This window comes from Callospermophilus lateralis, chromosome 6 (genome assembly GCF_048772815.1).
Source record: "Callospermophilus lateralis isolate mCalLat2 chromosome 6, mCalLat2.hap1, whole genome shotgun sequence".
NCBI classification, from domain to species: domain Eukaryota; kingdom Metazoa; phylum Chordata; class Mammalia; order Rodentia; family Sciuridae; genus Callospermophilus; species Callospermophilus lateralis.
In genome coordinates this window covers 32964084-33540799 of record NC_135310.1, presented here as the reverse complement: position 1 = coordinate 33540799, position 576716 = coordinate 32964084, and the positions used below count along the sequence as shown (strand labels likewise).

At 35.7% G+C, this 576716-nt stretch overlaps 1 protein-coding gene and 1 non-coding gene across 6 annotated transcripts; both read left to right on the top strand.

Annotated features, from left to right (window-relative positions):
- Window positions 1-260848: 260848 nt before the first annotated feature.
- Eya4 (EYA transcriptional coactivator and phosphatase 4) lies at window positions 260849-519475 on the top strand. 5 transcript variants are annotated; one of them, XM_076858238.2, is made up of 20 exons: window positions 260849-261200; window positions 289488-289586; window positions 394673-394722; window positions 451717-451841; window positions 453233-453301; window positions 459904-459996; window positions 464504-464570; window positions 465939-466081; window positions 466226-466369; window positions 468516-468595; window positions 472414-472579; window positions 483483-483619; window positions 485089-485172; window positions 502358-502447; window positions 507688-507746; window positions 507854-508014; window positions 510792-510906; window positions 513388-513509; window positions 515456-515556; window positions 518747-519475. In XM_076858238.2, exons 2-20 carry the CDS (start codon window positions 289554-289556, stop codon window positions 518825-518827), a joined length of 1920 nt encoding a protein of 639 aa, XP_076714353.1. In that variant the 5' UTR covers window positions 260849-261200; window positions 289488-289553; the 3' UTR covers window positions 518828-519475. The 5 variants fall into 5 exon arrangements, with proteins under 5 accessions (XP_076714353.1, XP_076714352.1, XP_076714351.1 ...); XM_076858237.2 differs by having other exon boundaries at window positions 472414-472597; XM_076858236.2 differs by having other exon boundaries at window positions 472414-472597; window positions 483468-483619.
- Window positions 469921-469993, top strand: Trnaa-ugc (transfer RNA alanine (anticodon UGC)). Its single transcript has one exon. It is a non-coding gene; the product is annotated as a tRNA-Ala (tRNA).
- Window positions 519476-576716: the final 57241 nt, after the last annotated feature.

Sequence of the window (576716 nt, the reverse complement as noted above, 5' to 3'; positions counted from 1 at the left end):
CTCTTCCTCCTCTAGCAATGTATTCTAACAATTGTAGTAGTGAACTTGCATCTCTGTTAGGGTACACTTTGGGCATACTTTTTTGACTAGCTGTTGAAAGCTGTGCATAGCAATCATTATTAATCCAGAATTCTGCTCTTCAGTTTTTGAACATAAAATTATTATGGAAATAAATTGCCTGAATACTATGAGAAAAATCAAGATTACTATAATCATAATATGCCAATTATTAAACATGTATGCATCAGGTATTCTACTATATAATCTATTTGCATTTCATCCAGTCCTCACAATAACTCTAAGAAGAAGATATTATACCCAATTTGTGTATGTTTAAACTGAAGCTAAATGAGATTAAATAATTGTTAATGTTTTAATTAGACCATTATTTGAAGGGAGAAAAGTTTCTTGAAGAATAATCATATAATAAATTATAATTCTAAGAAAAGATTAATGTTAGACCTTTGCCTTAATGACATGAAATTATATTCTAAAGACATAATCATTAAAATTGAATTACTGACATAAGAATAGAGAGATTGATAGGTCTGAAAAGAAAATCCAGTGTTAAAACCAACAACTAGTAACTAATTATACTAAAATTTCCATAAGGCCAAAATGAGTACTCTGCATACTTTTTATCACTTAATCCTCACTTGGGGGGGCTGGGGATGTGGCTCAAGCGGTAGCACGCTCGCCTGGCATGCGTGTGGCCCGGGTTGGATCCTCAGTACCACATACAAACAAAGATGTTGTGTCCGCCAAGAACTAAAAATAAATAAATAAATAAATAAACCTCTCTGTCTCTCTCTCTCTGTCTCTCTCTCTCTTAAAAAAAAAAAAAAAATCCTCACATGGTCCTAGGAGGAATTATTATATCCACATTTCAGATAAAGAAACTGATGCTTAGGCTGATTTAGTCACTCACCCAAAGTTAAACAATTAGACAGTAAGAACATAAGTCTTTTTAATTCTAGCGTCAACTGCTTTACCAGTACACCACATAGTCATGCCAATATATCATGGAATTTAGCACATGATAAAAGTAATATTTTGAATCAACTAGAGAAAGACAATACATTATTCAATAAATGGTACTAAGATATCTCGATAAATTGCAGGAAAAATTAAGCAGGATATTTAGTTCAATCACACTAAGATGAATTCCAGATGGATCAAACATATAAATTTTAAAAAGTGAATCCATAAATATCCTGGATGTATATTTTTATATTTTGAGGAAGGCCACTTTCAAGTACTACAAGAAGACCAGGAATTACAAATAAAAAGTTGATAATTTTGACTACAAACTGTTTCACATTTTTGAATGCAATAGATAGTTTAAGCAATGTGAAAGACAAATAGCATACTAGGACAATATTCATAAAACATATGTTAGACAAAATATCGATAATCTTAATATATAAAGATGTTTAAATCAATAATAAAATAATCAACACTCTGCTAGCAAAGTGAATAAAGTTTATGAATAAGTTCTTCATAGGAAAAGAAATAAACAGTCAAAAATATTAACAACCAAAGAAAAACATGTTAAGATAGAAACAAGATAGTATTTGTCACTTCTCTAATTGGGAAAGGCCAATATTTTGTGGGAATAGTTTGGGAAAGTGAATAGCTTATAAATGTGAATTGCTAATAGCACTGAAACAAAAGTTTTAAAAATGCACAATTTTTTTATGTCTCTGTGTCCACTAAAATGAATGTATAAAAAGTAAAACTAAATAAACATAAGAAGCATGTACACCATTTGTCTAATAATTCCACTTCAAAAAATTTAAGATAAGGAAATAGACAAATAAAAGCATATGTAAAGAAATATAGAATGGCCAAATAGATTTATTGCAGCATTATTCATTATGGAGTAAAAGTGGAAACAATATAAGTGTCCATCACGAAGGTGTTTCTGGTAGACGTCATGGTATATGGATACAATGGAATATTATGATCCATTAGAAATAATGCACAAAGCTATATTTATAGGCGTGGAAGTGTGTTCATGACATTCGAATAAAAAACTGCAAGCTACATACCAGCTGTGAAAAGTCACATGTGAATATCAATGTTCACCCAAAGAAAAGTTGAAATGGGTAGTCAGCAAAGCTTTATTGGTATTACAGTCCTTTTTTGCTTTTTAAAACTATAGATTATATTTAAGTTTCTTTGTTTTGTGATGTCCTATGTTCACTATGAGAAAAAAAATCATCAAAGCTATTCCTTTTTGGGAAACTGGGGAAAGAATGCACATGGGTTAGGACTGCACAAGATGGAAGTGGAAAGGAGGTGATTCTGAGACCAGCAGTCCTCAGGCTTCCACAGGCGTCACAGTCTACAGGTCTTGGAGCATCTCTGCCCCTGCTGGGTCACCACTGTTTTCTTCTCTCTTTTCTTGTTAACCTATTCTGCTCCATCATTACTTTTTCTTATACAAAAAAAAAAAAAAAAAAAAAGTGTGTCATGACACATACTGTCATGGTGCCATTTCAGCATTTATTTAGACATTTTTTTTTTTTTTAATATTTCTTTTCTGGTCATAGGTGGACAAAATATCTTTTTTATTTTTATGTGGTGCTGAGGATCAAACCCAGTGCCTCACACATGCTAGGCAAGTGCTCTATCTCTGAGCCACAACCTCATTACAAATCATTAAAAAAGGAAATCTGAAGACTTGAGCCACCTTCTTCCTCCTCCTCCTCCTCCTCCACTTCTTTTTCTTTTCTTTTCTTTTTGATTTCTCCTTCTCCCCCTGCACCTTTCCCCCTTATTCTACTTCTCTAGGCTATGTCAAATGTTGTTACTGGGCATATCCTTGGCTCAGGTGCTCACTTTGCACAATTACCTGGGCTGATTAGGCCATCACAGCTTCCAGATCTACAGGCCAGATCCTCCCACAGGGACCTCAGACAAGGCCATTTCCCTTACAAGCGCATTCCTGGTAGGTACACACGGATTATCTACTGTCTATACTTGCAACAACTAAAACTATCATACAGGGAATAGCTCAGGACTGTTGATTTGACAATTTTAAAAGGGGGTGTTGAAAAGTATATCACAATTTCCTGTATGTAGTTATGACACTGGAAATCCAGAAAGAAGAGACAACAAAACTAAACTCAATATCAAAACATATTTTGCACAATTGAGGAATAGTTAAGTACTGAAATAGGTAATTATCACTAGCAAATATGACATCTGGGTGTGTAATATCCAAACCATTGAGAGCTCTGCTGTGCATTTTAAGAAGCCATTCAGAAAATTTTCATAAGTATAATATTTTTGCTTCAAGAAATTTAATATGCATTTTTTTTTTTTGGTACTGAGGATTGAACCCAGGGGGCACTTAAGCACTGAGCTACATCCCCAGCACTTTTTATTTATTATTTTGAGACAGAATTTTGCTAAGTTGTTGATCTTTGAAGTTGTGATCCTCCTGATTCAGCTTCCTGAGTCACTGGGATTACAGGTTTGTGCCACTACTCCCTGTCTAATATGCAAATCATTACAGAATCAAAACTCAAAAGAAGATAGAAAAAATAGCATTTATATGAAATTGTAATTTAGATAATTAAGCCTAAATTTCTTATAAATAAATATTTATAACAGTATTAATTTGTTCATGTTGTACCAATTTAAAAGTCTTGGTTTCTTTTAAATTCTAATGGCAATGATCTTCATTGACCAATTATTATGATTTGCCTAGTGGCTCCAAATATCTTCTTATAAGTCACAAATCTTACTGATTCATAAATCAAGATAAGAAATTTAAGTACATGTATTTAAACATTTGCTACAATAAAGCAAATGTTTATCCTGGGAATTAATTTGCATGGTCAGTGTCAATAATCCTGTGAAAATTCCCTAACCAAATGCAATAAATGTAGATATTACTTTATAAGGCCATGTTTTCAGCCTAAATTTGAGAGTAGATCCTATGACATTACTCTTTTCCAATTACATTTATAAAAGGTTTTAATGCAAGTGAACATAATACTATTTGGTTGTTTCATTATTTCAAAATCATGATTAAAATTCCCAATGTGCTTTGAAATATGCTAGAACTAGGGATAGAGATTAAAAGATACAACCCCTGATTTGAAGGAATTTAAAGTTTAGTGGAGGAGACAGACAAGTAAATAGATCATTATAGCATGTGCTGTTCTAGAAAAGCACTCAGGGTGTTCCGGGGGCCTGTTCATTACTCCCTTTCTCATTCTTGTTGGGAGTCATCCCAATATTAATATTCTCATGAACATTCAAAGGTTTTAATATCCTGGCTTTGAGTATCTTCTCAGGGTAGAGTCAAAACATGATTTTTGGAGTTAATACATAGTCCATGCACACACACATAAGCCCTTAGGCATAGTTTTCTATTGATATGAAACAGGACTTTAAATTCTTGCCAAACAATACTTCTGCAGTGTTTCTTGCTTGACGAGAACTGTTGTATTGAGTTCTGACAGCAATAAAGGTGTTTCATCAATCCATCTCATGTAGTAGTGGTACCCATCTAATGCAACCAACCAAACACTTTATAAAGTTTAATATTCTCATTTCATTTCCAAACACCCACTAAGTACATGAGATTTTTCCTTTTTTTTTTTTTTTTTTTAACACACACACACAAGCATAGTTGACTTTCTATGTAGAGTAAAAAGTGTGTGCCTCATTGAAGTAATTGGTATTCAATCTCCAGCACTCATCTTGTTTAAAATTCCTTCTTTTTCCTACAGTCTGATATCAACTTACAAGTCATTTAGTAGTGCCCTGGGTTGTCTTGTTTTGTAGATAAAAATCACTTAATACAAAAAGAAAAAAAAAGGGTGGGGGAAGTGAATTGATATATGAGCTAAACACTTCCTTGATGGACAATGAAAACGGCTGAAGGAATTTTCTTGATGATCCGTTTCATTTCCTAGTTATACATCTTAGAAAAAGATAACCTTCCAAAGGATCCATTGAAAGTGCTTTTCTAACCTAATTGCAGGATTTCAATTTCAATTAAAATTGAACTTTTCTTCTCACAGTTTGAAATTGAGAATAAGACTGGAATCTGTCTTTTTTGGCTAGATCTGTGAGGCAGCAAACTCATCCTGAAAGATAAAAAAATGGACAGTATTAAAATCCCCAGTCTTCAGAAGATGTTATTATACTTTAAGATAAATAACCTATAGGAGAGGGAAGATACATGACGTCTTTCAAATTTTTAAAAATACAGAGTACAGTCACTTGCTTCAACCCAGATAAATAAATATGGTCAGACTGCAGAAAATGACTAAGTTTTTTTAGAGAGCAAATTGCAGAAAAGATGAATTATTAGAGAATTAAAGGCTTATGGGTCATTATTAATGTCCATGTTTTGACTTATATAGTAATTAAAATGCTTCTGAATGTAAATTCTCCTCCTCTTCCTCCTCTCTCTCTCTCTCTCTCTCTCTCTCTCTCTCTCTCTCTTTTTCTCACTTCCTCCCTTCCTCCCTTCCTCCCTCCCTCCCTCTTAGGGTTTCTACTGTGCTCTGTGTCTACTCCCAGCCAGGGACAATACCTACCTATTCTCCTGGACATGAATGTCTGATTAAAATTGTATCACTACTTCCTTTTAAATGTGAACTCTTATTTGCAGACCCAAGCTAATCTCTACTCTCTTTAGGGTGAATTGATTCTTAAATACTCTGATTGGAAACATATTAAGGTAGAATAAATGTATCTTTGACCTACATAGTCCTTTGTAACATTTTCAATAAAATGAAGAAAAGGCATAATATTAAATTAAATTAGCAAAGTAGTTTTCTTACACGCAGTTTAAAATGTTCACTGGCCCAACATGGTGGTGAACATCTGTAATCCCAGAACCTTGGGAGGCTGACACAGGAGTATAGCGAGCTCAAAGCCAGTCTCTGCAAATTTAGCGAGGCACTCAGCAACTCAGTGAGACCCTGTCTCTAAATAAAATACAAAATAGGGCTGGGGATGTTGCTCAAAGGTTGAGTGCCCCTGAGTTAAGTCCCCGATACACCTCCCCATCAGCAACAAAGAAAAATGTTCACTGAAGTTCATGGAAGGTTCCTCAGTCTGTCTTCAGGTCCATGGCTCCCTCCTCCAGTGCTCTGTTCCTGACCTTGGTACTTACAGGCTACATCTTCCAGGCACCAGTGTCAGCCGGCTTCTGGTTGGGTGTGACCATAAGAAGGTGGAAGGGGATGGGAACAAGGGTATTCTTAGTCCTTCTCTCATCTGCTATTTTCCACCTTTTCCTGAGCAACCCTGCGTCTTGGCTTCTACAGCAGTATCTTCTTGCTTTGGCTCTTCAACCAATGACTTCCTTTTTGTTACTAGTGTCTCAGTTTCCTCATTGTCCCCAGCGTGGTTTTACAGGTTCTTTGTCATCTATGCAATCAGTTTTCTGTATTGAAATAACTTTTTAGGAGTTTCTTCCTGGTTAGAACTTCACTGATTTGACTTATTTTTATAAATTATTATTGAACAAATTTTCCCAGGGTTCTATACTTCAGGAAGGAAAAAAAGCTAGGTTATACCAACAATATTAGCTGAATATTGCAAAAGTTTAAAAACAAATCATTAGGGTTTTTTTAATTGGTATGCTAGAATTATACATAATAGTGGGATTCATCATGGCATGTTCATATATACACACAATATAATTTGATTGGCTTTTATCCTCTGTGATATTACATGAGTTCATATATTCAATTTTCTTTCTTAATTAATTATTTTTGGATTTGTGGTGTTGTGATTATGCTGTCTACCCTGGAGTTACTAGGAGAAAATCTACTCAAAGCATAGAATTTGGATGCCTACTTGATTGTCTACAAATTTGGGGAGGACATTTTGATCTCAATCATACCACTGGGAATACTGCATATAAAAATGGGTAGGGTTGGTTGTGTCAAACATTTGAAATGGTGATATTTATTGTGAATTTAGTTAAAAAAGAGAGAGAAAGAAGAAGAAGAAAAAAGAAGAGGGAAAATTAAGAGGAAAAAAGTCCCCCCTTGAAACATGGGTATTGTAAAGTCCGGCTCTGTCATGAGCGGCTACTGTGAACAAGTCATTCAAGTTCTCTGAGCCTCAATTGAACATAATGGAATTTGCATTAGTTCAGAGTTAACCCTGTAAATATCAGAACTCTATAAACTCATTTATTTTAAACATTAAGGACTATTTCTTATGTTGAATGATAAAAGCATTGTTCCAACTTTTCCGGGTTTGGTAAGGAAGGCACTCAGGACATCGATAAAATCCAAGTTCTTTCCATTTTCCTTTAAGTCATTCTAAATGCTAATGCAGCCACAGTTGAATGCAGCACATGAAATGAGACAAAATTCAGGGGAAGCAACCTTGTCTTCTTTGGGTCTCTTTTCATGCATGCAAAATCCTTCCCCAGAAGTACTCCAGTGATTTAGAAAATTGGAATGCATCACTTTGAAATTTAGACATATTTTAGAATTAATTTTAATTACTCTATTTGTTTCTAAATCTTCAGAGAATCAGAAAAGTATATAAACATTTCTGATCAACATTGGAATTCTTAGAAGGCAAACCAAGAAAAACATATTTTTCTAATTTTTAAATGCATTTTAGAATTGACATATAAAGAATGATTTGCCATCCCTCCCCCCACACACATTTTAGCTATATGCCAATCATTCAGATAATCATTTAAATCTCACTGCTTCTTACAACCACTCAGTTAGGTGTACTGTTAATGCCACTCCATTGTTCAGATGGGAAATCTGAGGAACAGAGAGGTTAAATAATTTCCTACTGTCCCTCTGCTGATAAATTTGTAGAGCAAGGATTTAAATTCAAAAGTTTAATAGCAGAATCCCTGCCTCCCAAGCCAGGGGGATGCCTAACAAAAGTCTCAGGGCATTTTTGGATTTTATGGCAATTCTTTGCAGCTGTTTTGAAACATCCTGATTCTCGGAGGATTTTTTTAAAACTCCATTCTATTCTAGCATTTTAAAAAGCGAATGTAAATATTTTTCAAATTCCCTAACAGCATCCACTGAAGTTGCTCATGTATTCAGAGTTTCTCAAACTTTAATGTACCTAAAAATACTTGGGGTTCCTGCTAAATGTGGATTCTGATTCAGGAGGGTGGTATGGGGACTCACAAGCTCCCAGGTAATGCCAGTGCTTCTGGTTAGAGGACTGCAGAATAGCATCAAATGACTGTTCAAGGGTGATTGTGCATGGGTTGTGTGCAGGGCCAGTCTCTGTATAAGTCAATTATTAAATTTTCAGTAATCTCAACCAGTAGTGGTTAAGCACAGTCATTATTAAACATTAAATTATATCAACTTACAATGAAATTAATTGTATTTAAAAAGGCAACCATTATATAAAATTCATTATTTACTATTTATTTGACTATATATCTCCACATTGGAGTTCTTGACAATTTTTACATCTAAGGTGGAAATCCTAGGTGATAGTGTGCTGCTGCATAAGTCTTCCCAACTCTGCATCTAGTGATGTCATCTTGAAGTTTGAAATTGATCGTGGTGCAAATATTTGCTCCATGAAATTTGGGAAAGACTACAAATCACGACTTCCCCCACCCCACCCCGTGAATGCCTGATATTAAAACATTTGCTAACATATCATCCTGGTGAATTTGTGTTGCATTTATACTTGATGCTTACTAATTTAAGAAAAAAAATCTCCCAAACACAGAACTAGTTTACATGGCATTATCTTTGTCTAATTTTGCAGACTGGATGAATGTGTGAGGGAGTCTTTGAGGTTAGCTGTGCTACAGTTCCTGAGTGCACATTTTCTATCAGTGTTCTTGTTTTGGGAAGGGATAGCTTGGGGCTCTATGCTGTTCATAGTCTTCCCGCTAATTACTCAGAGAAAAAGGAGAGTGTTGAAGGGTGAACAAATACACGAAGTCTATGCTCACACGTAAGTGGCTATATTTATGAAATGTCAACTTCATTGTTTGGACTTGATCATCTCCTCATTACAGTCATTTGTTCTGTGTGGTCTGTGTGCAGTTCCATATTTTGCCTTGGCAGCTGAGTGCTATTATTGGGCCCCACAACATCTGTTTCAACAACAGTGGGTCCCTGGTCAGAAAATCTAATTAAAAAAGAAGTTCAAAACAAAAGGCCATAACTTATGATTATATATATAATAAACATGGTTACTAGTGAAAGAAAGAAAACTCTTCTATATAGTTAGAGTTGGGAATTTTTTACAAAATGATATCTAGTGATGAAAGACTTGAGCCATATTTTGAACTAAAGGCTATAGGAGAGGATACTATCTAGCCAGCTTCCCTGATGTGGGATATTTTGCAAGGGCTGTGCTAATTGGCAAGACCCTTCTCTGGTATGATCAACTGCAGGAATAACAAAAATATAATGGCTCCTAAAACATTTGTTCAACCCTTCTGGTTCATTCTTCCATCGAATTTTCACTCATCAAGATATAGGTTCAAAGGGATGGTGATTTCCTAGAAGGCTAAATGGTTTTTCCTAACCTGGCAGCAGCAGGCGGAATGATGTTTACATTAAGCTGATGAAATGCAAGTAATAGACATAACATAGAGCAATGGGGGAACAGAAACCTGTTAAATTTCCATTATTTTTTCTTGCAACTTGCTTCCCAGGTAAGAGATGATGGGAAAGATACTCAAAATATCATTTTATTTCCTTTCATGTTTCTATAGGACCATGCTTCCTGCTCTTTGGTTATGAATAGAACCTCAAATAATTGAAAACTGTGTGTGTGTGTGTGTGTGCACGTGTGCGCGCACACACATTCACTCCTGCTGCTGAGAAAAACAGCTTTATTCCCCTTAAAACTTTGAGTATGTAGAAACAAATCAGTTAGTAATACCAAGTCTAGCATTAAAAAAATAATCAATAAATGTTCCTTCTCGAAACATTTTCTTTCCTGTAGGAGCTGAAGCTGGGTTGGGTCATGGTGGCAATTGTGCTTTTTTATTTTAAGCCTTTTAACTCTGTGCAACAGCTGCACAAGTGTTGGGATCCCTGGGGAATACAACCCACCTGGTTCTTTACTTTTCCTCCCACCCAGATGAAACTTTTCGTTTGCTAACAAGACAACTACCTATTTCCACAGTAGACTGATGCTAAACCAGATTGTTGTGAAGCTGGTTATGTTAGTAAGTTAACTTTGCTCCTATTTATTTTGTGTGTCACGATGTGAATCAGCATGACTTCACAGCAGATGCATGTACGCTGAGGGTATAGGCACAAGCTCACTGGCATGGGTTTGGGTTCCAGTGACGACACTTGCTGGCTGTGTGACTGAATAAAATGCTAATTTGTTTGTTGATTTTATGTTGCCATTTCTATTGAACGTGTATCTCTCATGCCTCAGCCTCCAGAACTGCAGGGATTACAGGCATGCACCACCACGTCTGGATACATAGTCTTAGTTGGGGGGAATAGAAGTATGTATTACACAACTTCCATAATATATATGGGAAATTCCAAAAGTGATCATTCCAGAAAGCATGACTTCATACCATGAACTATATCTGACTTAACTTCTGGACACCACAGAACATGTTTTTGTGCAAACAGTGTATCTGAGATTGTGGTACTTCTGCTCTGGAAGCATTTGCCAGTCTGTAATGATCCATGGCTGCATATACTGCCCTGTCATCAGCCAACCAGGAAGTCCCTGAGACTTCTCTGGCCATCTAAAAAAGCTGCCTTTAGGCAGGCACAGGCTGGCCATTTCCATCTCTTCCCAGGAAACACATCCAACTTATTGCTGTCCTATGTTGAGGCAGCAGAGATGTGGCAATCTGTTCTTTTTCTAATGGATCTTCCATAAGGTTTTCCACAAAGACTTCTGACCTTCCTCAAATAGTGGTAATGCTGCCCTCTTTCCCTCAGCCATCTTTTACCATCTAAAAACCTGTCAGAATAGGATGAGATTGTCAAGTTTTTGTTTTCTTTTAGACGGTCCCTAGGATGAGGGAACCATGTCTTTGGCAAATATTCGTAGCTTTGGAATAGATTTAATAGAAGCTGCACGTTAAATAAGTGGCCTTTTAAGTTCCATCTCATTTCAAAATTGTGAAAAACAGCAGATTATTTGTTATTTTTTATTCCTGTATGTTTTAATTTTAGTTTTGTTGAATTCACGGTCTGAATTTCTTGCATTATGCATTTACTCATGAAACCCTTTTTTACATATACATTAAAAGGAAGTGCATAGGTCGCTCTTAAGTCCCCACTGTGAACATTCGACTGACATTTAAAAAAAATTCCATTCATGCTTTGAAATTAATGGGGAAATCAGTGCTTTTTAAAAATGATTTTATGTCCAAGATGTTTGCCTGCCAAGATCTGAATATAATTTAGTGTAGGTAACTCCAAGTTCTGTGTGTGTGTGTGTGTGGGGGGGGGTGGTTTGGATGAATGCCTTATCAGACTCACATTCTTGTAAATCTAAAGCCTTTGGTTTTGCTTGTTGAGGAAATGGGTTGGCCAACAACGGGCTCAGAATCATTCTGTTCTTCGCTGGGGGAGTCATACAAGCCACGGTTCTTATTTTTAGTTTCTGCCTTGAAGGTAGATAATTGAGAGCCAAAAAATGCTCACACTCTGCTTTCAGACCTATTTTTTTTTATATAGTCAACTTTTTTTACAGTAATGATTCTGCTTCATTTCTTTATGAAATATTATAAAGGAATAAAAAGAGGCAAAATCTTTTCTTCCATCATCCTTGTGTTTTTTGTAAGTTTTATTAAGATATAATTCTCTATCATCTCTTTCAACTCTTTGGAAACATGCCTCATTCCCAGTTTGAGACTCCTTTTTCATTCAGCAAATGACCTGCTCAGCTTCCAACTCTAGGACGGAAGCAGGCGATTTGGCTCCCTTCCTTGGAAAACTTGCTTATATTGAACCCAAATCTGTCTTCTGGAGGTTTTGAGTTTTGGGCCTCATGGAGAAGTCTAATCCCTTTCTCAAGGGACAAACCCTTAATAAAGGCAGTGATCACATCCTACTGAATCCATGGTTGTGGTTAAAATTTTCCAATTATTGAACATTTCTCTAGTAAAGATAATGCTGATTGCTGCCTGTTTCTAATCACTGTCCTGCAAATACAATCCCTCCTACAGTTTGGTTCATAAAGGATCACAACACCCAGGAATAGCTGGATAGAGTAGAGAAATGGAGAAATAAATCTCTCTCATTTGAGGCCTCTGTGCTCTGTGAATGGGGCATGCATTCCTTTGGGGAGTGCTGAAGTTGCCAACCACTCAAGCCAGATAAGCCACTAAAGAATTTGATGCATTTTTTGTTTGCTTTTCTTTTTTTTTTCCCCTGAAATACAAATTTCTCCTTTGCTAAGAATGTTTTATTTTGTATCACTTGCTTTGCAGACAATGAAAATTTGCTATTATCATCCCTTCAGCCCACAGTGAAAAATGATGAACCTAAGAACAGAATCTTGTGAGATACGCCTGGCATTCCTCCATAGTGCTGTTGGGAAGCACTGATTTCTCACATGGTTAATACTCCACTTAATTATAAAACACACAGATATATAAAACTTTACCATCTTATTCATAAATAGCTTCCTTTGGCTATGAGTTTTCTCCCCAGTAAAAACGAAAACTTGCGAGTACAGTTCATTCCCAGGAAACACATTCTGTTTTCTTTTTTCTTTTGGTACTGGGGATTGAACCCAGAGGTGCATTACCACTGAGCTACATCCTCAGCCTTTTTCATTTTTCAGTTTTGAGACAGGGTCTCGTTAAGATGCTGAGGCTAACCTCAAACTTGGGATCATCCTGCCCCAGCCTCCTGAGTTGGTGAGATTTATAGGCGTGCACCATTGCACCTGGCCCCACATTCTGTTTTCTAATCATTGCTCTTGCATCGTACCCACATTCTAACCACTTTCCAGCTCTTTCCATTGACTGGCAGCAAAGTCTTCCTCTTGTTTTTGGTTTTAGTCAGTTTTTTTTTTTTTTTTCCTGTTGTGACCAAAAAGATCTGGCGAGAATAATTAGAGGAGAAAAGTTTATTTGGGGGCTTAGGATTTTAGAGGTCTCAGTTCATAGATAGCATTTCCATTCCTTAGGGCCCCGAGATGAGGTAGAGAACATCTTGGTGGCAGAGTGTAGTAGATGAAAGCAGCTAGGACATTACCAGGAAAGAGGGACGGGGTGAGAAAGGAGAGAGAGAGAGAGAGAGAGAGAGAGAGAGAGAGAGAGAGAGAGAGAGAGAGAGACACTTCAGTTACCACTTAGACCCTATCAGGTGATTACCACTTAGACCCTATCAGGTGATTAATTTCACTCATTGGGTTGAGGCTCTCATAACCCATTAATTTCACCTCTGAGTCTTCTTGCATTGCCTCACATGGGAGCTGTTGGTGTACACCTCACATCCAGACCATAACATCTTCTTCTTCTGTATAATGTCAAATGTGGTCTGAACATATTAAATGGAGCTCATTTAATTGAGCTCATTCAGAGATAGTGTCCCTGACATGTTAAATTTCAATTCTCTTTTGGCTTTTTCCGTTATTTCCCTTTTAGCTCCAAGGTCATTCTTGTTTCCAGAAAATAAAAAGAGTTTTCACCTTTTAGTCTTTTATCGACAAATAAACAGATTTCTTTTATTATCTTTTTTTTTTCTCCAGACAATATCTAAAATTCCCCTTTAAACACAGAGATTTTTAATACTGTTCTTTGCAAATTTTTAAAACTAGGCTTTTTAAATTTTTTTAATTTAATTTAATTTAATTTAATTTTTTTTTTTGTTATCCACTCAATATCTCTCTTGTATCTTTTGTGTCCCGTGTAAACTGGAATTTATTGGAATGCTTCCTGGCCTGGATTCATCTTAGGTACATGTTCTTTTTTGTTTTCATTTTGGCTTCTAGAGGATCATGCTGGGATAAAGTCTCTTTCTAGACTTTCTCCAGACTTAGGCTTTCCAGGCTCTCACAGGGTCTAGGATGCAATATGTGACGCTTTTCTCTCAGGTTCCTGTCACTGTCAGTTCACCCATCAATCCCTCCTGGTTGGCCTGCATGGGTGGCTTCTGGTTTCCTGTCATCCGAAGCCTGAAGATCAGACTCATCCTGCAGAAGCATGCCCTGTAAACATAATTGGTGAATCTCTCTTAACATTTCCTTTGCTTTTTGGTCATTTAAACTCCACCTTTATATTTCTGCTTTGTTTGTTGAATAGTAAAATTGAGAGAAAAACCCCAAACGCTAAATAAGCAGCCAGTCAACAATGTTTTAGGTGTAGTTCAGCCACCAACCAGCTGTGCAAGATGAATATTTGGCCTCTCTAAGCCTCAATTTTCTTCTCCCATAGAATAAGGCAGTTGGTCCCTTCTACCCTCACTCATCTGAAAAACTTTAAAAATGAAGCCTGAAGAGGACCTCTTGTTTCCAGACCTTTATTCAGGGTCCTGGGTCAGTTCCAGTAACAGACCATGTTGTTCTGCCTGTTACTGCAGCTTTAGGCGTCTGCATTTCTGTAAGACCCACCTCTATTATGCTAGAGAATAACAGCAATCAAGGAGAAATTTGGAAAAAGAGATAACATGAACGATGAACTAAATTTATGCTAGACAAGATGGTAAATTAATATACATCCACATTCCCTTCTCAAAAGCTTTCGGGGCCAGATGTGCTTCAGATTTAGAATAATAGAGCATCTCAGGGGAGCTTCAAAATCAAACATTTCTTCAGCAGAACAACATTCATACAAAGTGGGATAAATAAAGACTGATAGCACTGATTAATATTCCTTCAGTGAAACATGAATGTAGGATTATCTTTACTACCATACATATGACACGTTTTTCTCTTTTCATATTTTCTTTTGGATCTTAGAATTGTAGTTAAAGGATTATGAGCCTATATTAGTAAAATACAATAGTCTTCCATTATCTATAGTTTTGTTTCTGTTAACCAACATCAAACGTGGTCTGAATATATTGAATGGAAAATTCCAGAATTGAACAATTCAGAAATTCTAAATCATGTATCGTAGGGAATAGTGTGACTAAAATGGCTAAAACTTGTGCTACCCACTGTGTTCCACCTGGGTTATGAATCATTCTTCTGTGCCATGTATCTACTACCTGCCCATTCGTCACTTAGTAGCCATCTCAGTTATCAGACCAACCATTGGGTGGTACGAACCTGCTTATTTGTAGGGTCTGGTATTGTGTGTGCTTTCTGTCACACTGGGATCCTGGAATGTACACCCCATGGATAAAGTGGGTGAGAGGACCAGTGTGATTGGGAAATAGATAATGGAGATCCAAACTTATCTTATTTGTTGGTTTTTATTTTTGTCAGAGTAGAAAGATGGAAATTGACCCATGATCTGTCTCCACTTTATTTTATGAAATTCATCCTAAGCCTTCAAAGGAATTAAACATAGAAGACTTCCACTGACTGCCATCCCAAGTAGAATTCATTCATTACTCTCTTTTGTGTTCCTATTGTATGCTAAACAGATTCATTCAGCAGGCATTTTTTGAATTCTTACTACAGCTTAATCCCCAAACTAAGTTATTGAGGATGTAAGACCTACCAAGTGGGCTATTAGCATTCTTACTGACATCAGCAGTGAAGGGGCTGGGGTTGTGGTACAGTGGTGGAACCTTTGTCTGGCATGTGTGAGGCCCTGGGTTCAATCTTCAGCACTACATATTAATAAATAAAATAAAGGTATTCTGTCCAACGACAGCTAAAAAATAAATATTAAAAAAAATAAATCAGCAGTGAAGAGAGAAAAAGAGACATTATGGTGATGAATATTTAAGAAAAGAAAAATGGAAGGGAGGAAAGGAGAAAATTGAGGAAGGGGAATTAATTTAAGAGTGAACAACTAAATATTAAATAAAACTTAGGTATCAGAGATGCATGGTGCTAACCACTTTTTAAAGGACAGTGAGTTGGTTTCTCAGCTCAGGGTTCAAAAACTGGGTCTTTAAATAAAGTCTTAACATATTCTATAGCCTCAGGCAAGTAGCTTTGCTCTCTGGACCTCGGTTTCCTCTTCAAAATGAGATGGTTGAACTATTATCTCTAGCCCTGAAATTCAGTAATTCTGTAAAAAGAGCTTTCGAGTGTGTGTGGAGCTGGAGTCCTATTATCCAGAGCACAACTGGTTGCAAATGGCAGTGTGATTCTTGGGGATGAGACATGAGGAAGAAAATACGATGGGAAGAGTCTGTGTGCAGGGAGGTACATGCCCCACATACAGAATCTAAACTTTTCTGTTCATCTTTGGTTGAATATTCATCCCCCTTTCAACAATATATTTTGAAGTCTATTTTTCTTCGAATTTATATTCAGGAACGTCCTCTGCATTTCTCAAATTACTAGTGTCAGTTAAGACATGAACAAAACAAGAACGTTAAAAATACATCGTGTCTCCATGCCATGGCCACAAGAACTGCAAAGCCAGCTTGTCAGAGAGTGCTTTCTTTTCAGGGAAGATAATTTGCATGTGGGGCTTCATTCAAGTACTTTGAAAATGGGTCCAAGGAAACATAGCAATTGGAATGATTATCAGAAACTGATCATGTTTCATTCCGAATCCCATTTATTTCCAAGACACTTTTGGTCAGCTAGAGAGGGATGAAGGAAGGGCCTCCGGACCTACTCTCAGTCCTCAAACATATGGGAAATGGTTTTACTTTCTAATAACTTGATCTGTTTTTCTGTTAGTTTCCATCAGTGTTTGTACGTAAAATGGACATTACAAGATTTAGAATTTTGAAGAACTTCTATGGTTGTCTGTAAGACAATTTAAATACTTAGCAGATATTAATTGCAGCAGTTTGGGGGAAAAAATCTTGAGAGTCTTTGGAACCAGGGGCTTTATCGTGGTTTTTTTGAATTGTGTTTTATACAAGGGAGAGGCAAGAGATGAGGCCAGATAGAGGTCATATAGGGCAGACAAATATCAATATCTCAGTATTTGTGATGTAGTTGACACAGTGAGCTACAGAGGCAAGAGTGGAGAAGTTGTGGTCACTGTCATCTACAATGTCTTGACTTAAGCTGATGACCTGAGGGAGTTATCTTGACCTCTCTGGGCCTCACTGTCATTTTCTATAAGATGAATGAGTCATACTACATGAAGCCCAGGGCCCCTATGTTCTATTATTCCACAAACTCAGGAAGACAGTTTGCTTAACAAACAAAAAATGTACAATTGCATATTTGCTTCTGAGCTTAAAATATCATAAAGTTTCAAACTTATCCTAATAAAAAGTTTATGCATTTTATTTCAGGAAAGATTGTCAATTAAAGTCAAAAGAAATATGGTAGTCTCTAAAGCATTAATAGTGTACTTCTTTTGGGGGGAAGCTTATTTTATTTAGTTTACTCTTCCCATTGAAGATGTTTCTACCTCAGAGTCAAATGTGGATTATTCTAACTGCAAACATATCTGTTCTCCACCATAACACACACAGGAAGGTGTGTGTGTGTGTGTGTGTGTGTGTGTGTGTGTGTGTGTATCATCAGCTTTTCATATGTCTGGGTTTTATATCCATAGACTTTACCAACCATAGATTTAAAATATTTAGAAAAAAAATTGCGTCTGTACTGAACATGTACAGACTTTTTCCTTGTTCCCCCTAAATATGGAACAATAACTGTTTTATAGCATTTACATTGTATTATGTATTATAAATGATAGCAAAGTGATTTAAAGTGCACACAAGGATGGGCATAGGTTATATGTAAACACTACACCATTTTATAGAGGGGAATCAAACATCTGTGAATTTCTGTATGTAAGGTGGGTCCTGGAATCAATTCCCTGTAGATACGAAGAAATGACCATATATATTTTACTACTTTCCTACACACAGAGACAAACAGACACACAGACACACACGTGCACACATGTTGGTTCATTATTTGAAACATATTTGTTACTATCAGCCCAAGCTACTTTGCGGTGTGTGGAATCCTGTTTCTAAGGGACTAGCACGCATGACAGTGCCATTCACTTATGGGAAATGAAAAGATGTTGGTGCAGTTGGTGCAGTTGGTGAGTTTCTAGGAAATGCACTCCAGAAAGTCAGCATTGCCCAGAATAAACTTCTGTCTGTCTATGTTAACACTTAACCTAAAACACATTGTCCAAGTCGGCTAGTCTCCGCTCAGGATCAGAGGCCTCAACGTGCCATCAAGCGATGAGTAGCTGGGAATTCTCTTTCTGGTTTCATTTGTTGATTTGTTTCTTTCCACCCTTTACTACTAGTCCAAGCTGTGATAAGTGTTCTGGATTCCTCTTCCATGAACTGAGGGGAAAATGGGACTCTGTCTGCATAAGAAAGAGACTCTAGGAAAAATATCTAAAAAGTACTCAGCTCTCAGAGAAAGGCCATACATTTAAAAAAAATTTAGAATAGAATCCAACATTTAAAAAAAATTTAGTCCCCATTGATGACCAAAGATGCCTTATGTGACTTATAGAAAAATATGGAAGTGTAATAAGACAGAAAATTATTAATAAAAGAGAAGAAAAGAATTGAGCTACAGGGGGCAAAAATACAGAATTTGTTCTTGTTGTCCATGTGTGTGTGTGTGTGTGTGTGTGTGTGTTTGTGTGTGTGTGTGTGTGTGTGTGTTTGATTTTCCAAAGATTTGAAGATCAAACAGTGAGTTTTCATCCCACAGAATTTCTCTGTACTGACAACATTTGCCTCCTTGTGGGATGGATGTGGTATGTGCAAGTCTTTCACTTGGAGGCTGCTGAGCCTGGCGAGTAGTGACTATGAGCAGTTACCATCTGACAGTTATTCTGTGGCTTAAGGAAAATGGCTTGTGGTCACAGTCCAATTCCTCCTGGACAGGTATCCACATCATAAGAAACCACCACTAAATTTGGCACCTAGACGAGCTATTATTGGCAGCCAAGAGTGAAGGCCTGAATCAGCATTAGGATTTGAGAGCCCTGACCATCTAACCTGGTCACTCCAGGTCAGGGCTCAGAAAGGCATGTTTGCAGGGCTTGGAATGGAGAACATTTTAGAGATCATTGCCCGACGCCATGCCAGTCTATGAATAAAATGATTATTCAGATATCTATGGTTTCCCACCTGGCACATCTTTGTGTACTTAATTTTATCAAGAAAATTCTTTCTTTACATTGACTACAATCTTTTATCAGCCTATTAACAACAACAACAACAAAGCAGACATTACAGGCAGTGTTACTAAAGAACAGTTTATTCAAGCACTCAAGGTTGTTTTCAACAGTCACTGTGCTGAGAGAGCTCACATTTTTATAGAATGACGACGTGATGATGAGGAAAACCAAAGAACTCCATGCCTAGAGGTCATCCTGCAGCACAGCGTGGCTTTTAGTGAGCTGGCAGGTTCATGGGCAGTTTCTTGCTGACCACCTCAAGGGCAGCAGAGGCACCACGGAGGTTCTACCCAGACAGCACAATTCTCAAGTCTTTCCTTAAGGTTGAGGGACTAACAGGGCTGGTGGCTACTGCTGAGCAGTATAAATGGCTTATTCTTCCAGTAGGAGCTCACTGCTTTTCCTTCACTTCTCCATACCTGGTTCCTTTTATTCAACACACAGTAAAATACATCCCTGAATGGAGAGAACATACTAATGGATCAAAGGTGTTCCAAAGGCATTGGCACCAATATGTCAACAGTAGGATTTACCCGGCCCGAGGGGCCCACCAGTCATTAAACAGGGTAGCGGTCTGGGGTGCAGGGAGCTCCACAGCATTGTAGTTAGGCCTGACCTCGGGAGGGTGGGTGCACCTCCTGCTGGTCAATAAATGAGTAAAATTTAATGGCAGCCTTTGAGGGGAACCAATGGTTTATTCTTTGGCCAAAGCTGAAATGTGGCTGGGCATAAGGAGCAGAGGGTGATATTTAGGAGTGTTGAAAGGCAGGCAGAAGGCTCGTAAAGAGCTTGGAAAACGCTTATAAACGTGGTTGAAAAGAGACAAGGCACTGGGAACAAAAGCAGATTTTCCAAACCAAATCTCTGAGATGCAATTTTTTATATATATATATATATATATATATATATATATATATATATATATATATATATATATATATATTTTTTTTTGGAGGCAAGCTCTGGTGGTTGAACCATGTGGTACAACTGCTAACAGCCTTTTGCCAGAGTCAAGAACATACAGTGAAGAAATATTGGTCTCCTTTAGGGAATATTGACTTTTCTCTTCCCTGAGACTATTTTTTTAAAAACGCTACCTGGAAATGGCAATAGCTGCTATTTTTATAAAGCTAAATGAATGAAAATGTATTAATCTCGAAAGTACTCAGCATTAACACCAAGTATTAGTCTATGTAGCCAATTTAACTTAGAATAAAATTTTGTGATTATTTCTTACTCTTTTACTTTATACATAGTTTTGCTTAGCTTTCTGATTATTTAATTTCATTTTATTTGTTGGCATGATCATGACTTTCGGCGTTTGAAATCATTTGAATTAAAAAAAGTCTTGTGCCTGCTTTTATATTAAATTAAACTTTTTTTTCTTTTTCCAAGTTTCAGTACATTGTCAAAGTTAAAGAAACAATGTAATTGTAAATAAAAGGAGGAGGAATGGTGTGATTAGGACAAATACAATCTAACCAATAACTTAAATGACCATTACTGAAGTAAAATTTGATTAATAAAGGCAAAGGAAAAATCTATGTGAACTTCTAATACTTTTTGTTACTTCAACCTATTAGGGAATGTCAGGGAACACATTGTTCAGTATTTCTCGAAATTTTAAATTGGTCATATGCAAACCAAGCATTTAACTTGTACTAAATATCTGAATACATCATGTTTTTTTCACAACAAAAAATAGAAGCCCTAGCCATTTGATAAATCTGTCATCCTGGAGGAGTCTAGAACTTCATAATGTTGATGCTCATAAAGTATTGATGGATGCAGCTTCTTTTAAAATCAGCATGTCTACTTAAGTTTCTAAGAAGCAATGAGTTAAAAGCCATAATGCAGTAACAATGAGATTTTGGATCATTTCCCCCCAGTGTTAAACAGCACTCTGAACCCTATCAAGATTCCCAGTAGTGAGCCCCAAGGGCCCCAAGGTTAAGGCAGGTGTAACAGCTGTAGACACCACCAGGGGGTGCCAAAGGACAGCACCTGTTTGCATTTTAGGCTAAAGGGCACTATCAAAGAGCACAAGAGAATTACCCCAAATCTAGAAAATTAGTACATAGATTCACCTTGGGCTGTGGTAGAATAACTTTTTGTGATATAGGATGGTGCAAAGAATGTTTGATCAGCATAGATGGATAGGACCATTGCAATTGTCTAGCTCATCTCCTCATTTTACAAAATGAGTCTACTGAGGTGCAGACAGATTGAGGACTTGTCCAAGGCCTCCCAGGTGATGAGCTATGGCAGACCTGGGCCCACAACCAAGGTCTCCAGAGCTTTTTCTGCTCCACCATCCTATGCCCTTGTAGTAGAAGTGAAGTTCACAAACTGCATGTGCCTCACCCCATTGTCCTTTTCAACACTCCAGTCGATGAAAAAGTCTTGTTTTCCAACTTCCAGTTTCTAATTGATCGCTATTGAGAATTTTGCCTCCCCCTTTCTTCTTACAGATTCTTATAGAAATGAACAGGTTTCACTCCAAGGACTTTGTGTTCTGTTTAGGGAAAGCACATTCCTGTTGGAACATTTTTTAAGTCTTTCCTCACTTTTTATCTCTACTTTTCCTGTGAGCACCAGCTGCAGGGGCTTTCTTATTTCCATACACAGGACACTGTTGGCCCCCTGTCAAAACTAACAAAATCTCTCATGCCAAAAAATACATTAGGAACTAATATTTTAAAATATATTAAAATGTCTGTGTTATAGTGCATGCTAAAGCTCCATTTCCAACTGATGCAGATCCAATATCTTCAGGTAAAACCTATGTTCCCACTTTGTGATAGAGCCCCTGCTTTCTTTATAAACTACTGACTTCAGGCCCATATTATAGATGGAGGTGAAAAGCCCACAGCACAACATAAATTAGAATTAAAACCATAACTGAAACCTTTTAGAGCGTCTATTGATTTTAACGTGCCTGGTCCACAGAGGCAACTTCAGTGAGACTACTTCCTCCTAATTTGACAGCTGCTCTGCTATGGCCAGAGCTTGGACTAATGAGGTTACAGCTGTCAGGGCTAATCAACAGATCCAAATATGAACAAGGAATTGGGTAGCTGGTTTCAGTTAATTTGTGCAAATGTACAGATTGGGTGGGCAATATTTACACTGGTGACTCAAAACAAACTTTCAGGAACTGAGCCAAGTATGATCTCACCAGTTCTCAGTTCTACTCTGGGGAGATAAGACACAAATTACAGAAACAGGAGATGGAGCACAAAAGAGTTCATAGCTTTGAGCTACCCATGAAAAGCCCAATTATGTCCAGCATATTTTCCTCTTCATCGAGTATCTAATTGGATTGCCAATACTTGAGACTGCTCATTCCAGAAAAAAAGTTCTCAGACTGTTCTGGGTGGTGTAGCTTGGGATTCATGGGTCTTCCAGCCTTGCCATGGGACTTTATGTAAGAGCCACCCCTCCCCCTGATCTGCGCACTTATGACAGCATCCAAAGAGTGAGTGTCACCATTGCTGCACATCCATTCTGTTATGAAAACATCATTCTATTAATATAAATACAGACTGCATTTGCCAGGGCTAACTAGAACAGGTGCAAAGTCTTTAGATGCTTGCTTGTACTGAGAAATGAAAAGAGTGTACAAACAGTTTTCTCTTGCAGTGGCACTGTTGGTGTCGATGTAACATTCATCTCTGCCGCATTCCTTGATGTTCATGGACGGTAGCCCAGGAAACTCGATACAACTGGCTTGTAGGGTAGAGAGGGAAGAAGGAGGAAGAGAAAGATAGTGATGACATGGTCTCTAGGATTCTGTTTATGCAAATACTCTCCTCTTGATCTGGGGCTTGCATGGGTTATGTATAGAGTACATTCTGTCAAATCTCCTGCTGTGAGTTGAGGGATGCTGCCAACATAAATATTCTGCCAATTCTGAATTTAGAAAACAGCTTAAGGGCTCCTGATGTTTCTGTTCTTCCTCTATTTTTTTTTTTTTTTAATCTTATCCATGTGACTGCTACTGTGTTGCCCGCGGTTTCAAATTCACTTTGTAGTTTTCCAGGCAAGAGAAAGTCATTGCCTGAAAGACACATCTGGGTTCCTGTCTCCATCAGAGTTCTCTCAAGACTTCATTTCATGGAGTCAAAGAAATAAACTAATATGCTATTCGGTGGAGTAGTCTTAATAAATAATAAATATTCTATTTGATAAAATTATTACCAGTGCCAACATTGGTAGTCTCTCCCTCTCTGGTAGACAGAATTCTAGGATGGCTCTCAGGATTCCTGCCCCCAAAATACACATACATGATATGTTCTATATGCTCTTCTCTCTTTGAGCCTTTGAGTATGCATAAGACAAGTGAATATGGTGAGAAATTATTCCAAAATTATGTTACATTTTATGCAGAGATGAGGGAATTACATTAAATATGTAATTAAGGCCCATAACCAGTTGATTTAATAAAAAGGGACATTTTTCTAATTAAGTGAGCACTATAAAAAAAGAACTGGATTGTTCCTGTGGTTCTAGAGATGCTCCTGATGGCTTTCAAGAAGTTAGTTTCTATGTTCCATAGAAGACTAGATGCCAAGCTGCAGGAACTGAGATAGATCTCCATTTGGCACCCAGAAAGAAACCAAAGATCTCAGATATACATATGGTGGCAAGGATCTGAATTCAGTCACAATCTTGTGAGCACAGACAAGGATGTGCAGTCTTGATGGGATGGCATCTCTGGCTGAAACCCTGATTTCAGTCTAGCAAGATTTGAGCAGAAATCCTGCTAAGATGTGAGATGACAATGGGTATTGTTTAAGCTGCTAAATTTGTGATAATTTTTTTTTTTTAGGCAGCAACAGAATTAACACACTCATGCTTAGTAGGGATGGTATCGAGGTTTTGAACATCAGTAGGACTGGCACTCTGAAGAAAGGGAAACGTGTGCCCACATTGTGCATGCCACAAATTACCTGCTACAAGGAACAGCAAATTATAAATGGTGGCGGTGGATGTTACATTCTTCTTCTTGTCAAACATCTCATTTTCTTCTCTGCCTTAGGGTTAGTAGCTACTCTGTCATTTCTCAAAAAGAAAGAGAAGTTTGCTTGAATTCTGAATTCAGGCTTCAAAACACATCATACATCAAGATGCAGCATGTGTTTGGGGATTAAATAATTATTCATGAAGTTCCCCCCCCCCCTTTTGTCTACACTGCTTTCTAAAGAGGAGTCTGGCTTGTCACTAGATCAAACTTTCGATTTTATAATGAAGAACTAGAAGGAAAGGGAAGGGGAGGGATGACAGGAGGCACAAGGGCCAGAGGTGGAGATTTTGTTTCAGGAAATTTCTTGTGGGAGAAGCAGAGCCTTTGCTGAACTCAAAGCAAGAGTCCATATTCCTGGCATAATGAATGTTGTCTAGCATATAGTTGCTATTCATCAGTATTTTTCAAAAAAGAAAAAAAAATGGAACAAAGACATCTCGTACTTTGGTAAGGCAAAAAGAACTTTACAGAGGCGTTTTCTACAGATCTCCTTTATGGTCTTAAAAAATTGCAATAAATGACTGAGTTATTTTGAAATTACTTTTATTTTCTAAATTCTGTTCTTTGTACTGTGTTCTCTTCTTTGAGGGTATTTTGAAATTATTTTGTGATGCAGTCTGGGCTGTGAGGATGAAAGATTTATAAGCATTAATTTATAAGCATTATTTCTTGAGTACTCATGACATTCCTGGTACTGGGCCCTTAAGGCATGTAAGGAAGCTGATGCAGGACTGGCTATAGAGCCTCTGGTGCAGTAGGGAAGCAAAACCAGGAAATTGGTTTTCATGTGTTGTTAATAATATCAGCAAGAGAGAGGCCAACCCTCACGTGCCCACAAGCTCCAGCAGAGACTCCTGCAGTCCACACCATGGGTAGCGTATGGAGAAGGCCTGCACTCCAGGTGTGGCCAACTTGTCCTCCTGAGCAGAAGTGAAATAGAACCAACCAACTTTCTCTTTAGTGCAATGAATCACTGAGATTATTTCTGATTTGTATCTACAGTGATTTTTCATCAAAGCACCAGGTACAAAGTGTTGAGGGCCACAGCCGAGTCGGGATGAAGCATGGCATTTTTGCCAGAAGTAGTGGTTGAGAGGTGACACTAGGGAGACATTAAGATGATGACTTTTGAGTTCTGGCAGAGTTCCCGTTGAGTTCCGCTTGAGCTCTCGCAGGGATTCCTGGAGAGTTCCCATTGGTTGGGGAAGTGCTGGAGGAGGGATATTTCTGGTTGCTGGTTCCTGGAGGAGCCGTGTGGCTTTCGGGGGAGTTCCCGGGAGCGTGTGTGGAGTGTGCTGGTGGAGTTCAGAAATAAAGTTTTTTCCTGCTTTAATGGCTCGTGATTTGTGCCCAGCCAGACTGCAGCAACAAAGTTTAGGTGGTGATACATGGAAAGGAAAAGTCACCTGGCTTGTTAGAATAACAGCCAACACACTACAGTCTGTGGGTCCAAACTGAGCTGTTCCCCTGTTTTTGTAAATAAAGTTTTATTGGAACACAGATTTGTTCATTTGAAAATGCAGTGTTTATGACCACTCTCATACTACAATGGCAGAGGTGAGCAGTTGAGGTAGAGACTTTCTGGCCTTGGAAGCCTAAAACATTTACTACCTGTTTCATCATGGAAAAGTCTTATGGCTCACATTTTAGAAAAATTTCCCTATTTTGTTGTTATTATAGAAATCTATGAAATAAAGATATTTGCATCAGGAGAGTTTGGAAATTTAGGAAGTTTTAGGAAGATTTAGAGAGGGAAAGCATTTGTGTGTTCAATTTGGAAAATGCTTAGCACTGTAGCAATAATTAACACTTATGGTGCTCTTAGCACCAAGCTAAGTGTTTTATAGATATTACTCAGTCTATCCCCACTCTGTATCAGATATTCCCTTTCATTACTGAAAAGATAACTCTGACTTAGGACAAGGCACTGGCCCAAGATAACTCCACACTGGATCTGGGATTAAAACTCATGTATTCATATCTGCTTGAACCCAGAGCCTGGAACCTTAATACACACTTCAGCAATGTATCAGGATATATTTCCTACACAAGGCAACCGAAAGAGAAGAAAATGTTTCTATTTGGAGGCCAATTTTATAAATCAAGAATGAAAATATTAGTATAAAATGGTTTCAAATAAAAAGAATGATATACTTAATGTACTATACATGACAATATAACAAATTTTCATCATGTTACACATGCAACTTCTAATTTTTAGCTTTTGTCTTCAAGTAACTAGAGTCCTCCATTGATCCAATAAACATTTGCTGACTATTTACTGTGTGGCAAAACATCCAATCTCTATGAAAAATCATTCTTTTCTTCAAATGGAATGGAGTTTACTCACATAAACTTTTCACACTCAACATGAGGGAAGGCAATACTTGTCAAACTTACATATACCTTAGATAGGAATTTTTAGTTATGAAGGGAGATACATTTCTGAGGCTAGCCTTATGATTATGATAGTGAGGTTAGATTTGTATCCAAGTCTCTATTCTAACCTAGGGCTGACAATAATAGGCCTTCAGTGAATGGCATTGTAATTTATTAAGAAAAACAAAATTAAGTGGGACTATTATTACTAAAAATTGGGAAGAAAATATTTGAAGACCATGAAAACTGATGAAAGAGTATCAAGTGAGATTCATTTTATTTTTGTGTTAAAAGATTACAATTGCTCCCTGAAAATACAGTTAATAACAGCAGTTTTCAACCAGGGTAGTTTTGTTCCCAGGGGACCATTGAAAATGTGTGCAAAACATGTCCCAAAGAGGAAGGCTACTGGCATCTAGTGAGCAAATACCAGAGATGCTGCTAAGCACATATAATTCCTAGGACTGTCCCCCCAGCAAATGTTAATGGTGTGAGTGTTCGGGGTCTCTGGCTTAGAGATTTTGTTAGCCCTTGAGGACAATAGGAGCACATATTCAGTTTACATAGTCACATATAGCACATCTAATTTGCTCAGGAAATTTACAGAATAGCTCAGATCTTCATAAATACTACCAACTTATTTGTCTGCAAAGAGTAAATTTTCAGGTCTATTTTTTTTTTAATATCCTTGAATTTGTCATTAACCTTTTTCTAGCTTCTGAGGGTTGCTTCAACTAAGTCTACAAACTGAGTAGCTTAAACAATGGAAATATCATTTTCTCAAAATTCTGGAGGCTGGAAGTACAAGATCAAGATGTGTCTAGGTGCTTCCTGAAGCAGAAGAATCTAGTTGTGCCTCTCTTCCAGCATCTGGTGGCTTCCTGGCAATCTGGTTTTGCTGCACCCCCCTGATATCTGCCTTCATTTTCACGTGGTATTCTCCCTGTGTGTCTCTGTGTCCAATTTCCCCTTTGTATAACTACATCAGTCATGATGGATTAGAGTCCACACTAATGACCTCACTTTAACTTGATTACCTCTGCAAAAACTGTTTCCAAGTAGGGTCACATTCTGCGGTACAGGGGATTAGGACTCTAATATATCTATTGGTAAGATATAATTCACTCTGTATAGCACCCTAGACCAGTAATATTTTGGAAATGATCAGTTCAGTGGTTATGCATTCATTTCCAAAATTTGCTGAGAGCTTCCTTTCCTTTTGAACACCTAGGAAGGCAAACATTTTGAAAAGAGTCAATGCAAAAGAGAGAGAGAAAGAGAGAGAGGATTATTATATAAGAGAGAGATTATTATTATTATTATATAAGCCAGGATTATTGAGAGAGAGAGAGAGAGAGAGAGAGAGAGAGAGAGAGAGAGAGAGAGATAGTTAGTTATAGTTTAGAATAGAATGCAAGGCCTCATACATGCTGGGCAAGTTTTCTCCCACTGAACTACAGCTCTCGCTCCAAAAGGAAAGATTTAAATGAACTTCCAAAGTATGATCAATATGAAAAGCAGTTATTAGCTTTAAAATCATTTATGGAGACTTTCTCCACCACAGACAGAGACTTAAAAATTCCCTGTCAACATTCAGCAAAATATAGAACATTTGCAATAAAGAAGAAAAGTGTCTGAGAAAACTATGTTTGTCCTGAAACAGCACGTGCAACTCAATTTGTGCTCAAAGGGAAACTGAGTTGGGCAGCCTTGCTTCCATTATGGCCCATTCCCTCTTCTAAATGAGCTCCCTGCGGCTTGTGGTTGCTTTTGGTGGTCAGCGAGACAATTAAACAAAAGAGCTCAATGTGCTCACTGCAATCCTGCCACCCAAAAGTGACCAGCCAAAATTACCTGTGACCTTTCCCAGGAGTGTGAGCAGAAAACCCTTCTTAAAGAAGAGAGCGATAAAGAAATTTGGGCTTCATTCTTTCATGGGTTTGCTCCTAGGAATGTTTATTGGCGAGACACTAAGAATAAACCCAGTTATTGAAGAGGTAGCTGGGAAGTTGACAAGCATGGCTAAACCCAGCAGAGAAATTTGATGAGGAAATTAGATGCTGTGTAGATGGTGTGTAGTGATTAGTCTTCTGAAAGCCAGGATTATTATATAAGTGGGGGGTGGGGGGGGGAAGGGCAGCTCATTGTGACCGGCAGATTCCATTTATTCAGGTATTCTTCCAGCTAATTAGTCCCATAATGCTCCATTTGTTTATACATTTCCAGCAAACCCTTTTCCATGGAGGAATTTAATGAGATGAAACACCAAAAAAAGCAGCATTTTCCCTTCAAAACTAGATTACAGCAAAAAGGAATTAGGTTTAATAACACATACAGCTAAATCCTATCCCTGTAACAGGTTTTTAAAAATTGATGTGTTTTAAACTTTGTATATTCCTTCATGTCTGGATCCAAGTGGGTCTAATAAGCAATGAGAATCCTAATCGTTTCAAATAGGGCACGGAATCAAATACTATAAAAAACAAGAGAAGCATAAAATATCTTCCCCAAATGAGCATTTTAAAATCTTATTTAGTGAATCATATTCTAACAGACACAAAGAGATCATCTTTGCAAACTTGCAATCCTCTTGCAAGCGTTCATTCTGAAAGGATTTTCTAATTTTGCTTTTATTTAATTTACCAAATGAGAGACAATGTAGATGGCTTACCCAGCGCAATACCTGGCACATAATAAATGCTCAGTGAAATTGAGTTTCCTCCCCTAATTTTAATTTTTTTTGACTGAAAATTTACAACTCCCAAACATATACACTGAAAGCAAAGATGCCACATGTTGTCTAAAAGTTGGGGAAATGCAAAATCTCTACTATGAATACCACAAAACTCTGTTGGTGCTTTGCTTAGCATCTTCACATGCAGCCAGATGAGTTCCAGATTAAATGGCTTGTTTAAGCTGCAGTAAACAAATTTTACATGTGGATTTCTTTGACAACCATTATGACCCTTTTGTGGGAAAAATTCAACCTTAGCAAGCTAAAAATTCAAGTAACATCAAATACAGTCCATGTTTCAGAGTGTGCAGACCAATTTTTCTGTATCAAGTTGCAAGATACAGGAAGAAAGTTTTTGCTTGCCTAATGTCAAGAACTAAACTAGCAAAGTTACATCTTGGGCGATCTCCTAAAAATCACTTCATTCTTGATTTTTTAAATTTTAACTTGTGCACTTCATCTGGTCTTATAGTTATGATGCTGTTGATGAACTATTTGGTTTTGTGGGTTGTTGTTTGTTTAAACAATATAAATGTCAGGTCACTCAAAAGAGAAAAACATATGTTGCTTACTTTAGAATTAATTTTGGGGAGTCAAATTAACTAGTAAAGACAATTTATAGTTCATTAATTCTTGCCATAAACAAGATATGCATCAGAGACCTCTCCAAATCTGTCTGGGTTGAAATTGCATATGGCTGGCTTAGAAACCATCATTGAGTGATAGATGTCATCAAATTCATAAATGAATTTTCCTTCTCATTCCTAAATACAAACTAATATTTTGTTTCTACAGTGAGAAATGAGTCTCAAATTAAAAAAAAAAAAAACAAAGAATTCTTTACAAATGTTGCTGTTGTTGAGATGAAGTTAGCTTATTTAACGTAGAATATATGTGGTGAACTCAGACATGTATGAAAGTATGTTTCTTGTAATAAGAGTATTCCAGTTGCACATATTTCAAAGAACTTCTAAGTTCTTCACAACTATATATTCATTTAGTTCTTAAAGTAATCCAAGAAGCCCAAATATTTTAGTCTCATTTAACAGATAAGGAAACTGAGGTTTAGAAAACTTGAGTAATTTTCCCTGGATCACAGTTACTAGATGGTAGAATTGGGATTCACATCCAGGCAGGCTGGCTTCAAATTTCTACTCTTCAGTTCCATCCTACTTCTTAAAAAACATCAGCTCATGATGGAAGAAAGATCTCAAAAGAAGAAAGATTTCAAATCAACCATCTAATCTTCACCTTAAGGAACTGAAAAATTTTGGAGTATAATAAACCCAATGAGGAAAAAAAATAAGGAAACCAGAAATCAATCAAATTGAATACAGAAAACAATAAAGAAAAATCAATGGATAACTTCAGATATGAAACTAGACAACAGAGATAGAATTTGGGTCTATTTATACATCACATACAAATACTTGATTATATTTGAGTTCACAAAATAGAAAATTCATTTTTAGGATCTTATGTAATATTAATTCATATTAGATGATCATATCTAATCACTGTTTTTACAAACTACTTAGAAGCTTATATTATAAGCTTTAGAGTTTTTCTTTTTATAGCCAATGATTTTACATTTAAATAAAAAGCATGTGTTTTAGACATGTATTAATATTTTGTGCAAACCCGTTCTTCATTTCACAGTGGTTTCACATATTGCTTGATTAATTGTTTTAGGCACCAAAATCATCATCTTTTTCTGAAATGAACATCCTGCCTCACAAAAGATGAGGAAGAAGTTCAGTGCCATTGAATTAGTCACGAATGCTTGCTTTGTTTTTCTTGCGCACTCTGCCAAAACCAAAACTGTTTGGGGGGTTTATTTTACCTTTAAATGGAAGGACCAATTCCTAGGAGGGAAATTATATTTTGCACATTACAGTTAAAAATTATGTTTATTTTATTTTATTTTTGCAACAGAAGAATTGTGACAAAAGTTTTCTCTTTGCTGCCACTATTTGCCAAGACAGCTTTTAAAAATGTAACTCATTTTCCTTTCTGAGAACTCTGTTATTTCAAGTATGTTTCTCTCTCTATTTTTTTTGCCAGCTGTGCAAATTTTTATAAAACAGCTTCAATATGAATCTTTTATGACTGTTCTTCAGTCATCTGAGTTATACGGCGCATGCAAGGCATAAGAGATATCTACTTTGGCGCAGAGAGAGGGAGAGCAGTATGCAGTCCACACAAAGGAAACTCAATCCTCTAACAGCTAATTAAAAAAGCATTACTTTCCACCAGGGCTGACCTCCAGCCATATAAAGGATAAAGATGGCTGTCTGTCAATCATGTTTACCTAACAAATTCTGGCACGGGATCATGATGAATGGACAGATCTAAAAAGGGACGATATTGCTCAGAACTCTGAGGTACTCTTAATACCACCTTTAAAGAGGCAGAAGACCTCATCAGTAATTTGAAACCTCTGCCTCAGTGCTAGGGATACACCAGGGCTAAATTTGCCTAGGACAGCAGATACTAGATACAAGAAGGGCAGTAGAAACCTATTTTTCACATCCTCAAGGATTTGGATGTAAGTATATTTAAGACATCTTAATGAGTTCACATAACCAAATGTTTTTATTTGGATCTTTTCTTTTTAGTCCTTGGGAACAAGCCAAAGACCTAACAGTAGACTGCGTTTGTTCTGTCCTGAAATTATTACCAAATCAACTACCATAAAGGAATCTTTGCAGTCTTTTAGTTTATCCTCCAGTTTCCAGGCAGGCTGGCAGTAGCATTTTTTTTCTTTCAATCATAAAAATACGGAGAGAAAGTGAATCCACAATTTGCATTGCTATATGGTGTTAGAGAAATTGTACTTTTTTTTTTTTAACAAGAAATGTCTTCTGAATTTAAGCTAAATCCTATTATTTTTAAAGCAGCTTTTCATTCTGACTTTTGCTATCTTTTAAAAAATAAGAAGGTAAGTCTTTGCCATCAGGCATAAAATATCCCCTCACAACTTTCCACCCTGGGGAAGATTTTGAAGAGTCCACTGGATGGGAAACAGTTGGCACTATGGAATAGTGGCCAGCCTGATTCTCTCCCATCTGATAATGGCATGGTTATCTCCACAGGCCATCTACTCTGTGTTGCCTGCAGATGACCTGTCCCCTTCGTTCCTGTGGCGTTTACTGTACTTACTATTATCATAAGTAATAGCACACACGACAGAATACCTTCTCATAGATTAATATGGGTTTGCAAGAATAGTGCAGAGCTTAGGGTAAATTCTAATATAGAGTAAGCATTCTCTACATAGTTGTTTCCAAGAGCTAAACATCCACATAATGTTCAGTAATGTTCAAAATTCCAATCTATCAATAAAAATATGAAATCCTTTGAAGATAATTTTTTTTTTGCATAGTTGTAATTGCCTTGTGTTCTTTTTCTCCTTTTCTGACTGATATTCTTGCATCAAATGTTATTCCTTGGTCCTTCATAATTTGACAGTTTTTTCAGTACACTGCTAAGAAATAGATCATCCTTTTTCAGAGTCAACTTATCCTTCTTGTTTTTGTGTTCTGATTTGCTAGATTTGCAAATTATATTATAAATATTAGTGGGCTAATTTGGTTTACTGTTTTCACCTATTAGAAAATTATTTTTCACTTAATTCAATAAATTCGCTTGTCAAATTTGCTCCTCAATTTTGGGTGATGAGTTGTAATGTATTTTCTACATTTTTTTGTATGTGATTTTAAGGGCCAAGACCTATTCTGTGTCTGTCCCAGTTTAACTAGAGAATATATCAAGGCCAACCTTTGGTCTTTTCCTCAATTATTATTAAGAGATTAAGTTGTAATTATAAAGTATTCTGGTCAATGAGGTTGTAGATTCTTGGTTATTTTTGCATGCCCACAAACATTATTTGAGTGTGCAAAGAAATAAAATTAGGATATTGGGGAATTATTCTTAATGATCTGAATTCAGTGTCATTCTGGGGCTCTGCGTGTGTGTGTGTGTGTGTGTGTGTGTGTGTGTGTAGTGTGTGTATGTGTGTGTATGTGTGTGATTTCCTTGCCTTTTCTAAGAAGGGAAAGAAAATTTAGATAATTTATGACATATTAATGATGTCTAGTTGAAATACATCTGTAACTTGTAATATTTAATAGTAGTGAGAAAGTTTAATTTACCCTCTCTTTTACCCATGTTATAAAAAGAAGAATTCTGTATTTAGAGAAAGTAAAACACTAAGCAGGGAATATTATGTGGCTCCTTCTTTTTATTTGCTTTCCATGAGCTTTACCCTAAAATTCCTCTAAATGTCTGTCTTCATAACGGCTTTTGGCACTGTTATTTTTGGGTGACCTAATAAAGAATGCAACACAAGAAAGAAGTATAAGGGCTTTGGGCCCCGTGGACAAATATCTGCAATCAATCATAAAATTTATAGCAGATACTAAAAAAGCAGAAGCAATTTTACAGAGAAAGGATCTAGAATGGCATAATGTCACCATAGGAAAAGACTCTAACTGGCATTTAGTTCCAGGGTACTCCAAAAGTGCAATGGATATTCCATAAATCATCCACATTAAAATATTATGTTAAAGGGTTGTAAAAAGGGAGGCATCAATGCATTTAATTTAAAGTACTTGGCCTCAAAATGAAGTCACTCTCTTGAGACTGATAAGAAACATATCTGTCACCTTTACAAAGCTTCATGATAGAATTTGTTTAATCTCAGAGGTGCCAGAATAGAAGAAAGTGAAATAGACTGAAAATCCAAGGAGTTGTTTTCTGCACCAGGCTACTCCTAAGTGGTATGACTGGCTATCATCTTGAATGTCCCTGGTAAAGGGTGGATCAGTTGTACAAGTCTAATTTCTAAGAAAGAGAAAGAGAACATGGTAGAAGTGAGCCAAGCGTTAGGCAGCCCATGAACTGGTCATGGAGGCACCTGTAACATATTAAATTAAAAAAAATGGTAGCTCATGTGACAATTGATGCCACACTTCAGAGGTAGCTATGAAACCATGAAGCAGTATCTTAGTTTTTATTTTCGTGAAAACTTTTAAGTATTTTCACAAATATGAAGAAGTGTACCCATCCATTAGCTTCAACATTGGTTAGTCATATTAAATCTCTGCTCTCTTCTTTCTCCACCAGTACATTTTTTAAAATAAATTCTAGACATACCCTCTTATCTATAGATATCTTAGTGTGTATTGATAAAAGATAAGGTGTCTTCAATGTTTAACAAAGTCACAATGACATTTTTGCTTGAAAAATTTACCTATATTTCTATAATATCAAATATCAAGCAAGTGTTTACATTTCACTGTCTCTTAATTTTTTTTCATAGTTAGGATGTTTGAGTTAAGATCCAAACAAAGTCCATGACTAGTATTTGATTGGTATGTCTCCTTAGTCTCTTAATTTATAGATTTTCTTCCTTCTTATTTTTCTCTCTTATCCTTTCTTTGCTAATAAAACTGAATTTTGTCCCATAGTTTTCCATTTTCTGGATTTTACTGATTGCCTCTTCATTTAATATATTTCTCTTTGTTTCTACTAAGCTGACAATAATATTTAGAAGCTTGAATATTACCATATTTTTAAAGAAAATGTTCAAAAACTAGATCTTTTTAACCATATGGGTAGAGAGAGAGAGTAAGGATTAGGAAAAAGGGAGGATATTTGCAGTATTGGTATGCTGTGAGTTCTCTTTTACCTTAAATCAAGACAAAAAGGTTTTAACAAGATTGCTTTGACTATTGTATTTGGGCTGTGTTTGGATCCCACCTAAAAAATGTAAAGAACCAATGCTGAGTGGACTAGCTTCTTTGATTATGGAGCCAACACTGGTACTTCATGTGTTGAGATTTGTAATTTTTGAAGTTTGTCTAACCAGAGGATGTGTGAGATCAACCTGTGGACAAAGAGTGGTATGGGTGCATTTACTGTGTATCAAGACAGAAAGTACTGATGCCTGTGGGCAGAAGAGGAGCAAGAGACCAGATGGTAAAGGAGCTTCAGAGAAATCAGAAGCCATTGATAGTGCTGTGATTTTAGGGGATAACTCTTCCAAGACCTCAATAAAACTCCTGGGAGTGAGTCAAATATGATTTGATTCTTGTTTGCATGCCTTCAGTACAATCCCAAATCATGACCATTGTCTACAAAGCTCTGCCAATATTTTCACCTCAGCATCCTTCAATCTTCTTGACTATTATGGATTTTATCCCATTTTCTTATAAAATGTACCCACATGACTCTTTGCTCAGACTCTTGGCACTCACTCTTGGCTTGCCGTGAAACTTTCTCAAAATCTTTGTGTGGCCACTTACTTAATATTTGGGGAGGTTTCTTCTCAGAAGTTACTTTACTCAAAGGATGCTCCAACAACAGTTTATAGTAATCCTCCACACCTGATGTAGACAGGGTACAATATTACTGTTCATTGCTTTTTTTTGCAGCACTTAACAACTGAACTTAATGTTTGGTTTTGGTCCCCAATCCAAGAATATAAGCTCTATTGTGAATAGGAGCCTTGCTTGTATCACAGCAGTTATTGTGACTGCATGGCGCACATGAGTAGTTACTCAAGAATTTTTTGTTAACTAACTGCTATTTTATTGTTATGTCTGAACTATTAATATTGGTATTGTTTGAACAGTACAAAAGAATTAGAGTGGATAAGTGTCTATTCAAAGCTTTAGAAAACTCATTAGAGTAGAGCTTTTCCAAAAAAATTAACTATTTATTGTTTCTTCAATTTGTATTAGAATTGTTTTGTTAATTAGATTGCAATGTTGTTGAAACACTGATTTTTAAACCTACCTAAACTTTCACCCTATCTATCCTAGTATTGAGCAAATACATGATCTTCAAAAACATATAAGATGTTTAATTGACTTATTGGAATACAGAATGTCATTAATCACAAAGAAAATCTAGAAAAAAGCATGTTTCAAAAAATTGATATTTTCCAAATCCTCCCTTTCAACCTTTTGATTTTATTACCATGATGAACATTTTGAGTAACACGTTATGTTCATATTATTTTTATATGTGTGAAGAAAGTATTTCAAGAAAATATTACCCAGAATTCTGTTTTCTCTTTGATTCATGGCTTTCCTATTTGAGGAAATAAAGAAAAATAAATAAATAAAAACTATTTTGAAAAAAATATTTTTATTAAAGGCTATATAAAACAGAAAAAGGTTCAATTAATTTTCTTCCCTAGAGAAAAGTTTAATTTAATGGAAAAATCATCAGACTCAGAGTTGACTTGTAGACTTATCTTATAATGAACTATTTGTGTAATTTAGGCTTAATGCAACTTTATGTGCTTTTATTTTTTCATTTCTGCTAGTTCTATGCAGAGCACCAAGGGTAAAACAAGATAATAAAAGCAAGTCCTTTTAAAAAATGATAAAAGCTTACGGACACCACAAATATATGAAAAAAATGTTCAACTTCTCTAGCAATTAGAGAAATGCAAATTAAAATTACATTGAGAATCTATCCCACTCCAGTCAGAATGGCAATTATCAAGAATACAAGTATCAATAAATGTTGGTGAGGATGTGGGGGAAAAGGTACACACTTATACATTACTAGTGGGACTGCAACTTGGTGCAGCCACTCTGGAAAGCAATTGGAGATTCCTCAGAAAACTTGGATAGGAGTCACCATTTGACCCAGTTATCCCACTCCTCAGCATATAACCAAAGTCAGCATAAAATCAGTGATGTGGTCACATCAATGTTTATAGAGTTCATTTCACAGTATCTAAGCTATGGAAACAACCTAGGTGCCCTTCAATAGATGATTGGTTAAAGAAAATGTGGTATATATACACAATGAAATATTATTCGGCCATAAAAAGATGACTTTATGACTTTTGCCAGTAAATGGATGGATCTGGGACTAGCATGTTAAATAAAATAAGCCAATTCCAAAAAAATCAAAGGCCAAATGTTCGCTTGATATGCAGATGCTTACAATAAGCAGGAGAGGGAAGAATAAAAGTACAGTGGATTAGACAAAAAGGAATAAAGGGAAGGGAGGGGGCATGGGAATAGGAAAGACAGTAGAATGAATAAGACATTAACTTTCCTGTGTTCATATATGAATACAAGACCAGTGAAACTCCACATCATAGACAACCAAAAGTATGGGATCCTAATTAGAATAAGTTATATTCCATATATGAATAATATGTCAAAATATGCTTTACTGTCATGTATATCTAAAAAGCACAAATAAAAAAGAAAGTCTATGAATACGAAAAGTTCTATTTGACTATCTGAAGGGCTCTGTGCTTCACAGAAATAAAGAAAAAAAAAAAAAAAAAACCATGGTGCAGTGACTATCACCTGTTCTGAATCATAGGTCTCCAAGAGAAAGAGATCTTTCTGTGACCTTTAATATTACATGCCTTTTATAACAGGTTTTCTAAAGTTGAAATGGTGCTCCTGAAGATACATAGGTCACTTTAGATGGTTCTGTTTGGAGATAGTTCAGCCTTAAGCAGATGGGTAGGGAAATAACAATAAAGGGCATTAACTTCTGGGGAGACGCTAGACATACGCATTAAAATCTATGAGCCACACGACCAAAACTACAGGACACTTTATCCATGTGGGCAATCATCTGGTAAATGGGGATTGATATGTCAAAACCACCCTAGCCATTTTTAACTATAACCCCTAGAGAAAACTATAATTTCAAGACCAGAAAATGGGGACTGATATGTCAAAAACATCCACCAGTCATAGTAAATTATAACTCCTGAAGGAAATGACTGGTTTCAGACTATGTCACCACTCTCTCTTGTGACAAGATCTCTGGGACACTTCCTTACCATCCAAACTGTGTCACTGCCACTACTGTGACTAGGTCCTTACGATCCTCATGTAGGAAGATCGTAGGCGATACCCTGGGGGTAATTAGACACTTAAGAGGGAACAATATGATAGGAACAAAGGGGCCCCCAAATACTGAAAAACCCAGTCTCTGTAAAAGCCACACAGTTCTCTTTAGAACTGTGCCTGTACTGTATGCTTACCTCTTATTCTTCCTTTTCCAAATAAACTCCTGCCGACTACCATGTGTGATTTGTTTGAAATCCTTCCTGAGAGATCACAAGAACCAGTGACTGTGGATTCCCATCATTGCTCCAGCTCCAAAGGTCTCTTCCTCTGCAAGGGTACCTGAGTGAAGATATTAAGTGATGTGCTTATTGTAACAACTTTTTGGAAAAAAAAAATGAAAAAAAGATATCAAATCTTTAGTATGGAAGATATTATTGCTTTTAATAACGTTAATTTATTTAAGCAGAAAAGGTATCAATTTAAGATAAAAATTTAAAACATATATACGACAAATTTTTAAATCACTGAAGCTTGGGGAGAATTTTTCTGCAATCATGTGTGATGCTTAATGGTCAGTTGGCCTCTGACAGATCCACAGATGAAATCCCACTGCTGGACCAGGAAGCTTACTCTATTTTTAGGAGTCTCTGGACATCTCAAAATCTTACTTTTACATGTGTGAAATCCATTTCCCTGTAACTTCCAGCATTCGGTCTTAATTCTACTATTGAGGATACTTGGAACAAGTCTACTTGCTTTTTCTCACTTCCTGTAGCCATCCTGAAGCAATGCCAAGCCTTGGCAGTAACCTTTACCGTCTCCCACTCTCTCCTACAATGTTATAGCTTAACTCAGGAGGCCATGTGAATAGGGCTTTAATAATACTAATTGGTAAAACTGACATTGTTTTTGTTTCTAATTTCCATTCTGATTTTTTAAAATTATTTTGGCCAATTCTATGTAGATCAAATTTTTTTTTCTATAAGTTGGGAGAAAAGTATTCTTAAGTTTTGAATTTGCTTACATGGATAATTGTGAATTTGTTAGTATTTCTGGGGAAGAAAGAAATTCCAAATTTCATTACAAATTTCAAAGTGATTTTCCTATGAGATATTTTTACTTCTTCCAACACTGCAGTTATTTATTGAAGGCAAGCAAACTTGAGTATTCACACTGTTTTCTAACTTGGTTTACATTTTTGTTTTTGACTCCAAGTTATGTCTTAATTTCTTCAAAGACGTTGACTATGTTAGGAAAAGAAGAGAGTAAATTTTAAAAAATCAGCATATTCTATTCTAAATCTCCTCTTTGTGCTGAGACTTCTGACATCTCATGAATATAGCAATTTTCATTTTCTTCCAGTATGCAAAGGAACTAGAGAAGAAGAAGAATGCAAGGGAACAGAGCCATGACATTAGATCCCTAATAAATACTACATTTTGCCTATTTCAATGTCCAGCTGAAAGGACCAGGCTGATTAAAATGTACACCCAGGAGTACACTGGAGAGAAATGATTTTAAATATTGGCACATGGACAAAATACAGTAACTGGGACCAGACTTATCCTACCACCTGAGAAACAAACAAAATGTATGAAACAAAGCATTAAAAAAAGATAAAGATTGGATAAGTCTTACTCTGACTTAGATTATCCAAAAGACATCATTAGGAAACTGAAAAGATAAATAACAAATTGGCAGAAGTTCTTTGCGCTGCTTCCATACAATAAAGAACTCATATCCAGAATCAAGACTCAGAAATTTAGAAGGAAAACAATTAAAAATAGTCAAAGACTTCAGCAGAACCTTCCTAAACGAGAAATGGCCAATTAACATTTTTAAAAGTATTTAATGTCATTGCCCATCAGGGAATGCAAATAAAGACCACAAGAAACAATATCACCTATTTAATTTGAAATTTAAAAACTATAAATACCAAAATAGACATGGATCAGCTAAAATTTTTTTACACTTCTGTGGGAATTTAGATTATTACAACCACTTGAGAAAACTGTTCTTAAAGTATCTCCTAAAGTAAAAGACTTTGAAATTCCACTCTCAGGTATATGTGACACCTATAAGGTGTACGTGTATGGCCCAAACAATTATTTATGCAAAAATATTTTCAGCAGCTTTAATCCTAACAGTGCCAAACTGAAAATAATTAAAATGTTCAAGAACAGGAAAATGATTATAAGGGCCTGAATTGTATCAAAATTCATGCAGAAGCCCTAACCCACAATGCAGTGGTATTTGGAGATAAGGACTTGGGGAGAGTACTGGATTTAGATGAGATCATGTGCATGGAGACCTCATGATGGGACCCACATATCCTTGTAAGTAAAGGAAGAGACAGGTACTGAAAGGCCATGTGAAGACCCGGTGAGAAGGTGACCATCCATAACCCAAGGAGAGAACCCTCACAAGGCACTGCTACACCTTGATCTTTACTTCTCCAACCTCAAGAACCATGAGAAAATGAAGTTTTGTTGTTTGATCTATTTTATGGTGTTTCATTATGGAAGCCTTAGCTTAGACAAATGGTAAATGCATTGTGAAATTTTCACATGAGTGAAATATTATGGAGCAGAAAAGTGAAGAAACTACTGATGCACACAACATATTATATTAATGAGTTGAAAAATATGACACACTGTATAATGCCACTTGTATAATGTTCAAGAACAGGCAAAAGTTATTGATGGTTTTCTCTAGAGGTAGGAACAGCCGCACTTGCAAGAAGATCTTATAAGATATTTCAAATGCTCTATGTCATGATAGGAATGGTGATTATATATTAAAATTCACTTTAGTTGTACAATTAACATCAGAGGCATCTACATAAATGTGTTTGGAAAAATATCTACTGGATCCCCCTTTTTCTTTGCATGACATGTAATGAATGCCCTTATTGTTGTACTTTAACCTTCTCACCTTTCAAGTTCATTTTGCTTTACATGATGCATGTGATGTTCCATGTGCACTGCTTTTTGAGCTTTAGACTTCTCCAACAACATAATTTATACTTAAGAATTGTTCCATCCATCTTAATATTTACTTTCCCGTTTCTGCCTGTTGAAATCTTACATGCATTTTGATTCAGTTCTGGAACTTCTAGGCAAAATTATTTCTTCCTTCCAACGACTATTAAGCATTCACTACTTTCATTTGCAGATAATTGCATGTTAATTTTCCCATTAGAGTGTGAACTCTTTGAAAACAAGAACTATGTTTAATTCATCTTTACATTTTAGGAACATAGTACCATGCCAAAAATATATTGATGCCCAGAATAATTAATAGAGCACACCTTGGCTACTTCCTATTCTTTTCATCACTGAGAGACATTTAAAGGTTGCGGAGTTCATATTTACTAAAGTAGCCCTGTTTTAGCTTTTGCTTCAAGCATTGATTGGCATATATGTAGTTATATCTGTACCTAGGGTAATGATGTCCCTTAGTGCCAAAAGGGATTTAACTTTTTTTCCTTTCATGAGCAGAGTAGGAAGTGGCTGATCATGCAATGAACACCTAATCATCAGAGAGTGCAGACCAAGATTTCTTGAAGAGAAGGTTGCTGCATTATGTTAGGGTTATATTAGGATCAATGCACACAGACTATTTCACTTGGTCTCTTTTATTTTGTTGTTTTGTTTTGAAGGAAAAAGATTCTAGTCATGTGACGAACAATCTAATTAAACAAAGGGGCGTTTAGGGAAGTTCGTATACTGAAATCAGAGCAGGAAACCACCAAGAACCAAAAAATAGCTCCTGGGACTGATAATATTATCTCTTTTTCCTCTACCAACTCTTCTTTCTTCTTCTTTTTCTTTTTTCCTGCTTCTGTTTCCTTGAACTTGACCCGTCATGATTTCTCTGTACATTTCTATCATGACATTTCAATTATAGATTCACCATTAATCTTTCTCTCTCTCTCTCTCTCTCTCTCTCTCTCCATATATATATATATATATATAATCTCCTAACTCAAATTCCCAAGGGGCTCTGGTAGACCCAGATTATCTTTTCCTGCCTAGTAATGACCTAGGTCATTAGCTCATCTACCAGGCACCAAATTAAAGAATTTTTCCATATATCACAATACATTGATAGTTAGATCAAGCCTTTATTAACATGAGGACTCTGGTGGTCAAACCTGGTAATCATACATTCCTCACTTTAAAAAAAATGCAAGGAGGCTTATTGCTTAACTATTACATCTGTGTTTGTGGATGTCAAACACAACTATTTACTAAATTAGCAATGTGATACTTGTGTCTTGAAAATTCTCCAGTCATTTTGGATATGTTTTAAGTACTTATACCAAAGTAGAAATTCAAAACAGTGGTGATGGTTTACTTGGAAATTCAAATGTTTTTGTTTTTTTTGTTGTTGTTGTTTATCTTCAGCAAAAAATATGATTATACTCTCATGAGAATGTGAGAATGTATATAATTTAAAAAAAAATCTCAGTGACAATTTTCATAATGAATTTTTTTTCTATTTTGTCTCCATGTCTATATTAAATATACAGAGAAATAAAGTTAATGATGGAGCATATTGCCATACATTGGAGTACATGTTTTTTGTTGTTGTTGTTGTTGTTATTTATTTGTTTGTTTTGTTTTAGAAAAACCAAAGAGTTATTTGTGTTTCTGGTAACATGATTGCCTCTTCAGCGGTTGTGATTTGGGTACCTGAATAAAAGGAGGTGCCATGTAATTTTTTCACTTGGTCAAAATTTGATAAAATTATCAACTGTAAATATAGTTTTTAAAGGCAACTGAAGCATGATTTGTTTCTGTTTGCATTTTCCATGAATGGGTTCTTTCAAGCACTTATTTGGGTTCAGCATCACTGAACGTCTGCCCTTGATTTTGTCTGCCCTCGACAAATGCAGAAGAGCTGCCAGTTTCAACACATGATTCTCAGGGTTCATTTGGGGTTTTGATGGCAGAGTGCAAAAAATACATGTTTGTTGCTGGAAGTTAAGTCTCTAGATTGGCATTTTTTTAGATGTTGTCTGACTATATATCTGGATATTAACTCATTGGCACAGCAGTTCCTATTTTGAAGAAACTAATTAAGTCTAAATGACTAATTCCCGGTTGCAAGTCATGAACACAAAATATGATTCATGGAAGTAGGCATGGCTTCCCATCTAGGACATGGCAACGCTTTATTTGTGTGCATTTAAGGAAGACAGTGGCAAGAGTTCATTTGCTGCACCTGTTACAAAAAGTTGTGAAGACAAGTCAGAGTCTGGAAAGGGCTGCACATCATGCCCAGTGGCACTTCAAGAATGGCCCCTTATGCCAGCCACGCTCTGGCAATCCTGCTTCTTCAGAGTTTTATCATAACTCTCATGCACAGTTAGTACAGAGCATGGAGAAACCAAGCAGAGGCTCAACCCTCCACAGGACTCACTGTTCAGCAAAGGAGGTTGTGGAGGTGAGAGTAAAGTATTCATTTTCCCTTAAGTTTTGTGACAAATGGTAGGTTTTCATCTCTTAGTCTAAAAATATTTACAAGGTATATACAATTATTTAGTTTAGTTTTGCTTCTAAATGTGAATCAGAGGCAATCTGCATCCATACAAAATCTTTTTTGTTGTTGTTCTAATTAGTTATACATGACAGCAGAACACATTCCAGTTCATTGTACACAAATGGAGCACAGCGTTTCATTTCTCTGGTAGTATACAATGTAGAGTTGCATGATATGCACAGTTATACCTGCACCAAGGGTAATGATGTTTATCTCATTCCACCATTTTCCTCCCCTCATACCCTCTCCCTTCGCTGCTTTGCCCAAAATTCCTTCATTTTCCCATTGCTGCCCCCCGCCTCCCATTATAGATCAGCATCCACATATCAGGGAGAACATTTGGCCTTTGGTCATTTGGGATTGGCTTACTTCGCTTAGCATGATATTTTCAAACTCTTATCTATTTACCTGCAAATGTCATGATTTTATTCTCTTTTATTGCTGAGTAATAATCTGCTGTGTATATATACCACAGTTTCTTTATCCATTCATCTATTTAAGGGCATCTAGGTTGGTTTTATGATGATTATATATATGTTTAATATGCACATAAAGAACTGTGAGAGAAGACACAATCTCAGTGTTCTCTAAAGATGCACTCACATGCAGATCACAAACACATTCAAGGAAACAACTGACCATGGGAACAAGGGTCAGATCATGGCAAATATCAGGACTAGACCAATGAGAACTTCAGATAATAACTTTTTATTTACTTTTTTTTCTTTTACTATGCAATAATATTAATAAATAAAAATGCACTTTTTGCTTACATTATTATCAACAAATTATATAAAGAAAACTTGTGAAAATAAAATCAGTTTATAGTTGCACATTCTGTTACAAAATTTTTTCTTCTATTAGAACTAGTATTAGGTGTCTCTCTGAGTCAAGAGTTATGTATGCTTGAAACACTATTGATAAGCAGCTGTCAAAAACACTAAATTATAAGAAAATATTTTACATTGTGTTTGTGAAAAGTAATATTTAATACATTTATTTTTTAATTCTTTTATTTGCATAAGTGCATTCTACTATCATGTATAACAAATAAAAACACATAATAACATTTTTTAAGCAAAGACTATATGTATTTTTTAAAAGACAACAAACGACAAAGCGTATATATAAGAATCAGATTCTGTCCAAAAATCTAGGCATATTGGAAAGAAATGTCAGGAATTTTAAAGAGTTTTTTGTTGTTGTTGTTATTTGTTTGCTTTTTATAAAAGTAGAATAGCAATAGTCTAGAAGTAGCTGTAGAAAAGGAGAAAGAGAGAAATGCAAACACTGCTTTTGGTATGTTTTGATAAACACACTCTGGGAAAATGAACATCCTTACTTAAAGAGGAAATACTGGAAATTGATAGTGGTCAAATAATATTGCGATATTGTGTGCAAGTACAAATATGTAACAACAGATCCTACCATTATGTACAACTATAATGCACCAACAAAATATGGAAAAAAAATTTAAAAAGGCTCTGGGGCAAGAGGAAGATTTTAATGTCAGATAAGATTTTAGGGGTAATGTTTTATGGAATATGGAAATATAGAATTTATTTTAATGAGAAATAATTTCAAAAGGCATCTTGAAAGGAATTGGTTATAAATAGAGTACAAATTTGTTACAAAATAGAGTACAAACCTATTTTGTAACTGGATGTGGTTAATGGAAGAGATATATGTGAGAAAGCTGTAGAAGGCAAGGCAGATAAATAGGAATGGATGTATAGGAACTCTTACATGCTGAGCTGAGTTTTCTAAACACCAGTGAAGTTCTCTAGAAAGTAAAGAACTATTATCCAATTTTCATTTTGGGGGATCACTCTTATAGTTACATGGTGGATGGGCCTGTCAGGAACCATGCCAGAAGTGCAGTCAGGCTTGGAATAATTGAGGCAAGAAGCATTTAATTAATTTAATGAGTAAAGAAAGGTAATTGTTAAGGAGGAGAAATCAACATATCTAGTGGCTGAATGAGAGAGAGAGTGCACATGCATGTGAGTGTGTGTATGTGTGCGTGTGTGTATGTGTATGTGTGTGTGTGTGTGTGTGTGTGTGTGAGAGAGAGACAGAGAGAGAGAGAGAGAGAGAGAGAGAGAGAGAGAGAGAGAGAGAGAAGAGACTAATTAGAGATGGAGAAGAGTGGATAGTGACTCCATTCAATGAAAGTGGGTGAGACTTCACTTTTGATTTATTTGAGTCTGCGTTTTCCTTTGGGGTATTTAAATGTTTCAGATGTGGATTCGTAGGCCTCAAATTAAGGGTTTTTTTTTGGGGGGGGGAGTTGGGGGTGTACTGGGATTGAACTCAGGGTCACTCAAACACTGAGCCACATCGCCAGCCCTATTTTATTTAGAGACAGAGTCTCACTGAGTTGTTAAGGGCCTCGCTGTTGCTGAGGCTGGCTTTGAACTTGCGATCCTTCTGTCTCAGCCTCTGGAGCCACTGGGGTTACAGGCGTGTGCCACCATATCCGCAGGCTTCAAATTAAGTTGTATAAAACAATGACAAAAAGTAAGGCAATTTTCTACAATATACTATAGTTGTGTTGTTTCCGGACAGGCAGTGGTCCCAGTTAATCCACTTCCTGAGGGATGGCTTTTAACCTGTGTCCAGTTCTTGTTGAAGGTATGCCTTAGTCTTGATTTGGCCTGATGTTCAAGCAGTTTTTTTTTCTGGCTGAGTCCTCAAAAGATGGGTAATGGGAGTGGGTCAGTGGCATGGGCTAGATGCAGTGTGTGTGGGGGGGGTCAAATGACACCTGATCAAGAGGCTTTCTGTCTGGAGACCATAAGTGTTTGGGAGATTTTTTCCCTTCCTTATACTTTATTCAGTTCAGATTAGTTACCAGGTGTTTCTTACACAAAGGGGTTTAAGCTATTATTGAAAAAGTAAGCATCTGTGCTGAGGTGGCTTAGCTCCTGGAGTTCCCAGGGACCAGAGGGATTTACATTCCTTTTGGTGGCTCAGAATGGACATCTGACATTTGCACTTGAAATGTCATGTTTGCAGCTGAGATTCCAAGTGGAGTACTTAGTTAATTGATCTATTTTCACTTTCCACAGTACTGAAGATGGTGGTGTTGCCAAGCTTTCTGCCACTGCATAAGTATCCTGTCCCACCAGTTCTCAATAACACTTTCCTAACATTCTTAAGGCAGACACACAAAACTTGAGTCTTCAAGGCTGCCAAAAATCCTTGGGGCTATTGTAGGCCCTCTATCTTAGTTGTGTTGGGTGTAGGAGAAACAATTTAAGGCTGACCACTTATCCTGTAGTGTTTTTCGGGATAGTGATGAAAATATCTGGGAAACTGAAAATACTCATTTAATAAGAATAATTAAGAGGATATTTATAAAGATATGGACACCTTTTAGGAAAGTGACAAGAGATATGTCAGAATTTAGGGCTAAGATCTGTGGGAGTAGCATCAGTACCTAGGACTACTAGAAATACAATTACCAAGCTCTACCCCAGACCTAGTCAATCAGAATTACTAATATGACCCAACAGTTTGTGGCTTCCCAAGTCCTTTGGGTGACTGTGATGACTGTTAAAGTAGGTAATTATCATCCTGTGTGCTACAATACACAAAATCAGCATGAGGTGTTTAATTCTATCTCTCTACCAGCTCCTCAACCACACCTCTCAGGTCCTCCCTGGTCCTGGGGCTGTGACAGGGTGTAAATTCCTACTCAGGGATGCTCATCAATGAAGACTCCCCAGCACTCTCTTCAACTTTCCTTCTCTACTTCTCAAATCTAGGACCCTCTTAATTAATTATTTACGTATCTATTTTATTATGGAGTCATTTGAAAGCCTGGCTTTTTGATTCTCAGAATGTTTTGAGTTGCAAGACTTTCTTGCACTTGTTACCAAACTTTAACACTTTTACTAAGTACCAAACTCTGATCTGATTCAGTCAGTTAAAATGTGGTCTTAAAATAGAGTTTAAAAGGGAGGGATTTTCTTTTTTTAGTCTAGTGTATAATCTTTACCCCTCCAAAAAGGTTCTACCTATTTTTTTAAAGAAATGAACAGTCACACATTAAGAGAAATTGCTGTACCAAATAAAATATGATATTAAATTATTAAATATTATACTATAACACAAATGTAGAGATCGCCATCGTCACTTGAATACATTATGGACTTGAGACAAAGGTTTGATTCCTAACTCAGGGTTCATTCCTAACTCAAGAAGTTCTTCACTTCTACTTTCAGGTACATTCTCTCTTTTTTGTATTTTCTAAGATATACTGTATTTTTAACAAAAATACTGAACATCATAAAGATGGAAATTCTACTCATTTTTTTCTTTAAAAAGAAAAAAAAGATCACTATTAATTTTCTTATTTTAAAAGCAATATACAGATTTTAACTAATGAAATACAGAATAAAAAGTACACTGACTCCATTTTCCTACCTGGAATATATTGAAATAAATACAAATTAGTTGGCATCATCAATGAAAACAGAGAAGTTCACTTACTCAAATCACAAGTCTTCAAAAAAATATCTGCTCAAGAAAATGGCTATCAAATGAACCAGGGAAAGGCATTCAAGTCTACATGGTCCATGCTTTATGGCATATCTTTAAGTGAAATGGGAAGAACAGGGGTAAGGGAGAGAGGCAGAGAACAAGCTTGTAAAAAATATTCCCACACAGGATATGACCTCAATTCATTTACCTATGAGACTGATACACTGAATATCTACTTAGTAGTGTTGTGAAACTTAGATAGATTAATACATGGATGTGCTCAGACTGCAGGACATAAAGGAAACTCTGTCAAAGTTAACAGATTCCTTCATTCACTGTGAGGAACTCTGAAAGCAGAGAGCCTGGTTTCAAATCCTCGATTTCTGGCTTATCCAGTGCCTGAGCTCAAGCAAGTTGCTTAATCCTTTTGCATGTAAGCTTATTCAGGAGCAATACCTCCCTAATAGGGTTGTTCAAAAATTAAAAAGATTTAGGAGTCATTGATGAGTTATTTTTATTAAAATCAAGTAATGCACATTATAAAACATTTCAGTATTTCTGACCTACAGAATTACAAAATATGTGATGAATAACTTGGATCACTGAATCTTTGGATCCATTCTCGGAATAGAAATAGAATTACTCAGTTAAAGATATTCCTGGTTTATTTTCTGTTGTTATTACTTAAATATTCTGAGAAGTGTTTACTCTCTTACTGGCAATGCAGAAGTGTCCATTTCCCAGTATTTACATTTTTATTGAGTTATAATTTTTAAAAATATTTACCAGTTTGTATTTGTGAAATGTCAAGTCTATAGGAAATTCCTCCTCTCTGTAGGCTAAGTATTTTCTACAGGCCTCAAGTCAGCATAATCTCAGAGAATTTGACAACTTAGAATAAGTTCATGCATTCTCAGTTCTCTAAGCCTTTCAAATTGATATTCCTTAGGGAGGCCATTTTTAAAGTGATGTAATTTTAGCCAACACACCTGAAAGAATTTCCCAAGGTATATCTGTTCTGAGAGGAACCAATGGATATTTATTTCTCATTATTCTCAAGTAAAAAGCGGGGGGGGGAATGGAATTTTCTGACTAAATATCTAGAAGATATAATACAAATCTTTAAAATAGTTTGCTTTAGTTTTAAAAGAAACACTACAGAGGCTGTTGTATTCTGCTGAAATTGTTTTTTGAAAAGTACAAAAGTCTTCAGTAGTTTTGTTCCATTTATTTCGGTTAAGCAGCCAAAAAATTCAGAAGCCCAATCCAAACTTATTCTTAGTTTTCCTTGCCAAAAAGATCAGATTAAATATCACATAAGAATAGGCTTTCTTGGAAGATTTCTGGTCCAGGACTTCCTGGCTTTGGCAGGAAACAAGGGTTCCACAATACTACAAGTGGTTGACTGAGAACTGGAGTTGAGGGAGCCGTACTGAGAAGTCAAAGTCAAAGAATGTTTGTATCTTCTGTCTAAATAATTTAGACCTATCTCTGTGACACTGTTAAACTTAAGTATGCTTTTCTACTTAATGATTCCAATTCTAACAGTAGACAAATTCTTCAAAGTCTTACATATTCTTTTACTTGCAGTTTGTCTAAACAATCGTTTGTCCTTTAACCGCTTGATCATTACATTTTGCTTTCAAGCTTCTGTGTGGTATAATTTTTGCACTTTAAATAGTACACTATTAAGACATGTGGAACATATTTTTGACTGCATCATACCTATGGGTATTTGGTTTTTAAACACAATATGGTCTCTCAAAATTTGGAAAAACAAATTTAGAGTAAAATTACTTTCAACCATATCCTGAAAATGATTTTGAATTCTAGTGGTGGATAAATCCTGGTTACTTTAGAGGCTGCTTCTCCCTATTAGACCAGCCGTCTCCAGTAACTAAGACTGAACGGTGTACTCCTGTTAATAGTTCTTGCCTCTATTTACAGTGAAGGATTAAGGACTTTCTCATGAAGGATGCTTGTTGAGTATTTCCTATCGTATTGTATTTCCACCAAGTACTACAAAGACTATGTATTTTATTTACTTCTGTGATGCTGGGAATGAAACCCAGGGCCTTATGCATGCTAGGCAAGCATTCTACCACTGAGGTATACCCCAGCTCCCAAGACGAAACTTGGTGCTTGCAAATTTTAACCCATACTATGTAATTATATTATTTTTTTCTAAACTTTAAATGAATTATATCTTCATTATTCACTTTAGTTTTTTTTTTTTTCCCCCTCAGTGAGATAAGCTGATCTGAAAAAGCTACATATTGTGTGATTCCAGTTATATGACATTGTGGAGAAGGCAAAACTATTGAGACTGTGAAATGATCAGTGACTCCTAAGGGTTTGGGAGAAAGAGCTACATAGGTGAAGTATGGGCACTTTTAGAGGAGCAAAACTATTCTGGATGATTCTGTAATGATAAACACATGACATTATGCATTTGTCAGAACATTTAGAACTTTAAAGCAGAAAGAGTGAAGCTTCATGTATGCAATACTTAAAAAAATTATTTGGGGTGTTGAGTGATTTCAGAAAGGAATGTGGACTGTAACAAGAGAATATATCTGTATTACAAATCTAAGAAAGACTTCATGGGTAGGATTGAGGGCAACAGATGCTGGCCAAGCAACTTTGGAAATGAGAATCTAAGACTGAAGGAAAAAAAAAGCTGCACATAGCTCTGTACTCTGATTAAGAAGGTTGTTTCTCTAGGGGATTCAAGTAAGTTATATTGATATTGATAAACATGTACCTTGGAATTGAAAAATTATGTACACAATGGCAGATGGTGGGATTTCTCACTCTTGGAGTGGGAATCCATAGATACATAAAAGCAAGACTACAGTGTTGTGGTAATGGCTTAGAATTAGAGACAGTATGAACCCATGTTTATCTTAATAGATGTGATTATGTATGTGAAAATATTTATAGATCTTTGAGTACATTGAGGTTGAATATATATATATATATATATATATATATATTTTTTTTTCCTTCACTTTGTTAACCAAGAAGGCCTAGAAGCAAAAGTGCCTCAGTAGTGAAAAATATATCTAGGGTCCAGATTTTAATTTCTTTTTTATCCCTTTTTTAAGTTGATTTTATTTTTTAAATACATGACAGTGGAATGTATTACAATTCTTATTACACATATAGAGCAGATTTTTTCATATCTTTGTATATAAAGTATGTTCACACCAATTCATGTCTTCATACATGTGCTCTGTTTTTTTTGGCATTACAATTTTTATTACACATATATACCACAATTTTTCATATCTCTGTTTGTATATAAAGTATGTTGACACCCAATTTGATTCTTCATACATGTACTTTGGATAATGATATCCATCACATTTCACCATCCTTGCTAATCCTTGCTAATTTCCTCCCTTTCCCTCCCATCCCTCTTCCCTATCTAGAATTCATCTAATCCTCCCATGCTCCTCCTCCCTACCCCACTATGAGTCAGCCTCCTTATATCAGAGAAAACATTCAGCATTTGTTTTTTTTTTTTTTTGTATTGGCTAACTTTACTTAGCATTATCTTCTCCAACGCCATCCATTTACCTGCAAATGCCATGATTTTATTCTCTTGTATTGTTGAGTAAAATTCCATTGTGTACATATGCCATATTTTTTTATCCATTCAGATTTTAATTTCTAACACCATTCTCAATACAAGGAACCAGGGCTCCTTAGATAAATAAACAGCTGACTCCAAATGCAATGAAAAAAGAAATACATAAAATGAGCCTAAAGCATTAAGTATTACCAGCAAGTAAGAAATTATTCAAAAACAAAACAAAACACATTGATGAAGGTATGTCAAAGAAGTACAGGAAGGATAGTAGAATGAATCAGACATAATTACCCTATGTGCATGTATGATTACATGACTGGTGTGACTCTACATTGTATACAATCAGAAGAGTGAGAAGTTGTACTCCATTTATGTATGATGTGTCAAAATGCATTCAACTGAGACTTAGAACAAATAAAAATATTAAAAAAAAAAGAATTACAGGAGCAGGAACCAAGAGAAAGAGCTTTGAATGGCAAAAACTAGAACAATTTGGGGACTAAAATAAATAAAATATTATTGGGTTATAACCCAAAATATAAAATAAATATTCATGATCCCACAATTATTAATAAAAAGATTGAATAAATTATTAAATGTGAGAGAAGAGACAAATTTCCTTTATAGAAGAATTCTAAATAGTTTATATAAGCACCCCACCCTGAAGGAGGAGGAACATAAATTCCCACTTAAGTCTGGTCTATGCTTACTGACTTCCTTCCAAGGCAGTGCAGTGTGCATGGGGATCTGGTGAGTGGTGTGCCCCAAATGTCACAACCCTGGTGATCATCATCACCAACCCACAAGCCCCAGTCTTGTCATAAGAAAAACCAGCAGACAATTCCAACAGAAGGGCATCTTGCAAGTATCCACCAGTATTTCTCAAAACTGACAAGGTCATCTAAAATAAGGAAAGGCTGAGGAACTGTCACAGCTAAGGAGACTGGACAATTAAATAAAATGTGGCATTGCAGATGGGATGGTAAAGGTGGAAAAGAATATTCAGTAAAAAGTAAAAAAAAAAAAAAAAAGAATAAATTATGTGCCTTATTTAATAATAATGAATTATCACTTGTTCATTAACTAAAACTACCCTACTATTCTAAAGTATTTAAGTAGAAACTGTGCAGAGTTTATGAAAACCCTCTACTATTTTTCAGTTTTTATGTAATCTAAAATTATTCTAAAATTAAAGTCTATTTAAATAAATTACATGTGTTGATTATATGCTTGTACTTAAAAAAGCACATTAAAGTAATTGAGAAGAGTGTAATGTATAAAATGAAATTTCCTCAGCCTATTTTCTAGTTTTAATCACAAGTGATGACAATATTAATAATTTGTTTAGTAACTTGTCATCTCTTTTTCTAAAAATTTTCTGGACACATCCAAATGTGTGTGTTTATTGTTTTTAACACAGAAGTGGAGTGATATTAAGACATTTTGTAATTTTAAGTTTTATTTCAACAACCTAATATGTACATTGCTCTTTGAAATATACGAGCCTCTATTTCAATGATCATCTGTCATTACTGATGAAATTCAACATTATGGATGTTCTATGTTTACATTATCTTTAATTTTTGGCTATCAGAGCTAACAATGCAGACCACACAAGAATACATCCTTACTTATATCTTCTACATAGATCTACTCTTTAATAATTTAAAGAATTAAAATACTCCTTCATTACTTTGTGATTTTGAGTCTTGATTAGTGAGACTGTAGAAATAACTTCACTATATATCTTCTGTTATTTATTAACTTAAATGTTCATGTTATGATTTTTAAGTTACCTGGAAAGCATTCTTTATATATAGTTATGATTGAGGACAGTTTCATTTTTTCCTAGAAGACAAGTTATTTTATAACATTATTTATTATATAGTCCATTTCCTGTAGGGATTTGAAACATTATCTTTTAAAAATACTAAACACTTACATAAACATGAAATTGACTATTTTTAGTCTACTACTATATCTATTCTTGGTCATTATCTGAGTTTGAATTAATGTAGCTTTATAGTATGTTTTGATTGCTGGTTAGATGATTTCCCTCCTGGTAAAATTTCTTTTCAATTATTATGCAAGATGAAATTAAGAATTAGTTTTTTAAAAATTATTTTCCCTACTTTTCTTCCCTCTTATATTTTTGCTTTTTTGGTTTTTGTTCTAAATTTAACCTGGACATTTTTGTTGCATTTTTTTTTTAATTTTGTGGTGGAATTTCTAATAGAATTTTTTTTATAAACACTTTCCCAGTGGAACTATTACTATGAAGCATGAACAAAAGCTATTGATTTAATATTTTTAATTTAACTACCTGTCTTATTGAGAACTGTGTGTTAGTTCCACTAGCTTTGAAGTTGTTACTCTTGGATGTGACATTAGAAAAATGCTATAAAATTAAAATAAAGAAAGCAATTAACTCTGTCCACAGAGTTAACTTTATGGCATGAAGCCTAGGCATAAGAAGAATATTAACACAACATTTACCTAATTTGCATATTTCTTTGGATGTTGTTAATTTGGTCCATTAGTTTTTATTTTAGTGAAGCACGTTGCATTAAAATAATAGTGTTTGTAATTATTATAATTTTTTTCTGAATATCATATAAAGTCAGTTACTAGGTCAATGAATAACTCTTTTATATGGAAACTACATTGTAATTAAGCAAAAGTATTTACAAATGTTGGGCCAGGATTATGTAAAAGATTTTAATCTTATCCCTTTTAGTCCTGAGATGAGAGTCTAATTATTATGGAAAAGTTTGGTGAAATCAAACTAATGTATTACCTTGATTAGACTATAAGCACATTGACAAATAAATCTAATGTAATCCTCATAATTATCCTTTGGGTTTGATATTATTATTCTCTATTTTTCATAATTGCTTAGCAATTAAGTTAATATAGAGACAAAGTCAAACATCTCTTGGTCCACATGTATCTTCTTTCATTCATCTACATCTGCCATGGTTTTTTGCTTTGAGTGAAAGCAATAGTCCTTCGTTTGGTGTCTACTTGAAAGCAAAGAATTTGTTTACATGTTTCAAAGTCAAATTGCTTTGTCTTTCTTCTCCCAGCCTTGAAAGATAGAGTTTGCAGTAGGAAAAGAGCAGCATGGGGACCCGAGAGAGAGTTGAGGGCACGTTGCACAGGAAACGGTTAAAAAGGGTCAGAATACAAAGAGGGTTATGAGCCATGGGAACTGGAAAGACATGGTAGGTTGGTGTCAATAACAAGTATAGATGGGTGAAAATGTCTGTAGATAGTTAATTTTTGAGTCAGAGTTAAGTGTTATATGTCTCAAATTTACTGATAATAATATTGAGAGTCAGAAAAAACTAGTTTGAGAAACCCTCCCACATGAATAAAATAGCATGAAGCATTTCACAAATGATACAGCAATTTGTTTATTTATTTATTTTTAACAGAAACATTGCCATGTAGGTGACACTGTGGGTCCTGTGGCATCTCTTTTTTGCCCTAAAATATTGTTGATTTCTCTGAACAATGTAGAAAGTGATTTCTTGGTGCTAAATAAACAGAATATGCTCATTAATATGAAAAGAAATGTTATTAGTATCTTTCAGATCTGTCTGGGATATGCATGTTGGATGTAAATGTGCTTGTTTGAATCGTTTTCCATGAATTACATTCATGTTCCTAAGACATTTCAGTTTTAACAGTGAGGCTAAAATAAGTGTAGAGACTTTTCTAAAGACCTTTATCCAGAAAGCTTCACTCTTGAAAATTGAGAAGAAAAAGTGTAACAGAAATATAAGCATTTTATAATGAAAAACCCTCAAATAGATATGTCAGTAGAAAGTACAAATGGAATGTGGAAAATAGACATGACTAAATTTGGGCATCTCGTTTGCCAATTACTGAAAAAACATTAATCTAGTATCACCTTTTATACTGTTGAAACCTTGTAATTCTACCCATTCAGGAAATTATAGACTCATTATTATTTGGTCCCCTGTGTGTGTGTGTGTGTGTTTACCTGCTTATGTGTGTGTATGTATGTATGTATGTGTGACATGCACATATTTCCATTGACTTAATAGTATTTTCACATTAGTTTTTTTTTTTTAAACTTGCTATGGAGATACATACAAAGATTAGTGTTTAAGGGTTGGGAGGTAATATATAAGCAAGGTCTGGTATTGTCAGGCACTGCTTGATTAAAGGTAATCAAAAGGAGTTCGTTGGAGGAACTGATACACAGAATTAAAGCTGGCATGAAGATTGCTCAGACAGTGAAGGAAAAGATTCACCTAACTTTCTGAGAAGCTGTCTAATCAGGCAGAATGGAGCAGTAACAGTTCAAACAAGTCATTATCCAGGTGTCCCTCCTGGAAAGCAGGACTTTCAGCCTCAGGATTTGTGTCAGCAGTTAGGGGATCTTAGGTATGAAAAGAGACTCAGGTTCAGAGTTGTTTCTCAAAGAATGGATGCTGGCCAGTCCTAGGTAGATGGTCAAGCATGACAGTCAGATGAAAAAGAATAGGGCCAAGTCTCAAATCTCAGAACCAAAAAGGCAGGACTTCACTGGTGACTTGATGTTGAATGCCTAAAAAATGACTTCTTTTATACTAAGTACTCAAGAACAAAACTGGCCTTGGAGAGTTAATGTAGTCTAAGCCCAAAAGATGAGTATTCAGCTGAGATGAGGATCTAGTTATGGCAAAGTCTGAATGTAAGGTTATTGGTTTATTGTTTGCATATCAATATATGGTGTGCAGTGAATGCCAATTAAAAATACTTCATTCATTTACACATTCAATTATAATTTTTAATAACACAGATTATAGGTTTGGGCAATATTCTACCTTTATGAAATGAACTGGGGAGATTTCCATCAACTATCCCAAATATTTGGTATAATTTTAAAATTTGGGCTTTATTTAATGGCAGACTAAATCTTTCTTAATATTTTGTGTATTTTTCTATTTATTTCTTGTTTCTTAGAAATTTGAAGAACTTTACAGAATTTTCTCTTTTACGTAGGAGGGAGAAATTGTAAAATTGGTTATATAACTTGACTATGTCCCCTACAAAGTTCATATGTTAGAAACTTAATCCCTAATGCAATAGTGGGGTCTTTGGGGGAGGTGTTTAAGTCCTGAGGGATTTGCCTTCCTGAGTGGACTATCACTTCTGTTGTCTCTTGCCCTCTGCCTTCTGCCATATGAGGACACGGTGAAAAGGTCATCACCAGAAGCCAGCGCCATGATTGTGGACTTCTCAGCCTGCAGAACTGTGAAGAAACAAATCTGTGCCCTTTATGGATCACCCCATCCGTGGTGTTCTATTAGAAAAGCACAAATGGGTCAAGGCAGTTGGGTAAAGTTGAAAAGTTTCAAGAAAGGAGGGATGGAGCCACGGCTGGAGCAGCATTGAGAGAGCTGTTCTATAAATACGGTTGGACTTTCCCAAGAGTCATTGCTTTCAGTGCAAATAACCTGTTTTTTATTTTGATTTTGACCTAAGCTCTCTTTATCTAAATTATATGATAAACATAATTTATTTATATTTATGTAAATAATGTGACATGTTTTTCAAGTAACAAAATATTTTCAGCCCTAGGAAAGCAAGACTCTGGTAACCACAAGTGACCTTGGCAATAAGTACAGTGTAGAGCCACTGAAGAAGCTGGAGGATCTGCAGTTTTAAATGATTTGTGAGCATGTCTCTTGCTTACAGTGTGATGACTTTAGTGAACTCTACATATGAAAACAAGAAAATAAGAAGTTTCCTTTCACTGAAGATTTTTAACGGTCTTTTACTATTTTTTGCATATGTAAATGCACACACACAAATTTTCCAGAGTTCAGAATTTTAAAATATTATATGTGATTTTAGTAAATCTATTTTCTTTCTTCCTTCCTTCTTTTTGGGGGATAAGGGTACCAGGGATTGAGCCCGGGGCTGCTTTACCACTGAGCCACATCCCCAACCCTTTTTTATGTTTTATTTTGAAAAAAGTCTCATTAATTTGCTTGGGGCCTTGCTAAGTTGCTAAGGCTGGACTCAAACTTGCAATCCTCCTGCCTTAGCCTCCAAGTCACTGAGATTATAGGCATGTGCCACCATGCCTGGCTTGTTTCTTTTTTAATTCAACAATTTAATATGCAAAAAACTTTAAATGTATGTTGTATACTATAATATTGTCCATTTTATAAAATGGGTAAAATGGATAATTACATAGGCTGGACTACAAAAGGAAAAACACAATGTTTACTTTGGATTATTATAAGTAGGAAAATATATCAATAAACTCATTTGAATAAAGTTTGGCTTTGTTCAGCAAAATTTCATAATACATAATATAGTACATTTAAATTTGATTTTTTGTTGCATACTTCAAATTTACATTTAAAGCATACCATAATTAAGTAAAATATTCTAAATACAGATAATGAATTAAGAAAATAGATGTGGCTTTAAAATTTTCTTTGCATTTCTAACTTTCATGTTACCTGTAATATTATGAGATTTTGTCATGGGGATATATGGCTCAAGTTGGATCTATCAGCACAGCCAAGTTGGTCACAAGATAAAGGGAATTATTTGTTTTGTATTTTAAGGCAGATTCAATTTAGAAAAGAGTTATATGTGTAGCTTACTTTTTCTTGCTCACAATGTCATATTTGGATTATGAATCCCTTGAGGAGGCCAGGAAAGTGAAATGCACAATTTAAATGTATTTTTTACTCAAGGTTTATAAACAGATTTTGTGTATGTACTTTTACATTTCTTGAGAAGCAAGATTGAAGCCACTTAACAATATAGGTATGTATATTTTAATGCTTTGACAATGGAACTAAGTCTACAATTTGGGATTTGCACATTCTAAGTACACATTTTATTAATAGTCTATTTTAGTGTATTTTAATGGAGTGCTTTATTAATACTTTCTTCAAACTCTTTTATAACCAGTCAGAGAATCTTTTTTAAATGGTCATACTTTTTGGATTCGAGCAGCATTTTGCATTTGAACTTTTGCTTCTAATTTTTTTTTATTGTTCTCTAAAGGGGAAATGATGAGCCTCTGAATGTATTATTTGGATTAATGTAAACTATGTGCCAATATGTGATCCTTTACATTTAGAAGCTAGACTTTAGCTCCCTTTGAATTACACTAAAAATCCATACAATATAAAGATACACTTTATATTTTTTACATACCTTCTGTATTAGCATGTTTTTAAAACAATTGATTTAAAATTATGCTTTCCCACATTAGAGCAGACATTAGAGGCCACAGCAATTATTTACATGTGACATGTGACTCAATTTGGTTCAGTGAGACATGAGGAAAGATCACTGGAATCATAAATAAGTCTCTGCTCTTTTAAATATATGGTAGTATGCAAATGTGGGGTCTAGAACTAGTATGGCCATTTATCCTGTTGAGGATTCAGCAGCCCACATAAGCAGAGGTCAGTAAGGGCAGAGCAGAGAAATGGAAATGTGGCCATTGTGACTTCATTCAAAGTTAATTCTATAGTTCACTGTTCCTTTAAAATTCATTGTATCAGTTTCTTCCTGGTTTGAATGAGTTTGCATTTTCTCATCAAAACATTCCAAAGAGATGCATTTATAGATGTAGAGACCATATATTTCATCTTTTTAATCCAGTTCTCTTCTCAAAGAGTTTTTTGATTTTCATGAGAATAATTCCTTCTGTCAAATAAAACACAATTTATTTTTTAACATCTTAAAGTGACTATGTAAAAAGATTTATAATAAAATTTTATGTATTCTGATTTAGAGTGTAAATACTACATTTTTAGAGCCAAAATTCCATTTTGAATGTTGGTTTGGTTTTCTCAAAATTTGGTAAGATTCTTGAAGCACATCTTTCCCTAAAGGATTTTTCCACATGTTTATGGTGTATGGATCATTATTTTAGTTCATCATGAAAAGTAGCATCCTGTTATATATCCTTTTGTCTCATCATTCTTCCAGTGTTCCATAATATTAAGTACTATTTAGTATTGAAAAATATTATAACTTTTGAAACCCACATTTGTCAAAACTTTTCATGCATCTAACATTCAGTTATTATATGTAGTAGTAGAGTGTGTACCCAGGCTGTGTCTGCACAGCGCCAGCCAAAATGCTTATTGATATGTATAGACAGACAAGGAAATGGACAGCTAATTCAAAACAATAAGACTATTATGGGCTAAGTATAGAATTTTATAAGACACATATAGTGTAGCCCGTAGTCCAGACTTGGGTACTTAGAGAAGGAAAACCAGAAAAAGTGACATCTATGGTGAGATAGAAAGACTAAACAGAAAATAAGTATTAGCCATATGAACTTCTGAGAGGGAAAGAGAAGGCATAGAAATGGGTGGTAGGTAGTGGAACAATACACAGAGAAAAGCGAACATACCCCGTTCTGAGCAATTACCACAATTCAGGATGCTGTAGCACAGAGCATATTTACATCATCAGAAGGGGTGCTAATGAATTCGAGCTTTATCCTGAGAACATTGGGTCATTTGGGAAAGAAGAAACTTTTAAGTAGGCTGAATGAGAGAATATTTTTAGCTTTGTATGCACAATATATATCACTCAAAATGGATCAAGATTCCAGGCAGCGAGACCAGTAAGAAAGCCATTGCAATGATGCGAGCAAGAAATGGTGGTAGCTTGAGTTCTTTTGAGAATAATAATTAGTAGGATTTAGTGATGTATTGGGTATTGTGAGGGGGAGTTAATTCAATACATTATTTAATAGATGTCAGATTCCATAAGCCTCTCTTCCATAGAAATCCATTTGATATGAATAGAAGTTTTATTCAGTAACTGAAGGTATCTATACCCTGGGAATGAGAGTATAAATAGAACTGCCATACCAACACACGAAGCCAACTCCACTTTTAGAGTAATTTGAAAACAACCCTGGGCTTGAGCAAAAGTGGACTGGGCAGAAGATATGCATGAAAGTTTAAGGTTCTCCTCCTCCAGGGACTTTAACAATCATAGTTCTATTAGTGCTCTTGCGTTCTGAGGACAGGAGCAACACTTGGCACAAATCCACCTTGGATTAGTAGCTGTGCATGTGGTTTTGAACTTCAGAATAGCAGTGAGGTCATCATTGTTGGGAAATTTTAAAGAAAGAGAAAATGGGAAAACATGCACTCCAACTTATAATTAAAGGCACTTGAATTAAGGTTGTGTGGGGGTACTTGTAACTTGAAGAAACTGTTAAAAGAAAAGGGGAAAACTGAAGACAGAAAGTACAAACTCAAGAAGAAGGAGAGGTCAACACGTACTCATACTAAATTTCAGTTACTTTTGTATGGCAAAGAATCCTTTGTAGTAGTTTATTTTTTAATTCAGTGTGTGCTTTCTAAGTATGAAAGGGAAAGAAAGAGAAAAAAATACAGCCTCCTTCAAGAAAACATTTCTGTTTACAACATACTACTGCTCAGTCTCTTTTAAGGATAAAGTCAAAACAAAAAACCCACAAACACATGAACTTCTGTTATATCCACATTGTATGAATCATCTTCTCAGGATGAAATATCCTATATTTCACATATCATTTCCTACTTTTCACAGTCTGAAAAGAAAAACAACAAAAGATGATTTGTTGACTCTCAAGCTGAAATGAATTTTATTTTTAGATTAGTTTTTAGCTTTTATTATGAGCTATAAATATGTATAGGGAAGAAACAGGATAAAATGTTAAATTTAATGATTTATTATAAAGTGATCGCCCGTGTAGTCATGATTTAGAAAGAAATAGAAAACAGCCAGGACTCAGAAGCACCTTCTTGAGTACACCAGCCACTCTCTCTTAATTCCTCCTCTTCCAAATTTTCACTACTTTTTTTATGGTAATAACATTCATGCTTGTCTTTATAGAGAAACCATATAAGTATACATTCTTAACACTACAGCTTGACCCAACAGTTTTAAAAATTATAAAAATGAAATAATTTACTATACATTATTTTTTCCAACAATTTCATTCCATCTTGGGTTTGTGAGATTCATTCAATTTTGGTTTTGGAAACAAAACCAAATTTATACATAAGAATTTTATGAATATACCATAACTTTTAAAATTTACTCCACTTCTGGGCTTCTTAGTTGTTTCCAGTTTAGGGTGACTAAGTACAATGCTACTGCAACATTCCTATTCATGTTTGTTTGTTCTCATGCACCCATTCCCACTGTGTATATATACAGGGAGAGTCATCCTATTGAATCAATAAGTTATGTGTGAATTTAATTCTAGAAAGTAAAATCACATGATTTTCCAAAGAATTATTCTGATTTACAATCCAGTCATTGAGTTCTGAGAGTTCTGTTTGCTTTCCACCTTTGACAGCACTTGTGACTGTCAGCTGTTTTCTAGTTAATAGTTCTTGTGAGTGTATGTGGTGTATTCATTTAGATTTTTGCCTCTTCCCCAATATCAATGCAATCAGTCCTTTTCCAGATACTTATCTGGCACTTCAGACTTTTTCTTCTTTGAAGTACTTCACATTTCTTGCCCATTTTCTACTGGGAGGTCTTCCTATTAATGTTCTGCTCATATCTCGTTTAGATTTGGTGTGTGATTCCTTAGTCAAGCACCTGTATGTATCACACATACTATGTTCCACTCTGTGGCTCATCGCTTCACTTTCTTGATAGACACATGTTCTTAGTTTTAATGTATCTTTTTAATCAATGATTTCCTTTAGGGTTAGTGTCTTTTGTGTATATAATATGAGGTACTAGACAGATTCCTTAAAAAATTCTACATGAAAGAGATTAAAGCAAATAAGGTGATGGAAGACGGCAGGGCCTAGCTGCCAGTAAACATGGCATGTTTAATACAAAGGAAGGTAGGTATTGATGTTGTTTAAGAGCCAACCACAGACTGCCTGGTTCTCTCCAAAACTGCATACCCAGGGTTTGGCTTCTGTTGGTTTGGCAGACCAGGTACTCCAAAGGGTCATCCTAAGGAAAACAAAAAAAGGAATCCTCATAAAGCAATTATATCAGATTTCTTGGCCTGCAGGAAATAAACTCTTAATAAACTGCCACCTCAAAACAAAACACAAAACCTGCTGAAAGTGGAACCGTGCACAAACTCACAAGTAACTTAATTGTGAGACAAGTGCCTGTATTGTGCTACAAGTGGGAAATCATCCTGGGCCAAGGACAAGATGGGAGAAATGAATCAAAGACTCTAGGACTAACCCAGGAACTTTCCAAGAAAGATACATTTGTTCAAGTCCAGTACTACCTTCTCACTTCTAGTACAAACAAGCATCATTCTTCTCTGAAAGTAAGCATCTTAATTTAGTTCATCATTTTTTTCTTGGATACAGATAAACCAAAGAGCTCAGAGGCAAAGGTCTCTAAGACAATTAACCACTAAAAGGGCATTGTAGTAGAAACTACAAGAAACTTGTGATATTGAATTGTCAAATAATATTTTTTTAAAGTGATATATCATTTCTTTTTTTTATAGACCTTTATTTATTTATTTATATGTGCTGTTGAGGATTGAACCCAGTGCCTCGAATGTGCTAGGTGAGCGCTCTACTGCTAAGTCACAATTCCAGACCCTAAACAATAATTTTGATATCTAATAAAAATAACTAGATGAAAACTTGTAAATAAGCAGAAATGAATCATGACTAATTTTGGAAAAATCAGCTCTTGTGGTGGCTTGCACACTACTCTACATCCTCTGATTCCCACCTCTTGTCCAGCCATTGACACAGGGCCCAGTTCCACTGGTGCTGAAATCAGCACTGGGCAGGTGCACTCTGTCCATGCATTGCTTCAGGCCCTGTATTTCTGATCTTGTGCTTCCTGCCTTGGACTTTTCTCACATCACAGCATGGGAATCCACTTGATACTTACATAGGTACTATCTGGGGAAATTCTTGTTCATAGTTACCCCCTTTAAAAAATGAGGGGGGCATGTTAATTGCTGTCAAATTTGTCAGTTTTATGTAGTTAATTTTTCTGCAGCTGCATGTTATGTAAAATTTCTCATAGCTTAAATTTGTAACAGTTTCCTCTTGGGTTATCTTCAAAAATATAAAAGTTTTACGTTCCACATTTTAGGTCTTCAATGTATTAGAATTGTTCTTTAAGTGATGGCATGGCTGTGGCATAGAGATTTAATTTCTTTTTATTTTGTGTGTGTGTGTGTGTGTGGTGCTGGGGATTGAATCCAGGGCCTTATGCATGGGAGGCAGGCACTCTACTAACTGAGCTATATTCCCAGCCCTGAGATTCAATTTCATATTTTGAGAATATGGATGACCAATTTTCCCAGCCCCTAGCAGAGTCTCAATGTGGGCTGTAGACAGATTTATCATCTCAATTTTAATACAGCAGTGTCTTCCTTTATTAGTTTATAGTAGAGCTAGTAGTTTTATAGTAGATATAGTAGCTATCTAGTAGGATGTCTTAACTCTCCTCTCCTTATTATTTTTCTTCGTTTATTCTTTTGTTTAGTGTCTTCAATGTCTTTGTTCTTCTGTGCAATCTTTAGAATAATTTGCCTAACTATTGAAAAGGTTTTACTTGCGTTCTTAAAATTGAATTCAAAATTTTGTAAAGTATTGATGTGATTTTAAATCTTCCTAGCATGAACATGAGCTATATTTTTAAGTTCTATAGGTCTTTAGCATCTTTCATAATTTTATCCATACATATCTTTTGTTATATTTTTATTTTTAAACCTTTGCCTTTATATTTCAACTGTAGGTGGTATCATTTTACAAGATTATGTTTTAAATATTATTTTCTTATGAATAATAATGTAATTTCCTATAAATATTGATTTTATATCTAGACATTTTGCTATGGTCTCTTATTCTAATATATATGTTGTTTTCTAGGTATACAAAAACATCATATGCAAATAATGAAAGTAATTTATATCTTTCAGATACTTAGAATGCTAGGCTTGACAACATGACTTGTGTAACATTGGAATACTATTGAACATGATAAGATCAGAGGTCTGAAATTTGAATGCAGATTTGGACTGACCCTCCTACTATCCTTGGCTATGAGAAGACCATGTCTTGAATAAGCATTGGTTCAATGCAGATGAAAGATGTGAATTGTGGATCTGGGTGCAGCCCACATTTTGAAGCAAGTTCAGCCAAGTCCAGGCTGTATCAGCCAAACCTCAGCAGAGTGAGAAATAAATGTTCACTGTGGCATGTCACTGAGATTATGTTTTTTTTTTTTTTTTTTAAGAAATAGTAGATTTATACAACACTGAACTTTTAGTCACATCTATCAATAAATATGACAGACCAAACTTATAATGTACTTCCCTTTGTGTTTTTCTTCCTTTGTTGTCCTACGCGTCCTTAAGAACCATTCCTAGACATGCATAGTCTCCTGATTCCTCCCCTTCTATTCTTGCCAGATATAACAATTATTTGATGCATAAGCTATTTTCTTCTCAAGGCAGGGGCTGCATTTCCCCATTTGGGATGGTCAGCATGACAATCTTCCCCTATTGCTTGTGCTGTGGTAATAAGGAAGGAAGGGATGGATCTTGAGTAAAATGAGCATTGTTTTGCAAGAGATCTGCCTGAAGTTAAGACTTTGCAAGGAAAAGGAGACTGCTCTCTTCTTGAAAAAGGGGAAAAAAACTTTTCTGATAGACAATGGATACAAGAAACTCTAGGGATTTAACATTCTCAGATCTTCTTCCCAAATGTGCCCATCCTAGGTCTGAGTGCATCTTTTTCCTATGATGACCATGACTCTGACAGAACAGAAAAGTCAAGACTGTGTAAGTTTCTTTCATAGTTTTGCCATCTTTATCCTTAAGATACAAAATATCAGACATTAATGTTTACTGTGAATTAGGCCCTCACTTACTTTCTTACATACTTTCACTTAATTTCTCATAGTAACTTGGTAGGCTAGATAATTATTTTCTCATTTTCTAAAAATGAGGAAAAAGAAGTTTACAGAGATGAAGTTGTACAAGTTCTCCACTAATAGGTGGCAGAACAAAGATTTGCACAATTAGGTCTAGTCAGCTTCAAAGCACATGCAATGAAATGTGGTATGACCACGAAGTTGTTCACACTACACACATGGAGAACAAAAACAATTTCTCATTTGAAAAACCAAAACATAATTTAAAAGAAAACAGTTCACATATTCAGGAGAAAATATTCTTTTTAGACACTGACTAGGTCTAAAGAGCTGCTATGAAGAGTGGTATAACACATGTAGATAGGGATAATCATTCACACAATGGGAAAGAAGTTAAGACTACTAAACACCTATTGAATTCCAGAAACTACTCTATGTGCTTTCATATATTTAATATCCTAGACATTGTCCAGAACCAGCAAGTGAGAACCATGGTTTGGATCCCTCTGATAACAGGGCCTGTATTCTCTCTATGAGGCTATTGTTGTGTGATTGGACCAGCACCTTCAGCATCCCTGAGTGGATTGTTAGAGATGTAGCATTTCATGCTTAAGCCAGACTTTCTGGTCAAAATCTGCATTTAAATAATTATTCATGTCACAATTGCACATAATCTGAGCATGTGACCATTAAGAACTTTAAAAACTTCAAAATGGACCCTCTGGAAGTCAGTCTCAATAGAAGCTTGATATAATGCAATAGTTAGAGGTTCTCAGTGGTCTTAAAACAATATCAAAATGGGACTTAATGGTCTGAAAATTATTGTGAATTCTATCTCTAGCTCTTTCTTTCATCCATACAAGCAAGCAGATGTAAAATGAGTAAGAAAGTATGAAGGATATTTATTAAGAAGCCCCCAGGGCTGAGCATAGTTCTAGAAGAACTCTTAAAAATAAGATGTTTGTCATGTCCTTAAAGATATTTCATTGTAAGTGAAAATTACAAAACAAGATGAGATAAAAAGAAATCAGGAATAAAGCACCAAAAACCACACAAATAAGGATCTAGAATAAAAGTTGGCATGTGGATCTATGTGATTTAGAGAAAGGGGTAGGGGATAAAAAGACTGATTTTAAGGAATTTGCTCACATGATCACATAGCTTGAAATTTGTAAGGCGAACCAATGGGCCTGAAATTCTAGTAAAAATTAAAGTTGCAGTCCTAAGTACAAAGGCAATCCAGAGGCAGAATTCCTTCACCTTCGGGGATCTTTTTTAAGGCCTCCAGGTGATTGGATGAGGCTCAACAATATCATGGTGGGTAGTGAGTCTTATTCAAAGTCTGCAGATTTAAATATTAATCTCTTTAAAAATACCTCCATAGCATTGTTTAGATGGATGTTCAACCAAATATCTGGACATCATAATTCAGACAAGTTGACAATAAATTTAACCATCACAACATATCTGGAGGCATTCAACTTGTCTAGGAGTCCTTTCATTGCTAGTGGAATAGGGTTATTATGGCCAATGTCACTGTAGACATCTGCAATAAAGGGTGTGTTTAGTGAGATTGAATCTGGCATTATGAGAATTAGAAAAATTTTTTACTGTATTTTTGCTGTTAGGTTGATATTGATAGATGTTCATTGTCAATATCACAGAAGATGACATAATACCTCCATTTTATTCATTAAAAGGAAAGTTCTTTGTTCAGATGTGGACACCATGTTTGAACAAAGCAGAGTTCATTAAAGGTAAAACATCCAGAAAGGTTGTTTTTTGCTTAAGATTTGAGAGAACCCGATGGTTGATTGCTAAGATAAACACAAAAAGAGTTAAACTTATTTTATGTTGCTCCAGAGTACTGATGAGGACAAACAGGAAGGGGTACCTCAGATAGACAGAACTTCTTAGAAAATTGAACTTCATACAACTGAGCCAACTATCTGGAAAAGCACTTCTGGTGGCAGTGAGTTGAATCTGGCTCACACTCTTTTAGAGGTAACATGGAAGAGATTCTTGAGTAGTGTTTCAGATGGGAAGAGATGGCCATTAATATCTATCCTACCTCTAAGATGCTGTGATTTTAGGACAGTTCTTTGGCTTAGTTACGTGGCTGCTCATTCCTTTGTTAAGTAAATATTTGGGTACCAACTATACAAAAAGGAACCAGAAAATTTGGGGGATATGTATCAGCTCTTTTAATCCCTCTGTTGGCTTTTTGGTAAGTAGTTAAGGAAATGAGTGGAGTGGTGGATCTATAGGTAATTTTTATTTTATTTATGCTTTTCTGTGTTTTCCAAATTTTCTACAATGAATGTGTATTAATGTTATTTTTAACAAAACAAAGCAAGTAGGGCCAAGTCTACAGTCTACTTTATGTTGACCACAAATGACCCTGTGTATAGAAGCCTTTCCGGCCCTGAGAATAGTGAAGGGGTCGGTGAGACAGCAGCTGGGATGGAAGAGGAGCCAGAACTTTGCGTAACCTCTTATTTTTTTTTAAAAAAAAGTCTCATGGTGGTTTTGACCAGTGTTTTTTAGCATACAGCTATTCCAAGGCCCCTATTTTCTAGCAGATTCATAATGCTAAAATTAAAATTATGATTTTGTTTTTCATTCTCAAGTTGGAAACATTCGAAATGCGATGTTTCGGGTGTGTTGGGAGGTGAGACCTGCAGGGTGGTCCAAAGCTCCCTTTTCTTTGATACAAGGAGGTCAAGGCATCAGTGAAGGTTGAGCCCATCAGGCTTTGTCAGGAGGTGAGCTGCAGGAAAGCTTCTAGGAGATGCATATCTTGCACTGGTACACCTTCCTTCTAGACTGGGAGCTCACCAAGCAGAAACAGGAACTCAGTGGGAGACAGCCTAGAACACAGGCCCTTGTCTGACTGTACTGCAATTTACTTCTGCATACTTTTCCCCCTGGGATAGTAATCCACTGTGGGGTACTGTTTGTTTCCCTCTGCAAGAGGCCCTGCTGGAGATACTGATCTCATTGAAATAGAATTTGGGTGCTTATATCTGGTAGAATTTATTGCTGGCTAAGTGTTCATAAATCCCAAGACAGACTAGCAGCAACAGGTTGAATCAAAACTTGAAAGAGCTGTTGGCATTAAAATCCTGCAACTCTTCTTAAGGACAACAAGATTTCACTTCTGCTCGTTTCTCAATTGGTTAGATAAAAGTTGACTGTGACTTGTTAAGCTCCCTGACTCAGCATCAAATGAGACCAAATCCTAACTGGCCAGTAAGTTTGAGCTCAATCTTGTTTTTTTTGGTTCATCAGAGTAAGCCAAGCTAAAGTTTCCCAACCCCCCATTTGTCATTTATGTAGTGTATTAAAAAGCATATATCCAAACTTTGAAAATGAATTCAAGACTTCTCTTAACTATCATGATGATAAGGCATTAAAAAAATAAATCAGATTGGAAATTTCTATAACACCTTTCTAGTGAGGGGCACAAGCCATTTAATCTAGTTCCACTCATGACAAACACATTAAAAAGACAAAATACCCATTTGTGGGATGAGATTCCCCTCAGTACTAGCTCAGTTCAGTGACTGCCTTAGTGGACTGAATCTGCTGTCCTTGCCAGGAGAAAGAGGTGAGTGGAGCCCTGCTCCCCAAATCCCCAAATAAAAGTAAAGAGCAGAAGTCTGGTTATCAGGTGTGGGAACTCTGGTATATCTATAGCTTTTTTTTGTTTGCTACTATTTTTGTTTTCTGCTTTCCTTCCTAGTCATTGTCAGGAAACACGGTGAAACAGAAAAGATCTTGTTCTTGGTGACAGTATGGAAGAGGAACACTGAAAGGATCTTGCCTGCTCTGTTGGGAGCCTAGGATGGGGTAGGGGACTGGAAGTGCCAAGCAGACAGTGCAGAGCATTTGGAGGAAAGAACAGGAAGCCCAGGTCCCATGGCTTTCTAAAAGGAAGAAATGAGAGCCCTGGGATAGGAAAGTGGTCTTAAGGTTTAAAAGCATCAGGTCTGTCTGCCATCCATGACATCTGGATGATAAATCTTTTGGACTTGTCACGCTTCTGCTCTTTGCCCCCCTTTTGTAAGTAAGAATTACCAGGACTTCGCTGGCTTTCTGCAGCCGTCACTCTCTGCTCAATACCCCTGCCCCAGTCAGGTTCTTTCTCCTCATGACTCATTATAGGCTAACCAGAGAGCCCCTGGGCCCTCTGGACCACACTCGGGAGAAGCTCTGGCTCCAATGATGCATGACTAGGAAATAAAATACAGTATATCAAATAGTTGTCCTCACTTATCACATCCAAATGGTGACAGTTACAAGGGAAAATACAGAAAACCGAGTAATACAATATACTCGCCTTAGATATTACATCATCTTTCAGGAAAGGCAGCAGCATTTTTGTGATGTATGGGATGTATCTTAGTTAAGTGATTTCTTTGCCTTTGGGTTTTGAGCTGTGGTGCACCATGGGGGAAGGGAAAGAGAAAGATATAACAGGCATTTTACTGTATCCCGCAAATGAGTAACACCTCTTCTCACATTTTCTGTGATTTCCACACATTTTTCTTTTTACCTGAGCAACAGAAAAGTATTTTTATAAAAATTATAAAATTATTCACTATAATGATGATGAGACTTTTTTTGGACAATAATCTGATGTTTAGAGAGTCTGAATATGTCAACATTTTTGTTCTATAGGATTTGGTCTTGACTGGAACGTGAGTGGAATTAAATATTGCAATTATGTGTTAAATTGGCCTCCTTTTTCCTCAGTAGCAACGATGAAAGATTAAATATTCCAGTGAAAACATATCAGGTTTCTGGGCTGCAATACACAAAGGCACAGGTTAATTTCCAAAAATGTAGTTTATCTCTGATTATATACATGTGTGCATTTGGAAGGCGAAGATGTAATTTAGGAACTCATAGTGAGAAAGAGAATCTATAACAAATAGCTGAGATTTTGTGAATGGGCCACTGTGAACTGACTTGTGTCTGTCAAAGTTCATGTGTGGAAGCCCTGACTGTCCAAGTTACTCTGTGGAGATAGGGCTTAATGATATGCAGTTAATTAAGGCTACATGGAGTCATGAGGGTGGGTCCCTGAGATGATAGGCTCCCTTGTACAGAGGGACTCCCCCCATCCCACCTTAAGCGAGCACAAAGAAAAACCCATGTGACAATATAGCCAGAAGGTACCCAATAAGCCAGGAAGGAGTTCTCCCTAAATGTGGACCCTTCTAGGCCTTAATCTGAAAATTCTTATTTCCAGAATTGTGAGAAAATAGATTTCTGTTGTTCATGCCACCTACTACTACACTTTGTTATGGCATTAATATGTAAGTCAAACAACTATTCTGGGAAATAACAGAATCCTGTACTGAATTTGGCTTTTAAGGCATCCTAAAATCTTGTGCATTTTAAAACATTTTGGCAACGTGAAATATTTTTACTGAAATTTTACATTTAATTTTTATGTCAACAATTGCCTTCTTAAAAGTACAAAATGTTTTAATATAGAATGTTCTAGATCATCTTTTCACAAGCACCAGCTAACTTATTGCATAATATATCACATCTCTTGGTTTTCCATTATGAAAAGCATATTATTAGAAAAGTCTCATAAAGGATTGTGAAGAATGAGACTTGTATCTAGTGTGAAAGTTTCCTCATCATGCCGAGCCATGGGGCAAGGAAATGAAAGAGGCTGCATATTAAGTTTCCCATCTTTGAGAGCTCAATGGAAGACAACTAGCCATTGAAAGTCCTGTGAATAGATGCTAACTCTTGCCTGAATGATTTGTTTTTCAGACTTTATAATATTCTTCAGTGTTAATGTAATTGGTTTAGTTTTATTTGTTAGCTATTTTCTCCTCCATATTTCTTAGTGTAATACATTGTCTGTCTCTACCTCAATCTCTACTTGTGCATTAGCATCTGCGTGTATTAAATGAGACTGTTCCTTAAATATATTTTCCTGGGAGATGCTGGTACCTACCTTTTTAAGCATGCCACAACTCCTTCCCACCTGTGATTCCCAAAATTGGCTTTCCACTGAATCTATAGAAAGTTAAATTTTGAAAATAGAATGCAGTCTTGATCACTTTTGCCTGAGAATATTCTTTCACAACTTGTTGCTGGGATAGTCATTGGAATCTGAAATCCCACACAGGTTTTAAACATTAGCTCCATTTTCCAATTAAGACTTATGTCAATGTATTGCTGATTTGAAAAGGCACCAATATCTCTAGACTTGTGTTCAAGTCAGCAAAGATCTGGAATTCTTCTCCTCTTTGAGGGCAGGGGAGGACCCCTCATGCACTGGCTGTGTCCAATCAAGTTTTTCTTGATGCCAAAAAATTAAACACAGTAAGGCCAGACCCTGTCAGCAACGAGTTGATTGCTTTAAATAAGGGAGATTTCCTGAATGTTTAAATTGAAACTTCGACTTTGATTAAAGCAAAGAGAAGTACCAGGATGGCTTCCTAACTATTTAGTTCCTAAAATTCCTGTGAGGTCTGGAGATGACAAATTCAATTCTGATGTGCTGTGTTTTACACTCTGCAGGCTGTAGTAAAAGGGAAAACTAATCAAGCTTGGGTTTCCCATGGGCTGCACTTTAAGATGTTTTCCTATTTAAAGCCATGGAAATATGTTAAAACCCACATCGGCAGGGTGAAGTTTATACAAGGCAAATTCTATGTGACTATGTTTTTGCACAGTGTGCATATTTTGACTTTTCATTATTTTTGGTTTGCTCAGTAGTTCATTCTATTTAAAATTTTATTCCTACTACATTTTATTATAAAGATGGGATAGGATGGTGTAAAATACACACATATATACATTTTTAAGTATATATACGTGTATAAATATGGTTTGTTGTCAAGCAGAACATATTAGCTTAAATATAAACATTTTAGAAAAATAGAAAACTGATGAATGATAGACATATAAATGCAGGGCTGTAAATCTGGGCATGCCAAGACACAAATTGACATTTTTCCCCTTAGAACCAGAGCCAGTAGCATACAATTAAAATATTAACTATTGTATAAAATTTATCAAAGGAAAGGAGCAGGAAGAGAGAATGATGGATTCCCATGTCAGCTAAAAAGCCTAGACATTCACGTATTAACAAGGAACAGAATTTTATATAAACTTTTGTTTGCAAACTGATGATAGTTAAAATTTGCCTTGTCCTCGGAAGATGAGCAAGGACTTTCATTTATTTATCTGTTCTATTATAAGCTGATTCCATATTAAGCAGGTTCTTCAAGCCAGTTTCTCATTGAGTCTATATAGGCAAAGTAACCACTTTATAAGAAAATTAAAGATGTTCTATATGTATGCATGTATGTACCCATTGTCTATCTCTAGCTTTTTAGTGATTGATGACAATATGTTTTCATAATATTAAGATCAGTATTTGACTATCTACACTAGACATTGTATGCTGTAGAAAAACAAATTTCTTCATAAATATATACAAGATAAATTTAATCTTTGACTATTCTCATTTTAATGAACATTTTAATAAGTACTGTCAGTGACTATCAGTGTCTTTTTGATTCTTACACTATGACACACATAATTTTATATTTTGACAAAAAGCATTGTATTCAACTTTTAGAGGTATATTTATGTTAACTAATCTGTTTACTCCTGTGATAAAATATATGTTCAATGATAGCATCGTGGCTTTCCTCATGTCTATGTAAGACGATGGGACATCTTTATTTGACGAATTTGACTAAGCACAACCATTTGCATGTTTGAATCTTCTTCCTCTTTGTATGGGTTAGCTTGGAAAAGGTGATACTGAGTCAAATTTGTTTTCACCAGGAGCCTAATGAAAGTATCAGAATCAAACACTTTTAGGCTTTACATAATAAAGCAGATTTATTTCTACAATGAAGACATGACATGGTTTACTTTTTCAAGGTTAGGCCCTTGGGAAATTTGAAGCTTCTTTTATCATTTTAATGTGTGATGATCTATCAAAATTTTACCATATTTTCTCTAATAATTCACAGAACAGAAGGAAGTCCATTTATTTTTGATTGCCAAATTTTATAGACAAGAAAACTGAGATTTGGAAACTTAAAATGCATTTTTGGTCCTACAGCCAGTGGCAGGTTAGGGGCAGTCCTTGAGATGAGCCCTGGGCTTTTTGAACAGTTGTTTCCCACTACCCCACGACCTTTTCAACAACTTCTTTAGTTTTTGTCATGAAAATTATATACATACAATAGCATCCTAAAACATGAAAATCATGATAGAAAATTCAAAACTCTCTTGGAAGAGACTTAATTTTTCATTTAAAGCCTTTATCAACATATTACAGAAAGGGTGGATACACAGTTAATCCTTGGTTGCCTGTATAATCATTTAACATTTTTCTTAAAAATATAAAAGTTTTTAAACAAACAAAAATAAAAGTTCAATAATAGAAAAATATCACTTTGACAAAACTTTCCACTATAGTTAAGTATAAACTTGGCTCTTGTGGTCTTTGAGGAATTCATACTTGTGTTAGAAGGGAAGTTAAGGACATATTTATGTGAATACCAAATTAGCTGTTTCAGAAACAAATAAAGTCTATCTTTTCAAAATGAGAATGTTTGAACACACGATTATAGATCTGGTTGGTTTTGATCTTCAGAAGTCTCTGGTGAATTACATTGCCAGACTACACTAGGAGCTGTTGTTATTTCTGATGAGCAGTTTGCCTATACCACTATAATATAAATGTGAGTTTAAATTTCCCTATTTTCTTTATGGAAATGTTCATTTGAATTGATAGGAGTGACTGTATTTCACTCAGAGTACTGGTTGGTAGAAATGTTTGGAGATTTGTGCAATGGCAAATAAAATCTGGACTTAAAAATACTTTTATGATAAAGCAATATCAGATTAGTAAGCAATTGATAAGACAATATAGTTGAACATTATTTATTACTTATCACTTTTAATTAAAGTTTCTCTTTGGGTCATAGTATAGTGGAAGAATTAAGCTGGGTTATCTTATGGGTTAGCTCATAAAGTGAGATTTGAATTTTATATTTTCTACTCGAATCTTATTTAAATGATATAAAAATTCTCATTATCAAGTGATTCTTCAACCCTAAAGTTTGGCACAGTCTTATTAATTTCATAGTATCATCCTATGGTGTATTAAGGATTCTGTAGTTCTATGGCCCAATAAGAGGCCAAATGTTCTCTCTGATATGTGGATGCTAACACACAGCAGAAGAGGGTGGGATGGGGGAAGAATAGAAGTCCATTAGATTAGACAAAGGGGTATGAAGGGAAGAAGGGGGAATAGGAAGGATAGTAGAATTAATCAGACATAACTTCCCTATCCTTGTATTTGAATACATGACCAGGATAACTCTGTATCATGTACAACTTTAAGAATAGGATCCTAATTAGTTTAAGTTATACTCCATGTATGTATAATATGCCAAAGTATACTCTACTGTCATGTATATCTAAAAAGAACAAATAAAACAAATTTTGGATATATTATGTTAGAAAAAATATATCATTAAGATCAATTTCTTGCTTCATTTTACTTTTGTCTTGTGACTACTAATTTTTTTTAATTATGTATATGATTCACCTAGTATTTAATTTAGGTAGTGCTGCTGTCTATAGTCATTCCTACACAGAATCCTTCTCACCTCCCTTATTATATTCCTAGAAATTAACCATCTAAATTCCATCCTGAAGAATGCAGTAGGAAGTCAGTAGGGACAATTATCCACACTCAAGATCTGAGCCTTCTCACCTTAACAAATTCTATGATTAATGGAAAAATCACGTGGTTGATTCAGAAACTAAATTCAGTGGTTGTTGTGTTATCTTACTTGTTTTTAAAATTTTCTTAATCTCTGAGAACTTGTAGTCAAATCAGGGAAGGTTTTCTCCATTTTTCTAAGAACCAAACAGGACTGACAGACCTCTATAGGTCCTATTAGATTCTATATCCCATGCAAAATTAGAATGGTCACTGCTTTACTTGAGATACCTGAGAAAGACAGGTGCAAAAGTCATCTGCTTGCAATCTAGCTACTCAACAAATGGTCTTTTTCTTGTTTTTTTCACAAGGTGAAGAAATGAAGCATCATCAGTATCTTTATCGTGGGAAACACAAAAATGCCAAAATGAAGACAGAACCAAATTAAAAAAAAGGTGCCCTAGCTTTGCTCATCACTTTGAATTGTTGATCCTGAAATATGGGAATAATCATCTAGTTGAATATGAATAAGATCTAAGATCTTTTTATAGTTTCCAGAATGTTTCTTCTTTTTTAATTAATTAATTGATTCTAATTAGATATTTATGACAGCAGAATGCATTTTGATTCATTGTGCCACAGTCCGGCTACAGCAAAATAACCGGAGGGTGATGAACAAGTTGTGTACATTGATAAAGCAGGAGTAGGAGTCGTTTATTGTAGGACAGGAGGGGTATATATACATTCCACACAGCTTATCTTAATTAACATAAACTAGATACAGCAGTCAACCAATAAGGAATCTCCACACTTAATGGCTCGCTGGCATTACTTCACAAACCACTCCCTCTGTAAAATGCCAGGTGCCATCTTGACTTGTTTACAGACTCTAACACATTGTGCACAATTGTTGCACATCGTTTCATTTCTCTGGTTGTACATGATGTAGCATCACACCATTTGCACAGTCATACATGTACACAGGGTAATGATGTCCATCTCATTCCACCATCTTTCCTGTCCCCATATCCCTGGCCCCAAGCCTCCCTCCCCTTTGCCCAATCACATTTCCTCCATTTATCTCATGCCCCCCTCCCCTATTATGGATCAACATCTACTTATCAAAGAGAGCATTCGGCCTTTGGTTTTTTGGGGTTGGCTTACTTGCTCAGCATGATATTTTCCAACTCCATCCATTTCCCTACATATGTCATAATTTTATTCTCTTTTAAGGCTAGGTATTATTGCATTGTGTATACCACAGTTTCTTTAGCCACTTGTCTATTGAAGGGCAACTAGTTTGGTTCCATGGTTTAGCTATTGTGAATTAAGCTGCTATAAACATTGATGTGGCTGCATCACTATCGTATGCTGATTTTAAGTCCTTTGGGTATAGATTGAGGAGTGGGATAGCTGGGTCAAATGGTGGTTCCATTCCAAGTTTTCTAAGGAATCTCCATACTGTTTTCCAGATTGGTTGCACCAGTTTGTAGTCCCACCAGCAATGTCCCACATCCTCACTAACACTTATTGTTGTTTGTATTCTTGATAACTGCCATTCTGAATGGTATGAGATAAAATCTTAGAGTAATATTTATTTGCATTTCTCTAATTACTAGAGATGCTGAACATTTTTCATTAATTTGGTGATCAACCATGCACAAAACTCAACCCAAAGTGGATCAAGGACATAGGAATTAGACCAGAGACCCTGTGCCTAATGGAGGAAAAAGTAGGCCCAAGTATTCATCATGTCAGATTAAGCTCCAATTTCCTTAACAAGACTCCTAAATGCAAGAAATAAAGTCAAGAATCAACCAATGGGATGGATTCAAACTAAAAGTTTCTTTTCCGCAAAAGAAACAATCAATGAGTGAAGAGACAGCCTACATTTTGGGAGCAAAATTTTGCACCCAAATATGAAACTGCTCCTAAAGTGTCTCTTGACTTTCAAACACACATCAGATAGAGCACTAATCTCCAAGATATATAAAGAACTCAAAAAACATAACACCAAAAAAAAAAAAAAATCCAAACAACCCAACTAATAAATGGGCTAAGGAGCTGAACAGACACTTTCAGAAGATGTAAGATCTTACGTGGTCATGTACAGTATCTGTCCATTTTTATCTTCCCATTGCCCTAGCACCATGTCAGGAATACATTGTTGTTCAGTAATTTTTGGTTTTAGTTGAACTGAATCATTCAGAGATATAAATTACCTTAAGGATAAAATATCTGGGGGAGATTATTTGTAAAAGAAAAAAGAAAAAGAACTAAGAGAGAATAGGCACCAAAATGTGAAATTTCTCCTAAAGTGTCTCTTAACTTTCAAACACATATTGGTTAAATGTGTGTTTCATTCAACCAATAATTTGGAAGAAGAAAGGTTTCTATGTTCTTTGAAGCTTATGTATTGTACCTTAGAGAATACCAGAGCTGCTGTCAGTCAACAGCACATGCAAAATTGATCAAGTATATTACTTGACATAGAGGTTACTCTGTCATTAGTAACTAACTTGGATCTTCCAGAGAATTCTTTATGGAAATTTGTGCTGCCAAAAAAGAAGTGCCCCTTGATTGATAGCCATAGCTGACCTGAACGACGAAGGATCACTGTGTAATAAACCCTGTATCACATATTAACCACAAAACCCAAGTCCAAATAACCTTAATGATCTTGTCCAAATCCACAAGACCTGGGAAAACCATACTGGAAGGATTTTTATTCTTTCCAAAACCCAATGACATCCATTGCCTCTGTGTGAGACTATTCTGATTTGCAATCCCTGAAAATACTTGCATTGAAAACCTTTTAGAATTGAAGGTTCATCCATAATACCAATATTTTCTTCTTTTTCTCTGGTTTCTCCTATTTTTAAAATCCACTTTAGCTTAAAAATGTGAGGTATAATCATAATACCTTAAGCCCTAAAAATGAATATACATGCAGATTACTAGGAATGTATGCCAGACCAACAATATTTCATGAAAGTGGTTTATATAATTTCATTTCCTTTTTTATTTTGGTGAATGCTAATTTGAAAAGAAGGAAAAAGAGAATGAGAGTCAAAATCCCCATGCTTTTGAAGTGCATAAGAGTTGGAGAGCTTGCATAGACTGGCTGCTAGAGCCTGTATGTTCTGCTGTCTATTAGTTTAATTTCCTTTGTGGTCTAAACTACAAGCTGCATTGGAAGTAACCAAGGGGTGTCAGGAGGGAGGAAATCATCAGGACCTCAGCTTTTGTTCTTTTATATTTGACCAGTCACTGGACACTGATAGATTCGAAATAGATTAATATACTTCTGAATATAGATACTGTTTAGGAATAAAAAGTAAGGATGGCATATTAGTTCTGGTCTAATAATTTCCAGGTAGAAAGCTAGAAGTATGTAGTATTAATATCAGGACAGATTGATAAAAAATAAAAGCCTCCAGAGACTTGTTCTCTCCACTGTCTGTTGTTTCCTTATTTTCTTCCTGCCTGCCTTTCTCTCTGACCCCCTCTCTTTCTCTCTTTCTTCTCTCTTCCTTTCTGTCACACTGTTGGACAATCATGTTTTTGAAAGTGAGGGCAAGGTTAGTGTCTCTCTTTGAGAAAAGACAATCACAATGTAGGATAATTTCAGTACTATTAGAAAAGACTTTCTAGTTCGCCCAAACTTGTTTGTCACATGATGACTAGTGTTTGAAATTGGACCACTGTTTCTGCATTTCTATGGTTTAGTGCTTTTCTTTCTTTGGGACTATAAATATTATAGGCTCCATAGGCTGTTATTTACATCTTAGGATTAAATCCTAAGAGAAGACATTTATAATGTGAGGTGGAAGAGTGTGAAGGGTAATGGGAAGGTATAAGAAAAATAGAGTCACAGAAGAAAGATTGATTGCTGATTTCATGATTGCTGATTTTTCATCAAACTTGAAAAAGTTTGATATTAAGGAGGCGTATTTCCCAGGATTTCTTTATTTGCTGGATGATGGGGTGAAAGACAACCCTTGCTAGAGAGGGAGACAAAGCAAGTAAATTATTCTTGGAGTGGCATCACATTTTAAGAACACATAGAGATCCAATTACATTGCAAGGAACAGAGAGAGAGAAAGAGAGAGAGACAGAGATAAGATAGAGACAGAGGTAAGATCTGGAAAGGACCACAGCCTGATCAATTTGAGAGCAGCAAGATTAAAAGATGAAAATATACCAAAAATATGCTAAATCCATGCATCGGAATTATGTGTTCATGTTTTCTTTAGGGATGAAACCTATTCTTCAGTCCTAACTTTTATGTCAAGATGATGAAAAAGGATTCATTACCAGCTATGTTTGATGCCACTATCTGTGTGTCATTAATGGCACTAAGTGGTGGCTATGCTGCCACATACTACCAAGAACTCTTATTATCACCCACTGCCTTTAGCTAAGAAGCTGTTTTGACACATTTACATATAAAATAAACTGTATTTACCAATTAATACTTTTTCAACCATTGTAGAAGAATAAAAACATTTATTTGTTAGTGTTACTTCATTAAAAGGTGGGTCTACCAAATATTAAGATATTTCTTGTAGAACTACAGGTGGAGAGCTGGCTTATTGACGCAATTAGGCAGCAGTTTGTTGGCTATGCTGTAGAAATATCTTTTTCTCCTCTCCATTACACTCATTAGCCTCTTGGTGGTCTCAGACTACAAATGGCCAGTTATATGGCCCTTGTTTCTGCTGACTTGCTCCTTTGTTATTTATTCTGAGAGTTCTATGGCTTGACAAGGCTCAAAGAGTCAGGGAAATAGCCCTATACCTGGATGTTGCCGTCCAGTGAAACCCTAGTCTTCACTTACCATCTGATATCCGATTCTCCACCTCAGTAATTGCTTAAGTACACTCAGTCAAGTTCAGCAAGAAGCTGATCATGTGATCTCAAAACCTTTCTCAAAGTTCAGTTAGATCCTGGGAAACAGCAAAAGCTGCTTCATAATCTCCTCTATTAGAGGTTAAAAAAAAAAAAGAACACTGAGTTTTCTTTGGCAAATAATCCCTTGGTAAGATTGTTTCATTGCCAAATTTTCTCTAAACCATCAAGCATTTCATTTCCAATGATTGATTCAGATATCCTATCTGCAACAAATGTTAATTAGATGAGCTATAATTACCAGTTTCCCATCCATTATATTTCTTAAAAATAAACCCTCCACTGTCTTACCTAGAATATTTTAAATGTTAAGATTTCAAAGGTTGACCTCTTACAGTACTCAGCATCTATATACAAAATTTGGCATGTGGTTTTACTCTTTTATATTATTCTCTTATTGATTCATGTGTATAAGCCTTGTTTTCCCAGTTGTTATTACAAACCACAGCAGATAGCGTTTGTCTTGTATTTCTTTTTCTTTCCTTTTTTAAAAATATTTTTTAGTTGTAGGTGGACACAATATCTTTATTGCATTTTTATACAGTGCTAAGGTTTGAACCCAGTGCCTCATGTGTGCCAGGCGAGTGTTCTACCACTAAGCCACAACCCCCAGCTCCAATTATCCACAGAAACTCAATGGCTAAGGGCAGAGAAAAACCCTGAACAATCATTCATGGTTCCTTCACTTGGTACCGGAAGGTGCTTCCTATGAGCAAGTCTCACTCTAGTGCATGACATTTCTGTTGTCATTTTGAAATGTTAATTCTCTGACACATTGGATGATTAAGATTAATTTATGTATTAATCTGGGAAGCTTTCTCTGACCACCCTTCCAACAACTAGCCACACCCCCTTTGCCCTGGGCTCTGTAATGCTTTGGTGATTGTCACGTTTTATTTCCTCTGTGGCTCCCCCACTGCAGGTTGGATTGTCCGTTTTCCCAACTGGAATGTGAACGTTTGGAAAGAGAGCCTCTCTGGTGAGCCTTTCATTTGCCTTGGCATATTCTAGGTTACATTTGTTGAACTGGTGGATAAGCATGAATTACTAAGCTTATATAATTTTTACAAACAGTTGTTTATTCCTATGATTTTGGTGAAAATTCCAATAGACTCCAAAGAAATACCCTATGTTGTTTGGTAGCTCAGGGTTTATGTTGAACTTTTTAATGTTTATTTGATGTCATGCCTTGGCACTAGTGTCTGTCTGCAAGGACTATTTTTTTCTAATGTCCCCGTGAAACTTGAGTTCTTCAAGCTTCCCCTGTTTTGACTTTCCAGCCTTGCTTTCTTTCTTTTGCCTTTTGTTTTTAAATTTTTTTAATGCATTTCTATCATCGATATGCCTGAAAGGATATTTATTTCAAATTCCACTTATTTTCTGCGTCATGTAGAAGACTCAGGGGAGGATTCTCAGGAGGAAAAGGTAATTTACAATTCTGGACATTGTATGAGCATCTTAGCTCTCCAGTCTATTTTGGACAGAAGAAGAAAGAAATCACAATCCACGTATCAAAAAATACTTTCTCTGCCGGGTGTGGTGGCTCATGCCTATAATCTCAGTGGTTTGGGGACAGAGGTGGGAAGATCACAAGTTCAAAGCCAGCCTCAGCAACTCAGCGAGGTTCTAAGCAACTTAGCAAGACCCTGTCTCTAAATAAAATATAAAAAAGGGCTGCAGAATGGCTGGGTTCAATTCCTGGTACCAAAACAATAAAAAATAAAACAACTTCTCCTACATAATTATTTTCAGCAAGTTTCCATGTATAACTAGTTGATGAAGGTCCACTGACAAGTGATTGATTTTTTCCCAAAACACCTTCACATGAGACATCTCAGTCACATAACTTAAGATTTAGTCCTCTGGCTGTATCTTCAATCCAGAAAAGACCAGCAGTGCTTTCGATTTCCCTCAGGTTGCCTTTTTAAAAGTAGGTGGATACCAATGTATTAGGGACCAAAGTCACGCCTGTGAAGAGAGTGTTGCTCCTCCTTCCACTTGCTACCAGCTGCTGCACCTCCTTAAGGACTTGGGAGAAGCCCACATTTCTAACGGGGTTCAGATGAAGATAATGGCAAGGATGGAAATGTTCTTCAGTCTGGAAGGAAGGAACAGAATAATTAAGCATAACCTTTGGCTCAGGCTTGGGACTTCTTAGACATGGTTCCTTTGCTATGTTTGAGGCTTTGTGATTTCTTTCTTTCTTTCTTTCTTTCTTTCTTTCTTTCTTTCTTTCTTTCTTTCTTTCTTTCTTTCTTTCTTTTTTTCTTTCACAAGTTTCTAGTAGCATTATCTTTTGAGCTCTCAGTTTTGGGGAATAGTGCCATTGATTTTTCCATGTATATACCACTTCTTGGGACAAGGTGATTTGTTCCTCCACCTGCTTACCTTCTTGTACACTCCTGGGGGTACAATTACAAAAAACAAACAAACAAACAACAACAACAAAAAAAACCCTCTTGTGTTACATGTAGGGGTTTTATTTCTGGATGATGTAAAAACAGAGGAAATAGAGGGTACAGATAGAGGCCTGGCCCTGAGAAAGTCCCATGTGTCCCTGAGCACTCCAGACTCTGCACTCTAAGGGATGAGACTCTCTGAACTACAAGTGAAAGAAGGCATGTTTCAGCAGAAAGATGGAGAGTTTAGGAGAAAGCAGAGTGAATTGACATCAGGATTAGCTATGTGAACTTGAACAAAAATATTATCTCATCTTCAGTTTCTTATCTAAAAGATGTAAGTAATGAGAGTGGTAAGAATTAAATATTTACACATTCAAAGTACCTTACCCAGAACATGGCACCAAACACAGACTAGATAAATTAATGTTTGTCCAAAACAAATGCCCGCAGTTTTTTTGTTGTTGTTGTTTGTTTGTTTTATTATTATTATTAAAAAGTGGACATGTTTAGTCAGGGAAAGGAAATAACTGGCTCATTTATCCCATGAGTTAGGAAATACAGATCCAGAGGAAATATACCTGTCCTCCAACAGATCTGAAACACAGAGAACATTCAACATGTACATAAATCACTAAATTTACATTGGAAAACAGAACAGCAGATTTTTCAACTTCGTTGGCTTCACCTAATTTTCTTGATATTCTGAACAAAATGTTCTAAGCCAGCCAGTCAGCCAGCTGGCCCATTTGTTTTAGGGAATTCATTGCTTAGTATTTAAACATTCCCCTCTTTCTGGCCCTATAGCTGGCACCTGAAAATGATATGGAATCTGAGATATAATGATCTGTAGTACCTACCTATAAAAGTATAGAAATTCCTACATTGTAACAGACTTGTAGGGGAGAAGATATTCTGTTTTTAGTCAAATTTTTTGAAATTAATAGACCATGTACTGAAAACCCAGGTGCTCAAAAGTGCTAGCCAAATAAGTTGATAGAGTGGAAACATAGCATGGGACTTGAAGGAGCTACTTTCTAGCTTAGGCCCAGCCAATATCACGCTACATAAACTTACATAGATTAGATCATCTCTGACCCTCAGGCTCCTCCCTATAAAATGGTGGAGTTGGTCCAGACCACTAAAGTCCCATTTGGGTTTAACAGTATATTATTGTAAATCTTGATTTGCATTTCCAGGCTCAGTATAGCTTCATCACTCTGAGCTCCAAACCTGGGTCTTTTCCAGCTTTTAATCAATCACCAAATACTATTCAGTATTTCTGTTAGAATCTGAACTTTGGAATCAGATGGACTTTCATGCAGATCCCAGAACAGCCATGCATTAGCATAAGAAAAATTACTTCATCTTTAAATTTTTTCTCCTTTACAAAATGGGGCAACAATAGTATTTTGATGATAAGTTAGCACTGTAAATTCGGTTAGGTATAAATGTAAAGTGGTTAGAACAATGTCTCAGTTTAAATAAACAAGTATTGTAAAAACCTCCCTTCTAAATAGCTCTTGAGTTTGACTCTTCACTCTACCTTGAACCTTCTTACCAGGAATGCTGAAGCCAAATTGGTTTCCTTAACTCTAGTCTAATTCTTTGCCCTCACAGGAAGGTAAGTTTTCATAAACCTGACACTACAATGATAACAATAAAAATTACAGAGATCCACAAAAAAATCAAGGCAGAAGTGGTAGAAAGTGGGGTCTGAACTGACAAATAAAGACTGCATTTCACATGGTCTTGTTTTAAAATGACAAAAGAACTTTTTTTCCAAAAAGCCTTTTTTGGAAAAATTTCAGACATCTCAGACAGGAGGTGAGTTGCAGATGGAAGAATCAGTGTTTGGAACCTCTTGCAAGTATCCCTTAAACACAGCAGTTTGGGCTCCTTGCACTTTTTTTTTTTTTTTTTTGAAATTTTCCCAAAACTTGCTTTGGTTTGGGGTAGAGTTCAGTTTGTCTGCTGAGAAAAAGTGTGGTTGACTGATTTCTGTGTGGGTATGAACTTTGGTAGACAGGCTTAGGTAAAGGATGAACTTTCTAAGCTAACATAGGCCTCGTTCTGATGTTTCCAGATGCAATTTGGAGCAAAACATGAGCTGTCTGGACACACCTCTGGGTCTTTGCCGCCCCACATCTTTTCTGAGAGGAGGAAACAATAACCAGAAATCATGGTTTAAACTGAAGTATCAGTGATTGAAGTTAGGCATAGGTGTCTCCTCCTCTGAATCCCTATGTGGTCCAGTAAAATTCAATGGACTTTGCATTTGGGAGAAGGTATGTTCCAAAAAAATAGAAAAGAAAGAAAGGTTGGCATTCTTAACTGACTTTCTAACCCTCTGTTCTATCGTGGAAGGACCAGGAGATCACAGCTATAGCAGCTCCCAGGGAGCAGCCGGTAAGCTGTCACTAGGGAGAATTGTGGGCTTTTAAACCTCTTTTCAACTTCAGGGCAATGGTAGCAACAGGGCTCAGGAGAGGGGAAGGGTGACGGGCCATCGGAGGCTGCCCCAGGCATCACATTACCGGGCCATGGGGACTGGAGAAAGGGAACATTTGGCTCTCATTACAGAACAAAGGAACAGGGTGCTAGAAAACAGAGTGAATCTGGGTCAGAGGTACCTGACTGTCCCGCAGGTGCTGTAGTCCGTTTGCACATCTCCATGAGGGAGAGCCTCCCAACGCTGTCTCCTTGCAGCCTGCATTTGCCAACAATAACATTTGAGCAGGAACACAGGCTTGTCAAAACCAGCCTTACAGCAAGAGCCAGGCGCGTTGAAAATCAGGTTTTCTCAGGGGCAAAGCTCACTGCTATTGAGAAGTTTGAGCTGTTAGCACGTGATTTTCACTAAACCTCCTCCCAATATCCAAAATCTTCATAGATTATTATTATTATTATTATTTTACTAACTTCCTTCTCTAATAAATGATCTACTTTCTTTTATAGGGACTTTGGAGGAGGGAAGACAAAATCTGTAATTCTCTACCATGCCTCATTCAGAATCTAAAACTCTGCATCTCTCTTAATTATGGCAGGCGTGTGCATAATTTGATTGAGAGAGCATTGCTTTCTTCCCCTCAATTCTTGTTTCTAATCAAATACTCCATTTTTTTTTCCAATTTGTCTTCTGATGAAGCATTATTTTGAAAATCTTTTTTTTTTTTTTTTTGTAAAGGCAGTAATAGATCAAACTTTTTGGTGGGTTCCCTAACTTCTGGTGATTCTTATCTATTCTTTTCTCAAGGAATCATCTCTAGGCCTTCAAGGGAGAGGGATCAGCTTGGATGCCACACTTCCTGCAGGTCTGCCAACTTACCACCCAAACCTTGTAACTGTATTTTAAGTCGTTAATGACGAAGCCCCAGGAACGCTTGGTGGAGAGTATGTTTCATCTGAAACAATATAAAAGTGTACAAGGAGAGAGAAGCAGGCCTCAGTTATATGCAGGGGTCCTGTTATGTGGTGGTTGTGATGAAAATAGGCTTAGTGACTTTAGCAGCTGGCAATTTATTAGCAAACCTGGCCCTACTAAAAAAAAAAAAATATGGAAAATCAGAATTGATGTAGAGTGTTAATCGCAAATCCTTTATATTAGCCGGACTTCTGTACTGTGTTAACTTTTACTGTTGCAGGGAGCAGGCATCCTTGGCTGGGAAAATGAACTTCCTTTGTCAAACCCCACTCCATAGGCATACAGGCCACATCTGCCCAGGCCATTGGATCTAGAAGGCAAGTGATTTTCCTTTATGTTGTGAGCCACACCAAGTGATCAGGGTTCAGTCTTAGCTCACAGGGTATCTTACGAGATTACGTTTCAGGCTAAAGCTTAGAGGCGTGCTTGTTGGTCTATGCTTGTAGTAGAACTTTCTCTAAGTTGTCATATTGAAATTTGCTTTTTCTTTCAGCTGAGCTTTCATACACAGTGATTGAAAACAACACATTTTCTGCTGCCAACTGGAGTGACCAGGGTGATCACTCTTTCTTTCTACTTTGGATTTAACAATGTGATGGTGGATGGGATGGGAGACATGCTCCAACTATTCAAAATGAAAAACACCAGAACACAACCGTTATTTTATGAAAGAGGCTGGAAAGTGGTTAGTAAAGAAATCACAGATGTGTTTCACTGACGGGTGGGGTGGGGGAGGCGAGGGGAGAGGTACGTTCTGAAAATAGCATGACAAGCTCAATATATTCCCAATTTTGCTCAACACATTACCTTTTGGACTTCCTAAGCTTGGTTTTAGGGTCAATTTTCACTTGCCAGAGTGTCTCTCTGTTTGTGCACGTGCATGTGTGCCTGTGTGATGTGAGTGTGTACATGTGTCCGAGTGCATTTTCACACTCTAGGCAAACACAGCCATATCACACAGAGTATCAACCACAGTTATTTACCTAAAGCCAAAGCCACACTAAATAAAAGACATTTAAATGAAACATGGAGATAAGTACCCTCTCAAATTAGCAAGTACATTTTCGACCTTTTATCAAAGAAAAGAAACAAAAAGAAATGTTGAATATATTTTAAATATTAGACCACTCAAAATGGACCTTTTATTTGGTTTAAAAAAAAACCACAAATGGCTCACTTTGGGCTTGATTTTGCTTAACATAAAATTAAGATATGAATTTTTTGAGAACACAAATTGTGTCTTGTTTTGCAGGGCCAGGCAGCAGGCCTTCAATGTGTCTAATTAATGAATTAAGTATATTAAGGATGTACCTATTTTTATAGATGATATTTGTGTGCCCTTCCCTTTGTTTACAAAAGAATTCAATATTTTATTCATGAATTATTATTTTTTATTTGTTCTTTTTAGTTATACATGACAGTAGAGTATCTTTTGACATATTATACATACATGGAGTATAACTTCCCATCTTGTGGTCGTACATGATGTGGAGATGTATGTCATGTATGTCATGTATTCATATATGAACATGATAAAGTTATGTCTGATTCATTCTACTGTCTTTTCAGTTCGCATCCCCCTACCCATCCCCCCATTCCGCCCTCTCCAATCTGGTAAACCTGCACTCCAACAGCCATCCCCACCAGCCTACTGTGAGTCAGCATCTGTATATCAGAGAGGACATTCAGCCTTTGGTTTATTTGGGTTTGGCTTATTTTTACCTAGCATGATAGTCTCCAGTTCCATCCATTTGTGGGCAAATGCCATAATTTCATTCTTTTTTATGGTTGAGTAATATTTCATTGTGTATATATACTACATTATCTTCTTTTTAATTTTTTTTTAATTCTAATTAGCTATCCAAGATAGTAGAATGCACTTTGACACATTAAACATGAATGGAGTATAATTTCTATTTTTTCTGGTTGTACATGATATAGAGTTACACAGTTGTATGATCATATATGCATGGGGCAATATGTCTGATTCATTCTACTATCATACCTATCCCCATACCCCCTCCCCTCCCTTTGCTCCCCTCTGTTTAATCCAAAGTATCTCTATTCTCCACCCCTCCACCCCATCCCTTATTGTGAATTAGCATCCACATATCAGAGAAAATGCTTGGCCTTTGGTTCTTTGGGATTGGCTTATTTTTCTTAGCATGATATTCTCCTGTTCCATCTACTTACTGGTAAATGCTATAATTTCATTTTTCTTTAAGGCTGAGTAATATTCCATTGTGTATATACACCACAACATCTTTATCCATTTATCTATTGCAGGTTGGTTCCATTGTTTAGTTATTCTAAATTGAGCTACTTTAAACATTGATGTGGCTATGTTACTGTAGTGTGCTAATTTTAAGTCCTTTGGGTATTAACCAAGGAGTGGGATAATTGAGTCAAATGGTGTTTCCATTCCAAGTTTTCTAAGGAATCTTCATACTGCTTTCCAGAGTTGTTGAACTAATTTAGAGTCACACTAGTGACTTTCACTGGGTTTTAACATAATGTATATTTTACTAAAAAATTGAAAGAATTATATTTTTTTCTTAAGTGACTATTTTTCAGTTAGTTTAATGATGTGCCTGAATAGCATAACCACTTATAACAGTAAAGTAGACATATACCAGTATTTATATCCATCAAGCATTTGTGGCTGAATGTCATCCACAAGTGCTTGTGAAGGAGAATATTCTGGGCTCTGAAAGTTCTGACAAATCTAGAAGAGGAAGGAGCATTGCACAGGAGTAACAATGGTTTCTCTGGGTCTCTACTTACCTTTGCAAAGAGCTTTACATAATATTCCAAGGTGGTTCTTAGTGCATGTGAAATGTGTGTTTTATCTGTATCATAAGCATCTTTTTAGACTCCTTAAAAAGGAGTCTAGCTATTCTACTTATTCCTCTATTACAGATATACATTTTATAGCATTAGATTAACTGCAGTAAATCCACTGTCATTAAGTATCCATTAGAAGAATTTTTATCTACCTCATCTAGAGAGGAAAAATTTGCTCTTAATTTTAATTGATAAATCCATCTACAATACTTACTACAGACACTATTTAAAGTGTCTAATAAATCTGAATGCATTTGATCTTCATAACCCTGTGAGGTATGTACTTGTATTATCATGCCCATTTTACAGATAAGAAAGCCAAGGCACAGTACAGTAAATTTCCCATGGCCAAATAAGTACAGCTTTTTGTTGTTGTTGTTGTTGTTTGTTTGTTTTTGGTACCAGGGGTTGAACTCAGGGGCACTTGACCACTGAGTAACATCCCCAGCCTTATTTGTATTTTATTTAGAGACAGGGTCTCACTGAGTTGCTTAGCGTCTCAAATACAGCTTTGATCCTATGCTATCTGACATGGGATCTTTGCTCCACTTTCTCAGGAATGGTATTGTCCAATAGAAATAAAATGTGTACCATATACTGTATATCATTTCAAATTGCCTAGTAACTACACTAAAAAAGTAAAAATAAATAAATAAATAAATAAAATAAAATTTAGCTTAAAAAATCTTACATATAACACAAAAGTTAAAGAAAAATGCAATACTTGTCCAAGCAATGTAGTGGTAATCAACAAAAGCATGTTTTACACCACTTCCATTTTAAAATTTAAATTCATTAAAATTAAGTAAAATGAGATGGACATCATTACCCTAAGTATATATACGAAGACATGAATAGTGTGACTCTTTGTATACAACCAGAGATATGAAAAATTGGGCTCTATATGTGTAATATAAATTGTAATGCATTCTGCTGTCATATATAACAAATTAGAATAAATTTTTAAAAATAGAAAAAGGAAAGAAAAAAAATTAAGTAAAGTTTAAAAATTATTCTACAGTTGCAGTTGTAATACTCCAAGCAGTCAGTAGCCTGGTATGTCCAGGGGTTGCCACCATATTGAACGATACAGTTACGGAGGGTAAACTTTCTGTGGAGGTATGTTCCTTGGAATTATTTCCAGAGAATAAAATTGAGGAGAATGAAGCACATGAATTTTGGTTCTCATTATTAACCCAGGCACATTACCGTGGCAGAAGAACAGACACTGCCTGTCAACTTGTAACTTACCACAAGGCTGAACACTGTTGGGCCACCAGAGAACATCTTCTGATGGGTCTTTGTAGTGGGTTTGTGCTCTTCAAGGGACACTTTCAGAAAGAACTCAGTGGACAACAGACCTCAGATGACAGCTTCTCATGGAGGATCCTCTTATGTGTCCAGAGGCAATTTCTCCTTGAGAAAAGACAGTCACACACCCCCATCACCAGTGGAGACAGGAGGAGAACATTAGATACTAGAACACCCCATCAGCACCATATTCATACTGTTTTCTTACTCATGTGCTAACAAGTTCTAAAAAAAAAAAAGTGTTTAAATTTAAACAATTTAAAACTGTCTCTGGGTTTGTATTTTCTCTCTAAATATAAACATAAGCAATAGCACAAAATGTATTTGGACTGTTAATTAAAAAATGAATGACCATGCTGAGAAGGAGAGAAGATCTGTTTTCTTTATCACTAAGACTCTAAAAGAGAAGGTATAATGGATGAACAGAGAAAACACACATGCTCTCTCTCTCTCTCTCTCTCTCTCTCTCTCTCTCTCACACACACACACACACACACACACACACACAATATTATTCTGCTTTAAAAAAGAAGGGATTCCTGCCATTTGCAACAAACAGATGAAGCTGGAGGACATTATGCTAAATAAAGACAGTCAACATAGAAACGCATGATATCACTTATATGTGGAGTCTAAAAATGTCACACTCAGAGAGGCAGAGAGTAGAATGGCGGTCACCAAAGGCTGGGTTGTAGGGGAATGAGATGTTGTACAAAAGGTTCAAAATTTCACTTATGCAGAAGAGTAAATAAATTCTGGAGTTTTAATGTATAACATGATAGTTATAGCTAGCACTCCTACATTTTGAGGCCTGGCACTGTGGTGTGCATCTATAGTTACAGCTACTTAGAAACCAAAGAATATTTTTTCTTGGTGTTGGGGATTGAATCCATGGCCTCACACATGCTATCAAGTGCTCTATCACTGAATTATACCCCTAGCAGTTCAACCTACCTGGGAGGCTGGAGCAGGAGGATTGCTTGAGCCCTTGGAGTTAGAGACCAGTCTGGATAATGTAGTGATACCCCGAAAATAACAAATAATAACTGTATTGTATACTTAAATTTGCTTTTAAGTATTTTCATCTCACTCTCCTCCTCTCCCCCAAAATTGTTTCTATGTGAGGTGATGGACTTGTTAATTAGCTTGTTCATGGCAATTATTTCACAATGAACACCTGTATCAAATCATCATACCATACTTCTTAAATAGATACATTTTTTTACTTGTCAAATAGGCCTTCATAAAGCTGGAAAAAGGAAAAAAATACTACATTAAATATGGCAAATATAAATGCATTATATATTTATATTAAAAGTTGAATACATATTTAATTTTGTTAGTTGTATTAAAACCATTTAGATTATATTTTAATGACAACACATTTCTCACTGAATAATTGACTATTAAAAATTGTTATTTCATGAAGTAAACACTCTCATAAACTGACATCAATATTATCAATTATAATGATTTTTAGGCTTTCTTTTGTTTTGACTGAGGGGAAATATACTTAAAGTTGCAATTTTTACCTTTCCAATTATTTGTTGAATGAGAGATCCTCTGAAATGCAATGAAAAGAAAAAGAACTTTGAGGTCTATAGACCTGCATTTTAATCCAGCTCTGCCACTGAGAAGCAGGTTCTCTCTAAGCTTGAACACTTTATTTAATCTTTGTAAGTTTCCTGCTCTGTGGACTGGGGGACAATAATGCATATTTCATCAGACTGTTAAAATGAGTAAATGAAAAAAACACACGTAAATTGTTTAGCATAATGCCTGATGCATTGGAAGCTAATAAATGTTAAAAACTTTTCTGTAGTTCCATGCACATTTTTTTTTTTTTTTTTTTGGTAGGAATAGCTAATGCTGCAAATTTTTTATTAGCAAAAATACTGTTAAAATTGGTTGGTGGTATTTTCAATACTTAAACCCCTAAAAATGCTTGATTATATCCCTTTTCCATTAGAGGTGTCTCGATTTTGTCTAAATGAATGACTTGATTCACATCAGTTTTGACAGCTTTCTAGAGGAGGGAAAGTCTGAAAGTGAACAAAAGAAAGAAGGAAAGAAAAATCTCCCATAGCAACATAGTAATGATACAAGTGGTTAAATAGTGGTGATTAAATAAAAAAGTCATTTGCTTTTGGAATAAAGCCTTCAGAGGATTTTCCTTTATAGCCTGGCAGTAATGTCGGGGACCCACTGAAGTCATCTCATGATGCACGCAGTTGGGCTATTTAAAGGCTGCTGTTTCGTTTCCAAACTTCACTCCCTTCTGACGTCTACAGAGCTGTTCATTTGGCACCTTTGGCTAAGCTTCAGCAGATAATTTGTATGCTACATAAGCATTTAGAAAAACCCAGAGTCAAACCAGGGGTAAGAGTCATCAGTAACATTTATAGCCACCAAACTCTTCACAATGTGTCACAAAGTAGACCAGAGAGTGCATCTTTCAAGAGAAAAAGAATGTTTAGGTTTGACCTCATTTGTCAAATGATTGTATTTAATCAATAGATTTATTTTTTTTAACCCTAGATGCTAACTTCTCTTTTTACTTTTTTTTTTTTAAATCAGAAATTTAGCATTTAAGTTATATTTGGTCATAGATAAATTTTTCAAAATCCAAGAACAGCCTTTCATTTGTCAAAATGCAGCATGTGGAAAATTTGGATGAATGTACTGAAGGCACAGGGTGTAATAGAACCGTCTGGTTTAATAGATAAAAGAACGAGGTGGGGAGTTTATTCCTTTGCAGGGTTGGAATATGTGCTCTGCTCATGGAAACCAGCTGTCACACCACTTCTTAACATTTAGAGAAGCAGAAACTTGTTTCTTTTCTACTGTTAATGTATAAAGGTGTGCCCCAGGCCAGGATTAGAGTGGCTATGGATCTGCAGGTGGCTTTATGGATATGTGGGGAGAGGTCAAGGAAACATCTTTCTTTGCGCTTTTCTCCAAATTGGGCATTCAGCAGATCTGTGGGATGAGGTATGTACAGGGCACCAGTTCCCTGTAAGGCGAATACCTTCACTGCTGGCAAACCATCAGACTCTTCAAGCTCAGCCAAGCACCTTTGACCCGAACACGCAGCTGAGAGCACAGTCGGCAGTTGGTAGCTTCCATTTATCCTGGATCAGTTCCCGAGGCATCAACAGAAAATGAAATAAAGATTTGGGTAGTAACTTCAGAAATAAAAACAAGAATGTCCAATAATCGACTTCAGTCTGCTAAGGCAGAGAATCATTTATTCATCTGGTAAAACAAGGAAAATTAGAGTCATGGAAACAGCTGCTCAGGATGAATAAAGAGGTCGATCAGACAGATTTATCTGAAGATTCAGAAGAGGAAACCATTGCTGTGTAACAGTCAATCAGTTGGTTGCAGATATAGTTGAGAATGTCATGCATTTCAGAGGGCAGATACTGTCACCTTCAGAACCCCAGTGATCAGCACTGTATCTGGTAGTAAGTGCTCATGTAGTGAATATTTGGGCAATTAATTAGTGAAACCCATGACTGTATTTAAGGGCTATGTGTATATGTGTTCATACATAATTATTTTCTAGTTTGCATATCTAATGGTTGAAATTTCTAAACCATTTTTTTACAAAGAAAAGGATGAAGAGGAAGATACCATTTTTTTTCACTTCCGATAATCTGCCACATTTTATCTCTGTACTTTACATGTAATCTCTCACTTTATCTTATATTTACAATGTCAAAGGAAAAATCAATTTCCTTTTGTTGATGAAGAGACCAAGGTCAGACTGCATACTTGTCAAAATTTATACAGTGGTCAAGCCAAGATTCAAATGTAGGTATCTTTGGTGTTAAAAGTCTGTGGGGTTTTCTCTGTAACTAAAACTTGACATGTAACTAACTGTAAAACATTTGAAATGGAAAGTATGTATAAGGAGATTGCCTTCAAGAATTTATGTTAAAATAAATGTAGAGAGATTATGTTTCTATGTTACACAAAAGATCACTTGAGAATGTAATGGACTAATACTATACTTTTCAAGAAATATAAAATATACACAAATTTGGAGTAACAATATGAAACATACTGAAACTCAGGAAAATAAGACTAGAAAGCTTTGCTGAAAATTTTAAAACAATAAATGGAAATATATATTTTACTTTATTATGGGAATATTCAACAATGAAAGTTGTCATGTCTTCCTCATAATAATGTGTACATTCGATGCAGTTTTACCCCAGTGTCTACTGATTATTATTTTAAACTTGATCATTAATTCTAGAATTTACCTAGAAAAATAAATTCAAGAAAATAGGCATGATAGGTCCTTAAAAGAATGCCATATTGAATATTAAAATGTTTTAAATGAAATTACTCAAAACAGTATGGCATTTGCATTAGAATTTCAGCAAGGTTTGGAACATAAAGATTTTAGATAAAGATAAGTATATAAATAATAGGTATAAATTGAATGTAATAAAATGAAATTTCAAATCTGTGAGGAAGCACTGGAGTCATAATGACAGGATAATTGAATAAAAATGCAAAAACAAGTTGGAAAACTATTTATTATAGAAATTTATTTATGTGGCTTATACAGTTAAATATAAAAGAATTAAATATAAATATCCCACTGACCTTTGAGTGGAAAAGTGGAAAACAAAAGAAAATATGGATGGATAAATTTAGGTTAAATATATAAATTTAAAAAAATTACAAACTGTAAAAAAGTTGCAGCATAATGCAGAAATATTTTAATATCTTGCAATTATAAAGATTTCGTTTTAAATAAGAAGAATGCATGTGAGAACATAAAAATACATAACCTGGCAAATCACAAGTAGTACATACCAATGAGCTTATTCATTATTAAAATGTCTCTAATAATCAAAAGCATGCAAATTCAAATAAAGCATTATTTCTTGCCAATTCAATTCATATGTCAGGGGAACTTTCCTGCATTTGCAGGTTAGTTCTAAAACTTTCCCTTCTTCAGAAGAATAGAATAGACAATATGACTGATGTATGTACATTCCATGTATGTATTATATGTCAAAATACATTCTGCTGTCATGTATGACTAAAAAAAATAAAAACAAATCGTATGGTTAAAAAAAATAAATAACTTGCCCTTCTTCCTGCCATTGCCTTAGGCTAGGTCAGATGGCACTGTCTCTCACCAGTGTCCATTGGACAACATTTTCTCCCACCCTAACTAAACACTGTGATTCTCCAGATACCAGATACTTTCTTGCAGCTCCTTGGATACAAGGGAGACATAGCTTGGTTTCTTTTTATGACAGTCCTCTTAAAGGAGTACCTGCACCATTGCCTTTATTCCCCCAGATACTCACTGAGTTTAACAGGAGCAACTTTTTAGGGATCCCCGGCTCTCTGAAGGAGTAAGGTCTGAGTTCAGTAGAACTGGTGGGAGAAATCATCCCTGGCAGAAGGTTCCAGGAGGCATTCAGAATCTGGAAGTACAATCCCCTCTTGAGAGTCTTCCTCAGAAGTCAGATTCAGTTCACCAGGGATTTTTCTTTCTGGCTTCTTGGAAATAAATTGAATCCTAAACACTCCAGAAACACTACCCCTGTTGGTTTTGCCCTGGGAGTTGAGTTTAGACACCTTTCTTTTTGTATCATATGCTCATAAAGTAGAGCTGTTTTTTTTTCTTCTGGATATTACTAAAATTTCTCTAAACTTCCATTCTGAGCTGGCATTGCTTCAATAATTATGAAATTTTACTTTTAAGACTAAATCTATGCATGGAGAAATTCAAATTTATTTTATTTTTTGAGTTCATTGTCCAGAGATGCTGAATCCTTAGCAAAACTTTTTTCCTGAGATAAAGATCAAGGTCTGCATTTTATCTTTCAAGAAGAGATAAGCAATATTTACAGATATTTTAAATTGAACAATTAAAAGTTAGAATTAAGCTCTAAGTTCATTCTTAAATGCCTCTAGTTTTGTCATCTTAAATTCTTGCTAGGACAGTTGAACACAAACTCACAGTGTAACCCTGGTTTCTAATAAATTCTTTTGAGGGTTTCTAGCAAAGTAAAATAGAATATTTTCCGTATTCACTACCATTATGTCTCCCACAAAACACGTAAGGATATTTGAGGAAATGTTTCTAATTTTCAGAGTGTCTCCTAAAAGTTGGTTTGTACAGGGAAAGGATCTAGAGCCATAAATACTTTAAAGGTGTTTATGGGCAACTACTAATTTGTCCTAAGTTTACATTTCATATATGGAAACTTCTATTATGAAGACAAAGGTCTTGACATAAACTGTGATATTTATATTTAAAAAAAAATTGTGTGTGAGCTACTCTTTATTTACTACATACAACTTTATTAAATTCTCTAACAGTAAGGATTATGGACCATTTTTGTTTGCTTTGTTTTTTAAACATTCTATCTTTGACTAGCTGTGCATTTGCTATATCAAAGTCATTAGGTCATACAACATATTTTGCCACTTGTTACATAAAATATTCAATAATAAGAAAAAAATGTGACTTGAGAGAAAAACAACTTTAGAGTATTATGCTTTCTCCCTAATCATGGGGAAGTGATACATGTACCATATAAAAGATCAACTATTAGCCAACACTCAGTGTCAAATAATGACAAAGATGACTTAGATAAGTTAGTAAGCATACTGAGGAGGAAAAATGATGCATTTGCTATACATTATGTGCTCAATAATTACAGTTTAAATGATTATATATGTTAAATTAATTATCCAATAAGTACTTACTCTGTGTCCCTCATCCTTATAGCAGCCCTAAAAGAAGTCATCACCAACATCACTTTTGAGGAGAACACTGACCTTTATGGAGAGTGATATGATTTCTAAGTATCAAAGGGAATTATATCCACATTTGTCTAACTGCAATATTGATGCTTCTTCTATTCCACTATACTGCTTCATGCAGAGAGGTGCTTTTACTACATTAATTTTTTTTAAAAAAATCTATCATTACAGGGACTTTCACTCACTCAGTCATTCTTGCAAGAAATAGTCACTGTACCCTATAACTATGCGAGGCATTTATGATAGTTAAAATTGGGGCAGTAACTTTTATGAAATACCACAAAGTCAGATGAAATAACTGACATTCTAATAGTATCAGAAAGAGGATGCATGTAGTGCTAGCCTTCATAATAGACTTGATCTAGTCACAATGTTGAGGATCTAAAATCTGAAAATTAATAAGTTGAAACTTATAATTTAGAAAATTGAAAGAATATTAAAAATCCAAAGGATATAGAACAACAGGGAAAACCAGGGTTTAGAAGATCCACTTATGGTCAGAAAGGCTTGACCTGAGAGAGAACAAGGGGATTGTGGTGCAAATTAGGGCTAAGAAAACAGGTAGGCATAGAGCCATTCAGAGTCTTAAATGAGCATTTTATCTTTATTCTGAGACCACTGGAAAGCCAGTGAAGAGCTTTATTTGGGGAGTAAATAAGGTTGAAGGAGCAGCGGAAGAGAACCTGGAGATGATGTATGACAGAAAGTACAGATGGGTCAGAGGAGGCCAAAATAGATTTCAGTACACCAGATAGACTCTTTGGCTTTTTGTTTGGCTAGACCAGAGATTGTGGTAGTTTGGACTACAGAGTAGGCAATAAAGATCCAGAAAAAAGAATAGACTTCAGAGTTTAAGAGGAAAATTAGCTTAATTTAATGCAGGACTGGTGTAGCCAGGAGGAAGACAAGATAGGTTTTAAGGATGAATTTGAATTCCTGGTTTATGTAACTTAATAGTTACTAGTTTCATTCACTGTGGTGGGAAACAACCAAGGTTTGGAAGGGAAGATCATGAGTTCAGTTCTTTACATATTGAATTCACAGTACATCTGAGACTGGTTGGACGGAGTTGCAGTATATCTGAGACTGAGAGACCTATAAAATCAGTTCCTAAATATGTGCATCTATAATTCAAAGAAATATGTTAGCTAGAGAGAAAAATCTGGGTCGTCCAAGTTTAGGTGGTGACTGAAATTATGAGTATCAATGAGGATACCTAAGAAGAGATACAGAGCAAGAAGAGGAGGAGGCCAGTGACTGAGCATGGAGCAGCAAGATGCAATAGCCAGGAAGAAAAATGCATGTTCCTTAACGTAGCAGAGCATGTATATAGAAAAAGAAAAGTGGCATTATGAGAAATGAATAGCCCAATAACGTTGAATACTTTTATAAGGTCAACCAAAATGCTTCATGCCAAGCCAGAGAGGGAAGGGAAAATAATTTCTGACTGCCAATCCTCCTGCCACAAAGAATTGTGGGGAGATACAAATTCCTCTTTTCTTACTACTTAAAAAGTTTAGATATGCAGGTATATGGATATAAAGAAAGATGTAGTATATATAACAATATAAATATAAAACTGTGAGGCCATTTCTGAGTAATATTTCCCCAAGTGGGGTATTGTAGCTATCCTCCTTCCCACCCCCAATTTTGTCACTACTGAATTGTCCCATAGAAGTAAGGCTTGCATATTAGTATTACAGTGTCTAACATTTATCCATGGAACATTAGTACTATCTAAAATAAATTATTATTGATTAGATTTGCAAAACTGATGGGAAAATTGCTGTTATTAATTTCTCAAACATACAGTCATTTCTAGTTGAAAACTTTCAGGTAAAGAAAGTGTTTATAAGGCTTTTTAAATTTGATTCAGTTGGAAAGTTACCTTATATCCTCAAAGTAATTTAAAATTCTTTCCAAACTTGGTTTTAACAAAATATTTACTTTTGCCTCATTGAAATTGGCATAAATGTCATTTAAGAAAACATTGTAAGTATATGCACATAATTAGAATTAAAGTGATTTAAGCAAGGAAATGAAAATCTATAGAAAGATGGTCTAGAAAGGAAAATACTAGGAATTGTAATACCAAATCGGGTACTGTTACACCAGCCCAGATACAAACTGTTAACAGTTCTAAGATCTGGGATTGGAGACAGGAATGGAAAAAAAAAAAAAAAAAAAAGAATTTCAAGAAACAAGTAGATGAAGCGACATGCGGCTACGACTGAGTAGAGGTGAAAGCATAGAATTGAGATTCAGCACACATATCCAGTTTGTGGCAGAAGAAGCTTAAAGATCTGTGAAGCTCAAAGACCATTTCGAAATTTTAGAATCTAAAAAGACTTCTGACTTCAGATGCAGGAATTTTTCTAATATGAAACCTTGACAAATATCCACCAGATAAAACTCAAGTATATAGAAAGAGAATAGAAAGGTGGATGCTAGGGGCAGGGGCGTGGGGCAAATTGCAAGCCAGAGGTCAAAAGGCACAAAGTTTTAGTTATGTAGGAGAAGTGAGTCTAGAGATGTCATGTACAATATGAGGACTATACAATTCAATATGGTATTAAAAACTGGACATTGGCTAAGGGTGAATTTGGGTTTCTTTAATACACATATGGAATAACTTATGAGAAGATGGATATATTAATTTGCTTATAGTCATTATTTCACTGTGGATCTGTATAAAAGAGTATCCTGTTTACACCTTAAATATAGACAATAATAAAAAAGCTAAAACAGGTAATAAATATGTCATGGAAATGTAGTGCCATAAAACATTTGATTAAGAAACAAAATGACTCAGATCTCTATTTCAGATGGAAAGGTAACTTCCTTCAGTGGCCCCATGGCTGTGAGGGACTAGGTGACCTCACAAGTCTGATGGCAGAAGAGAGTGAGAGAGGACCACCCTGCTAACACATGTACCCTGGGCAGTCACATTAGGGGCAGCCTCTCGCCACACTGAGACAGTATCCACCATGGTGTTCTCACTTGCAGGCTCATGGTCTCACAGTGAGCTCCATGAAGGAATGAATGACTTGGTGACATACCCAGACCCTCAACGTTCTTTTAAACGGATTTCAGGAAGGGGATAAAGTAGAATAATCGATCATTTACTTTTTTTTTCTTTTTTTAAGTTGAGGGAAAAAGTTGTTAAGAAGCATGGACAACTTGCAAAGAAATAGAAAATGAGGCCTTTAAGGACATTGTTTATATACCCCAACAGAAATCAGCTCTCATTTCAGTCAGGATCACAGAAGACTTGGATATATTTTATATTTTCTTTTCAGAAGTGTAAAAAATACTTAAAAGTGCATATATAGACTGAACATAGATTTATTGCCAATGACTTTTGTAAGGCGGGCGGATTGAGGCCGCTAATGTAAGTTTATGAGTACAGCTGGTCCATTTAACGGCAGGTTTATAGGCACTCCTCAAGAGCTGCCCGTGTCTGTGGAAGGTATGGTATCAAACAAACTCTGTTGGACATATGGGCCCATCTATGGGCAATGTACTATAAACCGACCCATAACTACTGCAGCTGTGATCATAAACTCTTTTAGAAAACAACTAGAAAAATCTGACATAGAAATATTTGCTATGTTTCCAACAGGGAAAGTGGAACATGCAAAAGTGAGGGTCAAAGCAATGGCGTGGGGGAATATATCCAGACTCAGGTTAAACCCGCAAAACCCGCTTCGCTCTCACTCTGAGTTGTTCTCATAGATCTCAATGGAAGGATCAATGGCAATTCATTTTCTGCTTTTAAAATTCTAAGCGCCTGAGACCACTGGTATTCCACTGTACACCCTGTACTCCTCAATAAGTCGCCAGGATATTGGTACTTACCTACAATGTTGACACAGTGTTTTATTACACAGGCGTACCTTGAAAGATTTGTCTCCCTGTAATGAAGACACTTTTCAGAGTCGAGACTTGTCATTGGTAAGAGGGCCTTTTGCCTTTCTGCTGACATTTTGAAATATTTATTTTTAAGAACATTTTATGGAAAGGACCACCAGCAGACTAGTTAAATGCATTGTAAAAAACATTATGAAAATACTGTGACAGGATCTCTCTCTCTCTCTCTCTCTCTCTCTCTTTCTTTTACTAAATATTGGCACATGGATATAAGACCCAATCCTGAGACCTGTCCACAGACCATGCAAGGTAACAAGAAAGTACGGATTGCATTTAATTTCCAGTAAATATGGCAGTCATCGAAAGCTACTTGAAGGATAGAGCTATCTCTTATCTAATTTGTATTTTCATGGTGCCTAAAATTAGATTTGCAGAATAGGCATTGTCACTTGACCAGCAGATTATGTAACAATTTCATATTACCAGGGAGTGCACACAGAAGTATTTTTACTTACTTGTGTAATACCAACAAAAGTCATACTTGCTCATTCCTTTCTCTGTGTTGACCAGTCTTTGTTGGTTATGTTTCCTTTCTGTTACCTATTGAAGGATATTTTAAATGTGTATCTAAACCACTCAGGTGTTGTTATGATTATTTGAGAAGAATAAATAATAATAGGGTGAGAGAAAGTATGTGTGTGCGTGTCTAAATGTTTGTGTGTGGGATGGGTCTATGTGTGTATCCTCACTCTGAAAATGCCCTGTCTCTCTTTATTTTTTATTACAAGTTACTATTTATTAAATCTATTTAGGCACACTTTGAGTTGCACTGAGAACATTCTGTGGTTAAGTAGTAGAACTTGGATTAAAGGAATCTATCACTGACTTTGTATACTAGAGTTATTAAGTGTGGATTGTACCTTTTAAAATGGGAAATACAGTTGGTTTTCTTGGACTTACAGAGAACTAATAAAAGGCTTCTAAAGTTTCAATTGTTATATTATTTAGTAAGTTCACAGAATATTTCCAAAGGCTAATTTGATATCCTGGGCCTTTCTGTAAACAAAGACATTTCCAGTTCTTAAACAGAATAGAGTGGGAGGTGTGTGTGTGTGTGTGTGTGTGTGTGTGAATAAAGTTGCATTTTCTCAAGATGATTATTTTTAAAATGTCTTAGTCTTCTTGAACCTAGGTAAGTAAAACTCATGGAGTATAGCATTATCAATTATTTGGAGCATAACTGGGTTTCTCAATGTGGAATGCCTCAAAAATTTCAAAATGATTTCTCAAACATTTGAAAAAAATGTATACAACTGTTCATTTATGTGTTAAAAGTAATGCCTACTTAAAAAAATCAGACCCAACCAGTTATCATATTCAAAATTACCTATAGGAAAGTCAACTATTTGAATAATTTTTTTAAAAAAAGTAACTGACAGAGGTATACACATTTCAAATACTTTAATATATTTACTCCCATTTACTATTTATATATATATATATATATATATATATATATATATATATATATATATATATATATTATATATAGTATTACTATACTAATACTTTAATATATTTACTCCCATTTACTACAATAATCCTTTGAGGTGCCCAGTTCAGGTACTATTTTCCCATTTTTTAAATGAAGAGACTAAATGTCAAAAAGATTAGTTTTCTACAAGTTTCACAGCTAGTTGAAGACACACTCTGGCCTTGAACACAAGTCTTGGATTCCATGGTAAGGCAACAATTAAAGTTCACTTATTACTTACAAAGATGAGGGTTAAAGAAATCCAATTCCACTCAAACTTTTTCATATTACTGCTAATGTGTAGAAAAGATGAAAAGAACAGAACAGGACAGGTACTTTTATTCTAAGAGGGCCATTATAAAATTTTGCCATTTGTAGTCTTGACTCGGGAGGACATTTAGGTCACACTCTGGACAGCTGAAGGGAGGGGCTGAATGGGCACCGGGGTGTTGAGTATGGGATGTTAAGATGAAAGGAACCAAAGCACAGACGTGACAAAACTACTGGAGCCAATCCTGTTTTGGTATCTAAATGAATTGGAACAACTGTGAAAAATAACACTACCATAGTTTTCTTTTATTTTTCATTTCTTTATCTGTAAACCAATGGCTCTTCTTTTTAGCAATCTTGGGTAGAAGATGGAAAGAAAAACCACATCAGAAGAAATTATTTCATTCAGCTCCCACATCTGCTCAAGTACAACTGGACATTCCAAAAACCTTTTGTGGAAGTTTAGTCATGCCAGATATTCTGTCTGTTCGAGAAGTCAACAAACCACCTCCTAAATGGTATTTAAAATCCCACAGCTCAATCTGTCTTAATTCTAATTTTCAGATTGTTTAGGATAATAGTGTTATTTGTTTAATATTCTTTCAAGTTTATAATTTACTTTTTGTTAAAATTTCAAAATATATAATACAGGTTGCTTCTTTACCATTTGATAATCTCATGATAAAATAGTATTACATTGTCCCATAGGTATTTTTCCTATTCCTTGATAAGGATTCTCAACTTCTTCTTCTTCTTCTTCTTCTTCTTCTTCTTCTTCTTATTATTATTATTATTATTATTATTTAGATACTAAAGAATGAACCCAGGGATGCTTAAGCACTGAGCCACATCCCCAGCTTTTAAAAATATTTTTATTTAGCAACAGAGTTTTGCTGAGTTGCTTAGAGCCTCTATAAGTTGTTGAGTCTGGCTTTGAACTCATAATCCTCCTGCCTCAGCCTCCCAAGCTGCTGTGATTACAGGTATGCATCACAGCCCAGCTCAACTTAATTCTTAGACGTAAGGAACCATAGAAAATCTTATTTTATTGGGCCTGCTATTCTCAACATTTTTTTCCTTCTACAACTTCTATTATGCAGATTAAGTTTATTATTATTATTCTTTTTTTCTTTACTGTAGTGTGGAAATTTATAATCCTTTCTTACTCTATAAGAAATCAAATGTAAGATGTGACATGCTTATTGTTCTTAACAGTTTGAAGCTCTTAGACTTCCTATTTTTTCTCTCAGTGAATAAAAAACATTAGAACAATTTTACTCAAATTTATCACCAATGAGTAACAATTATTCGTGTTTTACTTACATTTTACTTTTATACTTCCAAATAAATAATTTTAAAACATTCATCTGTTGACCAATTAATTTCATTTCACATTCTTGATTTTTGAGTGTTATATATTCTTTCTTAAAATGTATTTTAGAAGAGTTTATGCAGATATGATCTTCTAAATTATAGACTCCTCAGAGTTTGCCTCAAAGAATTCCCCAAAGTATTTGCCTATAACCCCTTTCACTTGAAAAAGTTTGCATAACTGTATTTTGCTTGTTTGCAGGTATTTTCACTTAGTGCAATGATTTTGTTATTCCTTTTTTTTTTCTGACTTCATTGTTGCACAATGAGTCTATGTGAGCTGAATCATAATTCATTTGAAGGTGATATTTTTTTCTTTATTCTCTCCTTAAAGATATTTTCTTTAATTTTGATGTAAATTTATTTAAATGAGAATTTATTTTTTATTATTGATTAATTAATTTATTTTAATTAGGTATATATGACAGCAGAATGCATTTTGATTCATTGTACACAATTGCAGCACAACTTTTCATTTGTCTGATAGTTCAAGATGTAGCATCACACTGTATGTTCAGTCATACATGTACCTAGGGTGCTGATCCATAATGGGGGGGTGGGGGAGTCATGGGAAAAATGGAGGAACTTTGATTGGGCAAAGGGAAGGGATGGGTGGGGAGGGGGTATGGGGCAGGATAAATGAGAATTTATTTTGATCTTGCATAGAATTTGTAATATGTTTACTTTTGAGAATTCAACCCTTCATTAATTTAGGAAAATTATAAAGAATTAACTCTTAAAATATTGTCTTTTTCCTATTTCTTTATTTTTTCTTTCCAAATTGAACTTTAAGTAGATGATATCTTTTTAGCATATGTTCTTATGTGTTATGTTCTTTCATTACTTGCTGAAGGGGAAGCCAGATACCACTAGGCAGCCCAGTGAAGAGGCAGAGGTTTACATGATGAGGAACTAAAGTCTGCCAGCCTCCATGGAGCTTCAAAGCAGATACTCCAGCCCCTGTTGAGCATGACTATAGACTCAGCCAACATCGTGACTACAGCCTCATGAAAGTTCTTGACCCTGAACCACCAGCTAAGCTCCTAAGTCTCAAAAAATGTGTCAGATAATAAACAATCATTATTCTAGGATGCTTAGTTTGGGAAAAAAATTTTTATACAGCAATGGATAACTAATAAAACATGCAATGTCATCTTCTATCAGAGAGCTTGCAACAGCATAGTAAAAGAGAGTTTATTTCACAAATATGTATTAGACCATCTACTATTTCTTGGTTTAATATGCACAGATTTTTTTTACCCTAAAATTTTATTCTAAGAAATTGATTATTTCTCTACACCTGTAATTCTAGCGGTTCTGAAGGCTAAGGAAGGAGGATCATGTGTTCAAAGACAGCCTCAGGTTGCAGTAAGCAACTTAGTGAGACCCTGTCAGTAAATAAAATACAAAATAGAGCTGGGGATTTGGCTCAGTGGTCAAGTGCCCCTGAGTTCAATCCTGGTACCACCTTCACCACCCCCCACCAAAAAAAAAAAAAAAAAAAAAAAGAAAGAAAGAAAAGAAAAGAAAAAATGAAATTGATTATTTCTCAAAGCTTAGTATAGTTAATGTTTGCTTTTCATCTGTTATTAATTGTAGCTTAGCAATTACAAAAATAAATTTTGTTACTTATAATTTGGTATCTTTCAAGTAGCTTTCTTTGATTGATAAGTATACAGGTTTAGAATATTTGTTTTAGCTTTCTTTAGTTCTATAATTTGCTTATATCAAATTCCCATATCTCAGTATTTTATTATTCATATAATCCAAAATGGACATCCTAGCAAGTGGAAGTCTTCAAGGATTGTTTAAGGTTCTTTAAGGATTCTGGATTCTTTCACTTCTTTCCTTGGCTGATCACTTTCATCTGGTCAGTAGGCTCTGGAAGACAGAGTGTGGAGGCTGAAGTCAGTTTCTATGCACCAGACATGGATGTGGGGGAAATGACTTCACCCACATTCTACTGGTTGGATCCTTGTACTCTTCCCAGTTCCAGGAATCTTTATTAAATCTAAGGCTCAGAAACTTGACTCCTCTCATATAAGGCACTGTTGAGACTTGAAAAAATACATTTTTCTCATTCAATTGCCTATTTTAAAACTCAAAAGCAAGCTATCAATATTTTTATGCGGCAGTAAGTTGAATTTCTTATTTTGTTGTTGTTGTTTCTTTCTTTTCAAATCCAAATAGCTCCCAAATAGTGTAGCCAAACTGAAAGGAATACTATGTTTTTATGCAGTTTTAAAAACAGAGATAAGACTAATATAATATTAAGTTCTTTAGAATTTAAATTTCACCAATTTTATATATTTTTTTTGTATTTAAAATACAAATGAATCTGGAATCCTTGGATTAGATAGTACATACAAAATGAATACATTTCCTCTGTATTACTATTTACACATAAAATAAATGTAATTCTAAAATGTTTATTTTATGAATATTTTTGCAATTTATACCAAAATAGTGTGCTTTTAGCAGTTGTGTTATTAGTTGTTGCTTATATATGTGTTTTCATATCCATATACCTACCACAGGCATTTTTATACTACACACAGTTTTGCACTGGTCCACAGACCATATGTTTCTCATGAGTCTAACATTATTCTGCTGTTAAGTGAAGAGCCACCAGAGCAAAGACCATAGATGTATAAAATTTTCATAATTTCTTGAGATGAATATTACTGCTACCCACGAGAATAGTAAATTAGTGACTGTTCTATAGAAAACTTTTAAAACATTTTTCTCTTGTAATAAAATACATTTTTTATATATATTAAAGAGGCAGGAAATAATCAAATCTTTCACTTCTGGGCCAACTTTTTAGTTAGTTTTGTAGTCTTATTGTACAGAGAAGGAGAGAATTGATAAATCATGAAAAAAGAAAATTACACAGAATCTTACAAGTCTTTTTCTTCTTAAGAACAATTCAAGTGATTTAGAGTGATTATGGTTTACAGGAGAAAGGAAGGAAAACAGCCCCAAATCTGGATAAGCATTTAGTAATCATATGAAAGGTGACCTAATTCAGAATTGTAAAATGACACCCAGTGGAATATTCATATTAATACAATGAACAAACATATGGCAATGGAAATTTCACGTTCAAATAGAAATTTTCAAATTACCCCAGAAAATAACAGGATTAACTTACTTCTTTCAAGAATAAACCATATGACTATGAAAAACAGGCTTCATTTAATTCTGAGAAAATTCCTACATTATGGGTAATTGTTTTGGAAGACCAGACAGAAAAAATATTTAAGAAGGTAAGATTCAATTCTTTCTAGTTTTATGCATTTGGCTTAAGGTTCAACCTGAAGTAAGTTTATGCCTCTTTTATTCACGTACAGCACAAAGGGCAATAGCCTGTAAGTCCTTCCACCTCCTAGGAATTCAAGATTAAATAAAAGCTTGTTTTTAAATATGCAGCAGAAACATGCTAAAATTATTTCCCTAAATACCAAGAATAAAATGAGAATTGAGCACCAAAGTAATTACCTCATTAGCTGCTATAGTTGATTCTGATTTATAATTCAGAATTATAAAATATCCAGGGCTATAAACCCAGGTAAACAAGATTCAGAAGGCATTGTAAACATTAGATTTAGGTTCCAATAACATGAAATAATTGAAATGATCTGTCAGAGTATTCAAAATATATTTTTAAAAAATATTTAAAGCATAAAAGAGTTGAAATTGTACAAGAACAGAAAAGCATCATGAAAAACAATTGGCCGACTTGAAAAAAAAAGTAATCTAACAGAAAATAGAATTGGAAAACTGAAAAATAGACTCTTTTTTTTTAAAAAAAAAAAAAAAGACAGAAATAAAAAGTTAACCCAGACTATGAGTTGAAAAATTATGAGCAAGAAAAGATAAAATGAATATTTATTTCTTACTTAAAGAAATACATGCTTGTTTTGAAATAATGCCTTTGGATAATACAGAGGATGGAAAAGCAGAGGAAAGTAAGTAAATTTAAAAACCCAATGTCTTTATGCCATGTATCTCCTCTATTTTACCGGCCTGCCTCTTTTAAAAATTTCCTTCATACAGGAACATATTGCCTCAAAAGAGTCTTCAACTGTCAGAACATCTTACGGAAAGACTTTTTTTCAAATTATTTATTTAGTCATTTTAACTGAAAGTTTTCTGTAGAACATGTATTTATGGTGTGTAACATGATCTTTTGAAATATGTAAACATTGTAGAATGGCTAAATTGAAATAATTAACTTATGTATCTCATATTTGTCCGTGTGTGTGTGTGTGTGTGTGTGTGTGTACACTCAAAATCTCCTCTCCACCATTTTCAAGTACACAATACATTCTATTCACCATAGTTATCACATTATGCATAGATCTCTTGAACCTGTTATAGAGGAAGATATCTTAGGTAAAATCATAAATGAATTCTACCTTCTTAACATTCTAGAAGTCCAGGGTTATGTTTTAGGTTCTGTTGCTCCTCCAAAACACCAAATGCAGGGTTTTGCAAATGATAAGAACTCAGTAAATGTTTGTTGAATTTAATTCGAAGCAGTAACATATATTTTCAATATACGAAAGAAGGAAATCATGTGGATCTTTTTTTATGTCTTTAAAAAAAAAAAACTGTTTTTCAATGGTTCCATTAAATAATTGGAAATAAAGAAATCCAGATCCTAAGATATAGTACATGGTCCTGTTTAAATGATGCTAAATTAGCTGAAACTTAGGCACAGTAGCTCCCTTAGGACTTTCAAAGAGTTTTGGCCTGAATACAAGGCTCACAAAATACTATTAGCTGGGGACCGAGGGCATGTTTTCCAAAGGGCTGCTAGGTCCCTATTCAAGTAAAACTTTGTTTATCCAAAAGTTTCATAATGTGCATTGCCCTACTCCATTCTGCCTACCTTTCAAGCATCTGATGACAGAGTGATCTACCTAAACTTTAGTCTTGACACAATTATAACAACCCCCTCAATGGTCTCGTAAATATTAGTAAACCGTATTTTTGCATTAACCAAACACAGTACAGAATATCACATTTTATATACAGAACATCTGTATGGTAAAAGTTCTAACTAAATAGTGCCATTTATGTACAGCTTCTTGCTATCCTACATATTACAATCAAAATGTTTTTTCTAACATTGGGTGTTTATCAACTATTATTTGATATTATGAACTAATCTATTATTTATTTTTAAAACTTACCCTAAAGGAACATATGTAAACAAAAAGCTCATTTATATATAAAATCTGGTTTATCAGAAAAAAATTTTCAGAGAAAACATTGGTTTTATTTTCTTCTTTCAGATGTTTTTTTCTTTTGTTTAATTTTATTTTTAATTGGCATATTTAATTATACAAATTAATGCGGTGCAATGTGACATTGTGATACATGTATACATTGTGTAATGATTAAATCAGGATAACTAGCATATCCATCAACTCAAACATTGATCATTTCTCTGTGGTAAAACACTCAAAATCCTCTATTTTGAAATATACAAAATGTTGTTATAAATTACAGTAACTCTACTGTGCAACAAAATACCAGATTATTCTTCCTGTCTAACTTTGTATCTGTTGCCCAACCTCTTCCCCTACTTCCCCCTCACCCCCTTTTTAAGCCTTTGGTAACCATGTTCTACTCTCTGCTTCTGTGAGATCATGAAAGATTCCACATGTGGGTAAGGTCATGTGGTATTGGTCTTCTGTGTCTGGCTTATTTCACTTACCATTATGTCCCCTGGATCTGCCCATGTAATTGTAAGAAACAAGATGTCAACATTTTTTTTTTCCTTTCCTTTTCTTTCTTTTTTCCCTTTTTCTTAGTAGATGACTAGAATTCCATTCTAAGGTGAGATTGGGAGGCCATGGAACTTTTAAGAGGTAAAGCCTATTGGGAGGTCCTTAGGTCATGGAGGGTATGAGTTTTCCTGCCACCAGTTGGTAGTTTTCTCAGAGGGTTTATGAAAGGAGCAAGCCTGGCTCCTCCTTGTCTCTCTACTTCCTGTGTGGGGATGTGATCTGACTGTTCCTGTGCAACTCCCTTCATTGCTCTCCACACGTGGTAATGCAGCTGAAGGGGGTCTTTGCCAGAACCTGTGCTGTTCTGTTTAAATGTTCTGCCTCCCAAACTGTAAGCTTAAAAAAAAAAAATCTCTTTGTAGAATTAGACTGCATGAAGTATCTTGTTGTAGTGACAAAAACGTGACCAATACAAGATACATACACACTGTACAATTGCTGGACAATATGTTAGCTCTATTTTTTAATTTTTTGAGAGAACTCCACACTGTTTTCCAAAATGACTATGCTACATTTCATTCCCACCAACAAACAGTGTGTATGGGTTACTTTTTCTCCAAAATCTTGCCAGCACTTGTTATATATATATATATAATTATATATATAAATTATAATTATATATTATAATTAACATATAATTATTATATCCTATATATATTTTATAATAGCCATTCTAACTAAGATGATAAATTTGTGTGGTTTTTATTGCGTTAAATAATGACATTGAGCTTTTTTTTTTTTTCATTTATTTGTCTGCCATTGTAGAGACTTTAGTTTTGAAGCAAAATCAGCTAGAACCGTGGTGCACACCTGTAATATTAGCGGCTTGGGAGGCTGAGGAAGGAGAAACACAAGTACAAGATCAGCCTCAGCAACTTATGGAGATCCTAAGCAATTTAGTGATACCTGACTCGAAATAAAAAATAAAAAATGTTTAAGGATGTGGTTCCGTGGTTAAGTGCCCCTTTGTTCAATACCCAGTACCAAAAAAAAAAAAAAAGCAAAAATCTTTAGAGAAATATTTTCATAAAAATTTTCGAGCTAGGGGCTGGGGGCGTGGCTCAAGCAGTAGCGAGTTCGCCTGGCATGTGCGGCCTGGGTTTGAGCCTCAGCACCACATACAAACAAAGATGTTGTGTCCGCCAAAAACTAAAAAATAAATATTAAAATCTCTCTCTCTCTCTCTCTCTCTCTCTCTCTCTCTCTCTCTCTCTCTCTGTGTCTCTCTTTAAAAAATTTTTTTTCAAGCTATCCTTTGTAGTCAACGATGCACATACTATAGATTAACCAAACATCAACTTCAGTATGTAATACTTTAGTAGAATCCTTGCTGTATACATAGTCTTAGAAAATTAAAAACTTTCTTTTATCACAGGAATTCTTGTCATTTTAAGTCATTCAGTTATTCTGATCAGCATGTAATTTGTGTATGCTTTTATTAACATATAATTATTATATCCTATATGTAGCACACAACTGTTGGTTAGCAATTCAATGGTTGTATTCCTCAGCTATTTTATGAATATAATATTGCTCTTTTTCTAGTTATTTGGACATAAATGCATTCAGGGAAGGTGGGCACCTTGTCTAACTACAGGTGATAAACCATGACTGTTTTCTGCCAGTCCTAGAGATTCATTCTTCTTGGTCAGTGTTTAGAGGGGCAATATGGGATCCATTTCTGTCTAATAACATAGAAGTGTAGATATGTTATAATGTTGCTGGGAAAATGCTTCTTTCCTGATGACAAGAGAGATGTTGCAAGAATTAACTTCCTTTTTATTCTTGCCTTGAGATGTTAGACTGAGGGGAAATGAAGGTTGAGTGGCTGCAGTCAGCTTAGGACCATGAGAGGAAACCAAATTCTCCTGCAGCATTCTAGTTTTTTTATGCTGCTGAATTAATGAATCACAAAACCCTTTTATTTCTAGACATCTTTTTACATGTGCTGTACAAAAAAAATTGACCTTTGAGTATTTCATTATTTGCACCTGAAAACATTAACTGATAAAGCCAGATTATTACACTTTATATGTATCACACAGGGGCTAGTGTTTATGCAATTTATTAATTTATATCCCTATCAATGGCATTTTTGGTTTCCAAAATGTAACTAATGTTTGATATCCTGCTAAGATTTACTTATGTTTACATTTTTATAAAGTAGATAAGGAATCTTCATTTTACTGATGCCACGAGAGGGGCTAACAGTGTACTTACTGCAGTGATGTGTAGCAGATCAATGCTGGGGCTGACATTGGCTTCTAGATGTATTAACTTCAAAGACTGTGCTCTTGGCTGCTCTGCCCTCCTGGTTACCTATTGGCAATGACACATGATAATATCATCTCACTGTCCCTAATGCATTTCTCTAGTTGTCATTTTTTGATGTTCTTATTTTTCCCATTTTATTAAGATTTTTTCAAACATACACAAAGTTGAAATGTTACAGTGAATACTTTTATACTTGTTACCTAAATTCTTTTGTTTATTTTAAATTTATTTATTTATTTTAATTAGGTTTATATGACAGCAGAATGGATTTTCATTCATTGTACACAATGGTAGCACAACTTTTCACTTCTCTGGTTGTACATGATGTCGCGTCACACCATATGTGTAGTCATACACGTACCTAGAGTAATAACGTCCATCACATCCCACCATCTTTCCTGTCCCCATACCCCCTCTCCTCCCCTCCTACTCCTCCCTCCCCTTTGCCCAAACTTCCTCCATTTTTCCCCATGTCCTCCCCCACTATGGATCAGCATCCACTTATCAGAGAGAACAGTCAGCCTTTGGCTTTTGAGGATTGACTTACTGCGCTTAGCATAATATTCTCCAACTCCATCCATTTACTTGTATATCACGTCCTTTTTGTTTCCATCAATTTCTTCCATTTACCAGCAAGTGCCATTATTTCTTTTTTTTCTTTCATTTTTTTATTATTAGTTGTTCAAAACATTACAAAGCTCTTGACATATCATATTTCATACATTTGATTCAAGCAGATTATGAACTCCCATTTTTACCCCGTATACATATTGCAGATTCACATCGGTTACACATCCACTTTTTTACATACTGCCATACTAGTGTCTATTGTATTCTGCTGCCCTTCCTATCTTCTACTATCCCCCCTCCCCTCCCCTCCCCTCCCATCTTCTCTCTCTACCCCATCTACTGTACTTCATTTCTCTCTCTTGTTTTTTCCCCCCTTTCCCCTCACTTCCTCTTATATGTAATTTTGTATAACTATGAGGGTCTCCTTCCTTTACCATGCAATTTCCCTTCTATCCCTCTTTCCCTCCCCCCTCTTGTCCCTGTTTAATGGTGATCTTCTTCTCTAAATTCTAGCAATATTATGTTCCTATACTTGTTTGATAATATATTTTATTATGCTTTGTCATGTTTTATTATGAGTATTCATGATGAGTTTTATTCTTTGGTTTTAACAGTTTTCTAACAGGGGAATTTCTACTCATTAACAATAGGTTTGCTTGTCCCTGTCACACTAATTTGGTTTTTTAAAATCTGGGTGTTTAATCCTCTTTTGCTAGTAATTCCTCAAGTAAATGATGACATCCCTTTAATACTATTTTGTTGCATGTTAAAATAATAGAATTGTACATAACTAGCACTAATAAATTAAAACAGGCACTGTTATAACCAGTTCAGGTCTGAATCAGTTTGGTTTAGTCTAGAGAACTGGCATGTGAGGTTGCCATAATAGAGTAGGATTGTCTTTCACTCGCTATTATCTTTACACAATGTCTAATAATGGTGCCATTAAATAATTAGTGAAATGAACAAATGGCTTATTTATTCTTGTAATATTCCGGAATTATTCCTGATTCAGATTGCTCATATGTGTCTTTTTCAATTTTAAGTATAGAAGAGTTTACTTTCCTTGGTTCACTGGAGTGTGGGGTGGGGAGAGAATGTGAGTGTGTTGCATGAGTGGGTGAAAGCCATTATAATTTGTCTGAGACTCTCCTGTGTCCTTTGCAATATGTTTTCTGTTCTCAACTTCTGGCCAGACTCACTTAGGCCTACAGAATAATTCAGCAAAGTTTTTTAATTCAGTTCTAATAGTCCAACTGGGAAATATAAAAGAAACCAGGTTTGTAGCTTTGGTCTCCAGCCTCCCCTCTCTATTTCCATAGCTTCTAACTCTTCAGCTGCTCATAACTAATGGGAGAGTGGTGATATTTTAAAACTTCTTTGTATCCTTCCTGTCTTCATATGCAACCCCCCAAATAAGAAAACCACACACACACACCAAAAAGGGGAGGGAAGGGGAGGGGAGGGGAGAGAGAGAGAGAGAGAGAGAGAGAGAAGCCTGAGTGATAAGACTGTTTTTTCTGTGGGCTTAAATAATTCATATAATAAAAACAATGAATAAAGGCACTATTTGATGCAAAAAATATCACTGTCTGTCTTTTAAATTTAGCATTTTCTATCTTTTCTCCTAAAGGAAAGCAATACCATTGTTTTATTGTTCTGTTCTGTCAGTCCTTTACTTGATATTAATCCATTTTTTCTGTACTTTTTGTCCTCATAACATAAATTTTTTATTATCATTCTGTTTTATTAGAATGCAATTATGGTCAGTTGCTTGGTTATTCATTCATTGTCCATCATTTTTGAACCAGTGCTTGTTGAAATCTCCCTTTGTACATGACACTGTGGCACAGAGGTAATGCAACTCCAGGTCCTGTCTCTGAGCAGCTTATAGCAACTAATATATGTACACCTTTCTAGCCTATCTCTTTATTTGATCTTATTTGAAATACATTTGATAGTAGCACATTTTTATCAAGTTGTGTTTCCCTACCTTCCCTGCCCCACAATTAAATGTTTTTGTTTCTTCTCAACATTTCATCTGTGTGTGAAAAAGGGATTTATATTTTATGTGCTACCTTTAAATATTGAACACTTGACTAATTCAAGAAATAAGATCCAACTTGAAGTAAGTCTTACAAATATAAAGTGGAAAAAATGTTTGGTAAAGAAAGTCTTTAAAGTAGCCTCACTATGGTGCTCTAAATCTCCCCTGGGAGCAGGCCCTGATGTGATCCCACATGTCCAAGGCCTAATAAAATGCTCAGATTGTTAAGGAAGCAAAAGTATTGTATCATGACGAATACCCACAACATCAACTTATTTACTTTACTCTGAAGAAATGATTCTGCCCTGGTGTCATGGAAAGAGCAGAGACTTGTAGTTTGTCAGGTACAGGTTTAATGGCTACACCCTCGGCTTCCTTGGGTCACCTCTCTGACCATCTGCATTTATCTTGGGGAAGTCTGTCTTCTCCAGGTTTCTCCAGGCTGGTTCCTTCTCCTCTTTCAGCTGTCTGTTCCAGTGGCTCTTCTTCAATCAAATTTCTCCTGATCTCCCCCTGATCTTTCCCACCCGTGACTCTCCATGTCACTGAGCAATCCCATAAGGGAAATGAGCAGAAGTATCTGAGAGCAATGAATGAGATGGGGAATCACCCGGCTTGGAATTTGTGTTTGTCTCTCCCAGTGGAACGTGACCTCCACGGAGTAGGTCCTTTATTCTCTCATTCACTGCAGTATCCCAGCATCTACCTAGGGCAGTGCCCAGCATGCATGGACTGTGGTATCATTACTGTTGTTATTTTTAACTTTGGGGTCAGAGATATACTCGGCTCCCCTAGCTGACAGAACAGTACAGTACATGAGTTTCTCATATTTATCACAGGCTGAACTCAGAGTGATGTGGTAACATATAATGCTTCAGGGCTTAGACAATTGTTTTGTTAGGGTTAGTTGATTAACTCTTTCACTGGGATGGAGCCAATGAGTATAACAATCCTGGCAGGTGTTTATTAATATTACAACCCTGTTTCCTCTTGCTGTTCAGGACTGCCAGCTTCCAAACAGAGAGACACCTGAGCCTTTTGTGTGCCACATGACAGTCTTATATTTTTCCCCCCACAGGTGTTAAAACAAAACAGGGATAAGCAGATTTTGTAATCTTGTGTACTCTGAGCCAAGCAGGAGCTGTGTCACTTGTTTTCGCAGTGCAGATCACAAAGGCCAGACAAGAATTAAGTAGGATAGTACAGGGCACAACAGTACTTCCACTTATTTATGTGGCCTGTGGCCAAAAATCTGGTGATGGAGTAAGAGAAGCTAATATCTGGAAATATTATTAGATCTTCAATTTTGTACCAGTTGCATGGGGTGGGGGTTTAGGTTTTAAATAATTTGGTTCTTCAAGATAGAAACACAATTTGCTAATGGAACTACACTTCAGGTATTAAAGCTCTGGAGTCCCACAATCTTCAGGGGTCACATCTGCAATTTTTCTTAAGAAATTTTTTTTTGAAATGGCTTATTTTATAAGTCTATCCTTAAAACAACTGGCATAAAATGTATTCTGATGCAATATTTTATTCCCATTGCCTCATCTAGTTTAGACTAAGAACTACATTAACACACAAGGCTAGTGTTTTAAGTATCAAAAATAAAATCTGCAATTCTTTTAAGAATTCCATAGGGACTTCTTACAAAACCTGAAAACTTGATGCAACATTTACATGACACAGGTTGAAAAATAATGATTTATAGAGCTTTTATCTTCCTTTATGTGTTATTTCAGGTGTTTCCTCACACATATTATAGAAATATATATTACTTTATCTTTAACTTAATTTAGTATAATACATTGAAAATGAATAAATTTAAAGCCAGAGAAATATAGTAATTTGCTCAGAGTCACACAGTAAATATTTTAGGTACCATTAATATAAAACATTTTGTCTGATTCCCTTGTTCCTGCTATTTTTACCATACTAGAAGACTTCTCATAAGATCTAAAAATATTTAAAATTTTCTTAAAGAAAGCATTTGAATATAGTTGCTAAAACAAGTGAGAGGCAGATTTATGCAAACATGTGAGACTTAAAATGGAATCCTGAATAATTTTAAAGGGAGTAGTTTATATTGCCAAAGTGAGAAGCTTCAATGAGTCCAGGCAAGGCCAAGACAACTTGATGCCTAATGATGATGGTTGAATTACTGACCATTTTTGTAAAATTTCCTTTGGAGCTGCATCAAATTACACCTTGAAAACAGAGCCTAAGCTTTGATCCATTTTCTGGAATCCAGAGAAATCTGCATGTGCAAAAGGAAGTTCTGTCCTAGGGGCCCTTCTGAGAAAAGGCAGTGATGAGAGGGATACGGTGTCCACATTTTCCATTGTCAATCACTTTTCCAGTGTTCTGGGAACACAAGGCCCAGTACAGAGCAAATCAGCTAATAATAGCAATGGCAATCGTGTCATTGATGAGACTCTTGGACAAGTATTCTTTTCTCTTCTTTATTTATCAGAAAAACAAACCACTTATGTCCCTCTAAATCTCTTTATCTCAATCTCACATTTCTTCTAGCCAGTCCCCCACAAATGCCACCAAAACTTGCACATGCATGTGCACCCATACACACACAAGCATGCATGTATAAACACATAATTGAAATGAAATAAACATCGATTTATTATATTATATTATATTTATTATATTATATTCCCTATTACTACTCTTTATCATATTGCAATTTTGCATTTATTCTTTCAGCATAGTAGCAAGTTTTTTGGGCTAAATGAAATGATGGGATGTGAAAGCACAAACTTCTTACTCACAAAGGACTTTGATAATTAACAAATGAAGCTGGCTGTCCTAATGGAATGGGAGATGAGTGGGATAATGCTCTCAGACATTTCTTCTGAAGTGATGCATTTATGCTTTGCTTGGCCAGAATCTGCTATGATAACTTAGTATTTAAAATGATATATTTTCCTTACGCAAATAATTTTCAAATCCAGAAAGAAGTTCTTTGGGAAATTATGACTTCCATGACTAGCTTTGAAACAATGCCAACTCCAAAGTTTTGTAAATTGGACTCTAAGTGTGAAATCCTTCCAGCTGTTAAATGCATCCCATATCAAATTTTAGTCACAGTTTTTCAGAATATTTCCTTCTGTTTGAAAACTCCTGAAACTATGAATGCCTAAAAGCTTGGATGTAAACATTCTTTTAATCCTCTAAAGATTTGAAGAAAGTAAACACAAGAATTAAATGTACACAGGTCACATTTTTTAAATGATTTGTCAGTGTTTTTCGGTATGACTTTCTTAGTTTTTATAATAGTTCTTCAAAACCAGAATGAACTGTAACCTGTAACCTGACCACTTCGTAATTTTAAAAGCTTTAAGCAATTTTATGTAAGAAAGTGGATTTCTACCTTTTTCAATAGCTGTTACTTTCAGTTACTGACACTTTTCCCTGTTAATACAGCAGCTGTGTGGTGGTGATAAGTTCCTGGGAGGAAGTGATGCTCTCTGACTTGCCCTCAGCCTTAGCTAATTTATTCTGAACAGACCTTGTCACATACTCTAACTTCTAGGATATAACTAATTCACCATCCATCTCAAACCCAGGTTATTATGGAAGATTTCGAACTTTAATCTCAGTTGATGAGAGGTGCAAAATTTATTTTTTAGACTTTAAAACCTTTGATTTTCTGTTTTCATTTTGTATCCATGCAGACTTCCATAGTAGGATGTCCCAAGGGAAGCAAGTATTCCTCCAGAAGAATGTAAAGTAGTTTTTTTTTTCCTTCTTTTTTATTCCGCTTTTCAGAGGCAAGGAAGGAAACAGAGTGAATAGAAACTTGCCTGGCTGTTTGCATTGTGGATAGCTTCTCGGTCTGTTTTGTAGGAGTCTGTCAAACCCATAGAACTTACAGTTCCATCCATATTCCTGCAAATAACATAATTTTATTTTTCAATCAGTCATCTTTCTGATAATTTGGTAACTGCATTTTCTCCTGCATTTTCTAAGTGCATATTAAACATTGATTATTCATTAAGTCTGTCCTCTGTTAGGGAATATTAAATGCTTATGAATATTGCTACTTGATAATCTTTCCTTGCTATTCCCTTCTCCTTTGTAGCCTGGAGATTTATTTTACAACAGTGAGCACTGCTGTGAAGCCATCGATGAAATCACTAAAGTCCTTGTCTAGGCGGAATCAAATGTGCTCTCTGAATGATTTAAATAAATGAACCCTGTGGGAAGGATACAGTGACTGCGCAGCCCCAGTGAATAAGGTAGGATTCAGTGTCTCTCACCTAGAGATTCCCTGAGTGAGTGACAAGTGTAGTTACAATCAGAAAACCAAGCCATCAGGAAAACTGATTGACCAACTACTCACAGCACATCAAGGAGAAGAGGAGGAAGACTTTACACCTGCATCTTCGGCCCTGCAGTATATAGCCAATGCCATGATGCCTACCTTTTAACCCATTTAACCTACTTGATTTCACAATGAAATCTAAATCTTCGTCATGAAAGGCTGCAAAATGGGATGCCAAAGACATACTTGGTGCTTAACCCTCTCAATTTTATGGTCATTCCATAGCCATACAATTCTAGAAATCTGATTTTAAAACAATTACCTTAGCTTCCAGGGAATAATTACTTTAATGATCTTTTAAATATTTTCCCCGTAAGATTTGACCTTGCTGTAAATTCTTTATTGCCTCTTTATATGGTGAGAGGGGATTAGACAGACACTGTTCTTGAGTCTTTACTGAGCTAAAGAAAAGTGGCCAATAGATGGCCTCAAAAACTCATGGGGAAATATTTAACGGGAAAAGAAAATTTGATATTCCAGAACCTGCAGAAACAACCAAAGTCAACGATAAAAACAGGCATATTGTGTCAAATTAGTAATAGAGGGAATTGGGAAATGTGATTTTTTTTTTTTTTTGGCATGTGAACTTACATCAGAAAGCTGCTGTGTTTTAATGATTATACATGTCAAAATAATTTAAATAACATTTATAAATTAATTTGTAAACAACATAACACAATTATAAGAAATAGTGTAACTATGATTTTTTTTTTTAACAAACATGGTTCCTGTGTTACTTTTAAAATGAATTGTATTTTGGAACTTCAAAGTCATGATTCAAACTAACCAGTGAGAGATCTGATGCCCTGTTTACTTCCTTCTCTATTGTCCTCAACATTTGACAGGTAGGTGAAGGCATGTCTCATAAGGTTTGGAGTTATATTTAAAGGCATTATCCAGGATATTTATTTGAATCTACACAAAAAGGACATTTTCTCCATTGATATTTAAAACTGAGATATATCCTAGAGGCAAATACCATTAATGTACATGGTAGCTCTTATTAAAAATAAAGTTGAAGTTAGAAGAGAACACTACTCAATTGTAGGAATACAATAATAGACTTTAAGTTTGAGGAACTCAAGTGACTATATCTGGTGTATAGCTGGAGATGAGGAATAGAGAATCTGGGTATGAAAAATGAAAATGTGATAATATTCTGTTTCATCTACAGTTCACAGGCATTTCTTAATCACTAACTTTTTGCTAACCCCTGTGAAAACTCCAGTCTCTTTAGCCCTTTCCCATTCACAAAACTAAAATACTTTGTCTCATCTGAGAACATAACACTTGCAGGTAGAGATGGTATTATTATTGATAATACCATTTTAAAAAGAGGAAGCTCATCCACTTAAGTGATGGAGATGCAACTCAGAAGGACAGAGTGTGAACAGAAAATAAGCAACTGGATTATTTCCTACACATAAAATATAAAGCACAGCAGTGTTGTGTTGAGGAACAGTAAACCAGAGGAATGATGAATACTCTTTACAATAGCAATTCATCCTCCAAATTATTTGAAATTTGATCTCAATGAAAGCACAAAACTTTTATGGAGAAATTTTTGAAGCCACCTAAACTGCATACAAGACTATCTAAATAAATAAAATCAGATGATGTGTTTGTGAATGGTGAAGTTTAACATTTTAAAGACATTAATTCTTACCAAATTAGTCAAAAAATCAATACAATTTCAACATTAATTCCATAAAGATATTTTGAAGAACCTGACAAACTTATTCTAAAATTTATTTTAAGATCTGAGAATCACTAAGTCACTCTTGAAAAATTCACTATTGAATCCACATGTAGCTTTACCACGTGGAGAACAGATAGACCTCTGAGGCAACAGAATTGACATTCCCTGGTAGCTGCACTCTGAAGTCCATTGCCATGCCCAAGGATGCACTTGCTCCCACTCAGGTATTAAGCATGGCAGGGCTATTAGGGCAAAGTTTATTACTGGGGATACAAAGCACTTCCAAAAAACCACTTTAGCTCTAGTATTCTTGCCATACTCTCCTTAAAGCTTCCTGGCAGCTCAAAAGGCTTCTGCCTGACTTTTCTTCCTTCATTTCTATACTTGAGGACCAGTTGGCTCAACTTGGTCTGATGGCTCTCCCCAACTCTAGCCTTTCCTCCATCTGGGTTTCTTCTTCTGTTGGTTGGGAACCTACACACATTACACAGTTACTAATTTACCACAAATTGCACAGTTACTATTTTTTTAAAAAGTTGGTGTAGGACCAGTGCAGAGACAAATAGATCAATGAAGTAGAAAAAATAGCCTAGAAATCACTCTGCTTAATTATACTTGATATATAATAGTGATACCACAAATTAGTGGGAAAAAAATAGATTCATGGGTTGCTACCTGATATGTTGAGGTAAACTGTTTTAATGTAATGAGAAAAAAAACTAGATGCTTTCTTCATACTGCAGGTAAAATAAATTACATAAATAAAATGATAAATGGGAAAGGAAAAAGTTGTAATATTGGTATGTAGAAGACTTTACAAAAGAAGATCCCCAAATCTCAAATCATATGAAAAAAATACAACATCAAAATTAAGAATTAATTACAAGAGCGATAGAGTCGAAGAAAACAGTTAATATGTCTAGAAGACAAAAACCAATATCTGGGTATATAAGAAGTTTTCATAAATCTGAAATAAAGAGGAGGAAAAGAAGGTAGTAAAGGTGGAAGGGAGGGAGGGAAGAAGATAGGAAGGAAATAAGGACCAGTTAAGTGAACTGGCATGTCACAGAGGGGGGAACCTTAACAAGTAATGGGATAAGATATTCACATTCATCAAATTGGACAAACTAGAAAGTCAAATCATACTAAGTTTTAATAAGATTATGGGGAGATAGAACTTTCATGTACTGGTCATGAGAATATAAACAAGTGATTCCAGAGAACCACCCAACAGTACTTAGTAAAACCATGTAAATGCATACCTTATGGCCTTAAGTATCACTCCTGAGTGTGTTTCTCTAGCCCATGCAGCATATTTGAAGAGTTGGAGGCTACATAATGGTCCAAAAACTAGGGAAATAGATGAGTGGAAGGTGAATTTTAGGCAACACTCAGTGGTAATAAGCCACAACAAACTAATTGTACCACTGTGATTACATCTTGAACTCCTAAGTTTGAGAATAAGTTTAGAAACAGAATGAAAATTATTACAGCACAGCACTTACATAAATTCAAGGCACACACATAACATAGCTCAACAACACTGCATCTTATGCTATACAAAGATATTTTAAAATATTAAACAGGGGAGTAGAATAGCAGCAGGGATCTGGAATAAAAAAGGAAAATACGAAAGAAAATTGGGAACTTGTACAGACCAATATTCATGAATATCAGAGAGGGTAGAACAGGAGGAACCCCATTCCTAACATGTGAGGTCTCAAGGAGAGTTGGGAGGAAGAGAAAAATGAACAGATTTTCTACACACAACACTTCAATGCAGTCATATCACTCTCAGCCCTTTGCCTTCTGTCTTCTGAGGTCTGTTCATGTTTCCAATCCTATAAAACGCAGATCTAAGAATTCAGCAAAAGCCAAAAATCTAATGTTAAATTCCACTGCACCTGAATTAGTTTTTTACTGTTCCTAATAAATTACAACAAATTTAGGAACTGAAAACAACATACGTTTATTGTCTCCCAGTCCACGTAGGTGAGGAGCCTGCCCCTGAATGTATCAGGATACTTTGCTCACAGTCTAATTAGGCTAAAGTCAAGGTGTTGGCCATGGCTAATTTTATTTGAAGTTGAGATCTTCCATGTTTTCTGACTGTGGGCAGAATTTAGTTTCTTGTGGCATTAAGACTGAAGCCCTTAGCTCCTAGAGGCCACTGCTATTTCCCATTATGCAATTTCTCTATCCATCATGGCTCTTGGCTCCTTTGAAACCAATAGTAAAAGCTGGTATTCTCTTTTAAAGGGCTTGACTGGTTAGAACAGGTCCAACCAAAATAATCTCTTTTTTTTTATTAACTCAAAATTAACTATTAATGACCCTGATTCATCTGCAAAATCCCTTCATCCCTACTACCTAATCCAATCATAATATTCCTTTAGGATAGTAAAGCAGATATTCATTCAATCATTTGACAAATGTCAGTGGCACGGCTATTAAGTACTAGATACCAGTGAAATACTTGGGGATGAGGAAAATAAAAGGAGATTAAAATACAATCCTTTACTACAGGAGCTTTCATTTTGGTAGTAAGAAAGATGTGTGTCTAGCTAATCAAAATGAAATAAAGTAAGGTAGAAAACAGGGCTTAGAGTTTGGATTATGACACCAAAATGTTCTTGTTCTTTCTTCCTTATTTTTTATTGGTGCATTGTAGTTTTACATAACAGTGTGATTTGTTGTTACATATTTTTAAATGCACACAATGTAACAATATAATTTGGCCAATATCATTCCCCAGTATTTCACCCTTCCCTCCTCTACTTTCTTCCCCTGGTTCCTTTCCTCTACTCTACTGATCAACCGTTAATTTTCATGTGATCCACTCCTATCTTTCTTTTTCTTTTTCTTCTTTAGCTTCCACATATAAAAGAAAGCATATGTGCCTTGACTTTCTGAGTTTGGCTTAATTTGATTAAAATAATTGTCTCTATTTCCATCTAGCAAATGACATAATTTTCATTCTTTTTTATGGATGACTAAAACTCTATTATGTACATATAGCATATTTTCTTTATCCATTCATCCACTGATGAACATTGAGGCTGGTTTCATAGTTTGACTGTTGTGAATTGCACTGACAAATACATGGACCTGCATGTATCACTGCAGTATGATGACTTAATTCTTGAGGATAAATACCTGAAGAGGTGGTATAACTTGATCATATTGTGGTTCCATGCTTAGTCTTGAGGAGCCTCCATACCGATTTCCATAGTGGTTATAATAATGTATAATTTCATCAGTAGTGTAAAAGTTTTCCATTTTTTCCACATTATCTTGTACATTTATTATTGTTTGTATTCTTGATTACTACTATTTTAAGTGGAGTGAGATGAAATCTCAGGGTAGTTTTTACTTGCATTTTCCTAATTGCTAATGATGTTAAACATTTTTTTTTTAATATATTGGTTGGACTTTGTATTTCTTCTTTTGAGAAGTATCTGTTCGGTTTATTTGTCCACTTATTAATTGGGTTGTTCATTGTTTAGTGTTACGTTTTTTTGTGCTCTTTATATATATTGCATATTAATCCTCTGTCTGAAGAGTACATAAGCAAAGATTTTATTCTGTTCTGTAGATTTTCTCTTCATATTTTTAATTATTTCTTTTGCTGTGAAGAAACTTTTAAATTTGATGCCACTCCATTTATTAACTCTTGACATTATTTCCTGAGCTTTAGGGGTCCTATTGAGAAAGTGTTAAAATGTTGACCCTACATTTTCTTCTGGGAGTTGCATAGTTTCTAGTAGAATCCCTAGGTCTTTCATCCATTCTGAGTTCACTTTTGTGCAGAGTCAGAGATAAGGGTCTAGTCTCATTCTTCAGCATATGGATGACTAGTTTCTCTGTGTCTTCTGTTCTACTCTTGGTCTATATGTCTACTTTGTGCCAGAGGCATGCAATTTTATTACTATATCTCGGTAATATGATTTGAAGTCAGGTATTGTGATGACTCTTGCATTGCTTTTTTGGAGGTTTTTCCATCTTCTTGTGTCTTCTTTAATTGTTCTATAATTTTCATTTTAGGAGGTTTTTTTTTTTTTTTTTTTTTTTGGTCTTCTTGGTTAGATTTTTTCCCTTGTTTTGTTTGTTTGCTTGTTGAGGCTACTGTGAATGGGATTGTTTTCCTGATATCTTTCTTAGCAGATTCATTTGTGATATATGGGAAAGCTGTTGATTTTTCATGTTGATATTATAATATTTTACTTTGCTGAATTTGTCTATTAGTTATAGTAGTCTTTTTTTGGGGGGGGTGGATCTTCTAAGTATAGGATCATATCTTCTACAAATGAGACAATGTGACTTCTTCCTTTCCTATTTTTGTTCCTTTATTTATTTATTTATTTTTTTGATCTTGCCTAATTGCCCTGGCTAGAATTTTTAGTACTATACTACACAGGAGTGGTGAGAGTGGACATCCTTGTATTGTTTCAGATTTTGAGGAAAATGTTTTCAGTTTTTCCCCATTCACTATGATGTTGGCTTTGAATTTTTTGTATGTAACCTTTATGACATTGAGGTAGGTTGGTTTTATCCCTAGTTTCTTCTGTGTTTTTATCATGAAGGGGGGATAAGTTTTGTCAAAGACTTTGTCTTCATCTCTTGAGATGACTATGTGATTTTTGTCCTTAATTCTATTTATGTGATGAATTATATTTATTGAGCTGCAAATGTTAAACCATCCTTGTCTCTCTGGGATAAAACCAATTTTGTCATGATGTGCAATCTTCATATATTGTTGAATATGTTATTAAAAATGTTTGCATCTGGGCTGGGGCTGTAGTTCAGTGGTAGAGTGCTTGTCTAGCATGCATGAGGCACTGGATTCTATCCTCAGCACCACATAAAATAAACAAATAAAAAAAGGCATTATGTCCATCTACAACTACAAAAATTAAAAAAAAAAAATGTTTTCATCTAAGTTCATCAGGGATATCAATCTGTAGTTTTCTTTCCTTGATGTGTCCTTATCCGGTTTTGTTGTGAGTATGATACTGGCTTCATATAATGAATTTGGAGTGTACCAACCCTTTCTGTTTCATGGAAAATTTGAGGAGCTTTGGTATTCTTCTTTAAAAATCTGATAGAATTCAACTGAGAATCCATCTGGTCCTGGGCATTTTACTTGATCGGAAGGTTTTTATTACTCCTATCTCATTGCTAGATATTGGAGTGCTTAGATTTTTTATATCCTCTTGATTCAATTTTGGCAGGCTATATGTCTCTAAAAATATATTCATTATTTTAGGTTTTCCAATTTATTGGATTATAAGTTTTCAAAACAGTCCCTAATGATCCTCTGGATTTCTGTACTAATCTATATTTCTTTGCAACTGAATGATCTTAAAAGAGGGAAAACATTTGTCATGAGGGAAGAAAATGGCAGGATAGAAAGTGGGAGGGAGGAAGGAAGGAAGGAAGGGAGAAAGAAGGAAAGAGAGAGGGAGGGTAATGAAGGGAAGAGGGAGAGAGAGGACAGAAAATTTACAGAGTCTCTATAAATTATTAAGATATGTAAATAGCTCAGAGCAGCACTTGGCCCATATTGGGGGCTCAGAAAATCTGTTCTCAGGTAAGTGAGGTGATTACATGTTCTATGGGAACATAGAGGTGCTAAAAATGGTGCATTTTATAGTTGAGAAAAAATTGACCCAGCAAGTGGGGAAACTTCTCTGTAGTCACATAATTAGTAAGCAATAGCAGCAGGAATGGAAATGAGTTACCCTGACCCTTCTCCTCCATCAACAAGGACACAGGTAAGGAGCTGACTTCTACCCAAGCAGTTAGAGGACTCCTGAAGCTGAGATCTTCATTATGTTGACACAATGATCTCTCACAACTCCTTCTCGCTATGACGTTTACTCTTTAAGTGTTAGAATGATATAATAAGATAACATTTATAAAGCCAAGAAGAAATTTCAAAGCTAGAACCTCAATTCTTAAAATACTTGATAAATCATGTCCATGCAAGCCCTCTCAAACCTCTTCCCAGGGAAAGATTTTCTATAACAATGTATCAGTGCAATAGATATTCTGAAGTGCTCTCTGTCTGCTCAGTTATAGAAATTTTTCTAACATATGTAAAATACTTGTTAAACAAAACTAAAAAATGCCCTATGTTGTGTTCATTTATCATTATTAAGTATTTTACATGAACTACTACATACCAGGTATTGTGGACATGAAGTGAATAAGACAAGTTAATCACATCTCCAGGAAAGGAAAAATTACAACTTTTCCCCAAACCAGGCCATCTTCTGCACAATAGCAAGATTCTAGAGAGATTGTGGTCTGCTTTGAGCAAAGAGCCTGCCCACAACTTGACTTTCTTCACCTGTGCCCGTCATGGCCTGTACTAAAATGAAAAGTTATTACTTGGTATTTTCTGGGATTAGTTTGAGCATCTGTTTATCCTGAACAGCAGATAGAAAAGAATTGTTACAAGATAGTGATGTTTGATCAGCTTAATAAAATCAGCAGTGCAATTCAATTCCACTCACCGGGAAAACTTTCAAATTCTCCTTTAGATTAATAATGGTAATGTACAGTAAAAAAATACTTTGATCCAAAAGATTCCAAAGGTTTTGCAAATTTAGGTGGCTGATGTTCAAGAACAAAGTTTACACACAGCTGTTTGAAGCAGCAGAACAGCACAGTAATGCCTTCCATCCATAGCAGAGTTAGACTCCTAAGAATTGCATGTGTCATGGGGAACTTAGATTCTGGGAAAATAAAATCAGGTCTTTATGTGCAATTTCATACTCTTGAAACAATGGTGGTATTCACTAGTCAAATGAAAAGATATAAACGAAGTCTAACACATTTTCAGTTTTATTACAAAAAGGCACATTATGCTAGTTTCTTTTTATCACAGTTTATCACAGTTAGTTAAGGTGACTATATTATTTGTTAAAGTTTTCATGTTTTAATTAGTTATACATTCCAGTAGAATGCATTTTGACACATTATATAAAAATGGAGTATAACTTCTCATTCTTCTTCTTATACATGATGTAGAGTTACACCAATTGTGTAATCATATATACCCATAGGGTAATAATGTCCAATTGATTCTACCATCATTCTTACCCCAAACCCCTACCCTCCTTTCACTTTGCTCTGTTTAATCCAAACTACCACTATTCTTCTCCACCCCCGCCCCTATTGTAAATTAGCATCCTCACATCAGAGAAAATATTCAGCCTTTGGTTCTTTGGGAATCGCTTATTTTGCTTAGCATGATAATCTCCAGTTCCATTTACTGGAAAATGCCATAATTTCATTCTTCTTTATGGTTGAATACTATTCCATGTGTACATACACCACACTTTCTTTATCCATTCATCTGTTGAGGGGCACCTGGGGTGGTTCCATAGTTTAGCTATTGTGAATAGAGCTGCTATTGACATTGATGTGGCTGTGTCACTATAGCATGCTGATTTTAAGTCCTTTGAGTATAGACCAAGGTGTGGAATAACTATATTCTTTAAATGCAAGTGGAAATCTTTTTGAGAATGAACAGAGGACTTTTAGTAATTACATTAGGATAACAAGCATCACCTAGGAACATCACAGGCAAACCAGGACACTCAGCTACTCTGTGATTAGTGCATTCTGAGTCACGTTCCCCATCATTATGGGTCCCACTTCCCTTCATCTTGTGTTTCCTCTTTTCATATTTTTTTCATATGGATCTTTTAACCTCCCTCCTACTTGCTGAATGACTACTAATGAGTGTGTTTCACATATCAGATATTATTCTAATAATTAGAGATACAGATTCAGTCCTTGGTCTCTGGAGACTTATATTCATACAGAGGTGGGAGCACACTTTAGGTAGCTGGGTATGTAACTATACATGTGGTGACAATTTTCAAGAGTGCATTACAGGTGAATCCTAGTGTCTGGGAGCACATCCCATCCAGGAGGTCTGGGAAGGTTCTTCATTGTAGCTACCATCTCGGTGAAATTCTAGGGAGTATGTTTACAATTCCTCAACTCCATCAATTGTTAGATTGTGCTCTTTTTCTGACATTATCTTCTCTTGCCTTCACTTTTTGAAAATTTTTATTATTTAAAAATTACCATTCTTTAGTTTTCCTTTATCTAATTACACTGTATAGAAATGGCACAGGGTGTGCTATAATGACCTCAACTTCAGCCTGTTTAAGACAAGGTGGGCACAATTAAATTAATCTTGACTCCAATGTCATGAAGAATTTATAGATATGCAATATAATGCAAGAGAAGATACCTGAGCTACCAGTGGACAAAATTTTTTTTTTTTCAGGTGGATTCTAAAACACTGGCCTCAGTTAATGTTATTAAGTTGATCCTCTTCAGTGCTTTGCCTGCTGCTCTTCATCTCCTGCCTCTCCTTGACCCTTCTCTTCAGGTCGGCATTTCCTAAGATTCTCTTCTTTAACCCGATTATTCATTCTTACAAAGCTCTTCTAGTTTTGGGCTTATGTCATTCCTCATCTTGTGTTTTCAAGGCAGTTTCCTAGAGAGAGCCATCCTACATTTCCAGTAGAGTGCAAGACAGTGTCCCAGCCCCATCCACTGGCCCCAGCCCAGCTCAATCCTCCGCAATCTTCATCTAGATTATGGCAATAACCTTCTGTTTTCCCAGCTCTGGCTTGACCCACCCCAGTCCATAGTGCCTCCTCACCACAGCAAATATGATCTTCACAAACTGCATGATAATGTGCTAACCGCTCTTTTAGGACTCTTCCCTTGCTCGCTTTTTCTTTGGCTAAAGCCCAGGCTTTGCACAGAGATTGACACTCCCTTCTGAGTCTGTCCCCTGTTTTGTAGACTTCCCTTGCACTTCTTCCCTTGCCCTTCCTGCCCTAGCCCTGAAGGAGCACAGGTGCTGTTTTAGCTCCAGACCTCGCACACCTTTTCATCTTCCTGACTTGCTTTCACCCTCTTCCAACTGACTCTCACTCATTCCTCAGGCCTCTGCCTTTCAAGAGCTTTCCTGGTTCTCTGAATTGGGACAAGGAGCCCTTGCAATGTGCTCTTGTGTAAGCTTCTATTTTTGTTATCACAGCCCCATTTTATTCTTGCCTTTTAAGCTCTTCGCATTCAACACTTGGCCGTGGACTGGATTACTGCCTGGAATGTAAATACTACTAGAGAATGAGAAGCTTGAGCATAAGTTTGTGCTCAACAGTTATTGGTTTGAATGAGGGCCTGAAAGGCGTTTAAATTTTAGTAGGAGATAAGGTGAGTCCATAAATGGAAAAATATTGGCAAATATGTATCCAGGAATTGGGAAATGCAAGACAAATAGTTCTTAAATCATTCTGAGTTTGAAGTAAATTCATAAAGGAAAATGATGGGAGCCAAGCTTCCATGTCTTGAATAGCAGACATTTGGTATTTACCTCAACTCTGTGGCACATTAGGTTCACTGGAGAGTTTTTATAAAAATACCAATACCTGAACTCCACCTCCAGAGATATTGATTAAATTAGTCAATGGAGAGATTTAGGTACTAACATACTTTTCCACATATTGTACATATTGATGGGACATATTGTTACATATTCATACATATACAAATATAACAATAAAATTTGGACAATATCACTGCACTTTTTTTTAAGTTTCTTGGTGACTATCTTGAGATGAGAATCATAGCTGTCATAGGCAATTGCTTTGAAGTTTTTGAGCATAATCTGGTATATATTAAATTTGTAATAAAAATGTGTCAAATGAACACTGTGACTGTGTGTATCATCTCTTTTCTACTGGTTATAGGAATTTTTGTGTCTTATAAACATATTTATATTTTCTTCATTTAAAAATGTCACAGTGGCTTTATTAAATAATTATAGGTAATTATTCACAAAACAACTAATCACAAACCAAGTGATTGGATTTTCTCACACTTTGCTTTATTTTTTGTTTCCTTGTGTATGAACACATGTGTTTCAAACACGATTCCAGCTATTCTTTATTTTTTCAGAACGTGCATCTTTTTTCTTTCTTAATTCTATTGTCCAAATATTTTAGGTAAAACTCACTGCTTTCAAGGCAGCCTAATGTCCATGTAATGCAAGTGTATTTTAAATGCCATTTTTTCAAATGCCTTAGTCAATTATTATAAAAGGTCCCTCCAGTTTTATCCCAGATGGAAGAAACTCTTCCAGTCAAAGTAGAGAACATGATGACAGAATTTAGAAACATGTGACCTCTGGAGAATGTTTGTGCCAGATTAGTTTTCACTTTTGCAATCTTGATTTCATCTCATACCACTAATAGAAGTTATAGTATACAGTCTATATGCTCACTATACAATGTAAGGTTTAGAATGCTCTTATGTTTTTCAGATAATGGATGTGTCTGTGTATGTGAGTGTTAGAATTCTTCCTTCTCAGCAATTATCTTTAAGATGTTCTAAAAATTTTAGTCTAATATTTGAAAGGGAAATTAGCAACATTTGGTTACTTTTATCAAACAAAAATTCCCAATGCAATACCTTTACTTGATAGGTTGACATAGAGATGATGTGCTATAATCAAAAAACACATTCAAATAACATTGGACTTAATTATTTATTAGATTGAAATAATTACAGTTATTGTACTATTCGAGGAAAGAAAAAACTACATTATCCATTGAATGAATATAATTTTAACCTTAATTGGGGAAGAATTTTCAGAATTCTAGCCCTTAACCCTCTGTAAAACATTTCCTAATATTTACTCTTTTATTTGGGCTCAGGAAGTTGTTTTTTTCCCTAAATGAACAGCAAAGTTATAAATAAATCAATATTGAAGGCATAGCAAGGTTGAAATTTTCCATCTTTTCATCATACCACATTTCTCCTGATTCCTAAGTTCTATGCTCTATATTTTGTGTGCTCTAGTATTTTTTTCCTAATTTTTCTTATATTTCTAAACCATGTACTAGAAAAGAAAAAACAAAAAGCAATGGGAAACACAGAACCCCCAGTCCAACCCTTCATAAATAATCCAACAACAATCAAGTATTTATGTTGGCATGCAGCAGAAAGGCCAGACCTGGAGTTCATTGAAATTTTCTCTTAATTTAAGAATTGCAGTTGTTCCATACAATCATAAATAAAAGCAATGGTTGTAAACTTTGGGCAGAGAAAGTGGACTGAAATTATTTTTGAAGAAATACTGTTTTCTAATCTAATTGGAGATTAAGGAAACTTTTTCACTTTGTAATGTATGGTTATGTATAGTGGAGTGTGACTGGCGACTGATGTCTAAAGGGGTTGCTCAAGGTTACAGGAAAGGCCCTGAGGAATTCTTACAGCAACATCCTGAAATAAGAGCCCTCGCATAATAGATTCACTGTGGTTTCCTTAGTGAAGGAGGCTCTGTGAAGAACACGCAATCTTTAACTATGCAGGATCAGGAGAATTGACTCCCCTGTAGGAATGCTTTTACTGTAGTTTACCCCTCTGTTTAAAAAGAGAGTTATGAGATTTGCTTAATTTGATCATTTTCCTTTTTTTCCTTTTCTAATTTCCCTCCTGTATAATAAGATAGATGAAGTTTCCTTTACATTCAAATGAAAGTTTGAGTTTTCCATTCATGGTATCTGGTAGATGCAAGGTCAAAAAAATTTACATAAGGGATTTGAATGTACAGCAAACACAACTAAAAGTTGAAAGAAGACAACATATTTTCTTCTTGAAGAGTATGTGTGGAATAAAAGTTAGACTGTCCAATTTTATGAGGTGGGGAATAAGGTGTGGTGAGATTGGTATTATGGTTGTAGATCAAGAAATCTGGCAATATTTACCTAAAATTCCTTCTACGGTTTGACCTTGTTATTCTCATTATTTAAGCCTTTATCAAGGCTTTTTATTTTAACTTTGAAATTAGTTTACAGATAGTATGGTATTAGAAACCTTAATGGAATTTTCTTGAATTCATAATCATCTGGAAGAATAACATGGCAAAATATCAAAGAAATTTTGGAAAAAAAAAGGAGAATGCTGGGAGACTTACTGTACTTGTTATTAAAGATGTAATACAGAGCTACTCTAACAAGGTAAAGCAGCCGAGGTCCAAGAATCAAAACACAGATCAAAAAAACAGAGAAGAAAATCTAGAAATGAACTCTAATTATTCCAAGTATTTCCTACATAACAAATGCACCATCAAAAATAAAAATGAGCAAGGGAATAAATCTAACAAACCAAATGAAATCATTTATTAAATATATAATTTGAAAATCTAATAAATCATAAGGAAAGAAAATTAAGGAATAATGCTGACAGTGAATTAAATAAACTAGAGCCTAATATTACAACAAAATACATTTCAGATAAATTAAAAATGAATGTCAAAAACTCAAACTATATAAGAGAACTAGTTTACATCAGCAGTAGTCTGATTACAGGTTGTAGAAGAACTAATCGCTAAGGAAGGAAAAAATTCAGCATTATTGGACTGGGGTTGTAGCTGAGCACACATGAGGCACTGGGTTTGATCCTCAGTACTACATAAAAATAAATAAATAAAATGAAGGTATTGTGAACATCTAAAATAAAAATATTTTTTAAAAATTCAGCACACTTTAGTGCATAAAAACCTAAAGTGTGATATACCAAACCCTATCAAAAGCAAAATTAAGGGGTTATCAATAAACTTGAGAATTTTTTTTTCAGAAAAATTACAAAAGGTTATATCAATAACCATAGTCACAGCAGCCAGTAAGTGGACCAGTGGTACAAGAACTAAGCTCTTGTAAATAAAATTTACAGACAAGAAATATGCATATTTAATGACAAATATACTAAAACATGCATGCCCTCGCTATTAAATAACTAAATATCAACTTAAAGAGAGACTACTTTGACTCTTGTGCTAATGAAGGGAAAAGAAGGTACAATAGGATGTCACAGATCCTATACCCTAGCCCGTCTCTTTACCAGAGAAGCTTGCCATCCAAACTCCCTTTAGAGATACTACTGTATGATTGATAATATTGCTCAAGTAAAGAGAGCACAGCATTATGTCACATAAGCCATTTATTACTTGTAAATATTGATGTTTTCTTAGGAGATTGCACCTGGAGGAACTGTTTCCTTATTGGTGGAATTATGACTCTTCATAGGAGAACCCTTCTTTGACAAAAGGTCTAGAATGGGGAGAAAAAAAGTAAAACTGAAAAAGTGGGAGAGGGGGTACTACCTAGCATGCATCTGTGATAGCCTCTGTATGCACAGTTGGTCACTGAGAGGGTTTTGCAAAGATTGGTTTTGTCCCTACCTATGAGCCACACATGTAGGTTAAGTTGTCTAATTCAAAGATTTTCTTTTAAGTAATGGATTCATCAGCAAGAAAGGATGGTAAAGGGGTTGGTTTTGTTGACAGAGCTTTTCCAAAATAGTAATACGTAATGAAAGTGAAAGAATGCTGAGATAGCCACTCTGATACTAATAATTGCAAAGAGCTTTAATTGATGCAAGTGCTCTGTAAAGCATTTAAGGCATCAAGAGTTTTAGACTTTAAAAAAAATCTGCTTTGACTCTCACATTTCTTAGAATTACTCGTTGAAAAAGTATTTTTCTTAAGTATCTGGCATTTTTCTAGGAGGTGTTGATAGAGCAATTATCAAGGCAAACCAGACACCTGCTCTTAAGGGACTTGTATTCTAGTGGAGCAGGGGGAGAACAGACAGTAAACCTGTCCATAAATAAGGAAGCGTGATATTATAGGAAGTGATACAGAGAGTGAAGAAAATAAACTGGGGTAATATTGCCAGAGGGTTATCAGGGGGTTGTCAGAGAAATTGTGAAGAAGTGAGATATTAGATATATATAGATAGATAGATAGATAGATATAATATCTATTATATAATCTATCTAATATAAATAGATATTATATCTATTTTCTCTAGAAAAACAACCAAAGAGGGCTAATTATATGTGTGCACATCTGTTTGGATGGATCAATAGACAGATAGGTAGTGTCATGATTTGGGTCTGGAATTTCCCCCAAAGGCTAATGTGTTGAAGGCTTGGTCCCCAATACAGCAATGTTGAGAGGTGAGGCATTTGAGAAGTGACTGGATCATAAGGGTTTTGACCTCATCAGTGGATTATTCCATTGATAATCAAATGGACTACTGAAAGGTGACAAGGCTGTAGGAGGTAGAATCTGGTTGGAAGAGTTGCTCCTTTGGGACAGGCCCTTGTCCTGGTCCCTTTTGCTTTCTCTTTCTCTAGTTCCTAGCCCCATGAGCTGAGCAGCTTTTCCTCATCTTGCCCTTCCACCATCTTGTTCTTCCTCACCTTAGACCCAAAGCACTAGAGCCCACCAATTATGGACCAAAACCTGTGAAATAGCCAAAATAAACTTCTCCTTTACGTTGCTCTTGTAAGGCATTTCAGTCACAGTGATGAAAATCTGACTGACAGATAAGTGGATGGACAGATAGATAGACATATACGTGTCTCTCAATATGTATCTGTTTCTTTCTATGTATCTATCATCTATCTATCAGAAATTAAAGAAATCAGCAAATGCTATAAACCAGGGTATTTATTACTCCTACTTTTTAAACATTACCAGCACAGAACTTGTGGAAAGAGCTAAAGGGATAGGCAGGGGCCTTCGATATCATGTCAAAAAAAATTGGGCTTTCAGTCTAAGTGTGATGATTAGCATTTTAAACCACATTACGAGTCAAAAGGAGTCCTGTTGCACTATGGAGCATGCTTTGTGGGTGGCAGGAGTTCAAGCAGGAAAGCTAATGAGAAGATAATTGAAGTAGTAAAGAGAAGAGAGGATTGAAACTGAACTAGAGTTGAAATAGGAACAAGAAGAGAGGTTAATAGCTTTGCAGGACATGCTTTTGATAGAGTGATGGTGGTTCTTGGATGTAGAAAGGTGCCAATAGAGAAATTCAAGACGAATCCTGGTTTATTGGCCTAAAAACTGGGCTCACGTTGGGGTTCTTTTATGAGATGAGGATCACTTGGGAGGGAGAGTTTCAGCAGAAAATGTTTCAACAGGGAGAGGGGAAGTTAGCTATTCCTTTGGCTCCATTGACTTTAAGATGTTTGCTAGACTTGGAAATGCTTCAAGTCATTAAGGATGTTTTGTACAAAAACTCATATTTGGAACTCAGTGGAAAGATCAGGAATAGAGATGTAAGTATGAGAATGATCTCCAAATGCTAACTTTCCTAAGAAAATGCTCAGAAATTAAAACAGAGATTTCTAGGGTAAAAATGAAAGAAGTATACAAAATATAAATGCCAAATTACTGAATAAGAAAAACATGAATGTCATATGTCAACACGTTAACAGTGCTTTGCTAGTACAAATATGAGTAGTTTAAATATCCCTTTATTATCTTTATCCTCAGAAATTCACTACAAAAAACAAATTTAAAAAATCCTTAAACTTAGGAGAAAATGACCTGATTTTAACAATTTTAAAATTAAAATATCTAATGTAAGTGGCTAAAAATTATATTAGCCTCTGATATATTTAGTTATTTCTTTGACCTAACGAGTTTGCAGTTGTATAGGCACATCATTTTCTATTGTGCTTCATGTTACGATTCAGGTATATTCCTTGAAATCCATGTATTAGAAATTTAATCCTCAAAGTCACATGTTGATGGACTTTAGAGGTGAGCCTTTGGGATATAATTAGGATTAGATGAGGTCATGAGGGTGAAGCTCCCATGATGGTATTTGTGGCTTTATAAGAAGAGAAAGATAGCCCCAACCCCTGGGCTTCTCTGTCTTGTCCTGTGATGCCCTCTACCATAGTATGACACAACAAGACAACTTTCACTGTGAGCGAAATTTCCCATCTAGTCTTCATGAATTATCCTGTGATATTCACTGATGGCAATCAGTGAATAAACAGTCTACAACACTTTTTCATTATTAAAATACTTCATGCCCATAATTCATTAGAAAATACAAATGAATAAAGAGAAATAACAATTTACCTTTTACTGATATTTAGCTTTGTTGAACTTATTTGCCACCATCTGTGATGTGCCTCTATCTTTTTGTATCTAATTATGAAACTATGTGTTATTAGTCCCGTAAAGGTGCATTTTTATCAAAGGTCAAAAAAGGTTCACTACATCATCTGGTTTCACGTCTTGTGATAGTGATCTATAATGTCTAACCTCTACGATACTGCTGCAGTCTAGTGTTTCACTGGAATTTTTCATTTTCACTTCAATGCCATAAAACTGCAACCTTAAATTTATTGCAATATTTACATATATGACAGCTGTTAAAACTACAGTAGTTGAAATACACTCAGGGAATAGTTACTAGGGCAAATGTATATATAAACACACACACACACACACACACACACACACATACACAAACACTCTCTTTCTCTCTCGTATAAATGATTTATTGTAAAGTTGAACTTTTTTTCCCCTTGAGGTGAAAAAAGGACATGAGTGTTGATATTTACGTAATTAAGTTAACTAATTCACTCACTCCTTCATGCATTTCTTTATTCACATGAACATTTAATGAAAAGTTTATGAAGAACCTACTGTGTGTCACGCATTGAACCAAATGCAGTGGAGTCAGAGAGAAGGGCACATAATTGGAAAAAGAGAACTACCATATGGTGAGAACTGTTGAAAGGGTATAATCAAAATACTTTGGAATCACAGGAGGGAAGGAGAGAGGGTAAGCTTTGAGCTGGGTGTTAGAGGATGAATGAGCATTTACCAGGCAGAAGAAACAGTGTTTGCACCTGCAAGGAGCTAAGAAAGGAGGAAGAACGATTAAGGCAGGAAATAAAGCTTGAAAAGGAGGTTTGGATCAGCCTGTGTTGATGCGTCTTCGGTGCCAAGGTAAGGAATTGGGATTACATAGCTCAGGTCCGGGAAATCAACAAAGGTTTCATTGAACTGGAAATGGTCAGGATTCCTTTGCGTTGGGAAGACCATTTTGCAGGAATGTGAGAACAAATTAGATGGGAGCAACCAGAGAGAGGCCGAGTCCAATGTGAGAGATAGAGAAGTCTGAAATTTTTTAACTATCTCTGAGAACGGGAAGGGATTAGGAGATTTGATCAGTAAAAATGATTTGATTGATTAAAGTAAGAACAGGGTAAGGAAGAAAGAAAGAGAATAAAATTTTTAAATGACAATTGGGTATGAAAATCAGAGAGATTGGGAAGTGATTTGAAGAAGGGACAGAATCAAACAGATGGTGTTTTAAGGATAAATGAAATTTGAGCATGTAGATATAAGGTAAAAATATTGGGGGAAAACAAAGAATAATAAACTTTTGTAAATAGAGAACAATGTGCTTGAAATTTTTGAATGAAAATTTTAATTTTTGAAACTTCTAATTTTTTCCTGGGAATAGGAGGGAAAAAAAGAGTGGGGGGGTGGCTGATAGACTGTCTTGCATCTAAACTGAATAGGTATTATGGAAGAAAGGGTAGAATTTGAAGATGATCAAAAGGAAGGTGTCTGGTACAATGAGATTAAGAGTCCTCTCACTTTCAGATCAAGATGAGTGGAGAACTCAACCTGAGGCAGGAAAATATGTTGCCACTCCAGCTCTGCCGTGGACAGGTGCTTGATGGTGCCAAAGGAGACAAGCACGTGTAGATGCCACAGTTTTTCTTCTATGTACACTTTCTAAATAGTCTCATGGCTTTAAAATGACATGCAGACCATACACGGGATATTCTGTGTTCCAGTTTTGGCTCCATCACCTTCAAATGTGACTTTGTACAAATCACATAAATTTTACTTTTGTTAACTTCAATCTCATTACATATAAAAAGGTATTATTAACATGTTCTCTGCCTACCTAACTCAATTTTTTATTGCCCAATACTAGGGATTGAACTCAGGGGCCCTTCACCACTGAGGTAAATCCCCATCTCTCCCCATCCCGCCCCCCACCACCGCCTTTTTTTTTTTTTTAATTTGAAACTGGATTTGGCTAAATTGCCCAGACTAACCTCAAATTTGCAATCCTCCTGCCTCAGCCTCCCCAGTACTTGGGATTATAGGCACAAGCCACCATGGTGCCCAGCTCCTATTAGATTTCGTGAGGAGTATATGGAAATGCTAAGAAAAAGGCATCAAGCATTAAATCACTACTCAAGTGTAAGACATTTGTATAGCTATTATCATTACTACTGTGTTTAACCAACTAAGACCATAGGACACAACAAAATTGAGAGGACTTGCTAAGGATTAGTATCTGAATTAGTGATATAAGAAAACCTCAATTTGTATTACTGAGATTCACCAATCCCAGGGCATACATTGAGAATCATGATGAAAATCAGGAACAATGGATTGTAGGCATTCTTTTCCATGACCCTGTGGTTCTTTCTACTCCCCAGTTCCAACTCCTGGCTTCATTCTAGTCAGCAGGGCCAAATTGCAGAGCAGATTTCAGGGAAGCACAATTCTAGTCTTTGTGATCTCTAATTTTATAGTTTCTTTATAGAGAAAACAAAAGGAGAAGACCTCACATTCAAGCACAACTTTTTCCAAGCAATTTCTTTACGAGAGCCTGAGCGGTTCAATGTGAACGAACCCTGTTCCCTCAACAGCCAGCTCTAGCCACATGGCCTCAGGCCCAGCTCCCCAAAGAGACCCATCAGAGACACCTTCCCTGATTATAAGCTATGGGATAAGCACTCCTGACCTCTTTCTATTGTCCTTGCCCTGCTCCACCAGTATTCTTGAATTCTAGTATTCACTAGCATTCTTACCTGTATCCCTTCACAACTCTGGGAACGCCACAAGACTGGACTTAGTATCATGGACCATTGTAATCTCTATACCTGCTACATGGAAGGCGTTAAAAAAATAATTATTAAACAAAAGGATGAAAAAGCATCTGTAAACAGATATGGAAATTTCAAAGGACCTGTGTTCTTAGAAGGACTTTCAAAATTTAAAAATATAAAATCATATGAGGATTATCACGTAAGATTAAAAGCAAAAGAAAAAAATACAGATTCAGGCAATTGATAGGCTTTGAAGGAAAAAAGCAGGAGATCAGAATGAGATCAATGGCACAGCAGGTAGAATGCAGTTTCTAATAGGGTGTTTAATTCATCTTGGGGGTTCTAGAAACTTTCCAATTTTACAATTCCCAATCACTCATCTCACACAACCCCTTATTTCCAGGCAAACTGGGATTGTTGTCACTCTGGATTTTAGAGTCACATGTTTTCCAGGATTTCAATTTCCCACTCATATTTTTTAGCAGTTTGATCTTGGGTAAGACATACTGTCTCTGACTTAGTTTCTTATTTATAATTGAGGATGAAAATGCCTGGACCAAAGGTTTGTATGAATTTATTTCAAAAACATTATGTAGAAGGCTTCCATTGCCTGGTACACAGTGATAGCCAGAAAAACAGGGAGCAGTATTATTAAAGTCCTTTGTTGATAACTGATATTCAACAAATGCCAACTAAAAACCAGGTTTTATGCCAATTCCTAAGTGTGCTTTCTGACATGGAAGATGACTTTTCATAATAGAATTATACTATTTCAAAAGGTCTGATAAAGAAGACTTCAGTGTGAAATACTGCCTTTGCCTTTCTGTTCTAGTATTTATCATAATTTCTTCAATTAAAGAAAAGCATTTTTGTTTTCATGGTGTTCACTATTATAAAAAAAAGTGGTGCAGTCAAACATAAAAAATAAAACTTTTATAAAATTTATAAAGTTTTATCCATTTTAAAACATTTCAGAAATAAATATTTTTACCTATCAGTTTTAATAATTTATTCAAATCCTTTAAATTTAGTTTGGTATAGATTGAGAAAATATATTTTAGGAAAGTAAAATTCTTCTCATCAACAAAAACAATTGTTTCGACTAGTTTTATGAAACAAAAGCTTTTAAAATAGTCACTTGGAGTTGATTTGAAAAAAAAAAAAAAATGCTCTCTTGTCTGTTTCTGTTAATGCCCACATGAGTTTTACTAGTTGCAACTGAAATCACAAAAACCAGGGCTTGATGCTTAGCTGGCAAGAAGCCAGGATAATGAAATTAATAACATATGCTGAAGAACCCATTTGTAACAATTTTCCATTAAAAAAAAATGAGGCGGCTCAAAGCTACTGACAGGGCTTTCCCCCATCCCCACGCCTTTATTTTCTTTTGCCTTTAATACGTCTGTATGCTGAAGCTTGTGGTTCTGAGTTATTCTCAACTCAAAGGACTTCAGCGTTCAAGCAATCCTGGGGTTGTTAGGCAGAAAGTTGTTTTTTGTTGTTGTTGTTTTGGAATGGTCTTATTTTTTTAGGTCATAGTTGAATTCTGCTAGTGTCTGCCAACCAACCTCACTCTCCAGGTGGGATCCCAGCCCTGTCTTAAGGACACTCTTTTTTTTTTTTTTTCTCCCACTTTTCATGGGTGCATTAGAGTTGTACATATTGATGGGATTTGTTGTTCCATATTTGTACATGTAAAAATATTACAATATAATTTGACCAATACCACTCCCCAGCATTCCCTCTCCCTCCCAACCTCTCACCCCTTGGTCCCTTTCTTCTATTGACGTCTATTTGGGTTTGGGGAGATTCATCCCCGCCTTTGTTTTCATTTTTCCTTTTTAGCTTCCACAAATGAGAGAAAACATATAACACTTAATATTCTGAGTTTGATTTACTTCTTTTAATATGATGGTCTTTAGTTCCACCCATTTTCCTATGGATGCCATAATTTCATTTTTCTTTATGGCTGAATAAACCCATTATGCATATGTAACACATTTTCTTTATCTAGTCATCTGTTGATGGACAGCCAGGCTGGTTTTGTAGTTTGTCTATTGTGAATTCTCCCTCTATAAACATGAATATGCAATTATCACTATAGTAAGGTGACTTTAATTCTTCAGGGTAAATACCCAGACATGGTATAGCTGGGTCATGTGGTGTTTCCATGCCTAGACTTTGGAGGAGCCTCCATATGATTTCCATAGTGGTTGTACTAAATTACAGTCTCATTTGGAATACTTTTTAAGACACAGTTTGCATTGTATTGACTGGCTTTACCTGTCAGCAGACTGACATGGAACTTTTCTGCCTGGAACTCTCTAATCCCAAAGGCCATGTCTAAATGTATATGCATCTTATTTTGAAAAAAGTCCTCTGAGGTACTCTCTAAAAACCTCACTTCATGTATATCACCAGCAAAACTGGTGATTTAATTTTCAACATATAATAAACTAGGGGAAGCAAATTAGGAGGAAAGAAATAAGTGACCAACAACCGTAGAGAAAACTGACAACTGAAAAGGAGTCAGAGACTCTAAACTGGGCACAGGAAAACCACGAGATACCCCTTCACTAGTAGATGAAGAACTTTTACCAGCTTAAGAGTTTTGAGGCATCATAGGATTTCAGGAATCAGGAGGCTCTGAATTATTGGTGTATTGTGATATTTGTACAGATCAGCTTGAGCCATAAGGAAAGGTTCAGTTCCAGATTCACTGCCAAAGAACATGGGCCAGACTGTCATGTACTTTCTCACAATTGTTCATATAAAGATTATTAAGATTATGTTTAAATAAAAATATATATAGTTGTCCTTCAGTATCTATGGGAGATTCTTTCCAGGATACCCAAGGATAGCAAAATCTGTGCATGCCCTTATAAAAAATGGTGTGATATTTACACCTAGCCTGTACATTTTGTCCATTGTACTTTAAATCATCTCAGTTACTTAGAATACCTAATAAATGTAAATACTATGTAAATTATATTTTTATGTATTACCCAGGTATACTTTATTAGTCAACCTGTTAGCCAGCCAGACTTTGAGGGACAGCATCAATTCATTCTTCCTACCACACATTTATTGAACCTTTGCACTAGACTATATCCTGGTAATACATGCTTATTATGGCATTACTTAAGGAGTAATGACAAGAAAAATGCCCATATATGAATCTATGGGTTCAGAACCTGTGGGAACAAAGGGCCAACTGTATGTGTCTTCATAGCAACTCATACATTTAAATGTGTTTGTATGATTGGCTATGCATAGAACATATTCAGGGTACGCACCAATAATGGAGCTCTCTGAAGAACAGGCTGGAGTATAGAAAGTAGACATTTTTATTTTATTTAGTTCTATTCTGTTGAGGTTTTCAAAATAAGTGTATTTGTTTTCATAATAAAATATTTAAATATGTTCTAGAAAGCTTAAAGCACTGACACCTTATTACCCATACACATTTTATAAGTCAACCCACAAATCACCAGATCTTGAGGGACAGGATCAATATCCATTCCCCCTGCCAAACACATATTGAACCTTCGCACAACATTGTATCCTGGTATGATGTCTCTTATTCTAGGAAGAAAGTATAAATTATATCTAGTTCTTTCTCTTAAGAAACTAGTAACTGAGTAAGAAACTGAAAAGATAAGAAAAATGTGTATGAAGAATGTGAAAAAGCAGGGGAGAGAGACTTAGGGTGCATCCCAGGGGTTGGCTGGGAGTCTAGTGGAAGGAGAAAGGGAGCATCAAGAAAAGACAGGATAGAGGGCCCTAGGGCTTGGCCAAAGGCGTGACAAGGAGAGATGGAAGACAACCTGCAGCACTATTAAAGTGTTAGAGAGGTCATCGCCATCCCTAAGCCAATACAAGGAACGGGCAGGTTTAACAAACACATATTAATAAATACTTTTAAAAAAGCATTGCAAACTTGCAAAGGGTCTACTTTGTTGCTCTGCCAAATATTTAGGACACCAAAGATAGATCTTCTTCATTTTGAGCTGTTCTTTTTTCTTGTTTTGAATTCAGAAATAAACAATGACAAAATTCATCCAAAGATTCTTTCTCATCAAAGGAGGCCTCAATATTTGGTTTAAAGTTCTCATGCCTCTATCACTCTATTTGAAAGATAAGAAGGAAGAAAACAAACTGGTATCCAGGGCCTGTCATCTTCTTGGAAGATTATATGACTGTATTAGGGGGTTGAAGGGAGAAGTGGTATTTAGCTGAAAGTTGTCATGATATTGAGTGTTGACCTGATCACTATCTCCAATTCAGAGAGGAATGTGTTAAAAACAACATCTTGTGGTTGTGTCTGTGATAGTGACAAAAGACTACACGTCACATAGAACAGCTCTCATGGAGGGCATGAGGGTTTATCTGAGGATGCATGGATGACTTCAGCTCCACGGAAGAAAGGAGACCAAAGCTGCTGTGTGTGGTAAGGTAAATATATGAAAGGAAGAGAAGAGAAAAACTGAGTGATGTTAAATTCAGCAAATTAGGCACTCATAATTAGCTGAGGTGCAGAAAAGAAACCTGAGAGTGTGAAGAATAATGTAGGAGTGGGCTAATAGGTTAAAGACATTGAATGCCACAACATGAAATTGAGAGAAAAGTGTTCTAAGAAACAGTAAAATACACAGTGCCACATGTGACAAAGCACAAATGGAAAGAATGGTCTGTGACATAGACTTTGCACATAGGCCACAACACTCAAAATCTCTTAAAGATTTCCATAAGGCCCTTAAAATCATAAGAGAAAAATAAAAACTGACTAAAGTTTAAAGCTGTTAAAGAAGATAGAGGATATTTATTGTTAGTAGAGGCACCTTGATGTAGTCAGAACCCCAAAATGACTAGTTGGAGATAATAAACCCATATGAAATGAAATCAAGGATTTTTGCAAACCAGAATAAATCTGGAAACTGTAAGAATGAAGAAAAGCCCCAAATTTCTCTCAGTTCTATTCAAAAGGAATCTATGGCAATCAAAGTAAAATCCATGTAGGATGAAGAAATATTGTAGAATAAAAACAGAACCAAAGATGGCTATAAACAAGAAAGGCTAGGTTACTTTCCAATATTTTTATATTTAATACCAACAAATACAATATGATGTGCCAGGAAATTTTCATACTATTGTATGAATGTGAAATCAGGGACCCACAAAAGCAGCCCAATTCAATAGTTATGATTATCATACCAAGATGAAATGGTGGATAAAGAAACTGAAATCTCAAGAGTTTATGTATCTCTTAAGATAATCACTTAGTGGAAGACCAGGTATAATCTCCCATGCTTTTAACTTCTATGTAATATTTACTAATTTTTACTGCAACCATAGCATGAAATACAGATTGGGAAACTAGTACAGTTTTATCATACAGACACATGTGACATAATAATCACTACATGTTTAGTATCCATTATCAAAGTACTTGGGACCTGAAGTGTTTCAAATTTCAGAGTTTTTCAGGTTTTGGAATATTTGTAGATATATAATGAGACTCTTTGGTGAGGGGACCCAAACTCATTTATATTTCATATACACTTTATGCACATAGCCTCAAGTTAATCTTATGCAATATTTTTAATAATTCTTTGCCTGAAACAAAACTTTGTGCTGTGGCATTTTACATCATGTCCATGCTCAAAGAGTTTTAGATTTTGTAGCATCTTGGATATCTCAATTATAGATACTCAGTCTGTTCTATATATTGGTGTTAACCTTCTCTGGTGATTGACCAATTATTCAGTACCCTTACTTTAGTATATTTATCTCCATCTCTTTTTTTGTCTTCATTCACAAAGAAAGCATATATTGACTCTATTTTCTCTGTAGATATGTGTTTAGGTCCATGGGAAAAATAAGAATTATAGAACACAACATGCTATGATCTGAATGTTTGTGTCTATCCAAAATTTATGTTGAAAGTCAATCACCAATATGGTGTTAGGGGTTGCAGTTTTGGGAAGGTTATTAAATGATTAGAGTGGAACCTTCATGAATAGGAGTAGCACCTTATAAAAAAGCGTTAGAGAGCTGCCTTGCCCCTTCTACCCTTTGAGGATATAGCAAAAAGGCACCATCTATGAACCAGGAAGTATGCCCTCAGCCAGTCTTGATCTTGAACTTCCCAGCCTCCAGAACTTATGAGAACTAAATTTCTCTTATTTTTAAGCTAACCAGTCTTTGGCATTGTTTTATTGTGGCCAAAATAAACTAAGACAGAGTCCTTGCTTTCAATGGCCATACATTAGTTGGAATTCAATTTATAAAATTGCTATAGTAAGCAATCCCAACATTTCTGTTACTTCTCACAATAAAATATTGCTCTTCCTATTCCAGTGAGACTTGCCTGGGGAGAGAGGCATAAACAGGTGGGCTCTGCACTAAGGTCAGTAAGACTTTTCCCATTATGAGCTCTGTGCTCCTTCAGGAGTCCACTCCATTCAGTGAGTCTGGTGGGAAAAAAAGAGGAGAATAACTTCTGGAAAAATTGAAAGGGGCAGGCCCAAAAGGTGCACCTAAGTTTGCTCTTATTTTATTGGCCAGTACTTTGGTGCAAAGCCATAACTGATAGAAAATTGGTTCCTAAGAAGAGCCAAGTAACCTCTGGCACAGTCCAAAGTTAGGAAAAAATTGTTGGTTTTTATTTTTGGTGCCAACCCTTGTATTAGTTCAGATTTAGATAGGAAAATTGAATCTGCTCTAACATGTTCACATGGGAAGGGATTTTATACAGGGCATCAAAGATTTACGAAGGCATTCTAAGAGTGTGGTTTATAAAAGTCAAAGAAGATGCTGCTATTATTCAGGAAAATCAAATCCAGAGAGACAGAAATCTCAGGGAACCAATGCTGATGACCTTACTGCCTAAAGTTTGGAAGTAAGTAGTTTCTAGGAAGTGCTGGCAAAATCATCTTGTCTGCCTTCTGCTGATGACCATGTGCCTTCCTGTTACCATGGAAGCAGTAATGGCCCTTTCAGTCTTCCACCAGGCACTTCTGATTGGCAGATCTTCAATCTGAGCCCACTGGCAGAAGCATCTGGGAAATGTGGTGTCCAGGCCTTCAGTTTTTGCAGTAAAGGAAATAACAAATGAAGGAGTGGAAATGGATCCAAGATGTCAGCAGAAGATCCAACCTGGGGATGCATTTTTGTTTGCTTTATTTAAGTTCTCTTTTGGAAACAAGAAATTAAAAGCTCTGTATATTAGAACCATGATTCAGACTATATTTAATCATTCATTCATATTTGTTAACCTTCCTTTTTGTTTCAGAGACAGTTTAGAAAGTATAAAATTAGGGAAGTCAACCTAGCACATACATATTGGAGAAATTGTGCTTAGGGTAAGACTGATTTATTTCTCAAGAGGTTCTGAGAAGAACAAATAAACAAATATAAAAGCCATTAGATCCAGCATAGACACTATTAAATTGATGGGCAGCAACTAGTCGATGAAATTGATCAATTTTACCATCAACCTTCTACAACAGTGACCTTAGACCTATCTAGTTTTTGCTCCAGTTTACCAGGGAAAGGTTAGTCATATCATAGACTCAGTGTTATTGGTAATTTTGTGTTTGAAGCCTGCAATAGAACCTGCTCAGTATAATGAGGTATTTGTTTGTTTATTTAGTTATGTTTTGCTTAAATCTTGTGATCAATATTAATTTAGACCATAGATTCCATTTTAAGTTATTGATGACTTCGTTGCTTGATTACTCACTGTGCTGAAATAATGCTGAGGTAGGTGTTAAAGTTATCATAGTACTTACACTACACGTACTTATATAGTACATAAAGGTGCTTAGCTTAGATTTTCATACAGGGAGCACTACAGGGAAACAAGTACAGTTGCAGATCACTATGTTACAACCAGGAGATTAGGGCCGTTCATAAAAACAAGCTCCTGCGTGTGCCTGCATGTAGAAATGGAGGTTGTGCAAAAACATTGGTGCAAACATTGGTCTGATGGTGAGTTTGACCATATAACTCTAACTGAGTTTGATAACTCCAGATATAAATGGAAACAACCTCTGAAAACACCCACCTCAACTGTGTCTTCTATGGAGCTTAAGGCAGAATGCAAGGACTTTGCTGTGACGATAAATGAGTACATGTTTGCTCATGTTCAGATGAATAGTTACAACTAACATTTATATAGTATTACTTATACCAGACACTAGGGAAGAACTATTATTACCCACATTTAACAGATGCACTAACTTTAGAGGCAAGTAAGTTAATGTGTCCAGAGTCCCAGATGGAAGTAGTATGGTTTCAATGTCCAAGTTCTCAAACACCAGCAATATATGGCTCAAAATTCTAGCTATTATTATGCTGCCTTAGTATGCATGAATTATCAGCCTATTTGTCCAGATATAGCACCCTTACTAAAGAAGTTCTTATAAGAGATGAAATTAAACACCTTATCTATTTTTACAACCTCAAGTTATGGGAATAAAGTTGATCCTTACCTTGAATGATTCCATCTTCATTGGAAATGAGTGACTTTCTATTATAATCATGACTCATGTAGGGGCAGGAAATATGGGAGATGTACTTTAGGGAGAATTTCTTCAGGAATCTATGGATACTAAAATTGAAAACCAATAGAGTGTGAATTAGGACATAAATCTGAAAAAAAAAATGCCTCAGAGAGCTAGGATGATTATAAGCCATTATCGTATAATTTGATTGCAAATTAATGTCACATCTATCTACAACTTCAATACAACTCTATCTGCATTTATAGTTATGCCAATTGAAAAACATGTATTCACAAAAGATTAGAATCAATATGAATGTTTACTAATAGTGTACTGGTTAAATAAATTATGATTTACACTTATAATGGAATGATATGGTTAATTTAAAAATTGAAGAATTCCCCCGCCATATATTAATTGAAAGATATTCAAAATATACTCTTGAGGTATAAAACAAGTTCTAGAAAAATGAATATGTTACCATTTATATAAAAAGGATAAGAAAAAAGAAGCTATAATGGTATTAGCCTCCTTTCATAAAGCTTTTCCGGAAGGATAAACAAAATAGCACTGGGCAATACCTCTTATAATGATGGGAACTGAAAAGATAGGGAACAGTATTGAAGAAAGACTCTTTGCTGTATGCCATTGCATCCTTTTTAATCTTGGAACTATGGAAATATGCTCCCTATTTTGAAAATGGATTAAACATTAAAAGATGCATATATTGAATACTTAGGTAAAGACTACTATATCTAAGCTCTATAATAGTGACAATACAGAAGGCAGGGCCCTCAAATTCTTTATTTGGGCAAACAAAACATGCATCACTTAACACTTACTTAGTAAGCAACATGCAAGTAAACACAAATTAGGACAAGACAAACTGCTGCCGTAAGTGGTAAAGGCATGCCGAGGAATGGCATGCTGAATATTTGCTGAGTATAATCAGAGATGTCTTCCTGAGGGAATTGAATTGCAGGCCTCAGTTTAAGAGAAAAGAGATATGGTGTCATACCAGCATGGCCTTGAACATGTAGCATTCTGGAACTACCTTCAAGTGTGGAAAATCCTATTGAACTCTTTAAAGCCATGAGATGGAGAGGCTGGTATCTTGAGGGGTTAGATCACTGGTAGCTTGAATTTCCTATCACAAGACCAAAGGACAAGGGCCCCTCCATCTTGTTTAAGTAGGGACTAAGTTGGTCTGAGTTTGTATTTTTTATTCTGATGTTTTATTTGATAATACTATTGTCTGAAAGACTTCTTAATTCTGTTAGGTATTCCAGGTATATATGCATATCATCTACAAAAGGGAATAATTCTATATTTTCCTTCCCAATTTTATGTCTCTGATTTCTTTTTCAGTTTAAATGATATTAACTGAGACCTCCAACACAATTTTAAATAACAGTAGCAAATACTCGTAGTTTCCCCTTATACTGTGACATCAACTTTATTAGTGTACTTTTTGACTGCAAGGGTGGGTACGTGATTTTACCCTTTAGGTGAGTGAAGTACTTAACCTAAATTAAGCTCGTGATCCATACAGGATCAACCAGAATTCTTTGGGGAGATATTTATAGGGAGTAAAACAATCTTTCCCCTTTCTAGATTTTAAATTATATAAATCCTGAAAACCTGGTGCTAATGCGGTTATCTTTCTCTTTACCTGGGAAAAGGTTGCTTGAGAATGAAGAGGTGGAGGAAGAGGAGACAATTATTGATGACAGGGCATGAATGTCTGAACCCACCCATGCCTGAAATTAGAGTCTAGTGTTTGTCATTAGGTGAGCCAAAACATTTTATCTTTTGCTTGAGCTAATTTGAATGGAGTTTTGTCTTTTACAACTGATTAATCATGGCTGGTTCCAGGACTCTCAAGTTTTCCAAATTTGTTATTGACTTAGAGGATTTGTTGTAAAATTAAACAACATTTTCTAAATTATTTTGAACCATGCATGTGATATCCAAGAGATGTTTTGCCATATTTCATTTAAAGTATATTTTCAGAAGTCTACAACTATTTGAAAAATGTATTCTCTTTTATTGCATCATTAAAAGTCATTCTTCAATTTCTGCAAGTTAAAGCAGAGTATTTAAAGAAAAGTTACTAGGGCAAGATTTCAGACACTATGGGATTTTCTTAACAACATAAAATAACGTGTGTACTATTTTGTATGTCTTTAATGTTCTCTCAGATGCAGCTGTAATTTTCAGTGTCTGTCCAGTTGTTTGCTACTCATTAAATTATGGCTGGTGACATCATTGCATTTAGAAAGAACACTGTATAGCCTTGAATTCCTAGGAGGTAAATTTGCTTTTAGTAGATGTGCAATACCAGTCCAGTGGTTTTTTTCCTGTGATGCTAGAGCCAGAAGGAAATATTTGCACATCTCTGTGTCATGAAAGTCCTAAGCAATTATAGGTGCTGGGGGACATTCCACCTCCAATGGCTGGTTGGTGGAAAGTGTGGCTTTTGCAGAGACTAAGAATGAAAAGAAACTTGTGTAGAAGCAATCTTCCTTACTGAAAAGAAAGATTTACAGCTTAAACATCTGTCTTATGGTCAGTAGGGAAGGATTTTATATAGAAAATGCAAGCAAAGCTGTACTTTTAAATCAGATAGGTCTTAGATTAATTTTAATTTTGTTATCATCATAAGGGTACCCACAAATGAAAAATGGCTCTCTAATTTTTATGTGCCAATTTAAATTTTTTTGAATTATAAAAAGAATAGTGATTCCTGGATAAACAAACTGGCTTTTTATGATTTTTATAATTTAATTTGACAAAAACAACAAAATTTTGTCTAAAATAAATTAAAATTTGGTCAAAATCCTTATACATTTAAATGCTCCAAATGTTTAGACAACAATCATTAGATAAAGGAATTATCACTCAAAACATTTAATGATAAAATATGCGTTTATAATACATGTAAATTTCATGTACTTGAGGAATTAATATTGTAAAAAACTGATCGTAGAGACAGATAATTATTTCTATTAAAAAAAGAAATTCTATTTTTCAAGAACAAATATTAATTATTATATATTTATATTACACTTAACCTAAAACAGAAGACTGAGACATGGCATGATAAATCAATATTGGAAAGTTAAGTTCTCCCAAGAGTTCATCCAATTTGAATGATTGTCCTAAGATCTCCACTCTAATGTGTTTGAACTGCTAGGCTGAGCTGTATTATAGGAGAAATCTAGAGAACAGAGTGGCCTCCTAAGCCAACACTCAGAGGAGTCCATTTCCCAAATTAATTCCATACCCATGCTTCCTTTTTCATACTCAGGACAAATGTAGATATGCGCCCTTCCCTTTCTCTAGAAACACTGTTGATACTCCTATGAGTTGAGCTTTCTCTTTCCGAGCTGTTCACAAAATGCATTCTACTCCAATTTAAACCAACACACTTGTGTAGAGGAACACAGACCATACATGAGAGTGCTAGCATTGCCTAGATTTGTCAATCTAACAATTTTGGTTAATGATATGCATCACTTAAGATTTGGAATGGAGATTATGATAAAAGCAAATATGTATTGGGTGCTAATGGCCACACGCTGTTATTAACACTTTTCATGTAGTAATGCATTTATTTAAAGTAAGTACCTGTGCCTATAAGATGAGCACTGATGTTTCCATTTTAGAGGAAGAAACTGAGAAATAAAATCAATAGTTCCACTTCTCACAGCTAGTAAATAGTAGATTGGAAATTTAAACCCAGGTTGTATGGTTTGAGGTCCAGGCTTTTGACCCCTGCACTCTATTTTCTGCAATATGGTGCTTGATTCTTTTATATACTAAAAGGTTTTGAGAAGGACAGTATGAAAACATATTTGAGAGAGGTAAAGGGAAGTTTTCTCTGAAACCAGACAAGCAATCAGGGAGCAAGGTGTTATCCTGAAGCTGAAAAAATAATAAAATCATTAACATAGAGGTAGGCTTAGACGAGTAAAAGCAAACAGAGAAGATCCAAAAGAGTAAAGACATTATATTTTATATTCTTACTGATTAATTTAAAATACAAATGATTCAAAGGTCATCAAATTAAACAGAAGATTTTCAGGAGCCAGGTCATGCAATTTTGACCACACAGATTAAGTTTAACTTCCTTGAACTTCAACAGTTTGGTTCAAATGTAGTACAAAATTATCTTCCATGGTAAATACACATGAACACTGAAAAACAAAGCAATATGAAAAATGTTCCTTATTAAATTTAATTACCACCTATAAAACTACATTAATATAATTTAGGGAAGGGAGTTTAAACAGAAATTGAGTGAATGCTAAACATCTTCTAGTTTAAATTTCCAAAATAAAAACAAAATTTTTTAAAAAAATATTTTTGCACTCTTCTATGGTAAAGATATTATTTGCATTTTAATTATCAGTAGGCTCTTGGTCTTTTAAACATCAAAAGGACAACATACAGACAAGATAGAAATAATATGCAGCGCCTTCAATGTGTTTTAACATAACTTGAGTTTTTCCTTTGCTCTAAGGGAAAAAAAAAATAAAAAACTTCTGATGGCCTTACTAATATTCCAGTCTCTTCTGGCAAACCTCAATACTGGAAGAGATGACATTAATATCGTGTTGGGCAGGGAATCTTGGAATGTCTAAGTCATCTGCCAGACCAAAAGCGGCTCCTTGGGAGGTCCTGGGAGGGATTTGGGTACAAGATAGTGACTTGCAAACGTAAGAGTTAATGCTTTTTATTCTTAGCTAGCCTAATAATTATCTAAAGCAGAACTTTCGTGAGCTAAGAAGGATAATGCCCAGAAGTTGTTTCACTTTATTACAGGTAGGTCCAGGCCACTTAAAGCCAAAGCAGGCCAGATGTGAGCTCTTTGTATTTCAAACCTAAAGGGCAAGCCGAGACCCCAATCTTACCATTGCTGTGTAAGAAGAGATAAACTCCAAAGTATAGCCATCAACACCAGAGCAAATGGGAGAGAGGAACAAGAGACAATTTCCTAGGCATGAGGCGCAGACAGCCCTGGGTTCAACTACCATGTATTTGGATAAACATTCTCTGGACAAGAAAAGAGGCGGAGGTGGCCACAGCTGGTTATAGCAGCCCTGTATTTCTTACCATCGCAGTAGACTAAATGAAACAGATGGCCACTGAGTGCTAGGAAGACAGTGAAGCAGGCTGAGGTGACACAGAGTGACTAGGCAGAAAGGGTTTCTTTAAGGAAATGACACTTCAGTAGATACTTAAACTGCATGAAGGAGTGACCAGGCAAGTAGGAAGGGGACCGTGTTCCTGGAGTGGGACTACAGCAAATAAAAGCCTCCACACATAACAAGCAGGGAACATTTAATGAGGAACAGTAAGTCCAGTATGAGTGGAGTGACAGAGGGAAAGGACGGTACTAGGAGGTAGGTCCCTTAGGAGCGCAGGAACCAGGAGATGGAGTGCCTTTATAGCCAGGCAGAGGAGCTCGGGCTTCATTCTTATCACAATGGGAAGCTACTGGCAGATTTTTAAAGCAAGGTGTGATGTGAACCTACTTGTTTTCAAAAGATCATTCTGATTTTTCTGAGAATATATTCTGGGAGGAAAGTATGGAACTTGGGTGACCATAAGGAAGAAGTTTAAAAGATGATGAGGGCAGGGCTGAGCAGCTCAACTTAGACTACAGATGGGCAATCTGCCTTGAGAGACAAATTTAGCAAAGTGTTTTAGTGACATCCTACCAGCATCATTGTGGTCTTGTTTTCCTAGTCTCTGGCCACCCTGTAGCCACAAGGGACCAATGAAACCATCAGTTCTATTCCCCAAGGCCTCTTATGGATGCTTGTTTAATGTTCCCTCCAGAAGCTTCTAACAGGAGTGAGCACAGGATATGAATATTCCCCCCAAGGTAACATTATACTGTGTCTCCTATTGTCACCTTACATTCTGCTTTCCATCTGGATTTATGCTCTGATCTAATTCTGCCCAAGTGAACCAGAAAGATTTGTACAATGAGCACCAGATTCCAATGTACCCCAAGTAACTCAATGCCAGGGTAAATACCCAATGTTTCCTCCACCTGATAAATTTTACAGCTCAACCCCTTTCATTATCAAACTCTCACAGATAGTCTCTACCATGGACTGGACCCCATCTCTGGCTTTTCCCACAAATGAATTACAATATCCAAGAAAACAAATATTCCATCTCTTAAGCCACTGAGAAATAGAATTCTACAATATTAAAGTCAAAGTTATCTCCTTGCCTGTCCAGCCCATTCTTTTGCTGAAACAACTTGAATAAATTAAAATTCCTGATCATTCCAACTGTGTCTATCATATTTTTGCTTTTCCAAAATTCCACAGAACCTCATGCACACATGAAAATATCTCTAGTCTAATCCCACATCCACTCAATACTCAATCTAAGTTATTTCAGTGTCTATTCCATTATGCAATAAGGGATCTTTTCTTTTTGAGACCCACAGACGACTGACAATAGCCTTTCATCAAACTCAGAATGAGATAACTTGAGTGTGGTCAACTATTCCCAGTTTGCCCAAGATTTTCCTGGTTTTAACATCAAATGTCTTCTGTCCTGGAATCCCCCTCAACCCTGGGAAGGCTGGGATGGTTGCATATGCAGGCTGGTTTGTCTGCAGAGAACATTCTTCTCCCAGATGCTTCCTCCTCACCATTCAGTTCTCCCTTCAAACAAATCTTTTCAGAACACCATCCCTCACTGCTTCTATTATTAGTAAGAGTAGCATTTATCAATTTATCAGTACATATCTAAGATTACTCATTTTATTTTTCCTCCTAAGTGTTTATTGCATGTTTCCTCCTGTATTATATAAACTCCATGAAGCCTTTTATCTTCTTTCTGTTGTATTTCCACCTAACACAGGACAGCGTCTGTTTCAGTCTTTACATCCTAAATGGAAAGCATTATAATCATCAATATCAACACGATGAGTAATTTTATTCATCCATCTGTTCAGAATTTTAACATTTCAGAACTAGTAAAATTTTATGGAGTTTGGCAAGTTAACAAGTGTGGGAAGCTACTGGATTTGGTTGATCCATGATAGAAGAATTAAACAGATGGGCAAGCCATTCAAATAGTTTAATATTGTACTTACTGAAAAAGTTGTTTCCTGCATGTCTTTTTGGACCTGTTTTGAGTCACTTGTCCTCCTCCCCTGTTTTAAACATAAATCAGTTCTTTGTCTTTAGAATGGGAATACTAAGGGCTGGGTATATATCTTAGTGACAGAGCACTTGCCTACTGTCTGTGAGGTCCTGGGTTCAATCCTCAGTACTGCATAAATAAATAAACAAACAAATAAAACAAAATGAAATAAATTAATATGGGGATACCACCTTTGTACATATTGTCTATTGTCCTGCCTGTGGCAGAAGGCTAGCCATGTCCCAAGCCTTGTTCTAACTGTACACAGTACCAGATGCCTAGAATAAGTTCTGTCAGCTTCAAATTTCTAGTTCTTTTCTGTTATGTCTAATTCTAAGATTTTCCAAAATATTAATGACCCCCACCTACAGAATTTTCAGCTCAAATTACTATCCTGTGCCATTTTGAAACTGCTGCTTCCCACTTTCTTAATGCATAGGTTTTAGGCACTCGAACCCCTATTAGACAGCCCTATAAAACCATAAGGACGGCAGATGATTTTGCAACCCCTAAAAAAATTTGGATTGGGCATAGGGGAGTAAGGCGGGTATAGGAATGGGAAGAAAGGTAGAATGAGATGAACATTATTACCTCATATATATGTGTGACTACATGACTGGTGTGACTGTACCACCTACAGCCAGAGGAATGAAAAGTTGTACTCCATTTGTTTACACTGTGTCAAAACGCATTCTACTTTCATGTATAACCAGTTAGAACAAACGTTTTTAAAAAATTAAAAAGAAAAAAAAATATTAGGCATGAGGGTGGGATGCAGGAAACCCTGTTTTACCTCAAGTTCCACCCTTAGGTTGCCAGGTACAAAACTGAATAACTGAAAAGTCCATCCCAGCACTGGAGACTGACCTCATTTAAAAATCAAAGTGGGATAAACCTCACCAACACCCGCTTCTCCTTAGCTTAGAGAGCCACGAAAGGCTGGGGAGGTGGGGGTAGAGATATTAAGGGATCCATGTCTGCAACCCTGTACCTCCAGAAATTCTTGGGTCACTGTGCCAGGAAGGTAGGTGGACCCTTGATCGTAAGTAGATGGGAACAGCCTATTTTAAAACAGACAGCAGAACATGGCTACAGAATGTTTACTGTATCATCTCCTAGAGGTGACTAAGTGGGCAGGCATGTCCAGGAGCAGTGCCAGGAGAGCCCTGCGTGGGAGGGACACTTCCCTGCCCCCAACACTCTCCCACTGCCACCCTCAGTCATCCTGCCTCTGAGTGTGCAATGATGCAGGAGATACACGGAGTCCATCAGAAGTGCTCTCCAATACATCCATGGCAACAAGCTCAAAGAGGGGGCACAGTTTATTTTCAGACTCATGATTGCCACTGAGTGTGTTCGCTGTTGAAGGAGAAGTGTGACATTGGTTTGATGCTTATGAAAAATTAAGAGGCACCTCACTATATCAGGAGCACCTTTCTAGAAATCACAGATTTGTGTGTTGTGGGGGAGGGTCTTTTCTACCTGGAAAAATATTGGAATTTCAAAGGTCGCTCAGCTCTCCCCTCTGTTTCCCCACTCAGCAGACTTCAATCCTCTTCAACCTCGAGGGCTTTGGTCTAGGCTGTAGAAATGAAACATATTTCCCAATGTGTTTTCTTTCTTTTTTAATAAAAATATCAAAGGCATACTTATCAGTGGCTGAAGAAGAAAAGCTGTAGCAAAGGCTATTTTTTAACTGGAACATGGCCCCGTGTTGTGCTACACTCATCCAGGGGCGGCGGAAGATTGATGGCTGGACATGTGGAGGGAACTGCCACTGATTGAAATCAGACAACTGCAAGCTGTGAGGGAGAGCAGGGGAAACCAGTTTAACCACAGCCATCCAGTCTTAGCACATTTGGACAGGGCTTCTCCTCCGTCTGCTGTCTGCACCACCAGCTCAGAGGAAGCGGCCAAGGGCAGAGTAAAGGGCCCCGGACAGCCTCAGGATGCACAGCATTTGCCTTTTTAAAAAGTGCACAGCAGGACAGAACCCTTCATGTCCAAGACTCACCACCAGCCTCAGGATTTGAGGTGCAAATAATCCACTTCCACAAGCAGAGGAAACAGATAAAAATTATAAAATTATAAACACACACACACACACACACACACCAAAAAAAAAAAAAAAAAAAAAAAAAAAAAAAAAAACCCACTGACTCCTTGGTTAAAAACTTCATCCTTTAATTTAGGGCATGATTCCTTGATTTGCTTTTTGATGGGCAGGGGCCAGGGAGGAAGGAAGTCATGGGAAATTGTCAGCCTGTTACTTGGTCCCATAGCCAGGATCAGAGCCGGAGTTCAGCGTTGTTAACAATTGTGCCGCTCTGCACTTGAACTGAGACATTTTTATTTCATTAGGGGTGTCAGTTTACAGCCATTAGCTAAGCAGATTGGCCAGCACCAAAGGCCTTTTTAAGCCTTATCGCCAGATCTCGCTTCCATTATTCAGTTCTTAAAAAAAAAAGTGAGAGAGAGAGAGAGGAAGGGAGAGAGGGCGGCTTTTAGTACATTATATTTTGTGACTTGTCTCTATCCCCTGGACCGAACGGTCTAAAATAGGTTTTATTAGAAATCATTATTTAGAATACAGCCCAGGAGCATATCGATCGCCTGTATATAATGGTTCCCAGATCAGGGAAAGTAGCAGAGAGGGGCTCCAACAGGCCGACATAATGTCAGTGACAATTCATTTTTTTGCCAGTTAGGATGCTGGTTTAATATCCTGAAAAAGGCACTTAACACCACCCTTTCATAACATCTGTCAGGGCCCGTCCAGTGGCTTGTTTCTCACACTGTGGGCTCCCAGGCAGTTTGGGGCCTTTCTCTGTAACATACTTCTCTCAGAGGCCCCAGAATTCCTGAGACATTCATCCACCCCCTGCCCCGGGGCCCAGCACTCACAGACCAGCTGTTACAACTTTCCAGGACACTCCTAAATTTTCTAAATGTGTGCCATATAAAAATAAGATTTAGGATGGTGAGTGTTCAGAAGCCATGCATGTGAAGAATATAACTCATCCGGCGTCTCGGGCCCATTATGTGCGCATTCTTCTGGAGCACTCGGTTTCATCTTGGTCCTCGAAACAGTTCCGCAGGAATCCCAAGCCTTGAGATTTGGGTCAGGGGATCATTTTTCACCCTATTTTCTCCCTTACTTTTTTTTTTTTTTTCAAAGTGCCCTTTTCATTTGGAAATTTTTGCAAAACATAAAAATATTGAAAGAAGGCTGGGCCTGGTGGCACATGCCTGTATTTCCAGTGACCAGGAAGGCTGAGGCAGGAGGATCACAAGTTAAAGGCCAACCTCAGCAATTTAGGGAGACACCTTAGGATGTGGCCCCCTTAGGATGTGACTTAATGGATAAGTGCCCCTGGGTTCAATTCCTAGTACAAAAATAATAATAATAATAATAATAAACAAATACATAAACAAATGTTGAAATAAAATTATAATATATGCATTGGATACAACAATTGTTCACATTTTGTGCCCACTCTGATCTGCTCCCTCTTGCACACACTTGCATACACAGACAAACTCATGCTCACACTGTCGTACACATCACACACTGGTGTATGTACCTCACACACTCAAGTAAAAAAAATCACACACATTATTCTCACATATACTCTCACACATACACACTCCTTCAGATTTTTGAGCTATTAGAAAATTGCACACCTAAATAAATGAGTAAGCAGTTTCTTTTAAAAATGCTTTAATTCACACTTAATGTTTGTGTATATTTATGGTGTGAAGTATGATGATTTGAATAATGTATATGAAGTGTAATGATCAAATCAGGAAACTAGCATTTTTGTCTCCTTAAGTATTTTATCATTTCTATGTGTTAAGACACTTCATGCTCTTCTTGTTTTTTTTTTTTAAGCACACAAATTATCATAGATTGTACCCCCTAAAGTACTACAGAACACTAGAACTAATCTAGCTGAATCTTGATATCGGTTATCTAACCACTCTTCATCACTCTTTATCCCCCTCCCTTCTATACTTCCCTGTCTCTAGGGACCACTCTTCTACTCTCTTTTTCTAGAAGATCAGCCCTTAGCTGCCACAGTGAATGAGATCATGTGGTATTTGTCTTTCTGTGTCAGACTTATTTCATGTGACATAATGTCCTTTAGTTTCATCCATATTCCCACAAAGGGTAGAATTTCATTTTTATGGCTAAATAATATTCCACTGTGTACATATACCACACTTTCTTTATTCTTCTATTCATCAGTGGACACGTTGGTTGATTCCATATCTCTTGGCTCTTGTAAATTGTGCAACAATGAACATGAGAGCAAAAATATCTCCTTGTTATAATGATAACATTCTCTTTGGCTGCATGCCCTATAGTGGGATAGCTCTATTTTTAGCTTTTTAAAGAATCTCCACATTGTTGGTCATAATGGTTGTATTCATTTACATTCTTTATTATTATTCCCCTTTCTCAACATTCTCACTAGCATTTGCTATTTTTTTTTTTTTATAATGGCCATTCTAACTGGTGTGAGATCATATCTCTTTGTGGTTTTGGTATATATTTTCCTAATGATTAATGATTTTTGTTGGCCAATTGTATCTGAGTAGAGAAATCTCTACTCAGATAATCTGTCCCTTTTAAAACAGTTTATTTGAATTTTGCTGTTGCATTTCTAATACATTCTGGATACTAATACCTTGTTAATGGAATATTCACAAGTATTGTCTTTCATTTTAAAGGCTTTTTTTTTTCCCCACTAGGCAATTATTCCTTTGCGGTGAAGAAGCTTCTTAATTTTACATAATCCCATTGTCTGTTTTTGCTTTGGGAGTCTTATCCAAAGAAATCTTTGTCTATCCCAAAGTTTTGAAAGGTTTCCCCTATGTTTTCTAGTAACTAGTTCCAGGTCTATGTTCATGTTCACAACTCCAGGTCTTATGTTTATGTATTTAAACCATTTTTAGTTGATTTTTGAATATGATCAGAAGTAGGGTTCTAGTTCCCTTCCTCTGCATAAAATGTTTATCTGTTTTCCCCAGCACTATTTGTTGAAAAGATTATCCTTTCCAAAATGTGTGTGCTCTTGGTAACTTTGTTGAAAATTAGTTGGCTATAAGTACACAGATTAATTTCTGTATTTTTTTTTCTATTCTATTCCATTGGATTATGTGTCTGTCTTTACACCAGTTCTATGCTATTCGTGTTTCTAGTGCTTTCTAATATATCTGGAAGTCAGGTGATGTGATATCTCCAGCTTTGCTTTTCTTGTTTTGATTAATTCAGTTGAACTCAGAGTCTTTGTGGTTCCATATTAATATTATGATTTTTTTATATATATTTCTGTGAAGAATGTCTTTGGTAGTTTGATGAGGATTGCCTTGAATCTGCAGATTCCTTTAAGTAGCACAGTCATTTTAACAATATTAATTTTTCCAATCCATGAACATAGAATACCTTTTCATTTTTGTGTGCATCATCTTCATTTTTTGTCATCAGTGTTTTTTTCCTAGTAGAGATTTTTCACTTCCTTGGTAAAGTTATTAGGTGTTTTTTTTTTTGTTTGTTTGTTTTGTTTTTTTGCTTTTTTTTTTTTTTTTGTTAACTGTTGAGGATAGAATTGCTTTCTTGATTTCTTTTTCAGCAAATTTGTTATTGGCATTAAAATACTTCTTTTAATGTTGATTTCATATCCTGCAAATTTGGTGGGTGGATTTTTCACATGTAGTTTTAATGGTGTTGCATGATCCTTCTATACCTAACTTGTTAAAGTTTTTATCATGAATGGATATTGAATTTTACTGAAAATTTTCTTCATCTTTTGAAGTTATTATATAGTTTTGGTTCTTCATTCAATTGATGTAATGTCTGATGTTTATTGAGTGGCATATAATGAACCATCCTTGTATCCCTGGGATAAATTCTACTCAATCATGGTGTGTGATCCTACTGACATGCTGTTTGATTTGGTTTGTTGGTATTTTGTAAGTTTTGCATATATGTTCATGAGAGATAGTGGGGTGTTATTTTCTTTTTTTGTTGTGATTTTGTTTGATTTTTCCATCAGGGAAGTGCCAACTTCATAGGATGAGTTTAGCAGAATTCCCTCGTTATTAGTCTTTTGAAATAATTTAAGATTGGATTTAGGACTTCTTTAACTGTGTTGTTAGAATTCAGCAGTGGGGCATGAAGTCCTGGGCTTTTCTTTGTTAGAGACTATTTATTACTCATTATCATTATTGATTTGTTTTAATTTTTTTATTCAGTCTTGGTGGATATATATATCCTAGGATTTATTAATTTCTTCTAGGTTTTACAAAATGTCAGCATGTGGATGTTCATAGTAGATTTTTATGAATCCTTTGAATTTCTGTAGTATTATGCTCTTTTTCATTTCTAATTTAGGTATGTGAGTTTTCTCTACCTCTTTCTCTATTTCTGTTAGTACAGCTAAAGGTTTGTTAATTTTGTTTATATATTTTTTAAAAATCAACTTTTTATTTTGTTTACCTTTTTGTTTTATTTTTAGTCTAGATTTTGGATATCTATTGTCTAATTTTTTATTAATACTTTCCTTCTACTGATTATGATTGATTTGTTCTTGATTTTTTATATCCTTGATGTGCATTAGGTTGATTACTTGAAATCTTTCTATTTTTTTGATGAAGAAATTTATTGCTATAAACATTCTTTTTTGTGCTATTTTTTTCTGTATCTCAGATATTTTGGTTTGTTGTGTTTTAATTTTTACTCATCTAAATCTATTTTTTAAATTTTCATCTAATTTCTTCAATGAACTTTATTTCTATTTTTATTTCACTCTGTTCAGAGAAGATAAATGATATAATTTCTATTTTTTTAACTTATTAAAATTTATTTTGTGGCCTAACTTAGAGTCTATCCTGGAAAATGTTCTACTACTCAGAAGAACATTGGAGAATGAAGAATGATGTAGCTATTGGATAAAATGTTCTGAAGATGTGTGTTTTGTTCATTTATTCTATAATATAAATTAAGTTTGGGATTTATTTGTTGTTTTCTTGTCTAAATGATCTGTCCACTGTTGAAAGTCAAGTGTTGAAGTTGTCAGCTATTATTGTATCGGTGTCTATTATTTTTTACACCCAATAATTGCCTTATATTGGTGCTCTGATATTGAGTGCCTATATATTTATGTTCTCCTTTGTTTATTTTTATAAATGTTTACTTAAAATTTATTCTGATCCTGCTTTTGGTTTCTGTGTGGATAGAATATAGTTTTCCATTCCTTCACTTTCTTCTTATTTTATTTTGAATTTCTTGTTTTTAATTATACATGACCATAGAATGTACCTCAACCCTTCACTTTCAGTCTATGTGTATCTTTGCTGGTGAAATTGATTTCTTATAAGCAGCGCATTGCTGAGTTATTATTTTAAAATCCATTTAACAAGTCTGCTATAGTTTGGATCTGGAATGTTCCCCAAAGGCCCATGTATTAAAGACTTGGTTCTCATTGTGGCACATTTGGAATCCTTTAAATGGTGGGCCTAGTAGGAACCTTTAGGTCATGTGTAACATGCTCTCAAAGGAGACTGTAGGATCACTGACTCTTGTTCTTTTTCTCTCTTTCTGTTTCCCAGACACTGTGAGGTGAAACATTTTCTCCACCATGCACTCTCCACTAGGTCTTCCCATGGGCCCACAAACAGGACCAATTGACCATGGGCTGTAACCTCCAAAACTGAGAGTGAAAACAAACTTTTTCTCTTTATAAGCTAATTTTCACAGGTATTTCTGATAGAAATGGAAATATGACTAACAGTCCATATCTTTTTATTGAGGAATATAATCTGTTTATCTTCAATTGTTAATAATAGATAAGAATTTACTTCTGCAATTTTGTCAATTATTTTCTGATTGTTTTGTATATTCTTTATTTCTCTCTTAAACAATAATTTTGTGATTTGATTGTTTTATGTAGTGACAAGGTTTGATCCTTTTTTTATTTATATGTATGTTTTACCAAAGAGCTTTATTCTTTTGTGTGGTTGTATACAAACTCCCAAGAACAAGGAATTCTGTAGTTTTAGTTATTGGCACATAAATGGCACCCAAGAAATATATGTTCGATAAATCAATGTCTTCTTTATAGTTCATAGCGCTGACATACAGCATAGGGAAATGTCCCATATTCAAAGATCCCATGCTTGTTATTATGGTAGTTATTGTCCATTCACTTCCTGATACAGAACTCTCTTAGCATTTCTTGTAAGGCTGGTCTAAGGGTGATGAATTCCCTGTATATGGGAAAAACTTTATTTCTTCTCTTTTTCTGAAGATGGATATATTCTTGCTTGGAATTTTTTTTTCTTTCAAGATTCTAAATATATCACCCTGTTCTCTTCTGGCCCTTAAGGTTTCTCCTAAGAAATCTGCTGTGAATTTTAAGAGGACTCCCTTATATGTGATTTCTCAACGGAAATCTCCTGCTGTTTATAAAATTCTCTTGTTTTCAACTTTTGATAGTTTAACTATAATATACCTTGATGAGACTCTTTTTTTTTTTTTTTTTTTTGGTTGAATCTACTTGAGGTACTTTAAGCTTCTTGGATCTGAATGTCCATCTCTGTCGGAACCTGAAAATTTTTTTAGTTATTATTCCATTAAATATGCTTTTGACATCCTATCCCTTCTCTTCTTCAGGAATCCCTTAATACAAAATACTCAATTATATCTTAATGTTTCATAGACTTTCTTTATTTCCTTCCTTCCTTCCTTGAGTTCTTACTTTCTGGATTATTTCAAAAGACCTGTTCTCAAATTTAAGAGGTGTTTGTTTGTTTCACTGGTCTAGTCTTTTGTTGACATTCTCAATTATATATTTTATTTTATTGATTGAATTTTTCAGCTTAAAAAATGTTTGTTTCTTTATTATTATTATTATTTCCATTTCTGATGGAGTTCCCATTAGATCATGATATTTTCCCTTATTTTGTTTAATTTTCTATCTCTATTCATATATATATATATATATATATATATATATATATATATATATATATGGCTAAGTTTCCTCAAGATAATTATTTTGAGTATCTTCTCAGGCATCCATAGATTTCCTTTATGTTGTGGTGTGTTTCTGGAGAGTTATCATGTTCCTTTGGGGGTGCTATGCTTTTGTGCTTCATCATGCTTCTTGTGTCCCTATATTAATAGCTTTTCATCTTAGGTGCCACCTCTTCCAATTTTATGGAATAACTCTCATAGGTAAAGACATTTTCATTTATCTTGGTCATAGAGTATAAGTTGAGTAAGTGCTTTGGCTTAGATTCTGAGAGTCACACAAATCTAGCTCTCATGTAATTTTTTCAGCAATAATCACTGTCAGCATCTGTCAGAGACTCAATGATCTACACTACGTAGTTTGTGGAGGTAGTGATTTAACTTTGCAGTGAATATGGATGTCAGGGGTATATGACCACAAGTCCTGCAGAGGTATGTTCTGATGGCAATAACTGCAGCTGTGATGCTGGGGCATGGGACATGCTCTTTTGCCTTGCAGAGATGATACCTAGTGGTGGTATTGCCTCTAGCAGTTGCAACTGCGATAATAGGGTCAATATCAATGGAGACATGCATCCTGAAGCCCTGCAGAGATGAGTACTGATGGCAACATAGACACCCACAACATTGTTGGCAGTATTCTTGAGGGAGACAGTTATTTGAGCTTCATCATAGGGATGAACATTGATGGTAGTTGGGTCTTTGACAGCAGCAACCATGAGAGGCCACAAGCTGTGGAAGGTCTCACATGGTTAACGCCGGTGGCATCAGGGCCTCTGAAGACAATGGCCATGATGCTAGGGCCTCAGGTCGTAAAGATTCCCATTAGTCAGAATATTCTGAGAATTATATGACAATACTTTATCACAGCTAAGAAAAGTAATAATAATTTTATGATATGATCTATAATCCACCCCATATTCATTTGTCCTCAGTTGTGCTAATAGGTTTTCATATCTATTTTCCTCTTATCCAAAATCTAGTTAAGGTTCATGCATTACATCAGGTTGGTATATTTTTTTGTTTTGTTTGTCTCTTTTAGTGATGGAATTTTAAAGAGTCTAGGAATTTTTTCCCATATACTTTTCCTTTTTAATTATATCTTATGTAATTAGAATGATATTGTAGGTTTTGGGGAGGAAGATCATAGAGATGCCCTTTTCATCAAAAAGTGATACCATGAAGTGCCATTTTCATGACATCATTTCAAGGGTAAATACTACCAACATGATTTATGATTGTTAATGTTGACTGACTACCCATCTGAAGTGTGTTTTCCAAGTTTCTCCACTATAAAGGTATTCTTTTTTTCTTTGTAAAAATCCCCTTCCCCTACTGTATCTTTGGATGAAAATCATCATGTGCAGCCCACAATAAAGGAATGTGGGTAGCCCAACTCTTTGAAGTTTTTCCATAATTTATTTGAAATTTTTCTGCATGAGAAATTTATCTCTTCTGCCCCACTTAGTAATTTTTATTTTTTATTAAATTATTTATTTATTCTAATTTGTTACATATGATGAAAAATGCAATTTATTTCATATTATACATATAGAGCACAAATTTTCAAGCCACTAGTTGTGCACAAAGTATTTTCACACCATTTGTATCTTCATATATGTACTTAAGGTAATAATATCTAACTCATTCCATGGTGCCCCCTCCCTTTTCCTCCTATCTAAAGTTCCTCCCAAGCTCCCCACAATCCCATCACCATTATAAGTCAGCATCCTCACATCAAAGAATTGGATTGGTTTATGCCACTTAGCATTATATTCTCTAACTCCATCCATTGTTTTGTAGAATCCCTTCGGATTTTTTTTTTTTTTTTTGAGGTCTTACAGCTAAAACATCACATATAGTGAAATATACAAATTTACATGAACTATTCCATGAATTCCTACATAGAGAGCACACCCTGTGTAACATCTACCCAGATTAAAACATGAGTATTACCTGGACTAATGAGCCTCACTCAAGCCTCCTAGCCATTGCCCTGAGCAAAACAATAACTACTATTCTAATGTCTGTCATTATGGCTAAATTTCACCTGCACTTGGTCCTTCAAACTTTTTTTCAGTTAGTGCTGAAGATGGCACAGGGTATCTCCTACAGCTAGCAGCTGGAGTCCAAGTGAGATCTCCTAATCACATATTGTACCCAAATTGATCTCTCATCTGTCACAGACTCCCTGTGTATATCACAGACCCCTGTCTTTTAAAGTTTATTCAAATGTCTTTTAATCTTCATAACCTACTGAAAATCTTTAAAAAAATAAGAGAATTTCTTTCTTTCAAGCTCCAATCCTTTCAAGGTGATTTTTTATAATTTTTAAAAAACCTTTATTGTTTCTCAATTGGATAATATTATGGAGACATTATGTTAGTTGCCTAAATTCCTTGGCAAATTTAGGAATGTTTTCACAAGAAAAAATAAAAAGAAAGTCTTTCGAAAAAACTTTGACCCTCAGATGCCTCCTCCATGCTCTCTACTTACTGCCAAGAAATTAGGTTACAAAACAGAAAGAAGATCATTAAACAGAGTACATTATTATGTCATAACTAAAAATTATTACTCAGAAAAATTGAAAACAGGTTTTTCAGGAATAAACAGTGAAAATAACACATCATATGGTCATCTCCTTCATCTAAAGCCATGGCTTCTCTCTGACGATTTATTTTTCACCAAGATTTAAAGAATTATTTCTATCTTTTAAAAGTTATATTTTACATTTATTATGGTTGTTAAATTGCTCTTCTGAGAGCATCTGTGAAAACATGAAAGATATTTTATACTAAAATTTTAATATCAGAAGATAATATGATTTTAAAGCCCATTTTATTCATACTACATGTATAATCAACTTCTATCTCACCAAATTTGACCACAGAGGAATGACAATACCTCTTTACTATGGTCTTTTAATACCCTGAGAAATATTATTCCTGTTTTGACTCTGAATGTAATCCTATTTCAGAACACAGCTTCTAACCCAAAGAGAAAAAGAATTGGCTCAGGCTGACTCACAGACTTTGTTGGAATACCTTGGATCATTGTACTTAAGATCTGAACAAAAAACATAATTCTGATGAAAAAAAAAATGATGACAGTACAAGTGAAATTGGGGCAGATACTAGAATTTGATGTCACATTGTTATGGAGAGAGCCATGAAATCTTTAAATCTCTAAGGAAATAGATTTTACCCTCTCATTGAAGCAATGACCTCTTACTACATTAGGGAGTTTACACAATTTCCAAATTGTACCTGACAGCAGCTACAGATCCCATTGAATCATCACCCGTTCTCAACCTATCAAACATGAATTTGTCTCTGACATTTGTAGAAATCCCAATATCACTGCAGTTTTATGAATGATTCCTGAAGTTTTCTCATTCAAATTATCATTTTTATTCTCTACATAAGCTAGTTTCCCAAAATAAGTGAAGAAGAAATAATTATTAACCTTTCAAATCCTTCCAAAGTAGAATTTTCAGTTTTAGCCTTGGATAATAGCAATAACATCTAATTTTATTGTGTCAAATGTATGTTACATAAGCAAAAGAACAATAGAGTACAAAACAACAACAAAAAATTCAAACTGTTTAAACAAGTCTAGAAGTTAAATACTACTGATTAGTTTATTTTCTACAACTCACATGATAGCCACACATCGAAATATATTAGAAACACAGAAAACAATGAACTATAATTTTTGGAATATAATGAAGAAGTAAAATCTCTGCTGTGATTAAATATAAAATGTTTTCTTGTTTAACCATTTTATAATAAATATCTTTTTTGTTGTTGTTTTTTGGCAGTGCTGGGGATTAGAACCCAGAGTCTTGTGCATGCTAGGCAAATGCTCTACTACTGAGCTACCTCCTCAGTCCCCTAAAATAAATATCTTATGTTGCTTAAGTATATAAAACTTAAGTATTAAAATATACTGCAGTATATAGTAACTTAATGGATATAAAACTCATATGTTCAAATATAATGTAGTGTATATATGATACATAAAACTTTTATCAAAGCTAATATGTTATTTAAAACTAATGCTCAATAATACAGTACAGAAACAGAATTAAAAATAGAAAAATGCAAAAAAAGTCTTTCACATACAAAACTAATTTTAATAATAGCTAATATCTACTATAATCTTCATAGAAAATATAAATATGTAGATGTTATTTTTTAATGGAAATGTATATTAATATTTTATTCTACAATAAAAGTTATTAAAGTGATGTGATTTGCCCAAGTTCACATAGGGAGATCATGGAAAACTTGATAATCTATTCATTGAACTAGTATTTCCTAACATCACATAATAATATGATGTATATTCAACTTGGGCTATTGCCTTCTAATTCATTGGTTTTCTTCTATTATCTGCCAGAATTTTTTTTCATGCCAATAATACAAATTTTATTCCAGAATACCATAAAAATAAAGGATATTTATTTTTTTATGTGACTGGAGCAATTCTAGGTAGTGATTATATTATCTCTTTGCTTTATCTCCCATATGCCTACTTTGTACTTTAGCAGGCTCTCCATTGTGGTTACAGTGTGGCTTCCAATAATTTCAAGGTGTTTTCTCACCTACATTGGGACAGGAAGGGGAGTGATAAAGGAGAGAATTAAATTGGCTTGTGTGCTCTTCTCTGATTTTACAGAAATTTCATAAGGACTAAAAGATGGTTAGAAGAAAAAAGTTCGCTATTTTTATCACAAATTTGTAATGAGTTTAGAATAAAAGTGTTATGTAAGATTATGTTTCTATTTTTCTCACTACTTTGTTTAATAGTTGTATCTTTTATGTGTCCATAATCTTTCTACCCCAGATAACCATCACTGACTGTCAGAACAAAAGCAACAGTCAAAATTGAGGAGATATAAAGGTGGTTTGAGGGTGAGATTAGGAAGAAAGGTTGTGAAAAAGAAAAGAAACCACAGGATTTGAAGCAGTTTGAAGTAAATTAAGAGTTAATGGTCATTAAATACTAGAAGCATCAATAACAAGTAATGAAACTTCCATAGACATCATCAATTATAATTCCATTTACATTAAAGAATCATTATTTTCTGACATATTTGGATCCTAAATCTAAACATAAAATGATAAAGGGAAAAAAAGGAAAATATAGATGTGATTCTAATATGCCTAAATAAGAATGGGCACTTAATCTTTTTATATTTTATACAGAATTTTGCCAGAAAATATAGATTAAACATAGATCTCTCTTTCCCCTCAAAATGAAAAGTTTCAGGAAATTTAAAAAAAGAACTGATTCAATCAGGGGCAAAGTTAATAGGAATATTTCAAATTAAATACTATTTTAGTCTTAGATTTTCCCACTTGAAGACATGTCACTTTCCCTTATAGAAGAGTAACATAACATAACAAGACAGTAAAGGGAGAAAATGGGAAAGATAAAGGATTTTATAATAAGAGGGAGAGTGGGGATTGTCTTGAAAGACATTTTTGAATCATTTTCATCCAAGGACATTCTCAACATTTGAGATATCATCCCAGTTTCTTATATTGTCCATCCCCTGACACCAGAATAATTAGAATCACCAATCTAATAAGTCATATACTGGTTTGAGTTTTTTCATTGCCATCCTCTGAATATAATCATTTTCTCTAGAAGTAATTTTGAGGAAGCATATTAAAAATTGGCTTGGTTGAATATTAAGGTGTTTATCTAAAATAATATGGTCCAACTAGAGACCCTTCTTCACTATCTCTATTTCTTTAACTCCTTTGCTATTTGGCTTTCGATCTCAAATATTAAATTGAATTTGCTCTCAAATTTCACCAGTCACTAAATTCTGATGCCCTCCTTTTATCTCCATCCTTCTCAACTTCCCTATAGTACAGTGGTCCTCAAATGTGACAGTATACTGGAAGATTCCAACATGAAGCAGATGCTGAAAATTTCGACTCCAGCTGGTCATAGTAATAATGATCATATGCCAAGCATGGTGGTGCACATTTGTAATCCCAGCAGTTCTGGAGGCTGAGGCAGGAAGATATCAAGCTCAAAACCAGCCTCAGCAAAGGTGAGGCCCTAAGCAACTCAATGAGACCCTTATTTATTCTCTAAATAAAATACAAAATAGGGCTGAGGATGTGGCTCAGCGGTTGAGTGCCCCTGAGTTCAGTACCCAGATCCCCCCAAATAATAATAATTATTATTATTATCATAATCATCTGAGGGCTCCTGAACTTTCTTCTCTTCACTTTATTCTAGGTTCTGCTACTATTCAAAAACAATTCCATAACCTAGGATAATATTTAGTTCTCTCATCCCCACTCAATCATAATTGCATCTCTTTCTTCATCTATGCTAAAAGCTTCCACCAAGTTGAAATGTTTAGGTCCAACTTCTTACTAGAACTCTGATTTGCACTTCCTTGAACTAGATAGAACTAACCACCAGAAGGAATATACTAATAATCTCTCAGACTAACTCATGTCTCTCCCCTGGCTCAAAAGTTCATTTATTGACTTTCCTTTAAAAAAAAAAAAAAAAAATATATATATATATATATATATATATATATATATATATATATATGGATCGATCGATATCTCTTTCCCCTCAAAGTGAAAAATTTCAGGAAATTTAAAAAAAGAACTGATTCAATCAGGGGCATACACATACATATATACATATACACATATACATACACACATATAATATATGCACATATATTATATTATAATATATATAATATGACATAATTAAATAATTTTTAAATCACTGTTGTCAAACCTTTAGAAAAGACACTGAATTAAGAATCCTGATGGTGAGCCTAAAAGGTCTCCAGATGTTGTAATGCAAAGATTGAGAAATATTGTTCATCAAAATCCAGTATTTCATGAGCACAGTCTGCTTTTACTCATTTATTTTCTTCATCTGGAGCATAATTCATCCAAATGCCAACCCCAGGAGTCCTGTATCTTCTCTTAAAATGTCTATTTTAAACCCTCTTTCTTAAATGTTTTCAGTTCCTCTTCCCAGGCATAATTTTCTCCTTCTTTAACCCTATATAGCAGTTTTTAACTTTACTATTGTGGAAATAAATTTATGCTGTCTATTATAGTGGCTTGTTCATTTGTCTTATTTCTTCACTGAATGTAGTAAACTCAAGAGTAGTGGTTCTCACACTTGAATATGCCTAAAGATTGCCGGAGAGCTTAAACTACATATTCCCAAGCCAAGTTCTCAGAAGTCTTATTCATTAATCTGAGTGAGTCCCAGGTCAATGCCATACATATCAGGTAGTTCTGCTATAGATGGTCTTAAAATCACACCTTGAAAAAAAAAAAATCTCTCAGGCCTGAAATTTGTCCTTCTCATTTGGCTCTGTGTTCTCAGTAGCATCTTGCATACAATAGTTGCTCAATATGTAATCAGTGGGTATACACTGGAGCTTGGTCAGTAAGAGTCCCCTCTTCTCAGTATAACACATTTCAAGGCTTATCCTCTGCTGGTTTTCAACATGTCTTGGAGACCTCCGAACAGTTCTCCATGAAAAGGAAAAGCCACCTCCTCCTTCACCATGTGTCATTCCCGAACACTCTTCCCACAGAAGCAGAGTACTTCCAAATCTGTTCAGTCTTATCCATGAAATACATGGAAATTTCTCACAGTGAGAAATACTTGACTTCGTTACCATGCCAAAGTTCTCTGAATTGATCACACTGTCCACAGATTGGAATCATTCCATCAGTCTGGATTTTACAGTCATTTAAAGCCAAGCAGAAAAGCGTTGCTTTGCTCTGGAAAAGGAACTCACAGACTCTCTGAGGCATAATCAATTGGATTAGGAGTCACTCTTCTGAAGCTGGTTTTGTAACTTTGTCCCCTTCTCAATTTTTCCAGTCACCAGTCATTTGGCCTCTTGAACTTACTTGAAGAGAAATTTCCTCTTGTTCATGATTCAAAGGTGAAGATAATCAAGATGCAATTAATGGCAAAGTTAATTGAAAGAATTGAATTGGATTCCTGTGCCAATTTCAAGCACTGAAAATTACAGAATTGTCATCTTTCAAATTCTTTAGAGAGAAAAAAAAAACCTTTTTTTTTTTTTTTCAGATTTACACTAATGCTAAATGCAATGCTGTGTTGATCTTTGCTATCACTATGGCTTAGTGTGAGAATGTTTTCATTAAGGTAGAAAGCAATAAAGAAGGGAATTTGAAAATGTTTGGCCTGATTATATTACTGCCTCTTTATCCTCCAGCACCCCTTTTAATTAAAAAAAGAGCAACCATTACACAAAATCAAAGTGGAAAAATCAGGATATGGAAGCTTGTGTTGTTTTTTAAGATTATCTAAAGAAAATATGACAGAATGAATTGGAATTTAATCACACAAGTGCTGTTGCTTTTTAGTCAGTTTTATTCCCTTATTAAAAGTTTTATAATCTTTTTCCACTTAAAAACACTGGAAATATAATAGTCAAATTTGTTTAACTTCAATAATGTAGGAACTAGGATACTTGAGATGTGCTGATACCAAGAAATAGGATGGCTCAAAGAGAGATACAAATCTAGATTGAGGAGCCTGTAAAATAATTTATTGCTAAGGAAAATATGACATAAACCTGTTTCTTCTCTTTGAGAGAAGGCTGAATGATGGTTCTTAGGATAATATTTGCCTTCAGGACATATTTAGAACAGTAACAATAGTTGGCTCTTATGTATCATGATTTCATATGACCAATTGAGATTTTTACCTTATTGGTCTTGAGTTTATACATTCACTTTACAAAAACTTATTGAACTCTGATACTTGCTGGTGAGAAAATCAAATAAAGTAGAAGCTTTCTTCTCAAAAGCTCACAATTTAATGGAGGGTACCAAAAAGTAAACATATAATTTCAATCTGTCAAGAGGTAATCATGGGGTTCTATGGGATTACAAAAGAGGCAGGGCCCAGCTACTTGGTGAATTGAGGTGGGAAATTCAATAAAAGCAGTTTGAACTGAGTCTCAAAGCAATAAGCAGGTGTCTATCTGTCTGTGAGATAAAGGTTTTAAACCAGGGTAAAAATCAATGCCTGCCCAATGAGAAGGAATAAAATTTTATTTTACCTTAGAGGAGCTCTAAATTGCTCAACATAGTAGGGGCACAATGGATATTTACAGGAATTATAAGAGATCATATCATCATAACACTGTGTGACATGCCAGGGTTCTGTCTTCTATTATAGACTGCAAAGGCTCTGAAGGATTTTAACCAGAAAGTGAGATGATTTTATTTATTTTATTATTTTTAAACAGCCTTATTAAGGTATTAATATGCAATAAACCATCTTTTTGCATAACCATGTGTTTGCATCCAAATCACAATCAAGTTAATGAACAAACCATCAACCCTCAAGTTTTCTTGGATTCTTCCCAATCCTTCCCTTCCTTCTCTCACCCACAATCAGGCCCAGAAAACCATTGAACTACTGATCTCCCTTCTGTCATAATAGATTAATTAATATTTTTCCAGAACTTTATGTAAATATTAGGGCATTTGCATATTAATTTTGTATGCTTCCTTTATTTGGCATAATTATTTTTGAGACTGGTCAATGTTGTTATGTGTCAATGATTCATTTCTTTTTACTGCTGAGCACTTCTCCAATTTATGGTTATACAAAAATGTTTAATCCATTTTTTTTTAGTGATGAGCAACTGAGTTCTTTCTAGTTTTTGGATATTGCAAATATATTGCTATGAATGTTCTTGTACAAGTCTTTGTATGGACATGTGGTTTCTTTGTCTTTGGTAAACACCTAAACATGGAATGGCTAGATGATATAATAGGTCATGTTTAACTCTTTAACAGATAGTCAGTTTTCCAAAGTTATTGCATCATTTTAGAATCTCAGAAATAGTATATGAAAGTTTTGGTACCTCTGCCTTCTCACCAACACTTGGCATGGTAAGACTTTTAAATTTTTGCAATTTTAATGTGTGCATAGTTATTCATTGTGGTTTTAAACTGTATTTCCCAAATAGTTACTGACATTAAGCATCTTTTCACATCCATCTTCCACCTGTGTATCTTTTCTTGATAATGTCTGTTCAAATATTTTGCCAATTTTTTATTGTTTTTTAATTTTCCTTATTAAAGTTTTAGAATTCTTTAGATATTCTGAATACAAATCTATTATGAAATATGTGATTGCAAATACTTTCTCCCAGCATGTGTTTTTCTGAAGTGGATGTTTTGAATGTTTATGAAATCTAATTATAAATTTGTTTTCTTATGAATCATGATTTTGACATAATTTCTAATTAAGTTTTACCTATCCTAAGATCACAAAGATTTTACTCTATTTCACCTTCTAGAATTTTATAATTTTAGGCTTTGCATTTATGTGTGATTCATTTTTAATATTTATTATTATTATTTTCGTACCAGGGATTAAATTCAGGAGCACTTAATCTAGCCCTTTCTATATTTTATTTTGAGAGAAGATCTCACTAAATTGCCTATGGCCTTGTTAAGTTGCAGAGGCTGGCTCTGAACTTATGATCCTCCTGCTTCAGTATCCTGAGTTGCTCAGGATTACAGATATGCTTCACTGGTCCTGGTCATTTTCAATTAACTTTTCTTTTCTCATGAGGAGATTATTTTTTAATTGATTTTATTTTTTAAATACATGACTGCAGAATGCATTACAATTCTTATTACACATATAGAGCACAATTTTTCTATCTTTGTATGTAAAGTATGTTCACGCCAATTCATGTCTTTATACATGTACTTTGTTGTGGTTTTTTTTGCATTACTATTCTTATTACACATATATACCACAATTTTTCATATCTCTGTTTGTATATAAAGTAAGTTTACACCCAATTCAAGTCTTCCAACATTATCAATTAATTTTTATATGTTGTACTAGGTATGACTAGAAGTTCAAGAAGACATATAATTGATCTAACACTATTTTTAAAAATATCATCCCTTCTCCATGCAGATGCTTTTGTACATTTGTCAGAAACCAATATTGCAATCTAACATATATTCATAGAACACTCCTCCAATCCACAATAACTTGACCTTAAAATTCTACACATGTTGTTTCTATAGTACAGATGTTCACTTTCAGGTTGAGGCTCATTACACAGTGTAACAAAGGGGAAAATATTCATTTTAACAGTACATGACCAATGTTATTCACCATCAAATTCTGTCAGAGAAATAAGAAGTCCCTGAAACCTACCCTTAAATGTACATTAAAGGATAGACTAGAAGTTTAAGAGGAAATTACAAGGTTGAGTTCAAGTAAATTGTTTTAAAGATAAACAAAAGAATTGGTTGCCTTTCAACCTCATGAGTTTCAGAGAGTATGATCTTACCCAAAATATTCCGAATTAACATGAAAAGTCCTGCACATCTCTGGAATAGGCATAATTGAATAAAATATAGTTTTATACATATAAAGAATGATTGGTTTCCTTTCAGTGATGGAATAAAGAGGCAATTTTCTGCTATGGCTGATACTGAAAAAGCTAAATGATTGTCTTAAATAAGACTGCCCAGGAAAATTATAGTGAGTTGTTATTATGAGCTATAAACTTCAGATAAATTTGAAGCACACAAAGACATGAAAACAAGGATGCAGTTACGTAACAAATAAACAGAAATCAGTTCTTTAAAATTTTTCTGTATACAGTCTCATTCATACAACAAACAATGCCTAGTTACAAGCATAACAACTAGCTCTACCCTCCCTTCTTCAGCTCATTCAGATATGAATCATACTGAACTCCAATATGGTAAATCATGTGATAGTGCTAATTTGAGATTAGGCAACCAGAAGATTCTGAAATCTGAGGCTGGATGTAGCCACAGGTTCAGGCCAGCAGCATTTTGAAGTTACAATATCTAAAGAAAAATTATCTCAGTGAGTGCCTAGAGTTAGGCATAGTTTCTGTACTCTCAAAACTTCTTAGCATCTACTGTGGTCTGAATATATGTGTCCACTCAAAATTCATGTATTGAACCCCTTCCCTCAATGCAATGGAATTAGGATGTGGGGCCTTTGAGAGGTGATGAGCTATGAGAGTAAAGCCCTTATGAATGGGATTAGTGCCCTTTTAAAGAGCTAGAGAGACCAGAACCCTCCCCTTCTATCATATTAGGACACTGTGAAAAAACAGCAATCTATGAAGCAAAAAGCAACCCTTCACCAGACAACAAATCCACCAGCACCTTGATCATGAATTTTTCAACCTCCAGAACTGTGAGAAATGAAATTCTGTTATTTATAAGCCACCCAGTCTCTGGTATTTGTTACAGCACCCTCAATGGACTGAGATAGCATTCCATTTATGGATATGCATCTTTTTTCATGAAGTGAGAAGTCTTTTGTGTATATTATTCCTTAAACAAAAACCAAAAGCAAAATACAAAATAACCCTTATAGAATTTCAGAAATCAGAAAAACAAAAATTTATTTAAATCTGGAGTGAAAATACCATGAGATATTGCATGCATTTTTTTAAGTAAATAACTAATGTGTGAGTTACTGTGTGAGATGTTATGTCATCCAAATTCATTTTACTGATAAGAAGAGAGACTGGGAATTCTGGTGGTTTCTTCAAAGAGAATCCAGGACAGGTGTAGAATTGGGCTGGAGTGGTGGTTGGTTGTGAGGATTGAAGCATCTCAAAAGCAGGGCTGTCTAAAGTATCATTTCCTAAGAGGAGATGAGCAGGACAGGCAAAGTACCTCAAGGCTTAGCAGAGTTTAGTTTGAGAGTTTTAGCAGGATTGTGGGGGCAAAACCACAAGCCAGAGACAGAACAAAAGGATGAGTTTGGACATGTCACGGAGAAAAAGGGAGTCCCATGGGAGAAGAATCTTGAAGAGCAAGGATACCTCAGCAATAATGCAATGAAGTTCCTGTTCTCTCAAGTCTTTTCTTACTCAAATTCCTGTTTTACTAAAACCAGAGGAGATTTCTTACTATCTTTTCCATTGATTCCTTAATCAAAATATGTTATCTTTTGCAGATGGACTCTGGATTTTGTATCCCCAGCTCCTAACTCAAATGTTTTATAGGTAGTAAGAACCCACTCTTTTGAGTATTTGATGATTTCCAGTAAATATTTGTTATGCAAATATCATAGCAGTCAAGTGTATACTTAAAATATCTGACTATAATACAATTCTTGGACATTACTGCAAGGTGAACGGTCATAAATGCCTGATGCCAAGTTAAAAATTGCTGAAAGAGGCCCTGAGATCCAGCCTGAGAGATTATGAAGACCATTCTTTGCAGGTGGCTTTTCCTCTTGTACAATCTACACTACTGAAATTTGAGCCAGCAATCAAGGCATAGACTGTTTTTCTCTAAGCAAGGCCAGGATTAGTCGTGTCTAAGCCTTTTCTGCAGCACTCAATTCAATGCTCTGCTTAATCCAGTGAACATAGACTTCTATATGCATTATACGGACAAGAGGCATTTAAAAGGCTTCCTCTGTAATATTTTGTGATATTAAAAGTATACTTTAAATAATCCCAAAGAAAACTACCAGACATCTTTCTTCTAGTAGCAGAAGAAGGGCTGAGAATAAACCATCTCACCGAGTATCAAACACAGAGGTTTTCCTAAGAGTACCATATTTCTGTTCAGGATTCCAAACTACATTTTCATTAATATTTATTCTATCTTACCAGATAAAAAAGCTGAAACTTTCAGATCGCTAGAAAATGAAACCAAATAACTCTACACTTCATAATAAATTTCTCTGATATTATTCACATCTGCCTCCAAAGCAAAAAAAAAAAAAAAAAAAAAAAATGATTTAGCCCTGGAAGAATGATCAAATTGGTTTAATTACTGTTCTATTTTTTTTTTCTGGCCAGCTGATAACATATACAATGTAAATGTAAAATCCACTGGAGAAAATTCTTTGTAATCAGAGTTAATCTCTGAATAAATCTGATACTTCAGCCTATGTACCCCTGTATTCCATAAGTTACTCAAACTCAGATGATCACTAAGTTAAAATAAATCCAATACTTAATCCTATATATTCTCAAAGTTAATCAAACACAGGAGATATATAATCCTAATTAATCTTGAAAATTCCCTCAGTAACAAGCTATTTTTGACTTCAGAATATTTTTATTTTGCTGATACTTTCCATGAAAGAAATGTCTGACAATGTTTGCCTTAGTAATAGCAATATTTAACACCTACATGGTGTTTTATACATTTTGGCAACCTATGTATAAACACACTCTGGATCTTAAAGAAGTCTTATTATATTGGCATACAGAAAACAGACAAAATTTATGCAAATGTGGTATACATGTTCAGTGCCACCAAACTGAACAAAAGTATAATGAATTTTGTCATGACTATTGCTTCCAAGATCTTAAAGCAACAATTTTTATGCAGAATCAAACATTTTCAGAAATGCTAGCCTATAATAAGGCTTCAATGAAAAAGCTTCCCTTCTCCCTTGTAGGAAATTATAGTGATTTTTCTTCATTGTCTGCTTGAGATATTTTGGTACTGTAAAACTATTATTATAGGCCTCAGAAGACCACCCTCCTGGATGGCCCTTGAATTTTTTACTAGGAAGAACCCAGGGGAAGTTGATGGATTTGAGAACGTGAAGAGTAAATATTTGTTGGATTTAGAAAATGTCCTATCATGTGCTCTAATTGTGTCATTTATGTGACATTCAGACTAGGAGTAAGAGCATATTGGAATGCCCAGCAAGACATTTGAACAAAAGAAGATAGCAGTTAGGAAGTCAAAGAAAGAAAGAGAGCAGTAGAGGGCAGCAGGCTTTGAAATGATAGTGTCAAGATAGATCCAGGTCCTGGCTTAGGATATAAACAGCCGCAACATCTGGAAATAGAGATATAACTTTAGAAAAAGAGAAGAAATCAGAGAAAATGAATAGAAGAAGAGAGAACATTGCAGTCATGCAAGAAAAGCAAGGACAGAAGTGATCAGGATAGACTCAGAGCTTAGGGAGGAACTTGGAGGGTTCTAGGAGGAGGTTCTTGTCTCATCTAAATGATCAAGAATTAGTCACAAACCAAGAAAACCAGAAGAATAACATAAATGAGGCCAGAGGGATTGATCTTAGAACCAGAATCTAAAGAAAAGCTTTAAAGGTTAGTTCCTGAAAAGTCTTCAGATTTGATAGTTAACTTTTTCTTATTCAATTTATTGTTAAAGGATATGTCTTTGCATTTTGCATATAATGTTGGACATTTCTTTCTCCCAAATGAAATCAAAGTCAACAGGGGGTCGTTCTATGTTTGTTAATGAAGTGCAACATATATTATTTATACTTCTAAAAAATCCTGCTGGCTGAGTAGGCAGGAGGACTAGTTCCCAACTCAGAGAATGTATCTTAAAATCTCATGCAATTTACTCTCAGGTGTGACTATTAAAACTCAGCAGCCTCTCTATCAGGTCTGACTTCTGATCAGAAGAATCCAATGGGGAATAGGTCACTTAGAATCACAAAGAAAGGTGCTTCAGAAGGGTAAGAGCAACTCTGTAGATTAGTGTTTGAGATATTTTGTCTCAGAGTATGTACTTTTCTGTTGGTCTATCAGTATTCTAGTGTCTGCCATGACTTAAACAAAGCAAAACTATGCAAATACAACTAGAAGGGCATTGTGATAAACTTTCCAGCACTTAGAAGATGGTCTTTTGACAACTCCTTGACTCATACCTGCATACCTGCAACAAAATTTACAATATATGATGGAGACTACAATGGTTACCACAGTGATTTCCCACTTTCTTAGATGCCTCCTGACAATTTCTAAAATCTAAGTAACTTTCACATTTGTTGTACTTAGAGAATCTCTCAGTATTTGGGGTTATTAATGGAAAAAAAATTATATGATGCTTTTTCTTTTCTTTTTTTCTTTAGAGAAAATAACTAAAATATCAACCTGCTTCAAAGAATAAGAACACCAAATGGGAAACTAGAAGGTATTAGTTGTGAGAGATGGTAAATCCAAAACCTGTGACCTGAAGACAATGAAAATGGCTCAACAAAGTACCAGGCTTAACCATAGAAATTATGCTAGACGTTTCCACCATAAATGCTACACTGTACCAATGGTTCTCTGATTCAGGTGAGAAATCATGGTCTGGTAGGAGACAATGTGGTGAGCATGCATAATAACAAGAGTTATTTGTAGATGATCTACAAAATTGTTTGAAACACTCAATTATCCAAAGAAGAAAAGACTTGATAGCTGAATGGAAAGGGAACTAGTATGTACCGAGTTTTTCAAATTTTATTGTTCCATTTAATCTCAGAAACATTTGTGCAAGGTAGGTGGTAAATACTGACTTTCGGAGAAGGAAATTGATGCTACAGAAGGTGATGTTATTTGTTTAAGATGTGAATTTAGATCTGTCCATCAAGTGAAAAAATGTTCATGTTACCTCCCTGTTCTTTGTTTTATTTCTAATACTGGGGATTGAACCCAGGGGAATTTTACCACTGAACTATAATCAAAGCCCTTTTTAGATTTTGAACAGAGTCTTGCTTAATTACTTAGAGCCTCACTAAGTTGCCCAGGCTGGCCTCCAATTAATGATCCTCCTGCCTGAGCTTCCTGAGTCACTGGAATAACAAGATATGTGCCACCATGTCCAGCTACCTCTCCCATCTGATGTTGATTTGCATGACATTGAATCTGCCTCATGCCTATTAATTCACATTACCTCTGTATCCAAAAGACTGAAAGTAAAACATTGGAATAAATTTCAAGCTTTGTTTTGCAGAGCTTCAAGACTGCATGAAGTTGCTTCAGAAATCATCTTGACTGACAAAAGAAAGGCTAAACTGATGAGGTTCTGAATCCCTTCTTCTACTTTAGTCAGAGAAATTTCACATTGTCTTTTTATATATTAGAATATATAAAATTTTATTTGGAGGATAAAATTTTATTTGGAGGATATTTCCACTGCTAAGCAAATTTTGAAAAATGTAGAATGACTTATCGGCAAACCGCTTTCATGAAAGCTCTCAATGGAGCATATATGTGTTAAAGGGAAAAGAAGTCTCTCTCTTTCTCTCTCTCTATCTCTCTCTTTCTCTCCCACCTCCCCTTAAAAAAATCTATAATTTTCTGTAGTGAGTCAAAAAAGTTCATATGTATATATAGACATATGAAACATTATATGTTCCATATACATATATATACACATATGCACTATATTCTAATTTCCAGTTTATCATAACTTTTTGTTCTGTAGAGACAATTTCATTATATTATTTAAAAAATCTTAAAAAAACTAAGACAAAGCTCTTTGTTGAATCCATAGACCAGTTGTTTCCTCAATTACTTATGAAATCCTTCAATTGATGTCATAGTACTGACTATAAAATGGTCAATGGCAAAAAAATAAAAAATAAAAAAGTAATGTTAGAGGACAAGGATGCTGATGCAAATTGCCAAGAACAGTAGTACTGTTCCATAACACGTTTTGATTGCAGGGGCTTTATCTACAGAGTGGATCAATCAGGTGGGACAGGAAGACTAAGCTTCATTTCTTTTTTTCTATGATCTGGCCAGAACTTAGCTGAAATTAAAAAAAAAAAAATCTCTGAGGAAAGCTCATTATGCTTTCATCCACTGAATCTAAAACATTAATCCACAAGATCATATTCAGGAAAAGTTACCAACCATTTAAATATTTTAGTCATTTTTCCAGTTTTTCTAAGGTTTGATGACCATCCTCAATGTGTAAAACACGAAAAACATGAATAATATATCTTAAGGCAGAGTTTCACTTCACCAAAAACTCAAATTATTAACTTTTGAAGAAAAACCAAGTTGGGCAAGAGTCTTTTTAATTTTGGAAGTTTTTGTGGGAAGGCCTGGAAATAAAAAATGACAACTGAATGAGTTGGAAATTACTACAATAATTATACAACTTTGAACTTACCATCATAAATTGTAGATACTTGTTAGAATGCATACTACAGTTTCAACAAAGCAATACTAATGGGCATAATAAATCTTAAACTGAAGCACTTGAGTATTTAAAACAAGCACTAGACCAACCAAAGAAAATATTTTAAATGAGCAACGCTAAATGAATCAAGTCCTTTTTGGATAGCAAGGCCTCCTGGATCTCATGGTTTGGAGTAGACCAGATGGTTTTTGCACGTGTTTAGGTCCTATCTGTGAGTGTTAGTAATGGAGCAAGAAGTAATAATGAGATAGAACATTAAGGATGTTAATAGAAGTTCTAACACTGCTTCCACCAATGATATTAGGCAGAAAATTAGTAGGATGTTTTTAAATGGAACAGTAAAAGAGAATTATAGTATTCCTGGATCTTCATTACCAATGCACCCAGACAAAAGGAGTCATTTCTTCCTCTAAAAGCTGTTACGGAAGTAAATGTAAAAGTTTTAAGATATATGATGGCAGGATGGTTAAGCATTGAAAAATGATAAAAAAGTAAATTTGTAATATATATAATACATAAATTTTTCTACTAATGAATAAAATCAAATGCATAACATGTGCAATATGGTCATTTATTCCTTCAAAAGGTTTTATTTCCTGTGGTAATCACTAACTATAAGGGAAATAGAAGCATTCTTTGGAGAATATTTAGAACAATCAAAACCACAGTCTGCATATTTTCTCAGCACCATTTCATAGATGCAAAAAGAGCATGATTATTTGCTTTGTTTACATTTCCCATTTTCCTTCCTCACCAGTATAATGGAATGGCTATTTAAAACCGTTTAAGCCAATTTCAGCTATTTCCCCCATCATGTTATGTGTTTCTGATGAGAAATCTGGCATAGTTCACTGGGGAGGTTTATGGAGTTGGCAGACTCAGATGCTGTCTTTATAGCGTGTGCATGGAGGGGTGAAGAGAGAGGGTAGTATGCATGGGTGGAATTCATGATGCTGAAAATTTTAGAAAAAAAAAAAGCGGGGGAAATGCCTTTGCTAACTCAATCATCTTTTGCTGACAGTAGCCTAACCTTGGGGAAAAGGAATGCATTTATATGATTCTTTTCTCTATTAACCTTCAAACTGATTCCAACGTGGATTTTCCTCTCTTAGTCAACAGGGCAAATGAGTCCCATTCCCCCTTTTCCCTCTGGAGGACCCTGGCTGTTCACAGAGCTGATGAATCTATGTGAAACGACCCTGCAGACAGCAAGGGGCTATTGCAGAGCTTCCCACACTCTCATTCTCAAATGCCAAGAAAGGAGAGAAAATAGTCTGTGTGAATTGCCCACTTTCCTCCTGCTGTGGGCCCCTGCTTTAAAATTGTAATTTTCTATATTTCTATACATCAATAATCAGAGAAGTGCATTTTAACGCTATGAGTGTTATCAGAGTTCCTTGGTATTCTTTGTTTCTCCAATCTCTTCTCTTCAATCTATGTATGTTGGAGTCTTGAATGTTAGAGCTCTTAATAGGCATAGAGAATTAATAAGTCAGAGTCTCTAAAAGACTATAATAATATGCAAGTTATTTAAGCAAAAATCAGCTGAGTTGCTAAACTTCTGGTTCAGGATCTTTCAGAATAAGTGGATCTGAGCCATTTCTCTCTGAAATACATGAGCTGGAAGGGTTTTTTACTGCAATATGTCCATGGTACAGCAAGCTAGGCACATAGAAGCATGAGGGAGATAAGAAAGATCATTTTAAGCCCTCTCAGGTAATGGCCTATTTGGCTTTTGTCAATTCATCAGATGTATTAATCAGGTAAGATGAGCTCAGTAAGTATTTCTTGTTGATGAACAACTTGTTGATTCCAGAAAATGAGCAATTGTTTCTAATAAACTTCACACAAACTATTGATTTCCATTCCAAACCTTCAATACTTGAGAATTAGCCTTCAGGACAAAATAGCAAGGAAGTCACTGGTGCCCTTTGGGGTAAAAAATGACTTCAAAAGTTAACAGAGTTCTTTAAATAGCACCATGGTGGTCAGTGCTAACCTGGGAGGGAGAAGGTTTGTGGGGATGCTAACAAAGTTTCTATTTTCCCTGAAATTGTATTGTTACCTGCAAGCCTATTAGTATGCATTCTGTCTAAAAATCCAAATACTTAATTATGTGAGTGATTTTATGAGCCCATCTTGAGTCAAATTAACATTGAATTTTATGAAGCTGTAATTTTGTAAAATTAAACCCACTATGCAACATTAATGTTACACATCTTTTCCTACAAGAACATAAAAAAGCAGCAACAGATATTATTACTGAAAGATACATCATTTAAAGCATAAGAGAGCTTCTCAATAAAAAACTTATTCATAAATTATGGTTTTCCCTAAAAGTTACAGTGTTTCACATTTTTTCCTATTAAGGTACTGAGTATTAAACTTGAATTAAAAAAAAAAAAAAAAAAAGCCAGGTGGAGTCTATACAGGTCTATAATTCCAATGACTTGGGAGGCTGGGCCAGGAGGGATCAGAAGTTCGAAGCCAGCTACAGCAACTTAGTAAGGTCCTAAGCAACTTAGCAAGCCCCTATCTTAAAATAAAAAATAAAAAAGACTGGGTATATAGTTCAGTGGTAAATCACCCCTGTATTCAATCTCTAGTAACAACAACCAAAAAAAGTATAAATCTCCTGAGTCTGAAATTCTTTTTAGTTTGAAGGTCCTATTTAAAATGTCAAAAATTCTATGAACTGATTAGTGATTTTTCTCTCTGCCTATATTAGGAAATTATGCAAGGTAAAAGACATGAATGAATTCAATTGTTTTTAATTATTTTAGTATGCTAATTAATCATCAAAAAAGTAATTACATGTGAAACTGGCATTATATAAAAGTATCAAATATATTGCTCGTTCATTCAATAGACAATGCACAACTTTATTACAAAATGCATGTGTGGCTTTTCCTTACAATAACTTGCTGGCCCAGAGGATTTTGTGGCTACTACTAGGGACCCATTCATTAATCTAGATCATGAACCAGCTTGTGTGAGGTAGATCTCATCATGTTTCAGAAGGCCATCCGAAAGCTTTAGAAGGGTAGACAAAGGCAACAGTCTTCCTGCATTAGTCTCCTTTCAGAACACTGAGCGTGTACATGATCGCGGCAGAAGGTAGACCACACTCTGTGTGGTCATCTGACGGCATCAGTCATGGACTTCTCACCTCATCTGTCATTGACAGTTTGCTGCCATTACCCAGAAAAGCCACAAAAACCTCTGTCTATTTACATCAACCCACATTATTGTGAGGCTCAATTCATATTTTAGACAGGTTGATTGGAAACATTCTTTACAATAATAATTTAAATAACATATATTTGGCTGTTTTCTTAAGAGAAATTTTGTAATGGTTCTATCCTATTTGTGAGAGTAATTAAATTTTACTTTTAAGTTGTACATATATAACACCAAAATAAATACATGACAAAATTATAATCTGTGTCACTTTTTCCCATAGAGTTACAACAAATATTATGCTAAAATTATGAAACACAAAGGTGATACTTTTTCTACTGATATTGATAAGAAAGCCATTAAAGAGAATATTAATATATACAAACTCAATGATACAATTTGGAAATATCTAATGTCCAGTAGTTGGACATGTCTCCTTTGGTACATAAGTGACCCCTAATCATTAACCTACCAGAAGAATAATGAAAAAGAAACTTAATGTGGTTATACTAGCTCAATTATCATAAAGTGAAAGCATTTATTAAACTATTAATCTCAGAAATGAAGATTAGACAGAATGCATAATCTTTCAATCAATCTTACTATGGTCGATGCTTTTCATAGTTTCTTTGATAACTTTAATCATGAACTTGTCTTCAATCATGATCTTGCTTGGGAAATTGTTCTGGCAAAGATATCTGGCATCCATATAAAATCTTTGAGAATTTAGAAAGTTTATCAAACACAATTGTACTGCCATGTACCTTTGGAAACTAGCCATATCAACATATTTTTCTTAATCACATATCATACACTAAGTCACATACAAAGTTCAGGTGACACCATATTCTGTATACAGTAATTCTCTAAGTATATGTTAATTTTCTCTTACATAGTTTTAAGTTGAATAAAAATAAGTGTAGAGCATAAATACAACTAAAATTGTATAAAAATAACTTTCTAATATCCATGCTTTTTTTCTCATTTTCCTGTACCTTATATTGATTTTAAATGTATTCTAATGGTATGTCATTATGGAAAGAGTAAAAGATGCTGGCTTCTCAGGATTGCAAAACACAAGTTAGAACTGAATTACAAAGCACATGTTATATTTAACATTACTTGAAACTTTTAGTAGCTCACTCAAAAAATATTTATCCAAATTCTACCACAAACTAAGTACATTATAGATGGAAATACATCTAAGTCATGTGCCTTTATGGAATTCGTCTTAGATGAGGTAAACATCTCAATAAATATAAGCAAAAGCAAGATAAATTCAGACATATTCATGAGCAAAGTGTCATGGTACCGATGAAGATGGAATAACTATCAGTGTCAAGAGTTCAGAGATAGGCATCTAAACAAACACAGGAGACACAGGCTGGCACAGGTAGTAGGTGCAAAACAGTAGGTGGTGACAGAAGCAGAGTCACTCTAAGCAGAGGACAACCTCTTGTATTAAGTGTAAACATCTAAAGGGAAGCTGCATAATTCTTCCAGTTATAATATTGAACTAACAGTCTCTTCTATTTTATGTCACATTCATAAGCACATAAAAGTTAACTTGAAGGGCACCTATGTTGGTTCCATAGTTTAGTTATTGTGAATTGAGCTGCTATAAACATTGATGTGGCTGCAACACTGTAATATGCTGAATTTCAATCCTTTGGGTATAACTTTCCCTTTCTGCCTTTCTATGTCTAAGTGTAAAGAACATTTGGAGCTATAAAAGTGTACCTCAACTGACAGTAATCAGTGCTCTTGGAAAAGGACTGAATGGTCAGTTTAGTTTCCATAAAATAAAGTGAAAAATGGCTGGGTAGAGAGAAGATGAGCAGAGGAATAAATACACAAGCATGGTCTCCTCGGTCTTTAAAGCACTTCAGAGTCACTAGCGCTTTCTTGTAGGCACAGGACTTTCAACAGTGATGTGATAAAGGGTTTGGTCCCTCTTGGTCAGCAGCAGTGGGAAGCATGCTATAGGCCATACTTCCCAGAACTAGGAAGTGGCCTACTCCTTCTCACCTTCATAGGGTGGTATTTCTTTTTTTTTTTTTTTTTAATTTTTTTTGTTAAATTATTTATTTATTCTAATTTGTTATACATGATGGCAGAATGCAATTCATTTCATATTACACATATAGAGCACAATTTTTTTATTAGTTGCTCAAAACATGACAATGATATCATACATTTGATTCAAATGGGGTACATAATCTTGATTGTACACAAAGTATTTTCACACCATCCATGTCTTCATACATGTACCTAGGGTAATGATGCCTAACTCATTTCACCATCATTCTTACCCGCTTCCCCCCTCTTCTCCCCTCCCTCTCCTTTGCCCCATCTAAAGTTCCTCCATTCCTTCCATGCTCCCCACTCCAACCCCATCACCATTATTAGTCAGCTTCATAGGGTGGTACTTCTTATGTTCTGATTTCCAGAGTGCCGGGTAAGTGTCCTCCCTCTTGCTGCCCATCACTGTGTCCTGGGGCCTGCTGACCTTGCTCCATGCCCACCTCTTATCTCTGCCTCTTCAGTTCTCCCCTGGAGTGACATCACACCAGCATCAATATCCCTTTGTCTTTTGTCTTTATTAATCTAAGGATGATAAGGTGCTAGGATACTAATAAACTGAAAACCAACTAAAAATTGGACACAGCTCAGAGGAAAGACAAAACTTTAAAATAGGTAAAATAGGAATAGAAAGGAAGGAAAATAAAATTTATGTCTTCACTAAACCTTTATTCAAATTAATCCTCAATCCAAACCACTTTCTAGAAACTGCTTTTAGGAGAAATAAGCAAGTCATGCTATAAAATATCAATTAAAGGGTATGTACCTGAATAATATAAATTTATGCTAAATGTATTTATTTGCTTTATTTTTAAAATTTTATTTTTAGTAAAACCAAGAGAATCCTTTGCTCTTCAGAATACTGTATTATTGTAATATATGTCCTTGCAGAAAAAATCACTAGTATTCAGTAATATGGTTGTGTTAAGTTTTCTGTCACTGTGAAAAAATCCTGAGAAAAATGACATAAAAGGAGAGAAGTTTTATTTTGGCTCATGGTTTCAGAAATTTCAGTCTATAGTCACTTGGCCCAGTTGCCTTTGGGGCCTGTGATGGTCAGTACATCATGGTAGAGATCCTAGTGGGTGAAAACTGCTCAGTTCGTGTTGGCTGGAACCAAAGAGAGAAAACAAGGAGACGGGGTCCCAATGTACCCTGCAAGGATATGCCCATAGTAAACTGTTTCCTCCAATTAGGCCCTATATCTCAAAGTTTCCATCACCTCCCAGAAGTGCCACCAGCTAAGGACCAAACTTTCAACATATCAGCCTTTTGGAGACATTTCAATCCAAAAGATAACAATAGTCTTTATGAATATGTGGTGCCACATTTTGTAAATATTTCAGATTAATAGTTGAAATCTGTAATTAGGATGTTTCATTTCCCAAAGATTCCAAAGAGGTACCATTTTAGTATATGTGGGTCCTGTTGGGAACACATTCAGAAGAATTCATTCTGACCCATTATTAAGAAATTATTTAGCAAGGCCATATCTACTATCAGAATTTCTTCCCTCTCCCTGACTTAAAGCTTTTATTTTTCAGTCAATCTTAACAGGCAAAGTCAAGATGATGTTTATGGTTTTAGATTACAGAGTTTTTGGATTCTAATATTCTAATTTATAAAAGGTTGTTCTCATTATAAATAGGTCCATTCTTTGTGAAAATATTTGTTGCACATACGCTGCCAGTCACTGTTCTCTGTGTTCCTGATAGACCAATGAACAGAGCAGGCTATGGTCTTCGAGACTTAGATCACAGGAAGGTGATCAGGACTATGAAAAAAATAACTAATAACAGAATTAGTAAGGGAGAAGAGAAGGGGAAAGGATGGGTTGGAGTCTTCACTGGGGTGAGCAGGATGAGCTTCATTGAGGTGAAAATGGAGAAAAGAGTGAGGGAAGTGAGCCGAGAGGACCCTCTTGTGATTATGTTCTAGCTATCATTGAACACTTCATTTATGACGCACATTATGAATAATTGCACAAAATATTAAGTGCACTTATTTTCCTTAAAGAACTCAAGATTTAGATATAGATTTCATCAAATAAGGATAAAATTTGTTAGAGAATAGTTAAGTACAAATTGTTTAAGATAGTTTAAGCTTGAAAGATGAGTGTAATCAGTAGTTGTATGAGTGACCAGGAATGAGGCTTTTGCTGGACAGGTCAAGTAGATTAATATATGAAAATAAACACTGGCATAGCTAAGTAAGGGGCAATTTCCAAGAAGGAGACCTAGGTAAAGTCATCCATTCAATTGTCCCTTGATTATATTTCATGTACAAGGGACTCTGTGAAGTGCTGGATTCAGAGATGCACAGAACATGATCCCTGCCCTCCAGAAGCTTGAAGGTTCTCAGAACAGAGTGTGTATGGTGGCAACTGCAGGGCAAATGCTACTCTGGAAATAGCATGGAGTCTGCCTTAGTAAGACCTGGACATCCAGTCATTAGGACAGCAAGTTTCAACAGGTAACAAGTCACAGAAAAAGAAGACATTTTTAATGACTTCACTTTTAATCCAGTTAAGTGGAATAAAAAGGAACAATTATTTTTTAAAAAAGTTTGAAAATTAAGGAGAAAAGGTTTTAAGGAAACACTTGGCTTTGTAAAGTAGGGGGAGTTAGAGGTTGCTTTTGTTAAAAACACAAAGAAAACATTGACTCTTCAGTTGGGACTGCAAATGTCCAATTAGTAACTGAAAATATGCTAAAAAGTTTGGCACCTCTGCCAGAATTTTATATTTTACATATATCTCCACCTTTGCTCTGAATCACAGTCTAATATTGTTTTTCTATAGAATCTGGGGGCTCATGTCAGTATTACTAAAGATGGGCTAGAAATCCAAGTCCCCTTGTCTTCCCATGATAGCTATATTAATTGAAGTTCCTTTCCTGCTTTTGGTGAAAAGCTTACTTTTCCATGTGATTTTGGGGACAAGTGGTAGGACCTGACTTGTTGGGACACTCAAGTAAGGCCTTTGGCCTAGGACTTACGTAACAGGAGGAATACTTGAGACATCAGGTAACATGTCTCAATTGGAAAATAAACACTAGCATTGCTAAGCTTCTCAATGAAGAATATCCAAAGTAAGAATTGGTTTTGTGAAAAGAGATAGGAACAGGTCAGTCACTGAAACTATAAAAAGGCAAAGCAAAAGTTTTGGCAACATTGGGATATCTGATAATGAAATTGAAGAAGAACTTAAAAAAAAAAAAAAGAGTGTGACTAACCCAGGCCAATATTATAAAGTCCACAGATGCATCAGAATCTTCTGGGTAGGAGACTTTTTAATGATCTAGATTCTGAGTCAGCACCAGAGATTTCGACTATACAGTCATGTCAGAAACTACTAATAGAGTTTACAGTGGGCATAATTACATAAGTGGGTATTCAGACCTAAAGGATGGCATGGATCAAAAGTAAGGTCATGCTGAGATGAAAAGAGATGGTAGTGGCCACAATTTAGAGCATCACTTTTAATACAGTTAAGTGGAATTAAAAAAAAAAAAAAAGGTACTCTGTGGATGATGGAAAGTACTACAGTGTCTCAAGAGAATGGCCTTTCAATTAGGTCAGAGATATCATAAGAAAGATCTGTGTTGATACAAAATGAATCAACAACATCAGTATTTCTTTCATGTAATGGTCCATGTTCTATATTGCCCATTTACTCAGAAAAAAAAAAAATCCTTCTTTATCAATCTGCATCTTTTCTAGAAGTGTCACAGTGACAATCAAATGTATAAGGATAAATGTCATTGTATCTGTATTTAGTAAATACATGCTAAGGAATAATGGGTTGATTTTCTTATAAGAAAATTTAGCAGTAATCTATTTAATATTGCCAGCTAAAGACAAAAGCAGAGTAGTCCACCCAGGGAATCCTTAATGGGGCCTAGGGCGTTGGCTTTGAATCCAGATAATTGCCTTAAAGAAGTAGTATGCATTTCTTAATTCACCAGGTTGAATTTTAGTATAAATATTGTACATCAAAGTTCTCTAGAGAAACAGAACACACACACACACACACACACACACTCACACACACACACACACTCACACACACACACACACACACACACACACACATATATGAGAGAAAGAGAAAGGGGACACAACATATTATAAGAAATTGTTTTATCTGATTATAGAGTCTGAGAAACACTAGCATCTGCCTTGTGTAGGATAGAGACTCCAAAAAAGCAGTGGTGTGATTCAGTCTAAATTCAAAGGGCATGAGATGAGAAGAGATCCCTCAGCTTAGTGCTGATGTAGGAATGAAAGGGGAAAATTCCTCATTCTTTCCTCCCCTGCCTCTGGGCAGGTCATCAAGGGCCTATCCACGTTGGGGAGGGCAAACATTTTCCTTTAGACCATGGCTTCAAATGCTAATCTTGCTCAGAAACATCCTCATAGATAGCCTCAGAAATAATGTTTAATCTGGGAAACTTGTGGCTCCATCAAGTAAACACATAAAATTAACCATCACAAGTATCTTTAATTGCCATCATCATCAGACTTCAGAAAGTATCATTTTGAGAAAGGCAACCTTAGACCAAATTGTTGTTATTGAAACATGACTATTAGCTAGAAATTAAGCCCAGAAAATCATTTTGTTAAAGTTCAAGTATGTATAGATTAACTGGTTCCTATTTCTTTACCTGGCTTCTGATGTCACTCCTTACTCTTACTATAAATGTAACCTCCCAACAGTCCTTGATTACATACACTGATCTTAACATGAGATGAAATGAAGGACTTCTCTATTTCCAGTTAACCTTGTCTTTTCTACAACAACAATGCCTGCAGAAGCACACCTTCATGCCCTTCTGTAAAGCTTTACTTCCTGAGTAGCTGCTGTGAGTTCTGTTAAACAAAGTTCTCTTGGGAGAAGAAGCCACTATAGATAGAATTTGGAAAATTGCTATCTTCCAGAATAAAGTCTGGGAGTGCCCAAAGTGAGCAGAGAGCTTACATCTTGGAAGAAACAACATTGTGTGCTTGGATTCTACCATGGTGCCAGATTATTTAAGCAGAGAGAAACATTTCAGTATTTCCTGTTGCACGCTTCAAAGTAAGTGCAGTGTAATGTTCTAATTACAAGGTACTACACATCTTCTACAACATTACTCTGTTTCTGACTATCCTGAATGCCTTTGGATAGCCCCACTGTGTCTCTTCTATCAGATTATTATAACTCATTTATATGGCTGATGCAAAGTTCATGGAAGAGACCAGAGCCATGTGTTACACATTTTCTTCTTTTCTTTTGATTTCTTTAATACATGTCAATACTTATAAGTAGATTGACTATGGAAAGTTTGTTTACTTTTTGAGATGCAAGGACAATTTAAATAACACTTATTTAAATTATACTATTTATTGGAGGTGATTGGAAATGACACAAAAATTCCAAGGGATATGATTTTTTCAATCCATAGTTTAAACACTTAGCATTTCCCTCTTGATATTGGCTTTATTTCTTTCTTTTTAAATATTTATTTAGTTGTAAATGAACACACGGTATCTTTATTTATTTTTTTTGCAGTGCTGAGGATTGAACCCAGTGCCTCACACATGTGAGGCAAGCACTTTACCAAAATTTCTTTTCAGGAAGATCAGCTGCTTTTAGTCACACTGTGCAACAAAACAGAATGTAAGTATCTTGAAAAGGTTACTGCAATTCACTATTCTTATTGAATCTTTTATATCTATGCAAATCAAGCCAAGAAGAATTAATGAACCTCTGGGCAAAAATCCAAAGATTAACCAACCACCCATGCTGGCTAACCTAGAGACTTCATATTTTTTCCATTAATAGTCCAGCTCTATAACAAATAAACTTTCATGAGCTAACTTTTCTGTATGTTCAAAGTTATTCTCTCAGATCTAGGCTTAATACAGGACCATCACATCATATTGCTTTTAAAAATTTGTTATGGACAGACTACAGCAAAAAATTTGAAAAGAAACTAGGGAAAATGTGGAAAAGAGTTGCCAGCTAAAATACAGGACAATAAATAAAAACAAACAATAGACTAAAATAAAAACAAAAAGATCTTTGGTATGACTCAAATATTACATGAGACATGTAATATTCATTGTTTATCTGAAATTAAAACTTAATTGGGCCTCCTGTATTTTTATTTGGTAGAAATAAATAGGTAAAGACAAAAATATATAATGTCTTTTTCTTTTAGCTCTAACAAATTTGAGAACTGACTTAATTTTTGGTTTTGTAGATTTAAAAAAAAATCTGTGCTGAGACTGCTTCCAGTGTATCCTGATACTTCATACCAACTTTGACTGTGTGGATAGCTTTCCAGCAGATTCTGAACTGATACCTACCGATACTATCTGGTGGCCTGTATAAAGCCCTTGTTACTCATGGGGTATGAATGAGTTCCAGCATCTCCAGCATTGTCTGGAATAAAACCAGCTACTGTCCTCAGAGTTGAAAGGATGCTTTTTTTCCCCCTTTATTATTACCCAATCTCTTGAAGCATTCAGTCCCTACTTCCTACTCCTTATGACAGTCAGCATACAGTACTTTTTGTTCTAACAGGTGTATAACAACGTATCTGATTACTTATCACAGCCACTTTATTTTTCAAGACATTAACAGGATGCGCTTGCAAAAGTCTATTCTTGCTTCAACATGAACTAGGATTTTTTACATCCTTAAAATGAGCAAGTTTTTGCCAGATATGCTTTGGTTTATCAGAAATCCTATGCACCAAATAAATGCTCCCTTGTTTGCCTGTATTAACAGAAAAATTAGCTTAACATATTGAGGGAGAGTCCTTATTTAAGCCTGAATAAAAACTATCAGCTTTCCACCTATTAGATTAAATAATATAGTTGTGGTTACATTCTATTGTATGTAAGTGGAAACCAATTACTTCATGATATTATTCTTGTAAACACACGCACACACAAACTCTCCATCAAAATATCAAACTGGTAGAAAGATTTCCTTATGTCAATGCAGTTTCTACACATACAAATTTTCTGTAAAAGCAATGCCTGTAGAAATACAGAATCAACACGTAAAATAGCACACGAATGGGACAATCCCAACATCAGTCTCCAGAGGCAGGACACAATGCCTGATTATATAATATATTTATATAAACTATATATATAATTATATATATTATAATTAATTATATTTACAATACAATTTGTTTTATATTGTGATCAGACAATATTCATCATGAGAAAACTTGCAGTGACCTCAATCAAATCTCTCTAATATATACACAATAAAATTCATAGTTTTATTAGATCATTTTAAAAGTAGGGGAATGCATTGTATGCACTAACACTTTTAAAAAAGCTGATGAGAGCAAATCTTTTATAATTACACACATATATAAAATAGGATTGACTGAACTTTGCAATGCCAGTATTTGCTTATCCATCTTCCACAGTATATCAAAGTTCACAACAAAAATTATAGTTGCTTTTGATAAAATATATTGTTTCTGTCTGAAACACAACAAATGCTTAGAAACAGTATTTTAAAATATATATTAATTACAAAATTTTACATAGGGAAAAAGTAAAAAGATAAGCCACAAACTGGTAGAAAGTATTTGCAATATTTTAATTTGTCAAAGGATTAGTACTCCAAATACATAAAGAATCCCCACAAATTAGTTTTTAAACAGGCAAATAACCAAGTAGAGAAAATATAAAGCCTTGCAGAGACACTTCATAGTAGAAGAAACGTAGAGGATCAATAAACAAAGGAAGGCTTTATATATGGAGCACACGTGCCTATAAAATCTACCATTTTCTTAGGATGGAGAATTTTGCCAATACTTCGAAGTTCCCTAAAATATTTCCTTATTCTTCTGCATTTAAAATCTATCCTCCTTCTCTCATGTTTCTTTATAGTTTTACCACAGATGTATGTATCCTCTCAAAAAGTATTGTTTAGTGTTTTACATATCTATCTCATTTTCCTTTTGATAAAATTTGAGTGGTTTTCAGATTTTTATAACTATAACCAATGCTTGTAAGAATGTTGTACCACAAATTTTGTGTATATGTCAAAACATTTACCTAGCAATGGAAATGCTCACAGAGCATACCATTTTGGAAAATGCCAAATTGTTTTTGCATTTATGCTCCCACCAGAAGTTTATGAGAGTTAGCATTGCTTCAAATTTCTCATTAGCCCTTGATATTGTTAGATATCTCAAATCGTTTGCCATTCTGGTGTGTGTAAAATGATGATCTCAACTGGTTTTCCTGAATATTATTAAAATGAGCTCCATGAATGTTTTCTCTGATATAAGGTGACTAACTCATAGTGGGGTAGAGAGAGGTAGCATGGGAGGAATAGACAAACTCTAGATAGGGCAGCGGGGTGGGAGGGAAAGGGAGGGGACAGGGGGTTAGCAATGATGGTGGAATGTGATGGACATCATTATACAAAGTACATGTATGATGACATGAATTGTTGTGAGCATACTTTATATACAGAGATATGAAAACTTGTGTTCTATATGTGTAATAAGAATTGTGATACATTCTGCTGTCATGTATTTAAAAAATGAAAGCAATTAAAAAAATGAGTTCCATATACAATTGCAAATACTTTCTACCAGTTTGTAGCTTGTCTTTTCACTTTTTTAATGTGGTATCATTTGATAATAAAATTTTTAGTTTTACTATGGTTGAATTTGCAGATAATTTTCCTTTCATGATTTATGTGTTTAATTTAAGAAATTCTTCTCCGTGTCAAAGTTGCTTGGCTGATTTCCTAATATTCACTAATACTGTCCCCTTAAAGTTTTAAAGATTTAGTTTTCACATATGTTCATAATCCATCTGCAATTTGTTTTTGTTTATGGCCTGAGTTAGAGAATTTACTTGATTTTTGTTAACATATAGATAACCAACTGGACTAGTTTCATTTATTCATCATTTTGTCTAGAAATCTGTTATTTAATTTTGGTTATATATGAAGTTCCCATGTGCTATGCGTCCATTGGAATTTCTGATCTGTATCATTTGTCATTTTGCAGTCCTTTGTTATACCACACTTCTAAAATTACTGTTATTTCTTGGACTAAGGCTGGGGCTCAGCGATAGAGTACTTGCCTCGTATGTGTGAGGCATTAGGCTCAATTCTCAGCACCACATATAAATAAATTATTAAAATAAAGGTCCTTCAACAACTTAAAAAAATTAAATTACTGTTATTTCTTATAAGCCATGATATCATTAGTTCTTTTTAAGGACTTTCTTGACTGTATTTAGTTTTTTGCTCTTCCAGTATGTAGATTTTAAAAACAATTTGGCATTTTAATTGGAATTAAGCAAAATATCTTTATCATTTAGAAAGAATTGATATAGTCCCAACATTAAGCCTTTTTACCCATGAATATTGCTTGCCTACTAGTCTTTAATGTCTTATGTTACACCTTATAACTTCGTCTGTGATGGTCTTGTATGTTTTTGATAACTTCCTCTGAGAATTTATAAAATTTTTTTTTAGATTTATTCTTAGGTACCTTATATATTATTGAAAAGAATAACTTCCTTAAATTTTTAATTTTTTTGTTTTAGTATAGAAATGCAATGAAATTTGATTACTGATCTTATACCAGCAAAACATAAAATTGTCAGTTCTGGTAATATACTTGTAAATTACTTAGGGTTTTCTATGCAGATGATTATACTATATGTGACTAATGACATTCTTGACTTTGCAATTTTGGGTATATTACTTATTTTCTCACCTCATGTTAGCCAAGTCTCTTACAAGTCAATGTTGAATAAAAATGATTATAGCAAGCATTCTTGTCTTGTTCCTGATTTTAAAGAGAATGTTTGTCACTTAACAGTTAATGATGTTTATTATAGGATATTTTGAGATATTATATTTGTTTAGTTTGAGGACATTTTCCAAGGGATTTCAGTTTGTTTTATCTCCTGTTTTAAAGCATCAATAAATATTGAATGTTACTGAATATTGTTTCTAAATGTGAGAGAAGCACCTTTTTCTTTTAATTGAAATGGTGAATTACATTAAATCATTTACCAACATATTAATATATATTTTTCCTGCAACAATTCAAATGGTTATAACACAAAATCTTTTTAGACATCACTAACTTCACATAATTTTTTTAAAAATTGTTCTCTCTTTTTCACATTTTCTGATTTATTTATTTATTCACTTTTTTTCATGTTGTTGATTGAATCAAGGGACCACCCTTTTCTAGGTAAGTGCTCTAATACCAAACTATCTCCCACCCTTTTAGCTTAATTTTTTTGTTAGTTTGTTTTGTTAAATTGCTGAGACTGACTTTAAATTTACATCCTCCTGCTTTAGCCTCCAAGTAGCTGAGAATATAGGCATGGGTTACCACACCCAGCCTTTTCTGATTTCTTGAATCAAGGTAAATCTTTACAAAATGAGTTAGGAAGTATTCTCTTGTTTAACACCAACTTTTAATATTTCCTATCTCTCTTTAACAAAGTGGATAATCTGTTGTACAACTTCCAATTTGCTACATCTCTCTTCAACTGTATCATATCTTTTACATTAAATTCTGTATTACTTTAGTTTTCATTTATAGAGGTTTTAATAGTTATTTTATTTTACATTAAATTAAAATTAAATTCTGTATTATTTTATTTCTCATTCATAGAGGTTCTAATGGTTGTTTTATTTTACCTACATATTCCTGAGAATATGGAATAGGCTGCTTTTCTTTTGTCTTACTCTTTCTACCTTTTTATCCAAATGCCTTTAGTGTATGTACTTTATAAGGAAGCTATAGTCTTTGTGTGTTTTATAATTTGTGAATTGAGACCGCATATTTGTGACACTTTATAAGGAAATATTTTGTGACCCTGATTCCCCCACACAGGATAAATGTTTGCTTCTGCCAGGTGGCTGGAGGCACTAGCACAACCCAGCATCAATTTAAACTAAATTTTCATCTTGGGGTTTCTGGACCACACAAATGGTATGAGTTCTATCCCAGAGCCTGAGTAATGCCTTGTCTGTGATTGTCAAAAAAAAAATTGTCAAAAAAAAAAAAAAAAAAAAAAAAAAAAAAGTCTTTCCCCCCTCTATCTACAGCCACATATTTCCAGGTTTTCCTTTTGGTTGGTACTATTTCTAGTTCCTTCTGTACTAAATGTGTTGCCTTTCGAAGGTTCTGAGGACATATGTAATTAAAATTGCCACCTTGATCATTCTATGGTCTTTATCACCTGTGTTCTACTCACTTGGCAAAGAAAGCTTTAGGTCACTAAGGCCTGGCAGATGTCTTTCAGGGTAACCATCCAATTCAGTGCTGTAATAAATCTCTGGATTTATGCTTTCTTGTTCTTTTGGGCCTGTTTGAATCTGTCTACTTATTTCTTGCCAAAATAGGTAAGTATTTATAAAGATGTTTTTAAACTTTTACCCAGCATTTTTAGGATTTTTTTTTGTACCAGAGGAGGGTTTTTTTTTAAGACATTTAATCTGCATATTGTCAGAAATAAAAGTCAGAAACTATTCATGGAAGTAATTTAATAAGCTATTTATTTTTAAAAATAGGTAACAATAATTTTATAATTTCATGAGATAGGGGAAAAGACTGCTAAAGGTTTTTACTCATACAATATTGCTTAAATCATAAATATGAAGGTTTACTTTTCCCATTTCTAAAGTTTATATAACTACTAATATTTTTTTCTATGCTCCGTCATGAATTTACTGTTTTAGAAGTGTACCCAGAATTCAATATAAAATCTATTGGCTACTCTGATTCCATACAATTTAACTATGTGGTAAGACATGTTATCACAGAACCAACTTGTTTTTCCATCTGCTCATGAGGGTTTTCATCCTTCAGTCTAGACTTCTGTGTGTCTGTAGTAGGCAGCATGGTTTAAGAATGGAGGTGTTCTGAGTGACTGCAGCAGTTAATAACCACACCAATTCAGTTAGAGCTTCCAAATCACTCTAAATACATATCCTCACACTTTTGAATAGAAATAAAATATTCTCTCTTTTTTTGGTGTAAATTGTAATGTCCATTTCAACTTTACCTGATAATTCTTTTTCAGATGAATTTCCAACATGAAAAAACTATACTTGTATTACAACTGTATTCCATACAGTAAGTAAAAATTTACCGTGTTCTTTAAGAAAGAAAAAAAAAATGCCTTTAGACAAAAGTAAAAAAAAAAAAAAATTACTGAAATTAAAATTAAATGTTTCCCAAAGTTTAGAACAACAGTTAAAAGGGTAGGGAAACAGAAAATAATCTTTTCCATCTGAGCGTTATTTCTCTCATTTATAGTTAAAAAAATGGTTCTGCCAGTTGAACTGATTTGATGTAATCAAGCACCCTGTGCAGTTACTTTTATCTTCTTTCTTGGGGTCATTTTTACTAGATATTGTTATTGCATCAAAAAGTTACTAATTTTTAAATAAATACATTATAATCCTCTACAGATGGAAATAAATGTGTTATGATATTTTGTTTTGTGAGTTTGTCTGTAGGGTTTAGGTAGATTCTGCTAACAATATAGATAATTCCTTAAGGAATTAAGTTTTTTAAACCCATACACAACAATGTACTATCTTCAAAACTTTTTCATAATCTGTGAAAATACAGAAAAAGTATGATTTTTGAAATCTTGTTCCCTTAAATGCTGAATAAGATTAGTTCTATGTGAATAATATTAGATACAGGGGAGAAAATTTGTTTTGTGCTTTGTTTTTATTTTCTAAGACATGTCGACATTTGTAGTTATTTTGTAACCTTTTTTATTTCTTATTTTTTCCCAACCAGGCACATTTTTTTAAATAGTTAAAAACAAATATTTTTCTCTTATAGTTCATAAATTTAGTCTCTGATAAATACTGTCATTAAGAAGGCATTTTAAAAATAAGATTATTTTCTTCTTTCAAATAGCCATGCATTTAGAAAAAATCATTACTAACTTTTCCATGGCTTTCTTAGAATTTCCAGATTTAGTTCATATTCTGTGTACATAATTGTGTATCTTTTGGGCCAATTCTTCATAATATTTCATTAACTTGTGTAATAACTATGTAAAACCAAAGTTAATATTGGGTACAGCATTTCTTCCTGCTTTATTCTTATATTAAGTGTACTACTATGTTTTACTAATAATCATATGTATTTACCTATGTTAAAAGTGTACTTTAAATTCTATCAGTTTATTTTTAATTCAAAATGGATATAAAATATTATTTAATGATTTCTCAGATTTTTATCAAAACTATCATGAAACTTTTTTCTTTTGACTTACTATTCTGAAGTATTTTAGAAATGGATATCTATACTTGAAAGATCATTGTATTTTTGTAATAAGCTTCTCTGAGAACCCTACTCAGTCAATATCTCCTGTATTCATTCTAGTTTATTTTTATCTAAAAGTGATAGTTACAATTTACTTCCTGTGTTATATATTTTTTCTTGCTTAATTCTCATGCTCACTCCACAAATTAAACACAACAACCTTCATGTTTTGGAATAAGCAGGTGAATTTTGATGGAAGGAAAGAATTTGTCTCATAATAATAAGGAATTTCTTCTGCTAAAATTTGTGCCTCCAGTGAGACTCATTGTTGAGCTCAGGATGAGGTCAGAGGATCTTAATATTTTTTTTAAAGATTTTAGGGCAAGTAATGAACTATGAGCGGAATTGCCTTTGTTTTATCATCTTGTCTGTGCTGTGTCCTCCTCACTAATACTCCCTTCCATGAATAGACATGCTACAGTTATGAAGTCAGCGGATAGTTTTGTTGATGTGAGTAATTTAGCACTTCACACATACTAGGTAATTCTCTAGACATGTGACTTAAGTACCACATCACTTTGTTTCTTAGCTCCCTTGTTCATCTCTGCATCATCATCTGCCTTCTTTTTCTTGTTTCTGCTTCATTTCTCTTACCAGACTCAGACTCTCCTGATCATACAAGAGATTATTCATTCTTATTGTAAAATAGCCAGAACTAACACTAAGAAGCTCTAATGCTATTAGTTCTTTTTTTTTTTTTAAATTTTTTCCAATTCTAAAAGTTCAACCATCAAAGTTACCTTAATGGGACAGAGTTTCTTTTGTTACTTTTAAGTTATACATGGGCACAATATCTTTATTTTATTTATTTATTTTTATGTGGTGCTGAGGATCAAACTCAGGGTCTCACATGTATGAGGCAAGCAGTCTACCACTGAGCCACAACCCCAGCCTGATAGGACAGAGTTTCATCTTCTTATTCTAAATTCCAAGTTTCTTAAAACCAGAAATTAATTTTGAAGTATTTTTTTTTACCTAAAGTTCACAGTTTAGTAACTTTGAAACATTTTTTTTCCAAGTAAAAAGGTAAGACATAGATAGTTAACTAAATATCAAACTTACAGTAAAGATGTTGGACATGGTAGAAGGCAGAGGTATATTTTATTCCCTCCATTATATAGCCATCAAGTTTGAAAGCCATGTAGGTATCTTTAAAAAATAGTTATGTCTCTATGGGAGAAGTAATGAACATACTTTGTAATCATCATTATGTAACCTTCCTTGAGAGGCAAAATTAAACATGGGATTTGACACATAATTATCTAATTTCTATCAGGACCTTGTGTGTGGCAAGCACTCTATCACTGAGTCACACCCTTAGCCCAAACAAACTTCACATCTTGAGATTCAATGACCGAATTCTCCAACTTGGTAAAATATATTGTATATTGCTTTCATTGAGCTGCTAAAAAGCCTGTTTCTATCTAATGGGGTTGAGATGGTGGAGGGGAATGATCCTGAAAGGTAATAGCTGAAGAATTTTAAAAACACAGTCAATTCAGGAGGGGAGGCAAAGCCATATACATACTTCACTTTGATAAACAAATAGCCCCAACTCTGTTGCCTTTACATTTTTAAGCCATGCAAGTATGAAGAGTACATAGATTTATGGTCAACTTTCAAGAAGCCAGAATTATTTTCTGGTTCTAAAATAGGGCTGAGAGACAAAGACTCTGGAATCCAGTCCCAGCACTGGCATGACTTTGTTCCATGAGAATAAATGTCACTAGACAAGTATTTCCATAAGCATAAGCTGATTAATTCAGATTAACTGATTTCTAAAACTTCTTAAAACTTCAGAAATTTTATATTGATTATAAAAATTTGAAAGTACATTTCAGGGTACGTTGTGCACGGCTGTGAGTCAATAGGGGGAGCTCTCACATTGCTTTTCTATGTATCTCACAACCAGGAGAATTTGTGTTACTTTAATTGAAAAGATTGGGTGGATTATTTCATTACAATCAGATATTTATAAACCAGAGGCATCTCATTACCTACTAGAGCGATGGTGCGGCAGGCCACTCAGCTGTGTGCCTCTAACTTCATGGCTTTTTAATCATCCATGAGCACCCAATAATCTGTTTATGCCACTTCAGAAGTTGTTTTGTGTTTTCAGCACTTGGACTTCGTATGAAGTTAAGGTCTCTGTTTGTTTTTCATTCCGACCTACAAGAGTTAAAAACATCACAAAATGTTTATGGAGATGAAAAAGCAAGCGATCATTTCATTGGGTCTACATTTTGGGGGTTGAACTTGCTACAACTTGACATGGGTATTGAAATTGTTGTTATTCAATGATATATATTTAGGGATTGACATCTTTTTTCTTTACTCCCCCCCCCCACCTCAGTGTATTGTATATAATTTGCTGCCCTAGCTCACAGAGTAGAAAAGCGGTTTACCGTTGAATGTTTAGAAAATTTGTTTTCTCTGATTTAAACAGATCTCCTTTGTGTTAATTAGCATATAAGATGTCGGTTGGTAACTGCTAGCTTTCAAATGAAACTCTTACATTAATGTTCAGGTAAAATGAAAATGAGACAAAATCTTAATAGACATTTCTTCAATAAAGTTGTGGTTTATACTTGAGGTGGAATTTTATTGCTTACTGTGATTTATACCTACTTTATCTAAAGGTTCATGGTGGCCAACAAATAACGGCTCATATTTTTTGGCCATTTTTCCCTGAAAACATAACTACATTTTAAAATATGGAAAAGTAATTTATAAGGGAAATGAAAAAAGCTTACATGGAAGATTACATAAAATACATCTGTCTTTTCAAGCCATTGAGATATATAAACAACTCGTTAAAACCTTAAAAAGCCAAGAGGAAAGACAAAAGATTCTTTTATTGCAATGAACTTTGGAAAAGATGTCTTTTTTACTTTTTTTTTAAACTTTAAAGAAGATTTTTTACTTCATGTCTAAATAAAGATCTTGGTTAAATATGTGCGTGTGTGCATACACACATTTTAAATATCACTGGAAGTTCCTTCTTCAAAGGAATCAGTAATAAGGGGAAAAAATCAGAAAAAATAAACATGTTTGGCAGCCAGGAAGCTTTTTTTTTTTTTTTTTTCAATGAAAGTGGAGTCTTTTGTTTTTGACTGGGAAGGTTTTTCTTTTTATGTCAAATGAAATTTTAAGATCACCTATGAGTTTGGAACCAAATCCTTGACTGCCAAATCTGATTCCAATCCTTAAAATCTGTTTTTGTAATACTGCCAGCAATGCACTAACTTTAAATAGGTAGCCAGACATATTGGCAAAAATATACGTGGTTAATCAAATAAAACTATGTAGCAGTTCAGGAACAATCAATCAACTTTCAGAATCTTTTTAAGAGAGAAGCTGCTGTGAAGACATGGTAACGTGCAGTGAAATATTGCAATCAAACTGCAGGAGCAGCTGCTTTTGAATTCATCTTTTCCTTTGTTTTTAGGTTTTTCACAGAACTGCCTCTTAACTATTATGAACTTCATAAGCGTTTGAATGGAAAAAACCTACTCCTACAACTAACAAAGACAAAACCTGGTAATGCAGTTGGAAGCTAAATGCACCTTCAGAACTGCCAATGTGAACTCACCTATTTGACTATTATCGCATGGGTGGCACTTGAAATGCCTGTGATCACTGAGTTTTTAGTACATCAAAAAGGAGAATATGTGCAAAGAGACTAAACACTTTCTGGTGTGTTTCAAAACTGGATTACATTTACTTTCAAATAAAAGACAACATTGTCTCAAAACTAATTTTAGTATCCAAACACTTCGATTTCACTCTTTACAAACTTTACTTTTTTGTTGTATGCAAAAAGCATTACTGTCCTTTAAGTCGATGCCAAGGCCAAACCCACAAGACCTCCACTTATTTAAAAATTTTTGTTGTTTTAAATCACGAACCAGAATAGTATTTCACAACTAAATTATTTATAATTCTAGCCCTATAGCAAATTAGAATATTTTATTACTTTTACTTGGTAGTTATTCTTCTTTGTTGTAATAATAAATGTAATTCATTTATAATCTTAAGACTTGAAATATGAATGGAAATTTGGCTTCATCAAAACAAAATATTACAATTAAATAATAAAACTTGATTCCTGAGCACTAGAAAAAAAAAATATTTCCCCTCCTTTCTGGACATCTGAGGTCAATTTTGTTGAATCTCAATAGTGGCTAATAATATTAGCTCCTAACTAATTATGTGTCTGTATAAGATTTCTTTGCGTGTGTGTGTGAGTGTGGCCAGTTCCCATTTAGCTGAACATTCTTAGTTTTTATTTCCTTCTTTTTCTCATAGGTTTTATCAATTTAGCTGAACATTCTTAGTTTTTATTTCCTTCTTTTTCTCATAGGTTTTATCAACTATTCCCAGATTTGGTTAAGAGATGAGTATGTATTTGGAAAGTACATACCTTGCAGTGGCACAGTTTATGATCAGTGTTCATAAAGGCATGGTGGTGTGAGCTGTAATGTTGAATCTACAGCTGGAGAAAGAACATTTGGAGAAACAGTGGTTATATACTTTAAGTGTAAGTATACCTGCATATTGAGTATGCTTTTGTTTTCTATAATAAAACATCTAATATATAAGCAAAACATATCATAAACAAATAAAGAAAAACTTACATAATTATCATAAATAAAGAAAAAAAAAACAGAAGAGACCAAGCAACTGGCTTATATGACCCTGCTTAGCATTCTCACCCTTGGACGGCATAACTCTTATGTAACCTCTAGGACCCAAGAGAGTGCATGTCTCCCTTCAGATCTGAACATATCCTCTTTCCTCTCAACATGCCAGGCCTTCTACGTCCTGCGTAAGTCAGGTAGCCCTCTTCTGCATACTGCCATACCCCTATCAATATCTTTGTCATTGAAAAAGATATTTACCTTGAAAACTTTATTTGTTCTTAATGCATATCTCTTTGTCTCTGATTAAATTGTAGTCTTTTAGACGTTAGATTTGCCTTATTATCTTTACATCCATAATGCATATAATGTCTGCCTGAAAGTTAAGGACAGAAAGAAATGCACCTGTAAACTACATTTGCCACCTAAAGGCCTCCCTACTCCTGAGCACAGACTCAAAAGCGTTGTGATGAGCTTGGCTGGTGATAAACAAGCCCACCATGAGAGAAGGGCTGATGAAGGAATGAGAACCTGGTTTTTCCAGAATTGCACACTTTGGGTTCAGGCAAGAAACCATCAATGAATCACATAACTCTGAAAAAAGAATAGAAGCAGAGTCTGTAGGGAACACTCAATCCTCAGCTTCTGTTGGTTTCTAGAAGAGTGTGTATGGTTTGAGCTTAGGACTTTTCAAGTTATTGAGGATTTTAGATATTTAAAACATGTAAAATCTTGTCATTTTAAAACGATGGCTCAGTGTTTTTAAAAACATCCTGGGACCTGTGATACCGCTGATTATCGGTGACAAGTTCTATTTCCTCACATGAGGAAGTTTGAATATTAGAGAAGCACACCAAGGCAAGCATATAAAGCAGAGTTTATTTAAAAAGTGGTAACATAGACTTCTCCCGGGAGGGAGAAGGGGGCCATAGCTGGTATCCAGGTATCCCCAGAAGCAATGTGCTCTGCCCTTTTTATCTGTCCTAGGCTTCCTTTGTTCTCCTGCCTCCTTGCCCTTATCTTTCTCCTTCCTGCATATATGACTAGGCCCAGGAATGCTTGGTGGGATGGCCAAAAGATGGGAAACAGGTGGGCTGAAGGGGGAAGGGCAGGATGGAGCAGCCCAGGACACATTAATTAACAACTTTATATAGCTCCTTGTAGGAAGGGCAATTCCTGAGATGGGTTAGCAACAGTTTGGAGCAGGGGCAGGTTCTTGATAAGGGCAGAAGAAGGGCTCTGAAGGAATTAACATTTCAATGCCTCAGGGGATAGTCTCCAACTTCCTGGGGACTCACTCAAAATTGGCCTGACTCATCTGACCTGACTCAATTTACCTATCTATATTGACTACCTGTCTAATTCTGGCTTCAGTTCAATACAGTGGCAGATACGTGTAATCCCTGCAGCTGGGGAAGTAGGAGGATCTCAGCTTCAAAGCTTGCCTCAGCAACTTAGTGAAAGCCTAAGCAACTCAGTAAGACCCTGCCTCAAAATAAAAAATAAAAAGGTGAAAAGGGCTAAGGATGTGTCTCAGTGGTTAAGCACCCTTGAGTTTAATCACTAGTTTTAAAAAAACAAAACAAAAAACAAAACAAAACAAAAAACAAAAAACACCTTGGGAACAGGGAAAAATGTAAACAAGCCACAGATGGTACAGGGACCATCCCTGTGGTCTCTATTGGAAGAAGATGCCCTGAACATCTTCTCTGACTTAAGAAAGCAAAAAGAGTAACCACAGTTTTTCTGCTAGATTGGAAAAATCCATTGATATGCAGATTTTTATCTACATGTTTAATTTTATACCCATGGACATATTTAAACATATACTTTATATTTATATTTTTATTTAAATGTATACTTATATGACTTGACTTGGCAGGTTTGGGCTCAGAATGAGGAAATTTAAGGCCACTTTAGACCTGGATAGCAATAAGGAGAGTACAATTGTAGAAATGCAGACTTTATTACTTGAGTTTGCATCCAAGTTTTCAGGCAGCTTGTTTTTCTGACCTTTAAAACCACCTTTGAATCTCTGATAAATACAGAAAGAACTAAGCTGAGAAGAAAAGGTATTTACAACAGCACCTTTGGATAACCGTAAAGCTGCTCAAGTATTTTTGCAGTGACTGGCAGGGAAGGAATGCTGGGAAAATAACAGCACTGGAAACAAAGCAGACTGGTTTTATCTCAACTTTTATATCCAACTGAAGCACACTTCACCTGTGAATAGTGATTATTAAGTTTCTTTCAAGGGACTGGGGCCGGTAATTCATGAATGCTGCAGGTGCGAACTCCTATGAGTCTTTTCTCTGAGTGAAAGAACGTTAATCATTATTCATGGGTGAGATAGTCCATTTATTTCACTGCAGAGAAAGAATTCCTTTTTTTCTCTTCTTAAAACATGAGACCTTCAATTTTATAAGCTTCACAACAATAAAAGATTCCTTTTAAGAATTATGTTTATTAAGGGTTGTTCTTATCTCACACTTGTTTTTTTTTTTTAAATACTTGGATTTCCTTGAGCTAGTAAAACGACAGTAAGAATACGGGATTAGAAATAGCAATTAATTAATTATTCAGGAAAATGTCTACAGACATCTGGTTATTCTAGACAGATATTAATATCTATGAATGCACAATAAATCCCCTCAAAATAAATACAAGGAAGTAATTGCAAGGGATTTTGTCCTAAGTGTTGCTTGAAATAAGGGAGTCACTGGCTAGAGTCTAGAGTGCTTTAGGTTGTGTTTTCATTTGTTGTGAACATTAATTGACAATGGACATTCATAAATATTACTTGACAAGATTTTAGTTGATTTTTTAACTTCATTCCTCATTTCATATACTCCAACCTTTTTATTTGTTTTCAAATATTTAAAATACGTTTACCTCTTTCCAGCAGTCTTTTCTTGCTTTATTTTTTTTCAAGGAACCAAATTTTCCATGTGTAAATTCTTACAGTTCCATTATTGTTGAAGACAATTCAGATATTTTTAAAGTATATATTCATCTTAATTTTCTTTACTTTTTTTATCATGCCATATCAAATTTTATCATGCCACATTAAAAAAAGAAAGAAATTCACTTCTTAACCACATTGGTTGTTTTGTTTTGTTTTAGTTTTTGATTTTTTGGAAGCAGGGGATTGAACTGAGAGGTCCTTAATCACTGCATCCCGAGCCTTTTTGTTACTTTTTAAACTTAGAAACAGGGCCTTGCTAAGTTGCTGAGGCTGGCTTTGAACTTGCAGTCCTCCTGCCTCAGCCTTCTGAGTGGCTGGGATTCCAGCTGTGTGCTGCCATGCCTGGCCAGATTGTGTTCAGAGTATATATTATTCAACCAAAAAGATTCATTCTTCCCTCCTGAGGTTCGGGTTATACGTATAATTAAATAATTTGTGTCAATGCCCAATAATTGGACAAAATTATGAAATATATTGGGAGAGAAACAGTAAATATTAAATTAACAAATATAACAACTAAATAACTGATTTATTCAATTTAAATAGTCAGGTTATATAGCAAAACCAAAACTTAAAGTAAAAACTGCCTCCATATCCAACATTCACTGATTTTATTCTAAAACAAAAATAAAGCTTCCATTTAAATTTGGGCAGAGATAAGATAGTGAGGTGATAGTTAATGTTTATTCTAAAGGAGTTTGATTAAATTTATTCCATCATTTAAATGTATGTAAATTTTATTCTAGAAATTTTATCTCACCTCAAGAAATTATGAAATCCATCTAGATTTCTTTATTGTTGTTGGTTTTACTTAATTTGAAAATTTTCCCCAAATGTAGCTGATGTGCAATGAAAAATTCAGGCAAATTAGAGAGAAGCTTGTCAATTTGTTGATGGGGCTGGGGGGCGGTTAGCCACAAGTCCAGAAAAGCCCACATTTTTCATCCACTGGAAAGTCTCAATCTCATCCTTTGACCATGGATGCTGGCGAAACGTCAGTTTACTTTCACAGGGGAGAATGTCCTCCCTTATTTTGTGAATAATCTAAATGAAGAATGACAGAGCAGTTCTAATGGCTATACCCAGCCACAAAACCTAAAACCAAAGACAACTTATAAATGATCAACTCTCAGACACTCATTTGACAGTGCGTTTCTACCTGGTTAAAAAAAAGCATGCCCATCAAAATTTGTGAAGAATTGAACCAACTTCACCAAAGGTGTAGATGCATCAGACCCAGCAGACCCACACGTGGCTGGATCCTAAGTGAAGATCCATCCTAGCTGGCCTCTGACTTTTGACCTCCAGGTCACTTCTGCTGTCACTACTGGACTGTGGTAGTTTATTTCCTAGTGCAGCTTCTTCATTCCACTTTGGTGACATGAAAGATATTTATTTACCTTCTCTCTCTCTGTCTCTGTCTCTCTCTCTCTCTCTCTCTGTCACACTCTCTCTCTCTCTCTCTCTCTCTCTCTCTCTCTCTCTCTGGTCCTATGGACTGGATCTATTTTTAGGTCCTGTCTATTCTTCTGTCTCAGGCTTGGTCCTCAGAGAGGACCACAGCACAGGTTGGAGATCTGTCACAGCATTGCACCAGTGTGTCTACCCCTTCACTTCCCATTAAAGGCAAATTCTAGAAGGAAGATGGATTTCACTGTTAGATTCCTGTAGCTTCAGTGTATCTCAACACAAGTGAACAGGATTATTAAATTTAAACACTTGGTCTGTGTTTCTCTGGACTTCTTAGGGGGGAACAGTGCTGAACAGCTTCTCCAGCAAGTTTCTCAAAGTGAAGTAGAAATTGCTCTCAAATGCTAGTTATAAACCTGTAATCTGAACTCCAGCCACTCCACAGGACTGCAGAAGAATTTACGATGTGCTAAATATTTCCTTTGTTCTTCCCAGTGGTAGCCTGCTGTAGCAATTAGAAAGCAACTGGCTCCACATGTAAACTGCTGGAGTTTTCTAAAGAATTGTTGATGACTGTTCAACAGGCTCAGTGAACAGGATTTCTTATTGTGCAGAATTCAATTTTTTTTTTTCATTTCCTCTCAAGGTCCTATTTTCTGAAATATTTTCTAAATTTTGCTTCCTTCTTCCCTGGTGCTTTTCCACTGCCCCTCTGCAAGGAGGGAGAGGGGGTCAAGGTGACCACTAGAAGGCCATGGGCACCCCAGTTTTCAGAATCCTATCACTACAATCCTTTTTAGAAACCATATAAAGGTCTTTTGTGCTGCTATCAAAAACACCTCTGACCTCCTCTTTCTTATTTTCATAGAAACTGACAGCTTAGTCCCATCCTTCATAAAAAGGCAAAAAAATCTGCCAATACTATCCTCTTCAGAAGCCAGACACTATTAATCATCAGCAGGAGGCAGTATGGCTTCAATTAGCTACAGAGAGAGAGAAAGAGAGAGAGGAGAGAGAGAGAGAGAGAGAGAGAGAGAGAGAGAGAGAGAGAGAGAGAGAATTGGCCTTATTCAGAGCTGGGCACTGTGCTAAATGTTTTACAAGTATTAGTTCTGTGAGGATGGTACTTTTGTTAGCTTTATTCAGAACCAAAGAAATTGAAGTACAGAGAAGTGAGGTTCACTTACCCTAAATCACATAGACAGTGGTCAAGAGGGAAATGGATCTAAACAAATTTGACTGAGAAAGCAAATGTCTTTGAGAGGCAGCCTGTCAGAGTGCTTAAGGGCTAGATTATAGACACCATCTGCCAATCACTTGCTAACCTGTGTAATCCAGGGGAAGTAACTGTACCCCTGTGTCTCAGACGCATCATCTATAAAATAAGAGTAGCATCCACTTTGTAGGATAATACAAATGAGTATTACATATTAAGCACTCAGAACAATGTCAGACATACAGCAAGTGCCATGTAGTTGTTACTTTTTACAATCCCCACGCTCATTTTTAAAATAGGCCTTAATGAATAAGGGAGAATTTGCAACATTCCAGCCTCTTCTAGTCTCTTGGTTTTTAATAGGCATCACACACACTAACCTAGTTGCAAGAGATCAGGGATGAATGAGACACTATTCTAACCTGAGGTGTCCCAGTTTCATGGAGAAGAAAGTGAACACACAAATTACAAGAAAATATACATATGCTAAATGTTTTCACAAGACAGGATTCATTGATAAGGGGATCATGAATCTCACCTTTCAAAAGGGGAGTACATGTTTAGGGAAGGTTTCTAAATTGTGGACATAATCCCATGTATTCTGAACATGATTAAGACACTTGAAGAGCACTGAAGAGAAGGAATTAGCCCTAAGTGGGGTAGACAAATCCCAGGAGTGGCATCTGCACAGAGGAGGGCAAAGAAGGAGGAGATGGTGTGGTGGAACATAAGAATTGCTTGGGTACAGAACAGGTGTGCCTTTGGACATAAGAGAAAGCAGAAAGGGTGTGGTTAGAACTCTTCAGAGGCTGATTTGTGTGCTGTTGCCAGATTATTATGCCTAAAGCACAATTCTGAACAAGACCTTTCTCCATTAAAAAGCCTCAGAATTTCACAATCATATGGGTTGAATTTTGTCCCATTCAAAATTCATACATTGAAGTTCTAAACCCCAGTACCCCAAACTGTGACCTTTAGAAATAGAGTCATGGTAAATTAGTTAAGGTAAGATGGGATCATATGGGAGTAGAGTGGGTCCCTAATCTAACAAGACTGATCTCCCTTATTAAAAAAGAAAGAAGAAAGAAAGAAAGAAAGAAAGAAAGAAAGGAAGGAAGGAAGGAAGGAAGGAAGGAAGGAAGGAAGGAAGGAAGGAAGGAAGGAAGAAAAAGAATTTTTAGATAAAGGCACATGAGAAGAAAACTAGGTGACAATAAGGGCAGAGGTTGAAGTGACACATCTCTGAGCCAAGGGACACTCAAGATGGCCAGCAACCCCCAAGAGCTGCGAGACTGGAAGGAGCAGGTTCTCTCTCCAAGACAACCCTGTGAACAACTGAGCTTAGACTCCATGTCTCCAGAGTGTGAGGTAATCAATTTCTTTTAAGTCACTCTATGCATGGGATTTTAACAGCAGTCTGAGCAAACTCATACACTCCACAATATTCAGACTGCATTCCTATTTGTTTTACCTAAGTTTTCTGAAAGAACATTCCAGAGTGAGAATTGGTGAAGGGAGTGGGGGAATTATTAGGAATGTAAAAGTATTATATCTACCCCTACTCTTTTGACCTTCTGAACTGTTATTCCTCCTTCACCACAACATTTGCTACACTGAAAACATCTCCTTATTCTCCTTGCCCTTTATTCATATTCTCTCTCTCTCTCTCTCTCTCTCTCTCTCTCTCTCTCTCTCTCTCTCTCTCTCCCCCCCCCCACCCTCAGGAATTGAACCCAATGGCACTTAGTCACTGAACCATATATCCAGCCCTTTTAAATATTTTATTTAAAGGAAGTGTCTTCCTCAGTTGCTTAGGGCCTCACTAAATTGCTGAGGCTGACTTTCAACTCATGATCCTCCTGTCTCAGCCTCCCAAGGTGCTGGGATTACAAGCATGAGCCACCATGCCTGGCCTTTGCCTTTATCCTTGACCATTTTACATTTGGAATATATTTTCTGTGCCCCATAATTATTATTCAGATGCTAAAGCATACTTCATTCCACAAAGCATTTCTTTGATATCGACTCTTATGTTTTCTTTTCTTTCTTTTTTTTTTTTTTTGAGGTATTTTATATCTTCTGTCTTGTACCAGACAAATCAGCAAACCTACTTACCTTCTGCCACCAAACAGATTATGAAATCTTTTAAAGCAGAGACAACAGGTACTTTATTATTATTACTATGGGAATCATTAAGGCACTTGACATATGGTGACCCACATTTGCATATGTATTGCACTTTATGTTGAAAATTATATATTTATATTGAAACTTTATATTGAACATAATTAGTGATTCATTAAATGGATTTAGATGTACATTTTTGTAGTGAGTCTCCAATTACATGTGTTTTTCCACTTAACTTCTCTCTCATTTGCCAAATGTTGATCATTTGAGTCTTTATTCTGGCATACAGATTTTCTTTTAAGTAATTGATTTTAAGATTTGCCTTTAAGCTTTGCTAGAGTGAGTTCAGAATATCTTTTAATCTAGAGATAATTTGTCAACACTACTAATCTGTGGAGTTCATGTCCCATGTACTGGTTCTTTGAATTTTGAATGTATTTCCAACCATATGTGAGTTTGGGGGAAATTTTTCCAAATATTTCTTTCTAGTGGTTCTTTCTCTGGACTCAGGCATTTTCTTTCTTAGGAAGATCCTCTATAGATCTTAGAAGTTTTCTATCTGTCCTGATATTTCTGCTCTGAGTCTGTCACTCAAATTCTAGCTACCCAAACTACCAACTCTATCTCTACAACTTGACAAGACTTCCATGCTTTCTGGATTCACTCAACTTGTATTGTGCTGCAGAGCCTCTGTCTGGTGGATAACTGGAGCTCGCCTCATTCATTTCCCTTCTTTAAGAAATCACTGCTCTGTGCTATCTGTTGTCTAGTATTTGTCTAGTGTTTTGTTCATTTTCTCTCATTTTCTAGTTATTCAAAGTAGAAGGGTAAATTCAATCCTTTATTTTATTTATTTATTTAATTTTTTGCCCCAGGGACTGAACCCATGGGCATTTAACCACCAAGCCACATCCCCATCTCTTTTTTATATTTTATTAGAGATAGGGTCTCACTGAGTTTCTTGGGGCCTCACTAAGTTGCTGAGGCTGAGTTTGAACTCACCATCCTCCTGCCTCAGCCTCCCAAATCACTGGGATTACAGGAGTGGGCCACTGTGCCTGGTGGTAAATTCAATCTTAATTACTCTACATAGGCCTGCAAAATATCTGGAATGTTGTATAGATTGATCCTGCCTTGCAATAGTTCAACTTGACAAGTTTTCAGCTTTGAGACAGTGCAAAAGCAACACATAAGTACTCACTAGTAATATGCAATAAGAAATATCTGTTGAAGTTGGGCAGCAGCCTCAATCTGTAGCTCCCAGTCAGTCATAGGATAAACAGAGAAAACAACACTACGAAGTGTACTGTGTTGCCATTACTATGTTCAGTAGGTTAGGTGTATTAAATGCATTTTGACTTACGAACTTTTCAATTTACAATGGGTTTTGGGGGAACATAAATCCATTGTATGTCTAGGAGAAACTGTATTTGTAAATCTTGTTTAGAAAATACTGTAAAGAGTATAGTGAAACCAGGCATGTTGGCACATGGCTGTAATTCCAGAGATTTGGGAGGCTGTGACCAGAGGATTGCAAGTTTGAGGCTAGTCTCAGAAATTTAGCAAGACTCTGTCTCAAAGAAAATAGATTGGGGAATGTAACTTAATGGTAAACCATTCCTGGGTTCAATCCCCAGTTTAAAAAAAAATCAAAAATAAAATAAAAAGTAAAAAGGAGTATCATGACTGAGCTACATGAAGTATCCTTTGAGTAAACATCAAATACTATTTACTATTTCACATTTCATGCTTTCAATTTGTTTTTTCATAGAAAAACTATGTAAAACAAAGTTTGGGTGACAGATCTATAAGAAGTGGTAAAGACAAGGCTTTGGAGTTATGCAAATTTATATTCCAATCCAAAATTCACCTTCTCAAGTAATACAGCCTATGGCTACATAGTACCTGTAAGCCCTACTTTTTAAATTTTAAAACAGAATCAAACGCAATACCTCCAAATGGTTATTGTGAGAATTAAGTGTCCATCACTTCTCTACAAATTTTATAAAGAACCCTCATTCTGAGATCCATGCAGCATGATCGTATGCAAAGAATTATACACAAAGTTTTTAGTGGGAGCCACCGTATAACAGGCACTGATTAAATTTCCTTACAAAGTTTTTCTTTCCCTCAAAACACCAGGAAATTTATTGTATTGGAAATTCAAGAGAATGGAAGTTCTAGTCTCTGCCAACCTCCCAAATTTCAGAAGATTTTCCCAGGTACTTCTTTGCACAAAGGGATAGACAGATTAACCTGGTACAACAAGGTTACCATTCCACGTCTTGAATATGAGAGTCCAAAAGTGCAATGATGAATTAGTCCATTTTTCATTTTGACAGGCTTTCTTCATATCCTTTCTAAACTTTTCTTCCAGACATCTAGCATATGATTTTGCTTATAGTTGAGCCAATATTTCTCTTGTCTAGCTCCTTATATTATCATATCCTTCACTGGACTTCCCCAAAGATTCATTTGTGATACTTGTACAATATGCTAGTGATTTTCATATATGCACTTTAACTCTTGTTTTTAAAATTCCTACTAATTCCATTTAGTCAACTTTTATCAGAGTTTTATTCTTCAAAGTCTCATTGCTCTTACCATTACCATACCATCATTCCAACTGCAAAGACTCCCATATTTTCACCAATATTCTCTCATTTAAAAGTTCTAACATTACACATTCCTAATAGTTATTCTCACTCATAGTAAGGCCTCACTCAGGAAATTTTGTCTTGTAAAAGGTGGGTTTTGGTGAAGTGAAAAAAATATAGATTTGCTGATTGAAAGCCTGAACTTGAATCCATGCTCAGTCATTGTAGACAGGTGAATTTCTTAACCCCTCTGAGGCTTAATTCACTCATCTGAAATATAAGGATAATAATATTGAACTCAGAGTTCTTATAAAAATTAAAATTAAATAATCTATGATATTCTTAGCAGAGTCATTGGCACACAGAAGAAGTTTAATGATCATTAGCTTGCTTTTTTTCTTCACTTTCAGGTTTTTTTCTTTACAATTTCTGCTAATAGGGACTATCCCTCCAGAAAAAGTCTGTTAAGGGTCAAATAGATCTGTAAATACTGTTATGCATGTGTATCAGTTAAAATATATTTGACCATAGGTAAAATTATTCAAGGTTAAACAGTGAAGAAATGAATTTATGTAAGAAGAAATGGTTTATGTAAGAAAAAGACCAGACATAGTTCAGGCTTCTGGGATGGTGGGCAAGTTATTTCCATATCTCTTTTCCTCCAAGAACAGTATTAGTTTCATCCCAGGATAGTTCCCCTATTGAGGTCATATGCATCTTCTTGTCCAACAAAAAATAATTTTTTCCCTGTTTCTTTATTAATCTCAGGCAAACATTGATTCTCTCTGACTATTCAGAATTGGGTCTGAATAATCTTGCAAATAGTCTCAAGAGACTATTTGCAAGAGAAAATCAGGTTTCTCTTTTCCAGGTAACATCCCCCACCCCCAACCACCACCACTGGCTTGAGCACAGGAAAACTCCTTACCCTGTACAGCTTCCATGAAGTGGAGGAAGGGTAGAAGGGATGTTGGCATGGTCCTGATGTTTACTGTTGATCTGCATGAAGGCAGAGGTCTGTTTTGTATGCTTCCACCCCAACCCCTGCCCCCAAGGAGCTAAATTCTTGCTTCTGTAACAATAATTGACATATATATGGAATCTAATAAATATTTGTTGGGTGAATATTGATTATTGTCTTTGGATAACTCCTTGTTTCTTGAAACAATATTGCTTCACAAATCAAATCTAATAAATAATTGTTAAATGAATCCCCCATCAAAAACCTCTAATTGCGTTTTTATAAATATTTCTACTCATTGAAGCTCATCTTCTTTCCTGTGTCTAAATTCTCTTTTTTCCCATCACTTACTAAGGTGGACTCTTAACTTGATTGAGGTTCATAAATCTTTTACATGTTTTGCTTTTGTGCATTACTAAACTTTGGAATGATTTTTCTTCCCCTGAAAATGTTTATCTCCCTGAAAGTATCCAAGATCAAACTTTCCCAGCTCTGATCACTGAATCCCAGCAAAACCTCTGCATTCTGGCACATTTCCTGTATCCTTTGTCATATCTGTACATACATCTAATTTTTTTTTCTTATTCAATCAATCATGTGCCTTAAATAACTATGACTATTCCAGCCAATGTATGTCTAATCCATGATACTATATGCAGTAAGCATTTGCAGAAAATTAATGTTTGGGTGGCACAGAGAGTACCAAGAAAATATATTCATATTTTTTTTTCATTTTCATTTTTAATTATTCTGAGTAGATAAATACATGCATCCCAGTTATTCCCTCTTTAGTGCTTTCAGTGTGTCACTCCTTTTCAAACATGAATTTGCTAATTCAAGTGAAATCCAACCAGTACAGAGAGGATTGGAATCCTCCTGGTTTAACATAGAATATTATAAGGCCTAGAATAGAGCATGTAATTAGATTAGCATCCATTACCCTACTGTATCTACTCTTGTCTCACAAAAAGAAGCATTTAAGATAAAACCCAATTCTTCCTTTACATATTACATCCAAATCATGTCTTTTGAGCTTATGTAAGTACAAAATCATTATTTATTCTTTTTTTAAAATTTTGATTTGTTATATATGACAACAGAATGCATTACAATTCGTATTACACATATAGAGCACTATTTTTCATAACTCTGGTTGTACACAAAGTAGAGTCACACCCTTCATGTCTTCTTACATGTATTTAGGGTAATTATGACAATCACATTTCACCATCTTTCCTACCCCTATGCTCCCTCTCTTACTCTCCTTCCCCTTTTCCCTATCTAGAGTTCATTTAATCCTCCCACCCCCCGAGAAAATATATTATTAATAAGGCAAACATTTTGTTTTTAATATCAACTACAAAAGAACATTTTATGTATATCTAATAGACAGGAGTAACAGCCTTGCTTTCAGTTTCTCACATCCTATTCTCAGTTTCTCGCATCCTATTCTTATTCAATCAATCATGTGCCTTAAATAACTATGACTATTCGTAGTTTCTGATTTAGGACTGACATTGTATTATGAAATCTGCCTTTTTACCACATGTCACAAATGATTTTTATTAGCATTGAATAATAATATTTGGCTGAATGTGTAGAATTCCATCAATCTCTGATCCTTCTTTCAATACAAGAATAAAGAAGGAAGACCAACTGGTGCCATGGCACATGCTTATAATCTCAGAGGTTTAGGAGCTGAGGCAGGAGGATCATAAGTACAAGACTAGTCTCAGCAACTAAGCAAGGCCTTAAGCAACTTTGTGAGAATCTGTCTCAAAATAAATAAATAAATAAGGAAGGAAGGGATGTGGCTCAGTTGTTAAATGCTCCTGGATTCAATCCCTGGTAGCAAAAGGGATTAAAAAGAAAAGAAAAGAAAAAAGGAAGACTCAGTGTTCAGTGCTAACTGAATGAATGAATGAATATTCCTGATACTACAAGTAACAGTTGAGTAGAATCACTGGAGTATAAAAAAAAAATGTATTTGGAAACACAGCGGGCATGGGTGGATGAGGGGAAGAGAAGAGAAAAATGGAACCAGATAAGAAGATTGAGTTTTGATTATAAAGGACCTTGAATGTTTGTTCAAAGATGCTTAGATTCTCTGAAGTCCATGGGGAAACTTTAAAAGTACCTGAACAGAGATAACAACACAATTTGTATCACGGAAAACTGACTTTGTCTCTGATGGAGTAACCAGAAAAGGAAAGCTGGAAACACAGCAGAATCACACATGATCAAAACCCACAAGTGGTTTCTCCATGATATAGGGGCAAGTGAGGCCCCTGAGGCTTGACCACCTCTGTACTGTGAGTCAACATGAGGCAGAACTGTGAGTGATTGCCTGCGGTCCCCACTGGAGTCAGAGCAATTCATCTCCGTGAAGCACTTGACCGCGAGTGGCTGCCCAGTTCACAAAATAAGGTTCTCAAACATGAGATACAAAATACAAAGGCAGCCCAAGAACAGGCTTTTTTGTTATTGTTCGTTTGTTTTTGTAGTCATTTTTCACTTATAATGATGGACATTTCAACCCTAACCTGGTAATTTAAAAGAAACAACAACAACAACAAAAAAAAAACATGTTACATTATCAATTTCATTAGCATAAATGTTAAAGAGAAGAATGCTGATATGTTGAAAGAATGGCTGAGACATTATTTAAAGGTTGAACTTAAACTGGAGTCAAGTCAGTTCCCCAGAGCTGGCAGAGTCAGGGGCAGGTGTGAGGAAAGCCCTGGTGTTCTATACTTAGCTTGGAGGAAACAAACCATTGAGGGCGGCCAGGGAAACAGGCTTTCCCTTAGAATGAAAATGCTCTCTGCCTTTGCCACATATTTCTATTGACATTTCTCTTTTATCATCTTTCCAAGGAGTCCACTTGTTGGACAAAATGCTAGATGATAAAATTGGAGACACTGGACTCAGTTCTTCCCTTTGGAGAGGGACCAAGGAATGAGGAGACTTGATTCTGTGCCCAGAAAGAAGTCAACCTGAAAAGCCAAAAGTTATCAGGAAGACCAGAGGCTATTAAATGGGAATTAAGCTATTTTTCTGTCCTCTTCAATCCTAAAGACAATCCTTTAAGTTCTATATAACTCAAACTGTTGTCAGCTGTTCCTAATCCTCCTCTCAGATCTTCTTCCCGGCCTAGCCTTCCTCATGGAACCCAAATCTACTTCCACCAAAACATCGGCAGAAAATCTAGATTTCTTTTAAGATGAACCGAAGAGAGAATTTTATCATAAAACTAGCCACCACCATTTGAAATATAGCCTTTGACAGTATCTCTATTTACTGAAAGCCTTGGTAAATCTATCCTTTCCCTTCCTATATAGCAATTCAGTCTCTCCCCTCCCCTCTCCTCCCCTTCCCTCCCATCCTCTCCTCTCCCCTCCCCGCCCTCCCCCCTCCTCTCCTCTCATCCCTTCCCTCCCTTTCTTTCCCATCAGGCAAAGCATCTCACAGATCCAGTTCTTACCCAAAAGTCCTAAATCAAAAGAGAGGATACGTTTTTCCTCTTATTACAGCTACGTTAAGTTTACCTATTTCTTTCCCTTTGTTATTACTTTTTTCTCTCAGTGGAAAAAAAAAAATTAGAAAATAGCAAAAGTGGGAAGGGAAGTATTTTCATAGTTTTTCTATCTGCCACTAATTGCTGGCTGTGCGAAGGCCCCATTTGAGAAGTCTCTCCTTTCCCTTCCAGGATTCATTTATCAAGTGTCCTGTAGCATGTTCACTTCATCCTGTGTCAAGGTGCGCAGTCACTGCCCTCAAAATGCATCCTGCATGCCTACACTCACACTCTCAACAGGATGTTTCAATTGAACGTTTCATGGGGAGTCCTCAGCAATTTTCCTTCATTGTCTTAACAAACTTCAGTCATTATATTGCCTTTAAAATTTTTTGAAAAGATGATGAATTAGATGACTTTTTCCAGTCTTTTGTTTCCACCAAATGGTTTTCACTATGTCCCAATCATGAAAGAAAGGGAGCATTGAGTCCATTCCTCAGATGGCCTAGGCACTAACTTGTCAAGGTAGAGAAGAATCTATCATGAAGTCTTCTTTGGAAGGTAGTGAGTGATATTCTCAACACAACTATGGAGTCTAAAATGAGAGTTGGAATTCATGAAGAAGCAGGGCTGGCGACGTAATTTGTGGGGATTAGTGCAAAGTGAAAATGTGAGACCCCTTGTTCAAAAAGCAGAGTGAAAAATATTAAAATATAAAGCTTTCCCCCTTCTCCTTTAGCCTTTCTATAAACTTACCAAGATGTCCATTTGCAGTTCAGCATTGTCTTAAGCAAAGTTAAAAATTACAATTATGAACATAATTTTGCTGTTAATTTTTATATTGTGCAGTGCCAGTTTTAAATGCAAATATAAAAGCACATAATACACATGTGAAAATCATCAAAACCATACAATTTGTACTTTATAGTATGATTTTGATGATACTAAGCTCTACAGAAAATTAACACTCACACACATTTGCATATTTCCTATCTCACTTTTTGGTGGCCATATTCTTACCACATTCTAACCACATTCTATTTTCAGCTTACCAGCAGAGAAGGAAGGAGTAAAAAGAAAAAGACCTGTGGCTTGCTCAATCTTTCCTTTTCCTTCTATGGCATCATTTTGAACATTCATAGTGATTGGCTAATACAGGAAAAAAACACAAGTAAGAGAGGAAATTAGAGGGTTCTTTAAAAAATATTTATTGGTTCATTATAATTATACATCATAGTAGGATTTATTGTGGTATATTAGTACATGCACATAACATATTTGGTCAATTTCATTCTCCAGTTACATCCATTTTCCTACAAATTATATAATTTTTTGTAAGGTTGAGTAAAACACTATTGTTTTATATATACCTCAGTTTCTTTATTTATTCATCTATTGACAGACACCTGGGCTGGTACCATAACTTGGCTACTGTTAAATTGCACTTCTATAAACATGATATACATGTATTGCTGTAGTATCTCACTTTAATTCATTTGCTAAATACTGAGGAGTAATATAGCTGGTCATGGGTGGTTCTGTTCCTTGGCTCTGGAAATACCTCCATATTGATTTCCATAGTGGTTAGACAAATTTACAATCCCAACAGTGTGTAAATCTTGAGAGAATTCTTTGGTCATGTGTTTCTTAGAACATCGTTATCTTCTTTCTGGGATCAAAGTATGTTCTAATTCTAAGGGAAAGTGTAGCCTCTTGGAACTGCCAGTCCCCTGGCTTACTCAGGTGAAGACCCATGTTCACCTTGCACTTGGCGTCTCATTGAATTCTCGTTTTGTGAGTTCACTGGAATTCCCACTCATGGGGAAGCAGGGAGCAACCACCATGCATACTGAGCGTATCTCCAGACTCCCATGTATACTCAATCATCTCATGAGGAAGTCCAATGAAACACATAAAATTATCAAGAATTTCAAGACTGCGACAGCAGAACATCGAGCCAAGGGCAGGCCATTTCAGGGTGTGGGATGCTGTGTGACTGCACAGACTGCTTGCCCAGGAAGCTGGCCCTGTGCTGTGGCCATTTCTCCTTACCCTTCTCACCACTGCCTCTGCTGATCCCCACTGGCATTGAGAACCTACAAGGCCCTATCCACAGAAGTGGCAGAGAAAATTTGCCTTGTCTTTTCTTTCCCAAACCCATGGTTCTTGTCTTTGTCTTTCTTTTTTTAAAATCCTTTTTGCTCTCCACTCCGGAATCCAGCTCCTCTTGTTCTGATTGTCAATCGGTCTGTTCCATTTCTACCTACAAAAATGAGTTAGGATCCAGGGAAAGATCTCCACTCTGTTTCAGTTCATTTATAAACGGTATGTAGGTCTGTTGCTCTTGTATAGATACATTTATTTATTAAACTTTGTGTTTGACATTATACATTTTAGTTGGAGAAGTAGCAAGTCTAGTATGTTGAAGATGAAGAGTATTGTATGATGTTTTTGGACTGTATGCTGTGTTTGGAATCACTTCTATCAAAATAGGTAATGGGGAGCCACAGAAGGTTTCAAATAGGAAAGGACAAAAAATAAAAAAATAAAAAAACAGGAAATATTTCATATTAGAAAAGTCCTTCTGGCATATAAAATGAACTTAAATTGGAAGAATCTGGCATAAATTATGAAGACTATTTGAAACCAAGTCATTGTTACAGCACTTTTTTAAACAACAGAGCTACCCAAGAGGAGTCCTGAATGAGACCGTGATTCCCTGGTTTTACTTCTGCGGTAGGAATAGGAGAGTCAAGACTTAACTTGCCAGTTAGCTTCAGAACTGAGACGAAATATTTTGTAAAGAAAAGTGGTGAGTTGCAGAAAGCAGGCAGAGGCAGATGACAGAAGGTAGAATGTCTCCTAAGAGCTTGAGAGAAGAGGAGGCCTGAGGCAGCAGGCCTGGTCTTCACACAGTCCCCTGGCAGCTCTGGGCCCTTACAGGGCTGCACAGACTGGTAGGGGTCTTGAGTATCCTGGGGATGTAAGTTCTCTAAGTCCTGTCCATCTCTGCCCCAATTCCAGGATGGTCTCTTCTGGGGTGCTTTCATTCCCCAGTTTGGCTTAATCTGAAGATGTGAGAAAGTAAGAAGAGAAAACCACCCACTCCTGTAAAAATATCCACATACTTCTTATAAGCTCATTTTCTTGAATTAACTGAATTCTTTGTTCCATCCCATTAAAATGGGAGAATTCATATAGCTAGCTGAATCTTACACATGAAAATTCTGACAATCTATTTAGGTTTTTTGTTTTTATATTTGACTTATTTTGGACTTTTTGTTTTATCAGGGTTTTTTGTTTTGTTTTGTTTTTCTTTTAGGTTTTTTTTTTTTTTTTGGTTTTGGTTTTAGTTTTTTGTTTGTTTTTCTTATCTTCATATAACAATTCAGGGAATTCAGGGGGATTTCTGGGGATCGTTACCCATATTCAGTTTGTGAAATTGATTTTTATTTGAATTAAAACCACATGTGGAAGTCTGAGGGTACTGTTGAGCTCTTGTACCATACGTTTAGATTTTAAGAAAGTTTTGGTAGTTTGTCTTAAGTAACAATGTCGGGATAAATGGTAACAAAACTGTGAATGCTTACATTTTCTCTTATGTCAATCTTTCTTTCTTATTGTTAGCATAGTGTGAAGACTGCTGGAGAAATATCATATGCCCTCTACCTCCTTTGGAAACTCCCCTGGGCAAATTCCAATCTAACATTTTAAAATTAATAAATACAAATAAATCAAACTGAAAGGTATTATGTTTTAAACCTTACTTATAAAATATGAAAATGAATTCTAGCCTCTTTTATAATTGGATAATGTAAAAACATTAAAATGTAATATTAAAAATTTAAACATATTTATATACACACAGAATGTTCTTTCCTCTGGTATTGATATTCTTAAATCTAGAAGTAAAATTAAAAATTCAGCAAGGTGAAATTTTATTATCACTATTATTATCATTATCAACTTCATGGAATAAAAAAAAAGAAATGCATATATTTTTGTGAAGGGTTTCTCAAACCATACCCTGGAGATACTGCAACACCAGATTGACATTAGCCATTAGATGCTATTTTCAATTATTTCAGAGTGGATTCTATTCAAATATTTCAAAATCTGTTCAAAATGGCTTTGTAAAAGTAATTTGAAGATACTGACTATAGTGTATTTAACATCTTATGTATAGTTATTTGAGAAGTAATGTAGCAATCAAAGAGAGGAAGAACCTAAATTTTTTTTTACCATCAATAACTCAGGCATAAGTAAGTAACTCAGGACCCCAGGCTGATTATTTTCATAGTTTGCAAGATGAGTCTAAACATTTCTTACATTACAGTATTCGCACAGCCTGAGGCAATTTTCCTTAGGCATCTTTGAGATGGTGAAGAGGCTTTTACTCTATCTCTACAGAAACCAGGGTCTCTAAATCAATGAGAATGATGGCATTTGCCTCTGTCCTGCGCTCACTCTTGCTCTCACTTTCACTCTCACTCTTTCTTTCTTTAATGAAGCACGAGCCCCCTAAACTTGATCTCATGTGGTCCTGCTTGAGAATAGAAGGGAAAAAAATTAAAATCAGTTGTCACTAATTAGAGGAAAATCATACAGAAACAATCGGAAGGTCTTTTCATACGTGTGCCTGACATTTCAACCAAGGCTTTAATTGCCTGTTGGGCCTAGAGGGTTATGTGCTTTTTTTAAGCTGCATACACTCCTGGCCAAGCACTGGCTGGGACACGCTGTGAGTAGTTTTAGATCACCAGAAGCCCTTGCTATTTTAGTCTGTTGTCACTGCTTGAAGTTGTAATTAATTTGGATGATTCCAAAAATCATCATCATGACAGTTCTGATTTTTGACAAGAATAACTTGCATTCGATCTTGCTAAGAAAGTTATGGTTTATTTAGCAGAAAGGGAAAAAAATCTACGATGACAAGGACTATTTCACATAAAAGTGGATGTAAGACTTGGTAGGACTTAACTTGTCCTTGTAAGTAATTTTTGGGACATGACGTGCTTACTAAAGTAACTGTGTTCTGCACTTGAATTGTATTTTCTTTCAGTGATAATGCGTGCTGCATTTGTTTTTGCTTTTGATCTAAATGTTCATTGATGAACATTTGTAGACACAGCCAATTTTAATTCACTCTGTGCATACAAATGACACATGAGCCCACTCGCAGAGCACACTATTTCATTTTTGTTCTCAATTAAATCGCCATGATAAAAACAAATCACTACAATATTTAGATTTCTTTCTTGCTCCAGACTTCTTTTTCTCTTTCAGTTTTCCCTGTAATAGCTAAATGTCCCAAAAGTTTGCTCATGCTTCACACTATAAACAGAAAATGTATGTGTGTGCAAAAGGGGAAGGGTTTAAAGAATCAACAGTGAACATCTAAAAAGCTGAAATTTTGGCTTCTTTTTCTGATGTATTGAATCATTCAAATCATGAGCATTAGAAAGGGGAAAATTGTATTTTGCCTGTGTTACCAATGATCTTCACAGCACTGACATATTTTTGTAAGATCTTTTTAAAATTTTCTGAAGTATTGTATTTTGGGGTATATTTCCATTGGGTTGGTAGCAGGTTTTGTAATCAGTAATTTTTTAAAAAAAGCTTATATTTAGATTGATTAGTTCGAAGTGCATAATGAAAGGAAATTAAATACAATTGAGAGTCAGAAATTCTGTATTTAAATGTCAACTTGAGTGTATCGGCATTTTGACTTTTGATAAATTATTTTCTCTGAGCTCCAGTTTCTTAATCTATAAAATAGGGATAATAATGATAATAACAATAACAATAAACTCCATAGAGTTCTAATAAGAAGCCAAGTAAGCACAAAAATATTAAAGTGTATGTTTACAGTTTGTATAAACTATCAAGGATGAGTATTTTATAAAAGTTGGGGGGATGACCAAATAATCTCAGGGGGAGGCTTTAAAGTAATTTGATTTTGCTTCCTTTCTGTTTTTTCATTGTTAATGTTTTTATGCTTACTTTAGAAAAGTTGATTAGCAGGAGAACTACTTTATTATGTTGTTAGTAAACAGCAGTTGTGAGGAGGTAATAAGGGCTGAATTGAAAGAACTGAGTTCATTTCCTCTTTTGGCTAACTTGGTACATTCAGTCAGAAAGTCCTTGAATTCTCCATGATAACTTTGATTGTCTCTCCTATAAGCTGGGAGCAGCACAGTTGGAAAGCTGATCAACCACACAGGAGGCACCTAACTGTCCTGCACCTGAGTTGGGCATATTCTCCTCAGTTATTCTTCTGTGAATGGCAAGGTGTCCCAAGGACATCAGCCTCTATGAGCCCAGGGGCAGCAGACCCTGGGATATGGACTCTCTGAGAGCTGATCCCAGGCTCACCCCGATTCCTTTCCTCAGGAAACTGGGACTAGGAAGGAAAAGAGTCAGTTGCTGGCCATGCTGTGGAATGGGTATTTATTCTTCTACTGGGCTCCAGGATAGCTGCACTAAAACATATTTTGAATTAGTATTTCTGAATACTACTTCACCAGAATACTTCCCAGAATGTAAGCAGCCCACAGTTACAGGGAAAAGAGAGAGATATTAAAATGTTGTGGATTTGGGGTTTTAGTTGGCATTTTGGTTCTCATTCACCAGTTCTTGTTCTTTTTTTTAATATTAAGTTAATGATATCAGTTATGGTCTATTTTGGTTTTGTGGTATATTTTATAAATGATATCTTGAATATTCTTGAGTAAAAATAAAAAAAGAACACCCTATCATTAAAAACATATCAGCTAAATTTTTCAAAAATTTCCTTTTTAAGAGTACAATCCATACACAGTTTAATTTTACATTTTTTTTGCAAGTTCCAGTTTTATTTCTTTCAAATCCATTGCTTTGTATGCTTTCTCTCAAGCATACCTATAATAAAGCCATCTGTTTGTCCAAGGGGCCACTTCTACATGAATCATGCTCTGTCAAAAAATTTGAGGTTATAAATGTTCAGCTAATTGAGCAGTCTGACTAGCTGAATACTTGTAAGTGCTTTATAATATCTTTCAACACTTCAAAAACCTGGCACATTTAAACTCCAGAATCCCAGAGCAAATAGGACAAGTTATTCACATGGATTCTTGCTGATAACACTAAAAACATGTTTATGAATTTTTCTCAGAATTTGGAATAAAACTAATATAACTCTACTCTTATATATTTATTTTTGAGCTGTGTCTACATTATGCCAAAGAAAGTGGTCAGGAAGTAGAAAACTTAGCCAATCGGTCAATTATTTTGACTACTCCATATTAAAAAGCTAACCCAACTTGATTTTTTTTTTCTTGCCAACTGGATTGGATATTTTGGCATCATGGCTACTTATAGTTTCTAAGACAGAAGTCAGTCTCTTTCTCTCATCCTCTTCCCATGAATTGTTTTTTTTTTTTTTTCTTTAAGAGATGAGATAGTAAAAATGAATGCTAAAATAAATAAACACTTAAATAACTTACATGACACTTCAAGCCACCCATTCCATGTTTTTCCTAAGATCTCTGAGCATTCCTGGGGGACTTATATTTCCATGGTCTCTTCTGGCCTCAAGTTTCAGATTTCACAGGAGTCTGAGTCGTATTCCTTTATCAGATCCATGTTCCCTGTTCTGCATCAACTCAAACATGGAACTCAGCCCTTTGCCTTGATTCTCTTAAAAACTAAGATCTGGGGCTGGGGCTGTAGCTCAGTGGTAGAGCGCCTGCCTAGCACATGTGAGGCACTGGGTTCAATCCTCAGCACCACATAAAAATAAATAAATAAAGATACTGTGTCCATCTACAACTAAAAAAAGAAAAAGAAAGAAAGAAAGGAAGAAGAAGAAGTAAGATCTACTCCAAAAAATATTTTTCACTGAAGCTGAAAGTTTTGTGAGACAGGCACTTTTGAGAGCAATAATGAATTTTTGAATATAGGTGATTTTTCTAATTAAAAGTGTGTTGGAGCCCAGCCATGTCAGATTGATTAGACTTCCCCTTATCCTTTACAAGATAATTCTACTTTCTTGATCCAAACCCAAACTCAGCTCAGTTTCCAAAGCATATATAGGAGCTCACTAGGTGAACTTCTAAATATCTTCTTCGGGTCTTATTCATTCTATGTATTTTTCCAATCTTTACAAGAGGAAACGAGGAGCTTAGAAAAGTTTTACTCCACTCTTAAGAAATATTCATGCACCAACACACACACACACACACACACACACACACACACACCCTCCACCTTCCCCATATTCATGCCCTTTAGAAAGTAGATTTACATAAGTTTGGGTGGGGTTGAAATATAATTTACCTTGGATACACTAATATTAAATGCTTAAAATTTTGTAGCTGTAACTGATGGATAATATTTCAGTGGAAGCTTTTAACTTTTCCTCCAAGTTCACCCCAGCCTATACCTCTATATATCATACCACACTTGCTGTCTTTCAGTTCCTTGAAGGGCAAGCTCATTCCCCTGTATGACCTCTGCACCTTCCTCTGTGCCTTTTAGCATGACTGATTTATTCTCATGATATATGCCTTAGCCTAAATTTCTTCTTGTTGGAGATGAATATCCAATCTATAGCAACAACTTCCATTGTTGGACACATAACAAGATTGTCTCAATAAAAATCGGTTTTATTAAAAAAATTATAGACCAATATTCCTGACGACCTTAGATGCAAAAATACTTAATAAAATATTAACAAAGCATGTTAGACAACATATTAAGAAGATACATCATGACCCAGCTAGTTTTATTCCAGAGATGTAAGGATGGATTAATATTTGCAAATTAATAAATATAATTTATCACATAAATAGAATTAAGAACATGGCCATCTCAATAGATGTAGAGAAGTCCTTTGACAAAATTCAGCACTCATTAAGAAAAAAGAACATAAGGATTGAGAAAATAAATTTATGTTACTTGTGATTTTAGGTCAAATACATTTATTTTCTTTCCATTGTTGTGTATCATTAATTAACTTTGTGCAATTGCAAAATGTATCTGGTTTCTATTTTTTCACTCTCCATTTTGTTAATCTTGTTTCACTATGGTAACATGAAAATTATGAAAAGTAGCTGTTTTAAAGAATAAGATTTTGTTAAAGAAAAACGATTTCAATGGCAAAAAAAAAAAAAAATCAGTTTTCTTTCTCTAAAAGGAGTTATCACAGGTTGGGGTTGTGGCTCAGTGGTAGAGCATTTGCCTACCATGTGTGGGGCCTAGGGTTCAATCCTCAGCACCACATTAAAAATAAATGAATAAAATAAAGTATATATATATATATACATATATATATATATATATATATATATATATATATATATATATATATATGTTAACGTTCCCTCATAAGAAAAAAGGAGTTATCACACTCTGATATTATCTTTAATTCTTATTTAAATATTATGAACTCTGTTCTGGAGAACAGAAGAAAGCCCTTTTCTATAGACTTTTGTATCTTTGAGGATGGAGAAACATAGATAATACTCAGTAAGTGCATAATACAGTTTTTAGAAATAAAAAAGAATGCATTGATAATAATAATTGATAACAAAATAATAATTGTGTGCATGTATGAAAGTTACAACAGATCCTACTATCATGTATAATTACAATACACCAACAAAAAGAAGATAAAATTTTCTGGATAACTTCAAAGAAACACAAGTTAAATATACCATATTTAAAGAGCACGTGTTATCTGTGTCATGATAGTTAATATCAATTGGATAATAATTATGATTGCTATTGTAACCAGAACTTCCTGATGTTAACTTGCTGGCAGACTACTATTCACTGCATTCATATTTGGAATGTAAATTCTGAGGAGAAATAGTATTTGCTTGGGAATTAAAACAGCCTAGTTAAAGATTAGCATCATGGAATTCTAACCCAATTCTCTCATTTAACAATTGTGGCAACTGAGACAGAGAAAAGCTATTTTGCACAATGTTAATGGCAAATTCAAGTTTAGAATCAGGTTTCTTGGATCTCAAATGACTAATATTTCCCCCAAGTTGTATCCCCAGTCCTAATCTAAGAGTAATCAGTTACTTCATGTTTTCATTTACAGAATAAGAAGGTGAAATTAAATGACTCTCCACATTTGTACTTGAATTGCCCTCATTCTTCCTTCCCTTCTGTCCATCAAATTTTCCACAAATTTGATTGGAAGCAATTTCCTTAAATTAACAATATCAGGCTTCTACTCATGAAAACTTAGGGTTCTAATGACTCTAAATGTCTGCTGTTTAGGGGGCACTTGTAGCATCTAATTAGTTGCTGATGATATTTAACATAACAGAACTCACAACTATTGAAGCTGTGCAGGAAATAAAGAAAGATGGCTGACCTTTTGCATGCTACCTCTTTGGAGTATTTCCTGAGGATATAAGAATAAGGCACATCCAATAAAACATAGTTACAATAGGCCAATTAAAATTAAACCAATGTTAAAGTTGTGTTCAGCATGGACCAAAATTAAAATTAAAGCACCTTAGGATAACATTACAACTCTTTAGCAATCAACATATTTGATTTAGAATTAAATCACCTTGTTCATCATGAGGGAAAGTTTGCCTTCCTTTGTTCTCAATTGTATTAGTGTTTTGCCTTCAAAGGAAGCAGATTATCTATAAACACAACTATTATCTGTAAATTGACTAGAAAGAAACCTCATTCACGGTATAAAAGCTCTTGCACGAATCAAATGAAGTCTACCTTAACTAGATTATTATGCAATTTATTCTAGTACCTCACAAAAAGTTACAAAAGCAACTGGGTTTCTTCAGTTTTTGTATAGTGAAAATTTATTTTTCAGAAACTGGATTAAACTAAATTTTCGAAGTCGTTGTATAAATTCAGAAACTTTAACTTTCTTATGTTGTAGCAGTTTAAAATATGCTAAAGAATTTTTTTAAAAATTTGCATGTGTTCCCATGTGCCAAAAGAGGGCTTTCTTAACACTGGTTCTAAAAGCATGAGGGGGAAAGAGATGATGATTTACCTTGTACATAAATATAATGCCATACTCTGTCCCTAAGGGTTCTTCTTTCAGATCTTAAGAGTACTGGACTTAATCTTGGTCAGTTACAAAACAACAAAGAAGTGTAGATTGGAGATAACAGAGGGGGTAAATATTAGGACAACTCTGAGGCATATTTCAGAGGAAAATAAAACTGAGGTTTGTTCATATGATATAATACATATCATCATAAATCTATGAGCTTCCCAAACTGGGGTCCATAAATCCTCAAAATTTTAATGTGAAAATGTAAGTTACATTTTTGGGAGTCAAAAGATAACTTGCAGTTTTATCACATTTATAAAAGGAGTTTGAGACTCAAAAAGAGTCAAAAGAACATTCCATTATGTCAACATGGTATCAGGGAATAAGCACCACAAAGATGGAAGACAGTTAAAATTAAATAAGGGTCTCTCCTCTTCCCATATGCAATTGTATTTCAGTTTTCATTCCCAGGCTTGTAAATCATATCAGGTTTGGAGATGAAGAGTTGAAGAAGATGAGGATAATTTAGCAAGGACTCAAAGAAGAGCTGTTAACATGAGTACAGGGCCAGAGACACAGATTTATTAGAAAAGATAACAAAAAATGACAAAAGAATAAACTTGAGCTGAATGGTAAAATAATAAGGATTTTATATGTGAAAAATTTAATGCACAGACATGAAGTGACAGCTGATCATCTAGCATTAAGTTTTATTCTCATTGGGACTGAGAACTTAACATGTGTTTTATATAGTGATAAACATCGTCTATTTTCCTTTTTTACATTGTGTCTTCACAGCTGACCAATAGAGGAAGAACATGTTTCAGACCAGAAAACTGTAAGTCATGATGGTAGATCAAGAAGGTCTTCCAAGGGGCTGGGGCTACGGCTCAGTGGTAGCGCACTTGCCTGGCATGTGTGCAGCACTGGGTTCGATTCTCAGCACCCCATATAAATAAATAAAATAAAGGTTTATCAACAACTAAAAAAAAAATTAAAAGAAGGTATCCAAAAAGAGATGATGTGCTGAAGTTTCAAATATCAAAGTGTACATTTGGGTAGTGAAGTGAAATTCCAGATGGGAGGAACAGAGGAGGAAAAATACAGAAATGTTAGATAAGTGGAAACTTCTCTTGAAACTGTTGAACATAGAAACCGATTGATGAGAAAAGCTTTGAAATTTTGTCTCCCAGAAATCTGCAGTAGAAGACAATAACGTTGAGTCAGGGTGAGGTTCTTCCACATGAAGGATGGGAAATGGACAGCACTTCCTTTTTTTTTTTTTTTAAATTTCTTCAACTTTCATTATTTGAAAGCTAATACATAAGTCCCTTTATGCAAAATAAATAATCTGAATTTATAAATAGGTCAATAATGGTAGTCTATCTTAAGAAGTCTCTATCGTTTTGTAAGAAACCTTACCAACACTTTGAGGGCAAGAAGATACGGAAAGAATATGTGTCCTCTAAAGGGAGAAAATGTTGGCACTGTTTTGTTTCAAAACAGCTACAACCACATTTAAAGTATGGAATAATAACAGATATGAAACAATAATATAATAATAATTAAATTATGGAATAAATATTTTGAAAGTATATAACAAAGAAATCCAACAATTTCTTTTTGGGGGTATGTACTCGAAAGAGTTGAAAGTAGGAACTCCACGATATACAACCCTGTTCATAGCAGCATCATTCACCAAGGTTAAAAGGTGGTAGGTAGCAACTCAAGCATCCACTGATGAATAAATATAAAAACAAAATGTGGCATATATAAACAATACAGTCCCCCAGAAAAGGAAATTCTGATGCATGCAATAACATGGATGAACCTTGAAGACATTATGCTAAGTGTGCATATCAGTTTGGGCTGATGGGAAAAGTTCTAAAGATGAACAGTGATGATGGCTGCACAAGAATGTGAATGTAATTTACAGACTAGGAGAAGAAATCTGCTTTAGCTGATAGTAAAGATATCATTCATTCAATACATTCACATTGTATGTATTTTATATGCACAAATACACAATATATATACATTATATGTACAAGTATTATATAAATATGTAAAGTGTATTTATATATAAAATATCAGGTATGTTATAAAGAGAACAGAGTATAAATCATTTTATAATGAAATGATTATATTTATAATAAAAGCTGTTCTTTATTCCTAGCCTTTAAATCTATATATGTATATGTATGTAAGTATATGTGTGTAAGTATATGTGAGATATATATATATATATATATATATATATATACACACACACACACACACACACACACACACACACACACACATACATACAATTGAAATCCATTCTGAATAAGGCTGGATTAAAATTTACATATGTGTGATCAATATTAATGCTTTGCCTTAAATTCTTATATGTTATATAGCTTGATTTAAACATGCTTAAATTGCCATGTGATTAACATTATATATCCTTTGGTTATTTGTTGAGTATAGTCTACTTAGATTTCATTATCCAAGTTCAAAATGTTTTTTGACATGATTGATGACCAGTGCATTACATGTAGGAAAATATTTTGCAGGAACTCTTAACTAGTGAGAAGGCCAATAAGATGTATTATAAACACTTTTAAATTGTGGCATATTCACAGAATGCACAGTCTAATAGATGGCTAACAATTTGACAAATATCATTTTTTAAAAAATTAAATGTACTGGTATGTCTCTATAATGTTTTCCAGGGATGTAGGGTTTTCTTTTTCAGTGACACACGATCCTCTTTGGGCTCTTAGCCAACCTGTTAAAAAATGAACATTAACTGCAGGAAAATGTTAAATGAAGGCATATTGTGATGAATTTCACTGTCCAGTATTTATTTTAAGGGATTTAACCTAATATACAATACAGAGAAACTTTGCTTTCTCATGCATAATGAATTTAAAAATTTGGTCCCATAGAAAACATTTCCAGTGAGTCACAGTGAATAACGAATCCATATTCACTCAGAGGTAAAATTTTTTTCAGTACAGTTTATTTTTCATAGCTCTCCTGAATGGGTATTTAAAACTTAAATGGGTTTCATTTCTCCTTAAATAAAGCATCTTTAGAAGAGAAATTTTAGGGGAACAGATGAAATTTCATTACATGCATGTGGTCACACCTTGTCAGAATTTAAGGCCTAAATTTCACTGTGATACTGATATTTGCACACATTTGAAGTGACATTATTTGGCAAAAGAACAAGTATCTAGTTTGAGTTAGTGGTGCACTTGGTGATGACTAACCACATACTGCAAGGTTAAAACAATTTCTAAAATCACTTGCTAATGTGATAAGACCAGGCTCATGTTATTCCTAACCTCATTTTCAATTATCCTTTTTGTTCAGCCAATAGGTGAACAAATGTTTGCAACTGACAGATGTATTCTTTACCCCAATTAAATGGACACCAGGGTGAGACATTAACTGGAAGCGGAGACTCGTATGTTAATGAACATCAATCCTTATATTAAAATTGAGTAGTGTTTTTAACATTACTACCAAATTTGACTTTAAACCAAGGATTCACTCTAGGGGAATGGATTAATGGGATCAATCTTGTAAAAATTTATTTCAGAAGAATTCTGTTCTAGAAAACAATTCATTGAGTAAAAAACTATCTTAGAATCTCTCCCCTTTGCCTATTATTCATCTTCTCTTGGCCCATTGCATCACAAAAACATATGCCAACCTAAATAAAAATTTTATCAAATGCTTGGATTTAACCTTCCTTATTATTCCCACTGTACAGTAGTGTTCCCAACAATTAGAGTCCTGTAAGTGGGGATATAGGTATTTAACATTTCCATTTTGATTTTCTGTAAACTTTAATGGATTGGCATTGTCCATAGCCTCCAGGATTATTAAGATAATTTTGATTTTGTTTGACCACTTGAAAAATTAAAGCTTGTTATGGTGTGGTCTCTGTTGCTGGTACCCCCTTTTATCTTCTATTTTTCACCCATTTTTTCTCATTCTCTTCCTTTTCTCTCTCACCTTCCCAAGAAAAAAGAAAACTCCAAACTCTTCATTCACCTCTTTGCCTTCCAGGAGTTTATCCCTAACCTTGTGCTTGCAGAGACCAACTCACAGCCCAGGAAGGACGTAGCATGGGCACTCATGTATGAATAGTCATGTATACATACTTATTTCCTCCATCTGAGTAGCCTCCTATACGTTGGAAAAGTAACTCTCAAATTTCATCTCTTCAATGCCTCCAACATCAGATAATATGCCTTTTCCTTTACACAGAATTACTCCATTCTGTATGGATTCCAGTTCCATACATTCAAGTTCAGAAAACTGCCAAGGCAAATGCAGGGCTCATCTCATAATTTTGCTTTTCTTAAAAATGAGAGTTTTGGGGTTTTTTTGTTTGTTTGTTTGTTTTGTTTTGTGTGGTGCTGGGGATTGAATCCAGGCCTTGTGCATGGGAGGCAAGCACTTTGCCAATTGAGCTATATCCCCAGCCCAAAATGACAGTTCTTAACCACCTGTTTTGCCCAAAGCCTCACAAGTCCCCATCAAAATTTTATCCATGTGGATAGTGGATTAACAGTACAATGTAGTTAGCAGTTCCTCTATTATGATCTGAAATGGAAATCCTATTTATTTTTTGTTAATTTTTAAAATACAATTCATACATCATAAATTGAATTTTGAAATATACATTTTAGTGGCTTTTAGTTTTCACAAAGTTTTGTGACCACTATCTCTACCTAATTCCAGAGCATTTTCAGCACCTCTTTAAAAACTCTGAACACATTAACAGTTACTCAGTCCCTGAAAATCACTGAGACACTTTTGTCTCCATAATTTGTTTATTATATTATTTCAAATAAATGGAACCATACAATAAATGGTCCTTTGTAACTGGCTTCCTTCATTTAGTGTAATGTTTTTGAGTTCTATCTATATTGTACCATATATTGGTACACCATTATTTTTTATTATAAAATAATATTCCTTTGTATGAATGTACCATAATATTTATCAATTCATGGGCATTTGGGCCGTTTCCTCCTTAGACTATTATAAATAATGCTGCTATCGACATTTATATACAACTTTAGTAGAAACATAAGTTTTCATTTCTCTTCCACATACAGCTGAATCAAATGATAATGCTGTACTTAACTTTTTGAGGAACTACCAATCTGTCTTCCAAAGAAGCTACATACCTACTGCAGTATGAAGATTTCAGTTTTTCCATATCCTTACTGAATCTTGTTATTAGCTGATTTATTTTTATTATAGCCATCTGAATAGTTGTGTAGTAGCATTTTGTTAAGGTTTACACTAGGGAATTTTGTGTTTAGATTTGGGTCCCATCTTCAAGATATCTTCTTGTTGTCTTATGCAAGTATTCCAAAGAAATTTAAAATCTGAAACACTTCTGATCTCAATCATCACAGTAGCAATATTCAATCTGTATAAGAAACCACAGAGTCATTGTCACAAACATTTATAGTTTTCTTTCTATATCTACAGCTCTTGCATTTAGATTTTCTGTTCATTTTCTTTTCTTTTTTTGATATTGGGGAGTGAACTCTCAGGTGGCTCAGATGAACTAAGCCACCTCCCCAGGATTTTTTATTTTGAGACAGGATCTGCTAAGTTGCTTAGGGTCTTGCTAAGTTGCTGAGGCTAGCTTTGAACTTGTGATTCTCCCGCCTCCAACTCCTGAGATGCTGGGATTAGTGGCGTGTGCTACCATGCCTGGCCTTCTGTTCATTTTGAGTTAATTTTTATGTGGTATGAGTTTAATTTCTGGATTTTCAATTCTCTTGCATTGGTCTTTATGTCTGCACTTACATCAGTCCCACACTATTTTGATTACTATAGCTTTGTAAGTTTTGAAATCAGGAAGTATACATCCTTTATTTTTTTTTTTCTTCAAGATTGCTTTGCTTATTCTGGATCAGTTTCATTTCCATATGAATTTTGGCAATAGCTTGTCAATTTCTAAAAAAAAAAAAAACAAAAACTGTAACTTTCATAAGGATTATGTTGAATCTGTAGATCGATTTGGGGAGTATTACTATTTTAACAACATTAAATATGGATGTCTTTGTATTTATTTATGTCTCGATTCTTTTCAACACTTTTTTATAGTTTTCAGAGTATAAGCTTTATATATATTTGCTAAAGTTATTCCCAAGTATTTTAATGGAATTATTTTCTTAATTTTATTTTCATTGTAACTGTAGATACAGTTGGCTTTTGTATTCTTTAGCATTGCTAAAACTATTAGTTATAATAGTTTTTAGTAGATTTCACAGGATTTTCTATATGTAAGATCACATCATCTTCAAATAGAAATGGATTTACTACATTCTTTTTAATATGATTGAGTTTTATTTCTTCTCTCTCTCTCTCTCTCTCTCTCTCTCTCTCTCTTTGGGCCCAATCCCCCTGGCCAGAACCTTTAGCATGGGTTGAATAGCAACAGCATCTTATATGCCACCCACCCCAACAAAACTATTCTCTCCACTCTTTCAGTCAGTGGTGAATTTTTGCAGCAAATATTGAGTGCACAAAATGTGCAAGGCACAATTTTAGGGATGTTTTCTATTCTACGTGCGAGTGCTCTTTATAAAACACAAATGTAACCATGACACTCTTCTAAGCAAAACCATTTAGTGGAAGTGCTCACTATTATTAGAAAAAGAACTAACTTCTTAAAAGTGTGCCTGGCAAACTCATTCCCAGTACTGTGTTTCCTGGCTCAGTGTTAATCTATAATTCCTTGCCCTGCTGATTTCCTTTAACTCTATTATGTAGCCAAACTAAATTCTGGTTTTATGAAACTACAATACAATTAATTTATCATTATTTGCAGATTTTATATTTGGAAATTTGGCTATAGGCTCACATCTATCTGTAATAGTAGCATCAATGCCATTGTTGCTCTCACAGTCAATCACCAACATGCACCATGCTCAGCAGAGTGAAAAATCTCAATTGCCCAAAGTGTGTGTTCTCAACTCAAGATAAAGAAGTGATATTTTCTGCCTTCTCATTTCCTGTGAAAAAGTCTCCTTTTAATGTTGGGGATGCTACTATTTAAAATGGACCCAAGCATACTGCTGAAATGCTATCTATATTGCTAAGACCCAAAGAGCTGTGATGTGCCTATGAAGAAAATACATGTGTTAGACAGTCTTCACCTAGGTATGAGCTGTGGTGCTGTGGCTGTGAGGTCAGTTTTAATGAATCAACTGAATATCAAGTAAGGTGAAGCTAAACAGCAATGTACATAACACAGGCTTTGCTCAGTTGATGAAAATATCATCACCAGAGGCTTCCAGGAGCTAAACTTTGAATTTTCCCTAGAGGCAATAATTCAGTACTTAACAATTCAGTGTTCAAGGTACTTTATATAACAGAATCACTGAAAATAATAAGAATTTTCCATAATTAAAAGGTTAATAATTATATATAACAATATAAAAATAACTAAAATTTACTTACTGTCAACTATGGACCTGTGTAAATATTTACAGGCATTATATGTTTAAGTCCCATAATTTTCTTTAATTCATGAGGTAAGTATTACTATTTATTTCCTTTTTTAAATTAGATAACTAAGGCCTAATAATATTAACAGATCTCCTCATGAGGCTTGGATTTCTTTTTGCCTGGTGAACTAAATTCAGAGCCTGGGTTATTTAAAATATGTCTTGAATGATGAAATACTTTTTTACTGAATTTTATACTATTTGAATTTGCAAATATAGCCTTCAATATAATTCTCAGTGGTTTTAATTTTGTTTCTTTATGATAATAATAATTTATAATTTACTACACCTATCTCTGATCCATTCCAACCTAGACATGATTAGGAATTTCTATGTCTTTGTGACATTTTGGAAATCTTGAATTGTTCTTTACTCTAGAATATGGGAGTAATAATTATTTTGAAGACCAATGATTATTAAGTATGTAGCTGACATCCTGGTGATGCTGAAGTGGCAGATTTCCTCAAATTATAGGAAGGAGATCAAAAAGAATTTCAGTATCAAATTCTGTGGGAATTAAGTGATATTTCTTTTTTTATATATTTATTTTTTAGTTTGAGGTAGACACAATATCTTTATTTTATTTTTATGTGGTGTTGAGGATCAAACTCAGCACCCCGCGCATGCCAGGCAAGCGCGCTACCGCTTGAGCCACATCCCCAGCCCTTAAATGGTATTTCTGTTGAACAACAAAAGTAATCTTTGGTGCCAAGGGGAACAAATTGCTCAGAGAGAAGAGAAGTTGCATCCTGCTCATGAACTTGACTTTGCACATGTTGGTTGGAGGCCATCTCTGCGATCTTTGAAAGAAAGAAAAGAATCTGTTGAGATCGAAAACTGCTGTGGGAACTGTGGTCTTTGCTGCAATCCAAGAGAGTAACAGGTCCCAGAAAAATGAGATGAAAACAAGTGACTCCTCTCCTGAATATTCTCAATGACTGAAACAGACAAAAATAAACAGCAGAAGAGTTCCATTACAGAGGCGTGAGATTCACAGGACTATACTCTTAAACAAAGTGAAGCAAACATATTTAACTGGTATTAGAAACATACTCCGTGGACATTGAAGTCTAGACTTTATGCTTTTTAATTTATTGATTGATTCTCTGCCATAATTTTTGACTCATCGAAGTGACTCCTTAAAGAGTACATTCTATTTTGGGTGCGTGCCACTTCTTTTATTTAAAAATTCCATGATTTATATCTTACTTATAGCTTCCAATGTTTTGAGGGACTGCTTTAACAGTTCATGCTCTCTTAAATTTGAGGATAAGTACCTAATAGTAGCATGAGATAAAGTTTCAGCAAAGACTTAGGAAATAAAATGAATGATAAATTTAGAAAATAATTTTCTTACAATAAATTATATAATGAATATGTTAACTAATTAAAGCTCTTGTATTTAATTTTGAAACCATGTTGAATTGTATTGAGTTTTTGTTATCTGAAAAGCAAAATTCTTGGTGATTCTGTTGTTAACATCACTGTCTACAACTTCTACAGAATGAATGCTCCACATGGATATAGTCCTCACTTGCTTTCTTCTGTTCTCACCGTTTTCTACTGAATAGTTAGTGCAAAACTAAGAAAGAATCATTGAATAATAATACAATCTCTGCCAAGGCTGACAAGGAGAGAGGAACACTGTTCTGAATTATTAGGGAGAGTTTAATTAAACTCCATGGAACTTGGAAAAACATCAATTTTCTTTTCTTTTTAGGAGGGGAGTACTAAGGATTCAGCTCAGGGACTCTCAACCACTGAGCCACATCCCCAGCCCTATTTTGTATTTTATTTAGAGACAGGGTCTCACTCCGTTGCTTAGTGCCTTGCTTTTGCTGAGGCTGGCTTTGAACTTGAGATCCTCCTGCCTCTTGTCTCTGGAGCGACTGGGATTATAGGCGTGCACAACTGTGCCCTGGCTCATTTTTTTTTTTTTTTAAGAGAGAGAGAGAGAGAGAGAGAGAGAATTTTTTTAATATTTATTTTTTAGTTTTTGGTAGACACAACATCTTATTTTATTTTTATGTAGTGCTGAGATCAAACCCAGCACCCCCGTGCATGCCAGGCGAGCGCGTTACTGCTTGAGCCACATCCCCAGCCCTCAATTTTATTTTCAAGTAAATTAAGACATAAGGAAATTGTGAAAAAAGGGAAATTTATTTTTAGGTCCTCCCCTCCAGATTTCCTTTTTGTACCACAGCCTCTCTTTCTCTCTTCAATTGCCTACTTATGCCTATCCTGATCCAGGCTCTCCAAAGGAGTCAGAAACTGCCTCTAGAGGTAGCTGCATCCACAACAGCTCTCTTCTGGACCTAATGTTAGCTGCCTTGTATTCCCTTTAAGACAGGTCTTATATTTCTTTCCATAACAAAACTTTCTTGTCCTGCGATACATCTTGTCTTCTTCCCACTCTCTGCTTTTCAGGGGTACTGGTAACCAACATGATGAACAACTTTGTTGATGTGACACTCAGATTAATGTATTTTGCAAGAAATAGTCTCTTACTCCTGTTTAAAGACCATTTTATTGAAAAATAACATTCCTTCAGAAAAGGTACATTAGTACTAAATGTCCAACTCAAGGAGGTGGATATATACAAGTACCCAGAACCCAGATCAAGAAGCAGAGCAGTACTAACCTCCTCGAGACTTTCCAGCTATTGTACTCCCAAGAACATGCCCTATTCTCACTTCCAACAACATAAATATTGCCCATTTTTGTGCTTTACTTGAATTAAACCATACCTTCTTTCATTTAACATTATGCTTGTGAGATTCCTCTGTAATGTTGCCCATGATTGTGATTGTTGCATACAGAATATTCCATTGTGTGAATATGCTGCAATTTATTTGTTAATTTTATTGTACATTGGTATATGTGTAGCTTCTAGTTTGAATGACTTACGAGCCATTAATATTTTTTCCATTTTTTTTGTATGCTCATTTGTTTTGATTTATTTGATTAACATAACTTTTTCTTTCTGGTGGATATATACCTAGGGTAGAGACTTAAAATTTCATACTGGTTAACCAATGTGTAATCCCTGCAGCAGAATGTTGGAGTTTTTTTTTTTTTGTTGTTGTTGTTGTTTTTTTTCCCCAAATCCTCCCCAATACTTAAGTGTTTTGGCCTTTTCCCTTTAGTTATTTTTGCATATATATGATCATATCTCGCCATAATTGTATTTGCTGATTGTTAATACATTAAAGATAAGAAAATTGAATGCCTTTTTGTGTACTTGTTGATTTTCTATATACCTTTTTTTTTTTTTTTTAAGTGTCTGTAGAGGACTTTTGTTTATTTTCCTGGGATTATCTTTTTCTGGCTAGTTTGTAGGCATAATCACATTTGAGAAAGGAATTCTAATCATGGGCCCAGGGAGGTAAACAAGTTGTATAAGGTTGTATAAAGCCTTGGAGAGACGTCTAGACATGATACTGTTCTTACTTGTAGGTACTGTCTTATGCCTCAGCCCCACAGTTTACTTCTAGGTAACATTGGAATATGGCTCCCATCTTCACCTATGTGCACCCTACCTTAGAACTTACATTTACCATCTAAGTTACACATTTACAGTATTTTTTATCTTAAATTGGAGTGAGAAAAATCTGCCTCGAAGTCCAAGTTCTGCTGAGTTAACATCAAATATCAAAACCCAAGTGGAAAAACAATTGCAGAGAACTGGAACACATGAGGGTAGAATGGAATAAACATCCCAGCCTTAGCTGTCATGTCTCTTGGCCACGGATGCCATTACGGTAATGTTATCCTACACGAGTGGTCACAGTAACCAAAAGCATGGCCTCATTGAAAGGCACCCAGAGGAATGAATTAGCCCCCAGCATTCAAACCAGCTCAAGGAATTTTCCCATCAGTGCCCCTCCTACAAGGCGGGCAGCAACACACAGCATAACAATAATGCCAAATTACTAATACTGTCAGCTATATTCCATTTTTCTGAAATTCTTTACTTAGTCCCAGGCCTACTATAAGTTCCTAGGTTGGCAGCCTCCCCTTAATTCAATTTGTAGAATGGTTAGTTCAGCTGCTTGCTTGGAAGGCTGCTGAAGAAATTAGTGATAATTCTGGTTCATTCCTGATTCAATTTAAACGCAGTCTATAAGCTTATGCATTTTCACATGGTTTTATACATTCCACAGCAAATAATTGTTTTTGGCTTTGATTTTAGTCTGTTTGTTCCCCACCCCCCACAAATGGTATGAGCCAACCATCATGAGTCCTCTTCCAGCATTGTTTAACAATCCATCCCTGGAGTCCCAAGAATCTAGATTGGAGTCTCTACCAGGCTTGCTTCTTACTGAGCAGAGTAAGCCTCACTTATGGCTTGACCTCCTTAAGCTTTAGTGTTTTTATCTGTAAAAAGGGCTCTTAGAGCTGTTACCAGCATTGAGGAGATAATCCATGTAACACATGGAATAAGCACAGAGCTAGTATTACTCCATGTTTACATACTACAGAAAAATTACTATCTACTCCTTTTACACAAAACATTTATCTGTGGAACTTTGCTACTAGGTTGGTAGTGTTTTTTTGTTCCGTAATCCTATCCTTTAGCTGTTGAGCTTCCAAGAAGCAGAAATTAGGAAAAACATTTTTTTTTTTTTAAATTTCTACATTAGGTTTAGAGAACTCAATAATAGGTCTTTGATTATCCTCCTCTCTCCCTTTGTGTTCACTTTGTTCTCCTAGATCCTAGGCTCTCCTTGGGATGCTCATTTTCTTTCCTACCTGCCATTTATCTTCCCTGGAATCCTTCTCCTAAATCTGTTCTTGCCAGGCCCCTAGAACACTGTACTTCTCTATCCCATAGTAAAACACTGTCATCATGTAATACATTCTTAATGGCAATCAACTTGGATATTACATGACAAAACATGAAAGTTCTACTAGGTTAGCTTGAAAGGGTCATGAACAAAGATATATCCAATAATATCCAATATAGTCATATGGATAGATGAATTTGATTTAGCTCAAAAGAATTTGTTTGTTTGTTTGTTTGCTACTGGGAAATTAACTCAGGGATGTTTAACCATTAAGTCACATCCCCACCCCTTTTTAATTTTTTATTTTGAGACAAGTTCTTGCTAAATTGCTTAGGGCTTCGCTAAGTTACTGAGGCTTACCGCAAACTTGCAATCCTTCTGCCTCAGCCTCCTGAGTCACTGGGGTTACAGGTGATAGCTACCATGTCTGGCAAGAATCATTTTTAATAATGTGGTGTTAGGAATCCTTTTGAAAGCTTTGGATGAGATATTTTGGGAAAAATGAGTTTTCTTAAAAACCCACCAATGACTAGTCAGCCCTGTGGCGATCCCAGTCCTGATGAAACATATTTACTTTCATGTAAACACACAAATACACACCACACACACACACACACACACACACACACACACACACGTTCTACATATCCACTGCATATTGGTGTGGGTTTCACTGAACAGTTCAACCACCTTTTCCTTAAATGTAATTTTGTCTACTAATATGACTTACATCACTTGAAAGTTGTTACCAAACACCATCTGAATAATAGCCATATTCACACACTCATGATAAGCTGGACCTGAAAAGTAATTACCCTGGATTAGCACAGGTCCTCTGATGCTAAATTAACAGCCAGATCCATGCACGCAATTGCTCCCTGACCTGCAGTTACTCTGCACAAGAAAATCTGAAAACATCTGAGCAGAGCAATCCTTATGTTATTGGTTTAGTTTACGTGCCATTTATAGAACTGGCCTCAGTTGGGAAACAGATTTATTTAGTCACTAAGAAATTCATCCAACTTAGGTACATATTAGGTAACAATTAAGTGCTTATTCATTGGCTGACAAAGAAGTAGCTTTAAAAAGAGGGGTAAGTGGGGTGATCAAACTAAGCTAATGCTGGAGCAGATTTTATAAATGAATAACTGAGCCAAATCCACTTTCTCTGAATATTAGGAAACTGGACAAAGAAAGATTAGGTGACAATAAATGGTAACAAAAGCAAAGCTTATATCCCAGGCTCTGGATTCCTAGTGAAGTTCTTAGACCATGACCTCTGGTCCATATGTCAAAGAGAAAATAATAGGGGCATCAAGCACAGTTTGATAACTGAAGTATAAAGTGTTATCACAAATCTTGAGCAAAAGAGACATCTTCCAGTGATGGACATACAACTTTAAAATACAGTTCATTCTTCTGATTCCATGGCTAGATGATGTTCATAGCAGCCTCCATGCTACTGAGTCTCCATTTATGTGGTTTATCTTTATATCTCTAATTCTAAAAAGAACTGCACATTCATTTGTTTTGCATCTGGCTCACAACTGGATGCTAAAGATAAATGTGCTTTGATGGCAGATATTCCTATAACAATCATCCCCATGCACTCTGCTTCTAGGTATACCTACAACAAATGCAATGTCTGGAACAAAATTTCTCCATGATTCCAATGAAGAAGAAATGAAGCTCTCTAGTGGTATTTTAGGGAATGCCAAGATGGAGAAACCTGAGAGAATAAAGTGTGATTAGCCTTGTGTTAATTCAAACTTATCTGTGCTGAAGTTGGAGTTACACAGAGCTGAATAATTTGGGATCCTGGTGGAAATAATTTTGGTAAAAACATTAAAATCAACCTATCTTTATTTTCATACAGCTTTCCTCTTTTATTTATATTTTTCCTTCTCCTTTTTTGAAAAGTGCCAATTCATTGCCTGATGCCAATATACAGCACTTAGTCTAGCATTGTTGCTCTGCCATGCTCCCTGATTTGGAATCGAAGCACTTTAATACTATGTTACTTTTGATTCTAATTCAAGGATGTGAAAACTCTGCTATAAACCACTATTCAATTAAAAACGGATTTATGGAAACCCTCCAGTAGGAAACAAAATTGAGGTATTCTAATCTTTGACAGAAACTAGCCTCACTGTCCTCTCATAACCTTTAGAGAGTAAATGAGTCACTCCTAACCCACTGGTATAAACCAGACAACTCAGAGGACCAGGAGACATTGGTCTTAAGACTGATAGGGAGGCTCATGTTTTTCAATGAACACGGGAATGATCAGTTATTGCCAGGCACAACCAGCATCCCCAAGCATGGCACCAAGGAATACTGTACCTCCCTTGTCAGGTGTATGCTATCATCCTCATGACTTAACAAAAATGCCTATTTTTAAACCAAGAATTCTCAGGAACAAAATGTAAAGAGTTAAAGCCAGTTTGCATCCAACTGAGAGCAACCCAAAGTCTAGAAATTACGGGTTTGGAAAAAATGTTTTTCTGGTTTATTTGATTAACACTTTTTGCCACGGAGGAACATTTTCCTTTGAGGTTTCTTATTCTAGAGAGTTTTTTGTTTTAAATGATACTTTTCTTGAGTATATCTTAAAGAGAAATCTGCCACTAAAATTTTCATGTTCAGACCAATTGACTTCAAAGTAATCCAAAATGCTTATTCCCAAGGGACATCTATCAGTATCCAGCTGTGTTCCTGATGGCGACTGATATCTGAAACCAACAATTAAAGTTACTCAATGCCAGCACTCTCAAGATGAAAAAGCTTTACAGTACCTATCAAAGTGGCCCAGAAACAAATTGCACTGGCATTGCTTCTGTAAGGGTTCTGGGGGAACTAATTTCTTGACACTCACTTAGTGTTATAAGAATTAGAGCCAAAAGGCCATCGTTTTCCAAATCAGCACATTCAAAATGGTGTAGTTTAATGAATAACTGAAATACCATCTTGGCTTTGAATGGTGTGGCAAGGGGTTTATAATAATCCTATCCTCTTCTTTCATTATGATATGTCATCAATAAGAGATATTACTTCAATTTAAAATGTAAATTGAAGTAGAATTTAAGTTTTAAATTGAAGCAATAAAAGATCCAAAAAACTTATGAATGTTTAGCCCTTCATAATTAATAACTTTCACTCTATTCTTTTCTCTTTCTTCCTCCCTTCCTCCTTCCCTCTGTCCCCCAGAATATGCTATCATTTAGATGGAGGTATATCAGAGCAATTCTCCATTTTTGTGACGTAGAACCCTTAATGTTTATGCATTCAAAACTGCCCTAAACCCCAAGAAAGGTGGCTGCATGGAAACATAAGTATCAATAGTATCAAACTCTAACTTTCAGTTTGGGTTAAACTCTTTATGTAATAAACTTTTATTGAGTACATGTTATGTACCAAGTCTTGAGTTGGTGCTAGTTGGCTATGTATTGTAGATGCTGTCAAAGGAATGCTTACTAAAAGTGGGACGTGGGCATCCTTAAATATGAGCGCACTAGGATCAACATAAAACTCCTTTATCTAATCCTGCCTCCCTCCCCTCTACTTCCTCCTAATTAAGCAGCTGCTTTTCCAAATCCTTTTTTCTCCATGTGCACCTGTACACTAAATTACTAGGACCACACAGATTTGATTGAGGCGATTTCACGGAACTTAATAATGAAACTGTGTGATTGTTTGGTATAATGTATTATCTATCATTCCAACAGTGAAGGTACAAAGTATCTAGTGGAGTTGCAATGCAATTTTCAATTTTTCAAATTTTTGGAGGGAACCCTCGAATCTCTAATAGGTGGATGAATCTCACTTTCAGGTTACGTAAACAAACAAAAAAATAGCATACAAAATTACTGGTAAGATGAATAAATGTTAAAATATAAACCATTTTGGAGGAAAAAAAAAGAACACAGTTTTTGTTATTGTTTTTATTTCTATTTGTGATTAAAATCTAAATGCCTTCTGTATCAAAGATCACATTTTACATAATAAAAGCAATTATTTTCTTTTGACATTGATACTGACTTACATCTGAGAAACTGAATAGTATAAATGGCATTCTAAGGTTTAGTATCAGAGTAATGGACAGAAAAGACGCATAATGTTTTTGAAGATGATATATAGAGAGAAATGTTCAGTTGATGGTCTAATCTTTTAAATGACATGAAGCCATTTGATTTTATAAATGTTAAGTAAACATTCAAAAGAATATTTTAGGATTTTATGCAGGAAAAGCTCTGTGGTGGTGAATTTCTGGATATACATTGCAAGTGATACTTAACAGAGTTTACCATAAATAATGTTTTAGAATGATGACTTTTAAATTATTGCTTACAACCCTAGGGGATAACTCCTGTAATAAGATTACTTTTTGAAGAAATTGACCCAAATGCTGGTGAGATTACCACAGAGCATTTGGTTGTATTATCCCTATGGTTTAAAAATATAATTAAAACAAGGGTTGGGGATATAGGTCAGTTGGCAGAGTGCTTGCCTTGTATGCACAAGGTCTTGGGTTCAATCCCCAGCACCACAAAAATAAATAAATAAATAAACAAACAAACAAAAATATAATAGAAACATAAGAGAAATGTTTGTTCCATCTTTCCTCACCTGTACCTGGAATGGGATTACAGTTTTAATGGCCATACTACATGAAAAAAATCTCATGAGATTTCAGAGGGTCCAATACGGGCAACTGCAATGAAGGAGTATTGTGTGTGTCCATTTCTTCATTTTATATAACAATTGGGAGTCTTCTGTTACCTCACAGGAAAGTTCTGGAAGTCTCGTAATAAAAGTCCATTAAGTTATGAAATCATGAAGCACCACTTAAGAATATTAAAATGAGGCAATGGTCTTTGCAAGAGAGGGGGCTTTTTAAAAAAATATATTTATTTTTTAGTTGTACGCAATGCCTTTATTTTATTTATTTATTTTTATGTGGTGCTGAGAATCAAATCCAGGGCCTTGTACATGCTAGACAAGTGCTCTACATCTGAGTCACAACCCCAGCCTGAGAGGGGGATTTTTTAAAAGTGTAGATTATTTAATTTATATGAGAAGAGCTGTAAATGAAAACTAGAATTTTGGGTTTGATTTCACAGGCAGAGAAGGCTGTTTTTTCTTAAATTTCAGGTAATACGGAAAATTTTAAAATAAGAGCAAAGTCACAGACACTCATTTTCAGAATGGCATGAAGTCCTTGAAAGTATGAGATTTTTGTTTGTATTGAATTGAATAATCCCTTATGAATTTTTTTTTAAATTATCACTCCTACCTTAATAGAAATGTTGGTGATGTAAGAATAACAGATTTGATGTTTAGTAATTTAAGAGATCTTAGTGAAGTAGAGATTGAAAAAAAATAGACAAAATATTTCCTTCAAATGTTTGATCAAGAATGGCATCATGGTGCCATTTGTAAACTCCACAACAGGTGGTAAGTTAAATTAATAGTTAGTTTAGCTACTTAGAGTATATACACAAGTAAGGGCCATGAGAAGCTGTTCCATATAAAAACACACTTCAAAGTTACAATGAATTTGTTTTGAAATAACCCTGAAGCATTGCTTGCAGATTAAACAAATGCATAAACAAAGCTGTTGTGGGCTTAGTTTATGAAATGAGTGTAAGTCTTGATGAGCCATGATGTTTGCTATTTGGGAATAGAAACTACTTTTAATTTTACATATTCATCTGAGGAATACCACAAGCATAAAATATGTAAGCTCTTCAAATTGGCTTAAAGTTAGGCATTTTTTTCTTAGCAATAATCTAAATGTCAGCATAAAGTGAGTGTTTTAAAAGTTGTAAGTCAAAGGCTATGAAATTTTATGACAAAATAAGAAAACATTTTAACAACTCTAGTATTAAAAATACAAATGTTGTTATCAATCAGTTGTTATCAATGAGTACCTAAAACCATGAACTATGGTGACTTCACTCTGGGTAACCAGTCCTTAGGTGGGTTATCTGTATCATTCTTTGTTTTTAGTTTGATAGCCTTTCAAAAATCATGATTTATTCAAAATTTGCTGGCATTGATTTGAGAAAAGTCATCTAATACTGATAAAGAAGTTGTGTTATAAAACATATCTCTGAATTTTGCTTTAATGCTAAGATAAGAACTATAAGTTGAAATCCCAACTTAGTCTAAAAATAGTAAACATAAATTTTATTTTATTTTCTATTCTTTTTAGTTTGTTTTAATTAGTTAAACTTTTAAATTAAATTAACTTTATAAATTAAAAAGTTGTTACATATAGGTATGCTTGTAGTTCACTCTCATTTGCTAGGCCTAACTTGCTGCTGAATTGATAGCCAGCTTCTCTCTGCAGTATCAATAGAGAAAGTAAGTTGTGTTCTCTTGACTCCTGTTTTTGAGAACCATGGTAGATGAATCTTTCATCCCATCTTTGTAATAATATTTTCAATTATACTGAATAATTATCTTATATAACTCCTTTTGGAACCAGAAAATATAAAGTACTACAAAGCATTAATCTGGAAAACAACAACAAAAAAGAGGGATGTAAAAAAGATGTCTTGTCAATTATGTTACTTCCCAGTTAGTTGCACAATGTTATAAAAATAATTTTATATTTAGAGGCTCTTGTTAACAATTTGTCCACAGGCACAATACTCTGTACGTGTCATAGAAGAGTTCAGAGACCTGCATTCTACTTCCATTTTCCCAACAACTAATGAACAAGTTATGTAACCTCTCTGCAACTAGAGAGCTAAAGGAGGAAAAGTTTGGGCCACATTATACCCAAATCTCTTTGTAAGCTTATAAAAGTTGCTATTCTATGACAATTATTTACTTTATTGAAAAAGAGAAGAAATAAGTTATCTGAAGCTTTTTTTTGGGGGGGGGGGCAGCGGGTAGGTTAATGACAAAGGTGGAATAAGCAAGTTACAGAAAATGTGAAAGGAATTAATTTATAAATATTATAAAATGCTTCAGAAATAAGACACTATTCCTAAAATCCTAGCCCTGGATTTACTTTGATGAACTTTGTGCTACCTTTTGTTAGAGAATCATTCAAGATAGTGTAAATACTTCTTAAAAGTTAATCATTGGCAGCTGATGTGGATAAAATATGACTAAAAAACAAAAGTAGGTAGAAAAGAAAGAAGGTAGGACAAGTTCTTAAATGGTATAGGGAAAAGCTGAGATACAGAAATGCCCCACAGCAGCCCACACCCATGCTGGATGTGTGTATTCAATATGCTTCTAAAAATTTTAGCAGTAAGTCAGAAAGAGAAACTTGATTTGGTACACAATTTTCAGCATATTCAAAACATAAGCAACCTATAATTCTGATGATAGCAGTGCGTGATTCAATGAGCAATTTCTCAGAAACAGCCTATAAAGTAGATATGCAATGACTCCTGGGCTATTGCCACTATTGAGCTTCTGGTAGATCTGTATCCTCTCTTACTTTCTCTCTTAAAATATCTATATCAAATTCATAACCAAATCATGTACTGAAGTATCCTTCAGTGAGGCCCAAGCAATAGCAGAAATCCCAAACCGCATGTACTTATTTTATTGAAGAGTTAGATTAATTTCTTTACCACATTTTTACCGACTGCCTACTATGTGTAATGTTCTGCATGAAGCACCATAGAGAAATTTAAAATGTAGTCTGCTCTCAGTGTGTTATCACACATTGTCATATTACCTAGTCGATAATCCATACCTAAGACTCTTAAGACTATGGAGGATATTCATAAGAAAAAACAAAGATCACCTGTAGTTGGTAGCTGGAAGGGTAGGAGGTAGTGGGGAAAAGACAGGGTGGGACTAGAGGTTGGAGATCTGGAATGTGCACAAAAGTTTCTCTGCGCCCCAAATAAAGGAGTGACATGAACAGAACTGGGTTGTAAAGTGAGTAATCCGATAGGATAAGTGGGGAAAAGCATTATGAACGGGAAAACCAATTACATGGCTATTTATATTGTCTGTGTGAGAGAACACGAGGCCCAGATTAAGTTAGCATTAAAATAAAACACAAAGGAGGGGATAAAGCAAAGTTTATTAAAGCAAAGTGGAAACTACACAACTGGGCAACTGTTTGGATAGAGAAGTCCAAGGAATGAACAGACGCATTTCCACCTCTAGGACAGCTGGGAGGGCACAGGGCCCATTAAGGGAATAAAGGCCCACAGAGAGAGGAGTATTGTTTTGGAAGGGAGGGAAGAAGATCCATTTGCTCCTGTTTTTGTTTTGCTGAATTATGCATACTCCTAGGCATAAATACTCTTCAGGATCCAAGGTGAGGTCAGATGATACCTCCTTCTTTCCTTGGCTGGAAGCAAACACTCTCTGCTCTGAATGAAGCACATTTGTCAGAATTTCCCCTAAGGAGCTCCACACTTTCTTTCTTCTGTAATAACTATTTTAAATGCCCTATTTTTGATTCTAGACTGAAAGTTCTAAAAGACAGGAACTATGCCAGGTTCATTTCCCTACCTCCTTACTTCAAGTGAGAATGCTTGAATGGTAAGAGAGAATGCTTAGAATCCCCCACTTGAGTGGTCAGAGGATTTCAGGAAGGGATGAAGAAAGGGTGGTCAGACAGAACTGAGTGAGGCCTGGGGAGACCTGAGTAAAGGGAGAAGAAAATTCCAAGGTGAGGTCTGTCAGCAGAGACACTCCAAGGAACTGCTCTTGATTAGGACAAAAAGAAGTTGTCAGTCGGGGAAGAGGGTTTTGGGAATTCAATGTGTTTGAGTTCCCCTACACTGGTGTCCTGGGTGGCTTTAGTTCTGGTAGTTTCTTTGAATCATATAATATTTTTTTTGTATTCAGAAAATAAAATTGGCTAAACAGGGATGAGGAAAAAACAAACAGAAGCAAATGGACTCCATAGTAAGTATTTCAATTGAAGAGCGTCGTCACCTGAGGTAGGGGGAAGTAGGAAAAAAACTACTCCAAGTAACTTGTGAAATACAAAACTTCAACTCTACATAATTTATACACACTTACACACACACAATCTAAAAACGAAATGAGTGCATTCAGATCTTGAACTCTTCTCAATAGGTTTATTTTTCATAGTATTATGGATATAGCAATACTAAAACTGGTTGGTGTAAATTGCAGGACTAAGTAAATGAGTATTTGTGTGAATAAATTTCAAAGTAAATATTTTTATAGAAAAACCAAGGAATAACCTGAGATGAGAATGAAGCATAATTATGAATTCATCATTTCTAATAAACATATTTTTCTTTGGAAAAAAAAAAACATTGTTTAGCCATAAGGCCAATCTGGAGAAAAAAATATTTATCAAATGTTTATGGTTCTATTTATTTGTTTTTGGTATCAAATTGAACCCTGGGAGCTTAACCATTGAGCCACAATCAAAGCCTGTTTTTTAATTTTTATTTTGAGACAGGGTCTCATTAAGTTGCTCAGGGCCTTGATAAGTTGCTGAGGCTGGCTTTGAACTTGTGATCCTCCTGTCTCAGTTTCTGGAGCTACTGGGATTACAGGAATGGGCCATTGCACCTGGTTTATTGGGTTTGTTTGTTTGTTTGTTTGTTTTCATTCATAATTAAAGTAACTTCATTGGTTCCCATGGAGATGAAAGATCTGTTCTTATCATTTATATCTGTCCTTATTTGAGGGTTCGAGAAGAATGGCATAGCATTTTACCCAATCACATATTCAGAGGGGGAAGAATTGAGAAGCAATAACACAAAGCCTTTCCTGAGGTCCTTCTCACCCATCTCACATGAGTTTTTTAGAGTTCTTAAGCACTGGAGAGTTCACAGAGCATTGTTTACATGCACTCTCTCATTTCCTTTTGAAATAAAACTTTGTGAGATCAGCCTTTCTTTTTAGGGAGAAACCACAACTGGAGTCACTTCCTTTAGTTCAATGCAATAATAATTGGTGCTGTCTTCCCAGCACTACTTGAGGTACTGCAATATAGAGAAAGTGATAAGAGGCAACCGACCTGAATCTTCCTCTCCTGCCTTTTTCTAACCCAATCCTCCCTGTCTTATAGATAAAAAAAGTTTCTTGTCTCAGGGTATTGTCTTCAAGCTTCAACCCTGAGCCATATGTCCTACTCTAGTGTTTTTATTTGCTTGTTTGTTATTGTTTAAGGACTTACAGATTGCTTTTGAAATTAAATCATGGAGCTAGAGTTGTTCATCACAGATTGCAAATTGCAGGACTTATACAGAACATGTTATTTCTGATAATAGGGAAAAGTGGAAAAAATGGTAGAATAAAAAAAAATAGTAGAATAAAAAACAGAAAACTTGTTTGGGGCTTAGAGAGTTTATCAAATTGTTCAAAGAGCTATATCAGCAGGCACTCCTCAAAACCAGATCACAAGAAGAGGGGCCCCACGACATTGAATGTTCTGTTACTACTGTTCTATTGCATCAGTTCATAAACTTAAACATTTGGAATCTTTTATTTAGCACCTATTTCTTTTAGTAAACGTTTATGAAGTGTCTACTGGATATAAGGCACTGTGCATTAGAAGGAAACAAAGATACAAGATTCCAGTTTGCCATGTGAGATCTGGGTAGTTATCAGTGCTGGGTTAAGACATTTGTATTTTATTAAATAAGCATTTGGAAGCTACTGGGAATGTTTAACTGAGAAAAGGACCATACCATAGAGAAAGGAAAAACTCACATCTCTGCCTAAAGGATTAGCAGAGAAGAGCCAATAACTGTGGGGAAACCAATTATGACAGAAGACATAGATACCCTGACCTGAAAGGCAGCAATAATTCAAAAGTGGAAGGACGTGGGACTCGGGTTGTGGCTCAGTGGTAATCCGCTTGCCTAGCATGAGACACTGGGTTCAATTCTCAGCACCACAAATAAATAAAATAAAGGTCCATCAGCAACTAAAAAATGTTTTTTTAAAAAGTGGAAGGACAGATGAAGAGACACTGCCATCATAAGATATAGTTGTCCTGTTCTCCATTACTTACATAGGAAAAGTGAGTCAAGAATGAAGGATGAATTCAACAAAGATGGTGCCATTAACACAATTAAGTCAGGAAGAGCTAGTGACTGAGGAGAGAATGGAGAATGGGATGATGCATTTAGGTTCCAGCACGCTCAGCTTGAGATGCTGACAAGACTGCCGGGGAAGATACCTAGGATTCTAGGAAGGACACCGATGTCCTTCAGTTACCCACTGACAGATGAAAGAAGAGATGGTAGTGAATGCAGTAGTAAAGACAGCATCCTGCAGAAAGAGAGGAGAAACTTTGCCGAGGAGGAGGAATTTGAATGTCAGAGAAAGAAGCTCTGTAGGACCTTGAGTAGTAGCAATCTCAGGATAAACTCAGAATCATGAAAACTGAAAAATGCATAACTAGAAGCCTGTCGTCAGTAATGTCAAATACTTCCTGAGTGTCAAGGATCATGAAGACTAAGAAACAAAAAATGGGAGACCAATGGTGATCTTAAGGAATCATCCTCTATAAAAGAAGCAAAAGTCAGATTTGTAGGATTAGGAGATAAAAAGTAGATATATTGAGTGCTGATTTCTTTTTTTGAAAGGGTGGTGGAATAAAGGAATCATGTGATCAGACAAAGTCATTTAAATGTGTGTTGGGGAGTGCTGAGAATATGTGAAATTTGAAAACACTGTACAAATAAATTATTTCTAAGTATTTATGCTATTAAATATAGTGAAAGGAATATTACAAAATTTTTATCAGTTTCTAATAATATCATATTAAATATTTTCATTCAAAAATATTCAGCATAGATTGTTGCAATTTAGTAGTCTTCCTAACTTTAAGATTTTATACATTAAATACTAGTTACTAATGTCAAATAATTACTTCAAAATTGTTGGTCAATTTATTTTCCCTCTATAAAATTGAATTCTTTCTTCCACCAACCATTGGATTGTATACTTAAGGGTTTTCAAATTATAATCAGTGGATACTTCACGAGCAGGAAGATATCATAAGGATACATAAAAAGGGTTGCATTAAAAATATATTAAGTGGAATTTTTCTATTTTGAAATATAGATGATTATAAACCAATAAAATCAAAGGGACAAAATGTGTAATTGGTGTACTTCAGAAATCAGGATTGGCATAGTATGCCAAGAGAAACACTGTGTGCAGTGAAAATAAAGAAGCAAATTACATGTAAGTTTGTTGGAATTTAAAAGTAGCATGAGTTGGTGGGAACTTGAAGGGCAACCAAAACGTTATACCAGAGAAGAAGAAAAAAAAAAAGTCTGATGCATTCTAGTATGCTAATGAGACCACACCTGGAATTTGATGTGGGATGTCCCTAACACAAATTAACTAAACATCTAGGAAGTTGGAAATAGTGCAGAGACAAGCAATAAGAATGATTAAGGGCTTTGGGATACTAAACTGTAACAAGATTAAAAGGTCTTACATTTGTTTAACATGGCAAACAGATGACTAAAAGTGGGCATGATATCTGTTTATAAACATCCAAAGGTTGGGTGTAAACATGGAAGATAAACTGGAACTGAATAATATGTTACTAGAAGGATTTAACTTGAGAAAAACTTTGAAGAGAGAATTTTAAAGTAAATACAAAGAAACTGTCTCCAGAAAATGTGCAGTTGTCTTTCTTTAGACACTTTGCCAAGAATTAGAAAGTTTCAGAGTCCATCAGAAGAGAATGACCCAATAGATGGGTAATTAGCATAATAGATAGGTCTCACTTCTTCGCTCTAACAAACTAGTAGGAACTTTCTCAAGCCTGATCTCTCTCTATGAATTTACTTTAAATGTGTGTTTATTTACAGGTTTTAGAAAACCATCAGCACAGGAGTTTAGATTTCTTCATTTGTTCTCAGAGTCTGTCATTGATAGAGTAGTCAGTGATCAACCTTGTTCTTATTGAGGCTGGTCTTTAGAACTTCATTCTTATAAAGCTCAAAGGGTTTGGCTTAGGACTCACTAAGAAACAATTGAATAACTGTATTTTTTAGGAATTGTGCAAGCTTCCAGCTGAAGTTCAAAGGTACGCTAAAAGGGTGCTCAAGAGATTCACTTTGGGATTATTTCTCCAAATTTCCAGTCCTCTGTTAACTTTTTTGGTAAATATAGTGTCTTATTCCACTTCTTAGCCTAAAAAATCTGTTCTTACTAAAGTGATAGTACTATTTTTTCCCTTAAGTTTGCTTTTAAATGAAATTAAAGTAAAATTATGTTTTGGATTATGAGCTCTTAGAGGTTTTGTTTGTTTAATTTGAGTTACACAAAACTAAATGCCAAAACAGTGCCATACATATTTGAAAAATAAACAAATAGTAAATGATATTGGCAGAGGCATTGTACCCCAGAGGAGTGAGTTAAGGGAATAGCTCACAGTGGAACTTATTTTTCCACTGATTTTCACTATACAGTCACATATTCCTACACTGTCTCAAATGTCTGTTCTCAGATTGAGTTGAACATTTGTAGATATTCTAAGTTAAATTTACACCATGTAGGATCTACTAGTATTTTGGAAAATTTTTCAGAATTTGGTAGTAGGTTTTTGAGTTTAGAATTTCCCCAATTTTTTTTTTTCAAGCTCTTTTGAGTTTCTCCCATTATTTTTCATCGCCTTGTAGGACTTTGTTGCAGTACCATATTGGGCCAATAGATGTTGCTATCATGGGGTTGAGAGTCAGTGGTTAAAGCCTAATATGCAGAGGAAAAGGGAAGGAAAGAATGGATGAAGGGATGGGTAACTAGCACAATCTTTTATCAGAGTAATTTGCTTTTTAACTTTGTACTTATAAATTGTTTACGTTTTTCCACAAGTAAGTAAGAAAAACAATTTAATACGTTAATTTAAAAGACACTTCAACTTTGGAGACTTCTGATATATTTTAAGCAAGGACACCAATGATTGAATAAGCACAGAAGTAACTTGGACTCAACATTTCTCTCCAAAGCCTGAGGGGACATATGGATTGTAACTCTACAAACCAATGTGTTTCAAATTGGTGTGTGAGGTAATTTTAGGTGAAACAGGAAAAATAACTGTTGTTTCCACAATAAAGATTCATTTCCAAGGTCATTGCTACTCGTGGTAAATAATACTGGATTTTCTTTTGTGGTGATGATAAAAAGTTTCCTTTTTCAGATAAACTTATTTAATGAACTAGGTTAAATGTATCTATTAAGTTAAAAATATTAAAGGTGAAAAAGCAAGTGGTATTCAATAGAAATACTAGAAATCATGCTTTATTTAAACAAACAATATATTTTTGCTTGACAACCTTAAAATCACTTGATTTCTAATTTCAACCTTTTTTTCAAATGTGAACTGAAAATATATTTTATTTCACTCCTAGCAATATCCATGTTACTTATATTATTTGAGATTATTAGAAGGTACTAAAAGGTTTTGGATGACTAATTTGTCATATTTGGATGGCAAAATATTCATATAATTTTTTGATATCTTTTCTAAATGCATTTTATTATAGATTTATAAAACACTATGAGAGAGCAAAGTAACCTTGTAAACAAGGTCAGCCCGCCAAAAATCTGATTTTTAGAAGGGAGAGGAAAACATGCTAACAATTATGTTAATGATATGCCACATTAAAGTACAAACTACTATTTTATGCAAGTTATGCACCTCCCAAAATTTATTTAGAGGTAAACCAACACACAATGTTTTTTTTTTTTTTTAAACAAGATGAGATTAAAAATTTGTGGTCTTTAAAGAGAATGTTAAATTCGTCATTGTACTTAATTCTTACATGATATCTGCTATAACCACAGAGTATTCTTAGATACTGAATGATTTATAAGCATTTTAGTTGTGTCTTTGGCCTGAAACATAAACACTGTATTAAAAAAGCTCAGTGGTACAGCACTTGCCTTACATGTATGAGGCACTGGGATTGATCCTCAAAACCACATAAAAATAAATAAATAAATAAATAAAGATATTGGGTTCATCTACAACTAAAAAAAAATTTTTTTAAAGTTGGTATTGTTCTGCTTACTATTATTACTAGTAGTGTCACAGAGGCTGAGGGAACTTCCGTGTTACATAGAGCTGGTTTGAGTCCCAGGTTTGCCACTCAGTGGAAGCTGCTAAAAATTTTGAGAGACTTATTTTCTCACATGTAAAATGGATAAAATGAGATCTGTAAAATTAATTAAGTCTGCCCATTGATTTTCTCTTTAAGTGTATATTAACTGGTACTCCTCTTTAGGCCAGAATGTGCTCTGGACTATATTCCAATTCCTCTTCGCTTCAACCCACTACCAGAGTGCTTTCTACCTTGAGAACCAGAAAAGGAAACATTATGCCTGGCAGTGCCTGCACCCTCCAAAATAAATGAGCAGGAAAGAACACCCAGTAAGTGATGAAAGCAGCAAGGAGTGCCTTTATCAGTTAAAATTTATAACCCAAGCTTTTCCATTGCCTCTTAATTATTGTAGACAATGTCCCACTCATTAAAAACTAAATTGTAACAAGTGTTCAGTATTGATTTTAGTTTTGCTAGTCCTCATTTCAGTTGCATGTAACCAAGTTGAAGAGGAGAATGAAGTATTTTTCTGAAAATTTTCACAGTATAATTTACAAGTTAGTAGACAAAATGTTAAAATTTAGTTTATACAATGTTAAAACTAAATTTTCTTTGGAAGTCATTTCTTTTTTTTTCCTTTCTTCTTCTTCTTCTTCTATTTTTTTGGCAATGCTGAGGCTCAAACCCAGGGCAGTGTGCATGTGATACAAGGGCTCTACCTCTGAGATACATCTCCAGCTGCCTGATTGGGAGTAATTTTTATGAATTAGGCAATGTGCACGGCCACTGTTGAATCATGGGCTTTGTGGTTTAGAGACCACTGGGTTGGTTTCGGGGAAAGTTACTTAGGTTTCTTTGGGTTTTGGTTTCCTCATCTTTTACATAAGCTTAATAACAAAGACAACTGTAGAGTTGTTGTGAAAATTAAATGCACAACATGTCCCATAAGTGACCAACACAATGACGACAGTAAATTCTCAATAAGTTAAAACTCATTATCAACGTGACAAAGAAGATGCTGCTGAAATAAATAATAGGTTTTAGACAGAGATGATTAAGTGGACATGAAATATATGGATTTACTTTGCTGTAGGCCCTGGTTATGTTATTTGTATGTGTACATAGAGAGTCTTAAATCCTATGTAGGTACCTAATGCATACGCAGAAGGCTTAGGCACGAAATGTCATTTCAGCAATGTGCCTGGGGAAGCTCTGACGCTGCCTTGGAATTCAGTCTTAGTTGCCTGACCTTTGAGCGTCTGGGAGGGATGCCTATACCTGCACCCAGCGCTGGAGGGGGCCCAGGCCCTTCCCACCCCAGCCAATCTGCACAATGCTTACTCCTTCACAGCATACATCTCCACAGAAAAGTTTATTATCTTCAGACAGCGAAAGCTCCCAAATCTGGTGAGCGTTGGCTTTTATTTTGCGTTGTTGCAAGGAGGCGAAGTCTCTTCTGTCTGCTCCCTTGGGGTGAGTGGCACGGAGTCCCGGCAGGGAGCCCGCAGTGGCCTACACCCTGGAGCCGGCTTGCAGGAGGGATACAGGCAAGTCCACGAACTGCCCCGCAGAAGCAGGTGGGGACAGACAGTGGTTCCTGCTCCCAGGGAGGGGAGAGAGGCCGCGGGTCCCTCCCCTCAGTCTAGAGGCTGCAGCAGCCCGGGGCAGGCCGGGTGGGGGCGGGGTGGGGCGGCGCAGAGGGCGCGGAGATTACCACGGCGCCACCGGGGACGCCCAGGGCCACAAGGCCCCGAGCGGACCCCACGCGAAACCGCAAAGGATGACAACAGGCAGTCTCCCCAGGTCGAATATAAAAGAATCAGTCACGCTCAAGCCAAGGTCCCCGCGCGCCCAGCGGCCTGCCGCGAGTCCCCCAGTGGCCACCCGAGCCTGAAGTCGCTGGCTGCGACGTCCCCCCCACCCCCCGCCTCCAACTCCGCGCGCAAGTGCGAGGCTGCCCGCCGCGCGGCGCACGCTCGGGCCGCTCCCGGCTTCCGCGCAAAACTTCCATCCAGTTCACTTGAAGTTGTCGCTCCCTTAGAGAGGGGGAAGGAGCTTCGGGGAAAAGCTGGGGAGTGACGACTGCGGCTGCGGGGCGCGCGCTCCTTTTCTTTTCTTCTACTTTTCTCCTTGTCGTCAGTCCAGAGTTTTGGCTCTTCCCCTCTCCTACTCCCCACCTCGGAGCCGACTTCTCTCCAACGCCTGGCTCCCCCCCCCACTTGTGTTCGCTGTTTTTTGGGGGGTAGACGAAGGGGATGTCCTGTTTTCACCAGAGACACGACGCGAAGGGGAAACTTAGACATTGGAAGGAACGAGAATAAATACCTAAACACGGACGGGAGGATCCTCGGCTGGGGCAGACACTTGGACTTCGGGATCCCGAGGCGATCCGGGCACCGGGAGGTGAGTATACCTCTTCATCCAACCTTAGTAGCCCTACAGCCTGCGAGGGTCCATATTTGGAGAAGCCCCCAAACTCTTCCCTAAAAAGTGCGCACGACTGCAATGCGCTGAAGACAGAAGACTCGCAGCCGAGCCCTGTGTGGGCTCCTGAGCTCCTGAGCTCCTGGGGCACTCGAAGGCGGGGTGTCTTCTGCGGGAGAGCCCAGGCCGCTTTAACTGCGGCGGTGCGCTCTGCCGGAGCAGAAGACCCCGATCCCAAAGGGTCCCCTTGGAGCCCGCTGTCTGCTGCAGGACGCAGCGCTACCGGCGTGGAACCCGGTTCCCCGCAGCTAAATCTGCCATAGGGTGCACCGCTCCTACCTGCACCCCGCCCCCGCCTCACAGAAACGCGCGCACCAGGGTCTCCCCTACACCCATCCTGTGACCTGTATTACTTTGTAATGACCCCCTAGATGGCCCAGGCGCCTGGGTTTTCACCAGACGGGGTACTTGTGTAGATTCAGTGATTGTGCTCTAATTTTCAGGCACTCACCGGGCTTAAAACTGCGCCGATCCCACGTTAATAGTTTTTATGTGGCGTGGACCGAGCGGCTCCTGTAGTTTGCCAGGGTCCGTGAAATTAGAGGCGCCTCGTCAGAGGAGTCGCGTTCATTGGCTCGGGACACAGATGCCGTGGAGGGATTATAACTTCTCCAAGAGAAAGGACCTGACTGGGGAGAGCGGGTTTGCTCTCCTTTCAAAGCCTACTGGGTCTGGGGAGGCTGCTGGTCTTGAAAGGTTTCTTTTTTCTTTCTTTCTTTTTCTTTTCTCTTTTCGCTTGGTGAAGCGGGATTTGGAGGTAGACAGTGTGCGCGCTTGTTTTATTCGGCGCCACACAGCAACCCGCATTTCAACTTGGTAGCACTTTGAAGATTTTCTTTCCTTTGTATATATGATTCTGAGCAGCTCGGAGCGATTAGGGACATTTGCGGATCAAGCTTCGAAGGCAAGCGATGGACAAACTAGAGGGCAGTTTACTTTTTTCATCTCTTCCCTAGTTGGGATGGCATTGTCTCCCCGCGCCCCCATCCCGCTTCCCCTTGAAGGCTAATGGGTTTTGCGCTTTGGGGGACAGCTTGTGCGGGAGGGTGCCGTTTGGGGACTGTCCGCTCTTCGGTCGCCCCCCTGCACCTCTCCGCTCCACTGCTGAGCGGAGCAGGCAGAGTCATTCACAAATTTTAACCTGAGGGCAGCAGAGGAAGGTACGGGTCCCTTGGTCCTTTCTGCCAAGGTGCAAATAGTTCCCGGGCGTGTGTTTGGGTTTCAGACAGTTCCACGTGGAGCACCTCCGTGTGCGCGTGTGTTATGTACTTGATCTGCGAGGAGGTAACAGGAGTCTCGTGTTCAAACCCAGTGGGCCGTTGGCCATTAATTTGCTTTCCTGGCTGTCATTACAGACACTTCCAAAATCTGATACCTAAGAGAACCAGCAGGTTAGGTTTCACATTAAGAGCTCATACTTAACAGTTTTCTTTCTCCCTTACCCCTTTTGGCTTGGCACCCTGGGATCAACGTAATGTTGGAGCGAAATATATCTTCTCGAATATGGTGTTTTGTTCCTCTTCTCATCAGCGGCCGCTTTTTGCACCCTCGGGCGTTTGTCAGTTTCGGTGCGGCTCCTGCGGGATTTAGGTGGGAGTCTTCCGAGCGGTTAACAACCGCGGGCTCCCATCGACAGCTTCTGAAGTTTCATTTACACGTTGGTGAATGACAGGATTGAAAGTTGAGGAAGGTTTTTTTTTATTATTATTATTATTATTTTTGTTCGTTGGGTTGTTTTTTTTTTTTTTTTAACTTTATTTTTTAAGATCTCCTCAACACCAGAATTGTGCTTGTTATCTTTTCCCGGGTAGAACTTGGTTTTAATCAGAAACATCATCTTTTTAATTATTTGTCTTAAAATGTTTTTGGCAAGCTGAGACCTGAAGAACCAAAAACTAGGGAAAGGGGTGAGGAGAGACTCCTGAAACAAAATATCTGATATGTGGTATGGTGTATTTTAAGATTGCATTCAAAGACATTTGTGTATTTTTTAAAATAAGATTATCCCCCCAAATAAAAATCAGTAGTAACAAAAGACAAACTGTTTTGCGTGGAGCGAGATTTACAGAATCTGAGTTTTATGGCCATTATACCAAATGCACATATAACTACACCAACTTTTATTCTTATTATATACCATACAAACAGTTTGTTCCACCTTACAACTTAAAAGTTGTAAGTCTTTCAAAGTAAAACTATTTAAAAAAAATGACTGTAGAAGAATGTTAAAACTTTTGACAGTAATAGCTTTGAAAATAGTATAATTAGATTAGCTGGAAACTCTTATTTTTTTTCTCTCATTACTAGGGATGTGTCCTTGTCTTTTCTACTAGAGGAAGGTTTAGAATCAATTTGGCTTTTAAAAGTCTGTTTTCCTTTATAAATTGACTGAAAATAAGTATGCTTATTTTAAGCACACTTATTAACTGTTTTTAAGGCCATCATATTTAGAAGGTGTTTCACAATTATAACTAAAATAAAATGATGTTATTCAATTCTTACCTTTTTATTACTATTAATTTTCTTGAAAATTAGATAGTCAATTTCTCATTTCCAAAATGAAGTTTTATACAAGTATGTTTTCATACATAATATTTAGTATAAGTAATATGTTCAAGTTTAAAAATTAAAAATCCCCAAGATCTGTATACAAATAAATTGTCTGAGCTGGGATTGTGGCTCAGTGGTAAGAGCACTTGCCTAGCATGGGTGAGGCACTGGGTTCGATTCTCAGCACCACATATAAATAAATGAACAAAATAAAGGCCCCTCAACATCTAAAAAAATTTTAAAAATTGTCTTAAAGAAAGTCATTAATCTTATTGAGAAATACACATGCTGGATTCTAGAAGAATTCTAGAAGCTGGATTAAAAAATGTTGCTTTTTCATAAAACTTTCTTTCAAAGGGTGACTGGCAGAAGAATGGTTTGTCATTTTGCAATAATTAATTTTTTCTTTTTATAAACTCCCTTTGAGTTAAAAAAGAAAAGTAAAACAGATTCTCCCATTTCTGTTTCCTTTTATTTATATTGTGATTTGGGGTGTAAATAAATTTTACATAGCCACGGGAAATAGAGTATCCAGTTTCATGTTTTCAGTCTCTGTTGCAAAACTCTCAATGACTGATGTCGTGTCTAAAAATATATTTATGGGGCTTGTTATTTCATTTTTAAAATTTCATGCACAGGAATTAAATTATCTAGAGTTTTTAGAAAGGTAAAGTGGTAGAAAACATAAAACTCGTTATATAAAAAGTTAGGATGTTGGAAAATTTACATTCTGACTTTCAGATAGTAAAATTGAACTTATTTTGCCCAGTGGAACCTTATGTTATTTTTTTTTTATTATTCAAGAATTCAAGAAGAGGGGAGATAATCCCTTTTGAGAATTAGTGAAGTGTTAAGTAATTTAAGAATGTAAGTATTTATTATGTTTTTCATTATCTTTTTTTCCTATTTAAGTAAATGCAAGAACACTAAACATTCAGTAAAAACAGGCCCCCTTTATAAGGAGTTTATTCACCATAGTTCAGTATTGCAGCTGCTGATCATATTTCATGGAGCTGTTAAAGCACTTAAAACCTAAAATTAGGTACTGTCTGGTTGTAAATATTTCAGGTCACTCATTTAAGAAATAAATAGAAAAGTGTGCTATCAAAAGCAGGAGAGGATTTGAATCCTCTCATTGAGGAGCTGAACAAACCTCTGTCAAACACCTTGTTATTATTTCAGTGTGACTATAATCCTGACAGTTTCTTTTTCAAATGGATATTATCCTTACATATACTACATTCTTATAATGTGTCTCTCAGTAGAGTATCTTAAACTAATTGTATTCAGAAATACAGTTGGGGGATTTTATTACAGTGGTTACTAGGTGAAGGAAATCAACACCAGGGGGAATGGATAGCAGTGCAGTGTACCTGCTTCTCATGAATTTTTCCTGGTGAACTAAGAACCAACATACTCTTTCAGGCATTTGCCCTCCAGATGGGTGAGATGCAAAGGTGTATTTTATTGTAGTACATGCATCAAATTTTGCAGTTAGATGTGTTTTACTATAAGGGGGGGCGCATTGCATGTTCATTAAATTGTAAATGGAGGCAACCCGGGTGTCATTTATTTTGAACTTGAGTGGAAGAAAATAAATAAGAGCCGCATATTCAAAAGGACTACAAGCAACTTTGATTGCTTTTAAGAGGTTTGAAGACTTTGTAAACATTACAGTCACTTAATATTGCTTGTGGCACTTGCTGCACATTAGTGTATGCCTTGGTGATAGGTTGTTTATTGTGAAGTGTGTAATTCTTATCCTTTCCCCATCCATGTGTATACTAGTAAAGAGATACTGAAAGAACATATCATTATCCTTGCTCCCCTCTCTTCCTTCTTCCAGAAAGGGAGATGAAACTGATTAATTTAAAATAGTGTTTTTTTTTTTTTTTTTTGAGCCATCAAAATCACATTTGTGCGGTGGTTTAAGACACTTTCAGAGAGTACCTCTGAGTCTCACTGTAACCTTTTCTGTCATTGAAAGGTGCTAATTGATCTTAGCACTGACATAATAGTATAGTTTGATATTTGAAACCTTTCAGTGCTGGTCTGGCCCTTTTCTCACCCTGAGAGTTTAGTGCATGGCTGATGAAAAAAGCCACCATATTAAAATATCAGAATTTTTTTTCCTACATGAAATATTTCAATAAAATATATTTATATTTTAAAACTTTTTATTTATATGTACTAATATTTTAGAGTACTTTTAGACCATGGAAGAAAGATCTACATTATCATGTTATGACTTTTAAAATATTTTTTCTCCATGAGTATTTTTTTAGGTTAGAATTTTTGAGTAAAGCCTAATTGCTATTTATCACATTTAAATATTTTCAAAGTGAAGCTGCATTCCACCAATATGTAAGTGCCATGTTCATATTTCATATCTAAGGGTACATTTTCTTATGTACATTCATATGTCAAAGTACATTCCTAAATAAAAATATCCAATTTAGTTTCTGGATAATTGTGATATTGCTGTCTGTGCAAGTCATTCTATTTTCAGGAGTAGTTATTGTCATAATGACATCCTAGTTTACATTTATTCAAGAGTTACTTTATGCAAAACATTATTTTAATTGTATTATGTGTAATCTTTTCAACTATACTAGAAATTAGGTATTTTTAGTATCCCCATTTTACAGATGAGGAAGATGAGATCCAGTAATATAGTGGTGTGGATTCAGGACTCCAACTTCCCACTCTTAACCTAACACCCTGTGCTTAAACTTAAGCTTTGTGCTAGGTTTAATAAAAAAGATTTTTTTTATTAAACGTTGTACAAACAAAGCATTTCATATTTTCAGTTATTTAAAGATAACCAGATACTAGAAAAATGTTAAATTTTATATTAAACCTGTAATTTTATGTAAATTGTTTACGACAAAGCCACAAACATTGGAGTAAAATAATTTTTAAGTACCTATTTAAAGAAACATATTAAATAACAAAGAACAAATGCTTGACCCATATAGCCAAAATAATGAAGGTTGATAATAAATGACTAAATCTGAAGAAATACTTTGCGGATGATTCCCAGTTATCAAGAATTTACAAGGAGCTCTTTGGAATACTTAACCTACATCAAAAGTGTCCTTTGTTTTTCAAGCCTTATCTTTTGGTTTTACGGTTTTGTTGTTGTGTTAAGCCTGACACTGGTTAAAAATCTCAAATCAACACTGTCACATTGAACCTACTAGTAGGGGAAGAAGCATTAAAGAGTGCATACTGGATTTCTAGAGGTAGGCTTAAATGATAACGTGGTCACCCATATTTTTTAAATACTTTCAGATTATATGATTATCAGACTTTGTATTTTAAAGAATTTTCTCTAGCTGAGCACTCTTGTTTACCTATTAACAACCTGTTTTAAAATGTTGAAGTAGTTACAGGAGGCAGTGGCTTTCATTTTTACCTATTTATGTATTTAGCCACTTTCTTAGGCCGTTTCTTCAAAGGAAAGTTGTGCTCACTAGAGAAGTGTGCCCCTTCTCTGTGTGTGCATGCCCTCTTACCATTGTTACTGCTGCTTGGCCAGATTTCTCTGGAAAAGTCTTCAAATGTATGAAAATTCCTGTGAAAATGTTATGTCCATTATGGAAAGGGCACAACTCAATAGTACCTGCTCTAGTATGTTAGTGTGTCCTTACTAGAATGTAGTGGTGGCATGTCCCCATGGTCCCAGCTACTCTGGGTGCTGAGTCTGGAGAATCACCAGGAGTTGGAGGCCAGCCTGAGCAACATGTAGGGGAACTCCATCTCTTAACACACAAACCATCCATACCAGACAAATCAAGTGCCATAAACTATCTCCCAGTTATGCATTAGCAACAGATCTGTTTACCTTTATATCACTTGATTATTCCTGTTAACCAGTTTTCAACTTCATTTTAACACTGAGAACATAAAAACTGATCAGCATGATCTCCACATACAGTTTCAGGTCTGACTGAGGCACAGGATGTTTACCTGCAAAGGTTCGTTTGATTTGAGCATCTTTTCTCCTTTAAAGAATTAATGAAGGGTAGGGATTGTGGCTCAGTGGCAGAACACTTGCCTTGCACGTATGAGGCACTGTGTTTGATCCTCAGCACCACATAAAAATAAGTAAATAAAATAAAGGTATTGTGTCCATCTACAACTAAAAAAAAAAGAATTAATGAAGATAGCACACTGGCCTAAATTGACATGAATGAATCTCCCCTTTCTGTTATTTTTTTCTTCTTTCTTTATAAAACAAAAACTGACATTTCTTCTGCAAGGCTACAATTAAATCATAAAAATTTACATTCATATCCTGTTAAGTTTAATTCTACTCACAAAAGCAACAGCATTAAGTTTGAAATTCTATCCTTAATCAAGTAGGTGTACCACATACCGGGAGGGCTTATTCTCCACAAGGTCATGTACACAATCCACAGACCTCTGCATATACTCAGAGGAGTGATCTACTCATTACATTTCACCTCTGACTTTGAACTCCCTAATGTTAAAGGATTTAAAAAGACCCCCATGTTCTGATTAAGAGATTGAATGTTTCTAACTTGATATGTCCAGTATTGAAACTAGTTTGAAAATAGTATTGAAAATAGTAATGACTTGGAAAGTCAACAGATTTCAATCTAATTTTTTTCACTAAACTTTTATATTTGAATGCAAATGTATATTTATGTATATAGTTCTGACTCTAGTAATTCTGGCTGTATTTAATCATAAGGTGGGTGAATCACGTTCACATTTTCTAGTCAGGTTTTTGAACAATCTCAAACTGTGCTTCTAATAGGTAACTGTTAATAATACAAACCTCAGTAGATGTATACTGATTTTTTTTTTTTACATGAATGTTATGTATTAAGATGATGCTGGTTTATTTTTCTTAGTTGATCCACAAACAATTTTTAGTTTATGCCTATTTTTAATCCCCAGTGATTAACTTCAGTTATTAAATGCTTCATTTGTAAAAAATAACTAGCAAAATTCTGGGCTCTTGGAAAATGCTTATTAAATGCTTTTTGATTGTCAGTATTGCAAAAGATGTGCAAAAATAAATGTAGGATAAATAGACTTATTTTCCTATTCTGTATAATTTTGAAGACTTTGAGACTCTTAATGTGTTGTTATAATTTTACATATCTTTTTCTGGAATGGTTAGCACAGTGAGTTAATCAATGTAACCAAAGTTACAGAATTAATACTAAGGTATTCAGTCAAATCTAGGTGGACACTTGACCTATGTCATCTTGGTCACAGTGTTGCCTGTGTCATAGCAAGTAGGATGGGTTATCTTGATATCTTTATTTTGGACTATTCTGGATTGTGCTTAGTCTGTCTAAGATTCTCTCATCCCTAGAAAGTTCAGCCATATTCATTCACAGTTTTTCTCAGGTTCCTTTTCAACTTATAAATCTTAAAAGTTCTCTGTTGCCAAAGAGGCAAACTGTGGAATTCCCAGCCTCATGCTGAGAACCTTGTTCAGCTGGTCTCATCTCTCACCATCCACTTACAAGATCTCTCTGCTCCAGCCCTATGGAAAACTGCACTTCTCAAATACATCCTGGTCATTCCCACATTTTCTTTCTTTGTGCATATCTTTCTGCAAGACATCTCTTCTCTGCTCCTGTGACTTCCTTTTCTACTTCTTTATCAAGATTGAAGGTATGAAATGTGACCTCCTACTGAGCCTGAGTTGAATGTACCGGGTTTCTGCCTTTAGTCTAGCACCTGCCACATTGAAATGTAACAGGTTACATTAATCTAAATCTTGCTCTAGGCTGAGAATTTGCTGGAGGAACTAGCTGTATGTGTCATGTCTGTATCCATAGCACACTATACTCTACTTGACAAATAGTAAGTAGGGGATCACTAACTTCCTGTAGAGAGAATCAGTAAAATAACTGAACATGAGAGTAGTGTAGTGTCACTAGACATCGCTGCCACGAGACTAGAAATAGTAGAAAGAGCTGTGATTGTTATATTGTGGGAAACTCTGAAGAAGAGACTCAGGGATTTGGGATATTAATCCAATAGAATTTCAGATCTGAATCTAGACCCAGGTTATGTATGTGCAATGTAGTTTTATGTATGTCTGTGTGTGTGTGTGTGTGTGTGTGTGTGTGTGTACGTGCGCACATATGCTTGTGTGTATATAGGAATGTGTTTATTTCCCACTACTGGGAAGCCAGGGATCTAGTGGATAAGCTAAGGATACTGAAAAATCTCTGGACATATGGGTATTTCATGGAACATGAAAACTGAGACACCCAATTCTTAATATGGCATAGTGGTTAAGTACCATGAATTTGGAGCCAGGTTGCTTGGTTTCAAACCCCAGCTCTGACACCATGATACCAAGTACTTTGTAACATAGGAATGTTGCTTAAACTGATTTTGCTTCAGTTTTCTTATGTGTAACAGCACATACTTCATGGGTTTCTGATAAGGATTCGATGAGTACATATGTGTCATGCATTTAGCAAAATGATCAATATGAGTATGAGTTAATTTGATTATGTTTGTATGTCTTTCACTAAATTACCCAAAATGTTTCAGAGATTTTTAGAGTTGAGTCTTTTGGAGGGTCACAGATCTTGAACCATAAAGTGAATCCCTAGTGGACCAAATTCAAATTTGGTACTTTCAGGTCATCTTGGAAAATCTGAGGCTGCATTTTAAGCCCCATAAAGGAGAACAAAGTGCTCAAAAATCAGTTTTAGCCATTTATATTGTGTGGTATTTCTTTTATCAAATATTTACTCATACAGTCACCTAAATATTTTTGGACTTTAGTCTATATGTTTCCTCAACTTCCTTAAGCAATTAGAAGCCTATTCTATTCTATGCTATATTGTTAATTTAGCCAATATTTAAATTTCCTCACTTTTTTTTTTTTTTTTAGTTTGAAGGTACTAATTACAATTCTTCATAATTTTTCTGGTTATTGGGCTTGATGAGCTCATTGTATACTTTTAAGAAAATTACTTGAGATATTGCTGATTCTTACCTTTGCATCCATAGTAGGAGTTATGTGCATCTCTCTCTCCAGAACTTCTTATTAGATCCTTGGTTTAGGTAGGATGAGATAAAGGGAAAAAGGACAGTTAAACAGTTTAATGTCAAGGTCTAATTTCTACTGTTTACTTGGAACTACTACTAGCTACTTCTGTATAAAAATATGATAATATTAATGCTGTGCCTGATAACCCCTCATGACCAATATATTTAGATCAGGATTTCACAGGCTCTGGTTATTAACATTTGGACTGGATAATTTTTTTTTTTTTTTTTTTTTTTTTTTAATAAAGGGAGGGCTCTCCTGAGCATAGTCAGGTGTTTAGCAGCATCCCTAGTCTCTTGGTACTAGAATCCAGTAGTCAGCTACTACAGAGTAATAATAACTTCTTCAGACACTGTCAGATGTTTTCTTGATCCACAGTTTCCCCAACTGAGAACTTGTAACATGAGCAGATCTTAATATCGCTTGATATAGTCAAGATTCCCAGGGCTCTGCATAGAAGGATTGTTCTTTTTCCAGTCAAGTGTGGAGAATCCTAATACCTTCCTCTCAAGTTTAAACATGAAATCAAACAGTTCTCATTGGCCTGTGTTGATGGATTTACTTTACACAGATAGAACTTATTAGATAAGATTTAGACAGGCTGACCATCTTCAGCATATTTTCCTTTTCTGAAAATAATGTATGGCATGGAGCAGAATGCCTGGAAGAATATATAGGAAGTAAACATTTTAATCACCTTTGTGTCTATTCTTAACTTTTTGCTGTTATTTGTTAGTTTGTACTTTTGAGTCTTTTTTTTTTTCTGATAGTGAAAATTGCCTGTACTTTTCCATAGACAAACATTCAGTAATAAGAAACTTATAGACAGCTTGTTTGATTGGAAAGGATAAAGTTACTGATAATCACCACTGTCTACATTAAAATAATTAGCTTAATTATTTGTTCATTTGTAGTGAGAAGTTTTTACATGAGGTTGGAGCTATATAGTTCAGGGATAAAATGCTTTTCTGGGATAGGTGAAACTCTGGGTTGGATATGTAACACTGAAGAAAAGAGAGAGAAGAGGGGCCGGGGTGGGGGAGGGGGGATCTGGAGGGAGGGAGAGAATTCTGAACTTATTTAATAATATTTGTACAACCCTGAAAAAAGTAAATATGAAAATGTTGTATATAAAAACTCTGTTTTGGCAAATTACCTGATCTATACTTTTATGTTCTAATTCTATTGGGTTAATGTTAACATATATAGTTTATCTAAAAACCTATATGCAGTTGACTGTAAGTAAATATCAATGTAGTTTGAGTACTACTGCTGCCTGATTTAGGTGCATCTTTGAAAGATGATCCACAAATTAGTAGAAAGTAACAAAAAACTTTAAACGCAAGGTGAGATGATAATTTTGCACACATGAATTTTGAGTTAATCGTGAAAATTCTTTTCAACTGTGAAACATTCGTATTCTAAGTAGATGATTACACTTACATTCCTAGGTGCTCTGAACAGTAGATGAACTTTTATTTAATTAGTAATTGTAAAGATGCTTAAAAGTGCACACATACGTTGTCTAACTTTGTGGTTTTACTTTAATTCTGTCAGGCAAATAATCATGTTGCATGGAAGTGATTAGACTGATCTAAGAATCTCACATCATTCACTAACTCATATTTAAGTAATCAAAGTAGAGTCTTTTTCTTTCTCTCCTCCCTCCTATGATTTATGTTTTAAGTTTTGAAGTATATTTTTAGGGGAGAAAGTAGATGAAAATACAGCACAATGTATGAGACCACAGTGTCTTTCTAAGAGCAGCAGGACTTTGCACAGCTGCTTGTTAGCAGAAAGATGAAGAGAGTGTTGGGCAGCCCAAGGGCCATAGCAAGGCAGCTGGGCCAGGGATGGTTTAAGTCAGGGCTTTGCAGAAAGTAGAGGAGAGCTCTGTTCCTTTCATTGACTGGAAGCCCAAGGAGACATAGCGGACCTCACCTCATGCCCATCCAGGTCCTTTATGCTGGACACTAACAGGAAATCTGGGAGTCCCTTAGTCACTGGAGAATGGCCCCAAAGCCAGAGGTTCTGGTTTTCCACATGAGCAATTCCGTTGTTCATAAATCAAGAAACACCCCCAGGGTAGTTACATCACATATCTACTTTGTCAAGTTGATTATACTGTGGATCTGAATGTGGTGACACTTACCTATTTTTATTAATGTTTTCTGGCTTATGATGTAATTCTGCACGTGTTTTGCTGAGGTATTCTCAGCGACCCCTGTCCTCCACTGTCCCAGCTCCCTTAGCCTACCTGTGCCTTACTCTTATGCTGCTTACCTGGATAAAAAAAAATCTACTCATCTCTAAAGGGTTATCTCAAATGTCACCTCCTCTGGGAAGCCTTCCCTAGGGCTCAGGCAGGATTAATTCTTTTCTATCTGTAATGCCATAGCACTTTATTTGGGCTATTAGTATAACAGCACATTGTGTTTGGGGTAATTATATATGAGTCTGTCTTCTACAGAGATTCTGAATTCACTGAGGGGAGAGACCACACCTTTTGCCCTTGTAGCCCTGAAGGCTGGGCTTGATGGATAACTGCGATATTGCAATGAACATTTTTAAAGGACACGAGTGCAAAGCCAGACATCCACAAAGAATGAATCCCGTTTACATTTTAGAAAACTGATTCTCTTTTGCTTATGGTCATGAAAGCAATTTATTGGTTATTTTTCTACTTTCACTTATGTAAAGCTTCATCTGTAGCAAAGTATTACTGATTTTGTAGTGAAAGAAAGACATATCCAGCGCAAACTGGCATTTAAAATAAACTGAGATTGAAAAGCAGAGTTCTAGTGGAGGCTTATGGTCTTCATACTCCCACTTTTCTCCAGAAACAAACAGCTTCTATGGTTGCTTTCTGCTGAGATGAATTTCATGTTATTTAAAGAACTTCTCAATTCTTAGAATTAAGGATTTTTTTGTCTGAAAGGAAGCATGTTCTGCTTGTGTTTTTGTCATTGTTTCAAGATGTGGAGATCAAAAACTCCAAGATATATCTGTTGCAAGTATATGTGGTCTTTTGGTGAGAGAAATTAGGTTTGTTTTTTTTTTTTTTTTTTTTTTTTCAGGCACAATTGAGGAAGAAGAAATTTTTGTTTAAGTTTCTGGTGGTTTGTTTTTAGGCATTTTCCACTCAAAGATGAGCAAGACCCTTCAAAACCACAAACTTGCTTATTTAGGGGGGGAAAAAGTCCTTTCCATGTCCAAAAATAACATTAAATTAAGATTTTTGTTTCCAATCATTTCAGAAATTGTGGCTTTATTTCCTTGTCTGAGTCATTTTTGGATGAAGTACACCATGATGAAGCAAGTTTGCTCTGTGTTTTAGTAGGTCAAATTATTAATCGGAGTCTGAGCAGAAGGGGAATCTAGCCTAACCCCTCCATTTTGCAGATGAGATGCCCCATTGAGTGACATTTACTAGGTTACTCAGCATGAAGCAAAAGAGCCCGGTGCCAAAGACACTCCCATACTCCCAATTCCCACCTTGTTGCCTTTATTTCTCTTTCTGTGTGTCAGACAAAGCCTGGAGTCAAGGCAAAGACTGGAGTCAAGACTACCTTTGTGTTTGTCTGGGTGCTGCCACTTGTCCGCCTTGTAACCTAGAGCAAGTGATTTTTCTGAGCCACAGTGAGCTGTAGTTCCGGTAGGTGTGGATAGCAAATAGTACCTGTCTCACCGAGTTATGGGAAGGAATAATTGAGTTCACAGAGGAAACATACTTGCCTGCTTTAAAGTTCAGTATATATGTTGAACTAATTTTTAAAAATAAATTGATAAGTGCATCTTTATACAGAAAAAAAGAAAAGAAAGAAAGAAAAAGGGGGAAATTCATGCTGCAAAAGCAAGGTGTTTTTTTTTTTTTTTAAATCAGTCATTTTTCTTAAATGAAGAAAGGAATTCATATTTTGTATAACATTTAAACAGACATAGTGGGGGTTGCCTTTGAGAGGAATAACTGGAAGGTTGCAGGAGACAAGATCCCTGAACATAATCCTTTATTTTAGACTGGTTGTTGGCAATCTGGTGTGCTTATTCAATACAAACTCATCAGCTGTCAATTTTTGTATTTTACTGTATTTTTCATTTGGTATCATAAAAACATTTATTGAAATTATTAGGAAAAATGGTTTGAACTCTGATATAATTGATGAAATTATATTATTCTATGAGAGCCTACTATGTGCCAGACACACTTCAAAACACTTTGTAGCATATAAAGTTGTAGGATTATATTAATATAAATGATATTGCTTTATTCTGTGTTGACAAATATTTCTATATATCAAAATATTGACCATGTCATATCAATCATGAATTTGTAAATCTGATATTATTGTAATCTGTTTAATGTAAAAATTAGAATTAATTCATCAAAATACAGAAAACTGCTACTCAAGTCCTGGCTAAAAGTAATGTGATACATAAAGTTCATATAATGAAGTATATTAATCTGTTGGCTTTGTAGTTAGATTCTTATATAAAGGAAATTCTCTATCCAGACTATTTAGTTCCCATAGTTCTGGATAATTGATTATGGTTAACTTTTAGTGATTATCTAGTGCCTTTAAACAAAAATTCAACTCAAAATAGCTAACGTATTCCTCTGGCATTTGGATAAATATGGCTATCAATTTTTGTGGGTTTTTTTCCCCTACAGAATTTCCTGTTATTTTAAGGGATTCAATAGGACTTACACACATAAAGCTGAAAATTATATTCCTATAGGGAAACTGCTTTGTGCCTTTGAGAAGGAACTCTCTTGCTAACTTAAGGACTATATGTGTGTAGAATAGCTAACATTTTCCTCCCAAGAAATGTCATGCATGCAGTTAAAACACTCTTAAATTGATTAAGGATTTGTTATGTATTTCCAGAAGCACTCAAGAGTACTTTTATGGTTATAAGAGTAGAGTGCATTAGAATGCCAGAAACCAGCGAATACGCTAGAGGCCTTCAAAACCATGCCCAACATTCCTGACTTTACCATATAAACATGTGGGGCAGCCTGGAAAGACAAAACGACCGTCCTCCCCCCATGGTAGGTGAGGCCCACCATGATAACACTTCAACTGGCTTGAATATTAATTTGATACTTTTTCTGTTAGAAGTAATTTTTATTACCTAGCAAATGGAATAGAGAGCTAATAAATATGACTGATACTTATTTCTCAAGTAAAGTATTGTTTTACATCAGGTCCAACCAGTTACCTTTATTCTTTTTGGAAAGTGTATTATACAACTACCATGGTATTTTGCCTATTAATCAGGAAGCTGAAAAGCATTTTATAAATGTTGAATCAAAACTCTCACTGCTGTGAGGGAATTAAATTTCAAGCAATATACTCCTTTTATGGGGTGAGAAACTGAAGTATGGAGAAATTATAAGGTTTTCCTAAAGCTGTGCATTGAGTCATGGTAAACGTAGAAATTGACGATTCTGTTTGCCTGACTTAATCTGGAACTTCATGAATTTAAAGTTATACATTTCCTGACATGTGTCTCAGGAGTTTTTTATGTAGTAATTTGTCTGTTTGTTCATTGATGAATATATTTTAAAAGAATCAATGTTTTGATGAGAAGCAGCTTTAGGAACTTTAATATTATAAATCTGTGTATCGAAGATACTTTCTTAAAAAAAAAAACTCAATTCATTTTTTTCACTATCATAGCAAAGAAATTAAAACATCAAAACAAAAAAAAAATTGATTGTACAAGGTGTGGGCTGTGCCGTGTTCATGCGCAGCACCTGAAGCTCCTTCAGGAGCAGGTGTAGCTTGTTCAAGTGCTTGAATAAGAACTTGGTTGAAGGAAGCCCTAGGTTGAACAGGCACATAGAGTGGTGACCAGGAAAACCCACATCTCTCTCTTGGAACATGTGAAGGATTGCTGTCTCCAACTCCTGCTGCTGGGTGTCTTTGCATTTGGTTGATTCAAGAGGAGGTGAATTATTCTACTTCTTATTCCATCTTCCTGAGTTTCGGTTCTCACATTTAGAACTCTTATTTATTGTGTCTTTTTCTTACTGGTTTAACCAGTATTTTCCCTACCTTTCTTCACCCTCTTCATTCCTTTCCCCAAGTTTGAAGGGTCTATTTAAAGCAAATAGTACTTCTCAAGATCAGACCTCACCCCTCCTCACCTCTCACTATTTCTTTATAGTAACTGAATAGCAGGGTCTATAAGTAACTTCAAATGAGGGGTCTCTGGCACTTCCCCAGGCACGGCCCCCTGGACACCCTATAACAGAGTCTCCAGAGAACGCTGGATGCCCTCTCCTCTACCCACTGCCACTGAGGGATTAGTAACGACTTCTTCTGTTTATTTTCTTGTTCTTTTCTTTCAGACGTGACTTCCGCTTATGTAGCTCCCCAGTTCTTCCCTTGGAAAGTGCTTTCCCCAGGAGGCTTTGTAGCCCCAGAGCAGTTTTGCACCCTCTGGAACCCAACTCACAGCCTGGGCACATCCAAGTATTAGACAAACCAAACAGTCTTGTAGCTTAAATATGATTTTTTTTTTTAAATTTACTTTTCCTGAAGAATAATTCGGCTTTAAACAAAGAAGCAAACAAATAAAACCTACAGTCTTTCCCAGAGGAGAATTCTTACTGCTTTCAAAATTTATTGTCATTGATTATCACTTCAACTAATTAGTTTTCCTTTATATTTTTGTCAGGGTATAAATGTAATACCTTACTGTAAATTAATGCTGACCTTTATTAATATAATGTCAATGTGACTTAAAAATAATGATGCACTATGACCTCGTTCATATCTACCTTCCATTTAATATATTTCCTAGGAAACTATGTTTTTGTGGCTGATTGGACTCTCCCATAATCCCTATTGAGAAACAAAGATTTTTATTTTTTTTTTATAAAGATGTGGTCTGATTAACCAAGGGTACTTTTGGAAAACATGACTTAGGGGGTGACATGAGTAACAACTTGTTTGTGGTATCTGCCAAACATAAGAAAACAGGATTCAGTTTATGCTTTATGACTCCAGCAGGCAGACCAGAGAGTAGAAGTTCTGAAATATAAGTTTTTTGTTTGCTTTTAATTTTATTTTTTAGTTGCAGTTGGACACAATGCCTTTATTTTATTTATTTTTATGTGGTGCTGAGGATTGAACCCAGGGCCTTGCATGTGCTAGGCAAGCACTCTACTGCTAAGCCACAACCCCAACCCTGAAAGTTTTTAAAGTAATGTATAAAAAGAAAAGAAAAGAAAGAGAAGGCCTATTACTTAGGCCAAGGAGCTCTAAGTAATATGGCTACAGAATCATGGGATTACCCTGTAAATAACCCTCCTATTTCGGTGTTCCTCCTGATTCCAACATAAAGAAATAGAACTGTATGGGTTCCATTTACACTCATATTCATTCATTCTCCCTCTCTCTTTCCTTCTCTATTCCTCTCCCTTTCTATCTTCCTTTTACTCCCTTCTGTTCTAGTTTGCCCTTAAAATTAAAACAGTCAGCAGGGAGCAAATGGCAAATGGAGTTCAGCCACAGCTGCACATTTGAGACATTGCTTTCTGAATCTCATTTTAACCCTTTTTTGTTGTTGTTGTTGTTTGTTTGCTTATTTATTTATTTATTTATTTATTTATTTTAAATAAAGCTGACTCTACTCTGGATGTCCATGAAAGCCAAGAAAGATAGATGGTTTTTAAACTCTAATGCTACAGACATTTTCCTAGAGAAAAGAACAGGGCAATGACTTTTTTACTGTAGTTGCTACCAGGAAATTTATTGAAAGGAAAGAAGATACTCAAATATTGACGGATGTCTAAATTAAAAATCTGGACTAAGGAAATTATCAGGAGGCTAAAATTTTAGGAATATCAAGAGCATTATATTTAATTAAATCATTAACTGATATTCACTATAAGCAAAATTAAAATCAATAACTTGACTTAGTTACTCCCTGGAGTTCAACTCATGTTTATTTTGTTATATTGGAGCTCTCTCCTGCCATAATCAAAAATATGATTTTAATATGTGATATCTTAATTCCTGTGAAACTGATGTTATGGAAAAAAATGGAGATGAGAAGATATACTGGTGTTTTTGCTGTCATTGTCTTCACTTATGAAGAAGAACATTTACCCTCGAGTTCACAAATTGTTTCTTTGGCTGTATCTAATTTGCTATTTAAGTAATTCATTCACTTTTTTTCAAAAATTTATGTGCATTTAAAAAAAAAACAAACAAACCCTGATTTTAGAGTTCTTTTCCAAATTTTGCACTTATGTGTGGCTCCTTTAATTTTGTTTCTATTTCTTTTGACTCTATAATCCTCTAAAGTATCCTTGAAATAGGGTGCTTTTTGATTATTCTATCATCTAAATTCTTACTTGCATATTTCTCCTGTTATTGTATTTGCTATATACACAGTGCTTTTTTTTTTAAAAAAAAATGTAGTTTATAATTTTTGATCAATTTCTCTGTGAATTATTTGTGTGTTCTAGAATTTTGCATTTGCTTTCCTTGAAGTCTAGGGATTTCAAGCCTGTAGGTCAGTCTTGATTCTATTTTATTTTTGTGTTTGAGGTTTTCGATACTATGCAGTGAAAATTTAGAATTTACATTTGTTTAAGGCTGAGGTTTTGATTTATTTCAAGTTCTTATTTTCTTATATTCCCTTTCCAAATGCTCCATCAAACAGCCAGCATTATTGCAGAGCCTGAGGGTGGGCTGAGTTTTCTGACAAGCTTTTAAAAACAAGCTTTTCTGACGCCTTTTTGTGTGAATTGATTCTTGTTTTTGCATCCTGTCCATCTCCAGAAACGAAGATAAAGGCAACAAAAACAGCAGCAAGAATGCAAATGTAAACACAAATTTTCCTCTCAACTTTTCCACATGACCAATTTCTCAGGAATCACACTGCATTCCTGAGAAATTTGCCATATGCAAAATGAATCATATTTGTCTTACCAGTGAAGTCGTATATTTTCTATGTCCTACTGATTGAATTCTCATATTGTCTCTTATATTCTCCTCTTCTCCAGGCTTTGAGCCATGACATCAGTCCAGCTCCTTGTAGCTTCTCACTTGGAACATGGCAGCAGCCTTCAAAGTTGCCCCCATCTCTATGTACTGATCATCTTATTTTTCAGAAATCCAAAGTTCATTTGTTTCCCTAATGTTATCACATAAACCATTTTTATTTGAGGTTTAGGGCTATCAAAATGTAGTGATAACCAGTTGTCTTTATTCTTTAATATTTTATGCTTTACTCCTGATTTTATCAATTTAAATCTTGATAGCATCTCATTAATATTGATGGCTTATTCCTCTCATGCTTTTGTTTTCCCTTCTTTCAACACATACCCAACTACAATCCTGTTATGGACCATATCATTATCACAGTATTAAAGAAACCAGTCACAACTTTGACGTTATGTAGGATAACAAACTGAAAATGGTAAATGCTAAAAGCTTACGTTATTACTCACTTTGCAAGCTTCATCTGAGTTCAGAGGATTGGTAGGACTGGTAAATTTGACTACTAATAAAATATCGATGATTGATGCAGCTTCTAGAAATTGCTAATTGGTATAAGGTTAGCAGGTGAGCAGGGTTAAAATTCATTATATTTGTGCAAGAAATTACATAGGTTTTAATCTATGGACAGTAAAGAATATTAATATTTTTTCATTTAGTATATGAAGAACAAAAGTGCAGAAATTTTTTTCCATGCTCACTGGTAATCAAAGTTTGTGTGTGTGTGTGTGTGTGTGTGTGTATGTGTGTGTGTGTGTGTGTGTGTGTGTTTAAATACTTTATTTCACTTAGTCCTAGTGAAATTTAAAGCAGGTGTTGGTATTATCCCTATCTTGGGGATGAAGAGAATGATATTTAGGGAAATCAGTAAGCTTTTCCCAGGTCCTGAAGTTTCTCCATGTTAAAGCAGGAATTCACATGCAGAGTTGCTACGTGGAGTCTCCAAATTTATGTTCCTTCTGACAGAACTCTCTTTTATATTGCTAGGGTTTTAGGCATTAAATACTAAACTTGGGAGAGCTATTCTTAAATTGTTTTAGAATGTGACACATTTTCCTCAGGAGGGGCATAAAATCATCAGATGTGTGTTAAATAATATATACAGTCACTTAGTCTTCATCAAAAAAGGCTCTTGGTTACATGGAAGAGAGATTTATGGCTAAGAAAAAAAGCAAACTGCTTCTGAGAAAGGCTTGAATGTTTTCTCTTCTGCCAGGCTGGAAGATAATCAGTGGTGCCATTACAGTATATGCAAAATGCCCAGCAGTATAATTTCAGAGTACTGGTGAGAGAGGAGGCAGTGTGAGAGAAGGGCAGATGGTCTTCAGAACATGGCTGAGCGTTCATGAAGTCAACAAAAATTGCTCAGGCTCTGCATTCTTTCAGATGTCTCTCTGGGACAATTCAGTTTTAACTACTTCTGTGTTTTCTAGGCTAAACACCCAACCATCAGCAATTAGCAAGAATGAACAAAACAGAAAACCTTGGCTGGACCTGCCTGTCAAAAGTTCAAATGATCATAATTTATAATTTCAGAAATATTTTTTTCTACCAACTGAACTTATCACAGATGACCTACATAATTAGCATGAAGTTGAGCTTGTTGAAATTTTTTTAGCATGAGAAATATTGACCTGTTATTTAATATTATTGTTGCTTATTATTATTTTGTAGTGCTGGGGATCAAACCCAGGATCTTCTACATGTAAGGCAAGTACTCTACCATTGATTTACACCCTAGCCCTAATCCCATTAGAATTACTATTTAAATATTTTGTGTGAAATGAATCATTTCACCGAATCCATGTTCTACCTTTATAAATAGTTTAAAAATAGCTCAGCCTCTAGTTTGTAGCTTGGCTCCATGAAAGGAACTTGATGTCAGGTAAGGTGCTCATTATTATTCATCCAGATCTGTTTCTTGGACACCTGTGCTGTTTTCCTTTTTACGGGCAGGGAAGAGAGTCACGTGCATGGTCAAAGAATGATCATCTCTACCTCTCCTAACAGTCAGCCATAGAATTGGAGCTCTGTGTTTGTGCCTTTGGCTTCTCTCTCTGGCATGCTGCCTGAGCAGTTGGGGCCAGCTAGTGGCTGACCCAGCTTCACAGCCCCATTAATGTAACATGGAGGGCACTGTAGGTAACTAGGTGCAGAGAAGCTATAAAAACAGTGCTCTTTTCGAACTGCTGCTCCTAGCCATATTCTCTCCAGAATGCAATGAGAACGTAAATCGATAGACTTCCTGTGCAATTGTGTTTTATGTTAGGCAACATGCTTAATAAAGAAGAAAATCTGAGTCAAGATTTGATGATAGCCATGTAATCCAGGAAGAATTGGGCAACCAGGCATCAGGAAGAGAAGAAAATAGACTTTAGGGCTGACAGGACCCAAGTGCTTAGATTTTCCAGGGCTTTCTTGCCATCTCATTTTTGCTCCTCTTTCTGGGTGAGCTCCCTTCTGTCTCTCCCTCCTGACCAGCTTTTTCCACATGGTGAAAAGAGCTCCCAAGTTTTACAGTGTAGAGGTTTTGCCATTGAAGTAGTAACTTGAAATTTTCCCAGGCCCATGTTCTAAAGATGAATCATCAGATACAAGTAATTTGTTATAACCAGAGAAATCCGGAAGAACCTACGTATTGGGTTAAACTGAATATAGATCCACATGATGTATATGTATGTAAGTGTGTGTGTGTGTGTGTGTGTGTGTGTGTGTGTGTGTGTGTAATGTATATAATATACTCTTATGTGAGCAAAACTCAAGTTTTGATTTTACAAACTATGCTTCTGAAAATTGATTATCAGTTTGAAAATCCAAATGCCTAGATGAACTTTTAAAAATGTTTGAATGTAATGCAGGGGGACCTTACCATGGCCTAAACAACTCCACAGGTGCAAAGATTCGTTACAGTCCCACCTAGCTTAAAGGGACTGTATCAGAGGTCATGGGTAGGACTAACCAGGTACATACTTCCCCATCCCAGGATCTGAACATGGGCTGAAAAACAAAAAGGGTAGTTGTGGTCTTTAAATTTTTTTCCTAAGGATATAATAGGTTATTGGAGCTAGGGGTCGGGGGTGGACATAGAGTCTGTCTCTCTCTCTCTCTCTCTCTCTCTCTCTCTCTCTCTCTCGTTTTTTCTGCAGTAAGAGGTAAGGATAGCTTCAACTGTGCTTGCATCCTTCCAGACACTCCTGATGTAGGTACAGCCTTTAGCTGCAGGTTAGTGTGATGGTGAGACAGGGAGAGAGAATGGCAAGGGCAATGAACAGGGACTATGGGGGAAGGAAGTGGTCTTGCTCAGAATTTATGCTTTGGCTCAGTGGCCTAGGGAACAAGTACACCAGACTCCCCCGTGACCCTTCAAGGGACATTTTGGCAGAGATGCACTAGATACTACAACAGCTGCAAGTAAGACCAACTGAAGAATTTCTGGCTTATCCTGAGGGTGGAGTAAACTCTGAGTGTAAGAAAGTGTAGTTAGACCTACACTGCAGAACTGTCACTCTGACTGCATTGTGACAAGTGATTGCCAAGAAGCAGGCTTGGAGGGAAGGAAACTGTTAAAAAGCTGTTGCTGCCCCTGACCAGACAACGAACGGCCCATGATGGCCTGGACTCTTCTAGTGGCAGGGCGGAGAGGGAAGCATGGAGGGCTTCAAGTGTGCCCTGAGATATATCGAGAAGACTTGGTGACTCCCAGGATGTGAAGAGTGAGTGGCAAGGAATCAATGATAAAGCCCAGGTGTCTGGCTTTAATGGTGGGGGAAGGCAGTGCCATTTGTGTGCACAATCCAGAGGTGCCAGTGTTCCCCTGTGCAGCTCTGCCCTCTTCCCATGCCAGCTTGGGCATAGCGATGAGATCCTCTTCATATCCATGCTTCAGCCAGAGTAAGGGGTCGTCTAGTTTTTATTATAAAGAGAGAGGATTAACTTCACATCACAGAATCACCTTCATCCTCTTATCATTCTTTAAGGCTGTGTCCATTGCTGTTTCTACCACCTGGACAAGCTTGCTGGGTCCCAATGTCTAAATATTGTCTTAAAATTCTATACATATGTGTATGTGTGTATCATATTATATATATCTGAATTAGAAGAATGGTTGAATTTTTTACTCCAATTTTCCAAATGTTTATATCTCACTTCAGCAGAGTTAAAGAAAAGGATATGATGCATGGTCTCTGTATTGAAAACCTAACTGCAGGAGTGGCTACGGTTGCTCTCACTCCCCTTTAAAATTCACCTTTTCTGGGAGAATAGCCTTGAGATAGAGCCGGGAACTAGATTACTGCCTCATAAAACAGCATGAGGTTACTGTTATTCCTTAATTTTATACCTTTATTATAAGGTAATACTTTTCTTACTTGAAGAATGTCCTCATCCTCTTCTCATATATTTGTGAAAACTAAATGTTAAAGGATTTAGCCTAATAACCGCTGCTAAATTATGATGTAAAATAACACTGGGCCTGCAATTAGCCTAGATAGTTTTACTTGGTTCAATAATATAAAAATCACTAGGCTCATAATATTTTAGTACCTTAGCGGGTTTGGCAAAGAATGCAATTCATGTTACTGTTGAGAGTCAAACTAAGTAACAATTAATCTGTATTTCAAGGAAATATAAAGCAAAATATTATGTTATAACATGAAACATTGATGCAATAACTCCTCAACTGGACCATTAAATTGTGTTGGTGATTAACAAAAAAAAAAAAGGGCGGGGGGAGTGGGGCTAGTTTTTGTTTAATTCTCTTATGCCGTCTTTCCTAAATTCTTCATTTTAATTTTGCTTGAGTTGACAACAATACCAAGAGCGAACCTTTTGAAAAATTATCACTTTTTTTTCCCTGATAATCAATTTCTGTAATTTAATTTCTGTATATCCTTTCTGGAAATATTAGATTTAAAAGTTGATCACATCTTAAAATAATTTCAGTGTAATAACTGTATGCATGTTGTGGGTAAACTGTGTCCCCTAAGAGTCATGTTTAAGTCCTAATCTCTGTACTTGTGAAAGAAACCTTATAATCAAATTAAGCTGAGATCATAATGGGTTAGGACGGTCCCTAGTCCAGTGATCCGTATATTTAAAAGAGGAAAGAAATTTGGACACAGACACACATGCACTCACACAGAAAGGCCTCGTGATGATTAGGCAGAGATTGGAGAGATGCGTCTGTAAGCCAAGGAATGCCAAAGATGGACAGCAATCCCCAGAAGCTGGAAAGGGATGAGGAAGGCTTCTTTGTCTTTATGGCCTACCAAAGGAGCAGAGATCTGCCAAAATCTTCATTTAGGATGTCTCCTTTACAGAACCATGATGGAATAAATTTCAGTTTCTCAAAGTCACCCAGTGTGTGTACTTTGCTATAACAATCTTAGAAAGCTAATGCAGCATGCTATGTTTTAAAATACAATAGGTTTAAAAACTACTATCAATAATGATTTCATTGAAAGTTCAGTTTAGGTCAGATGAGTAGGAAATTATCTGGTAAGTAATTTTTTATATTGAATTTTAGGAGAAGTTAAAATATTCCATTTAGTCAATAGTAACTTCTCCCAATGTTTTCCTTCTTATTGTCCTAATACAAAGTTAAATGGAGCCAATCATATACCTCAAAATGTGAGAATAAAGCAGATTTTTTTCTGAGATAGTCATTTATTTGAGGCAGAATTTCTAAAACTTAAATTATCTGGCTGTTTATTCCACTTTTTTCATTTGCATCATCAGATATATTCTGTACCATTCCATCTGTCATTTATTGTGACATTCAATCAACATTTATTGTACACTTAAAATTTGTCAGGCACTGAGCTACCACTATATAATTCTCATAAATAAGACTGACATTGTCTCTACTTAAAGAGATTATTCTGTCTTTGAAAGTTAATCTTAGAAGGAATCGTAGAGGTCATTTGCAGAGTCTACTGAGAAAATTCATTTTCTTTATGTCAAAATTTTAACTGACCCTCAAAGCCACTTTAGCATCATTTGATTTTGTTTTTTCAGTATCCTTGTATAATGAGGAAAAATAAGATTTTATTTATTGCACAGACAACATAAAGCATCCATCTGAGAGGTTGGAGGAAGGATGTGAGATGGGCAGCTGTTGTCAGGCAGGTCAGCCTAGTGGCCTGCACTCACTATGATGTGCATCACACACAAGGTGACGCTGAGCCAGGGTGGAGCTGGTCATTCAGCCTGAGGGTCAAGCATAGGACCAGGGATGAGCAAGAATCAGGACTAGGTGAAACCCAAATGTGAGGAAGAGTGAGAGGAACAAGATGGAAGTATGAGCTAAGAGGCCCAAAGTTGGGTCTTTTCTGTCAACATTTCTTAGCCCACCCTCTACTGCTGCACTCTTCAATATGATTAATAATTCACTTTACAACCTCTGACTCTGTTTTATATGTGCTTTGAAATTGTACTTTTCTTCACAGTGTTGCTTTTCTAGTTTTGGAATATTTTAAATTACTGTCTTGCTGAGACTATTCACATTAAATATACATAAGTTAATCATTTTCTGACTTTTAAATCTAAAACACACACACACACACACACACACACACACACACACGACACTTTTGACTTTTGACCTGTGTCTCTGTGTTTGTGTACATTTATAAAACATGTCAGTATTCACATTTTAAATTTCCCTTGTGATTTTTTAAAACATCTTGTATTATAATAAGAAAAGTTGCAGGTTTATTGAAGAAAATACTACAGGGCATTAAATAAAAGAAATTAAAGCCATGTCTACCTGGTGATAGTAAGGGATATGTAAATGGATATATGAGAACTGAACAAAACTTCTGATATATTGAACATTTAACACACTGAATTAGTATCTGTTGTTTTTCAGATTGGAATACCTCTTTTCCACTTAAATTCTATTTTCAGAAAAATTTGATGTCACTAAACATTTCTTAAAATGTGATTTTAATGATTTGTATCTATATGCCTATGATGAACACCTTTTTAACCAAAATCTTTTTTTCTTGCCTCTCATTTCATTTTTTCTAAAACAGAATTTAGAGGGCTCCAGATGTATCATTGCTATTTTAAATTGCATTTCATTTATTTGTGAATTTGACAGAATTTACATAAGGCATGTCTACCTGCCTCTCTTTTTGAATTGTAAGAGCTCTTTATATGTTAAGGACATTAGACCACATGCTTAATTTAGTGCAGATATTTCTTCCAAGATTTTCAATGTACGTTTTATTCTTGTTTGTCTGTGGATTAGAGGATGAGGTTATCTTCTCTTGCTACTATTATAAAATTTATCTCTATTTGCAAATTAAGAAAGATAGCCCTTTTCTTTAAGAGTTTGTTTAAAGTCTTAAACTCTAATTTGCCTGGAAAAATCTTAATGTATGGAATAAAGATTAACATTAAAAATATTACTTTACTGATTGTCTCACTATAGTTTATTGAGTAAATCTCTTTCCCATACTTTTTTGTAAGTTCTTCTTTTTCTTAACAGTCTTACTTTCATTCTCTTTTTAAAATTGGTTATGTATATTATAATATTACATTCTTTGTAAGTGAGAAGGTTCATTTGGCAATTCAGACAAAAATTTTATTATAAAAGCTGTCATACAAAAATATACACTAAATTTTCTCAGTTTACATTATGTACTTTCAAAAGTGAATGATTAATACAAATCCTTATTTTTAATCTATTATTTGCTTAATGACAGGCCTTGTTATGGTTTGGATGTAAAGTTTCCTCCAAAGGCTTCTATGTGAGACAATGCAAGAAGGTTGGGAGGATAAATGATCGGATTGTAGCCTTAACCTAATCAGTGAATTAATCCCTAGTGAAATTAATTGTGTGGTGACTGGAGACAAGTAGGGAGTGGCTGGAGGAAGTGGCTCATTGGTGGCAGGGCTGTGGGGAATGAATTTTGTATCTGGAGAGTGGTATCTATCTGTCTGTCTCTTTCTTTTTGCTTCTTGATCATCATGTGAGCTGCTTCCCTCTGCCACACTCTTCTACCATGATTTTCAGCCTCACCTCTAGCCCCAAGGAATGGAGCTGGTGGTCTATGGATGGAGACATTTTTAACTGTGAGCCATTAAATAAACTCTTGCTTCTGTACAATTGTGCTGGTTGGATTTTTTAGTCACAGCAGTTAAAAAGCAGACTAAAACACAAATTGGTACTGAGAAGTGGGGTTGTTACTGTGACTGTCCTGACCAGGTGGTTTAAAATTTTTGGAGCGTTTTGGAATTGGTGGAAGGAATTTTGAAAGTACTTAGCAGTACAAGTTGGAAATGCTTTAAGTTGTTGTAAGAGGAGCTTAATGGCTAATTCTGGTAGTAACTCGGAAGACCAGAATGCCACTAGGACTCTGGACAGTGAAAACAGGGCTCAAGAGGGTTTAGAGGAGAAGGAGGACTCTTGGAATTTGGAGTACAGGCTGTTCATATTCTGCTCTGGCTGAGAAGTTGTCTGCATTTTGCCCCTATCCTAAGACTGATTTGAAAAGTGATGGATTTCTTAATTTGATGGAAGACATTTCTAGGCAGCATAGCATCCAGAAAGTGGCCTAAATATTGCTGGTGGCTTTTAGCCAAGTTTATTGTGATAATCAAGAGCAGAAAGCAGAGTAGAAAGACTTGAAAAACTTGGACTTAAAAGGTGGGAGTGAAACTGGAGTTAAGGAAATTGCAATTGTTAAAGACATTACCACCACTTAAGAAATGCTAAAGACTTTGCTCAGAGACAAAAAGAAAGAGAGCCTCAGGGCATCTCAGGAAGTTTCAAGAACCTAAGCTCAAGGGAGTAAAAGTGAAACTTCTCTGGAGAAGAGACCAGTGGGGAATCCTTATTGCACAAGGAGTCCTTGGAAGTTTTTTCCAAAGTGCTCAGCCACTCTGTAGAGTGGAGTCTCTTTCTTTTTCTGCTTCTTGATCATCATGTGAGCTGCTTCCCTCTGCCATACTCTTCTGCCATGATGTTCAGCCTCACTTCTAGCCCCAAGGAATGGAGCTGGTGGTCTATGGATGGAGACCTCTGAAACTGTGGGCCCTGAAACTGTGAGCTCTTCCTCCTCTACAATTGTGTTGGTTGGATCCCTTAGTCACAGCAGTAAAAAACTTATTAAAATAGACGCTCTTGTAAAAATAGTGTACTAATTGCTTAGGGTAGACTGTGTCTTCAAAGTTGTCTTCAGATATTTTGTTTATCTAAAAGATTCCTGAGGGGGGCTGGGGTTGTAGCTTAGTGGTAGAGTGCTTGCCTTGCACTGGGTTCGATCCTCAGGACCACATAAAAATAAATAAATAAATAAGATAAAGATATCGTGTCCATCTACAACTTAAATAAATAAATAAATAAATAAATGATTTCTGAGTAGTTATTCACATACTCCAATTTTATCATGATATTATTTAAAAGGTTTATATTCATATCATATATGGAGACAATATTAATGAATTTTTCTTCTCAAAAATACTTCTGCAAATTACCAACTATCATGCTAAAATTCAATATGTTCTGATAATTTTATAAATGAATAAAGAGATAACCTTTTCCTTTTTCCCTTTATGTTTTTTTTTTTACTTTAGGTAGTCCATTTTTAATTCAAGGAAGCTGCTTCTACTCGGGAGTGGCAGGAGAAGTGAGAAAACCACATGGAAGACTCCCAGGATTTAAATGAACAATCAGTAAGTCTTAATTCAATCTCAATCACAAATAAAAATTTAAAAAAATTATTGTAAGACTATTCAAAAGCATACTTAGAAGAAATATATTGTAAGCAGTAAGGCTTTTGTTTGTTTGTTGAATCTATTTTTTGTTTATTTTGTAATTTCCTTGCGACGCCATAAACATGTTTGGAGATGTACACTTTTTCTGCTTAATGATGCTGTCACATTTCCAAGTCTCCCTTGAATTTCCCCTTGGAAAGCCAGTGCTTGAAAGGCTACAGTTGAAGTCATGCTGTGTATTTTCAATGGTCTAAATAATTGTATGCTTTTTTTCATTAGGTTTTATTCCTGATATACTAAATAGTTTTTATATTGTTGACTATCAGAAGTTTAATACTAGAAGGTATATTAGTAGCCTGCTTGTTGCTCATTTTATGAATGAAAACCATCATTCTCAAGGCCCTTCCTTATTTCACTAAGATTTATTGTAGGTTCGAGAATGTGCCAGTTTGATGACAATCCTTTTAAAATTGATTTTCCAAAGGGAAAGACTTTCCATGGCCTTTCTTCCTGTCTCATTAGTAGTATCTTCAGGACACTAGCTCTTTAGTGTGTGTAACTAGAGATACTGGGAGAGTCACTATGGGGGACTGTCATCCCCAAGCTTTTGTGCATAGGGACTACTAGCAGTGTCTCAAAGAAGAAGATGTGTGTTTATCAAGAGTGCTTCCTGCAGATTGATGATGAGCTCTGTCAGGCAAAAGAGGATAGTATAATGGTGTATAATAACATGGTTCTACAAAAGATGTATATGGAACATTTAATTTTAAAATAGAGAGCAAAATATGTTTTGGTGCATCCCTGCTCTTCTGAACTGGTTTAATATATTTTTTAGCAGGTGTTGTATTTTAATTTTAATATAGACATGAGCATGGTCTAATTTCATTATATATTATATTGTTATTTATTTTGTATTGCATTGTTCTAGGAAAACTGTAGCAAACAATGCTATGGAACTACTACTGTGAAATGATGAAATCTGTCAAATGGTAGAGATGTTATTCTTGAACATTTCCTGTTTTAAGAAAGTAGACAGAAATGATTATTGGGAGGCACGGGCTTCAAAGCAAGTTTTTAAAAATTTTGGTTATTGAGTTAAATATTGATTGTATGGACTCTAATAAATGGATATTGGTCATCATGATTGCTGTCTGTCTCCCCCAAGCTTCTGGATATGTATGAGTCTTGCTAAAATCAGAGGTCTTCAAGTGTGACCACGTATCTTAAGGTGTATAGTGAATGATGGAACATCATAGTTGTGATGCTTTGTAAGAGTGGAACTGTAAATCTGTAGTTTGCTCTAATACACTGGGGGTCACTTAAGAGGGTCTGCATATGTACATGTGTGCGTGCGTGCATATTGGGTGACCGTTTGTCCCTGTTTTCCAAAGACTTGGGGGTTTCTGGAGATATTGAACTTACAATACTAAAGTAAAAGGGGTGATTCGGCTTGTTATTCTAGGCTGTGTACATACTAAGAAAGTTGTTTGGTTTTAAGCAATTGGGGTTAAAGAGAATATGGTTTTATGTTTGATATGAGTGTGAGGTATTACCTAAGGTTCTTCATAACACCTTTCATAAAATAATTCCCAGAACTTGCAAATCATATATTTAAAATATCTTTAGGATCCTTCCAGTGATATTTTAGGGTTGGCATTTTTTAAAATATGTTTTTAAAAAGTTCCCACTTATGTTAACGTGCAGCTATATTTGAAAATCAACTATCTAGGGTGATTATCCTGGCCTTTCAGCTTGAACCTATTTACTGAATTTGGATTTAGAATATATATACCATCATATTCATATATAAGTATGCAAAGTATGCTTAAAACTGCTAAATGACTTGCCCATGTTGGCATGACTGGTAAGTGGCAGAGTTGGGACTTCACATTGGTCTTCTGACTCCAAGTCCAAAGCTCTCTCCATAACATCAACATGCCTGATCGTTCTGGGGTATCTTATTGTGACATTCATCACTATAGAAATATTAAAAAAAAAAACCCTAAAAACTCCTTAACATTGAAACGATTCCTATTTGAATGAATTATTTAAATGACCTTAAATTTTGTGGATACAGTGATGTCTCCAAGCTTTTCAAAAAATAATAATATTTATTGAGACATAAAATAAATAGGAGAAGAATTAACATACAATTCTTTATATTAAAAGGAATCTAATTAGATCATAGTTATATCAGTTTAAGCAGAATTTTTTTCTCTGGGCATATACACAGCAGTATAAGGTACATGAATACTCCATCTAGCATTTTATATACACCTTCTTCAATCCATACCATATCCTTGAAATGAAGCTCTAAAAGCCACTATTTGGTAGCTGAGGAGAAACTATGACTTAGACAGTGTCAAGGTCAAACAGCTGTTAAGTACTCAAGATTAGAATTGAACACATTTTTTTACGTGACCCTAAAGCCTATAATAGATTTTGCAAGATACAACACAGTATGATAGTTAAGAGTTTAAGCTTAAAATCAGACATTGCCTGATGAATACTTTATAACTATTGGGAAATTACTTATACTTTTCCTCCTCTTTAGAGTGGGGAGGATAATAAAATGAAATTACTCATAGTGCATACACTAGACTCACTGGATAAATGCTAGCTGCTATTGCAAATACTTGAGAGCTTCAGTGATCTTTAATGAGCACTCATTCATTTTTTTTATTGGTTGCTCAAAACATTACAATGATCTTGACATATCATATTTCATACATTTGATTCAAGTGGGGTATGAATTCTTATTTTTACCATGTGTACAGATTGCAGGATCACATTGGTTACACATCCACGTTTATACATACTGCCATACTAGTGTCTGTTGTATTCCGCTGCCCTTCCTATCCCCTTCCTATCGCCCCTCCCCTCCCCTCCCCACCCATCATCTCTCTCTACCCCATCTACTGTAATTCATTTCTCTCTTTTTGTTTTTTGCCCCTTTCCCTTCACATCCTCTTCTATGTAATTTTGTATAACAGTGAGGGTCTCCTTCCATCTTCCATGCAATTCCCTTTCTCTCTCCCATTTCTTCCCACCTCCCGTCTCTGTTTAATGGTGATCTTCTTCTCATGCTCTTCCTCCCTGCTCTGTTTTGAGTCGCCCTCCTTATATCAAAGAAGACATTCGGCATTTGTTTTTTAGGGATTGGCTAACTTCACTCAGCATAATCTGCTCTAATGCCATCCATTTCCCTGCAAATGCCATGATTTTGTTATTTTTTAGTGCTGGCACTCATTCATTTTTGCATAGCTAACCACTCTTGGACATTTTTGATTGCAAAGTTATAGGTCCACAAACTCAGCAGATCAAAACTGAACACTCCAGCTCCCTTCTCTCCCAGTTTTCCTCCCTTTCTTCTCTATTGCAATATGGCTTATCTCCATGACAGTATTGCTGTCAGCTGTATTATGTTACATTGGAAAATGGGTAGCAATTCTCCATCCTCCATCTTAAAAGTTCATCCATTCTTAACTTTTAGTCTCTCCCAAAGCTGTTCTCTTTGCGCCAGCTCCCATATGTTGGATCTTTAGCTCTTGACTGTTAGCTCTTGACTGCCTTGTTCTGCTTTAATTTACTTCTAGAGTTGTCTTTCTAAAACACATAGGTGATCACATCCTTACTCCTACTCATTCTCAGGCCCTTTTTGCCCTCAGGAGAGAAGGTCCTGTGTATAGTCAAGCACACAGATGTAATGCTTCCTTATTTCCTCAGTCTTATTTCTGGCTTCTGTCAGTTTCCTGAGCCTCCTAGGTTCTCTGAGGTTTCCAAGCATTTGCAAGTGTTATACACCTTTTCCCAGACGGGCCTCTTTCCCACCAGGATAGCCTGTCATTCTTGAAGAGTCAGCTTAGGTTTCATTCCCTCGCAGTACCCCTCTCAGGTTGATTTCTTTCTCTCTACACCACCGGCAGACAGTCAACCACGCCTGGTGAGCCCGGCTGGGTGAGGGCCCTCTCCAGCATGCTGTCCTAACTCTTTGGCATCTTCCTCTACCCTAGCACTTACCCTCAGAACTGAAATCTTATCCGTTTGTTTGCTTGTCTCTCCACTAGATTATACACTACTTAAGAGTACTAGTGGGTCTTGCTCAGCTTGTATCCTTCCTTCTTAGCACAGTTCTTGCTGATGTTTAATAAATGTTTCCTTTGAAAACTTTTATATACTTTTGATGAGGTATACTAATGAATGGCCTGACAAATTTTAAATACCAATATGTTATACTTACTCATGAATTCATATTGGATTCACTTTCAAAACAGTGCCTGTGAGATCTAACATTAGTTTAACTGCACATGAAGAAAACAAAGTTTAATTCTTATTTTTTTTTAATTTTGCATATGTCTGGCTCTTACTTTGTGATTTGGAATGCAGAATTTAGAGAGTTTTAGGTGATAAGCAATTGAAAATAATATTTAACTTTCCTAATTTGCCTAAAGTATTTATTTGATAAAATTGTATTGGGTTTTTTAGAAGTAGCTTAAGTTATAACCAATTATAGTTTAGTGTAGTTTCAAATTTTACAAGTACTATTCTTTTGAATAGAAATGGCTATGAATCTAGGTTATGCATAGAATGTCTCTGTTGATACTGAGAAATGTGTATAAATTCCCTGTGTTCAAATAAAGAATGAAGAATATGTATTATTTTTATAGTGTCTCTAATATCATGTATTGAGATGTTTTAAAGTGCTCTTTTGGTGGAGCTGAATATTACCACAGATGTTTTTTCTCATCTAATTTGTTCATATCAGTGTCAAACAGATTCTGTCCTAAGTTTATGATCAAGCTAGAAGGTTTGAAAAGAAATATGGCTTGTTAATTTAAGTAATACATATTATAAAATAAAATATTAGTGAATACTAAGTAAAATGAAATCAAATGAATAAGTTATAGCTCACAGCAGAATTGCCCTCTCTGAATATTACAATAAAGTCTTGAAAATTCCTGTGTATTTCACCATTCTTCTAAATCAGTTTACTTTTATTATTTGCAAATGGTTCAATGAGTGAGCTCTAAATTCAGATCCATTAGGTCTATATTACATATTATATATTTCAGGAGTGTTTCTGGAAATCCACATGTATTTGTATTTTCTTGCAGCAAACATGCTATTTTAATAATGCTATTAAGAATCTAGAACTAATTTAATAAATTAATCTCTTCTTTCTCTCTTGTTCTACCTTAGATATTGCATGACTGATTATTCTTCAATTTTTTTTGTTCTTAGTTGTTCTATAGAATTGTTTTCAATATAGCTTCTAGTACATTGGTAAAACTCATACTGGTCTCTGAGATTTTTTGGACATATTTATTTTCTTTCTCTCTCCTTCCTTCCTTCCTTCCTTCCTTCCTTCCTTCCTTCCTTCCTTCCTTTCTCTTCTTTTATAGTGGAGATTGAATCCAGGGGTGCTTCACCACTGAGCTACATCCATAACTCCTTTCATTTTTTATTTTAAGACAGAGTTTTGCTAGGTTGCTTAGGACCTTGCTAATAAGTTGCTTAGGCCGGCCTTGAACTTGTGATTCTCAGCTTCCCAGGCTGCTGGGACTACTGATTACTAACTATTGTACAGAGGTGAATAAATATGTCATCAAATTTATCAACTCAACATAGAACTTCAGAATAATCAATTTCTTCAAGTTTCTGAAAACTATGTTGGAATATAGCTATTTTAATTAATTTTAAATTACTCTGACATTTTTATAATATGACCTGAAAAATCCTAAAATCCGATTAATCAATTACATTATTTATGAACTCTAAATTGATTTCAGCAGCATCTATACTTTTATTTTAAATATGTTTTATTCAACTGTAAACAAAATTGGACCATTCCTTTTGAGGCTGCAGTTCAATTTGAGACTTCTATTTCTCTTGGAAGAACATGACCTTTAAACTAGTAAAAAGAATCATGTTTACAACTATAATTTTTATATCATTCAACTGAACAATAAAACACAGAATTCCATGGAATTCTGCTTTGGGCAGAATTGAACCAGTTGAACCAATTTTAGAATTATTGTTAATCTCAGGTTGCCAATTATGGGTTTACTTGTAATTATAGCAGAGTATCTAAACAGTGAAATTACCATTAAATATATTTTAATTTTATTAATCATGAACTTACACTTACTTTAAAAACAATTTAACTCTGAATTTCTATGTACTTATGTGAGTTTTAAAGAATTCTGTACAGTATTCCATTATCTTTTATGACCTAAAATTATAATTTGATTTCTTAAAACTTTTTCACAAATTTCAACATACACATCAAATATGGAAATATGGATTGCAATTGTGTAACATTTGCCAAGATCTGGAGGGTGAATATTAAGTTTTTCTTCTGACAGTTGTGATCAGTCATTAATGGCTGCCTATGTTAAGAAAGAACCTATGTAAAAATAGCATTATCAATTTAGTGTGTTCTACCATTATTTTGTAAATGAAAGAGTATATACCAGAGTTTCATACCTGTGGATTCTGGGCTAGACTGTTGTCAGGAAGAGAATTTAGATTAGATAGCATAGGGCCATTATGTCTTTGGGTACAAAAGTTTCCTACTAAACTTATAACATATGATATGGTTCCTGTCTAGTAATTCTGCCTTTTGAATTAAAATTACAGTAACTGTTTATGATAGAAATATAATCAATTTCTTTCATGCCTTAGCAATCTTGAGAATTAGGAAAAGCAAATGTAATGTAACTTTTGCTGTAAAGTACTCAGCAGTTGGAACACAGCATTGATAAAAAGAGCTTACATGCACTGAGAAGCTCCACACTGAGCTCATTAAACCCAATGATTCATCTCATTAAACCCAACAGCCCGATGTAGCAGGCACTGTCATAACTCTAGTCTAAAGAATAGCTCATCAAAGCTGTTTAGGGATCTTTTTCAAGATTGGTGGCAGCTAGAAAGCTATTTTGATGGAATATGGATTCATATAGTCTTATATTAGATTCTATGATATTAAACTCATCATCTTACCTCCTTTGATCAACTTAATTAGTTGTCATACCCTTAAGTACATTTGGTATTTTAAAGTATGCAATAAAACCCAACTTAATCTCAGTTTATTTAAATGAAGAACAAAGATTTTAAATATCATGTAACTTCATGGGAAATGTAAAATTTTCCACCATGATTACAAATAATCTTCATTAATATATACTTTAATGGGCAGTTATAAGATAGCAGAATGCATGAAAACTGAAAGATAATTCAACAAATTCAATTCATATTTAAGGATTACTCTCTGCCTTCCAGGAATTTTGCTCAACTAAGGATTAAAAGATAAATGGAATAGAATCCCTCTCCTCCTCAGTTTTTAGTTTAGCCTAAGATATTGCATCAGGTTTAATATTCAGTTATTTTAAAATGAGATTTGGATGGTTACTACTAATTCATCCAGTGAATATTTGTGGAGTGCTGCTGTATTTGAAGTACGGTTTTTAGATGTTGGGAATGCTTGGTAGATGAATTTCTCATAAAGCTTATATTGTAGTATGGGGGACAGTAAACAAATATAGCATGTCAGAAAGTAGTAAATGCAAGGACAAAAGTCAAATAAGGTGAGAGAAAGATACGAAATGCTTGCGGGTACAGGGTGGGTAGGTGTGGAATAACTGCAATTTTCAGAGAGTATTCAGGGAAGCCTCACTGAGCAGGTGTCATGCAAAGCCCCAAAGAAGGTGAAGGAGTACATCAGGTGGCTATCTGAGGGAAAGGGGCTTTCAGTTAGGGAGCAACAGCCGAGAAAGCCAATGAAACCAGAACTAGACAGGCAGTCAGCATAGATAGTTGATTTGAGTCAGGTGGATCAAGGAGGCCAATTACGAGTGAGTCCGGGAAGTTGGACACTGTCCCCTGAAGGATTGAAATGTTAATTCCTTTAGAGCCCTTCCTCCACCCTCATCCAGAACCTGTCCCTACTCCAACCTGTTGTCAAGGTAACCTCCCTACAGGGACCCATAAGGTTGTTAATGTGTCTTGGGTTGCACCATCCTGCCCTTCTCCCTTCAGTCCACCTGTTTCCCCACCTTTTGGCCATCCCACCAAGCATTCCTGGGCCTAGTCATGTTTGCATGAAGGGAAGAAAAAAGGGGAAGAGTGAAAAACTAAGGAAGCCTAGAACTTAAGAAAAGGGCAGAACACCTTGCTTCTTAGGATACCAGGATACCAGCTATGACCCCCTTCTCCCTCCTGGGAGAAGCCTATGTTACCCCTTGTAAAATAAACCCTGTATTACGTGCTTGCCTCAGCATGCTTCTCTAATATTCAAACTTCAACATGTGAAGAAACAGAACTTGTCACCTATAATGGTGGTATCGCCATGAGGCAGTAGCTTGTTTATTGTGTCCTGGGAATAGAAAGGGGCCATTGCCCAGGGCAGTGGTGGAGAGAATAGAGAGAAGCCATAGGCAATCACCATGGGAGCATGGAAGGGTTTCCAGAGCATTTTCAGCATTTTCTCTGAATGACAAGTAAAGCAATTTGAGGATTTTGAGCTCACAGGTGCCTGGAAGATTCTTGAGAAATGGGAAAAATGAATGCAATGTAACTTTTGTTTAAAGATATACACCAAGCAGAAAATTTTGCTGATTAAAAGAGCTAATATTTATTCATAAGCACCATGCTGAGTCCTTTATGTGACTCACTGATAGGGCTCATGTTAACTGCTTTTATGGGACATGGTGTGATTTAAATTTTTAAAGGTCACCCTAACTTTTATATGAAAATAGATGATGATGACAAGAGTAGAAACCAGCTATTGTCACCATCTAGATGTAAAATGGACAAAGTAGCAGTGGAAATGGTGAGAAGTGATTGGATTCAGGGTCTGATTTGAAGATGGAACTTAGTGCCTTGCTGATGTGAGAGAAAGAAGCCCAAGGTGACTTCCTGGTGGTCTTTGTCCTGAGAGATGGGAGGGGTGGAGTTGGCATTTAACTGAAATTTACTGGGAACAGTACTGTGTTTTCACCAACCCCATTCCATATTCCCCTTTTATAGTGCCCCTCTCTACACTTCCCAGTCTCCTTACATTAGGAAGAGCAGCATAACTCTCGCTAGCCCATGAAATGCAAGGGGAAGGAATGTGAGTATCATTTCCAGGCTGAGGCTGTGAGAAGCTTCTGCACAGTTCTTTGGCATTCATGTTCCCTGAAGGTGATGAATGAGGAGGAGGCATCAGGTGCAGATGGTGGAGCCCTAGGAAAGAAAAAACTGAATTGCTGAAGTCATGTGTGTGGGACAGATTCTTGGAGGAATATTGATGAATTAACCTAATAGAGACATGTTAAATTTTACCTGCTAGTAGAGCAAGTGGAAATGTTGGTGAATCAAATGTAATCATCTGGAACTTGAAGGAGTTTATTGAATTTTAAATGCAAACTTGGGAGACTTCAGATCTCAGAAGCATTTAATTCCGGAAGAGCTATTGGCCAAAATCTCCAGGAATGTAAGTCAAGGTAGAGAAAAATAAAAAGGACTGAGCACCCCAGATTTAGAGATCAAGGAGATGACAGTTTATATAAGATAGCTATTTGATCCTGTTTGCCCCAGCACCCTCAAGCATTGAGTTATGCTAGGACTACATGTGGCAATATTCAGTGAATTCTTCTTTGATGTGCTATTCTTCTAAAATTTGCAAAATTATGTATCTGGGTACTGGTTACTGGGTTCACCTCTATCAGGGCAGAAACAGCTTTGAAGAGGTCCTGAGACATTATTTACTTCTTTGAGATTTCCATCAAAGTAATCAAAACTATAAATTCTTTAGAATAAATTAGTTCAACCTATCAACAAATATTTATCATTTTGTCATTATTATGATTGTGGGCATAATTTGTAGGCATTTTAACTTGGCAAAGAATGAATCTATACCAGAGTTTTTCAGCTTCAGCATACTGACACTTTGGGCTGGATAATTATTTATAGGGTTAGGGAGATGAGGTCCTGTACATTGTAGTATACAGTATGATGTTTAGCAGCATCTCTGGTATCTACCCACTAGATGTCAGTAGCACCCCCTTTCTTTTTGGGACAATCAAAAATGTCTTGAGACATCACTAAGTATCTTCTGTAGACAGAGGGGTTGTCAGGAATCACTGATCTACATTACACCTGCTTTCAGTGAATTATTTACTTAGATGATTGCGTACTCTTAAAAATATTTGAGGAGCTTTGCTTAAATTTTTAATATATAGGTGTTGTAATATATTATTGAGATAACTGAGATGAAAAGACAAAGGTGTACAATACAGAATTCAAGCAAGAGAACAAAATAACATGTGACAGTATCAGAACAGAGTAATAAGCACTATGCTCCCAGGAAAGGACAAGAAGGATTATAGATAAACTAGGCCATGTCTTCACTGGGTCTTGAAAGGTGAAATGAATTTATTTGGATGCCGAGGGCCCATCCTGACCTGGGAAGTAGTAGATGTAGAATTTCACAACTACAAAATAGAGGGTAATAAGGCCTGCTTGGGAGCCAGGGCTGGACTGAAATTACTGAATCCGAAGCTTTGTGGGCATGAGGATGTGAAAAGTAGGAAAGCTGTCTGAGAAATGTTGAGAGTAGACTGGGAAGCATTTGGAATCAAGCTGAGATGTACCTACATCCCGAGAAGGTAGCGTGATGCTTATTACCAAGTGTAGGATGCTGTCCTGTATTTCTGAACTTTTTCTTGGACATAATGGGAAGTCTCATATAATTTTTGTGCAAGAAAATAATGTATTTCAAATGATGTTTTAGGAAAATTAGCCAGATGGTAGGAAAATTAAGGAAGATTGAGGAACTAGAAATGGGCCTTGAAGAGGTTTATGCTTGAATTCAAAAGGGTTTAAACCAGAGATTGGTAAAATTTTTTTTCTATAAAGACAAAACATTAAATACTTTTGAATTTTCTGACCAGAGAATTTCTGAACCAGTTACTTACTTCTGTTGAAATGTGAAAGCAGCCATAGACAAAAATTAATTGAATGTACATGGCTGTGATCCAATAAAACTTTATTTACAGAAACATGCAGCAAACTATTAACCATACTTTGCCACTCCCTGTCTTAAACTAAGGGAATGACAGTGGAAGAAAGATCAAGGGGGAAGAATGAGCGAAAGGAACTTGAAGAGAAAGCTTTGCTTAACTTGGTAACTGACTGAAAGGGGTTAATAGGAGGAGGGGTCTGGGGGACATGGAGAAGGAAAGGGATTATTGTGAGGTTTCAGTCTCAGGAGATGTCATAAATAGAGTTGAGGAGCAGGAGCCAGTGACTTGAGAAAAGATAAAGATGTATTTGAATTTAGGATTTTTTTTTTATTGTTGGTTGTTCAAAACATTACAAAGTTTTTGATATATCATATTTCACACTTTGATTCAAGTGGGTTATGAACTCCCATTTTTACCCCGTATACAGATTGCAGATTTTTATGAACATGTCAAGCCAGCAATTGGTGAAGCCTTGTTGGACCCTGTCTGGGTTGGCTATGGGAAGCAGAATAGTGTTTTCCTTAAGGGGAAGATTATAAGAGGAAATTATGTCTAGGAAAAGGGAAAAAGGAAGAAGATAAACCTAGGAAAGAGGATGGACCAGGAAAGACTGAGAAGAGGCAGGTAGGGAAATGAGGCAGCCCCTAGGACCATACTTCCTCAGAGCCATGGGTCAAGGTCATTTCCAGGAGAAGGGGTCATGGTTTTCTCTAGTTTCAAGAGGGCAAGCAGAGAGCCCTGGAGAGAAAGAACTGCTTCATTTGTTGATAGAGGCTTATCAGTGACACTTCAGAATGAAGTCCCACGACAATTATGGCAAGTATAGGCACCTCAGAGGTTCAATACAGGGAAGATAATAAGAGAGAGCTTACAAGTTTGAGGAAGAGAAACAGGGAAGTAATAAAAGGGAGTGCTTTTCTCCAATAAGGGGGGAGCTATGCATGGTTGATGACAGGGCTTGAGAAGGAATCTGTGGATAATATACTAAGGTTGCTACAGAAGGGACCATGGGACTCGGAGGAGGATAGAAAGAAGATCAGTTGGTGGGGAAGGGGCAAGGTCTTCTGACTGGAAATGTTAGAGAATGTGTGCATCCTGGAAAATTCTAAGGTGTTTCCCTGGATGGCATTAGCAGGAGCCAGTTTGCATTTTTTTCACACAAGGTCATGGTCCATGGAAGCAGGGGAGGATCAAGGGCTTTAAATGGTATAAAGAAGATTTGCTTCAGCCATTGTTTTAAAAAGTGATAGGTGACCAGCTGGAACTCAGTAAATAAGTTATTGTGACATTTTCAGTTTTATTTTAGCAAATGACTTTCATTGGCTAGGACTTCAGATTGTGGGTTGACATCGAAAGTTCACTTATTTATTTGCATTGAAAACATTAGGAAAACAAAAGAGAGAAATGACTGCTTCTGTGACTAATGAAAATGCCTTTCATTAACCATTGAAAAAACTGCCTGCTTTGTTTTTCTTGGATACCAATATCTCTAACAGTCTTTAAAAACTATTTTTTATAGATGTGATTGGGTCCAATGTGTTGATAGCATTAGACTGAGGTTATTTGGCACAGATTTTAAAAGTGCTTGTCTTAAAATTCTTGAAATTCTGTCATTTCATATCTTTTGAATTAGGATTGTTATCTCTACTCAGACCTCCTGCAGATGCAAATACCCCTGTAAGGGTTAATATGTTAAAAAGTTCATGTTAGTCTTCTTGGCAGGAGCTAGGACAGCAGAGTAAAAAAGGTCTGCAGAAGAAAAACAAACAACCTAGAGTTCAAGAAGAAAGAACAAATATTGCCTCCTTACTTTGCTTTATTTTCATAATTTTACCTAAACTGCAATGGAGGACACTTGTGGACAGCAGATTACAATTAGATTCTGAGCCCCAGGTGCCCACAGCTAGCATTTTTTTGTAATGCACATTGTATGCCACAGGCTAAGTGCTATAAATATGTGTACACTGACTATACATAGTATGTTTACTTCTCACGACAATTTGATGAGGCGAACACAATTACTGTCTCCCAGTTTCTAGATGTGAGGTCACCCAGCTAGCGAGTCAGGGGGCTGGATTTTCACCCAGAAAATTTGGCTCTGGAGTTGGCAATCTTAACTGCTAGACAGATCTCCTGGGAAATGCTTTATTTATTTTTCAATTCTCCACCCTGACTTGTGTCTTCAACAAAAAGCCTGAATTTTTTTTAAATTTTTATGCATAAGAAGAAAAATATTTGATCTGTGTTCATTTTTTCCCCTATTAAAATTTTCTTTAACTCACAGATATGTCATTCCAGAAATGATGTGAAAGAGGTAAATTGAGGACAATATAAAATAGACCGTTTTTTTTTTTTTTTTCCATTCTACTGATTAAAAAATTGGGATTGGGTAGCATTTGGAGTTTTGAATGGTTTTTCAACAACAGAGTCTTAAGGCAGATTTATGAATCTATCTTGTTTCTTTTACATTAAGTGTCTTGCCCATTTTATCTCCTTTTCATAGTACCATGTTTAATAAATAGCACAAGATGGCTTGTTTTGCTGGTAGTAGACAGATTACACTGTCCAATCTTTTATCCTGCAGATACAAAAATGGAGACAGACAGTCCAAGCTCTTTATCAGGGCAAGAGTGTTGGCGACAACTTTGCATTCGGAAACAAGGATTTTTTTTATTGTTTTCAAACTCAACACCCAAATTTGAAAGCATTTTTTTTTTGTGTGTAGAGTTTTTTTAACATTTGGAAATTAAAATCTGCTCCCTCAAAACTGCGTTGAATTATTGTCATATAAATGTTGACAAAAAATTGCATTTCAGCTTCTGCAAAATTTGATGGATCAGAGTCATTAAAAAAAAAAAACTCAAGCAAAGGTGTGGAACACTTTTTTTTACATGTTTGTTTTTCTCCTAGTTATTATTTACTGCTCAATCAGCATTAGCAGAAGAAAAATAATTTGGCTGCTAAGTTACTCTAGTGTAGGATTTCAAAGGACCTTATTAGAGAGAGATGTAATTTCATCCTCTGGGTCTTTTATATAACAGAGTGCATATTTGGGTTACTTCATTTTGACCCGGAATTAAACAATGGGTTTAAGTTGTGAACAGGAAGTTAAAATATTTACTCAACAAAGATTTAAAAAGCATATTATGGTGCTTTTACAAATTGCTATGGATGTCTTTATAGTTCATATCTTCACACTCTTATTTTAGAATAGCTCCGGCTATTTTGTTTTTGTATGTTTTCTGCTTATTTAACAAATCTTATAAAATGTATGCATTTAACCAGGGGTTTTTAAATAAATATCTTTGGGAAGTGAAAATATATATATTATATGTATATATAAAAATATGCTTTTGTATATTTCTTAACTACATATCACCATATGTTATATAAGGCATTCAATAATGAAAATAAGGAGTAGATGTCATGAATGGTATCAAAAGTGATCACCTTAACTCCCACACCTCAGAACTGGCTGTGTCCTCTTTCTTCTGACTCTGTGATTTGCCTAACATTGTCCACACTGATCCGTGCTTGGGGTGATGGTTTCCATCTTCCCTGTGAGATTATTGTGGACTTCTTGTTTTTTTCTTTCCATGAAGTAAAGTTTTCATTGGCTGGGATCCCAGCTAGCCTGATTTTGTTTCTCTTCATTTTGTTTGTTTGCTTAATATCTCAGATTTTGAAAGTTGTTCAGAATTAAAGGACTTGCATATTATCCCAGGGAAATAATTTGTGAGTGAGAGCTTTTGTGAAAAATTGTAAGATGTGTTCAGATGTTTATGTTAAGCCACTTGTGGATGGTTGAGTGGCCTTTCTAGAGTGCTCATCTCCTTGACATTTACAGTAGTCCCTCCTTATCAACAGTTTTGCTCTCCAAGGTTTCAGTTACCTGCAGTCAACCATGCTCCAAAAATATTAAATGCAAAATTCCAGAAATAAACAGTTTATAAGTTTTAAATTATTGGCCATTCTAAGTGGTGCAATGACATCTCATGTCCTCCCACTTCATCCTTTCTTTTTTTAGTTTTATTGGTTTTATTTTTTTATTTTTTTAAATACATGACAGCAGAATGCATTACAATTCTTATTAAACATATAAAGTACAATTTTTCATATCTTTGTATATAGAGTATGTTCACATCGATTCATGCATTTATATGTGTACTTTTTTGCATTACAATTCTTATTATACAAATATACCACAATTTTTCATATCTCTGCTTATATATAAAGTGTGTTGACAACCTATTTGATTCTTCATACCTGTACTTTGGATAATGATATCCATCACATTCCATTGCCCTTGCTAATCCCCTGCCCCCTTCCTTCCCCTCCCACCCCTTTTCCGTATCTAGAATTCATCTAATCCTCCCATGCACCCCTTCCCTACCCCACTATGAGTCAGCCTCCTTATATCAGAGAAAACATTCGGCATTTGGTTTTTGGGGACTGGCTAACTTCACGTAGCATTATCTTCTCCAACAGCACTTCATCCATATGGGATGTGCATTATCCATTTGTCTAGCCCATCCAAGCTGTATATATTACCTGCCTGTTAGTCACTTAGTAGCCATCTCTATAGTCCAGCAATCTCTGTGGTATTGATACCAGTATCTCAGTGCTTGTGCTCAAGTAACCATGATTAAAAAACCTGTTAATATCTAATACTGCCTGTCATTCACCTCACTTCATCTCACCATGTAGCCGTTGTATCAAAACTCACATCATCACAAAAAGAAGAAGGTCAGTCCAGTATGCAACAATAAGATTTTTTTTTTTCTTTTGAGAAAAGTTATTGATGTTGCCCAGGCTGACCTCAAATTCCTGGGTTCACGTGATTTTCCTCTATCTGCCTCCTGAGTAGCTAAGACTACAGGAGTGTGCCACTACACTTAGTTCGATAAGTCATTTTGAGAGAGGGGAACACTACATTCATGCAACTTTTATTACAGTATATTTCTATAATTTATTTTATTATTAGTTATTGCTGTTAATCTCTTATTGTGCTTAATTTACAAATTAAACTACCTTAATTGTGTATGTATTGGGTAAAATGCCATGTATAGAGGATTTGATACGACTTACGATTTCAAGAATCTACGGAGGGTTTTGGCACACGCCCCCGGGGATAAGAGGGGCTACCATAGATGGTACTTACTGTAAGGGTATCTGCTTACTTTTTGGATGAATTCAGACACATTCTAGTGTGTATAAATTCATGTCAGGAATCATTAGTGATAATTTCTTAGTATATGTACTTATTTTAGAATGTTGAGTCAACTTGCTAATCTTCAGGGGAATAAAATTTACACTGAAATGTTTCTGGTTCAACAGTTTTAATATTTTAATGCCATACTATTTTTTTCCCTCAGTTAATTTTACTGTTTCTTGCACAATTGTTGGAATCGTATGTACAGGATTTTCATTCTTAAGCATTTAATATCAAGTAACTTGTTCATTAAGAAAATTAATTGAAGGCCTGCAGGATATTGGTATTTGTTACTTGGACATGGATTGAATGTCCATGTTGGAATTTTAAACTAGAAGTTACTTTGCTGTTAGATTCTGTCATATTCAATTGTCAACTTTTATACAAGGAACCTGAAAGTCAATGTACTCTTCTTAATGCCTGGTTACTCTTTGGGAAAAAACAGAAAATTTAGGAATTGATAGAAAAAAATTTGTGTTAAATGTTTTCTTCAGACTTTAAAGCATCATTAAAAACATCTTTGAACTCACATCTAGATGCATACCAAACGATTCCCTAGAAATTTGACACTGACCTTTTGTTAGAAAATTAACATATTTAAGCTGGAAAAACAGCAGAGATCACACAGTCCGACTGTCATTTTATAGATGCAATGAGATCAAACTGGAGACCAGTTTGAGTACAGTGAAGTATAGGAAAGAACTTGAAAGTCACCATCACACTTAACGGTTTGTGAAAATGCCTTGGTCATTCATTGCTCACTGGTCATCTACCCCTGAGGCCTCTGTCTTGTGCTCTATTTCCCGGCTGTCTCTCTCTTAGACTTCTCTTGTCTTTCTCCATCTCTTTGGTCTCTTGTCTCTTTCAGGTGTCTGAATTTATCTTCTTTGTTCTCAGGATCTTCTATTCTTTGTTTAGCTTCAGGAGTTTCTATTCTTTTATTTTGCAAAAATTCACTCTGTGTTTGTCACGCCTTCACCATCCAATCTGTGCTCCCAAACTATGCGTTTTTCACAGATTTATGCATGAAAAGATGTCATGCTTTTAATGAAACATCACCTGCAAACACTTAATTTTTTTCCTTCTAATATAATTGACATATAAATGTGTGTATTTACTTAGGAGAATATATTCAATACATATCTAGAGCCACATTTGATGAATTTATTTTTCATTTTATATATAGAAATATTAGGGAGGGGCTGGGGTTGTGGCTCAGTGTTATAGCATTTGCCTTGCATGTGTGAGGCCCTGGGTTTGAGTCTTAGCACCACATGTAAATAAAATAAAGGTCCATTTACAACTTAAATAAAAACATATATTTAAAAAAAGAAACATTAAGGAAATAGGCAATTTTTTTGTTATCAATAAAATCTCAAATGCTTGATGGTAATAGGACAGTTATATTTATTAAATAGAATAAGAAAAGGAAGCACATTATTTTAGGAAGGATGCTGTATTTAGGGTCAGAAAAATGCTCTGAAGCCCCATCTCACTGATTCAGTTCCATGTCACTTTGCCATCTCACCCTCATGGCTGTGAGCTCTTCTTTCCCCTACAGCCTTCATCCCACCCAGCCTGTTCCACTGGGGTCCCAGTAAAATTGGGCCTTGTAAAACATAAATTTCTTTATGTATATTTCTTAAGTGTAACTGTTGCTTTCTGGGAGTTGGGATGATCACACTCATTATGGTCTTCATCATCTACATGACTAAGGTTTCTTTCCCTGGTAAATTGTCCCGAGGTATGGCATTCCTGGGCTTATCTTCACATGTGACTTATGTGTACTTGGGATAGTCCCCCAGGTCACAGACTGAGCTTTGGTCCACTGACAAAACAAAAGGAAAAGAAAAACGATATTCTTGCTCTCCCAACCTTTATGTTCATATTCAACATTGGATTAAATTCTCCATTATTAAAAATAGAGGTTAATCCTGCCATTTTAAAATGACTGCTTAACATTGCATTGGTGAGATAGTGCTTAACTTTCTATCTTACTTGAGTATCCAGAATACTGCTTTTCTTCTGTTCTAGTGTTGTTAGACTCTGAATAAATATGAACAAACATTTATCTTTATACAAGGTACTAAGTGTAATTCTAAATATATTTAAATGCTTTCAGTGGCTTCAAAGTTAATATTTTGACTTGTAATGTGCTATTCATGGGAAACTTGGGATTGATAGATTTTTTTTAAGTTCTTCAAAATTAATGTTTCTAACGGTGTCTGAATTTCAAAATGATTATTTAAAGGCTCAGTTCCATATTTATGCTCTTTATCTGATTATGTGTATAAGAGCTCCCCTGGCATGGTGATAAATGGGGTTCCTGAATAATGCTAGGACTCTGAATTGGACTAGCAGCAATGCATTGAGAGGTCTGTTGCAAGCATCTCATTGAGCCCAACCTGGACAGCTGTCTGTCCACATAATATTATAAAGGCTTATGTTGAAAATGGCCTTGATATGACTCAAAAGTGTCCATGTTCCTAAGTTTCATTCACCTAACCTATAAAATTTTTTCTTATTATTACTTAATCTGTCAATAAGTGCTCAGAGACTGAGAGAGGGACATATAGTGTGAATATCTCCCCAAAGTTAAGAAAGATCACTATTACTTATTGAGCACCTACTAATTATAAACCACAATGATTTATATGAAAAATATGTACACATCTCCAGTTTTTATCCTTGCAGAAATTACAATTATGAGTTAAGTATTAGGGTTTTTTTTGAAAGATGAATTAGTGGGATATTTGTGTGGTTTAAATTTCCCCAAATTTCCATAGAAACTGGCAGTGACAGAATCCAAATCCAGCTCTGTTGGACTCCAGGATTCTTGTTTACTGTGTCATATTGTTTTTAATCATTTATTGATAAATTTATTAAACAAAAAAATTAATCAAGACCTTGCCCTTTGCCAACCACTGTTATAGGCACTGAAAATACTGCAGCATAAAAAGACACCATATATGCATTCTAATGAAAGGAATAAATGAAATATGCACATTTGTCTGGAGATGTTAAGTACTATGAAGAAAGAGCACCTTGGTGTACAGGGTAGAATGTGATGGCCTAAGGGGTGTTTATAGTGTATTTCTATGGATTAGTGGGCAGGGTAGCCTCTTCCTGAAAACTGACATTTGAGCAGAGGCCTGGGAATATAAGCAAGGACAGCATTCAGGCAGAGGGAACAGCACATGCCACAGTCTAGAGGTGGGGGAACAGAAATGAAGACAGTGTATCTGAGGCAGAATGAGCCCAGGGGAGAAAGTAGGATACACAGTCAAAGATGAAGACAAAACCTGTAGGCCTGGGTCAGTACTTTGGTGTGTACACTCGGGGAGACAGGAAGTCATTGGAAAGTTTATGCCTGACCTAGTGCAGCTTATGTTTTAGGTGGAGACTAGACTGTGGGATACTAGGAAGGAGTTCAGAAGACCAGTTGGAGGCTATGGCAGGCATGAGCTGATGGTGGCTTGGACTAGGGTATTAACTGTGGGAGTAATGAGAAGTAGCAGGATTCAGGATCATTTAAAGGGGCAGTCACCAAGATGAAGCTGAGGATTAGACAGGAAAATGGATGACTTGAAGTTTTCAACCCTAAGTATGAAGCTATGCAGGGAGAAAGACTAAAAAGGAAATCCGTAGTTCAGTATCTGTGTGATATGGGAAGGTTTTACCCTATCCTATAGGGCTCAGCACTCCCACCACATTGTTAGCCTTCCTACTTTTTCATTCATCATCTGGTGTTTCTTTATCCTCTATCAGGTACCTATTTATTTCCATGAAAGTAGGTCCACCAAACTGTGTCATTCAAAGCGTCCATGCATGTTCCTAATTTTCAATCACTTAACCTATAAAATTTTTTCTTATTGTTACTTAATCTATCAATTAGCAAAATAAGTGTGTTAGAATCTCACAATGTAATTGTGAGTTTCTTGATTTATTTACAAGTACCCCCTGCTTTTTTTTTCTTTAAATATATGTTCCTAATTACGTGCATATCTAGAATTTTTCACTCTTGGTGAATCTTTTCTCAGTAGGTGATAATTGTTTATCAAATATTTTTCTTTAAGAATTTTTTTTAACTGATCTAGTAACAAACACCATTGTTCTGGTTGGCATTTGTGTTTTTTTAAGCTCATGGTGTTTTGAACTTTATTTGTGGGAATCCTACGGGGCTTAGATTTAAAATATGCTCCTCCAGAGAAAATTCAAATTTAACCTTGCCAGATGCCTGGAAACCCTATCATCTGGGGCCATTTTAAATTAAATTTTGATTTGGTATTTTATTTTCTTCACTAGGCATGAATTGTGATACCAAATTGAGTGATTGTGGGCTTGCGGTTAGGAATTCTCAGGGAAGCCTTTTCTTCTTTTCCTCTTCCATCTGAGGCAAGATCAAGACAGACTTGTATTTCCATCATTTCCTGCTGCAAGATGAGGCTTTTCCTACTTCATCATGGAGGGTCTGACCCTTCTAGGATACCATCTTGATGTGAATTTTTAAGATATCAGTATCTCCACCTGTTTGGACTCCTGGTTTTGCTTCACTGAAACCCAAGTTAGAATTTGCTGGGTACTGACTCCAGGACAAACAGCTTAGGCTAAAGAACCCTGCAGAATTTTCAAGTCTTTTCATTTTAGTCCTTTAAGGTACATCCTTTCTTTTATGCCATGTCAGCCATGGTTTAAAGGATATTTAATCTTTACATAGAATCTCTTGCATCTGCTGTCCAAGGAGGGTCTCTCTGAACATCGTGGATGTTGCTGGTGTGGAAGGTCATGAGCCCGTGAGGGTTTGAGCCAGACCTACCACTGTGCTGTTTGTTCACCAGTCTCCTGGGGTGAACAGCTTCTGGCTATGTGAAGATTCTCTTCTCTGCAACCTTTGACTCTGGAGTTACCACTAATAATTGACTGGCCTGGATTTTTACAGCAAAGGATGTGATATGGTGATTTCCACATTCTACTGTTGTTTTTACATTTATTAGTAGCATTTTTCTGTCCACAAGAGCTTTCTCCTTCGACCTCTCTTTACATTTTTCCTCATGTCGTAGTCTAAGGGAGTATTTTAGAGCAGAGGGTTGGGGATTGAACCTAAGGACATTTTATCACTAAGCTACATTCCCAATCTTTTTCACTTTTTATTTTGAGACAGGGTCTTGCTAAGTTGCTAGCTTTGAACTTGTGATCCTCTTACTTCAGTCTCCTGAGTCACTGATATCCTGAACTATTTTTAATTTGATGTGTTCTCACCTTTTACCATTATGATTATTTTGATACTCAAATTATCCTGAATTTGTTCAGTGGTAACCTTTTAACCAACCTTAAGTTCTTTTGACATGCTTTACTTTAGTCTTTGAGTCATATCTTTGCTTTTGGCACAACAGGATGGTCCAGCCTTGGTTTATCCTTCCCTTGCTTGAAATCAGAGCCAGCCGTTTTATACAAGAAGCCCTGGTTCTTTTGATAGGAAACTTAATTTATAAATCAAGATGGAGTTCTGGATGTACTCTTTACTCTAATATTTAATCAGTTCCTATATTAATCACAAATATTTGTACAAAATGTATTACAGCTTAGCTTCTCTTTCTTATGATGGCTGCCATTGATTTCAAAAGTGCTTCAGTTGATGGATGTGCCAGAGTGGGGGAACTTCATGGTTACCTTCTCGTGAGGTAGTCTTTTAAAACTCTAATGCATGCCATGGTTAGATCGTTACTGCAGCTGTTCTGTTTGCCTTGTATATTCTGTATGCTCAATTATTTTTCCAGTGCTTATAAAATTAAAAGCAAAGGTTTTGCAAAATTCTGAGAAACATCTTGCCGAAGGCCAACTCTAGCCAGGCCTTGACTTTTCATACCATATGTTTCATATTTTACACTCTTTTGACTATAATAAGACTAGCATATCCATGTGAGTCACGCTGATGAATGTGATGTGTGTTTGTGTTTATGCTCTGTATGAGGGTTTTTGGAACATGTGTAATTATTATAATCATAAGAGTCTATTGACTCATCTTGATAAGGAAACTTAGCTATGTAAACTATTCATTTAAAAAAAAATCCTTTATAGAGAATTTCCTTAAGGAAAACATGATGAATGGATGTTTATCATTTCAACATTATACATTTGTATTAATAACACATGATGAAAACTCTAACCCAGTTGTCTTTGGCTGGTGAGTTCTTTTCCTTTGGGTACATTCTGAATTTCCAGGTTTTCTCTTGATGCACCGCTATGACTTTATGATTATCAAGATTTTAAAGGAGTCTTGGATGTCTTTTGGTGTGTGTGTGTGTGTGTGTGTGTGTGTGTGTGACAGAAGCAACATTCTAATACAAAATGAATTAAAGTAGTTAATATGATAATACTGCCTTATCATTTATCAAGCAGTTTCTGCATATCAGGCACTATGCTATGTATTCTATCTGCCTTGTTTAATCTTCACATACCCATATGAAGTAGTTGCTATTTTTGTCTATTTTGTAGATGAGGAAAACAAGATGTTGAAGGTGTTTAGTAGCTTATACAATGTCACAGAGCTAGTAAATGGTGGAGTGGGATTTGTGCTTGCCCTCAGAACCCAAGTTCTTATCTATCATATTATATCTGGTTTGTTCTGTTGGTTATCATTGATACATTTTATTCACCCATCAGAGTTTTGGTCCTTAGTTGTTTCGGATGAGCAAATGTCCTGGCTGGTTGAAGCAGAAGGATGAATATGGCATGCTCCTTCTTCTGAAGGAGGTCATATCTACTGGGTTAGACAGTCATTAAGCTCTATGAATACATCAACCTGGAATGAAGAGAGAGGAAGCATCACGTTGACTTCTCAGAGGAGTAACATTTAAGCTTAGAAGGGGAAGAGGTAATTCCAGGAAGTGAAGACAACATTTTCAAAACAGTGATTTTACAGATGACTTGGACCCCAGATTTTGAAAATCCTTGGATACCTGGTGAAGGAGTTTGGGGGTTTTCAGTGTGAACAGTGGGTACCATTAAAAGTGTATTAGTAGTAACAGAGTTAGATATCCTTAAAAAAAAAAACAGAAGAAAGTTCTTTGTAATTGTGTGTGAGTTTTAATAGAGTGGGCAGTTTACAGATGGAAGGCCAGAAATATATTGTCAGAGCTTCCTGATTAAAGTCCTCATCAGAATACAAAGAGATAAAAAAAAACATTCGAGTACCTGGGATTTCAATGTAATACTAAAATCATAGTTAATTGAGTTGTTTTGGTGCTTAATTATTTTCATGCACAAAAACTAATAGCCTTTTTCATGATATATTCATTAAACTGTTGCTTTACAATTGACTGAGTGTGGAACTTATTCCACAGGAAACTTTGATATTCTAGAAACAAAATTATTCATAGCAAATGACCATTTAGGTTTAAATTAGTCTAGGTATTGACTTCTACTATGAAGTTCAGACTTAAGAAAACACATCCCTACCACACACAAACACATATGTTTACACAATAATTTACTATTTATCTACTTAAATTAAATCCCAAGTTGATATAAATTTTCAAAATTGGGTTTTTAAATCTTCATGAACAGATAACAGTGGTATTTTATATGATGCTAAAAAATTTACATTTGTTAGATGAAAAACTTTTTCATAAGTTTGTAGAATTTCAAAGTCTGCTGTTTTGAAGAAATATTACATCAGCAACATCAGTAACAGATGAAAGATATATTCTATTAGCCTAATCCAGTAGCATGTGGTTTTTTTGTAACAAGACAAGCAATATTTCAAACTTTAAGGGCTGTACAGTTTCTGTTGTAACTACTTAGCTCTGCCATCAGAAGAGAACAGTTCTGGCCAATATGTAAATGGATGAGTGTGTATGTATTTTAACAAAACTGTATTTACAATCACAAGTAATGGCATGGATTTGAATTATAGGCTATATTTTGCTTACCCATGCTTTATAATAAGTTTTTGTTGTTGGCTTGCTTATTTTCATTTTTAATTTTATTAGAAGATGCAAGTGTACACTATATAATACTGTGGTCCTAGTAGGTGGTTAGTGTGAGCATATTGATATGCTATGTGTTATTAGTGATTTCCTCTTAGTAATATACATTAATTTTTATTCTTAGTAGAACTAGGCATATTAATGTATTTGTTTTGATCTTTAGGTTTTCATTTAAACTTCATGTGACTGGACTGTGTGGCTTTTCCTTTGTAATTATCTCAGATTTTCACTTAACTAGAGAGGGAGTCTTACCAAAAGGCCAGTTAGAGGCGTGATACAGCATTGTTTTTGAGCCGATGTTAGAGATGTGGAGAGACCAGTGTTCACAGCCCCCCTTGGCTCTGACTGTGCCTGGCCTCCTTCCTTCTCTTCCTTTCTGTCTTTCCACTTTCCTGGGAAAGTTGTAGAGAGTTTGAATGCTAACACACAGTCAAATTTTAGTTTGGAAACACAAGATTATCTGATTCCACATTATTGGATGAAAAATATAATATTTCATCTTTTAATACTTGGTTTAAGAGGCATATTCTCTCTATATAAAACAAAATTAAAATGTTACAATATAACCAGTTCTAGTCTTAAACACATTTACATCCTTCATGTCATAATTCCTCATTACCAAAACCTGCAGTGAAGTCTCATGTGTCAAGGTCTGATAGTACTTTGTTTCTATCACTCTGATGAAATTTGTATGGCACTGAATTTAATATGAGATTGGAAGCACCTAGGGTGGGGTGAGTGCAGGGCTTAAGTTGGGGAATTTACCTCCTTCATCTTCATGGTGTCCGTGAAGTCTAACACAGATCTTCCTGCACAGAAGGGTCAAATAAATATGTGGAATAAATGCATAAATGGGCATTCCATTTGAAGGAACAAGGCCAGTGAACATGACATTGTTGGTAGCAGCAATTTTTCTCCCAGGACTCTGCACACATAAACTTTCTAATGGGTTTCTGTGGCCATCATTCAGTTTAAACTTCATTGAGCATCAATACAGTGTGAAGCATTATTTCAGTTTGTGGGTCCATTTATAATAATTTGCATTAATTCATTAACTATCTAGTGGTAAAGACAAACTTTAATATGTTCTTTAATAAAATGTGACAGGTACTCTCTGGGTGCAGAGTTCTGGGGAGTCTGGAGAAAGGCATTACACTCAAGAATATCAGTTTCAGGAAGATGAATGTTCTTTCCTGCTTCTAGATTCCAAGCCGAAGCTTGAAATATGAATACAGGCAGACTAGGGACACCACTGGAGGAGAGTGGAAGAGTATTTAGACTGAAGGACTAGTTTTAGCAGAGGTGCATGAGATATGGTGGCATCCATATCAAGCAGGTGTGTGCTGTCAGTGGCTCAGAGGCAGGTCTGGAGAAATATGCTGGAGCAGGTCCTGGAGAGCAAGAGAGGCAGTACAGCACAATGGTCATGCATTCATCCCACAGTGTGAGTTTTATTCCTGTGTCTACATTTCCTGAAAGTTATAACACCCTCTATTTTTCTCACATCTAAATGGGAATACAAATGATCTATCTTTTAGGGCTTGTTCATTGCTTTATGGAGGTCCATTATATTTAGGACATTCTGGGCATCAGGAATGTAACATTAAACAATGAAAAATGAAAATGGTCACTATCCTAAAGAGTTTACCTTTGGGTGGGGAGATGGACAGCCAATTATAAGTAAAATATGTAATGTGTGAAATGACAGAAGGAGAATAGGGAACCCTAGGACCAGGCTAGAAATGGGGAAGAAAGGAGGCTGCGGTTTTTAAATGAAGTTGTTATGGAAGATTTCTTTGAAATGGTGGTTGAGTAAATACCTGAAGGTGATGGGGGTCCAGTCAATAAAATATATTTGGGGGGAAGAGCATTTCTGGTAGAAGGAGAACAGATGCAAAAGCTCCAAGATGCAATGAGCGTGGCATGTCAGAGAAACCATAAAGAGTCACTAGGGCCACCACAGTGGGAGTGACTGTGGAGGTGAAGTAATGGGACCCAGAGCTTTTTGTGGTCATTTTAGGTCTTTGTTGATCATTGTTATGCTTTGGAGTGGAGTGAATCATTGGAGGGCACTATTTGAATTTGGGCCCTTTCCTCCAAAGGTTCATTGTTAAAGTTGTGGTCCCAGCATGGTGGCAATTGAAAGACATTAACCTTTTAAGAGGTGGGCTTGGTAAAAATCCTTAGGTCATTAGCAATGTGCCCTCAAAAAGTATTATAGGACTCTACCAGTTCTGTTCCCCTCTCTCTTCCATGGCTCAAAATGTGAACATTTCTTTCAATATGTGTTCCCATCATAATGTGTGATTCTTGCCAGAGGCTCAAACCAATGGGGCTACTGGATTTGAACTTGAACCTTTAAAACTATAATCCAGTATAGACCTCTCTTTACCTTGTAAGTAGCCTGTGTCAGGCATTCAATAGAGTGACATAAGCTGACTAATATAGAGAGTTTGGGGCAAGCAGTAACATGATCTGTTTCAACAAGAACACTTTGGCTGCTGTTTCGAAAAATATTCTAGATTGGGCAAGGATAGAAGAAGGACTAGTTAAGAGGCCAGTTTTCAAGAGTGGAGTAGTGAGAAGTGGTGCTTATAAGGATTAAATAACTTGTAAATCACTTTGAATAGTGCCCAGCACCTGGTAAGCAATCCAAAAATATTAGCTACCAGTTGCTAGTTAAAACTATCAGTGCTTCACAGAGAGGATTTAATGGTGACTTATTCTTCTTTGACCTTCTCTTGCTGAGCATGGTGCCCTCCCCAGAGATGATGAGCATAATGAACATGACTTTTTTTGAAGTTCATTTTTTTTTCTGAGAAAAGGTATGTTTCATAACCCTCTGAGATTTGACAAACTTACCTGCAAACAGCTATTATTAGGCATTAAAAATGGAGACTTTGTTGACCAAAATAATATTACTATAATCTAGTGAAAGGTTTGGTGGTGCAAGTTCCTCAACATATTTTTTTTTTCCTTAATCTTCTCAGTAACTCAAGGTGGCACCTATTGCTCCATCAGTTTTCTATGCTACTCAGGAGACTCCTAGGTAAGGTGAGTGCATTTAAGACCATGGAATCAGAAAATGGAGCTGAGCTCTCTTTCTACTACTCTTATCTATTCAAACTTTCAATTAGATTATACAAAAGAATGAAATATATAAGGAAATAACATATGGAGAATATATTTGTGTTATATATTTCCACCATATTTTAGCTCTTAAGGAATAGTGATTTTATCTGTTCTTAAAATATGGTGTGTGTGTGTGTGTGTGTGTGTGTGTGTGTGTGTGTGTGTGTGTATGCATGCACATGCCTGTTCTTTTAGACTGGACCAAACATAACAGATTTCCCTAATGATGTTGCAAAATTCTTTCATGCTCTGAGTCCTTTCTTTTGTTTGTAGACAAGGAGTTCATATTGCATGATTTTTCTTACAAATTACAAGGAAGGAGATAGGAACAAAGATAGGTTTACTGATTTGCCAAAGTTATTACCTAGGAAGATGGTAGAATCTCTATAATTCCTCAATGGAGTGAATCAAGAGCCCATGTTCTTATGGAAAAGAGAACATAAGGCATAGTCATAGACAGATGGCATTAGAAGGAACTTTAGAGACAGAGCTCCTCATTTTGCTTCGAAGGAAACTGGGGTTATGAATACTGGAATTTTCTGCTGCCCCTAGTAACTGGCAGAGCCAGTCCTATAATCTTTGCCCTTCAGTCTCAGAGCCTCAATCTGAGGCTCAATCAGCTGTTTTTCCTGGTGAAAGTTGTGTCTCCTTAGCACAAAAGTAAATACTTCTTTTATTCTCTCAAAGCTTCTGAGCCGTGTTTTAATGTGGACGTTGATTTAAAAAAAAAGTTGAACCCTTAATTTGAATGTCAAGTTTATACCTTTCAGTTGTTTCATATTTGATTACATAGAAAATCAGCATATTCAGATTCTCTCTTCCATGTTGCAAATTTGTTTATAATCTTTGGCATTTAAAAAAACTGATATTAGAGCTGAATTTAAATAGTATTTTTCAAAAATCAAACATAAGGAATAAAACATGTCTTATTTATAACTCACATAAATTTAAATCATAAAAGAACTGAACTTGACAGAGATCCTCAGTAGGGACTTAAAAAAAATTAGTATCACATGTATTTAATCCGCACTTACCAATCACTGTAACAAAGTGGGGGATGATTTATGTACAAGAAAAACGTTTTTTATTATTTTTGTAGTGGGGCATTTATTGCACGCACAGTAAGTGTTATAACCAAAACAAATATACAATTGGGACATTGTGTTTGAATTATCTTCTGTCATGTACTATATAAACCAACAATAGTTTGAAATGTATTTAAGCCACCATCTGGGACAAAGCAAAATCGTTCCAGGATCCAGCGCATGATGAATGTGAGCCGAGTTTCATTAGGAGCCTCCTAGCACGTCTCTGCATCCTGAATCATTTCTTCCATGGTTTGAAGGAATTCCAACATCTCCCTGAGGTTTGGAGTGTTTTTAATAGATCATGACATTTTTTCTTCTGGCTTCATAAAGAACTAAATCAATGAAGTTAAACATTATTGCCTTTTGATTTCCTTTTAGACTACAGAGATAAAGTTAGTTCAGTTTTGTGTCTTAAAAGCTTCATCAAAATCCCCCATTTGTTGAAAAATGTTCTTACTAAGATTTGACAGTTGGGAAGAAACAATGTCACTGTAGACTCCAGTCACCTTTATTGAGGACCTTCTGCCATAAGAGCAGGTAGGTCTTTAATCAAGTCCCACTAAGTGCTGTGGGTAGAAGCACTTCAGATCTTCTTGGAAGTCTTGAATCTGGGTCTAACTGGCTCCAAAGTCTGTTGGAACATTTTCCTTTTTAGGACTGGGTTTGTTCCATTCTTTTTAGATAATGACGATAGCACAAACAACAACAGTTACTGAGCCCCTGCTACATGCAAGGCATGGTTCTAAGTACTCAATATAAATGATGCCTACCTATAACAGCCATCTAAGGAGGTAGATACTTTATAATTACCATTTTATCTATGAGTTTTACCTGTGAGGAAACTGAGTACTGGGAAGCTAAGTAATGTGCCAAATGTGGCATGACTGGTAAGTGCTAGCCTTTTCATTCACTCCTCATGACACTACAGGCATTAGTTCTATTTTAGCAGAGATAGAATTAGGAACAAGGAGGTTAAGTAACTCACTCAAATCAGGTGCATAATAAATAGAAAAATCAGGAGTTGAATCCAGGACCTCTGGTTTCAAATTCAATAATTTTAAACTGAAACATGCTTCCTCAATTTCAATTTTATATCTTTATGTATGTGTACTTCAATATACCTATGGAAAATATTTAAAACGTTTAATATATAATTAAGATTTTTTTAATCAAGGAAGTTTTTTTAGAAACTTTTATCTAAATTAAGTCAGAAAGGATATAAACTTGTGATTATGGATATGATTTTCTGTAGCTACTAATATTTCTATATTGGGACAAGAATGTTGTTTTTTTACAATAAAATATAATAATAAGATTAGCATGACAATATATTTTAAATATTACATTTGAAAAGACTTAAATGTAGTTTTGTTGTGATGTTATCCAATATAATATAGTTTTCCTTAGTGGTTGTTTTAAAGTGTACTTTACTTTATTGAAACAATAGAATGTTCTTTTCTTGCCTATGGTAATCCTCAAATTGTAGAAATTAATGATAATTAGATTGAGATTTAATTTAAATACTACACTTGTTTTCAGGGAACAAAGTTCACGATATTGGGGCTTAAGTAAAGTTGGAAAATAGTCATATGGCAGTTCAGAAATGCAGTAAGTTTAGTCTCACCAAAGCCTTGAAATTTGATGAAAGATTTTTACATAAACTAGCCAATGAATTGCAAAAATAATAGTCATTTCTTAAAATATTTAAATTTTAACTTATTAGGTAGTTATGGCTTTTTACATATGAGATGAGGTAGAAACATTACACTTTTTTTTCCTTAAAATTCCTGTTTTAAAGCCTTATAGACATTTTTTACACATCTTTGTTCACTATTCTGATTAAAAGGCAGTACTGGGCTAGGGTTGTACTTCAGTGGTAGAGTGCTCATCTTGCATGTGGAAAGCACTGGGTTTGATTCTTAGCACCACATAAAAATAAAATAAAGGTTTGGGTCCAACTACAACTAAAAATTTTTTTAAGGCTGTGCTACTCAAACAAATACTTGGGAGTGCTTCTCATTAATTTGCTATTAATCTTATCATTCTGGCTTCCTTACCCAAATAGAAGACTAATAATAGAACGATTTACCACACACAATAAGATAATATACTAGCATGCCCATTTACTTTGAAACCATATCTCTTTTCCTTTCTGGAAGCTCGTCCATGTCAATGTTCTCTGGCACAAGGAAGCCCAGGGAGCTCAGCCTATGGGAAGGTAGTTGCACAATCTTATGCCACGTAACATGTCTGCCTCAGAGCAGCACTTGATTCATTTAACTCTGAGACAGTATTTGCTTCTGATGAAGAAAGCATCAGGGAGATGTTCTGGAGTTTGTAGGACTACACAGAAGAAAACCTCTGGGAAAACCTCTACAACTGACAATAAACAATTCTTTAAATAGATGGTCTTCCCGAGGTGAGACTTGGGGTGAGAGTGTCCTACACTCACACAATATCCTCAGAAGTCACACAGCCTGGAGAGTAAGGGGGTAAATGTTACTTATTTGACATTTTAAGCTAGCCTTGTGAAAGCTCTGTAATCAATTTTGAGAATTCCTCCTTGATAGCATCTTCAATAATTTCTACTTACAAAAGGAAAAAAGCCTTTTTCTTAGTAACGTATTTGTGGGTGACTAGGGATCTTGGTGTCTTGTTATTTCTCACCTATGTGTTTGTCATCTCACTCCGATTGAAAACAATTTAACGTCACCATCTGTATGGTTACTTCAAATTTTGAATAATTTTAGTTATCTTCATTAATATGGTATTACAAACATATATTTCCTGATCACTCATCTATTAATTTTTTTAAAAATTATTTTGTTACAGTATGCTAATAGGCAAATTTGGTTAGTTTGAATTTTACTATTTTTCTTCCACTTTTTATTAGCCACTAATTTCAACTGGTTAGAAGCAAAATGCATCATATCACTGATATGGGAAATGATTTCCAATTATTTTGATTGTAGTTTTCTGAGGATTTAAGAACTTGGATATGATACTAATGTTTGGTTAACAGCATTTCCATTGATTTTTAAGACTTCAGCAACTCTAAAAGGCAGTTGGAGTAGTACTGAGGACAAATGAAATGTTAAACCCTGAAAATAAATTTTAAGCATCACAGGTTATAACAAAATCATTGATTTAGATGTCTGGTATTTAATCAAAGAAAAATACAAAATTAGTTTCTATAGTATACAATTATTATAATAATTTTACTATATGCCTAGCATTAATTATGTAGAAAACAACTGTATTTTTTTACTTTTGAACTCTCTCCTTTGCTTGAGATTTCTAGAAGGACATACGGCATTTTTGTAATTTCCGTGTCTTAGAATGTTTCTTTTGATGACTCCAGACTCTCAGAAAAGCTCCTTCCAGACATACCTGTATTTAAAGTTACCTTGTTGAGTTGACTTTTTAGTGTCTCGATTCTAAGCTTAGGTTTTACTGTTTTCTTCTTGATCATTATTCAGGGACAGTCTACCACCACTATCAAGACCTTCCCATTTTCTTGACTAACATGTCCCCTATCTGCTCATCTTGCAAGCTCTACCACTTGTGCATTTATCCCTACCAGGTGGTTATAATCCTCCTGCTGAACCATTGCAGTTTCTTCTTTCCTTCTCCTCCTTCCTGTGCCATGTCTGTTCCTTATGCAATGGAAGGAGTACATTTAAAAATTATATTAAATCATATTTCTCTTCTACCTAATGTCCTTGGTAGCTTTCCATTGCTCTCAGCTAAAAAGCCAAATTTCTTACTGTGATCTGTATGCCCTGTGTGATTGGCCCCTCTTGGATTATAAATTCCATGAGGATATTCACTCTTATTCAGAAATATTTATAAAACCTGTGTATTTCACAAGCATTGTACTGAGTGCTGCAAAACCTAGCAATAAATTGATAAATAAGAGAAGAAAACATAAAAGGGAATATATGTGGACTCTGTATTGGTGGAACTTACAGTCTAGTGATAGCGTAGATACTCATCAAAGAATCACACAAAACATACCTATCAACATGTAACACTGATAAATCCTCTAAAGATTATGGTCTGGGGTAAGAGTTTACCAAATGGGAGAATGAGCGTTCATGTGAGAGACAGGGCTGAGGAGGTGCAGGGAGAGTTTTCCAGAAGAAGGAAACAGATGTTCAAATTCTGTGGTGGCAAGAGTGACCATGTCAGGAGTGGCCATTTCTGTCTCCCATGGTATTGTCTCCCATGTAGGGATTTTCTGATTGATTGAATTTAGTGAGGAGTGAAGAAAAGAGAATAATTATTAGTTTTCTGGTTAAGATTTGGCAAACGTACTCACTGTTTGAAGCTCCAGGTCCAAGTCTCAGTAGTGCCACTTACGTGTTCTGTGTAAGTGTGTACGCGCATGTATGTGTGGAGGGAAGGGAGAGAGAATGAGTGTATGAATGCAGAGCAGGCAGACTAGACAAATCACTTAAGCTTTGGAATTACAGATTCCTCACCTCCTTATCTCATTTTAAAAACAGACAGATAAATTCTAATCTCAGTTTGGTGAAAATAAATAAAATATTGAAAATCTGTACAGATTATAAATCATAAAATAATAGATTATCTTTTTTACTACTTTAAAACATGTGGCTGTATGTCTTCAACTTAGTGTTTAGGCACATACATACTGTCCCTCACCAGACAGCCTTTGCTCACAAGAAGCCAATTTGCTCACTATTGCTCTTTTTAAAAAAATAGCTTGTTTCCATGTTTTATTTCTGACTTTATTAAATTTATCTTCCTTTCTTGTTCTTTTTTGTATCACTCTCCTCACTTTTTTTCTTACTCTATTCCCTCCATATTTCACTTTCAGAATGTGCTTTTTTTGATCCCCTACAGCACTGAGCCTCAGACTGTGCCCTCTTATGTTTACTTTGTATTCCCACATGGGGGTTTAGGGTTAAGTACAGAGGGACATACAGTCATCTGGGACCATCATGTTCTTTTATATCTACTTCTGTTTTCTTTTTTAGTAATTAAAGTTGTTCTTAACAAAATAAATAAAAACAAAAATTTATGCAGATTAATGGGATACCATTTTATATTTCCATACATGTATGCATTAAGCAACGTTTAAATCAGATTAAACATGTTTCCTTGAACGTTTGTCGTTTCCTAATGAAAATATGCAAAATTCTGTATTTTAGCTTTTAAAAAACATATAGCACATAGTTGTTGTCTATAGTCACTCCACTGTGCAACAGCATATCAAGACTTCTTACTCTTAACTGTGAGTTAGTACCTATTGGTTAACTTTTCCCACCCTATCCTTGTCCCTATTCTCCCCTCCATTTTCTTTTTATCAACTAGATTTCTTGCTTTAAAACCTCTCCTACACCTCACATCTATAAGATGTTATTTTACTATGTTTTCTATGGTAGAGTCACAGGTGAGTCTTACAGTATGAGAATCCATTGATGTAGGAGAACTCGACAATTTGGTTCCCGGAGGAGGAGGAGATGCTTCCTTTCTCATAAGTCCTGTCTCTCTTCCTTTGGTTGAGGGTTCCCTCCTAGGGGCTGAGGAAAGGCCACTTGCCTACATGTACTCTCCATACTGCCCCTGGAAAGCTAAGAAGTAGCAGAGACTGAGGATATGGACACATTGTGTACTTATCCTGATTTGCATTAAACATTTATTGCCTTCATTTTGGGGAAAAAAATTATTTAAGATGAAGACTCCTTCATTTCAATTTTATTTTATCCCGGTTGATCAGCAGCCTATTTCTCAGAGAAAATAGACTAAGACTTTGATTAAGATAGTTTAATGAAGTATAAAAACCTGTGTGAGTTTATTGCTGTTTTAGGGCAAAAATCAAACCACAATTAGTTATCCTCTTGCAAAATATGGTAATTAAGATTCAACTATTAGATAAATTTACATCTATCTAATTTATTTTCTAAACTTTGGTTTTCATTGTTACATAAATACATGTGATAATTTCTGGCTGCTTTTCCTTACACAGTTGTTAGATTGGGGGTTTTGTTTTCTATCACCTTCATGTGTGTCATTATTGTATTTAAGCCTGTTACTTAGAAATTGTATTGGGGAACGTATAAGAATTACTAGGAACATGTCTGCTGCATACACATGTAAGCCATGTTTGGGGACTGAAGGTATACTACGTATGGGTTTAAGAAGGAGTCTGACTTTGTAAAAGTGTTTTTAAAGATAATTTGGAAATAAAGATAATTCAGATTAGTAGCACCAAAAATTAAAAATGAAGAAAGAAACAAAAAAAAAAAAAAAACATTACTTTTCCTTTCCGTGAGGATCTGAGTTAGGCTATGTGTTGATTTTGATTAGAATGCTCATTTCTCCATGTTTCAAAAATATGTGTATGGGGTTGAAAATGGCTAAACCCTACTACGAAGTTGTATATTTGAAAATTATTTCTATATTAAAAAATTTATTTTAAGTTGTGGAAAGTTTATAGATTCTATGTTGGTATCTGAGTGAAGCTTTCAATGACGGTCTATGTGGGTAAAGTGATGAAAACATAAATATGGCCAAATCATTCATCTGATACAAATTACTTATGACTTCTGAGATGGATTCTAAAAATTGAAAAATAATTTGAGCATTACTGAATAAATGTTATACTAGGAGAAAAATAGAGATGAGAAAAATGTAAGTAGCCCAGTATGTTTCCCTGTGTGACTGTAGTTAAATATTGAAACCCCGATGTTAAACATTTTTTGGTTTTTAGATTAGCCATACAGACCTTTGTTTCCTTTAGTATGGATGGCAAAAGTTAACTATTCTTGATGTCATTTGTGTGAAAACACATATACTTATGTATTTACTTTTATTATTTTATTATCCACTTTATCAAGGGGATTACTTCTCCTACATGATAATAAAACACAATTTTTCTTCCAGGAGCACTGGTGTAATTTAACTTCTGCATGAAACATTTCAGTTTCTCAAGTCATGCTTTTTCAACTGGAATTTACTTAACAATATTACTACTAGAGCAATCAAATGCTAATATTTAGAAGTGGTTTCTTTTAATTTTGATTTTATTGTCTTCATTATCTTTTAACTGTTAAACATTTTTAGCTCATAAACCATTTTATAGGGTAATATAAAGTACTCTATAGCTCTCTCCTTTTGGTAGTTGGTGGTAGGAATTCCAAACCAATGGAAACTTCTCGCTGAAATTGGAATCCACAATGAACCAATCCCAGGAGTCACCCTGTTTTCCCTCTTCATCCAATACGGGTGTGTAATTTTGGGTGGTGACTGACTTTTGAATTCAGCCTTAAAGAATATTCTATATAAACCATCACATCTCCCCAGCTACCCTCAATGAAAACCACATATCTAAGCTGAGGGGAAATCCACCCACATGGAAGGGAGCCAGTGTCTTGGAGAATGTGGTTGACAGAACTCCTGGATAGTAAAGAGCACTGATTCCTGAAGTGGCACAGACTCTCAGTTTTAAGGCCACTAAATCACACTTGGCCTGAACAGCTGTGTCGTCAGGGGAGGCTGCAGATATTACTCAGAACAGCAACCACAGAGTCTGTTTTTCTATTCAATATTTTCTGAGGACTTTTAACCCATCAAGTGTTAAAAACTAAGTGTCTCCTGGGAAATCTGAAAATATTTCTTTCGTCTTAGGGTGATTTTCACCTTAAGATGAAATATTTATTTAGTTGCACATAAACTTTAATTGAGAAAATGACATTACAATAATGATTTTGTGGGAATTATTGAGCAAGAATGAAAAGCCTTTCTCCTTATGAGACTGGGTTGTCAGATATTCTGAAATTCAGAACATTAGCTAAAAATTCTGGTTCCCAAATGGTAAAAGAAGATGAATGCCAGGCAAGTGCCACTAGTAGACAAGTGGGAGAATACTAAAGAAATGCTCGGAAGTGAAGTGATGAGAGTGACTGAAATGCACTCATGGGGTCTGGAAATGGAAGTTTATTTAAACTATGGACACAAACAGGAAGCTCGTGACATCGGGTTATGGTGTGAAATGTGCTGTGCATTCAGAGTTCATGAAGTGTACTGATTCCTGCTCTTATTTACTTTACAAGTAGTTTTTTTTTTTTCTTCTATTGCATCTATTGCATTCTTGAAAAGATGTTTTGCCTCTTCTAGTGGAAATCCACATTGGATTAAAGCTGCAGCCACAGAGCGGTAACTTCAGAAGAGGGGGAGACATAAGATCAACAAGACAGTGTTTTTCAAGGCGTCAGCAGCAAGTCTGGGTAACTGGAGCAAGCTGTGACATTACACAGCACACAGCAGAAAACACTTCTGCTTTCCCACGGGGCATCCTGCAGACCCACAGGGCTGGAGGACAGCCTTCCCACCAATGTCCCTGTGTAGAGGGCATTTGATTTTGATTCCTGTGGAAGAGCCTCTTGTAATTCACATGAGAGCTCCCTACTTCTCATAAAAGAGGCAGCTTTATTTTTTCTCAGCAATAATTAATATTGAGTCAAGTTTTTTGAGAGTTCTTTACTATTCTAATATGTATTAATAGTCCTATAAAACATACATACTCTTCATTTATTTCTTCCCTTAAATTTTTCAGTACTGTTTTAGTTAGCTTTTTGTTACTGTAACAAATATGTGAGATAACCCACTTATAAAGATAAAAGGTTTATTTTGGTCCATAATTTTGGAGGATGCAGTCCTTTACCAATTGGTACCTTTGCTTTGGACCTGTGGCTGTGCATGATGGTGAGAATTGTGGCAAGGCAGAAACATTAACCTCATGACTGGGAAGTGAAAGAGGGAGGAAATACCAGGGTCCCACAGTCGTCTTAAGGGCACACTCCTAACAATGGGAAGACCTCCCACTAGGCTCCTCTCTTAAAGTTGCCATGATCTTCTAATAGCACCATGTTGAGGATTAAGGCTTTAACACATGGGCGTTTGGGAGACATTTAAGATTCAAACTACAGCAGATACAGCCTTCTTGGCATGTATGATTATAGTCCTCAAGACAAAAATCATATAGCTTTACATATATGACCTTAACCACTGTAATAGTTTTATGATTACCTCCTTGAATAGGTTTTAGCATGGCTGTTGGTTAAGGGTAATTGTCTATTAGAGTTGTAAAGTCCTTTTTTGTACATGTTGAGTACTAGAGCTCTTCTTAGGGAACTTGATAATTTGGAAAATCATTGTGCTTAATTGGAATATTATTTAAAGGCTACATCATTTCTTCTTTAGTTACTTTCCACTGATTTTCACCCTATCTCTTTCTGGCTCTTCCTTACTGATATATGCCTATGTATTAATGCTGTTTTGATTATTACACATTCTACACTAACAGATACATAAAGTGTCCATCTCTCTCTCTCTCTTATTTTTCTTTTCTCTCAAAACACCATTTTGATCTGCCTGGTACAGCCTTCTTTTGCCTTGTGCATATTAGTTTATGGGCCTGTCTGTCAGCTGGAGTTAGGGCCCTGACCACTTTCTGAACATTTGTTGATGGCCTTGATATCCATCCACCCTAAGGGGCTCTAGGACGTCCCTGTGTCCCAGTGGCTTACCTTGTTTTCTTCCTTTGGTTTATAAAGAAACCTAAGACTGCTTTATTCGTTTTGGACCATTGAATCCTCATGTACATATTTGGGTCTTTTGAATAAGATAGAAATAATAAAGAGAAAAGGAAATGTAGGTTAGAGGGACAAAATCTACACTATGTTATGTATCACCGTCAAACAACTGCTGAAAATTGTACAGCTCCATTCATTCTCTTGGCCTCTGAAAAGATCAGAAGGCTCTTTAAACACTATAAATTAGACTTAATTGTATGCAACTTGTTTCAATAGCTCATAGCTCTAACCATTGATTAACAGTTATCTGCAGATCTTCATGCTGCTCCAAAGAGTCTCAGTTTTACTTGAGTGTTGTTGTTTTAATGACCCATATAGGCAGACGACCAAAGACTAATTTTGCTGTCAAGCAAATAGTGATCAAATTGCATTTGCTCTAGCAGTCATTAGTTCTCCTGGAGAAGCAATGGGACCAAAAGGGCTTATGAACTTATGATTATCTACTGTTTATGCATTAATGATGTATCTTTCATCTTCTCCTTTGGTTTTATATCAGATTACTCAAATTTAACACAATTCTAGAGGTAATATTTACTTTTTAATGCCATTATTTGGAATAAGTATGCTTATATTAATAAACAAAAATAATTATGAAATAATATATTTTGCTATTTTTGAGTAAACCATTCTTAAATATATAAAATAAAAGAGAAATGGAATCTCTTTTTCATAATATCATGTTACTTCCATTTTCTAAGTGATAATCATTAATAGTTTGATATATTTTCATCTAAATTTTTATTTAACCATTCTCAGTCTCACGCTCATGATCTACCAGTCCACCTATCCATCTTCCCTCCCTCCCTTCCTTCTATCCATCCATCTATCCATCCCCCCCACCTATCTCTTCATCCAACTGTATTCTCTTATACAATTAGAACCATACTACTTACCTTATAATAAAACTTGGATTTTTTTTTGTTTTCTCATGAAATTTTGAAGATAAATATTGCATTTGTAGAATTGTATTTGTTTGTTGATCTCCAATTCTGGAGAATAATGACTTAATAGTGCTTTATTTGTTAGCATGAAGTTGAGGTTACTTGAGGTTTTTTGTTTTTGTTTTTGTTTTTTTTTTTTAAGCATGACATTTTGTGAGCAAGTTTACACTTTGCTTTGTGGTAGGGGTTGAACCCTGCTCTGGGTGTGACTGGTTCTGGTTTATTGGCTTTTCTGAGGATAGAAATTAAGGGGAAAAATATGAAAGGAATTATCATAAATTTAGAATCAGAGTTATAGATCTAGATGGGCCTTATTGATTGTTTATAATTTGACGAAAAGGTTTTTCTGGCAGTGAATAAACTGCTAAAGACTGCTTTGTCTGTGGAAGTAAGCAGAGCTAAGAGCCTCTCTTTGCTTGTCCTGGTTATTTTCACTTCCTAGTTCCTGTGGCGCCTATGTGTTCATCTTCATGTCTTCTCTGCCCTTCCTCCCTGATAAATCTTGCATTTGGTTTATTCTGTTTTTAGACATCCCTTCTTATTCTTCTTTCCATATCTTTCCTGTTTTAAAATATATTGTTTTTTTTAAAAAATTCATGGGGCTGAGAACATGTTTTTCAGCAGTGGAGTGCTTACCTAGCATGCATGCAGCCCCGAGTTTGATTCTGAGCACAGCAAAAACAAAACAAAACAAAAAATTTTTTTTTTCCACCAGGGCCTCTACAACTAATTTAGCAATTTTATCAGCCTTAACTGTCCTTTTAAACATCTGGTGTATTTGACCATGTTTTGTACCACTGTACATATACTTCTATTGCTAGCATTTGTTATCATATATATATTTATATATTTGATGGACCTTTATTTTATTTATTTATTTATATGTAGTGCTGAGAATCAAACCCAGTGCCTCACACAAGCTAGGCAAGCGTTCCACCACCGAGCTACAGTCCCAGACCTAATGCTTTCATTTTTGCCCAATTGTTTCTAATTTAAGGTTTCCCTGTAAGTCTTGAACTGTATTTTCTTTCTTTTTTTTTTTTTTAAAGAAAGAGTGAGAGAGAGGGAGAGAGAGAGAATTTTAATATTTATTTTTTAGTATTTGGCGGACACAACATCTTTGTTTGTATGTGGTGCTGAGGATTGAACCCGGGCCGCACGCATGCCAGGCGAGCGCACTACGGCTTGAGCCACATCCCCAGCCCCTTGAACTGTATTTTCTACTTTCTTTAACCTCCGTTGCATCTTTTACATTTTTATGCATGTATACTATATTAATGGATCATTTAAACATAAAATATTTGTCTAAAGTCTGTCTGAATCAAGGGCATTGTGTCCAAGCAGTGAATCTGCCTACAGGAGGCCACATTTACAACACTGCTGCTTAATGGCCCAAGTAGCAGGTTGCCCCATAGCCTCACGATCTAGTCAGTCCTTCTGGTGTATGTGGTGTGGCACCATCTGTGTGGAATAAAACCCATCTCCGTTTTTTGTTCCCTCCTCCCCTGCCAGATTTGAGATCTCAGAAACCTCTCTCCATAATTCTTATGGGAGAGTTCTACATCTCAGGACATTGCTGAAATTGTTGAGGATATTCACAGGGTGGTGCATTTTAAGAGTGAATTTCAGAATTAGATACAAGCAGGGCTTGTGCTTTTATGTTTGGAATCAGCAGGCAGAATTTAGATGCAGTCATATATCTATGATGGTCATGAAACTGGATGAATAAATATCTTCTGTTAGGATTACACATTTAAAAAATTATAATCATGATGGTTTTTACTGTGCATTGTTGAGAGCCACAGCCGAAGGGGCTCCAGCAAACTTTCAGACTGCCAGCTGATGATTGGCTCACAGCGGCCCCAGCAACACCTAGCTGATTGGCTCCTCTGTGGAGATGCTCATTGAGCTGTTTCCCTGCCCTTTCAGACTACCAGCTGATGATTGGCTCACAGCAGCCCCAGCAACATCTAGCAACATCTAGCTTATTGGCTCCTCTGCGGTGATGCTCATTGGGCTGTTTCCCTGCCCTTTCAGACCACGGAGCTGCTCATTGGGGGACTTTTTTGGCTCCGCCCATGCGACCCAGCCAATCGGCCTCAAGAGCAGGAGGATTGTGGGAGGAGGAGGTTGTTGGGGTGTGTGGCTTGTGGGAAGCCGGTGGTGGCAGTTGGGCTCTGAGGGTTTTTTCCTGAGGAGCTGTTTTGTTTATCTTGTGTGGTTCTAAAAATAAAGTTAGTTTCTTTTGACAAGTGGCTCCTGAATTGTGCCCAGCCAGACTGCGGCAGTGCATATTTTGAGGCTTTCTGTTTGTGCTACCTGTTTATAGTTATAATAACTATAAATCTTGAGAGATTTTCCCTTTGGTTATTTACAGTGTCCCTTTTTCAGTAGGATTGCTTTTTTAACTTAAACTTTATTTTATTTTTTTTATAACAGCATCGCTGTGTCAGCTTTCTTTTGGTTAGTATTAGTTAGATGTTCTTTTCATCCCCACATTTTCACTTTTTAAAAATTTGTTTTGTGTGGTGTTGTTTTAAGGGTATTTATTCTAAGAAGAATTAGTTTTATTTCTTAAATTGAAAAATAACTCATAACTTGGGAAAGTTTATCATTTGCATTTATTACATTTGTAAGTGTATCTGTATTTACTTATATTTTCTTTTGGAGTTTTCTATTAACATCATTTTCTCTTCTCTTTTATTCTTTATTTTTCTGTTGGACTGTGAAAATGTCTCTACTTTTTTGAAAGCTATGAATTATAGTTTCCTTTCTTTGAGTATCACTCTTTTTAAATATGGATAAACGACACATTTGTGTGTGTGTGTGTGTGTGTGTGTGTGTGTATGTGTAGCGGGGATTGAACTCAGAGGCACTCAGCCATTGAGCCACATCCCCAGTCCTATTTTGTATTTTATTTAGAGACAGGGTCTCACTGAGTTGCTTAGTGCCTTGCTTTTGCTGAGGCTGGCTTTGAACTCCAGATCCTCCTGCCTCAGACTCCCAAGCTGCTGGGAATACAGGCACATGCCACCACTCTACAGAGTATCCTTAAATAATTTACTCAGTGATAGTCTTGACTTCATTTTAATTACAGTTTTAATATTTTAGCTGGGTATAATAGCTATGCGAAAGCACTTTAAAATTGTTGTATTATTGCCTATGTCCTGAAACACAAGAAACAAAATTATGTTTTAAAGGATGACATTATTCTTGCTGATAAGAAACTGCTGTCAGTCTCTTGGTTGGTCCTTTGTTAGTAAACTTCTTTCTTTTTAGTGGCTTTTGGTGATTAGCCTTGTTTGCAGTGTCCTTATATAGTGTTAACTTTGTTTATTCTACCTGGTATTCAGAGTGAATTTTTGATTCAGGGCATTTTATAGCTTAATTAAAATTCTCAACCTTAATACATCCAAATATCATTTCTCTGACTTTATCTACAATCTTTTCTGAAATTCTTTTCAGTTATATGGAGGAGCCTCTCAATTGCTCTGCAATGCCTGCTAACTTCAACAGTTTTTAATTTCCTCTTCAGTATTTTAGATGGTAATATTTGTATCCTACATTCTTTTAAAATTTATGGCCATTGTTAGTGCAAAAAATTTATTTTTGAGTGAAGAGGGTAAAGAAAACTTTCTTTTATATATCTATTAGAAAATTTCACACTAACTTCCATACAAAAAATTTCATATGACTAAAAATCATATTCGGACTATTTGATTTATTGATTATGTTTCCTTTTAATGTGTTTCAAGAGTTTGGTCTTCAGGCTTATTTGGAATAGGAGAATTTCAGCAAAAGTAGGCAAATAAGCCCCATACTAGCTTCTAGTTGTAGTCTTCTAGGGTGGCCTTCTGTGTTGTGTTGAGCCCATTTAGGCCTATAATGCTAAGTTCTTGCTTGCTTCTGAACAGAGAGACCAGAGGGCCACTGACCACTTGTCTCTTACCACTTTTGCATTTCCTGCCTACATATATTTATCATATTTTAAAAATCAGCTATAACTTTGTGACTTTATATTTTCATATGGTGTTTATAATTGTTGTGGGATTTGAACCAAAGGGAGTGTGTCAGTGATAGAATATATGAAAATATCTTGATTGGAAGTTGAGGCTAGTCATAGGGAATCATCACAGATAAGAAGTAAGAGAGTAACCATTGTTTTTTCAGACTGAGTGGTTTCATTATTTATTATTCAAACTATGACACTTTGAGAATTAAAGAATAAACTATTAATATTTATATAGAACAATAAGATGAAACCACGGCTATCAGAGGAATATAGAATTATATAATCGCTTTGCTGTAAAAAGAGTGTCTTTTAAATTTTACATATAAATATTTGTGATTTAGAATCATAGACAGTCTTTCCATCAACATTTTTATTTTACCTAGAGTACAAGTTGGCTTTTCCTACAAGAAACATATGATCATTGTATAAACGTGAGGGCCAATGTCTTTGAATACTTGGATTACAAAGTGATTGAGAAGAACAGTGTGCTATGAATAAATCGGAAGGTCATGTTATTCATGAATTTATTCAGCACATATGTACAGTTACCTTTTTAAAAGATTTATGGCATCATATCTCTTGGTAATTGAGTTTGCCAAGAAACAGGTAGAGGAAGAATGTCAGTGGTAGGTGCTGCTTTTGAGGTAAGGTTTGTGGGCACATTGTAGGGTAAAACTTATCTTACTTCTATAACAGCTGCAGTTCCCAGTGAATCTTACAAATAGAAACCTATGAGAAATTCACAGCAGATGTTTCTGGAAAATATTGAATGAATCAATGACAAGGGACCAGTGGCCAGTGATCAGTGATCCTTATGCTGGTTTTTTCAGTTTTAATTAAATCTGGTCACATCAAAGAATCATATTTTGCAAACACTTTTTAGACTTTCTGTGAATTATAGTTTATGTAGCAGCACATGCCTACTACTGGTGAGATGTGTGTTTTAGTCAGCTTTTTTCCCTGCTGTGACTAAAAGGGCCTAACCAGAACAATTGTAGGGGAGGAAAAGTTTACTAGAGGGCTCACGATTTCAGGGGTCTTAGTCCTTAGCAGGCCAGCTTCATTCCTTGGGGCTCAAGGTGAGGCAGAACATAGAGGTGGAAGAGTGTGGCACAGAGGAGCAGTTCACATGATGATCAGGAAGCTGAGGGAGAGAGAGAGAGAGAGAGAGAGAGAGAGAGAGAGAGAGAGAGAGAGACACTCCACTCTCTAGATACAAAATATATACCCCATAGCCACGGTCCCAATGAGCCACTTTCTCCACCCATACCCCACTGCCTCCTGTTATCATTCAGTTAATCCCTGACGGGATTAATTCACTGATTCGGTTAAGGTCATAACCCAATCATTTCTCCTCTAAACCTTCTTGCATTGTATCACCCATGAGTTTTCTGGGGACACCTCATTTCCAAACCAAAACAGTGTGACAAAATGAACTCTAATATCCTGTTATCTTTGAGGGCTTATGACTCTGGTGATTAAATCTGAGTATTATCAGTTTTCCAGGACAGAATTAATTTTATTCTGTATATCTGTATTTATACATTCATAAACACAAACTCTGTGTGTGTGTGTGTGTGTGTGTGTGTGTGTGGGCACATACACGTGTTTAAGAATAAAAACTCATGATGGAAACAGGCTTTAATTTTTCTATTCAAGAGCAAGTGTCCCCAAGTGACCATAATTCTTGTTTTTCTCCTTTTAGAACAAACTCATGCCATCATGTTGCTCAAATAGAAGAGCCATCTCATCTTTTGTTTGTTAGACAGTTTCAATTATTTAATAAGTGCAAGTAATTAAGACATTAAGAATTAAAGTGGCTCCAAGAAGAGCTCTGAGACTGGAACTGCAGGGTGTCACCTAGGTTTCTGAGTTTGAATTTCAACAAAAGTGACAGGTCCTGCTGCAAGTTTTTTCAAAATTTTTTTTTTTAACTAATGCCTTATATGTTGATATTTTAACCTGCACTAGACACTAGAAAATTATGTTGGCTTTGGTTATCCTAGCACATTTTCATTTTTTACTAAAATTAGCATTTTCATTTTTTACTAAAATTAGAATTGTTCATTTCAGTAGTTCACCAAAAACACCTGTGTTACTGTGTATATGTAAAGACTTAAGAGTTGATAATCTTTGTAGAAGCAAGAATTATCATGTGTGCACACTCATAAGTAGAAGAGAAAGAATGTGTCGGATGAATGCTTTTGAAAACTTATTTTCCAATAACAGTTTTGACATGCTAGTGCAGTAAAAAATGATAAAGGAATCAACACAGTTATTATTGTACTCTTACAAATGCTAACTAGTCCTCCTTTAGGTTTCTAGGCACCCTGAGAAAAAAAGGAGGTACAATCACGTGTCTCTTAATATAGATCTGCACGTGAGGTGATGGCTGGATATCTGAGTGACCACTCCTATTTGTCACATAATAAAAGAACTTCCTTGAGTTAAACCTCACCTTCCATTATTTTTTTTAATTCCATTTTCTAAACAAGTTCAAATATTATTGATTTCTTCTTCTTCTGAAGATCAGCCCTTCAACTTTTCAAAGACAACTTGAAAACTAGACACCAGTTCATATATAATGCATATATATTCTCCTCTGATGCCAAAACAGCCATCTGTAGCTTCACTGCACAAACATACTTAAAATTTTTAAATTAGGGAAATTACATTAATTATTATTATATTGTGCCTCTCTTTATATGACAGAAATTTATACTTGTATTCTGCCACCCCAGATATATTTTTGACCCATGTCTATAACTGGAAGCTTTTTCTACAATTTAATCTTAGCTTCTGTATTTGAAGAAAACAAAGTAATTTAAAGTCCTTAAAGATCCTAAATTTCTGGTTTTTCTTTCTTTCTGCTTTGAATTCAACCTTCTACCAAGAAGGTTGGTAAATGTATAAATATAATACTTGACTCATCAAATTCTGATTTTCTTTTTTTAAAATTTTATTGTTGGTTGTTCAAAACATTACATAGTTCTTGACATATCATATTTCACACTTTGATTCAAGTGGGTTATGAACTCCCATTTTTACCCCGTATACAGATTGCAGCATCACATCGGTTACACATCCACTGTTTTACATATTTCCATACTAGTGTCTGCTGTATTCTGCTGCCTTTCCTATCTTCTACTATCCCCGCTTCAAATTCTGATTTTCAAGTATCTTTGGTTTAAAATTTTTTGTTTCCCATGAGATATATAATTGTATTTACTATTTGGGTTTGTGAATCGTTCTTTTTCAGTGTAATAAAACTATAAAGTCATTCTATATATTTGAAGTTCAGGGAAAATAAGATGATCCCTGCAGTATGAAAAGATGGAAAATCAATAACAGGTGCTTTTCTTTTATAACCTGGCTCCCAGAACAGTTCAGGGACACAGTAGGCCCTGTCCAAATACTTACTGAATAAAAAATTGCATTAATCTTTTTGAGTATGGTTATTAATAAATAGTATATTAAAATAAAAATTTCAATCAGAAAATTAGCCAGTATCTCAAAAGAAAATTAAAAAAGCAAATTAACATACCCAGACCCCCTTTACAAGCTTTTTAAGTTTTTCTTGGAAACTTATATAGCAGTCTGATCTCTTAAAGCCAGATGGTACATTTATAGGACGCCAGGTCAGCTCACCTAAGTCTCCTTGTGGGGCAGCCAGGGGTCCACACATCAGATGGACACTGTGGGGCTGTGTTTACCTAGGATGTGCAAGGCCCTGGGTTCAATCCCCAGCACTGCAAAAAACAAAACACAAAAATTACTGCAGAGCATGATCAATACAGAGTGCACATTTATGTGGGTAACAGAGAATCCTGTAGAAAGATGGTGGAAAGATGATTAAGATTCCAAGAAGAAAGAACTGCTACAATTTTGTGGAAGGGAAACAAGAAAATAGGGTGTGGGGAGGGAAAAAACCACATATATGCCCGTGGAGGGTGGAGGTGTTTGCGCATGTTTGTGAGAGAACTGAAGTGCATATTATTGCTTTGGGCCATTTGTTGGCAACAGAATGACAGTTGTTTATACCCACATCTGTGATCTGCCTGACTAGAGCAGGTTAGCTGGGAAGGTAAACTTGGTGGTATCTTTATAATCTATCCTTTCAAAATTTACAGTTCCACATTTTCATTGTTCTCCCTAATTTTCATGTATGAATTTGCATGGAGAATGATGGAAGTTCCCTAAGGCAAGGGTCAGGAGACTATGTCTGTGGAGGGCCCCATAGTGAGTGTTTTAGGCTGTAGAGACACAGTGCAGCTTTGAGCTCTGTCATTGCTGTGAGGAAGCAGCCTTGGGCAAAGTGACTGTGAGTGTGTGGCCTTTACTTCCTGTTGCTCCTTTCTTCCAGTGAGAATGTGAGAACAGGCTGGGTTTTCCTGGTGACCCGGTCCCTCGCCCAGGCTTTCTCTGTCATGAGCTGTCTTCTTGGGGTACTTCTGCTGTAATGCCGTCTCTGCAGACTCCTGTAGGGTGGTCTAGCTCTGCTTCAGATGCTTCATCTTTCTATGAAGAGGCTAAAGGGACTTCTACAGCCCTTTGTAGGATCAGATCTGGGCAAATGTGTGGAGCCTCTGTCCTTTCTCAGTTTTTCACACATAAAGACAGCACTGCCCTTCAAGCTGGTTCCAGAGCCAGTCTTGATTAGAGCTTGACATGTGTTGAGAGACGTGGGCCCCATAAACCTGGGTGTGGGTGAGTTCTACTGCTGTGACTGGTACCAGGTAGGTCTGGGGAGAGGGGATAAATACACACACACACATACACACACACACACATACACACACACACATACACACAACTGAAATGTCTTATTGGTGTGGATCATTTTGTCAGTATCGACATTGCTCTGGTTTATGAACACATTTCAGTGCAAAAAAAACTTATGAAGTCATTCTGTATATTTGAAGTTCAGGGAAAATACAAGGATCCCTGCAATATGAAAAAAATGACTGTGGTATGCCCTTCCCCTCCCCCATCCCTAGGTACGTAAGACCCTGTTGATCTGATGGGATTGGGACCTTGCCTGCCTAACTGGATCGGTGACCACTCCTCTCCAGAGCTCGGTGTTATCTTCCGCACACCTTCACCATGGCTGTAGTGCTGCTCTGATGAGGGCCACACCCCTCAGCAGACTGTTCTTTGAGCACTGGTGGCCTCCGGGTCTCCTGCCATGCTGCCCTCATCCATCTCAAAGCTTTCTTTGCTCAACTGCCAACTCTGGCCTGAGTCAAGAGTCCTAGAGCTTCCTTGCAGGCTCTGCCTCCCCACCTCTGTTCCTTGACCCCTTCTAGGCATCTATCCCAGAAAGCCTGTGGACCAGCCAGGGTAGGATTATCTTGCTTCTTTCCACTGGAGAAATATATAGTCTGTTATTTTGTTCTAACCTTTACAGTTCATGATCACTGTAGGCAATTGACTTTAAGGAATTTTTTTTTTTTTCAAGGAAGCTTAAAGTCAATGATCAAAGATACTTAAAATAAATGAAAACCAAAGGAAGGACTGGTGGGACCCCTGTACTGATTGTGGTATACAAGTAATAATGTGAGAATAGCAGGGAATGAAAGTGAGTCTAAGTGGGTTGTGCCCCCTAAATGAAAAGGATATCTACTTCAAAAATACCTTACAATTCTAGAGTAAAAATGTATTTCATTCAATTTAGTAAATTCACCTATACATACAAGAGACTAGTCACCCTTTACCTTTTTTACTGTTTATTTGAAATTTATTTTATTTTTTAAAATTTTTAATTTGTTCTTTTTAGATATAGATGACAGTAGGGTGTATGGTGGTATATTATACATATGTAGAGTATAACATATTCTAATTAAGATCCCATTCTTGTGGTAGCACATGATGTGGAGTTTCACTGGTGTTGTATTCATATATGAACATAGGAAAGTTATGTCCAGTTAATTCTACTGTCTTTTCTATTCCCATCCTCCCTCTCTTCCTTTTATTCTCCTTTGTCTAATCCAATGAACTCCTATTCTATCCAGCCCTCCCCCTAATGTATTTAGCATTTACATATCAAAGAGAACATTCAGCCTTTAGTGTTTTGAGATTGGCCTATTTCACTTAGCCTGGTGTTCTCGAGTTCCATCTATTTACCAGCAAATGCCATAATTTCATTCTTCTTTATGGATGAGTAATATTCTATCATGTGTGTATACCACATTTTCTTTATCCAGTCATCTGTTGAAGGGCACTTAGGTTGGTTCCATAGCTTAGCTACTGTGAATTGAGCTGCTATAAACATTGATGTGGCTGCATTACTGTAGTATGCTGATTTTAAGACCTTTGGATATACATAGAGGAGTTGGATAACTGGGTCAAATGGTGGTTCCATCCCAAGTTTCCTGAGGAATCTTCATGCTGTTTTCCAGAGAAATTGGTTGCACCAATTTGTAGTTCCATCATCAATGTATGAGTGAACATTTATTGTCACTTGTATTCTTGATAATTGCCATTCTGACTAAAGTGAGATGGAATCTCAGTGTAGTTTAATTTGTGTTTCTCTAATGGATAGAGATGTTGAACATTTTTTTTCATGTATTTTTTGACTGTTCGTATTTCTTCTTTTGTGAAGTGCCTGTTCATTTCCTTTGCCCATTTATTGATTGGGCTATTTGTTTTTTGACTTTAAGTTTTCGAGTTCTTCGTATATTCTGGAGATTAGTGCTCTATCTGAGGTGCAGGTGGAAAAGATTTTCTCCCATTATGTAGACTCTCTTTTTCACATTCTTCAACAAATGGTTCTGGGGAAAGTGGAAATCCATATGAAGTAGAATGAAATTGAAGTTCTTTCTCTCACACTGCACAAAACTCAACTCAAAGTGGATCAAGGACGTAGGTATTAGACCAGAGACCCTGTGCTTAATAGAAGAAAAAATGGGCTCAACTATCCATCATGTTGGCTTAGGAACAGATTTCCTCAACAAGACCCTTAAAAGTGCAAGAAGTAAAAGCAAGAATCAATAAATGGGATGGTATCAAATTAAAATGCTTTCTTTAACTTTTATAGCAGAAAACCTTTAAGAATGACAAAAGAAGTAGTCATTCTCTTATTAACAGGTTAATCTGTGAAGAGTGTTTCTTTTATGTACCAACTAGGGAGGATTTAAATGCTACCTGCTTAAAGACCAGTTTGGGCCACAAAAATGACCAGAGAATAGGCTGGGCACAGTAGGAAGTATGAAATGGAAAACAAAAAAGTTTTAAAGATTTTAAAACAGGTCAGTGTCACCCATATGACTCATGCTGCTAGACTTTTAATAAGGTCAGCATCATGGATAAAAACATTGTAATCTAGTGAGCCCTAGAGTGTAGGGTACCACCAATATCAAGGAGTCCAGCTGCCTCATGTCAAAGCCCAGTTTTAGAGCCAGGTGCAGTGGCATACACCTGTAATCCCAGTGACACAGCGCAGAGGCAGGAGGATCACAAGTTCAAGACCAGCGTGGGAAAACTAGTGACACCCTCTTTCAAAATAGAAAGGGCTGAAGATGAAGCTTAGTGGTAGAGTGCCTTTGGATTCAATCCCCAGTACTAGGGGGAATATAGAATACCCTGTTCTGTGCCTTTGTAGCCTAGTTTTATCATCTTTTAAACAGTGCTCCTAAGAGTAAATAATTCACAGGGTTGGTTATATAATGATGAAATTAAATAATACATTTCAGACATTTAGAACATTTAAAATATGACTATTATTTGGAGTCATGTAGACATGGATTTTAATTCTTGCTCTACCATTTACTATCTGTATAACTGTGGGAAAATTAACTAAACCCTTGGTTTAAATCTTTATCATGAGGGCAAATTTCTGCTTATCTAGAATAGTTATAGGATTTATTCAAATAAATGTAGGAAATCTTCTGACTGATAGTGATTGCTTCATGAGTGAGCACACTCATTAGCATTTTCTAAAGAGAAAAAATACCTGGTACAAATGATCTAACTGATTTTAGGGAGAAAGTTTTGCACACACACAAAGAAGTACGATCTATCAAATATAATACAGTGTGTGCAAATTATTAAAATAAATTAATAATTTTCCTCCACTGATAAAGATTTAAAAAATGGAGTCACTAATTAAATCCAGTTTAGATTTTTGCATGGATAAGCAAATAGCCAAGAAACATGGGACATACATATAGAGAGTTGTTGCTCAAAACTCAACACTCGTGAATTTTAAAATCTTGAAGATGGATTATTTGGATCAATCTTTGGATTTACAGAAAATACTTAACCATTATGGATAAAAGTCTGGCTTATGAAAATGGTGCTGGATGTATATACAAAAGTTGCATTTGAAATCAACTGCGAAACTTGGAAATTCAACTCAGTTCAACATATATTGGGCTACCCAGTGAAAAAAAACTCACCCAGTTTCTATGTATCTTCCATTGATTTTAATTAGAAGGTTGTCTTAGTTCTCAGAGTAGCATGATCTTTCACTTTAATTCTGAATTCCAGTTTCCTCAAACTGTACTTTCTTGGGCTCCAATGAGGTGACAATTCTGGTATGTTGTAATTTGATAATTAGGCTCTTTTTATACCACCCAACTTTTCAGAGTTATTAAGCTTTTTATATTTCTCCCATGTCTATTTTCCCAGTGTGAATAGGATCCACCTTTAGAGTCTCATTATGAGCTAGCGAATCCACTCCCCATAGGAGACTATACACCTGTTGAGTAGCTACTACAAAATTCTTACAGACACTAGAGAGGAATGAAAATCAAATGGTGTTGAGTAACCACTTATAAAGGAGCTTACATTCCAGCAGGAGAGCTTGAAATCAAATTACAACATTTTCCCAATTTACAGTTTTTATACTTTTATAAAGTTTAGCAAACTTTCAGTACTATGAATGCCTATATATTATGAATGAACAAGCCACAAACATCAATTAATGGAAGAAGTTCAGAAACATCAGTCATCATTGAGTTATTAATTATTTTTGTGAGAAATGTACATGCCCAGGAGTGATTTTAATTGCATATACAGTCATAGTGTCTTCTTGCAAAACTGTTCCTACTCCTCTTTAATAGCATGGAATATAATGGTGCTTGATGTTTCTCAAAAGGCCCAGACTTAAAATTAATTTATAATTCTCCTCTATTGATCAATAATTTTAAAATATACCTGCTAATTAAATCCAGTTTAGTACTCTATCTGAATAAACACATAAGAAACACAATTCTTACATATGTCTGGGTCTTTCATACTTGACACTTTACATTATGCTATAATATATATCTGCCTATTGATAGACACCATGCAAAGCACATAAGAGCTACTAGTGGTTCATATATATATACATATATATGTATATATATAATTTTTCTTCACTTCATTTATCTATCTATCTGTATAAATCGTTATACATATAAAAATATGTATATAAAAGCCATGAGTGTGTGTGTGTGTGTGCGCGCGCACGCACGTGCGTTCCTGAATGGTGGTGCATTGTTAATGAATTCTACATTTATATGTTTGGAATCAGTTCTAAAGGAGAAAAGACATGATTTGGCAGAGAAGGGGCTGAGGATGTGCAGGAATGAATAAGTACTAACCAAGAAAGATGGATCAGTTTGGCTAGAGTCAGGAACTTGCCCATTGAATGAAAAATATATAGTGAGGCAGGAGAGGAAAAGGGAAGGGCGTAGTAGTTCTCACATGATTTGGAAAGGGCACATATAAGAACTTTCTCATTCCAAACAGCTAGCTAAAAATGGTACAAGCTGCCTAGCCAAGCTGTAAGTGTCCTCTGGTAGAGATAGTCAAGAGTGATGATTCCATTTTAGTTTTTTTTCACAGAAATTCATAAAAATGGAAAGAAGATAAACTAGATCCCTTTGTGATGCTGTGTACTCATGTGCTCCTGTGATGTTGTAATTCTACAATTTATATTGCTGATGAGCCAGTGAATACAGTGTGTGCAAGATGACAACACAGTTGCTTATTTTGTAATGATAAATTACCTTCTTGACTAACTAGAGTGAAATTTTTGGAGGTTTGTAAATGAAACAATTCATTTTCCGTTGGAAGATTGTGTGATATTTTCCAACTCAATTTCATAAGTTCAGTTTAAAGAATATTGCCTCCTGCTATTAGAAACTGCAGAAAATTAATATGTAAACATATTTTTGAGGGGACTTGAAATTATTAAACAAAAGAGAATAATCAAAATCTTCATGTTTGATAACTTTTGAATTACGCTGATTCTGTCAGACATTTTGTCATGAAATAAAACCTCAATTTTCTCCCAAGTAAATAAAGAAATACCTCTTAAAGTATTTTTCATACCTCAAAGTCTGGTTTAGTGGTTTGGATATTTTCTGACATTGATTTATCAGGATATATATCTTTTGCAAAGTGTGGTGAGAGCAGTATGTTTACGTTGGTGAAGTATGTAGTAACTGGAAACATCCAAAATTTGTGATTTATGTTGGTTCGTGGCAATAAGAAAATACTGTCTTCAGTTTTTAAGACTTTACTGGTTACTTTGTTTAAATAAATAAAATAAACAAAATTCTGAAATTTCATTCCTATTTGGCTAGCTTGTATAATTTTACTCATTTTTGCATCAAAGGTAGTGCAGTAACTAGCACATGGCTCCTCATTCTAATTTTGAAACTCAGATTTCAGATTGTTAATTCTGAGACCCCTCTACATGTATCCTACATGCATTCTGTGAATTAAAATTTTTACTAAGTGGATAGGTTTTTATGAAACAACAAAATAATTGTCCCAGTGATCACCCTAAGTTTCCAGTGGTCTTCAAAGCATCCATGAAAATATCAGAAATCTGGAGAAAGTGTGACTTTGGGGAAGGTTAATGCAGAGTTGTGATCAATATCATTTATTATCAGCAGAATGGCAGAACCCAATAAATAATTCACTTTCCTAAGGCCCCACGGATACCTCACAAACCCCTGTGTCATCATCAGCATTATTTAAAAGGTGGCACGGAAGGTAACATCTGGGAGCCAGTTCATCATTTAATTAAGTTGTCCTGTAATGAAATCTTCTGTAATGAGATTAATTTTAATTATTAATCAGGAGTTGACATGGGCACAAGGCGTCATGAATAATACATGCCAGCCTTTGTCTGTGCCATTTCTAAGATGGGACCTACTTTACTGCAACAGTGGTTTCACAGTCCTGCTGAGTCCTCACAATGTGGTCACCCAAGAAGCTGGCTGGATTTTTATTTCAGAACCTCGAGAGAGGACGGTTGGTCAGTCCTTCCAGATTTGAATTTCAAATATGTGGTTTTACGAGGCTCATTGATTTCTAGTGGAAGCAGTTTTCAGTTTCTAAAATATGTTCAAGATGACGAGAATAGAAAAAATGATTTATGGAGTAATGTGAGGTAAATTTTCTAATTCAAGTATAAATGTCTCTGTTGAAGGCCAAAAATAGTTTATGGAAGTCATGCTTTGGTAGCAACTATAGGTGTGAAACTGTGTTCTTATGTGGATATCTGTCAGTTGCTGACCACCCCAGATTTTCCCCAGCGGGGGTACTGTCTCCAGAGACAGGTGGAGCAGGAATTTCCCACAGTTCAGTGGGGACTCAGTAGCTCCTCAACCTCTGGCCATCCGTGGTTGACAAGCAGAAGCCATATGTACTCAGTTATTGTGGCTTTCTTTTCCCTTAATGGCATGAATGAAGGACTGTCATAAAAGGGATGAGTTCAGATTAACAGAAAAACAGATAAGAAAGTGTTAGGGAGAAAAAAAATACCTAATTATCATCTCATCCCTCTTGATTAAGGCTCTTCAGTAGATTCCTAATTTCACTTAAAGTCTTAAAGATAAGGCCTACAAGGCTTCTGCCACTTCTCAGCTTTATTCAGTCTGCCCATGCCGCTCAGCCCTGCAGCCACAGGAAGCACCTGCACACTCACTGAGCTACAGTCTCTGTAACACTCTTTTAGGAACTGGAAAGTGCCAGGATTTTTCTTACTTCATTACATGCAGTTTAGTCAGTTCTGCTCCTTCTCTTGGATTTTTTTTTTTTTCCCGCACATGTTCCTAGTCATCCTTCAGATCCTTGTGTAAAGATCACTTACCTTGAGCAGCCTTTCCAGATTCCTCTAATTTCTTCCTGTTTGTCACAGTGTCTCATGATTCATTGATTTGTCCAATGTTGGGTTAAATTATTTTAGGCCTACAATGTATTCAGCAGCTTTTGCTTTCCTTCTTATAATTTACACAAACATGTAATGAAGCAGTCATCTTCTGAGATGATTATCGCCCCCACCACCCATTAGAAAAGGAATTGAATAGATGTCTGTAACATTTTACCCCGACTCTGTGTGGTGGTGATGCTAATATCCAGGAATAATCAGTAAATGGTGGCTTCCTAATTCCTACCATTTCCAGGATATTATAACTCTGTCAATATTTGCTTCATGTTGCATATTTTCCTATTTAAGCATTTCTTGAAAGTACCATGTGAAAGTCAGATTACTGGCTCAATATTTTAGCCATAACAATGTCTAATACAATTAATGCCAGGGATTCCTTTTTCCTTCTATCTTGTACTAATTGTGTTAGTAAGAATATCTGTCTTAATATCTTAGAATAGAGATGCATGTGTAAAAAGGGAAGAAAATAATAATTGTGGTTATTATTGTCATGTTCTAAAATCAGATTTGATTGCACTAAACATTTTGAGTGTTTTGACTATGTAAGGACAAACATTTTTAAGATAATTAACCTTGCCTGGTGAAAAAAAAAAATCCCTTTGTGATTAAGAGTCTTACTGGTGAATTATATGTATGCTAGGGAAAATTTTCCTTTTCATTGGTAAAATTCCATTGCTCTCTGCTATCTCTCAATCTTGACCACTTAGTGTAATTGAAAAAACAGCAGAACACTGAACCTCCTTCAGGTTCTTTATTCCAGTTTGCAGCTTCACTCAGTGACAATGAATCTGTCCTTGGGGAGTGTATTTCCTATGTAGTTTTATGGCTTTAAACTTAGGAGAATATTTGAATTTTTAGATGCATATACTAAAGGCAAAGCAACTTTTTTTCAATTTTAGTTTTACAAACTAGATTGTCCACAATATGTTTCAAAGGCTCATAGGAACAGAAATCATGTAATTCTTTCCTCACATTCTTTACACCTATAAGGAGAGTCAAGCTTTCAGCATTTTGCAGCCTGAGATTTGAAACAGTCCAGTCCAGAATGAAACATTTTTTCAACACGATCTGTTTGCTTGCAGGTTGATAGTAAGACTTTCAGAGCAGGAATTTTTTGTTGTTGTTGTTCTTGAGGAGTATCTGGAAATTGTATTAGTAATTGTGATGAGCAGGCACTGTCTGAATGCATTTTCCTGCTAAGCAAGTGTCCAGTTGGCATGTGTCACCACGGCTGAACATTTTAGCACAAACTAGAAGTTGTATTTTGTTTCAGTAGTTTTCCTACATGAGTCTGCATTCACCAATCCACCTATCTGATCACTCTTAGCAAGGGTGAGAAAAAAGAACCCTAGTGTCCTCCACCAAATTCTTTGTAAAAATAAATTGGCTGTTTTATTAGGGTTCCATTATGTCCTCTAGCAGTCTTAATGAGTATCATATAAATACATGAAGTAGTATTTATTTAATTAGTATCATATGATTTATTTATCTTTGGTTAAGAATTTCAGCCACTTTTCATGGCTGAAATGTGGATATCCAGCCCACTACTGAGCAACATACAGCTCTAACCAATAAATAATACCCTTTAGCTAGTTTTAGGTATGAGAATGTCATCCAAGTTCTCACTGACCATTTTACATAGCTTTTGATACTGGGTGTTTGTTTTAATAGAGAATTCTTTATTTTACAAAAGGAAGGAAAATTTTATTTGGAAATGACTGATGAGTAGGTAGAGTTTTTCCACATTTCCATTCCCCTCCCCCCAAGGCAGTAGGTTGACCCAAATCACTATAAATTTATTTAACTTTAAAAAAGTTAAAACAAAACAAAAACCCTACTGCAGTAGTGGTCCAACACTATATCTTTTGTGTCCAGGACTTTATTTTTCCTTTTTAGCTAATGGACTCAATAATAAGTTATCAAGACTTTGATTGCTACTTTACACTTTTTTCCAGGCACTCCCATTCTATCTTTATGTGGTGCTGAAAACAAATAAAAATAATAAGGTTAATTTATTCAATGAAAATTTATTGACCATCCTATTATATGACAGGCAGTATACCTGGTAAACAAGTACATACATGTATATTTATATGTATACTCATGAAGACCTTGAGAACACATAATAGAGCTTTAATAGCCTATTTATTTATGAAGAATTTGGTGGAGGTCAGTAAGGGTTTTTGTTTGTTTGTTTGTTTTTTCTTGCTAAGAGTGACTAAATAGATAGACTGGCAAATGCAGACTCATGTTCTTGCCCTCATAGTGCTTACAGTCAAGTTAAGATAGGGATAAAGCAAATTACCATGCACATAAATACAAAATCCAACTGCTTAAGCATTGCAAAGTTAGGTGAGTAGTTAACAGGTTTATCTGATATAGGGTTTGGTGGAAAACCAAAACTGATGAATAGAAGTTAAGCAGGCAGAAATCTTTGAGGAGAACATTCTAGGTGGTATGCTCACTCACTAGGGGGGTGGAGTATTGTAGATGGAACCCTTGCATGAAGCAAAGCAGAAACTGCAACAAAGCTGTCCAGGTGAGTAGGGACTAGGATGACAGGCACTTGTAGGCCGTGTCAACTTATTTTTTTTGTCTTCATCCTATAAGAGCAATGGAAACCCCTTAAAGTGTTAAAATGAGAGAAGAATGAGTGAGATTTTTTAAAAAGATGACTTTGCACTGTAGAGCATGAGAAACAAGGTACATTAATAACAAACTTGGGGGCGGAAGAGGTATGTCCCCATAACAAGTAACTGGAGGTAACCAACTTACAAAGAGAAAAGATATATTTTGGCTCATAGTTTTAGAAGTTTCAGTCTGTGATCAGTTGCCTCATTGCTGGGCATATGGTGAGGCAGCACATCTTGACAGGAGCAGGTACAGAGCAAAACTGCTCATGTCATGGCCAGGAAAAAAAAAAAAGAACAAGAGACAGGGCCTGGAGTCCCACTTTGTCCTTGGATAGCCAACCTTCAGTTACCTGAAGACCTCCCAATAGCCCTTCCTTTTAAAGGCTCTACCATTTCTCAATATCACAAAACTGGGGACCAAACCTGTGTCACATGGAGTTTTGAAGGACACTTAAGATCCAAACTATAGTAAGTGGAGAGGAGAACATTCTCCTTACATAAAAATGTCATCTAGTGGCTGGGGTTGTGGCTCAGGGGTAGAGTGCTTGCCTAGCATGTGGGAGGCGCTGGGTTTGCTCCTCAGCACTACATAAAAATAAATAAATAAATAAATAAATAAATAAATACAGGTATTGTGTTCAACTACAACTAAAAAAAATTTTTCAATACCATCTATTATAAGTAGAAGGAATGATGGAAAATAACCTCTTGTTGCAGGGTGGTGGTACCAGGCATTTAACTCAGGGGCACTTGACCACTGATCCACATTCCCAACCGGCTGAAAATTACCATTTTTGTAGTTGCCAATAGTGATTGAAGTGTCACTAACATAAGATAAAACTATTAAATGAATACTTGTTCTCAAATACTTTTTCTTAGAGTGCCAAAATGTCACACTGAAAACTGTTTACTAATTAGAGAAGAAAAAAATGAGACTTTACAGTGGTGAGGTCTGGGGATCCTCACTTTAAACTCGGGATTAATCTTAAACATCACAGATGGTGGGACAACATGATGTCATAGGTTTTGGAATGTCATGTGTATGAAATACTCATCCTCTTATAAGAAATGTTTATGTAAAAACAAATGCAACCTGACCATAATCAAGCCATAGATTGGGTTTGAGAATGTAAGAAATGGAGGTTAAATTAAATGACATCACAAGGTGGAATGTTCTACAAAAACACTGGCCTACAGGTTTCAGAAATTTGTTATCATAGATAAAAAGCTGGTGAGCCTGTTTAATATTAAAAGAAATTAAAGAAATGTAGCTCCAGGATCCCAAGTTGAGCTGAGGCTAGTCTTGAACTTGGGATCATCCTCCTGCCTCAGCCTCTCTTGTCACTGAAATTAGAGGTACATGCCCCAATGCCAGGCTTGTCATTTAGTTTTGGTTATCACCATATCATTTAGTATTTGTATCATTTGGTATCATTTAGTATTTCTCTTATATCATGTATTAATTGTGTTATATAATTTAATGTTTATTATTTTTGCAGCATTTTTGTTTAGATAAATTTACATTAATGGTAGCAAAAAAAAAAAAAAAGAAAGAAAAAAGAAGAGAGAGAGAAAGAAATGTAGCTGCAAAACATCTGGTGAAAAAAATCTTGATTTTTGGTTTAAAAAAACATGAAAGACTTTTCCATGACAAGAGATACTAGAAAATTTTATGGCACTGTTAATTTTTGTAGGTTTGATAACACATCTTTTCTTAGGAGATGACATATTTAAGTACATAATGTGATACATGCAACTTACTTCCAAATGATTTAATAGCAATGATAAATATGAGAAAGAAGTGGAGATAAGTATAGAAAAATGTTAAGAATTGAGGAATCTTAGGGGAGAATACCTAAGCATTCATTGTAACAGTCTTCTGATTTTTTGCCTGTATGAAAATTATTCTAGTTAAAAAGGTGTAAGGACAGATGGCAGGTGGATAGTTCCTTGATTCAGCCTATGCATCTGGTCACAGAGTTTCTTTGACTTGGTGAACTATGGCTGTTGGGATAGCCTTTTACCAACTCAGCACATCACCCTGTCATCTAGAATTTCAGATATTCCAGGTCCTCCAGGTTTCCAGAACACGTGCTGGCATGAGTAGTGTAACTGTGTATTGTGTGGTGTGAGCCTCAAACCATTTGCCCCTTCAGTGGGAGTCTAGGACTTTGGGCTCATCCATGACTGCAATAAATAGAGTGTTGGTACTTGTTTTAAACAACATAGAATATATGACTTTGGAACACCAATTAGGAGGAGGCCATTGTAATAGACCTGATAATAGAGAAAATTATAGCTTTGGATCAGGGTTACAGGGATAAGAGAGAGAAGCAAAAAATGTGAGACATAAATATACTTTATTAGCTAAGAAATGACCAGACTTACTATTATATTGTTATTAGGGAGAAAGCTATATATAGGGAGAGGTATAAGGGATGACTCCCAGTTATCAAATACAGAGTGCCAAAACTCTGAAGGTTGACAAGTTTGGGAAGAAGACCCAAGCTTTGAGTTTTAGATATAATGAGATACATTGACAAATAAAAGTAGCAAAGTATCATTTGATTCTTTGGGGTAGTTAAACACAATAGAAAAGCTGACCTTTAGGAGGTTAGTGCATTTCTTTTGCACAAAATGACACTAATTTGGTGCACTTCCTTAATTGGTCTTACTTACAACAGTTTCCAGACAATTAAATGATGAAGTTTTTATAAGCACATTTTTGTACTGTTTAGTCTTTATGAAACTAATCCATGTAAATTATTTTAAGATATTACATTTTAAAATTTTCTCCAATCATAAAAATAACAGTACTTCATTGTATATATTAGAAAATGTCAAATACTTATTTTAGATCTTACTTTGTGAACTGAATATCTAAATATTAGCTAAAAATTCTAAAATTATTTATTGCAAGTAGTAGATACTCATTTTAGAAATAGTCAAAAAATTTTAATGAGGAAATTTTACCAGAAAGTGATGTAGATAATTTATACTTGTTTTAAATTCAAATTATATTTGTACTTTGTACATAGTGAATAAAATTTTTACTTTTTATGCTATCTGTATATTTTACTGTATTTATTCAATGGAAGATAACTGGATGGTTTTTTTCAACTTCACTTGAATGTGTATTTATATTTTATGGTGGTTCTGTCAGAAGATTTCTGCTTATTTACAATGACAGTAATGTATAAAAAATAATCCTTTTATTTTTGCATCTACAAGTCAATATGATAGTATAATCATTTAACTTCTATTAAAGCTATACAATAAACAAATGATAAATAATTTAAAATCATGGATCTGGATACAGCACTTTGGTTGTGTTATAAGTTTAGTCACTCCCAATGAGTGCTGTAAAATAGTGCCTTTGGAAACACTATGGCAGTCCCAGTTGATGGTGTTGAACTAACTATAGCATAATGATTATAGAAAAGAGAGCAATTCTAGTCCTTGCTAAAACTAAACTGCATTGCATAAATACATGTGTGCACACAAGCAATAAAATTTAGAAAATGAACACCAATTGCTTCTTTTTATTGTCTTTTCAGAAATAGGCAGATATATTATGTACTGAAAATGTAACTCTTTAAGAATTGTGTTTATCCTATGAGAATGGTATCTCTGGGCGTCATTTGGTTCTTTTATAAATTGATATATAGTTATTTTTGTTTTGCTATTAGAAGACCTTATGAGACGTCAAAATCAGTGCTGGGAAGCAGAGTAAGATAAGGAATTGTGTCCTGGGCATTGGGAGGAACTGGCTTTGGGGGAAACTGGGCCACAGACTTGTCCTATGTCTCTGCCTCAGTCCGTGTGGATGAAATTATCATGTGGTGACAGTTTGAATGTAGTCCGTTTAGAGAACCTTCTAAGATGCCAAGAGAAGGGACAGAAGCAGTCCAAGGCAGTGAGGCCCATCAGCTCAATTTTGTTAGGGTCTTTGAAGAAGACAAGTTTAAAGGCCAAGTCCACAGAGCTGGTAGAATAAGTGAAGCTATAGTTTCAAGTAGTTAAGCAGTTGTGGGGTCTTCAGTGAGGGTTTCTGCCTGCTTTTAGAGATCGGCAGGTATATGCTATTGGGTCAGACTGCTTTAAATGGAAAGAAGTAGTACAGATCCGTCAGTGGAAGAGCATCAGATTTGTTTTTAGAATTGGGGAAAGGAAGATCATGGGTTCATGGCTCTTTAATGAAACAGGACAGATGGAGGGGACCTGCTGTCTGTGTTTAGGGAAGAATGTTTAGTATTTAGAGAGGTCATACTGAGAGTTTAAGATTTGATATGTTGATTATTGAAAAGTCAGGACAATAGCATGGAGGTGTGCATAGGTAGCTAAAGTGTTGAAGAACCAGGAGGACACTGACTTGGAGACAGTGAAGGACTGTACTTATAAGGTACTTATAATGTCAAATCATCAGGAACCACAGCCAGTCGTGAATTACAGGAATGTGGAAGTAGTTGTTAAAACCAACAAGTCTGGAAGTCTGATCCTGGAATTGATAAAATTTATCCACCAAGTGGGGTAAAAGCTGAGAGGTAAAATGACCTAATAGAGAAGATGATGTTAAGTCTTACTGTTGGGAGTTTTTTATATCCATTAAAAGGGTTGAAAAGGAATGATCTCCAAAGTTGAGACTGCACATAGGGTTAATATGTCATGTGGACAAAAGTTTACTCCACACCTTTTTTTTTTTTTTTTTTTTTTTTAACCAGGGGTTTGTGGTTATAGACAGAAAAACAATTTTAAAATGAAGCAGATGGTTGTATGATTCCATATCCCATTCTTTGCCAACTTGATTGTGAATCACTGGTCTGGATTCAAGAATGGTTCTCATTCTGCCTTTGCCCATTTGAACATATATTTCTTTTACTCAGAGCTTGTGCCATTTAGAAAGTCATGGGCATGCTTGTCCTAGATTGCTGTCTCAGGGATCCTAATCCCTTTTTCCTTCACTCATCCATAATGTGATTCCTTCAGAGAGCCTAGGATCTGTGGGTTGGATTCATTTGGTGCTATTTGGCACAATATTCCTTGGGAGACTAGAAGACTCTTACAATGTGTGTTCAGGGTCTTTACCTCCAGGGTTCTTATCTAGGGTCTATACCACAGTAGTTTAAATGTAGGAGGAGTTAGAGATTTGATCATTTTCTGAGTTTTGTTACTGTAAGTAACTTCCATTTAAAATCTAGTCTTTGAGTGCTTGGAGATGGCTGTGTCTTCAGAATACCTCCACGTTTGAAGCCCTGCTTACCAGCCCCTCTCATTTCAGGCTGAACATGGTCTTGATGTGTGTGCCCTTCACCTCTGAATTTCTTTGCTCATGTAGCAGCCAGAGTGGTTGTTTAGAAAGCTTCCATCAGCCGTGCCTCTCTTTGCTCTTATCCTCCCATGGCTTCCCATGTGACTCACAGTAAAAGCCAAAGTCTTTTATTGGTCTATGGGGCTCAGTGTCCTAAATTTCACCACTCCCTGTGACCTCAGCTTCAAGACTCTTTCCTCGCTCTCCTCTTCTGCCATTCTCCAGTACTCTCTGCTTTGGAGCCCACACACAGCCTTGGCTGGCCTGTCCATCTCCCACATACACATAGACTCTCTTTTCTCACATTGTGATGCCTCTATACAGGGTCGCTTTGCTGGGACTGCTGCCTCCATCTTGACCTAACTAACCTCCCTTCCTGCTGCATTTTTCTTATAGCACTTGTCACCATTTGACAAGTTCTATATTTTACTTGTTCACTTCTTTCTTTTTTTCTCTCTCTCTATCTCTTTCTTTCTTTCTTTCTCACTGTAGACAAAAGCACGGTTTCCTTTTGTTTTGTATCCTGCTTTATCTCTGAGTACCTATAAAGTGCCTGGAACATTGTCAATATCCATTACATGTTAATGAAATGATGGGCAGGTGAATGAATTTAACCTATAGGTAATTTAAATTATAAAGGTGAGTGGAAAAGCCAGGGTTGACACTCAGGCAGCATTTTGATCAAAGCCACTATTCTTTCTAGTTTATCCTGTGAACTAATCAGAGATGTGAATGAAACATTAACAGTGGAGCCCTTTCTGAAGTCCACTGTAACATTACATTTTAAATTCCAGCTGGATTTAGCTTTATGTATTTCCAAATAAAAATAATGTAATAAATTCTGTTTTAAAGGTGTAACACTGAACAGAATTTTCAAAAATTTTTGCTATCATCGAAACAAAGGACTTTTGCAATAGTTGAATTAAAAAAACATTGACTCACACATGAATAGCTGGAGGAGAGCAGGATTTCTAGATAAGCAGGACAAAAAATTCCCACTGTTTCTCACCAACTATGTAGCTAATGGGGATGGTGGCTTTAAGCCAACTACCACTTAAGGGGGGAAAAAAAAGCTTACCATTCAACAAATGAAATAGTGTGGAATGGATAGCATCTATTGAAATTTGATTTTCACCAGTCTCCCCAAGTGACTGAAGAAATTTTTTCAGTCTGCTTACTTTTGTAACATGTCTTCTCATAGTCAAATTCAAGTTTAATTATAAGGCAGAATTTGGTCTATTGTTACTGAATTATCTCAAAAATATCTTGAAAGTTCATTTGAAACATGTTGGGACCTTCAAGGGGATGAACTGACTTAGAGGTGCTAAGGTAGGGATGAGTTAACTGACAGTAAATTCAGAGCTGAATTTCAGGAAAATTGTTTGGATCCGTCTAAGGGAAGGAATCCCTCACTCAGATCAGAAGGTGAATCAAGGAGCAGGGGAAGACTGTTTCAAAACAAGCATCTAAATTTTGGCCATCTAGTTCCCAGTTGTGAATGCATATGAATAGGCATATTACTCTTGTCTAATTTAGGGTATTCAGTGAAATACATATAATTCTTAATAATGTTCTGGGTTTAACTGAAGCTGATTCAAGACATATATTGCACACTATTGTGTTAGTGTTTTTATACCTGGGCCTGGCTAGGGGGAACAGAATTGTTGACAATTGACAAGAGGAATTGGTATTTTTGAAAGCATTACGTAACAAATTGGAACCAACAAATAGCTTGACATATACTCAAATCACACTGATTTATTTTAATAGTGAAAGTTCCTGAATATTTTGATGCTACTATTTCTTACAACGGTACAAATTTGACTCTTAGGTGCATACTTTTCCTGATAGTTCTGTTCTGTATTCTGAACACTATTATCTGTATTAAGCTTATGGATTGTTAATGAATTTGATAGGGTGAATTTATTTATTTTATACATTATACATAAATGAAATATTGTCATGAATATGAAAAGTTAGAGATCAATGGATATTTTAAGTCATTTGATTTATTAGTTTTCTAAGTTTCTACTCAGATGGTGGCACATAAATTGATCTTTAACGTGTCATATGGAATGTGTGCTACTATCTTGGGAAGCGAAGAAGCAGCTTCTTTTAAGAGGGTGCCTTGAGGCCAACCAGACCAAAGCCTTATGGTGAAGAAGTCCATCAGAACAAAATTGTATACCCTAAGCATGAAGTAAAGAAGAACTATATTTTTATAAAGATTCATACATATTTCCAAATAGAGTCCATGTATGTAATTTATAAATATGTTCTTGTGATAGGGGAAGATATAAAAAATATATTGACTCTCTTATGATATGTGAGAAGTTTTATTATCAGAAAAATATTGCTCGAAAATCTTACAATTTGCTTTTCATTATTTATCAGCAAATATTTTTCATTTTAAAGGAAATTATTATATGGAAGATGTTTGTCATAGTTCATATGAAAGTGATATTTTTCTTTCTTGTGATGAAGTGAGAGCAGGAGATTCTTGATTCAATGTGGGTAACCTTGAAGGCAGTGACCCAGAGTATTATGAGAAAAGGGATGAATACATGTTGAACACTAGCTGAAAGTTGGACATGGTTTCATGCCAAGGGCATTGGACTCCAGTCCTTCATTTAGGTGACCCATCGTGGGAATTCTGTTTCCACATTTAAAGTGAGCTGATATAATATATCTAGACTTTTGTTATTTCAAGTACATACAACAAGGTATGTCCAATCCCTTTCCATTTTGAAAAGATTTCTAATGGTTTTGATTTCTAAAAAGAACAAAACAACAAAATTTTGCAAATTTCAGAGTTCAAAACACATTTTGGTGTTTTGAGAATTTTGCTTTTTCTTACCACTATAATATCTCCGGTTGGTCAAGATCTCAGTTTAGCTTTTCAATATATTTGATTTGGTTCCATATGTATTTTGACCTGACCAATTTTAGGAACTAAGTGCATGAAGGAAGAAACCTACCCTTAGATATATTTTTAATGAGATGACATTCAAAACGATCATTTTGACCTGAATGTTATATGTATTGTAAACATTATGCAGTTATATTTCAATTCCATATTGCATTCAAAATTTGCAGATATTATGTATAATCTAATTGTGTATTTTGATTTATATGTATTTAATCATATCAAAATGATCTCTTTTCTTACATTTAACATCTTCAATTATCTATAACAATGTAATGGTATAAAATAATGTAGTACTTACTCCACATATCAATATCATAACTGTAAATCTTAATGGCTTATCTCCTTAAAATTTATGCCATTAATGTCATAGTTTTTCTCCTTTCTACTTAATATGATTAAATAGGTGGATTCCAGCTTGGAAAGGAATAGTCTTGTTCTGAAAAGAGTAGATATTCTTTCAAGTTGTTTTTTGTAATTAGGTAAATTATTTGCTCTTTATGTTTTATTTTTATAATTACTTGTATACATGGGACCAATGATCTTATGTAGCTTTTTGAAATGTATCAATGGAATTAAGCAGTGTAAAAAACATGAATAAAGAAACTACCTAAAGTTATGGTGTGAAAAATAGGAAATCATTAATTGTACTCTTTCCATGTAGTTTGCTATTTAGATACTACAGCTATTACATAGGGAAAAGTTGCAGAAATTATAAGATATTAACTATCACTTCTATCGTATAAAGAGTATGTTTTGTGGCATGGATTATTTAACTAAGTTCTCATAGCTCCTAAAATTTTCCATGATTTTGTGAGGAATATGGATACTAAATATAATTCATATGATTTAATTTGAATAGATATATATGTTCACCCACAAGAGTGAATATCAATCTCATTCTCCTTTTTTTTTTTTTTTTTAATCAACTCAAAAGCAGCAATGTATTTCTTAGTATTGGTGACTGAACTCAGGTCCTTGTGCATGCTAGGCAAACCATTCTACTATTAAGCTATACCACTGACCCTGAAAGCAGCATATTTAAAGGCATTTTTGGGTAGACATTACTATAGAAATAAATGACAACGTATATATTTAAAAATCAATTTAGTTTTGTGTCCAAAATTAAAATGAAAAGTTATGATAACTAAATCATTAATTTGTTTTTTAAAAATATACAACTGTAAAAAAAAACTGATTCTCTAGAAAGGAATAAATAAAAATAGTCTGTTCTTTAGATTCTCCCTAGATTTTCAAGGAAAATCACCTAACCACTATAAGACATTCTGAGGAACATTTTACTAATTATCCTGCACGCTGGTAGATGCTTACTAGATGGTAAGGACATCATTAGAGAAAGAAAGTGTTTCTAATTCAGAGTTATTTGAACCCCAATTACCTGGAATGGATAACTCAGTTGTTTACGGACCCATGATCAAAGCATGAAAGTAGATTGAGAATGATGAGTCTTGACCTGCTTCCTCCTTCCACCATCAAGTGCACTGGCCACAGCCCCTGAGGCAATACTCAGCTTAGGAATTCTGAGAGGAAACTGTTTTAAGTGAAACGATTGCTTGTTTGACATGAATGAAATGATTGATTTATTCATTAGTCTTTTTGAGCTTTGGGGGTAGTATCGTTCATGTGCTCCAGAAATACAAATGTTTTTCTTTTTAATTCTAGATTTAAGTAATTTTAATCTTGGGCCAGAATTCAATATAGATATATTTTTTTAAACTAAAGGATAGCTACATAATCTTTCTTGACATGCACTTAGAATGTGTGGTTTCATGGAACTGAAATAGAATACCAAATTATTAAAATTGGCATTAAGCTGTCAGAGGGAAGGCCTACAAAGATCAATAAACCATCTTCTGCAGGTTCCACGACATAGAATTAATAATGTGTAAATTGTCAGTGCCAAAATGGACTCACTGAGGCCAACCAAAGTTGGGTCAGGATGCTACGAAGGAGGAGCCTTCCTGCTTGTGTGCCTATTATGAGCACTATTGTCAGTACTCTCCCAAGCTATGAAAATTCCAGTGAGACACTTCCATGAAGACAATCCCCCGCAACAGCAGTGCTGTGAGAGAGTAATCACCGAGTCTTGCGGTTCTGCAGTAGACCAGGTTTATTTCCAGACAGCTTATGTGGACTTCCCCGCTTTTCCTTTAAAAGCTTTCCCTTGCCCCAAGTCCATCAGATGCACCTGTGGTCCACCATAGCATGTATATCCCAGATCACAATCTCTTACTATTTCCCACTAGACTCTTTTTGGTTTTGGAGAGTCAGTCTCTTTGTTTCTCAATTTAGGTTGTCAAAATCAATGAAAAATAATTTTCCCAAGTTTATTATGTTTAAATACTGTTTTTAGAAACCTTGTGAAGTCACAATGACAGCTTTAGGATATCATAGAAATCTTTGATTTGCACAGTTTCTTAATTATTGTCATTCTTAAAATCATTTACATTTATTGAATCATTCATGTTTATTGAATGCTTCTTAAGTGTTTCTCATAATTTATTTCCTTTTATTTTCCTGTCAACTTTATCTGATAAGGTGCCCATTTTGCTGTTCTAGGGTAATCATTTGCCCTAGGTCACATAGTAAGGGAGTGACTAGATAAGGATCTTGCTCCTCTAGACTGACTGTGGGCTCCGAGTCTCAACTGCACACACCATAATGGCCAGAGCATGAACTTCATGTATGAAACAGATTTCCCTGTTGGGTCCAGTTGTGCATCTTATGCAAGTAAAAATATTGTTTTAATGATGATGCAACACACTTACATTTTAAAAATCTTTGGTGACACTAGTATTATAAAGATGAGTATCCACTCCCTGCTGCAAAGAGCTCATGTTTACTGGAGAGAGAGTTCAGTGTGTTACCACAAAGGTCAAGAAATAATGTGGCAACTCTGTGCCATGTGGATGGCTTCAGAGATTAGTTGCTTCAGATTATGGGAAGGCAAAATACTTGTCCTTGATACAATATTTTTCTGTTATATTTTGTGATGCTCTTTTTATATTTAAATTCACATGAATTTCTGATTATTCTGTTCATTCCATACTATAATATTCTACAGTTTCATCAAAGTTGATTTTCATATGCATTTGTTTTTATTTCTTACAGTTTCATTGCAATTGATTTTCACATGCATTTGTTTTTTTATAAATATGTAAAATGTATATATTCCTTGATGAAGTTCTCAAAGAAGGATAACTATGATTCTAAATTTTTTGTTTTTTTCCCCTCAAAATAATATAAATATATTCAACTCTTTTAAATTGTAACATTTGAGATTTAAAATTTGTAAATTGTATCCTTAGAATAAAGAATTGTGGGGCTGGGGTTGTGACTTAGTGGTAGAGTGATCACCTAGCATACATGAGGCATCGGGTTTGATCCTCAGCACCACATAAATATAAAATAAAGATATTGTGTCCACCTAAAACTAAAAAAAATGAATATTTAAAAAATACAAAGAATTGTGATGGTAGTATGCACAGAAAATGATGATTTTTTTTTATGCCTCCCCATATCATCCTCTTTCATTTTGTAGTTCTTCCTAGTTAGCAGTAAGTACTGAAAAGGGCAAAGCATTTGCCCAGATGTAACACAATGTCTAATAATTATGATGCCATCCTTTATTATACATTACCCTATGCCATGCACTGTATGCATTTTTCATAGATTATTTTATTCAATCTCCTCAACTCTATGTGTAGATAGCTATTGCTATGTCCCATTTTAGAGATGATGAAACTGAGACACAGATGGATAAGGATTTCTTATTCTAGATTAGAAAATTCATTTTCTGTATGATAGCCTGTAAGAATCAGTTGTGTCCTACTTAAATCTGGACTCTATCAAAATTAATTACATAACATTTTTGGTCAGTTTAATTCTTTCATCAAATACCTGTTTTCTCATTGGGGTGATGATATTTTAAGTATTTTATACCTCTAACAGTGACACAAAGTTGTTCTAGTACTATTCCTGCTTAAATATAAGTTGAGACCTTCTGGCTTCCTCCATTTCCATTGTTGAATCTTCCTTCTCATTTCCTCATCTATTAACTTCATACCCTCCCTTCATGATCTCATCCAGTCTCTGGGCTTTAAATACCAACTTTATAGTGAAGATTCACATATTTTATCTCCCGCCTGGACCTTTCTCTGGATGTGCAGACATCTAATCCATTAGCAATCCTATTGACTATAAATATAACCAGAATTTAACCAATTGCCAACACATTTATTGCTACCCCTTCCCAGTCAAGGGGCTTCCTGTTCATCTGGATGATTGCAGTAGCTCCATAAATTGTCTCCGTATGGTATATTCTTTGCTGTCTCCAAAGTGAGCCTTTAAAAACTTAAGTCAGATCATGTCATTCCTCTGCTCAAATCTGGCGTCTAGCCTCATGCAAAGTAAAACTCACATCCCTTACCATGAACTATGAGGCTCTTCATGATCAGCCCATTGGATGTACCTTTGATACTATCTCCTACGTCTCCTGAGTTAGTCTATCCTAATCAAAATAGCAGAATGTATTCTTTAAATACATCTAGCATACACCTATCCGAGGGTCTTGCACTTACTTTCTCCTTGGCCCCAAATGCTCATTTTTTAAGTGTCTGCATGACTTACTCCCTTCCCTCCTTCAGTTCTTTTTTAAAATTTATTTTGAAGGAGGCTTTTCCTGACTTCCTGTTTGTAGTTTTATCTACCTCCAACACTCAGACACACTCCATATTTGCTTTATTTTACCAGATAGTAATTAATATCATCTAGCATATTGCATTTTATTTATTTTTGTTTGTTGCTCTTTCTTCTACCTCCAAATTAGTATGAACGCTTTAGGAGGGTACAGATTTTGTGTTGTTATCCCATGTCACACACCACCTAGAGTAGTAGTTCTCATGCATTAAGCACTCAGTAAACACTTGTTGGATTACTTCATGAATGGGAGAGCAAGGATGGAAGAATGAATGAATTTCTCTACTTTATTAGAAACTTGTATCTTTATTTAAAAATATTTAAAAGTTAGTGCTGGTTTCTTCTTCTGGCACCTAGAAGAATGCATGCTGAAATAAAATGCATCAAGATCCAGATAGGTTAATATCCACATATGAAGTGCTTTGAGGCAAGGTTGGAGAAGTTGGCAGAAACAACATTATCAATAACTTAGAGCCCATTGTGTGGAGTTTGGGTTTTATATTAAGTGCAGCAGGAAGCCATTGGATGGCTTTAAGTGTAATCTGGGCAAGGTTTTCAGGCAACATTTTGACTGAGACCCAAAGGAAAAAATCTTTTATATAATATCTCTCTCTCTCTCTCTCTCTCACACACACACACACACTTTAAGTTTTATGAAAAATATTTAACCTCATCATGCACAAAGCACTCTGATATTTTCTGTTTTATTTTACTGCATACAAAATTCTAGTTTTTATTTTATGACCCAGTAAAGAGTGAAACCAGAACATTTTAAAACCGTATTTTAAAGAATTCTCACTGGAATAGAAACAAATGGTCAATGATAGAAGCAGAGAGAACCTAAAGGAGGCATCTGCAACAGAAAAGAATATAAATTATTGTATTACATGAAAGTGAAAAAGGACCTTGATGAATACATACCCATTTTCCATCTTCAAAAGTTAACCATGAAATGCCAAATTTGTTTGCCTATATTCTCTTCCCAGGTCCCCTAGCCATCTAGATTATTTCTAAACAAATTACAAGGGACAATTTAAATGAAGAAATGGCAGAATTTCATGCTGTATTGAAGAAAAAACTAATAGGCAGACAATTTAAATGAAGAAATGGCAGAATTTCATGCTGTATTGAAGAAAAAACTAATAGGCAAAAAAATAGTATTTATTGAATTCTTACTTTATTTGGTAGTCATTTTTGAACCATAGATCTTTTTTAGAGAGAGAGAGAGAGAGAGAGAGAGAGAGAAGTTTTTAATATTTATTTTAGTTTTTGATAGACACAACATCTTTATTTTATTTTTATGTGGTGCTGAGGATTGAACCAGTGCCCAGCGCATGCCAGGCAAGTGCGCTACTGCTTGAGCCACATCCCCAGCCCAAACTATAGATCTTAATCACTTGTTTTGTGTCAAAAACTTAGAGCTTAATTTAATATTTTTGAAACCTACCAAATATATTTTAAGTATACACTTTATTTGTGTCTTTGATTTTGTTGCCAGAAAGTGTTATAATGAGGTCAATAGTTTTAATAGTTTATGGACCTTAAGTATCATCTTGTATATACAGTGTGATCTAATTTAGCTGAAGTTGATAGAACATAATAATCAGATAGTTCAGTAATTGCCATGGTTTTGACCAGTAATCTAATATTTAACAGGAAATTTGTGTTGAATTTTTCACTATTATTAATACTTCAGAATTATTAATTCTGGAGGAAAAAACATTGAAAATGTTTTTAAATAAAATAATATTCAAATTAAGTGAAAGAATATTAAACATGTTTATGTAAATCATAATTCACAGTACTTATTCTATATTTTTTCCATAAATGTTTGAAATATCATATTCATGCATACCAAAGTGATGTGACAGATAATCTGGGAATATTTTAATAGAAATTTAGATTTTTTTTTTTTTTTGGTACCAGGGATTGAATTCACGGATACTCTACCACTGAACCACATGTCCACCCCTCTTTTGTATTTTATTTAGAGACAAGTTCTCACTGAGTTGCTTAGTGCCTTGCAGCTGCTGAGGTTGGCTTTGAATTCATGATTCTCCTGTCTCAGCCTCTCAAGCCACTGGTATTATAGGTGTGATCCACCGAACCCAGAATTATAGAAATTTAGAAAAAAAGTAATGTGTATAGTTTCTGTAACACAAAACTGTAGCTGCAAGCAGGACAATGTAAAAAATAAAAATCAAAGCCAATAAAAAGAAGACACTTGCAAAACAGAATGGAAGTTGGAAAATCAACCGCCCATAGCTAAAATAACAAATTCAATATCTCTAGTGAAGCTCTGCATGTTTTAGCTCAAAATATCATGGTTGACAGTTGTGAAAGTTGATTACCTTTTTTCCCCCAACACTAATGATATTTTGGGCCTGTATCTACAAGTTCAAATGATATTAAGTTCATGATTATTATAAATAAAGCCAAGCATATTATAATAAAATTCCACTAGGCATATTGGAATAATTTTTACATGCATTTGTAAAAAATCATGACTCTTAAGTTGTGCTGAGAATGTCAGTTTATTGTAAATGGAAAGAATTTTCCAGAAAAAGATATTGTGATTGTTGTTGCATCATTCCTCTATGTTAAGTTGAAATGTAAATTTCTCACTTATCTATTAGTCATTATTCCATTTTTAACATCTTCCAACAAACAACATTACCATGTGAGTGTTCCTGTGCTTCTATGGTATGATGATGTGTGTGTGAGTTCCTTCTTTGTTTGTTTTCTTACAGCTGGGCTGGAGGTTAAACCTACTGCTCTACATATTTTAGGCTAATGATCTACCACTAAGTCAGGCCCTCAGCTGCTGCTGTGTGCGTGCGTGTGTGTGCACGTGTGTGCATGTGTGTGTGTGTGTGTGTGTGTGTGTGTGTGTGTGCATGAGCGCAAAATGACAGTACATTAGTTCTGTTAGGTAATGTTGAGATCAGTGAAGACTTTTTACTTTCCCTCTGCTATAGTTTGGAGTGACCTCCAAAGACCTGTATGTTAAAGGCTTGGTTTCCTGCCTATGGTGCTCTTGGGACTTCTCCTTAGAAAGGAGAGCCTAATGGAAGAATACTAGGTCATTAGGGGCATTCTCTTAAACAGGGTATTGGCATCTTGGCCCCTTCCCCTCTCTCTTTCTTTGCATCCTGGCTGCTCTTCCATGTGCTCCTGCCATATGCTGTGCAGCTACAGGCCCAAAGTGATAGGGCCAAACAATGTGGAGTAAAACCATGAAGCAAAATGGTTATTTGCATCTTATAAGCTGTTTATCTCAGGTATTTTGTCACCAGGACAGAAAAACAACTAATACAATCTCCCAAACTTCTCTTTGAGGCAAAAGTGAAAGAAGTCTTAAACCAAATTTTGTCATGTTTATAGGAATTTATTAAGCATTTATTAGAAAATGCTTAATTAGGACACAAATAATGTCCCTATAGTTTGTTCTGTAGGCGCAAGGAAGTTCTAACTCTAATGTCATGTTTAGTATTGCGACCGATCTACCTACCTTCCACCAAAGCTTCAACAAATATAAAATTCAAAAGACAGGGTTCATTTACCAAATTGCCGGCATCAGGCAATCAGATTCTTCTATAGTTTGTGCCTGAGTCTGGGTATGCTTAAAGAGTTTACCAAGTCCATCATCTCAAGAGTACCTTAGTGATACACCTACCTTGAATAGTCCTAGTTTCATCTGTGTGAATTCATTTCTGCCATTCACAGTGCTAGGCAAGAGGCCATTGTTTTCTCCACTGGAAGGTCATTTCTGACATTAAGTATTCTAATTTTCAAACTAGGGATAACAGGAACATATCTCAACATTGTAAAAGCTATCTATGCTAAACTCCAGGCCAACATCATTCTAAATGAGAAAAATTGAAAACATTCCCTCTAAAAACTGGAACAAGACAGGGATGCCCTCTTTTACCACTTGTATTTAACATAGTTCTTGAAACTCTAGCCAGAGCAATTAGACAGACTAAAGAAATTTAAAAAAAAAAATACATATAGGAAAAGAAGAACTCAAACTATCACTATTTGCTGATGACATGATTCTTTACCTAGAGGATCCAAAAAATTCCACCAGAAAACTTCTAGAGCTAATAAATGAATTCAGCAAAGTAGCAGAATATAAAATCAGCACCCATTAATCAAAGGCATTTCTGTACATCAGTGATAAATCCTCTGAAAGAGAAACTAGGAAAACTACCCCATATACAGTATCCTCAAAAAAGAAAATTAAATACTTGGGATTCAACAAAAGAGGTGAAAGACCTCTGCAACAAAAACTACAGAACACTAAAGAAAGAAATTAAAGAAGACCTTAGAAGATGGAAAGATCTCCCTTGTTGTTGGATAGGCAGAATTAATATTATCAAAATGACCATACTATCAAAAGCACTATACAGATTTAATGCAATTCCCAACAAAATCCCAATGACATTTCTCATAGAAATAGAAAAGGCAGTCATGATTCATCTGGAAAAATAAGAGACCTAGAATAGCCAAAGCAATCCTTAGCAAGAAGAGTGAAGCAGGTGGCTTCAGTCTTCACTATACCAGACTTTAAATTATACTACAGAGCAATAGTAACAAAAACAGCATGGTATTGGCACCAAAATAGATTAGTAGACCAATGGTACAGAATAGAGGACACAGACAAACCCACATAAATATACAGTTACCTCAGATTAGACAAAAGCACCAAAAACATATATTGGAGAAAAGGTAGCCTCTTCAACAAATGGTACTGGGAAAACTGGAAATCCATATGTAGCATAATGAAATTAAAACTCTGTCACTGTGCACAAAACTCAAAGTAGATCAAGGACCTAGGAATTAGACCAGAGTCTCTACACGTAATAAAAGAAAAAAATAGGGCCAAATCTTCATTACGTTGCATTAGGCCCCGACTTCCTAACAAGACCCCTATAGCACAATAAATAAAATCAAGAATCAATAAATGGGATGGATTCAAACTGAAAAAATTCTTCTCAGCAAAAGAAAAAATCACCGAGGGGAATAGAGAGCCTACAGAATTGGAGCAGACTTTTACCACATGCATATCAGGTAGAACACTAATCTCTAGGATATATAAAGATCTCAAAAATCTTAACAAAAAGCAAATAACCCAATCAATAAATGGGCCAAGGAACTAAACAGACATTTTTCAGAAGATGATAGACAGTCAATCAATAAATATATAAAAAAATGTTCAACATCTCTAGCAATTAGAGAAATGCAAATCAAAACTACTCTAAGATTTCATCTCACTCCAGTCAGAATGGCAGCTATTAAGAATACAAACAACAAGTGTTGGCAAGGATGTTGGGGGAAAGGCACACTCATACATTGCTGATGAGACTGCAAATTGGTGCAGCCAATATGGAAAGCAATATGGAGATTCCTTGGAAAACTTGAAATGGAACCAACATTTGACTCAGCTATCCCACTCCTCGGTTTATACTCAAAGGACTTAAAATCAGGATACTACAGTGATGCAGCCACATTAATGTTTATAGCAGCTCAATTCACAATAGCTAAATTGTGGAACCAACCTAGATGCCCTCCAGTAGATGAATGGATAAAGAAAATAAATGGTACATATATACAATGGAATATTACTCAGCATTAAAAGAAAATAAAATCATGGCATTTTCAGGTAAATGGATGGAGTTGGAGAATATTATGCTAAGTGAAGTAAGCTTATTCCAAAAGACCAAATGCCAAATATCTTCTCTGATATGTGGATGCTGATTCATAATGGGGATAGGGGGAACATGAGAGGAATGGAGGAAGTTTACATAGGGCAAAGAAGAGGAATGGGAAGTGAGGGGGTATAGGGGTAGGAAAGATGCTGGAATGAGATGGACATTATTACCCTAAGTATATGTATGAAGACATAAATGGTGTGTTTCTATTTTGTGTACAACCAGAGACATGAAAAATTGTGCTCTATATGTGTACTGTGAATTGAAATGCATTCTATTGTTATGTGTAACAAATTAGAATAAATAAAATTTTTTAAAAATATTATAGTTTTCAAAAGGATGAATTTTGATGGAGTTTCAGATACTAGAATACCTTTTATAGCACCCCAGTGAAGTATATTCTACTAGTGAACTATGTTCTACTAATATAGTTCACTATATATAATATCGTTCACTATATTATATTCTACTAATATAGTTCACTATAATATAATATATTCTACCAGTAAACTATATTCTACTAAAATACAGTAGGCTTTCTTCAGGCTTTTCTTTCACATATGGAAGACACATTCTTGATGCTTCAATTCTAAATATAGTTATGTTACATTAATAATATTAATCTAATTAAACTACAAATAAGAGTATACTGAAATTGCTGCAGTATTCCAAAGAAAACTGCAGACATATAATAGGACATATGTTTGCAATATTAAAGAGTACGTTATGTAAGTCGAGCTTCCTTAATACAAAAATCCACAATGTAAAATACTCCATAATCCAAAACTTTCTCAGTGCGCTGACACAACAGAAGTGGAAAATTCTAAAGTGTAAGAATTTGTTTCATGCAAAAATTATTCAAAATATTGTGTAAAATGACCTCAATTCTATGTTTTAAGATATATATGAAAAATAAATGGATTTCTTGTTTAGACTTGGGTCCCATTTTCAAAATATCTCATTATGTTTCATACAAGTGTTCTACAATCCAAATACATCCAAAACCTGGAATAGTTCATGTCTCATATGTTTTGGATAAGAGCTATTCAACCTGAATATGTTTTAGATATCTTTGTGTACAGCTTCTGTGACAAAAGACCCACAAATTCTTGAGTGAATCTTGCATAATTATGAACTCCAGAGAAGTGAAGTTATAAGATTTATCTATTAGGAGTGAACATACTGCCAGAAATCATGATCACCCTTATTATTAATATTGAAAGCTGTGGTAGTGATGAATGACAATTGTGAAGTGTCATAGGGATTATACTAGTCATAATAGTCCAAATAGCAATAAAAGACTAACTAATGTTTTCTGAGCATTTACTGCATGCTGTATGCTTTATGTTCATCACAATAACTCAGATACTGTTATTCTATGCTATTTTTTCAGGTATAGAATTCCTCCTAATTAGTACACAGCACATATGGAAGACAAATTCTTGATGTTTCAGTTCTAAATATGTGCTCATTTCCTCTGTCACAAACTGCTTCTTTTTCTGTCAAATCTTTTATAAAAATTTAAAATGCATTCCTTTTTGGAATTTTGGAACAAGAATAGTTTCTGGGAAAGAAAAGGAATACGGTTGTTCAGTTTATTAAAAGTCATGCCAGGAAATAATAAAAATGTGAAAAACATTTCCATTTATAAAGGCATTTAATATCTGTATAAAAGGATGACTCTGATTGATGGAAAATAGATTAGGGTTTTAGTGTGTGTGTGTGTGTGTGTGTGTGTGTGTGTGTGTGTCTGCACGTACAGACTTTCACATGAATGTTTTCCCATTCCTGTTTTCACATGAATCTTTGTCAGAATTTTAAAAACAAGGCCTTTCTGTAGACCTAGATTTTTCACAAAACATAATCAGCTTCTCATTAAGACTACTGCTATAACTCTGGACCGTAAAATAGCAAATCTACTTTTGGATCTGTAGACATCCTTTAAAAAGGCTTTAGTAATTGGTTTTGAGAAAGGTTTTTTGATAAAAAATTGTTTCATGAAAAAATTATTAAAAATATTGTAGCTCTATGGCAGAGCCTAGCATGAATGAGGCTCTGGGTTTGATCCCCAGTATATACACATACACACAAGCATACACACAATGTTGTAAAAAATTATCTTAGTCTATGTGTTTAAGGTATATATGAAACATAAATAAATTTCACATTGAGACTTGACCCACTTTTAGTATTTTTCATTATGTATTTGTAAATATTCCAAAATCCAAAAGCATCTGAAATATTTCTGATCCCATAATTTCAGAGGAGGTATACGGTTTCCTAAGGATGAATGCCAGTCCTAAGCTTACTTAGGGTGACTAATCCTCAGCAATTACTCTATAACTACCTTATATAAGGTCTTGAAAAAGCATTTTGTCATTATTTATGTTTGAAGATTAATCTGATAGAACATATTTTATACTTTAAGAATTCAGGATCTTCAATATAAAAAGCAATAAAATAAATAAAGAACATTTTTTGTTTAGAAATACAATTCTCAATAGTCTTATATAATTGTATATTGTGAAACTCAGTTAGTATTAACTATGATTCCAGTCTCAAAGTTCTATTTTTTATTTTTTTAAGAATTGGGTCTTTTTAGTTACACATGACTGTAGAATTCATTTTGACATAATTATAAAAGTATGGACTATACCTTGTTCTAATTCAGTCCCCAGTGCCTCCTCTTCCCCTCCCTTCCCTCCACCCCCTGTTCCTTTTTCTCAACTCTACTGATATTTACATTATTCACCCACAGTTTTTTAAAATTAACTTCTTATGGATGCACACAATGATGAGATTCACTTTATATTTAAATTTATATTTCTACATGAAGGCTATGTCAGATTCATTCCACATCTTTCATTTCCCCATCCTCCCTTCCCTTCATTCTCCTTTGTCTACTACACTGAACTTCTATTCTTTTTTTCAACCCCAATCCCACCACCATTGTGGATTAGCTCTATATCAGAGAATACATTTTGACTTTTTTTTTTTTTTTTTTTTTTTTTAGGATCAGCTTATTTTACTTAGCACTATAGTCTCCAGTTCCAACCAATTACTAGCAAATATCATAAGGTCATTCTTCAAGACTAATACTTCATAGGGTATATATGCCATATTTTCTTTATCTATTCATCTGTTGAAGGGCATTTAGATGGGCTTCATAGCTTAGGTAAACAGACACTTCTCAAATGAAGAAATATGAATGGTCAACAAATAGATGAAAAATGTTCAACATCTCTAGCCATCAGGTAAATGCAAATTAAAACTACACTGAGATTTCGTCTCACTCCAGTCATAATGGCAATTATCAAGATTACAAATAACAATAAATGTTGACCAGGATTTGAAGAATAAGGTACACTCATATATTGCTGGTGGGATTGAAAATTGACTCAACCACTCTGGAAAGCAGTATGGAGATACCTCAAATTTCTGTTTTTATTCATAATTTATGATAAATTTGGTTAGAATTGTTATATATATTTAAAGTTGAATCAGTAATTTTTATTGTATGCTTAGAGTAACAATAACCCTTACTGACTAGCTCCTAAGCAGGCTTAGATTCTCTACTGAAGTATTCCTAGTTTAGGAGTTTATTTCCTATCATAAAAGAGTGGAAAAATTTTTAGCTACATAAAAACTCCACCAGTTTCATTTCCTAGCCAAGACCTTAGAGAGGTAAGTTTTTTTTCAGTCAAATTAAATTGTGACACCTAATCTATTTGTAAGATAATTTTGGAACTGAAGAAAATTATTCATAATAATTTCTAAAATATCTTTCACTATACATTTCAGAATTTGACATAAATCCAAACACTTCTGTTTCCTGGTCAGGTTAAAAAAAAAAAGCTAAACTTGTTTTGTCTGAGTTTCTGTCCACATAGGAGTCCATCATGTGGACTTTGTACTCTTTGCTTAGGAGACAGTTACACAAGTGGGTGGGAGGCATCGTTACTGGTGATGTATTTATATTTAAGGGAAGCCAAAGGGGTCTTTCCTTGGGTAATGATTTCATATTTTGGAATGCCAGTTGTCATTTGAAAAACAGCAGTTTTGTAAATATAATACTTGCATAGTCATATAGACATAGTTACATAACTGGAGATATAAAATGCTTATTTTATTTGGAAAAATATTTATTCTAGCTCTCTCTATAGATGTCTATATAGCTAGGTATATATATCATTAAGCCCTGTTTACCTTGGATATTGAGAAATCTTGTTACCATATAACATTTTCCTTGCAATGTGGTTTGAATTAAGGCAAATGTTAAAGGTAAATGAACCCCAAAGTGAACCCCACTGTTAACTTCATAGCTGCTATTGATTCACTGTAAATTTTATTAAAGTTTGTGCTTTGGCATAGCAAAACAAACTGGTCTGAAACTAATTTGATAGTAAGAAATGAAACTGTTCTTACTCTCTCATCCAAGCACTCTTTTTAAGGCTAACATTGCATGGCGGACTGGAAGGTACTGGACTTGTATCAAAGGACTTTGAATCTTGACTATTGAGTAATATTTTTGTGACATTGAATATCTGAATTTGTGAATATTTTCATCCATGAAATTGAGATAATAACTTTATCACAGAATTAAATGAGGAAATAAGCAAACCTAAAAAAACCTCATTTCTGTGTTTAGAAAATGTACCTATGGATGTAGGTACATCCATATGTACCAAATGTACCTGCATCAAACTAATAGTGAAAAGTGATCACTGATTTTAGTTGGGATTTTCAAATGTTCTAGCCTTTACCATTTAAAACACCAAATATTTTCTAGCTGTAATACTTTTCTAGCTGAGCGTTTTTCTAAAAATTATTTCTCATACATCTGCTTTGTGCAATTTAAGAATATTGTTGTCTTGCATTTACATATTTGTTCATTCAGTCATTAACACAAAATTGTTCAGGGTTATTCTGTGCCAGGCACTGTTACCTATACATAAACTGATGGAAAAGCCAGACATAGGCCAACTTTCACAGAGTGTATGGCCAGCCCAGCAAGAAGACAGGCACTGGACAGTTCAACAAACAAATAAGTAGATGACATTCCATTTGTGGTAAGTGATGAGAGGAAAATAGAGGGCACTAAGAGAAGGAACAGAAGAAAACTGCTTTTGGTTGAGTGGTCAGGAAAGGTGTGTCTAAGACAGTGAAATGTAATCTGAGACCTGAAGCGTGAGACAGCCAATCTTCCAGAATGTGGGGGAAAGCATTCCAGACACCGAAAGAGAGGCCTTGGTAGAAAAAAAAAAAAAAAAAAGGCTCTTTTTGTTTTCTAGAAAGTGACAGAAATTCAGGGTGAGTTGTATACAGGAAACTTGAAGATTGATCTGACATCTTATGTAGAGTTGTGTCGTTTTTAAGGCACGTTTACAGAAAGCAGCTTAACGCCACCAATTGACGTGCACAAGACATTGTTTGCTTGTTTCCAAGAGCAGACACAGAGTTAGGACACACAAGGTCACCTTTCTAGTAGGCAGCATAAGAGCTCCAGGCTCCGGCACCTCGATTTGGTCTTTTTCTGCTGTGAAAATCCCCTGGCTGAAGATGTTCCTGGTTCACTGATGCCTGGAGCCGTCATTACACAACTAGTTAATGAACTGAACCTAAGGGCCTTGTGGGTAGAAGGCCTGTTGTCCTGGCATAAAGACCTCTGGGATTCTCCTTTCTGTTCTTTCTGCTGTGGTGTTTCCCTTTCACTTGCTGCCAGAAATTCCGTTGTCCATTTTTGAGGAGCTCCTTTTTACATATGTGTCAGTCACCTCTGAGTAAAGGCCCATTGTCATACACACTTACACTCATACACTCCATGAACTTGGGTGTGTGGACCTTGATATATTTTTCTGACTGTTCAGAAGTCAGGTGGTTTGGCCCTTGTTAGTTTTTTCCTCATGGATGAAATTGTGAGAGGGTTCAGTCTTAGGAATTCCTGATGTTTGGGAGAAGATATCTCTCTCTCTCTCTCTCTCTCTCTCTCTCTCTCTCTCTCTCTCTCAATTTTTTGTTGTCTTAATAGATCATGCAGTTATGTATAATTATTCATTATAAAATTGATTTTAGGGTGAAAAAAATCTATCCATCAAATAAAACACATTCCATTGGGGGCAATATTTACATGAAGTTTCGGGTGTTTGAGAAACCAATCTTATCCCATTTCCTCAAGAGTTTTGAATGAATTCTGAATATCAGAGGAGTTTAAGACGACAACACCAGGTTTATTATGAACAAAGCCAGATTGGGAGTTTTCTTTGGACCCAAGGCCTGTATCATGTTTACTACTTCTTTATCCAAATTGAACTTAATAAATGCAATCAGGACTCTTGTCTCCAGAACCAGAAGACAGAGGAAGAATGATGTGTATCCTGCAGGCAGACTGCCTCTAAAGAAGACAGCCTAGGAAGGGTTAATTTAAAGTATGCTAGAACCTTTCTCTCACTAGTCAGAAAGGAAGGATGCAGTATTAACCTAATACTCACAAGAAAGTGTTTACTTTATGGATTGGGGCAGAAATATGAAGAAAAGAAGAAAAAGGTTTCTTCTATATTAAAGCAAAAACAAACCTTTCTATTCCATTTAGACATTATTTCCAAGTATAGGCACAGTGTCTTGTGAATCTTTGCAGTTAATACCAGATAGGATTATTTAACAGAATAGTTTTACAAAGGTCAATCCTAAGACTTCTTTGACTTTATTATTTAAGGTCAGCCATAGAAACACAATAAGCACCATTTTCCTCATCTGTTATAATGAGAATTATAAATTCGTGTTCTTGTCAGGGAAATATGTTACCATGAAGGGTGGTAGGAGAAAGAGAAAGACTTGAGTAGCTACTTACATGTGAGAAATGTGGTATATGACCTTTTGGATATCTTATTTAATAACTATAATCAAACCAGTAAGTATTGTTTTCATCTGGAGGGTGGGTGGGAAATGAGTTTAGTTTATATAACAATCTGTTTTTGAGCAGTTCTGATTATCCAGTCTCTGTGAGCACAATGGTAGACAGTGATGCCATAGAAAGTGGCATTTCAACTGAGATCCTGAGGATGAGGAGGACTGGGCATATTTCTCTCCAATAAATATACTTCTAGATTTTCCTCAGAAAGTCTTCCATATCTCAGATCAGGAACTGGAACTTTATTCTTAATTTTCCATTTCTTTTATCCTATGTACTCATAGCTATCAAGATCCTGAAATGGGAGAGACACTTGGATATTCCAGGAATAGAGAAAAGAACATTCTTTCTTGTGTGCTTTAAAAGTTAGAATTGTATTATAAGTGTTTAGGGAAACCTTGAAAGTGTTTTAGACTGGAATATTCAAGACAATTCCTAATGCATCCTTCAAAGTTCTGCACATCTTATGAGTATTTTTATGGACTCCCATTGTACAAGGTTGTCTTTTCAGGGATGTTTGTACACAACCTTGGGAGAAAGTGATAGTTCCTTCCTTTGTAGCAAATACAGCCCCGTATGAAATATTTGAATTTCCTAAGTGCAAGGTTGTCTTACTGTCATGGAATGTGTTACATGTATAGATGTCATGTCAGCCTGTGGAAATTGAACTTGTAAAACTGTATCAAGAAAATGCTCTTATCCTTGCTTCCACTATTGCTGAACAGGAAAGTTCCTGACCCAGAAGTCTTGTATATTCTGCCAGTATCCATGAAACTGTGGCAGGCTAACTTGACAGTTTGTGAATAGGGTAAAATCTTAGACCCTTCACAGTTCTTGGCACTTTTGGTGATAAGAATAAAATGCCAATAGTGGCATGACTTTGGGGAAGAGAAAGGATGAGAACCTCACAGGCCAAATAAGCAGGTTTGAAGAAAATCCATGGGCATCATTAATGAACATGTTGACCAGATTGTTTGGTCAATTTTGGAACAAATGGCCTTCCATTTTATTGTGATAATGAGAAAGAGTTGGAGAAATGATTGTAATTTTGGTACCTGGAAGTAGGCTTGTGTTGAGTTTCTCTTCTTTTAATTATCATTTTTAATTTAAAAAAGCAAATGGAAAATGTATATTTTGATGAGCTAGGATGTTATTTTTGGAAAGTCAGCTGAAGGGCAATTAGATAGTACAGCAAAGACTGTGAAGTGCACTGACCCCTTAGAATGTGATTTTTGTTACTTTTTAGTTCTGTGTGGGTTGGTTTTTTTTTTTCTTTTTGTTTTGGTTTTGGTAGACCTAAATTTGGATGTTTGGAGGAATGAACATCATTTTTTTTGTTCTGGAAGGAAGTTCTTAGTTTGATTTCTTTCCCCCAAAATGGATTTAGATATCAAAATTTGGTGCTTATAAGAAAGTTAAAAAATGAATAGCAATGCTTCAATTAAAATAACAAAGGAGACCAAAAAAAGGAAGGAAATTTGCAACCTCTGTGTGTAGAAACCAAGTAAATGACTATAACTATAAATGACTGATTCCCTTAGAAGATGAGGGTAGCAAGTGTATCATTCTTGTTAAAGATATATTCACCCTTAAGGTTCTGGCAAGAGTTGGACCATTTTATGGCTCAAGCCCTCCTGGCAGTCTGTCAGGTCAACCTTAGATTCTTTGGGAGACAAGAGTAAAACCTCTTAGTTTTTGCAGTGCATCTGGGCTGCTTTAGGGGGTTTTTGTCCCTCTTGGCAAAATTTCCCTGAAACAGAAAAATTCCCATGGGAAACAGAAATGAAGTATTGATTAGTTTTTGAGCTCTTACCACCATTAGAATGCTGATAAGTATAATTTATTGGAAAATGAGAAATTGATCCAAAGAAATCTAGATAAATTCCTGAGTCACCTTCTTGCCTTGTGAAACTCCCATAGCTTCTATGTTCAAACAGGAGTAGAACTTGAAAGATGTTGTCATAATAATGGAGCAGAAACTGCCCTCAACTAATCAGACTCTTTAAAAAGAATTGCTGCTGGGCAAGTCAAGCCAGAGTCAACCAAACGGAGCAAACGCCGTAACCACAGCCAGAAAGTGGTTATGGCTGCTAAGTATAGGGGTTTCCCAAACTGAAATAGATGGTGTCAGCAATGGTGATCTTGCTGCCAAATGCAGAGCGTTGCATGGATTGAAAATGTTAGAAGTTCATTTGATTGAGCCCTGAGCCAACTGCCAATCAAAACTGAAAGTACATGAACGTTGTTTACTAACACAGAGCTATTCTGTCCTTCTGTGCCCCTTGTTCCTTTCTTCCTGATCCCATCCCAGCCTCAGCTTCTTTAAGGGAATGAGTAATTGGAGGCTGATTTCTACATGTCTCAAGGGAGAACCAAAAGTTTACACATTCATCTGAGTGTGCTGGGTATTATGTCTATGATACAAGGTGTCCTCCCAAAGCTCCTATTAATTCAGGAATATTTAGGGGTAAAATAATTGCATTGTGAGAGCTGAAATCAAATCAGTTTGGATGGGCTGATTGGGTGGTTAACTGTAGGCAGATGGGGTGTAGCTGCAGAAGGTGGGTCACAGAGGGCTTACCCTGGAAGGGTGCATCTTCCCTGCAACTACCCCCTCCTTCTCTGTGTTTCTGCCTTCTGACCCCTCCATGAGCTGAGCAGCTTTCTTCCACTGGGCCCTTCCCCCATGATATACTCTCTCATTCTGAGCCCAGACCAATGGAGTCAACCATGTGGACTGAGATCTCCAAAACCACGAGCTTCAAATAAACTTTTCCTACTCTTAAGTTGTTCTTGTCAAGTATTTTGGTCACAGTACCACACTGGGAAACTCTGGAGAAGGAACGAGCTTAAACTTTCATGTCTCTTTTAGAACTAAGTACTTAATTCACCATCTTACCCTGCAGATGGAGAAAGGAGACACCTGAATTCAACTAATGTGGCTTAAATGGGGCTTGCAGTGGGAGAAGGCAACTAGAAGACCGTGTGAGTGAGGCCCATTGGACCAGTGCAGTGTATTGTTATTTCCACTGTTGAATTTTACATAATTATACTGTGAATGCTTATTATGTCCCAAAGGAGTCTACTGATTAGAAGAGCCGCTTGCAGAAAAGTTAGTAACATTCAGGTCCCACAATCTTGAGGACCTCTCTGAAACTTCAGGTGTCTATTAACTGATGATTTTTCTGATTAGATCCTCTGGCAAAAGGAGGAGGTCTCCACCTGGAGACTTCCCTTGGGCTTCTGAACTTGTCTGATTCTCTTTCAAACTGAACTGAATGCAGGCCCATGGAAGTTGTGTAATTCTTCAGCCTGTGTTCCCATTTTGTGGTGAGTCAATTTATATTTAACAGCGAGCAAGCTGGCAATGCACAGACTTCAGTTGTCAAATGGAAATGGTGTGTTCAGAAATGCAGCCAGCCTGGCACCAGTGACACAGCTTCACATGAACAAGTGGTAGCTCTTACCGTGCACTCCGCTGTCTGGTTCACAGAGGCTCCCCTAAATGCCTGGATCTGATTCACTTATGGATTGGCTAACCTGAAACCTGATAGTATCCACTGGGCTGCTGTTGCTGTTCAGCCTCTCCATTTGCTATTCTGAACTAAAGATGGACATTGTCTTTGTGCTCACATGCCCAACAGTCACAGGCTGAGTACAAAATAAAAGACTCTGTGTTTGTGATGTAGGGGTGGCTGGCATGCAGACTTGTGACCCTGCCAACAGTGGACTAGTTTGTCTTGGTGAAGGAAGACCTAGCATACATGCAAGAGGCTACTCCTACCCATTTCTGCTGTATCAGTGGCACTAAACCCATCTTGGAACTGTCACTGGTGACTTACTTTTGTTGGCACATTTTCAGATTATGGTTTTACTGGTTCATTTCAATTAGCCAAGTCCAGCCATATCATTGTGGCCCTTGAAACAAACTTATGTAAGTCTCACAATGTGGTACTCTTTATCACAGAAGCCAGGCCTGAGAGTCATGGTACTTAAGGACCCTTCTATGGTTCTTATTATGCATGGGCATTTCATATTGTTGGGTGTTGGAATGACCTTCTTATAATCAACTCAAAAAGATTTAAAACAACCTCCTTGACCATCTCCTAGTCTACATACAGTAGTAACATAGTTTGGTCACTGAATCTAGCTGCCCTAGTTTGGAATCATCCTCCTTTTGATTGCTAAGGAATGAGACACTATGTAGAACAATTTTAAAAATTTGGGATATCATCCTGACTCCTCAGAGACATGAGATTTTTATTTCCAGGATGACTATCCCAGGCCTCCTGTCTGGTATACCTTCCTGATGGCAGCTAGGTTGAAAGGGAATCGGGCCTTAAAGTTTATTCTGGTTCAGCCACTTGTATATTCTTGTTGGATTTTATTTCCCTAAACCATAAGGATATTGATAAATTGGTTGAGCAAATTGCTCACCAAATGCTGTTATACCCTGGATCTTCAGGTCTTCTTCCAGCATCCATGAAATTGAGGCCAGCTACCCTGTTAGCTTGCAAGTACGGTAAAATCTCAGGTCTTTCACAATTCCTGACACCTGTTGCGATAGTTCTGGCTGCTTAGTGGAGAATAGATTGAAGAGCAGATGCTAGAAATGGGGTGTGTACCAGTTGTAGCACAGGATTTTAATTTGTGGAGACGACTGAGTGATGACACGGAGAGGCTATTGTCATCAAAAGAAGATTTTTATTACTTACATTTCCTAGAGAGAAAGGGGCATGCCACATCATGAGGGGCCACCTGGGGAAGCACGAGGTTTGGTCAGAAGGCAAAAGGAAGAGGGGAAAGCAGGAATCAAAGCCTTCATTAGGATTTCTGTAAAAGTGTACGACAGGGCAGGGAAATGGTTTAGGATTGGCTAGTTTGAATAATTTCAGCAGGCCGGGGATATTAGTTGGGTAATTTAGGGAAGGAGTGGTATTGGCTTCCTGTAAAAGCGATTGATAAAGGAGATGGTTGAGATTGTAGTGCCTGGATTTGCAAGTTTGCATGGGAAAAATTCACTCCCCTTTGCTATCTTTAAGAATTGGCCAGTCCTGATAGGGCTGTCTCTCCCCAGTCAGGGAGACAGACCACAAATGCCAGAATACCAGAATAAGAAATATAGCTCATTCGTTCGTTTTGTGATAAATGGATGCCAAACAGACAAATATAGAATTTAAGGAAATGCATTTAAAACAGGAAGACTGCTTAGAGGGCTACTGTAGTAATTTAAATAGGAGGTGATGATGGTTTTGACTAAATGGTTGACTGGGGAGATGGAGAGAATGAGCAATTCTGAGACATGGTTTGAAGTGTACACCAATTAAATTAGATGAATTTAGATATAGAGTTTGGGGAATGAGACTAACTCTGGTTTCTGGCTTTATTTATATGGAAACTATTGCACAGTACAAATAGGATTTGTGGAGATGTAATAAAGAGACCGGCACTGGACATGATAAGATTTGGTGTGGCTGTGAGATATAAATTAGAATAATTTATAGATTGGGCTGGGGTTGAGGCTCAGTGATAGCACGCTTGCCTAGCATGTGTGAGGCTCTGGGTTCGATTCTCAGCACCACATACAAATACATAAAATAAAGGTCCATCAACAACTTAAAAAAATATTTTAAAAAAGAATAATTTATAGATAAATTAGAATATGAGAATCTAAAATTCAAAGGATGGCTCTCTAGTGGTGATGAAAATATAGAATCTACAGTAGTAGAGAGTATTGGAGACCAGATGGAAGTATGAATTTGAATGAGTTGGGGCCAATCATACATTTGCTAAAAGCTTCACTTCTACCTTACTTGCCTCACTCTTTGAATTATCCACTTGGCCCCTGAATGTACTTGAGTTTGTCAATCTTAATGGAAAATGAAGAAAGACTATTACATAAATGGCAAATATAATTATTGTTTTGATACTGTATGATATTTGTTGTGCAGTGACATAGATGTGATTTACTAAGGCTTATTTTAAAATAGGCTCTTAGGTTATGGATTTTATATTTTCTTGTAGATCTCACATCAGTTACCTGTCTACAGAAGATGGTACAATCTGTGGTTCTGTTTAGTTTTGATTACACATGGTCTTTTTCAAACCAGCAATTTGGGAGCTTATTATACAGGTAGAAAATATAAATTACTTTACTTTCTCCATCCTGTGGCTTTTCAGTTGCTGTCAATACAATATGACTATATGTTTGGTTTTCTCTTTGTTCTCCTGTATTGGCTCATTTTATTTTTTAATTTCAAATATCTTTCTTTGGAATTGTTCAGAAAAGTGTCTTATACTAAATAAGTCAATAATGAAAAGTAGCAAGAAATGCTATAGAAGAAATTGGAGGTATTTTAGAATTTTGAAGAGGAAGATGGTTGATGGATTACCATATAATGTACAAAAGAGGGTCCAGTAGAGAGGGGAAAGCATGAAGAACAAGGAGTACAGAGGTGTCTACCTCATGCTGAGAGTAATGGAGAATGAATAGCAAGGTGAGTGTAAAGGATGCACCCCATGAAACTGCAATAGATCGTTTATTTTCTTGAATAATAAAAGAAAACTGTAGCAAAATGACTAACAAACAACAGATATCATGATTGATTCAACTAAATCTCATTTTGCATATTACTTGGAAATATATTCGTGCATTCAGCAAATGCCAATGTAGACTGACAATGTGCAAGTCACTGAACGTATCATCTGTCGGCAGTTCGTAATAGCTTCACTTTTATCAGAATGTGGGGCAAGGTCTCGCCCTCATTGAGTGTGCTTAAATCATTGACAGATGGAATACGAAGAACTCTGGAATTTTCGGAGGTCAGGGTACCATTTTCAGTGTTTTAAAATGTAAGAGAAACCAATAATAAAGCTTTACTGCCTTTTAAAAACATCTAGTTCCTTTGATTTGGCTATTTTAATAACTCATTTGAATCATAGTATGTCCCAATAACTAGCCACATTGAGTGACAGCTATATGCCTAATTTTAAATACGGAGTAATAAAAACAAATTATTGTTAACCGAAATACACTCGCTGGATAGAGGTTTCTAAAATGTGTGGTTCATATATAACAAATACTATACCACTCACACTTTGAAAAGAAAATTTTTGTTTCATGAGTGGGAAAACACATTTAGAAAGAATGGTTTATATATCTGTTTCAGGTCACTTACCTAGTTGGTCATAGTATGCTAACACCGAAGGAGATTGCAGAAATCTCTGTGCATAAAATGTTAATTAAAATCATCTGTATTATTTTCCTACTTAGTTCTTAAAATGCAAAGGGAAGGCATACCATTTACTTTTATGCTTCTAAGAATACTTTGATGACCTCCTGTAAACTGAGATAAAGATTATATTTTTCATCAAAAAATTGTAGTTGTTCATACTCCTTAAGAACTGAAACTGTAAAGGACTTGGTTTTCATGTTTATATTTACAGAGTTCTCATTGCATTTTGCTTGTCGTCCTTACTCTCTTCCTCCTCCCTGAGACTGGGAAAGAAAATTACAACCCAGCCAGCCCTCCCTCTTTAATGCATGAAGAAACTTATTTTATCCTCCTCAGAGTTCCAGGCACGGTTGACTGGGTCTCTATTGTACCTGAAACAGACATATACTTTTTGCTTCAGTGAGTGCTTCTTGAGCTCATAAGCATTGAGAAAATATCGGATGATTTATAATCCCTTAAGAATGTAGACATTTCAAAAGCATATTCAGTTGAACTTAAAAACAATCTAATTAAACCACAATACCCAAGTAGTGCTAACTCCTTGAGAAGGTTTGGCTACAAAGATTATTTTTAATGATCTTAACCATACTAGGAGCACCTGTTCAAATGGGACCTCTAGCACTCCAACATAATCCACGACGTTTATGAATTTTAAATGCAGTTCAGCAGCTCTCTGTCATTTAACTATGACTAGCCACTATGGGGTGGCATCCAAACCTAGACCCAACTTGTGTTGCAAGTAGAAAGCACATACTATCCTAGTTTTGCCGCAGCAGCAGCAGCAGCCTCTGATACTAATGGAGAGACAGCGCCGTATTCAGTTCCTGAGGCCACTGGGGGTCTCTGTCCTGCTGTCCAAAAACCAAAACAGGGAAATGACTTTTTACATAGTTCCTTCTTTGAAAACAAGAACCACTTCAAGAAATACTTGTGCTAGAAATTCTCCAGATGAAGTATTTCCTCCTTGCCTATAGGTCATTGTATCATTTTGAGCCAAGATGTAAAGACCAAGAAAAATGAAGGAAAAAGAAATCATCTCAATTGCATAAACATAATGGAGGCAAAAATTCCTTTAATGCCTGAAAATTCTACACTGAAATTTATGAAGAATTTATGGAATGGGGTTAATCTTTATTTTGAATTCTGTAAGGCATATTTGTAACGAGATATTATAGTTTTCTACAAAGAAGATGGTATTTCACATGAACTATAGAAAAAAGTAAATAAATACCAGACAATTGACTTATTTGCACTATTTTTATTTATTTATTAAGGTTAGCTATTTATTTTTTTTATTATGATGTAACATGTCCCTTCTCTTCTTCAAACATAAAATGGCTGTATTTTAGAAAACATGTTCCATAAAATGACAACCTCTTTGTGAACATTTCTAATTCATCCCTTCCTCTAACTCAAATGAAAAATCCAGTTTAAAATGAATTTTAAAAGAATGCCTAAAATGATCATTCCATTTTGTTGTCGTACACGTGCTTAAGGGGACAAGAAAGTTTTGGAGTTTATTGGAGAGAAGTAATAATGAAAGTGAAATTTTACATTCTTTGTCACCCTTCCAGAAAACCAAAAACAAATAAGAATGCTTTTTAAAAGAATAAAATTTCGGTTGAGAACATTTAAATCAGTATCATCCCAATATTAACTTGCCACGAAGAAATGCAGAGTAATTGCTTCTACAGAAATACTTTGCTTTAAAAGAAATTCAAAGTGCAATCTGCTTTTTTTCAAATAGAATGCAGGGATTTAATTCTTTGAGGCGTTACTCAATGGACTGTAAATGTGTCCCGTGACAGTGGGTCGACAGAGCCTAGTAATCAGAGTGGCCTCATTGAAAGCACTTCAGAATAAATGCTATACCTATGTTAGATCCCACTGAAAGACAGGAGCTGTTGATGAGGGTGACCCTGGGAAGCAAGTCATCTAACTATAAACAGAAGCCTGTGGAAAGCCATTGGTTGGAGCCAACAGTGTTTACTGTCCAGGTCTCCTCCTAGTTAACCTACATAATTGCACTGCTGGGGGAGCCCGAAGGTTTATGCCAGAGCAAGGTGTTTTTAAGGCAACCTGAATGTTGATTATAGACTATAACCCTCTCAGAACATTCTGTAAGCCTCCAACCAGGTTTCAGTCCATTGGCACTATAGACTAGAATTTATTGACTGTTGAACTTCACACACACGCACACAAAAACTCACTTCTAAATACAACTGGAATTCATTTCAGGTGTTTGGAATTTGAGGTAAGTTTTATTTAGCTTTTGATTGAAGCATCATCATTATTATTATGTTATGTGGTCAGTCATATATTTAAGTTTAGGCAGTCATATCTCAGAGGAAGATGTTTTTCTACTTAAAATGAGTAGCTTGGAAATTTTTGTATTTATTATAAGGATGCTAGAAGAAATATGTTTGTAGAAATTGTGCAAGAATGTCAATTAGAGAAAGTCTTTAATCTGTCCATGCTTATAGTTTGAAATACATTTGTCTTTATTCATGCCATAAAAAACTCACCTACATATTATGTTAATGATGGGAGAAATGCAGGTAATGTGATAATAGATAATTAATAAATGACATGCCACTATAAAATGCTCATAGATAGCATTAAGGAGCTTTCCTCTAATAGTTTCATGCTGCAAGATTTTAAAAACTAATATGAGTTATTTAAATTAAGGGCTTTTTCCCTCTGAGTCATGTGTTTTGAAGTTTTGTGCTGAGTTTGTGAATCTTTCATTAGATTTGAAATGTAGTCTTCTCAATCTTAAATGTTTCATAGATTTAAGAGGATTACTATTTCTTCCATTAATGGAATTCTATTATTTTTTTCTAGAATCTGGTAGTAAGACAAAGTTTAATTTTAACTTATTCAAGAAGACCTAATATTATAATTGGTTTTACCTTTATTTGGACCAATACCTGAGCATATGCTTTGATTTAAAACACTGGTGTGGAAGCCCTTAGCGGGGGTACTTTGGTATGCTTTGAGTCTTTTGAGTTTCATAAAGAAAGAGTGTATGTAAACTGCTATTTTGCTGCCTATAAGGGACATGATATGGGTTAACTATCACAGTAATAAAGTATCTAAAAATTGTTTCATTCAAGACAACTGAGGGAAGGTTTGCTGTGTTGGTTCAATTGTATTCCTATTGTGGGAGGGGGTGGGGGGATCACTATTCAGGAGGAGAAAATATCCCCTAATTCTGCGTATCTGTGAAAACTGACTTACTGCCAGAGTTAGAGTATTTAGGGAATCCAAAGAAGAAAGGAAGGGTAAATCATCTCAGCCAATAAGTCCCGCCCCCCCTTTGGTTTCCAGGGTCTACTGAGCATCAGTGAGTTTATCCAGTCCCTCCTTATTTTCTTAGTTGCTATTTTTTAAAACAGTGTGCAATTGAATGATGCTCAAAAAGGTTGTTACACTATTGTGAAAAAAACTGATTAAAATGCAGCATGCTGCAAATACATTGCTTCTTACTTTATTGAGTTAGATTTTGCACTGCCTGTTTTGGTTTTGGCTTATCTTCTAACCCAAAGTTTGCTAAGCTGCTAAAATATTACTAATCAAAAAAATGACCAAGAAAGTTAAATACCCTAACCACATAGTATTTTGAGCTATAACTTCTTGGGTGGAAGAAATAGGAGAGAGAGAGAGAAGTTTTTTATCCATACTTTGATTTTTGTCTTTCCTCCTCCGATTTCTTTATAAATAGCTGTTAGAATATTCAAAGTTACACGGTTGATTTTTTTGAGCTCAGAGCCACCTCGAGAGGAAGTTGGCTGTGTGTGTGTGTGTGTAAGGGCAGCCACATATTTTACTTTAGGGAAATGGTGCTAGACAGTTTAAAAGGTAAGACAGCTATTGAAGAGATGTAAAAGCCAGATGACTTCATAAGTGAGCATTGAGGAAACCAGGATAACTTGTCCTGAGACCCAGTTCTCAGAAAGCCTTTTTAATTGAGGTCAAAGAGGAAAGAATCGTAAGTCCACCTCAATTATTTATTAGGTTTACCTAGAATGAGACCTTCACTACAGATAGACCTAATCTAGAATTCCTTTACTTTTTAACCCCAGAGTTTTCCTACTGTGCTGATCCATTTTATATTTAGAATACAGAGTGTCCTTACTTCTTTAGAGTATATACATATTGTGAAGCTAACTGACTAAATTTTACTTCCACCTGAGCTTTTTCATTTAAGGATTCTTGTAATGAACTACTACTGGATTTTGTTTTCTTGAAGCCACATGGTTAATGGGGCTGTTTCCTCTGGCCATGTAGTGGTATGTGTGAAATATGTGTCACATGGACCTGTTTTCTCTTAAACCCTAGGCTTGCACGTAATTCAAATTGTTACTTTAATTTGATAGAAAATCTACTCAAACAGAAAGCACATAATTTGTGTTGTTTAGTGCATAAATTACCTATGGTCTGTGTTTTATTAACTCTGCCAATGAAAAATTTCATTTTAGGATTAAGGCCTGAGGAAAGGTGATTTATAAGCATTCCATAACAAAGGTTATTACAAGATAGATTTAATGTAAAACCACTTTACAGTATATTTTAAAACTGAAAAGTATTGCTTTAATATTGTGAAAAATATCATACTAAAATACAACATGCCACATTTTTTCTTATTCTATGAGATTTAATTTTAAAAATAAAGAACTCAAAGGTAACATCTCAGAAATATTTCCTTTTAAAAATTATTAATTTAGTAGAAGATCAACAATTTAAAATTTACCATAATGGAAAATTAAATAAACAAATGTATACTTAATGCACTGTGCCCCAAATATCTATATTTTATATAAATTAATTTACAAATATATAGATATATGCTATTTCATTTAAAATTGCCTTTAATTTTTTCATTTGCATTATATTAGATTGTTTTGAATGTTAAAGAATTTCTCCATTTTCCTCAAGGGTTATGACAATTCTGTTAGGTAAGTTTTTCTATAATCTGAAAATCTCTTAATCTTCACATGCACACATTGAGCACACACAAACCCAATAGGGACTTCAACAGAAACTTCTGCATATGAATTTAACAATTTTGTATTGATAAACTAGACTTACTCTGTAGTCAACTGTTGTTCTGATTGGAAAGGCTAGGTATCGGTTATACTAATAGGCAAATGATGTTAGGTTCACTAGAGCATGTTACACAATGATTGATATTTATGCTTTAAAACATATGATATCTCATCTGTGCCTGTGGCCAAATTCTTTTGAAGTTTCACGACTAAGATGAGCTGAATTTGTTAAGTGGTGGAGGGCTGAGTTGTCTGAGGTCCTGTTGTGCTTGGCAGGTCATGATAAATGGGGTAGTTTTTCTTAACCTTGTGGCCAAAACATTCCAATATCTTAAAAAGGAAAAAGAAAGAAGAAAAAAAGTATGTAGAAGACATTGCCAAAAACATTAACAAGTTTTCTCTATTTAGGGAATGAGGGCAAATTCTTGAAAGTTATTTTTAAACCATTATTTCTGAGAATTTATAAATCTAGACTTTCATGGAGCGAAATTTAGAGGTATAAATGTGGATGCAAAACTCATGAAATTATTCTTCCCTGCTTCAGTGTAAAGATGCACAGTAGAGTTAGCAATTTTAACTTAATTTGCAATGGATTCTACTGAATTAATATATGCTCATTAAGTTACAGTCCTCAGTTTTTAGAATGGAATATTTCATTTTACTTTCTTGTTATAATACATGGAAAAAAAATTCAACTGCCTTCTTTATGACAAATTGAATTACCAAAAAAAAAAAAAAAAAAAAAAGATCCTAGCAAATTAAAGGAGACCAAGTAAACCTAGTAAAATGTAAAGGAGACCAAAATAAAAGGAAACTATACCTGTAACTGTTTGTAATGCTCATTTGTGAGAAAAACTTCTTTTAACACTTCTCTATGTGCATTACTAAGGCTGGAAAATCTAGTCTCATTTCCAAACTTAAATTGTAACAGGATACAATCAGGCATCTCATAGTTACTTTTGTGAAATTTTGAATATTGAGTTGCTTTGCCCTGTTGGGTGATAGTGAAAAAACATATCATTAGAAAGACTTTGAAATATTCCTGAAATATTCTTGCAGTATAAATTGGGCTTAGGGCAGGTGACAAAGGACTATGGCATAATTAAGGAAAAATGCACTTTAAAATTTTACAGGTTAATATGTTTGGCATTGGGCTTTGCTAATGTACTGTACATAAATAATTACACTTTCTTTTTCTGCATTATTGATATTAAGATACTTTTAAATTATATTCAAACTTGCTATGAACTCTCAAATAATTTGAAAGCTCTTGAGACAGTTGGAGTTAATGAAGAGTTATAGATGATAGGATTTTTTTCCCACTTAAAACATAATTCCTCCCCAGTGTGTGATTTTGTCTAACCTCCCTCTCCCAAACTTGAATTCTGGAAGGCTCTGGACTGAAGGCCAGATATCAAGTAAGATCTCACCTATGACAGCCTAATACCACTAGGGTAAAGGAATTTTCAATCTATGTTATTTGTGGTGGGTTAATATTAACCTTGCTAATTTTTCATGTTTATGTTTATTTTTTCTACTGTTGCACTTAAAATAGAATATTCTATTTTATCTTTGATATATAGCAGTTAAAAGAGAGTTACAGCGACAAAGGCTCTGGCTTAATGGTAGCGCACTTGCCTGGCGTGAGTGAAGCACTGGGTTCAATTCTCAGCACAAAATGTAAATAAATAAAATAAAGGTCTATCAACAACTAAAAAAATATTTTAAAAAGAGAGTTAAGTAAGTGCTTCTCTGAATGGAATAGATGCAGACTTCTGGTGCGTACTACAGTTCTCCCATTTTAAGATAAATAAATGGTGGTTTTGAAAGAGGTACTCAGAGGGCTGCAGAGAGAAGCTTGGGTAAAGAATGATAATAAAGAGATTAAAAGGGGTGTGCTGGGCTAGGGATATAGGTGAGTTGGTAGAGTGCTTGCCTAACATGTGCAAGGCTCTGGGTTCAATCCCCAGCACTACAAAAAAAAAAAAGGGCGGGGGGGTGAGGAGGTTGTGTAAAAAAATTTCCCTAACTCCATGAAAAGGATTTCAGAGAGGTGAAAGTATCTTTTTCCTCATATAAAAAGATACTTTATGAAATGATTTAATAATTAGATTTTACAGCCACTTGGAAAAATGGCATTTTGTTTTCCTTGAGAAGCTTCTCAAATTTGTATGGATATATTAAAACAGGTGCATTTTTAATAAAAATTCTTTGTGACAATGTGTTCTAAAGAGTTTTTACATTTTAAGTTTTTGAAAGACAAAGAAATGAATATAGTATTTATAAAATAATATGAAATAGGTCTGGTTAAGGTATGTTGGACATTTTAGTTTAGCTAGGAGACAGTGTGCGTATCTGAGTTTGCATCTGTGCAGGCCTAGACATACAGCAATTCCATGATGATCTTTTCAACATAAATTATATTTACTTGGACCTGCAAATGATTATAAGTTCTCACATTAAATTATACATCTTATATTATGTTCCAGAGTGGTGTTAACTTGTAATATTGTATTTAGAGAATGATTTTTTTTTTCTTTTAGTGCTGTAAGTAAATAAATATTGAAATAATTTTTGACAGGAGCATATATTATAAAATTATATATTTTGTTTAATATTCTAACTCTTACTATTTGGATTTGATTTTTAATTAATTCATGTATGTACTTTTACATTTTAAAATAAGAAAAGTACTTATTTTAATTTGTATTTATTTAATGTAGCTCATCTGAGTCCAGATGATCTGGGAAGTCCATCAAACTCTGGGTGTATTAATTGTTTTACAATATTTTTTTTTTTAAAAATCCATGTTGTAAATGAGTCATTAAATGAGTTCTGTTAAATTAGACCATAATTTAAACACCTAGACTAAAGTTGGAATAATTGTAATAAAATACTTTTAGATTTCATTATTTAATTTAAAATTCAAACATGGCATGACTTTTTCTAGTACTTCTAATTATTTGAAAATATAAAAAACATTTTCAATAAAACCATTGATATTTCAAGAAGTCTTATTTTACTGTCAGAACCTGAAGTAATTAATGTTAGGTATCATTCATCTTTATCAAGCAATTGTCCAATGGTTTTATTTAACCCAGTCACAAAAATACATTTAACATAGTACGCAGTCATACAAGAAATTGTTGCACTACAGTATTTTTATAAATATCATTTATGCGGTCAGATTCACAGAGTATTCACATTTGAAATATGAATAAAGCTGGTAAGTATAAATTGTTGCTGACAGTAATTTCTGTATCAGTTTCTGTATTTACACAGTTTGGCATGAAATAATCTACAATATAATTTGCATTTTAAAAAAGTGTAATTTATGTCTATTTATTTTTCCATGTTTTCCTTAAGCAATAATGCATATTCAAATCTAATTTACATTGTATTTCCTACACTGTTCAGAGAAAAAAAATATTGCCTTACTTATCACCCATAAAAATACATATAGTAAATTATTCATTACAATAGCAAACTTTCATTTCCCAAGTTTCCATCTTGTATTTACGGATGCAGATTTGGTCTCTTGTTATTACTGCATAGTAAATAGTAAGACTTAATTATTTAGAGTTCATTTCAAAATGAAATGAAGTTTCAAAGAGGCCTTTGGAAAATCTTTTTCCGTGATTCCATGCTCTACATTTTTATGATTGTTCATGTTTCAGGAATTATAAACAGCAAGATTAAGTAGAAAATAATGGGATAATTGATTCCAGCTTTTCTTAGAAGATGGTGGATGGGATAGAAGAAATTCGTTCTTCTTTGTACATTTTTCATGAGTTAATTCTGTTTCTCCTCAAAAGATTGTGAGCTTCTCAAACACCCAGTGGTTGAAACATATATGAAAAAAATAAGGTTGATTGTTATACTTCAGTATAATTGTCATGATGTAAAACATTCTGAAAATTATGCTATGTTCTATATATGTCTTCCAGATATGATATTAAAAGTATTTACCATTCTTAATACCATATCTCCAATTCTCTATAACTTATTTTGAAATTATACTCTTTGTGTTACTCATGTAAATTAACATAAAGAATTTGAAGGATGAATAGCATTAGGATATATGAAAAATGATTTTTAAAAATAATAGTCAACTAATGTAATATCTACCCATTTTTCAGCCTCATTTTCTTCTCAGCATCAGTCCCTACTGCCATGTATTCTTTGTTTACCAGCTTACACATTTACTGTACTTCTTCCTCTCTTTCTCTAGAATGCATGATCCAGGCAGATAGGTTTTTGTTGGTCTAAGTCAAGCTGATCAACAGAAGTTTATGCAAGCCATACATGTATTTTAAATTTTCTAGTGATTAAATGGGAAAAAGTAAGGAAAAATAGGAGAATTATGTCATTTAAACATAATTTCATCTAATTTGAAGAGATATTTTTTTTCATAGTGAGACTAATTCAAAATATCATCTAATTTAAAGAAATATGTTTTTTTTTTCATAGTAAGACTTTGAAATCCAGTGTGTGTTTTTACACATAGAGCATATCTCAGTTCAGACTAGCCAGGTTTCATAGCCACATGTAGTTAGTGGCTACTTATAATCCATTGAACTGCTTGAGTCCAGTTCATCTCAAAGCCTAGACAGTGCCTCATTACCCAGGCATTCAGTAATGTCTTGCTGCATGGAATATCATGTGTTTTGGACAAAAATAAAACAAAATAACAAAAACAAAAACAAACAAAAAAATCAGAAGTTGCTTTTTAGATCATCCTTTCTTGGCAGTTGGTGGGGCAGGGTAGGGTGAATGCTAGAGTTAACTGGATAAAATTTTCAAAACAACTTCCTTGTGCTGCCTAAAGTTATTATTATTAAAATTATTACTAGTACTTGGTAAAAGTCAGTTACTTCAGTAGTCCAATTTAAAAGATTTGTTTAAAAATTGATGCATTATGAGAAGTAACTCGTAGGTTATTCTTTAGCAATTATTTCATAGAATTTTAGTTCAAATCTTAGTTTTAAAACAAGAAGGGTATTAGTCAAGAATACAAAGTTCCACACATGCAGGGTGAGTAAGTCTTAGAGATCTACTCTTCAGGGTCATGCCTATAGTTAACAATACTACATTGTCTACTTAAAAATTTACTAAGAGAATAGATCTCATGCGTGTGTGTGTGTGTGTGTGTATGTGTGTATGTGTGTGTGTGTGTGTGTGTGTGTGTGTGTGTGTGTGTGCTCTAAAGAAAGAGGGTGGGAAAAGCCATTGGAGTTGATGGACATGATCATGGCATAGATAGTGGTGATGATGTCACAGGTGTATTCTTATCTCCAAGCTCATCAGATTGTATTCTTTAAATATGTACACTTTTTGTTTTTCAACCACACCTCAATCAATTGAATATTTGAAAAGAAAGAAAAGTAAGAAAACCTAATAGACTCAACTGACGAATACAAAATAAGAGGGGAAGAAAGGCTTCATTTCTATTACCTGCCCTGCTATTGTCCCCAGTGAGACATGGAACAAGTCATGTAACCTCTTTACACCTTAGTTTTCTATTTATAAAATGAGAATTTTATCCTTCATGCCTGTCTTCATGAGTTACATGAGATTACGTATTGATAGTCTTAATATAGTGTGCCAAAGAGAATAATTGCTTAATAAATGGCAGTAATTATCATTATTGTGATGTAATAGAAATTGAGCTTTACATATTAAGATCCTATGATCTTCGTTTTAAACATTTTAGTTTATATGCTTCTAAATTCCATTTTCATCACATATATTGGTTAAAATTTTTTTATAGATCTGAATTTGAAGTTTGCTACATAATCACTTTCAGGCTAATCTTAATGGTTTTCAGGATGATCAGATAGGAACTGAGGTAAAAATAGTATATACCTAAGTGGTCTTTTCCTTTTAGGTCCATCTTTTGCCCACCTCTTTGTGTATCTATGAAAACTAGGATTTAGATTTCAAATATGGGTATGAAGTTCTGCCACATCTCTTGGCCTGCTTGTTTTCATTTCTTTCAAAACAAATTTGGTAGTAATTTGGTATTCATTGAAGACAGAGGTTCTATGTATTCTATAGGAGTGTTCCTTCCTTCCAAAACTATATGGTGCCATTCACTGAAGTGCCATTGACCTTCATTTCACTTGAGTTTATGTTCAAATTAGTCAAAACTGTTACCTTGACCTCTCTATGTATGTTTCTTAATGATTCACTTAGCATCTCTTTATTACTTCAGAAATAAGATAGAGTTGTAAAGCAATGTGTAGATGCCATAAAATGACTATTTTCTTATTTAGTCTTTGGTGAATCTGAAATTTCCTTGCAAAGACATATAAGATGATTAGGTCATAGTCCACCTAATACTTCAATCAATTACAATATTCTAACAATATTTTATCAGAAATATTGGTCAAAAACATCCTCTTTTCTCCCCATGACTCCTGTCTGAATTTCGACCTTCACCACCTTCCACTGAGGTATTGAGTAATTCACTTAGTAAACATATTTAGGGAACATCCAGTCAAGGCTGGGATGTAATGATGTATGTCTAGGGCCAATGCCATTTCTGCATTCATGGAACTTCTATTGTCTCTCATTGCAGGAGACTCTTGCCTATACTTCAGCCTTCACTTTGTTCCCTCACACACTGTCTTTGAGGGCAGCACTACTCAGTTTATCATCCCCCAAAACCAAAGCTAAATGTTCTCTTTGATAAGTGGATGGTGATCATAATGGGGTGGGGGAGGGGCATGGAGAGAATGGAGGAACTTTGGGCAAAAGGAGAGGAAGGGAAGGGGAGTGGGTATGGAGGTAGGAAAGATGGTGGAATGAAATGAACATCATTACCCTAGGTATATATATGACTGCACATATGGTGCAACTCTACATCATGTACAACCAGAGAAATGAAAAGTTGTGCTACAATTGTATACCATGAGTTGAAGTACATTCTGCTATCATGTATAACTAATTAGAACAAATAAAAAAATTCATATATATATATATATATATATTTATATTATCTCCACTTCAGTGGTCTGCATTGCCCAAGGTTAATTTCCAGACCCTTTAACTGGGTACCAGGACTTCATAAGGTGGTTCCCTGTCAAGCCCAGGACAGGGAAGTGCTGATGTTCTCCAGGTGGAGTCTTCAAGCCCTGTGTCCTTAAGAACCAGTTCAGAAGTCACTCCTTTTTTTCCCTTCCCATCTTCTTTGAGATGGAGGAGTTTGTTTTGTAAACACAGCACTTCAGATAGTGGTACCCTATACTAGTCATAGTATACTAAATACAACCCTTCCTTCATTCAACCACAAAGTGAACAAAAAATTCTAATTGCAACCATCTGGATGAAAGCGTAGCTTTACCAATATCTGAAAAAATCTAATTCTTTACTTATACTAATTATTATTTAGAATCCCAGGATTCCATGGGTACTAGATAGTAAAAGAATCAATAGATTTGTATTATAATTATTAGATTGGTATTATAATTAGTACTTTGAAAATGAATTAAAAAGAATCAGAAATTTCTGGTAAGTTATTTGGAAAATGATGCTTTGGAAAATCAAGGGTAATAAAGAAAAAATGGTTTGTCAATAAGGCACAGGAAACTTATCTGGCTCTAAGTCTTGACGGAAATATATGTGTTTTGTTGTTGTTGTTTTGTTTTTTGTTTTGTTTTGTTTTGTTTTGTGGTGTTCTGGAGCTTCTCTGCCAGTCTCAAAGGTAAGTCACTATGGTCTTAAGAAAAGTAGTATTCACTTGGGGTGTTTTCTGTGTATCCATTGGACAGATCAGATAGTTTCTGGTGGTGATTTAGAGGAAAGAACTAGTGGGAAGGAAGGATTCTATTTCCTGCTGTCTTTCCCATTTGGTTCCTATTTTTTTCTTGGAAAAAATTTTAATGGACACGAGATTTTGGTGGATTTTCTGGTGAATTTTGTATTAACATTTTAAGAAAAGTATTCTCCCCCCCCCCCACACACACACCTTTTCTCTCTTTTTCATCCTCTTTGTCCTTCTCCTCCTCTTCTTTTTTCCCCTGCTCTTAAAAACATTTCTTCCTTCCTCTGTCTCCTGGTGCTAGAGTTCCATGGTAAGGGAACTAATAGAACAGAATGACAATCTCTTTGCTTCTCAGTTTGATTTTCCTGTTGTGTAATTGTATCCACTGGAAGCAAAAGAGAGTACAAAGTTAATCAAGCAAATAATTGGTTTCCCAGATTACACAAATGTCTATGATTGGAAATGAAAGCAAAAGACACAGATTTTTGAAAGTGTAGGGTTGTGTGTGTGTGTGTGTGTGTGTTTTAAGCATTCTTCTAAGTGTGTGTGTATGTTTTAAGCATTCATTAAGAGGAGGAAAGAATTGCTTTGTGAGCTAGAAATACAATACTGTACAAGTCAAAACTTGTCCTTAGTGGTGCCTTTCATTTTGCAATTCACACTACACAAGTGTCTCTATGCTGTATATATCTAGTGAACTGTTTCACTTCCAAGTCACATATTAGAAGTTGAAATTGCTGGAATCCTGTGGGTTGCATAAATAGGCAGGCCATCACAATACGGATATCCTGAGTGTATGACAGTGGACTTGTAAATATATATTGTGCACTTCTCATATTAATGAAAGGATTTTTGAAGTTTATTCTACTATGAATACAATATACCTTTAAGACCATGGTATCAGAATAGGTATCTGGGCTTGATGTTAAATTTTGAAAGAAGATGGATACGTGCTTTCCCTTATTTAGAGGGTTACAACATACATCTCTTCAAATGGATAGCATGGCCTGAAAAGCAAAAGTTAATCTCATTCTTTACCTTTCGTAAGTTAGAAACCTCAAAGTTGAAATATAATCTGTGAAATATACTACAAATATATGTGAAAAGTCTAGGAGCAATGCCTAAACTTAATTGATGTGCTGAGACATGTATAAAACATATAGTCATTGGATTAAGAAAGTTAAAATTAATATATGAATGTTTTAGCTAACACTATACTGTGTCCCAGAATCTGGTGTTTATTATTGTGTGCTTTACTGGGCGACAGGAGCAGTATCCATTGGAAAAACACTTCCTAATGGACTAAGAACAGTATGGCTTTCTCATTCCTAAGTGGGAAACATAGTTCTTTGGTTTCTTTGTTCCTCATTTGACTGGTCCCCAGCAATTTTTGCTGAACATTTTACATACTGATGGAGACCAGCGAAGTGCATTTGGCAGCTGTTCATGGGATAATAATGAAATACACTATTTAGTACTGCATGCTGTTGCTGTAAAATGTGGGGAGTATTTTATAGAGACCTTGGTGAGCGGAGCTGTATCCTCTTTAATAAGTGTGTGAACCTGAGTAAGGAAGTTATATTTTCATATGAGAATAACTACTACTTTTTTCTTACAGGTAAAGAAAACGTGCACAGATTCCGATGTTTCAGAACCTCAGAATTCCAGGTACAGCAAAATAAAGATTGAGACTCCTCTAAGAAAAATTAAAGCTCCAAAACTAGTAAAATATTATATTATATATCAGGTACAACTGAGATTTGAAACACTGAGTTTGTTACAGAATTTGTGTGTGGAAATTACATATTATTTGGCCAGGGCACCATTAATGATAACATTAATAAAAAGAGATTGTGATTGAAGTTGTTTTTAAAGAATAACAACAAATCTCTAGATAAGAATTGAAAAATATTCTCTTTGATGTCATATTAAGTTAAACTTCATTTTTCAATCTGATCTTTTATAATCTATTTCTATCAGGAATTGTGCTGGGTACTGAATAACAGTCAAATCTGTTTTTACCAAAAAATAAAAACCATAATATTTCTCTTTGTAATGAAACACTGCTAGATTTTTGAGAATACTATCAAATTAGTAAATGCAACATTAACTTGGCATTCTCTCTTTGGTTGTTTGGAGCTGGTGGAACTGAGGAATCGAAGTATGAGACCACTTCACACAGGAACCTAGTTCTAGGGCTAAGGATGTAGCTCAAGGGTAGAGTATTTGTTCAGGGCACACAAAGCCCTGGTTTCAATCCCTGTTGCTGAGGGATTTGCTAGTACTGAGTTGTTTGCTAGACCAGATGCCCAACAATTTTTTTAATCTCGCCATTCTTCTTGCTTTTGTTTCTATATTCAGGTCTGAATTTTAAATGGATAAGTAAAAGTATTATAAATACCATGACATAAAAATAAACATATGTTCTTAATCTGATGCTAATGATATGACTTACCCTAATATATTAAGAAATTTGCATTTAATTGTGAGTTGGTACTAGTTTATTTTGTCCTTCTTCACATAGCATATGATGGATGTAGTGATTCTCTTAGTACAACAAAGAAATACAGATCTCTGTAAAATGTTTATGGTACCATGATTTCCTTTTGGATAGCTAGATTGTATTATGTACCATCCATTAACCATTCAATAACTTTTCCTTTGTTTTACGCAGCATGATGTTTCTATAATTGATTCCTCTACATATTAAAGTGATTGTATGTGATCTTTTCCTTTGGAACATTAAGGGCAATATAATATGGTATAGGATTATTGACATTCAATCTTTGCTCTTTATAGTTAGTTATTAAAATGGAACTAAGTAAATCTATCTTGTTGGAACATTAAGAAATGGGTGAACAATGATATCCCCCCTACCCAATGAATCCTAATCTAATATGCAGAGAAGGGAAGGTTAAAGCTATATTCCTTGTAGGGACTTCCTTCCTGATCATTTTGCTGACCTTTATGAGTAACCAATCTGTGAATTACTTTGCAAGGATTATATACATTGATAAATTAGTAAAGGGCATGTCTTGAGGATTAGTAGAAAAAGGAGAAAAATATAATCATCTTCATTATATATCAATTTTTTTACATTGAAGCCACTCATGAATTTTGACATATAATTTTATACTTAAGTAAAATTTAAGTAGCAGAATGCTTCCAATGTTCATGAAGTCAACAGTGTGTTAGAGAAGAAACAGAGTTTAGTACTTAATGAATTTAATCTTGAAATGACATCATTTTTTTTCAATCTAGAAAATTCCAGTCTGTATGACCTCAAGAGTAATAGTTTTAGGGCTGGGGATGTTAGCTTATTGGTAGAATGCTTGCTTAGTGAGTTCAATCCCAAGCACTGAAAAATAAAAGTGAGAGGAAAAATATAACTTTACTTTTAAGATAAATAATGGCTATTTCAAGAGACTGTTAAAATATATCACATTATTTAACAATATGTATCTCTGTGAAATTGAAAATTAGCTGCTGTGAAATTGAAATTAGCAGTTGTTGAATAGAAATTAGCAGTTGTTTTCCATGGACCAGCTACTCTTAAAATTACTGGATGTGTAATATACATGGGTAAAATCAAACAAATCACTTTCTAAAAACTTTAAAACTGTGTGCAGTCGAAAACAAATGAAACAATCTTATTAAAACCCCAAATGGAAAAGCCTTTGAGAACCTCTGGGCTTTCTTATTGGTTCAAGGCTGCCCAGATGTTCTGGCAGTACTGATCTCTCTCCTTTTACTGGTACACTGCCCAGTCTCCACACTCCAGTCACTGTCAGTGACAGAAGATGTGGCTCTTCTCGGATCCTGTATTTATTCAGCAATATTAGGTCTGAGAGTACTGTAAGTGATACTCAGTTAATGTAATGATGGAACACAAAGAAAATAATTAATTATACTAAAGAACACTAATTATGCTAAAGAATTCTCTGCACTGAAATAATACAATAACTACTGAATAGTTCACTCATCAGAGATAGCTTAAAGTAATTTTTATTATATGCATGTATAGAAGCTCTGTTTTTATAACATTTATCAAAAAATATAGACACTAAGCAGTATTATTTTATTACGTACAGATATGGGTACTTTTTTTTTTTGCCCATTAAGAACCACAAGCATTCACAGTCTCTCTTTCCCATTTTTGATCCACCCCGTGTGTGTGTGTGTGTGTGTATGTGTATGTGTGTATTTGTGTGTGTATGTGTGTGGTATGAGACAGAAACTCAGTTGCGATTTAAAATTTAAAACCTGCAGCTTAGTAATTCTATTCTATACAAATCTTAAGTAAAGAATTGAAAACTCAGAATGAAGTACTGTCTCAGCATAAAACATAAGCTAGAGACCCACTGCCATACCAAATGCTGCCTCACTTGGAACCCAAAGTAAACGTCATTCATTTATTTAGCTAGCTTTACAGTGTGTTGGTTTTGGATTCAAAATGATTAGAATAGATGCAGATGGAAAGTGTTTTTATAGTAGGGAAGTAATTAAATTGGGTGCGGAGACTTTGTTAGAATCCTCAGAGTGACATATGTGTATCAGCAAATTCTTTGTCTTGCTTGGCCTTAATTCCTCTTTTGGAAAGAAATGCTTGGGCTGCAGATGTAACTGGCAGATTGGGGAAAAGAGAATGAATAAACCCATGCAATGTGAGTAGGGCAAAACCATCTTCTTAGGAATAAGATAATATGTATACACTAAAAGCCAGACATCAGGGATAGTATTTGCAGTTTCCTCGAACTATTAAACTTGATGTCCTATGGAAAGGGATATAAAGTGCTTTATATAAAAATTTACTCCACTTGAATGTTTTTTTTTGTTTTTTTTTTCTTCTGTGTTGTTAACTATGTACAGATTATACTCTTATTGGCCTTTGTTCTTAAAACTAATATTAACCATAAAATATATACCTGAAAAAACTAAAATTTATAATTTTTGTCATGTTTTATCTTACTCGAAAATTAAGTCTGCTATTAGATAGAGCATCTTAAGTGATAAGCAGAAACATTTTAAGTTTATTTTTTTCTATATTTATGGTGAATTCATTCATGTGGATTTGTTCCTCCTTTGAGTCACTCAAAAAATAATGTTCATGCTTCTTGTTTAATATAATAGATAGTTCCTAGATAAGTGAATATTTTAGCAGATGTTTCCATGAATATCCTTTTTTATAAAAAACCTTTCTACTTTTTATTTCCAATATTAAGTGAATGTATAAGATATAATTTATTTCATACTTTAATTGCATTCTGTATAAATATCTTAGAATGCTACTCTGTTACAGTGGCCTCCATAATACCAATTGGGTTCCTTTCATGATCTTTGTTCTGCTTCGCTATGTCTTTTCTCTTTTGGACCTCTGACTAGTAAAGTATTTTCACTAAGAAGAGTTCAGAGACATAGAAAGTAAATGCAACTCAAATTAAGCAATTTCATTTTATACTTGTTTGGTTAACTAAGAAGTAAAAGAAATTATAAATTTTGGTGAAATTGGACTGTGATGTGACTTCTAGAAATTACACCAAATCTTTTCTGTTATAGCTTTGTCTCACCCTGCCCTCAATATCACCAGTAGAATAGAGTAATTAGATCCAAGGGAGAATATTAAAGTAGAGGAAGTACTTCTAGGTACAGAGGAACTAATATGGTAGTTTTTCCATTTGTAGAGAAAAAAGAAGATTTTGTGGGTAATGGTGAGGGTTGGCTCTTATCTATTTCATAGGTTAAAGAAATTGAGTTTGCTGAGAACTTAGTGGTTACCTGAAATTGTCAGGGGCCTTGACTATGTCTTCTTGCTCTGGACTTGATTAACTTCACGATTATCAAGTGAATGGCAACATGACTATCCAACTTTAAAGAAGCTTTGGAATTAATTTTGCTTTAATAGCTAGTATTTCAGTGAGCCTCAAGAAGTTTATCTATTGAAGATCTAAGTGTAAAAGCTTAAAAATGCAATTAATTCATCTTACGTAAATAGTTGTGATTTAGCAGTATAGCAGTTAAAATATTAAGTTATGCATATTTATTTGCCAGCAAAATAACTTTTGCAGTGCTTCCAAAAAACTGAAATATTTATCTGCCTATAACTGCCTGCTTAAAAATTAAATGGTATGTTGCTTTTCACAGCAGGGAAAGCTCAGGGCCCTTCATGGATATTATTTTACTGTGTCAAATCTGAGGTCTGTCTAGCCCAATATTCTGTCTCCAAGATGCATAAAAAAAAAAAAAAAAAAAAAAAATCATGACTTCCAGGTTGCAGTTCCTCAAACTTGAATACTTTGGGATGTAGTTCCAATAAACTCTAGATTCTCTCAGTAATACAATCTGACTGTACAGTCCATGGAATTATATAACCATTTGTTGGGCGTAGTCATGTTATTAGCATCCACTGGTTTTTCCTATTAAACACAGAAAGTTACTAATCACATTGAAAACTATTTATCAAGTATTTCTAGTTATTTAAAACCACTTCCTTCAAGTTATATGGTTATACTTCTGAAAATGAGAGATGATTGATGGATAGATAGATATTCTAAGAATGTGATTTAATTTCCTTTTGACTTATTTAACATGAGTCATATTCTAGTTTAATCCTTTTCTTCCCAATTTGGGCAGTGTTTTGTCTAGTTTCAAAGTGTGAGCTTGTGTGGGTTCCTCTCCATTGTCTTCATTTAGGCTGGTATTCGCTGGAGGTTTTTTGGAATCCACTTTTCCTTTTCTGGGATGTGTTGACAGATTCCTACAGGTGTGAATACAGCTGGAGTCCTGGATGAGGATGAGTGATGTGTTCTGTTTTGCCATTTTTAACTGTACCCTCAGTAGCTACCATATCTTGACCTTTGGGTCCTGGTAGCATTCTGAGCTGACTTCCTCAGAGAAGTGTCTGAGGTATCTAACTAAATCCCTGATAGCAGTGACAATTGAAGATTTTAATACCAGTCTCAAAATTTAAATTATTGTTTTCTAAATGTCTTATTATATATGTGCACTGTCAATCTTTTCTTCTGTCTCATTGGAAACTCCTAGTAATTTGTCCTTATTGGAAGCAGAGTTTAATGCTATCTTTATACTTGTTGATTTCTTTGTTTTTCCTGCTAGAGTTAATATTCCAAGATTAAAAGAGTAAGCAGATGAGAGTAAAATAATATGACTGAAAGGCATGTACACATTGCTCCTCACAGAATAATTGATCTCTAAACATTGACATTGAACAAGACTCATCCTTTAACCTATTAAGGGAGGCAGAGAGGCTACCATTAAGACCTTACCATTTATACCTCTTCATTCAGATAATTGTTTGCTTCACTGTCTTCACATCTCTAGCTTTTATTCTTGATTTTTTTTTTTTTTTTTTTTGCTTTCTTTTTATTTCTTGTCTTTTCCCATATTATCTCTGTTCACAACTCTTGCCATGGTTCGGACCTTAGCATGCTCTGCTCACCAGAAACTGAAACGGAAGGTGTGTTTTATAAATGAAAAATCCCACGTGATTCATGTGAAGAAATAGTAGAGGAGACTGGAAACTAGGTAAGTTAGCACAGATCGTGGCTGGCTTGAATCCGGTTGTTTTAGATCACACTCTTATAGGCTGTAGCTACAAATACAAGCCAGTTAAGGCAGAGAAGGAGAGGTTTGTTTTATGTTGCTCTGTTGTCATTTTGTTTTTTTAAACTCAGATATAATTTCTTAGAGAACTTATGAGGGTATGTTGAATCTCAGAAGGTGAAGACCTGGGGTTGCCCTCTTGTTCATGTCTGGACAATATTTGTGCTGTGTCTCCTAGTGGCTTCAGTATCTCCATCTCTCAGGATACAGACTGATTGATCAGCCTGATTTTTCTCCAGGTCCCACAGTAGGAGGATGTGTGATTTGTACATTTACCTCTTTAGCCTCCCAGGTGGAAAAGTCTCTCTCTTTCCCAGACTTCTAGGGAAGGGCATGGTTATCAGAGAGGCCTGGTCACAAAGCAGAAGTGTGGCTTTTAGTGGACATGACCAGGTGTGTATGAATGAGGCATGGAAGGACTTCCAGGAAAGGGATGCTGAGCTCATAACCCAACAAGTGACCTTTACCTTCCACCACTTTCCTTTATCTAACCCCCAACCTCCATGCTTTCCTTTGTATAATCCAGCATATTTTAAGAAACTGAAAACACATCCCCATTCCTTAATTAGATATAATCCAATGACTACTCATCTCACTAGTATGGAGACTTATTTCATAGGTGAGACATTTGTAACTATGATCTGCAAAGTGGATATTATTGTTCTAGGTAGACCTTTAAGGGCAGTGGCAGCCAAACTTCCAGGTAAGAATAGTTCCATCTACGTCTGTGTGAAGACTTTTACCAAGCATTGGCCTTCCCTGTGCTCATCTCCAGGTTGATCAGTTAGTATTCAATGGACCCTGTCCTCTGCTCTCAAATGCTAGTCTGAATGTGAATTGCTTTCTGCATTTTCTATTATGAATCTAGTTGATGGGTTGTTTAATTAATGCACTTTTTACTATAGTTTAAATTATTTACCTTTCTGAGGGCAATTTTACCAAAATTAATATCTAAATCTGAACTTTTAAAACACTCCTTAAGAACTAGAATCAGCAATCAGTAGCCAGGAACCCAAATTTGAAATTTTGGCAAGACTTCTTATAGGCATAAAGAGGTCACCAATAGATTTCTGATCAGGTTATAATAGAGCAATGTGTGTGTGATTACAGAGCAGATGTGACATAGGCACTTAGAGGCAGGGACGCCAGCTAGGAGACTGACTTCAGAGGCCCCAGAGAAAGTTTAGCAAGTTGTCCTTATTTTCAGAGACACTGCACATTATTTTTTCTTGTGATTGAAGCACATTTTTCAAACCGTCTACATTGAATATTTCTTTCTTTTGTTTTAAGTATATGGATATGTATATGAAATGGTAGATTTGGCCTGAAATGTACATAATGGCTGTGGGAGGGTTCTGGCCTCTTTTTCCTGACAGTTGCATTATTCTCCAGTGATGCTAAAAGGCCTGACTTCCCCACAGGTATCAATGGTTAATTGTAGAAAATTTCTGTGTTTCTTGTCATCCTCCACAGTAAACTAAGCTCATATGAAATCTTATAAAACAGTCTTTCTGCAGATTGTTAAGTTGCTTGGTGCTTGGGATCAAACCCAGTGCTTTATGCATTCTAAATGCTATACCACTGAACTACATCCCTGTCTAGTGATTTTTATCCAAAGGACCTAACCAGCAAAAAGAAAAGAAAAAAGAAAAAAGGAAAAAAAATGCATCACAGGAATTAAATTGTTGCAAATGGGAGTCGTGCCCATTTCTTGAGCACACAGCATATCAGCTGGTGGTTTGCTTAGGAGGTACTGAACTGCCATATATCCTTATGGTTATTCTAGACTTGGGTCATTATTAGTGAAGAATAATAATAAACTTGATGTAAGTAGAAACATAGAAACTTTTTGGGTCCCTCCTCAAGGTGGAAGAAATACAATCTGATGGCTTTCCTTTCAGCAATTCAATTACAGCAACACCTATTTTTGCCCTTAAACTTGCTATGGATCAGGCGTCTACTATGTGACAGGCATTGTTTGAGATAATTTAGTGATCAAAACAGGGAGTGTATATTGACAATGAAATATTCTAAAAGGTAATTAGGAGAGCATTGTGAGCAATAGAAGATTTTTAAATTGGATGAACAACTCCAAAGAGAACAATACCACTAGGATGGAGTGAGACCAGAATTTAAGATCTGAAATAACAATGTTCTAGAAAAAAACTACCATTTCTCACCTATCTGGGATTTTGAGAATATTTACATGAAATTTTATTAAATGCGTTGCAAATACATTTTTCTTCATCTTTCTAGTACTACAGGATGGAACTGTTCCCAGGCAGGACACCTCCCTCTGCCACACCACACACCCTCCAGGACCAGAGCTTTGTCCTGATTAGAGGACTTCAAGCTCCTTCACCAGCCAAGCCTTTGAAAAAAAAAATAAATAAAGCTCTTTAAAGTTTGTGTCTTAAGATAGATGAGGGTTTAGTGCAATCCCCCAAATCTGAGTTCTAAAGATACAGAGATTCTCCTCATTATCTCACATATAATCATCATATTTCAGTTGTCTTAGCAATCTACAGTGTTCTCATTTGTTTTTCAATAATCCAGTGAATGAATGTGGTCTTTGTTCATGTGTTTATGAAATTTTAGCACCTGATACTTGATGTCTTTTGAGTTATTTTACTGGGCCAAACACTGATCTTTCTAATCTTAAAATTCATGTAAAATTGAATTTGAATTTTCTTCAATATGTGAATTTCTAATGAGAGAATATCTAACATAAGAATAGTTGAAAATATGTATATATTCTTATATTTTAAAAATGCTCTCATTTTAATTGTGGTTAATTTCTAAGGCTCCACAAACTTGGCAAACTCAGTTATCTCACAATCCTCTCCCACACAGTCATACCTAAGAACTGCTGAGAAACAAGAAAAATCTAGATGTCTTTGAGTTTTTTCAGAGTAAGTTTTTCTCTTTCTGTGCACCTAAGTCTAAACTGCAAACAGTTCCTTTTTACTACTAACAGGAGCAACTCAAGTATCTGGATCATTTTGGGTATTTTTGTCAATCTGCATTCTATACCTAGCCCAGTATCTGGCATGTAGTACGAGTACAATAAATTTTTATGTGAAAGAATGAATGAATGAGCAGTTAGTTTTTCCTTTTGGATATGGGGGAAATTCTTCATATTTTTACCTATAATGTTGTTACTATTGTATGCCATGTAATAACTAATGAAGTTTAAATGTCATTTGTGAACAAGACCAAATTTAAGAGGGACATTTAAATTTACTATAAAAGGTAGGGTAACTTTATTTCCAGTTTGTTCAAGTACAGTCCCAATTTACAGTTGCTATCCCAGCATCCCTTACTTTCAGAGAAATCTAGTTTGAATGATAAATACTGGATTTACCTTAATTAAAATCTTCATGGTCTTAGCAAACTTTTCAAGATAAAAAATGTAATAATCAATTTCTCATTTTCTATCCTTCCCCACTTCCCTCTTTTTTTTCTCATCTTCTCTATCTTATCTTAGGATGCTTTTTATAACAGAGCATGGGCACGTGTATCTTTAAAGAAAATGCCCTTTAAAGTAAAAGACCACTCAAGAAATAACAGTTTTTGTAGGCTTGATTTAAGTAGGAAACACATCTGTTGCATTCTGTCACATAAATAATTCGTAGAAATTTTATACTTCTCAAAACTAATACTACCTTCTCACAAACACACACAGTGTTATTACTTCATCATTACATGAAGGGATCCAGTCTTATCTTCTATATTTTCCCTGCGTCACCCATTCTCTCACTCTCTGTTAGTCTTCACATACAGATCCAAAGTCTCAAATAATAGGGGTTGTGAGATATCATGATAGAGCTGGGAAAGGAGTGATGAATGTGAGCTGGCAGAATGCCAAGACAGATGCACAACACCCATGCTGTGGCAGCTGCCATACTGCAGATCATCGATGTTAGACAGGAGCATCACACATAACCTCAGATAGGAGGCAACACCAGGCTGATGTGCTCAGACATGACCAACACTGACCATCATGTTGCACATGTGCTCTTGGCATAGTTATCAGCTTAGGCATTCTTATAATTATTTTAGAAAAGTAATGATGAAAATCAGGGTATAGAGAAGACAGATGAGACTTGTGAGTGCATGTGGGCATGTGCAATGTGACTGAAAGTTGGATGACCCGTCAGAATTTCTCCAAGGGGCATTTGGGAAGGTCCATTCTCTGTTACGTGGGACAGACCAGCACAAATGCAGGATGATCTGATACTACCCTCTTATAGGTCTCAGTCGTAGCCCATCACTGTGAGAATCCCAGCTTCCTGGCAGTTTTCAAACATTTCAAAGCTACTCAACATGCATGATCTGGTCAGAGAAGGCTGCTGTATATACTAAAATACTGGTGTCTCTGGACTGGGAAAGACTTGGGAAATTCAAGGCTTAGAAAATGGTGTTAGTTGAAGCCAGCCTTTTGAGGGCCCAGACAGAGTGCTTTAGCTTTCCTGGAAAGGACATTTTCTTCTGCCGCATCTGACAGTTAAACCCAGGCATGGCTCTTGCAGACACTTGGCAATGCAGCAAGGACATCCTTGTGACAGTGTAGGCAGCAAAGCAGAATTCATCAATACCTCAGAAAAACAACCCAAGGTCAGTATCCCAATAACAACACTTGACTGTAGGTGCGGCTTAGACAGAGTCAATAAGCTCCAGAGCCTGAATTCAAGGCCATTTCCTGACCTTGGGAGAGGAGTAAGGTAAAGTTTTAGAATTCTTTCCAAAATTCCTGTTTTTCAACTGTCTTTTTACTTGTTCTGTTCATTTCAATCAATCAGTTCTGTTCCATCTAACAGGTTCTTGATAGAAGGGCATATGGATTTTTTTATAAAATTGAATTTTACTTTGTGGAAAAGTGTTGTTGGTTTTACTTTTTTAATTCATGTGATGGAACTTAGTGATATTTGATGAATATTGGAAATAGTTGGCTTTTCACATATTAATAACACCTCTTCATATATTATTTGTCAGTACAATACTCTAGCCAGGGGTTGGAAATCTTTGGAACTGACTTATTTTCCTTGCACATATGATATATACCTGAATTCCTCACATTCATCCTTCATGTGTCCTTTCCCCCGTGGCCCTGCATCCAGAGCCCATTTAGTCAAGCAACTGAGTAGCTGCTGCACGTTTTGTGTTAAATAAAGGAGATACAAATGGAAAAAAAAAAAGAGTCTGGTATGAGTACTAGACCTTGTCCTTGGGTCAAGAATTGGACGAATAGCAAAAGAATGCACCAACTCCTGCGTGCAATCCCTGCAAGCTGCAAGCGACCAAACTAGTTTTACAAACCCTGTGAATTGATTCTATGTGCCTGGTAGGGAGGGCTATTGAGACTAATTTATTGAAAGTATTTTGAGGTTTTGTTTTCGTTTTTTACTTTCTGTAAATAATCTTACCCACTTTTGGAGAGAGAGAATTTTGTGTAATGGATTTTTTTTTTAATTACATTGAATGTTCACAGCCAAATTGAATCTATTATGAGTGGTTGAATTCCTTCTAAATGAGTGACTATGAGAACAGGTTTCAGTTTTTTTTTTCTTATTTCGGACATCTGATTTTTTTTCCCCAACTGCTTCCTTTTCTCTTCATTATCATGTTGCTTTGACCCAGTTCACTTCTCTGTTTATTTTTTTTCAATAATAACAGAACCTCAGAGCCTGCCTTTATTTATTTATTTATTTATTATTTCTAAGACTTCTTCTTCAACCAATCCTTTTGCATGCATGCTATGGAAGGTTCATCTGAAAACTCTGGGAAGCCTCCAAATTGGTAGAGTCCAGAATTTCATAGACAGTATGAACATTTCTTTGGTAGATTGACCATACTGTAGAAATGGGAAAGACAGGCTTGCTAAGTGAAGTCCTGCCATGGCTTTTTTGATTTAAAAAAAAAAAAAAATGTGGGTTAAAATTAGTTTTAACAAAATCTTACCCTCAAATGAAACCTGTGGTGTATGTACAGGGAAGAGAAACCTGATTGGTACCTTCTATAGGAGGAAAGTGGACAGACCTGGAGAGCATTCTGTTAAGGGAAATAAACCAGACTCAGAAAGCCAAAGGTCAAATGTTCTCTGTCATATGTGAAATCCAGAGAGAAAAACATTAGAGAGAGGACTTTGTGAAAGTAGAAGGGAGACCAGTAAAGGAGAAAAGGGGGGTCAGGAAGGAAGAGGGGGATAAAAGGAGAAGTACTGGGGAATGAAATTGATCAAATAAGAAGAAGAAAACAATAACAAAGACATTATAAAGCATGTGAACAAGGGTGAATTAAATAAATATAAGGTATGACATCACAACATAGTTATTGGTCTTTGGGCTAAAATGTGCCCAGCCATGATTGTTGACCTTCGACTATCAGTCACTATCGTCAACACCCCACCCGCCTTGTCCCATTTAGACCAGCACCAACCAGCTCAGCTCAGTGGGGCCCACAGCAGGTCATGGTCAGTCCAGATCAGCATCAGATCAGCCTGCTTTGCTGGTGGAGTTTCTGGGCATAATTTATACATTCTCAGTTTCTTTTTCTTATCAGACCAAGTGTATTTTTTAATTATTCTGATTAGTTATATATGACAGTAGAATGCATTTTGACACATCATACATAGTGTAACATCTCATTCTTCTGGTTGTACAAAATGTAGAATCACACTGGTCATGTAATCATACATGTATATAAGGTGATAATGCCCGATTCATTCTACTATCCTTCCTGCACCCATCACCCCTCCCCTCTGCCTAATACAAAGTACCTCTATTTTTCCCTAGCTCCCCTCCCTTATTGTGAATTAGCACCCATATATCAGAGAAAACATTCAGCCTTTGTTTTTTGGGGATTGGCTTATTTCACAGTATTATATTTTCCAGTTCCATTCATGTGCCAGCAAATGCCATAATTTCATTCTTCTTTAAGGCTAAGTAATACTCCATTGTGTATATATATCATATTTTCTTTATCCATTCATTTGTTGAAGGCATTTAGGTTGGTTCCATTCTTTAGCTATTGTGAATTGAGCTGCTATAAACATTGATGAGGCCATGTCACTGTAGTATGCTGATTTTAAGTCTTTGGGGTATAAACCAAGGAGTGGCATAGCTGGGTCAAATGGTGGCTCCATTCCAAGTTTTCTGAGCAATCTCCATACTGCTTTCCATAATGGTTGCACCAATTTGCTTTACCCCACCAGCAATGTATGAGTGTACCTTTTGCCCCACATCCTCGCCATCATTTATTGTTGTTTGTATTCTTGATAATTGCCATTCTGACTGGATTTGCATTTTTCTAATTGCTAGAGATGTTGAACATTTTTTTCATATATTTGTTGATCCATTATTTTCTTCTTCAGTGAAAAATCTGTTCAGTTCCTTAACCCATTTTTTGACTAGGTTATTATTATTATTATTATTATTATTATTATTATCATTATTATTATTTGGTGTTGAGTGTTTTATATATCCTGGAGATTAATGCTGTATCTGAGGTGCATGTGGTAAAGATTTTCTCACATTCTGTAGGCTCTCTCTTCACATTATTGATTGTTTCCTGTGCTGAGAAGAAGCTTTCCATTTCAATCTATCCCATTTATTGATTCTTGATTTTACTCCTTGTACTTTTGGAGTCTTGTTAAGGAAGCCAAGTCCTAAGCTGAAATGGTGAAGATTTGGGCCTACTTTTTGTTCTATGAGGTACAGACTCTCTGTTCTAGTGCCTAAGCCTTTGATCCACTGTGAATTAAGTTTTGTACATGGTGAGAGAGAGCTTTAATTTCATTTTTGTTACATATGGATTTCCAGTTTTCCTAGCTTCATTTGTTGAAGAGGCTGTCTTTTCTCCTGTGAATGTTTTTGGCACATTTTGTCTAGTATGAGATAATTGTATTTATTTGTGTTTGTCTTTGTGTCTTCTATTCAGTACCACTGGCCTACTTGTCTGTTTTGGTGCTAATACCATGCCTTTTTTGTTATTATGACTCTGTAGTATAGTTCAAGGTCTGGTATTGTGAGGCTTCCTGCTTCGCTTTCCTTGCTAAGGATTGCTTTGGTTATTCTGAGTCTCTTCTTTTTCCAAATGCTTTTCATGACAGCTTTTTCTGTTTCTATGAAGAATTTCATGGGATTTTAATAGGAATTGCATTAAATCTATATAGTGCTTTTGGTAGTATGGCCATTTTGACAATATTGTGTCTGTCCAAAAGCATGGGAGATCATTCTGTCTTCTAAGGTCTTTTTCAATGTCTTCCTTTAGTGTTCTATAGTTTTCATTGTAGAGGTCTTTCACCTCTCTTGTTAGATTGTTTCCCAAGTATTTTATCTTATTTTATTTTGTTTTATTTTATTGAGTCTGAATGGGGTAATTTTTCTAATTTCTCTTACATTGGACTCATCACTGATGTATAGGAATGTGTTTGATTTATGGGTCCTGATTTTATTATACCCTGTTACTTCGATGAATTCATTTATTAGTTCTAGAAGTTTTATGGTGGAATTTTTTGGATCTTCTAAATATAGAATCATGTCATCAGCAAATAGAGATAGTCTGAGTTCTTCTTTTACTATTTCTATCCCTTTAATTTCTTTCTTCTGCATAATTGCTTTGACTAGAGTTTCTAGGACTATGTCAAATAGAAGTGGTGATAGAGGACATCCTTGTCTTGTTCCAGTTTTTAGAAGGAATGCTTTCAATTTTTCTCCATTTAGAATGATATTGGCTTTGGGTTTAGCAGAGATAGCTTTTACAATGTTGAGGTATGTTCCTACTATCCCTCGTTTTTGTAGTGTTTTGAGCATCAAGGGACCAAGTATTTCTTTTTAAAGATTTTTTTTTTTAGTTGTAGATGGACAAATACTTTTATTCTATTTATTTTTTTAATGTGGTGCTGAGAATCAAACCCAGTGCCTCACACAGGTTAGGTGAGTGCTCTGAGTGCTCTACCACTGAGCTACAACCCCAGCCCAATACACCAAGTATTTTTATGTGATAACATTTTAAAATTTTTGTAAACTATTCAGTTTGGAGCAACCATAAATTACCTTTCATGAAGCACTAGTGAACTGAACAAAACTACTTTTATTAAACTAGTACTTTATTTTTGTCCCCTTTTCAAGTAAAAGATTACTGTCAGAAACAGACATTCAATATTATTCATTATCTGATTAGTTCACAGAATCAAGATGTTGGTGTGTGACACATAAAAGTGGGAAAGTTAGGGGGTTAAAAGCTGGTTGATACAATCTTGTGAAGGAAAAAAGATCCGGTGAGGCCACTTATGTTGTAAATCAAGAGTATGTTTTCAGTGCAGATATTTTCTGATGATTCATAGGAGAATGTTTCAACTTTGACTACATCTGCTGAAAATAAAAATGTAAGTAGTTGCGAAGCATGTAATTCTGACAGGAGTCTGTACTGTGGCGTGACACAAAGTTCACATTAAATGACAATAGTTTTGTATTTTGTCTGTCTCTGAAAGTAGTCTCTTGACTTCTAAAGATGTGAACCGCAGTTTTTCTGCTGCACATTACAGAAGTAATTGGCAATGTGCCTGTAGGATTTCCAGAGTAGGTTTCTTAAAATAATATCAATGGGAAGATATTTGTTTAGAGTGTAAATTTCTGCCACAGTTTAAACAAAATTAAATCAAATAGATAGTCAAAAGAGGAGCTCCAGGAAAACATGAATGGAAGGAACAGTTGGGCAGTGACATCTGAAAAGATAGAAACCAGTGTTCCCAAAGGCCAGAGTGTTCACAAGGATTCCTTCCATCATTCTCTGACACTGTGTGGTGGTTGTTTCTGAATTGCACATCTGAATATCAGTGTATTTATTTACATATTTCTAGTCTGTGGGTGTGTGCTTTCATAGTCTCTACTTAAGAATTTCATATTAAAATGGCACACACTTAATACATACTATGTGCAAAAAAACATTATTTTGACATTTTGCTAGTGAACCATTAGTAGTGCATTAGTAGTACACTGTCACTAAAGTATAATCTAATACAGATATAAGGAAGAAAGTGGGGGCTAGGGTTGTGGCTCAGTGGTAGAGCACTTGCCTAGCATGTGTGAGACAGTGTTCGATTCTCAGCACCGCATATAAATAAATAAAGGTCCATCAACAATTAAAAAATATATTTTAGAAAAAGTTAGAAATGACATACAAATCCTCTTATGTAAATAGTCAATGCCAGTGTAAGGAGTTTTGCTTAGCAACAGCTATGAAAATACAGAATAGTATTGTGCCCTGGACACAATGAATGATATTATGCTCAAGTCAAGGATAGTAATATAGTATAGGAAGTATAATTGGCTCCCTTCTCTTTTAACAACATTAGTTTTTAGATATCTAGATTTCTATATTCTATTTTTAAATTAACTTCAATTAGCATTTGCCCCTTTTGTGTTAAATTGTAGACTTTCCAACCAGATTGGCTTAAATTAATCAATTCTGATCTTTTTTTTTTTTTTTTGGTATCAGAGTTTGAACCCAGGGGCACTTAACCAGTGAGCCACATAACCAGCCCTTTTTTGGGTATTTTATTTAGAGACAGAGTCTTGCTAAATTGCTGAGGGCCTGGCTAAGTTGCTGAGGCTGGCTTTGAGCTCGAGATCCTCCTGCAGCAAAAAGGTAACAGCCAATAACAGTGCCTTGGGTGGACTTGACTGTTGTTGGTTTGTTTTTTTTTTTTTTTTTTCCCTGTCCTTTGAGAAACAGCTACAAGAAACCAAGGGGTGAAGAGGAGAGAGCTGGGAAATTGCCCACCCCCCCCCCCATTGTGACTGGCCATGGTCACTCTAAGAGGACTTGATTTACCCTTTTCCTCCAAAAGCCATCTACATAATTTTAGCCAAAAAAAGATTTTTTTTTAATGTTATCTGTCTCTATGTTCTAAGTTATCTATGTGATTCTTGGGACACACATACATCTCCAGGATACCATTGTGGCATTGTGGCCTGACCTGTGTGGTTACCACAGATTCCATCATGGCACAAGGATGTCTGACAGTGGAATTAAAACCTCTCCAAAATTCCTCCTGAGGGAGAAGTACTTTGGAGCATCTGTTAAGTTGTTGTATGGAGGGCTCTTACTTTTAAGGCCTTTATTTTCTATTTGCTCTTCATAATTAATTAAATAGCTCTCTAACTAGAACACCTGTCCTTTTTTTTTTTTTTTTTTTTTTTTTTGGTCAATTTCTAATAATGTAACATTTTAAAATGACTCAGGATCAGAACAAAATTCCAGAGTCAGAATGAAGCTGTTAATTGTTAGGGAATTTGATACCTCCATTCCTGGTGAACATACTACTATTCTTAATAAGTAACTTCTGTGAAGTGTTAGAGAAATGGCCTGATGCAGTGGGAGAGAACAGGGAGGCAGGACAGGGAGGAACCCAGTTTGTCCAGTACTTCCTCTGCCACCTCGGACCCTTCTCTTAACCTCACACTGCCTCAGTTTCCTCAGTTTTATCATGGGAACATAACAGTACCTGGCTTCTAGAGGACTGCGAGGATTAAATTAGCTAAAACTTAGGACTTAGCACAGCTAAGCATATCAAGTGCTACTTTTATTATTTCTATTTGGTTTTGTATTTATGCATTCATGTGAAAGGAAATATTAACATTCTTCCAATTAAATAGGAAAAATCCCAAACAGCCAGAAGTGTTATATTAAATTAGAATTTTTTGTGGTATTATTGCACCTAGAGTTTAACAGGATTCAGGGATTATAATAATGAGCATTTAGACCATCTTGATTTATGTATACTGAAAACAGAAGTTGTCCTGATAGAATGTAAAAACTATACAATAGCTAGTTACCTTTCTTTATTGATACTCTTGAAACTGCCTAAGCAATAATATTTTAGAGAATATAATCATATGAAATAAATACTCTTTCTACTTTTACCTTTTTTTAACTGAAGGAAGATAATTCTAATAAGTTTGAGTAGGGCACATAGACACTGTTAGTTCCAGATTGAAATGACAATTTACAAAAGTGTTTATTCACAAACATTTTATCCCTGGGTGTGGTAGCACACACCTATAATCCCAGCATCTTAAGAGGCTGAGAAAGGAAGATTGCAAGTTCAAAGCCATCCTCAGCAAAAGCAAGGCATTAAGCAACTCAGTTGAGACCCTGCCCCTAAATAAAATAAAAAATAAAATAGGGCTGGGTATGTGGCTCAGTGGTTGAGTACCCCTGAGTTCAATCCCTGGTACCACCCCTTGCCCCCCAAAAAAGAATGTAATATTACATCTAACTTTAAGGATTTTCCTTGATATAAGCCAATGTTTATTTTTCATGATAGAGTTCAGCCCCTTAAAATAATATTTCCAAATATCAATATATCATACTGTTTTGATCAATCAGACTGTTTTTTACTAAACAAAGGAAAACACTTCCACAAGTAATACTTCAGAACTGGAAGACATTTCTTTCAATCATTTATTCTTAACTTGTTAGTTATTATTATTATTATTATTATTGAATTCTTATTCCTAAAAGTGTCTCAGGTATTTTAAACTCTCATCTTTGGGCTGATTCCTCTTTTAACTTACTTTTTCCAGTGTAGTGAGTGTGACTAATAAGAGAGAGAGATGAAAAATGCCAAGCCTAGTATCTCTTTTTGAATGCTGGTGTTGCTTGGTGATGAGACAAGAGCAGATAAGACCTTTAATTACTGAAGTAGTGAATAATTTCATCTATTAATTTACTCAAATCATTCAGCCAGTATTTATTGAAGAGCTCTATTTGTCCCTGTCATTGGGCTCCTTTAGTAAAGACTGTCCACTCTTCAGCTTGAGACACTAAGGCAGGAGGATTGCCAAGTTCAAAGCCAGACTAAGCAACTTAGCAAGCCCCTATACTACTTAGTGAGACTCTGTCTCAGAATTAAAAAATAATTAATAAAAAGAGCTGGGGATGTGGTTCATTGGTTAATCACCCCTAGGTTCAATCCACAGAACAACAACAGCAACAACAATAACAAAAAAAAATTGAAAAACTAGAAAAGACTGTCTGCTCTTGACTGGATAGAGCAAGTCATAGTTTCTAGTTGAACATTTTTCTTAAAACATTCAGAGATAACTGTCTTCCTATTATGAATCTAGTATGTTGTAGATCCTTCAGACAGAATATACACAGAGTTATACTAACTAAAATAAAAGTCATCCATAGTTTTAGCTCCTATAGTCTTCCTGTCATAGAGAATAATTTCAAGCATTGGCTTGAATAAAAAAAGGGTTTTTTTCAACATAAACTATCTAAAACCGTTAATTCCTTATACATTCAATATTAGCAAATATAAATATGTCACTAAGAGAACACACTCTATCTAGCTCTGCAGTGCTCTTTATGCACACCTGTGGCCCTTTCTGCTCATTTACCTCCTAGTGCATTACTTAGATCCAACTTGTATTCCCCTCAGCTCTTTATGTGAGAAGAAATGGGTGACCCTAATTCCTTGTTCAGTTGATCCCATTTCTACTGTTGAATTTTATTTAAAACTCTCCCCTGGCAATAGCCTTCCCACTCCTTCATGGCTGCCTTCAAGCTTGCTGTTCTTCCTGCATGAACTCACTCTCCTGGTTCCTTGTCTGGAGAACTCTTACTTTTCCTTTCTCACTTAGGAGCCTGCTTCCCTGAGAAGCATTTCCCATTGTCATGAGTTGGAGGAGCCTTTTTAAAAAACTAAGGGCTGGATACAAATTTATTCTTGTATTGTCCCCATGATGATATGACTAGTTTTCTACTGGTTTGATAAAAATCATTCTCAGTACATTAATCCTACTACCTATTATGGAATGCTATTGCTCTTGATTCATTCATTCATTAACAGATTAATTCAGTAAATACTTATTGAACATCAATTGTATCAGCACTGCTTTAGGTGAGGCTGCAGCAAGGTATAAAATAGAAGTTTTCCCTTTGGGGTTTATATTCTAATCGGGAGAGACAAGTAATAATAAACATGAGCATATCCTAATAAATATTGATATGTAAGATAGATGTAAATACATGTAAAAATATGTAAAATATTAGATGGTGCTATTGCTATAGAAGAAAACAAACTAGGAAAAAGGAAGAGGGATGTATTTTAGTTAACCTTCTGTCACTGTGACCAAAATACCTTACAAAAACAACTTAAAGGAGGAAAAGTTTATTTGAGGCTATGGTTTTAGAGGTCTCAGTCCACAGATGGCTGACTCCATAGCTTTGGGGTCAAAGTGAGGCCGAACATCATAGCAGAAGGGTGTGGTGGAGGAAAGCAGGTCAGAACATTGCAACCAGAAAGCAGAGTGGGCTCCACCACCAGGAACAAAATGTAAACTCCGATGACAACACCAGTGACCTAATTCTCTAGCCATCACTACCACCTGCTCTTTCTATAGTTAGCATTTAGTTACTCCATATCCAGTGGATTAGTCCGCTGATTAGGTTACAACTCTCATGAACTAATCATTTCACCTTTGACCATTCTTTCTTTTGGGGGAATACCTCATATCTAACCCATAAAAGAACGTGTGTAAGGATGGGACCACAGTTTTACATTGCTTGGCCCTGGAAGCCCCCAATGAGAGCATTACTCAGAGGAAGTGAAGGGATTGGCCATGGAAATACCTGGGAGAAGAATTCCAGGAAGAGAAAAAGGCATGGGCAAAGGTCCCGATGCTCATTGGGTTTTAGGAAGAGTATAGATAGCTGAAGAGCTGTGAGAATGGGAGGGGCTGCTAGATGGTATGACCAGGGGTGGGGAGGAAGGCAGTTCAGCTAAGGTCCTTGAAGGGTTTTATCTTTCACTCTGGGTGAGCCAGAAAGCCATTGAAGGGCTTCAAGGTGAGGGTTGAACAACTTTGTTTTTAATTGGCTCATTTTGATTTCTGGGTAATGCAGTGCTCTCCAATGTAACTTTCTGCAATGGAGATGTTCTATAATGCTTGTTGTTCTGTATGATAGGCTTTTATCACATGTGGCTATTACATACTTGAAATCTGGCTGGGGCTCTTTAGAAATGGAATTTCTAATTTTCATCGGGGGTACATTTAAACAACCACATGTGGTTGGGCTTTACACTATGGAAAGTACAGGTATTCAGGAAAGCCTGAAGGGAAACTGGTTAGGGGATCCGGTCCGTACCCCACTCAGGTGATACCTCATATACACAGTGTAGCCTATGAGACTTCATTGACATTTTCATTCATTAACTTCGCAGACAGTGATTCAGCATTTAGCAAGATTCAGTCTCTGTTCAAAATAATAGGAGAGAGTAAGTTAAATACACAATAGTGACACAAGATGGGCTGGGTGAGAGAGGAAGGAGAGAATGAAGTGAGGACTTCCTGGAAGAGGGCCCTGAGCACCACCCTGAGAACACTGCAGTGCAAACAGCAGTCATATGCAATCACACAAACTGGGCACATCCCTGCCATCCAGATGTGTGAAGGCAAGAGTAAATGGTAAGCCTGGACAGGAAAGCTAACGTCAGTATTGGAATGACTTCGAATAAATACAAGTGTGTATTTTGCAAATTCTCCCCATTAAAGATATTCTAAGAGTCATCATGATGTTCCATGCCTTGGTCTTCAAAATCCTGCCCTCAGCTAAGTTGGCACAGCCTTATATACATGTTTCAAATAAAGAGCTATTAACAGGTGGTATAAAATGTGTTCCTCATATATGATTGAAATACGTAAGATCTAAGTACATTATTATGATTTTTTTTAATTTTAGAAGTTTTCCTATAAAAATGAAAATTGAAGTGTAAAGTTTTTTATTCAACCCTCTGGTGCTCTTCTGACTAGAACAAATTAGAAAGAAACACAGAATCATGTAAAATTAAGGACTACTTGTGATATACTAGAAAAATAATATGTTTATAGTTTTCTGACTTTTTCCAAAAGTTAACTTTTACCTTTTAGCTGTACCCTTTATTTTTGAGTATGATTTACAGATAGCTATTGGTATGATAATATTTCAACTGAATATAGAATATACTATTTCTTTGAATTAATTTATTTAGTGGTACTGGGGATCAAAACCTAGGGTCTTGCATGTGTAACTCTAACTACTGAGCTATATCCCCAGCCCTAATTCTTTGAATTTGGAGAGAAAAAAAAAAATACATTGTTATCACTTTCTTTTTTTATGAAGGAAAAGTTATTTTAAAATCTTAAATTGAACTAAGTTTGTTGTCAAAATACTGATTCAGTTTTATCAACCACTTGTTATCACAGATTTAATTAACCTAAACTGTTAAATAAAGAGTCTTGGCATTTTTTTTTTTTTAATTGAAGGAAAGCTATCCATCAGAAGAGGTTTATATAGATCATTCTACTTAGTCTAGTTGGAATTTGTTAGGTTTTTTTTTGTTTTGTTTTGTTTTTTTAATTGAAAGAAGATTAGTTAGTAAATGGTGGGTTGGGGATAAAAGGAGAGGGACAGCAAAACACAGACATTTTCCAAATAATGGAGATTTTGTTCTTGTTCTAGAGCTTTATTTTCCTAACAGTGGCTTCACATTACAACAAGCTTAGCAGAAGCAGCTCAGAGTCTGCCACTCCCCTTGAACTCTTGAATAATCCAGAGACCCCCCATGACACACATGAAATGCAATCATAAATCTTCTCAGGTCCAGTGATTTTAGATTCCTAAATTCAATTAAGTTGAACCTGGTAAGAATTTGTAAGTCAAATAGTGAACTCCATAAAAATTCAGATTCAATTTAGGGTTCTGGTGTTTGTAACTGATTTTCTTTTCTGGAAAAAACAAAACAATTTTTTTAAAAAATGGAAAAATACTGCTCCTGATTTCCAATCCCCCCTCCCCAACCCCAGCTTCCTTGTGAAGGTATTTCTTATTGAAATCAAACCTGTATTTCTTAAATTCCTAGACCACTATCTATCATTCAATTCAAGTCTGTTTTTCAAGTGGCAGGTGGAGTGCCAGAAAATCAAAAGCTGCTTGTTTGGGTTGCTGGATTTTTCTGAGTGTTCTTGGTAGGATTTGCAGTTGAGGGCAGAGGAGGGAGAGGCGTAAAACTGACCTATGTTAACGAGTAAGTGTGTAAAGAGCATTAGGATAACCTTTCAGTTATTAATTATACAAACTTTCTCAGCACTATCATGCATGCCTTTATCATTTCTTGTATTGTTTGTACTGCAGGTTGGATTTTTCTAAAGAGTATTCATTACTATGTGGAAGTTAGTGCTAAGTACATTCTACGTTTTTCTCTTAGACTCTGCATGGTGAAGAATAGCCATTGTTACAGCATGGGTTTAGAAATGATGGTGGAATGTGATGGTCATCATTATCCAAAGTACATATATGAAGACATGTATTGGTGTGAATATACTTTGTATACAACCAGAGATATAAAAACCTATGCTCTATATGTGTAATATGAATTGCATTGCATTTATTTATTTTTAAATAGACATTGCTTGGCTGTATTTTGTTCATGAATGCCCTACTAGAGGTCTCATTGATAAGCTGCAGAGGATACTCCTTTTCCAAGGGTGACATCTGGCTCCTTGGCAGATTCCATGCACACTTTTATTAATGCTTGGATTTGCTCAGAATTCTTTATGTGGTTACACTGCAGATAGACTGTCTGAATAGTCTTGTCCTCTTGAATGATTTATTCGAAGGTTAAAAAAAATTGTCTATTTTCTGGAATCTACACATTAAATTGAATGAATCCCTACAGGCTTTCAGCTTTGGGGGAAAAATTATGAAGTCATCCTTATAAAGGCAATTGGGTACCATGGTAAAGGATTTAGATGAAGATTCTGGGGTGAAGCCTGGATTTACTATTTGCTCACTATGAGATCTCAAACAAGATACTTAACCTCTTTGTGTCTCACTTTACCCAACCTGAAATCAGCCAATCATAAAAGTACTAAATGAGATATGAATGAGTTTACACCCGCAAAGCTTTTAGGACAGTGCCTGGTACCTAGTAAGAACTCAGCAAGTATTAATTATGATAAGTGATATTCATGGCATTCATCAGACCTGTGTGTGTTTGTGTTTGTAGTTTAGGATTAATTTTCACTTTACCTATCTAGTAGCCTAATGCTATTTTTTTTTCTTTCTTTATTTTGGTACTGGGATTGAACTCAGGGGCATTCTACCACTGAGTCACATCCCTAGCCCTATTTTGTTTTGTATTTTATTTAGAGACAGGGTCTCATTGATAAGCTGGAGAGGATACTCCTTCTAACCCCTTCCTGGTGCCGAGGCTGGCTTTGTTTGAACTTGAGGTCCTTCTGCCTCAGCCTCCCAAGGCCCTGGGATTACAGGCAGAGACCTGGCTTAATGCTATTTTTGATAGGGCTCACAGAGTCACATGGTCATTTTCAGAGCAGTTCATCTTCACTGATTATACTTATAATCTTGAAAAATCTTTGTTCCAATCCAGGTTTTCATTATATGAGTGAAATGAAATTGGTGAGTCAGTGATCTTTAGACCCTAAGTCCACAGCTTCCAGGTTACATGGAAGGCTTAGCTCCTGGCTAGCAAAGAAGATACTGGAGTCTAGATTGTCAAAATAAATTAGAAACATCTCCTACTCCCAACTCAAAGAAATTAAAGCATTATTTGGGGGAGAAGGGTGAGCACTGGGGATTTAACCCTGTCCTTTTAATTTTTAAGTTTGAGACAGGTTCTTTCTAATTCACTCAGGCTGGCTTCAGACTTATGTATGGTTCACCTGCATCTGTCACCTAAGTTGCAGGAATTACAGGCATGCTTCACCATGCCCAGGAAAAGCATTCAAATTTCTATTCATTATCCAAAGGAAATGAAATCAGCATCTCATGGAGATATCTGCACTCCCATGTTCATGGTAGCATTATCCACAATAGCAAAGATAGTGGAGGCAATTGAAGTGCCATCAAGGGATGACTAAAGATTTGGTGTATACATATATCACATAATGCATAGATGAGTATTGTTCAGCCTTAAGAAAGAAGGAGATCTTGACATTTTCAACAATGTGAATGAATCTGGAGGATGTTATGCTAATGAAATAATCCAGGCAGAGAATGACAAATACTACACGATCCCTCTTATATATGGAATAAAAGAAAAATAATGAAATGACAATAGAGATGGGGGAGAAGATGAGAGGTAGGTCAGAACATACGAAGTTACAGTTATGTAGTATGGATAAGTCTAGAGATCTACAGCACAGCATAGGGACCCTAGTTAATAATATTGTATTTTATGCTGGAAATTTGTTAAGATCTTAGATTCTAGATATTCTTACCTCCCTGATATTCTCCCAAAAGGTAATTAATGGTATAATAATAATGTGTAATTAATGGTATAATAATTAACAGTAGTAATCATTTTACTATGCATATGTGTATTAAAACATTATGTTTCACACCTTATCTATATACAATAAAATATATGTGTTAAATACTTTCTGTTCCCTTCTTCAGAGTCATTTAAATAGATATTTACAAAAAGGGCTACACAGATTTTGAAAAACTTCAAATATAGCTGTAACCTGTGCATGTCTTTAAAAGTTTAATGCATTGGATTTTTAAATGTTTACAAAACCATTTTGAAGAAAGATAATATGAAGATATGAAGTCAGATCATGACCTTAATATCCTCCTAAGTGCAACCAATATCTGTTGATTAAATACTTTGTATTAATTTAATGAAATTAGAAGACTATACAATACAGATTGCCCAAGCAAACTGAAAAGTTGGCATACTTGGTATTTTCCTATGGAATTTGGTATGAGTGAGGTGTTAATGTATAAAGTATGTTTTTAAAATAGAAAATATGTTATTAATATTTTTAAAATATAAATCACAGGGTGCTTTTCCTCCAAAATTGATTTAAACATGAGAGTAAAGAGCATCGTATGAAGACAAAAGAGAAAAAAATTTTGAGAAAGCATTATTTAGGACAATTTAACTAAGGACATTGGATGATTCTGTTCAGGTCACATATTTTCAGAAAGACCAACGAATATGAAAATTAGCAACAGTTTTTCCCAACTTAACTGTGAAAGAGTTCCTCTGGAAACACGGTATTTTTCTGTTGAAATAAGATCTTATTTCCTTCTATCAATCATGTGCTTTCCCCCTTTCCTTTGACGGCTCCTACCTGCTCCTACAGTCAGTCCCTCTGTCTGCCAGGCTTTGCTCTCCTCCCTTGGGCTCCCCTGCAGGCCACTTCAAACAGGGCTCTGGTTCCCCAGAGAGCCAGTTAAATTATTGCCCCCAGGTGTTGATTTACCTTTGTCACTGTTGGATTTTACCTCTTTCAGCTTTGAGTCATGGGGCAAAAGAAAGGGACCTGGAAGAAGATCAAAGTAGGGCTGTAGTTGGAGCATTAGAGGTGGGGTCAAACCAAAGCCCTGTTTTGGCTCCCCCTGCCCACCCCCACAAGGCCTCCGCACTAGTGAACCCCTAACCCTTTGACCATCTGCCCTCCTCAGTCTAGCCAGAAAGTGGAGTGGATTCTGTGGTTAAACCATAAACTGTGCAGTTAGAAGTGCTTCACTTCTACTTCAACACAGAAGCAGCCACAGGTTTGGCGCTGCATGTTCATTTAGTTGTGTGGCACAATTATAGAAGATGACAGGGTGAAGCCCTGTTATAGTTTTGATTCATTTTTTTTCTTTTTTAGCATCTACTCTGTTCTCAGAAGGCACTACAGATGAAGGTTGTGTTGAGTGAGACACCCTTCTTTCCAGGTAGCACAAAATCAATATGTTTGTAAAACTCTTATGGAGCAGGACACAGTTGTTACCTGTGTTTTGGAAAGCAGATATAAAACTCCATAGAAAAGCAAGTAAAAAAGCAGCATCACCATGATTTTCTTTTAGATCCATGGTCAAGGAAGCATTCTGTGATCTTTCTAGAAAATTGAGAAAGCACATAATTTATTAAACGAAAGGCAAAGTCACCCTACCCAGAGAGACAAGCGCACTTTGACACATTTTTTCATATATATTTGAAATCATACTGAAAGTTCACTTTTCAATTCTTTAAACTCTACATTATAATTATAACTCGCCATAGAATTGATAATTACTTGCATAACATCATATCACAGTGTATATAATAGCTTATGTAATCATTTCCTCATTTATGGATATTTGTTCTTTTCAAAATTTTTCCATCTTATGATTACTTCATTGAATATATTTGTTCCTAAATCTTCTCATATTTCTGATTTTCCTAGGATAAACTTCTAAAATGCCATTCTAGGTCAAAAGCTGTGCCTAATGTAAAACAGATAGCTTTTCACCAAGCTTGTATTACTTTATTTAAAGTCAAGGCTAGCAAGACAAGGGTGCTCTGTCTCATGCTTGTCAGCATTGAGAATTACTGTTTTTTAAAAACCAGTAAGTCTTGCTGTTTTGGTGAGCAGAACTGATACATATTTTTAGTTTATTAGATATTAACTATTTTACAGCATAATAAGCATGCAGAAAAACACATGTATCATAAATGTTCAGTTTTATAAATTTTCATTCAACTGGACACACTTATGTCATCATCATGCAGAAAAGACCTAAACATGTCCAGTCCCCAGAATCCTCCCTCATTATCTCTTCCCAGTCAAAATCCTCTTTTCTGGCTTTAAAAACATTGCAAATTAAGTTGCTTGTTTTTTTAGTTTATACATCCATATGTATAAATTTTGCATGATGTTAGCATATTTTTGTGTCTGATTCCTTTTGCTTAACTTCATATTTGCAGAACTCATACCTATTGGTACATTTTGCCATATGGGCTTGCATGTTGGTAATAGTCTCCATTGTTGTTGAGTGAGATCTATTCAAAGATGTCTGGTCTTTTAACTTGTATTCTTCAAATGATATTACTCTGTTCTTTTGCTGGCTTAGATCTCCTTGCTCACCTTTCAACCACTAGCCTACCAACAGTCTTAAATTCCATTTCTTTTTCTTTCTTCTTTTCGGAAGCGCTGGGATTGAACTCAGGGCCTCACACATGGTAGGCAAGCACTCTACCACTGAGCTACATTCACAGGCCCCATTTCTTTTTATTTTTATCATACTCAGTAGATGATAATTGCTGTTACTATCCTCTTCACTCGACTCCCATTGGTGAGTCCAAAGTGGTTGCCCTAGTTCTCATTACAGCCCTGCAACTGAATGAGGTACAGACAGGGAGAACGACTTCAATTGGAAATGGCACTCATGTAACTAGCCAGGTTTCACAAAGTCAGGAACATCTGCATTTCAAACTGAGGCTTGTCTGCTGCTGAACCTTCCTCTCTTCTCACCAAAGCCCACAGCTAGTTGGATAAATCCTAGAGCCCTGATGTATTGATGGATGCCTCCTTATTGCTTAGGGAACCACCAGAGTGAAACAGTGCCCTGGTCCTCATGTGAAGGGGAACTTTCAGTAGGACATTTCTTATCTATGCTGTCAGTAAACCTTTCAGTAGTTCCCCATTTCTCCCAGATTAAATGTCCAGGAACATATAGTAACCTGAAAGACCTACCTGATCGAGCTCCCCACCTGTTGTGTGTTGGACCCCAATTCACACTCTTCCTCCACTGTCCAGTCTTCTTCTGCCCACTGGCCTTGTCTCTGTCCTTTGAACATCCTAGCTGTTCCCCTTCTCAAAGCCCTGGCACAGACTGATCTTTCTGTTTGGAAATCTCTTCCCCCTCTTATCCACCTGACTCTTTCCTTTACTATATTCAAGTCCAGCTCATGGGGATAAGGAGACACATATGACTATGATTTGTAAATTGCACCCTGTCCTCATTAACACCATTCATCTTCATTCCATTTTCTCATAGAACTGGACCATTTCTTGAAATAACATGTAATTTGCTTAGTTATTACATCTGTAAACTTCCCAAGGACGGGGAACTCTGCTTCTCTTGCTCTGTACTATGTCCTCTTAGTTAGAATGGTGCCTGGTAATTTGAGGATGCTCAATAAATATTGATTAATTAATTCACTAGTGTTCCAGGTCCTGTGTCAGATAAAATGTCTCCAGAAACTCATAATCTGATAAGAAAATGCAGACACATGAGTACAAAACAGTGTAGAAGGACTATCATAGACATATGTACAGCAAATCTCGGGAGCTTCTATTTATCCTGAGTTGACTTAGGAAGCATTTCAGAAAACAGGTCTTATAAGAATCAGTCTGAGTCAGTCAGGTAAGGAGAAAAGGTAGGATATTTCAGGCAGAGTGAGTCTTTGTGCAAGACATGGGGTCAAGAAAGAGCATGTCTTGTTTGACCATTAAGGTGTAATTCTCTGGGTACTGTGGACTTATGGAAGGATGCTCAGTAAGGGAGTGTCATGGTCAGATAAACTCTTGTGGAGAGACCACGTGGGGTACAGCATGAAGCATGAGTTTGAATAAGATACAATGAGAAGGAAGGGGAAAAAACTAGAGGTTGTGACATAACCCCAGCTGCAATTTGTAATTGTGTCAAGAATTTCTAATTGATGGGATGGGTAAATAAGGGAGAGGAAGTCAAGGTGAAACCTGCTGACACCAGACTGAGCTTCAGATAGAATTTCATCATGCCCTAGAAAAGATAAAGAATTTTATATATTTTATATTACATTGATATCATAGATAAGCAAAATTACATGTGTATGAGAATTTTCACACCTGTATTTTTGCATTGAGAATGACGACCTCATGAACTGGGGTTGTGGCTCAGTGGTAGAGAGCTTGCCTAGCATGTGTGAGGTACTGGATTCGATTCTCAGCATCGCATAAAAATAAATAAATAAATGGAGGTCTGTTGATAACTAATAAAAAATATAAAAAAGAATAAAGGCCTCAAATATGACCTTTCCAACTTGGTCGCCAAACAATAATAGAACCACAGTCCATGATATAAAATTGCACATTCTCCTTATGTCCCTCTACTCCTCCAGTACCTTGCTCACACATGAATGGGAAAACAGGGCAAAGCATAATTTTCCTATAGCATTCAAACACAGTTTCATAGGAATGGGTCGGAGATGACTGGGGCCAGCTGCTCCTGAATTTTTACCACTGTGGGCATAAGCATGGATGTGGGCACATGCCTAACTCTGCTACTCATGTAGAGTAGGGTAAAGCAATCTGCTGATAGAGCAGTTTATTGCCATTATCCTATTCTGATCATTTAATTTGAGATGGTTGTTTTGACTATAGATTTTTGAAGTGACATTTTAAATGCCATCTGAATCTGAAATATGAAAATAAGAAAGTTCTAATTGCAAGGGAACTGAAGGTTACTAAAATCAAACTCACTTTCTGAAGGCCAGAGAGGTTATATGATTTGCCCAATGTTTCAGGAGTTTGAGGTAAGGGCCAAGACAAACCCTTAACTTCTTGGATCACACTTCAATTCTCTTTCCTCTTCAATGCAATACCTGAACAGAGAAAGGAAAGCCATCCTTTAGGAAAGTGCATCTATTGACAGGTCAGGAAAGAAAGCTGAAGGCAAGGAGATCAGGAAAGTATTAGCCAATTTGGGTTGAGTCAGAGAGAGGGCTAGATTATGGAGAAAGAAAAAGGAAATGTGGGGTCAATAGGTGAGATGTAGGACTTGTGATGAGTTGGTCAATGCACAGTATTTGCATGTGGTGGGCAGAATATATATGATGCGAAATGTTGAAATAAGGCTCTGTGGATATCTGCATGTATTTATAGATATAATCCTCACATACATATAATAAACTATGAATAACCAGGCATCTTGCTATAAAAAATCACCAAAACATTCTTTTTTGTTTTAATGTTTGTAATAACACTGATATACTAATATACCCTTCCCAATATATAGATAGGATATAAGGCTCAGAGAGATTGTTTTCCTAAAATCACAAATTGAAGACTTGAGTTAGACTTGACAGTTTCTTAAATTAAAATCTGGATTTTGCCAAGCATGGTGGTGTATATCTATAACCCCAGCAACTCAGGAGACTGAAGCAGGAGTATCACAAGTTTGAGGCCAGACTCAGCAATTTAGCAAGACCCTCAGCAATTTAGCAAGACCTTTCCTCAAAATAAAAAATAAAAAAGGACTGAGGATGTGGCTCAGTGGTAAAGTGTCCCTGAGTAGTTCAATCACCACTATAAAAAATAAAATAAAATAGAACACCATACACACACACACACACACACACACACACACACACACACACAAAACTCTGGATCTTTCTTCAAGAACCCCTTACTTTTTAAAGTCATATAGAGAACATTTCTGAGTTTTCTGTTGTGACTGATTTTGAAACATGATGTATCAATCTATCCCTTAATTGTAGGCAATACATAATACTTCTGCTCAAAAATCGTATACCCTGCCCCCTCTTTGATTCTTCCAGGTTTAAGTTGCTGTCAACTATTGCTCTTCCCTGTGTTTGACAGCTAACACTGTTATACTAAGAGATGTCCTGCACTGTATGCTGCTTTGCTTGTGGTCTTTCTTTAGCTTTTCATCCTTCAGCAGCTGGAGGTAAGCAATACACATTCTGAATCTATGTACCACCTAACAAGGTATAAAGTCAGGTCCCCTGCCATGTTGTGATGAATTGCTTACTAGGATTGTGTTCATGGGAGCTGCCTCTCCAGCGAGGTGCCTTAGTAACCCCTCACATTTTTCACCAAGTGGATGTGACAGCTGCGGCACATCCTTGGGTTTTGTTTTGCACATGCTAGACTGTTAGACGTCTCACAAATCTCTTCTCCCTACAGTGCCCATCATAGCACCTTGAATACACTGATTTTCAAAAAAGTGTGCATGGTTAATGAAAGGTTTTATTGGCATTACACTGGACATTTTTGTGTGTGTGTGGAACATTGGATGATGAAATATATACATATGTACATAATACATATTTCATATACACATACAAAAATATTAAACTATCCATGTATATTCTAAATACATTTAAAATATGCATAATTGAAAAGCTAGTATACAGATCAATTATGTGAAACCTGAAGCATAAACTTGAAGTTTTGTTCAAGTGAGCAAAGTTTAGATTAGCAGGAGAAATAGTAGAACAGTAACTAAGCACAGTTCTATAAATAAGAACAAACAAACTGATATCATGAGAGACCTACAGAGAAATTAGAACTTCATGAAGTTTACAACTTTAACATTTCCAGACTAAAATACCATGTACTTCTTTGAAATATACTTGGAAATAGAGAAAATAGTACATCTGGGAGTCATAATTTCTACAGTGATGAAGGTTTACTGATGTGGCCCTCTCTTCCTTTAGTTGATGTGAATAGGATGACGTGACACCCTGCTTCTCCCTCTAGTCTCTGGACCACTGTTGGGCTGTCTAATCATATCCACTCATAGGACAGGGCATGGTCTTTTCCTCTACTTAAACACAGGGGAATTATACAATAGTATTTCAATATCCTTTTTGTGGATTTCTTAAATTCTGTAATATTCTTGGTGTGGTTGCAGCAGTTGGAGCCTCCATACAGCCTTACAAATGAAATAGGGACCCAGTCTACAATGACATCCAGCGGCACTGTTTTCACTTACATCAACTAGTGAATGGTGTGACAGCTGGCTTTACACTCTGTGACAGTGGGGGCTATACTTTCCCAAAGGTGCTGATCTTTTATGGAAGTAGAAACTTTAGTTTGCATATACAAAATTTACTTTTGCACTTTGTGATTTATTATAGTTACGCTTTAGCACACATCCCTATCTTTCACAAGATGTCAGTGTGGTCTTATCCCTTGGGACCCCTCAGGACAAGTCTTGTCTGTTCCTCTTCACTGGTCCTTTGTGATATACTGCCTGGTATTATCTTTTTATATGATGGTTATGGTTTGTCTTTATAAGAAACTGTAAACTCCTATGGGAAATGAATTCTAGGTACAAAACTTGATATTCCCTAACTATGCCTTAGATAAAGTACATTTCAGATAAGGATATCAGTAAGTGAATGAGATATTTTCACCCTCTATGCAAATAATCATGATGTGGAAGATAGCATACAGATAGATACACCATAAACTCCATATTGCCTCCATGCACACCCCTCCAAGGGCAAAGAAGAACCAAGGAAACTAAAGAATCATATACTGGGCTGGGGATGTGGCTCAGGCGGTAGCGCGCTCGCCTGGCATGCGTGCGGCCCAGGTTCGATTCTCAGCACCACATACAAACAAAGATGTTGTGTCCGCCGATAACTAAAAAATAAATATTAAAAATTCTCTCTCTCTCCCTCTCTCACTCTCCCTTTTTTTTTTTAAAAAAAAAGAATCATATACTACCCAAACCAAAATGATTTCTGTGTACATTAAAAGGAGTACGATGTAGTCCAGCAATATATCCAGCCATGACAACTTGAATAGTTGCAATCTCATAATGCAAGACAAACACTGCAACTCTGGCGCCTAGCATAGTGCCTATGTCCATAAATGAATGAATAAAATGCTCTAATTGATAACTTAGAAGAGTTTTACACTACACTCTTCTTGGCTCCCACTTAGAGTTCTCCATTTAGTGTGTGAAAGGGTAGGAATGGGATCAGTATAACCTATGAGAATTATATTTTTAAGGTGGCCTGATGCCATGGAGAAGTTGCAGGGATGTTATTAAACAGGTGATGCTACAAGGAAATCTTGTAATTGTTGTCTTTAGAACATTCTCAGAAAATCACCCATAACTTATTAGATGCAAAAAGTCCCCATAATTTAAGAGATGTTCTCACTTATTCATGTCCATTATTAAGACAATAAACACTTATTCAGCATCCCTCTAAGCAGAGCTGACAGCATATTGGTAAAAGCCTTAATGTCACTTAAAGACTATAGAAGGAAGGACTTATGTAGAATATGTTTTAGCTCTGGATTATTATTTTTGCCATTATTGCAAATGATATCTTTTATTTACATACAAATTACAATTTTTAAAGCATCTTTCTAAATATATATTGGTCTTCAGTCCAGTTTTGTTTTCTTTTAATGTAGGACAAGGGCTATTTTTTTAATACATGAGTAAACTGGAATGCAATAGTGCCTAGGTCATGTCACCTGGGAAAAGTGGAGGTAGGACCAGTGTCTATGTTATTCTTCTTGTCTGTTCACTCAGACTTTTAAAATAAGATGCTGACAGCAGGTTCTTAAGTTTGTTTACCTTTGCTTAGGACAGCATTGGAAGAAGGGATGACTCAGATGACCTTGAACAACTTTAACACATTTATAATCCCAAGGAAAATCCACCTTGCCAAACTCTTGGCTTGTACACAAGTGACTGTAAACTAAAATCTCACCCAGATATGACTGCCTTGGAGCTGTGCAGACTGTTAGAGTGAATTCTGGTCCTGGTAGGAGCCTAGGGAATCTGACAAGCAGCTCTTAACTCTGACACGCAATTTAATCCAAGACAACCCAGTTTGCAGCAGGTCAAAGGAGAACCGCACACCATGTACAGAATAGGCCACTATTTACCCGCCTTTTATCTGGTTCATGTTCCTTCTCATTTACCACCCTTACTGCAGGCTGCCCTCCAAAGTCAGACTGCTCAGCAGAAAGAAGATGGGGAGATCCCCTTTCCTCCATTTGACTTGTTCTTAGAAGTGCCTCTTCTCCAGTCAAACAGACTAAATACAGCTCAATTATGCAAGAGAGAGGTCAAAGCAAGACTTCTAACTTTACCTCTGGGCAGATGTATTCAGTAAGAGTGTCATGCAGAAAGATTATTGCTATTCCTATCACATGCTGATTATAATTGCACCTGGAGTTGTATTCCAATATAAATATCCTTCAAACTAGGTTAGCTCTACTATCCAAGGATTCTCCTAGAACTCAGGAAAAAGTGCTGGTCAAACTGCCAGCACATTAATCCAAACATGCGAAGGAATCCAAATAAATCAAGTAACATCTCATTCTGGATAAGTTTTAATACACCGAGTTTGTGGCAAGCCACAGTGTTTTGAATTTGTTCCATATACCTCAAATTGGGTTATGGTATGTTTTACTTAGCCTGTATTCTCAAGATCAACCCAAATAGTCTTCATTTTAATGTCTTTGTATTTGGATGATTCTTGTGTGGGTATCCTGAAGCTCATCCCCAATTTGAGGTGATAACAGCAATAATTAAATTGCAAAATCCAGACTTTTCTGGAACTGGGAGTTACCTTCTGGCATGGGATTGAAACCATGTTTATCATTGTTTTTGCCTAAAGCTAACTTTGAACAATAGCAACTTAGCTCGAAAAGATGTTTTGCTTGTAGGAGCATACACATTCTCAAAAGTTGAACCATATGCATGATCAGCTTACCCAGGACAGAGTTATGGATAACCATGTGCTTGTAGTGTTCATAATTCATAGACAGGAATGTGAATTCAGAAGTGAAATCTAGTCGGCCTGTATTATCTCTGTGACAACTGAACAGTTCACTATTTACCTTTATAATGGGATTTTAAAGGCATTTTATGTCTGAGGGCTAATTTTGCTTTTGTCTTTAGTTTTTTTTTTTCTATTAGACAATATGAAATTGTTTTAGTATTAATCCTTTTGCTTTAAAAGGAAATAAAATTATATTTTATTTTTACCCATTTCTTTTTCTGTTGTGGATTTGCAAACATATCAGAACAGGGACAAATAAACATTTGTATTCCTCTCCTACCTATGTAAGATCTCAACATCATTTTATATTCACTTTGTATAGTCAAAGTAAGTATTACAGCTGGGTATGGTGGTGCAAGCCTATAATCCTAGTGGCTTGGAAAGCTGAGGCAGGAAGATTGAGAGTTCAAGGTCAGCTTCATCAAGTTAGCAAGACCCTAAGCAACTCAGCAAGACCCTGTCTCTAAATAATATATTAAAAAGGGCTGTGGATGTGGCTCAGAGGTTAAGTGCCCCTTGTTCAATCCCTGGTACCAAAAATAAAAAATTTTAAATGCTTTTTAGACTCTGTTGAGGATCCCTGTATACTCCCCTGGGATATGTAATCCCTTTCTCTTTGGGAAAAATACTCTCCTGAATTTAGAAGTTATCATTCCTATGAATGAATTAGCATAACATTATTAGTATATATTTATGAATTTAGAAATAACATGACACACTTCTGCCAAATTCTAAAATTCATACCAGTATAAAATTTTATGCATAGTTTTGTGACTTGTTTATCTAAGATTTTATTCTTTACATTTATCCATATTAATACATGTAGCTCTATCTAATTTTTATAACCAATATATAGTATTCCATTGTATTTACAGAACTCAAATTATTTATGCATTCTTTTCTGGATGGACATATAAGTTGTTTTTAATTGTTTACTCTTACACGCAATGTTAATAGGATCATTTTTCTGGGGTAAAAACAGAAGAGAGGAGTTCAGGAACTTGGTACATGGTAACTGCCTCAGTATGTACTGGGTAATAAATATTATAATAACAGTATTTAACATTATTAGAATGTGTATATTTAATAAAAAACATTTTGCAAAACTAAATATTTCAAACATTTCAGTGAAAAACTAAGAAGCAAAAATTACAAAATATTCCTCCTGCTACTCCTAGCTCTGCCCTTTCCTTGGTCTTTACTTCTCTCCATCTGGAACAATCTTGGCATTGTCCCTCTGACTTGTCCAGCGCTTGAACTTCTTGTCTTCCAGCTGTGTTTATGTGGCCTGGGGTGATGTTCTTGGTACTGTGGCCTCTGGCAACAGTTTTGCCCTCTCTCACTGCCCACCTTGCCCATCATCTGACTGATCCCCATTGCAGATGAAAGCTGTCTTCTATGGCACTTCATCTGTGCTCAGCCTTTGATGGGTAGAAGGCAGGTATCTGTGGGTGATGTGGTTGGGATGTGAGAAATTAAAGATGATAAGAGACAGGAACCTTTTGTGAGCAATAAAATACCTGCATGGTTTGCAAGGAGAAGATGAATGGGATTAGGGAGAAATTTAAAAGGGAAGAACTAAGCTATTGAAATCTAAAATATTGAAGTCTAAAATTGTATTATGCAAAATACACAAAAAATTATGACAGTACTTTTAAATGTACCAATTACTGAAATAATGGAAAAGGGCAACTGATATTGCAATCATTCATCATAGGAGTGCATTTCCAATTTCACTAGTTACAGCAACATTTCTTTCCAAATTGGCTACACCAGTTTACATTTCCTAGCAGAAGTGTGAGAGAATCAGGCAGCCTACCACACTCCAGCTAGCCTTGACCTTTATTTGATTTTGTACTGATATGTTTGATACAATATTTCACTGTTTTCCAAAATTGCAATTCACTGATGATTCCCACTCCTATTAGGAGAGTAGTGAGTACCTGACCAGGGCACTTTTATCACTTTTAAAAATTTTAATGAATTTTATTTGAAAAGACAATAGTTTTATAATATCATTGAAAACACAAACAAGCAAAGGGAAAAAATTAAAATTAAGCCATAACCCACTACATAAAGATGTCCATTATTTTTGTTTTAAATCAACTTTACTGAGGTATATTTAGCACACCTATTTAAAATATTCAATGTAACATAGGTGTACTCCAGTAGAGCCATGTCTGCAATCATAATGATCAATCTGTTCATTAACCCCTAAAGTTTGCTCCTGCCCCTTAATATTTTATTACTTGCTTCCTCAACCTAAACTCCTGGAAACTTTCATAATTCTTCTCGGCTTTCTGGTGTTTTAAGTGTGTATCAATGGGTCATTCCTTTTTATTGCTTAGCTTCATTCCTCTGGGTATTGGTTCCACACTTTGTCTACATATTAACCTGTTGGTGGATGTTTGCATCATTCCAAGTCATTTAATTCATTAACTCCTTAATTTTTTAGTGGAAAATATATATGCCCATAATTTTCTCCCAAGCAACACATTAAATATGAAATAATTCCTGTTACTTCTCACTACATGGGGCAGTGTCTGGCAGATAGAGGTGTATAGTAAATGTGTGTACTTGAAAGAACTAGACAACTGTTGGAAAATTTTAAGTTCTAGTTAGGAAAAAACAAAGGAAGCAAACCTAAGAAATTAAAGAGCACGGGACAGTTAGACTGAACGGAAATGAGCAATATTCTTTTCTACCCAAATGCTGGGATCCCACCTCTCTCCCCAGTGCCTACTTGACATCTCTTCTCCTTCCTTCAAAAACACCCATCCTCAACCAAATCACTGTTCTGCAACCAAAAACAGATTCTCCACTTTGTTCCTCTTTTGATCAGTCCTTCTGAAACCACTGAGTTCAAAACCTGGGTGATTTTGAAACTCTTTCTGTTCACATCTTATCAGTTCCCAGGTTCTGGCCATCCAGCTTCCTGTGTAGCTTGTGAACACAGCTTGTGTTCAGATCTGGCCATGTCTCCCCACTCTCCAGTCACCTCTGTCTTGCCTCCCTGAGCTCCCAGGCCTCCAGGTCATCCTTTATGTGGTCACATTGTGGTTCTGAAATGCCTTTTTGACCATGCCAAACTATTGCTTCCAACTCCCCGTTTGCTTCATTTTTATTTTTAAAAATCAACTTTCTTCAATTATACACAATACACTTTGGGGGGGGGGGCGGGTAATGGGGATTGAACTCAGGGGCACTGGATCACTGAGCCACATTCCCACCCCTATTTTGTATTTTATTTAGAGATAGGGTCTCACTGAGTTGCTTAGCACCTTGCCATTGCTGAGGCTGGCTTTAAACTTACAATCCTCCTGCCTTCAGCCTCCTGAGCCACTGGGATTACAGGTGTGCACCACTGTGCTCGTTTTTAACACACATTTTAACATGTTCAGTTTGACACATGTATTTTTGAACAAAAATTCAAACTCCTCCACATGGAACTACAAGTGCTCTGTCTTTTGCCCCTGATAAGAAAAGGTCTCTGACTTCTGTGATGCACAAATATTTAACGGTGTGCAGGCACCCAAACACACTCACCATTTCATACCCCATGCCTTCCAGTTAACTTGCTCTTCCTTCTTCCAGAATGCCTTACCAACTCTGATGGGGTCGGGGACAGATTCAAGTCGAAGACTTTTTTTCCCCTGCACACACGAATACTCACCTCAAACCCAACAAAGTTAGTCACTTCTCATTTATGCTACAGTGTACACACACTGCTCTTTCCTCTGCTGCTATTATAATGTCCTCGCTGGACTGTAGCCACAGAGGATATGCACAACATGTCTTTTTACCTTTGAAGCTAGTGACATGAAAAATGGCATCTATCTAATACTTTTTCAATAAATATGTTGGGTGCTTTATAAATGAGTAACTCAAAACATAATGCTTAATAAATAAAAACAAATGAATGTGTGATTTAAATAATCTGATGAAATCGTAGTTTTTCAGCTGAAATATGCCAAAATCTTACACTTGTTTTCAAAGCCATTCAACTTCCTGCCCACATTGTTTTCTCAGCTTCCTAACTCACTCAAGTCAATAAATTCTTCCTCTTTTTAAACTACACTAACGCAGATTACCTAGACTAATCTCCTACAAAGACTGAATTGATTATATTATTCCCCTGTCAGAGTCCACTGCTTGACTTTCAAAATATGCAGCTATATAATGCATTATTGTTAAGTATATTCACCCTGCTGTACCTTGGAACTCCAGAACAGACTCCTCCCATCAAACAATAACATTGCACCTGTTGATTGACATCTCTCCTTCCTCCCTCCTCAATACTCTCTCCAGTCCCCAATAACTGGTATTCTGCTCTCAACTTCTATGAGATCAACCTGTTTAGATTCTACCAAATGAGATCATGACAGTTACCCTCAGTTGATCACTACCCAAGGTATAACTAAATCAAAACATCACATTTTACTTCATAATAAGTATAGATATTATATGTCAATCAAAGGATGTTTTGAAATTAAAAAAAAAAAATAGCTACTCTGGCAATCAAACTTTCTTCTCTTCTCCAACACACATTCTCCATTCTACGTAGCCTATCTTCTTGGTTTCGCATGGTGAGCGTGCAGACCAGTTTGTTTTCCAGTGCTTATATTTATCTTTTCACCTGAATACCCTGTCCTCTCTCTTCCTTCTGCCTGAATTCTAGTGATAATTTTTGCCTTACCGAAGTTTCACCAACACAACCGAGCCATATCTCCCATGGACTTCTTTGGCCTTTCTCATAGCAGTTAGATGTCAACCATGTGGCTACCCATGACCTGACAACCAAGTTGCTCTATAATAAGTATAGCCTGCAGGAAAAGTCTAGATGAAGAATTATGAAGACGTAGTTCAAATAATGATTAAGATGAATAGAAGTGGATATTTTAGAATTGATATTTATGCAGAAACATTGATGGCATAAAAGAACTATGTAAAGATTGAGGGCTTGTGGACTCACCTAAAGTTTTTATTTCAGTTGCCAATTTAATATTTAGTTAAGGATAATAGTTTAGGTACATGTGAAAGGAATGATAATGAGTTTAACTGTGCACATACAAGTCAGAAGACTTTGTGAAAAATCCCTGTGGAGAGGACCAGGATAACATTGCAGATGAGGACTGGTACCAGAAAAGATATGAGGGCTGAGGAGGGATGGATTTGGAATAGATCAATAGCAACAAAAGAATATTTGTCAAAGACATAGAAACAGGTGAAATTTCCCCAGTAGGTGTTTACTTGAGCAAGATGCAGTGAGGGCCCAGGTCTCAAGATAAGGACATTAAAGGTTAAGAAGACAAGAATAACCCAAAAGAAGAATGAAAATTAATGGCCAGATCTGACGTCAAGAAACCAGGAAACAGTAGTTGTATCGCTTAAAATGGTTTCAAGGGCAGGTAATGGAGAACCAGGCCCTTCCAGCTTTAAACAATAAGGTAATTTATTGGCTCTCATAGTTGGAATTCCAGAGGTAGAGTGGCCTCCAGGAACTCAGTAACTTCATCAAGAAACTTCTTCTTCTTCTTCTTCTTTTTTTTTTTTTTTTTTTTTGTTGTCTCCTTTAGCTCTGCCTTGCACAGTTTTTGGATTTTCCCTACATTTGCTTCTCTTATGGTAATAGCATGACCGAAAGTAGAACTTAGGGCCACACGCTCCCTCACTCACATTCAGCCAAAGAGACAGTTTGGCTATGGGAGCTCTCCTAGATGAAGAAAGAGAAACTTATCCACAGTCATCAAAAAAACAAAAACAAAAACAAAACGCTCCCATGTGCTATTGGCACATATTTGATTACCCAGTGAATCCTGAAACAACCATTAATTTAGGAGACAAATTGGGCTCCCTTTTCTGGAGCTGAGGATGAATTCATCACCTTTGTTGGGGAGAGATAACACCTAAACCAAACTCCAGATTCTTTTAGGTCAAAGGAAATGGAATGTGGATCATGATTGAATCACCAGGCAACAGACATCACTGTATAGGTAAGCCTGGGGAGGAGAATCCATCAACATAGACAAGTGCCCAAGAAGAGTCAAGGTAAGAATTCAGGGGAAAAAAGAAATGACTGAAAAACGCTTGATTAGGAGCAAATGGATAACAGTGCCTTCAAACCGGTTCTGATGAAGCCTTTGCCAGCCACCAGGTATGTGAACTTGGGCAACTCTCAAGATCTTTTTTAGTTCTCAGCAAAAGAAGAGAAAGGGGCTGTATTTTTATTCCATAGAATTGGTGGACTTTAGAAAAATTTTAAAGAAGAGAATATGACATATTTTATTTGTGTTTAGGAAAGACTGGAAATGTTATATACTTTACTAAGCCATCAGTAGATTATTTGGGCCACAAAAATAGAGAATTTATATATTCTTTCTCATTGGTTGGCTTTAGGCTAAAATTAATATTTTGAAGGGGATGCAAGACAATTTGTAATTCCATATTATATGATGTTTTATTGAATTATAGAAAGCACAGTGCCTGAAATATGGTAGAGACGAATAATTCCTAATCTATTTTTCATATTTAAAGATGAAAAAATATTATAGATTCTGTCAACAAAATTATTTAATTCTTTATACTGGAACTGTATCATTTTGTTTATTGGAGAATGGTGTGTACAAAAAAATAAAATTATGCCATCAAAAAATGAGCAATATTGATTGATCAGTGCAGTAAAGCCTAGGTAACTACGTCTGACCCGGCAGGTCAACTGAAATTATTGGAAAACTTATTGTACATTTAACACATGTTAATTTAGCATTTACTATGTGCCAGATGATTAAGAAGTAAACATAGCACATCAGAGAGATAATAGAAGAATGAAACAGGATTCTGGGATAGCTGGCAATTATTGAGCAAATGAGATGCTATTTTCTATAAGAAGGGTGGGAAGGGATCTCTGAATAAGGGATGTCTGAAACAGAAGGACAGCTGGGAAACCATGCTCTAGGAAAAGTGAACATTAAGTGCAGAGGTCCTATTCTGAAAGTGCATTGGACATGTTTGAAGAACAACCAGTTAGAATCAGCTTGCCGGGATGGGATATAGTAATGGAGCTCTACAAGTGAGGGGAAACCCTTAGGGGATAGTCAGAGAAATGGGGCATCGTGTCTCCTGCAAAGGAGTAAGGTCTGAGGGGTCAAGTGAGGAGTTCTGAATGACTCTAAGAGGGCTGAGAAGGCAGGAGAGGGCTTCAAGGATGGTTTGATTGGTGAGTTGGTGCTTTAGAGCTGCCATGGAAGGAAAAGGTCTATTAGGGCAAGTGTGATCCTGGGAGACAGAGTTGAAACAAGTGCAACTTTTTTTTTTTTTTTTTGCATCGCATGTATAATAAAGCAAAGCTACTTAAGCATAGAAACAGGACAATGAGGACAGGGATTTTGGAAGAAAGCCTGAGAAGCTGGTGTATAGATGCTTCTTGACTTACAGTGTTAGATAGTTTTTGACTTTGCATTGGTGCAACCCCATAAACTACTGCTTTTCATTTTCAGCAGAGTATTCAAAGAATTATGTGAGATATTTGGCACATTATTATAAAATAGGCTTTACATTTTGCTGGATCATAGGTTAGTAGAAGCACATTTTTTAAAAAAATTGCAATACTCCAGTTTATTTTTAAAACTCCTTCCTCCATCTGTGCATGTCATTACTTTTAGGTTTTCATTTATTGTTAACTTACTTATTTTTATTGGTGCATCACAATTATATGTAATAGATTTTTACTAAGTATTCATACATGCACACAATGAAAAAATATAATTGGTCAATTAAGGTAAGCTAAACTAAGCTATGATGCTCCACAGATTAGGTAGATTTAATGAATTTTTACTTAATGATATTTTCAATCTACAATGAGTTTTTTGAGGACGTAACCCGTCATAAACTGAGGACAGTCTATAATATCACCTATTTTTATAAATAGATTATTTTCATTGATGATTAACATAACTATTTATGTAGAAGTATTTTAGGGAAATCTAGTTGCCTGTGTTTGTGTAGTCTTACTCTTGATTTGGTGGGTTTGCCTTGTAGTAGGTGAAACATGAAGTGCACTTTCATTCTTCAACATTGACAAATTGCCACTGATAATTGAAATCAGTGTCCCCAAAATGAATGACATTGGGGCATTTTATTGTAAAGAAATGATTGCATGGTAAATAATTTTTGTCAAGCTTCTAGGAACTACTCAAGTGCTTTAAATTTAGAACGCTGCGTGTTGCCCTTAAGTATTCATGGTTCAATGCATCTAAATATATGCAATGTTTAAAAACCTTTTCAGCAGTGACATTCATGGGCTAGTGATCTCAAAGCTCCTCTTACTCTACATTATATAGGCTAAACAGTAGCTTTTTTCAGAATTTAGAAGCTGTCATCTGTATTTTCAAGGCAGACATTACAGAAAGACTTTATTTTGGAAAACAGTTTAAATGTAAAGATTGTACCTAAACTTAAAGAAGTATTAATTTGCTTTTTTTTTTTTTTTTTGCCAAGACCTTCATCATCCCAGTATTTGCAAACCATGGATTCTTTCCTGAGGGACCTTAAGGAAGCATTGAATTCCCTGCAGTCAGTGTTGCCTCCCACCTGGGAGAAAGACAGCTCTGTAATTGAATCCCCGCATATGTATTGTCATTCCTCCTGCCTGGCCCCCTGGTGCTGCAGCAAATTAAAAGATCTCCCAGGCTCAGCCTGCCTTCCAGCTGCCAGCTTGTGGTAGACACGAGGGAGCCAGAAGGGACCAGGTGGAGCAGTTTTGAGTTGCACTAAACACACAGTGCAAGGCGATTGGCCATAACTTCCCAATTGAATATTTATACCAGCCCCAATCCTCATCTTGCTGTTTGGCACAGTTCAGAGTGCTGAGCTCTTGTTGATTTCCAGGGCACTACATTGTGTGTGGACCTGATCTGTGAACTATTACGCCAGATGAGAAATGGACTGTAGGTTCCTATCGCTAGCACAACTTGCTGACTTTTTTTTTTTTTTTCTCCTGGGAAACTATCATGTTATAGTGTCAGAGGATGGGGCAAACCAAGCCATTGCCTATCATCCTGTAGCCATTGCCCCCATGAATTGTACACAGTCTCAAGCACCACTTCCACCAGGAGTGATTTTGGCTCCTATGAAGGGCCTCACAACACTGGATTTCATGTTACTGCATTTTTTTTCTTTTCTCAGAGGTTTTGTTTTTGTTTGCTAAGGTCAGGCACTTATCACAGGGCCCGGTCATCACATTTCACATTCTGATTCCTCATAGCAGGTGCTAACTTCCTTGTGCTCAAAGTGAATGGGTTGAGTAACCTCATAAAGATACAGAATGTCTTGGCAGAGAAAGGAAGGAGTAGAGAATGCCTGGGTATGGAAGAGTTTCAGAGTTATTTAGTGAGTCCTATAAACCCAAGAGGATATTTAGAAAACTTCTACACACCCCCATTGACCTTTTCCAAAGTAGTAAGTAGATCATAGACTTACACTTTGCCACACTCGTGTTCCTGATTTCCAATTCATATCAATATCTTTAGGGCACCTTCTTTTTGTATTTGTTATAAATCATATTTACTTAAGAAAAATCACTTTTTTAATTGTTTCTTTAGAGCACATAATAAATTCTAAAACTGAACCTCTTATGTCAGATTCGCTGTAAAACGAAATTGTAAAATAATTAAATGTAAATAATTCGGGGACCAGTTTAGAATCCAGTGTAAGTTTTCTAAACTGTAGGCATACCATAGTAACCTCTTAGTTTTGTGGTAGTAGTACTAGTATTACATTGGATACACACAGAATCCAACAAAGTGATGTGTCACAGGCTTTTGATATATTTATGAAGGAAAGAGAAAAAATAGACTAAAAGGTAGTACTACTATTAGTTCCAGAATTGTTACCAAGGAGATGATATGAATCTGGAGGTGACCTTCGAGTGCTGTCTTCAAGTCCTGTCCGTGACATTGGCCTGCTCTTCCTGTCTGTATGATAAAGACATTGAAGTCATGCTAAACAAGTTTGGGTGACATGGCACTGAGAAGGAGTGCAACAAAGAGCAGAATCAGAATTTAACAGGAGAGGTTGAAACAAGGGATTCAGACCAACAACATGGCTTTTGGGAGGAACACATGAAAAGCTGTTCACTTGTGTTCCAAACATCAAACGCATGTGTAGCTGCTGGGAAGATACCTGGCTCTCAAGAATCAGCTGGGACACAGACGTCAGGGCTTCCTTGCTCGGGTGGTAGCTAGAGCTCTGACTCTCAAATATCTTAGAGTGTTCACACACTCTTCAGGCCTCTTATCTTGTTCATCTTTTGTACCATAACGATATACCTATGGGTCTCATGGTTTAAGGGACCTGGAATGTCCTCAGAAGAGAACACTAGGCAGGTCAAGGAGCTTGCAGTGACCCAAGCACCCTAAAGAAACACGAGAGGCTTCACCTGAGAGGAGAAGGGCTCTTGGTCAGGATGGCTCATTGAGGGGGAAAAGGTCTTCTATGAAAAAAAGCCTTACACTTGACATGTGTTGATGGGTGCCTTGTGTTTCGGACACCATGGATAGAATACTTTCTAGCAATAAGTTATCTGCAAATGATATAGCTGCCTCTCAAGAAACAGGTTTTCTTAAAAGTGAGTCTTCAAGCAGACAAAGCAGACATTTATAGTCAGTGTTGCAAAAGTGCCTATAGCAGTAGCTGATATGTATGAAGAGTAAACCCTGCGCCAAGCTCTGTGTTCTGTATGTGAGTCATCTCATTTAATTCCCACAGTGAATGTTGTGAGCCTAAGGTCTCATGGCTGACCAATGGCAGAGATAGAGTTAAAAACTCAAGTTTGATTAACAATGCACTCAGCCTCAAGCATAATATGACATTTTGCATTAAAGGACATTTAATGTCTCTTCAGAGACTGAGATTCAATTATTTTTATAGGTAGACAATTTGACTTTATACCTATTGTGTCAGCACTTTTTTTTATTTTTAAGTTCCACATTCTACCCTTGAAAAATCCTCATCTTGCATAATATTTGCTCCTTCCGAGGAATATATTTTCTTAGAAAAGGGTTTGATATATTTCTCAGTATAATTGATGGCATTAAATGTTTTGGTTGTGGCCTTCTGGCTTTACCCTACTACTTGCTTAGAGGAAAATAATTTCCTGCTTCATTAACCATGGTTTGTAACTGATCTGACAGAAACTTGACTCCTGTACCATTCAAATAATGCTTGGAGGATCTGTTGGATTTTTGTCGAGTTCTTTGTTTTCCAATGAAGAGAGGCTTTTGAAAACTTAAAGTTAGAGAAATGCTTCTATTATTTTGAAATATTTACTCACATTCTTGGCGGAATGAAGATCGAACATGTTTTAGCAAAATAAGTTGTTAAAGAGTCTTAGCTAAGAAAGGGCCAGCATTGCAGGTCGCAGGTCGAGAGCTGCAAGCCCTGGAAAGGAAGGACTGTGAAAGTGTCCAGAGAACAGTATGTTCATGGCTTTATTTGCTGTTGCTCCAGGGCCTGAGGTCACCCTGGCAGATGGGTCACTTGCACTGCAAGCATTCATGCTGGCCTCAGTGACAGGCATGAGGTCGGTGGCAGAATGCGGGAACAGCTCCCCTTCTTTGCACAGCCTACTTCCCTGATCCCTGGTCTTCATCTTGAAGTCCCTTGTCTCCTGTCTCCAGAACTGACCTCGGATCTGGCGTGTTGGGGAACATGGGTAGGTGAGGTCCTCAAGGAAAATACATTCCTCATAAGGAGCAAATATTATGCAAGATGAACAAACGAGAATTTTGCAAGAGTAGAATGTGGAACTTAAAAAATAATAAAGGACTGATGCAATAGGTACAAAGTCAAATTATCTACCTGCTAAAATAATTGAATCTCAGTCTCTGAAAGCACATTAGATGTCCTTTAATGAAAATGAGGTCCTCCTGTTGGTGGTACCTGTCCACATCGTCACTGACGCAGTCACTCTGCAGCAGAGGAGCTGTGTCTCCTAACCTGAAGTATGTTGTTACATGGTGACTGGGTATTGTTACCTGATGTTTCTAAAGGCCTGCCCTTTTCCCAGGAAATAGGAACTGGCACCAGTGGTGACCTGCTCTTGTGTTTTTCACCTCATCTAGGTTGACCAAGTTGCTTTATTAGATTTATTTTTCACAAACTCTTTCTGTGTCCATGCAGAGTCCCCTGCCTCTCCCCACACACCTACCTCATTCATTTGGGACATCTCAAACTTCACATGGAATAAAATGAAAATTGTACACACAGTCTCATCATGGTTTTGCCAGTAGCCTACAAGCTCTCTTATGATACTTTGTGTTTCTAGATGGTCAAGAATTATTTGCTGAACTACATTTGAGTCCAAATAATTCAAATCATTTCATCTGTATTATTTCTAGTCCTATTTTATTAGCATACACTATTTCTAGTCCTATTCATTAGCATACACTAAATACACTGCACTATTCTAAAGTAGAGGGGAAAGCAATGAGCAAAATAGAAAGCAATCCCTGCTCTAATAGAGCTGTATACTTTAATTACTTGAGGGTGAAGTAGATGCTTTACTTTTCAGCTGAAGCTTTTGTTGCACAGAAAAGGGTGTTAGTAGCAAATCAAATACCAGAACTCCTGTCTTAAACTCATTCCCCTGGTCAAAAATGCAAATTTGCTAATTAAATGGACTGAGAATGTGGGGAATAAACCATACATCCATACTGCCTAATTTATGCAAAGAAGAAAAGCTGGCATGAGAGTATCTTTGAGAGTCTAGTATGCTTTTGCATTTCTTGGGTCATGAACAACTGATGGAGTCAGTCTAGTCTATAAATAAACAGGGCCATGACTCATTACCAGGATCTGTACAGAATGATTCATGGTTTCTGAGTCAGAGTATTCTAAAGTTCACAAATGTACATCTTGCCCTTCCTTAGTTTGAAGAAGATATGTCATGCTATTAGAAATACAATGTACCTATACTGCAGAAAAAAATATGCATAAAGGATCAATACGCCATTTGCATGTATCCTCCAAATTCTTTCATTTGTTTTTGTAAGTGAGTTTTTATATCTGTGGAAAAATTTACTTTTTTATATTGTCCAGACAGATGCTAGTATTTACATGGCCTGATGACATGAAGATCATTAAAAAGGGGTGGAAATAGATACCTTGGGAGGGAAAGAGGATCAACTTTAAGTATCATAATGATCAAGATAGATTTAGCAGAGTAGATGCTAAGTTTTTGAAAAATATTCTCAAAGTGTTTTATTACAGAGATATGGTTTTGCAGTGTGGAAGAATTAAAATCACTTAAAAATTAGAAACAAACAATGTGTAATATAACCTGGGCTCTGGCATCATAGATGAATGAGTGCAAATTCTCTAGTGTTGCTAGCATTCTGTATGTCCTCTCTGAGACTCAGTTTCTTCATCTAGAAAAGGCTGAAAATAATGTATATATCAGTGGGTCATTTTGAAATGAAAGGAGATAATATACGTATGAAGTACCAAGCATAGAATGTATCATGCAAAATGTACTCAGGAAAAATTGGTGCCCGTTAATCATTTTATTCCATTTTATTAAGCCTAAGGTAAACTTCACATTTTATGTATTTTGTGTAAATTGAACTTCAAAAGTATCTGAAGTTTCATGATTAAATTAATTACATAGCATACTTAAGGAAGTCCAGAAATATTCTTACTGTATATTCTTGGTAGCAATAATACATTTCTGTTCTCTTAAGGATCTTGTAGTTGTAAGAAACACTAACCCACTAGAACAAATTTGAGCAAAAAAGGCTAAACTGTAAAGAACCAAATAATTGCATTTCGGTTTCCTGTGCCCTGGAATGTAACATGCTAAGGCTATGTTTATTTTGCTGGAGATCTTTTTGTTTTCTATTTCCTCTTCATTCCTCTCTGTGGTGTGTGCTCCATTCTTTCATTCCTGACTGATTTTCCTGGCTTACTCATTTTGCACGTGGTCCAAGTTGGCCAGGAGCCCCTACACTACTTTGGGGCTTCAGTGATACCATTGACCAGAGGCCTCCCCTAGGATCTTTTATTTGAATCCATCAAAATCCAGCTAATCCAGCCAGAAACTTTCTGAGTCTAAAAGTTCACATTGCTTCGTATGTTCCTCTCAGTGGACACTTACTATTTTAAACCTTAAGTTTCTATGCACAGACTCTGCCTACTCAATTTAGATTGTCAGGTCTTTGAGGGTAGGTAGACCATGTTTGCTTCACTCAGTAATCCCAACACCTGTGACAGAGCTTCCCATGTAGTGAGCAATCATTAACTTGATCCATTAAATTCTATATCTTAGGACTGGGGTTGTGACTCAGTGGTAGAGCACTTGCCTAGCACGTGGGAGACACTGAGTTTGATTCTCAGCACTGCCTATAAATAAATAAAATAAAGGTCCATCAACAACTTAAAAATACTTGAAATAAATTCGTTGTCTTTGGGCTGAGTAGGTCCTGTGGGAGATAATGAAATCATTGTTCACTGTAATGAAGTCTGTTAACAGATACTACTTTTTCAGGTCTTACGGTTTTTGACATCATCCTTGTTTTTGAATTTCATATATGTTTTTCTTCTCTTTTCACTGAAGTTGGTAAATCTTGGAATTCCTGACTGCCATTAAAACTCATTTCCTACTTTAAAACATCTTAAATTTACCTTTTTTACACTTGATTTCACAGCATTGTCTAAGATAGCTATGTGTGACACATCATATTATTCATTCATCCATCCGTCCATTCATTCATCAAGTATCTGTTGAGAAACTACTGTGTTCCAGATACCCGTTCAGACATTCAGAATTCTTTTGTGAATAAAACTGAGAAAAATCCCTGGCTTTGTGTTATCATTTCTCTTGAGCTTGAGCAATTTCCTTTAACATTCTTGGATTGGCTCTTCAGGTCATTTAAAAAAAAAAAAAAAAAATCTTTGTTTTGCTTTCATTGTTGAGGGATATCTTTCCTTGATATAAACTTCTAAGGTGACATATTTTCTTCCTCCCATCTTGATCCCATTGTTTTCTGGCTTGTATTATTTCTCACCAAAAAAAAGAAAAAGAAAAAGTCTGTGAACTATTTATTTGATTGTTTTTATTTTATTTTTAATTTTTAGTCTTTATCACTGGCTTTGAATGATGTATTTTGTGATGTACCCGAGTTTGCATTTCATGTGAGTAGAGGCACACATGTGCACACATATATAGTGTATCCTGCTTCAATGGTGTATGTCAACATATTTGTAAAATATTCAACCTTCATTTCTTTAAATATATTTTTTCGGAAGCTCTCTTCTTCTTTCTTTCTGGTACTTCAGTTGCACACAGGTGAAGTTTCTTGATATTATTCCCAGGCACACAAAGGTTCTGTAAATTCATTTTTTTTTTTTTTTTTTTTTTTTTGTGGTAGTGGTGTGGGTGCCAGGAATTGAACTCAGGGGCACTCAACCCCTGAGCCACATCCCCAGCTCTATTTTGATTTTTTTTTTTTTTTTTTTTTTTTTTTATTTAAAGACAGGATCTCAACTGAATTGCTTAGCACCTCAATTTGCTGAAGCTGACTCACAGTCCTTCTGCCTCAGCTTCCTGAGTCACTGGGATTACAGGTGTGCACCACTTGCCTGGCTGTTCATTTTATTCTTAGGTTGAATAATATTTTCTTGTGTTTTATCTTCAAGGTCACTCTTTTTTTATATATATATATATATAATCCATTGTTAATTCTCTCCAGTAAAAGTTTTCTTGTTGCAACTTTCAATTCAACTTTTCAGTTTATTGATATCTTACTTTTCCCTTCTATGTCCATACTTGCCTTTCACTTTTTAACTGTATTTAAGATTTTTATCTTCATGTCATTGTCTGCTATTTCCATCAGCTTTGCTATTTATGAATTTGTTTTGTTTTTATTTTCTGATGTTATCTGCTTAATGGATTGTATTTCTGGCTTCTTTACATGCCTAATAATTTTTAATTGGATAATAAGAGATCTTACAGTACTGAGTGCTTGATTTTTTGTTTCTTTTAAAAAGTGTTCTCCTTATTCTGGTAGACCATTAACTTGCTTATAGATCAGCTTGGCTTTATTGAGAGTTGTTTGTAAACTTTGTTCAGGAGTCTGGATTTCACTGGAGCCAAAAACTGAAGCTGAGCTCTTATGGGATTTTCCACTGAGAGCCAACGTCACTGAGACTCTGTGTGATTTCTCAGAATTGTTCTGTTTACCAGGTCCCTGATGGTTCATTGCCCGGCCTCATAGAATGTTACCCTCAACAGGCACCACTTAATATTCAGTAGAATCTCCAGGACATTCTGCACAGACTTCTGGAACTCCTTAGAGCAGATCCCAACCACAATTTTTTTCATATCACAAATTCTAGCTTCCTCATTTTCTCAAATTCCAAATATCCGTTGCATCAGTTCAGAAGAGAGTTATGTGCTTGTGTTGGGCTGCAGTTAATGACTCTAGTGAAAATACAGTTCAATAATTGTAGGGCTGTGCTTGGGGTGTCCCCAAGATCATCCTTAGCTCCGTTAATTGACTAAAAGAACTCACAGAGCTCAGAAAAACTGTTAGGGTACAAATAATTTTTTTTTAGTACACAGGGCAGAGTCTAGGGGAAGCCAGGAGTTCATTTCCAATTGTATTTTCCCACTAGATCTGTACAAACAGTGTTTACCTCCCCCAGCACCTTGAGGAGACAGTACTTAACTCTGTATCTAGGCATGGAGGCTCATCTATGCCCCATTGGATAACTCCAAGACCTGGACCATATTCAGGTCTGCCATTTACTATTTTTTACTCTCTACTAGGAATGACTCCCCTGCCCCCACATCTCCCTCTCTTTTTGATTAGGTACTAGTTATTTATTTAACCAAAAGGTGCTCTAACCTCTGAACTCCATTCCCAGCCCTTTTTAATTTTATTTTGAGACAAGGTCTCTCTAAGTTGACCAGGCACTGGCCCCAAATTTGCCATTCTCCTGCTTCAGCCTCCCCAAGAGCTGGGATTGCAGGCATGCGCCACTGTACCAGTCATTTTCTGCTGCTTGCATTATATATTTGAGTGTACACACACACACACACACACACACACACATACTGTAGAGACTAAAGCATAGCATTTCTGTTTTGTTTTGTTTATTTTCCCCAATAGGAAAGTTCTGCCTGACAGTTGAGTGTCTGACCATTCAGTGCTTCTTAAAGATGAATAACCACTATTTTGAAATTTCAGTATTTGAAGAGGCATTTGCTGAAGCTTCAGATATTTTTAGTTCATGTTTTATTTAGTAATGGCAAAGTCCTTATCTATGTAACTTTGGTAAATTTATTTACCAGTTTTAGTGTGATATTAGAGTTTTTTGATAGATTTCTTAAAATTCTCTGTGTAAACAATTATGTCATATGTGAATTATAGTTTTATCTTTCTAAACTCTACACTCTTACTCTTCACCATTTTATTTATTTATTTTTGCCTTGTGTTGGCCAAGATTGCTAGTAAAATGTGCTGAAGAGAGAAAAACAGACATCTTTGCCTCATTGCTGAAAGAATTTAATATTTCATCATTAAATATGATACAAACTGAAGATATTTCATAAACAGTTCTTATCAGATGAAGGGAAAATGCTTCATTTCCTAGGTTGCCAAGAACTTAGACACAAATGGATGATGAATATTGTCAAGTAATTTTTGTACGCATGAAATAATATTCTGTTAATATATTGAATTACATTGATTTCCAAATGTTAAATCAGCTTTGCATTCCTGGGATGAATCACACGTGGTCATGATGTTTATCCTTTTACTGTTGGATTGGATGTGATGCTTGGTTCCATATTTTTCATCTTTGTTTATAAGTAATATGGATCCATAACTTTCTTCTTGAGATTATCTTTGTCAGATTCTGGGTCAGGGTCATTCTGGTCTACTACAATAGTAAAAAAACATTCTCTCTTGTTTTTGTCCAACAGAAATTGTAAAAGATTGTTAGTATTTTTTTTCTTAAAATGTTTGCTAGCATTCACTAAGGAAATCATATTGTTCTAGAGTTTTCTGAAAGTGATAATTCAGTTTCTTCAGTTGATCATTTATATTTCAATTGTTTGTGTGTGTGTGTGTGTGTGTGTGTGTGTGTGTGTGTGTATTGCTAAGAGTGGAACTCAATGCCTTACACATGCTCTGGATTTTCAATTTTTTTTATTGGGGTCAGGTTTTATAACACTGTCTTTCAAGAAAGTCACCAACTTTGTCCATTGTTAAATTCACTGGCATAATATTTATAATATTTCTATATCTTTTAATGTCATTAGTATCTCTAATGATGATTTTCTGGATTTGTAAATTTTATGCCTTTTTCATGTATTTCTTCCCTATCAATTTTTATTTTTTATAAAAATAAAAAGAATAAAAATCTACTTACTTCCTCTTCGATTTGTTTTCCTTTCTCTAGTTTCTTAAGGTAGAAACTTAGATCACATACTTCTAAAACTTTGTCCTTTTTAATATACATTTCTCACTAACCACTACTTTATATACCACAGGTTTTAATGTTTTCATTATTGTTTTGTCCTAATTATATTTGTTTTTGGATTCTTCTATGACTTAGAGATTACTTAGATATGGTGTTTCAATTTCAAATGTTAGGGATTTTTTTATATATATTTTATACCTTTACTTTCTAAATTAATTCATTGTGATCAGATATCATTCTTTATAAGATTTAAATGTTAAAACTTACTGGTATAGTCTTTTGTGTGCATTTCAGGTATGCTTGAAACTAGCCTATTTTCTACAATCCTGGTTGTTAGCATCCTAAAGCAAACTGGTAATTAGGTCACATTGGTAATAATGCTATTCTTTTGTATGCATTTTAAACTTATTTTTTGTCTATTTTTTTCTGTTGGTTATTATTAAAAGTGTATTATAAAAGATCCAGCCATGGTGGGCACAGTGGTGCATGCCTGTGATCCCACTGTTCTGGACACAGGAGAATTGCAAGTTCAAAGCCAGCCTCAGCAACTTAGTCAGACTCTGTCTCAAAATAAAAGGACTGGGGATGTAGCTCAGTGATTAAGTGCCCCTGGGCTCCTCCCTGCTACCAAAAGTAAATGAATAAAAGCAAGCTCAAACTATGATTATGGACTTGCCTGTTTCATCTTTTAGTTATGTCAGTTTCTCCTTCAGGGTAATTTGAAGTTCTGCTTATAGGTACCTGCACAGTTTGGATGGTCCAGTTTTCCTGAGAAACTTTTTTGGTTTTCATCATTTTCTAATTTTTCTCTATCATCTTGAAACCTATTTGTGTGACAACATTATAGCCTAAACATCTCTCTGTTGTTAATTTTCATTTGCATGGTATATAATTTGCCTTTATTCCCCTTTACTCTCAACGTACGTGGGCCTTCTCACTCTTAGAGTTCCTAGGAAGCAAACTCTGACATGGAGATTTCATGCACAGGATGTATTTGGGATGTGCTTTCAGTATCAATACCTTCTGGGAGAAGGAAGGAAGCAGAGTTGGACTAGGAGACTTTGGTTGTTCAATTGCAACAAAGGCTCAGCTGGTTTTATGGGTGCCCTAGACTAGGATGCACCTTGGAGCAGGGGAAAGTGTTTATACTCCTACATTGACCTGGCTGACCCCAGAAGGGATGTGATCTTGGGCACAATGAATCTGTTGTTGAAGCAAGTCCTGGAAAGGAACTCAGTTGAGAGCTATCAGTTGGCAACATTCCCAGCAGCTATAGGAATTAAGTTCTTCAGGCCTAGATCTGAATATGTGGATGGTGCATTGTGTCATTCCAGTGTATATTGAAAATGCTTCTTGTAACTCTCCTATAGCTAAGTGTCAGTTGTGTAGTACAAGATGATGACCTTGGCTTTCTGTTGGAGTGTTTAATCCCTTGAAACTTAGTGTAATCATCAATGGGGTTAGGTGGGTGTGCCATTTTTCTGTGTATTTTCCATTTTTCTCATATGCTATTTCTTCCTCTTTTCCTGACTTCATTGAGATCAGTCATTTCTTTATGTTTTTATTTTAATTGACCTAATGGCTTTTTATTGTATTTATTGATATTTTTCTTATTAATATTTAATGACAGGAGTTATATTATGTACCCTAAACTTACTATTTATCCAAGTTAATATAATACTTAAAAGGGGTAAAAATGGAAGTGTATAACTCACTTGAATCAAATGTATGAAAGATGAAAAAAATAATAATAAAAAAAGATAGAAAGCAGAAGCAAAACATCATCTAGTTTGATGGGTCTGCCTCAAACTAGAGAGTTACATATCTATTTCTGCCATTCTTCAAGAGACTCCTGAGGTTGAAAAAAAAAAAAATATATAATACTTAAAGTCAAATGGAGAAACCTTAGAAAATACAACTTCATTCACTTGACCATCTTTTCTGTTGTTATCATTTATTTTACTTCTATAGCATATTATAAATCTCACAATATAGTGTCATATTTTTGCTTCAAAGATGGAAGCATATTTTTGCTTCAAAAAGCTGTCTTTAATTATTTAGGAGGAACATAGAAGATAATCTTTGACATTTACCTGCATTCTTACATTTATGTTACTCTTCATTCCCTCCTGCACATCTGAGATGTCATTTGGTTTCTTTCTTCAGCTGAAATCACCCCATAGTATTTTTTTTTCTTTTTCAGGTCAAGGGTGAAAAAAATTATTCTCAATTTTTGTTTATCTATGCTTCCTTTCTTTCATAAAAGTATGTTTGGCTTCTTTGGACCACTGAGCAATAATTTTTTTTTTCTAGCTTCCTTTTTAGAAGAGGGTTATCATTTTTAAGAATCCCAGTTTTGGGCTGGGGATGTGGCTCAAGCGGTAGCACGCTTGCCTGGCATGCGTGCCGCCTGGGTTCGATCCTCAGCACCACATACCAACAAAGATGTTGTGTCCTCCGAAAACTAAAAAATAAATATTAAAAAAAAAATTCTCTCTCTCTCTCTCTCTCTCTCTCTCTCTCTCTCTCTCTCTCTCTCTCTCTCACTCTCTCATATCTCTCTCCCTCTCTTAAAAAAAAAAAAAAAAAAAGAATCCCAGTTTTATTTAGGGTCTCAATTCTAGCACATTCTCTGAAACAAACATATATCAAAGTCTCCTGTTCCTGGATGGATATTAGAAGTGTTACAACTCCAGCTCTCAGGCCTTTGGCTCATTTTTCAGCCACCTAGGTCAACAAGTCAGCTAGAAGCTTCTGTTCTGGTTTTGAGTTCCCAGTTTATTTCTGGTTACTGAATTCTTCCTCAATGGTGACAGGGTATGCCAAATTATGGGAATAGACTGTTTTCACTGTTTCTTCATATTTATATCAGAGGTGAACAATTTAGGAAGGTAGATGTTCATATCAACTGCTAAGATGAAAGAGTCTGCTTTTTTTTCTTCATAATGTGGAATACTTTTAGGATTACAAATAACAATCAAATTATGAGAACTAAATCACTGTGGAAGCTTTTCTTATTCATTTATTTATTTTTAATAGACTGTCTATTCATCTGGTTAGCAAAGAGGTTTCAGCTATTGGCTTTATTTATTGTGAGATCACTCATGTACTAAATGGAATCATGTATATAATTTAGTAAAAAATAATTTTTGAAGTTTCAACTTTTGCTCTGTTGCTTCCTGCTCCAACAGGTCTATGGAAATGCAGGACCTAGCAAGTCCTCATACTCTTGTTGGACCTAGTGATACTGCTAGTAGCTCCAAACTGGATAAATCCAATCTCAGCAGCACATCAGTCACTACGAATGGAACTGGAGGTAAGTGTATCACCCCAGAGATACCCAGGATCATATCTCATTGTTTGCTTTAATTTTACATTAGGATTCTGCTAATAAATGATTATCTTATTATCAGTATCAGTTCAGCATTATATCCTAGGAATATATAGTTAGTATGTCATTTATCATTCTGTTGATTTTCTTGAAATATATGTTCTTCCTCCATAGTGGAAACATTCAGAGAGAATAGATAGTCCTGAGCAACATTTTGAGGACCTACAGAAGGTTTTCTTTTTGTGTTTTCACTTATTCCTTATAAATATTTCAAATAAGTTAAAAGTTTTTATCAAAAGATTTGAACTCTGTTAGTACAAATACACACACACACATACACAGACACACACCATTTATACCACTTTTGGGTTTTATTTTGATTTAAAAGAGATTACCCAAAATTTTTCATAGAGAATGTTTTTTCTTAAAAGTGATCTTTGAAATATAAAAATGTGCATATCTGCTGTATTTTCTTTTCAAAGAGAATAATACCATAATACTTAGCACTTCTTTAAAAAAGGATTGTATTTTTTCTAGATACTTTCTCATTTCATTAGGCCATAATTATTCCACAACAACAACTAGTCTGTCTAAAATTCTGGTTTTTTAAATATAATTTTTTATAGAATGCATTCAACTTGTCAGAACATATGGTCCAATTCTTGTACTAGCATATGTATATATTGACTATATACATACATACACTCTCATAAATATGATATAAGTTGCATTTCAATTATTCACAACCATTTTAAAATCTTATAAATCTGGTCTCATCAATAAAGTAAAATTTATATGAAATTTGGTTTAGTTTGTAAACTATTCTTATTATCAGATATCAGCATTTGCCACATCATATTTTCTTTTAAATTTTGAATAAATATCTATAAAATTGCTACACTTCTTTCCATTTAATATAACTGTGCAGTCTAAACTGTTCTTTGTCAAGTTGTGTGCATTGCAACTTACCTGTACTTAATAATGTTTTATACCAAACCCTTTGTAGATTAACATTCTCCTTGTTTATAGTGTTTATTTGTCTCTAAACATGCATCTGTAATTTCAGCTAATTAATTATGGGATTGCAAATATATAAGATATTTAGTGAAGACTAGAGTACGAACATTTACATTTAAACTTGAAATAGGATACTAATAAGATTGAAAAATCCTCTGAAATCAGACTTTGAAGTTCACAAATCATCCTGTACATGTATTTACTGAACTAAAACAGATCTGGGTACACCAAAATGCAGAAGTCATACAGTGCAGTGCTAATTTGGCTAAAGGTCAGAAACCAGCACAGACGTTGAAGATTACTCATGTACACTGAGCAGTCGTTCAGACAATGAACTCTTATACTGTTCCTGTTCTCAGGGGACAACATGACTGTTTTAAATACAGCAGACTGGTTACTGAGTTGCAACACCCCCTCTTCCGCAACAAGTATGGGAGACGATGGTACACTGCATGCGTTTGGGTGTGTGGATTTGCCTCTCTGGTTTGCTGTCTGTTGCTCTTTCTGTGTTTGCCCCTCTTCTCGGGGTTCAGTATGTAAAAAGAAGAGAGAAAAGTGAACAAGCCTTTAGTTGTTTATGGTAACAGTGGGCTGTGGTTTTCTTATCAACTGATGCTCTAATCTTACATTCTAAAGAATGTAAGAATGTAAGATTAAATGTAAAGAATGTCAGTGGGTTTTTTTTCCTGATATTTTTCATAATTTGGCACGAAAAGGTACATACGTGGACCACACGTGGTTTTTCTAATGACTTAAAAATTTATTATGTGGTTAATTTGACCCAGCGACAGGCACATTGATCAGAGCAAGTTGAAGGAGTAAACATATATAAAAATTTAGTTACCTAATAACCCATAGATTTTTAGAATTTAAATTAAATTCTTTACATGGCAAAAAGATAGTAGCTAGTTTTCAGACTTTGATAAATATTTCAAAGTCAATAGTCAATATCATATTACTTTCAAAAGTTTCAGTGATGAAACTATATGTTTTAAATTTTTTTAAATATTCTTTAGTTTTCAGTGGATCTTTATTTTATTTATTTATATGTGGTGCTGAGAATCAAACTCAGTGCCTCACACGTGCTAGGCAAGCCCTCTGCTACTGAGCCACAACCCCAGCCCCTATGTTTAAAATTATAACAGTCTCTTGAAATGTTTTGATCTATAGATATTTATATTCATACACACAAATTTTCCCCATATCAAATATTAATATACTACCAAAATGTAAATATTTAAACCATCACAATACTGCAGAAACACTCATTTTAGGCTTAAAAAAAAGAGCTAATATTTATTGGAAAGATGCATTAAAAGCAAGTACTCAAAATAGGCACAGTTTGGCTGGCCTTGCTCTCAGATCAAATTAAAACATCACCACCATATAAGTATCACTGCATTATGTGCATTGTTTATATTTTTATGGTTTTAGTTTCAAATATTTCTCATTTTCACATTTGGAATATACTTTTCATACTTAAAAATATGTTGCCGGGATTCAGTTTTTCTTAATTCTAATTTTGGAAAAGATCAAGATAGTAAATATGTCTGGCTTTATAGAACACAAAGTCCCTGTTTCAGCTCTCAGCTCTGCATTGAAGTGCAAAGGTAGCTATAAGCAGGGTAAAAATGAATGGACATGGCCATGTTCCAATAAACTTTTATTTATGGACCACCAAATTTTAAAAATTTAAATTTCATATAATTTTCTTGTGTTATGATATATTCTCATTTTGCCAGTTTTTTTTACCTTTTTTTTTTTTTTTTTTTTTTTTTTTTTTGGTGGGGTGATGCCACAGATTGAACCCAGGGGTGCTTAACCCTGAGCCCTATCAGCAACCCTTTTTTCGTATTTTATTTAGAGACAGGATCTCACTGAATTGCTCAGGGCCTTACTAAGATGCTGAGGCTGGCTTTGAACTCACAATCCTCTTGCCTCAGCCTCAGTAATTAGAAAATGTATACAAATTGCTTGGCAATAAATACTGCTACATCTTTCTTTCTATAATTAATAATTATATAATGAATAAGCAACAGTTTTTTAAGGAAAATAAAAATTTGCATTGTATTTAAAGAACTTTCAATATTTGGTCAGATAAACATTTTCATTAAATAGAGAAATTTGTAAAATGGGCCAAAAAGGCAAACTTATAACAAAGTGTTATGTGTACTTCAGTTATTGGTGATATAGTCTTAATGGCATACTGATACTGGAAATTTTAAGGAATTTTATTGAATTTTTAATGACAAGTGTTATGTTACTACACATCACACATTGGTTATATAATCTCTTCCACAGAAAATAAACTGTTCTACTTTTTTAATTCAAAGTTTTATTGTTGGAGTTAATCACTTTGTAAAATCATCCCAATAAAAAGTAAAAGCTAAATAAATTTAATGGCTTTTCAAGATCTTTCCATTAACTTTGAGAATAATTTTAATTATGTAGTTTTAATACCTATAAATAGCATCACCTTAAGATCCTACATTGGTGTTTCCTAAATACACTGCATTATTTCTTAAAGTAATTTAAGATGTTTTATCACTTTAGTCCTAACTGCATCATTATATCTGCAGATTTATATGGAAACTAAGATTTTCCTTTTAAAATGAACACAATCATACCTTAGCAGACAAATGACTGGCCAGGCTTTGTGGGCCACACAAATTAGGCCATGGTGTTGTTGCATGACAGCAGCCATAGAGTGACTTAGTAGCTACAACTGACACATGATAATAATCACATGATCTGGATTTAGTCTGTAGATACTAATTATTTTAAACAGTAAAAAATGGAAAATCTGACCACACATATATGTTTTTATATATTATATATGTATATTATATGTGTGTGTTTATATGTATTTTTTAACTATTTGACTATGTGCAAAGCACCCAAATTGCAAATAGGGTGGGATCTGACAAGGCAAGAATTTCTTTTACTTTTTTTTTTTTTTTAATACCTTGGTTTTAATTATTTATTTACTTTTTATGTGGTGCTGAGGATTGAACCCAGTGCCTCATGTGTACAAGACAAACGCTCTACCACTGAGCCACAACTGCAGCCCCAAGAATTTCTTAATGTGACAGTTCTGTACAAAGTGCTGTGGCTGTGTAAAGTTGTTTTATCCTAAATTCCATGAACCATCTACTCACTTCTTTTGAGCATGGAGAAGAATAAAGCCTCAGAACTCTCCAAAGTAGGACATGAAAATCTGATTTCTGCTTTGAAATCAAAGCATTTGTTGTGTGGGTTTTAATTTTGTTGAAAGTGTGGTCCTTTTCTCCTATGCAAGGGTTTTGCTTCTATTTTATAGTATGTAATGATTTTGAATAGTGACCTGAAAAGTGAGTAAAAAGACCTGTTTAAACTCTATATTAATTTGAGACAAACAAGATATAGTTGTATATTTTCCTGAATATACACTGAATGAGGATGTTTTCGCAAGTTTTAGGAGATATGTAAAAAAATAAAGTTAGATTTGTTTTATTAATGAACATGTTTCTAACACTGCCTTGCACATATTTAATTTTAAAAAGTTTTCTGCCACTAGGAAAAAATATAGAATATCTAATTTAAACTGCAGAAACGAAAGAAAATAAGATACGTTTCAAATATTTTTGGGAAAATTATTTCCATTTTTCAAGCTTTATAATTATTTCATAATGTATACTTTATAACTTATTATCTTTTTTATGGATATCAATATTACCCTCCTTTGTACTCTAGTATCTGTTTAATCACTCAATATAAGTAAAAGCACTGATTTCACTTCTCTGAGTTTTCTATTGTTAAGAGTTTCTAATTATTTGTTATTACCCAATATTACACCATTTCTTTAAAAAAAAAAAGAAAAATATCTTTGTATTTCATTTGGAGCTCAGGAGATATGTGTTAATGTCCACTTAATGTGGAAATGATGTTTATCTGGACAGTTCAATTTATTTCTATCCCCTGTTATCTTCTGTACTATAATTACCTGCATAGAAAAAATAATTTTACATCAGTGTTTGTCATTTTCCTCCACATGTTAGCGTCTATTCTTTGACTTTTACCTTAAAATCCCTCAACTTTTGTATCCTGGACACATCTTGATATTTGTGCATCTGCATGTACTTGCTAGGGATGCTTCTTCTCAGTAAAATGGATCACCTTTTTCTATCTTCCCCCCCACCCTTCCTGGAGATTGAACTCAAGGGCACTCAACCATTGAGCCACATCCCCAGCCCTATTTTATTTTGTACTTTATTTAGAGACAGGGTCTCACTGAGTTGCTTGGTACCTGGCTTTCACTGAGGCTGACTTTGAACTCAGGATCCTCCTTCCTCAGCCTCCCAAGCTGCTAGGATCACAGGTGTGCATCACCCCACATGGCTCCTTTGTCTACCTTTAAGTAAATACAGACCTTTATAATTTTAATGAAAGATGTTACCAATATTAAGAATGAGATAAAAAGATCTCACCTTCTTCTTTGTCCTTCTATGATAGTTTTTCTGAAGGCTTTTGATCACCTGAAGTTTTCAAATTGAGGAGATTTATAATCACAGTCAATACTGAATTTTTAAAATCAAGTCTCAAAGTTGCAATCCAAGGTAATAAAATGAATCTTGGAGTCTGATTCCTAGACCAGTTTCATCAGACTCACCTCATATTCTGCTTCATTTCCTAATGAACAAGTGAAGTAGGTTATCTTTGGGAATATAATAAATCTATTTTACAAGCACTGTTTATAGGTACAGACGTGTAAATAGGAACTTAGCCACAATTAGTTTGGAAGTCTAGGAAACTCTCTTGTGGTAGTTTTTCTGTCAGCTTTCGACTATGTCATAAATGTCAGAAGGAAAATGAGGATATTATACCACAGAGGGTAACCTTTACATCCATCTGGATTATTCTCTGGATTGTCTCTATACAGATGAAAGGAATTTTTGAGTAGTTGGTACTTCCTTAAAGGCAAATGGTTTAGTGATTGGATTCTGCAAATGTACCACCTGATCTCAAATTCTAGTTCTTACCAGCAGTGTGACTGTGGATATGTTATTTAATCTTCGTGTGTCTCAATTTCCTCATCTGAAGAATGAAGATACTAATATTGTCTGTTGACTGTTGTAGAGAGTAAATAAATTAATTCCTGTAAAGCACAGGAAAAGTCCCTGGAATGTATCAAGCATCTTTTAATTGTGTGCTCTTATTATCTACTTTTTTCCTTGTTGTCTTTTAAAATATGTCATGAGGAAGAAATAAAAAATACAAGTTAGTAGCCTACTTCAGTACTTTGCAGCTTTCAATTTAAATAAGGCATTCTTAGAATGTAACCATATTCTTATAATGCTCTAAGTCTTCATGGAGAGACACTCTCAGGAACATAAATAAGCAAGTCATTTTTCAGGCCTGAAGATAGTTCTGGTAGAAAGATTATTATTAAAATTGAATTTCTTAATTCAGATCTTATTCTAAATTCCCAAATTCAGATCATTTATTCTGTGATGGAACTGACACAGATTCCTTAGTCACCTGAATTTTAGTTTCTTTGTGTATGAAATGGAAAAAAGTGATTTGTAACTATGGGGTTGTTTTAAGGCTTAGCTAAATGCACATGGTCTAGCATATAGTAAGCTCTCAATAATAATTTTGTGTTAATTAGAAATTTTATAGTGGTAAGCACAATTGCTAATTAGGTATAATGTAATGTGAACAACTGCAAATTACTATTGAAATGTACTAATCACTCATTCATTGGTTATCATTACGCAAATAATAAGACTCTACTCATTATTGCTATTGAAAGTTAGGTCAACCTCCAATTTTCCTTTGGTTAGGATAAGTAATCCATTTTTTACTTCCTCTTTCCAAACTGAACAATTCACCTCTGACTCTACCAGCAAATTATCATGTCATTTTTCAAACATGAATGCTAAGTTAACTCAGAACTCACTGAGGATCTGTTTAAGTCTGTTCACGTGGAAAGCACATAATCATTTCTGCATGTTGTTTCATCAATCAATTGCTTTTCTAACACAGTAACATTACTGAAACGAGTGTAATGTTGGTAGGTACTGTGTGACCCTGCTATTCTCTTTTGGCCTACTTAGTCATGGTTGGCTGGTCTGCAGCTTTCTTTATAGTTTATTGCTTGCTTCTAAGTTATATAACTGCACCATTCCATTTATGACCAGGAAACATAAGAAGTGACAAGTAGAAAATAAGTTTGTTTATTCCCTTACTGCTGTGTTATATGTAGTAAAGCTTTGCAACCAAGGGAAAATATGGTGTGACCAAATGGGGAGAGGCTTTATCACTGCCCCACGTGCTGTGTCTCATAGTGGCAATAATGTGTGCCAGGCTACATTGCTGCCACAGAGGATTTTGCCCAAATACACCATCTCAAAGTAGAAATAACATATTACAACAGGTTTCCAGAGATAGGCTTGCTGCTGTCAAAGTCACCTCTTCTCTGCTTAGCTCTATAACACATTAAAAATTGTTACAGCATTAATATAAAAAACCCAACACTTGAAGACTCCTTGTCTTTTTTAGTCTGGAAAATTTATTGTCTCATCTGTCACGCATCAATGAATAGGCTCATGGTTTCTGGATTTGTATATGCCTCCATTGTACTCTAATGCAATTTTGTTTTTTTAAATATCTCCTTGGGAAGAACAAAATATCAAGTAGTAAATCCCTTTGTTATGATTTGAATTAAATGTGCTGGTGACTGACTGAATTCTTCTGTCTGTTGACTCTATCAGAGTGTGCTTAAGTGAATTAAAAATGCAAATATATGTACTGCTGTTTCCCTTTTGAAGGGAAAGTCAGGCTCTGAGAACCAGCTTAGCCAGAGGATTCTAGAATAAATCCTCCATAAATGCATGCCCACTTAGAAGCTAAATTAACAAAACTCTTCTCGTCAACTTCTCAAGTTTTCTCTTGCATGCCCATGGTAGCTAGCGAGATCAGTTGTAGAACAGTCAGGGTCTTTGATATACATTTAGAAGTAAAACTCACATGTACTTATTCTTCTACGTAGTGTCTCTTCTTGCAGTCAAAACAGAGCCCTTGAACAGCAGTGAAACCACAAGCACGACTGGAGATGGAGCGCTTGACACTTTTACTGGGTCAGGTAAAGCCTTTAGTTCGTGTGTCCTTATGTCCACACCAGGGTCCATGCACAGCCTCCTCCTTGTGGATACCAGCGTGAAAATCAAAGCTATTAGAACTTGAATCTTTATGAAGTCAGCAACAAATCTGCTTTTGAGATTCATCCTAAAACTATGTCTTTTTACAAATTATAGTGGGAATCATTTTGCCAGCTTTTCAGTTGACAGTGAAGCAATCCCATGACTTTCTCATTAAGAAGAGCTGGCTTCCTTCATCATGATTTTATGCAGTGCTTAATTAATTTAATAATTAGGTCACAACAGCCGACTTTGTTCCTTCAACTCACCCACTTAAATTACATTAAAAACTGCCTTCTATCCCCCATCCTAGATGTAAAACTATCCATTTGATTCCTTCTAAATAACCTTGCTTCCTCTCTGGGTTTAAAAAAGCCCTCCTGTGCAAGCAGCTGAGTGATAAGTATTAAAGGTTAATGGGCTTCGGGGGACACATGCTGGTTGCATTAGAACCCAGACTCAGGGAGCAATCCTGGGCTTCAAAGAGAACAACCTTGTGTCTTTAAACATCAATCCCTTTTAAATAGAAATATCTGATAACTCCCAGCTGGGCACAAAGGGTGTGAAATAAATTGACTTAGTAAAAGATCTTTTTTTTTTTTTTTTTAATTACAGTATTGACTTGGTAAAAGATATTTTTTTAATTACAGTATTTTGGTTAGCTTATTTTCTGGCAAAAGGATTAAAACAAACAAACAAACAACAACAAAAAAACACCTTAGAAGGAATGTGTGCATCAGAAAGATGAAAATTAAACCTAGAAGAGCAGTTATGGCAATTAAATCTCGGTTCCATTGTCTGCTTTAATGTATTTTACATTTATTCGTGTTCTTATGTGCAAGGATTTTATGTGGGTATGCCCTAAGTAAAAAGAGTTGAGGTATGTGTTTGAGTATAATGTCATCATAGCACATTTAATTTTTATGGATGTGGATGGCCCAGTTTTATTAGTTCACACTAATTGGAAGTAGTTGTCATATATTGACATAAATATTAGTACTCCAAACAGAAATAATGTATAGTAGATAAACTTTGCATAGAATCTGATTTATGCTAATTCACATTTTTTCTGGCATTTTGCCTGCTTCCTAGGAGATAGACACTGACTTACCTTGTTATTCTGTATTGCTCACTTACTTCAGCTCTTGTAAACATTTTTGCAAAGTAAATGTATATAATGCATTTTTAAGAAAAGGAGTTATTAAGTGATTGCTATCATACTTCAAGGGCATTCAAATACCTAGAAAGTTGAATGACAGAACTATAGAATGGTAGTTCCAGAAGGAGTATCAGAGCTCTCTGATTCATTTTACAGATGAGAATACCAAGGTGCACAGAGAAGTCAAAGGTAGTTATGGCCCCATGATCAAGGCATTATAACTGGTAAAATTAGGCTAGAACTGGGTAGTACATAGGTCCTTTCAATAGTCCTCCATTGGAAAATATAAAGACACACAAAGAAACATGTGTAAACAATCATTCTGTTTGAAATCCAATCATATTTTCTTTAAACATATTTTCCCAGTTTTCTTTTCAAACTTTTCTAGGGCTATGCAATCTAACAAAATAGCCATTTGCCACATGTAGCTATTTAAATTTAAATTAAGTAAAATGTGGCAAAATAAAAATTTTGTTTTTTATCACATCAGCCACACTTCAAATGTTTAATGGATGCATGTAGCTAGTGGCTACCATATTGGATAACTCAAATATAGAGCATGTTCAACATCATGGGAAGTTCCTTCTCAATAGTGATCCAGAATAAGGGTTCTCAATGGCAGTACTATTAAAATTGGGGGCTAATTCTCTATTGTGAGGGATCTATGCTGTGCATGGTAAGATGCTCAGCAGCATCCACACATATGCTCCAAGTGCCAGTAGCACTATCAGTTATAACACCAAAAAAATAACTTAAGACATTTAACATTCTCCTGGCATATAAATTCCTCCCGCTTCACATTTAGAATCACTGACCTAACATATCCTAATAGTAAGAGTAAAACCCTAAAATCATTTGACACGATCCTCTGGAAAACTAACAGACATTAAATTTTTTAAATTAATTTTCAGGATATTTTGAAGACTAGCAGTTCTGTTTCCTTTTGTTTGCAGAAACGGTGAAATATACTGAGTTGACTGCTTTGGGGTTAATTAAAAGACAATGAGGGATAAAGAGAAGATCTTCCCCATTTGTATAGGGTGTCCCATACATTTTTCTGGAGATCAGACTGCCTTGGCAGGAACAGCCTTTATTCTGAACAACTAATCACAATTCACTTGAATCCATTTTTGTTGTTGTTTTCTATCATCTGCAAATTTATGAGCATAAAATATATAAATTTTAATAAAGAAGCTTATATTCTCCATCTTGTTCTTTAAATGGCCTCTTAGTTTTCTAAGCCAAAAGTTGTGTTTTTTATTTAGAAATTGAAAATATAGACATTAGTGTGAAATTTCAATTTAATTGACAATTTATGTGGGTACATTATTCTAATGTTATCTAGATTTGTTAATTAGAGAGAAAAAACATCCTATATATTCAGAATTGTGTTCATGTATATAGTTTTTGTCTGAAATACAGAATTTTGCTCTTCATCATATTTAATGAAAACTGCTCTAGTGAATGTTTCTTTTCATCATTCTGTGTATTTTGAAAATCCTCCTAATTTTCAGTCTTGAGAATAATTAGTATGTATAGCCAAAGTCCTTTAAAAAAAGATAAAACATCTTGGAATTAAGTCTTATTTAACTGTTTTTCTGATAAATAAAACATTTGCTAGAGGGAATTAATATATTAGACTGAAAGCACTATTATTATATAATGTACATTTAGTACCCATGGAGTGTAGTACAAAGTTTACACTCATTGAATTGATTTGAGAGTTTTAAATATCCTTTTAAGTTTTTAAGAATTAAGTAGAAAATTAATGGCTTACCAATAAACTTATTTCTAATATACATATATAGAAAATTCACTTAAATTTTGATTCCTGAAAATTTTTAGAATATTATGCCTCAGTCAGATTTGACTGTTTTCAAACTTGATTCCTAGTATTCATGAAAATGTGCTTATTGTATTATTGCTGTGAAAACTTATACTTTCCTTATCCCAAACTTATAGACAAAATAGCATTTTAAACACCTTACGTTCTGTATGTTTATGAAGCAATAGATCACAAGGGTACTTAATAACATTTGGATATAGAAGTATATCATATTTCATAAAATAGTGAGCAACTTAAACCTATTTGTCACTTTTACAATTCTAAAAGTTTAGCTCCAGAATTATTATGAACAACTTAGGAAGGTCATAGTACTTTGAAGTAGAACTATGATTGATTAGACTAAACTAATTCCAGCACTGTGTTGTGTACTACTTTAATCTTTTTGAAAAGTGAATGAACAGCAGATGGCCTAATAAAGACACTCTGTGTGCTTGCCCAGTATGGATTGGCTCTGAAGGGGCTGGCTCAACACTTTAGAACCCATATATTTGCAATACATCTGTCTTAGTCAAGGCAGATGGCTAAAGGAAAGAGAAACTTCCAAACTTTTGGATATATTCCAGTCTGTGGTGCATATTTGGATTAAATGTTTATAGAACCTGACTTTTACTTTTAAGTTCTTTTTAGAAAAGTATTTTCTCTGATAGTTCTAAATATGTATGTAAATATAATTGCTACTGCATTTTGTGATTATGCTTAATAGAAAGTGTTACATCATCCTGCATGTTTGCTCTGTACATTTCAAATATTTCTAGGGTACTTTGGTCTCTGCATTTTTAATCACTCCTCGGATTAGTAAAATGAAAGAAAATAGAAAAGAATAGCATGTTTACAATTAGTGAATGATGTTTTGAAACATGAAATTTTTCTTAAATATTATTTTAAGGCTGGGGTTGTGGCTCAGTGGCAGAGTGCTTGCTTTGCACATGTGAGGCACTGGGTTCGATCCTCAGCACCACATAAAAATAAATAAACAAAATAAATATATTACATCCATCTAGAACTAAAAATATTTTTTAGAATTATTATTTTAGTTAGAATAAATCTGCAGGCAATATATTGCTATCATGTGGAGTTTAAAATGTAAAGTGTTCAAATTTAAAAATTTACTTTTACACCTTGAAAGTTTAATTATTCTATAATCAAAAATACTTTTTTATAACATATCAATATGTAAGAGTATACTGCTGACTTGAGAAGATGGATGGGTGATAGAATGATTTGAATGAGGAATATTTATTTCATGCTCTTAGAACAAAATTCAAAGCAGTTTAATTTGAAAAAGTATTTAGGGAGTGTTACATTTTAAGAAATGTATTTTAGAAAATGAACAAATTTTTAGAAACATTTAACATGGCAATTTCTTTAAATTAGCTATATACCTTCTAATGGAATGCATTTATGAAGCAAATTTTTTTGTGCATTGTTTTTTTTGTGTGTCTTACAGTAATCACAAGCAGTGGCTACAGCCCTAGATCAGCACATCAGTACTCTCCCCAGCTCTATCCTTCCAAGTAAGTGGTCAGTAGATGCAGTTTTGTTAGAACCATTTTCCAGAATTACATTTATTAATTTCTATTCACACAATATATCAACTTTAATTGGCAAGCATTTCTGTACATACATGTAACATAGGCAGCTGGATAGATATTTGGATAAAGTAGACAAATATTCTATACATATTAGAAATAGAGACATCGGGGCTGGGGTTGTGGTTCAGCAGTGGAGCATTCACCTAGCACATACAAGGCCCTGGGTTCAATCCTCAGCACCACATAAAAACGAATAGATAAAATAAAGGTATTGTGTCCAACTGCAACTAAAAAATAAAAAAAAAAAAAATTTAAAAAAGAAATAGAGACATCACTTTTATCTGGATAATGCCCTTCTTTCTGGGTATTTGCTTTGAGCAAGACATGAAACTGAAACTAGAATATACTATTTTTTTAATGAAAAAATTTAAATGCTGGGTAGTTTAAAGAAAATATAAAGAATTCACATTTTATCCAAACATCAACACTTCATAATTCATTCCATTATTGGACTATTTTTATTGGATTTCAATTTATAATAAGCATACTTCTGGAAAAAAATATATATATATATATATATATTTGTTTGTTTTTATAACTAGTGTGGTCACCATACTAAGGACAATGGTAGATAGTTCAAATTTAACTATATTGGGTGTATATCTGAATTTGTTTGGAATCAACCAGATGTGCCTGATTTGGATTCCCACGACATACACTTTAATGTATAATGTGTTACTGTCTGCAACAATAACACATAATATATTAAAGAATATCCTTAAGTATAAGCTGGGGGACTCAATCTCCAGTTGGGAACACAGCATAAAATGTGACATGATAAAGGGAATGGCATTCCTTTTCTTTTCAGGAGGACTTCTCCTCCTCCTTTTTTCTAAGATTTCCCATTTGCAGTAAAGAATTCTTGGAAGAAATTTTAAATAGAGTTTCGTAATCACTGTATAGCGTTAGGTCACTTGTAGTGAATCTGAATCTGCTTGTAAACATATTAATTAACTGGCCTGTGCTCCCTTTTCCTCATCTACAAATTATTTAGAGTGCTATTTAGCTGTAACAAGACTTTAGATATAATATCTAAACCAAATTTCTCATTTGACAGGTGAGATAGTCGTAAAAGTTTAGATTATTTTTTCCAAGGAGACCAGATTGCTTTGTAGCAGAGCCTGGGCTCCAGACATTCAAACTCTTATTTGCTCCTATATTGTTAAAAATTATGTTGTAAATAGAGAGGAGGATTACTTCCTGAATATTGTAGGGTTTCACTGAATCTAAGCTGTCTGAATTAATATGCAGTCTTTGTTGCCACAGTAATGCTATTTTTCTGATATTTAGGCCCTATCCACACATTCTTTCTACACCAGCAGCTCAAACTATGTCTGCCTACGCAGGCCAGACTCAGTATTCGGGAATGCAGCAGCCAGCGGTCTACACAGCCTACTCACAGACAGGACAGCCCTACAGCCTGCCCACCTACGGTATTTCACGTCTTATATCTTCTCCTTCTTCAGTTATAAGTGGGTAATCCTGCTGGCTAGTGGTTTTATACTCTAATGTTAAGTTCCAGCTCAAGGAAGGTCATCTTACTAATCAAATGGTTTGTATGTGCATTTTGGAAACAGATTTGGGTGTGATGTTGCCAGCCATCAAGACGGAGAGTGGACTTTCCCAAACTCAGTCCCCATTACAAAGTGGCTGCCTCAGTTACAGCCCAGGGTTTTCAACCCCACAACCAGGCCAGACACCATATTCTTATCAAATGCCAGGTAAGTAGCCACACATGAAGTGTGTGAGGTGAGAACCAATTCTCTGAATGAGACTCTTCAGTTTCAGTCTTAGAAATGTTCAATCCTAAAGACAGGTTTAAATTTACCCCCGCTCACATGATTTCTTAAGACAAACAAAGAGGCAGAAACATGAAGGAAAAAGTTGAATGTACATCGAGAAACATGACTCATACTGAATGTAAATACTTAATTTTAAGCCACATAACATTGGCAGGAAACAGAGTCCAAGCAAAGCAAACTTCCAGCCAGCCACCAGGTCAGGCAGGCACTTGTTTGGCGTCTGCTTAAGTGAGGAATTTAAAAGATTCATAGGGCAAACTAGTATTTTCTTTTCAATATTCCTTAATAATGTAATGCAATTTTGATTGTATGAAAATAAATTAGCACTTTTCTAAGGTCCACTTAACAAGTGACTGTTAATTGACTGGGGATTTTTGTTCATTCCTTAAATACTTACTACCTATTGGGAGTATAGTTCTTAATAGGACTTTTATATAATTTGTACCCACCCCCATCATCCATATAGGTTCATTTATTTTTTTTTTAAATTTTGGATCCTGTAAAAAATTATGTCTGATCTTTGTATAATAGCTGAAGAAACAATTTTAGTGACATGGTTAAAAAACATTAAAAGTTAGCTCTTCCCTGTCATTTTGTCTATAGTATCAATCATAATTTGGGGGCTATATTCATACATTTGAACCAACGGTTACTGACCCTTTACTTAGACATTTTTGGTCGGAATAGCAAATCTCTTTTCACCCGGAATATTAGGTGGAAACATATTTGCATACACGCTATTGCCACAGTGAGTCACAGAGCTTCGTGAGCAATGTGATGAAGCATAGAAACAGATTCAGTTTTCCCTTTTATAGGTTTATTCAGACCAAGTCAATTCCATTGATTACATAATATATTGCTAGTCAAAACAAGTTGATAAAAGAGGTCTTCCACTTCCTGAATAGTTTTTCATTTCATTCCTTGATAAGTACAATCCACAAGAACATATTCAAAAAGAAAATTCTATAATTAATACTTTGCTTGTTTGGGGCCCAGCTGGAAAAATAATTAAGTAAATTTTAAACTTTGTAGTTAAGTTGTAGAAGTCCCTCAAACCTTAGATTCTTAAACTTGTATGAACCTTTTCCAGACTCTGAATCTTAATTCGCACCTCTCATTGTTCTAAAGGGAGACATAAGTATCAGAGACAGGTTGCTGCAAGCACCGGTTCTAAGTGGGGTTTGTATGTTTATTTCCTAATAATCTCACCCAATGTTTAGCTACGTTAGTTTTAGTCTGCAAATGTGGTGGAAATAGTTTGAAAGATCCAAAATTCTGTCTGTCTTGTAGTTTATTCTTTGAGTACTCTGGCTCTTGTAGACACCTCTCCTTGAATGCCAGCTTTATCCTGGTGAGACTGTCCCCATGTTCTCCTGCATAACCCAACAAACCCACATGGCAAGTCTACTAGCCACCATGAAAAGGCTAAGCACATTTTCTTTATGAGTCTCCCAACTTCGAATTTCACTGCGTTCACAACCAAATTCAAAATGTGTTTCTCTCACTGAATTCTGTGAAGTGAAATATTTTTATCATTTAACAAGGAAAACTTCTTTGGGGTCTGTATGGAAATTTCATTTTTATTTTATATATAATACTTATATATTTATGGGATACTATGTGATGTTTTGATATGTGTATCATTATATAATGTTGAAACCAAAGCAAATAAAGCTTTCTCCTCATTGATCATTTATTTGTGATGAAAGGTTTCAGAATCCTTTTTTCTAACTTTTTTTGAAATATATAGTACATTATTATCTACATTAGGATTTTACTAGTGTGCAATAGACACCAGAAATTTTTTCTCCTATTCACCAACCTCCCCACCCTTCACACCAGCCTCTTCTTTCCATCCTCTGGTAAGCACTATTCCATTCTTAACTTATATGAGATCAACCCTTTCGGATTCTATATATGAATGAGGTCACATGACATTTGTCTTCTTTTGCCTGGCTTATTTCACTTAATATCTTTCAGTTCCATCTGAGTGACAGGATGCACTCTATTTTATGACTGAATTGGTATGAAAGTTTTTAAAACAAAATTTGTTCTTCATCTCTAGGTTCTAGTTTTGCACCATCATCTACTATTTATGCAAATAATTCAGTTTCCAATTCAACGAATTTCAGTGGTTCACAACAGGTATGGTAGCTTTTTATATTTGTTCTTTTTATATCTATTGCAGATTATTGAAGAGTACTTTCGATTATAAGTGTACATCCTCTGTAAATAAAGTTTCTTTATTTAAAATTCATATAGCAACTCAGGACAGTAAAAATTTACCTATCCAGAATTCTTGGGATATGTGTTTTTCTGACTGTTTTAGATTTCTTGGTTACTAAATATGAATGCTGCAGTTGTTGCACTCTTTTGGCATGTTTTTTAAACGTATTTTGCATACTTTTATCTTAAACTATCCTAAACACAACTTTATTTATCTTAACAAACTGTTATCATGATGAATATTAACTAGTAGATCAAACTATAATCAATCACAGGGTTATGCTATAGATGCTAAAACTTTTCAATCTTAAAAAGTAGCACTAGTTAATAAACAAAATGCCTCCAGAACTAAGACTGGGTTTTCATTTTTAAGTATTTAATTCTATAGTTTCTTTCAATAAATGTTTGGTTCCCACTTTCCTCATAGTCATAATTTTGGCTTTGGTCACTGAGCCTATTTTCTTAATGTTTTGAGAGTTTTAAAAATCTAGCTGGTGGAGAGCTGGGAATATAGCTCAGATGGCAGAGTGTTTGCCTCATATGCACAAGGCCATGTGTTCACTTCCTAGCACCACAAAAAAAGTAAAAATAAAAAAATAAAAATCTAGCTGGTGGGAATGACATGTGGAACAAGAGTGCAGGTTCCTGAAGTAGCAACTTGGCACAGAGATGAACTTGTGATCTGTGCTGATGCTTCAGAATCTATTGTCTTTATTTAGTGATTCTTAACTATGCCCAGAGTAGTTGAGACTGAAGGGTAGCTGGTTTCTGGGCAGACAATGCACTATTTTATTTCAGTGTCATGGCTGAGCTTTCATGTATTTTAAAATATCTTACTGCACAACTGCTTGGATTTTGCATTTACTGAAGGAATTCTATTCATTGCTTTTTTGTGTGGTTTTATTAACATAGGAAAAGGCAAGAAGGAAGTTGGCATTTATTAGAAAGTGTGGTATACTTGATCGAGTAACCATCAGAGTCATTGCATATTTTATTTAAAAGCTGAGAATTTTAGATCATTTATTTATTGATACAGCAGACATTTATTAAGCCCATGTTGTACATTATATTTTTGACTAAGCATTACCATTATGTACAATTATAATGCACCAATAAAAATATGGAAAAAATACTTAAGTCTTTATTTCATGTTCTCCAAAGGACACAATCTTCATGAAAAAACAGAAATGAAACAATTTGAATAGAGGGTGGAATATAATAATAAAATAATAGAAATATGGGTTGGGGATATAGCTCAGTTGGTAGAGTGCTAGCCTTGCATGCACGGGGCCCTGGGTTCAATCCCCAGTACCACCAAAAAAAAAAAGAAGAATAGAACTATACACTAGTCAGAGTGGGGTGTAAAGGAAAGACCACTATATTTGGGAGGATTTAAAAAATAATTTATAAATTAGAAGAATATTTATTTGAAAAGTTTTAATCATAAAATAAATGGTGGGAATGACAATTTTGTCTGACAATTTAAGTAGAATGGATATCATAGAAAATATAGTTTGTATTTTGGATTATGGGCTGAGTACCACTTCATCATTTCTGTAGATACTGAGTGTTTCTCAAGTATTAGGAACAGGTCTGAATACGAGGGGACAGTGGCGTGGTGGCCAGAATCTATCAGACCTTGTCCTTACTTCATGGAATTTACAGCCTACAGACAATAAACCAATGAACACACAAATTAATATGTCCAGAATTAAAAAGCTTGAATGGAGAGAACAAGATCCCACTAAAAATAGTAACAGGAAAATAATTTTGAACAGGGAGGCTTGGTGGACGCCTTCTCTGTGAGAGACACATTTAGGCCAAGGCTCCTGAGAACCAGGTGAGGAAAGAGGGCACAAGTGTTTCAAGCCAAGAAAGCAGCAAGAACCAGACCCCCAGGGGTGGAAGACTCCATGAGTCACTGAACTCCAGGAGGACTGGAGTTTAGCTGGAGCTGAGGGGAAGGTGGAGACAGCTGGGTTTGAAGAGGCAGGCAGAGGCCTGCTCACATAGAGCCACAAGGGTTTCAGTTGGGCCTTTGGATCCTTGTCTAAACCCAGTAGGAAGCTATTAAAGGATCATAAGCAGGAGAACCCTACATCATTATGTAATTTATGTTTTGTGTAATATGGCTTCTGAGTGTTTGGAGAAAGTGAAAAATGGAAGATAAAGTAGATAAGTGAATAAAATGGGTGGCAATGGGAAGTGAAGGATATATAGGCCAGGGTGACCATATTGGGAATGAAGGAGGCAGAAATCTCAGAGATACACTGGAGCACTTGACACCCTATTCCCCAAAGACCAGTGGGAGACTTTGCAGGGTGTACCCAGCTCCTCCTTAGGGTGTCAGTAGCTTATTAGCACACAGTGCCTTACTCCCATGCTGAGGTCAAACAACAGGTACCAGTTGCAGCTCTGAAGCTTGTTGGCTGTGTAACCTGGGCACAAATCACGTAAGCATTCTGTGCTGTTGTCTTCTTTTTAATATATAACATGAGAATAGTAATAATAACACCACATAGGAGATTGTGAAGATTAGGTGAACAAAGCTATTTAAGCCCTTAGTACAGTAACTGGACACAAAGCCAGCCATACGTAAGACTCTGCTCTCTCTCTCTTTGACTCTGGAAAAGTCGGGTTGCTTGGAACTTGTTCAAATATTGATGAGTTTTTTCTTTGACACACAGGTCGCTGTGGGGAACATAAGATCCTGCAATTAACAGCCTAGTGGAATTTTAGTTTTTTGACATATTACTTAATCCTTTCTGGTAATACATGTATTTACTTACGCAGAGAATTTCCTTTTTGGGGAACCACATCCCACATGCATCTATGTTCACTCCAGAACTTGTCTCAACAGGAATCTTGATCCTGACCAAAGGTCTGTCATCACTGATAGCATTTTGGGTTAACACATGGGAGATATATCAAACTCTACCACAACAGCCTCACTCACCATCTTAACATAGAAAAGAATTTTGCGGAATCATTCTTATCATTTTAAGGCTTTTTAATTTTTTTTTTAAATAAAAAACAGGGGAGCTGACCCAATGCTTTCATTTTTGTCTGTAAACAAAGGAGAAAAACCACAAGTTTGAAAAACCTCACCTCATTGAACCCTTTTAAGTCAAGGCGTCAGATAGCACATGGTACTTGAGAGGCTAGGTTAGAAAAATCCTTCATTCTTTTGTTTATTTACTCTGCACCTTCTGCCAAGAAGACAGAATCATCAAGGGCCGCCTAGAAAGGGAACAGAAATCAAGTAAATGCAGTGGGCAGTCCATGTGGAAGCTGGGTGGAGGGCAGCCACACTCCCCCTGCTGATGGCCTTAGTACTGATTTTATAAATGTGACCTGATTCTGGCTCCCCCTCTCCTCTTCCAGGGCATAGGTCCTAGTGATGTAAATCCTTGGATAAGTGTAATCAGGGAGGCAAAACAAAGCATATGCAAATTTTAGACAGATTAAAATTTGTGTACTAGAGCTGGCTTGTAAAAATAATAGGAAGCTCATTACCATGTGCATATATAGGTACAAAATGCCAACAAAGTCATCTCCACACATGAGGATTAGCTCAATGCTCTAGACTCGGAAACAAATGGAGCCAAAGCTGGTCTTTCAGTTGCCATGATGATTGGGGTTGTTTGGGTTTTTTGCTTGTCATTTTTGTTGTTGTTTGGAGCACAATGGATGGTAATTTCTTTTCCAAGCACACACATCTCCATTATTTGTTTCAGGATTATCCATCCTACACAGCCTTTGGCCAAAACCAGTATGCACAGTATTACTCAGCATCAACCTATGGAGCATACATGACTTCAAATAACACAGCCGACGGCACGTCCTCATCGACCTCCACCTATCAGTTACAGGAATCTCTCCCAGGACTGACTAGCCAACCAGGTACAGATCTTCACCCAGGTGAAATACTGTTAAATGTTTTCTAATAACATGGAGAAAATGGGCTTTTCAAAAACATACCTGAAAAATCCCAGATAATTGTGATGATATTTAATCTACATTGCAAAAAATGAGGCTCTTTTGATATTTCAGAAAACCTTCCTTTTAGACATGGAACTGTTAAGAGATTGGACTCTCGAAGAGACTATGTATGTAGGAATGTGGATATGGGCAAATGGACCTTTTGCCAGATTTATTCTTTATTTTGTCAAAAACTTGACAGCAGAGTTATAATATTTTCTTCTTGAATATAACTGATAATATTTCCTTTCTGCCAGAGAGACTGCCTAGGTCCTTCACCCCTGGTTCATTAGTAACTCCTAAAAGTCCACATTTGTAGGATCAGTGGCAGGTAGTTTAACATCTTTGCCTAATGTATGGTATTTGAAATCTATCATCATTCTCATTATATAAAGCTTTGCCATCTTCTTATTAGAATCATGTTTGCTACATATATTTGACATATCAAAGTATTAAAAGTTAAAGGCAAGTTTTAATAGAGATTCAACATAATCTCAAATCAAAATGCCAATAAATTTTTTTTGAAGTAATTATAAAGGTGATTTTAACTTTTGTGCATGGCAAGAGAAAGGGATGGGGTCGGGCTCCAAATTCCTCAATAGGACACCCATAGCACAAGAGTTAATAACTAGAATCAACAAATGGGACTTACTCAAACTAAAAAGTTTTTTCTCAGCAAAAGAAACAATAAGAGAGGTAAATAGGGAGCCTACATCCTGGGAACAAATCTTTACTCCTCACACTTCAGATAGAGCCCTAATATCCAGAGTATACAAAGAACTCAAAAAATTAAACAATAAGAAAACAAATAACCCAATCAACAAATGGTCCAAGGACCTGAACAGACACTTCTCAGGAGGACATACAATCAATCAACAAGTACATGAAAAAATGCTCACCATCTCTAGCAGTCAGAGAAATGCAAATCAAAACCACCCTAAGATACCATCTCACTCCAGTAAGATTGGCAGCCATTATGAAGTCAAACAACAATAAGTGCTGGTGAGGATGTGGGGAAAAGGGTACACTTGTACATTGCTGGTGGGACTGCAAATTGGTGCGGCCAATTTGGAAGGAAGTATGGAGATTTCTTGGAAAGCTGAGAATGGAACCACCATTTGACCCAGCTATTCCCCTTCTCAGTCTATTCCCTAAAGACCTAAAAAGAGCATACTCCAGGGACACTGCTACATCATGTTCATAGCAGCACAATTCACAATAGCAAGACTGTGGAACCAACCTAGATGCCCTTCAATAGATGAATGGATTAAAAAAATGTGGCATTTATACATAATGGAGTATTACTTTGCATTAAAAAATGACAAAATCATAGAATTTGCAGGGAAATGGATGGCATTAGAGCAGATTATGCTAAGTGAAGCTAGCCAATCCCTAAAAAACAAATGCCAAATGTCTTCTTTGATATAAGGAGAGTAACTAAGAACAGAGTAGGGATGAAGAGCATGAGAAGAAGATTAACATTAAACAGAGATGAGAGGTGGGAGGGAATGGGAGAGAGAAGGGAAATTGCATGGAAATGGAAGGAAACCCTCAGGGTTTTACAAAATTACATACAAGAGGAAGTGAGGGGAAAGGAAAAAAAAGGGGGGGGAGAAATGAATTACAGTAGATGGGGTAGAGAGAGAAGAGGGGAGGGGAGGGGAAGGGAGGGGAGGGGAGGGGAGGGGGGATAGTAGAGGATAGGAAAGGTAGCAGAATACAACAGACACTAATATGGCAATAGGTAAATCAATGGATGTGTAACCGATGTGATTCTGCAATCTGTATACGGGATAAAAATGGGAGTTCATAACCCACTTGAATCAAAGTGTGAAATATGATATATCAAGAACTATGTAATGTTTTGAACAACCAACAATAAAATTTTTTTTAAAAAAAGGTGATTTTAAAATTGCAAGGAAAGGTAAAGGAACAGAATAGTGAAAATAATTTTGAAAAATAAGAATGAAGTTTGAAAACTTGCACTGATTAATTTCAAGATTTACAAGTATAGTAATCAAGAAAGTGCAGTATTAGCAAAAGTATAGATTTGTAGAGAAATGCAAGTGCAAATACAACTGAATGAACAATTAATATCTTTTAGCAAAAGATACTGGAAAAACTGAACATCAATATGCAAAAGGTAAAAGAATCTGAACTCATAACCCATATGCAAAAAATTAAAATTGAATTATAAGCCTTCATGTAAAAATTAAAACTAAAATATATCTAGAAGAAAAACAAAAGAAATCTTTGTGACCTTGGACAACATAAAGATTTTGTAGATATGACACTGAAAACACAATTCATAAAAGAAAAGTTAAACTAGATTTCATCAAACTAAGAAGATCTTTTAGAAAGCCACCACTACAGGAAGAAAAAGACAAGTCACAGAGAAAAGATTTCCAAAACACATATCTGATAAAGGACCTGTATCCAGAATACATAAAGAACTCTCAAAAAAAAAAAAAACTTTTGTAAATATTATCAATGTGTTTTAATATTTTTCTGCCTTTAGTTATTTTTAAGACCTAAATTCACCCATGTCTTTTATCTAGATTTGGAAAGAAAGAATATGGGAAAACATGGTCACAAGTCAGCAAATTCTAACTGGACAAGTAGGGCCAAGATGATTCAATTCCATTAAACAACTATTTATTGAGTTCCTATTAGGTCCCAGCATTGAGCTAGAAACTTGTACTTAAGCAATGAAAAAAAAAAAAAAAAAAGCTTTGCCATCTTCTTATTAGAATTAGACTCTGTGCATGTCTTTAATGTCCTTTTAACAAGCAAGATAAAAATCAGGCAAATAATTAACAGTGATGTATTAAGAAAGGGAAAATACTGGATTATATTTAAAATATTAACAAGTAAACTAATGTGGACATAAAGAACTAACAATGAAACACACACACACACACACACACACACACACACACACACACACACATATTTTTGCAGTGCTGGGATTGAACTCAGAGCCTCACACATGCTAAGCAAGCATTTTACCACTGAGCCAATGCCCAGCCCTAAACCAATATTTTAATTAACATCCAAACTATGCTTATATCATGAATTGATGGAAGGGCAGCATCTATTATTTTTCATTTCCTGCTAAGAATAGAGTAGTTCTCCCTTATTCATGGTTTTCTTGTTGCAGTTTCAGTAAACTATGATCAACTACATTCAAAAAATATTAAGTGGAAAATTCCAAAAATAAACATAAGTTTGTAGTAACTTTGATTATAGTCTACTGTTAAAATTGTTCTTACTGTTTTTATCTTACTATGCCTAATTTACAAATTAAACTTTATAATAGGTGTGCATATATAGAAAAAAAAAAAAAAACAGTATCTATGGGCTTTGGTGCTATCCCTGGTTTGAGGAATCCTTGGAATATCCTGGAACCTATACCCTGCAACTGAGGGGAGACCACTATATCTTTGCTAACCTTGGACCCAGTGAAAAATAATCTAGAAAGTTTAGTTTGTCTTTGTTGCCCTGCATTTCAGTTTCTTTCCCCCTTTAGATTCCTTTTAGATTCTCCATCCTTTGAGCACACAGCCCCTTTCAATTCCTAATTCTTGTCCCTCCAAAGCTTCTTGTTTCGGTTTTCCACCCAGCTTCAGCCCCCTTAAGCATTTGCCCCCCATGGAGGATCAGGACTAGGGTCAGGCCAGCAAAGAACCCAGAGTGCACAATTTAGGGAGGCACAGCTTCTCAGACCTTAGCTCTTATGCCCTAGGTGTCTCATTAGTTAGTCCCAGCCTTAATCACATGTCCCCAAACTGCCCTGTTCCTTTTTGAGAAAATATTTACATTTCATCAAGGATCTTGCCATAAAAACAGTGATCTCAGAATCCTTGCTTCACGAGTGGTGGAGATGCTGTAGATAGGGAGGCTTGTCATACTCTCATCACATTGGAAAGATTTTTCTCCATGGTGAATGCGCAGGCAGAACAAATGAGGGGACTCTGCTGACACAGAACCACAGTAGTGTTTGTCATCGGAGTGTCAGAGACTGAATGACAGACAGGACCATAGGGTGTTTTGAAGTTACTAGACTACAGTTACCATGAATGGAAACTGTATGCTCAGAGATGGAATGTGCTGCATGGCGCTTGGGTCCAAGGTTGATTTTGCTATAGTTTCCATGTAATCACAGCAGGGTTTCTGTGCAGGAAACACATGGATGGCGACTTTCCATTTGCTAAAGAACACTCCATATTCAGAATAGTAGTTTTATTCATGGTACAAGTGCTACCTGCAGGCAGGGAGATATTCTGAGTGGGGACTTCAAATGCGGCACACCTATGTGTGCATTCTCGTGTTTGCTATAAGGTTCTACCATTTCTTCAGGCTTCCAGTGGCTGCTAATGCCAACAAATATGGATTAGCATAATTTTCATATTTCATCAGACTTTTAGGTGAATTTAAAGAAGAACGTATTTCTACTTGTAACTACATTGTTCTCTCAACCAAAATCATAACACACACGTCTGAATTTTTAAGGAATTCTGTGATCTCTGACCTTTACTCATGCCTATTGAGATCTGGCATGCCTCCAAAAAGCAAGCAAGTTTATAACTATGAATTTGTTTTTATTAATGATGAAATCTGATGGATTCAGTTCAAGGGCAGGAAAAGAATTTCCCATTAACTGATTCTGCATTTTGGACTTATAGCAGAGACCTAACAATTAAGTCCACAATTTTTCATAGAACATTTCACTGTTTTCCATCTTTAAAACAGAAACATGCCCAATGTTCAATAAGAGACAGCTGGTTGTTCAGATATAGAGATAAACCTAATGAAATAAAGTTGGATCTAAATATCCAAAGCTTACAAGGGGCAGTTATTCATTATTGTACTGATTAAGGGATAATTATTCAATCATGTAGAAAAGCCCTGGGCAGTTGGTAATGACTGATGTTATTTGGAAATTGCAAATAGCGTTCAGTTATTTATTTTACCCTATTAGGTAGTTCGACAATGGATTTGAGAAACACTACTGTGCTGATTAAGAACAGACATTTTAGTTCATTATCATTATGAAGACCTGTCTTTGGCTTTAACACAAAGTTTATCTAGGGTAAAATGATTTGCATGCAGGATGTTTTGAGAATGGATCAGCAAGTGAAGATGAAAGATTTTTATAGTTATTTTTATTAAATATTTTAATCTTCTTTAAAGTTCAGTGTGGTTAGTACTTTGTAGCAGTATTATCCTTTACCCTAAAACTACGATAAACATTACAGTACATTAGCTAACTGAACAAGTGCTCCAGAAATGTCAAGGAGATAGTAAATCACTTCCCTCTCTGAGGCCTGCTTCTCAAGCAGAGGATGGACCACAATGAACTTTGCCAAATTACATTTTCCTCTCTTGAAGTATCCCATGCCCTTGTACAGTGACCTGAGTAAAAACAGACACTAGAGCTAACAGCTGTCTCTTAAAAAAAAAAAAAAATAGTACCAACAAATGTTTAATGATCAGTTAAGCCCAAGTTTCTAGTTTTACTCTTTATCAGGAGATAGAGGTCCATACTGTCCCACCTGGATGGGCTCTGGAGGAGCAGATACCCACCTGCCCTCCACAGGAAGTACTTTCTCACTTCAGTGAAGTCCTTTCAGTGAATTTCTTGGTCCTTTCTTTCTCACACAGCAATAATGACTTTTTCATTTAATTGCTTTAAATGACAAATTTTAATATATTTGTCATGTAAAACATGTTGTTTTGAAATATGCATGTGTAGGGAAATGACTAAATCAAGCTAATGTATGTGTGATCTCACATCATTTTTGTGGTAATAACACTTAAAAGTCATGATCTTAGCAATTTTCAAAAAAATAGACATTATTGTCAACATGGCCACTGTGTTGTACGATGCCATCTCTTCAACTTGTCCTTCCAAGTTAACTGAAATTTTGTATACTTTGACTGACATCTTCCCAAGCCCTGGCCCCAGCTTCACGGCACATGGTAACCACCATTCTATTCCATTTCTGAGACTAAACTTTTGCACTCCACATGTGAGTGAGGTCATGCAATATTTATCTTTCTGTGCCTGCCTTATTTTGCTTAACATAATAACCTCCATATTGTTGCAAGCAACAGGGTTTCTTTCTCTTTTAAGGTTGAATAATACTCCACTGTGTACATGGGCCACATTTTCTTTTTCCCTTCACCTTTTAAAGGAACCTTGGGTTGATTGCATATCTTAGCTATTCTCAACAGTGCTTCAGTGATTATGGAAATGCAGGTATCTCCTTTACACAGCGATTTCACTTCCTTTGGATATATACCCAGGGATGGAATTGCTGAATCATTTGGTAATTCTATGTTTAACTCTTTGAGGACCTTTCATGCTCTTTTCCATAATGGGGGTCTTCATCTACATTCAACAGTTGCAAGCGTTCCCTTTTCTCTACATCCTCTCCAACACTTAGTATCTTTTTGATAATAGTCATCCTAACAGGTGTGAGGGGATATCTCATTGTAGTTTATTTGAATTTCTCTCATGATTGTTGAACATTATTTTATCTTCCTGTTGCCCATCTGCATGTTTTCTTTTAAGACGTATCGACTGAGATCCTTTGCCCATGTTTTAATGAGGTTATTTGTTCTCTTACTACTGAGTTGTTTGAGTTCCTTATATTCCTTATATGTTTTGAATACTAACCGCTTACCAGATATATGCTTTCCAATATTTTCTCGCATTCTGATCAGTTGTTAGATTATTTCTTGATCTGTAGAAGCAGGCATAGATTTGACCTTTTTGTAACCTGGAAAATATATGGCAATTTGGGGGAAGCCTCATGATTAAGGCAGAAGTTCTGAAGTCACATTAACATTGCAAAATACAAGCTAATTAATTTTGGTAAGTTAGTTAAGTTTCACATGTCTCCAATCTATCACTAAAAGACAACAATGAAGTACTTAATTCACTTTGTTGGAGTGAGTTTAAATCATGTGCATACACACATACTACAGTGAAAAGCTCTGACAAATCAATAAGAAAATCAAGAACAACCCATTTTTTAAAATGGGCAAGAGCTTTAACAGTTATCAAAAAGAAAATATAAAATGGACAAGAAACATATAGCAAAAATGTTCTCCATCATTACACATCAAGAAAATGCTAGTTAAAAATGACAGTGCAATACTACCATGCATTCACAATGACTAAAATAAAGAAGACTAACCTTATCAAGTATTGTCATGGATGTGAAGCAACTGGAACTCTTGTTGTTAGTAGGAGAGCAAATTAATACCCTCACTTTGGAAAAAAAAAATTGATGTCTACTAAAGATGCACATATGCCTACCCTCTAACCCAGTAATCACCCTGTGAGGTATAAATACTCAAGAGAAATGAGTGCTTATATCCACCAAAGCATGTACAAGAATGCAAATGGCAGCTTTCTTCATAATAACCTAACACTGACAATGTCCCTCAACAAGAGGGATAAAATTTAATATATGTACTTGATGAAGTTCTAGCCACATGAAGGAAAGAATAGAGTTGTTCTAGGTCTAATATGGATAAACTCAAAGACATAATGAGCAATGAAAATTTCTTTTTTTAAAAAAAAGAATGCCAACACTTTCTAAGTGTTTAATAAATTTAGAAATAGTTTTCATGGTTTGCTTCAAAAGCTGTACTTTATTTCCATCAAAACATTTCTGTCCACATTTTTTCATATTCTTAGAGCATTTTAAAGACCCTCTAGTAACTTGCAAAGTATTAATGGGAAAAAATTCTTCTGCATATGAAAACTCAAGATACTTCTTATGACCACATCTTTTCCCTTCACAACTGTGGCAGTTACTGAATCCGAGATTCAAATAGCTCTGTTGTTCCTGCTAAATTTCTTCTTTATTAACCCAGTCTACAATTGACTTCCCATAACTGATGGCAATAATTGAGATTTTGTAAGTTTCTGTTCTTTCAGCTCTTGTACTGTGGGAAGAACAAAGCTGCCTTATGGTATATAACACCTAGAAATTGATTTATAATGAATATCAAGACAGGTTTTAGGGACTATTATCCAAAAAAATTTGAAAGCTTACTTAAGAAGAGAATATCAATTTGCATTATCATTTTATTTAAATGAGAACATTCAATTTGTGGAATATAGTAACTTTAGGAAAGGTTCAAAAATAATTTAAAATATTTTATGTAATTTTATTAAAAGTTGATGTGTTTTCAAATAACTGAAGCCTCATTTAACACATGCAAAAGTAAACTGAAACACAATTTACTACAAAATAGGGCTATATGTAACCCTACAACTAAAAAACTTTAACAGAGAAACATATGCCATGAACTTACAATATTGTAAAAGCAAATAATATTTGCAAACATATTTTTTTTGTGTAAACATATTTTTTGATCCTGTCCTGACATGCACAATATTTCCCTAGAAAATGTTATAATCAAAAGAAATAAGATATTGGCTATGTAAAAATTGCTGTTTCTCAGAAAAAAATAATAATTCCAAAGGGACTGGTGGCTGGTATATATGTAGCCCAGTGATAGTACATTTGCCTAGGATAATGCACAAGGCCCTGGGTTTGGTCCCAGCACTGATAAAAATGAAAGAAAAAAAATAATGTATATAAGTGTGCCTAGTTTGTTCAGATTTATTTATTTAGATTAATTTCTGCTTGGCTGCCTTGAGAATTCTTTTACTTTAATTTAATGATAAAGCATGATAGCCATAACATCTTTATGTTTAAAAATGTGCAATTTAAACTTAATATAGTTTGCAATCTGATTCTCTTAGAAAGTTTTATTTTATACATATGACTTAAATCAAATTAAATATAAATCTGATTTTCCCTCAGAAGTGCAAAAAAGTAGCTACTATTACCGGTGCTTTAATGTACAATGAAACAGATTAAGAGAGATTAAAATTCTTGAAGTTTAGGTTAAGACTGGCTCCTTTCTCATGGTGGCCTCAGTTTATCTTAAGAACCTCTAACAATTTTTCACTGTTCATGAGGTACCTTCAACCTGCTAAGATATATTGTCACTAGCTTTGGATATGTCAGAATTTTAGGTATTTGTGAGATATACAGACACCTCTAAATAAGAAGTCTGAACCTTAGGATGTGGCTGGATAGAGGTATAAACTTGATCACAGGTGATTCAATACAGGTTCATTAATTCATAAGAGGGTAAAGTCACCCACACTACAGAGTGAATAGGATGGTGATCAAAAAATGGATCTCTTAAAAAAAAAAAAATAGGATCTCTTCAATACCAGCTTATAAGGAATGGCAGGATGGGAGTCCATATCTCCTAGACAGAGAAGGGCTGGTGTTTAGAGTTTAGGTGAACTGAAGCTAGCTTTTGATAAATCAGATACATGGAGTGGAAACAATTGTGTTGTCTGATACTTTAGCCACTGGCCACTCATGGCTATTGAACACTTAGAATGTGGCTTACCATAGTTTGAGATATACTATACATGTAAAATATGCACAAGAGTTTAAAGATTTAGTCTGAAAAAGAGAATGAAAAGTACGTCATTGATCATTTTTTATATTGATTACATGCTGAAATGATATTTTGCATATTCTGAGTTAATAATGTGAGTCAATTTTATATCTTTTTACTTTTTTAATGTGGCTGCTAGAAAATGTTTTTAGTCAGCTTTTTCACTGCTGTGACAAAAAGACATAACCAGAACAATTATTTATTGTTTATTTTGCAGCTTATAGTTTCAGAGGTCTTGGTCTATAGTTAGCCAACTCCATTCTTTATGGCTTGAGGTGAGATAGAATATCCTACAGAAGTGTGTGGAACAGGCAAGTAGCTCAGAACAGGACACCAGGAAGCAAAGAGAGAGCTCTGCTCAACAAGGACAAATACACATTCCACAAAGACAGCCTTGGGGTTGCACCTCCTTCAGCCACACCCTTCCTGCCTACAGTTAGCATCCAGTTAATCCCTATCATGACACTCAATCCCTAATTGGGTTTAAACTCTCATAACACAATCATTTCACCTCTAAACTTTCTTGCATTGTATCACTCATGGGCTTTTGTGGGATACCTCATATTTAAATCATAACAAATATAAAATTATGTGTGCAGTCATATCTGTGGCTTGCATTTATTTCTATTGCATGGAGCTGGTGTATGAACTATTATTCTTCTAAGAAGTTTCATTTAAATGAGAAGATAGCAGAGAGTATCAAGATGGAAATGCAAGGTCAAGAGAAAGGACTTCTAAATTTGTCAGTGGACCACAGAGAAGGTTGAAGGAAAAATGAAAGAGGGTTTGATTAACCAGGCGTGATTCCCTAAGAGGTGGAGCTAGGGTGTCCCCTTTGGATAGGATTGATCTAGAAGGTATCCTCTGTGTTGTGACCAAAAAGAACGTGAGGATAGAAGGCTGGGGTTGTGGCTCAGTGGTAGAGTGCTTGCCTCGTACATGCAAGGCGCTGCGTTCAATCCTCAGCACCACATATAAATAAATAAATAAAATAAAGGTATTGTGTCCAACTACAACTAAAAAATATTAAAAAAAGAAAAAGAATATGAGGATAGAGCTAAATATAGATAAATATGTAAGTGAGGGCACAGAGAGAAAGTTGAAGATGTGATGTATAAAAAGTATTTGGGTTTGATAGATCATATAAATTAAAACAGAAGGGATCTGTATGACCTGTAAAAACTTTGACTCAATTAGAACTTTTGTGCTTGGGATTATAATAATTCTATTATACAGAAATTTATTAAGATAATTAATAATGGAGGCCCATACCTGATCTAAATATGAAGTGCTCTTCTTGATACAGGTTATGTTTTTGCAGGAGAGTTTGATGCTGTGCAAAGCCCCTCCACACCTATCAAAGATCTTGATGACCGAACATGCAGGAGTTCTGGGTCTAAGTCCAGAGGCAGAGGCAGGAAAAACAACCCTTCCCCACCTCCCGACAGCGACCTGGAGGTATGCCTGCTGATTCTTCAAGAGTGCAGTCTGTTGCTCTGTGTTAGTGATTGATGGATTCTCTACTTACTCTTCCATTAAATTTCAGAATTAAAGTAAAAAAAGACATATCATGAACTGAGTAGATCTGCTTTGCCACAGGCATTTTACAACTCTAAGTTCTGAAATTTCATATTGGATGACCATTATAATAGTAAAATGAAAAGCAATAACAACTCAAAAGTAATAGTACTTTACAAATTCTAAGGCCTTAAATAACCACATCTTTCTATTCAAATTGGCAAAAACAAACAAAGTTTTTTAAAAAAAAGCCATTTTGTGGGACCATTTCCTAAAAACATTATATTTGGTAGGATTAAAGTAATGAAAGACTTATACATATGAGTTAATATATTTTAAAATATTATATAACTTGTTTGGAAAAGAAAGATCATCCCAAAATAGGAAAATGTCATTCATTTGACTTATGAGTTTAAATTGTCATATCTGAGAAAATTTAAACTATGTAATTTTCTCATTTAAGAGCTCTTTTGAGATTCATGTATACTAAGCAGGTTGTTTTTTATTATAAGACATCAAGAAAAACTACTCTTAGTCATAATGTTACTTCTTATACAAACTCCTGCTTCAATTGAGAAAAAAATTCAATTTCCAGATTTACTATACCTCCACATAAAAGATGATTCTTTTACCTGAACAATAGCAGCAACTTTAAATGCCTTCAAGAACCTAGAAGGTAATATTAGTGATAGGAGACTGGGGAGCCCAGCAGACCCTGGAAGAGGAGAGCATTGGTCCGTTCTAGGGGACCTGTCATTGGTCCGTTGTAGGGGACCTGCCATCTCTGCAGTGTGGGAGTATCAGCTGACCTGGCCCCAATCTCAAGTTTCTCTGCTACGGTCAAAACTCTGAAGCTTGATGAAATCTCTTAATTTTGAAATGGTGATAAATAATTTCAAACCTTTTCAAACTCCACAGGTTAGACAACATATTCATTGACCTAATCTGACTCAATGGTCTACACTTTGCATTTTCTATTTAGAGGTTACTCACAGATTCTTTTAAATATTTTAAAACCCAATTCTTTATGTAAATTGCAAAATTCCATGAATCCATGAGGTCTAAAACTTTAAAGTATATATAGAAGTTAAGCACACTTCTATTATAAAGTCTGAATGTGTCTTTTTTTTTTTTTTTTTTTTTGGTATTTACTACCAGTAGAAGAGTTTGAATGAATTTATGCAGTTTAGATCATCAGATATTAAGCTTATTATCACTTGTATCACTCATGTTTTTCTGGATTTACAGGAGTTAGAGTTTTCAAATGAAAAATAATGAATAAAAAATTTTCTGTAAAACAATATCAAGATTATACCTGACAATGTAGGGAGACGTTTTCTACTTATGTAGAGGTTTCTGTTTCCTTTAAACTTTGTGATTTTTTGATATTGATTTTTTTTTCCCCTCAGCGTGTGTTTGTCTGGGATTTGGATGAAACCATAATTGTTTTTCATTCACTGCTCACAGGGTCTTACGCACAGAAGTATGGCAAGGTAAGGAATCAAGAACTACTGTACTTGTTAAAAGAAAATGCTAGAATGAATATCCACACACCTATTTGTATCTCATATTTATTTTTATTTCCTGTTTAATAATGAACGTACTTCACAAATGCATTTTCTTAGCTCTAACTAGTACTTGTTCTTAACTAGTACTTGTTCTTAGCTCTACTGTACTTGTTAGAACTTATTTTATTCAAAAATCAAAGGTCACTTAAAAGTACTGTTAAGTGCTTTTATTGCAATCTGTCAGATCTTCCCTTAGTTATCTATTTCCAGTGGCTTACAGGACTTTAACATGAACTGGCACATTTCATGAAGCTAATGAGAAATTGGATGCCCTCTTCGTTCTTCATAATGACTTTCAGCTTTTTACAACAAAACCAAGTTTCTTACTCTTACACAATTATTTGAAAAATCAGGAATCAAAATAGACTTTTAAACGTTTGAAAACCATGTCTTATTCCCTACTAAGAGAACTTGAAGAAATTGAACAAATTTGTTGTACCTGTTACTAGAGGATGCTATTTTGAAACAAGCAGTCCTTCTTTTTTTGTCTGACAGAGTTTTTGGATTGCTGAATGAAAGAATGTTTCTGTACCTTGAATATGCACCTGAACCTGAGAGATAACACCCCCTCAGTTTACTCATAGTCAGCAACAGAGGATCTCTTTGCTTCCCTGCCTTTCTCCCCTGCTGTTGTTTTCCTAGACAGCTTCTTATAACATAGTGTTATTCACTGTGTGAGTGCTGTTCCCAAGACTGACGCAGCAGCAAGAGGCCTATCAGCTGGAAACAAATTTTTAGGCCATTACTGTTTAAGACCTTTACAATTTAGGATTCATGATCTAACCAGAATGGATTGAGAACAAGCTGGTCTGCTTTTGACTACTGTACTTAAAGTTAGATAGAACTTGGTTCCTTTACACATCACAGCTCCACAAGCATCTTACTCTTTTTAGCAACACACTAGTTGATAATGAGTGTCTCAGGCCAGCTCAACATGTGTTTTTTAGCAGTTATGTTAAGAATTGTCTTCTAGACAAGCAGTGATCGATTTCATTGAAACTTCTTCCTCAATTGCACTTTGGGCGAATCTATATTACCATGTTTTGGGTGTAGGTAATGGATGTTTCTAAACAGATACAAAAAGTAACAACCATTTCTAAATGGACTTTTAGGCCCTCGTCACAATTGTCATCTAAAGCATTCATCTCTAAAGGAAGATGAATACATGTGCATTAGATACACAAGACTGTCAACTTGCATAAGGAAAGAAAATACTAGTATGAATATCCACACACCTATTTGTATCTCATATTTATTTTTATTACCTGTTTCATAATGGACATACTTTACAAATGCATTTTCTTAGCTCTAACTAGTATAACAAATCGCCCACAGATTGGGTGGCTTAAACAGAAAACAATTATTTCTCACAGTTTTGGAGGCTGGGAAGGCCAAGATCAAGGTGTCAGCAGATTTGATTCTGGTGGGGGCCTGCTTCCTGGCTTCACAATGGCTATCTTCTTGCTGTAACCTGATATGGTGGAGAGGAGAGAAATAAAAAGCAAGGACTTTTGTCTTTTTACAAGGACATCTGCTTCATTCATGAGGTGTCTACCTTCATAACCCAATTATTTCCCAAAGGCTCATCCTTCCAATATCAGCACAGTGGAAATTAAGATTTCAACATATAAATTTGGGGAGGTCACAAAGATTCAGTCTATGGCATACCCATGTGTATTAGCCATTTTTCCATTACTGTGACAAAAATTCCTGAGATGATCAAGTTGTAAGAAGAGAAAAGGTTTATTTTAGTTTTCAGTTTCAGGGGTTTCAGTCCATGGTGACATGGCTTCATTGCCTTTGACCTGTGGTGAAGCATCATGGCAGGGAGTAAGCATGTGGTAGAGCAAGCTGTTCATCTCGTGGCAGTTGGGAATCAAAGAGAGAAGAAAAAATGGGTGAAGGTCCCAAGATCACTTTTTTTTTTTTTTTTTTTGAGAGAGAGAGAGAGAAATTTTTTTAATATTTATTTTTCAGTTTTCGGGGGACACAACATCTTTATTTAATTTTATGTGGTGCTAAGGATTGAACCCAGCACCCTGCACATGCCAGGCAAGCACGTTACCGCTTGAGCCACATCCCCAGCCCCCCAATATCACTTTTGAGGGCATGTCCCCAGTAGCCTCTTTTTCCCACTGGGCACCACCTCCTAGAGGTTCCACTACCACCTCTCAACAGTGTCACAGGCCGTCTGGCAACCAAGCCTTAACTTTAACATGTAGGCCTTTGAGGAGCACTTATCTAAACCACAGCACTTCACATGAGTATCATTAAAATATATGCTTATAATGTGTAAGTAAATTATACAAATTTGGGATACACACACTCACTCCAAATACCATTACTTATGGAGTATACAATCTAAAATGTTTTCGGAAAAATAATCTCAAGGATTTCTTCTGAAATAGCATTGGCTTATAGGAAATAGCCAGTAAGGCTTATTGAATTCATTGCAATATTTTTGTATAGCTAAATTTTATATTAAGACAAGTGTTTAAAATAAATAATCTACCTTGAATGCATGCTCTAAATAAAGGTCTTCTCAAAATAGTCACATTTGGGGCTATTCCTAGATGTCCATGTTGTTCCCCTTATGCCAAGTCAGGGATGGAGATCATATTTTTTAATAACCTTTAAAATTTGAACATATGTTCTTACATCAAATCTCCTTTCTTTTGGGGGAATTTTTATCTACAAAAATAATATCATTTGGACTCAACACAATGAATACAGAGCATGGTAAAAACGTCATTATATATGTTTGCTTTATTTTATTTTATTTTTTTTTTTTTTGCTATAGAGCGGTGAAGCTGCTTTTCCCAGCTGACTCATAAACTGGCTTTCGGAACAATTCCAAAAGCAAAGTTCTCAGACTTTTCCCAACAGCGGTACATCACTTACATTAACCTGTCCCCTCCCTGGATGACCACCTGGCTATGCAATCCACATGTCCATGTTTCAGTATTTCAAAGTGTTGTCTAGAAAATTTATTCAAATCCAAAATAGGAACATTCTCCATGCTTCCAGAATATATATAAAAAAAAAAAAAAAGAAAAAGAAAAAAAAAAGAAGAAGAAGAAAGAAAAACCAGCAGTAATACCTAAAGAGCAGAGCGAGGTGAGGGGGAAGAATGGAGCTAACCACGATTTACTGCTGTGATGTTCCACACAGTGGGTGTCACACAGTGCCAAGGGCTAGTTTGTTCTCCCTCTCTGTAGATAGGAAACATACTCAGAAAGGTCACTAAATGGGCACATGGCTGTACAGCCAGCCAGTGACACAGATGAGTCCTGGGACCCTGGACTTCTTGACTCCAGAGAAAAGCTATGTTCTTCCTGCTATAACACACCATGTGCATAGACAATTTATCCACCAGGAATGCAATATATAAAGAGCATTTTCCAGAATCAGTAAAAATAGCAACATACCATGCAGATGGTATGTGAGTTCTTCTTTCAATTGTACTAATTTTAATTACCTTCTCTCAGACTCTGAGATTCTTTCCCATTAAGAGGTAAAACTAAAGACATGTTGCATGAAATAGAGTGTAGCAGACAGCAATAGTGCTCTTCTAATAGTGCCCTATTAGAAGATAACTTCACGTTCACCACGTGTGTCGGCCTCTGGCATTTCAGAGGCAATGGTGGTGATTAAGGGCCAGGGCTTTTGAGTTGGATGAACTAAATTTGAAAATTTAGTTATGATGTTTACTGTTTTCTGACTCTGGCTAGTTGTTTAATCCCTGAGTCTTAATATCTATAAAATGGGAATAATATCGTTACTGGAAAATGAGAATTAAAGAGCTAGCTAGCATGTTTAGAGGGGTTTAGCAGAACGTTGGTTGTGAATTAGCGCTCAAGAATGTTGTAGCTGCTGTTTGTTACTTTCAGAAACATCATCATCCCATTTAATTCCCACAGTTACTTTGCTGTCTTTTATTTATTTGTTTGTTTGTTTATTTATTTATTTTGTGACGTATGTTTTATGGATGAGGAAACTGGGATAATGAGGGCTTAAATAACTTGATCAAGGTAGCAGAATAACAAATGCTGGCACGCATGCTGGAAACCAGGTCAGTCTCTTGACAAGTCCGTGTTCTTGGGACCTGCCCCTGGTTGTCCATATTGAACAATGTTTTTACTCAAAGCAACTTAAGAAAATCAAAATTAAAAAAATTTTAAAGCTGTTTTTCCTAATCAAAATTTAAGATGCCCTATTGAATTCCATGAAAAGCAATTTAGGTTGCCTAATTTGTTGAATTATTATTTACATTTTTCTAAAAGTCATTATTGACATCTCCCTGAATGTTGATGAGGGAATGGATATTGCCTTTTAGCCAATAAGATGTTATTAACTTGGCCTATTGAGATGTAGCTTAGGAAGAGATGTTAAATCAGGTCATCTTGTGAAACTTGGACCACATGCAGCTCAGGGCTTATTGCAGAGGGAACAGAGAGGACATTGAGTGGCTTTGGCAAGTGAAAATGGTAAAGTAGAAACTAAAGCTCCTGGATAGATTGTATCCCTTTAGCAAACAATTATTAACACAAATGTGCTTCCTGCACTCTTGGGGCTTACAAATAAAATCATTTCAGGTAGTAACAACTGCTGTGAAGACAATAAATCTGGGTCATATAAAGAGTGACCTGGGTGTGTGACTAGAGGGCAACATTGGTGCTGAGACCTGAATTACAAGGAGCCAGGCAGACTAGGGGGAGCGGGAGAAAGGGGAAGAGCCTCCCAGTGGGGAGACAGGGTTCCATGAATACAAAGTCCAGTGAGGGTAGAAAGTGTGAACAAGAGGGAGACCCATACAAGCAAGTAGAGAGATGGCCAAGGACAGGGGCAGGTAGGTCTTGTCCTCTGTGGTAAGGCATTTGGGAGTTTCACTAGTTGCAATAAAAAGCCACTGGAGGGTTTTAGGCAGAGTTGGGACTTGATGGTTTAAAATCATCTGCCAGGTGAGAATGGCATTCAAAGGAACAAGGGTGGACACACATTGACCATATAGGAGCTACAGTGTGTAAGATATGGTCGTGGCTTAGGCGGGAATGGTACTTCTCAGCCTTCAGTGTGAGTCGCAGTAACCTGCAGGGCTTGTTAAACACGATAGGTTGACTCCTGCCCCTAGGGTTCAATTCAGTAAGTCTGAGATACTGTACGTGGAGCAAATTTCCAGAGAACTGGTGATCCTGAACCACTTTTTTGAGAATTACTAGAATATTTTCCAAACTTTTACCTTGAGGAAAGTAGTTCTGAGTCAGGTTAATTAGTAGTCTGGAGGAAAGTCCATGGTCAAATTAATTTGAGAGATGCTTAAATTTTATGGCTGTTCAGTAGAAATTATCATCTCAAAAGTCCTGAGAGTTTTAAAGAATCCTCTCTAATCAGGTTTAATCCATCAGTTCCCTAATGTATTCAGTAAAGGCTTTGAGGACTGAAGGAAATTAGATCACTTTGGTGATTAGTTGACAATTCAGGACTCTTCACTGCTCATGATGAAAGTGACCAGGGCCATTATTTCTGGAACATTTATATTATTTAAAACTGTCTATGATTGAAATTATTATGTATCTCCAGTCCTTTCCATTTATTAGCTCCATCTTATTTCTATAATGTTATGTTTAGAATGTAACATTTTGCTATGTGACTGTGATATTTCACATTTTTTAGTCAGAGCATTCTTTCCATTTAAAATTAGTTCATGAATGTCCCTCCACATTTTTTATTGGCTCATCATAGTTGTAATAATGGTGGGATTTGTTGTTACGTGTTAGTACATGCACACAATATAACAATGTAATTTGGCCAATATCCCTCCCAGCACTTCCCCCTTTCTCACCACTTCCCACCACCTACTCCCCTTCTCTATTCTACTGATCATCCTTTGTTTTTCATGTAATCACCCCTACCTTTCTTTTCCTTTTTCCTCTCTAGCTTCCACATATGAAAGAAAATATACTACACTTCACCTTCTGAGTTTGTTAATATCGCTTAACATAATGGTTTCAAGCTCCATCCATTTTCCTGTAAAAGACATAATTTCATCTTTTGTGGCTGAATAAAACTCTTTGAGATATATATATATATATATATATATATATATATATATATATATAATATCACATTTTCTTTATCTATTCATATGTTGATGGACACCTAGGTTGGTTCCATATTTTGGCTGCTGAATTGTGCTAATATAAACATGGATATGTATGTATAGCTGTAGCATAATGACTTCTTCAGGGAAAATAGCAAGGAGTGGTATAGCTGGGTCATAATGGAGTTTCCGTGTCTAGCCTTCTGAGGAAACTCCATAAGGATTTCCATGGTGGTTGCACTAATATACAATTCAACCAACAGTGTAAAAGTGTTCCTTTTTTCTCCACATCCTCTTTAGCATTTACTATTGTTTGCATTCTTGATGATTACCATCTGACTGGTGTGAGATGAAGTCTCTAGTTTTGATTTGCATTTCCCTAGGTCCTAGTGATACTGAACATTCTTTGCAAATATTTGTTGGTCATTTGTATTTCTTCTTTTAAGAAGTGTCTGCTTAATTAATTTGCCAATTAATTAATTAATTGGGATTTTTTTTGGTGTTAAGTTTTTTAAGTTCTTTATATATTCTGAATATTAACCCAGAGGACACTTTATACACATAACTAAACAGAGCATTTTTATACAAAACACATCTAAGGGCAGAGCAGCTCTAGGTGAAAGACACAGGTGGAGGACTGTACAGAGATCTCATTTCCCCCACACAGCCAATTCCCTCCCCCACCATTCTCAATCACTGCAAAGGGTTTCCAGAGCCTGGGCTGTCTGTAAGGCAGTTACACAGCTAAAGGAGAACTGAGCTAGACGTCAGAAGACGTTCCTGGATGTGTCCAAGTGAAGCCACTTGACCTCTGAACCCACTTCATCTGAATATATTTGTCGTCCATTCCCTCCCTGAAGTTCCTGTGTAGATTAAGTGAAATAATGTAAATATATAAAAGTGATACTAGGCTATGAAAACCATCATCTACCTCCCTGGTCAGAGAAACTTAAGTAAGAATACACATTCTTTCCTCAAATGAGAAATGACTCAAGGCAGATAGATGTTTTCAGACAGGCTGGAGGTCAGTTTTTACTCTCACTGTGCACAAAAGGATACTGCAATGGGCTAAAATATGGGGAGAGAGGACTTGAGGATGTACACACCAACCATGTAAAACCCTGGCCTGAAATTAAAACACCTACCCACCTACTGGCTGTCTCTCTTTCTCTCCCCCACTTTTCAATAGTGGGTAATAATAAGTACCATTTTTGACCTCTCAGCGTATGGGGCACTTCACCAAGTATCCTGCTAAATGCATTATCCCCCTGGCTTTCACCACCATCCTATGTCATTGATACTTTGTTACACAATTTGTAAGTGGCACAGCCAGTTGGTACTCCCCTCTCTTTGACATGGTCTTAATCTCTATACCCTTTTGGTCTCATTTTTTTCTCCCCCCTATAAAAATAAAACTCAGGGAACAAAATCATTTAGGAATGCCATTGTACTCATAAATCATCTTGTAATAACTGACTTTTGTGTATTAACTTAAAAAATAGTTTTGGAAATAATGTGACTTGTCCAAGGATCTTTCTAATATGTTATCACTTTTAAACTCTGTCGGTTGTCAACACTCCCTCTTCCGGGCAGAACTATTCCTGGATGTGCACTAAAATGGCAAATGAAGGACATGAGCTTTTGAGCTCTGCTGCTTGGGAGGCTGGTAATGGGTTCTGCAGCTGAGCACCAGTTGGCACGTACAGTTCTCATCACTGCAGAAATCTAAAATAGGAGTTTGTAAATTTGACAGGATGTAGACCAGGAGTCATCCATCATCTGTTAGAGTTTGTGAAGATTACCCCTATTCCCTGATTAATTATACATTATTTTACCTAAGTTGCAGTGATTCCTTTTTTTTTTTTTTCATGGAAGGGGGAAGCTAAATTAATTGTGCTTTAGGGATTTGGTTTATTTTGGAGCATTAATGTATCATATGCTCTGAAGTTATGATATTTTTTGAAGTTATTCCATAGTAAGGAGACAAGGGAAATAGCCCAGGTCAGAGAAAAGACTGAAGGAAAAGTGGACAGCTGCCTTATGATATTTAATAAAAGTTCAAGTTCTTCTCACTAGCTCATTTCAGACTACATCTTATATAAGGGCAGAACTCAGGAAGTGATATGTTCATCTGGGTAAATCAATTGATTACTTTTGTATTAAATAACCTATACATACTCACATATCTAAATAGCAGAATAGTCATGAAAATAATTATGACTTGTGGGAATTATTAGGGAGCCATGGGAATTAACCAAGTGTCTTATAGCAGAGTTAATGCCATACCCACTACCCCCTCCAGGCATAATAATTGGAAGGTTTAGCTTTGGAGGAGAATAGAGTTGGGTTCAAGTTCTAGCTCTGCCTCCTACTACCTGTGTAACTTTGGTAGCCTTTATAAGTTTCCATGATCTTTTGTATAAAATGAACAGAACAGTAAAAGTAATTATTTAATTATGAGGGTTGAATGAATCACTATGTTAAAACTCAGCACTTCGCCTACCACAGAATAAACATTCAATAAGTGTTAACTTGTTTTGTTTAGTTCCAAGTAAACCTGAAATTTTGGCAGTTGTTTGTTTTCTAAGGAAATTTGCTTCTTCTATTTGTATCTGTTATTTTAACCTTTGATGTGAGGTACCCAGCTCAGTGCTATGGAAAAGTCACACTATTTGTAACCAAAGCGGCTACAGTGTAGTTTTGAATATATATAAAATATATATAAAATGAATGAATATGGAATTTTCAAGTCTCAAAACTTCAGTAGTATCTTTCTTGGCTTTTCAAGGAGGTTGATAGTATATGCATGTTGTATGTGTATAGGGTATGTGTAAATACAGTTCATACACATTAAAATAAAAGACAGTGACATTTCTACAATTCTGTCTGAAGGAGTTTGAGAGACTCTTTCAGAGCTTTATGTTGAGTATATATTTTTTGAGAAAACAGGTTTGATCTGTTGGATTGAATGGCACTAACTGATAGCATTATTAAAGCCAGAGATCTTACTTTTATTTAAGCCCACCCTTATCAAGCTATTGCTGTGTCCAGCAAGCATGGGGAAGATTGTGAAAGGGTCTTCAAGTTTTTTAACTTGAAATTGATATACTAGAAAGTGGTCATTAGTCTTTTAAAAGCCCAAACTTCTAGAAGAACCTTCAAAAAGAATCTTCTGAAGTTTTCAAGACCTTTTATCTCTATTTATGATCATTCAGACTCACATCTTGGGGAGATGGGGAGATCATTAACTTCTCCAAGGTTTCCTTAAATTATCATCCGTCCTTCTTTCCTAATTAATGTCTCACCCTGCCTTTCATGTCTTTCTTCCAACTTACCAACCAGTATTCTTCCTGTGTCCTGAGGCTTCCTGGGCTGGGTATGTTTCTACCATCTCTGCCCTTGCCTTCTTATCTCAGCCCTGTGTTTCCTATCTTTTCCTCCATGGTCTGTCTCCCCAACCAACCTTTCCTTTCATTCTGAGTACTGTGCTATGCTAATGGCTAGGTATTATTGCTGTGATTCCCCTTGAAGTATGTTTATTCCAGTATCATTTTTATAATTTTCACGAGTTTTATTCATTGGGTTTTCTTCTGACTGGGATCTCAGAAGCTGGTGGTGGTAGGTAAATTGGGTGTTGACCCTTTCCTGGCTTCTGACTGCTTGGTAATAACTATTGTCCAGTTGCCCATGGGTTGCTCACGTGGGACACTTGGACTGTGAACAAATCCTCTTAATCCAGAGCAAAATCAGCTTGTATTTAACCTCTACCAGATCCCTAGTAGGTAATTGTCAAGGTGACTAAGAAAGTGACAGATGGGTTATCTGGTTCCGGAAGTCCACAGGTAGCCATGTTGGAGATGAAGGTGGGCAAAGGTACTGAGTTCATAACTTCACTCTGGAGAAGTTTAGTCCCCAAGATATCACACTAAGCCACTGTTCTACTCACGGATGACACTCAAGTCCTGCAGTCCTTTGAAGGCATGGAGACCCTGAACTTCTGGGAAGCCAGAGGACATGCCAGCACTGGTCTTCCTGACCTGTCCTAGACCTTTGCCATGAGAACTGTAAGATCTGGCCTTCTTAAATATGTCAACATGAATCACCTGGCAATCTTGTTAAGCTATATATTTTATATTTAGATTCAGGTGCTAGGGAGGGGCAGGGCATGTGATTGTGATTCTGCCTTCGTGATGAGTGCCCATTTTTTTTTTTTTTTTTTTTTTTTTTTTGCTGCTCTGCAAACCCCAGAGGGTCCCACAAGGGTCCCCTGCTGATTTTGTCCTATGTGTACAGAGGAATTGATGATTAAAATGACTGATATGCAGGTCCTTGCCCTCAGACATTCAGGTGTGGCCTGCGCAGCAGGAGTTCTAAAACCTCACCTGTGTTTCTCACAGGTGGTCATGTGTAGAAGCTTTGCCTTTGACCTGTCTCCCCTCGTGGAGTCCTTGTGTATCACTGTAATCCCTCATTTGCATAAGAACTCTCTATCCTTATCCCTTTGCTTCTCTGCCAGAGTCATCTTGCCAAATTCTGGACTTTACCTGTCCTTCAGCAGCTGCCTGTGGCCGCACATCTCCAGTGGGTGCTGGGATCATGAACTCTCGTGGCTGACAGTGTCATGCCTGCTGTCCCTTCAGGTCTTCAATTCTACACAAACCTCCATCTTTTCTGAGGTTGGGAGAAGGAACAAACAGAAAATGATTCCCTGATTTTTGTAACTACCAAATCTGCACTCCTGCCCTATAGCCATATACTCTGCCTTCTTCCTGTGGCTCTCTTGTGCTCTGGTTTGCTCCCGAAATGACCTCTCTGGCTCAGCGGCCCCCCTCCTGGATGCTTTCTGCCACCAATTACATGCAGTAATATTCCTGTCAGAAGAAAGGCCTCTTGAGCCATATTCTCCTACAGTTGCATTTCTTTTTTCCTGTTCACTTCCAAGTTGCCATAAAATGACTCTCAGAGTTTGGGGAACCACCTTCTAGCCATAGAAAGTGCTCCTTTTGGTTTATCTTTCTGGGGACTCTGCTGTGCCTCTGACTCAGGTGAGGGCTCGCTCTTTCTTAAAATACCCGCTTCCCTTCCCTGTGCTCTTCCTCCCTCAAGAGAGAATGCATGCTTGCCTCCAAATTCTGTGTCCTTCCCGATGTCACTCTGGGCCTGGCCACTTCCCTCACCTTTTCCTGGCCTCTGGTCCTGCTGAGAGGGACCTTCTTTGCATTGTCTTCACAGTAGCCAGCGCCACACATGGGCCTCTGCCAAGACAGCCTCATCCTCATCGCCATCTGAAATGCTGATGTTTACTTGGTCTTTGTCTATTTATCAAGTGTCTCCTCCTGTAACAATATAAACCCCACAAGGGAAAGGTCTTTGGTTTTTTTGGCTCTCAGAATTTGAAATGCCTAACAGATAGTAGACATTTGGTGAATATATGATAAGTGAAGAAACGTACCTGAAGCCATTCTCCAATTCCCCCTAAGAATTTTAAGCCCACTATGTATTCATCACAGACAAATATCTCAGTGGCAAAGCTTCCCTCCTGATCCACGTCTGAATTTTATTTCCTCTTTTACCACATATTTAAAGAGTTCATTTGTTCTAAAAACTCCAGGAGTAATTTTCACCTTGATGTGTGGAGCTGGGCTGTCTTCCACCCTCTGTGATGAGTGTGCACATGGTCTGTCTCTGTGCATGCAAGTCTACAAGTATACTTTGTGACCCAAAGCAAGAAGTGTTCCAAGAACTTAATCTTAAAAAAAAAAAAAAAAAAAAAAGTCTTCCCTCTGTTTCTTTAAAAATACATAATTGCTGCCTCTCCTGAGATATTTTTACAGAGTGTCCCTAGAGGAGGAATTCCAGCTGATGGCCCAACACAGGGCAGAGGCCCATAGACAGACAGTCTGGCTCCAATTTATGCTCTGCGCTAACATGGCTAATAGGCGTTAGCATTTTGATTTAGAGAAGTTCCCTACTTGATCCTTGCTTGGTTCTACACTGGTGACATCTGGCTCAGAATCACACATTTAAAAGGCCAACAGCTATTCAAATTTTTCACCTTCCTCTTCCTTTCCTCTCTCTCTTTCCCTCTCTTTCTCTTTTTCTTTCTCTACGAATTCAATTAAATGTCTTGGGAACAGTTTCAATATTTTGATAAAGCAGTACACAGGATAAATTGGCAGGAGTTCAGTTTGCCCTGTGTTAAATTCTGGTGTAGACACTTTGAACCTTTGGAACTATTACGTATGTTTAATACGCATCAGAGCTTCCGCAAACCCCTGCCATTTTATTCTACTTTTTTCCTGTCCAAGTTTTTGCTATCACTTCATTTGAGATCCTGAACTCAACACTCACTCCACTTAAACAGGCAAAAAAAAAAAAAAAAAAAAAAAAAAGCAGCAACTCTTGATTCATAAGGTGCCCGTAATTCTATAAACATCTAATGAAAATGAGCAAACATCTCTGTTTAAAACTTGGGTTACATCCAGAAGTATGTTTCACTCTCAGATGCCTGATAAAACAGCAAGACTGCAGGCGCTGGCAAGTCCTCCGCAGAGCTTTGGCAAGACAGAGGGTGCCCAACATTACAGGATGTAAGGCTACACCCACCAGATGCAGTTGTCCTCCTTAAATTCGTAGGTCTGTGAGTCCTTCAGAAAAAAAAAAAAAAAAAAAAAAAATGCAGCACTGTAATCTGCTGACTTAGATTTAACTGTCCCAGTGACTTAGAAAGCTAGGGGGGAAAAAAAAAAAAAAAGAGCAAAATGAGATATTTGAAAGTAAACCCTCACCAGGCATTCTCTAGAAATAAGATCCCCACCAGCTCTGACTGGTAGGGTTTTCCTGGCGTGGCATGAGTGTCCTTGGCTCATTTGTACCAAGCCTTTGGTGTGGCTGAAGAAGTATTTCCCTTTAACATGCTTGCTGTCTGTAAGCTTTAGTAAAATAGTTAGTTCACTCTCTGACAGACCTCAGACTTAAACTTACCTAGTTAACACATGGTATTTTGCCAAAATGCTTAGTAAGTGCTGGCTGCGATAGGGTGTGTGATGTGGAATCACCATAGCCTGAAAAACAAACCAACAGCCCTCCCAGAGCCATGGGATTGCATTCCAAGGGAGTGCTCAAATACAGTTTTCATCGTGCCATATGCTGTCCTTGCTTGTTAGAGGATTCTTGCATTCTTTTAAAAAACTGTATTCGTTTGCATGCTTATCAGATGCACAAAATGCATTCTTCATGGATTTTCCTCTCATTGCTTGGGTAGCGTAGAAAGTTGCAGAGTTCAGAATCATGGACTCAATGGAAGTAACAATCAAAGAGGAACTGCATATTTTCTCCCATCCCTATAAATCCCATCTGTAAATGCTGAGAATTTGAGGAATGAATGTAAGAAATTCAGTCATTTTATTGAAAACTTAAGAAGGAAAGAATGGCAAATCGTAGGATATGAGTCTCACCAACCTGGCCTCCAGAAGGAAAACCTTTTACAATAAGATATTTTTGAACTCCCATCTGAAATATATATCTCTAGGGCAGAAATCATCAGAAACAGCAGAGGAGTGTGGAGTTTGGTTTTGTTGTCTTGCATCAGTGAACATTCCTCAAAAGCAGAGAGCGTCACTAATGGAATTATATGTTTTCATGCTATAATTACATTAGATTTTTTCTTGATATTTCTGTAGACATTTTGTTCATGGGTCCATGACTAGGCAGAATATTTACAAGTTTTCTATGGCCTCCTCCTGTCCAGTGCCCACCTCTTCCCAAAAAAAGAGAGACACCAACACCCTTTTTAACAAGGGATGGGGGGGGGGAGACAAATTGTATATTAAAAAAAAATTGAGAGCTTCTTTCATTAAAAACAATAATAAAACCTGAACCACAAGAAGATAAAAATTTTGTACTTGCAGGAAATACACAGGTCCTTCTAAGTTCTGAAACTTTTTTTTTTTTTTTTAAAGAGAGAGTGAGAGAGGGAGGGAGAGAGAGAGAGAATTTTTTTTTAATATTTATTTTTTAGTTATCGGCGGACACAACATCTTTGTTTGTATGTGGTGCTGAGGATCGAACCCAGGCCGCCCGCATGCCAGGCGAGTGCGCTACCGCTTGAGCCACATCTCCAGCCCCCTGAAACTCCTTTTGACAAAAAGAGATTTAGTTAATGTTTTCATTTTTAGTTTTGAATGAATATCTTTGATAGAACAGAATTTTGTTGATCTTCAGGTGTGTTGCCCTAAATGGCCCTGTCACAGAGTCAGGGCAGATAAACTTGGGGCAGTGGTGTCAAACTGGCTGGAGGATACAGTATCAGGGTTCCATCAATCATATGAGCAATCCACATCTTTTTTTGAGAAACTAAAATCTTCTGCTATTAAAAAAAAATCCACAAAAATCTCCACCAAGGAGATGTCAACATGTTAGAAAAAATGTTGAAATCAATACTGTTGCACCTTTCATGGACTCCCATATCAATTCTTAGCTTTCCTGAACACACCTCAATAATCCCTGTGCTCTCAATTCCTATTTCTTAGCACGCAATTCTTATTATCTAGGTTTCAATGGCTGTAGATACAAAGATGACCCTTCAAATATGTTTACACTGTAGCATTATTGAAGGAAGTACAAGGGACAAAACTGATTCTATGCAGATATGGAATGAGGAACTGCTTTTGCTTGCAAATAGAATTAGTTTGGAGTATAGATGAATATCCTTTGACCTGGCCTGGGTTGCATGTTTTTATTATAAATTAAAGTTATGATTACATTTCTCCTTGTTTAAATACATTTCTTGAAATGCTATTTATTAGAATGTTGAAAACACAATTTCAGTTCTTTTCTCTCGAATTCCCACAGTCTGGCTCCTGGCCCGGCCACTCAACCCAAATCACCCTCTGAGGTCTTCCAAAATAATTTCTCAGCCAAAATCAATAGTATCTTTCTAGGCTTGTCAGCTTTCTTCAAAACCAGATCTTTCTGCATGTGCACACCCCATTTGGTCTCAAATTCTAAGGATTCATCCCGTCCAGATTGTCTCCTTTCCATATCTCCAGAGTCATACCTATAGCTTTTCTCCTTCAGCAATGGTTCCAACTGTGGCCAATTTATCACAGTGTTTGTGCGTGAATTACTTTCCTATCCAATCTATAAACTCTCCTTATTTCCCAAAGTCTTATATCCTTTGGTGCCAGGTGTTCAGCTGCAGTGAAATTTGGTAAAGGATCAATCCTGGTCCTAATTTTCAACCCCTTGTCTCTGTTTAAGACCTTGATTGCTGCAACCAAAATCTTGAGTCCTTTTGACTCCTCACTAATCTCTTTAATTTTCATAAGCTCCCCAAAGCATATGTTTTCTACCTGTATTACTTTTAGGGAATGAATGCTCTTTTAGTTGTCCTCCACCCTTCTCTCTTCAGCCCTAGTGAGATGCAAGTTAAACCAAACTGCACACATATTCAGATGGAGACTCATTCTGTTGATCAAAATGCAACTCCTGGTTAAGTCCTGGTTGTACTATCCTCTGCCACTTCTTCCTCCCTTCCCATTTTAGCATAATCTCTGCTCAAACCCTACAAATATCCCCTCAACCTCTCAGTCTCCTAGTTCTGTCTCCTAGTTCTGATTGCCACCATTCTCAAAGACAAGTCTTTTCCTCTCTGTTACAAGTTTGTCCCATTCCTTAACATGTCACCCAAATACCTTTCTCCAAAAGACTTTCCATGAAGTTTATGTAAATTGTGTCATGAACTGGCTGTGGCTTTCTTCCTCCTCCTCTCAAGAAAAGCTTTAGGTGAAAATGTGTCCTGAGTCAGCTCTACATGTATGTAACATCACAGATGTATCTGTATATATGGTGTCTCTTAACCCTTTGGAAAGATCCATCTTTTTGGATAATTGAAAATCTGCATATACATATATGCAATTTCCCAAAAAAGAACACAAAATAATCATACACATTTTACAGTGTGTATATCAATATCTGTATACAATATGAAATGATCAAATCAGTAAGTACTTTATCCATTATCTCACAAACATTTATCATTTCTTTGTGTTGGAAACATTCAAAATCCTTCCTTCTGGCTGTATTGAAATCTACAATAAATATTAATTTTTTTTTAAATTTTTATTCTAATTTGTTGTATATGATAGCAGAATGCATTACAACTCGTATTGCATATGTAGAGCACAATTTTTCATCTCTCTGCTTGATTGAACATGAAACTTTTTCCTTCTATTGATACCGCCCATTATCAGTGACCCCACATGTCAGTCTGAACATTAGAGTTTGAACATTAGAGTTTGAACTTTAGAGAAGCACACCAAGGTAAGCATCATTAAGGCAGGATTTGTTTAAAAAGGGGTAACATAGACTTCTCCCTTTCTCCCAGGAGGGAGAAGGAAGCCATAGCTGGTATCCTGGTATCCCTTAAAGCAAGGTTGTCTGCCCTTTTTATCTGTCCTAGGCTTCCTTTGTTCTCCTGCCCTCTCCCCCTTATCTTTCTCCTTTCTGCATAGAGTGACTAGACTCAGGAATGCTCCACGGAGGGCCAAAAGGTGGGAAACAGGCGGGGCTGAAGGGGGAAGGGCAGGATGTAGGTCCCTGTAGGGAGGGGCAATTCCTGGGACAAGTTACCTTAGCAACAGGTTGGAGCCTGGCAGGTTTAGGAAGGGCTCTAAAGGAATTAACATTTCAATGCCTCAGGGGACAGTCTCCAACTTCTGGGGACTCACTCAAAATTGGCCTGACTCATTGTGACCTGACTCAATTTACCTATCTGTACTGACTGCCTGTCAAATTCTGGCTTCACTATCTGATTATATATTTTTATACTATCACCAACTCTATTCTCCCCTCCATGCTAGGAAACTGTTTGAATCTTCAGTAAAAGTCCATAGTTCACCACCCCCCAAAACACACATACACTCACACACTAGTATGCACTTAAAATAGTTTTAATAATAACTGTGCTTTCTGAAATTTTACCTCATTATGTGTGCATTTTCTTCTCAGGACCCTCCCATGGCTGTAACCCTTGGACTCCGAATGGAGGAAATGATCTTTAATCTTGCTGATACACATTTGTTTTTTAATGATTTAGAGGTAAGAATTTTAAAAGGTAAGAATGGTTGTTTCCAACACTAAAACTCTTAGATGGTTTCATATATGCAGAAAACCAAAAGATAAACACATAGCTTAAGAGAACTATAAAGTTCTTGTCAAGACAAAAAATTGTATGTACAAGCATGATCATAAAGCAAAATTGTGTTCATGAATGACACATATGTAACTAGCACATATTAAGAAAAAAGTTTCCACAAACAGGAGATGGTCTGTTTTGCTGCCCTGTACCAGACACCCTACATGGTACTCCTAGTTCTTTTAATACTTCAACCACAACCCTTTGGCACCTTTAGACTCAGCCTTTCAGGTGACCAGCTAGGACACTATTTGCAATCATCACTAGACAATGTTCACAGACACTCTTAATTCTAATAGTATGGATCACTGAATTTTGCAGATAATTTGAACCCTATCTTTGGACAACTGTATCATTCCTCATTTCCTCCTGTTCTAGATAAAAACAGTGCTGGACCTACCTACATCTTACATTTGATGAGTTTGAATACATTTCTTTTTCTTTTCTCAAATTCATTTTTTCATTTCTAAATAACAAAGAAGAGAAAATAAAAGCAACAAAATGAAAGGGCAAAGAGAACCAGCCTCTGAGTATCTAACTATAATCTCTGGGATATTAGGCATCCAGACAATAGAAACTGAAATAATTAAATAGTTTGGCAGTGGGCAAGAGTACTTCTTTGGCAGTTACAATTATGCTAAAATAGTGATTTCTCTTTCTTTTTTTTTTAAATGACATGTTAAAATTTGCTTTTTATCTCATGGAGTCACAATGAAAGTCTTTATCTATAATCACATTATGAAAGGAGAAGATTATTATTACTAAATCTCACCTAATTTTAGACTTTTTTATGTTGGACCTTCCATTTATTAATTGACAAGATTTTGAAATAAATACCTGTATTGCACTACTTTTGCAGGGAAAAAACTGTAGGATCCACAGCATAAAAGTCATGTCCAGGATTACCTGCTAGCTAAGTAATTGAACTGGGATTTTGAAGCAGATTTGGCAACAGAGAATATATTTCTGCTCCCCTACTGTGCTGAAATTTTAAAAAGTTTGTGAGAAAGAAAAGCCAAGTTTCAGTAAATGACTTAAATAAGTTTTTAACATTGACAAGGTCTTAAATCCAGATTTAGTTACATTTGAGACGTGAGACTAAAAGCGAGTGACTCAGTGTAACCCACAAATGTATGTGCTGAAAATCTGCTATACCATGGCCATTCACTGTTGCTCTCTCTGCAGTGAGTCAGTAGTTTTATTGGATAATAAAATGACTGTTTAAAGAGGCTTTATTTTTTCTTTAATGGGCAATATGAAAGATCAATATTTGTAGGCATGTTTTCCAATTTTAGGTAATAAGAAATAATCACCTCCCTAAAATCCGATTTAAATTAATCCAGCTACTTTATTACTGTCCAGTATACAGAATGCTTTTACATGTATCTGTTAATGAGAAACACATTTGGACCTTTTTGGAACTTGAATTTTTTTTATATACAGTGAACTTTTTAGATCAGTTTTCCTGTTGTTAATATGGAGGACTTTTATTCTAAAGAAGATTCTAAAATGGTTAGTTCTTTCAAGACTGTAAAAAGAAGTAAGAAATTGTATGTGGTTTTATTCAAGTTTTATAACATTTATCTCATTTGCTTAATTTATTTTACTAGAATAAATGAAGTTTTAGCTTTTTTATTGGCACATTAGAAACCAGATAAAATAAATTTACTGCTCAATTTTTAGCCAGACACTGAAGTGGGAAGGTAGAAATTAGCACATGATGAATTTGTAAATATCTTTAGCAAGTTTGAAATGAATATTGTACATTAAAAACATGTAGTGGTCCTCTAAGGTGTTTTAAGACTTTCCTACTTAAGATAAGATTCTGTTTAAATGTATTTTTTGACTGTCTGGCAGAATCTCCCATAGAAATAGTAAGTGAGAAAATATTATTATTCATGCTGCTCTTTCTGGTTGTGTTTTGGGATGTGATAAAAATTCTATTTGGATTTAAACCCTGCAACTTAGCTATTTAACAATATTATGCTTGATCAATAAATAAGTGTGTATGTAAAATAATCGTACTCTCATTATGCATGTGCACATACGTTCTTGCACATCCAGATGAAGTAACCAAGGATACTTAAAAATGTATCACTGACTTAAGTGAAATAAACAAGCACTAATGAAATGAAATTTAAACAATAGCTTTCAGGGGTTTTCAGTGCAGTTAACATACCCTCGATCTGTCTGCTTCTGACTTTGAAAGCAACATTATTTTCGCACAATTTTTTATTTCCATTAACATCTTAAAACCAAAGATTGCAAAGGTTCCTTAACTGGGATTAAATTATGTCTGCTTCTGCTGACAAAGGAAAGAATTCCTCAAGAGAGTAGCTCCACCTTTAGCTTATTATGCTTTTTATTCTTGTATATTTAATCTTTTGGGGCCTTTTTTTTTTTTTTTTAACCTAAAAGTCTAATTTGAGACTCAAATTCTTCAACATGTACAGCAACATATGTACTGGCAGCTGCTTGACTCATAATTCCTTAAAAGATACCAATTTAAATCCTAGTAATAGTTTGCTACATCCTGCCCAACTGCACAGAAGGCAAAGCTTACAGCACTCCCCCTAAGAGAATTTTGTTTCAATAAAATGTTCTTCAAGTTAGAATAATTTCTCAAAAAGAATGCTCCAGAGAGTTTGGGATCACAAAAGAGAGAGAAAATGGCTGTGGATTTTAACTGGAAAATAGTAGTGACAACTCTGTGGTTACCTTAGAAGACAAAACATTTAAGATTAACACGAGTTATATCAAAAGGTTAAGGTCTTCCACTAACATTTGTTAAATCATGATAATGTTTTTAGATATGTCAGGTTTGGGCCAAAAGGATTCTTAAATAGTTCCTCAGAATGAAAACTAATTGAAGAACGGTTATTTAGTTTTTCCTAAAAATGTAATTGAAGTTCAAGTTTCTTTCACTGGACTGTAATCCTCAGGCAACAGTCCAGAGTCAACAGGCACAGTTAACTAGGCATAAATTTAAAAAGAAGTTAGATTTGGAAAAACCTCAGACATAACTTCAGATATAGAGTACGTGGTCCAATAAGTTTGATATACTGTTGTCCTCAGGAGTAAAAAATAAATTTTTGGGAAACCTATGTACATATTAATCATGTGAGTTAATCCCCGAAATGTCAGAGGAATTTCTCTAAAAATTAGATGAGAGAGTATTAAATATAGAAATAACTTCTGATTACCCAGAGTAATTCACAAGAATACGTTTCCCCCGGGGATATTATTAGTTTATTACAAAAGAAAGACAGGGAAATCATTTACACAAAGAAAGATTTCAGAACCTAGTGGAGTGGGCAACATTATATGATACCATTTTGATAGTGGTTCAGCTTAATCAACATACTTGCTAAGAACATCGCCATCCCTGAATAAGAAATAATTACATCTTCTAGAAGTACTCTGGTGTGCCCATGTTTTGGGAGAACTTTATTTCCATCTTTCATGATAACTGGTAGGATCTCTACCTAGACTCTGACCTAGACTTTTCTGGAAGCATAATGCCGCTTAGTTATTGTTTGATCTGCACCCTTTTGAAATAGGGTGTTTCAAAATGCCTGTTCAAAATGCCTGTTAAAATGTCTGTTTGAACACAGCTTAGGCAGCCTCTGCCCTCCCACCACCTTCCCTCCACTCTTGATGTAATTGTCTCCTTAAGGTCTTCATCATTTAGAATATTACTCTTTTATATCATTGTACTTTGTATGAGAAAATTTAAATGATTGCAGAAATCCAATAAGAATTATCATTTGTCTAGACTTTGGCCATTTGTTATAAGAAAAATTCTTAAGTGATTATTTTATTCCTGATTATGCCTGAAATAAGATTATATTCTGTTGTGTGAACGATCATGCTCAGGGAGGTTTTCTGAGCCCTTCCCTATGAATGTAGAGAGAGATTTTTAAGAAAATTATTAACCAGGCACAGTGGCACAGCACATGCTTGCAATTCCAGATAGTGGGTAGGCTGATGCAGTCTGGACAATTCATGGAGATCCTGTCTCCAAACTGGAAAAAAAAAAGTGTGTGTGGGGGGCAGGGGGACAGGGTGATGGGCATGGATATAGCTCCCTGGTAGAGTGTACCTGGGTTCAATCTCCAGGACCAAAAAAATTAATTTAAAATAATATAACCCCATAATTTATGTAAACCTTTTGAACTTTTAAAATTAGCGTATAGAATTTCAATTTCCATAACAAAATTGTATTGTTAGGCCCTGTTACTGAGTTTTATAGTTTAAAAGAAGCCCAAGTCAACGAAACAGGATGATATGTGCTATGTAGACAGCTAGAGACTAGACACTTTGACTATGGATACTTCCTATCCCATAATGAATTTGAATAACACCTGTAAAGCTTTTGCTTAGTATGGCCTATTTTGAAATGAAATGATTTAAATAGAGAGGGGGGGGGGAAGAGAGAGAGAGAGAGATTTTGAATGGTAAAATATTATGCATAGAGTTAGAATCTGTGAATATGATTAATTAATTTGGGGGAGATAAAAGAGGCCCCAAAGGCTAATCCCTATCTAGTCTGGGGTTATTTACTTATTATAAGGTATAATATATTATTATTAATTCTTGATTTATTCTTCTCAGAGTTTGGTATTTTAAATTCCTTATTCACATTTCACCTTCAGATCATATAATATTTCACTGTACCTTTTCTGATTATTTGAAGATATTACAAGACTCTTAGCAAAGAGGAATCAAATCCCAACACCTACTTTTTCTGAGTATATACTAACTTCAGGTCACATCAATATTATGTGGATATACTCACCTGAATTATATTTTCCTTGGAGTTTATAGCACAAGTAGGGTGGTAAATCTTCACTCCTAATCGATGATTTGAAGATTAAACTTATTTTGTAAATTGCCCTACAAAACCCCTCATACTACATGTTTTCAGAACCCTTCTAATGTTATGCCTCTGGATTCCGATTTTACAGAGTAGAAAAGGTACCATTTCCCAGCAAAAAAGAATAAGCATAGGATTGGTGGGATGGATGGGCAAATGCTGCCATCTTCTGGCCATAGGCTAATCACAAGGAATAATGGACACCTTTGTGTCACATGGTGACAAGTGTCATGTGAAAACAAGTAACATCTCTCATGTTTTTAACAGGAATGTGATCAAGTTCATATAGATGATGTTTCCTCTGATGATAATGGACAAGACTTAAGGTAAGCCGTGCCTTTCAGTATGCTGTTTCCTACTGAAATTCGGCTATGGAGTTTTGCACATGTAATTATTTCTTTTATTTCTTTTTAATGTATTTTGGGTGTTGCAGTACCTACAGTTTTGCAACTGATGGCTTCCATGCAGCTGCAAGTAGTGCAAACCTTTGTTTGCCAACAGGTGTAAGAGGAGGAGTGGACTGGATGAGGAAGTTGGCTTTTCGTTACAGAAGAGTGAAAGAATTATATAACACCTACAAGAACAATGTTGGAGGTATGTGTGTCTTATTTCATCTAATAAGTGCACCATGGGAATAGGTAGATTCAGCCGCAGTCCATGGTAGAGATGGTGATACTGTAAAATAAAGCTGCAGAAGTTCATGTTGAATAACTTTCATCCTGAATTTTTTAGTTTCTTAGAATTGTTGGGGAAATTTTAACTACAGAATAAAACTCCTCTGTCAAAGAATTGGGCATTCTTTGTGAAACTGTGTACTCAGATGTTCGGACAAGATTTGCAGCAGGGTATTTAAGTTAGAACAAATATAAAAGAGTTGTATCATTTCAAAAATGTTCAACAAGTCTATTTTTCCCTTTTGAAAAAATCAGATTATCTGATAGTATCTCTTTCCCACATATGGTATAGTGTTAACTTAGATTATCATGATTTTTTAAAGTTTAAATACTCTGTAGTTAATATCTAAACCATATTATATTCATCAATGTCTTTTTTTTTTTTTTTTTTTTTTTGTGGTGGTGCTGGGGATTGAACCCAGGGCCTTGTGCAAGCGAGGCAAGCACTCTACCAACTAAGTTATATCCCCAACCCCCTCATCCATATGTCTTAGAGTGATACCAAAACTAAGATCCACATATGTTTCTGTATGTAATAAACCTGTGTGTTCTGTATTATTGAGATTAATTTTAGGTCAACAAGATTCTTAGTATTAGTTATGAGATCACGTAAAATTCTTCCCACAGGTTATTTGTTTCTCTTATAAAAGAAATGATATTTGAAGATCATAATCCAAAATTCAAAAGGGAATGATGCAACTAAATATATGCATGCATACTACACCTGTGTATATTCATATGTGTCATAGAATACAGTGTAGTAAATGAAATTCTGTGTGTAATATGCATCTCACATCCATGCATACACATCCTGAGGGCGGGGCTGTGTTTTGTTTCACCTTGTATCTGTCCAGTACTAAAACTCATTATGGATGCTCAGTGAGTACTCAGAACTATAGGAGAACAAAAAATGTAGAACCATGGATAATTTTAATGTTAGAACCAGTGGAGACCTTCATTTTCAAATAGGAAATTGGACCCTGAAGACTCTGCAGAGTCCTACCTGGCCCAGAGTTCTAGGTTGTAATTCCTGTTTCCCAATTCACTCCAATGCTCTTCACAAGATTTTTTTTTTTTTTTTTTTTTTTTTTTTTTTGTGTGTGTGTGTGTGTGTATTGAGCCCAGGGGCACTTAACCACTGAGCCACATCCCCAGCCTTTTTTGTAATATATTTTATTTAGAGACAGGCCTCTCTGAGTTACTTAGGCCTTCACTAAATTGCTGAAGCTGGCTTTGAACTCGTGATCTTCCTGCCTCAGCCTCCCGAGCTGCTGGGATTACAGGTGTTTGCCACTGTGCCCAGGTCACAAGACACTTTTGTAAAATCAAATAAATGGAATTTCCAGTTAAAATCAATTGTAGGTAATATGCTTATTTTTAAAGTAAATATAACATTCTCCTTCCTCTACTAGACTTCCTTTCACTAGTCTATTTATTTATATTTGATTGGTTCTTTTTACCTATGCATAAAGATGAAGTTCTGGAGGGGGACAATAGAAAGGGAAAGGGAGAGGATCTGAAATCGAATTCTATGCATGTGTGAGTTTGCTGGAATGAACCCAATTATTATATAAAACTATGAAGCTCTAATAAAAAAATAAGTTACTAAAACATGAAAACTTTTTTAAAATGATAAATAAAAAATAAAGAAAATAAGGAAAGAATGACATACCTGAATGATAACTATTTTCTGACTTCTTAAGGAAAGTCATATAATATCCCTTTCAGGGTATTATTAGAATTATTTTAAAATCAACAAAACTGCAAAGAAATAATCTTTTGTCTTAGAAAGTTTAAGCAGCCACATAAAAGTCCATTTTCTGTTATACATCAGTATTTCTTTATTACAATGAGGACAAGTGAGACTTGCTTGAAAGTTTAAATTTTACTTTAAAAATCGTCCACCTGTATTTGAGCTCCCAGGATTCTGAAATACAATTTAAATCAGAAACCTCCCTTTTGTCTGGATTTTATATAATTTTGTTTTATCATGAAACAAAAGCTGCATCTTTTGAAAATAAAAATTAGCATGCCTACTTCTTATCATAACATCAATGTAATTTTCCACCATTATCTATAAAGTGCCATATATTTCAGGATTGCAAACACAGGTTTTAATTAATATATATATATATATATATATATATATATATATATATATATATATATATATATAATAGTTCTAGCACTACTTTTAGAAAAATTCTAATTGCTATGTATGATAATGCCACTATTTCTATTTCACAGTGGAAATGATTGTGATTACTGAGAAGCTAAATCTCTTTAGGCAACCATAATATTTGAGGTTTGTCACCCATGGCTGTTGGAGCCCACCACTCCTCCAGACCCAATGGGTTCCAGCCTCTTGGAGTGGTACCCATGCCTGAGGGCTGCAAAGATCTTCTGGTGGCAGATGCCCAGACATGGCAGAAACTGGGGGCCACTTTTGCAGTGTTCTGTCCCTGTTGTTTAGTTTAGTGCCTGACCCCTAGATGTTGTCTAGTAGATATTCATTGAATGAATGAGTGAGTGAATAATCAGTTTTGCAATGAAGATCAATATTGATATGTCTGTTTGTCTTTCCATTTTTATATAAATTGAAATAAAAATTATCAATGCCAGAGAGAAGGGACACCAAACTTATATTCTTGTGGATATATTCAGCTCCTGACTCTGTCTTGCTTTTTGATGTTGCAGGACTCCTTGGCCCTGCCAAGAGGGATGCATGGCTGCAGTTAAGGGCAGAAATTGAAGGCCTGACAGATTCCTGGCTAACAAATGCACTAAAGTCTTTATCAATTATAAGTACTAGGTAAGTGGGATCAATGCCCTTTCTATTTTAATTATATGGGAGACTGAGGTCTAATAGCACAACTTAGATTAAAAAAAATTAATTTTTAGGCTAATTTGGAATTCAGAGGAATTAGTTCACTGAATCCAGTGATTTCTGCATGTGTGTGTGTATGTGTGTGTGTGTGTGTGTGTGTGTGTGTGTGTGTGTGTTGGCATTGAGGGACAGCCGCTTTTTCTTCTCAGAATAACCAGGAGATTACATCTTTCCTTTTGTCTCCTCAGAACCACTGATAACCATACAGAAAGGTCACATGATTTATAATAAAAATGAGAGCACTCTTTTGGTGACAGAGTACAAGGGATAATGACAAAAACAAGACAGTACTGTTTATTTTTTTAAAAAATGCTTGTGTTAGGACTTTTAGACCATAATAGATAACATACATAACTTCAGTACACTAGAAAAAGCAAGAGAAAGCTCTTGGAAAAATTCTAATCTCTGTGTTGTTTGAACTTACCAGTGACATACTGACTTGTTAAGTAGATAATAAATTTAAATAGTTTTGTAAGTTGTTGAAGTACTTTTATTTGCCATAAATGTTAATTTGTAAAGTAATATGAACCTGGAAAGTGATTGTTGGTGGGTGGGATTAATCTTTGTACTTTCCTATTCTATAGTTTTAATTCCAACTTTAATGAATAGGTAAAAAAAAAAAAAAGCAAGCTTAGCAAATATGTGGGTAACAGAACATATACAGAAAGAGATATTATTTGGACTGTTTGAAGATACATAAAAATCTTGGCAGAGTAAAATGAGAATCCGGTATTGAGAACTTGAAAGTAAATGGGTATGTGTCAAGCCTGGCACGTGGCTTCTGACCCTGTGACATGATCAAGAACTGCACTGTGAACAGAAAGTCTAAATGGTGATGGCAGTTGGGGGTAGCAGGGAGCAGAGCGGCAGGAATCACATGAAAACAACCACTGGAGCAGCCAGAGAGCTTGTGGGAAGAACAGTCACGCATGGTCTGTGTCTATAAAGAGTTGGAATGAGTGGGATCCTAGGACAGGACAGTGTAATACAATGTAGGGAAGAAGTGTCAAACAACTGAAGCTGCTTAACAATGGGACTTGCTGCCTGTTATTTTCCGTAACTGCTGATATGAAGACCAAAACTCAGTGCGGCAGGGACATGAGGCTCCTGAACCTGTGAAACTGCCATGGGTAGTGGAATGTGCATTTCTCTGAGGAGGAGGTTAAAAGCTTTTATTATTTCTAAAAGATGTCTTCTAGAGAGTAAAAAACAGATTGTTTCATTATCGTATAGGTTTATATGTGTATATGTGTGTGTATATATATATATTTTATATAAATACACACATATATATAAAATATATATACACATATATGTATATAGTTTGTATAATATATTCGTATGTTATTTTAAAAAATACAGTCATAAAAAGGAAGGGATGGAGAAGAAATCAATACATGTTGAATAGTCAAATACTATGAAAATTTCTAAGCTATTTACATATATTATTTTATTGTAGTCTTCACAAAATGTCAGGAATATCAGAAAAAAAACATGTGCTTTTTTTTGAATTTACCCTCTGACCCTTATTCTTCTATGACTATCAACTGGAAGAAATAATACAAGGTGTAGAAGAAATTTAATAAGCATTATTTATAGCATTGAAAAATTGAAAGCCATGTTAAACATCAAAACTGGACTTCAAAAATATATGGTAAAAAAAATTTTTTTTAAAGTTAAAAAAATGAAAAAAATACATGGTACACCCACCTATTTTGTTTTGTTGGAAAATAGGGGCTACAGAATAAGTTGTTAGGCTTAGTAAAGAAAGAAAGGAAAGAAAGTAACAACTTGCATATATAGTATGATCTGAATGAGAAAATATGTATACAAATAGAAACAATGAAAATAAATTCAAAAAACAGAGAAAGTGGTTATCGATGGTGACTAATTAATAATTGAAGCTTTACTTTTCATATTCTTCCTTATATTTGTCTTGTTCTTTTTTTTTTTTTTTTTACAAATTCTGTCTTATAAACACATACACAAACTCATACAGTGTTTGTAGTTAAAAACAAGGTGATATAACTCCAAATATTCCATAGTATAAATAGACACTTCATTTCAAAACTGTATCTCTAAAGTTGAAAATCCTTAGTTTTGTTTTATCTCACCTTGATTTTATTCTGTAGCATTTATCTACATATGACCTTGAATAGCATCTTTTTTTCTAACAAAATATTATATAGAACTTAAGTGTCACAGTTTAGTGATGGTTGTGCATGATTTTTAATAGTCTGTCATTATTTGGGGATTGCCTGGTAATAGGCAAGGACTGTTGACTATCAAAAGGGGCCATTTACTATAGAATTTAGAGACCACAATAACAATTTTAAATCTGTGCTACTAGAAGTTATTTAGTGTTAGAAAACAGATACATATACAGATATTTCCTCCTTATTTCAGGAGTAATTGTGTAAATGTCTTGGTAACGACGACCCAGCTGATCCCAGCACTTGCAAAGGTCCTGCTCTATAGCTTAGGAGGTGCTTTCCCCATTGAGAATATTTACAGTGCAACTAAAATAGGTAAGGAAATTCTTTAAAATTATATATGGAATGTGCTCACATCTGTGCTTGGGGGGTGGTTCTTAATGAATGTCTCTGCATGGTTTCCTTTCCATCAATTTTAATTTTAGAACATCGCAAAATGGACAAAGTTCTCATAACAAGATACCCTGCATACAACTCATTACACACGTGTGAATTTTATGAGCATTTTTGGATGGTGAATTCAGGATCTCAGTAGTTCTGATTCATTCCATATAGTTCATAGAGTATTACAGAACGTGCTATCTAAATAATATATAATCTTGCCATCCGTAATATTTATTTGTCTAATTGGTATGGGATATACTATTGCCTCCTTGCATGTGCAGGAATCCAGATCTAAAATAAAAAAAGCGATTTTGTCATTACAGGAGAGTCTCACATAGATTCAACTAGGATCCAAAATAAAAAAATCCAGAAAGAAATGAAGATTTCATGAATCAGAAAACATAATTGGAATATTGTTAATACATCATTGGCCAGAATCCACATTTCCAAAAATGCGTAGTAGCAACCAAAGGACTGCAACTTGTTTATTTAGTTTATATCTGTAGGTAGAGCCATCTTTGACTTCAAGGGTATTCTGCAGAGTCAGACTTCTAATGTATGTTCAAAAACTTCATCAAGTCCATCTTACAAGAGTTAAAACAGCACATGTATTCCACTGTCTGTCAAGGAAATGCCTGGGAAAATAAATAGGTTGTGTAATGTGCCCTGAAGGTCAACAGACTTGGACTTTGGCACCTTGACAAGAGAAGTTTAAAATCCTAAAATCCCCCACCAAAAATAGCCTTCCCTGAGCCTTTTGGAGGGCTGATATTGGCGCTGGCACAAGGAGCCCCCAGTTGCAGCTGTTTCCGGAGGACAGTTCAAGTGAGCCAAGCTTTCAGAAAGCAAATGCTACATTGTCATAGCACTACAATTCAGAGCCCAGGTCCCAGCCCCATGCATTCTTTTCATATAAATGTATGTATGTATGCTAGCAACATTCATATAGAGAATATGATTTTGCTTTTTGACAACTTAAATAATTTTATACTAGAGTAAACATTTTAGTTAAGGACCAGATTCCTTTTTATTGGCTAAATTATTCCTTATATTTAGTCTAAAAAATCATTTTAATTTTTCCCTTGAAGCTAGTAGTTTTTGGAGTTCTGCACTATCAGATTAAGAAAAAAGGTGAAAATAGCCATGGCCATATGGACTTTCTGGGAATAAAATTCAGAGAATAATACCAGTATCATAAAAGCAAAGAACATGCAGGGATTCCATGATGTATTTTTGTAAGTATAATCAGAGGATGCTAGTGTCATCAGGCTGTGGCCCAATTGGACAGCATCCTTAGTATAATTAATGAACATATTAGATCCTACCCACTTGAAAAAAGGAGAGGTGTATCAGAGTAAATCCACATCTTAGTATTGAATCTTCAAAGTGAAACTTAAATTTCCCATAAGAATATATTCAGTTGACTGTCTATGCTTACTTGAAATGATTAGACAATGTTTATGGAATTAAAGTTGTTTCAATACACTTTCAGTGGAATAAAACATACTAACAATTTCTCTAGGTCAAACACTTAACCCTACTGACTTACTTGAACCATAAAATGCATTTGTTTAGTAATCTCAAGGGTTATGTTATTCACACACGTGTGTTAATTTCATCAACCCAGAGATTGTAAGCTAGCTCGAGTGATGTCAAAGAGATATTAACTCAATACTTTATGCATCTTTAGATTACTGAATGCAATGGCTGGAAGAATAAACAGTGCATTGTTTTTCAGGCAAGGAAAGCTGTTTTGAGCGTATAGTGTCCAGATTTGGCACTAACATAACTTATGTTGTGATTGGAGATGGCCGAGATGAAGAACATGCTGCTAACCAGGTAACTTCACTCTGAACTTTATCTTATTTATCTTCCAGGAAAAGAAAGTTGCTTTGAACGAATAATGCAAAGGTTTGGCAGAAAAGTAGTATATGTTGTAATTGGGGATGGTGTAGAAGAAGAACAGGCAGCAAAAAAGGTAACCTGTCTCAAACAATGTTGGTGTGGTACTTCTAATGCAAGCCTTTTTGTTTGCATTCCTGTAGTTTGGCCCAGTGGCAGCTTGACAATTGATTTAAATATACAGATGCAAGCGATAAGAGCATGAGAGAGTCAATACTTACTTTCAAAAAAAACCATTTGGAGTCTAGCATTTTTTGCCTGAAATTTGATAGGAAATGTAGGAAAATTTATATTTGTTTGTGTGGATATAAATTAATGTATAATAATTACAGATTTGTGTGTGCGTATATGTATATATACGGTACACAAACACATACCATGCACACAGAAACATATGACCCCACAGTTCTTAAGGCAGATGGGGAGAAAACTGTTTTTAAGCTCACGAAACTCAACAAGATAAATAAGTTTAATCAGCTCATAGAAAAATGATTAGAGTGCTTTGTGCCATAGAGTCCTTGAGATCACCTAGAAAAAGGTGTTGCCCCATGATGATAAATGCTGGGGGTAGATTTAATAGCAGAAGAAAAAAAATGGTTGTAAGAGACTTTAATAAGCTCTATAGGAAATGGCATGTATTACTCTGTTCTTTTGTGCCAACTTGTCTCACATCTTCCAGAAGATACTCATCCGTTTGGATGAGCCATTGGTACCTAATTGAAGCCAAGCATCTGGCTTTGTACATATTCAGAAGATCTCATAGGCCCTAAGTATTTAATTAAGCTGTTTATCGGCCCATATTTCTGAAGAAGAAATGAAGACAATTAAAAAAACATTAGGTGGCTGGTTGGACATCAAAAGGAGAATGATACCAGGATTGCCCCCCTCCACCAATTCTATCAGTCAGTACAACACTGAGGTCTATTACTTCCTTCACTGAATGATAGCAAAACGTTATCTAGCCAAGATAAAAGTGATAGAATTTATAGAAAACACAAAATAATTTGTATTTTTAAGCAGTAACATATCATCTTTTAATGTTTGTTTTACATAGAAAAATCTTACTATCCTGAGGTGATTTAAAATGTCATCTAATAAATCCTTATTAGATGGAAGGTTTACCTGAGTTCTGTTTCCTAATTTTTTTCCCAAAAAGACAGCATAAACAGTTTTATATAAGAGTTTATGGTTATAGTAGAAAGGGAGAGGAAATGATCTATGTTGCTGATCAGTTCAAGTCAAGGAACATGGAGGAAGAGGAAAGTACTTCCACTTGATTTGAAAAGTTTGGGGACAGTGTTGGCAGCCATACTTGAAATCCCCCCTGCTTTTCTGTCCCAGGAAGGGAGCTGGTGCAGACTCTGGTCCTGTAGAGCACCTAGGTTTTAATTAGCAGTGTCAGTGACCCAAGACAGCACAGGAGCTCCAAGGACATTCTGCAGGAGGTCAGGCTTGCAGCCTTAAGTAACACAGCCTGCATTGTTGACTACTCCTTGAAATGCTCCCAGTCACACACGATTGAAGTGTCTCCTGGAGTTTGTCCTTGTCCTGAGTTCACATTGTTTTGATTTTTCATATTGGCACCATAATTAAGCACAACCAAAAGCAGGCAGTGGTTGGGCCACCCCAGCAAATGTGTACATGATTTTTAGCCTGTGTGAAATCCGTGTCTGTCTAGGTCAAAACTAATAAAATTCATTTTTTTCCAAACTTAAAACAGGATAAGTCTTTGAAAGTTAAAACTTATCAAGTCACCTTTGGTGATGCCTGGTAAGAAGGCTAGTCTTGGTAAATCATTTCTATACCTTCTGGTTTATACCTGAAATTTCAGGAGAAAAAGTGTGACTCCAAATGGATAAGAATATCCAATAGAATGCTGTTTCAAATGGTTGTTTATGTAGATGCAGTTTTGGTGATGGTGAAGGCTTAAAATTCTACTTTGGAACACAGGTGGTTGGTTTCGCTGGTACCCAAAATGCATGCTTTTCTTTGGATGTAGCAGTAATCGCATGTGCAGAAATATTAAATATTGTTTTGTTATTACAAATAGATCTGAGCTGAATTTTAAAAAATGTTACTTCCAGGTGAATTTCTGTGCTCTAATTTGACATAAAACATACTTTGAGAAATTTAAGAAGAAATCTCAAAGTGCAGGAACGTACTTGCATTCTCCTATACAAGCATATAATGTGAGAAATAAATGTAATTTTCAAATTTTCTAGAAACCTTGTTAAATACAAGTAAAAAGAGACAGCTAGAGTTAATTTTAATAATACATTTTAATTAACCCAACATATGCCAAACATTATCATAAATACCCAATCTATATAAAAATCACTGATTGATGTGATATTCTTACTTCTTTTCCTTATTCTAAGTTTTTGCAATTTAGTATGCATTTTAAACTGGACTAACCAAGTGCCTGATAGCCACATGTGGTTAGTGGCCAAAATATGGAGCAGAAAAGAATGTAATATAGCAGTAATGAGTATTATGATGCTTAATTTATTTATAAAATACCTTTTCCATATATATGTATATATGTGTTTCCATTGTGTACATGAATATATTCCTTACATCTATATTCTGGATATGTCTTCAGCCCAAATTTACATTATAATACTTTCATCTTGTCAGTTGCTGAAGTGCACTTTCTTTTTTTTTAAACATGGAAAGGAATTCACTGTTTTTCTCTCAAATACACAAAAGGGCTTAGGAAGTTTGTAGTTATCTTAGTTTTTTAGCTGAGAGATGGACCTTTAGGAGTGAGGTCCCTATCAGAGCTTGATTTCCGTCAGCCAAGTAGGAGTTTGATGCTTGTTTTTCCAGATTCTGAGGTTGGTAATGCTACTTTGCAAATATTAAACTATGTAAAATTTCAATATTTTCTTCTTTTATCATTAAAATTCAGCTTTTATCATTAAAATTCAGTGGTAGAGCACTTGCCTTGCATGCATGAGGCCTTGTTTTAGATCCTCAGCACCACATAAAAATAAATAAAAAAAAGATATTTTGTCCATCTACAACTAAAAAAATAAATTTTTTAAAATCCAGTTCAGATCTATTTCTCTGTTACTTTGACAATGCCACCTTGGTTCTGCCAAACCTTCAAATATGATCATCCCTCCATTAAACTCCCTGCCTTAAACCTGGGTGGACTGCACATCCTTGTGTGCAGCTGCTTCCTTGAAACAATGGCTATGATCTCTCTGTTCTTCACTCCTGCCTCTCTCTCTCTCCCATCCCTCCTTCTCTTGCCCACACAGCACAACATGCCCTTCTGGAGGATATCAAGTCACTCGGACCTCTTGGCTCTACATCAAGCACTGGAATTAGAATATTTGTAACTGTGTTCTCTAGCTGGAGATACGTTTTTTTTTTGTTTTGTTTTGTTTTGTTTTTTGTTTTTGTTTTTGTTGTTTTTTTTTTTTTTTTTTTACATTTCAAGTACACTGAATTTTTATGTGTGTGATTCAATGCCTCTGGCTCTACACATATAAATTGTCTTAAAGGATGAAATCGTATTTGGAATGGAAATTCCGGAATGAAGAATTCAGGTTGCTGAATGGAATTAAACTTTAGTGCTACAGAAAGGAAACTCTATGGTCTTACATCTACAACACTTTAATGATTTCTAAAACAAATCTGTGGAGATTGCTATGCACAGAGAAAGAGTCCTAACTGGAATTCACAGCTTTAGCAAAGACCCCTCACCCTCCCGGGAAGCAACACCTATGCTCCGTCTGACAAGGTGGTCACCAACATTCCTCAAAATGGGATCTCTTCTCAGCCCTGAGGTTTGAATCTGACTTTAGCCTACCTAGCCCAGAAAATCTGAATTGGAATGCACTCAAGACTGTATAAGGACAGTCCTATCTAGACCTGTAATTTGTGTAAATTATTGATGAAAATAATTTACTGTGACTTTATTAGCCGCTGACTTTGAAAGTGGATGCAATTTTTCTTTCATTTGTTGGGGAGGGTCGAGGGAGGGAAAACGGGAATATAATATTGTCTTTTTTTTTTTAAGTTTGGCAAACAGAATGTTCATACTGACGTGTTGTGCCTTAAAGACAAGACAGCGTTTGTGTGTTACAATGTAACTTTGGTTAAAAATCTCTGTAGATAATGAAAACCAAAAAACAAAAACCAAAAAAAAAAAAAAAAAAAACCAAACTTTGTGATAATTCTTCACATGACCAAATTTAAAATTCAAGCTATCAATGTTTTAACACTACATCAACAAGAAACCAAGTATATGTGGCAATAAGAAACCAACAAGAATAAGAGAAAGCTTGTGTTTTATTTGGGTTCTTAATAATTCCAGTGATTGTATGAGGCAACTATTTGTACACCCAATCATTAGCAGGTTTGAGAGAGACTGTGGGACATTTACTTAGAAAGAAACATGTTTGTTGAATTCTCAGTACCCTTTCTACAGTTCTACCCAAGAAAACTAAGAGCCATATTCGTGACAATTTGCACAGTTTTGAATTTGAGACTTTTTGATGTGTGTAAGTTGCTTACAAGGAAGATATTGTCATGTATATCTTTAGGAATTATTTCCTTACCCTTTTTAGTATATGCCAAGGACATAGGTTAAAATTTAAGTTGAGTGAACATGGCTTGAAATATAGCTAAGTATGTTAATTCTCAATGCCATTGCAAAAATGAAATGTCATCAGTAAGGGAAGGCAGGTGACCCAGATGGCCCAAGGAAAGAAGTGAGTCTATGAATATTTTACCTAGAATATCATCATAAATTAGATTAGCAAGTGAGCCAGAACTTGACAGCATTAGCAAATTACAACAGGAAAATGCACTGGTATTTCACTGAACCCATCAACTGAGTCTCTCTCCATTGCAGACTTGCGCATGTTGGTTTTCGCCTGTACTGTTACTGAACAATGGGTTGCATTCATTGCAGGGAGAACCTGTCATCGTTGTGTTTGCATGGATTTGGGTTTGTTTTTTTTTTTTCTTCTTCTTCTTCTTGGTGTGTAGCCCTTGTTGGGAACACGATACAGGTTCTCCTATCATTTTCTGTGACATGATTTCCCTTGTGGAAATTTAAGACTTGGAAGTCTGGAGTATTCTAATGGTGTCTGTACCTGCAGTGTAATATGGATTGTGAAATCCAGCTGTTCATCAGTGCTCCTAACCAGAGGCTAGTTCATGACAGTTCATCAACTGAGGCTTCTGTAGATCAAGTTAAAGTCAACGCTTTGCTCACAGATCACAACATTCATTATGGAAGTAGTTTATATCTCCAGGTAGTCAGCCTGCATTTCTTTAGTGAATGTGAAGGCCGCATTTACGATGGGCAGAAAGATCATCAGATCCCAATTGTGCATAAGATTGTGATTTCATAAAACTTATTCTTAAATTTTGTGGGTTTTGGCTACTTCTGCCCCCAAGTACCATGGCAGGCAAAATATGGTTGAAAGACTTTTAATAATAAATAAAGATAAATCTTCTGCTTTGGCTTGAAAATAGCAGTTTAAAAATGGAAGAGTTGCGTCGATTCTCAGTATTTATTTTGCACACTAAAACCTTAAATATTCATTACTGTGAATAAAACAAAATTATTTTTACTATAGCTCATTTATTTAAATAATACAACTGTGGCATTATATCAAAAATTTAATTCTGCTCCATAACAAACAAGCAAGGCTTCTTATGCTGCTAAACCTGCAGGTGCAGAAAGAAACCTCTGGAAGGGACATGGCCTCTGCAGTGCTGTTTCTCACACACATCTTTTTTTCTGATTATGTATTCAGAAGAGGCTGCCACCATGACACCTAAATGCAGGATTAATGGAGAACAGTTTTTCCAGCACAACAGTGGTGCAGGTCAACAAGCCATCCTCAGGGCAGCCTGTGATTTGGGGCATGCTCAAACTAGAACTCTCCTGCCCCACCTTAGGGAGAGAAAATCTGCTTTCTTTCTGGTCAGGAAAAAAAAGAAAAAAACATAAAATAAATCAACAAACAAACAAACAAATTAGCCATTTGGTAGTCCCCATGTTCTATTTCCAAGTAGAATGGTGTGCCTTATTGTAAGTCAGTTTGGGTTTTTGTCTACTCCATATACAAACTTTGATATCTTACCAGGAAAGATAACTAACTTGTGTTGAATGATAAAACTATCAAGACCATGTAATTTCAATAACAATATAGGTAGCCTGGCTGTAATATTGTGATTAAGACTCTCTATCCCTAAAAAAAAATTATAGATCAAATTCAGAGGCAAAAATAATATCTTAGAATCGTACAGTTTATGCACAAAATATAGATAATGTCTCTAATTTTTTTTCCTTCTTCTCTGGTGAGCTGAGATTAAAAATAGTGTCAGTCGCATGTTCCACTATGAAGTTGTCTTCGTACAGCACATTTATGACGAGCCTATATTCTCAGTGAATATGGCATTTAGTATTTCTTTTCAAACCAAACTTAAGCATCATGAGCCAAAGTTGCATTTTGACTCCCCACTATGGTAGCATTATGGAAATCTCACAGTCGAAGTCAAGGGTTTCTGTTATGTATTAGTAAAGTATAGATTATTGGGGCCTACATAATTTAAAGAAATGTAAATTAATATTAAAAGCTTGTAAAAATATGTACATCTTTACTATTTCTCAATAAATACCCTTTGCAAATGTTTTCATTTTCTTCACCCTCCCATTTTGTAGAGTTTTTATGTGTGTATTTACTTTGATCTTAAGTCATGTGAAATTTGGGTTTAGGTCTCTTGATGTAGCCTTTCCTTTTGTGCCTAAGTTGCAAAATTTGCAGTTAAGTTAAACTGAGATCAACAGTCGAATGTCACAAACTGGTACTTCAGAGTGGATGGTTTACTAAGGTAGATAAGGGTTGCAGAGTGTTTTACATTCATTCAAGTAGAAGGTACACAAACCATTAACAATAGAGAAAAGCTTATTAAAATATTTAGAGCAAGTTCCCTTTAGATGAACAGAATTGTACCTATGATAAGCTCTAGGTCATAGTTTATAAGTATCTTCTAAGAAGATAAGAGTATTTTTTTTCTGAACTGGATTTAGCAGCTCCTTCATTATCTTGTGTATTGACATTTTGCATATCTGTTGTTCACATGCAAATCAAAGGCAAATTTTGGACCAAATTCTGCTCATTCATAACTTTTTCAAAAGCCTCCAAGTTAACAATACTGGAGTGGAATATTGTGTGGGAATACTCCAGAGAGTTTTACATCATTGCAAAATCAACCATGGCCTATGAGAATACAACAAATATATTTAAAAATAAACTGAGTATGTAGACTACCTTTTTATTCTTTTATATCTAGTTACTTTTGAATGTTGAATTTTGTCAGAACGATAAAACTCTATGTATCGTCCCCCAGTGCTCCCCTGAACTCCAAACAATTATCACCCTTTGCCTATTCACGATACCTGCTTGGATGAAAAGGCTGTCAATCAACATGTGCAACATGGAGCCTCTGCTTCTGCCCCGGGTACTTATTACCTCTCACAGGACTACCACCCAGGCCACAGTTGTCATCAGTTTCTCACCTGGATGAGACATCAACCTCTAACTGCATCTCTTGCCCTTATATCTCTTCAGGATACTTCATCACAGTAGCTGACAGGATACTGAGAATCAGAGCATGTTCTTTTCCCAGAAATCTCTAGCAGCTGGATTTCTCTTCCCAGAAATCTCTAGCACTATTGTCCTTAACAATGGCCTCTAAGGCCTGTGAGAATGAATCAGGGATCATAAGCTGTCTACTGTCTCATCTTCTACCATCTTGTGTTTCATTCCTCACTGCCAAACTTGGGCGCTTTCATATTCTTGACACATACCTGCACCCACCCACCACAGAGCCTTTGTCCTCACTGTCATTTTCTGTTTGAGAAGAATTTCACCCAGACATCTGCAGTCCTTTTGTCCTGTATTTCCTTCAGGTCTTTACTCAAAGACCACCTTCTGATTGACTATGTCCCCTGCTCTAAAATTGCATGTGATTCCCTGGTACTTACCATTTCTCCACCTTATCATTAAATACTTCTAGATCCTTAGGTTTATCCAATATGATAGTTATATTATAACTAACCCATTACTATATATGCCCTGTGAAGACATTGAAAAAAATCTGTTTTATTTCTGTATAACCATAATAGGTAAAAGTGTTTGTTGAATGAATGCCTAAATCATAAGAAAACATTTGCATGATCATAGTTTAGAATTAAAGAAACTTGTAATTTGAAGCTTGATTTGAAGGGGAAAAAGGAGAAAACATTCAGGTAAGTTTGGATGAAACCAAAGTTTTTACAACTTTCCAGAGTGTTTACTAGAATAATAATTTATAAAAAGCAAGGATAGACATAAGCAAAGATGTACTTGGAAAGAGGTCAAACAAGACCTAGGAATTCTCTAGATAAAAAGAAGCCTATAATGATTTGGTGATTGCCTCCTTGCCTCTCTTTTAATTAAAAAGAAAAAAAAAATGCAGCAATGTGTTTCAGTTGACTTAAATTATTCAAAGCCACAAATAAGCCAAGTAAAATCAAATCTCTCTGCAGTCTCTTTGGTTCATGATTCTAAATCTCTGAAACAAAAAAGAAAGAAAAGTGAATGATTCCTTTAGTTAACAAAACATAAATAATATTTAATATCTGTGGTTTTTTTATATTTAAAAAATAAATTATTAGATTTGGTGTTATGAAAGTACATTTGTTGTTACAGACAGGCCACTACTCAAAACCATCTTAAATTTGAACTGACCAGCCACTACTCAAAACCATCTTAAATTTAAACTGACCAATTTTTTTTTTTCTGAAAGATAACTACTTTATTTTTTTTACACTTTCTTTTTTTTTATTGGTTGTTCAAAACATTACAAAGCTCTTGACATATCATATTTCATACATTAGATTCAAGTGGGTTATGAACTCCCATTTTTACCCCAAATACAGATTGCAGAATCACATCGGTTACACATCCACATTTTTACATAATGCCATATTAGTAACTGTTGTATTCTGCTACCTTTCCTATCCTCTACTATGCCCCCTCCCCTCCCTTCCCATCTTCTCTCTCTACCCCATGTACTGTAATTCATTTCTCTCCTTGTTTTTTTTTCCCATTCCCCTCACAGCCTCTTATATGTAATTTTGTATAACAATGAAGGTCTCCTTCCATTTCCATGCAATTTCCCTTTTCTCTCCCTTTCCCTCCCACCTCATGTCTCTGTTTAATGTTAATCTTTTCCTCCTGCTCTTCCTCCCGGCTCTGTTCTTAGTTGCTCTCATTATATCAAAGAAGAAATTTGGCATTTGTTTTTTAGGGATTGGCTAGCTTCACTTAGCATAATCTGCTCTAATGCCATCCATTTCCCAGCAAATTCCATGGTTTTGTCAATTTTAATGCTGTGTAATACTCCACTGTGTATAAATGCCACATTTTTTTTATCCATTCATCTACTGAAGGGCATCTGGGTTGGTTCCACAGTCTAGCTATTGTGAATTGTGCTGCTATGAACATCGATGTGGCAGTATCCCTGTAGTGCGCTCTTTTAAGGTCCTCAGGGAATAGTCCAAGAAGGGCAATAGCTGGGTCAAATGGTGGTTCCATTCCCAGCTTTCCCAGGAATCTCCATACTGCTTTCCAAATTGGCCGCACCAATTTGCAGTCCCACCAGCAATGTACAAGAGTACCCTTTTCCCCACATCCTCGCCAGCACTTGTTGTTGTTTGACTTCATAATGGCTGCCAATCTTACTGGAGTGAGATGGTATCTTAGGGTGGTTTTGATTTGCATTTCTCTGACTGCTAGAGATGGTGAGCATTTTTTTCATGTACTTTTTGATTGATGTTAATTCTTTGGATGTTAATGAAGATATTCTGTCTCTCAGAACCACAAGGAAGAGTGTTCACTGTACCCCACTCCTGACTTTGAGAATAGTAACCATTATCATTTGGATTTTTCCTTCATCCGGAGACTCTCTTCCAGGATCTGAAAAATATTCAAACATAATATGTTCAAGAATCTCTAACAAATCAGATAATACTATAGAAGCCAGATGAGTATTCTCCCTATTAATGAGATATTTTTTGGTTGTTTGCAGAGCAGTGTCTCCATGGCTACAGGGTGCTGGATGGTCTTTTGTTGTCATGGTATCTTAGATTCTGGTGCCTGGCAACTGCTTTCATGATATTAGTAGAATTCTCCAGTGGGCCTTCGGGGAAAAGATATGAAATTGAAAGAGAGTGTGTATTGCAGAAGGTAGAAGAACTGCCAAGTCCATCAGGCAGAACCATGGCAGAAAACTCAACTTGCTCCTGACCCTCAAGACTTTTATACAAAGCTCAGTGGTGGTGAAGCCATGTCATAAGCTTGCAGAGGCACCAGACCAGGCTTAAAAGACAAGACTCCCAAGCTGAAACTCTAAGGACAAAAGAAGAGAAGCCATGGAAAAAGATGATAAGATTAGAAGCATCTAGACAAACTAGAAAATATGAGAGCGGCTGGGATTGTAGCTCAGTGGTAGAGCATTTGCCTGGTACACGTAAGGCACTGGGTTCGATGCTCAGCACCACGTTAAAAAATGTAAATAATTTTTAAAGAAAGAAAATATGAGAGAGAGGGTAAGAGAGAAAAGACTAGAATGATATTGTCAAGGAATTGCCCATAATTCTTGTTTATAAAGCATTAGAGGGAAGAGAAGAGGAAATCAGAAGAAATGAGACTAGAAAATAAACAAGCACCAGATCATGAGGATTTTCATTATGAAATCGATGAGTCTGATTATATTCTGGGATCAGTAGGTAGCAAATGAGGGACTCATAAAACAGAGGATTTACCTGTCCTGATTGACACTTTGTAGCAGTTACTCTGGGCATACTGGGGAGCATTAGGGATCTAAGAGGTAGGCACAGGAAGATCCCAAAGAATCATCAATAGATTCCTGAATGAGCGGGTGGCCATGGATATGGAAAAAATATATAGAGATTTAAAGAAATGACGGTGCTCACAGTGGACTGAGCAATCACCACTGCTGATCTCTGTTTCTGGCTTGGGCAGTTTATGACTTGAATCTGGAGTGTTTCTCAAAACCTTCAGTATTGAAGGCTTGCTCCCCAGTGAAGCAAGGTCCGTGGGTGGGGTTTTCAGCTTTGGGGAAGTAACTGGGTCATGAGGGCTCTGACCTCATCAGTGGATGATCTCCTGATAGCTGAATGAACTTCTGGAAGGTGGTGGAAACTGTAAGCAGTGGAGCATAGTTGGAGGAAGAAGGACACTGGGGATGTTCCCTTGGGGACTATATCTTGTCCCTGGCCCCTTCTTGTTTCTTTATCTCTCCCTCTCCCTTCCTCTCTCTGTGTCTCTTCCTCTGTTTCCTGGCTGCCAGCAGCTGAGCAGCTGTCCTTCACCACACCCATTCACAATAAGGTTTCTACCTTGAAGCCAACTGACTATTGACTAAAACCACTGAAATCATCAACTAAAAGTTTTTTTTTCCTTTAAGTGGTTAATGCCAGGAATTTGGGTCATACCAACCAAAAGCTGCCTAACAAAGGGAGTTTGGCAAATCACATTGCAGTTTTTAAGAGCTCAGAAACACAAAAGAAGAAGGAGGATTCTGGTGGCTGGTTTTTGCTTGCTGTCGTATGTATTGTGTTTGTCGATGCTTGTTAATGGAGGGAGGTATTGAGTCTGGGGTGTGGACGTGTTCATTTGGAAGCAGTTGGTGAAAAGCTGAGTTTGGTTGTTTGTTAAATGCTTTGCCCAAGTCACAGCTGACTTATTCTGAGAGTAATAAGAACCTGAATAATGTCACCCATCAACATCAGTTAATCGTTTAAAAAGCCTTTACCATTTGTGCAAACTTGAGACACCCTGGCTGAAAGTCAAGGAATGATGTCAGTAATGTCGATGTGTCTGTAGGAAGAGCACCAGGGAGAATTATTTGGGGCTGCCAGTTGATTTGACATTGTGCTTTCACATCCTCTGCCTTGCTGCGATTTCCAGTAAAGATAGAGTAATAATATGTCTAGATTTACAACCCTGAAGAGATTCAAATGCCTCTATGAACTTCTATGCAGTGGCTTATACTAGCTAGTCCTTAGCAGCCTACATCTGCTTGGAAACAAATATGACACTCTAATTTATTTGTCAAAGAAAGAAACCCTATTAGGGAAAGAAGTCTACAACAGAACGACAAATGATCCAGTCACTTATCGTTTTACAGATTGATGTATTCAAAAATATGGTGATCATTAAAATACAAGTTATGATGGATTTGAGAGTAAACAGTAATCTCTGGTATAGGAATAGAAAGCAGATCAATGCCAAACACACACCTGGAAAACTATCCTACGTGTAACATTATTTCTCATGAGCTACAGAAATAGCAATGTGTGGGATGGGAGAGACATTGGAGAGAGCTCTAAGAAAAACGGATATAACATCATTTTTAAACTTTTGTCTAGCATTTTACAAATAACAAGTGCAATTTCCAAATTTTGAGCATGCACTGATTTCCCAAATAAAACCTACCACCATACACTGGTCCCATTGGGCAATATATGTTGTTGCCATGCTCCACTCAAGAATTGTTTCTAAGGAAAATGGGACATTTTCCTTTTGTCTAGGTAGGGCAACAATGATCATCTCTGAACCTTCTCCTGTATCCTTGAAGACTCAGCTATCATTTTACTTCTCTGACCTTGGCAATATTCATTAGACTGACAGAGCTGGTAACACTGTAACAAGGTGACAAATGGGAGCATGTAGGAGGTGGTCAGGCTTTGATTCAGTCACTGGCTTTGAAATAAGCTCTACAGCAAGAATGTTGTAGAAAGAAAGAGGAAAGAAACTGACATTGAAAGAGACAAATAATGATCCAGAGAGTTTACCATGTTACCTTATTTAATTACCCCATCCCTGAGACTCACTGATATTACATATTATTTTCATTGTATAGTTTAATGACCTCCCAAGTTCATTGGATTTGTGTATAACACAGAATCGGAACATAGGTCTTTCAGGCAGACACTGTCTGGAGCATAAAATTAGGCTCCTTGCACTCTTTCTGCTTGCGAATTTACTGCAGTTGAATTGCTCAGAACTTAGAGTTATAATCCGTGCAAAAGTACAATCAAGAGCCGGCCAGATTGCAACTCTTTATTCCCCATAGATATAAATGCCACCCAAGTGACTCTTACATTGCCTATGTGAGAAATGGCCTTTAGGTAGGAGAAATCTTACTTTTGCAGAAAAGTGGTAAGCTCTTATCTGATAAATTCAACACTAGTATGAAGACCCAGGAGATAAATATCCAATTAAAGCTGCTGAATTGGTTAGCATTTTTCAGATTCCCTCTTTTCAAATCACCTTTCCTGGGTACAACATGTACCTCAGCAGCTTTTAGCACAACTGAATCAGCTGCTGTGACCTAAAGTGTGCTCCTAAGCATGGTCCTGGACAGACATCTGGCAGAAAGGGGCGTTAGGAAGGTTCTGGAAATCAGCATGGCTTTAGGAGTGTCTCGATGAAGATGTTCAAAAGGAAGTCCCTAAAGAGGAAGAGAGAAAAACTGCTTTTTATTTTGTCTAAAACTCTATGATGGAGATGATTCTTTTTAAATCATGGTAAAATGCAGATGAATGTTAGGGTCTTAGCCACTTTTTAAGCGTACCTTCAGTGCTGCTGAGTTTGTTCACTTGTGCTGCCAACACTGCCCTCCATCACATACCCACCTCCTGCCTACAAGACCTAACCACCGTACCCATGCAGGATATTGCCACGGCCTCCCCATTCCCTGGGTAACCGAGTCTATGAATTTGACTATATAAGTAGAATCATATAGTATTTATTGTTTTGTGTTTATTTCACTTAACATAATGACCCTAAAGTTCAGAATTCCTTTCCTTTTTCAACCTGAGTAGCATCCCATTGTATATATACACAAAATGTATTATTTATCCATGTATCTGTCCCTGGCAATTGGGCTGCCTTTAGCTTTCAGCTACTTCAAATAATGGTGTCATGAACATGGTTGAACTAATAACATCTATTTGAATTCCTGCTTTAACGTGTTTGGGGTATATAGCCAAATGTGTAATTGCTGGATCATATGTGATTTAGTTTTCTGAAGAAGAGCCATACTGTTTACCATGACAGCAATACTATTCTACATTTCTACCAGTAGCTCACAAGTGTCCCAATTTCTTTCTTTCTTTTTTTAAAAATATTTTTTAGTTGTCAATGGACCTTTATTTATTTATATGTGGTGCTGAGAATCAAACCCAGTGCCTCATACGTGTTAGGCAAGTGCTCTACCACTGAGCTACAACCCCAGCCCCCTCCAATTTCTTTTCTTCACATCTTCACTGATAATTGCTGTTCTCTCTCTTTCTCTGGGTGTGTTTACAGCAACCATCCTAATGAGTGTAAGATGGTATCTTGTTGTGATTTTGATTTGTATTTTCCTGATTATTATGGTTTATTGACCATTTGCATATCTTTGGAAAAAAATTAAATCTGTTGCTTGTTTTAATTTTTTTTTGTTGTTGAATTTTATATTATAGATACTAAGCCCTCATTCAATAGGTGAATTCCAAATATTTCTCCCATTCCTTGAGTCACCACCTTCCATAAAAAATATGACTTCTTTTGTGTACCAAGTGTTCTTTTATTCAGGAAACCACCATGCTTCTAGGCATATGGTTCAACCTTAACCAGTCAGCATACTTTATCCTATTTATACTGATAATTTCATTTATCAAAAGAGAAGGGTATTAGTTAGACCTAGAGCAGGCCTAAGAAAACTCCCAAAAACTGTTTTCCAAATCCACTGGGAAAGATGTCTTTCTGGGATCAGGATCTTTGGTGGTTATGTCCACATGGACTTCCAGGACCTGAATTTGAAGTCAACATATGGGGAAACAGGGCTGAGAGATGGAATCCCTAGTGATGTCAGAGCATTTCCTATGTCCATGGCTCCTTATGTTATTAAGTTCTGTCAGGAGACAGAAATTTAACTCAAAACCATGGCTGGAAAATTTCAATTGTTAAACCCAAAACTTTTCTTTTTCCCTTCCTTAAACTTGTTTGACTTTGATTTTCATTACTTGCAGTCAGGACAAAGTATGCTAATATGCATTTGTAAAAATTTCTTCCTAGAGCCATCAGTCCAAAGTGTATCTTCTGATCAATGCTTGGGAGAATAAAAGGGTTAAAATTGATCACCCCAAGTAGATGAAGTGGTCTCCCTCCACTATGATATTCTCTAGGTCTCCCTTTACTAGCAATACAGTGGCCAAGGTAACGAGGCTAAGAAGGGCATAAAGTGAAGGATTATTTATTTACATGGAAGGAGGGTTAAAACATCTCACAACAGGTTAAAATTATTACACTGAAATATTTAACCTCTCTGAGTGGCAGGGGGGCAGGAGAAAATAAAAGAGAAGGTGGACATGATAAAATCACAATATAAACCTGTACTGAAATGCCACAGTGAAACCTATTTTTGTACAATTATAACAATGACTATAATAAAAAGTAAATAAATAATTTGATGAAAAACAAAATACTTCTCCCCCTTTAAATGATGGTCGTCTGGATGAACGTAGGCACCTCATTTTGCGTCACCTTTTAATTTGGTACCTTTTGAGTTCTCCATCTCCCTCCCTACTTCACCTCACAAATTGTGACTACATTTCCTAATAATCTGTGAAATGAAATGCATGGAGCCAACTTAGGTAATCAGATGCCAGATCCTATGACCACTCCTTAATGTTTCTTTCTTCGGAAAAACTTTTGGCCTATAAATCTGAGTCATTATAGTCCCACTTATAGGCATGCAACATGTTAAAGACAAAAGACAATACTGAGTCACATCAGTACCTCAACATCTGCACAAACAGAGCCAGAAGGGTAGTTAGGAGTATGCTATGATTTGGGTATAGTTTGTCTCACAAAAGTTAATGTTTAGGAAATTTGGGCCTCATGGTAATGGTAATGAAATGCCGTGGGAGCTTTAAGAGGTAGAGATGAGTCGATAATGATTCTCTTTAAAAAGCAGTAATGTCTGTCCCACAGGAATGGATTAGTACTCCAGAGACTGGGCTGGTTACTTCAAGAGTGGGTTCTTACAAAGCAAGGTTGACTTCCTCTCTTGCAGTGTGACCTCTCTCATATTTGCCTCTATTACTGAGACACTCATCAGAACCTGAAACTAGCTTTCAGACCACTACAAATGTAAGCTAAATAGACTTTTAAAAAAATCTTTATTTTATTTATGTATTTATTTTTATGTGGTGCTGAGGATCAAACCCAGTGCCTCACACATGCTAGGTGAGTGCTCTACCACTGAGCCACAACCCCAACTGTTAAATAGACTTAAAAAAAAAATAAAGTACCCAGACTCAGATATTTTGTTATAGCAACACACACAAGGAAGAAAGAACGAAAGAAAGAAAGAAAGAAAGAAAGAAAGAAAGAAAGAAAGAAAGAAAGAAAGAAAGAAGCCCTGAAAGTATAGGTTTTCTTTCTTTTTCCATTTCTTATATAGCTTTAATATATTCATACTGGCACCCATTCTGAGAATTTACAATGCTTTTAAGATCAACCAGAGCTTTTTTTAAACAACTGAATGATAAACTTTAAAAGTAGGAGTTTCTATGTTTCTATTACAACAACTGATGAGCCCTTAGTGCCGAAACATATCATGCTAATGAAATAACAAATCATGAACTTGACAATAATGAGGCTGTTGCCAAGATGTTTGCTTTTTAAAGGCAGTTAGTCAAGCTCAACATATTTTTTTAACATTATGTTTAGAAATAAGTTGCCTGCCTAGACCAAAATCTGCTTCCTTAACTAATGATGAAATTGTACATAATTAATGAGTGCATTCTTTGCATTTTAAAAACTAGTTTAGTGAAATTTCCTTCTGACCACTTAGCTTTAATCATGTTTATTATCATAAAACATTTTATTCTGAGGCTGCCTCTATTTCACTGTAGGATAAAAAGTGAAATGGCTTTACCCTAACCAGTCTCATCATGGGGAAACTTTCCAGTTGCTTTCTTTCTTTCTTTTTTTTTTTTTAACTAAAACAAACTAAAGTAAAATAAAACAAATCAAAATAAAATGACTTGTAACGGTGAAGGCAAGTGGAATTAATAATGTACATTTTCATTCAAAACAATGTCTTAATGAATGTCTAAATTCATCAGCTTTTCACTGCCTAATAACGTGACATGTTTACAATGTTGAAGGAAATCAGGTGTTTTCATGCTAAATGAAAATAAAATTTATGTACTGTTATTGCCATATTATTTGCCTGGTGTTTCTCACTCTATTCATCATTAAAGGCTGCTCAAAAAATACTGTGTAAACTGTATGTGGAGATGGCATGCAGCAATAATAACTCAGTATGAACCCTAAATAACCACCCACCAGTGCCTTGGTGGGGACAAGGATTTAAGAGGCAATGCTTGCTCCCCTGTTGCTAACTGGTGAAAAAAGGAGTCATCACTCAATGTTCTCTCTATATTGATACACTGGGAGCAAAGCTTGGACTCTAGAACTCCAGCTTAGGACAAGGTCCTTATCCATCATCATATGAAGAGCCAATGTAGTCAATAGGCTAAGTGGCATCACTTTGGAGATCGTGAGATTTTTCTACCTAATTACATTAAGTATCTCTTGAGGAAAAGAGGTTATGACTTACCTAATGTAGTAGTTAACAAATTGCCACCAAATATGGTAGCTTAAAACATCAAGCATTCACTACCTCACCTACTGTCTTCTCTGGCAGGGATCTAAGAACTGGGTGATTCCAGAAAATGAGAGTCAAGCTGTATGCCAGGACCCTGGTCATCTCAAGGCTTGATGGGTTGAGATGTCCAAGCTCACTTAAATGGTTGATGGCAAGAATCAGCTCTTTTAAAAAAAAAATGGTGCATTATAGTTGTACATGTTGATGGGATTTGTTGTTACATATTCATATGTGCATGCAATATAACAATGTAATTTGGTCAATACCAGCATTTTCCCCATCTCTCCCTGCCTCCCACCCCTTGGTCTCTTTACTCTACTGCTCTCTGTCTGATTTTTACGGGAGATCTGCCCCCACTTTGTTTTGCTTTTTCCTCTCTAGGTTCCACATATGAGAGAAAACATATGACCTTCTGAGTTTGACTCATTTCACTTAATATATTGGTCTCTAGTTCCATCCATTTTGCTGTAAATGACAATTTCATTTTTTTTATGGCTGAATTATCTCTATTCATCCATTGATGGTTCCACAGTTTGACTATTGTGAATTGTGCTGCTATATACATGGCATGTATGTGTAATATGATGATTTTAATTCTTCAGCTTACATACCCAGAAGTGGTATAGCTAGGTTATATGGTGGTTCCATACCTAGTCTTTTGAGGAGTTGACATAGTGATTTCCACAGTGGTTGTACTAATTTACAATCCCACCAACAGTGTAAAAGTGTTCCTTTTTCTCCACATCTTCTCCAGCATTTGTTATTTGTATTCTTGATGACTGCCATTCTGACTGGCGTGAGATGAAATCTCAGTGTAATTTTGATTGGCATTTCCCTGATTGCTAACAATGCTGAACATTTTTTTTTCATGCATGTTAGTCATTCGTATTTCTTCTTTTGAGAAGTGTCTGTTTAGTTTCTTCCCTGGCTCGTGGTCAGAGGCTTACGTTCTTGTCATGTTGGCCTGGTTATAAGATTAGTCCCAGCATGGCAGCTTGCCTGCCTCACAATGAGAAGTCCCAGTGGAGGAAACAGCCCAAGCTAAGAAGAGAAATCACCCAAGGGGAATTAATCACAGCCCAAACAGTGCCCCGTGGGAAGGATGACACCAGGGCATTGAAACCAAGAAATTGGGGTCCCTGGGTCTCTTTTGGAGGCTTTCTAACTTATTCTTGGATGAAGCTGGCATTCATGCTTAAGAACAGAGAATTGAAATGAATGAGCACAGTCGATTAGTAGAAAGGGCACAGTTCAAATTAAGATTTACCTGGTTCCAAAACCAAGACGGTTGTAATAATTATCTCCCAAGCCTTAAAATTCCCATCTCTGACCCATGGCCCATTTGATACAGTTGTTATAAGATTTAATGAGAAGATTTGTAAAGACCTTTCCTCCCCGTGGAGGTTCCCCAAAAGGAAATTGACAATGAAAACAAAAAAGAGGGGTCTCTTGTACAGAAAGGAATCCAAAAAATTGTCTGCCATACTAGACAACACGGTGTATCTGGTATGGGTTGCCAAAGAAGACTCCAGGGTGGTGGCAGGGCTCCTACTTCGCTGCATTGGCCAGGGTTTCCCTGGAGTACTGTTGAGTCACACCCCAGGCATTTATTGAGCACTGAGTGCCAGGTGCTGCTAGAAGCTGGGATTACAAAGACAAGGAAGAATCAGTTCCTGATGTCAAGTTGCCTTAGTCTTGCCTGGGGCCAGTGTGCAGGGAGCAGGGTGAGGAGACAGGCAGTGAGCCAAACCTCACTTGAGGAGGAAGTTTGTAGAAAGAAGAGCACATGCACAGAGGAGAGAGGACCTGACTCAGAGATCAGAGAAGCAGATTCACAACCAAATGGTGGCAGTCAAGAAAGGGGTGACTGGGAGAGGCCAGCAGCAGGTGCCACCTGGCAGAGAATGCCCCTTGGGTGGGTTGTCAGAGTAGAAAAAACAAATACAGAGCATTTCACTAAATTTGAGTTTCAGATAATTAACAAATCTTTAGTGTAGGTATATCCCAAATATTGAATTGTTATTTATCCAAAATTCAAATTTAGCTGGGTACCCTATATTTTACCAGGCTACTCTAACCTGGAAAGAACACTGAATTTTTTTCAGAGCAATGGAAGTTGACGTTGGGGAAGAAGACAGCAGAAAGGTTAGGCAGGACTTTTATTTCCAGATTGAAGACTTTGAACAAGCTCCAATGTTGGATAGTGCTGGAGAGCCCGTGGGGTTCAGTTGAGGCATGTTGGAGGTTTTCACAAAGACCCTCTGGTAACTGTGGAGAATGAAGAGATGTAGAGAGACTGGGAGAATGTTTAGGAGACAATTGTAAAAGGATAGGATATAGCTGGGTGCAAAGAAGCATTCTTGTAAACCCAGTGGCTTGGGAAACTGAGGCAGGAATATCACCAATTCGAAGCCAGATTCAGCAATTTAGTGAGGTTCTAAGAAGCTCAGTGAGATCCTGTCTCTAAATAAAATATAAAAAAGTGTTGGGGATGTAACTCAGTGGTTATGCTTAAGCACCCCTGTGTTCAATCCCCAGTACCAAAAATAAAGCAAAAAAGCAGGGAAGAGGAATTGACCCAAAGCCAAGTGGCAGGTGGAATCTTCTCTAAGAAGAGGAATTGGTGAGGGAGGTGTAGACACACCTTAGAAACAATTTTTTAAGTTTTAAGCAAATTTTAAAATTTAAAACTAAATTAAATTTTTAATTAAAAATTTACATTTTAAACAAAGTATTCAAAACCTTGGCTGACCATTAAAATTACATAGGAAGATTTTTTTTTTTTAAATTCTGAAACTCCATTTCTAATGATATTGATCCAATTAACTGGAGGTAGAACCTAGATTATGACTAAAATATTATGATTAAATTATTTTTATTTTAAAAATTCATTGAACATTTCTAAAAAATATTTTTTAGCAGCCGATGGACCTTTATTTTATTTATATATGTGGTGCTGAGAACTGAAGCCAGTGCCTCACACATACCAGGCAAGCCCTCCTCCACTGAGTTACCACCCCAGCCCTCTGTGAGCATTATAATGTATAGTCAGGGTCAATAACTCTGAATAAACCATCTTATCTTTGATTTTGACAAGGAGTGTCCAGCTTTCTTGAAATAGTACACCTGAGCAGGGATGCATCATAATCATAAAGTAGCTTGCTGTGCTCTCCTTCACACAGCATCAGTCCTTTACATGTGCCTTGCAGGTGACGACTGGCTATTCCTGCTTAGGAACATCAAGAATCTATTTATTTCCATCATCATTTTTCTAAATATATCATCTTTGACTAGCTGAAAAGGAGGAGGGGAACAATAACATTGTATTCACTTGGACTCTACCTAAAGGTCCAAATATATGAACACCTCTCCATATCACCAAGTAGTTAGTCCAGAAATCTCAGGCATCTAATCCTAGTAAATTACTCTGAATTTCTGTCTAGATGCAGATCTCTGGAGAAAAATGGGTTGAAATACCTGAGTTTGTGCAATCCATTCGTATCTTTCAGCTAAACTACCTGATTTTCACTAAGCTCACCTTGGCTTCCTCTTGTGCCTACAAGTGAGTACCACTGCCTCTTTGCAATGATTTGGGCTGTTTAGAGCAATGGAATACAAGCTGTTCTTTAGTTTATTCCAGAATAAGTGGGTGTTCCATTTTAGGACAAAGAGAAAGCCAGGAGCCTATTTCCTCTTTTCCATACTAGCATCCAAGTGTCTGCTTGACAGACAGGCACTATACACACTTTTATATTTGTACCTTTTTTTTTTCACTCACAAAAGATTTATGCCAAAATTATTTAATCATAAGAGTTCTTCAATTTCTATAAAGTGAGAATCAGTTTACCAACAACTCATAAGAGCCATGGACCCTCATATATTCTGCCTAATTTAATTCTTATTGCAAGCAGGCACACTTCTACTTTTGCTCCTCAATCCAAGTATCTCTGAGGTCAAGAGTTATAATATTTACTCCTCGTTAAGAAAGGAAGGAATAAGGGATTTGACATATGAAATTTGTAACTAGTCAAAGAAAACCAAAAGGTTTCTTCTTCAAATAAGACCTGGTTTTACAACATGTGTTGGCGTCTAATCAAGCCCAAAGGGGTCTTTAAATTATGCAATTTATTCTTTCCTCCCTCTCTCTCTTTGTCATTAGAATTCCTGGCTTTGGAGACATTTTTGTGTGTGATGCATGTAGAGAAAGAGGCTGAAAATGGTAGTTTGAAGTTTCCAGTGGCAATCATCAGGAAAATGTTTTCCTGTTTTAACACTGGCTAAGAACTGTACGTGAGAACTTGATTCTCTAAATTGGATTCTAGTGAAAATATGAAGACTAAATTTAAATAGCTTGATGAAGTTGATATAAACGTGATGCTTCGAAAGTATTTAGAACTGTGAGAAAGATAAAAATATGTTTAAAAGACCACCGAGGGAGGAAAGCCAAAGTGTTAGACTCAGAATCAAGAAGCCTATTCCCGATTGCATTGGTGCCTTCTAAAATTTTTCTTCTCCACTCTAGTTTTTTTTTTTTTTGAGAGAAATTTTTTTTTATATATAAATAAAATAGTGGAATTGGAAATGACAGTCTCCAAAATTTCTTTCTGTTTGGGTATTCTAAGTAGTCACACTTACTGGAATTGGAAATGAGCATAATAAAAGGAATGTGTTACTTTCGTTTCCATTCAAGAAACACTTTCGCTTCTGAAATTAAAATTACTGATTTCTTTATTTAGCAAACTCCCATTGAACATCTATTTTGTGTCAAGTCTACTAGGCACTAGGACCTGACAGCAGAGGAAGCAGGCATTGTCCCAGAGGCCTTTGAGGACTGGGAAGGGGCACACTTACGCGTAACAACAACTGCAAATCTCTGTGTTAACTGATCTAATGGAGGAGCAAGGCAGAGCTTCTGGAATTGAATGCCATTTCCAATTCAGTGATATTTTCAGCCATGTTAAAAACAAACTGAATCTTATATCACAAAATAAATGTATAGTGGATTTCAAAAAATGCAGGCCTTCTGCTGATCCTGTGCAAGAAGGCATGTGCACACAGACAGATGTGTTTATATATCGCTTCTCAAGCATCCTGTCAGCCTGTTGGGAACAGCATCGCAGCTGAAGCACATATAACCCAGACATCAGCTGTACAGGAACCAAATGGTTCCTTACCAAAAATTACCTTAGAATTCAAAGTATCCAGGCAACTTGACAGGCACTACCTATAATTCATAAACTCACCCTATCCCTGTACCCCACTGCCTCCCAGCTCACAGACATGATCCCTACATTCAGCAAGGAACCATTCTGAATTTCTACTGTCTCACTGCTGCACTGAATTTGAAATCTTCCTCATAGAACAAACAATGAAACACCACGAAAATAAGCAAAATAAAAAGATGTTAGTTGTCAGTCAAATCATGGTAGAATCATTGGTAAGATCACACAAATCCACAGGTTTGCTGAGTCATGATTAGAAACTAGTTGTAATCCTGTCTAATCAATGAATTTCAGCGTAAGGCCCATGGAAACACCACAGCCGATTTTAAACTTACAGAATCAGTGAGTGACCGATAACGTGTTGCATTTAAGGAGCCTGTGAAAGCCAAGCCATCAGTGGGAGCCTAAGATTTTCTTTTCTTTTTTTTTTGTACTGAATATAGAACCCAGAGGTGCTTTACCAGTGAAGCACATCCCCGCCACCCCCCTCTTTTTTCCAAATTTTATATTTTGAGACAGGATCTCACTAAGGTGCTTAGGGCCTCTGCTTAATTGCTGAGGCTGGTCTTGAACTTTCAATCCTCCTGAGTGAGCCTCCCAAATCGCTGGAAATACAGGTGTGCCTCATGGTGCCCTACTGGGAGGCAAACACTTCAAAATCAGGTGGCACAAGCTCTCTATGAATGTGTTCCTAAAGCTGAAATCAGCCCACTCGGTCCCCAACACTAAACACTACTCCCGTGTCAGTGCCACCTTTCCTGCCTTCATCACCCACAAAAACCCAAAACAAGTTCTTCTCAAGCCCTTTGTGCAAAAGATCTTTCTTTACTCACTGAGACTGGCCTAACTGGCAAAACTCTCCCTCCCTTAAGCAAGTACTTTTAAGATTGAGTGTGTTGGCCTCCTGCTTCCATGCTATATACAGATACCTGAAATCATAAGATGAATTTTTTGTTTTATTTACCACGTTGTACAGACTTCTTTGTCTACACAGTGATCGAAATGTTAAAATATATTATTTAAGAGACATTCTTGACTTAGTATAGATTCAGACCCCTATGTAAAATTGTGTCTTCTTTTTAAAAGTTCATCTTTCCTTGGAAATTCTGCACTTACAACTTGCTAAAGTTGAGCTTTTCACCTGAAGCTCTGAACTGGCACCATGTCTTGCCTTCCTTGTCTTCGTTTAGGCCATAACCATGCACCTCGTTCTCCAAACTGCAAGCCTTGGGTTTGGCTTTGGCATTAACTTTCCTTCTCTCTGCCCTCTCCAGGCATACCAACACTATCCACGAAATGTTCCTCAGATCTCTGCCCTCCCCTCATTCTTTTGGCTCTATCCTTAATTAAAAATTTCAACCCCTTTATGTTATGATGCTTAACCATGTTGAATTGTTATGGGAAGACACTCCCACCCTTTCCACACATCCCCTAACGTCTGTGTGAGGACAAAGAAGCAGAACTCAGCTTCTCAGTCTGTATGACACCAGGCCCTCCTAAGAGACCAAGTGGAGGCTCCTTAACTCCAGGGCCAGCATTGCTGAATTCACCCTCCTCTGCACCTGTCTTGTCCATTATTCCCCCCTCCCCTCTCATCCCCTTTAAACCTCAATTGCTCTTACCTTCATTGTCCATGCTCATTCCTCAGCCTAAAACTTTTTTTTTTTTTTTTTTTTTTTTTGTCTTCTGAGCATGACTATATTCCCGTCCCAAGCGGAAAAAAATCTCACACTAAAATCATCTCTGTTCCAACATCAGTTACTCCCTGTGCTTTACAATCCATTCTGGGAATACACACAGAATTGGAAATATTTGTGCTCATTATCAAATGTTCTTCCCCTGGTGGAAGCAGCTGATGGGCAAAGACAACATTTTATTCCTCTCCGAGTTCTATTGGCCAGAAATGTAGAGTCAGTTTCCAGTAAATGTTTGTTAAAAAGGAATCTGTTTGTCTGCATGTAGGTTTTAACATGTTCATGGAACTTGCAGCATTTCCCACCCCAGAGCTCTTCATCCTATTAATTCCACTTGACCCTGACCTCTCTGCACTGCCTAAATGAAGTCTGTGTGTTTCTCTGAGCAAATGTTAGTCTCTGGTTTCATTTTCCTGTCTGCTGGGCGCTCGCTGAGCTATTCTTAAGAGAGAATGCCAAGGCATTCCACGGTGAATGTTTGCATGTGTTTCCGGAGGAATGTGTCTTGGACTTTCCTGTCTTCACTGGCATTTTAAAGGAATGACTTCTCAGGCAACAGAACTGAATGATTGCATGATGTTTGCCTTGGCAGTTGTTAGCAATGCTTTGGCAGATAGACTCCACACTTCCTGGTTTGGGAAGTGGAAGTATAAAGAAACATTTATGGAGCACTTACTATATGCCAGGTACCAATGTTAGAAGATAAAGATACAAAAAACAAGATACACACTACTTTCCAAAAGTTTGCATCCTAGTAAAGAACAAGCCAGGTCCAATTGTACCTAGTAAGAGACAAGCCGATGTGTAGGCAAGAGGAAGGTGCCCCTGGAGGTCCGCTGGCTAGAAAGGGCTTCATACAGCAGTGACATGTTTGGGTGTATATTCACCTATAGGCTGTGCAAAGAACACACTCAGAAGAGTCCTGGGTAATCTAGAAGCCTCTGCCACTGGGAAGTCTTTTCAAGTTATTTTTCATTAACTTGACATTCACAGGCCTTTCAAATGTACAGATCTGATTTCTGCTCGGCTTTGTCAATTTCATACCTACAGTGCACAACTGCCACCACATTTTTGGTCTCTTCAAACCAAAAAAAAAAAAAAAAAAAGGTGGAGGGGCAGTTTATGTAACATAAGACTAAGTATGGGGCTGGGGTTGTGGCTCACTGGTAGAGCGCTCACCTAGTACGTTCAAGGCCCTGGGTTCAATCCTCAGCACCACATAAAAATAAATAAATAAAATAAAGGTATTGTGTCCAACTCCAACTAAAAAATAAATATTAAAAAAAAAAGACTAAGCATGTTTGCCAAAGCAAACATTGGTCACCATTTTGAGGCTACCCTTTAAAAATCTCCAAATTTGTACCCTGGACAAAGGGGAGGGAATCCTGATAAGGGATCAGTAAAAATGGTGGATGGAATAAGTCACAGGACATTGTGTGACACGCTGGACACTTTCTACAGTGGTGGCAACCCTTTGAACTGCTATTGCTTGTTGATGGTGCCTTTGTGTCCACTTGACTTTTATGTGGCCAACTCTCTGTGTCAGTGCAGGGCACACTAATCCCTCCTGCTGAGCTCAGGTCATTAAATACTCGCCCTACATTTTACAGCTTCAACCCTGTGACAGGGGAGCTGACCCCAGCTTGGTGCCAGGCACCTAGCAAAATGGGGATTAATAAAACCCGCCCTGGTGTAGCCAAGGGCTCCACAGCTGCTTCTTGCAATTAAACTTGTCATCATTCTCTCAAGAAGCCCCTGTTGATGTTTAAATCCTAATTGGCAGGAGACACCTGTTTCCCGATGGGAAGGGGTCATTCATTTGTGGGCAACACAGAACAGAGGATGAGAAGCTGGAGGAATGAACACAAATAAATACCTTTGCCTCAAATCCGTTTGCTGTCATTTGGAGGCTCATTTTTGTTTTGTTTTCCTTTTTCTTTCTTTCTCCCCTACCCTTGACCCCACCAGAACAGCATATGCAGCCTCATGCTGGTCCTTGGGAGCAAGTAACATTTTGGCCTTGAATCTCTTTTTTTTTTTTTTTGAGCAAGAACTCTCCACAGGTGCCTCCCACGGGCATCCTCCATACTCTCCAGCAGGAGTGCTTTTTCTTGACTACGTTTTTGCCAGGGTCCTGGTTGTCATTCATTCTGGTATTTGGGTATTCACTAACTGCCTGCAAGCTGCTTACTGGTCTATTTGTGCCTATAAAGATCACCGAGTATATTTTTAGTTCCTGTCTTCACTGATCTTGCATGCTCAATAGAGGGAGGCATTAGAACTGCACGGGTAGTGCACGTGAAATATTCTGCTCAGATCTACTGGTCCAAGTGGTAGCAAGATTAGCCTTTCCACTGGGAACCTCAAAAGAGTCTGATAGAATTCACCGTGACCCTTTCTCTTAACACCACTGTATGTTTTAATTTAATATTGAATTATTCTCTGATAACTAAGGCAAATATATAAGGTAATAAAAATGAAAGAGTCTGATAAGAGCACGAAGAAGCTATGAATAAGCAACGATTGAGGAACAACGAAGATCCCATTCTCATTTCCATGCTGTAAGCATTTATTGAACACCTAGTATGTCTGGCTCTATTCTAGCACTTGGACTTTTTGGGATCATAAGGACTGTCTTATTAACAGAACTTTGCCCATAACCAGTTAAGCTCTCCTAGCAACCTTACCATGTCCTTGTGGGCTTTAGTGAAATGAGGCAATCAGGCAAGATTTACTCTGGAGTCCAAGCAAATTCCAGTGGGATGTCCTTCAAAAGCAATGCAGTACATTCAAATACTTTCTCCTGTCCTTGCACTTACCATATGACTTGTTTTATGTCTAGTTTTATAAGATTTTATCTCTTGTTTACTCAAAATGACATTGTCATTACATTACGACTGCTGAAAACAAAGGAAGTAAAAGACCTGATTATTGCCCTTGATATGCTGGTCTTGGCGAATGAGGTGCCCACAGTGAGAACAGCCACCTCCACACGACGATTTGGCATGAAGGTTTAATTCAGGGAATTCCATTGTTATTAGTAGTCTAAAAGTTTCTTTAAAAAACTATGGATATATTTTTTCCATAAACACATTTTAGGATAAATGATTCCTAGTATTTAATGTCTAAAATGATTTCATGAGCATCATGTTAAAATACAGATTCCTGGGGTCCTACACACAATGATTCTGATTCAGCAGGCATGTGGGGGTGGGATAGAGTTGACCTTTAAGAAGCACTCCAGATGATTTTGATGCAACCTATACTTAAAGAAGCTCTGAGATTCTCCACGCACCTGAGGGTCCTTTGGATAAGGGAAAGCTGTAAATGAACGGATAAAATTCAGTCAGGACCCTTCCTGCCTCCATAAAGGACCAAGTGGGCTTCACTTATGGATATTAAAGTACTTCTAAGGCTCACAAATTCCTCCTTATACAATCGATCCTGGGAGATACCACAATCCGGGGATGCTCAAGTCCCTTATATAAAATGTATTTGTCTATAACTTGTATGCATCCTCTTGTACACATTAAATCATCTCTAGATTACCTATACATACCTAATATAATGTAAGTCCTGTATCAACAGTTAAACTGTCTTGTTTAGGGGAGAATCACAAGAAAAATGTTCTGTCCATTTTTTGGTGCAATTTTTGCATTTTGATGAATTTTTTTTTTTTTTAATGCAGTGGTTTTTCCATCTGCAGTTGACTAAATCTGCAGATGCTGAATCTGCAGATGAGGAGAGTCAATTCTATGTCATGCCACATGAACTATAGTTGACCATATACTGCCTTTTTTTTTTTTTTTAGAATTTTAATATTTATTTTTTAGTTTTCGGCAGACACAACATCTTTGTTTGTATGTGGTGCTGAGGATCGAACCCGGGCCCCACTCATGCCAGGTGAGCGCGCTACCGCTTGAGCCACATCCCCAGTCCTATACTGCCTTTTTGTATATTAAAAACTGCTCTAAGGATTTTGACTATTGATACTGTTTTTGACTTCCTAGGCCCTTTAAAAGACCCCCTGTGTGGTTCGCAGCTTACTCATTACCATACAAGGAGGGCAACACTTGGGCTAAAACCTCCTTTTAGATTCAGTTTAGAACAAAGTGTGAGGCTTTGCAGTCTCTGTGTGTTTATGAAGTAGGCAACAACTAGCAGCACAAAGAACTTGGAGGAGAGGAGAATCGATGATTCATCCAGGAAGAAATAGCTTGCACCTGTGAGAGCACAGAAGGCGCCACTTGGCATTATTGGGGTGCTGCATCAGCTGGAAGGCAGACTCTGTCCCCAAACGAACTGACAGCTTGTAGCTCATGAGCAGCACTGGGCCTCTCTCACTGTTATGTTTTGCTTTTGGAGTGAAAGCAAACTCGTGACCCACATGGGAGGGGAGGGGAGGTATGTACTTAGTAGCCTTCAGTCTTGGCAGGAGGGTAGGCGCTGCAGAGATGGGATGCAATCTAATAAGCACATGTGTTCTTACAGTATGCCTCATGGCCAGGCCACTTTATCTTCAGTAATCCCAATCTATGTCCCAGAATCACATTATTTGGCTGTGGATCAAACCTCGTGTATTCTTGGCCTGGAGAATAATGAAACGTGATCTCAAGACAAGATAGGACCGTGAGCTGAAGAGGCTCTGATGAATTTCCCTCCCCCAGAGGCACAACATTAAATGCAACATTGCATCAGGGAAATATATTTAACCTGCCACTAGAGAAGACCAAACATCGCCTCCCATCAGTGGCATCCTGCCTTGATAGTTTATGATTGCTGACAGGAGCCCATTGATGTTATAGATAAAGAACTTCAGAAAACAAAGCTTTGGCAATGGGCAGCAGTCACTAGCAGTAACCATTGTCTTCAAGAAAGCACTGGATGCTATTAGACATGTCATTCAAAGGCCATTTATCAAGAGAAGCCCTTCAGGGTACAATCGTGTTGAAATAAAAAAAAAAAAAAAACTTTGTGCTTGAAAGTCTGGTGAGAGGAAGGAGGCTTGGGCCAGTGGAGCTCACCACAGTCTTGCTGCTCCTTCTTTGAGGCAGCCCTGGGCAGAGGGATAGTCTCTGTGATCTAGGAAGGGTCACCAGGAGGGCAGCCCTCAAGAAGGCTCCAGGCAGATCAGGACTGAAACCCTCCAGCCACTGATGATCAGAAAGTGACTGGGGCTGAATTCTCTAGTGGGGAGAGGAATCCTTTGCTTTGGAAGGCTGGCTTTCCAGCTGTGAAATCACATACATGTCACGGAATCTCTTAAGACAATGAGAGCTCCTTTCCAAGTCTGTTCCCTTGACTATGATTGGAACTCTGGCCTGCACTGCAAGGTACCATTTTCAAAATATAAACTAGACTTCAGCTCAGTATTCACGCCAGGGACACCTACGTAAATTAGGTAACGATCATGGTTGTAGGAAGGAGAAATATAGTAAAGGATAGCAGTTTTTGGGGGAGGACGAATACAAATTCTGTTGATTCTATATGAAGAAGAAAGTTCCAGGATCGGCATTTTATTATTTTAATGTCATAGGATTTAAAAAATATCTCCCAAAGTCAATTTTCCTGGAAGGTCAAAAAAAGATGTTTGAGATTTTGATTCTGCATATTTAGAGAACTAAAGTTTTTCTTCTTCTTCTTCTTCTTCTTCTTCTTCTTCTTCTTCTTCTTCTTCTTCTTCTTCTTCTTCCTCTTCCTCTTCCTCTTCCTCTTCCTCTTCCTCTTCCTCTTCCTCTTCCTCTTCCTCTTCCTCTTCTTCTTCTTCTTCTTCGAAAGAAAAGTAACAAGGAAGTATATTTTTCTCCCAATAGCTAGATACATTCTCAGTAATAAATTTCATGGCTCTGTGGCCAGTTCAGAGTAATTGAGAAGACAGAAATAGTCAAACACTGCCACCTGCCGTCACCCTTCCACATTTGCTCTTAGAACTTCGGTTTTATTCAGATTTGTGACACAGGGATAGATGATCCACTGATCCACTGCAGAGCAGTGGCTCTCGGGTTTCAACTAGCTTCAGACTCATCTAGAGGACTATGACAGCTTAGCTTGCTGGGCCCCACCTCCAGGGTTTCTCTGATTCAGCAGATCTGAGGTGAGTCTCCAAAAGTTGCATTTCTAAAAAATTCCCGGGGACTTCTGTGGCTGCTGATCCAACCACTGATCTATTTAGAAAGGCCAAGGATGACCTCGATTGCTGATGTAAAGATCTCCAGGCAAAAGAGTTTAGCTCCTCGAACTCTATAGAGACTTACATTTTATTGTTTATTCTCCCTCATCCTGTACTTCTCCTGGGAAGAACAGGTCGGGTGTGAAAGCCAGATGCAAAAGGATCTGATCAGAGATGCAGTCAGTCAAGCATGTGGGTTGCTGGGTTTGAGTCTGAATGCTTATAACAGAGGCGCATGGGATGAATTTGACTACAGAAGATTGTTTAAATAAAGGAATAGCTTGGCCTGGATTGTGAGGGACCTGCCCATTTGTAAGAGAAGTGTTTTCAAACTGGATGGATAGTGCTAGTCTTTGAAGGTCTGGGCAGAATCCCAATTTCCCTGCCTTTCTTTCACATGCCACATGCTAATTTGTCTTCAAGATTCATTTATTCTGAAAAGCAGATGGCTGCAAGTGTGAAATTTTGGTGGTATTAAGTGCTATCATTTTTGTCATCACCAATGTTTTCAGTAAAACTGGAGTCATTATTGATTAACTAACTCACAAAGCAAAGCTATGCTTTTGAACTTTGGAAACTGAAGAGAAGGGATGTGCTTCAACTACTTTTTATTGTGGTACAAGTCATGTAACATTAAATTTACTGTATTAATCATTTTTAAATATATAGTTTAGTAGTTTGAACATATTTGCATTATGTGCAATAGCTCTCTAGAAGTTTTTCATCTTGCAAGACTGAAACTCTAAATGCATTAAACTCTAATCCCCACTCCGCCATTACCAAAGTCGTAGCCCTTGGCAACAAGCCTTCTACTTTCTGTTCTGATGATTTTTAAGTAAGTTAGATGCTTCATGTGTGTGGAATCATACAGCATTTATCCTTCCATGAGAGGCTTATTTCAGTTAGTATAATGTCTTTGAGTTTCATCCACATTGTAGTATGTAACACAATTTTATTCTTTTTGAAGGATGAATAATATTCCATTGTATGTGTGTGTACTACATTTTCTTCATACATTTCTCTGCTTATGAACACTTGGATTGCTTTCCAACTCATGACTATTGTTAATAATGAACAGCACACATTCGTGTGTTTGCCAAGGGCTAGTGAGATAGAAGAGGAAGAAATGTGATTTCTGAATCATATGGTAATTTTATTTTTAATCTTTTGAAGATCATCCAAACTATCATCCATCAGGACAAGCATGTATTCTAATTTTTCCACTTCCTTGAGGACACTTGTTACTTTCTATTCTTTTGATCGTGGCCTTCCTAGAGAATGTGAAGTGACATCTCACTGTGGTGTTGATTTTCATTTCTCTAATAATTTGTGAGGGTAAACATCTTTTCACATATGCTTATGGTTATTTCTGTATCTTCTTTGGAGAAATGTCTTTTCATATTCTTTCTTCACTTTTAATTGCGTTATCTATGTTCTTCGTATATTCTGGGTAATAATCCCTCATCAGAGATATTATTTGCTAACATCTTCTCCTGTTCTGGGGATTGTCTTTCATGCTGATGCTTGTCTCCTTTGATGTGAACAGGTTTGAACATTGATGTCATCCCATTTGTCCATTTTTGCTCTTGTTGCCTATGCTTCTGCTATCATAGATATACAAAATGTTCGCCAAGTCCCTTGTCCCCAAACTTTTCTCTTATTTCTTTTTTCCTTCCACAAACTTTGTAGTTTTAGATTTTACATTTTGGGTTAACATCTATCCATAATGTAAGGAAAAGGAAAAACTTTCATTCTTCAGCTCAACCCATAATAGACCTTATGCCAGAGTCCCTGGCTACTTCCTAAACTTCTCTATTGTCATTCTGACGTTCTGAGTAAAATCTGGTTTGTTTTTTCATTCTTTCATTTTTCCCCCCTTTATAAGTCTCTTTTCCTACTTCATTCTTTATTTTCTCCATTAATTTTTTTACCATCATTTCCTTTTTTTTTTTTTTCAAATTATCTACAGCAGGAGGGATTTGTGTATTCTAGACTCAAGTTTTGCGGGTGAAGAAAATATATATAAACATAACCCTAGACAACAGAATGGTTGATATGATCCACAGAGCTTTCTCAGGGAGCATACTTTTTCAAGAAAGTTGCATCTTCTTCAACCTAGTTTTTCTTCAAACTGTGTAAAACATATTTTAGAATCTTACATGAAATATCATTCTATAAGTCGTTGACCTCGAAAAATGTCAATTTCCAAGGTTCAACCATATATATGTATATATAATGTGTCTGTCACCATCAGCAGCAGTCAGCTGTGTGTGTGTAGCATATCAATTGCTTACAATGTGCATGGGCCACCAGCATTCTGAACAAGACAAAACAAGAAAACATAAAACACGAGTCATGCAGATTCCTGGCTCTTGGAATTTCTTCTAGATTTGCATTTATTAAGGCAGTTGCTCTTTCAGCCCCTGACATCCTTTGTCTAATTTCAACCCCATTTTGTTTTTCTTTCTTTGGATTTTATAACCAAGTTCTGGACACTTTTATTTAATGCTAGCTAACAAATCCCGTGGGCATTTTCTCTGATAATTACTTCTTAGGATTGCCCACTTCAATGATGTTCTAGGGCCAAGTCCAGGCCCAGAGGGCACTGCTGGCCATCCATGCAGGGAATGCCAGGGAAATGCCACCTGTGTTAGTACCACTACCACCTCTGTGTAGCCCACCTCTAGTCTGATCTGTAATGCCCACAGAGCTTACTTTTGCCAGTATGACACATTTTCCAACATCTTCTCATTCCAATCACAAGTGTCCAGGGTCCTCGTGATGCTTCCTGGCTCCTTGCTTCATGTATTTGATCAATATCCCCAAACAACAGTTTCTGAATAGTGCCCAATGTTCAAGACTTTTCCAACCTCCTCTTCCAGTTGGATCCCCATATAAATGGATGCCTCCCTTATCTTTCCAGGGAATTAACTTTCACTGAAGAATGTTAGGTATTTTGTAAGTCTTTGAACAAATAGAAAATATAATAAGAGTTTAAAGCAACATATTGAAAGCTCTGCCATGGAGGGAGGAGTCTGCAGCACACATGGAGGTGAAGAACACTTTTCTTATTTGAAGTGACTTTTGATATACATACATCCATTGCTTCTGGAGATGGTGCTTTATGGAAATAGCCTAAAGACTAATTCTCAAGTATTTTTGAGATAACAGAATGTTCACAAATTGAAAGGAAAAAAAAATTGAATGTGATTGGAATTCCCTAAGGGCATAAAGATGCTGATTCCTTACCTGCAGGTTGCTGAATATGAAAAACAGGATTTAGCAAATACTCAGCAAAATCCAGGTACTGGAAATCCAAGAGCAAATGGAAAAATTTAAGTGTACTTTTCATCTTCCTTTTAGCACTAAATACAGTTTCTGACACATAACAGAGGGTAAACAAACATGTGTTCACTGACTTCTGACAAGAGTTACTGCTCTCTGGGACCAAGAGATACAGGGCCAAAACCTGGGAGTGGAAAAAAACTGGCTCAGGGTGGAGGAAGAACAACAGTAACACAAACCATAGCGATGAAACCTAAGGAGTGAGATAAGAATAGTTCTTTGGGTGCATTTGCAAGAACACTTCACCAGGCACTTCCCCAGGAAGAAACCAACCACTGTTAAAATTCATTCAATCAAATCAGAAAACTCCTACCGACTTCCCCCCTTCCCTTCACTAATGCTCAGGTTTGGGGTCTTGCCTCTGGCGATACTTCAGAGGAACACAAGAGGGCGTGCTGTCGTAACCTTTCAGAGTCCCTCGAATATCAATCAACCAAATTCTTTCAAGATAAAATGACTTTAGAGAGCGCATGCCTTGTAGAAAAGCGGTGTTGTGATTATACTACGATATGCATAATTTATTTTACACAAAACTGATGCAAACTCCATGAACACTGAAGTTAGTCATGGCTATTCAGGTTTGGCGCATTGTTTAGAGAAGAGGTGGAGAGCGAGTGTTCCCAGGCTTTAGAAAACCAGGTTTTGCCTTTAAGCTGTGGCACATTCCTTGCTGCGAGTGGGCTTTTTTTTTCTTTCTTTCTTTTTTTTTTTTTTTTTCTGCAGCCATCTACTTGATTAATTTGATGTTTCCAAAGATCCAGGAAAAAGATAGTTCTCAAGTAAAGGATTACAGGAAATGAGCTATTTTGTGTGCATATTTACATATATGTATATATGTGTGTGTTTATGTATGTGTACATTTGTACAAATTATGACCGCTTAAAAATCATGATTATTCTCTCAAATTCTGAGACTACACATACTATTTCATCATCTGATTCCTGATTCTTTAGCCATCTCACTGAGAAACAGGGAGGAGAGATTTTGTGACTAAGAGTTTAGCTCTCCCTAGTTGCCCCTGCATGGAACTCATCCCAGGGTTCTGGGACAGGCTTGCTCACTCTGTCTGGGAAGGCATTTTTCAAATCATCTCCTATTGCTGTGTCCATGTCATCTCTCCCTCCAGCTAAACTTGCCCAATGTCCTGAATTTGAACAGGGTTCATGTAAGTGAAACTGTCAAAAAGTAACAGAAATTAAGCACTTAAAAAGCAGACATACAATTCATTAGAGAAGCTATAGTTTTTCCAGCTATCCCAGCCATGATAAAACTGAATTGGGGCTAACTCTTAAAATATCATTCTTTCATTTTTCCCCCTCAATTCTAGTCATCTTGAAACCTCCTCACAGAAAGACAGGACCCTGATGTCCTTAAAACCCTTATGAAAGAGAAGCTGAGATCACTCTTTTCTTTCCCAGCCTTCACAATGTTTTCCCCCCCGTGAAGCCATATTGAATATTCAGAAATTATTCTGTGATTTGCAAAATGCAAATTTCTCAATAATTGTCCAACCTCCCTCGACTACATTTTCCTTATCTAATCAACAGAGCAAATATTATTAGTTTAAAAATGTGAAAACCAGTTTAACATTATAACAAAGGAAATACAAATTACAAAGCATTATTTAAGAAAAATTAAAATAAGAAAGTATTTTGAAATCAATGAAATGTCGTGTTTTAGTGAAGATATAGTGAATCAAGTATAGTATATTCTCACGTTGCTAGTTTTTTTGTTTGGTTGGTTGGTTGGTTTTGTGGTTTTTTGCTTGCTTGTTTTTTTGGTACTGGGAGTATAATTTAGGGGTGCTTAACCACTGAGTTTGATCTCCAGGCCCCTTTGGATCCAGAAAAAATTATAGCATAGAATTCTATCATGTGTCTTTATCCATTCTGCCAATTTTTGTCCTTTTTTTGGCACTGTGGATTGAACCCATGTGTTCTTAATAACTAAGCCCAGCCCTTTTTTACTTTTCTTAATTTGAGACAGAGTCTCACTAAATTGCGTAGGACCTTGCTAAATTGCTGAGGTTGGCCTGGAACTTGAGATCCTTCTGACTCAGCCTCCTGAGTCACAGGGATTACAGGTATGCGCCCACACATTGCTCGTTTTAACAAATATTAAAAACATTGTTTTGAGAAGCAATTTTTCAGGACAGTTCAAAAACAAAAATTGCATTCATGCAGAGTTTAAAAATTACTGAGCACCTCTGATACAATTATTTAGGGGCTGAAAATGCAAAGACTAGCCTAAAGTAACATACTACCTTGTCATGTTGCTTCTTTCTGACATTTTAAATTGAAAGAAAACAGCTATGCACACAGGGATATTCTCTGATATATTTGCTCTGAACATAATCAAACTGCCCAACAATCAACAAGGCAAGGATCAAACTTTAGCTTGTCAAATTCTAAAATACAATATAACCACTAAAATGAAAATTATGAATTAAATAATTAGAATTTTCTGAATAATATTGCCAAATAAAAAAATGAATTGATAATATGCCACGCATATAAAAATGGTGTGGGAAAATTCGGGAAAGGAACGTCGGGATGAAAGCATTAGATAAATTCAATGTTCTACATTGTGTTCCCTATTATTTTTTGTGTCACAAAAGTCTTATTTAATAATTTGGAAACAGTAATGAGAGAAATAACTTTTTTTTGTAAGGAACACCATAACATTTTCTGTGCCGATGTTGCACAGTGTTAAAAATCTCATGCAGTTGACTCAAAACATACAAATAGTTGAGCAATTCTAATTTGTAAATAAAGATATCTCAAGTCTCAAAACATTTTAAGCAATTTTAAAACATTTTGAAATAGCAGTTTCCCAAAGTATAGTTTTAATTATTTTCTGGAAATTGTTTAATCTATCAGATCATTTTGGCTATTTACATTAATCTATGTATTCTTTATATCTCATATTTTTCTATTATACTTCTATGTGATATTGTTAATATCCCAAGGCCAAATGAGTTTGGAAATGCCAAGCTAATGGATGTGAAAGTACTTTGAAATCTGTAGTGTGCTTTGTAAATAAAAGACTTTATTATTATAATGAATGGTTCCTTGAATCATCTTGCTTTTCTTTGTTTATACTATGAAGATTGTTTTAAGAGATTTTTAACTTGGAAGAATCTTCTGCTTCTGCCCACTGTGAGTAAGAAAGATTGACTTCCCCACAGGAATATGAGGACACTGTTGGTTTACTGTGTTTAAAAGGGATGCAGGGGACAAGGGATACAGAAAGTCCTTACATCATGAGAACAGGAGTGAGCACTCTACAGACTGCAACACTGCCTGAGAGGCATTGACTACAATTCTCCAGCAAGGACAGAACATGTGAAGTTAGAAGTCCTGAGCAAGGTGGAGGTCACAGAGGGGCTGTGCCACCTAGCTTCTGCATTTGAGAAAGGGAGAAAATAAGTTTAGTTCAAAGGATGGTAAATGTCTTTTCTGCATTCTGTTTTTCTAATTCTTTTTTTCCTATGAGAATAGCAATAAAATGTTGAGTTGAAAAAAAATAGCAATAAGTCTTGGACCAGGTTATTAAGGAAATAGGGAGTTGTGATACTGTCCCACACAGCAGCTGGAATGGCTGGGGAGGTGCCCCCAGACAGGCTGCCAGGAGCGTGAGGCTTGGACTTGGGGAAGGAACAAGGAGAACCTCAGGCAGGAGGCAACGTGAGTCTCCCATTCCATTCCCAGTTTTAAGTCTCCTCATCTTTGGTCCTTGTGGGTCAGCTACATACACAGAGTAATGATGAACGGAAGCAAGGGACTTTGTCTTGATGTCAACTTAACACCAGGAGATATGATGCTTGCTAAGTTTTTGCTATCTTCTTATATTCTGGACATCTCCTTCCTCTCCTTTGCTAAGAATTTTGATAGTAAATGGAGGTTGTGTGATATTGAAAGTATTTTCTGCCATTGAGATGATTATAAAATTATATTTTATATTTTTAATCTATTAAATTATTTTACTTTCTTCCTGAAATATATTGTGCACTATTTCAGTCATAAAAATATGTGTGGCCACCACCCATCTCAGGAAGTAAAAATTTACCAGCATATATATTTCCCCCATATACCTCTACTTCATCAAATCTTTCTGTTTCTCAAAGATAATTGCTCCCCTTTTTTGAGGATTATTATGGACAACCATTTCTTAACACTCTTGCTGATTAGAATACATGCATATATATGAGACACATGTGCGCACACACACAAAACAATGTTTAGTATTTTTCTAGTGTTTTAGTGCATTATTAAAGTGTTATGCTATCTGTATTCTTGCTTTTCTCATGCAATGTTATTTTCATGTTTTTTAACTCATTAATTTCTTATCACAAATATATTGAATGCTTTTTAATATATGTAATACAATTTATTTTTCATTCTCATGTTTTTCAACAATAACGTGTTTCCCATATTATTTTAATATAAACATTGATGTTTTGAACAATTTTGTGTACTCAGCTTAATTGCATGGCTCATTATTTCTCTAGGGCTATATAGATAGGCATATAATTTTTGAGTCCTATAGTATATGTGTTTTACTCAATTTGATTTTGCTAAAAATTTCTTCAGAATGGTTTTTTTAAAGTCACACTTTAATAGTTTTAATGTTGTGCTACATATTTTATAAGAGGCATCAAAAATTTTCCCCAAAACTGATGGCTATGCAATTATACATTCTTTTGATGTTCAATTACATATATTTGTTTTCCAACATATATCTTCTTGCTTATTATCTGCTTCCTGTATTCTTCCTCCAATTTACCTGTGCGTATTTATGTTTGTTTGCCCACTGGATTATTTGTGCTTTATTGGTTGACATTTAATTTTTTATGGTATTGCATAGTAATCTGTTATTGAATATTCACATTAAAATATATTTTTTCCTCTCCATTGTTTGTATTTTTCCTTATTTATATAGTAATTTATAATAATTTTAAATTTTAATAAAAATGTTATCTTTGTGTTATAATTTGTTTTTTCCTTATTTTGTTGAAAAATAAATTTACAGATTAAGTCATACACATTTGCATGTATCTCTTCCAATTCTTTAAAAGTTTCATTTAATTTTTTTTACATTAGTTCTTTAATCCATCTAGAATTATCCATGCTAATGAATGTATTTATGCTTATATGTGCATATGAGGGGCTGGGGCGAGGGTTGGTTTTAATTTTTTTTTTTTTTTGCTTCTGTAATGTCAGTACTATTCCTTGGATAGACATCCTTTTTCCCCATGTCTACAAAGTCAGAGATTGATATTGTTCATATTTCTTATTTTAGTTGTTCTGATAATTCTTTAATTATATTTTGTCATGGTTTTAATTTGTATTTCCCTAGTGGTTAATGATCTCAACATATTTTTATGTGCTCTTTTGCCATTTTAATTCCTTCATTCATAAAGTGTATGCTCATGTTTCTTGCCAATTGTTACATCACTTTGTTCAATTTCTTCTCATTGGGTTTTGAGCATTCTTCATATACTAATGTCATTTGTCTCTCTTACTGTGTAAATAAGTCAACTCAAAATGGACCAAAGACCATAGAAATTAAACCAGAAACTATGCAACTCCTAGAAGAAAACATAGCATTAAGGGCTTAGATTATAAAAGAAGAAAATATCAAGCCAAAAAACAAAGTTTCACTTTAAGAAACTAAAAAGAATGAAATAAACTCAAGTTGAGCCTGAGAAAAATATAATAACAGACACAAAATATGAATAAAATATAATAAGAATGAAATATAAAGAGCAGAAATCAATATAGACAATAGTAAGTCAATTAAAAAAATCAATGAAACCAAAAATATTTCCTCCAAAGATCAATTAAGTTGCCAGACCAACAACAAAAAAGAGAAAACACAAATTTCCAACATCAAAAATGAAAGAGAGAACACTCTCACAGCCTTTGAGGATAAAAGATATAAAGGGAAAATTATGAATAACCCTATATATGTAAATAAGCACTTTCAAAGGAAGGTCTCAATCTCTTGGTAACTTGCTAAACCCAGCACAGATGACATAAGTTGAGGAATCCTACAACTCCTAAAGGAATTGAATTCATAGTTTCAAAATTCTGCAACAGAAATTATTTTACCTGGAGGGTTTCATTGGTGGATCATACCAAACAGTTAAGAAGAAATACATCAATTCTTTGCAACCTTTTTCAGGATATAGAAGCCTTGCGATTTATATAAAAATAAATGCAAAGCATGCCACCAATGAAAATGTTAAGCATGAAACTAAAACCAGTTTTCTGTCAGCCATACTCAAATTCCCACCCTGCCAGTCACTTCTTTTGGAACCCAATTCTATGTTTTGAATCATATGAACTCTCAAAAGGTTTTCCACAATGATAGTGTTGCAACCAGATGGGTTCATTGATTAATTCTATTAAGCATTTAAGGAAGAAATATCGCACAAAAGTCTTCAAAAATAGTGTAGGAAGAAACCCTTCCTAACTCAACTTGTTATGTCAGTATAACTGGTATCAAAACCCAACAAGAATATTATAAGAACATAATATTAGCAAACTAAATACAATAATATGTAAAAGGATAATGCATAATGACCAATTAGAATTTATTCTAAGAATGTACTCTCATTATATTATTATTTCTAATATTTAAAAATCATAAGGCACTGCCACGCTTAAAACCTAATGCTTAGAGTATTGTATTAGATCAGGATTGAAGAACTCTTCTGTATCTTGGGCCAGAACTTTCACCCAAACATCCTTGCCTGAGAAAGGGTGGGGAGGAAGCTACATTCCTTTATGGGAAGTCAATTACCCTTCAGGGAAAATGTGAACTAAGATTAGTTTTGGAAGTCTTTTATTCTGTTGTTGTTGTTTTTTGTTTTGTTTATTTGTTTGTTTGTACCAGAGATTGAACCTAGGGACATTTAATTATGGAGCTACATCCCCAGCCCTTTTTATTTGTTATTTTGAGACAGTGTTTCACTAAATTGCTTAAGACTTCACTAGGTTGCTGAGGCTGGCCTTGAACTTATGATCCTCCTGCCTCAACCTCCTGAGTTGCTGAGATTACAGGCATGTACAACCATGTCCAGTTTATACTGATTTTTTAGAGTAGTAAAATGAAGGTTTCACCAACATAAGATTCTGAATATTGTCAGCTTCCTCTTCACCTTGATAGTTTATTTATTACTTAGAACAATGTGATAATTTCACACATTTACTTGTTTCTTTTTCATTCCAGTAGAGCTTTCTCCCATTTCCTTGACCCCTGTTTCAGTTTTCCATGGAGTACAAAGCCAACTGCTATGAGCTAATATTGAGCATCATCTCCAAAACACAAACCCAGAAGGAAAATTCCAATTCCCCCAGTTAAAAGATCACTTGAGCTACACATATCAGAGAAATGGTGCCTTCTAAAGAATTGCTAAAGTTTCATTGTTGAAATTTCCAACTTCTCTTCCTAGGCAGTTTTATTCTAGCATCATAGTAATATCAGGAGGGTTGGAGAAAACTTTGGAAAAGAACTCATTCTGAGGAAAGAATAAAATGGAGTACAACAAGGGAGGATGGAGCAGTTTTTCATATTAATCCAAAAGTTGGTCTTTTGTCCACTCTTGTGGTCTAGTATCAGAATAAAACCCTAGAAAGAGATATATTTTTCATTTTATTTAAATTAGAGCATTTATGATACTTGGATGTCTCCAAGAAGCTTAGTTTTACAGTCCACGTAGGGTAGGTCTAGTGTAAAGATTCTGTCAGAGCCCAGTGAAGCCTGAATGGACATATCTTGAGAGTGGATATAGATCAATCAACTTATGAGCACCAGACTGCTGCATAGATGACGGGCATCTCTTGGCAGTCAGACCTGTAGAACAAAAATGGAAATGTAATAATGGAGAAAAATATTAAAAGGCAAGCATAAAGAGAATTCTGGAAAGATAGCATAGTAAAAAACCTTGGATCTCTTACATATACCTAAACAACAGTGTAATTCTAGGGTCTATTAATTGATGCTACCTTTTCTTGATTCTTGCTTGTATCAAGAAAAGACAGTAAGTTGTGATTAATTTCAGTCAATATTAGTTCTTGACCTATTAGCAGCCACACATCTCCCATCCTGAATAGGTAGGAACCAGGACAGACAAAAATCACCCTCCCCTCCAAATATTGGGGATCTGTGCTCTGATTCTTGATTGTTGCATGTGATCAAGAAGCATAAAGACATGGGTGACAACTGTTGTTGTACCTCCTGCTCCTCACAGATCAAAGCCCTCCCCCTCCAGGTGAAGTGACTTCCAAGTGACTCATTAGGCTATTGCCTTTTCTTTTACTCTATTATTATTCTTTTTCTACTTTTGAGATACATACAGTAAAGACTAAGCCATTCAAAACCAACTTCATATACAGGGAAAATTAGAGAGTGGCTGCACACACCAAAGACAAAGTGTAGGAGAAAGAAAAAAAAACCTGAGAAGATCTTAAGTTTATATGTTAGACTGGTCCTTGACATAGAGATAGCCTAAAACAATAAGCAGCAACAACAAAATCAATAAAAAACAAATTCTCCCAAGGAATGGGAAAATCTAATTTCTAGAGTTGCCATATTATTATATACAAACTCACAGTTTTCAATTATAAATCACAAGGCATACAAAGAAACAGGAAAGTAGAGGTCATTAAAAAAAGAAAGAAACTACTCTTGTAAAAAATCTGATGATAGTTTTTCTAAACAAAGACATTAAAACATTTTTCATAGAGATGCTCAAAGAACTAAAAAAATGTAAAGAAAATCAAGAAAATAATATAAAAACAAAATGGAATGATCAAAAAAGAGACAGAACATCTAAAGGGAAATGAAAATGAAATTTTAGAGCTAAAAACTACAATAACTGAAATGAGAAATGCACTAGAGAGATTCAAAATTAGATTTGAGCAGATAGAAAAAAGAATTGGTAAACTTGAAGGTAGCACAATAGAAATTACTGAATCTGAGGATAAGAAAGAAAAAAGACTGAAGGAAAATCAACAGAATCTAAAGGACCAGTGGAACACCATTAAGTAAACCCATATCAATTATGGGGGTATTAGAGAAGAAAAGAGAGAAAAAAGGAATAGAGAGAATATTTGAAGGAATAATGACAGAAACTACCCAAGTTTGATGGACATCATTAATATAACAAGATGTTCAAAAATATCTAAGAAAATCTACAGTGAGACACATTTATTATCAAACTTTCAAAACACGAAGATAAAAAGAGAATTTTCAAGACAATTAGAAGCAACTTGTCATATACATGGGATCCTCCATAAGATTATCATCAGAGTTCTCAGCAGAAACTTTGAAAGCCAGAGGCAATAGGCCTAGATATTGAAAGTGCTAAAATAAAATAAAAAATCTGTCAACCAAAAGTCATATTCAGCAAAATTGTTCTTCAAATGTGAGAAATTAAGATATTCCTAAATTCACAAAACTTGAGGGAGTTCATTACTACTAGATTTGCCTTTAAGAAATGTTCAAGAGAGTTCCAAAGGGTGAAATGAAACTACAAAGTCACTTGAGGCCGTGTGAAAAAATAATTTTAATAAAACAAATACATGGACAATCTTAAAAGCAATGTTGTAAGTTTAGTTTGTAATTCTACTTTTTGTTTTCTGCAAAATTGAACAGACTAATGCTTTTATATGAATTAATAGGAACTTAAGGAACTCGAAAAAGACAAAGATAAAAACAAACTAAACCTATATTTAGTGGAAGGAAAATCATAATAAAGAATTAAAGAAAGAATGAATACAATAAAATAGAAAGCAATAGAGAAAGTCAATGAAAAGCACAGTATGACTTTTTGAAAATCAATAAAATTGGAAAGACTAAGAAAAAAACACAGGTGTTCTAAGAAAAAAACAGATGACTCAAATCACTAAAATGACAGTGAAATGTAGATATTACTAGCATTTATATAGAAATAAAAAAGATTATAATACAGTACTATAAACATTTATATATCAATATATTGGATAACTTAGTGTAATGGACAACTTCATAGAAATATGAAATCTGACAAGAGTTAATCATGAAGTAATAGAAGATCTCCAATAGACTTACAACTAGCAAGGAAATTGAATCAGTAATAAAAATCTCCTGACAAATAAAAGCTGTGGACCTGATGGATTCAAACATTTAAACAAGTGACACCATCTTTCCCAAACACTTCCAAAAAATTGAAGAGATCATTTCCAGACTCCATCTATGAGGCCAGCATTACACGGATACCTAATCCAGATTAAGTCATGGTAGGTGAGAAAAACTACAATTTCTAGGAACATTGAAGTAAAGCCATTCCTAAAAATACTAGCAAACTGAATTTATTAGGCATTAGCATGTCTACTTTAATAAATAAGAAAAAAATAATGTTGTTGAGGACGTGGAAAAATTGAAATGTTTGCACACTATTCATGGGTATCTGAAATAGCACAGCCACTATGAAAAACAATATGATAGCCCCTCCAGAAAATTAAAAATAGAATTGCTATATGACCCTGCAATGTCACTCCTGGGTATATACTCAGAATTGAAAGCAGAGTGTTCAAATTTAAACACTCAAATTCACAACAGTATTATTTGTACTTATTAAAATATAGAAAAAATACAATGGTCCATCTCCAAAGAATGAGTAAGCAAAATGCAGTATATATTCACAATGGAACATTAATCAGCCTTAGAAAGGAAGAAATTTCTGACTTTTAGCACATCAGTGAACCTTAAGGCAATTATGCTACTTGAAATAAGCTAGTCATAAAAAAGACAAAATTATGCATTTCCACTCATATGGGAAAATTTGCATAGTCAAAATTATAGAAACAAACAAACAAACAAAAAGAATGGTGGTTTCCAGGGACTGAAAAGAAAGGTAAGGGAGATTTTTTGTGTATGGGATAGGCTTCAGTTTTACAACATGAAGAGAGTTGTCAAGATGGATGATAGTAATGATCGTACCACATTATGAATGTCATTAATTGTAAGCTTAGAACATGTGAAGATGAGAGCTGGGAATGAAGTTTAGTTGTAGAGTACTGGCTTACCATGCCTGAGTGCCACCCCCACCAAAAAAAAAAAAAAGACAAAAGACAAAAAAAGAAGAAAAATCTTATTTGTATTTTACCACCATAGGAAGCACTGGTGTAGAGGAGAAGGATGGGCATGCACAGGCCTTCTTCCAGGAAGGCCCAGTCTATCCCAGGTGAATTTCAAATGGACCAAAGCTCTTGGAATTTTCTGGCTGGGGAGAGTCTAGAACAAACTCTCAAGGATCAAGGAATAGAAGTTCCTTTCATAATCCCAAAGGAATACAAAATCTTCTTTGTTGAGAATTTTTTGCATCAATGTTCCTAGAGATTATAGTTTTCTTGTAATGAATATATTCAGATTTAACATCAGAGTCATGAAATTGAGTTGGGAAGTGTTTTCTTCAGTTGTTTGGAAATGTTTAGGAAAGATGGTGTCTTGCTCATGATGTTAAGTCAGTAGCTATTTGTTGGTTAATTGATATTTTCTATTGCTCTGTAAACCAAGAGAGTGGATTGCTATTCCGGCATGGGAGAGAAACCACAAGGATATGCTATAAACCACTGAGCTTCCAGTATGAGTAAGAAAACAGCAAATAAACGAGGGGCTATTTGGAAACAATACTTAAACTATTTCGAGGCGGGGGGGGATCATCTGGGCCAGTGCCAAACGGATTAGAGTGCTAGTCATTATGAATAGAATGATGGGCAGAATTCCAGCATGAGAAGAAATGAGCTTATTTTGAAAAAACAAAAAACCATGAAAATCTAAACAATATGGTAGATAAAATACAAGCAAATTATGCTGTTTTTCTTACACAAGAAGTTTTGCCGAGAATTTTTGTTTTGTTTTCTAGAATTCCTATTCATATAATAAACATTGATGTTTATTTTGAGTGGTATGGATAACATGGTGATTGTTCATTTGATAGTCAAGTTGTAATAATTGATGTCTCAATAAGACTTAAGGGCCCAGTTCAGCATTTTTGATAGATAGTTACATTTTTAGTTGTGACACATTTAGTTTTATGAGTACCAGAGTGATAGGTTTCCTTTGGATAGATGAATCAAACTGCATGACAGGTATTATCCATCTCCTGCAGGTGATCTATTCTCCATATGAACCTCCAATATTCTTTAATCACTGGGTGTGGGTCTCATGTACTTGCCTGTAGGATTTCCTTAATAATGGGATTAAGCCTTCAAAACACACAGCTAAGACACAAGCGAAAAAATGCGAATGCCAAGGTCAAATGGAAAAATAATTTTAAAAATATTAAGAATTCCACTTTAAAAGCAAAACAATGATATCATTTAACTGAATATAGCTTTTCAGTCATTATCTCTTCCCTGAACTATTGCAATAATCTTTTCTGCTTCCAGTTTCCACTCATTGCAGTTTCTCATACACTACTCACAAATCAACTCTAATCATGTCATTCCTCAGTTCATAAACCTTCAATGATTTTTCCTTCTCTGAACAATAATGTCCAAATTTGAGCCTGGCAGTCAATTTCCCAACTGTCTTTCCAATTCTGTCTTCCATTTAGTGACCCTTAATTTAGTCAACTTTTCATCACTGTGACCAAAAGACTTGGCAAGAAAAATGTAGATGAGGAAAAATTCATTTTAACTCACTGTTTCAAAGTTTCTGCCTTCAGTTGGCTAATTCCATAGCTCTGTGGCCAGATGAGGCAGAATATCACGGTGGAGCAAAGCAGCTCAGGACACGGAGACAAGGAAGGGGAGAGATGTGGAGGGAGCTGTGTTCACCAGTGACAAAATATAAAAACCCAAAGTCACACCCCCAGTGACTTCTTTCCTCCAGCTATAACCCATCTGCCTACAGTTACTGTCCAGTTAATCTATATCAGGGAATGAACCCAGTGATTAGGTTAAGGCCCTCATAAACCAATGGTTTCATCTCTGAAAATTCTTGCATTGTCTCACTTATTAGTTTTTGGAGGATGCCTCATATCTAAACCTTAATAACCATTAAAGTCCAGTGCCCTTTATGACCTTTATAGTTCAATCAGACAGTACCATTCCTGTTTTCTATGTATATCTTGGATATCCTACCTTGAAGTACTCAGTACCCTTTTTCCACACTGAAAGTTACTGTGTATTTAGCTCCTATCCAATTTTACAAGAGCCTAGTTCACATACCATGTGGTATGAACAGAATGTGTCTCCCCAGATATCATATGTTGAAGCCCTAAATCTCAATGTGACTTTATTTTGAGATCAGAGACTTTATAGAAGCAATTAAGGTTAAGTGAGGTCATAAGGTGAGACGCTAGTCCAAGAGGAAGATGTCTTTGTAAGATCAGGAAGAGACAGCAGAGTTTGCTCTCTGTACGTGCACGTAAGAAAGGCCACATGAGGACACAGCAAGATGGCTGCTGCAGGAAGAGAGGCCTCACCATGAACCAATGCCAACTGTATCTTTGACCATTGGCTACTAGCCCCCAGCACTGAGAAAATAACCATTTGTTCCTTAATTCCCATGTCTGTGGTGTTTTGTTATGTCAGTGAGCAGACTAATCTACTACCTCATTTGCAGGTGTTCTCTGATCACCCAAATTCCTCTTTCTCTATTATGATGACATATTATTTGTACCTGTATAATAGCATTGAGAACTTCCCATTGCTAATTACATATTTAATGTATTGTTTCAAATGAGACTTGGCCTAAATAAAACAATTAACGTTACCTAATGTAATAGCCGTTGGCATGTGTACAGGTCTGTGTGTAAACTCCCATCTCAGAAGGACCTTCTCCTGCTCGTTCAGCCTGCCCAGCCAGCACTCCCATCCTGAAGGTCAGCTGATTGTTGAAGTTGACTACTAAAGCTTAGGCCATAAGTGCTCCAGAAATTCAAAGGAGGAAGAGAGAGAGGAAGTGACAACCAGCTCCTCTGGCCACCCCAGCAGCTGAGATGGCTCCTCTTAGGAAACCATAGCAGAAATCCTGAACAACACAGATGCTTACACTTCATTAACCAGAATATGATTTTATGTAACACCTAATTTTAAGTCATGTAGTTGAATGCTCAAAAGAGATATTCTGTTGGTAAATAGCAGTTTCTACCATATGTTAATTCTTATCATCTCTAGAAGACTGCAAGTTCCTTAAGGGCATGTTTTGTACCTGTGCACCTTGAGTTTTCGACATACAGAAGTTCATAAATATTTACTGAATAAAATAACCAGTATAAATTTGCTTATACTACCCATTTCTCCTTACCTGCTCAGATTTATGGCCATCCTAAATCTGCTTTTATAGAAACACTGTCATTATGTTATAAATGTTGTATTTTAGCAGAGTTTCATCAATATTGGGGTTTCAACTCTTTTTTTTTTTGTCTAAACTTTGCCACTGCACCAAGTTTTTTATTTATTCTCATATTCTCTCTCTCTCTCTCTCTCTCCCTCTTCCTACCCCCATCTCAAAAGACTGTAAGAGTAGAATTTTTAAAAAATAACAAAATGACTCAGTGTGTTCCCAGTAGTTTGATAACTTTGACACCATCAGATTTTCAAGCTTTCTTTCATCTCCTCCAGGGACGGTGACAAGGTAGAGTGGACAGAATACTATTTTACTTTTCCTTTTTAATTGCTTAAAAACCTGTCCTCTTCTGATATGAAAAGCAAAATTGTTGCATTGCTCCTTAGATTTTCTTCTGTCAACTCTTTTCTGTTTCTTCTCTCCATCCCTTCATTCTGTAAACTAGCATGCTGAAAGGTAAATGAAGGCATTGGTGATAGAGTAGAGTAATGGGAAGGTTTAATTCCCACTCTTAATCCCTGCTCTAAGTTTATGAAGATATAAGGGATACTGCATCCAGCAGAGGTGCCACTCAGAAACAGAAATAAGCAACAGCTGCATGCTACCTCCTTCCTTTCCATTTCATAGTAGGATTGAACCAATGGAGAGTTGGTTAAATTGTTGCTACAATGGGCAAATGTTAGGGCTCCCTTTAAGTTCTCCTATCCCTCAATTCTGCTTAGAGGGTCTAAGTCTACACTGAACTTTTCTCTATTAAGGCATCCCCAAGACACAACATAATCTCTCTGGCCTTGCTCTGAACTCTACTGCGCCTCTTTGCTGTGAGCACAATTAGCACAAAAGTATTCATACCTAGCAAGGGATCTTTGCCAGACCTAGCAAAAGTACCTAGAAAAATAGAGGAGTATCAGTTTGTTTATCCTAACTCCTTCTTTTCCTAACCTATCCAATCAAGTCTATGGCAAATAACAGATGTTGTTAATAACATAGTAAGAGCCGTTACTATGCCCATTTTCCCAGGAGTGCAACTGAAAGATTTTCTGTGAATATGGTAACAAGTGACAAATTGTTCATGTCTATTTTCATGAAATGTTTTGACTGCTGAAGTTGTTCTATAGCAGTTCATTAAAGGACCCATAAAATATGTAAGTTTACATTTTATAAAAAGATCATCAGGAATTTCTTGGCTGATAGTATCCCTTCTATTAAGCATCTGTTTTCTATTTTCTAAAGGCTTGCAGCAGTGGTTGTCCAATTGTATATTAAAAATACTTGATTTAAGCTGGATGAAAACATTGTAATTTCTTATTAAAGATTAGTAACCCACCAATGAAGCTTCCTTAGAAGGCAACCAGCAATGTGTATGTAGCACATCTGGTTTCAAAATATTAAAAAATGATAAACACTCACCGATACAATCCATCTGTTCTTTCCATCTGCATAATTGTCTTATTTTTAAAACTAGGACATGCACTGAGCTTGACATTACACAAAGTTGAAAATTTTTTTCTCTTCCGTGTCGAGGCAATAATCAATAATTGAGGTCAGTTTTGGGGAATGTCATGTTTGTTACTACATAGATAGATAATCTGGAAAATTGGTTTAATCCAAATTCTGTTATCTCTTCTTCAAAATGATATCTTAGTTGTTGCCTCCTTACTATAGCATTCAGAGCCGCTGGGCATTTGACTCCATCTGAGCTTTAGTTATTCACATTCACTCACTTGCACTTTTCTCCCTTGGTCTGTTTGTTCATGCTACTTCCTTTCCTGGGATACCCTTTTCCCATGTCTGTCTGACTAACCCCAAATCATGCAAAATGGTTTATGAAGCAACACTAGCTCATAAGGATGGAGAATTGTGTCTGTTTCGTCTAGGATAATGAGCAGAACAAGGGGTCGGGGGAGACAATGAATTGACAACATTCAAGACCCAAGATGAGTTATCACAACACTCTGGCTCCACCCTTACCCTTCACAGTTTGATTACATGAGCTGAAATTCATTTGGGTTTATATCACTGGAAATGCAAAAGTTCTGGCCAATCCACTTTCTAAAGAGATTTTGCCATTCCAAGTATTGAAAGAAATTTATCGTAAAAAAATTCATCACAAGGATGAGAGTCCAGCATTCCACTGCCTCATGCTCCTCCTATCCTTTAAAATATGTAAACACTAAGATTCTCCTGTAGTCACAGAACCACTTTGAACCTTGGAGAATATCTCATCTACAGATGCAGTTTTTAAAAAGGATGTTCACTAAAAGCTGAAAGAAACACTTTATAGTCAATTTATGAACCAACTACTCTTTTAAAACAGCAGACTACATTTCCCATTTGAAACGAAGGCAGTCTTGGCTTGTTATATTCTATTGTGCCTGTTGTGGTTTGGATGTGAGGTGCCCTCCAAAAGCACATGTGTGAGAGAATGCAAGAAGGTTCAGAGGAGAAATGATTGGATTTGAAGAGTCTTAACACCATCAGTGATTTAATCCCCTCATAGGCCCTCAGGGTTATACAGAATTACATACAAGAAGAAGTGAGGGGAAAGGGGAAAAAAGGGGGAGAAATGAATTACAGTAGAGGGGGTAGAGAGAGAAGAGGGGAGGGGAGGGGAGGGAAGGGGGGATAGTAGAGGATAGGAAAGGCAGCAGAATACAACAGACACTAGTATGGCAATATGTAATTCAGTGGATTTGTATCCAATGTGATTCTGCGATCTGTATATGGGGTATAAATGGGAGTTCATAACCCACTTGAATCAAAGTGTGAAATATGATATGTCAAGAACTATGTAATGTTTTAAACAACCAACAATAAAAAAAATAAATTAAAAAAATCCCCTCATAGGGATTAATTGAGTGGTAACTGAAGTGGTAGGGTGGCTGGAGAGGTGAAAATTGGGGCATGGTTTTGGGATATATATATTTATATCTGGCAAGTGGAGACGTCTCTCTTCTTCTTGATCACCATGATGTGAGCTTCTTCTCTTTGCCACACACTCCACCATGATGTTCAGCTTCATCTTGAGCCCTGAGGAATGAAGCCAGCCTTCTATGGACTGAGACCTCTGAAACAGTGAGCCCTCAAATAAACGTTTCCTCCTCTGCATTGTTCTGGTCAGGACTTTTAGTCATAGTAATGAAAACTTGACTAACACAGTATCTAAAATGATATTCTTCCTCTCTCATCATTTATCATTATTTTAAAACAAGTCTTCTAATTACATAGTTTATTTATTCTTTATGTTTGATTCCTCTATAGTATTAAGGAGAAAAACTCATAATCTAGAACCTTTGCATTTTGTTGTCTTTGTATAACTAAACTACTTTAATATTAAAATGAAATCATATGGTGAAATATTTTTCTTTCATTTTTACAAATATCTAACCAATCTATTTTTCAGACAATGAATGGGGATAGAAGTTGGATTATTATAGAACTGGACACCCACTTTGATATACTTATTGCCTTATAAGTAAGCTAATGACATAGCATTATTTTCTAAACAATTAGAATAAAATTAAAAATCTATTTAACAAGTAGAATTTTTCTAGTTGGGAATGTACTCAGTGTATTTTAATCATGTATTATAATCACATACATGATTTATAAAATACACCTTTTAAAGGCTATATTCTGGCAACTCAAAATAAGGGATCTATTTTAAAATTACATTTGTACATTTATACTGGAGCCCTTCCTTGGGTTTAAAGAAAAAAAATGGTCCTGTAATTACATGTAAATACTTTATTGTTTCTTGGGCTGCAGTTAGAATTTGGTATAAATAAGACAAAACTCTCCCCTATATTAATTACTTATTTATTGATCTATCTATTTTTTATTTATTGTGATGGGACAAGGTACAGAGTCTTCTAAAGAATGATTTTCTTCCTGACATTACAAGTAAATTATAAAACAACATGGGATCTATTGCCTAGGTTACCTCTGAATTTGGAACTGAAGATCCTAACTTCAGGAGAGGCATTTTTTTTTTAATCTCTCCCACTGTGTTCAATATGATCTAGACAGTGTGAAAATCATCTGATTCTCTTCATCTCTAATATTAATTTCCCCTTGTTAGTGTGTAGTGAATAGTTTTCATATAATGCACTTTTTCTGAATAAGCATCTGCTACAGTTTGGATCTTAACACATATCCCGAGAGGCCCATGTGTTGAAGACTTGTTTCCAGAGTAACACTACTGGGAGGTTATGGAAATTTTCAGAGATGGGGCTAGAAGGAGGTCTTTAGGTCAAAGGGGATTGTGATCCTCTGGTCTCTTCCTCTTTCTCTCTTTTGCATTCCAGCCAGGAGGTAAGCAGTTTTGCTCCGCCACACACTGCCTACTATAATGTGCTGCTTTGCCAAAGGGCCAAAAGCAACAGGGCCAACTGACCATGAATGGAAACCTCCAAAAGTATAAACCAGATTAAACCTTTTCTCTCTAGAAGTTGATCATCTCAGGTATTTATTACAGTAATGGAAAGCTGACAATAAGGATATTAATAAGGATATTGTGCACAAGTGTTCAAAGAAAGAAATAGATGTACATAGGACAAGTCACTCCTATACCTTGATGGTCATTCTGACTTGAGCTGTAGCCCACAGCACAGATGTCACATTTCAGTGTTACTCACTTCTATGCTACCTTTCTCTTTTTAAAGAACATTTTCACATGAATATACAAAGTTTCCCAAAACTTGTTTCTAAGCACATGCCCTCAGGCAAGCTGACAAAGCCCTCAGTTGTCACTAAGAAGTCTGAGAGTGGGAGTAACCATACTCTTCAATATCCATTAGTTGGAGACTACCTTATACAATACTCATTGACTCCAAGTCCTGTAACTACCTCAGTAAGTACTTAGGAGAATTCCTTATGGGTTAGTGTCTCTACAGTAGTTAATAAGGGATTTTTTAAAAAAATAATAATAGCTTTAAAATTTTCTACAAGATAATACTATAGGAATGTTCTTTGGTGTTTTAATGTAAATTCTCTGAATTTGTGATGTCAGAATAATGTAATGCAGAAAAAAGAGGGGGGGAATAGAATGATGAGACACAAGATTTTAATATGCCAAATTGTAATTTTTAATATTTATTCATCTTTTTAGGAGGAGTTCACTGTTTTCCCTCTCCCTTTCCCTTCCTTCTTAAAATTCTTCAATGGAAAAGGAATTCTTTTAGGTATTGACAAGTTGGATTACTAAAACATTTTCTTTTCCAAAATTCCAATAAAGCTTCTATTGTGATAAAAATAGATAAAAAGAACAAATACAGCTATATTTATTATTCATATGTCATCACCATCCTCTTCCTTCCCCACTGATGACATTTGATTTCTGTCCAGACATACTTTTGGTTACAGTATAGCAACATGACATATATAGTTGAGCCATGAAATGCAAATCTTCTCAAATAGTTTGAGAGCAGGAAATGTTAATTTAACGCTTTTTGGTACAGAAAAAAAAACATTATGAATTTCTCTTACTATATGTTTATTTAGGGAGAATACTTCAAAAATGGCTCTAGCATTACCTACTCAGGTATCAAGTTTTAGAGCCAATGTAAAATCCAAATGCTTTAAGACACACATTAGGTATATTAATTTCTCCAAAGCTCAGAAGAAAAATAATAGCATCTTTGTTGTCAGTGTTGCTCCATTTCTGTTCCTCCTCTATTACAAAATTGTGCAGCCTTTCTACTTTTACATCATTCATTTGAAGAACTGGTGGCCCTAGAGGCCAGAGAAATAGAGCTAAAAGAGAAGCATAATGGTCCTGGTCATTCCATAACAGACACAGAGATGATTTTGCCAAAGGATTCTGAATGAATTTTATATGTAGAAAACTGCATTTGTTGTGCAAGAACAAAACCATGGGAGAACAGCTGGAATCCAACTAGCATTGCATCAAGGCACAGACAGGAATTCCTTAGTAGCAAGGAATTAGCATAGTATTAGCATAGTAGATGCTTAGTAGGTCGTTGTCAGGTGAAACACTGCATGAATGAATGAATAACCAAATGAATCACAAATACAGTGAAAAACCCCAACTTCCTGGAGTCACATTTATAAACTGACAGCACCAAAGGTATCCTTCTCCCATGAGAGGATAGGGCTTCCTGCATGTGATACAAAACATGTAGTTCTCATTGACTAAGACGGATGTGAAGTGCCATATGTAATTTTAAATCTTCTTTACATAAAAGTTATGTATATAAGTGGGTGCCCATTTATTTTGTGCTGTTTTTCTTTAAATTTTTTCTTTGTTGTTTTTAGCTATGCATGACAGTAGGGTATATGATACATACATGGAGTGCAACCTGTTCCAATTTTGATCCCATTCTTGTGGTTGTACATGATGTGGAGTTATACTGATGGTGTGTTCATATGTGAGCATAAGAAAGTTATGTCTGATTGACTCTACTGTCTTTACTATTTCCATCCCCTCTTCCTTCCTTTCATTTGCCTTTGTCTAATCCAACGAACTTCTATTCTAACCCTCTTTTGTGATGAGTTAGGTTTGTGCTATTTAATATTCTTCTCCCTGATAGAAACAGAAAGCATCCCGATAACTCTTTCAACACTTTGGGTTTAGGAGAATATATAATCCCAAAAGTGTAGCTAAGCAACTGTATTTACTGAAATTGGAAGAAAGACAGCTCCACAGAACAATTTTAAAGCCACTGCAAGGCTCCTCACTGATGTGTTAGCTGTAGATTTAAAAAAAAAAAAAAAAAACCAAAACACTACAAGAGAAAATCTGAGGTTAGATCCAAAATAAAATGAGTCATGGTTTAACAGCTAAATGGAACCTTCAGATTATGGAAACACAAACGCATTTGATGTCAAGATCTGTGGACTGGGTGTACTGCACCAGAGGATCACTGCCTTGATATAGCCCCTGCTTCTTTTTTTAACAACCCAATTTTGGTTTTCCTTTCATTGCAGCAATTGTTATTCTTGTAAAATGATCTTTGAAAAGTAGCGTTTTCCTTGTCTTTGTAACCTCACATTAAGAAAACACCCATATTTCTACTTTAGTTATCAGAGAGGAAGGCTGACTCCCAAATCCAGAGAGAACAAAGTTACCGTCTTCTGAACTCATGGGTGGTAATTTGAACTTGACCTAACACAGTCAAGCTTACAAGTAGCCTAACTTCCAGAGATAGAATGCATGCTCTAAAGATAGAAAGGCTATTTGCTGGAAGTTTAAAGATGGCGTACATTTTTAAGACATCTCTGAGAGGTGAAACAAAGATGGACGTGAGAACCAATTTCTACTTCAGCTTTCTTATGTTCTACCCCTTCCACAAGAGTTAAACAACATGTTTGAATGGAACTTTTAATAACAAAAGACATTTATGATGTTTACTTAATGTTTTGGACCATTAAGCATCAACGACATGAGTTATTGTATGCAATATCTGGCCCCAAATCTTTTGACCAGGCTGCGTTTTACTGCTCTTGGAGCTGCCAGCATCCCAATTTGAAAAAAATGTCTGTGGTCAAGTCCTAGTTTTCTCAGAGGACTTTGGATTTGAAAGTACCTTATGTTGCCAGAAAGTACCTTTTGAAGTTTACATTAAGATGGATATTTATTTATTTTTTCCCTATAACAATGACAGTGGTTGAGATAAACTGTTTAATTCTAAATAGAAAACACATCTGCTGTGTCTGCATTGTTTGTGGTTGCTGGAGGGGTGACAATTTAAACCAAGTAGCACGCATGACATTTTAAGTGAGATGTTGTGTGAGGGCTCCCAGCTGCTGACATTGTCCTCTTGTGCTCTGCAGGGCCCAGTGGGGCTGCAGGAGCCAAAGTCCCCATGAATAAGCCCACAAGGCTGGACATCCAGAGTGTCTTCTGCCTTCCTTCATTCTCAGAAAGTGGGAGACTGGCAAAGGAGAATTTAGAATCTGGCTCTTTTCCTCATTATTCTTACTTGTTAATTTGGAAAAAGAAATTTAGCATTTATTGTTTTCAAACCTGTTTTCTCCCCCAAATCATATTGATTTGCACTTAGGAATGTACAGAATACATAGATTGACTTTGAAAATGGCTATTCTTCATACCATTAGTCTCTTCGGGGTATTTCTCAAGCATTTCATAAAAGTTCCAAATGTTTCTTGATTAAATCTTTTATATTCCTTGTTAATTATAGTCCCATATATTTTTAATATTTTGCCATTTTAAATGGGATCTTTCAACTCCTTATAGTCATTTAAAGCGGCCTGTTGCTTATAGGAAGGAAAAATAATGGTTTTTACATTAGTACTACAAGCAATAGACATATTGTTTTCTTTATTGTTTCTAGTAGTTTTTCAATTCATGCCCTAAAAATGCTTTTTATAATTTGTGATATGTTGCTTCTCCTATTGTAATTATTATACTTCTTATTTAGTTTCATGCTGAGGTTGATTAACACTTTCAAAGCAAACTTAACTGCAATAGTAAGCAAAGTTTATCTTTTTCCTGATTTGGTAAACATTTTATCCTAGAGTTTTACCATTAGCTTGATGCCAATTTTGGATCAATTTAATTGTCTTTTAATTTGTAAAATTTTTAGTATGTGCCTGTAAAAGATAAGGAAATTTTTAAAATATTTAAAAACTCTTATAATAATAAGAGTTGCTATTTAATAAATACAAGAATTCCTTAATGTTATCAACTATTTAGTCAATAATCAGATTCTAATTGTCTCATGAATATCATTACAATTTAAGGTTGGTACCAAAAAAGATCCACATATAATGATTAGTTAATGTTTCCTATAAATTCTCTTAATTTATAGGTTACCTATATCATCTATTTTTTTTCTTTCTGCAATTTTATATTGAAGAAATTAGATTATTTATCTTGTCTGCTTTTTGCTGATTGTATCTTCATGGTATCATTTACTACGTTCCTTTATCATCTAGAGTTCCTGTATGCTGGTAATTTGATTTAAAAGCTTTATCAGATCAAGATTTTCTTGTAGGTTGTGGTGAGTCTTTCCCTCAGAAAGCATATTTCTGGTTGAATTTCTCTGTTGTTTTCATTGCTTAGATCCACAGGGTTATCACTAGTGATAAAATAGTGATTTTTCTAATTCTATCATCATTTCTTGGTATAGACTGAATATTTATATCCCCTCTGCCAAATTTTTATGCTGAAATCCTAGCTCCATAGGATGAGACTAGGAGGTAGGGTTGTTGGGAGATAATTAGGGTTATATCAGGCCATGAAGATGGAACCCTAATGAATGGAACAAGTTTCCTTTTAAAAGTCCCTAGAGAGTTTGCTTCCTCCTTTGCTCTCTGTAAGGAACAGAGAGAAGGCATCATCTGTGAATGAGAGAGCAGGCCTCTCCAGACTCTGAATCTCCTAGTGTCTTGATCATGGACTTGCCAGCCTCTAGAACTGTGAGAGGTTAGTTTCTGTCTTTTATGAACTACTCAGGCTCTGGCATTCTGTTATAGCTGCCCAAACAGACTGAGATGCTTCCTGTTTCAGTAGATTGAAATTTTCAGCAAGAAAATATCTTTTAAAATTCCAAGGTAAATCACAGGCTGTCCCCAGGACAATTACCACCCTTTGCTACACAGCACAGGTGCCTTATGTATCTTTCCCATTTCATCACACAGAAATATTAACAAGCTGTGTACTCATGGGGTGAGATAAAATTATCATTTTGCTGCTTCATCAAGATTACTAAGTGATATTAGCATTTTTAAAATCATGTGTGCTCAATATTAAAAAAAAAAAAATGACCGCTACACAAATTGTATCCACTAACGTGATTTCTACTGAGGCTTCAGTTTTCCCGTGTTGGTTTTTGCAACATCAATGCCAATGTCATGATAGTGAAGTGGCTAAATGGTGGTATTATTATGATGAAGGTTTTGATCTTGTGGTTTTCCTAAAATGTCATGGGACCTTAGAAGTCCCTGGACCACACCTTGGAAATGATTTCACTAGATTCAAGGACCCCATTACCAGGAAAATATTCTTCCATTGTCCTGGCTCTGCCTATACCATCTGAGGCAGAGCTCAGCTGAAAAGTTAACTTCTTGGGGCACCTTCCAAGACAACCCAAAGCAAAGCCACAATCTTGTCAATATCAAATCATCAAACTTCAATTCTCTGCACAGTGTTTATCACATTTGTATAATCTTCTTGATTATTTAGACCTTTTCATCAGGTTAGCTTCTTCTTCCTCCCTCTATGATAGAAACTATTTGAGAAGTGAGCTTATTTTTTTTCTGACCTGTTCTTATTTTTACAGCTAGAATAATTCCTGGCACCTAATAAGCATGTAAAAGCATTTGGTGAGGGAATAAACAGAAACATTTGTATTTACATAGAACATTTATAGAAGCCTACGCTAGAAGTAAGGATCACTCATGGGAAATGAGAGTAGGTATGATAGGTTGGGAGTAGGTGGGAGGCTTGGAATAGGTGGTGACCTGAATTTATGTTCAAAATATGCTTTTTGCTTCAAATGATGGTTCTTGTGTGGCCAGCCATTTCTTCTTCTCTTTTCAGCTTTCTTTGGATTTTCTATTTCATGTTTCTGATCACATTTGTATATGGTATGATTTCTGCTCATTTGTATTAGGTCACTTTCTGTTACTCTAACAAAATGTAGGACAGTATATATTTTATAAAGGAAAAGATATATTTAGCTTAAGGTTTTGAAGGCTTAAAGTTCAAAATGGGGCAGCCCTATCTGGTGAGGGTCTAATTGTCTCTATTGCAGCATGATGGAGAAATGAAAAGGGAACCAGTGATATTCCTAAAGATTCCAAGAACATAGGAGAAACTCACTTAGTAACAGCCTGCTTTTATGAGAAGTCATTTATTACTTTAGCCTCCTGAGGACAGTGCCCCTGTGACCCAATTACCTTGCAATAGGTCCCATCTCTTAAATGTTTTCCAACAGCAATACTGTCACATGGCACTAAACTTCTAGCGCATGAACCTTTTAGCAGACATGCTCAAAGCATATGCAACTCTAGCACCTATACCAATGTCAATGCAGCAATGTGATTCTGGGAACCAGAATGGCTGTGTATTGTCTCATTTGTTATTCACTGCTAAACTCTGAACATTTTTCTTGATCTGTACTCTGGCTGATCACTAACCCTCAATTTCAAAACCCCATTCTACCCACAACCTAAGAAAAAAACAATCATCACTGAACCCCAACTCCAAATTAATTGGAAAATGTAATCAGAATATTCCCTGGGACACATTGGGAAACATCAATACCTAACTCTAGCGAGAGAATCAGAAACATACCAAAGCATGTAGTAGGGAGCCCACCCCATGACTGCAGAGAGGCTCCTTAGAAAAAAAGAATCAATATAATTTAGGTAGAGAACTCAAATGATATCTTCTATAATTTCTAAATTATTTTGTCAATATTTTAATAGAAAAATCGTAAAGCCTACCTAAAACTCCAATGTTATATAAATAAATTTAAGTAAATTTGGGTAACTAATCATGTATTGTGCTTGCTACAAATAAAAAGCTAAACAATCTCCATTAATCCATTCCACAGAGAACATGGTCTTACTTGCAACATACAATACACTTAGAGATAAGACAGCAGGGCAAATATCCCCATGCTATTCCCCTGTAGTCCCTTTCAATCCTTAAGCTTTAATCCTTCTGGGTATCTCCTTCTATATACTGGATTCTCTCTCTCTCTCTCTCTCTCTCTCTCTTTCTCTCTCTCTCTTTCTCATGTACTCAGGATCCCAGGTGCATCCTGCCATAAGCCTCTGCATCCAGAAGGTATGTTCTGTGTGCCCCAGGGCTTCTTAAATATTGACACTTTCAATTTGTATTTTGACAATTCAATTTGTATGTTGTATTTCATTCATAGTACTTTTTAGAATTGGTGCATATAAGACGAGCACACACTTTCTTTTTCTGATGCAGATTGTCTTGCAGAAACTTACACATCACTTCCCAAGGGTCCCTCTACAACCAATGGAGTTGCTGAGAGGATGAGAGGAATCAATCCTTGAGTCTCAGTGATTGAGGAAAGCTAGTGCAGTTTTTATCTTAAAACAATGACAGAAGTGTTAAATGAGATACAGACAAATATGCTATATCTTGCCCCCATAATATAATTACCTTATTTAAAAAAACATTAAATATGTGACTGGGGTATGTTTTAGCTCAACTATTATTCTCACTAATTTGTTTTTAATGAAAATACCTAGAACAGCAGGAGATCTGCAGGCTATATATGAATAAATATTGAACTAAAAGTAAGGTTCTAGTTTGGGAACTTGTTACAAAGTCACAATATTTATGGAAATTCCTTCTGAGCCTCAGTTCACTTTTTTTTTACTTCTCTAACTCATGTGTCTAATCTAATAAGACCTGTTCTACTTATTTTGCAAGGGTACCATGAGGTTCAGTCAATAAACTTCACAATAAAATACTTTACATTTTATAAAATGTTTTATTTTGTACTCACTTATGAGTTCTCTGGGAACTGGAAACTAGTCTTAATCATTGTTACTGTTGCTCAGTACTCAGCCAAGTAGCTGACCTCAGTCTGGGCTTCATGGGCACTGAGTAAAAAGTTAACAAATCTTTGACCCCATTGTCATTTTTTGCTTTGTTGTCAATATGGTAGATCTCTTTGGACTTCTATTCTTATATCACCTCATATTTGCTCCGTAGTTACTAATCCTT

Excerpts from the sequence above, each read along its gene's own strand:
- Eya4 (XM_076858236.2), top strand. The coding sequence starts at position 289,554 with ATGGAAGACTCCCAGGATTTAAATGAACAATCA. Across the intron at positions 472,598-483,467 it reads AGGTACAGATCTTCACCCAG|GTTATGTTTTTGCAGGAGAG; the intron begins GTGAAATACTGT and ends TTCTTGATACAG. Across the intron at positions 502,448-507,687 it reads TGTTTTTTAATGATTTAGAG|GAATGTGATCAAGTTCATAT; the intron begins GTAAGAATTTTA and ends TGTTTTTAACAG.